This window comes from Dermochelys coriacea, chromosome 2 (genome assembly GCF_009764565.3).
Source record: "Dermochelys coriacea isolate rDerCor1 chromosome 2, rDerCor1.pri.v4, whole genome shotgun sequence".
NCBI classification, from domain to species: domain Eukaryota; kingdom Metazoa; phylum Chordata; order Testudines; family Dermochelyidae; genus Dermochelys; species Dermochelys coriacea.
This window is the reverse complement of record NC_050069.1, coordinates 175,303,034-175,770,432: the sequence shown is the minus strand read 5'-3', so window position 1 is coordinate 175,770,432 and position 467,399 is coordinate 175,303,034. Positions and strand designations below refer to the sequence as shown.

The following is a 467,399-nucleotide window of genomic DNA, read 5'->3' as shown; positions in this document are numbered from 1 at the left end:
GACTGGTGCCCTTTTGTTGATGAAATGTATTACAATATTGGCAACTGTCCATTTTATATATCAGAATGAACAGGCCACAGAGAGTGAAGAACAAGCTATTTTAGACTTCCTGGCTGACTTTGGTAGTTGCAACAAAAAGGGGAAAAAAGTGCAGCTTATGTTTAATTTTAAAAAGTTATTTTAGGCCTTGTACTTGTATCATAGAGCTGGAAGGGTGGCTTTGTAGGAGTGAGATCCACATGCTTTTGATAAAAAGATCAGCTGTACTCATTTCTGGTTTTGACTTTTGGGGTTGAATTCAGTGCACCTAAAAGCATGTCATTACACTGATGTGAACCAGGCTTGGTGCAGGCATATTGCCATGTGTAAGCTCCCCTTTCACGGCTTTGCCAATGCACTTCAGTCTCTTCCTTATCAAATACTTCCCTGTACAGTAAAAAAAAAAAAAGGAGTACTTGTGGCACCTTAGAGACTAACAAATTTATTAGAGCATAAGCTTTCGTGAGCTACAGCTCACTTCATTGGATGCATCACTGTTCCCTGTACAGTGTATTTCATTGATTTCCCGAAGACCCAAGAGGTTTACTTAAATGTGCTTTTTGAACACTTGATCCTTTGGATGCTGTTTGGATGCTGGTAGTTTAAAGCTTTGGAAATGTAGAAATGATGTAGTTCTCTATGCTCAATAGTTTAGAGAAGGAGTATGTTTGTTGCAAAAAGAGAAAACTGATTGGCAAACTACTAGTATCTACCTAATGATGCAGTGTTTCAGGAAATGGATATTTTTAGAATCCGTATTCTTTCTTTCTTAGGTTTATGCCACCCACTTAGATGAACTATTCTTGATTATTGGCCATTATGCCATCCATAATTGTCACACTTAAGGGGAAAAAATGGGAAAGGGGATGGACAAAATCACATTTGGTGTAAGTGGATTTAATTCTATTAAAATTAACTGGGTTGTGCCTTTTTCACCAGCTGTGAATCTGGTTCAGTGTCTTCCATGGTAACTCTTGGACTCTGCAAAAACTCACCATAAAGTACAAGAGGTAAAATGTGAATAAGAGGAAACAGACTTGAAGACGAGCAATAAAATCAACCAGAAAGAGAATTGGTCTTCAGAAAATGTGGGAGGTTTTGCACATGCAAGATCTATTTGATTAGATATCTTTGGTCCATAATACATGTTACGTTGGGAAAGATTTGGTGTGCTTGGAAAAGTAATTTGCATAAATCCTCTTTGGATATACCCCCATGTTGATTTTATTTAAGGTTTTATGTTGGTTTTAATTATTCTTCTTTTAATCTGGTATGTTTGTTTTGGCATCTGGGGGATTTGTTGTTTTGTAAAGCTCAGGATATTTTTATAGCTTAGGTGCTGTATAAATAAAATGTATTGTAAATTATCAGTAATAGCATGTCGGGAAAAATGCTCAAGCTTAAGAACTGTTGAGCATAAACCACTGGATCAAAGAAATGTGACTTTTTTTTTTTTGAGTGAAACTTTTGATATCTATGGTAAGGTGCACTGACTGCTTTATGACTGGTGTATGATTCTTTTACCCAGTTTGCAGCTTCCACATGAACTAATATAATATTTAAAGTAGTGTGAGCTGTGTCATGCTTTTTTTTCATTCAGCATTTTTTGGGATTCCCAGGCCATTACCACAATAGAAATAACTAGTAATAATAATAAATACTTAGAATTGATCACCGTCAAAGCACTTTTACAACCATTAACTTGTAAAGTATTTTTATTTATTTGCTTAAATAGCACAAAATACACCCTATAAAACATTTTATATATTTAAATAATAAAACAATATTTATATTTAGGCAATTCAAAAACACAATGTGATTACAAATGAATATATATTCAGACTCAGATACTAGTCCCATATCTTCTTAAATGTCTCTAGATGTTCTTCAAAGTTAACGTTAGCTAATTCATTAACCTCACAACACTCCAGTGAGACCGATGTTATTTCAATTTTAGAGGGAGAAATTGAGAATGAAAGTTTAAATAACTTGCCCGAGGCTAGTGACAGGGATCAGCATCAGAGCAGAGATTAGAACACTGGAAATTCCTGGCTCTCTGTGCTGTTTGCAGGGCCAAGCTGCTCTGTATAGTAGGGCTTGAAATGTATTTGTCATGGAAATTTATTGCAAACATAAATGTCAGGGATGGACAATTAATTCAGAGGTTTTCCTATTTGACAAAGGGCTCCCACCATAACTAGAGAGACATTTGCAACATCAATCACTGACTCCTTTCTCCTGAAGAAAAAAATAAATAAAACAAGCAAGCCACTCTTCCCCCAAGCAGAGATTTCTAGAACCCCAAATGGGGAAAGAGCCAGAGATTTCAAGAAGTTTTCTAGGCCTGGATCCACAAAGGTATTTAGACTTCTAAATTCCATTGAAATCAGTGAATCTGGGCTCGAATGACTTCATTATTGTCTGTCTATTTAACGGGAAAGGAACGTGAATACTACAGTGGTGGACAGAAGTGCAAAACCTAAGGCAGCTAGCTACACAAGTAATTTAAAGGAGTACTTGTGGCACCTTAGAGACTAACAAATTTATTAGAGCATAAGCTTTCATATGCTCTAATAAATTTGTTAGTCTCTAAGGTGCCACAAGCACTCCTTTTCTTTTTACGGATACAGACTAACATGGCTGCTACTCTGAAACAAGTAATTTAGGATCCCGCAAGAAGTAAATGAACATTGCTAAATGTACATTTATCTTTCTTTTAAAAATGAACCCAGTAAGTCAAAAGTCAGTTTTATGCCACAATAGCAGTGTGTACTATGTGTCTCAAAAATCTTATTTTTCCAAAGAGCCCAGATGCACTCTTGAAATCCATGAGCTGTTGGGGCATTTATATAGCCAATTGTATTATCTGTTGCTACAGTTGTGGCCATTATAACAGTCCTGTGCTTTGTTTTAGTTTTATGTGGATCATCTTTATAGAGGGATGAAAAGTGGGTCTAATGGGAATATTTGTTTGACAGTTCTGGAATGTATCGCGTTACCCTGCCTTTATTTCTTTAGACACTCAGTGGTTTTTGGGCATGGGTGCTCTATATATTTAAAATATTATTTTAATAATGAGTCACTGCCTTTAGGACATTGTTGAAAACCCCCTTGATTAAATTAGGCCTTTTGCCAGCAAGAGCAAAGGTACAACATCATCTACTTGTGGGTTATTTGTCAGGACGGGTGTTCATGTCAACCTCTGTAGCAGGCCCAGGCCATTGTATTTATGAACCTTGAAATCATTGGTGGGGAAGACTGAATTGAACATTTTAGGATCTACTTTTGCTAAAGGATATTATGTTAGTTACAACACTATGTAGAGGAGATGTTCTATATGTGGCTCACAGGATCTAGGTATACTATCGCAATTCTGCTGGTAGTCTGCTGTGTAGTTTACATTTTCAAAAGTGTCCTCTAATTTTAGATGCTTCAGTTGGAAGGTCAACATGAGATCCCCTAGAGCCTTATTTTCAGAGCGGCTGAGCAACAGCAGGTCCCACTGTGGACAGTTGAAAGTGTGAGTGGAAAGCATGCCGTAAATGTCTCGAGTTCACCATCCAAAAATGGAGGCAGTCAGAATGTGTGAGCTTTTCTGAAAATGTAAGCGCTGGCATCCGTGTACATTAGGGTCTCCCTCTGTAAAATATGTATGATGATTGATACATGCTATTTCTACGATAGATGTATGGTGAGGTTAAATTAATCAATCTTTGTGAAATACGTAGAGATCATCATATGAAAGGTAGAATAAAAGAAGAATGAAGTATTATTTTTTTGAGTACAAGGGAACAGTCCATAATTTGTTGATCAAATTGCTTTAACTGTAAATAAAAAAGCACAAATTGAAAGCTTCTTTCCATTTGTGTAATTGCTGTCTCATTTTTTTGCATAGACTTAAATGGGATTCCAGGATGTAAGGTATACTTAATAGTTCAGGCTGTTCATAAAACTTCTTTACCTCCCTTTATGTGAACAAAAATGTTAGCAAAGGCAGACAAACCAGACTAAAAAGCCCTTTGGTCCATTTAGATACAGGCAGAGTTCTTAAGGTTGAGGGTTTTTTAAAACCACAAAGTTCTCGTTGTTTGTACTCATTAAATGGTGTGTGTGTGTGTGATCTCCATGACAAATGATTGTGAATAAAAGACCACTGATATTGACCATGCTCTATTAAAATCACGTGGACAAGAAGCTTTACCTGTGGTTGACAGCGTATGGGGAGGGAGGACGGGGGGAATGCTTCACATGCACAATCCACTAAAAAGGACTGCAAAGAGCATTTTTCTGTCCATTTGTCCTGCATGACTTGATAACACCTGTACCATGTGATGGAGAATGTTACTGCAGATGTGTCCACTGACCCTTTCCCATCTTTTCGTTTCAAGATGCTCAGGGACCCAGCAGCACGAAAATGGTTTTCTATGACTCCTTTCTCTCTTGCTGTTGATTGGAAAGTAGCTGTTGCATCACAGAGTGAGGGAAGAGAGCCGCTTAGTATGAGCTATTGTTTTGTAATACAACCAGTGCAGGAACCAAGTCTCCCCTGTCTCTGGACAGCAGTGAGATCTGCAGTGACTTACAGGCAGGCGGCTTCAGGCTGCACACTGAGCCTCTTTATTATTGTCAGTGAGAACATTTCCATGTTAATTGCAATAGTGGTACCTTAGAAACAGCAAGAGAGAGGTTCTTGAGACCCATTTGCCTGCTATACAGAGAGGTTGGGGAATTAGTCCCAGGGTGGAAATGCCTGCTGTGAGTTTTCTTTACTGTGTGGGTTTTTTTTTTTTTCGTTTTGGTTATACCACTGAGTTGGTTTTTTTTATAGAGAGCTGTCACAAATGCTTAGCACTTGTCATCATGCTTTCTATAAAGGGAAGTCGCACTTTCTCTCTCTGACCCCCCCCCCTTTGTTCTCCTTACTTTCCACTTAGCTGATGGAGATTCCCATAGTTTGCATGCACTCATCAGTTTAATATTGTGTCTTGTGTCTATGGCAATACAGAATGTCCCCTCCATTCTTCCAGCATTCAGTAGCCTTTTTGTGAGGTTGTAGTTTATTATGGTGACTTCAAAGATCTTTAGCAAAGTTTTCAAAACCTCAGAATTTTTTTTTATAATTAACGTACCTCTAAGTTTCAAAATTGTCTTTTTGGGAGACAAATTTTTGATTGTTTTTAAAAAATAGTACTCCAAGGCCAGGGTTTTCCAGGCCTTGAACTTTGAAAAGTGTCCTGCAAAAAAGTGGCAAGGGGAGATAATGAAGGTCTGAATAGTGAGGAGTTTAATATTTTTTTCCTGCCAGTGTTATCTTGGGACTATCAGGAATGTCAAATTTGGGCCGATGAAGTGAGCTGTAGCTCACGAAAGCTTATGCGCAAATAAATTTGTTAATCTCTAAGGTGCCACAAATACTCCTTTTCTTTTTGTGAATACAGACTAACATGGCTGCTACTCTGAAATCTAGTTTTATTGGATCTGTTTTGAATGACTTAATACACACAGATGGCTTTCTCACACCTTAATTGAAGGGGCAGAGATGCTGAATCTTTAACAAAGATGTCCTTACTCCCAATTGTGTATTAAGCATTAACGTTAAATAGCTGTTAACAAAATACAACATTTTAAACAGTCTGATTAATAATATCTTTCTCTTAATGGCCCAGCTTTCACTCTCTTTAGGTTTCATAATTTCCCTACTTCCCAAGACATCTACCTAGTTATAAAACAGACAAGACCTATGATTGTAATGGAAAAAAATTCTACTTTTTTGCGGTAAGTGGGAAGAAGGCAAATGGGAATCCATAAAGCAGTGGAAAACAAGAATTGGATTTGTACCTCTTTTCACTCCAAGTCACCTTTAAATAAGATTAGCTTTTTCAGAATGGTGGTTATTTTTTCCACATCGCTCACCCCATGTGCTTCAGTACTTATAGCAGTGTTCTAGTGACCTCTCTGGCCCTCCCTTCCTGCATAATGAGAGAGGGGTCCCAGCTAGACAGGAAGGGGCACTGATAGTGATTGCAGGATGGAAAGGATTTAGAATCACAATTCTGGACTACAGCTGATTCTGGTCCCAGCATTCCTGTGGCATAGCTCTTCATTAGTCCCATGGGCTTCTTTTTGAGTCTCAGTAAAAACATGAAGTTTGAATGAGGGAAACTTGCATTGATTCTTTTTCTTAAGCAACCCTGTAAGGCTGCATAATAAACCAAATGCCCAGCACTGGTGGTGTAGCATTGTGGAGAGGTCAGGATTATCAGCCTGTGAGGCTTCAGGGCAACATGAGGCATAGGTGCTACCACAATACTGACACACATACTACTTTTACTAATAAAATAACCTTATACCTGTGTTGAAGATGGTCCAGACTCTGTTTGAGATCTGCAAGGTTTCTTTTGATCATTCTTACAATTTTGCTGATCACTTTGGTTAATAATGAGAACACTTTTCCATCTATAGATCTCAAAGGTTGGGTAGGAGTTATTCTGTCCATTTTACAGAAGGGGAAACAGGCACACACTGGCTGAATGTTTTTCCTACCTTCACGCACTAAGTCAGTGACAGAGTCAGGAATAGAACTCGGGTCTCTTGACCCCTAATATAGGGCCCTGTCCACTGAGCCACACTGCTGTTGTACAGCCAAGGAGACTGATTACAGGAAAGAAACAATCAGGCACTCAATTCCAAGGCTTTCAGACAATGAAAGCAGACAGTGCTGAAAAGCAGCAACAAAAACATGCATTTACCAATGCACATTCTGACCATCATCCTCCGCTATACTGTAGCTCTCCCTAAGCATATCTTTTCTTCATTTAGAAAAATAATGGATGTTCTGGATCGCTGTAGAAAATATGCTTGCTTAATTTGACCGCTTAAGTGTTCTCAGGAACAATCCCAGTTTATAACATTTCAATTTTTTAATTATTTCCAGAAAGGAAAAACATCTCTGAATCCATTGATGTGAGTTTTCAAAGTGCTGTGCAATGATTTGCCTGCCCTCCTGCTTCTGGTGTTAATGGACACCTTGCAGCTAAATCATTGCCCACCACTTTGAAAATGGCTCACTCTCCCTCAAGTTTCATGTAGGAAGAAACAAAGGTAGAAGCACTGGCTCTGATCCTACATTTCTTGCCCACCCCAAACTCCCACTGAAACAGAATGATTTTACCTGCCTTAAAGTAATATATTTTGTGCCTATGTGGATATATTCATTCCCAGACTATTAAAATTTTGGGATGACGAGCAGAACGCTCCAGAACAAGGACAGGCCTACTGTCTCAGGGGAGGGTGAAGCTGCAGAACTCAGTATTTAAGTGATTGGGAGACAAAACATGAACAAACAGTGATGGGTGTGGAGATCATAATGAAATGTTTGGCTCTGGAGCCTGAAGACTATCCCATCAAAATTATGGCATGATTATCTGCATCACAAGCTTCTCCATGTTGCCCTGCCAACATGCTTCCATTCTGACCTACAAGAACTGCCTCTAGGAAGGGAGGGTATTTTATTATACATGGCTCTTTTTCTTCTTAGGCTGTCTCTCTGTGGGAATTGCTAATAGGTGTCACCTATGCTGGGGTTTCCCTGAGCTGCACATTGTCTGTTGGTGGTTGGGGTGAAACTGCCAAACTCATTTCAGATACAGAAAGTAATATAATTGAAAGTTTTTTCTTGCAAATGTAGAAAGTCAGTTCAGATTCCTGTTTCTTTGCAGTTTCATTGTGCCTGGTAGCTTTAAGAAAGCATTAGCTGTTGATGCAAGATCAGAGCAGGATGACTCAAGCAAGAGTTTTCTTTCATGCCCCTGGGGAAATCTGACTTTCCACATTACTCAAGATAATCAGCCCCATCCCAGTGAAATGAGATCCAGAAACTTTCTGTTGGCCTTCCCTGAGCTTAAGTTCCCGGCTAGGAGCCGTACCGCACTCAGGACAGCACGGAGCCTGAGGACCAAAACATTGAAGAAGATGGAGTATCAGGTTTCAAATTCTGCCTGCAGATGCAACTGTACCAACACCATTGACTTTGACTGGGTTGCGTGGAAGTTACTGAGAGTAGGTTCTGACCATTAGCTACGCTGATTTTTTTTTTTATTAGTTAATCTGGGGTTTAAAAATCCATTTTTTAAAAGTCTAACACAACCTCTAACTATACTGAGTTCTCAGTTAACTGACAGATGTCCTTTTTGGGATCGATAGAGATCACAAATTGCAACAGGTTGGGTGCTAATGGTGCATAGGGTACCTGTTACTGTCAGTCTCAGGCTTTCAATAGTTGCTTTATGATTCATACACCTAAGCAAGCAGCATGATCCAGTGAATAGGGCACTGGATTCTAGCCTTGGCTCTGCCACTGACCTACTGGATGACTTGGACAAGTCACATCATCATTTGCTTCAGTTTCCCCATCTGTTAACGTGGATGAAGGGATTTTTTTCTTTGTACAGTGCTTTGAGATTTGTACATGAAAAGTGCTAAGCATTATTGCATATCATGATCCCACAGACCTTCAGCAGTCAAAGCTCTTATTGACTACAGTGATTCTGACCCTCTGCAGACAGCATCTTTCATGCCAGGATCTCAGTGTGTTGGACAAATGTTAATTCATTAAGCCTAGCAATATTCAGTGAGTAGGCAGTTATTATTATGCAGATTGTTTACAGATGCGTACACTTTTACCAAAAGACTGTAGAGGAGATTTTAAAATCTCAATAAGGGACATATTATAATGTGTACAATATGAGGCCTATTGTAAAATGCGCTAAACCTTCTGACAGATTAAATGTACTGATCAAATATGATGCATATATTTCTCCCCCCCCATTATGAGCTTTCAACTTTGAACAAAGGCTACAGGAGCCCTCAACCTATATCCTTTACAGTTTCATATGTTGATTCCTAAACATAGACTCCATAAGGGTGCCTACAGTATCAAGGGCATTTGGATTAAGTTTAATTCCACATTAATCTTGACCTCCTGATTTTATTGGTGCCCTAATCCTGGGTCTCATCCAAACTCCAATAAGATCAGTGGAGAGAGTCCCATTGACTCTGCTGACCTTGGAACAAGCCACCTGAGAGGTGCTGAGCACCTGCAAAACCTGTTGACTTTGCTAAGAATTGTGAGTGCTCAGCAAGGCCTCAGAACCTCTCAGGATTTGACCTGTTGCAAAGTGAACTGTGCACCATGTGTATTGTGCAGAGTCATGTCTGTTTTTCAGTGTGCTGGTCAGTGTTTGCCCCAAAATCAAACAAACTACATTAATTTATTTATAGCACCAGGGCTGGAACGCTGATGCATTAGTGAATCAGTTCTTCTTTTCTGCACCTGTTGTCTGCCAAATCTGGAGAGCAGTTAAAACAGTTCACTTGAGTGAGAGAGGGTTATTTTAAACAGTTACGTGCTCCTTGGTTGTGATTAACGTAGCATAATCACTATGACACAATTCTCCCTATGCAAAAAAGATTATGTAACAAAGCTATTCTGTAAGCAAGTCCCTGATAAAGGCTAAGAATAATTTGTGAATGTGCGTTTATTTCTTTTATAGACACAATGCTTAATTTCTGTAAACTTTGGATGGTAGGCAAAAGTACAGGACAAAATTCATAGTGTCAGATTATTGGGGCATATTTACTCCAATGCATTGTAGTGTGGGTAGCATTCTAACAGGACAAGTGTGTTGTTCACTTATTGTATCTTAGTTTGGTAGGGATTTATCTGGCTCAAATCTTATACAATAAAGTTTAAAATCGTATGGCTCATTAGTTTCTGCTGGTTTTCTCAATTAGCCCTTAGACTCTTGTCATTTCCCAGGCTGCCAGCCACATGAAAGTTTAGGAGGATGTGTAGTTTAAATCCCTGGAAGGACAAGAAAACCTGCTTTGACTCAGAGAGTTGGGGAGCTTTCCTCTTTCTTTTGCAAATTTGCCTACATATCCGTTCTGTTTTACATGGTGTGACACAGGGACTCTTTGGCAAAGAGGGCCCCCTGTTCTTGCGAACAACTCTTATCTCATACTTGACCAAGTCACTACACCAAACACATGTCTTGCAGGGTATTTATCCATGAGGGGTAACATGTAAGGTATCTACAGAAAGTTCATAATTTACCAAGGCTCATCATCATTGCAAAATGTATGTATTGGTATTATTTAAGGAATAATGTGACTGTATTGAAAGTATTCTTTAGGAGCTTGATATAAAAGTTAGTCACCAAGGGATAATGTGTCTCATGGTGGCCCACACATGCAAGAGGGAGTTGTCACCCCTTCCCTGGTGAGCTGGTGAGTAATGCAAGGCTTAATTGTCTAGTCTTGCTCCATCCCCAGCTTATCAGTTGGAAACCATCAGAGACAACTGCAAACAAAACCATTTGCAGTAAAAAAGGAATACTACAACAAACTGGTTTGCCCTGTCTGTGAACAGGGACAAAAGACTATATCAGTATAACAGAGGACGGGGAAAGACCTCATGCATCCTTTCACTGAGGAGACCTCTTGGAAAGCAGGGACTTTCTCATGAAAAATTGGATCCTCATTCCTATGAAGCCAGCCATCCCTGCAATAGACTGAACTTTGTGTGTGTGTGTTTGGGGGGGGACGGACCTATTTTATTAGATAGGAATGGTAACTATTGGTAAGTGCAGCCCCAGGTTCATGTTTCATGATTTTGTTTTGTATTGTAACCATTTGTTTCCACCGCTGTCTCGTTTTGAGAAGAATCTCTATTCTCCCTCTGAAATAAACCTGCTTTTGGTTTATTATAAATATTCACAAGTGCTATGCATTATACAGGAGTTGTGATTTAAGGTCAAACTAGCAAACTGGAGTGCACTGTTCCTTTGGGGGCACAGGATCTGGGATTTCTGTGAGCGATCGGGGGGCACTCAAGGATTGGGGTGCACCTATTGTTAACCTGCAAGGCAAAGTCAGGGTTGGCATAGCTTGGAGGGGAGTGCTTGAGTGGCTGACAGGCTGGTGGTGTGAGGGAGCTGGCAAACAGGCATCACAGGAAAGACTCCCTCTTACTGGAAGCAGGGAATAATAAGGTGACTCACAGTCCTGGCTGCCCCGAGCACCATCATAGTTGGCAGGATCTGTTACCTTGTTTGCTAGCTAACCACACACCATGCACTTATAAACCGGTTAGTGAGAGATCAAAGGGAGGGAAAGTTAGAAATGGAAAGAAAGGTTACAATTTGTTTTATTTTGGGAAAGGAAACAGAGCAGCCGAAAAGGTAGGATGAGCAGATAACTATGCACTAAGCCCACCAAGAAGCAGCTAGAACAGTTGTGTGCAGAGCACTGCTTATTTGCCGCAGGAAGATATATGCAAGGGTTGAAAACCCTCCTCATGGAATATGACAAGCATCACAAAGGGCAGCCAAACTCCCTGAGTGTGCTTAAAGACTCGGGGAATCTGCCTAATACCACCCATGGAGCTGGACAAGGCCAGGATAGAGCTTCGCAAGCTGGAACTAGCAGAAACAGAGAGAGTGTGTAAACACCAGTAGAGGATAGCAGAAGTTGAAGCCCAAGAAAAAGCGAGGCATCACACCCTGAGCATACTGGCCTTACTAAAGCTGAGTTCTCAGCCTATGGGTAATACTCCCCAAGGATCAGTCAGCTGGGACAAACTCTGTCCTGCATAGAGAGAAACAGATTGTATTGAGAAGTATTTCATCACTTTTGAAAGAAGATGTGAGCTGCACAAGGTTCCAGAGGAAAAGAGAGTACCCAAGCCAATCTCCACGTTGTCTGGTAAAGCTCTGCAGGAGTTTAATGAGATGGACGTGGGGGAGGCATTGAAATGTGACAAGCTTAAAACAGCTGTGTTGCAAAGATCACCCCCAAAGTGTACATTTTGAAACCTCAAAAAAGCGCATGAGAAGTTGAGTCATTGAGAATTTAATGTGATTTAATGAAAAAGTAGACAAAGGGGAAAGGGGTAGAGGATTCTGACCAGTTGTATGATCTCTTTGCACAGGAATGTTTCCTGAGTATATGTACTGAAGAAATCAGTGGCAGTCAGGGATAAAATCCCTGTCACTGTACAGGAAGCAGCTGATATTGCTGACTCCTATGTCCAGGCCAGACCATTCAGTGAGCACAAACCCCAGAGAGAGAAGCAGAAGCCTGGTGTAAAGAGAGCCCCCCATTTATCCTCGGGAAAAGGGGAAGGCAGTGTGATTCCAAGCATGCCCCACCCCGAACTGATCCCTTTCTGGGAATCATAATTACAGGGCCCTAGCGCAGGCATGTGCCCAATAAGGAAAGCAGTGGTGAGTTCTTTGTGCAGGAGAATGAGACCAGGTTCATTGGAGAGCTCTACAGGCAGCTTGTGGTGCCCAAAGGTGCAGAGCTATTAAGTTTGGCACATGATTGTCCATTCACTGGTCACTGGGGGAAGGAAAGAACTTTTGAGAGACTTAAGAAAAATGTTTGTTGGCCCCATATTCAGGATTTGGTGAAGGACTATGGTAAGGCACGTGGCTTACGTCAGAAGCAGGAGAAACCTACCAGTATTGGCAAGGCTCTGTTGCAGCCTTTATATGTGATTTAAAGAAGCATTCCACAAGGTTGTCATGAATATCATAGGGAAAAGATACATACTAGTGGTGGTTGATTTGCCACTAGATATCCAGAGGTAGTCGTCAAGTCAAAAGTGAAAGCTGGGACAGTTGCAGATGCACAGTTCACTATATTAATCAGTGTATATTTTCCAGAAGAAATCCTGTTGGATAGAGGGTCAGATATCACGTCCCTGATATTGAGAGAATTGTGGAAGAAGTGTAGGGTAAAATAGTTAAAATGTGCCCCTTACTACTCAGAGGCAAATGGTCAAGTTCATGCTAAGAATGTATGTGGAGAGAAAGTGGGAGATAGGAATGTATCATTGCTGTATCTGTATTATTTGCTTGCAAGTGAGTACCCCGAGAGTCCACAAGGTTTGCCTCGTTTGACCTCCTATATGGGAGAAAGATCAGAGGGTCCCCTATATCTTATTAGGGACTCCTGGGAAGTGGGCCCTGAATGAAAGGGGGAGCCCATAACTGAATATGTAACCAGGTTTAGAGAGGATTTAAAATGCAGGATGGATTCAGTGCAACAAAGTCTCTTAAAGTGCCAGGCTATACAAGAAGAGTAGTCCAGCAGGAATAATTTTAAAAACACATTTATTAGGGGAGAACACATTTGTCCAAAGCTCCACCAAAGGGTGGAGTCTGTTGTTGACTGGCCTGTACCTCAAACCAAGGGCTGGGTCCAGGCCTTCATAGGCTTGGCAGGTTGTTGTTGCAGGTTTGTGGAGGGCTTCAGATAATGTTGTACCCAGTCTCACCTCCCATCTGCCTCTCTCCACTGCCAGGTTTATCCATCTCAGTCCTAGGGCTTGTCTACATTTGAAACAGTCCAGCTGCATTGCTTCAATGTAGACCCTACCTATGCCTACAGGAGGGGTTCTTCTGTTGGTGTAGCTAATCCACCTCCCTGAGAGGCAGTAGCTAGTCTTCTGTCAACCTAGCGTTTACACTGGGGGCTAGGTCGGCATAGCTACGTCTCTCAGGGGTGTGGATTTTTCACACCCCCGATAGATGTTTTTATACCGATGTAAGTTCCCAGTGTAGACTAGCCCTGAGAAGTAGCTGTGGGGAGATGTCACATGGGAACAGAAGCTGGGATCATGGGCTGGAGAGAGCTGGCACATTGCTGGTAGAATTTTTGAGCAGAGAAATGGGGGATTGTAGATGGGTGATGGCACTTGAAGTTTTCTTCAGCCCACTAGGCTATGAGAGGGTGCTTGGAAAATTAGGGATGTACAAAGGGCTTCAGGAAAGGGAGAGGAAGGCTCCACTGGGAGAGTAAGCAAGTGAAAGGAGCTGAATTTCCTTAGCTCCTGACTCTCATCTTAGAACCTGAGTTCTAAGTGCTGCAATCCTTGGTACATTTCTTGTCTATAATCCGCTCTTTTCTCACTGTCCCTCTTCTGACCTTCCATCATCCCCCCCCCCTTTTTTTTTTCCTTTTTAAACTATCTTAAACATTGCTGCTAAAGATGTAATTTTCTTCATCACTTCAGCCATGTCCCCCTCGCTGCCTTTAATCCCCTTATTGGCTCCTCATTTTACTGCCTCAAATTCAAGTTGTTTATCTTCACCTTCAAGCTACAACATAATCCTACCTCCGCCTACAGCTCTGATCTCATTTCCTTCTACTCCCCCGCTTGCTCCTGATGCTCCTTCCAGTCATCTTGTCTTACAGCTGCTTTCTTCTCTCTCATTTAACATGTGACGTCACAAATGCAGAGCCTATGGCTTGGAATAATCTCCTATTTCCTGACAGTCAGGCCCCCTCTCTCCTACTTCAAATTTCTCTCATGAAACTTCTTCCAGGGATCTTTTCTTCTGCCTCTCTCCACTGATTCACTTTTGTGTCTTTCTGTGCACCCTTTCCTGCCACCCACCAAGGCACTAGTGATGCAGACCTTGACAGATCCTCTTTTCCCACAGACCCCTCTGTTCTTCTCCCCCGCTTCATAGAATGCCCTCTCTCTGCTGATCCCCAAGACCATACTCTTTTTGCATTCAAATTCCTCCTGAAGGCTCACTTCTACCTGACACCTGTAATAAACTAGATGACTGATACCAGGGAGGTTGATAGGTAAATGGAAATAGTCTGTATATGCAACAGAAAAAATATATGTAATAAAACCTACATCATCCTATCATTGTATGATCTTGTCCCTCTGCATGTGACATCTTTACTTCTGTGTTCTATTTCCCCTGTCCTCTTTCTTTGTTTAGTCTCTTATGTATTAGGGCAGAGACTGTGTCTTCTTGTATGTGTCAAAGTGCTAACTTTTCTCAAACTTTTTCATTATGTGGATTACATGTTACTAGGGAGAGACTGACTTGTAGGTTAACACTGCTTCCTTTTGTGATTACCCTTCCTGTTTGTGATAGCAATTGCTACCATGGGAAAGTAATATTAGAAAAGTATTTTAATGTACATTTAGCTCTTGGTTAATATAGTTTAGTAGCCGGAAATAAGGAGGAGGAGCTGGCCCTATGTGACAAGCTTTCTGTGAACCACTACCAAATGCACCATGAACCTTCAGCCTACTGCATTGTGGCTACTGCTGATAGAAAAAATTGCAATTGTATTATTTGTTATGTACTTATATGGTTTCCATCACCATAATATGTGAGTCTCTCACAAATATTAGTGGATTTATCTTCTTAGTGCCCCTTGTGAGATAGGGAAGTGTTGCTATTCCCTTTTCACATATGGGAAACTGAGACACAGAGAGAAGTGACTTGTCCAAGATCTGTTGCAGAGGAAGGAACTAAACCTAGATCTCTAGAGTCCCAGTTGAGTGTCTTAAGCACAACATCTTCTTACATGACTGTTTTCCAGTATGTCAAATTACACAAATTTTGTAGCTATACATCTAAACAAAGTTCACTCTTCTCAGAAACATTTGCTCGGAAGAGGTTTAAGATGAGCAAGGGGAATGGGGGGGGGCGGCACCTGTGTAAATGTGAGATCCATTCTACTCTTTGTGGACACATGAAATTCTTCTTAACATCAACGGGAATTATGTTTATATATGCAGAAGAGAACAGAGGCAAAGAACCAAATTCATCCATGGTGTAAATCCATTAAAACCAATAGATTTATACCAGGCATGGATTTTGTGTTTGATTCTCATTATTGTTAATATGAGTTATGCCTGAGTATTGAGATGAGAATTGTATCCCTAAATTACTTTTGTCTTCTTGTGGGACTGTCTAACATCAAAGCAAAAGAGAGAGAATTACCTACTCTTTGTATTATCTGTTGTACATAAGGGGCTCAAAGCTATATGAATGCACATATTAGTGCAATGTTAAGACTGAAATTCTTACATCATAAATGTCAGGAAATTCAGGGAAGCCTGTCCTGCTTGCACATTTGTAGTACAATACAGACTTTAACCATATATCACATAATCCTTGGTGATGGGAAATATAATATGTACAATTTATAATAAATTATAATGGAGCTGCACATTTTTCTACAACGTTGGATGTACATGTGTAGCCTTTTATAATGAAAATGCCAAATAATTAGAGCCTTCTATTCAAGCATAAGGCTGATCCTGCTACCACTGTAGTCAGTGGCAGCACTCACATGGACTCAGCAGGAGCATAACTAGATCCATATTCTGAAGTTTAACCCAAGTCCTAATCTGTGATTTACTCTATTTCAAGAAAATGGGGCCCCTTGAAGTATATAAAACTTCTGAAGGGAATATGGTTCAGATGAATAGCTCTCTAAAGGTTAACCACAGAGTAGTGGCGTCTGAGCAAGCCCTACATATGAGGAAAATTACACGCTTTTACAAAAATCCCACCATCTGGAAGTGCCTTTTGGAGACAAATTAATAACTTATAAAAGTTTCCTTTTGAAATTTTCTCACAGTGAGTTTTTAAAATAACATCTTGAAAAGAGTGGGAACAGGGGCCCTTTATAACAGTGCTTTCCTTCAAACTCTAATGTTTACATACAACGAGGTATTGAAGAGGTATTGAAGGTTCAAGGTATTGAAGATTATTCAAATATTGGGTTTCATAATATTGCTTAGGCAGTGCTTGCAAGCCTAGTTCAAAGCAGTAAGAATGGCAGTTATAATTATTTTGTCAGCATTTGCAATTCCTCTAGCAACAGTAATGAAACTGAGACAAAAGAACTTGCACCTCCTGTGTTAGACCGGATGACTGGTGGCCCAGTCCTGCCTTGAGGACTGTGTGGATGTAAGGATATATCAACATAGTCCTTGAGGCAAGAATGGGGCCTAGATGTATAAAGTTCTTCATAAAAATGAATGACTTTTCTAAGTTCTTTGATCTCCCTAGACACATCCCTAGTAACCTGTTCCCGAGTTGTAGACGCAAAAAACAATGTCATATTGATTCCAGAGTTAATTTCCAGATGACTCTTGCAAGGCTCTTATGCTTTTCCTCATGACTGAGTCTTTTTAAATAATTTTTTTTGGCTCGGGTGCATTCCTTATTCATGGCTGCCATTTCTCCTCTGAATCGATTTTTTCTAAAGTATGTGAAACCAGCTTGTACATCTAGCATATTTCTTCATGGTGTATTCAGACCTAGCACTGAAGCAAAGAGCTGATCAGGCCATTATGCTGTAAAGCTCGGTGACAGCTAACAGTTAGATTTTTATGTGACACAGAATTTTTAAATTAATAATTGTACTTCAATAGTATCTTTTTCATACCAGGATCTCTTGGCACTTCTAAAACATTGCATGCCAGCCACATAAGTGAGCAGAATTATTGTTCTCAGTGGGCAGATGGAGACACTGCATCCCAGAGCAGTGAAGTGACTTGCACAGTATATCAGTGGCAGAACTAGGGATAGGACTCTTAGGATTCTTCACTCTAGTCCTTTGCTCTAATGATTAGGAATGATTCTGTCTTCTAAGGCTTAATCCTACAAGGCACATTACTTTACTGGTCAGGGGCCAGTGTGCTCAGCACTTTGCAGGATGGAGCCCGAAGAGAGAGACCTCTCCATGTAATTCTGGAGGTCGATATTAAAAATCCCAAGCCCAAGTTTTCAGAGACAGGGAGCATCCATCCAAATAAGCTTGAGTGTGGTCCCAAGTTTCTCAGCAAGGGGCTCCTTTCTTTGTCTAATTGTCAAAGTGGCACCACCATAGAGTTGCAAAATGTTTATGCAGTGTATTTTGTCAGTGAGGAATTTGATATCGATAGAGAGAGAGTATGATTGTTACACTGTCTACTTACCCAAATCCTTTAGTTTACTAGCCCTTTCAGATAGTTACTTCCCCCCCCACACCCCGAATATCATGAAAGTTCCAAAGTGACGTGTAGGTCTATTATTGTTTTGAGCTAATCTAGTCTCTGATTATTAGGGATGGAAAAATGAGTTCAGATAGAATAAGAACTCACTTAAACCTTGACCTCAAACCTACTTTATTGTAGTTCTGAATAAATGTAGAGAACTTGTTGCCTCAGCATATCTGGCTTGTATCTAGTGCTGGAAGCAGGCGTCCTGAAATACTGTAAGAACAGCTTCTCCTGTGAGATTTCTAGCCCAATTTGTAAGAAACAAGAAGTTCAGATAAGGCTGGGAATGACCTCTTGAACTTTTAGGTGCTTGGCCAAAGTATTACCATTTGGAAATCACCTGTCATTATTAACTATGTTGTCACTCACTGAAATATATATTTAATAATTTATAGCTCACAGAAAACATCGGTTTAAAAAACCCAAACTGACAAGGTAACATAGTATTGAATGCTGCGTGGTGTGGTCCACTCAACCAACCAATGGGGATAGCCTGGAGTAACTTATTTCTGTAATTTTTGCTCCTACTAATTTACCTTTGTCCCTTTTGTGTGTGCGCGTGCACTTATGTGCACAACGAAAACTGCAGAGAGCACTGTGACACTTCTGGGGGTACCCAGGGTTGTGAGGCACTTTGTTATCACCTCCCCTTAGTTTGAGGAATTCTAGTCTGTGCCTGCCGTGGGTCAGCTCCACCAGCTGCGGGCAACACAAGCACTCGTCTCTGGGCCTGCCCCCAGCCCCTGCTGGCACTCTACAGTTTAGTGATTGGAACACTCCAACCCTCGAGCCCTACGTGTGTCTCCCTGGAGTGTCCAGCCCCTGTGCCACTGGACACTCGCAGTATTCATGCGGTCACTGCTTCCAAAGAAACAGTACAGCTTAGTTTACCAATTTCACCTCAGATCCCTGCTCCACTTAACTCATAACACTTGGATTTGTTTCTAGTAAAATCAAGAATGAGTTTATTTATCAAAGCATGGAGATTCAAGAAGTAGCAAGTAGAATTACTGGAAACAAATGGTTACTTATAAAATAAAATCATAACAGGTATTCTGGAGCCTAGACTTAATCAGCAAGATATTCAAAATCCATGAAGCACTTTACAGCTAGGCTGGCTGTGACCCTCCTTTCAGGAGACATGCACGCTGTCAGTTTTCTGCTTAGGTGAAGGACTAGATGTGTCCCCTTGCACTCCAAGATGTACCAGAACAAGCCTTTGTCTTTGTTTATAAACAGAACATCCCCTGCTGCTTGATTCTGCCTATAGATTTTCTCCCTTGTAGATTTCACAATGTCTTAATTTGCACCTGGCTATGTATACACCTAGGCATACAATACATAATGCACAAACAGCCAGACAGGGAAATAGGTGTCTGCCTGAAAGGCACATCTCTGATGTATATTACCTCCTTAATCTGCCTTAACTCCAAGACCTTCTGAACATAATTTTCAGTATAGATACGTAACTTCTTAAATATTATCTGTATATACATTTTGAAATGATCATCACAACAGTGGGCTACTGGCTCTTGGTAGAGACTGCACGTCACCCTTTGGTGAAAGATTATGAAGATATCTCACCCAGGGATCCTTCTACAATATTATGCACCCCCTATGCCCTCTGCCAGTTGGCACCCAGGGGTTCCTGGGTCACAAGGACAATGTCCAGTAGATGTTTCCCTTTCTTAAACAGAACCTAAATCTGTCCTATAGAACAATTTTGTTCACCTTTTTGCTTACAGCCCATTTCTACTAAGTATTCTCCTCTTAGTATGTGCCCCAAGCTGCCATCAGTGAAGGGAGATAGATACACCCATTCATTAAGAAATAAATAGATGGCCTGATACTGAATAGCGACTGTAAAATTACTCATAATCTCTCTAACACATTGAAAAGAATATAGGATGTAATTATCTAGACTTTCTCCCACATATTAAGAGAGTAGTGATCCCATCATGTTTTCAGGTTCTAATAACATGAATTCTTTCCCTGTGAGTCTGATGTTCGCATATGTGTGTGTGTGTGTGTGTGTGTGTGTGTGTGTATATACACACACATCTATATACACACAGATATATATCTCATGTAATCAAAAGTAATATATTTATAACTTTTCCAAATGTCTCCAACTCTGGGGGTTCATATCGAGATTTTTTTTTTTTGGCTTTTTCTGACTTCTTAATTAAAATCTTCAAGAATCGTTCGACTCTCTGGATTGTGACTTGATGTAGTATGCTTGTTGGTAGATCCCTGCTAATCTGTGGATATCCGCATATACGGATGCAGCTGTGGTTGTATTGTTTACCATCTTTGCGGATCGGATGTGGATATAATTATTCAGACTCAACTAATACTGGTGAAAGTTCACTTTGGTTTTGTCTTGCATTGTCAGTTTGTCAGCACGAATTGAAATTGTCACTGCATCACCCCTCTGCGCTTCCTTGCCGATTGACTCCAGAAAAATTTCCAAACTCTGTATTTGAAGAGCCAATGGAGAAAGAAATTCAAAAGAAATTAAGTGCTGGTGCATACAGTCTGCAGGGAAATGAGAGAGGCAAATCACTAATTTTCGAATTTCTTGTTGATGAAAACGGAGATACTTTGGCTAAATGTGTCACATTCAAAAAAGCTTTTACTAGTCATAAAACCGGTATGTCAAACTTACATAAACATAAATGCAGACCGGAATCAAGATCCAGTTTGCTGAAGAAATTCACCAAGAAATGGGTCGCTATCACACAAGACGTGAAGACAACTGTGTCTCGGGAATTATTGAAGTTGTAGCAGCAGACATAAGAACTTTCAAGGCAGTCAGCGGCAAGGGATTCCTAGCATGTTCTCAATGTTTGATTGATTAACATGGGTGCCAAATATAGTCAAATGGATGCTGGTTTGCTAATACCAAATTCCACAACATTAGCCCAGCATGCCACACTGATGGCAGAAGAAAAAAGAAAACAAATCTCCATGGAGCTGAAAAACATTATTGGTACAGTGGGTGGAGGAGTTACCCTCGATCTGTGGATGGATGATTACAGAAAGGTTGCCTATTTGGGAGTAACTGTTAACTATATAGAGCCTCAACAGTTCAGAATGGTGGAGTGCTTTGTGTGACTCAGTTTGACAGCGGGAAACCAAAAACTACAGAGAACATTCATTTGGCTGTTGTTCGGGCACTCAGAAGTTTTGATATACACAGCATTACCAACCAGATGGTTTTCGTTACAGACTGGGGAGCGAACATGGTTGCAGCCCTCAAATCCTATGTGCGAATAAGCTGCTCAGCACACATTATAAATACCGTACTTCAGCATGCTATCAAACTGGGAAACCGGAAAGAGGAAGCAATAGCCGAACTGATCCACGCAAGCCAAAATCTTATTACTTCAGGAGATCTGGATTTCAAAGCAGACTGCCAATGTCTCTGAAAGGAGGTATAGAAACATGATGGAACAGCAAACTACTCACATTTAAGACAATCGAGGAGCAGTGTGGGACAGAACATATGAAATTTTGACACAAAAGGGGGATACTCAACTCATTGCTAGCTTTGTCCTCAACACCCTGAGCATCTTAATAGAGTTCCTGGAGCCCTTTAAGGAATCTTCAGATGCACTAGAGCAGTCATCACAGGCCACTTTCCACTTTGTGCCCATTTAGAAACACTGAAAAAGCATCTCCATCCTTCTACCACTGATGTAAATAGTCTAAGTCAACTCAAATCAAAAGCCTGGCAATGTCTCATCAAAACGTTTGAAATCAAGCCTATGCACAGCGTCACTGTTTTTCTGCACCTACTGAATGAACCTAATGAAGGGATGAATGTTTTTTTCACTGAAGAAGAGAGACAGGCAGTTTATCATGAGACCAAGAAGCTTGTCTCATTGCAGAAGAAAAATATTCCTGCAATGAATCTTATGCTTGTTTTGTCAGCTATACAGACACCATCACCAAAGAAGACAAAAATGGTCACATACAGAGTCTGCGGATTTGCATAGTGAATGGGGAAGTGAAGATGAAGTGTCAAAGTATGTCACCCTGAAGCTGGCAAATAATGAAGATGTGCAATTGCTGGAGTGGTGGAGACAACACAAGCACAACTTTCTCCTTCTCAGTTGAGTTGTGCTTGCTGTTTGTGCATTCCATCCCTGCATCCAGTGCACCCTCTGAGAGAGTCTTTTCAGTCTCTGGTTACACAATTAATGAGAATCGTACTTCACTTAAGCCAGAAACCGTGGATGATTTCATGATTTTGCACAGTAATATTTCAAAGAAAATCAGCTGTCCCGAGGAAGACATCCAAGACAGAGTCCCACAGTTCAGGGCTGGTAGAAGTTACAAGATAAATAGGCAGTTGACTTTTTTTATTTTATAGTTCAGTTTGTGATTTTGAACATTATTGACTTGAGATGTTTGTTGTTACTTTTATGTAAAAGGCTATTTGTAGCCTATTGCATAATAAGATTGATGTTTAAAATAATAACAGTAATAATAGTGTGTGCATGTATTAAGCCATATAGCTTTCTTATACAGTACACATGCACGTGCGCGCATGCGCGCGCACACATATGCTTCTCCTGAGAGGCACAGTGTGATAGGGTGCGGCTGCAGATACATATAAAGGTGAGTGTGGAAGTTAATGATCACGGGTGCAGATCTACATTTTTGTATCTGTACAGGGCTCTACTTGTTGAAATCACAAAGTGTAAAGTTCTGTCCAAGGGAAAAAATGCTGAATTTCTCCTGACTGTTGTGAATAAATGAAAGTGATGAGTATAAGTCTCCCTTGTATGCTGTTACTGTGCCTCAGCAGGTCACGGTTGAGAATGCCAGATATAGGACAAACTGCTGTGAAATAGGGCAGATTCACCCCAAACTGGTGGTTATTCTATCTTTAGCTACACCAAGTCAGTAACAAAAATAAACTTCTGTCTCACCACATTGGCTAACAAGAAGTTAAAAATCCAGTCTACTTCCTGTCCCAAACAAAGCTCATATCCCCGTCTGTGGAAAGATACTGGTACAAAATGGAGTCCAGGGTCACATGAGCAGGTCACATATCCTTACATGACTTGCTGACTCACAGGGGGTAGCTGTTGGTTATATCCCTGCTAAGGCATCCACAGGAAGACTTACTGGGTGGGATGAATTTAACAGGTTACATGGTTTCTGTTTTTACATGTTATTTTACATCCCTAGTCTCCATGCCCATTCGGTGCTTTTCCCCTCTGCTGAGGCTGCCAGCAAGGTTGCTAACTAATCAGCAATGCTGTTAGTTTTTGTGATGTGGATAAGATCCCAGTGTGGGATTATCACAGCCTTTTCTATTTGGATCTCCAATCTATTTGGAGGCAATAATGAGCTGCTTCATAGGGTTTTAAATGTTGATTTTTAGGATATTTTCCACCTGTTCTTCATTTGCTACTTATTGTGTTTGTGAAGCATGTGGCCCAGTGGCTAGGCACTGGACTGGGACTCAGGAGACTTAGGTTCTGTTCTTGGGTCTACCCCTGGCTTGTGGAGTGAAATTGGGCAAATCTTTGTGCCTCTGTTTCCCCATTTGTAAAATTGGAGTGATACTTATCTCCCTTGTAAATTGCTTTGAGGGTCCTGTGTAAGAGCTAGCTAATAGTGTTGTTTATTATTAATAAATTGTTTTAAATGAAATTTTCCCATCGATGGACTATACATCATTTATTACATAGATTTCCGCCATTACCAGAAACCAAACAAAATGATTTTACCCCGTCTTGTAGTTAATACTAATGCCCGATAGGGTAACGGTGATGTCACCCTTGTGCAGTACTGGCGCTGACTAAGCTGTAGTGTTCTAACTTGTTTGGAGGGTACCTTTCTCTCATGTAGTCTGTTTCAGAAATAGTTTTGTTAATGCATGTAAGGAGCTTTTATATTTAATCAGATTTGTCTATTTAAAACTCTGGGTATAAATTAGCATGATTTTTTTTGTCACCATTTGAGGGTTCATTATAATCCCTTTTATATCCCTGAGAATCCTTCAGTTTCCCTCTGCTTTAAGCTTCTTCACCCCACTCTCACGGCCTCAGGTCTCAACATCCATCTTCTCAGCCAGAAATGACCCAGATAGAGATTGGCTTTGATCCTGTCAATGCTGTTCTTTAATGAGTGAGAGGCATTACATTTGAGCAATCTAGAGTAATCTACTCCTGCCCCCCCATCACAGCTGAGTATGCTGCTTCTCTGTCACTCCTGACCCTAGAATTTGGTGCTTCAATTTGCAGAATTTTCATGGACCTTTTTCCTGTCCAGATTCATGTAGTTTTGCTTTAAGGTTTAGATTCAAGTGAATCCAGAAGTTCAAAGCAAAATTCAGCCTAAATTACAACTCAAAATCACATCATCCCAGGTGTGACTTCCACTCACCCAAGTTTGTCAAAACTTGTTTGATTTATGAACCAAAGCACACCTGCCCAAAGGTTCTGATTTGTAATGAGTCCTAAAGTCAAGTGAGTGTCATCTGGCTTTGGGCTTTGTTGTGAAAGTTTCATGAGAAGCATTGTCACTGAGCCACCAAACCGGCCCAAATGTCGGTCATCGGCTCATCATCATTGGGAGTCTTTAAATCCAGATTGAATGTCTTTTTAAAAGTTATACCCTAGTTGATCCACAAGTTATTAGTCTTGATAACATTCATCTTTGAAGTAGGAAAGAACAAGTCCCTCCATTATAGGAATGACTGGGTGACATTTTATGGCCTGTGTTTTGCAGGAGGTCAGACCAACCTTAATCAGTGAAACGATTTTTTTTTAAAAAATACTCTTCTTTCACTAAATCTAGATGGCAAAACCCTGAATATCTAACACTGTAATATACTCTGCATATCTTTCCAATTTAAAGGCTTGACTCGATAAAAAATACATCTCTGCTGGGTCAAAGATCTGACCAGTATGGAATACCTTTTGTAATTGATGAATAAAGCATTATTTAATTAATGCTTCATCCCTGCCACTAAGATGCATGGCAAGAGTAAAATTTAATTTAAGCAATAATTATGCAGTGATTATACTGAATAATGAATATTTCATTTACTCGGTGCAAAATAGGAAATATAGCATTTTACTGTCGAATTGGTTGTTTTCAGTTATTTACTTATGGCAATGTCAGCAGACTGAAAATAAGACCTGTCTTTTTTTATTTTTCTTAAATCTGTTAGAAAATTGCAAATTTTTTAAAAATTGTTTAGAACAATTGTTTCAATGCTCTTTTCCACCTTTAAATCAAGCCAAATTCTCCCTCCCTCATTACAATATTCATGAATGCAACACTTGGTAATCTTACAACAATCCAGCAAGCATGTGTTTGCAAGATTCTATCTGCCAACATTTGAAAGCTATAAATAGGGACCTTTGGGGAGAAAAAATAAGTCTTTTGGGCTAAGAGTGCATTAGGAGGGACAAATAGGTCAGTATTTTGCTGAAAAGTAGAGTTTGTCCCTTCTGTACAGGGAGAGCTGGAACATATTGCAAAATGGAAGTATAAAAATAATCTTTTTAAAAGAAAACTGATTTACTTTCAAACTCCCAAGTAGCTGTAATAAACAATGATAAGAAAGTAATTGCTTTGGGCCAGTTTTTAACAGCCTCACTCATGGCTTGTCTGCTCCGGGAAAAAGTCCAGAATAGCTAGTGTGGAATAGCTATTGCTACTGGAAATGAATTAATCTAACCTTACAAAGGCAGAATGTGCCCATGTGGGGAGTTAGTTTGGGATAACTATTTTGCTTTAAATTCATATCCTAGCTATTTCTCACTCCGTGTGAATTTCCCGTGTAGAACAACCTTTACTCTTAACAGCACCTTACTCTGTGTGATCCCATTGACCTTAGCAGAGATACTCATGGAGTAATGTGTTGTTCAGTGGGAGTAAAGGCTGAAGATTATGAAAGCTATCTTGACAAGTGTGCTTATTTACACCTCAGGTACTTCCACGGATTTCCAGGAGGTTGCACAAAATGTAGATGAATGTAGAATTCTTGTCTTTTTAAACTAGTGGGGACAGTGATGAGAGAGAGAGCCAATACACCTGAAAAGCCGGTTTTCAAGGATTTCCTTGAGTATGCTTTGCGGAGGAGGTAGCTAAATCATTAGACTCAAGGACTCATTCATGTTTAGCTTGCAAATGCTTGGTGCTCTCATGTGGTATGGGTACAGTACTGGTACCATGAAACAGATTGTGATGTTTAGTCATGACAATAATTTGTCACAAAAATCTCATTGCATAATATGAAGGTGTTTTGTTGTGTGACTTTTAGTCATACTGAACTATTGTCTTTGAGCATATTCTGTTCTATATAGCTTCTTATATTGTGCTTATCACTGTAGTATCTGAGCGCCTTGCAATAGTGCATTGAGCAGTGTGCTAATATCCGTCATGCATTGTTTGCTTTCTTATCCTCTCTGCTGGGGAGAGAAGTGTATGCTGTGTTTATGTTAGAGAAGAAAAGGTCAAAGATATGTGCCTTGCACTTGGAGTTGAAGGTAGTGAAGTTTGTAATTGGCGTTACTTCCTAGTGGAGTTCATTCCGTGGTCTTGAACTGCATCCCAGAGAAGGTTCTGTGTCCTTGTTTGTAGAGGTGTGGTCATATGCTGTGAAGAATAGTTAGAGCTGTGGGTCATCTGCATATTGCTGGCACTTAAGGCCTGTTCACCTAGTGGCTGCGTATAGGTGTTGAAAATGACCGGAAAGAGATTTGATCCTTATGAGCATAAGATATGCTTTAGTCAAACACAAGTTATTGGGCTCAATACATAACTGGATGAAATTCTATGGCCTGTGATATACAGAAAGTCAGACTAGATGATCATAATGGTCTGTATTAGCCTTAAAATCAAATATGCCTAGCATTAAATATTATAAATCAGGGTTCTAACTGCTGGGGCCAAAATGTCAACCACAAAATATCCCATAATGATATGTTTGGGGCCAAATGTGATGCAACAGAAATGTGTGTAATAACAATACGTTTGCCATGTCAACCCGCAGCGAGATCTGTCAGAACCATATGTCCAGGTCTTAAAAGCCATGGGGTGAAGACTTGGATCCAGGAGTAACTTGGTCACTGAGATGTCTACTTTTCCTGTTTCCTCAAAAGAAATACAGTACATCCACTCTGGGTCACCTAGCCCTTTTGATTTACGCAGCATTCTGCTGATAAATTCATGACCATGCTCATTGATATGAGAGAAACTGTTTGTTTGAGCATCTCAGTTGCATAAATGACCAAGAAAACCTCTGTTATGTGGTGCATAAATGAAAGCAAGATTGGAGTCTTAGTTTTAGAACTGAGATAACTGAGAGAGGAGATGTGGTCTGGAGGCCTGAGCCCAGGAATATCTGAGTTCTAATCCCAGCGCTAAATTCTTCTGTGGCCTTAGGCCTCAAGCACTTCAACTCTTTGCCTCCATTTCTTCAACAATATAATGGAGATAATAATATTTTATCTGACTCCAAGGAATGGTGTGAGGATTGTTCAATTAATGTTCATGCAGTGCTTTAACTAGTAAAAGTGCTAAATAAGTGCTAGGTATCACTCTACAAGCCTCATATCAGTGGAAGGATAAACAAGAGTTTAACTAGGTTTAAAAAAAATCAGATTAATTGAGAACCAAATGAGAAAATAAGCTCTTGTTTGATTACATGTGGCCCAGAAAATCAAGTAGTGAACTTATCAGAGCAGACAGGATGGAAAACCACCGCTTCTATTACAATGCGACAAGTGGTAATGCACTCGGGTTTAAATCCCAAATGAAAATATTTGTAGACTCTCTGGACTAACGCACTCCCGGATTGCTGTTCAATATTTGTTGGCAGTCCATTTCAGGGGAAGGTTGCAGAAGCATAATGCCATGTCATTCTCGGCTGTGTTAACCTCATTTTGTTGTAGGTCAGACATGGGAGTTAAATATTACGCTCTGCTTGGCAATGGCGAAGCCTCAGCTGGAAAATTGCATCCAATTTTGGGCACCATACTTAAGAAAGATGTGAACAAATTGGAAACAGTCCAGAACAGTCCACAAAAATGAGCAGAGGTTTAGAAAATGTAATCTGTGAGGAAAGGTTGAAAGAATTTGGCATATTTAGTCTAGAGAAGAGAAGGTTGAGGGGAAGCATAACAGTCTTCAAATATGCAAAAGGTTTATATATAAACAGGATGGTGATCAAATGTTCTCCATGTCCACCGAGGGTAGGACAAGAAGTATTGGGCTTAATTTGCAGCCGGGGAAGTTTAGGTTGGATATTAGGAAAGCCTTTCTAACTACAAGGATAGTTAAGCACTGGAACAGTTTACTTAGGGAGTTTGTGGGAACCCCGTCATGGGAGGTTATTGGACAGGTTAGACCAATAGCCATCAGGAATGGCCCAGGTATACTTAACCCTGCCTCAGCACAGAGAGCTGGACTAGATGACCTCTTGAGCCCTTCCAGCCCTACATTTTTATAGTGAAGGTTCATTTAGATACAATGTTAGAAAAGAAACCAGGAAAAGGTCCTTTTGATGTTCATGATTCCATCACTGAATCTCTGCTCCCTCAGTTGGAAAGGTAGACAGGGTAGTAAGGAACTAGGAAGGTTTTGGTTAGACTCTACCCAACTCCATGAGCTCATGTGATCCTAGTTTTTCCCTCCTAAATCCCCTCTGCAGTGTTTGAATAAACCCTGAAAACTCTTCAGTAGTGAGTCCAGTCAGTTGAGGGGAGTAGCAGTGCCTCATCCCTATTTATATTTTCTAACAAACCCTACTTCTAATGAATCCACTTCCATTTTATTTCATTCTGTGTGCGCTATACACCACATAGCTTCTTCCTCCAGCAAAAACTCAAGACAACTGATTTCACAACCTCTGAGCTTCCTGTTGTTCATTTTATTTCACATCAGTTTATGTGAATTTCTTCTTATCAGGGACAGATGCACAGTTTCTGTGTTATATAACACACAATTGCTTGCTTTCCCCTCTCAACACCTAAGGAAATAACCTAGATGATTATAAAAGCTTTTGTACAAGGTTCATTTTATTTTAATTGACAGGTAAAAGCAATTGGTATGTAAGCTGCTTGCTTCAGTATCCCTGCCTAAGCCACTGGCCAAACAAAATTACTGGCTCCAGATGAAGAGAAACAATAGTGACAACAGGAAGAATTGGCTCTGAGAAGAAATCAAATGAGTGCCAGCAAATGCTGTGACCCCCAGTGTCTATTTGCTGGCTGTTCTGAACTCTTTGTTTGACATTTAAAAATGTCAGAATTTTTTTAAAATTTGTTTTACAATATTTTCTGTTATGCTGAAAACATTTTTTGCCACATCTTGGGCAACTCTGGAAACTTGCCAAGAGCATCAAGGGCCACTCTACTTAATTTGCATGCCTATTTATATCAGGGTGTTTGTTTTTCAAATTGATAGTATGTCTATTGTAGCTTCTATGCACATATACAAAAAAAAACCTCTATAAAATCACCTACTTACATTTATCATATATGAACTAATGTCAACAAATGATGTTAAAAATCCTCTTCTGTGTTTATCTGCGTAACAATTTTGCCTTTTTCTGTTTTATGCATTTTTAAATTTCTGCTGGCTATAGAGACAGACGGCCATTATGTGTTCAGTGCAGTCTGCCTAGGAGTCACATAACATGTGCTCTCTCATGTAAGGTGAAATTCACCACTATGCATAAAACAAAGCCTATACAGCACATATGCTCTAATTTGAAGGCATATGTGGTCTTTCTGGGCCCTCTAAGTAGGGGTGATTTTCACTTGCAGACTTTACTGTTGTTCTTCTTTCTTTTGTTGCTCTCTTAATCTAAAATAAAAGTAATTCTGATTGAATGTATTTGTTAGCTCTTTGAGTGTAGAGAAACGGATAACAACAACCACAAAATTAAGATATCACAACCTTCCTTAAATCACTTTAAACTTGAGAACATCTACATGAATTAATAGGTCATACAACGTGTCCCCAAAATCAATTAATTTATCCATTGGCTCAACACAGACCAAAGTGAATTCTAGCCTCTTGGGTCTTCTGTTGAAAGTTGTATACACCCAGCCCCCAGATGTATAATTCTGCCACAGCTAATTTCAGCTGGCAAGTTGGAGTGTGAAGAAATAACCTCTTAAAAACACAAGAACCAAACCATAAAGGGCTTAAATACAGCCAGGGGAGGAGGGGGGGAATACCAGCACATGACTATAAAATTGGCTTATGCTTGTATCTCTCTAGATAGATGAACAGATTTTTTTTTTTACCTATAGTTCACCAGAATGAAAACCCAGCTATTTTTATTCATAGTTACAGGCTGATACACACTGAATTTGGCCTCGGGGCTGTCTTCTTAGTAACCCTGCCTCCTTAATAACACCAGGCTGGAGCCTAATTTATGGTTCTAGAGAGTCCCCTCTCCCTTTCCATTTTGGAAACAGTAAAATGAACCAGCTTTTAAATTTTGCATGTGAAATTAAAAGATATTACGATCACTCTCTTCCAGAAAAAACTTTCAGCCAGTAAAATATTCCTGAAACACTGTCATAGTATGAGCGTTCCGAAAAATGGCTAGCCAAATGTAGTGATGTAAAAATTCAGTAGTATTCAGAGCAAGATGGATAGTAGGGGAAATGACATAAGCGGTCTTTGGGAAAAAAAACCCAGCTCAGAACAGAGCTTACACTCTTTTTTTTTTTTTTAATCGCTCATAAACATGATCCATTTTAGTTTAGTTACTTGTGTACTTTATTTAAAAGACAAATAGCTTTCCTTTCTCTTGTGTCCTGTTAAACCCTTTAATAAATTATTAGGAAATAGGTGAAGGGTTTTCAAAATATGGCCATGGACTATAGATAAGGCTGCGTGTCAGTCACAGAAGTCACGGATTCCATGACTTTCCGTGATCTCTGTGACTTTTGCAGCAGCCAGTGCGGCTGGTTGAGGGACTGCCCAAACACTTGGGCAGCCCCTGGGCCAGCAGCCGTTTGGGTGTGGAAGGGAGCTCAAGGCTGGGGCAGGGGGTTGGGGTGCAGGGTGGTGCTTACCTGGCCGGGGGAGGCTCCATGGAAGTGGCCGGCATGACCTTGCAACTTCTGACCTATGTGGAGGGCCCAGGGCGTTCTGTGTGCTATCCCTGCTTGCAGGCACTGCTCCCACAGCTACCACTGGCTGTGGTTCCTGGCTGTGAAACTGGAGCTCGGCAGGAGCAGCACACGGAGCCACCCGACCTTCCCTCCCTCTAGGAGCTGCAGGGACACGTGGAACCAGGTAGGGAGCCTACCAGCCCTGCCAGCCTCTAACCCTCCCCCCCCCAGCACAAGTGGGGGTCCTGGGCCACTCACACCAGTCACGACGCCCCCAGACTACCCCTCCACAGAGCACCCGGCCCTAATTTTAGTTATGGGTAAATAGTACAAGTCATGGACAATGAATTTTTGTTTACAGCCCGTGATCTGTCCAGGACTTTTACTAAAAATACCCATGACTAAAACATAGCTTTAACTATAGGTGTCCTGTTGAGTATTCAGTGTTACCAACTCTCACAATTTTATTGAGAGTTTGGTGATCTTCTTAAAGACCCAGCTCTTTGAGTCATGTGATTATGGGAGCTTTTCCTTAAAAACAAAGAGGGTGCTAGCCCCGGTGGGTGCAGAGAAAAGTTTAACATTTAAATTATGTTTAGTGGACAGGACTTAAGTCAAAATGAAAATATACTCTCTAAAGACTTCCAATTAAGATACAATCAAGCTGTAAAGTGCTTCTAATTCAGCCACTGTTCCTTTGACGTATGAAATGCTACCTCCTGTGCTGGGTTGCCTTTTTTTAATGAACAATGTGCTGTCCCAAGTGCAGGCTTCTGGGAGTGGCTGTGATGATTAGCCAGCCAGTCACCTGTCCAAAAATATTCTGACTTTGGCTTCTTTTGTGAAGGACCAAATGAAAACTAGTCTTTGAGCACACAGCCCTCCAAGAAATACGTTATTAAAATGAAAATGCAACACACGCCATTTCCCTGAGACAAATCTTGTCCTGGGACACACTCTCAAGGCAGCTCTTACCATTTTTAAGGTTGCTAGAGGGAGGAAATTAGGCCAGGCTTTTCCACAACCACCAACCCCCAACTGTTGCATGATAGTGTCTGGTGGTGGCTCTTACTGCTAGAGGGGGAAAACGGGGTTGGTCCCTGAGTTGCATAGCGTATGTGGAACTGCAGGGCTCTTAACTTTGCAGAGCCTCAAGAAGCTGCTTGCTTTGTTTGTCAGCTTCAAGGCTACCTGAAATCTCATTTATGCATAATCTAAAAGAGGTTTCCCCTGCATTTAGAGCTTCCATTTTTCTTAGTTATGATGGTTTCTCTCATTTTAGTTAGGCCTGCAGTTCAGTTATCATCTGCAGCACTTGCCTTATGACCCATTGACAGGTATTTAAATAATTAATATTTGAAATATTAAAGAAGGAAGGGTTAGAGGTGCACAGTTGGCAAGAGTGATTGTCTGTTGCTGCTTTTAATTTATCATCATGTCACTGTATCTTCCTGGTAGAAAAAGCATTACCAGTTATGCTCTCTCATTGAGAGGAAAGTTTTAGGGCTGAAGCCAAAACCCAGTGAAGTTAGTGGAACGACTCCAGTAGATTTGAGTTGGTTTGGGATCAGCCTGTTTCTATACTGAGGCAGTGTCCACAATGGTAGTTTTGAAAACATTTCTCATCTCTACCCATGTTGCTTTTTCATTTTCTTACACTGCTTTGAAACTTTCCAGTTGCATTAGTAAACATTTGCAGAACCCTGTAAATCTGCAGATCATTTTTGCAGATTGGATGCGGATACAAATTGTGTATCCATGCTGGGCTCTAAAAATGTGTCCTATGTGGGAGTATGAGGAAGATTGTCTCACCTAAAGCTCTGCCCACCGTCTAAGATGAAGTCATGTTTGAAATCATTTTCACATATGGTTGCAGCCTGGGGTGGTCGCACCCTCATCTAGTACAGTCACAAATCATATTACAACCTTGTTCAAAAACCATGCTACAGTCTGCCCCAGGGAGAGTACGGTACCATTTCAGCTAGTTCTGTTTGGGAAAATAAACCAGCACCAAACTGATCCTGTCCATGCTGGACAGGAAAGCTGTGCTAGGAACAATCAGTTTTGTTGAGTCTTTCACAGTTCAAGCTGTAGTTTAAACAGAGCCTACCCTGTATCAACACAAGATGTGGGGCCATCTTTGACAACATGTGTTTTGACAACATATGATTATCCTGCTGAATCCCCATGACCTTCAACTGTAGTTAAATGTAATTTAACTACTGGTATAGGCAGAGCCAAGCCCCATTCAACACTCAACAGAGAATGCGTGATTGCCCCCTCTTGCATTGGGTAATGAATGTGTCTATAAATCAGTGGCCCATTTGCTAGCAGAGACTGGGCCTAGGTCTGAGAGTAATTTAGTGTCTTCTTTGTGCAGCACAACGTACCGTGCTGCAGCACTGTGTTCAAACATGATAGTATCCTGTCTGTGCTCTAATGCTGCTTTTGTCTTGGCAGTGGGGATGGAATCAAATTGTTTGAAACATAGTGTAGATGGGCTCTTAGAAAGAAGAGGATGGATTTTTTTGTACTAAATATTATATACTGTGTAGTTTGGATCCTGCAAACCCATACTCAGGCAAGTAGTCTTTACTCATGTGAATAGTACCATTGAAGTCAATTGAAGTCCTTGCCTTAGTTAGGGTTTGCAGAGTGGGACCTACAGTTCCTTATTAAAGCTATTTATTTCTTGATTCTGTTTCATTTCTCAAAAAGAAAAGGAGTACTTGTGGCACCTTAGAGACTAACAAATTTATTAGAGCATAAGCTTTCGTGAGCTACAGCTCACTTCATCGGATGCATTTCCGATGAAGTGAGCTGTAGCTCACGAAAGCTTATGCTCTAATAAATTTGTTAGTCTCTAAGGTGCCACAAGTACTCCTTTTCTTTTTGCGAATACAGACTAACACGGCTGCTACTCTGAAACCTGTTTCATTTCTGTATCATTTAATTTTCCATGCATAAATGAAACTATAATTTTTCACTTAATTGCTGCCTTTGGATTTTGTGTATGTGTGTGTGTGTGTGTGTGTGTGTGTGTGTGTGTAAAAACATTGTAAAACTGTCCAGTATTAATTCTGCATTGCCTAATCTGTAATCAGTTAAGTATAAAGCAATCCCTGGTGGTTGGTGACGGTGCTGGAAATGTCACAAGTACAGGCCCCCAACTAAAGGCGGGGTGGCGGGGAAATGTGTACACTTTATCAGGGCCCACCTATTGCCCTGGGGCCCAGCCAGAGCGCCACAAGCCCATCACTATGTGAAAAAATATTCAAGCTAAATTGTGGATGTTTGAGTTTGACTAAATGTTATTTGTATAATCTCGGTGAGTATTTTTGTACCTATGCAACTATGCAGTGTCCAGATCTCTCAAGATTTACCTGAGCCAATCAGAAGCGGTTTTAGAACTGAAGCAACATCAAGAATCTCTCTTGATTCAGAGTCTGCTCTCAGTGCTGATACTATTGAAGAATTAAAGCAACTTTGACACCGGTGGCCATAAGAGAGGTAGGACATAAAAAAGATTTAATGGTGAGAAACTCTGAGGATTCATATTCTGTCACCTCTGAAGATGAAAGAGAGTATTCAGAAGGAATATGTTCTATGCAAATTTGGACAATGTTATCTAAGAATTGGAGTGCTGATTCAAAGAACCAATGACATTTGTTTTATGTTCCATTTAGTCCTAAAATATGTCACACTGGAGCCTGAGGAACTGAAGGAACTATTCAAATATCTGATTCTCAAGTATCTTCAGGCTCTTTCGGAAAACTTTTCATGTGAAATGCTGTATCTGAAAAAAATCTTCAAGACTACTTTTGGAAAAGAACTTTGAACTGCCACCACCAGTTAATGAGATTTACAACAAAAAATGCAACTAATTTTCAGTGAAGTGTGTATAATGAATATTTTTCACATTGCCAGTGATTGTGGCAGAAGCCGAAAGAAATTTCAGCAAGCTGGCACTCATCAAAAACTACAGATGATCTTCTATGGCACAGGAATGCTTAAGTCATCTTGCTGTTTTGTCTATTGAGTGTGAACTCACAAGAAATATTGACTTTAGTGAGGTCATGCATGACTTTTCAATGACAAAGGCCAGAAATGTAAAATAAGGCTTATCTGTGCCATTTCAGAAATAAAAATATTTTCTTTAAGTAGGTGGGTGAATTGGGATGGGGGTCCATGTTATGGGTTTATCTTGGGTCCAGTGAAATATTGCTTGGGACCTGCACAGGCAAGTACTTCCAGTGTCACATCCTTCTTAGCTAATCCTAAAGCATTTTGCCTCTTTGGCTAGTATTTACAAAGTTCGACTGGGACACTTTTTGTTCATTAGAAATAACTACTGGAATTTACAGTTACCTTGTTCTGTATTCAGGTAGGAGAACAAAATGCACACCAATGACAAATTTGAAACTGAACTTTATTTAGGGGGAAAAAATTGTGTTACACATTTCAGCACTTAAAATAGAAAGAAAAATCTGTTCTTCAGCTGTAAAAATGTGTTTCCAGTTTGTGAGCTCTCATTAAAAACATTTTTCTGCTTTACTTGCTAAGAAGTCTGCGAGCCTGATATAATCAACTGGTGTTTGACTGTTTAAATGGGAATGAAAAGGCAGGCAGAAAAGTTTAAGTGGGCATTCAGTGGTCTTGATCATGCCAATCTGTCCTCTTCTCCCTCTCCTTTAAACTCAGATTCATTGCTTGCCTTTGGCATTCACTCTGGCTGAAATATCTGCCTCCTGGAAGTATGATATCTTGCCAGGACTGAAATCGAATCATATTGTTTTGTCATTAAATGGCAAGGTTGAGTACTTTGGAAATCAACAACAGCTGTAGGTTCTCTAGCTATTTGTATTTGTACTGTAGCTATAATTTTTCTGCTGTGTGCGCGCCAAGGTTACAGGAGGAAAAGAAAATAGGTCCCATGGGGAGATTTTATTCCTCTGGAAAAAAGAATCTTCCCCCAACAAAAATCCATGAAAGACATAGCAGACGGAGCACTGTAGTAATTTGTTCAGCATTACATGTGCCCCTTGAGTTGGTTGTTAAAGTGACTTTCTAGAATGTTTGCCACATAAGTACCCCATTCAGGCCTGGTACCTCATTACCTTGGTATCTGAACTGTAACATAACTAGCAGAATCCACAGACATTCCTAGTGACACCTGTGTCAGCCTTTTGTAAAGTACCAGATCTAGTGACCTCTAGATTAGTGGCAGCAGAACAGTTTTATTTTCATTTGACTGTTTTATTTAGGTTTAATGTTCCCAGCTATGGGCCTAGGCCAAAATTCATAGAAGCAAATGGAAGATAGTGACTTCAGCAGGCTTTGGATCAAGCCCGAAAATCCAGCAAAGAATGCACAAGAAAATTAGAAATCAGATGCCCTTTGAGAGTCCAACCACAGGGATTTTCTCTTCGGAGCATCTGAAAGCAGGATAGTCATTCACCGAGAATGACAACTCAGAGCCAACATTTTAGTTAAAGGTCAGCCCGAAGTGTATGTATTAAGATATTGCATTAGCTGAAATGATTATTTTTTTCCATATTCAATGATAGGCCTGTGTATTCTGGAGGCAGAGCTTCTTGTCTATAGTTGATGTGAGGTGTTGTTGCTGAGGACTGGAACATGGGAATGGTTAGGATTTCCTGGAGTTCAGTGGAAGCACTTATTGGAGGATCAGGAATTACCACCCATCATGAAGAATGAAGATGTTGTCCTTTGCTATGGGGGATAGCAAAAAGCAGCAGTTGGAAGGTGCAAAGGGAGAAGAAAACTTTTTTCCAAACTGGAGCTTTATCCAAGCATGTCTACGTTACCAAAAAAAAAAAAAAAAGCGCCCCACGGCAGTGAGTCTCAGAGCCTGGGTCAACTGACTCAGGCTTGAGGTTGAAAATAGTAGCATAAATGCTCCTGCTTGGGCTGGAGTCCTGATTCTGAAACCCAGTGAGAGGGGAGGGTCTTGGAGCCTGAGTTCCAGCTTGAATGGAAACATCTTTACACTTCTGTTTTTAGCCAAGTCAGTTGACCCAGATTCTGAGACTCACTGCTGTGTTTTTTTGTTTTTGCAGCATAGATGTTAGTGACTAGGATGTCATTTCCTAATGAAACAACTCAGCAAATGCGGACATGGGTGGCTGGAAGCTGACTTGTTCTGTTACAGAACCGGGAACCCTCGCTGATGAGGTTGCATTGCAGGTATCTCTCCCCAGGCAGCCATGAAAACACCTACTTGAAGTCAGTTGGAATTTTGTCATTGAGTTCAATTGGAACAACTAAGGTCGTACGTGTGTACTGCATGCAGGTGTACTGTGTTTGTTTAATTGGAAGCAATTTATTTGGGGAGAAATATTACTTTCATTTCACTTATTTTAGGTTGGTTGCTTGGGCAGGGTGGGGGAGGGGAGATTAGGTCCAATCCTGCAGCCTTTAGCCAAAACACCCAACATCTTTTTGTAAGGAATTTGTGTGAATTATTACAAATTATTTTACGAATCTTGGAATGCATTGGTATAGATCTGTTTTACTTTTATAAAAGGTGAACCAGAACAGAGCAAGGCATCAGTTGTTCTTACTCAGTAACCTAAAACTTCAAGATTTAAGTGCTGAGTCTGCCAGCATTTATGCACATGCTTAATTTTACTACTTTGCACTTTACATTGAGTTCACTGTAATTTTATTTATATATATATATATATAATTTTTTTTTTTTTTTAAAGAATAGCAAGTTAACTGATTTAGGGAGTCAGTGAACTGAGGGGTGAGTTCTCTGATGCTATAAAATGGCATAGCTCCATTGACTTCAGTGCAGCTGGGCCAACTTACACTACAAGAAAATTTGTCCCTGTGTCTGAAAAGAATGATTTCCTGGGAGTGTGAGCAATTAACTTGAGAACTGAAGAGGAGGAGCCACAACTGAAGCTTGGAATTTGGGAAGTCCACTCCAGAGCCATCCATGGTCAAAGGGGTGGGATTAGCCTCTTCTCTCTTGCTAATGGTTTTAATTCTGTGGGGGAAGAAACCTGACTGGGACCTGGAGGGAACGTTTAAAGACAATTGGTTTGTGTGTTCTACGTTCTTAAATAAATCCCCAAAATTCTGGGGCTGTTGGAGATTTTGGAGCATGATTTTAATCTGATTTACACTAGTTATACAGCTCTGCAGCTCCACTGACTTTAATGGATTTACACCAGGGGTAGTGCAGAATCTGCCCCAAATGTACTGGGTAGTTTTTTTTTCTTGCTGTTTTATATGTTCTTTTTTAAAATAATTTATTATTTATATTACACTCAGGATTGGGGCCCCATTATGTTAGACACAGTACAGTCACACACAAAGACACAATCCCTGTCCCAAAGACTTGGAAACTATTATCTCTAATCTCTTTTCTTCTGCTGTCCCCTACCCATTTATAAATCTTCCCTCCACTTTTCTTATTCCCTTAATAGCCTTTGTCATCTTCCTCTTCTGCCCGCTTACCTGCCATTCTCCCCTTTGCCACTTCATCCTGCTTCATTCTTCTCTCCCATAAGTGTCTTTACCATCCACAAATTCAGCAGTTCCAGTGTGCTATGTTATCTACCTGCAAGATGCTGTCTTTCAGGGATTGAAGCATCGTATTGTTGGTTCAGTGTTGCCATAATATAGTCTTGTAGTCTGAAGCGAACCATGCAGAAGACTAATATTTTGGAGAGCAGTGTACTCTGCGTCAACAGAGCCCTGAAGAGAGAGGCAGCAAGCACAATTCCTGTCTACTGTAAGAACATAAGAATGACCATAGTGGTACAATGACCAGGCCATGCGTGGTCAGGCCTAGTGTTCCAAGCATGAGTCATGCCTTGTGGTTGGAGCCAAAGGTCAAAAACAAAGACAGTGTTGGGTACCAAGCTGAAGGTCAGAACCGGAGGCAGCGTCAGAGGTGAGGCAGAGGAGTAAGGCCCTGGACTAGGGCAGAACAGCAGGATCTGGCATAGGAGGACAGGAACCAGGAGCACGTGGAGGCAGGAACTGGGAGTAGGGAGTAGCAGGAGGGGTCTTTAGTAGCAGCCACCCAGATATTCCTCTAGTTCAGTGATTTTTCGGCCTGTGGTTTGTGGACCCCTGGGGTTCCACAGACTGTCTAAAATTTCCAGAGGGTCTGCACCTCTATTCGAAATGTTTGAGGTCTTGAAATGAAAAAGGTTGAAAACCACTGTTCTAGGTGCTGAGACAACTTCCTGTTGTTCCTGGTTTATATAGCACTCCTCAGCCAATTGGGGAGCAGGATGTTTCCACCAATTGGAAGTTTTGGAGGCAGGGCCCTCTGAGAGCTAACCGTTTGCTGAACCCTTCCTTGGTTATTCAGGGGAATTGTTGGATGGCGGTTGAGGCCTGAGCGCTGCCTAGGGACCAATAGGCCCGGATTCAAGGCCCAGGATCCCTCACAATTGGGTCAGACCAGGTCCATCTAGCCCAGTGGTGGGCAACCTGTGGCTGTCAGGGTAATTCACTGGCAGGCCGCCAGACAGTTTGTTTACATTTGCACGGCTGACTGCAGCTCCTAGTGGCCACAGCTTGCCGTTCCCAGTCAATGGGAGCTGCAGGAAGCGGCAGCCGGCACGTCCCTGCGGATTACCCTGACAGATGTAGCCCTGTCTTTTGACAGTGGCCAGTGCCAGATGCTTCAGAGAGAATGCACAGAACAGGGCAATTTATTGAGTAATAAATCTTGTGTCGTCCCGTCCCAGCTTTTGGCAGTCAGAGGTTTAGTGAGACCCGGAACATCCCTGGCCACCTTGGCTAATAGCCGATGATGGACCTTCCCTCCATGAACTTATCTAATTCTTTTTTTAGAACCTAGTTATATTTTTGGTTTTTACAACATCCCGTGGCAGTGAGTTCAACCAGTTGACTGTGTGTTGTGTGAAGAAGTACTTCTTTTGTGTTTATTTTTAACCTGCTGCCTATTAATTTATTTTAGTGACCACTAATTCTTGTGTTACATGAAGGAGTAAATAACACTTCCTTGTTCACTTTCTCCACACCATTCATGATCTTATAGACCTCTGTTATAACCCCACTTAGTTGTGTCTCTTCTAAGATGAAAAGTCCCAGGCTTTTTAATCTCTCTTCATATGGAAGCTGTTCCATACCTTCAATCATTTTTGTAGCCTTCTCTGTATTTTTTCCAATTCTAATACATCTTTTTTTTTTTTTTAGATGGGGGAACTAGAACTGCGCTCAGTATTCAAGATGTGGGTGTACCATGGATTTATATAGTGACAATATCATATTTTCTGTCTTTTTACCTATCCCTTTCCTAATGGTTCCTAATATTCTGTTACCTTTTTTGACTGCCACTGCACATTGAACAGATGCTTTGAGAGATGATGCCAAGATCTCTTGGAACTAATTGAGACCTCATAATTTTGTGTGTATAGTTGGGATTATGTTATCAAATGTGCATTTCTTTGCACCTATCAACACTGAATTTCATCAGCCGTTTTGTTACCCAGTTTTGTGAAATCTTTTTGTAACTCTTCTCAGTCAGATTTGGACTTAATCATTTTGAGTAATTTTGTATCGTCTGCAAACTCTGCCACCTCACTGTTTACTCCTTTTCCCAGATCATTTATGAATTAGTTGATCAGCACTGGTCCCAGTAAAGATCATTCAGGGACCCTGCATTTACCTCTCTCCACTGTGAAAACTGACCATTTATTCCTACCCTTTGTTTTCTATCTTTTAACCAGTTACTGATCCATGAGAGGACATCTGTCTTATCCCATGACAACTTGCTTTGCTCAAGAGCTTTTGGTGAGGGACCTTGTCAAACGCTTTCTGAAAATCCAAGTACACTATATCACTCTTGTCCACCTGTTTGTTGACCACTCCTCAAAGAATTCTAGTAGATTGGTGAGACATGATTTCCCTTTACAAAAGTCATATTGGACTCTTCCCCAACATATATGTATGTGATAATACTATTCTTTACTACAGTTACAACCAGTTTGCCTGGTACTGAAGTTAGGCTTACGGGCCAGATCACCTCTGGACCCTATTTAAGAAATGGGAGTCACATTAGCTATCTGCCAGTCATCTACAGATGCTGATTTAACTAATAGGTTACCGACCACAGTTAGTAGTTCTGCCATTTCATATTTGAATTCCTTCAGAACTCTTGGGTGAATACCATATGGTCCTGGTGACTTATTACAGTTTAATTGCTCAATTTATTCCAAAACTTTCTCTACTGACATTTCAATTTTGGACAGTTCCTCAGATTTGTCACCTAAAAAGAATGGCACAAGTGTGGGAATCTCCCTCACATCCCCTGCAGTGAAGACTGATGCAAAGAATTCATTTCACTTCTCTGCAACACCTTGTCTTCCTTGAGTGCTCCTTTAGCATCTTGATCCTCCAGTGGCCCCTCTGATTATTTGGCAGACTTCCTGCTTCTGATGTACTTTAAAAAATTGCTGTTATTTTTTGTGTCTTTTTTTCTAGTTGCTCTTCAAATTCTTTTTTGGCCTGCCTGATTATGCTTTTACACTTGACTTGCCAGACTTTATGCTCCTTTATATTTTCTTCAATAGGATTTAACTTCTCATTTTTAAAGGCTGTCTTTTTGTCTCTAACCATGTCTTTTACTCTGTTGTTTAGCCATGATGTCATTTTTTGGGGGGTGTTCATGTAGTTCGAGCCTCTGTTATGATATATTCAAAAAGTTTGCATGCTGCTTGCAGGCATTTCACTCTTGAGACTGTTCCTTTTAATTTCCCTTTAACTAGCCTCTTTTTCTGTAGTTCCCCTTTTTGAAGTTAAATGCTACCGTGGTGGGTTTCTCTGGTATTTTCCCCCCTACAAGGATAAATTTAATTACATTATGGTTGCTATTACCAAGCAGTTCAGCTATATTCACCTCTTAGGCCAGATCTTGTGCACACTTAAGACTAAATCAGGAATTGCCTCTCTCTCCTTGCGGATTTCAGGACTAGCTGCTCCAAGAAGCAGTCATTAATGATGTCTAGAAATTTTATGTCTGTATCACATCCTGAGGTGACAGGTTTCCATTCCATTGTGAACACAATGACCTAAATTATTCCTATGGAGTTGCCCCCTGCTTATTCCAGGGTTGAATTGTATCCAGGGTCCATAAATTCTACCCAGCTGTCATCCTAATTAGAGCCGGGCAACTATGTCAGGTATTTTTTCTGTTGGTTTGTTTCTAAGCTATCACTGCTATTTCCATCAGTTAATGTGGACAATGTACTGATGAAATCCTTGATACTTTCATTCCAAATAAATAATTGTCTAGCAATTATAGGTTTATAAATTAAACATTGCTGGCTTTATTTCTTGCTTTTATCCATCCCTAGCAATACCCCAAGGCAGAACTCTCAATCTTTCTCAAGGGTGGACCACATCTTAATGGAGAGAGTGTCTCATGCGCACTTCCCCTTCCCTTCACAGTTGTCTAACATCGCTCTGGGAACTACAGCAATTGCTTGCCTTGGAAAGATAATCTTACAGTGGAGAGCTCTTAGCTGTGTTCATTGAAAAGTCTTTGTTCTTTCTGAAAAAAGTTAATCACACCATCCCATCCGTTTTTCCTCACTACTTCATCTCCCAATCCCTTGCATTCTGTTTCTCAGAAATGGAAACAAGAAGGAGATCTAACACCATGTGACCAACCATATCTCCACAGACCTCAAACAAGGGCTTTGTAGACAACTTGCGGTTTACAGATCACAGCTTGGAAATCTGTGTCCTAAGCTTCCAGTGGCATTCCTTGGTAAACACGCTTTGTAATTCGTAGCTTGGCTGCGGAGCCCTAACCCTCAACGGGACTGCTTCCAGTATGCCCATAAGATCCATAAATTCATAGATACTAACGTCAGAAGGGACCAGTCTGATCATCTAGTCTGACCTCCTGCAAAGCGCAGGCCACAGAATCTCACCCACCCACTCCTATGAAAAACCTCACCCATGTCTGAGCTATTGAAGTCCTTAAATCATGGTTTAAAGACTTCAAGGAGCAGAGAAGCTTCCCTCAAGTCAACCATGCCCCATGCTACAGAGGAAGGCGAAAAACCTCCAGGGCCTCTCCAATCTGCCCTGGAGAAAAATTCCTTCCCGACCCCAAATATGGCAATCAGCTAAACCCTGAACATATGGGCAAGATTCACCATCCAGATACTACAGAAAATTCTTTCCTGGGTAACTCAGATCCCATCCATCTAATATCCCATCTCAGGGGATTTGGCCTATTTACCATGAATATTTAAAGATCAATTACTTACCAAAATCCCATTATCCCATCATACCGTCTCCTCCATAAACTTATCAAGTAGAATCTTAAAACCAGATAGATCTTTTGGCCCCACTGCTTCCCTTGGAAGGCTATTCCAAAACTTCACTCCTCTGATGGTTAAAAACCTTCGTCTGATTTCAAGTCTAAACTTCCTGGTGGCCAGTTTATACCCATTTGTTCTTGTGTCCACATGGTTGCTGAGCGGAAATAATTCCTCTCCCTCTCCTGTATTTATCCCTCTGACATATTTATAGAGAGCAATCATATCTCCCCTCAACCTTCTTTTAGTTAGGCTAAACAAGCCAAGCTCCTTAAGTCTCCTTTCATAAGACAAGTTTTCCATTCCTCGGATCATCCTAGTAGCCCTTCTCTGTACCTGCTCCAGCTTGAATTCATCCTTTTTAAACATGGGAGACCAGAACTGCACACAGTATTCTAGGTGAGGTCTCACCAGTGCCTTGTATAATGGTACTAAAACCTCCTTATCCCTACTGGAAATGCCTCTCCTGATGCATCCCAAAACCGCATTAGCTTTTTTCACAGCCATATCACATTGGCAGCTCATAGTCATCCTATGATCAACCAATACTCCAAGGTCCTTCTCCTCTTCCGTTACTTCTAATTGATGCGTCCCCAACTTATAACTAAAATTCTTGTTCTTAATCCCTAAATGCATAACCTTACACTTCTCACTATTAAATTTCATCCTATTACTATTACTCCAGTTTACAAGGTCATCCAGATCCTCCTGTATAATATCCCGATCCTTCTCCGAATTGGCAATACCTCCCAGCTTTGTATTGTCTGCAAACTTTATTAGCACACTCCCACTTTTTGTGCCAAGGTCAGTACTAAAAAGATTAAATAAGATTGGTCACAAAACCGATCCCTGAGGAACTCCACTGGTAACCTCCCTCCAACCTGACAGTTCGCCTTTCAGTAGGACCCGTTGCAGTCTCCCCTTTAACCAATTCCTTATCCACCTTTTGATGTTCATATTGATCCCCATCTTTTCCAATTTAACTAATAATTCCCCATGTGGCACGGTATTAAATGCCTTACTGAAATCTAGGTAAATTAGATCCACTGCATTTCCTTTATCTAAAAAATCTGTTACCTTTTCAAAAAAGGAGATTAGGTTGGTTTGGCACGATCTACCTTTTGTGAAACCATGTTGTATTTTGTCCCATTTACCATTGACTTCAATGTCCTTAACTAATTTCTCCTTCAAAATTTTTTCCAGGACCTTGCATACTACAGATGTCAAACTAACTGGCCTGTAGTTACCCGGATCACTTTTTTTTCCTTTCTTAAAAATAGGAACTATATTAGCAATTCTCCAATCATTCGGTACAACTCCTGAGTTTACAGATTCATTAAAAATTCTTGCTAATGGGCTTGCAATTTCAGGTGCCAATTCCTTTAATATTCTTGGATGAAGATTATCTGGGCCCCCCGATTTAGTCCCATTAAGCTGTTTCAGTTTTGCTTCTACCTCAGATATGGTAATATCTACCTCTATATCCTCATTCCCATTTGTCATGCTACCATTATCCCTAAGATCCTCTTTAGCCTTATTAAAGACTGAGGCAAAGTATTTGTTTAGATATTGGGCCATGCCTAGATTATCTTTAACCTCCACTCCATCCTCAGTGTTAAGCGGCCCCACTTCTTCTTTCTTAGTTTTCTTCTTATTTATATGGCTAGAGAACCTTTTACTATTGGTTTTAATTCCCTTTGCAAGGTCCAACTCTACTCGACTTTTAGCCCGTCTCACTTTATCCCTACATGTTCTGACCTCAATTAGGTAGCTTTCCTTGCTGATCCCTCCCATCTTCCACTCCCTGTATGCTTTCTGCTTCTTCTTAATCACCTCTCTAAGATGCTTGCTCATCCAGCTTGGTCTACAACTCCTTCCTATGAATTTTTTCCCTTTTTTGGGATACTGGCTTCAGATAGCTTCTGCAGCTTTGATTTAAAGTAATCCCAGGCCTCCTCTACCTTTAGATCCATAAATTCTTCAGTCCAATCCACTTCCCTAACTAATTTCCTTAATTTTTGAAAGTCAGCCCTATTGAAATCAAAAACCTTAGTTGCAGATTTATTTTTGTTAATCCTTCCATTTAGTTTGAACTGAATTAGCTCATGATCACTTGAGCCAAGATTGTCCCCTACAACCATTTCTTCTATGAGGTCCTCGCTACTCACCAAAATTAAATCTAAAATGGCATCCCCTCTAGTCGGTTCAGCAACTACTTGATGAAGGAATCCATCAGCTATCGCATCTAGGAAAATCTGAGCCTTATTATTATTACTAGCACTGATTGCCCAGTCTATATCTGGGAAGTTAGTCTCCCATGATCTCGCAGTTTCCATTAGTATTTACTTTATTAAAGACATTAAAAAGGGCTCTATCCAAAAGCCCTCCTTATAGCACCACTGCCTAAGCCATCTGTTGACAGTCATAATCTTGTCACACCTTTGTTGCCCTTCTCTAGGAACAGGAAGGATCCCGCTAAAGATCACCTGAGCTTCAATTTCCTTAAGCGTCTTCCCCAGCCTAGCATAGTCTCCCTTAATACTTTCCAGCGAGAATCCATTTATTGTGAGGGTAGGAAGTAGGGAAGGGGCTTAATTTTCTAATGAACTGATTAGTTGGCATTTGGATTTGTGGCATTACATAAACTGAACAACATTGGAGATGTGTAAATGGTTATCTCCATTTAGAATGCCATGTTTCATACCTGCAAGATGAATGGACTGAGTTTACAGGAGCAAAAAGCAGGTTAGGTAAAGGCATGAGTGCCATACTATGACTGGTACTTTAAATCAGATGGATCTGTTCGCAATGGCTATGACTCCAGCATTTCTGCATTGGTTTTTGGAACCTGTGGTAGATGTTTACTCTTCAGATTATGTTATGAGATGATTTCCAAAAGTGTTGAGAACTCATTAAAAGGAATGTTGAGATTCTTATGTAATCATTTGACTCTAGTTGTGAGGGCTTTAAGAAAAACACCAATTTGCTAGACTTGTGAATTATGGCAAGAGTTGGCAACACTGGTTAGGGGTATTTATATCTGTGGATTACATCACAATTGGTGTGTATAACACCAGATATTTGAGACATTGAAGACATTGTATTATTGCATTCAAACTGTTGAAAGAAAGACAGTTAAAGTTGTGATCTTGCATAGGACCCTATTTCCTTGTTGTGAAAAATACCTCACCATTACTAAGCATTGCTACCTGTCAAACTGATTTTTGCTATTGAATTGCCTGTATTCCTTCCATTGGAAATATGCCAAGCATAACCCCCCCCCAACCCCCAAAGAAGGAAATACTCACTCCTAGGCAGGGCCTTTAGGTCGTGCTTCCACTATTTTTGCTATGGTGTTGCTTCTGATTATCCAAATGTGGGTAGGATTAGGTTCTCATTTTGAGCAAATATTTTTGTTCAACCTTATGTTGGCACACCTAGTCCCATGGCAGGTAAATGCCCAAATGCCATAGTCGCTTAACCTGAGAACTTGAACTGACATGTTAACCAAATACAAATCACATCAGATCAAACTATTTGCTTTTTTTTAATTGCTTGATGAATACAGTAGACTGAGCAGGGTGAATTAATTTAAATCAAATCGATTTAAATCACTGATGTTAATGATGAATTAAATCAGCAGGCAGGAAACTTTCATTTAAATTGTTGCTTTTAATAGTGTTTTGCATTTGTACTCCTTAGTTTCCTAAAAAAAAAATTGATTCTGATTGGTTGGCAACCATTAAACATGTTGATTTGCTACTAAATTTAGTCTTTACCCTAAATTTGTTGCTTCTTTTTGCTAACCAGAAACATATGCTATATGTATGCGTATTTATTTAAGCAATTATATAGTTTAACTTACATTTATTCAAAATCTTCATTTTTATATTTTTATTATGTTAAAAATGGTGAATGATGTATTCCTTATTTACTCAATGATTAAATTATTACTGGCAATTTGTATCAAGTTCTGTTTGGATGGACATTCAAATTCAGTTAAAAATGCACAAAAAACAGCATTTTTTATTAAATAAAACTACCTTAAATCAGACTATATGATCCAGCAGTCCTTTCTGGCTTTAAACCCTCTGCATAAATGTGCTGGATAAATAAGAAAAAAAAGTTTATCAAAATATGTTTTGCATTTAAAACTAACTGTTTTTATTAAACAAATGAAGTATTATCTGTAGTTTAGTGAAATGAAGTGATTGTTTCTGGTCCTTGACCTTGATCTTATGCCCTTCAAGATTTTAGAACTAACCAATCTCATCCTCTCACCTCATTTTTATTCATAGACTGGAAGAGGAAGACAAGCTTCCCTGCTTTTTCCATTCCCAGTAGCTTTCTTAACTTTGAATGAATTAGTCATTTAACTGAACTAGTTGAATAAACTGAAATGTAGAAATAGTTGCTCTGCACCAGCTGTCAAAAGGTGGTTTAGCACTTTAGCCAACTCTGGTTCCAGATGCTTAGCCAGTGACTTCCACCCGTTCAGTGGTTTGACTTCCTTTAAAACATGGCAGAAAGCATGTACAGCTTAATATTCTTTTTTTACATTTAATGTAAATGATTTAACTAAGTTATAATAAATTTAGGCCTTACTTAGATTGTCAAATTTAATTTTAAATAGGCACATTGTGGTAACATGGAGGGCACAATACTAATGACAGTTAATGCCATTCTCCCTGCAGGGGACAGATGATGATCAGAATGCAGCTGGGCTTACTATTCAGTGTAAGGTTGGTAAAATCTGACCATTATAAAAGCTTCACCCTTGAATACCTTATATAGGCAGGTAGAATAAATATTAGGCTTATAGTGCTAAAGTATCTAAACTCTCCATGAACTGACTTTCACACATCAAAATGGCTTCCATGCAATCTATTTGACCTCTCTTTAGTGTTAGTGTTCATATGTTCACTTGCTTAACACACATGGGGCTCACGTAATCTGATTTACAGTGAACAGACACTCATAACCATGCATAATGGGATTCAAAAATAAACTCCTTGCAAGTTCAGAAGTGGGCCTGGTACACATACCTCTTAATGAACCATATTAGGTTGTCTGTCTATTTTATCAACATTAATTGACTTAAAATAATTTGCATGCTCTTTTCCTTGTACTGAATGTATATGATTGATGATACAATCTTTATTTTGTACTGTGAGATTTTGAAGCCCATGGAGTTTTCATCCCATAACTGAAATTTTGGAATAAATATTTCAGAAACAATAGGAAAAAAGCTTCACTGGGGTAAAAGAAATATTTTGACTTTTGATGATTATTCATGAAGAAAGACATGGGGAAAGAGTACATCATCAGATGAAGTGTCAGGAATGATAAATAATGTTGGTAGGAAGAGGACAGAGAAGAGCTGTGATTATGTAGCAGTGCACAATCATGTCAGCGTCCTCTCTCCTGAGCAAATGAGAGAGAAAGAACACATAACATGAACAGAACAAAGCCTCTTAGTTCATGGGACATCAAAGAAATTCTCCTTCCTTTAGCCCAGGGATTGGGAACCTTTGGCACGCGGCCTGTCAGGGTAAGCCCTCTGGCAGGCCGGGCTGGTTTGTTTACTTTCTGCGTCCGCAAGTTTGGCTGATCGCGGCTCCCACTGGCCACGGTTCGCTGTTCCAGGCCAATGGGGGAGCGGTGAACTGCGGCCAGTGGGAGCCACGATCAGCTGAACCTGCGGACTTGGCAAGTAAACAAACCGGCCCAGCCCACCAGGGGGCTTACCCTGGCGGGCCATGTGCCAAAGGTTGCCGATCCCTGCTTTAGCCTTTGGTGGGTTGTCATAGTTTAACTAACCGATATCTGGCACACTAGCCATTGTCATTGGCTTGCTCTCTTCCTCTGTGAATGTGTGAGATAGAAAATCAGGCATTGAATCCATCTAGTTGTACTTGATCTTTCCTGAGCTTTGGTTTAATTATTATGGAAGATGGAAAGTAGCTCCTGAAAACTTAAATGCTTAGTGGCAAAAAGGAAAAAAAAGGGGGGGGTCCAAAAAAAAAGGAAAATATAGGTGCAAAATCTGCCTAGGAAACATGTAGCCAAACATTCCAGTTTACACCTTTTTAACAAAGGAACTGAATGTTGGAGTTGTTCAGATAAGAATGGGAAGAACTTGAATTTAAACTCTGATCTGAATGATGCAACCTTCAATATGTGAGTACCTTACACCTCAGGGTCAGTGCAGGAGGTGGAACAAGTCTCGGGCAAATACATTCAGTGCAGTTCCTGGAGGACAGTGAACGAGGTTTGTACTCTCTGTACTTGAAAGAGACACTGGCCACACTGGACCATGGTATTATTTTCCTTTTCATCACAATGGTGATGGCAGTGATGTAGACAATGCTGCCTCACTTCATTACCTGCAGGGAGGTAAAATGAGTTCAGCATCATACAAAGTAAGGAATCTTGTTCCTGAAAGGGATAATATCCATTTTAAAGAGACTGTGGGAGGGATTCATGAATAGCCTAAATTTTGGTATGTTTTTACTTTTTCCCCTTACATTGCTGATGAATGATTCTCCCACCTTTATCCTCCCTTTTTATGGTTTGTTTTATAAGGTGAGCCCTGAATTACTTGAATTACTGAATTACCCTGCCATTATTCTTCCATGCACATATGAAAGGAAGTGGAATAATCATGGAGGTTACGCTCAATATTATTAGGTAAAGCACCTGTTTACACGTCAGCATTCCACTTTTAGGTCTCTGCACCTTTGTTTTCAGTGGAGGCAACTGGAATCTCTGATGCTGTCAGTGTTTAGCATGTTTCTCCAATAAAAGGAAGCCCTGTGCTTCTCTTATAGCTCTGCCATGTTGGGATGATGCAGCAGATGACAGTTAAAAAGAGCACAGAGATGGCTGCTAGGCTGAGTCCAACACTCACCTGAACTCCCAAAGACTCTCTGTGAAAGATGAGTTTCCCCCATACCTTGACCTACTTACTCTGTGTGTGCGTACATGTGTTTTGCTTAACCCCTAACAAGACTGTTAGTAAGCTCTGTCTAATGAATGAACCCAGTATATGGTGAATCTGCAAACCAACTACCTGTTTGCATTGGTCTAGCAGAGAAATTTCTACTTGTTCATCACAGTCTCTCCAGCTTTTCTCATTTTTTTTCTCCCTCAGTACACCCAGTAGTGACACACAATGGTTACCTTCCCTCTGGCAAGGATATTTGGCTGTGACTCTGTTCAGAGACTATCTGTGCTGCTGTGTATTTTAGCCAGAACTAGACTCTGGAGTAACATGATGTGCTCCCTTCTTCTCCAGTTGGGCCCCTTCTAACCAACGAGATTGAGACCTAAATTGGATCCCCCAATGTGCACAGTGTTGTGTTGTCATTAGACCATCTGTGTGGATCTTGTTCACCTTTACTACACAACAAAGTAAAACATCAGGCACGAGGGTGGTGCAATTATTTTGTTGTTGAAACCCATTTTTAATATCTTGTTTAATCTTCCACACTTTGGCCATGGAAGCCTGTGTATAAGTACCATTTATATGATTTGTGCATTGAGAAACCATTGACAGGATTTACATTATAAAATGGATTTTTCAAGTGCCTTTTTCAGTTTGCAAGGTTATAAGGTCTTTGTATGCATGGTCAGTCCTACCAAGAAGGTCAGAAAAAAGAGGTGCACGGATATCCATGCAAAGTGCTGTCAAGTTCAATGGACCATTGCAAATTATATCTGATGAATAAGATGAAAACCAAGGTCCGGACCATTTCTGCTCACTAAGAATCCTGTGGCACTTTCACAACCAGTTGGTTCAATGTCCTCATGTCCTGACTAGATTCTAAGTAGGCTGATTATATTCACATACCTAAACTTTCCCCTATAGCTTCAATGAGATACAGTATAATCATTCTTGTTTCAAACAGATCAAACGTTATTATTCTCTTCCTGTCCTAAAATGGTTTTGTGGTATTGCTATGCCCTGGTAAACCGCTTTCATGTTCTCTCCCAGAGGTGGCTGCCTTTGAGAACAGAATGAAGCAATTACTATAAATATGTGGTTTATAAAATGCTTTGAGACCCTTCAAAAAGTTGTTCGTAAATATAACTTTCCTGCCTGGATGAAACGTGTAATACTAAGCCAGTTTCACCAACATTAGAATGGAGAGAGACCGTTTTCTTTGTCAAATTCTAACACACAAATATTATCCATGTTTTATTTTTCTGCTCTATGTTTTAACCAATGGTTCTGTTGATACTTACAGAATGTTCATACTTTCTGAAGCTTGGCCAAATTCAGATAATACCTGTTTGTTGTCTTTGAGGTGCTGGGTTTCTATAAATATAGAAATTCAGTCACTATCTCTAGGACTATTGATTTAAAATTCAAGAATAGGTAACAAATAAATGGCCTTTCCCATTCACTGTTGAACATACACACTCCTTAATGCACTTCTGTGTCAACCCATTCATAATACCAACCTATTGGCAGAAAAGGCTTTTTGCGTCCTTGTGCCACTGTCCAGGGTCCTGCGAGCGCAATTCACTTCTATCTGGAGGGTCTTTGTTTCAGTTGAATGAAAGGCACTGCATTTAATTAGGTTGAAACTGAAAATTGACTAAGATCTTGATTAAAGAAGGTTGAGGGGAGATATGATTGTTCTCTATAAATATATCAGAGGGATAATACAGGAGAGGGAGAGGAATTATTTCAGCTCAGCACCAATGTGGACACAAGAACAAATGGGTATAAACTGGCCACCAGGAAGTTTAGACTTGAAATCAGACGAAGGTTTTTAACCATCAGAGGAGTGAAGTTTTGGAATAGCCTTCCAAGGGAAGCAGTGGGGGCAAAAGATCTATCTGGTTTTAAGATTCTACTTGATAAGTTTATGGAGGAGATGGTATGATGGGATAATGGGATTTTGGTAAGTAATTGATCTTTAAATATTCAGGGTAAATAGGCCAAATCCCCTGAGATGGGATATTAGATGGATGGGATCTGAGTTACCCAGGAAAGAATTTTCTGTAGTATGTGGCTGGTGAATCTTGCCCATATGCTCAGGGTTTAGCTGATTGCCATATTTGGGGTCGGGAAGGAATTTTCCTCCAGGGCAGATTGGAGAGGCCCTGGAGGTTTTTCGCCTTCCTCTGTAACATGGGGCATGGTTGACTTGAGGGAAGCTTCTCTGCTCCTTGAAGTCTTTAAACCATGATTTAAGGACTTCAATAGCTCAGACATGGGTGAGGTTTTTCAAAGGAGTGGGTGGGTGAGATTCTGTGGCCTGCGCTGTGCAGGAGGTCGGACTAGATGATCAGAATGGTCCTTTCTGACCTTACTATCTATGAATCTATGAATCACATTGTAGCATGTGTCAGGTTCTACTTTTGACAGATATGAAGGCAATAGCCTGGCACAATCCCTCTGAGAAATAGCAGAGGCAGTCACTGATCTCTCTCAAGTCTTCTATCTGCTTGCAGGCTAATGGTGGATAGTCTTCCCTGTGACAGACATGTTTGATGTAAACCAAAGCAGCAGTAAAAAAGCAATCTGAGCCTCTCCAGTACTCCTACTATCAGTGCCTGTTCGTTAAGTTTGGTGATCCCTGTGTGAGACAATTGTGCTCTTGCTTACTCATACATTTTGGAACATGTGGATATCTTTTTCTGAAACAATGAAGAAGAGATTATATTCAATTAAAATTATATTGCCCTAGGATTGAAATGTATTCACAGTTAGTGCATAATGGCAAATAAATCAGTGATGCATCCTCTTTAAATGAAATTGCATTTAAAGACTGTTGTATCCTTTATATAGGAAAAGCTAATAAATTTAAATGTAATGTAATACTTTCTGATGCTATCTAATGCTAATTCACATTAATGTCACTACTGTGAGCATCAAAGGAATTACTAAGTACTAGCTGCTTGTGGTAAAATTGTATTGTTGCCAAACATGGATTAATGAAGTTAAGGTAGGGAATCTGCTTCAGTTGTGAATCTTGTGTGAATAATATCCCCATCTGTCTGAGAGAAGATCCAAAGAGAATGGCAAGAAACAGACAGGTCTGTAATATAAAGTGTAAAAAGACCTGACTCATGCGATTGGCTAATGTTGGAGCTTGGTGGATTCAGCTGTATCTAAGGGATAGTGTCTCTTCATAGAGCTATTATTCCTACTAGAATGAGAGGAAGAGACTAATCAGAAGATCAGCGTGTCTGTGACCTGGGATAGAGCTGGTATTCAAGGATTTTTAGTATCTTCATCCACTTGTTAAAAAGCGAGTATAAAAAAACCCAGAGGTGTTTGTGGTACATGACCAAAACACCTGCTGCAGTCACCAATCACTTGTTTGATGAGCTCAGTAGCTGGGAAGCTTCAAGTTTGGTCACCTTTGCCCTCATTTGTTAGAGCCACTAGGTAGGAAATAAGGATGAATTTCGCCAATTCAAACAAAGCTAAATGAAACCACGCTTCCTAGCAGGTGGTTTCCCCCCATACTGACACTAAACAGAGCAGCCCTGATATTGGGAAATCCATTAATCTGACAGGTGGGATTCAGCTCCTCTCCTGGCCTGTGGAAGAGCAATATTTTCTAGTCTACATACCTGATCCTTCCAGCTGCCTGCATTGCAGAATTCCCACTGATTCCAACAATCCATTTCTAAGGAACAGCTTGTGCTTCGGAATGCTTTCAGCTCTTGTTTAGGGTTCTGAGCGAAGGGGGTTCTGGTCACTGATTTGATTTAAAGCTCAGATTCCGGCAGTACAGTGATTCCCAGTCACTGACATGTCTGTCAGTATTGGTTCTTTAGCCTGTAGCGATTGGCTCTCACCACTTGGGCCACATTCTAGAGTGCAGGTACCAGATGTAGGAAAAAATTTCTGCTGCCCTAACAGACAAAACTGCAGCAAACCCATGAAAGTGACTTCTGTGAACGGTCTCCTTAAGGGATCATGTATAACGGGGGTGGGAGGAGTTGATCCTTGGATCAAGTATGGAACCCCCTGGTGGGTACACAGCATGTGGAAAAGCAGCACGTCTTCTCTGCTGTGCCTTCTGTCCCCACCTCCTCCGCCTCCAGCAGACCCGCACACTCAGCAGTAGTCAGTCATGGCCTGACTGCATGGGTGTCCTTGTCCTGAACATATGTTGGACTGAGGATTCCTTCCCTAAGCCACATTGGGCATTGGAATTATTCAGGCCTTCAATGAGAAGATTCTGTTCTGGGCTTCTGATGTGCTTTTATTGCCCACTTCCCATTCAGCTGTAGAAGCTTTAATCTTCAGCAGAGCCTGAGGCAGCCATGAGAATGGGCTTTGGAACAGCCCAGATTTTATTGCAGTTTAGTGTGTGCCCAGCTGAACAGGAGGTGGTGGGCACTGACCGATGCAGTTGCTACAAAATGCCAGGAACCATTTCTGTAATTGTTAATGTGGCAGGTCACATGGCTAAATTACCACTTGTGCTCAGTATTCACCCTTCTAAGTCCTCATGATTATGTGTGTAGAGAAAAATTATATTGCTGCTGCCTGCACTTTGTCTGGCTAAAAAGAAGGAGCCAGATCCTCTGTTGATGAAAATCAGTGTAGGTCCACTGATTTAGCAATCAGTTGAGGATCTGGATTGGAACAGATTTCACAAACTCAGACTTAATTGTACCTTCAAATAAAAAAACAATCTCTTGCTTCCACCCAGAAAAGATTTTTGTTCACCGTTTCCCTCAAAAAAAAATTGCATCTTTATTTGAAAGTGTTTAATACCCTATGGAGAACTTCTTAGTAGTCCTCTTCTTTTTCCCTCCAGTCCCAGTAAACACACTATGAGTGAACATGTTGCATTATCCTTTGTGCCCAATGGAGCTTTGTTCAGACTGACCTGATATCTTTTGAATTCACTGGTGAATCTGAAGATGATGTATGGTGTGGAGGAAGATCCTGCTGTAGCATTTCTGTAAATCTTGCATGTTGTGCAAGATCTGCACAATGATCTGCAGAATAGCTTCAGACATTTAACAAGCAGACTGCCTGCTCTCTGGTGGCATTAAAAAGAGTTAGTATTTTAGCAACTTCTTTTTTTCCCTACTGTTCTTAGTCGCGGAGTCATATGAAGAAAACTGCTTCGGTCTGTGATAGAAAGCATGTTTCCTTTCTTAGAGGAAACCTAAATGAGTTCAGTGATTTTTAGGAAAGCAGAGCTTGCAGTTCATGTCATTACCCCCCGTTAAAGAAACCAGTCAGTAGCAATGTGTCAGAGAAGCAGATATATGATGTCTCCTCATCTATGATTTTTCATTTTTTCTAAATACCACAGTGTTGAGAAATGGTTCATGCAATCTGGCTAATATACAGGCCATTAATTCTTTGGAATTGACCTATACTCACCAATTAAGCCTGCATCATTCATTAAAAAATGAACACACTTCTATATTTATTTACATTTCATGATCATGTGGCCAAATTGATAAAGGACGTAGAATAAACTATTTTACAGCCAAAATGGAGAGAAATCTTGTATCATAAAAGTTAAAACACCAGCAGGGTCATAAGCAAGATTGGTTTTAAATCACAGGTCTCATTGTCTGTCTTGCCATTGGCGAGTGGGCGAGTAGCTTTTTCAAGATCTAAATGAAATGCAAGTTCTTTGGGACAAGGACTTTGTCAGTGCCTAGCACAATGGAGCACCAGTCTTGTTTTTGGTATCTCTTGGTTCTGTGGTAATATCCATATTTAATAATAATAATACAATTACAATGACTTTTCTTGACTGAATTCATCCTGAGGAGAGGGGTGCTGTTATCTACCAGTTGTTGAGGGCTGTTTTATTACTGGTTTATTTGTTGTTTGTAATACCATAGTGCCTAAGAGCCCTAATCAGGGACATGGATTCCAATGTGCTAGGTGCTGTACAGACCCAGGAAAAAAAAGACAGTTCCTGCCCAAAAGAGCTTGTGTGGGCATTCCATACACCATTGTTCTTTCCCCTTCTCCCCTGTTGCAATGCAGCCGAGCGGTAGTCATGACATGCAGCAGGGAGACATTGAATGTTTAAAAGGGAGTAGTTGTCAAGTTGTTCCCCCCCCCACCTTTAAATTTCAGAGCAGCTTCATGTCCAGCAGGGAATAACCTACTTCTCCAGCTCCCTTGAACCACATGGCTACCTAGCTGGCAAGTTTTGTGACATCCAGCTTGTGACATGATTAGAGTCTGGAGCACATGACTTAAAAGGAGAGGCTGAGGGAACTGGGATTGTTTAGTCTGCAGAAGAGAAGAATGAGGGGGGATTTGATAGCTGCTTTCAACCACCTGAAAGGGGGTTCCAAAGAGGATGCATCTAGACTGTTCTCAGTGGTAGCAGATGACAGAACAAGGAGTAATGGTCTCAAGTTGCAGTGCGGGAGGTTTAGGTTGGATATTAGGAAAAACGTTTTGACTAGGAGGGTGGTGAAGCACTGGAATGGGTTACCTAGGGAGGTGGTGGTGGAATCTCCTTCCTTAGAGGTTTTTAAGGTCAGGCTTGACAAAGCGCTGGCTGGGATGATTTAGTTGGGGATTGGTCCTACTTTGAGCAGAGGGTTGGACTAGATGACCTCCTGAGGTTCCTTCTAATCCTGATATTCTATGATTCTATGACAATTTTATTTGTTTAATGAAATAATTTGCATAGTTGCATATAATCATAAACATAAGCTTATGGTCAACAGGCCCTGTCCTGAGCAATGGTGAGGATCGGGCAGGGCATAGAGCTGAACAGAATTTGACAGCTGTGGCTGGAGTTGGGTAGGTGTGTTCAAGGGTATCGGAGGCCATAATTGTATGGGGTGGAAAGCTGGAGGTAGCTGGGTGGAAGGCTGTTGGGATTTTTAGTGCTGAAGGACAGATGGGTGTTGGGGCTCCTGGAAATGATGATGGTTTCACGGAGTTCCTGGGAGTAAAGGGTGCTGGGTGGCAGGGGCCTTCTAAGTGGCAGGGGCTTGGGGTGCTCCAGGGGGCGAGGGGGCTGATGGGAGCAGGGCATTAGGGATGAGGCTGGGGGTTTGTGCTTGTGAAGTCTGGAGCAGGTGGCTGCAGGGGGAAGAGGCATGGGCATTTGAGGCCAGACTGAGGCCCTCCTCACCTTTTATTGTTGCCCCTGCCAGCTTTCCATCCCTGGCCCTGATCCAGCACTCCCAGCAAGGAGAGGAGGTGTTTGGTGCCACAGCGGCCTCAAGTGGCCAGAAAAGGAGAAACTGAAATTATTCTGCTGTCTTCCTGGTATGTGAGATTCAGGCTGGGCTGCAGGAATGCACGATGGGGCTGCAGTATAGCTAGTGCTCACAAATTGATCACGAGTCGCAGGGTTTTGGAGCCTGCAGGGAGAGCTCTGGCGATGATATAAGAAGCTTCTTTTTGCAATTTTTTTCCAGGCTGGGCATGAGGGCAGAGCTGTGTGAGAGCCTCGGGGCTAAGGGCACCACACCTGCGCGGCCACTGAGCCCTGCCTGCCTCTATGCATTGGCCTTAGCACAGGGAAGGTTGGGGTAGTAGGAGGCGGGGTAGGGGGAATTGGGGGAAAACGTTGCCGCTGGGCCTGTGTTCGGGCCTGCTGCCTCCTGTTGTCCCAGAGCTGCTTCTATGCCTGGTACCAGCAGCAGCACTTCCCCCACGCTGCTGGCAGTGGAGGAAGCCCCTGGGCAACCGGCAGGAAGAAAAATTCAAATACAAACTAATTTATTCTGGCTATTTGATTTGGACAATTAATTATGAGGTTTATTTTATTTAAATAATGTATTGTAATCACTGGATAATTGATATGGTTATGTCATTATTGAAATGATAGGAAGAAAGGAGAATGATTTAAAATTATTTTTGATTTGCTGTGAATGTGAGTGAAGATGATTTTTTAAGTAATAATATTTAAGGGTTATAAATATCATTGCAACACTGAGCTATCGAACGCTCTGCTAGCGCTGGAGAGTTTCCACAATGAGCAAGATGGATGATGCTACTGGGTGGCTGGGATCAGGGAGGAAGGGTGAGGTGGAGAAGATGGGAAACTAGGAAGGGAGAGAGTTAAGATAGTCATAGGAAATGGATGGCCATTCCCCTCTCTCAGGGATGAGAAGTCAGTTGAGTCTGACCTGGGAAGGGTTAGTTAGAGGATTTTTTGAATGCACCCCAAACTTAACTGACTCATTTTACACAAAGTGTATGTGTGTGTGGGCAGGTGGATATTTAGTTCTCCTGCTGCAGGAATGGAGTGCAGCTGCATGTTGTTTTCAATCTTTGCATCAGTCTGAGGAGGAAAATGGGGTCAGTTTCAGAAGGAAAAGAGGCTTAATTTGTTCTTAAGTTGAAAGCTTTGGTCCTTCTTACAGGGCCCAAAGCCTGTCTCTGTTAATAGGATGCTGGCATGAGCCCTACCACCTTATCAGTGATCATGTGAGACAAGGGTCTTTTCTACCAGTCTTAATTGTTTAATCTGTAGTAAATGGTCTTCTTGGGCAATAATTGCTCTCTGTTTGAATCCACGCATGAGGTGTTTAATAAAGGGCTTACAGCCTCTCTCATTCATGAATAGTGAGAGTCAGAAATCTAAAAGCACTTTCTCTCTCTCTCTCTCTCTTGCCCAGATGTATTCTGTGTTCCTGGAATTCAGAGAGGCTGGTAATCTTAGATGAGCTCTTATTTAAAGATGTGCTGCAGCCCTCAAAACTGGGCCATGAGGGGTTTTCCACTGAGAGAGGTTTGAACTAACTTTTTAAAAAACGCAACAAAAAAACCCCAACAAAACATTCCCTAGGTGAAATCCTCTTGGTGTGTGGAAGATATCAAAGAATGTATCATTTGTGTGACATCAGAAACCATAGTTTGCAATGCAACGTCTGGAAATATATCCATAACAATTCATTCCCTGATGTTACGGATGCCAGTGAAGTATATAGAAATATTTTGTGCCTTTTATATGCTACCTTGTACTTGACATCTCTGTTTGTGTTTCCTTTCCAAGCATCATCATCATTATTATTTAGTTGTTTGTATTCTGGTAATATCCACAATGATAGGCATTGCCTCACACACACAAAAATTCCTCTAAGAGGGATATACTAAGTGCACATGAAAGAGAATAATGTTGCTAGATTGCAGAGAGCAGTCTCCTTTCCTAGATACTTTACCATGCACCTTGAAACATTTACAGATTTTATTTTTGTTGTAGAGAAATAAGAAAATGTCCCAACCCTGTTTGTTGACTTTACTCCTTTCCTAGCTCTATTCCATCTGCATAGAGATTACATAAAGATTATCACTTCACTTCTATAAACTAATGACTAATTAAATGTATGTTCATATGAATGAGGTAGTCAATTTCAATTGAGGATGCTTTAGAATTGATTCATAAATGACCTGTGATGCTGACTGGCTCTTAACTTCCTTTTATCTTTGGGGTTTTTGTAAAGCCCTAAAATTCTACACGGAGATAAGATCAGACGACACATCCCCATTTCTGTCTGGAGCTCCGTTGACCTCCATGCGCATCTTCATGCAGAGTCTAGGGCCTAAAGGTGTATATTACAGTTCAAGATGTCTGAGTTCACAATAGTAGTATTTATTAAGATTGTGAAATCTTTGGGATCAGAGACCTTTTTCTTGTCTGACTACATCATATTTATTTGATGCCTGTATTTATAATAAATTATGATTGCCCTACATAAATAATAACACCAAGATGATGATGGTTTTTCTTTCTTTCCAGTGTACAGAGGCCAAAAAGCATTGCTGGTACTTTGAAGGGTTGTATCCTACATATTATATGTAAGTAGTCATCATTTTCTTCTATATGTGTTTAGTTGCTCAGATTTCACTCTCTTGATTCTTGTGATAGCATCGTTTCACTAGCTCTCCAGTAATCCTAGAATCTTCCAGAGCAGAGAATAAGGTTCTCAAGTAAAAAAGAAAGTGGGGGCAGGGGGAAATAATTAAAACAAAACAAATCTAAACTTCCACATCTTTTTTTATACCATACAGAAGCAAAAAAATAAAATAATAAAGCACAAGTACATTTTCCCCACTTTTCAGGCCACCTTTAAGCTGAGAGAAGAATAAAGAAGTTTATAAATAGGTCTGTCATCAGAATGTTACAAGGAAAGGTGGCCAGTGCTTTATGAGGCAATGATCATATCTTTTTGTTTTGAACAAGGAGCAAGTAACTGGGCAGGATACCAAGCAGGCTTTGAAAATAAATTTGTCTCTGTGGTATTACTGTTTGTTTAGTAAAGGGAACTGAGGTTATTTGTTACCCAGAGTGTAGCTGTGTTTTTGGTGGATGGCATCCAAGTTTACATCAAGTTCAGATGTAAACTAGACCTGAGAAGTTCACTGTTTTCTAGATTGGAAAGTGCCTGTGAAGCTGGCCATCTGCATTACCAACCAGTTCGTTTCAGGAGAGATTTGTTTTTAGGATTGAATGTTTCATGTCTTTTGTGACAGGGTTGGGCCAAGATGGCTACAGGAGAGTAATAGAAGGCAGATATATTAGCCCCAGGTTAAGTAGGTCCCTTTTCCCTGGTTAAGGTAACAGGGAAGGTTCCAGAACAATCAGGAACCTTCTGGAAACAATTAAGACAGACAGGCTGATTAGAACACCTGCAGCCAATCAAGAAGCTGCTAGAATCAATTAAGGCAGGCTAATCAGGGCACCTGGATTTAAAAAGGAGCTCACTTCAGTTTGTGGTGCGTGTGTGAGGAGCTGGGAACAAGAGGCACTAGGAGCTGAGAGTGAGAACGTGGACTGTTGGAGGACTGAGGAGTACAAGCATTATCAGACACCAGGATGAAGGTCCTATGGTGAGAATAAAGAAGGTGTTGGGAGGAGGCTATGGGGAAGTAGCCCAGGGAATTAGCTGTCACACAGCTGTTCCAGGAGGCACTCTAGACAGCTCCATTCCACAGGGCCTTGGGCTGGAACCCAGAGTAGAGGGTGGGCCCGGTTTCCCCCCCAAACCTCCCAGACACAGGAGGTCAGACACAGGAGGAGTTGACTTGGACTGTGGGTTCATGAAAACAGCCAAACTGAGGGCTGCCATGAAGCTCTGAGACGAGCAAATCTGCCAATAAGCGCAAGACCCACCAAGGTAGAGGAGGAACTTTATCACGTTTTGTATAGGGTTTTTGCTATTCATGTACCAGGTGAAATTATCAGAGAGATGAATGGGTACTTGCATCCTGGATATGGTGTATATAGTAACATGAGGAGCAAGGATGTAAGTACCCAGATTATTATTATTGTTATTTGTATTACAGTACTGGGTACAGATCCAGCTGAGACCAGGGCCCATTGTACTAGGCACTGCAGAGAAACGTAGTAAGAGATGGTTCCAACCCTGGATGATGATGGTGATGACACCTAGCTCTTAGCTAGCGCTTTTCATCCAGAGATCTTGAAGCATTTTACATATGGGGAAACTGAAGGAAGTGAAGTGACTTGTCCAAAGTCACACAGCAGCTCAGTGGCAGAGCTGGGAACAGAATCTAGGGTCCTACTCATAGAATCACTCTGCATCTTCAGAACCTTCCTTTTCATAAGTCTAAAATTTTGAAGATTAAAGCTTCCACAGCTGAATGGGAAGTGGGCAATAAAAGCACATCAGAAGCCCAGAACAGAATCTTCTCATTGAAGGCCTGAATAATTGAGCAATGCCCAATGTGGCTTAGGGAAGGAATCCTCAGTCCAACATATGTTCAGGACAAGGACACCCATGCAGTCAGGCCATGACTGGCTACTGCTGAGTGCGGGTTTGCTGGAGGCAGAGGAGGTGGGGACAGAAGGCACAGCAGAGAAGACGTGCTGCTTTTCCACATGCTGTGTTCCCACCAGTTCCATACTTGATCCAAGGATCAACTCCTCTCGCCCCCGTTATACATGATCCCAAAAGGAGACCTTTCACAGAAGTCACTTTCATGGGTTTGCTGCAGTTTTGTCTGTTAGGGCAGCAGAAATGCATAATTTCTTCTGCATCGGAGACTGCATTCTAGAGTGTGGCCCAAGTGGTGAGAGCCAGTTGCTTCAGGCTAAAGAATCAATACTGTCAGACATACCAGTGGCTGAGAATCACTGTACTGCAGGAATCAACTTAGTTCCACCTGCTTCCATCCGACGGGTGGTTGGATTGCCTGTTTTGCCCCTGTCGGTCTGTGCCTTTTAAGCAGGTGAACAGAGGCTGCTAGCAGCAGTGGAAAAGAAGATGAGTGCTACAGCAAATTATGGCATCCCTGAACAGAAAGGGAGCTTAAACAAATGATTATCGTTAAGAACCATTGAAGTCAATGGGATGAAGGCACATGCTTAAGCGCTTTCTTGAATTGCAACCTATACTTGCAAAACTCAGTTCTTTGACTTAGCACCAAGTGGGTGGGAAGGATGGGTGGGTACGGGGAACATTCCTAAAGATTTGGGGGAAGGAAGGAGATGATCTGCTGGATTTTATCATTTGGATTTTATAACTTTGTTGGGCAATTGCATACTATCTAATGAATGTGGGATAGATGGATAGGTAGAAGCGATAGGTGAAACATTCCCTAAGCAAACTCGTCCTTACTTATTATGAGGGACTTGGGATAAAAACAGTCATTATGTTGCATAAGAACAAGCCTTCCTTCTATTCTCCACCCCCATTTCATCTGCCCAAAACAGAAGAAAAACACTACAGACAAGAGCAGCCAGGAAGGCAGGCAAGAAGCAAAGCTCTCTGAAGTGACACACAATATTTTACATGCATGTTAATCATCGGTGATCTAAAATACTAACTGGTGTATGATGTTTGTTGGGATCTGACTGTCTTTTTAGGTGACAAAATGTTCAGAATTACTCATAAGCTGTTGGCCGGAATAGATGGGTTAATTTAAATAATTTAATTTTCTTTCCATCCTCATGACAACAGGAGTTTAATTCCACGTACATTTAATTTTTTTGCAGCAATACAGGAAAGAATCTGAGATATAAAAATTCCACTGTACCTTAACATTCAGGAGCACATTATTCACCATCACACCAGGGTTCCACTTATGTTTCTGCTCATGCACAATCATAGCAGACTGCCGTTTTCCTTGTTAACAAGATGTTCTTTCTGCTTTCATGTTTGGTGTTGGTTCAGTCTGTTTATACTCCAGGTAAATTCAATGTGAACTGGTGAAAGCCTCGGTTACATACACAGACCAAACAAGAGACTGACTATTTGCAATAACGAAACTGACAGATTTCCCAAGTACAAGGATGCTTCCTAATGATTTGTCTTGAGGCAACCAGCATACCACCACCTTTGTGTGCTAAAATTGATTATTCTGTGGGGAGACAATGCATTTATTTTCTAATCCATCAGTGACATTAATTGGAGTTGTAGACAACTCACCACCCCCAACACTGAAATGGAGACAGCTCATATATTATGCTGAGAATTGTAAGAGAGACTGTTCCATTTGTAGGTGGTGGTGTTTTTTTTTTTTAATTGTTAACAGAACTACTCAATTGTTGGGATTCTTCATATGTCCCTGTGGTGGGAGACTGGTGGACACCGTGCCATTTAACCAGATGATGATGGAGCATGTTGATCGTGGTAGTGCCCAAGGGCCAGCCAAGAATGGGACCCTCACTGTGCAAAGCACTGTACAAACACAGAGTAGTAGACAGTCCCTGCTGTGAAGAATTTATAATCTGAATAGACAAGATAGAGACAGCGTAAGGCCAAGGGATAAAACACAGCAACAGAACAAACAATATGATGGTGGCAAGCATCATCTTAGTTCAACAGTTTTTTGGGGCGGGAGGGTGGGGGGCATGATTCAGGCAGGAGGTTGTGGGATTACCTAACTAAATGGAGAGAGAAAGGTGAAAGGAGAAGGAGGGTTGAAGGGAAGTGGGTGATGGGGACGGGGCAGGTTGAAAGGAAGTGGGTGATGGGGACAGAGCAGGTATGGAGTGAAACTGAGATGAAGAAACAGAGAGTTGGAGCAAACAGCCAATCAGCACAGGGCAGAGAGCATCTAGTCAAAACTGCAGAAAATTATGTGATAGCATTGGGATCTGAAGGTCACTGCTTTGGCTGCTTCTGTAACTGTTCCTCCTGGCTGGGATCCATGGCTGGCTCCTTGCTGCAGTTTTTCCCCAAGACCACTTGACTAGGGGAGTGGAGGCACCATATAAGTCCTAGTGCCCCCTGAAGGCGGTCTCCTCTATACAGTTTTAGGTCACATGACTGTTGGGGATTGGCCACAGCTGTGCTCCATTTTACTCCCTTGCCCCCAATGCAGCAGTCCTTAAGAAGAGAACTTGATAGGCAAGCTCAGGTACATAATGAATTTAATTGCATTTTATTCCAAATGATCTAACAGGACTGGCTTTTCCTGCCGACATAACTACCACCTCTCACAGAGGCAGGAGTTATTAAGCTGATGGGAAAGTTCTCTCCTGTCAGCATAGAGCATCTCCACCACAAATGCTGTAGTGTAGATGTAGCCTTAGGAGCTGGAAAAGAAGTCGTCATTTTATTTCAGATGAGCCAGCAAACACTTATGAGACAGGAACAACTTTCAGTCCCTAATGAGTGGTGCGGGATTGGAACTGGTGGCCCAAAGGTAAAATGTGCTGCACCCTAAGAGTACTACACATCTGAAGGACATTGCTGTTGGAAAAAATGGCACGGGAAGAGATCTCACACAAGAGTCAGTAGTTGTTTGGCAAGATACATAAAAGACTTGTAGTATATATCCATTGTGTGCAGGAAGGTTTGTAGATTACACTACAGAAAGGAAGATGCTCAGATTGCCCTGTCTGTACAGGTGTCCTTTGCCATTGCCAGCTGGGATCATAAAGAGGTTTCCTTCCTTAGTGAAAAAGGCCTTCATGTTGTTACAGCTTGTAGAAAAGATAATGGTAAACGGTAGCTAACGATAGAGCAAGCTTCAACCGCTGTAGGGGAATCTGGATTATGTTTTGATTATGGCTATTGAAAAGGAAAACAAGGATTTGGCTTGTGGGAAGCTTTCAATAGATTGAGACAGAACAGCTGGTCGTTAAGCAAACATTATTTGCCATAATGGGAGATGCAAAGGAGCAAGTTAACAATGACCTGCAAAAGAAAAGAATTGGGTTTGTTCCCTATTTTGTTGTTTTATGATGTCTAGATATGGCCTCTTTGTTAAAATTGTTGAATTAGCTGCTGGTTTTTTACATTAGAAATTAATCTTTTGTCTATTGTTTGAAGCTATTGGTGGCTGGAGACCTGGCAGAATGATGACATGGAAGGATGAAAACCTGATTAATTGAGAGAGGAAGTGATTTTTATTCAGATTAAATGCTTTTAGTCTATCTCAGATGTCTGAGAAACATTTGTGGGGGTGGGGGGGGGGCGGAGGGAGAAAGTGTTGTTAAAGATTTCAATTCAGAGATGAGAAGAGTCACAGCCAAACATCTCTGAGACCTCCAACAAGTTGTTCAGCCAAATCAGGGAAGAGTAGATACATTTTTATTGTGTAATAAGCAAGAAACAAAAATACTTCTTACCCGCACCCTGAAAAGAAATTCCCAGTTAAGGAAACCCCAAAGCAATAAATCTTTTATTTTAAAAACTCCAATAAAAACTTCAAAAACAAAAAACAATTTTCAGGGCTTCTTTGTGCACCATGAAGAGGATGACTGTCCTACTGCTGACTTAAAAAATAAAAAAGCACTCAGTATTTTAGCCCTCCATTCAAACCATTAGCCTCGCTGCTGCTTATCTTCCTGAGTCATGTGCCAGGAAGGCCAATCTATTATTTTGCTCTCACTTGAGTAAGGTTCTTATGTGGCTCACTGGTAATCAAAAATGCATTGACCTTTGGATTCCAATTCTGCCCCTTTGGAGATATGCATAAGTATCCCTGACTCTGTTTAAGAGCTAGATTGTGACTGTGTCCATAGGAATGCACAGGAAAGTGGGAGTGGTGGGGGGGAGGGGAGACTGTACAAGGAACCTTAGCCCAGCCTTAACCTAGACATACCTACAGCGTAGACAGAGAGATGAGTTATTATGAACATTTCTCTTATCTGAACAGAAAGTGAGATCTGGACACAGAACATTTTTATAATATGCCAGTTAATATTATAGATCACAAAAGACTGATGCACATGTCAAATGTTCTGTGTCAAATGGTGCTTTTATCTGTACTGTTTTTTTTCTCCTGTTGCTGACAAATGAAGTGGGGGTGGAGGGTAGGCAGAAGGGTGTTTGCTTTTTACCTACTTAGAACAGTGTGATGGTGATGATCCCAGGTCTGTCTTTCATTACAAGCAAGAGTATGTTGTAGGCAGGTCAGACGTATCTTATCTTTCCCTCTTACAATCACTGCCATCATATCAGAGCATGATCTAATCCCAGTGACTGAATTCAGCAGATCCTTTCTGAGCATCTCCTGTCTTCTCCAGAGTTGGTAGTATGTTCTGTAGAGCAGCACAACCTCTTTGCGGAGGAGGTGGCATAGGGTGTGATCCTACAGTTGTTGAAGTAAATGAAGGGACTGCCACTGATGTCAGTAGCCATTGTATCAGGCCTATGGTTGGGAAAATGTTTGGATGGGAGGGAGGAAAGAAGCAAAGAGTAGTGGGACATCAAATCTACCCTTCCATCCGGCAGTGGGATCCCGTAGTGCATATTTCTGTGCCTTTGCAGAATCCCAGTGAGGTAAAAATTACTGCTTTCTTTCAATTTTCTTTTTACCAGTGGCTTCCTAAATTTCCATAGAATTACATAGTGTAAAACTGAAAATTATCTAATCCTACACAGGTTATGAAGACTGGCCTTGATTCTACAGTCAGATCTGCCTGTGCTAACCTCTGCTCCCATGTGTAGTCAATGAACTCAGTGGGCCTCTGCCCAGGTGCAGGAGTTGTCTAGCCCATCCAAGTGCAGGATTGGGACCAGGGTTTGCTTGATACAAGCCATTAATTTGCCTCTTATTGTAATCAATAAATTGCTTATGTAAAAAAGGCAAATCAGGAGGCAAAAGTTGCAAAAATCTTCAGTGATTTAAGGTATGTTCAGTTTTCTAGCTTTGGTGATATCCAAATTTGCTTAATCAGACACTGTTTTAGATCAGCCTGTTGGGTTACAGCTTGAACCAATCAGAACTTAATTTCCTGTTTTTTACCTGTTTAGATTCTAAGAATTTGTCTACACTGGCAAGTGAAAGACAAAACTTTTGTTATTCAGAGATGTTAAACACACATACACCCAAAAGAGAGAAATTTTGTTCACAACAAGTGCTGGTATGAACAAAGCTTTGTAGGCAGGAGCGCTCTCCTGCCGACAACACTAATGCTGTTTGTTGGGGGTGGAAGTTTTTGGCGGCAGGAGAGCTCTTTCCTGCTGACAAACAGCAGATACACTACTGCACCTCTTAGCAGCACGGCTGTAGCGGCACAGCCATGTCACTAAAAGCTGCATAATGTAGACATAGTCTAAGCATCAGATTCCTTCCAAAAATAAAAAAGCAGTGTTGTGAACAACATGAAAAAAAAAAAAAAGCAAAACTATGTTCCTGCAATATGTATACAATAATCCTGAAGGTTTTTTTTTGTTTTGAAGTACATTTACTACGGATTGCATTTATTTTTGTGCATATTTAATTGCATAATCAATTTCACATTTTTGCACACATTTTCTCCATTTTTGATTGCAAAAATGTCTAATTACTGATTACATAGAATGTAATTTAGTTCTATTACGTTGTGATTCAGCTGGTTTCCATGTTTGCTTAACTCTGGAATGTAAGCTTGTAATTAGGTATTCTGCAGGTGGAATCAATCAAGAATATTTATTTCGCGCTACCAAGTGCCTGGAAACGAATACCAAAAACAATATTAAAATCAGTTATTTTCTATCTCTAATCTCTTGCTGTTATTACTATAGCGCTTCAGAAAGTAGATACATTCTCAAAGATACATACAATAACACTGTGTCAGACTCGGAGCAAATCACAATCTAAACATCAAGTCTGTTGCATTATGGTTATTACTTAATAGTCTCTGCATAACGTGAATGTTTACTGCTTTTAATTGTTGGGTTCTCTGATTTTACACTTAGCTTTCCAATGACAATTACAGCTGCATGAAATGTCAGCAGGTGTGTGTTTAGCGAAGTGATCTAGCTTCAGATTTCTCCTTCATTTGAATTGAAAAGAGCCTGCGGGGGTAAAGAGACACTGTGCAACAGCTAGCATAATTTCAGATATTTTGAATGGCTGGCGCAGTACACACACATAGACCTGGATTTGGGCCATAGTCACTGATTTAGCCATAAATGATTACATGAAGGTCTCGGATACATTTTCAGTTCAATTCAAGAGCATAAGGAGAGAACTTTCCTCCTTCTAGATAAAGTGAAAGTTATCAGGCAGTTTTTATTTAGAAAACCCCCAACCTCCTACACTCTCTTTCACAGTAATGATCCAAGACACTGTGATGGTTCTATTGTAAGATTTAGTGTTCTGGACCATTAAAGTTGAATATTGTCTCTCTTTTTTTTTTTTTTCATAAGGGACTTGGTGGTTTAGTGCAGAGTGAAGTTCTGTGCATTCATATCTTAAACCAGGGGAGTAGATTGCAATTTGAAATGTGTACACCCATTATTCCCCCATCCCCCACAGCATGTTCATAATCTCTGAAGGCAGACGTACCATTAGACTTAATATTATTGCTAACCCAGTGGGTGCAGTTTAAGACAGAGAGAGCTACTGATGTGACCATGAGAGGGCTGATGATTAATAAAAAGTCCTTATTCTAGTCGTCATTAAAAATTTACATTCCCACCTCTTGGAAATTAAAAACTTGTCATGGTATAGAAAATATATGCCTTCCCAAACCCAAGCCTTAAATTAGCTAGCTTCTCTGCTTTGTTCTACTAAATACAACCTGTGCGAAGAGACGCCTATAAATATGTTTAATGGGCTAAATGCTGCGTCCCCCTCCAAAGATGGTCAAGGTCCAAAACACAACAGAACTTGCTCTGTTCTGTTGCATGGTGGTATTCCACACCTTTTACTGACAAGGAGAAGCACTCTACTGTGGCTGTCTTCACGAGCATGGGAAGAGGTAGTTGGGGCCAGCGTAGACTGTGGTGTAACCATGGATTCATAGACCCACTGGTTTAGAGTAGCAACCACTGAAGAAGATGTGCAAATCTACCCCCCCCATCCCAAAGTTTATTTAAGCCCCCTCTGGAAGGCCAGTTAATTTGGGCTGTTCATGAAAAACGATCAGCTTTTGCCTACCATCATTTTTCATGCTTGCATGAAGGACAAGAGCCAAATCTTTTCTCATTGGAGGGATTTTAGTCATGTCAGAAGCAGGGAGAAGACTGAAATGAACAATACTGTTTGTCTATCGATCTCTGTTTTTAGATTCATAGATACTAAGGTCAGAAGGGACCATTCTGATCATCTAGTCTGACCTCCTGCACAACGCAGGCCACAGAATCTCACCCACCCACTCCTGCGAAAATGTCTGAGCTATTGAAGAAGTCCTCAAATCGCGGTTTAAAGACTTCAAGGAGCAGAGAATTCTCCATCAAGTGACTCGTGCCCCATGCTACAGAGGAAGGCGAAAAAGCCTCTTCCAATCTTCCCTGGAGGAAAATTCCTTCCCGACCCCAAATATGGCGATCAGCTAAACCCTGAGCATAGTTTTTGCCACACCATAGGCTAATTCACTGAAAATTTCCCTCCTTCCTTTTATGTCCTTGTAATTACCTAGTAAAGTACCAGCTGACTTATTAAGTACAGTAGGTGGACAAAATGTATCTCCCTTGCTGTCATGTGTACTGTACCTAGTATTTTACCTTTGAAGTACTGCTTTTCCACAGAAGTTACACATACATTCAGCTGTGAAGCAATTATGGTATATTCATTATGTATATTTCAGCAGCTGAGATCAGGACCCCATTGTGCTAGTGAGTGACAGCCTCTGCCCCAACTAACTTGAAAACAAAATATACAAGACAAACAAGGGGTGAGAGGGGAAAATGAGGCATAGAGAACTGAAATGAGTTGCCTGTGGTTGCACAGAAGACCTGTGGCAGAGGTGGGAATAGAATCCAGGTCTTCTGATGCCCAGCTTACTGACTTATCTAGACAATTCGAAGGTGTCTGATTTGGGGTGTCTCTATTCTTGAGTACCCAACTTGGACACCTAAGGCTTGATTTTTAAAGGGGCTGAGCAACCATTTCTCCGATTGACTCAGTTGGAGTTGTGGATGTTCAGCTCCTCTGAAAACCAGGTCATGTATATGTACTCCACCACTGAAATGCAGCCAACCGTAGGGTTGAGAGCAGCAATCAACTGGTGCCCAGACGCAGCACAACTGTCTAGAGAAGGTATGCTTTGCCTGTGGCACCAGGGTCTTAGGGCTATGAAGTGTGCTATAGGGGCAGACAGGGCCTTGATGTTAAAGACTCATCCCAAAAGATATAAAACAATTTTTGGCCCAGTCTTGAAGTCTGTTCTCAGGCAAAAGTCCCAGTGACATCAAGATTGGGCTCTTTGCTTCTGTTTTGAGAAGCAGCCCCACAATGTACCTTTTCAGCAGAGTGCTCTAGCAGCATGGAGTCCTTGGGATAACCTCTCCTCTGTGTTTGTACAGCTTTCCCTTCCACTTGACTTGGTTCCTTCCCTATGTCTTTGATACACTGGGACTATACATTCTTATCAGTTCAAGCAATGCTTTGTTTCAAAGAACACTTTTTACTGTGAGCCCAAAACACAGAATAATATACAGAGCCACCCGATAGTGGAATAAATTCGGAAAAATACTCACTCTTTTACATATTTCAGCTATTCACCAGTCTGTCTGTGGGAAAAAAAAATTTATTAAACCCTGACCCTTCATATCCTTAGGGTATGATTCTGGTTTGATGACAGTTTTACACAGGACTTGCTCCTAATTTACAGAAGTCAGATCAGAACCAGGCCACTATTCTCTGTCACTGTTGTCTTTGCTTATCAGTCACATTTGTTGTTTTGCAATCTGCAACATTCATTATTTTCTCATTTCATAACTCGCTTGTTTTTTTCCACTCAACATGACTACCCGCTGGCAGGGTGAGTTCTAGACAGACTAGATCCTCTTGGGATTTATTTAAGTAAATGCATTTTCTGACTCCTTTTCATTACACAAACATACATGTTTTTGCTACCCGTCTCAATCTCTCAGCGGCAGACCAGAACCTTCTGTCTGAGCTACAGTAAGTGTGATCATTGAATCACCCAGTGTAAAGATGGAAAAGCCCTTGTAGTTCATCCAGTCCATCTCCCTGCCAATACTAGTGTCTTGTCCAGTCTACTTTTAAATTTCCTCAGTGATGGGACTTTCTCTACTTCCCTTGGGAGATTGTTCCAAGTGTCATCGATGCCACTTTCCAAAAAATCTTTCCCTGAATTCTCCCTTTCTTAATTTCATTCCATTACTCCTAGTTAAATTCCCTTTCCTATCCTAAATAATTTCTCTCATTCCCTTGATGTTTTTCACCTATCTGTAGCCTGTTATCATGATCCCTCGTATTAAAAAGAATCGCAGTGAGCTTTACAGACCTTACCCATGATATGCACAGAAATCATTTACATCTAACATTGGAGTGCAGCCATCTCTGGGGTGAATCTTGGGCCTTGTCTACTTTAGAAAGGGTTTGCCAGTGTCATGGAGACGCAGCTTTTGCTGCCAGTTTCCTGAATGGAATAAGTAAAATAAACAAAAGGACTTTTTTGCCATTATAACTGTCTACACTAGGGTTTTTGCTGGCATAGCTATGTCAGCTAGGGGTGGGATTTTTTTTCACACTCCTAACCAACATTGCTATGCCGGGCAAACTTTTTAAGTGTAGACTCCTATGCGTAAGTGTAGACCAGGCCTCAGAAACTGTTTAGCAACACATTACCCAATAACTTAGAGAGAAGTGAAGGAGAATGCTATCCTCATTTGAAATCAGTGTTGAAAGAGGCTTGCAGTGAGAAATATTGGTGGGGGAGGAGCTCTTTTATAATCTAATATAATTTAATCTAGTGACTAGAGTACTAACCCAGGATGTGAGACCCTTGGATCAAGTCTTCCTTTCCCTTGAAGGGGAGAAGGGATTTAAACGGGGATCAGCCACCTCTCAGATGAGTGCCCTAACTACCAGACTGTGGGATATTCTAATGTGAGTCTCCCTCAGTCTCTCCTATTGAAGTTATTTTCCTTTAATTGAATAATTAAATATTCACGGGGCCAGTGAAAGCATTAGAATGACTCTATAGCTGCGTCCAAACACTAATAGCAAAGGATTAGCTAGACTTCTGCAGGACCTTAAGAGCAAATAAAACATTGATTTTTCAATATTTTGGCACTGTTGTCAAGTGGTGGGAAATGTGAACAATTGTACATACACTATGTTGATTTAAGAACATTCTGTATATATTCTTTTTTTTTAAAATATTAAATATATCCCATTTTTTTCATGAGGAAAAAGTGAATGTTCTTGTGGTGCCAAGTGTTTTAGAGATTCTTTCCTGAATCAATATATTAGTTCATATTCAGAGAACCAAGCAGAAAGTACAATAATTGTCTCAGAGGAGCTGCCTCAGATAGCTTAATGGCTATTTTGAAATGGAGATTGACGTAAAGGGCCTGAGTCACAGAAGGCCCTCAACCTGGCCTCCGTTAGTGCACATGCAACTTTGCGCAATAAGCATATGTGCATTTTTAAAATATTATCACCTACACACATTGTGCATGCAGGGGACAGAATGGATCTGGTCAGACCCATGGAACATTCCATCTAAGGAGCTCAACTGCTTTAAAAACATTCTAAACTAAGCCTCACTTCCTCCCTCTTTTTCTCCCTGTTTTACAGGTAGGGGAACTGAGGCACAGAGAAGTAAAAGAGACACTGCCAACTTGAAACCCTGTCAGTTTAAAAAGAAAAGAATTAAAAGTTGTATTGGGCATTACAGCTAGCCTAGAGACCCCTGTCAATTTTTCTGGTTTTAATAACTATAGTTTCCTGTTTTAAAAAGTGTGTCTGTCCCCATTTGCTGTGTGGAAAAACACATCCAAACAAAAAGGGGAAAATGACTAGCTAATGACTATACCAGGAGAACGATGACACTGACTATACACAAAGGGCTGTCTCGTACTAAAAGTAAGCAAGCTGAAAGAATAAAGAAAAAATATTTTTCTCTATTCTTGATAGGTTCTTTGTTTTAGTGGCAGCACCTAAAGATGCAGATAGGCACCTAGTAGGATTTTCAAAAACAGCTGAGGTGCCAGACTCTCATTGATCTTGGCATCTTGGGATGTTTGAAAATCCCATCTAAGCACCCAGTTCCAATAGGAGTTTGGCACCTAAACTCTTTTAAAAATCCTACTAGGCACTATCAGCTGGTTGATATTTCAGACACTCTGGCTTGCCCGAGAAACTTCTGCAGAGTCATTGGAAGACCATTCTACCACCTTCCCTTGCATAACAGCTGCTCTTTGTGTATTTTAAATTCTCCTATTCTGACATCAAATAGCATCCTCCTCTTCTCCTTAGCCATAGCATGTCATCTGCTCAGAAATAATCCCTAAGGACAAGGGAGCCAATTTTCAAACAGCAGAGCCTGAAGCCTATGTGCATTCACCTGCATTTGTGAATGCAGATTTGTTAATTGAGCATGTAAATGGGTAATTGTGCATGCAGTTAACCAATTGATTTTTTTTACATGCAAACGTGGGTGCACAAGCACAAACCTAGCTTCTACTTTTTGAAAATTTGGCTCAAATTAAATTCATACATTGGGCATATTAAAGCAGTTCAGTGCAGTTGCTGATTACTCTTCTCTTGTCTTATCTGGATATGGCAATCTAAATCATATTCCCATCCAAGGGCAAATTTTGTCAGCTAACCCCTTAGGCTGTCTGTGTATCACAGCTTCCAAGTTAACTCTATCCGTTTTTTTTTTTTTTCATCTTAGCATCTGGCTACTTTTCTTGCTGCTGCTGGAAGTGGCACCCGTGAACACGTGTTGGCTTCAGCATTTGTGACATTTTCCTTACCCTTTCAATGGATAGTGCTAAAATATTTTCAAAACTGTTTTTTCCATATAAAATGCTAGATTGACATGTGTTTATGGGAGAAAGTCTGCTAGTTAAATGCATGGCATGGGACTCTTGGCTTTTTGAAATCCACTATTGAAAAACATTGGCTGGAAGTTCAAGTGTATCACTTTCTTTTTTTCATTTAATAAAACTGTAAAAACTAAATGATTATTTTTCCTGAGTCTTTAATGGGTTTTTCTTCCAAGTTTCATTGGAGAAAAAGCTGCATGGAATGAACTCTGTGGGTTTTGGGATTCCCCCCACCCCATTTTTCTCCTAACAGCTTTGCACTCTAAGAAGCCAAAATAATGTTATGAGGTTTTTTTTAATTTCCAGATATGGTGGTAATACAAGGAGGCTTACTCTGCCAGTTGCAAAGGATCAGTGATCTCACTGCTGTGATCTCATACTTCTGGTCTGTTGGCAGTGAACAAAATCCAAACTGCTTGACATTCAGTGTCTGCATTGTTTACGTGCTGGAATGAAATGCAGCAATGTTGCTTTCTTCTACAACAGTGGTTTTCAACCTTTTTTCATTTGCTGACCCCTAAAAAATTTCAAATGGAGGTGCTGACCCCTTTGGAAATCTTAGACATAGTCTGCAGACCGCAGGTTGAAAACTGCTGTTCTGTGGTAATGACAACCTTTCGCAGACCCCTTAGGCATAGTTTGCAGACCCTCAGGGGTCTAAAGACCACAGGTTGAAAACCACTGCTCTTCAACAAGCTCCACTGTATAAAATTACATGCTCCAACCAGTCATCTTAGGAGGCTTAAAAGAGGGCATAGAAGAAGGCTGTTTGAATAATGTGCAGGAATATTATGAATGGCAAAAAAACCCAAACCCCTATACAACAGGTCTGAACATATGAACCAGTAACTGAATACTGCAATCCTTAGCAAGTACTTACTTAAGTCAGTTGGACTGTTGCCTAGGTCCGACTGTAGGAGTCAGATATGGATTACTATTCACAGAATGAATTCATCCGATGCATCCGATGAAGTGAGCTGTAGCTCACGAAAGCTTATGCTCAAATAAATTTGTTAGTCTCTAAGGTGCCACAAGTACTCTTCTTCTTTTTGCAAATACAGACTAACACGGCTGCTACTCTGAAACCTATTCACAGAATATGTGTGTGTGTGTATGTGTGTGTAAAACTTTGTATTAAAGTGATAGTGATGCCATGGGTCTGATTTTTACACTGGTGTAAGTCAGGAGCAACTCCAGTGACATCCGTGGTGTAAGCCTAGTATCAGTTGAGAGGACAATCAGGCCCTCTGTTACTATCTATGGTGATATTGATGCTGGTTCTTTACAGCCCCAAATTTCCACTCTCTAGAGCAATGGTTCTCAACCTGCGGGCTGCTTGCGGTCCAATCAGCACACAGCTGCAGCCAGTGTGACATCCTCAGGGCCATACAATTAGTATATGTGTTTTGTGGATGCAGCCCACATAACACACAGAGAGCTGCAGATGCAACCCACAATGGTAAATAGGTTGAGAACCACTCGCTGCTTTGAGAGAACCCCAGCTGTGCTTTGTGCCACCGGGGCAACAATGTAACATTTTTTCTTCCAGATTTGTGAGGTCAAAAATGTTGCCACTGGCCGTGAATTAATTACATCTGAGTCATTGACTTCTCTGTCTCTGTGTTTAGATGCTCTACTGTCAGTTTGCAATAACTGGATTTGATAGAGATTTTACTGTTGAGTTTATATTCCCCTCTTGGCGCCAGATTTTGATATGATGCATTTCTACTTTAAGTGACAAAACACTCCCTAAATGTCCTTTTCTCTTCATTGCTATGTAGATGTCGCTCCTATGAAGATTGCTGTGGGTCAAGATGCTGCGTAAGAGCCCTCTCTATCCAGCGACTCTGGTATTTTTGGTAGGTTAGGACTTTTTTTCAGAACATGGATCCCATACTTGCCTTGCTTTAAGCAAGCCCTGTAAACCACCACATTTCCTGCCTGGGTATTTTATATAGTTAACATTTAAAATATATATATAGCCTGAGATTTTCAAAGCTGCATAGAAGATTTAGATGCACTGTTCACATTTAACTGAATGTGATGTCTGCATCTGAATCCCCAAGGCAGCTTTGCAAATCTCAGCCATTATGTACAGGATAAACACTTTCTAAATAACAGAGCCGAAAGGGAATTTATGAATGTTGGTTTGGTGATGTGGGACCAAATTCTACAGGTGATGTGGGACCAAATTCTGCTCTCCTTTACACCAGTTTAGAATTTGGCCCATCACATCCAGTGGTCTATGCTGCCACAACTTTTGTACCTTCACCTTGTACCTCCCTTCTCTCCATCAGCCAGAAGGGAGCTCTGCAGAGCAAAACTACTTAGCATCTGGGTGGAGAGAGCAGCATTTGGGTTGTTCAACAGTGACCCCCTGATCAGTTTAAGGAATGGCATGGCTATGCTCCAAAAAAAAATCCCTTCTGGTACACCTTATTCCAAAGAAGGGGCAAGTGGACCTAAGTCATTTATTTCCACCAATATTATCTGCAATTCTGATCCAAGGAAATCTTACGTGAGGTAAAGAGGTGGCAGAAGGGGACAGATGAGCCCATAACCCCAGAGTTATGGGAAGAAGACAGTAATCTCCCAGCTCTGTTGGCATAATCACTATTGTTCCTGTAAGTAATAAGAGAAAAAATATACTGGAAAACGACTGTATGAATAAAAACACTCCTAAGAACAAAATCTCCTCAATCACTATAGAAATAGCAACTACGTGCTGCCATACAGAAATATCTCAGTGTGTGCAGTCCTGCTTTCAAGGAATAATATTTTCAGAAAATCCTGATAACAGCATATGGTAGCTGATGGTTAGAGGGTAATGATCTTGGTTTCTCTTATCTATGAATCTTTGAATAACCCCAGCTCCCTGGGGCCTTGCACTTTAGATGGATGCCATATCCAAGTTTGACTTTTCCTCCTCCTTTTGCTCAGGTTCCTTCTGATGATGGGCGTTCTGTTCTGCTGCGGAGCTGGTTTCTTCATCCGAAGGCGGATGTATCCTCCACCACTTGTAGAAGAACCTACTTTTAATGTATCCTACACCAGACAACCAGCCAACACTGCAGCAGGTTAGAGACTACTTATATGCTAGCCTAATTTCTTCTATGTGCACAGAAAATGTTTTAAAATGGTGTGATTTTAGCTAGGAGTAGCTGTTGCACTAGTTTAATTCACCACAGGTGATGTGGGTTCAAATTCTGCTTCAAGTATGTTGCACCATTTTTGAATGTACACCAGTACTACTGAGATCCAATAGGAGATAAGAATGGGTCAGACCAATGGTCCATCTAGCCCAGTATCCTGTATTCTGAATGCATCCGATGAAGTGAGCTGTAGCTCATGAAAGCTTATGCTCAAATAAATTTGTTAGTCTCTAAGGTGCCACAAGTACTCCTTTTCTTTTTGCATTCTGACAGTGGCCAGGTGCTTCAGAAGAATGAACAGAAAGGCAATCACAGTGCTCACAATTCTCTTTCAAAAGAATTTTTGCATTTCTTTTACTAATCCCTTCTAGAGAATTCTTCCCCCACTGGTTTTGTAACTGATCTTCGTAAATGCAAACAAGATAGGAAAACAGTTAATCACATTGCAACATACGCAGAGGAATAGTCAGTGCCACATTAGCAATGATGTTCCTCTTTTATATGAATAATAGGGAACGGTTTCCCCTAGTTGGTACAATATACTAGAAAATACCTTTGCCAGAATGAAACAACCAAATATTTTCCTTCTGCAGTATAACCTAACTGTGGTTTTTCCATTTTTGCCGTGCCCTCCGTGTTATGGAATACTGCTGTAGAAGTGGAAAATACTGCTACTTCCTTATCAGTCTCAGCATTTTTCAATTGTCAAACAATGATTTTGAGGAAGTCTGAAGGATCTGTACAGCAATGGATCAACTAGCTCCTCCATTCCCCCCAGCCTACCCCTACTCTGTCCCCTAAACAGTCCCACCCAGAGAGCCCTTCAGAGGGCATGCATGCTCTGTGGGACTTCTTGAACCCGGTCCCCTCCAGTTACGAGACACTGTCTAGCTGCAGATGATGGGTCTGCATCTGTACCTAAATTCACACCCACACATACTTGTCACATGCTGGCAGCCACAACAGAGACACTTTTTTATATACACCCTGCTCACTGCACACACCACTCCATACCCATGAGCATCAACATACCTGGTGAAGAGATTTTGACTCCTCTCCCCATCCCTAAGGGTACATCTACACTGCAACCACAGGTGTGAATGGCTGCTCATGTAGACATACCCATGCTAGCTGGATTCTAGCTAGCTCAAAATAGCAGTGAGGATATGGTTGTGTGGGCTTCACGTCAGCTGCACAAGCGAGTCTGTATCTATGAAGGTCTGACAGACTTGTGCACACGTGCTAAAGCCCACACTGGTACGTCCTCACTGCTATTTTTAGCAAGCTAGCTAGAGTACAGCTAGCACAGGTACGTGAATGCGAGCTGCAAATCACACGCCCAACTGCAGTGTAGACTACCCTAAGGCATCCCTATGCTCCGAACCTGGAGTACATTGCCTCAAAGATAGAGCTGGCTGCAGAATTATTATTCCATTTCTTGACAGCTTTCTAGGTTTCAAAATTTGTCGTCGTTCTGCATTGGAATGAAACCAAAATGTTTCCAACGTTTTCATAAAACAGATATTGTGTCAAAACATCTGTCTTCCGATTGGAAAGGTAAGGGTTTCATTTGGAGTCTCTCTTTCTCTGAAAGTGATTGGAGAGTCCACTCTGAACCTCAGAAACTTTCCTGATGAAAACTTTGTCAAAATCTATACATCTTCGCAAAACATTTCAGCTTCAACAAAGCAGCATATTTCAATGAAAAAAGGTTAGTTGAAAATGTTCCAACCAGTCACATAATCACATACAGTAGGTCACACAGAGAGTTTAAGTTCAGACTTTCCAGCCTCTCCCATATCCTACTGTACACAGATACTGCATAAGTTCTGGAAATATCCCTGCTCAGTGTTATCCACATCCTTATGCATATGCATACATACTCTCTCTCAGTCAGAGAGCTAACTGTGTCATATAAAAGGATTCCCCCTCACTCATACTCCCAGACACTCCCTTTTTCTTTTTCTTTTTAAGGTATTTCTTTCTTTCATTTGTTAAATGTGTTAAATGCATAGGACATTCCATTCAGTGTGAAAAAACACACACTCACATTTTGTTTAGCAGTCACACTTTTTCCTAGTGAGATAGTTTAGGTAGTTCTTTCCTGAGATGATAGGAAAAAATTTAAAAAAATTATTATAAGTCTTAGAAATAACCCAGAGGTTATATATAAATAGGGAGCATCACATGACTGGATTGGCAAATATGTTTAATGATTCTTAATGATCCACACATGGCAGAAGTCTTGTGGAAATAGAAAATAGCTATCTAGTTAAGACTTTTAATGTCCTAGTTATGCCACATGATTTTAATTTTTTTTTTAAAATCTTAAGGTCTGATCCAAAGCCCGTTGAAAATGGAGTCTTTCCCATTGGCTTTGGTGCGCTTTAGGTTAGGCACTTACAAATTAAGTGCTTTCTCAGTCTCTCTCATATGAGTCTCAGTCCCAGCTACTCTGAATTCTTCTGCGTTTCTGACCATGCTTGTCCTTTAAAATAAAGCACAACTAGGGCCTGAGAGGTGCTGAGCACCTACGACTCGCATCAAGTCCAATGGATTTGTGGCTGCCTAGCACTCCATTTTTGAAGGTCTAATGAGCTTGAATAATTCTGATATACTAAACAATAAAAGTAAACACCTGGGATTTGATCCTGCAAGAAGGTCAGGATCCAGCCCTTATTTTGCTATTGTGTTTATTAAAAGTATCACTGATCTGAATACCAGTGTGGAAATAAATTGGTTACTATGATGTAGTTGTGCAAGACATTTTAACAATAATAATTGCAAAATGCAAGGAGTTCTCCCACTCCTCGCCCAAGGTTCCTTTGTGGAAGGAAAAGTGAGCAAAAATGCTGAAATGTGCAAGCACCAGCTTTGTGGCAAAATACTTAAGAAAAATAACAGTGCTGTAATCGTAGACATAGGCCCAAACACCCCTGCACTTTAGGGAAGTTTGGATCCAGTTCCCAATCCAATCTCCAGGGCTCGACTCCATTTCTATAATGGGACCAGTGGTTACATTGGACAGAAATAGGGGCAGGAGCTTTCATTGCCCAGCAAAGGAAGAGAGGAAGCTGTCTGGGAAGTGCTACTTACCCAAGGCAGGATGGAGAAGAAGGTCTCCTATCTGTTTGCAGGGAAGGAGGAGTTGTGCACCCAACTTGCTTCCCCTAACCTTAACCCCTGAATGGGCCAAACGCAAGATCCAGACACCCCAAGCTCCATGGATGTTTGGATCAGCAGCTTATGGCTTAGGCCCATCTCTCTTTGATACTTAGGGAATAAAAACTCACTCTGAACAAGCATTAAGTAGTGTGTAACACTTCAAGGTATCTCTGGGTTCCATCCTGTTGTCATACTGAATCCCCAGGCCTCTGAGGCATGGAAATTGGAGATCAAATGGAAAATCCATGGGGGCTGCTTTCCTTACAGACAAAGTAGGAAGCAAGGCACCGAGGAGAAACTGCTGCTCCTTGACCACTTGGTTCTGTTAACTCAGCTTTGCCATGAAAAAAGAGAGAGAGGAGGAAAGAACTTGATGTATTCCCACAGACAAACCCTGCAAAGTTCCTAGAGGTCATAACTTTCTAATTGCTGAGACTATATTCAGTAGATTTTTAATGATCAGAAATTTTGGAGTCATCATGGATAATTCCCTGAAAAGATCTGCTCAATGTACAGCGTCAGTCAGAAATGATAATGGAATGCTTGGAACCATTAGGAAAGGGGTAGATAATAAAACAGAAAATATCATAACGCCACTGTATAAATCCATGGTAGGCCACACCTTGAATACTGCATGCAGTTCTGGTCGCCCCATCTCAAAACCCAAAAAAAATTTAGAATTGGAAAAGGTGTAAAGAAGGGCAACAAAAATGACTAGGGGGATGGAACAGCTTCCATATGAGGGGAGATTAAAAAGACTGGGACTGTTCAACTTAGAAAAGAGACAGTTAAAGAGATTTATGATGGAGGTCTATAAAATCATGAATGGGATAGAGAAAGTGAATAGGGAAGTGTTGTTTACTCCTTCACATAACACAAGAACCAAGGGCCACCCAATGAAATGAATAGGCAGCTAGTTTAAAACAAACATAAGGAAGTACTTCTTCACACAATGGACAGTCAATCTATGGAACTCATTACAGGGAATTTTGTGAAGGCTAAAAGTATAACTGGATTTAAAAAAGAATTAGATAAGTTTGTGGAGGATAGAACCATCAATGGCTATTAGCCAACATGGTCAGGGACGTAACTGCATGTTCCATGTGTCCCTAAAACTCCAACTGCCAGAAGCTGGGACTGGATGACAGGGGATGGATCACTCGAAATTGCCCTGTTTTGTTCCTTCTCTCTGAAACTTCTGGCATTGGCCACTATCAGAGACAGGAAACCAGTCTGACCCCAAATGGCCATTCTTATCCTATTGTGATCATTATGATGTCTAGAGTTTGAAGCCTATCTCCAATCATTCTTAATGGGAGTATAATGTCTCTGATTCTCTGGGTACCACATAATTTTTCATTTGATCATAAATTTCCATGTTGATCTGGGCCCAGATTTCATTATTGGCATGTGATGAATACAATACCTTGTGAATTGGACGTTTCTTAATCTTACTCTGTGCTAAGAAATCCTGCCCCATAATATTAACTAGACTTGTATTGACTTCAGCTCGAGCTGGATTGGGCTGCACACTTGTCTGTCTTTAAAGGGGGCTTGTGAGCTTGAGATGCAATCCAAGAGGCAACACCATTCAGTACATTGTAAAATACCAGGTGCATTTTTCTGTATCTTGGATGATTTTAGACAAAAATCTTGGTTTAAAAATAAAGTAATAAGAAAAGCAAACCCCCAAAGCTATTTATTTGTAATTGTAGCATATCTGACGGGGGCAAAAAAAAATCAATATTGGCAAATTAGTACCAAAACCTCTCCCAAGAGCAATTTACAAAACACAAAATGGAAGTTGGATCACGCCCTGAGAGGAAAGAGTTAACCAGCAGCAGGTCTGGGCTGTTCAGCTTTTCTGGGTGTACTGACTTAAATCTCTTGGGGCCAGTCTGCCCAAGGAAGAATCACAGATGCACCTGAAACAATGTGTGTATTCTCTCATAGAACCCCACCCTTGCATGCACAAATGCCAACTGCCATGTGCTCATACAACTTTTGGCAGGCTCAGCTGATAGGTAGGTACATCCAGTGGTCCCTTCTTTGAAAATATGGCCCTTGCTGTTTTTGTCATGCTGCATGGGTCCAGACAGAAGGAAGTATGATTATTATAGCTCTAAAATGCCTGTGATCTGTTGCAGTGTGAATTCTTGCACCACTGTAAGGAGGCTCCATCTTAAAGAGGTATTTTTACTCAGATTTGGCTATAATATCACCTTTGGTTAAACTTGCTAATTTTCAGGTAGCTATCACCAGGAATCTAGTTTATTCCCTTAGGAATGAAGGTTTGCTAGTGGGCATTGTGCCAGGGGAGGGGAGGGGAGGAGAGGAAGGGCTTGTGGCAGTGAAGTAAATGGAAAGATGGATTAAGCTTAGAACGTTTGCCTAGAATCAGTACTATCTAATCCCATCTTTCTATTTGCCACCCAGAAAACTCCCGACCCCCAGCTCTCCATCCTGTCTATTGTGGTAGTGGTGGTGTTTGTTACCGTAGTGCCAAGGAGCTTCAGTACCCCATGGTGCTAGGCACTGTACAAACATAACAAAAAGACAGTCCCTGCCTTAACATACTTACAATCTAAGTATGCGACAAGAGACAACAGATGGATATAGACAGATCAGTGGGGGAGTACAAAGAACAAGGAGACAAAGGTACATGCACATGGATACATGTCTGTCTGGCAGACTGCCAGGGAGCCACAGGCCCTGGAAGCCCTGGGATCCCCCAGTTCTGAGGCATGCGGACTGCTGCAGAGCCAGGTGGACCACCGGCAGGTGTCCAAATAGGTTTCCAATAGGACTTGGGTGAAATTGAACCAGCTCTGCAAAGCAATTTGATTTTACTGAATCTTCAAATTTCAATGGAAAAAAATGTGTCATTGGAATTTTTCCTACCAGTTCTAATTACTGCAATTGAGAGGTGTTATGGGTGGTGCACTGGATTGGGACGTGGACGTCCTAGGTTCTGTTCCTGGCTCTGCCACTGGCTTTCTGTGTGAGCTCAGACAGATCACTTCACGTCTCTGTGCCTCTGCCTTCCACCTCCAAGCCATCGTCTGTTTAGATTTAAACACTTTGAGTCACGGACTGTGCAGGGGTGCTGGAACAATCTGTATAGTGAGAGTGCTGAGATCCTTTGAACCAAACTGTAAACCCTGCATATAATGGAAACCACTTCAAGCCAGTGGGTGCTGCAGCACCCGTGCACCCTTAGTTCCAGCACCTATTGGACTGTGTATTACAAAGTCTTTGTATAGCACCTAATACAGTGGGCCCCTGATCTCAGCTGGGGCCTCTAGACATTACTGTAATATAATACTAATCATCATACTTTCCAGGCAGTAGCTTGGTGTTTGACTAATGCTTCTTTTTCATCATATTCAAAATGCTGCTTTTAGTGACTTACTCTCCTTTGTCATTAGGTGTAATGATTTTTAGATTCATAGATACTAAGGTCAGAAGGGACCATTCTGATCATCTAGTCTGACCTCCTGCACAGCGCAGGCCACAGAATCTCACCCACCCACTCCTACGAAAAACCTCACCTATGTCTGAGCTATTGAAGTCTTCAAATCGTGGTTTAAAGACTTCAAGGAGCTGAGAAGCCTCCCTCAAGTGACTCGTGCCCCATGCTACAGAGGAAGGCGAAAAACCTCCAGGGCCTCTCCAATCTGCCCTGGAGGAAAATTCCTTCCCGACCCCAAATATGGCAATCAGCTAAACCCTGAGCATATGGGCAAGATTCACCAGCCAGATACTACAGAAAATTCTTTCCTGGGTAACTCAGATCCCATCCATCTAATATCCCATCTCAGGGGATTAGGCCTATTTACCATGAATATTCAAAGATCAATTACTTACCAAAATCACATTATTCCATCATACCATCTCCTCCATAAATTTATCAAGTAGAATCTTAAAACCAGATAGATCTTTTGCCCCCACTGCTTCCCTTGGAAGGCTATTCCAAAACTTCACTCCTCTGATGGTTAGAAACCTTTGTCTAATTTCAAGTCTAAACTTCCTGGTGGCCAGTTTATACCCATTTGTTCTTGTGTCCACATTGGTGCTGAGCTGAAATAATTCCTCTCCCTCTCCTGTATTTATCCCTCTGATATATTTATAGAGAGCAATCTTATCTCCCCTCAACCTTCTTTTAGTTAGGCTAAACAAGCCAAGCTCCTTAAGTCTCCTTTCATAAGACAAGTTTTCCATTCCTCGGATCATCCTAGTAGCCCTTCTCTGTACCTGCTCCAGTTTGAATTCATCCTTTTTAAACATGGGAGACCAGAACTGCACACAGTATTCTAGGTGAGGTCTCACCAGTGCCTTGTATAATGGTACTAAAATTTATTAATATGTTCTTTGATATTACTTCGGTTCTGTGTTTACATTTTTTCCCTTTGAGCTAGTTGAAGTTTTGTGCCTAAATGAACTGACAGAATGTCAATGGAATCAAAGTTTCCTTGGGCCTAGAGCAAGCATGTTTGTTCTCTGTTCTCTCTGGCCTACTCTAATTGCTAATGTCAAAGATGTTGCCATTAGGTTAGTGAAGAATCACAGAACAGCCTTATTAGCAAGCATGTTTGTATTAACTGGGCCCTTAATGTTTGCTGATCTGAATGTTGTTTCTTGCTGACACAGCCAAGTACATTGATACATGTTCTAGGGGATTTATCCTTGGGGATACGTCCTTACTGTATTCAAACAGTATCGACAGGCAACTGAATATAGACTACATGCATTGAAGGCTCTGAGTGTAGGCTGAGATCCTATGGTGTATTTTCTCTACAAAGTGAATTTAGTGCTCCTAACTGGTGCAGGTTCAACAGCCCTGGAAACTGAACACTTCTATCCACAGAAGAAGCAGTGACTGGGCAAGCATCCCTAGTGCGTGTGATTTGGAGAAAGCACCTTTAGGGGGTGAAAGATAGTTCCGTCTCTGGGTCCATTCAGTCCTTCAGTTGTCTTCTGAGACTCCCAGCCAGGGTGCTAGTAAATGTGATGGTGATTTGTTATAGTGTCAACCGCTGCCCACTGGACTGAGACCACCAACCTCATGTGACTGGGCAGCCGTCAGATGGAAACAACTTTTGTGCATTGTCTTGGCCATGTGTCACATACTCCAATTAAAACTTACTATGTATCATTTGCCTTTGGAGAAGAGCATATTTGTGCTTCCCCCAGCATTGGAGCAGCATGATACTAGCCTGTCTGTTGTAAATTTACCGTTGCCTTGTAAATTAATGTATTTTCGCTCCATTTCTTTTAGGATCACAGCAACCAGGGATGCCATACTACACGGATCCAGGAGGACCTGTGATGAACCCCATGTCTATGGCTTTCCATGTCCAGCCCAACTCCCCACCAGGGAATCCAGTGTACCCACCTCCACCCTCTTACTGCAACGCACCCCCACCCCCATATGAGCAGGTGGTGAAATCCTCCACGTAACAACTCGGCAGCTCTGTTACCTGACTCTGTGAGAAGCAGGTGCCATTGCAAAGTGACTGGGGTAGAGGGCCTCTGCCCTTCTGAACACTTGCTAGTTCTCTAACTCTCCCTACACACACTCCCCATTAACATTACTTGCAAGGGATGATTTTTTTTGTAGTAGGGGGTGAATTTTCATTTTGATGTATTCAAAACTAAAGCAAGGTCTTTTAAATGCTTTTAATGGAAATCTATATTTAAATCCAGTACGTTTTCCCTTTATTTATTGTTTCAAAGGTGTATATTAACGCATTGTGGCAAAATACGGTAGCAGCTTTATGCAACCACAAAGTGATGCACACTCTCCTAAAACCCAGTAGATGAATGTGGTATTCTACTAGAGTAGAAAGGAGAAAAGGAGTGAGTTGGAGGAAAGAGTCAGGGCTAGATATTTATGAGAAGTGTGACCACCAACCTCATGGTCTGTGGTTTTCTAGAAAAGCTCTGTTCTGAGACACGGAAAGGGGACAGGATGTTATGGAAGCCATCGAGTGAGCAAGGAAGTCAAGTCATGGCAGTGGGTTCTGTTTGGAACAAGTCCCACTTGAGAGCTTCACTTCTATAAAAGATGGGGGTCCAAGAAATCATGAATGAGCAGGTCTGCAATGTCTCCACCTGAACCCGGACTCTGAACTTGCCACCTTAAGCCTGGTTCCTCTTCTCCTTTTGACACTTTCTGGAGAGGGTTTTTTGTTGTTGTTGTTGCCAAGGATGAGATTGTAAAATATAGTTGATGATCTAAATGTTAGGCAGACCTGCATGTGGCAGGGAAAATGTTATCAGTTCCCAGCTACACATCTACACTTGTAGAGAAACTACTTAGAAATATTTCAATACACAGAAGAGTTTTCTGCCCTAAAGTTAAAATGGAAAAAATGGGAACTTAGGCCCAGATCCTCAAGGTATTTAGGCGCTGAACTTCCATCTGGGCCTTGGGTCCCAATCTTGCTCCCTTTGAAGTCCCTGGGAGTTTTGTCATTGACTTCACTGGGTGATGACTGGGTCCTTGTTCCATACAGCACGTTAGCTCACTGGTTTTGGTTATTGTCTTATAGCCACAGAGAGAGCATGAAAGGGTGTTGTCTTCTCCAATCAAGAGATTTGAAAATCTTCTCTTAACAATGCTTTAAGCGCAGTAGCTTACTGGGACATATGTTTAAGGGTTGCTTCTGAGCCTAATGCATGGACACTTTGGCCATGCAACTGCCACTTGCAGACAAGACCCTATTCATCATGCTGAAAATGTTCCCATTTGTATTTGTCTCATACTCCTTGGAGGTTCTTTGAGTGGCAGTGGCCACTACCCAATATCTTCAAACAAACAAAACCTTTTCTCCTGAGGTGTTTATGAATGATTGTTTTTGCAGATATTTTACATGGAAAATGGATAAGTACAGAAAATACCGCGCACCGATAAACCCGGGAACCCCCCATCCTCTTTTTAGTCCCTTTTCTGAGTGGAACTACCCTTCGAAGGATCAAATCCAGCAGTCTTAACTCGGGCACAATTTCTGTTGAGAATAAACACTTATGTGACATCTAGAAGAAAATACTTTCTGGGCCCATTCCTGTACAACCCTGACAAATTCTGGGAGGAATTGGCCTGCTATAAATACACTGAAATTGCATCCATTTGGATTGTGTTACATTCACCAAAGCCCATTCTGTGTAATTAACCAGTCTGGGATTTGAGCTAGAATCCTTAGTCACAGAAACACATTTCATAGACTCCAGTGGATGATTTGCAGGCAGTCATAAGGGACCAAATCCCAGTTCCACTGGAGTCAAGGGGAGATTTGTCATTGATTTAAACTGGATCAAGATTTTGCCCAAAGGAAAGGATTAAACTTGTTTATCAAATAAAATATAAGCAGAAGATTCCTGCCAGGTGCAGTGGTAGCATTTCGGTTAGCCTTCACACTGGATTTCATCTCGGCATATAACTATTAGTCTTGATTTCAAGAAGAAATAAATGAAGGGATAAAGATGTCAGGTTAAAAGTGCTAACCTGTCAGGCTGGACTATTTTTGCATTTTCTAAATACAGTCTTTAAAAGGGCTGTGTACACGAACATTTAGTATGTGGAAAGCTGAGGCATGAATCTACCCTGCACTAGCCTGCTGCGTCATAAGTGTCCACATGGACGCTGCTGATGCACGGTAACAGTTCCATAGTACACTTTGATCTACCGGCTTTGAAAGGGGAGTAGGTCAAAGGGCATTAAGGAGTTGTTAGTGTAGATCAGTGTGGGGTAGATTCACACCCCCGGTTTGCTATGAATTAAATGATCAGATAGGCAAACCCAAAGAGCCTGGCTATGTTTCTAAGCCTACTTACACTGGGGTAAACCAAGAGGAACTCCAGAAAAGTCAATTCTGTTCCACTGCTTTGAGATTGGAGTCAGGCCTTGTGTTTGCACTTGCACTTATAGTAAAGTCCATAGGAAGTTAAATCAGATCATATCCGACCATGTTGGCTCACGTTCAACATGCGTTTTAGAAGTGTTGAATGTGACATTCAAATCCCTTTATCTTTTTAGGGCAAAAAGAGATGCTCGTACTTAGTGAGACTGTAAGATTTCATGGTACGTGGCAAAGCTCATTCCTTTCTGTAGTGCTATGTTTAGTGCTATATTCCAACATAAGTTTGGCCTGAAGTTTGACCTGATCTCTTGCTTATCCCTAAAGCCTACTTTGCAGATTAAAAACCAGCTAATCAAATTCTGATATTTTCAGTTGTTCTTTTTAGCAAATTTAAAAGGGAGTTGGCTTTAAATAACAAACCAAACCTTCTGTGTGATATTCTTGATTGTCCTAGTGTGTCATATTGGGGTGATAATATAAACATGAAAGGCAAAATTCCTCTCTGCTCCATCCAACTGATCTTGACTAAGCTAACCTATCTGAATCTAAATTTACTGTAATCTCTTTATCATTGCACATCTCTTGCTAGCAGCGATCACTATGGTATCCAAAGTGCCAGATCCTGCAAATCGTGAAGCAAGGAGGCTTCAGTGTGAGTACTCGGGCTGAAAATTAAGATTGCACATAAATGTTTGCAGGATTGAGACCTAAACACCCACTGTTGAGATCTCCTTGTTGCCCATATGGTTTTTCCACACAGACTTATGTGCCTACACAGAATATTGGAGGGGAAACCTGCAGTGCAGACCTGAGAAGACTCTTGCACTTAGTGAACTCTCCTATTGCAGTCTTACTCATGGGCTTAATAGATCTAAAGCCAGAAGGGCTCATTAGATAAGCTAGTTGAAACTGTATAACACAGGCCAGAGGCTTCCACCCAATTACCCTTGCATTGATACCAACATTGAGAAACACTGAAGAAAAAAATACATTTCAAAAGTATTGCAGCAATAGTATGGTGTTCTGAGGATATTACTGTTAAAATATTCTTCCTGGCTGGGGCCCGTGGTAAGGATACAGCAGCTACTTGTGGGTTTGCGATGCAGGCCCTATGAATATTTCAGATATATGTATTACATGGTCAAAAGGCCCAATTACCTGCAGTGCACAGTTGTATGTATTTTCTAAACTAGTGTGCACACTAACTGTAACGCTGCCGCCAATCACATAATATGGCTCTGTATACACTGTATTTTTTTTTTAACTGAATCAAGGGATTCTTTTTCCTTTAATGGACTAGGCCCTATGATGTGAGCAGATAGATGTTGTTAAACCCTTTTAGATTATTAATTGTGTCTAAGAGAACTGATGTTTTCCTGATAACATTGGGTAGAACCCTTTTCCAGTGGATTCTTATGCTGTGTATTGAAATTCAACTTCTGGTGAAGTTTTTCTGTGATCCAGTTGTTTCCTTTGTTAATGTTAGGGGATTATAACTACCTCTTACAATGAAGTCAAACTCCTGTTCTAGTGAAGTTGTTTGGTACTTAATTGAAAACACAGCAGCACTGTGGGTAAATCTAGAACTTAGTTTCAGATTGCGTGCATGCTTTTCCTCTGATATTCCTCCTCTTTTGGTTTCTAGGTTTTTATTTTGTTTCCCTTTATTTTTGTTTTTTAAAAAAGAAAAAAGGGGAGAAAAAAGAAACCCTATAACTTTTGATAGGGTCATGTTTCATATATATTCCAAATAAAACTGATCTGGGTGTGTCTATTGCTTCTTTTGCCCACTGTGGTTTGGGAATGGTGGCGGGGGGGAAGTTAATCCTTCTACTGCCTGCGGCTAGCTTAGAATGGGTCCAATAGAAAGTTCAATTTAAGTTGCATTTTATTAAAGCAACAGAGCACAGAAAAGGGCAATAAAAGTGATTAGGTAATGAGAGGGAGGGATGCATTTATAGGATTTATTTATTACTAATGGAGAGCTGAACGTGTGCTCGGTTCTGCACAAAACAAGAACATAGAAGCCGAGATATGCCATAGAGGCCCAGAAACTTTGGGAGCTTTGTGATCCTATTTCCAACCTCTCCCCCTCTGCTTAAGACTCTGCATATTGGTTAAATAGAAATAAAGGGGTGTGAGCCTTGTTCTCCTTTGCCTTGAACGTTCTGCAGTTTATCCCACATAAAGGGAGAGAGTGTTTTACTTCCATTTTGCATCAACATAAATGACAGTGAGAAGTAGTGACGAATCAGAGCCTCCAGGGAGTTGCATGATAAAAGCCAAAGGGCCTGAGTGACCTGCTCTGCTACATGAATTCTGTGCTTCAGTAATTCCACTGCAGTGAAAGAAGTCTGGCCCGTCAGGCCCTACAGCTTTGTGAAAGGATGTAAAGAAGTGAGGAAGGTTGCTCCAAGGAGGTATAATAAGGACCGCGGGGATGAAATTAAGGTAAATAATGAGGTAATACTGAATAGGGAATGCTCCCTGAGAGTGAGCAGCTGTAAACTAGTTTCCTAGGTGAAGAGGTAAATACTCCATCTGTGCACAGAACCTTGAAAGCACGGGCCAGTGCTGGCCAAGAAATAATCCTCCATTTGCCTGGAAGACCTTTTCCATGCCTGGCTCCTGTGATTCACTGAAATTACCACAGTTCAATGCAAGTTTGAAATCCAAAGCTTATGGCTGACCAATAACGTGTATGCTCTGGTTTTAGGCCTCTAGCTGGAAAATGAGCAGGAGCGGGGCTGTGCTTTGATGGTGGGAGCTTGGCACGGGGAGTGGGGGTGGAACCATACATGTGCTTATAGTCAAACAGCTGAAGAGTGTAAACAGCAATGACAAAGTGGACTTCATCAGGAAATAACTAGAAATAGCAGGCTGAAAATTAAATTTTGGATTGAAAAGAAGAGGGATCTAGCCTTCCCTAAGGAAAGCAAAAGTGACAGAAATGAGGCAAACCTACGGCACTCCTTCCCAGTCAGCTACCCAGCCTAAACACATTTGTCAAACTTACATTTTTCTACCACACAAGGCCTCTGTCTTCAGCCACCCAATCAATGGTGCAGCTACATCAGAGCTCGGAGATGTGCTACTAAGCTAGGAGTGAAAATTTGGGTGGGCAATGACAGACTGTGCTAGCTCATCACGTGAGTGGGGGCAGATGCTAAGGGCTCGAGTTGGGGGTGGGAGGGGCAGGACTAAGGGAAACACACGACATGGGTGAAGCAACAAAACTGGGGAGCATAGCAGAGCCTGAAGCTGGAGTTCAGGGCAGGACTGGGGCACAGTTGGGGCTGGGATCCTGGGGTTGGGGGGCACCAGCCCTTACCCCTCAGCAGGCACCAGATGACAAGGCTCAATAGGCACACAGGGTGGGGAACCCTGTCTTGGTGTCCATCTGCCCAGCGGGCCATGTCCCGCTGTGTCCATCCTGCCTCATGTGCGGTTGCCCAGGTTGGGGGGGGGGGGGGGAGTCTGGGCGGGGTGAGCCTGGGGCTGGAGTAGGGCCAGGCACCTAGGCATATGACTGGGCAACACTACACCGCCCCCAAGAGTTGGATAGGTCTAGCTGCAAGACGAGTGCTGCCCAACTTGGGTAGACATAGTTGAGGTAGCATGTAAAAATAGCAGTGTGAGCATGACTGCATAGCTAGCAGCCAGGGTGAACCACCCAAGCGAGACGGATGGGCCTGTAGTCCAGCATACAGCCTGTGCTATCACACCACACTGCTATTTTTAGGCAGTAGGTGCGCCGTCAGATCACCTGTAGGTCTACCCAAGCTGAGCGGCCCACCAGCTCTGCAGTGCCCTGCTACCCCACAATCCAGCTCAGCTAATGCACCAATGGTGGCTCAGGTCCCAAGAGCTTATCACATTCTGAGGGCACAAGGTAGATTCCTTCACCACAGCAAGAATGGCAGGGCTGGGGCTGACAAGCCCAAACTGGGTTATGGGAGTGGGTGAGCACACAGCCAGGGTGTGGTACCTGCCTCATGAGAAAGCCTTTGCTCTCTTTCCTCTCCTCTAGTCCTGGATTTGAAGCATTCAGCTGGGGGAGTCAGTGCCAGGAAGGAGAGGGCTTTGGGAAGGCAGCAATGGGAATCTGAAGTTTGGGTGTGAGGCCAACTTAGGGAGGGGCAGAATTTGACAAGAGGTTGTGGGGGAAATTAGAACTTGGGGGGGGCATACAGGGGGGTTATTCGAGGTGGGTAAAATGGGTGTGACAGAGCCTTTTATGACGAGCTAAAGCCTGCAGAGGTGGGGAACTGAGCCACCCCCTTTTTGTTGGTCATGCACAGACCAGCCCCCCCCCCCTTTTTTTTAAATGCTAGAGCCTTATCAGATCTCATAGCTACTGGCTCGTTGGGCACAAAGGCATCTTTAAGAATGGCAGCTCAGCGGTGTTGACTACATTTGGCTCCAGTTCAGGTGATGGAGAGGGGTGTGTGGGTGTGTGTATTTTATATATATAGATATAAAAGCATATGTGTGCAAATGAAAGGGGGGGGGAAGGAAATGATGACAGGAAAAAGGTCCTTGTAGCTCTTCCCTCTCCCTTACTAGCCCCTGGTGGAAGCATAGTCAGGGGTTTTTTTAGCCAAAGGACACCTTGGGCATCTCTGTCCAGCCTCCCTGCCCCATAAACATGCTTATTTAGAAGATTAGAACATCTTCATTGTTGGGCTCAAGGCCGCTGCTCCTCAGAATACAAATCCCCAAGGCCACCCCACTGAGGTGGAAATAGCTCCCTTTGGCTTTAAAGGCTTCAACCAGTCATTTTTTTTTAGATCCGTGACCTTTGACTGAGCCACACTAGGCCTTCATGTCCAGCGAGCACAGACCTGTCCTGCTGCAGCTGCAAACCTGGGAGGCAAATGACATATGTAGGAATTGTCAGAGAACCAGGAGGGAACAGCTTGTCAAAGGCACTGTAAGCTTTGAACTGCATAAAAACCTCTTGCTCCTGTTTTGGACAGAAAATCCATTTCAACCCCTTAGCCCTGCCATCTCCTACTGCCCCACATTCTATGACTGCAAGGAAAGCAGCATTGGGCTCACAGAAGCACAAAAGCAATCACAATAAGGCATGTTCATCGTTAATAGTCCTGACTTCTCATTACAAGCAGGAACATCTGATGCCTTGGCCTCGTTTCTTCTCTTTGGGTCTCAGAGTTTGGTAGTTGAATGGGGGAGCTGGGAGGGCAAGGGGTGACCTAACAGCAGTTCACCAGTATGAATGACCTTGATTGATATGAATGACCAAGGTAATAAACTTGTGTAACCCTAACATGCCCCACAGCGATCAGAGACAGTAGGCAAAGTTCTACGTGTGTGGCTGAGTGTAAAGTGATATGCAAGTGTGCTATTCCACTGTGGCCTACAGGCACTGTTTGCCAAACTGGACTGGTATGTCGTCTGTAAAGCCAGGTCATTCCCCAAACGGGAGAAGAAAAAGTTCTTTAACCATACTATGCATCTGGGACAAACTTTCTTGGGCTGGTATTGGATTCCTACTTCCCCTTTGTCCTCACTCCATCACATCCCCAACTGGACCCTGTGGCTCTCTACCACCCTGTCCCCCCTTCTGTTGCTCTTTGGCCCACACCACTCTTTCATAACCTGGAGCAGGGCCACTAACCATCCTGGTGAAGCACACTCCTTCCCTTAATGTCCTCAAACACTACTGCCAGGCCTTATGCAGCAGAAGAGGTGAGTAGGCTTTGGAGCACATTGTGGGAGCTCATCCCATACGCTGCTTGCAAACTAGGCCCACCATCTTCAGGGCACCATACTGGGAGAAATAGTTTTAGTCCTTGTTGCTTTCTTCCCCTTTCCCTCTCACAGGTAGACTGCAATTTAGGAGGTCAGCAAGAATGTGTGTGTACACACACACATACGAACACCCACCCACCCCCCGCACACACACACAAAGTTGGAAGGAGGGGGAAATGGGTGCAAGAGCCTGGGCCAATTTTTCTATTTAAATGCCTGTTACCTAGAGCTGCCTGGTGCCCAAACGTGAGAGAGTGTGGAGGGGCACTTGTGGAAAGGCCCGCTCTGGTTGGTGGAGTGGAAACTGCATCCTCGCTATTGTTGTGAACTTGCACATCTGCTGTGGAGGTTCCTCCTTAGTGTTGCTCAAAGTTAGGGTAGCCAGGAGGAAATCTTTGGTCCAACAAGCCCGCCCTCCCTCCCCCCTTGCTCACCAGAGCTGTCAGCCAAGGGGACTTTACATTTTACTCCCTAATTCAGTCTTTAATACATGCAGACACAACTAGTGAGACAGTACTAAAAATAAAAGAGGCTTCCTCTTTCAAGATCTGCTGATTGAACTTTCTCACTGTTAATCCTTAAATTTCCCCCCTCCCAGAGCCATTGGGCATTAACACACCATAGAAACAACTGCTATTTGAAATAATTCTGAAGTGTACATAAATTATATTCACTCTTCCAGCTCTAAGCAAAAATAAAAATGGTGCTTCTGTCATACCTTCTATCCGAAGTTCTCAAAGCTCCTTGCATGGTAATTAGGAAAGCTATAGAGAGGGCAGTCAAGTTCATCAGAGTTGGGAGCTTCATAATGTTTTGCTTTGTTTTCTGCTTGTGCTGACCAGCATCTTCGCACTTGAATGCGTAGTTAACATACCTTGGCCAAGGAAGAGAAGAGGAAAGCCTCTTCAAGGCCCTGATTCCAATGGGCACCTCTCTCTCTCATATATCTATCTATCATGCACAGTACACTGAGCCCTTGAAGACATCATCTTCTTACCTGGCAGGATGATACTAATCTTACACACACTTGCCTTTTCACTCTCGCATCCGCTCTACCCCAAAGTCTAGAACAGGCATGGCCAAATTTAACCGTAGTGTAACTCCACTGACTTCAGTCATCTTTTATCAGGGCTCCATTTGTCCTGTTAAGAAGTAGATCTAACATTACTTATTTATTCTTCTAATTAAAATTCCTATTTAAGTCCAGGACAGGGAAAAGACAGTGACAGCCATGCCTGTTCTCTTTGGAATTCCACCAGTAGCAGTCTAACCAACTCTACCATTTCATTATCACTTGAGGAACAAACAGTGCAGTGACAGGTGAATTTTCAAGTTCCACTGCTTGTTATGCTAGTGTGGAAAACCTCTGGAGGTGGAACTATATATTGTTCAGAAAGCAAATAAAAAAATATGAAACAAAAAAACTTTGTGGTGCTGTTTTAACTAGAACCTCCTTTACAGAGCATGGACTGCTGGGGTGAGGGCTGGCAAAAGAGCTTTAAAAATTGTTTGCTAATCTTGTCCTTGCAAACAGTCTATAAACGAAGGGCTAGTCTTCACTGCGAACTTACACTGGCATAGCTACTGCTCTCAAAGATGTGAAAAATCCATACCCCAAAAGACACAGCTATACTGCTCTAACTGCCAGTGTAGACAGTGCTGCCCTACCTCCTGCCTCTCGGAGAGGTTGATTTCTTATACTAACAGGAGAACCCCTCCTGCTGTAGCATTTCAAGCGTAGATGAGCCCAAATGGGTACATTTTCAAAACACTATATATAGATTTAACTTTGTAATTCCAATTATAAACAGCGGAATTTGTGCAGCTGAAACTCCACATAATACACCGAAAAACTATCAGTAGCCCTAGTAGTTGTTTCTCGTCAGGGCTTCAGCTACAATGGAAAAAAGACCATGCATAGTCAACCTGAGGATCTTCACACAGCACACAGTCAACCTGTGGAACTCTTTGCCAGAGGATGTTGTGAAGGCCAAGACTATAACAGGGTTCAAAAAAGAACTAGATAAGTTCATTGAGGATAGCTCCATCACTGGCTATTAGCCAGAATGGGCAGGGATGGTGGCGCTAGCCTCTGTTTGCCAGAGGCTGGGAGTGGGCCACAGGAGATGGATCACTTGATGATTACCTGTTCTGTTCATTCCCTCTGGGGCACCTGGCATTGTCCTCTGTCGGAAGACAGGATACTGGGCGAGATGGACCTTTGGTCTGACTCAGTATGGCCGTTCTTATTTTGGGAGGCTTACATTAGAGTATTTGTATACTGGCAGGGGACATACGCTGCCCTTGATCCAAGCATGCAACTCTTATTGATTCCAACAAGAGTTTTTCACACCTTCTGAAGACAGTATATGGAATACAATAATACCTGGCTCTTATACAGCTAGCGCTTTTCGTCAGTAAGCCTCAAAGCATTTTATAAAGGAACTAAGTATCATCAGGGCCCTTGAGAACAGTTCTTAGGCTATGGCAGTTATTGTTCCACCCACATACGCATGATTTTCAGATCAGGCTAGGGTAAAAGGCATTTTGGATTCGAGAGTTTTGTTAAAAAAACGAAGTGATTTTTACAATTAATCTTTCCCTGAAGAATCTATAGACTTGACATATAGAACAAGGAAAGATGGAAAGTAGGTTAAGGCAAAAGTGCTCTGGGATGATTTATAGTCGATAAAGGTTTATACTGCTTAGGACTCTAAATAGACTCAGCAATGCTGAGACCTCCCACTATGGGGCAGGTTATGAAAGTCAGTCACAGCCTTATCACTCTTGGGGATTTCCTATTCCATTCAATACAATTACAACCCCCTGGAGCAGTTCAGCTGATTAGCTGGTATGGATAGTAAACCATTCCCATAGACTGAACAGCATGTGCGTGCAGGAGAGAGGTTTTTACAAGTTAAACACCAGACAAATGGGCTTTTACTACCACCACCAATGAACAAAACCACCAGCCCTTCCACCCCCCCATCTACACAATGATCTTCTCGGATTTTAACATCACTGCTGTTCCTTTGCAACAAATGGATCATTAAATGTGGACAAAGCAAACTAATGTAAAGACATTTTAAAGTTTTAGCTCCATGTGGTTTCTGGAAACACAAATCTAGAATTTGCTGTTAAAAAAAAAAAAAGCACACCTATGCACCATATGGCCCACTGCATTCGCTGGAGCTCGCATGAATGATGATAAGGGTCCACGATAAAAGACTTGGGGGGCAGAAGAGGCAAGCCCAACATTCAGGAGTGTGTTTCCTATTTTACCAGCATGTTGCCAGTTTAGCTAGCGTGCAAGAAGACGAGACCGCAAAACATGCTGTCGACTTCACTCAGCAGCATCAGGCCAACCAAACCACAGGCTGGCTGCTCTCTTGTTCGTTTTTTGACTAGTGAATTGGAGGTTTGGCAATCAGCTGTTATTAAACAGCTCTAAGGTGTATTTTTTAAACTATCCAGTGACTATTGTGTTATACAGTAACTCCTCTCTTAACGCTGTAGTTATGTTCCTGAAAAATGCAACTTTAAGCTAAACAATGTTCAACGAATCCAATTTTCCCACAAGGAAATTTTTTTGGGGCAGGCAAAAGGCATTATATACTGTACAGTACTGTACTATACTGTGGTTGGGAAGTGCCCCTGACTTACCCCACACAGGCACAGCCTGCTGCAGGCAAGGACGCTAGGAAGCACCTTCGCAGCAGCAATGGCAGCTTACCCAGAGAAGAACAGGTGCTGACTTTGCCAAGGGATGCTCCAGGCCCACATCTTCCCACCTGCACTCCACCTCCTCTCTAGAGCACACTACATCCCTGCTCCTCCCCCAGCACTGCCAAACAGCTGTTTGGCAGTGGGGGAAGAGGTGGAGAAGAGGACCTTGTGCAATGCTCCCTGGTAAAGTCGCTACTCTTCCACAAAATATTACAAGCAGCGGACAGAGCAGGCAGCCAAATGATGTTTTTCAGGAGCATTGCACAACTTTAAATGAGCCTGTTCCCTAATTGAGCAGCGACGCAACTTTGAAACAACGTTAAGTGAGGAGTTACTGTAATGCACATTAGGCTCCATCCAGCCAAAGTTATCTCCCAGGACTGCCAGACCATACGTAGTAGCCAATGAGGCTTACAATCACGGAGTGAAAATCCCTTGTGGAACACCTCATTTTCTGTTCCAGGCCACCCTCACCTGAGGACGACGTTTGCTCCGCCGTCATAATGGGCGTGAGATGAAAGAACTGAGCAGCATGACCCACAAGAGGTGCAGGGCTCATCAGGCAGCTTTGCATCCTGCATCCGCAGATCTGTTTGCTGTGATTATTCTGATGGGCTTCCACTTCCTCACTGGACCTGGCCTCCAAAGGTACACTTTGCAGACACTATCCCTTCCTCTGCTGTCTGATCTCCTCACTGCCCCCTCTTCCCCTTCTCTCCTCTACGCTCACACTCATGCCCTTCTGCCTCTTCCCTGCCATTCTTTACTCACTCTGCAGCCTGCCTGGATCCCTGTTGTGCCCCAAATCCTTCCTCACGTTCTTCCTCTCTACCCATACAGTCAGCCAGCCACATGAGCCTCCTGACACTTACAAAAAAAAATGAATCGGGGGCATAATCCACCCCAATGATTTGGCAACAGATGGCATAATAGGCCATACTGGTCGCTGTTCTGACATTTGCACAGAATGGAAAGCCAGTGTTTTTCAATTGTGAAGATAATCCTAGGATCTTATTGTGGGGTGCACAGATCATTCGTATTTATGTCAACATATGCCCAGAGGCCCGTTGAGTCTTGACAAGATCACAGTCACACCACGCTGATATTAAATGTGAACTAAATTATTGTTAGCAGGAAAAGCGGGTGGGGGAGGGGGGGGAAGGCTGGAGGAGAGAGAGAAAAGATGATGACATATCTGCAGCACCTTCTCTTTTGAAGGATTTCAATGCTCTCTTTAAACTAGGGGCCCCAATTTTGTCCTCAGTGCTGACTTACCCCTGGGCTCACAAGGCCAGAACTGGGCTCCATGTTAGCCCTAGGGAGGGCTGTGCACATTGCATAGCAACACTGCAGGATAGCTTTGGGAAAGAAGTAGAGAATAAACCTTGTATACAAATGAAACTGCGGTAGTGTGGGGAGACACCACCTGTCCCTTAAAGCAGGCAACCTGGGGTTATGCAAGTTGGGATTTGGTTGATATACTTTAACTGCAGAAATCTTAATAAAACATAAAAGAACCTTCACTTCCAATTACCCCCTTTTTGCAGATGAAGGCACTTATGTAATAAACATCGTAAAACACTAGAGTGTAGAACATCCCGTTTAGTTCTATTCCTCGGGAATCCCAATGCAACACCACTTCCCTCTGAATGAAACAGAAAAATAATTATTAGGTAACAGATCCTCAACGGTACATGCAGCTATGCTGATTCATATCTGCTGAAGAGCTGGTCCTATAAGACTGTTTGTCCTTTTATTGAAACTACTGCAGAGGGAGGTTGCTCAACACAAATCTGCATTTTATTTTATTTTATTTTTTGCATAACAAATTTCAACCGCAGGTCACTGTGATAGTTTAACTTTTGTTTATTAATGCTTTTGTATCTCCCCAACTGGCTAACATTTACAGCTCCTATTATATGGGATGGGCTATCAGGCTTGTTGAAATTCAGAAAAATGAGAGGAAATGAGTTGCTCTCCTCTCATTTCAGAAGTGGTGCGCCTTCCTGAATTACCAATAACCGGACGCTTCTATTCTTCCAGCCCTGCTCTCCCCATGTTTACTTGTATGTTGTAAACTGTATGCTCTTCAGATTCCTTCAGAGGATGTGCTTGTTATAACCAAAGAGCACTACCAGGAAAAGTGTAACTGCTGTCACAGTTTCACACTTTGCTATCGCATGAAACATTGAGAAATGCTGGTATCAGTAAACACCATGAGTGTGTTACTCATACGTGTTTAAAGAACTAAGAAATACTTTGCTTTTGTTACTGCTGTAGGAAGGGGACTCCAAGCAGCTCTGTAGGGCAGAAAGACCTATAGTCTCAAAAATTATTAATGATTTTGAATGCCTCAATTTTCAGGGCCCAACTGAAAACATCTTAAAGGGGCTTCTCTTTCTGAAAGTGCTGAGCCCCTGTGTCTGACAAATTGGGTCCCTTCTCAAACTGAAAACTGAGCCACCAGACATCAATTCTGAAAATTTAGGCCAGTTTCTTTAAACAGAAACACTTCTAGAGCAGTGGTGGGCAACCTGCAGCCCATCAGGGTAATCTGACTGGGGGTCGTAACACATTTTGCCAACTTTGACCATCCACAGGCATGGGCCCCCCACAGCTCCCAGTGGCCGTGGTTCACCATTCTCCGTCAATGGGAGCTGCAAGAAGCAGCGGGCTGCAGGGATATGCTGGCTGCTGCTTCCTGCAGCTCCCATTGGCTGGGAACGGCGAAACGCAGGCACTGGGTGCTCCAGGGACCTGTGCCTGCAGACGGTCACCACCAGCAAAATGTTTTGTGGCCTGCAATCAGATTACCCTGATGGGCCGCATGTGGCCCACAGGTTGCCCACCACTGTTCTAGAGGATGGGGAGAAAAATGTTTTTTATGAAGAAACAGAGAAGTACAGCACAGAAAAGCTTTATGTTTTGTTTGAAAATTATCAGCTCATTTAAGATATAACTATGTATTAATCTGGTCACTATACTACACCAGACTCTCTCATTTGTCAGGTCAAGTGGAACCTTATCCATAGTCACACTGCAGAAATAGCGATGCTGTTGCCGTTACTCATGCACAAAAGCTACAAGACTGGGATTCACACAAGAAAACAGCTTTTGGCTTACAACAAAATACTCGCATCTATGGACAACACCAAGAAACATGCAAACACTTGAAAGACCTGAAGAGAACAACTGCAAAAAAGAGTTCAAAACTTAATCTCTCTTTTCCCACCACCGAAGGCATCACTTAAATAAAACCTGGGCATGGCTTCTGATTCATGCTTTAATGACTTGTGGTCCTTTGGAAAAAGAGGTGTGAAGAGGGATTTCCTTGTCCCTTGTTTAGGCTTTAAAGTTGGTTCAGTATCAGAGGCACTAGACAGTCTTGTCACTCTTGACATCGAGTTTCCATTGCAACAGACCTCTTAGCTGTCATGTTCCACTTTGTTTTCTCTCCTTTGAGGTCCAAGTTCAAATGCTGGAAACTGGGAAGTCTCTGGTACCAATATATCCGATAAGAAATGAATAGCTCCCGCCATGCCTGAAACATACGAAGTGATTTCTTATTACAATAGCTTAAGAATTCAAAAAGTCAGTCAGTCAGATTTCAAACCAGATATATCTGAACCCATTTTAAAACCTCCATCCAGCAGTCTGCTCTGAGTGGGGGGAATCCTTATGTCCACATGGAGACCCAAAGCCACTGGGATTTTGCAAGGGTGCAAGTTTTCACCTTTATGGATCCAATTGCAGGACTGAGGCCTTAAATTGTGCACACTATATGGCACTCTGAATCTGCGAAGAGTCTGGCACATTTTGGACACTACCTCAACCTGTATCAATAATCAAAGAGCCTATTATCCTAATTTAGATTGTGTCTGTGACACTGCACCTCATATTCTTCATGGTGCTATTATATGACTATATCATAATGATGTATTTTATGCAAGATGGGACTTGTAAGGTGTCATTGGAAAAGTTATTATTTGCTGAGTATGATTATCCTATGTGTATGTATGTTTTATATCTGAAGTTATAAATATTGACTATGTATCTGTGCTTCAAATGTAGTTACATCTGGGTAATGCCCACTAGACAAGATGCTTCCAGTCTAGATAGCTGGTTGGGAGGCCTATTCAGGGCAATGAGCCATTAGGGAAAACAACAGGCCCTAGGTAAGCCTCATCTGGTAAGCCTTCCTGAGAACACAGCCTGTAAGTAATGGCTGTTATGACTCTGCAAGAACATGTGACCAGGCCACATGATTCTGGACTCTATCTTGGGATGTCAGTATTTCTCCACAAACCGGTCTGGGAATCAAGTTTTAAAACAAAGGGTTCCTGCCATATGCAAAAGCTAAAAAAGGCAGGGCGTGACCTCATCTGTGGTTCTTCCCTCCCACACAAGAAGTTTCTTGGAAACACCCGAAGAAAAAGACTGAACTTGGGGAAGTGCTGGACCCAGGCTAAAGGGATTTCTAGCCTGTGTATGAAGCCCTGAGAATTCCAAGCTGTAAAGCTAATGCAGCTTATGTCTTAAGAATCTACAAGTCTTCCTGTACCATCAGTTAAGGTGAGAATCTGCTATTCATATCCAGTCTGTCTAGTATATTAAGCGTAAGTTGCATTTTTGTTTATATGCTGGGTCATCTGCTTTGATCTATTTGCTATCACTTACAATCACTTAAAATCTATCCTTTTGTAGTTAATACATTTATTTTATGTTTTAATCTAAACAATGAGTTTGGAGTGAAGTGTGTGGATACCTTGCACAGAGGGGTTGTTGCATATTCCTCCCCACATTGTGTGTGTGTAGGGTGGGGGGAACAATATGAGCTTGCGCTGTATAGTTCCATGTGCAGCACAAGTTGGCATAATTTTGGGTTTATGCTCCAGAGGGAGTGTGTGCCTGGGGAGCTGAGGGTTACACTGGCTTTAGCCTTTCTACTGCTGGTACATGCAGTAGCTAGTCAGAGAGCCTGCATGCAATTGTAGCTGGGTGTGTCCCTACCTATGTATATGCTGGTGAAAGTGTAAGACCAGGAGTGTGTGTGCAGCTTGTCACAGCAGCACAGTGTGATAGGCTGGTAGAGGGTTCAGCGGTACCCCAGTTCCAGGTGGCAGCCCTGGGGGAACCTGTCACAGTGTCTCCAAAGGGGAAATTCTTGATTAAAAAAGAAAAAAAAGTCACTCTTTTCTGAACCTTTGTTTATCGTAATAAATGTCACCAATTCCATGCCACTGGATAAGCAAAGTTTTAATATATTTATTATTATCAGGAAGGTAGTATAATCAACCTCAAGTCCCAATTGTGCAAGGTGCCATACAAATACAGGATATTAATATAAGTAAAATTTGAATGATAAAAGAACCTTAGCATTTTAGAGTGACTACTGCTATTCTACAAATATATCTGTAATGTTTTCTAAATGGAGTTCTTCCATTATTGATGTATAGCATGTAATCTTATTAATGTTACAGCTTAACCACTTCTTAAAACAATTTTTAAATGACCACCTTAAAAACAAAACAAAAAAAATTCTGAATTCAAACCTGTTGCATTTCGATATTTTAAAACTTGAAACTATTTCTTTACCTTTTCCAGAAAAGAATGACATGTTAGAGGCTGCTGCAGAGTTCTAACAAGGAAGGAGCTCAAAGAATGTAAGAGGTAAGTCGCTCAAAGTGTGCTACAATGGATCAGAAAGCCTATGGCTGTCAGAGGAGTTTATACATATGGAGTATATGCTTATTTATTATCATAGCATCAGCCTATATAATATTCAGTTACTGTACAGGAGTTCTTTATTGAAGTATCTCCTAATGTGGAACATAGTCTATGATTCAATCTGAATGCCCTACATGAAACATAATGGGCACATAGGTATTAGAAAATTTTTAAAAAACCACCCTGAAAAATTCTATAGCTTTTCGCCCCATCCCCCACAAGAAAGAATCAGTCAGTATCTCCACGCAGGGTTCCAACATCTAACACTAACCACCCAGTTCCAGGCCCCAGTGGAACTTTAGCATATGCTTAAAGACACACTTAAACGTTCCCCTGAATAGGAAAGTTTTCCTGATTCAGAGTCTCGGATGCTCAATACAAAAATAATATATTAAAAACTCTTCTCTTCCTACTAGGCCCAATCACCACCCTACAATGTGCACATGCAACTCCTAGTGACTTCAGCAGAAATTGCTCGTATGAGAGAGAGAGAGAGAGAGAGAGAGAGAGAGAGAGAGAGAGAGAGAGAGCGCGCACGCACATGCGCACAGGAGGGGCAATTTGACTCAGACTTGAAAAAATTGGGTTAGAGAGAAAAAAAAAGAAAAATTGGCAAAATTCCTTCAAATTGTAACAATTTTTTTTGTAGCTGCGGGTCACATTAACCTCTAGACAGCCCTGAGTGGATTTCTTTCTGTATCATGTTCTCAGTGAGTTTCTAAGCTTCTGTTCTACAAATAACTCTAAGGATGACTTTGCTTCCACCACATATAGACTCAGTCACGATTGCTGCAGAAAGCAGCAGTTAATTCAGGGCACCATATCAGAAATACGAACACTATAATCATATTCTTTACCCCAACTGCATTTGGAAGAGGTGCATGCAGCTGCTGTTCACACAAAAGCCCTTAGCGTGCATTACTATTCTAAAATAGACCCCATTAAATCCTCTGTAATTCCCCATATTTGTGATAGGTGGTGCATTAGGTTCACTTTCAAAGGCAAAGATTTTTAAGGCTGAAGATTATTGTTCTGAGTTTACAAAAGATAAGGATTTACAAGAGAGTGTTAGAAAAATATAATCTCTACTTTTTTACTTGTTCATTGTAGATATATTTGACACCAGGATGACCTTTAATCAAAACACAGCATTTCTTTTCTTTAGCCGTGTGGACGAATTTGGTTAATATCGGTGCTCAGAAAGGACTAATAGAACTAAATCTGGCCCTAGGCTGGCCTAACAGACAAGTTTTCTTACACGCCTCTGTCAAAGAAACAAACTACTAATCTGCAACACTGTTACTGTGGTCTGCTGCTCACTCAGTAATTATGATTTATAGGATAGTTCTGTGATGCACAACAACTATCCAATTGCCCAGACTCATACTTGCTTATGACCCAAGAGGGTTCCAAATACAGGAGAGGTTAATGATAAACCAGTGCCCCATCAAATACCCAGTGGCGCCAGTTTTATACTAAAAATGTGTAGAATGCAGCTTTTAAAAGGTTTTTCCCCAATAAAGGAAAACGTCACAGCTTTTCTGACTCCCAGTCACATGCCTTACCACAAGATTGTCCTTCTTCCTAATACAACCCAGCCTGCAGCAACAATACTTTACCTTCAAATAGAGAGTAGGGTCGGTCAGGAATACGACATCCATGTGCACCATACTCTAAACACCACTCTGCAAACTGGGAGAGAGGGAAAAAGAAAAAGGAAAACAGAGTAGCTTAAGTGTGTATGTATACAGATGCAAGCTTGGATAGCAGCACATAATATACAGAAAATGCAATGAGGCTCAAGCAGAGAAACAAACTGGAATCATTATCCAAGATTAAATTGTTCTACCTCAACCAGGATAAGACTTCAGTTAGTTTTCAGGAAACTGAAAATGCAGATTAACTGAAATCCACTACATGGTGATATAGTTTAATTAGTGGGGCAGATTTTACTTACCCTTTTCACTGAACAACTTTGGGGGGGGGGAGGAGAAGAAAGAAAAATGCTGCAAGAATATATTTGTATGTCAATTTCAAGGGCAAGCAGAGGATGCACCATAATGGCACCAATTTCTCCCTCTCCCTGCTAATGTATCCTTGTGGTCATGAGTAATGTCCATTAATCACATTTCTGTGTCCTTACACTGCTCACACTTCAATTTAGAATATTTAATATTCAACTGCCATTATATTACTAACCTTATTTTGTCCACCCTGAGCATTATGGTAAATCGTTATAAATACAGTTGGATCATTAAGGTTGTCAATCTTTTGTTTTCAAGAACTTTCCATTTTCTGCCACAACTGGGCAGAGGGTGCCAATGAAAATTGTATCGTTTTCCAATATGCTAACAGTAGTTGGTATACTTTGTATAGGGAATGCTACAAGTACTGGGCTAACATTAATTACTTGCAAATTCCATTTGGAACGATTTTAACAGCAACGTCAGTTTAAAAGCTTTTATAGGCCTCTCAGAAGCAATATGTAGATCCCAGCTATCCCCCTGATGTCTCCATGCACTTTGCTTTTCTAAAATGTTTCAGCTCCGAGTCCTCTATTACTGGAACAGTCCTGCAAAGCACCTATCTTTTTAAACAAATTTCCCCTGTAATTTGAACAGGCTTGTAGAGAATAGCTTTTCCTTCACAGCAGGGGTCACCATTGCTCCATTTGTACTGTAGAGTCTAGATATAGGATACTTTTTTTGACATTTGGTTCTACTGCACAACGACAACAGTCATGAGACCAGACCAAGAATTAATCAATCAGAAGCAAAAGGAAAGTCTCACCCCTGTTCCTCCCACATATTCCTGAAAAATAACTCCTTAATTTAATGAGAGGTGGGTGATGCTTTTAGAAAAGACAAAGTATTAGTACTCATCTCAAATAATTTTTAGACCCATTTCTGCCCTCAGTTATGCAGGTGCGACTCCCACTGAAATCTACAAATTACTCCCCCTGTAATGGAGAACAGAACTGGACTTTTGTCTGCAAAGTGTTTCTACTCTTAATGACTTCTCATGGCATCCATGAAAGGTAAAATATCATTATTATTCCGGGAATAGAAGTAGAGGATAAGTGACTTTCTGAAAGCCTCGGAGGGGAACTGGTATCAGAGCTGGATTATAATTCAAAAGTTCCTAGCTCCAAGTCGGGGGTGGGGGGGGGGGGGAGAAGGAAGAGGTGGGGAGAAAGAAAGCCAGGCAGGCATGTTAATCAAGACAGCTACTTGGGCTGCCATCTACCTAGATGGACTGTTCTAAAGAAATTCCTTTCTGACTTCAAAAGTCCCGTTTGTGTTAAAAATGCTTTTACCTTCACTGAGATTCTGTTTCATGCTGCTATTTAGGTGACTGAAGGGGTGGAGGATCTACCTCTGATCACTACTTAGTCTTTCCATTTTATATATTGTTACAATGTTATTCAGCAGAAAAAAAATTTCAACAATCCCAGATACACAAGGCCAAGAAGATCAGAGGTACCTACAGCCACTAGCAGACAAGTTTATTCAACTAATGGGACAATCTGTTTCAAGCCCAACAAAAAACACATTAAATAACTAACTGTGTTATTGAAAGATTGAATCATTCAGGCAAGTGATTTCTCTCTGACTCAGTAACCCCCTGCTGTCTTCCAAGTTCCTCTTATCGGTGCACGAAATAGCCAACAAGCAACTGTGCAGTTATCAAAGATTCTTGGGTGGATTCTCTATCTTCAGCCTCATGCTTTCAGTGTGATCAGATACTGTGGTGACAGGAGCCATACAATTATTTAAATAGATAGCTGTAGGTACCCAGTGTGACCGGACATCTTGTTGCATACCGCTGCATACAGGAGAGTTTACAAACTGCCTTAGCACTTTTGAAAGTCTATCCCTTAAATGTTTAAGACTGCTTCAGATCCTTGGAGACTCCAGGACGCAAAGTGGCTGCAATATATTACCAGACATTACAATCCTTCTGTCCTCCCACAAAGGGCATACGACAAAACTTACCCTGATTAGAAGAGGAGGAGGATGGTCCAGGGGTAAGGGCACTAGCCTGGGAGTGGAAGAACTTGGGTTTGATATCTTGGCAAGTCAGTCTCCCTGTGCCTCAGTTCCCCATCTGTAACATGGGATTAATAGCACTTCCCTAACTCACAGGTGTGTTGTGAGGATAAAGATAAATTAGAATTCAAAACCGTACAGAAAAGGGCAACAAAAATGATTAAGGGTATGGAACAATTTGCATATGAGGAGAGATTACAAAGACTGGGACTATTCATCTTAAATCTATAAAATCGTGAATGAGGAAAAGCAGTGGTTCTCAACCAGGAGTACGTGTACCTCTGGGGGCATGCAGTGGTCTTCCTGGGGGTACATCAATTCCTCTAGATATTTGCCTAGCTTTACAACAGGCAACATAAAAAGCACTAAAGAAGTCAGTCACTAACATTTCATACAGACAATGACTTGTTTATACTGCTCTATATACTATACACTGAAATGCAAGAATAATATTTATATTCAATTTTATAATTATTTAGTAAAAATGAGAAAGTAAGCAATTGTTCAGTAATAGTCTGCTGTGATACTTGTGTTTTTATGTCTGATTTTGTAAGCAAGTAGATTTTAAGTGAGGTGAAGCTTGGGGGTACGTAAGACAAATCAGACTCCTGAAAGGGGTACAGTAGTAGTAGTCTGGAAAGGCTGAAGGCCACTGGTATAGAAAAAGTGAATAAGGAAGCGTTATTTACCCCTTTATGTAACACAAGAACCAGAGGTCACCCAATGAAATCAACAGGCAGCAGGTTTAAAACAAACATAAGGAAGTTCTTTACACAAAGATCAACCAACCTGTGGAATTCATTGCCAGGGGATGTTGTGAAGGCCAAAACTATAACTGGGCTCAAAAAAGAATTAGGTAAGTTCATGGAGAATAGGATCCACCAATGGCTATTTGCCTAGATGGTCACGGATGCAACCCCACACTCTTAGTGTCCCTAAACCAGTGACTGCCAGAAATTGGGACTGGATGACAGGGGAATGGATCACTCAATAATTGCCCTGTTCTGTTCACTCCCTTGGAAACATCAGGCTCTGGCCACGGCTGGAATTCAGGATATTGGGCTAGATGGACCATTGATCTGACCCAATATGGTCATTCTTATGTTCTTAAAAACATTGAAGGATTGTGAGGCACTCAGACATTATGGTGATGGAGGCCATATAAAAGTACTTAAAATAGATTGCGTTAGACCTGGTCAAGACAGATTGACCTACAGACATTACATATTCTATGCAACTGCTAGCGATTTATAAAGTAGTTTAGATCTACATCTCTAATGCCACTGACCTTCAAACCATGCTGCCTCCCTGGACGAATCCAGAGCCTGAAGACAGGAAATCCTGAGGTCCGATACTAGCTAGGCCTCTGGCTTGCTGGGCGTTACAGTAAATATCAGAGGATACATGGACTACAAGCCGTCAGGAACAGTATCCCTGATACTGTCACGGCTAACCTGGTGGCTGAACTTTGTGACTTTGTCCTGACCCATAACTATTTCACATTTGGGGACAATGTATACCTTCAAATCAGCGGCACTGCGATGGGTACCCGCACGGCCCCACAGTATGCCAACATTTTTATGGCTGACTTAGAACAACGCTTCCTCAGCTCTCGTCCCCTAATGCCCCTACTCTACTTGCGCTACATTGATGACATCTTCATCATCTGGACCCATGGAAAAGAAGCTCTTGAGGAATTCCACCATGATTTCAACAATTTCCATCCCACCATCAACCTCAGCCTGGACCAGTCCACACAAGAGATCCACTTCCTGGACACTACGGTGCTAATAAGCGATGGTCACATAAACACCACCCTATATCGGAAACCTACTGACCGCTATTCCTACCTACATGCCTCTAGCTTTCATCCAGATCATACCACTCGATCCATTGTCTACAGCCAAGCGCTACGATATAACCGCATTTGCTCAAACCCCTCAGACAGAGACAAACACCTACAAGATCTCTATCATGCATTCCTACAACTACAATACCCACCTGCTGAAGTGAAGAAACAGATTGACAGAGCCAGAAGAGTACCCAGAAGTCACCTACTACAGGACAGGCCCAACAAAGAAAACAACAGAACGCCACTAGCCATCACCTTCAGCCCCCAACTAAAACCTCTCCAACGCATCATCAAGGATCTACAACCTATCCTGAAGGACGACCCATCACTCTCACAGATCTTGGGAGACAGACCTGTCCTTGCTTACAGACAGCCCCCCAATCTGAAGCAAATACTCACCAGCAACCACACACCACACAGCAGAACCACTAACCCAGGAACCTATCCTTGCAACAAAGCCCGTTGCCAACTCTGTCCACATATCTATTCAGGGGATACCATCATAGGGCCTAATCACATCAGTCACACTATCAGAGGCTCGTTCACCTGCGCATCTACCAATGTGATATATGCCATCATGTGCCAGCAATGCCCCTCTGCCATGTACATTGGCCAAACTGGACAGTCTCTACGTAAAAGAATGAATGGACACAAATCAGACGTCAAGAATTATAACATTCAAAAACCAGTTGGAGAACACTTCAATCTCTCTGGTCACTCGATCACAGACCTAACAGTGGCTATACTTCAACAAAAAAGCTTCAAAAACAGACTCCAACGAGAGATTGCTGAATTGGAATTAATTTGCAAACTGGATACAATTAACTTAGGCTTGAATAGAGACTGGGAATGGATGAGTCATTACACAAAGTAAAACTATTTCCCCATGGTATTTCTCCCTCCCACCCCACCCCCCACTGTTCCTCTGATATTCTTGTTAACTGCTGGAAATAGCCTACCTTGCTTGTCACCATGAAAGGTTTTCCTCCTTTCCCCCCCCTGCTGCTGGTGATGGCTTATCTTAAGTGATCACTCTCCTTACAGTGTGTATGATAAACCCATTGTTTCATGTTCTCTGGGTGTGTGTATATAAATCTCTCCTCTGTTTTTTCCACCAAATGCATCCGATGAAGTGAGCTGTAGCTCACGAAAGCTTATGCTCTAATAAATTTGTTAGTCTCTAAGGTGCCACAAGTACTCCTTTTCTTTTTGCGAATACAGACTAACACGGCTGCTACTCTGAAACCTGTAATTAACTTCAGCGAGTTAAGGCTCATAACACCCTTGTGAGATAAGAAAACAGAGGCACAGAGCTCAGATGACTTTCCCAAGATCACAAAGGGAAGCAATATGTCAGAGCAGGGATTAGAACTCAGGAGCTCTCAGAGCAGTATTCACACCATGGGGCTCTCAAGCCCAGCAAAAAATAATCAATTCATTTTTTATACATTAAAATCTAATCCATGCAATTCAGAGTTCTAGAACCCCAAGGTAACAATTAGTGTGAAAGTCAATGAACCAAAGTATAATCATTACAGACCACTGAACAGTCACTAGTAGATCAGATGTATCCTGTAGCAGATATCACAAGGGAATACCTATAGCATATTTTTAATAATCACAACAGAACACTGGTTAGCTATGTTTAGAGCAGGTATCATCTTTTCAGGCCACTCCTATTTCTGATTCAAAACACTCCCTACATTTTGAGAATTAAATAAAAAGTTACAGGTAGCATAGAAATATTATTCCTTTTTATTCTATTAGGGCATGTGACATTTGCAATTAATCACACAGAAATTCATACATGACTGTAGCCAGCAGAGAAGCAGCAATGCAGTAAATCCCACCTTGCAAGCCCGGTAGAGATACTTTTTATCCTCAGTTAGGTGATAGAGAGATAAGAAGGAGTAGCCATTGCCAGCGGTCCCATGGCAGATTCCATACCCTTTCCTCAGCAAACCTCTCTGCCAGATGACGTCACTGCAGTCCACGGCATCCTTCAAATATTTATCCTCTTTAAAGGTCTATGGAATAAGAAAAACACTCAATTTCAACCAACCTACCCACCAACAGAGAAAGGGAGTGGAGAATGAGGCACGTTTAATCCATTCTCTAACTATTTATAATCCACCCATCACGGCAATAATTTTCCCTCTCTTACCAGACTGCTTCCCCTCCTGTGCAGGATAAAAGAAAATGAAGAGGACTTTATGAAACTGAAAGCATGACCAACAGAAAACACAAGATCGGGATCTTCAGTTCTAGATTCTCTCTATACATGATGAATGTGGACTTTCTCAAGAGTTCTCACTCTCCATTTTTTACTACTCCCACCCCTCCAAGTTGTGACTGCGTTTGATTTAAACTTGAATTACAAAAGGGTTATTCTAATTAGACTCGTGTAACAGATGGGGACACAAGGGGTTTCAGTCCCAACTCTTCTGCATGGTGTCATGGGAACTGCTGGCCAAGGACAGGTCCTCCCTGTTTCTACATTAAAACTGGGTCAAAGAAATGCTTTACATTTCATATTACCCAGTATGGCATTTGCCTCTTTACCAGAAGCACAACAAAGAGCGGTATATTGCCTTGACTGTAGATCATTGTTCGTACTGTAGTAGCTCTGCGAGGCACTAGCCCCATTGTGCTACGGAACATACAAGCAGTCCTCCCAGCCTGACCTTCAATTGTGTTTCAAACACAAAGAACCCACCCTTGCAGACTTTACTCACACCCAAAACGCCACCTGAAGTTAGGTAAGGTAGTCCATCAGGAAAGCGGGGTTTGAAACGTATGGTTTTCACTGAGATACCAGAGACCTGTTGTCTTAAGCAGCCAGTTTCTGCTTCTTCTCTATCTGGTCTCACTCAGATCAGCAGCAACACAAAAAAGGGATGGTTGACACACTTAGAGGTTAAAAAGCCTTGATCTGTCAGTGGCTGTCATAAAGCAAGTGCATAGTACCATTAATATGAGGTGTTTGGTTTTTTGTTTTTTTTTAAATAGTTTCATGAGCTTTGTAAAATACGACCAGCACGGCAGAGAAAACATCTCACTATCTGAACAGCTTTTCTATTATCACACAAGGACAGTCCAGTTACATGACTTAACTTGAAGGTTGGGTGATTGATACTAATTTCCAAGGAGCTACTGTCCATTACCTAAATCTCTCTTACTTTACAGTATGGAGTACGATCTGTTGACTCTCTCTTTAATTACTTTTTATATTGCTCTTTAAGAAAGGAGACTGAGAAGTAAAAAGCAGCTGATTATGTGACCTGAACAAAGACAAGGTAGGGCCAAAGAAGTGTCTGCCAACCAAAAACGTTCCTGATCCTCTCAACTCCTCAAGATATACAGCATTTTGGGCTATGAAAGCATCACATCGGGAAAGGAAAAACGGATTTCTGCAGTGTCCAGTCACCGTTCCTCTCACACTCCAGAGCATGTGCTCCTGTGGCTTCTGTTGCATTCAACACTTTAGGAGGTTTATAGTTCAATTTCAGGTAGCAGTGCATGTAATTATACAGATAACCATGAACGCTTTTCATTAGCCCACTCAGAGACCAAGCAGAGAACCTGCCAAGGCGGCTTGTCAAAAACAGGAATCAGTTTGCATAAATTTAATTAAACTGCTCGCTTACTAATGTTCTGTGACTCAGAGCTCCGGAACCTGAAAACAACAGCAGAACCAGTGAGGATACATAGGAACAAAGACTAGGTTAGTGCTAAATTACTGTGATAGGATACACATTATATTTGTCAGGCATCTGGGATCTTTGTAATCTGACATCAGCAGTAAGTGCTACATCTTAATAATACTACAATCCTTAAAGTAAAAAGTGGTTTAGAGATATTGATTTTTAAAATCAAAGGCACCTTTAACATTCTGAAGACAGACTCAAAGATTACAGACCAAGATTTCAAAACTAGGAGCCTAAAGATCAAGAATCACCTCTGTAGACATACGGACGCGTGAGGATGTGTGCACACATGTATAAGAGAAAGACTTACCTTATAAGCTTGCATTAGCATATGGATGACGCCCGGGGCACCATGGCACCAGTGGACTAGTCTATCAGTTTCATTGCTTAACGATGATGGATAGTTCCCAGATCTGAATTTTTTATGACGTACATAGTCAATGCTCGGTTTCACCAGCTCCGTCAGGGTCTCCTGATCCACATTTGAAACTGGCTAAGAACAAAATAATCACACATTAAAATGCAGTTCTTTACTCTGTCCATTCGATTTTTCATACACAAACACTCATACGTAGAAACTTCCATATACAAATCTCAAAGCTTTTTATAAGCATTTCACTAATTTACCCACACAATACCCTTATGACAAGCAGTACTGCCCCCTTTCTACAGATGGACGAATTGAGGCACGTTGGGTGACTTACATCAAGGGGACCCAAAATGACTGAGGCAGAACTGGAATAGAACACAAGTTTCAAGACTCCTAGACAACTACCAATGCCTTAACATCAAAAGAGAGCACTTAAGGAGGAAGGCGGTTTGGTTATTAATAAACACACATATTTTAAGACAAAAGATATAAAGCCCAGTATGATTTTAAAACAATGGCCTAACTACGTGCAATACATGCTTCCCTGAGGTGTGGTGTCCCTCAGAAGGCAGCTATCAGAGTACTGTTGTGGCCAATGACCCATCTTTCTCAATATTTATGAAGGTAAAGTATTTTCATCATAAATAAAGCTTCCTAAACCTATGGACAGCTGAAGAAAGTAAACAAACTGAGTGGCAGGATCTAACACAGTCAGCCCAACCATCAGTTGGGAAGAATCACATCCACAAAACAGACATCAAGGACCAGATTTTCAATATTTATTTAGGTGCCCAGTGTTGCAGATAAGTGCTTTTGAAAATTCTAGTAGGTGCATTTGCGAATCTTTAGGCACCTAAATATCTTTGATAAATCTGGCCTGAAGTATGCTATTCTTCCCCTAGATACGCCCCATGACTTTGCCTTACTGTTAATAGGATTTACATTCTTATCATAGAGGAGAACATACCCACTGAGTTGCATGCCCACTTCTAGGTGAAATGCTGATACCAGTACCTTTATACTTAATTAGTAAGTACAATACATTGTGGGGTTTGCAGGTGTTCCTAATTAACATTCGTCTCCCCTCCCACCTACTTTATGGGATTTTTCACAATAAGGCTCTACTCTTTTCCAAGCCCACATGATCTCTGAAATTCTTGAAAGCCTTGGGAGTAGCAGGGACCCAGTAATTGAGTCAGTGATAGGGACCTCATCATTCTTTTTAAATTATTGCCCACTGTGCTCAATTTTATTAGAGTGCTTCTGCAGACCTGCATTTAATAGGACCCCGCTGCAATTCACACTCCTAGAGCCAAAGGAGAAGACTTTAAACATCTAGAGCTTTCAAATATGTTCTTCTTGAAACTGCAATATCTATTTACTTGTTTTTTTCTTATGTCAGACAAGGAATGTTTACTTTGCTGGCCTAGTTAGTTATAAGTACTAAAGTCAGCTACTATGCTATCAGTGGGGGGCATTATTGTTTCAGCGGTAATCACAGGTACTTACATAAATCCATCAGCTTTCCATACAAGCACAGAAATGTAGGGCTGGAAGGGACCCCGAGAGGCCATCTAGACCAGCCCCCTGCACTGAGGCAGGACTAAATATCTCTAGACCAGTGGATCTCAACTTGTGGCCTAATCAGCACACAGCTGTGGCCCATGCAATATCCTCAGGGCTGTAACTATGGTCAGATGTGAGGGGCACTTGTCCCGGGCACTAAGCCGTCGAGGGGGTGCAAACATGGGCCCCACACTCGGACCACAACAGCAGGTGGGCAGCACAGCTGAGCTTCCTGCAGTGGAGGTAAGGTAGTGGGCATGCAGGAGGGAGGTCAGGGGCTAGAACCACAGGAGGGGGTTGCAGCTGATGCATAGGGGACTGATGGCTGGGGGAAGTCCCTGGATGGGGGGCTAGATAGTAAGGCATAGTCCCTAGGTGGGGAGCTAGGTGCATGGGAGGCAGTCCCTGGGTGCAGGGCTGGCTGCTGGAGAAGACAGTCCCTAGAGGGGCTGTTCTGCCCCAATGGGGCACCCTGTCTCTGCAGAGCAGGCATGTGTGCCAGCACACTGTTGGGGCGTCTAGATACTGGGGAGGCACTCCACACCACGCAAGCATCCCCATCTTTACAGGCAGGTTCCACAGTTGCGCTCTCCGGGTGCTCAGCTCAGCAGTAGAGCAGAAGGGAGTGGAGCAATACACCCAGCCATGCCAACCTTACAGTACATTAATTAATTTTAACAGTTAATGTTTTGACTTCTTTTGCTAATTTAAAATGCTCTTAGTAGACATTTGCGAGTGTTGAAATGAAAGGCACTGTATCAATTTGAATCATAGTGCTGTCAGATAACAAAAATACTAAACCTAATATGTGTGTGTGTGTGTGTGTGTGTGTGTATGCAGCCCACGATGCTAAACCGGTTAAAAACCAATGCTCTAGATCATGCCTGACAGGTGTCTCTCTAACCTGTTCTTTAAACTCTTCAAATGACTGTGATTTCATGATGAATTCCTGGAGAGAAAGGAAACTTTTGAGTGGAGTGGTGATTCACAACTAGATCTAGATGGTGCTGCAGTGTCACAGAAATGACTCTCCAGTCAAGAATCTTAGGGCTAATCAGTGCTTGCCACAGTTTAGAAGGCAGGAGCTCTGGTAGCTAGTGGGCCTTAGGCACAGTCTACACTACACTACAGTTAGATCGATGCAAGGCAGGTTACATCAACCTAGCTGTGCCTGTGTCTACACTTAAATTAGGTTCCCACGAATGTAAGTGCCCTGTCACACCAACTTAAGACCACCACCTCCCTGAGTAGCACAGAGCCACAGTCAATGTACTTAGGTCAATGCAGTCTGAGTGTAGACACCAAGTTACTTAAGGCAACCCTAACTATCCTCCAGTAGCTTTCCCACAATGCCCCACACTGCCCTCTCTGGTCACCATTGTGAACTCTGCTGTTGGGTCACGGAGATCGGAAACGCATTCCTTCCCCTTTAAAGCCCTATGAATTTTTGAAATTCCTTTTTGTGATTGGCAAGTACACCTAGCAGCTCTCCATTGTTATATGCAACTGCCCAGCTGACCATGCTGGCTACACACACCAGACACACACCTGGCTGGAGTAGACAGGAGATGCTGGATCTCTGGGCCTGTGAGGTGAGGAGGCTGTGCAGGCAGTTCCAAACCAGGTGCAGAAATGTCAACATCTACAAGCAGGTTGCATGGGGGAATGCAGGAGAAGGGGTCTAACGGCAGCAGTGCCGCATGAAAGCCAAGGAACTGTGGCAGGCATACCAGAAGGCCAGGGAGACCAACCATCGATCTGAGGCCAAGTTGCAGAACTGCTGCATTTACAAAGAGCTGCATGGTCATACTCAGCAGAGACCCCGCCACAGCACTGTGGATACAGCTAATGAGCCAGAGTCACAAGCCCCTGCTGTGAACAGCGAGGAGCAGGAGATGGCGGCGGATGAAGAAGAGGAGGACAGAGTATGGGGGACAGGCAATCTGTGGGGGGGATCCAGCTGTGCAGCAAGCCAGGACCTGTTTTTGACTCCACCTCAGCCCAGCCAGTCGAGCGTGGGTGAACCCGAAGCAGAGGAAGGAACCTTGGGAAGCATGTAGATATTCAGTTACAGGGAGGGCACCCCCCAAAGTAGCAGGACACATCTTTGGACCTTTCATTAATTTACTCATGCTGGAAGAGATAGTGGTACAACTGAGAGAGGTGGAGTTGCTATCTGCTTTTCATTCCTTCGAGAGTTAGGCAGGGGGCAGGCAGAGCAGTTTGTTTACGTGCACAGGGATGTCCCATGAATCCTCCAGAGAGATCTCAATGAAACTTTCATGGGGGTATTCTGCAATCCTCTGCTAAAAGTTTCTAGGGAAGGCTGCCTTCTTATGCTACTCAGTGAAAACTTTAGCAGGCACCACTGCAGTGCATGTGCTAGCAACATACACAGGGCCCAAGCAGCTTCAGGATGCCAGCCGCAGTTGTGCTCTCTACCTTTGCTACCCTCAGGAGTGAGGCATAGCTAAAATCACCACGACCTGTGCAAAACTGTGCCAGTACCCAATGCCCCTGCCCAAGGCTACTAGAATCATTCAACTGAGCAATTCCCTCATTTCCCCAACTCTCAATGGGCCACACTCACCATGGCCACTGGTGCCACGCTCAAGCAATCCCAAGCAGAACCATAGGTGCTGACTCCGTGGGTGCTCCAGTGTTAGAGCACCCACGGGGAAAAATTAGTGGGTGCTCTGCACCCACCAGCAGCCAAGCTTCCCTCCCCACCCCACCTCACCTCCTCCCGAGCGTGCCGCGTCTCTGCTCCTCCGCCTACCTCCCAGCGCTTGCCGACGCCACACAGCTGTAGCAAGCTCCGGGGAGGGAGGGGGGAGGAGTGGGAACATGGCGCGCCCAGGGGAGGGGACAGGGCCGGGGATTTGGGGAAGGAGTAGGAATGGGGCAGGGAGGGGGCAGAGTTGGGTTGGGGACTTCGGAGAAAGGGGCAGAGCTGGGGCAGCAGGAGGTCGAGCACCCACCAGCGCCAGTAGAAGTCAGTTCCTATGAGCAGAAGAGAAAATCTAGTGCTTCAAACTAAAGGGGAGCGGAAGGAGGGAGGGTGATTTCAGCCTCTTAAGTTTCGCTTTCATAGCAAATACACTGACAATAAATACCTCTGTGTGTTTTATCTGCAGCTGCTGCCATTGCAGCCTTCAGGGTCTCCCCCTCCACAGAATGCCTGGGCCAGATAAGGTGGAGAAAGGAGATGACTAAAGGTGACATGTTCAATGAGATCCCACAGGCCTGTGCTACATCAGACAGCAAGCACAGGGCCTGGAGGATGAACACTGCGAACAACCTCGAGGAGGACAGGGTAGAGAGGAGAAAGGCACAGGAAAAGGAGAGGGAGATGCACCAGGAAATAATGGGATATCTCAAGCAGAAAATATAGATGCTGTAGACCAGTGGTCACCTACCGGTTGATCGCAATCGACTGGTCGATCCTGGAGACTCTCCCAGTTGATCGCGATCTCCGGTGGTGCAGCAGAGCTGCTGCTAAGGCAGACTCTCTGCCTACCCCGGTGCCACACTACTCCCAGAAGTGGCCAGCGCAGCCCCCGGAGGGGGAGGAAAGGGTCTCCGTGCACTGCTGTTGCCTGCAAGCACTGCCCCCACAGCTCCTATTGGGCGGGAATAGGGAACTCTGGCCAATGGGAGCTGTGGGGGCGGTGCCTGCAGAAAGCGGTAGCGTGCAGAGCCACATTGGTCTCTTCCAGGAGTGGCATGGGGCCGGGGCCACCCGAGGTAAGTGCCACCCCTTTCAGTGGGCAGGTTCTGAATGGCTCTGCAACATTAAGACCAGGTATAGCATGAGTACAGCAGGCCCAGCTATGCTGGCCCAACATTTCCTCTTCCACCACCCAACCTGCAGCCTCCTGGAGCCAGCACCCCCATACCCCCTCCTACACCCAAGCTCCGAGTCCCCTCCCAGAGCCAGCACCCTATACCCCCTCCTGCACCCCAACACTCTGCCCCAGCCCGGAGCCCCCTCCTGCACCCAAACTCCCTCCCTGAGCTTGCACCCCCTGCCCCAGGCTCAGCCCAGAGCCCCCTCCCACACAGTGAACCCCTCGGGCCCCAGCCCAGAGCCCACTCCCTGTCCCGAACCCCAACCCCCTGCCCCAGCCTGGTGAAAGTGAGTGAGGGTGAGCAAGCAATGGAGACGGGGGAGATGGAGTGAGGGGGGTGGGGCCTTGGGGAAGGGGCAGGGTAGATCCTGGGTTGCCCTTAAATTCAAAAAGTGATCTTTGGCGTAAAAAGGTTGGAGACCACTACTGTAAACTCTGGTGGATCTGCATGTTCAACAATCCCATGCTCGCCTCGTCTGTAGCCCACTGAGAACTCAGTATCGGGACCTCCCTAAAAAACCCCAACATTCTATGCGGCCTTACACGTCTCGGCACTACCCTTACCACTCCACCCTGGGGAACATTAAAAAAATCACAGCTTCACATATACCAACCCTGGCTTTCACAGGTCAGTGTATGTGTAGCTGGAATGGATGTGAATGTTACTTCCCCTTCATAAGTTCTGTTCTCTAAATGTATTAAGTTTTACTATGTTTTTAATACATTTGTTTTTAAATTGCCTGGGATGTTTTTGCACTGAATTTGTTACAGAATAATTCTGTTATTTAGAACATAATTCATCTTTATTAGTTCACAACATATGCGGATGGTGCTCATCAATTCTGAAAGCAACCAGCTACCTGTTACTGCACAGTGTCACTTAACGCACAAGATCATTCACACAAAAAAATTAATAGGTGCACGGATAATGCTATGTCTCTACATGTACAGCTATCACCACACAATACATACCGCGCCAAAAAAGAGCAGGGCCAGGTAGAGCACACTACCACCACACACACTACTCTGGCTCACTATTAAAATGGTCTTTCAAAGCCTCCCTGAGACATACAAGCTCAACATTGAGCTCTTCTAATAGTCCTTGTATCTGGCTGTTCAAATTCAGCAGAGAGCTGCTCCACCTCTGCCCTCCACCCCTGTGGAAACTTTCCCCCCTTTCCTTCACAGATCTGATGCAGGACACAGCAGGCAGCTGTAACTACTGGGATTTTTTCTCACTGGAGGTTCCATCTTGTGAGTAAACAATGCCAGGGTCCCTTCAAACAACCAAAGGCACATTCAGCTGTCATTCTGCACCTGCTGAGCCAATAGCAGAAGCTTTACTTGGTAGTGTCGAGGTGGCCGATGTACAGCTTGATGAGCCAGGGCAGCAAGGAGTAGGCTGGGTTACCCAGGATCACTATAGGCATTTCAACACTGCCAATGGTAATCCACCAGTCGGGGGGTGGGGGGGGGGGATAGGAAAAAAAGTCCCTTCTTATAGCTTTGTGAACAGTACTGTATTCTTAACAATGCGAGCATTGTGCACCTTCCCTGACCAGCCAGAGTCAGAGAAGCATCCCTGGTGATCCACCAGCACTGGCATAACAGTAGAAAAGTAGCCCTTTCTGTTAATGTACTCTGTGGCAAAGTGGTCTGGTGTCAAAATAGTGATATGTATTCTGTTTATCGCTCTATCGCAGTTCGGGAACCCCACTGCTGCAAATCCATCCACTATGTCCTGCACATTGCCAAGAGTCACAGTCCTGCGTAGCAGCAGACAATTAAGAGCCCTGCACACCTGCAGGACCACGGCCTCCATGATGGATTTCCCAACTCCAAATTGATTCCCAGCTGACAAATAGCAATCTGGCGTTTTAAGTTTCCACTGTGCAATCACCACCTGTTTCTCCACTCTCAGTGCAGCTCTCATTTTGGTGTTGCTGAGCAGGGGGGAGGAGGAAAACTCTGTACACACATCCAGGAATATGGCCTTGCTTATCCGAAAGTTCTGTGCCTCTGCTCATCATCCCAAACCTGTATTATGATGTGATTCCACTAGCCAGTGCTTGTTTCTCAGGCCCAGAAGCGGTGTTCCACCGTGAATCCCACCAACAACCTGGAATTGGTTCTGCCATTTCCCATAGCAATATGTCCTCCAAGGAATCATCATGTTCCCCACGGCTCTGCAAATACTGTGGGATTGTTCGCCCTGTGCTTGCAACACTCATGACAATAGTGCAGAGTTGTGCAGGCTCCATGTTTTTGCCAGAGATGACGGACATCGAGGATAGCCATGCCGATTTGCGGGATTTTGGGGGGGGGGGGGAACAACCCAAAAAAGTGCAAAAATTATGATAATACAGATGACTTTATGGGATGAAGACAGTTGCAAACTGGGAAGTTGACCTCATGCTCCCAGTCACCCTGGCACAACTTGTTTCAGCCCCATCATGCATTACGAAAGCTTCCCAAAAGATAGTGCACTGTATGGTGAAGAGTTACACACTGGAATACTTATGGTGCACTGCACTCTGCATAGATACAAGCTCTCTTGGTGAGTACACAGCACGCTGACACAAGGAGTCAACCATGCACATGCACAAGCGATGTGGCTTACTGCGGTGGCTGTAAGTTGCTAATAGAGACATTGCCTTAGACACACAGCCTCAAGTTGTGCACAGGAGTGTAGCCACTGGACCACCTTCTGACTGTGCCAGCAGTGTGTAGTCCTTGTGCCACCCGAGTGCAATTGTATTCAGTCCTCATGCAGGGATACACCTGCAGAGTGAGACTATTTATACCTTTCTTTCCTGGCTTGTGCTCCCATTTAGGTCTGTGCAAAATCAAGTCCTTTAATTTAAGTTGACCTTTCTTTTAAAGTTAAGAGCCAGTGATAGGGACATGTGTTTCTATTGAATGTTGTTTCACTCAGACCAGAATAATGGCAGCAAGCTAATAACTGGAAAGAATTACTGTCCTTTAGTACAGATACAGCAGGAACTAAAAAATGTATCAGCAGAGCCCTCTATGGTAGACACAACATATGCTGATAGGAGTTTCCCTGTTGGTATAGTAACACCACCTCACCAAACAACATTTGCTATTCCAACTGAAGCACTCTTCTGTTGGCACAGTTGTGTCTGTACTGGGGGCTTCACTGGCTCAGCAATGCTGGCTACAGGGCATTGTCTTTCCAGGCTTCTAAACAACACAGCTATGCCAACAGAACTCTGTAGTATAGACCTTGCCTGAGATCATAAGCTCTTTGGGAGAGGGATTGTATTTTTGTTCTGTATTTGGACAGGACCAAGCAAAATGGGTCAACACAAATAATAAATAGAGTAGTTATTAAATACACAAACTTACTAATTAGCTAAGAACTGTTAGATGGAGGGAAAGAGGTTTATTTAAATTATTAGAGGAGGAGACTTGGCCTTGAGATTCCTGGCTCAGATCTGCCCCAGCTCACTGTTACTTAACACTGCTGTGTCTTGGTTCATCCAGCTATAAGGAGGTATAATACTTACTAACCTCACAGTGGTGTTGCAAGGAACAGTTTGTAAGGGCTAGAGATCCTCAGATCACAGGCAGTATGTACAAAGTAGGATTATAATTAAAGAAATAAACTCCCAAGTTCTTTGCCAAAAAGTTCTCCTAGTATTGGCAAAAGCCCACATATCTTGTTCCCTCTGAAGGAAGTGACTCAACTCTGAGTGAGTCACAACGTTTAATGGACAATGAAAAGGCATAAATCTAATAATGTATAAGTAAGTTTTGTGGTAATTGTCAAAAGCAGCAATCTTACAGAGGAAGAAATTACAATTCTGCCTAGATTTATGATCAGAATGGTTGCCACTTATAACCAGCAGAGACAAAATTATTTCTGTTAATTAACCACCTGAAACAGCAAAGAAAGAGGAAAGGGTTGGAAAGAGGTGGTGATTTTCCTAAGGGAGGGAATGTTATCAGGAAGGTCAATTGGGGACAGGGGAAGAAAAGAGGAGCAAGAAAAGATGAGGATTCTCGAGGAGGAAAAGTGGGAGGTCAAGGAGAGGGTACAGTAAATTATGGCACTCAGACTGAAAGGCAGCAAATTCCTTGCACTTGCCAGGGAAAAGGGTGCTCTTCATGAGCAAATAAGAAACTTGATATTACCCGAGGCAGAACAAAGACTGCCAGCACCTTTGGAAAGTAGAGCGTAGAGGATACATTAGACTTTGCAGCCCAACAGCCACAATGTTGTACAATGACATTTGCTGAAATTATTTCCAGATCTCATCACTAATATGAAGATGAGGCATGTTCTGCTTACCTTCAAATGTCAGCTTCGCCTTTGAGAGTCACTGTGGGACCTGGGAGGGATGGCATTTGAGGTGCAGGAAAGAGGTGAAAGTACAGAGGACTGCACGTTGGTTAAGAACAACAGGCAGGGCAGAGTTGTGGGCAACAACCCAAGGGAGTGGGGAACATCAGAATAAACCGGGCTAGAAATCAACAGGATAAAGGTGCTTGAGACAATGTAAAAAGAAAAGGAGTACTTGTGGCACCTTAGAGACTAACAAATTTATTAGAGCATAAGCTTTCGTGAGCTACAGCTCACTTCGAAAGCTTATGCTCAAATAAATTTGTTAGTCTCTAAGGTGCCACAAGTACTCCTTTTCTTTTTGCGAATACAGACTAACACGGCTGCTACTCTGAAACCTGAGACAATGTAGTTTTCTGGAGTTGGGAGATGGTGGAAAATACATTCAAAGTGGTTGGTGTAGGCGACATCAGGGAAAAGGGAACGGAGCCATTTCTGATGGCAAGATCAATGCTGTGAATAGGAAAACAGGTGAGAGAAATGATAACTGAAGATTAAGAGCCAATAGACAAGTTGGAAGAGTGATGGTCAAGAGGGTCCTTTAACACGCACAATGAAGCCCTCAATAAGGTTCAGACTTTACTAAGTTTTAGGGACCATTATGTTAAGTGAATGAAACTAACTACTTTTTCATACAAAAGAACCTTACCTTGGAACACTAGTTTACCTACCTGCATTAGCATGTAATAGATCCCAGCCACGCCGTGGGCTGCTCCAATGTATTGCTTCCTGTGCCATTGGTACAACAGAGGGCAGCGTTCAGTCTTACGTTCCTCCTTTGAAAAGTTTTTACCCGACTCGATAATGGCATCTACCACCTAATGTTGAAATAGAACACACACTTGCCATTAATATCGCTTTCATTTATTCAGAGAGGACTATTTTACAAAGAATTGTAAGACAACACTAGAGAAATGTATTCAAGAATGAGGCAATATACAGGTCTACCTCTGCACTACAAAATATCCTATTTCCTTATCCCATCAAGACTTGAGTGTCAGAAAAACTGTAATTTTTCTGTACAATAAAAAGCTCTAACCTTAATTTGCGCTCCCTCCCTTGTGCATGTGTATTATAATACAGTCTTTAATTACACAGTCGCATACTATTTTTGCCAAAGGAACCCTGCCTCATTTGGTGTACAGGACAAACCTGCGCTGAGATCAACAGGGTTGTGTAATGAAGGAGGCTGTTGTGTGTAGGTCACCTGCCTCATTGGTTGCAGAAGTGGGAAGGTGTGTAGTGAATGAGGCAGGGGATGCAGAATCAGAAAGGATGGGCACAAGATTAAGTCAGTTGAATGCAGTCCTAAAGAATTGTCTTCTAACCCTTAACTAAGACAGACGACCTTAATTCTGGCATTTCCTAGCTTTGAGTGCCTGAATTTGAAACCGCGATGTTCTTTTAACATAGCTTGTGTGTGTGTGTGTAATTTCCTAGGCTTTTTTTGTTTTTTAAATAAAACTGGGGGTAGGGAGGGGATTCTATCATGTGGCATCATACTGATACCCACGTGGTTCATCACCAGGGTTGGAATCTTTAGAGCCAACACATAGACCTCTGCCCCTTGAGCTAAGGGAATAACTGATAGCAGCAGTAGATGTGAGGGAGAAGACTTTTGCCAGTGGGTTTCAGACACATTTCCTGACAACAAAGGAATGGGGAGACTCAAGAATACTCGGTTCCGTTCCAGACTTTGGAGGGCTATGTTCTGTAGTAGGCACAAACTTTTCTGGTAATTTCCCACCCTGACCCCAGCATGTCCCCTTCTGCTCAGTCCCCTCCAACCAGTCCCACCCTGGCTCCTTATTCAGTCCCAGATTTCTCGCCAGTGAGTCCCAGTTTCCGCCTCCCGTTTCCTTATCTGATCAGTCTCTCCCCCTCAATGTGGCCTCTAGTCCCCCCGCCTGCTCCCACTGGGCTCTTCACCCAATCTCAGTGCCTCAGCATCTGCACTCAGGTCATCGCCAGCTAGTCCTAGTTCTCCTCCCACACTCCAGTTCCTCAGCACGTCTCCCCTCCACCCGCCCCTTCTTTCCCACTGGTTCTCAGTCCCAGCTCCTCCCCCAATCTCAGTCTCTCCCCTACATATACTGGCTCCCAAATTTTCACAGGGATTACAAAAGGCACATCCCTGAAACAAAGGCCACCCCACCTGCCAAATTTCAAGTCCCTGCTCCAAAGCATGGAAGCACTAGAGCTTTTCAAAGAATTAACCTTACAATTAAGATTTTGTTTAAAAGTATAAAATTTTAAAAGTTGAGTTGTATACTTAAGTATTGCTTTTGCTGCAGAAGAATTCACAAATTCTATATCCTCTTTCCTTTCATTGCATCTAGTTTTACTACTGTTTACATGGATTACTAAAGAAACAAGTTAGACTGACAAGTGAAGTCCTTCATGGGTAAGAGCTAAACAGAGAGGATCTGTTTCTGACCTCACGTTGGTACAAGTTAGGAGTAACTATACTGAAGTTATAAGAGGTTAAATAAAAGCAGAATCGGGTCCCAAGTGTTTCTCCTCACTAAACTACCCTGTGAACTCTATTTTGCAGGTTAGATGAAAGTTTACTTCATATTTTTTTTCCCTATATTTGAAGTGAAGAGACAGATATGATTCCACCTCAAAGACACCATAGTACCTGGCAACATGAAGTTTCCTACCTCTTTGATAACAGATTGAGGTACAGTGTCTGGACCAATTTCTGTATTCAAATAGAGCAAAGCATATAGGTAACCTGCTCTGCCATAAAGAAGCTCATCTGGAAGTTCAGAGTCTGTGCTTATGACCGTTCTCTGGAGCTGCAAAAGCCTGGGTCAAAAAACAAAAAGAAAAGAAAAACTGTACCTTCTCCTTCAGACATACTAGAATTCTCCTTCTGTGTACAGTATGCTACCCAATCCAGTCAAGAGGTAATGAGAGCTTGCAAAAAAATGCTTCACGCATTTTGGTTTTGGCTCAGGAAATAAAATCAGGTTTTTTTAACCTTTCTCCTATGGTAGTTTTGATTACTTAATAATGCTTTGTGCAATCATAGCATTTTTCATCTGCAGGTCCCAAACTGAAGGTGGGGGAAGTATTATATCCCCATTTCAGATGGGGAAACTGAGGCTCAGAACCATTAAATGACTTGCCCAAGGTCACAACACAAGACAGTGGCAGGTTCAGAAACAGAACGCAAAATCTCCAGACTTTCAGCTTTGTGCTCAATCCACTAGCCCACAGTGGCCTCTAAAATCATCTGCAGTTTACCGAGCTGCTGCACTTTAAAAAGTTTCATACACTACAAAAACCATTACATTTCGACAACCCTTTCAGCAATGGATCTCTAAACTCTTGACAAAGAATAATTCACCTTACAGCACCCTTGGGAGGTAGTCAAGTACTCGATAGCAAACTGAGGCACTGAGCGCAACTTGCCAGAGGTCACATGGCAAATAAGTGGCAGAGGTCGGAATACAACCCAGGAGATTTTACTGGCTCCGATTTGGGAATAAAATTTGCCGTTACCAGACAACTAGACCATCTTGGGCCTTTGACACTCTAAAATCCCAACTTCAATGTTCCTGATGACTGAAATAATTTACAAAAGGATTGCTTAAAATTTCAAATAGCCACCAACTGAAGGGCCAAACTGTGAAATTCTAATAAAAAAGTCTCTGGGAATTTTGCCTGAATAAGAATCTCAGGATTTGGCTCATCATTTGTAGGTTAAAAAAAATGCAGCATCAAATGCTTGACAAGGACTTGCTATTTAACGGAAGTGCTTTGTTTGACGTTAGGGATTTTTTTTTTTTTTTAAAGGGGGCCAGATTGACAGCCCCGGGGAGCGAAACCCTCAATCCACCCACAAAAACAGGTACAACATGGGGAAACAGCAGCAGCAGCAGCACATGTGTCAATCCTGAAATGGGAGAGGGATGATCAGTTTCCGTGCCAGCTCAATCCGGTCTCCTCCGTAGAATTGCTGAGTTGAAACTGTGCGTGCGGGTGTTTGATTTGAACAGGACCAGCTGTCCCCGGATTTAGACCAAAACCTCAATTCACATAGTTATCAAAGGTGGTTGTGGGCTATTAGCCTGTGCTGGATGTGAACCAGTGATTTGAAAGGCTCTTGCTTTGGTCTCACTACTAACACTACAAACTATCCATTTGCAAAAAAGGGCTTTAATTATTAACACTCTTTGACATATCATTGATATATCAGACTTAAGACTCATATTAAACAGTTTTCTTTTTAAAAATTGCAAATATTAAATTTGAGCATGAAAATGTGTTCATATCACACCACTGCATGACCAGCTGCAAGGAAAAAACTGAAGACGAAAGGCAAAACAAAAATCATAGATCGTTGTACTATTCATACTATACCAGTCACTTGGATATCTGAGTGTATATATATACACACACACTCACCCCCTTAAAAAAAAGGGAACACCTAAAACTAATTACATTTTCATGTTTCCTCCTGAAGATAATTTTGAAGCAAAGGCTAATTAGAAAAGCTACTGCTCTTAATCTTATTTCACAGAGACGTTATTTTCATGCTTTGTGAAAACAGTGTTACTACAATTGCATCCAGAAGGGTATCTGACAATAAGATATACTCTAACATAAGAGCTGTCTGTTTTAAACAAGCAAACGGATATTCATATCAAAGCAGCAGCAGAAATTAATCTCGTTAGGATCCTGGATAAGGAAGAGACCGATTAAACTTCTAAATATAAAACTGTATTGGAAATACCAAAGTGGAGCCAGTCCTCAAGAGTTAATCTGCAAATTCTAGTACAGTAGGGTATACAGGCAGAATGCTAACAGGTGCAGTTGTGGTGCAGAATGAAAATTGCACCGCACACCGGTTTTTATAATCCCCAGTGGGACATCAAGGATTCGAAAGCCTCCAAAAAGGCTCTGAATCAAAATTTCCCAGGACACGGGTATAAAAGTAAGACATCTGTTTGATGAAAAGCAAGAGCAAGTTTCCCAAGCCAGCCTTTAAATTTTAAGGAGCTATTGAAATATGAAACCTCTGGCAGTCACTTATTAAAATACTGGTCTTTGATCATATATAAAGGGATCCTTAGTAAATTTGTAGCCTTTTCCACTATCACCAGACACTTACTTCGTGATGCACTCCTTAGATTCACTGTCAATCTTTAGTTTATGGTACACTACTGCCCCGACTGCCAAGGGTCCAGCATCACCACAGAGAAAAGTAACCCTTCGTCCATTCAGATTACGAAGTATTCTCTTCACATAATCCAGGGATCGCTGCAAGTACTTCTGGTCTTTTGTGACGCGGTATAGTTGTAGGTATAAAAGAGCTATGCCTAGAACAACCATCGACAAACAAAAACAGAACAAGATGATATTTCCTTTTCTTTCCACTTAAATGGCATTTTTTCAATTACCTGTTTCTCCTTCCCTCTGAATCAGTGCATCAAAATGTTAGCAGATACCTGTGCTGTTAACAAGATGTAAAATCAAGGCTCTGCCCACTAGTATCCGTTACAGATCCCAAGGAGAGAGCAAAAGGCATCAACAATGCCCGGTGTCCTGATGTTTCAATTTGGATAACTACAATGGCCTAAAAAATTTATTTATTTATTGTTTAAAAGGCTAGAACTCCACTAGTCACCCAATTTCCAGAGAGTCAATAATCAGCACTTTTGAAGAATTTAGGCTCAATATGCCTGTGTATATACAAATACAGTACACACATTATATGATAAAATGAATCCTTCATTGCATATATAATTTATTTTAAAGAGAGCCCTCTGATGCACTCTTTGGCTGTTATGAAATGTCAAGTGTTCAGCTGTCAACGCTGTATAAGACTTACATATATTCCATCGTCAGACAACTTAAAAGAACTATCATTAAAGTGCTTTAAATGTAACTACAGATTTTTTCATCCTGTTCCGAAGAAGTCTTCTACTGGAATAGCAACATAAAGGCGCTGAGCTGCACTGCTGTTTGAACTTAGAAAAAAAAACATTTATATGAGCAAAAATAGGACCATGGGTGAAATTCAGTGCAAGGCCCACTTAAACCCCATACAGAAGCTGCACTGGGGGGATACCAGTGGAATGGCTGTACGGGGTGCCTGCACATCCCCTATCCACCATGGAAAGGTTCTCCGTAACATCCCTGAATAAGCTGGCATAGAAGACCACAATGAGGGTGGGCTTCAGAACAACATTTACATTGATTCAGTGGCCCCAGTACCTCCAAGCAGTTGGAGCAGAGGGCCTGTGGCTACTATCCCAGCCCATGTGCTAGAATAGTAGCATTGGGAGTGGGGGAGGGGGGGCACTGTACTGCATCCCTGCACTCTGGCCCAGTGTTGTGGGGACTGATTGGGTTTCTACAACCAACCACTCTTCTCTTCATACATAGAGCCCAAATACTTGGGCTTTATGAAGAGGGAGTGGATTTTAAAATCACAGGGCCCAGGTCTGCAAACCCTTACTTGTTTATTAGCCCTTACAATGGATTCACTGAGATTACCTGAATAATTAAGTACAACTCACAGGAACAAGGGTGTGCAGGATCTGGCCCTAATATGTTGCCAACTCTTACATGAGTTTCATGTTACTTGCATCTCTTCATTATTAGGCACCAACATCACACCCTATACATCACAAGATTTTAAACAAGCTTTTTGCAAGGTGCATTTACTGTTAACCATTTATGCTATTTGTTTACTCTTGGCACTTGTCTCAGCTTGCGCAGAGAAACCAGAATGGTCATTTTCAGTGTTGGTGTCACTTTCTTGTTTTCATATGCTGGCACAATGCTGCAGGAAAATGGTTACGTTTGGGGAAAATCCTTTTTTGCTGTAGTATTTAAAAACAAAGTAATGGGAAACCTTCCTTCTCAGATTAGATTTTGTAAAAGCTTAAAATAAATAAATAACTAAATCTACATTTTGGGTTACCGCAGTTGACAGGCCCTTTCAGAATGGCAAAAAAATACCTTTCATTATATCGCAATATCCAACTATCTTGTCGTTCCAGCTCATGAGGGGTTTGTTTCTTTTATTCTAGGACTCATTTTATCACACTTGAGTTGTTTAGTCATAACAGCTCTCTCGTCAATCACTGAATGTCAGAACACTGTTCTACTAGATTTCTTTTAAAACGTTAGTGTGAAAATTGTCTGCTTTCACTCAAGCGACACAAAATTACTCCCATTTTTACACTTTAAAATAAACTCATACAAGCTGTCAGTTGTCTACAACTTCTCCACACATGCACCCACAGCACCATCTGTACAGAACATTCAGCTTCCCTCCTAGGACCATCGGGAAGAAAGAAAAGTAAAGTGCTGCACCTACATGTCCAGAATTAAACCTGAACGTGGGCAAATCCTCTCTCAGATTTACCACTGGAGAGGTTTTCCCAATCCAACCTTTCATGTACCCACATGACATGAAGGTAACAGAATGAATCCTCACCGAAAAAACTGCAAACATGCTGCACTAAAAGCATTACTGTCCGCAGATTGATCTGGGCAGGGCACGAAGAGTGATCCCACTGTAGAAAGAACTTGTTGAACTTATGGTATGTCTACACAGCATTTTGGCTTGAGCCTCCCAACTGGGATCGATGGGAGGGCTAGCAGGGCTTGCACTAGTGCTTTAAAACTAGCTGTGTAGACAGCACTTTGAAGTTGCAGCTCAGGCTGGAGATGGGGCTCTGAAGCCTAGGGTGGGGTGTAAATGCAGAGCCTGAGCTCCAGCTTGAGCCGCGACTTCAAAGCTGTCTACATGGCAATTTTTAGAGCAATAGCGTGAGCCCTGTTCCCACTCACTCCAAAACACCATGCAGACATACCCAAAGAGGCCACGACTGAGAACTCTTCTGGCAACTAGAAGAGCTATATCTGGATTAACTAGAACAATCAACCCTGATGACTGCGTTCTTTGCCACGAGGATCAGGCTGGCTAATTCACATTTGGTCCTTGCACTTGCATAGCACTTTTCATTTTCAAAGCGCTTCAAAACATTCACTTATCAATTCCCATGACACTCATTCAGCCATTTGTCCAGCTCCACACAGAAAAGTGTGGAAGACAGAGCAAGAATTCCAGAGTCCGGGGTGCAAAAACACACCACTCTATCACCCTCTTGGTTTTAGAGTTGTTTTGCCATCAGCCAAATCATGAAACACAATTCAACTTAGTGGACGAAGGTGAAAATATTCTATGTCAGTAAAACATTTTTAAAACAAAAAAAATGTGAACTCATCTTCGAAGATGAAATGCATTTGCAGTCAGACTCTTCAAGTACAGAAATCAATTTTCTCTCTTAGGGCCAGATACAACGTCCATTAAATTCAATGGGCACCCTTCCACTAATATTGACAGACAAGGGACCCAGACCCGCATAGAATATGCCCTGCACAGACCTACCATAAGATTATGATGCAATTGCCATTTCTGTCAGAACACAAAACCCTCACACCGGAATGGAAACCATCAGGGGCCCCAATAAGTCAATTAATTGAAAGTGTTCTATTTAGATCCCAGACTTCTCACCTGTCCAGCCAGTATATGCAGAGCAGTCATGTGGGTCTGCTGTCTTTAGCCCCTCTTCCATTTGCTGCAGCAGGTCTCTGATTTTACTCTGGATCCGTCTTGTGAAATGAGAACGGATCTGAAACCAGGACAGAGAAATTTAAGGAGAGGGAGGAAAAGAATTCAAACTGACTTGGAAAAATCAAGCCTGCTGCTTGCGAAATTTTTCTAATGCTTTAGCCAATTAGACTGTACATAGCACATAAGCAGTGGGAGCTGGTCCTTAGTGTCCTCATGCAGTTTTATAGGCCTTAGCCTAAGAGGAAAAACATTTTTATCTAGTCACGCTTGCATATGAATATTAAAATAAAGTTCTTTCAGCTGCCCTTCATGTAAATGTAAAGAATTATATGGATGCCATAATATTAATAGCATTTGTTTTTAATAATAACCCTATGAACGTATATGCTGCCTTTCATCTGAGGCCAGGTCTACACTATAAACTTACATCAGTATAACTACATCGCTCCAGGTTGTGAAAAAGCCACACCCTTGAGCAACGCAGTTATACCAACCTAGCCCCTGGTGTAGACAACTCTATGTCGACAGGAGGGCTTCTCTCATCAATACAGATTCGGTCTCTTGCAGAGGTGGATTAACTATGCTAATAGGAGAAGTTCTGCTGTTGGCATAGTAGCATCTTCACTGAAAAGGTGCAGCTGTGCCACTACAGTGTTTTAAGTGTAGACCTGCCCTGAGGATCTTAAAGCACTAAACAAACCTAACACTACTCCTGTGAGGTAGGTAAAAAGTATATTCAATTTAAAAGTGGGTAAATAAAATTAAACAGAGAATTTGCCCGTAGCACCCAAGAAGCCAGTACTCTACTCCAAGTCTGTGCCCATCATCAGCTAGTGTGGCAGAGTGAATTCAAATATGAACAGAACCGCTGATTACCAGGTCCCTGCTCTAATCATTAGGTAATACTGCCTTCATGGATTGAACTAGTGTGCCAGAAATGGTTGACTGGGAAAAATAAAGGTGCATAATGGAAGAGATGAGAGTGGAGGCTTTAGTTAAATGATCTATTTTAATGAAATGCTCAAATAGCTCAGAAATTGTCCTCATTCCCATTCCTGTTAATAATAAACACCACACACAACAACAATTAAAAAAACCTCCTCTCCTGGTCTAAAATCCTGATTATTCCATGAAAGATAAATCTGTAGGAAATTCATATTTTTCTTCACTCCCACCCTAACAAAATTTGATTTTATATATATGTCATGTATGGGGGTGTTGTTAAAGGCAACTTTAATAAAATATGAAAAGGTTGAAACAAATTAATAAAAAAAGCAAAGAAGTTGTGTGAAAGCAGCCATTACAACTCAGCTCACACTATCATGGCTAAGTGCAAGATCAATGGATAGGATTTTCAGTTTCTGGAGTTTATTTTTAGGCAGATTGCAAATCATTAAATGTAATACAACTTCTCGGGTGAGTACAGCTGCTCATGCGTTTGCACGATCAAATCTTGTGTGCACAAAACATATAGGGTGGTAGTTTTACTGTAAGGGGTATAGTCTTCTGTACGAATCCCTGTGTAGTATGTTCATTACAATTGCTTTATCATAACTTTCCAGGCACTTAGTGCATGACTGGTTTTATTTTTGATTAGGGAAGCTACATGCAGATATGATGCAGTATAATCTGGGATCCTGCATTATCACCACCATTTACTCTATCACTAATGGTATACAAGAAGATACATTATGGAGTACTGCCACAGTTCACAGGTAATAGAATAACCAATTATTTATAAAGTACTGCCCTATTGACTTCCATGGGGACTACTTCGGTAAGTAAAGTTATTCATAGTTTCCACATTCAAAAGGTGAACACTAAGCTTCCTATAAAAACGTACTTTTATAATACAAATTCTTTTGGCGATTTTTTTCCTCATCGAACATTAACCCCCTCCCACAATTGTTACAAATAGTACATAAATTTGGATCTTCAAATAATATAAAGTACAACTGTCCATTTTCGAGGGGGGAAAAAGAAATTGATAATCCTTCCAATCTTTGATTATGGACAATTTATTTCACTGACAAGTCTTTATTGTGTTCTTACCAGACAATCTGGTAGATCAGTACTTCACTGCAATGGTTCAGACAGTATGCCACTCAAAAAAATTTGAGAAGGGACTTTCATTTTAACTTCCCCAGAAAGAACAAAAGAGCTAGCATAGTATGGTAGATTGGTTTCTTCTCTCCAGACTATCCTAGCAATTTAGGAGAGAGCTCTAAGAACATGAGAGCTAGTATAGCTTTCACAGTTGCTAAAACCAATAAGCACAAGTTAGTAGCCTCCAGTATCTAGAAGAGATACATAACTAATTCAGCTAGTTGTTAGCTCAGCTCATTGTTTGTTAAAATGTTTAACCATTTCAACAATTCTTGGTCTCCCTATTGTTTAGCTTTTTTAATTGGCAACTGAAATAAAACAGATGGTGGAAGGCTGTTAATATTCAAGTGTCCACCTGACACCATTTGCAATTCTCCATTGCAAGAGGAGATTAGTTCATTAAGGTGACAGATTTTTGCTCAACTATAACACATGAAAAATGAGGACTGGGGGAGGACTTCAGTAAAATTAGTGAAAAAAAGAGAGGCCTGCATGCAATCACAAAGTTAAGTACTCCAAATATATGGCCCTTAGTATCGCTGTTCACACAATCGGTACGTTCAGTGGATTTCAAGCATTCATTTTACAGATACAGAACAGATGACCTATGTATGACCATTTATAATTTACATGTTTTTTCTTTTCTGATATCATCTTTGATGATAAATTTGATGACCCAATGATTTCTTATTAGACATTCAGATGTACACTCCCAGGACGAGGGTTCAAATCCACCAGCCCAAGCTGGTAGTCACCCAAAGCTCTTCGCAACTGACAGCTGTTCCGTGACCTAGGTTTGGTGGTCCCAGCCATTTCCCATTAGACAACAGTAGTGTAGCCCCAACACAAAGGGTGGGCAAGGATTAAAACCAACATTTTCACAATGATATAAGGAGACTAAACTGATCTCTCTCCCCTCGAGGTGGTCACTCCAAGGACTAAGGCATACTGGAGGAAGAGAAAGGAAAGGTGGTACTGATGCAATGCTCTATACCTCTTCTGTGGAATAAACAAAGTGAAATGGAGGACTTCAGTCTCAAAGGCTATTAAAATACTGAATGCTAAATGGACAATAAATAAAAATAAGAGAATTTAAATGGTCTTTAAATTACTGAGCACATTCCAAGACAAGGTGGATGAGGTAATATAATTTATTGTTCCAACTTCTGTTGATGAAAGAGACAAGCTTTCAAGCTACACAGAGCTCCTTGTCTCTCTAATACCCTGGAACAAAATGACTTCAACAAAAATGAGAATATTCCAGTCATATATTACTAAATCATGCTGTCTTGCATGGCAGGTCCCTCCAATGGAGGTCAAATTGTTTAGAGGAGGGACTAGGAAGTAATGACACCTGGGTTCTGTTTTGGACCCTCTCACCTGGGTAAATAATTCAACCTCTTTATGCTTAAATTTTCCCTGACTCTAAAATGAGGATAATACCTACCACACAGCTTGATGAAATGATTTGAGAAGCGAAGATGAAAGGTACTATGGGCTTTACTCTGATTTCACTTAAACTGGGTTTACACTAGCGTAACACCATTGACCCCCGTGGAGCTACTCCAGATTTACACCAGCTTAAGTGAGAACAGAATGAGTATCAATTGCTAGTACTATTCAAAGCCCTGCCCAAATACTTACTACATTTTTCTTTTTTTGGTTGCTCTGAAGGTTTAACAACTGAGCAGGTACATTATTTCTTTGATAATATTTTACCACATTTGTTTAAGAACTCCAGTCCTTCAATCCCAATCATTTATTTTGGTGCATGTCACTGAATTTAAAAGTGCGCGGATTTTCTGCAGAAAAATTTAAATTTGTTTAGAAACAATCTGCTTTAAAAAAAAAAAATCTATTCTCAGTTTTACTTGCCTGCCTTTAAAGACCTACCCAATGTGAAGAAACACTCAGAAGCTCCACTCCTGCAAGTTAATCCATGCCGTCCAGCCCTGTGGCCGCATTAAGCCCATTCACTTTTGCACTGATCTGCTTAATGAAAGATACTGGGACGGGCAAGTGTGGGGAAAGACGGATTTTATATACATTTCATTTATAAAATGTGAAAAAACCCCAAAGATTCTCATGGTAGATTTACAGCTGAGAAGAACGTGTACTATTTTGTACATAGCATAAGCAACATATTAATTTTTATGACTATTATTCCAGCTGGTGTTCATCCTTTCATGCTGGCTTCCTACCATGCCTATTTCTGGCAATGGAATGCATAAGTGGGGGGAGGGAAATCTGACTTCTAATAGCAAGGTATTAACTTTATTCCTGGTCTCTCCTGAAGTGTGCTGCACAAGGGGATGACAAATTATCAGAGCAGAAATGGTTCTCTTCAGAAATACAGTTTCTGTATTACACCTTCTCTGCTGCTGGTGAAATAAACCCATGCTATCTTCCCAACTGCTACTCTGTTCTCTATATATAGAAAAAACAATTCAAATCCACCATGACCTGTGATTTTTACTTTCAATTATGTGGGAACTGAAAAAGCTCTTTTCAACCTGAAACAATAGAAGGCCAGGAAACATAAATACGTAATTCTGCAGATTAAATGCTGCATAATGGATTCATAAACCTGATCAATTTTAGATTGCTGGTGGTGACCTGTGTGTGCATGTGTGTATGTATCTATAAATAATGTATAGTGTGCATGCACACAGGACCTAACCCAAACTCTCTGAAGTCAATGTGAGTCTCAGGTCCACAGACAGTAAACATACAATTTAACTGAATTTTGGCATCTATGAGAACCATAGCTTGTATGTCCTTTCATGTCTACATGTTCCACACCTACTTTTGTTAGCTCAAAGACTTCAAAGTCAATCTAAGGTCAAGTTCAACAACAAATCTCATCTAAAAAAGTTAAGGTACAGTCAGTTTAAAAAAAAAAGTGAATGGGAGGTTATCAGTCATACAATTATTTGTTCAGTTTCTTATATTTGTAAAGCTGGAGTCTAAAAATTTCATATGGCTTGGAAGAAAGAGTCTCCCTCTTGCTTAAATAAAAGAAAAAGAAAAAAGAGCTTGATGTTATTTCATGGAATTCAAACTAAACTGCAGGAAACTCTTTGAAGGACAGATAGGACTGGCTCCGTCCTGTACTTTATATACAATATTACTGACAACTCATTAGTTTACTCCTCAGTACAGGACCAAATCCTGCATATTAATTTCAGCTTTTTTTATGTTTTAAAAAAAACCCAAACCATTGCAAATTATCTGGTATAACAATACAAGAGTAAGAGGGCTAATCCATCACTGTGTCACTTCTATGTCCAGCTATGCTGTCTGAGGTTACAGTAACAGATCTACACTTGCTGAATTATCCTCATATTGCAACCGTAGCTGATTTTGCATTTGTGATTTTTATGTCAAGCCAGCCGCCTTACTGGATCACACAATAGTCAACTCCTTCTTTCCTTGAAAGATCTTAGGTCACAAATACAGCCACTGGAAAGTCTGATGGTTTGAAGGAATACTGTCAATTTAAAATCCAATAAATTTAAAGGAGCAAGTAAGTTAGCTTCAGGTGCCACACTGTCTATTTAAAGTGCTCATTTGGCCCCATCACCACAGCATGTGAACACCTCAATCTTTAGTATATTTATCTTGACAATGCCCCTCTGTGGAAGTGAAGTACTATTTATTTATTTTTATATTTTACAGATGGCAAATGGAGGCAGAGAGAAACTAGGGGCAAGGTATTTAGGTGCTTTTGAAAAATCCATTAGGCATCTATCCGCATTTTTAGGTGCCTAAGTCCCACTGAGAAACCAAGTGCCTAGGTGCTTCTGAAAACCCCACTAGGTGTATATCTGCATCTTTAGGCACCTAAATATCTTTGTTAACCTAAAGATATTTGGCCCTAAATGGACTTCCCCAAGGCTACACAGGCAGAGCAGAGAACTCAATCCAGGTCTCCAGATTTACCAGGTAGTTCTCTAACCACTGGACCACCTTTCCTTTGGATCATCAGCCCCTCAAGCTGCCTGCAAACTTTTGTGGTTTTACAATCACATTTCATCTCTTACGTTTTCCTCTCCCCTGATGTGTGACAAAAGTAAAATCTCACAAACGATAGCAGAAACTTACTGACTGTACAGGGGAAAACAATGAAACTGACTATACACAAGGTCCTGTCAAGTGAACAAACAGAAAAATGTATTTCCTTCTCATCTCACTCAGTCATTTTACATAAAAAAATTTCAGCCAGAAGTATGATTTTTAAGTTGATTACTTCTTTTTAAACACACAAACGTTCTATGGCTAGGGCCAGGCTATCCTGCAACAGATCACTTTGGAAAAGTGAACTTCCAATAAGCACCTGATTAGAGACAAAAGGCAAACAAGGGTAGAAAAATAAGAGAGGGGATGGGAGGGGAGCAATGCTAGCAAGGAAGAAGAGAGAACATACACGCTCTGACTGAAATTTTACCCTCACTGATGTCAATGGGAGTTTTGCCACCGACTTCTATTGGGTCAGGATTTCACAATTTATGCTCAGGACCCCATGGTTATTTGAACAAGTGAGATCCCAGGTCCTCTTTCAGCCCCATACAGCCTTCTTGGAGTCTCCTCTTCTCACCCCCTTGGAGCTCCTGCAGAAGCAGAAGTAGGGTCCCAAAGGGTTCTGGAGGACTTAAGGGGGAGCACTGCTCCCTGCAATACCAACACAGCAATCAGCAGAGAAGGCGATATCTTTGCCCCAGTGGGCCCTTGTCTCACCTGGGTGGATTAGTTTCATTTTTAAAATGTCAGCCAAGTTCAGTCTCAATGGACTATGCTGCAACAGTCATGTTATAAGTCACTCATTCACAGAAGTCCCATGCTCATGGCCTCCCCCAGCATCCCTGTTGTATTGTATTCATGCACAGTTAGATAACTGGTACGCTGTCCCTTTAAGACAGGCACCGGAAGTGACCCTGAGACACAGGCTTTGTGTGTGTGTGTTTGTGCGCGCACACGCGCTCACACTAAACTGTGCTGCTGATAGAGTGTGTACTGGAAAAACCTCCTCAATAAAAGGTCTGCTTAGTTTGCCCTGTCTGTGCGGATCTCCATTCCTGTGAGCAGTCTAAATGAAGACAATATACAGGCATGGCTGCATTCAAATTTATTTTATTTTTTAAATATAATTTTGACCAAGAATATTGATGCTGATTTTTAAGTATTTTCTCCAATTTTTAATCACTTTACAAGTTCACAGTTGCAGGAAGTTATCAGCATTTAGGGCAATAATTATTTAATGACAGTAGACACTGAGATTCAAAAAATTAAAGCTTTATTACTGTTAAATTGTCAACTACATATGTTAAAAATACATAAAGTAAATATCCTTAGCAAACTGTAGTTCTCAAACAGCATTTTTCCTACTTTGCCAATCTGTAAATTTTGATTATTAATGGTGCAAATTTTTTTAAATCTGTTTGCATGTCTACAGTGAAATTTATGTTTACCAAAAAAAAATCTAATCTTTCCATGTCTAACACTCCACTTATGGAGCAGAGTGAGCGCTTGTCTACACACAGTTTGAGCACCATGAAATTTTTGTGTTTGGATAAGCCCTTGAACTCTGCTTCTGGACATGGAGAAGAGGTGAGCTGTGAATGAGGCAGTGTCTAGGTTAGGAAAAGGAGATATATTTGCTAATGTGCTAATTAGCGTAATACCACTTAGCAATGTTCATCGCAATCATAGTTGCCAAGAGGTTTTTAACTGGAGGAAAAGCCTCAGAAGCAGACCTACTTTGCCAAGGCAATCATTGTTACCAGTTTTGGGTTAAAATTCTCTTAAACCTTGGATGCAGGCGTAATGAAATGTTATCCTTATTGTATGATTAAAGGGCAGCAGAATTGTAGTTAATATGCCCTAATCCAGGGCATATTATATGTGAATGCAACTCTCATTCACTAAGCATGGGACAGCAAGCAAAATTCAAGTGATGGACAGAGGGTGAGGTGGGAGGATAGGTGTTTCTATCTGGGGATGAGGACCCTGTTTCAAGGTCCTAACTGCCATTTGACCCTCCCTCTCCAGTGTTTACAGACAGAGCTAATTAAAACTCAATTGAGAGTCCTTGTTTCTTTGCAGCAATCACTAAGAGCTGAAAACACTAAATGGAATTGCAGCTAAATGCTGTGCGATAAGAGATGCAACAGCAGCGAAGTCACCCCCTACCTAGCAAATCCTAGAATTGTGATTACTTAGCTAAGCTAAATGGTCATGCTGCTGTAGGATCAGACTAAGGACACAGCAGAGCAGTGGTGGTGGTGGTAGCATCATTTGTCCCTCACACAGCGAGTGCAGGCAAGCCACATGAACGAACCTCTAGACACCCAGGATTGACTGACCTCAGACAAGAAATTGTAAGCAGGGTGTGGTGGAGGGAAAAGGGGAGTTAAATGGACCTTGGATTTTCATACTGCACATTGGGAAACTGCAGCAAAGAAACTGCTCAAGATATTGTGGGGTGTTTTACTTATTGTTACCATACTTCTGAGTCACTGTTCCTGTCCTTTTCCCCAAATCAAGCGGAGTTCCCTCTCCTCTCGAAAGTCTCCTTTTGTTATGCACAAACTCAGTGCTTGCGAATGGGGGCATACAGCCTTATTGGAGGTGCCCCATGCTGTATTCAGTTTTCCCAGGTTTCTGGGTAGGACTGGAGCCGTTTTGTTTTGTAATGCTAAAAGTAACCCCCCCAGACACTGAACCTGGCCTTCGTTGCTGCCAACACCCCCTGAAAGAAGGGTTACACTAGCAAACACATTTAGTAAACACACCTCATTTTTCTCCTCTAGACAGGGCCATACATGCCACATCGCTGCCTTGGAAGGCAGGGAGCGCCTTCCTCAGAGCACAAACAGGCCTCAGCACCTGCAGAATCCAGCTAGGTGATATATCTCTGATGAGTCACAGAGGTACCAGAACTCAGAATTTAGCAAAATACTTTTTTTCTGTTTTTTATTAACTTACTATTCATTTTTGCATCTTTGACTACAGCTGCTTTTCTGAAGAAAAAAAAAAAAAAAAAAGACAGACATTTGGCATTGTCACCATACAGTAAATGAAGTTTAAGAGAGATCTAACAACCCTGTTGCAGTTCACTCCAATCCCTATGAAAACAAACTCCAGTTCTGCAAAAGCAGTCCTTATTGAACATTCTGAAACACTGACTACAGAACACCTTATCCTGTTTTCATTGATCTCACGTTCTAACTATGTGGCTTGCATGAAAATGAATTTATGTAAACATCAAGGGCTATAAGAAAAAACAACTCCACATGCTATTTTTAGAACAAGTTCTTACATTCATAAATCTTATCTTTGGGGAGAAAAAAAGGGCCCCGTCAACACTGGTTCTCCACTTGTGAGGTAACTCCCTTCTCTTCATGTGTCAGTATATTTATATCTGCATCTGTAATTTTCACTCCATGCATCTGAAGAAGGGGGGGTTTTATCCAAGAAAGTTGATGCTCAAATAATCTGTTAGTCTTTAAACTGCCACCTGACTTCTTGTTGGTTTTTTAGTTACTTTGGGTGTCTAACTCAAGATGCCTTAAAAGGACCCGATTTTCAGAGAGTGGGTGCTCAGCAATTTCTGTAAATCAGGCCTCTAAAGTGCCTTAAATTGGGCACCAAGAAGTCACTATTCACTTAAATTCTCAATATTTTCAGAACTGTATAAAACACCAACAACTTCTAAAGGAAGTGCTGGAGTATGAAGAATAAATCTAAGGTACTTGGGTACCCAAAATGGCCACTTGCCTCATAGTATATTTTGGTTGGCATGTATTATTACAATAAAACTGAGATTATCCAAATACATTTACTCAAGCTTACAGATAATGGAGGGAATCATAAATGTAATGACTAGATTATGGGTGACATAACCCCAAGTTTTTAAAAACAGAGGTTAAGATAACTGGAGGTTACACTCTAATTCTCCTCAAACACTGTGAACATAAACATATACACAGTATGCATACAGCCAGAAAGTTCTCTTACAGCCCAAAATATGTTGCATCTTGGAAGTCCATTTATTTTCACCACCAATAATTCACATAACTGAATTTGTTTAACCAACCAGTCAGAACAAGATTCTTCTGTAAATTCAAACTGGGATCTGATGAAGAGCAGATAGAAATCAAGCCATGCTCTGTCTTTAACAATTACTACCAGTAAACATTCTGAAATCAAAACTTAGGGTTTCATCCACGACAGGTACATGGGCCAGTCTTTAAGCACATGTGTAAGTCCCAAAAAGGGGACAAACCATATGCTTAAGTATTTTCCTGAATAAGGATAGACAGAAACACATGCATACATGTTTTCCTGAATTGGAAGCCTTAACTTGTGATGATGGACAAGGAAGAAAAGAGAAAAACAACAGTTGTGTTAAGCCTGAGTGGGCTTTCTAGACACATTTTTTTGTTTTTAGTTAACATTATTTGGAAGAGCCACAAGGAGCAAATACATGTTCTGCATTGCTTGACTATATTAAGCAGCACTGGGCTTGAATGTAGTATCACAGAAATGTTTAACCAGGCCAGCCCAGGAAATGGTCTTTTGTCCTGATTAAGCAATATAATTACAATCCCATCACGCCACTGGACCATCCCATACATTTAGGAAGAGGCACACATGTACACTAGAGACTTGAGCGTGCCTCCAGTGAAGTCAGTGGTAAGATTCCATTTAGCTTCAATGAGAGTAGGATTGAGCCCTAGGAAAAGACAGAGCCTGCTGCCCGAAAAGACAGAGCTGTGAGATGCCCAACATAGCTGACACTGAAGGAGTAAACAGCCAGGCAATGATTGTGATGCACTTCACAGACTTTTTGCATGTCAAGGAAGGATTGAAAAACCATTTAAAGGAACAAATAAAACTAGCATTATGCAGAGACATAGCCAAGGAACGAAACGCCCCTAATAAAATCACATGAAGATGTCCCCATTAAAACTTCGCATCCCCATTAAGCAGCAATCTTTGCAGTTAAGTATCATTAATGTCCTACTTAAAAGTCATCCTAATTAAGTACAGTGTCTAGTATATGGGTTGTGAGGACACATGCAACATTTTATTACGATATTTTTAAATCTAACAACATAGATCAGCTAAACCAACTCTTAGTTATTGAGTGGTTTTTAAAAAGCTGCTACCACATATGCTCACTGGTCATTTGTCATAACTTTTGTTCAGTACTGTCACATTATTATTTAAACTTCATCATGGAATCATGAGGGGACTGAGAAATGGTGATGACCTGAAGTTAAAAACAGGATTTTATTTCAGGATGAAGCAAAGCACAAGAATTGATACCACCGAGCACTGGAACTCTGTCCATAGGGTAGAGCTACACGTCTGGTGGCATGCAGAGTACAGACAGTGCATGCCCAGCTAGCATGGGTATAAACAGCAGTGCAGAGAGAGGCACATCTTAGACAAGTAGAATAGAGAAGAGTGCCCTACACATCTGAATCTCAATGTATGAGCCCTACGTGGCTCCCTGCACACCCAAGCAGTGCCTCCCAAGTCTACGCTGCTATTTTTTGCCGTGTAGTGTCCCACTACCTCCCCAATGCAGCAGCTGTTCCACACTGCAGTGAAAGGCTTTGATAGGGGGAGCTGGCAGAACTTTTCCCTGTCACAGAGAAAGGCTCAGTCAGAAGGGAGATAGCAGGGAAAGGTTCCAGAAGTGGGGGAAAAGACTCAGGCAGTGAGGAGCTGCTGTAGCTTTTCCCCACTGCCTCTCTTTGCCAGAGTCTTTCACTGTGGCATGTAGCTACGTTTACCCTACGCATTGCTGCAAACATAGGCAAGGTCTTAATGTGCTTCTTCTATCACTAACATATAGGCAAAAATGTTAATAGGTGAATCTAAAAATATATATACATTTATAGCTAAAAAAAATGTAGAACCTTCAAGTTTAATGTCTAACGTTTTTGTTGCTAAAGAGACAGTTAAGTGAAATGAATGAAAATTAAATGAATGGAATATTGCATGTTGGTCCCAGGTTATTAGACATTTCCCAGAACTGAAGAAGAGCCCTATGTAAGCCTGAAAGCTTTCCTCTCTCACCAAAAGAAGTTGGTTCAATAAAATGTATTACCCTGCCCATCTTGTCTCTGAAATATTGCAGGCTGATTATTCCTGAGGGAATTCTGCACCAAAAAATTAAGAATTCTGAGCACATTTTAAAATTCTGCAAAATTCTGCATATTTTATTTGTCAGAACACCACAATATAGTCACGCTCCTCTTGACAGCCCTGGTGGCCAGGGCTCCTGCTGACAGTGGGAGGCCCAGGGCTGACAGCAGGCAGGAGTGCTGGGGGAAGTCACAAATTCTGCAAGAAAAAATAAAATTCTGCAGAGGACATTGATTCTGTGCAACTTCTGCATTGCCCAGTGGCACAGAATTACAGCAGGAGTAGCAGATGCATTTTGCTATGAATTAGAGAAGACCCTTTGTTTGGACTCTATAGCCCTTTGATTCACTTCCCCTGTGCCCCTCGTAACTTCCAACAGGTTTCCACTTCCAATATTTTTGGATCCTTTGATAGTTGAAATAATAGCTGTAAATTCCTTTGAATGTTAAGCAAGTCCTATGCAGGGTGGATGGATTTAAGTCAGCAAATAGGAAATCTTGATTTACAATAATCAGTTTTAATCTAGTTTTGCATATGTACCTTTTAGTTAAAGAAAGGTTGATTCTTATTTGTTGGTAGCCATTCAAGCATGTTGGTTTGCAACCAAATATAGCCATTACAGACTAGACAAAATTTGATACTTTTATTTGCTAACCAGGAGGATATACACTATATGTATCTCTATTTGTTCAAGCACTTACATGGCTTAATCTGCCTTAAAATTCTTAGTTTGTACATTTTTATTAGAAAATTGTGAATGATGCATTTCTTATTTACTAGAAGATTAATTTTATTTTTGTTTGGACCAGGCTCTGTTTAGATGGAAATTCAAATTCAATTAAACATGCACAAAACCCAGCGTTTAATTTTTTTTTGTATTAATTAAATAAAACTACTACAAAAATACATGTGCTGGGTACACAAGAAAAACAATTTATCAAAACAAGTTTTGTATTTAAAACTAGCAGGTTTCTAATTAACAATAATTATTTTGTCTCCAATAATTACATGGCAGTGATTTGACGACCTGTTAGTTAAAAACTAACTGGTTTACTAAACAAAGGAAGCATGAGGTTTACTAAACAAAGGAAGCAGCGCTGTGACATGGGCAGTGTAGTCGCGTTTCATCACTGGGGGAGAACTCTCCCAGTGATAAAAAATAACCACCCCGAATGAGGGGTGGTAGCTTTATCGCCGGGAGCCATAAAGCGCTGTCTATACTGGCACTTTTCAGTTTGTTTACATTTATGGGAGATATTGCTGACTGCTTCTTATTTACAACGTCACCTGAAAGTAAGAACAGGCATTCACATGGCACTTTTGTAGCCAGCATTGCAAGGTATTTACATGTCAGATATGCTAAACATTCGTATGCCCCTTCATGCTTCAGCCACATTCCAAAGGACATGCTTCCATGCTGATGATTCTCGTTAAAAATATAATGTGTTAATTAAATTTGTAACTGAACTCCTTGGGGGAGAACTGTATGTCTCCTGTTCTGTTTTACCTGCATTCTGCCATGTATTTCATGTTATGGCAGTCTCGGATGATGACCCAGCACATGTTCATTTTAAGAATACTTTCAAAGCAGATTTGACAAAATGCAAAGTAAGTACCGATGTGAGATTTCCAAGGATAGGTACAGCACTCGATCCAAGGTTTAAGAATCTGAAGTGCTGTCCAAAATCTGAGAGGGACGAGGTGTGGAGAATGCTTTCAGAAGCCTTAAAAGAGCAATATTCCAATGCGGAAACTACAGAACCCGAACCACCAAAAAAGAAAATCCCCCTTCTGCAGGTGGCATTTGACTCAGATGATGAAAATGAACATGTGCTCTGCTTGGGATCGTTATAGAGTAGAACCCATCATCAGCATGGTTGCATGTCTTCTGGAATGGTGGTTAAAGCATGAAGGGACATATGAATCTTTAGCGTATTTGGCATATAAATATCTTGCCATGCTGGCTACAACAGTGCCATGCAAACGCCTGTTCTCACTTTCAGATGACACTGTAAACAAGACGTAGGCAGCATTATCTCCTGCAAATTGTAACCAAACTTGTTTGTCTAAACGATTGGCTGAAGTAGGACTGAGTGGACTTATAGGTTTTAAAGTTTTACATTGTTTTATTTTTGAATACAGTTATTTTTTGTACATAAATCTACATTTGTAAGTTCAACTTGCATTATAAAGAGATTGCACTATAATACTTGTATTGGTGAATTGAAATATACTATTTCTTTTTTTTTATAGTGCAAATATTTGTAATAAAAAATAACTATAAAGTGAGCACTGTACACTTTGTATTCTGTGTTGTAACTCAAAATCAATATATTTGAAAATGTAGACAATATCCAAAAATATTTTAATCAAATGGTATTCTATTCATTTAACAGTGCGAATACTTTTATTAATCGCTTGACAGTCCTAATATATCTATCTATCTATCTCACACACACACCTACCTTAACTCCCCCCCTCACAATCCATACAAGCATAGATTAAGTTTATCATCACTTTTCTAAAACTTTTACATATATTTTAAATCCAAATCACTTCCAATGTAAAAAGAACACTTCAGCTATGTAAATGACTGACCTATAAATCTATAAAAAGAAAAGGAGTACTTGTGGCACCTTAGAGACTAACAAATTTATTTGAGCATAAGCTTTTGTGAGCTAGAGCTCACTTCATCGGATGCATAAATCTATGACATTTGAAAGGGTTAGCTGTTTAAGTGATTAAGTTAACCAGATAATTTGAAATAGCTTTGTTTTCACATCCCAAATTCAGAATTCCAATGTGTAGATTTATAAAACAAAGTTTTTATGCAGCAGTTAGCCCTGTCTCACATTTAACATGACCGTTTGAAGAGCTGGCCATTCTCCAAAGTGGATGAGTTTTATCTGACTAACTTGACAATTTATGAAGTCAAATGGATTGCTTGATAATACAGTGACTTCTATGGCAACTGAAGTACCCATATATTTGCAGCTGTCATTATGTGAGTCACATAGTTCTTACTCACCATTACTCACATAGCCCTACAGTGGTACTGTGGATGCAGTGATATAGGAGCTGTTTGCAGAATCGGGACCTAATTGACTTTGGTGCTAGTGATTGAAAAAAAGATGACAGACTAAAGAATGGAGAATTCTATTTAGTTACGAATTCTGCACGTGCAGCCACAGTGCAAACTTCCTCTCAGTAGGTCTTCATTGTGTCTTAATCCCGACCTGAAGGGACTATTACTAGAGACGAGAGAATACTCCAATCTGTGAGCCCATTCTCATTGCGGACAAGAGGCCCAACACAGATGCCAATTAGCATTTAATTGTTTTGACAGGTGTTCTGATGCCAAAGGTTTCTTTTTTGGTTAAAGAAGGAATCCTAGCCATAGGAGCACTACCACTATCCTATATTTAAAATAAAGCTACATTAAAGTGTCAAAATGATTATTTAATATCACAGAAATTCAGAGTAAGTCACCATGTTATCCTTTACATACCCACGCAGATCTTGCATGGTTCTCAGAACGGCAAGCTGTTACTCTTACATCCTACATGAGCTGTTACCAGTTTTAAAATTCAGTAATTTGCAGTAAGAGCAGAGGTAGAACCATCCAGTGGTATTGAGAAGAAAGTATTCAGTGATTAGAGTGGGAGCCTGGGACTCCCTCAGAAGCACAATTCTTTGCCCACTACAGACTTCCTGTGTGATCCTGAACAGTCACTAAGCTTTTCTGTTTCTTCTGTAAAAATGAGAATAGTATTTCCCTATCTTACTGGGATGCTGGATGGATTTATACATAGTAGACTGTGAGGTGCTCAGATACTAATGTGATGGTGGCCATAACAGTACCTGGAGATCTTCTCCTGATTAAATATTTTGGCAAATGTGCATCATTTGATCTAATCATAAGGCAAGAGACTCATAGAATCAATTTAAAAAATTACAAAAAGAAATTGTCCTTCATGTGTACATGGAAGTAGCCATAGATTAAGAGGGGAAGGAATGGCTCAGCAATATCTAAAGAGTGAGTGTGAACTCCATCAAAGACAGAGACATCCATCTTTTCTAAAAATAGCATAGACTAAAGGCTTGGCTACGCTGTCAATGTGCGGCAAACCAGGGACACTGCCACAGCACAGTGAAAGTCCCACTGCACCATAGCAATGCTCCTAGAGGGCATTACTGCACGGCAAGCTAGCGAGCTGTAGAGTCATACTGTAGCTTGCCGCATAGTAAGTCACTATGAAAACAAGCCCTGAGAATACTGTGGGGAAAACTGGGCATTTGGAAGGGAAGTGACCCAACCGAGGCTCTCTCTTCCATTCTCTGCATAACTTTAGTGAAATTTTGATAATTTCTGAGCTGTAACATATACAGGAAAAGCTGTTTTATCCAGCATGTTGGGGAAATGGGGGGTGCTGGTAAGTGAAAATGCTGGTTAACCAAGAGAAGGCGTTTGGGTGCAGGAAGGGTGCGGGACTTGGGCTCTGGGAGGGGGCTCAAGGCAGTGAATTGGGGCACAGGAGGGGGTGCCGGGTGCCCAATCTGCAGGGTGTTCACCTCGGGCGGCTCCTCACAACCGGCGACCTGTCCTGGCTACTCCTAGGTGGACGCACGGCAGGCAGCTCTGCACACTGCCTCCACCCACATGTGCTGCCCCCACAGCTCCCATTGGCTGCGTTTCCCAGCCAATGGGAGCTGTGGAGCTAGCGCTCGGGGCGGGGACTGCTGTACCTCCACCTAGGAGAAGCCAGGACAGGTCGCCGCTTGCGGGGAGCCGCCGAAGGTGAGCGCCCTCCAGATCTCGCAACCCACACCATCTCCCGCACCCCAACCTCTACCCCAAGCCCCCCTCCCGCACCCAAACTCGCTCCCAAAGCCCACGCTCCACACCCCCTCCTGCGCCCTAACCCCTCACTGGCCCCACACCAACCGGACTATAAACCGGAATTTCAATGAAGATCAGAAATGCCGGTTTATAAAGCTTTCCGGATGGTGAAGTGCCAGATAAAACAGCTTCTACTGTACATACATGGAGGGTTGCAGATAAGGCTAGTGTTTTCAGTCTTACTCTGAGGCCTTGTCTTCACTGCAAATAAAAGTATGTTCCTACCTTGAGTACACCTTTTTTTCTTCAGTGAAGACAAGAACTGAGTATTCTTATTTTTGTGGGTTTAAACTAGAATCCAAGGCCTTGTCCACACTAGTGGTGGGATACAGGGTACATGAAATGCCAGTGAAAAGCAGATTGCATCCACACTGCGGTGTGTAACTACACACGGCAGTGAAAGGCTCCAGCGTGGTGGACGAAATGGGGAAAGGCTCTGGCAGTGCCTTTTCCTGTGGTGGAGAAAAGAACTGGCAGCTCCCTGTGGCAGGGAAAGCATCCAGCAGTGGGGGGAGGCAGCAGGACACTACACTGCTGAAAATAGCAGTCTAGATGGGGCAGATGCTGCTTGGCTGCGTAGAGGGCAGTGTAGGATATACCCTAAGGCTCTGATGTATCTTTACTCTCCTAAGCAGTGCTTCACTGTCTACACTGCTATGTATAACTATGCTAGATGGGGTGCAGTGCATGCACACTACATGCCACTATAAGCATTGACATAGCCTGAACGGGCTGTGAGAGCAGGCTAAGTGCTGTGTAAGGCGTGTGGTCAGAAACAAGCAGGTCATTCATCCAGTTTGAAACCTGAAAGTCTTCCTTTTGAGTGGTTTGTGCGCCGGCCGATACTGAGACAAAAGCAAATGTGGTTTTATCCAGCACTGAATGGGGAGAGGGTACCATTTTGAAAAATGCACCGCCCCGCCACCCCCAGTCTGAGCCGCACACAAGGTCAGTCAGTGGGGATGGGGGCAACGGAGCAACGTTCTCTTAAAAATGGCATCCTCTGTGCGGTGTGATCTCGCATGCACATACGGGCAGGGTCACACCAGCGGGATGGGCTCGCACCATTTCTGGAGGTATTGGAACGTCCGGTATTCTGGGGATGTGTGAATGGCGACCCTAGTAGGAAATGGGGTGTCCCAGGCTAATGCAGGTAAGGTGGGGGTATAAGAGCGAGGGCCTCTGGGGGGGCTGCGGGCACTGCTGTGAAATACTGCTCAAGGCCAGCGTGCAGGGAGCAGATGGGTGCAATGCGCTGTGGGGGCTGAGAGAGGAGTCGGTGCCCTGTGAGTGTGGCAGGGCGGGAGGGAGGCATGCATGATGGGGTAGAGGAGGCAAGCGCAGGGCTGGAGGACGGTGGCAGGTGGCTGTGGGGTTGTGCAGGGTACAGAGGTGCCATGCAATGAAGCCAAAGGGAGGGCAGCACCTAGCGCTGCGGGAGGAGGCCCTGGCAAGGCAGGCGGATGAAAGCCCAGCGCTATGGCTGGTGGGCGTGGGGGGGGGGGGCCCACGCTACGCTACGCTTTTTCAATAACCCCCCCCTCCCTCCCTCCGCCCCACGTGGCCCCCTCCCGCGCTCCCTCAGCCCGGCCACCAGGGGCAACGAGCAGCGCCAGCAGCAGCCCCCTCGCCGGGCCCCAGGCGCGGGCGGCAGCTGAACGTTCCAGAGCCCGGCGGGGTTCTAGAACACTGGAAGGCAGCCGGGGCGCTCTCAGATGCTGGCTGGGAGGGAGGCGGCGCCCCCGCCCCCCGCCCCGGGCCCAGCGCGCGCGCGCGCGCGCTCACTCACCTTCCCGTCCGGGCCGAAGGGGAGGGAGTCGGGCTCTTCCCCGACTGGGGAGGGCGCGGGGTCCCGCTGGGTCTCCGCGGCCTCGCTTGGGCTCGCGGCGGCGGCTCCGTGGAGCGGGTAGTCCGGGTAGGGGTTGCTGAACGCCCGCTCCTCCATCTCCGCCTCGCCCCCCAGCTGCAGCTTGAGTCGCTTGGACATGCTCTCTCCCATGGCAGCCGGCCCCCGGCCCGCCCCCTGCTGCACGGCGCGCCGCCCCGCCCCGCCCCGCCAGCAGCAGCAGCAGCAGCAGCAACGCGCTCCCTGCTGCCGCGCCAAGGGCTGGGGCAAAAGCCGATGCTAGCGCCCTGGGGAAACGCCCCCTGCCGTGATAATAATGCGGGGGTGGGGGCGACTTGCCGAGCACTTAACGCGGCTGCTGGCAGAGCTGGAAGGTATCAGGGTAGCTGTGCCCCCACCTCCGAGAGGCAGAAAATACCCACTTTAAAAATAAGGAAGCAGGCTGCCGCTGCTGCCGCCTGCCACAGAACGGGGCTGGGAGAAGAGGCGCGCCCCGCCCCGCTGAACATTAAGACATGATGGGCACAGTTTCCTCCCCTTTCTGCACGAAACGGCACGATCGAGAGGAAGCAAGGGCAGGCACAGTAAAAAAGCCTCCCGCCCATCAATCGTTGCCAGGAAAGCTCTTCTGAGAGAGAGCCACTTTAAATCCACCGAGCCTTGATCGCACCTCCAAAAACCCCATCGGAGTTCTTCATCTTCTCCCCAACCCTTCCGAACAATAATTCGGGCTGTTGCTGCGATCAACACCCAAGACTGCAAAACTGCGCTCCTTCCTGCTGCCTCTTTCTCTCTGCAATAGGGAGAAATCCTCTCCCAAATGATTTTACATAATAACCAGAACCACCGAAGGGAAAGAAAATCCAAAGTATAGGCAGTAAATGATCAGTTCCTTCATCAGTGTCATCCGAACCCTCCAGCTTGCTGCAACCATCCGGAGAGAATGAGAAAAACCCTATAGAACTAATCCCTGACCCTGATAAACATGCACGTAAATGGTAAAGGCTCTACCCTTCCTTTACTCAATGCATTGATATTCAGCTTTCATTCACAGCCCATCCACCAAACTGATGACAGCAGCAGCCTTTCTCCAATCCATAGTCACAAATCCACCTTATCGAATCAATTTTACAAATACGACAAAGAACTCCTCCTGGACAGAGGGGGATGAGGAAAAGCAGCCTTTAATCTTCTTCCCCGTCAGTTTGTAATTTCCTCCTTGCAGTTTATTCTTCCTGTGAAATGTGTGTCCCCCTTGCCTGGGATGAAGAAGGAATACATTTTGCATGACAAGATCAGGGGGGAGGGCTGCTTGCGCACTCAACTATTTCGAACGGTCAGTTGAGCTGCCAGCTTTCACCAGACTATCACACACCCAAACCAAAAAGGAAAAAAGCATTTACACATATACATGTGTGAAACAGTCACACATGTATGAACAGATCATGGTGCTGGCATTTTCCTAATTCATTGTATGCTTCTTAGTTTAATAGTCTTAGCTGAACATTTTTGCCTACCCCAATCTCCATTTTATGTTCCTCTTGGCTCACTGTTTACTTTCACATATATGTTTCTTTTTTATAGACAAGCAGCAGCAGCCCATAACAGGTTTTCAATAATATATTCTGGTTTGTTTATTTATTATATTCAAACTGTGTTAAAGCTTTGTGTGGAAAAAGAGACTGCCTGCCAAATCCCAGTTGCTTAGTATTGGAAATAGAAAACAGATATCTTGGAGACAGTGTGTCATCTTAACTGTATAAAATAGTGCAGATCAGCAAGATTCTACTTGTGTGTGAATATATTTATGCACATATAAAGATTATTAACCTCAACAATTTTAAGTAATGACAGGGTTACCTATTATGAAAAACTGATTGTATTTTGCAAATGAGCAATTAATGGCTTGACCCAGCAAGGTGAAGAGTGCCCTCAAATCCCACGGAAGTGCATGGAAGATTAGTACACTCTGCACTTCTGAAGAGGCGTTCACCACCTCAGAGGTTTGAGCCTAAAGGCCCTGGTATACCTAAGCATGTGGCTAAATCAGTATCTATTCAGGCAAGCACTTAAGTACATGCTTAAAATTAAGAGGTGTAAATGAATAAACAATGAAAAAAATTGAGTGTATCACAAAATGTACTCTATATTTATTTTGACATTGTTGATGTTATAACACTTCATAATATACAAATATTAATTATTTATGTTGTGATAGTCCCAAAAGATCCCAGTCGTGGATCAGGGGCCCCCTTCTGGTTGGCACTGAACAAACACATTACAGAAAGACAGTCCTTGCCCTACAGAGCTTACGCTCTAAGTAAAGGTACTGTAGAATATCTTGTAAAAATCTGGACATCTATATCTCATTACAGCAGTCTCCTGTTAAATATTTACTAATAAGTGGATAAACCAGCAGTTTTGGTAGTAATTATGAAGTATGCAGTTTATCAAGGTTCTTGTCCATGACCCCAATCCTGCATAGATTTACTGCCTTCAGTGGGAATATTCAGAGCGCATAAAATTAAGAATGAATGTAAGTCTATCCAAGCTAGGGGTGCTAGTTTGTATGTATTTGTACATATGCATGTGTAAAACCAATAGACCCTGTTCATCTGCGGGCAGGACTGAACCTAGACCTCTGAAGCTTAGTGTATGCGTCTCTACTGCATGAGCTAAAAAACTAGCTGGCTCTTAGAGTAAGCATAGATGCTGGAACTATGGGTGATGTCGCATCCCCTGGCTTGAAGTGGTTTTCATCATATATAGGCTCTCAGTGCTCCCGCTATACAAATTGTTCCAGCACCTCTGTAGCTAAGGGTGTAGCAGATTCATCAATCTCTAGCTAAGCTAGGTGCCACTAGAGGGGAACAGAGCACCACACCAAGAAGGCATAGGTTACACATGCACATACCTATGTATATATAGGTATGTTTGTGCACATAGCCATTATCTTGTGGTATAATATAGATTTTAGAAAACATTTTTCCCTTTATTTTTTAAAAGTTGAATTTATGACAAAGTGGAATTCCAAATGTATTGTGTGTGTCATAAGAAAATATCATCTGTTACCGAATATGATCTCTGGAAAAGAAATTAGCCATCAAAATCTGAAAGTTATACAATTGAATATGGTTATCTATATTCAGAGAACAAAATCTGGAGCAAAGAACTAGTCTTGTTACAGAAAAGGCCTGTTTTTTCATTTATTTCACAAGTGTTATATAACAAAGGTCTAAAACTATTTCAAATTTTATCATAATATCTTCAGTAGGTTAAAACATCTTTGCACATGCACAGTGCCCTCGGAAATTTACTCAACACCCGCTAGTGTGGAAAACCATTTCTTAAAATCCAAATCTCCTTTTCATACAAAAAGTGATTTTTCTCACACACCTCTTGCCGTCGCTGTTGTACCTGTGCATTCTGGGACTTCTGAAGCACTTTTCCCATAATCCTCATCACTCTTGTTGGAAATAGGATTGGGGGTAATTTTTAAATCTGAGGCAGTACATTTGTACAGCTTTCATGCTTGTGACTTCCTATCCACACTAAGGAGAAATCATTCTACAGTGCACCAGATCAGCCTCAGCTGAGCTAAAGATTTATTTTCTGCTATCAGCTTATATAACCAATGTTCATAAAACACTTGGGACAACTGTTGAAAAGGTATTATGGACTCAAAAATGTTTCAAGCGGAAGGTTTCTTTGCATTCCAGTGGTTTCTTGCAGCATTTTTCATGTAATGTTGACAGGTTCTGTGAGGAAATAGCAACTCTGTCCTTCCCCCTTTCTTTTGTACCCAGACAGCTGGATATACTTCAAAGGTTTTTAAAACATTCTTCAGTTGACAATTTTTCTTTTTACACTAACAGGAAAAGTGGACATAACACATACTTGAATATTCTCCCTTTGATGCCAGCGCACACAATTTCTGCAGCATTAATGGAAATTACAGATAAAGGGGGAAGGGACAATATGTATCCCATTTTTTCTCTCATTGGACAGGGGAAGGGAGTTGTTCCCAAAACAAGCACCTAACTTAAATCACACTCCTGGGCTTTCCATGCATCTTGTCTCTTCTGTATCTGTCTTTTAGATTGTAAGCTCTTCAGGGCAGGGATTCTTTATGTTTTATATAATTCAGAACAAATAATAAATAGGGATAATGGGTCATTTCATGTTATTTAAAAAAATCAGAACTCCCCACTGTATTTTGCTTAGAAATTAGTTACTAACATAACTCAATGAGTAGTTTGGCTTAAAAAAAGAAAAATCGATGGGATGATATGGGCTAATCATCTTCTGATAATTTTTGCCAAATGATTAATACATAAAGTCTTCACATTTCCTTCCTCTAGCCTTGCACCTACTACTTTTGTTTTTGTCTTCCTTGCTGCATTGTCTGATCTAGCTTTTTAGGGAAAGTGCCATGTCCTTTCAAAATGTATAATAAAGTGTCTCATTTGTTTTGGATAATGTATAAATAAGAATAGTAAATTAATAAATCAGTAATGACATTACAGTTTCCCATATATTTTGCTTGTTGATCCCATCATGTTTAACACATGATCATAACTGACAGGGATGGAAAGGGCCTTTTGCATCATACAGTTCATCCCCACGGGCTAGTACACAATTGTGCTCAGTGCTAAACCCACGAGTGTTTCATCATACTGAAATCCGATGTGGTTTTTGTAATCAATATGAACAACTATCAAGAGCCTCCCAAAGAACTGGCAGCAATGTTTCTGTTTTTAATGATTCCTTCACTAGTAGTTTTCATTCTTGCTGCTCCATATTTTCTCCCAGTCTTTGTGTGGTATCCTCTCACATACACAAGCAACAAACCTCTCTGTGTTTTCTTCAGCAGGGACAGGATGATGAGTATGTGGGCTTCAGCATCTAAAGTAAATTACTTTGCAAATTCTGGGAAACTAAAGATGAGATTAATGTCTGCTCCTGCATAACTCTAAATATAGCTTTGATGAGCTTCATCTGACAGCCGTTGGCAGTGGTCAGTGGGGTGGGGAGGAGTTAGACCCCATCACACACCCTCCCCCTCAGTTTCAGAGTCACAGAGTCAACATTCCCCCCAACTCGTGAAGAGAAGTCTGTATTTTTATGATCTTTACCAGCTCAATGCAATACTTCAAAGCAACGTGGTTGCAGGAACAGATACCACTGCATGATTCAGGGATTATTCCTTCATGGATTGTATTCATTGAAGGACATGTGATTCATCTGTAGCTGGAATGCATGGGCAGCAGGTACAATAGGCCAGGGGAGGCTAAGCCTCCCCTAACCCAGGCCCTGACCCCATCCTCTCCCCCAGGCTGGCAGGAGCTCAGCTGTAGCTGGAGACCAGCAGGCAACCTGGCACTGGCATTGGTACCATTGTGAACCTGATACTGTTGAAAAGTTAGAGTGAAATAATACAGGTTCCTTGACCAGCCATTTTTTTAGTACCTGGAAGGCCTTGCTGCAGGCCTCAGTCTACTGGATCTTCCTTAATGAGGCATTCTTTCCTAGGTCTGTTAACAGTGCAGCTATTTTTCTGGGTAATGGTTGAACACTTTCTTGCAGTTTCTGGCTATACAATGGAACACTAGATGTCACTAGGTATGATGGAACCTGATGGTGCCAAAAACAGGGAGGGAAATGTGCTGATGAGCTTGTGTCTCTAATGTTCCTGTTTGGGTTTTAAGTCTTCCCTAACTGATAGGGTCCCCAACTGGGAAATGTCATGGCATGGGGGCTGAGTTTGGGCTCCAGAGGGAACAGAGTGATGAAGAGTCCTTCTCATTCTTTCCACATCTTCAGTAAGTTGACATGATATATTTGAGTGGCCTTCTTCTTTCTAGGCTGGAAAACTTTGTAATTATAGTCCTGACCCATCTCATTATTTCAAAGGCCCCTTGTCACAAGGCCAACAGCTTGGATTCTGACACAAGTAGCACGTCCCCAGTTGGAATTCTTGGATATTGGTTCCTTTGTTAGAGTTCTTCTGGTCATATTGTGTCTTCAAGTTCTACTTTGCAAACTCATCCAGGGATTTTAGCTTCTTTTTTAATTGTAATACATATTGTACTGAGTTGGTGGACCTTGACTTCTGTCCCTCCCATGCTTCACAAATCAGATATAATAGTCCCCAGAGCAGTCTCCCATACAGTAACTCAAATGCGGAAAATCCTGCAGAATCTTGGGGAATTTCCCATATGGAGAACAGAAGGGAGGGTAGGAGCTGATCCAAGCAATGAAAATTGAAGGCCACAACTTCTTCAGCATCCCTTTCAAGGTTTTATTAAATCACATCACCAGCCCATCAGTTTGTGGCTGATAAATTGAAGTTCTTGGGACTTCCACCTTGCATAGTTCCTTCGTTAGCTGTGACATAAAATTAGTTCTCTGGCCAGTGATTTTCTGTTAAGGAATCCCTACCTGGGCTAATACTTTCATCAGATCAGTGGCAATGACTGCCGCCTTTGTGGAGAGGAGTAATGCCTTAGGAAGGTTAGCCTTCAGTGATCGCTAAAACATATTGCTGCTCTGCCATGCTTTCTTCAGCAGGCCTATTAAATCCATCCCCACTCTTTCAAATAGGGTCCCTACCATGAGCAGGGGTACTAGAATGGCTTTAGGGGCCTTCCTCAGGCTAGTCCGCTGATATTTGGGCATGAAGCACAATAGTCCCACACTTCCTTATGGACATTAGGCCAACAGAATCTCAGGGTCACCCTTTCCAGTGTTTTTTCCCTGCCTGATATGTCCTCCAGAGAGTACTGCATGGGCTAGCTTTAACACTTCCTTTCAAAACTTTTTGAGAACATGGAGTTGCATCGTGACTTCCCCAGTCTGTGGGTCTTTCACTGCCCAGTATATTTTTTCCCTTTGCAATCTGAAGTGTGGCCACTGTTTCAGGAGTCATGGTTCTTGTACTTCATCGTCGACCTGGGTGAGCTCTTCATAGGGCCAGCTCAACGTCAAATCAATCCACTGCTCAGCGATGAAGTCTTCTTGGCTCGAGAGAAGGTCTGCGTCAGGAGATGGAGTATGCTGGTCCTTAGCTCAAGCCCCCGTGGGACCTGGATTGGGCCATTAATTGTGGATGTAGCGGTCCCTTCCTGTGGTCGTTGGGTGGTCCCTTCCTGTGCTGGTCCCTTCCTTTGGGGTTGGGACCATTATCTGAGTATGTTGATGTTCCTCCCCTGGGTCATTGTCTCCACCAAACCTGACCAACTCATGGGTGTCTTTTTTGTTGTGTTTTCCACTTCTCCCTCTTTTCCCTCTAGGGACCCCCCTCATCCTAATCCTATTAGTTTCTGGAAGAACTTCCATCTCACCCAATTTTCATGACGTAGGCTAAATTTGAGACCACCCTTATGTGACTAGTATCTGTGCAGTTCTGGAGTGTTAATCGGACTTGCCTCATGGGACTTGCATCTCTATTGATATGTAAACAGACCTCTCAGATTAGGGTTATTGTGTTATAATTTGAAATGAATCTGAGGGTCACCCCATCCCAAAACCACTGACCAAGATTTAGCAATGTCCAACACAATGGTGGTATAATTTACCTTGCAGGTGAGACCTGGAAGAGTGGGGGTGTTACACCATGATAAAAGATTATCTAATGGTAGCCAAGATAATACAACTGGTTTTAAATATATATAAGATGGGGATTTTATTTAAACTGGAACAAACTGAACTGGATTCCACCTACCTACAATAACAGTGTGTGTATATAAATCTCTCCTCTGTTTTTTCCACCAAATGCATCCGATGAAGTGAGCTGTAGCTCACGAAAGCTTATGCTCTAATAAATTTGTTAGTCTCTAAGGTGCCACAAGTACTCCTTTTCTTTTTGCGAATACAGACTAACACGGCTGCTACTCTGAAACCTATCAAATAGATGAAGGATGTACATAATAAAACAATTTATAACGACTCATATATGTCTATACAGATACATACTATAACTTATTATTTACTTATTACTAAGTGTAATTAACAAAATATAATACTCTAAACAAAGAAATATCTATCTCTGTATGCACAGGCTATTACCTTATAAGTGATTTATTATTATTAAATTATTATTATTATTTATTATTATTACAAAGTTCAAGTTTCCCCATTCCCCAAATATCTCACTGGGTACTATCTAATGCCCAAGTCCATCTTTGAGCCTTAAGCACCTCTTTACCGTCTTTGAGCGATGCTTCAGTATGTAAATACTCATACTGGCCTTTGGCATTGTAAGATTCAGGAGGTTCCTGATCCTGGCATACACTCACTTGCTTAGCCAACTCTCCAGAAGAACACTACACATATACAAATTTAGGACCTACTTCACAGGCTTTTACAACTCCTTCCCATCATTCACAATTTGGATCCCCCAAAGATTTAGTGGGTGCCATATACTACCTTGAATAAAAATTGACCGATTGAGATCATTTTTGACCTCCATCACACTAGTTTGATCTCTAGTTCTGTACAAAAAGCAAACAGACAAAAAAACACTTAGGAACTTTTTGAAAGACAGTTAGTATTTTCAGTTAGTATTTTAACATTCTGCTATTAGACAAATCAGAGCTGCTGCTGCCTAAATAAGGCATGGAAAAACAACACGGACCAGATCTTCAATTGGTGCAAGTCAGCACAGTTCTTTAATAGAGAGTTAGGACAATTTACAGCTGGGAATATGAGCCCATATATTTTTTCATTATGCAGAAAACATGGTCTGCCAGACAGATCTTCTCTCTCTCAAATGCATTCCTGCTTGGCTAGCACTAATTTCATCTCCATCCCTACACACAATCTTGCCATCCTTTGTACAAAAGCCTACTAATCTGGCACTACTTCTAGCTAGATTACCTATCTAATATTTCTCCACCTCAATGACTCTCCACCTGTACTGATACTTTAATTCATGTGAAAACATCTCTCTTTTCTCTTGTCTGTACTTCTACCTCTGATATCATCTATTATTTGAAAGAAATGTAGGGATACAGTTTGTCTGAAAGCCATCATACCAAAAAAGGGCCTGAAAACAATAGGACTACTCATAGTAGTAAGCATCTGTGCTCAATAGTAAATATTTGCAGAATCAGGTCCTACATTTTCATTATATTGTACTTACAGACTTTGGACCAAATCCAGCCCTTTGTAAGTGGATTCAGCTTCAGCTGGTGTTGAGCCCACTTAGCAAGAGTTAATCTGGCCCATATAATATACTGTGTTGTGTTTTCATAAACAGCACATTCTTTGGCTGCTATGAGTAATTGGTTTCTATTATGGTTCGATCTTGCTACTTGAGAGCTTGTATGTCTCATTGTATGGCTTGTAAATCAATCACTGTATAGATGCTTTTAATAACAATTCCATTTAACGTGCTGTTGCTTGGGAACCCAGACATTTTTTTTTTGCTCATCTTTGAACTTCTAAGAGAGAGCAGTGTCATCAAATGCTGGTACTGTATTGCTTTGTTTTGATGAGTGTACACTAATATGAAATGATAAGACTGAGCAGCAGTTGTTGAACTTCAGTCTATTTTTAAAGAATAAATATGTTATAGTCACTCATTTCATCTCCTTGTCATCTCACCCTTAATGTTTCTTGATTTCACATTCAGAGGAATACAATATCTGCAGTCACCTGAAGATACCCTTACATATTCTCCTGGTGTCTTGTTAATTGTAGCTATGTTGAAAATGAAACAATTATTCAATGTTATTAAAAATGACCACTTGAATATCATTAGTTTAGCAATATATTTTTCAGGAGGGTTATTTCCAGCCACATCAAGTTTTGTAAAGTGGTTGAAAGTACAAATCAACTATTAGAAAATAAATATCACACACTCAATGCCATGTAGCTGGTGGAAAGGGCAGTCTTCTATATATTTATGCACATCTACTTACTGCACAATATCTAAAATAGGGGTTCTCAAACTTCATTGCCCCGCAATCCCCTTCTGACAACAAAAATTACTACATGACCCCGGAGGGGGGGAATGAAACTCAAGGCCGCCCGAGCCCCATAGCCCCAGATGGGGTGGCCAAAGCCCGAGTGAGGGGGGGGGCCAAAGCCAAAACCCAAGGCTTCAGCTCCAGGCAGGGGGCCTGTAACCTGAGCCCTCGGGCTTTTGTTTTGTCCCTGGGCAGTGGGGCTCGGGCTTCAGCCCAGACTCCAGTAAATCATCAGCCCCGGTGACCCCATTAAAATGGCCCACTTTGGGGTCCCAACCCACAGTTTGAGAACCACTATCTAAAACAAGCTCAGGATTTCAGAGGCTTTACAGAAGTTTTCTTTGTGTCAAGAATCTACCTGTGAATAGGGCTTTCAAACTTCTGGTATTAGAATCATAGAATCATAGAATCATAGAATATCAGGGTTGGAAGGGACCCCAGAAGGTCATCTAGTCCAACCCCCTGCTCAAAGCAGGACCAAGTCCCAGTTAAATCATCCCAGCCAGGGCTTTGTCAAGCCTGACCTTAAAAACCTCTAAGGAAGGAGATTCTACCACCTCCCTAGGTAACGCATTCCAGTGTTTCACCACCCTCTTAGTGAAAAAGTTTTTCCTAATATCCAATCTAAACCTCCCCCATTGCAACTTGAGACCATTACTCCTCGTTCTGTCATCTGCTACCATTGAGAACAGTCTAGAGCCATCCTCTTTGAAACCCCCTTTCAGGTAGTTGAAAGCAGCTATCAAATCCCCCCTCATTCTTCTCTTCTGCAGACTAAACAATCCCAGCTCCCTCAGCCTCTCCTCATAAGTCATGTGCTCTAGACCCCTAATCATTTTTGTTGCCCTTCGTTGTACTCTTTCCAATTTATCCACATCCTTCCTGTAGTGTGGGGCCCAAAACTGGACACAGTACTCCAGATGAGGCCTCACCAGTGTCGAATAGAGGGGAACGATCACGTCCCTCGATCTGCTCGCTATGCCCCTACTTATACAACCCAAAATGCCATTGGCCTTCTTGGCAACAAGGGCACACTGCTGACTCATATCCAGCTTCTCGTCCACTGTCACCCCTAGGTCCTTTTCCGCAGAACTGCTGCCGAGCCATTCGGTCCCTAGTCTGTAGCGGTGCATTGGATTCTTCCATCCTAAGTGCAGGACCCTGCATTTATCCTTATTGAACCTCATTAGATTTCTTTTGGCCCAATCTTCCAATTTGTCTAGGTCCTTCTGTATCCTATCCCTCCCCTCCAGCGTATCTACCACTCCTCCCAGTTTAGTATCATCCGCAAATTTGCTGAGAGTGCAATCCACACCATCCTCCAGATCATTTATGAAGATATTGAACAAAACGGGCCCCAGGACCGACCCCTGGGGCACTCCACTTGACACCGGCTGCCAACTAGACATGGAGCCATTGATCACTACCCGTTGAGCCCGACAATCTAGCCAGCTTTCTACCCACCTTATAGTGCATTCATCCAGCCCATACTTCCTTAACTTGCTGACAAGAATGCTGTGGGAGACCGTGTCAAAAGCTTTGCTAAAGTCAAGAAACAATACATCCACTGCTTTCCCTTCATCCACAGAACCAGTAATCTCATCATAAAAGGCGATTAGATTAGTCAGGCATGACCTTCCCTTGGTGAATCCATGCTGACTGTTCCTGATCACTTTCCTCTCCTCTAAGTGCTTCAGGATTGATTCTTTGAGGACCTGCTCCATGATTTTTCCAGGGACTGAGGTGAGGCTGACCGGCCTGTAGTTCCCAGGATCCTCCTTCTTCCCTTTTTTAAAGATGGGCACTACATTAGCCTTTTTCCAGTCATCCGGGACTTCCCCCGTTCGCCACGAGTTTTCAAAGATAATGGCCAAGGGCTCTGCAATCACAGCCGCCAATTCCCTCAGCACTCTCGGATGCAATTCGTCCGGCCCCATGGACTTGTGCACGTCCAGCTTTTCTAAATAGTCCCTAACCACCTCTATCTCTACAGAGGGCTGGCCATCTCTTCCCCATTTTGTGTTGCCCAGCACAGCAGTCTGGGAGCTGACCTTGTTAGTGAAAACAGAGGCAAAAAAAGCATTGAGTACATTAGCTTTTTCCACATCCTCTGTCACTAGCTTGCCTCCCTCATTCAGTAAGGGGCCCACATTTTCCTTGGCTTTCTTCTTGTTGCCAACATACCTGAAGAAACCCTTCTTGTTACTCTTGACATCTCTTGCTAGCTGCAGCTCCAGGTGCGATTTGGCCCTCCTGATATCTTTCCTACATGCCCGAGCAATATTTTTATACTCTTCCCTGGTCATATGTCCAACCTTCCACTTCTTGTAAGCTTCTTTTTTATGTTTAAGATCCGCTAGGATTTCACCATTAAGCCAAGCTGGTCGCCTGCCATATTTACTATTCTTTCGACTCATCGAGATGGTTTGTCCCTGTAACCTCAACAGGGATTCCTTGAAATACAGCCAGCTCTCCTGGACTCCCTTCCCTTTCATGTTAGTCCCCCAGGGGATCCTGGCCATCTGTTCCCTGAGGGAGTCAAAGTCTGCTTTCCTGAAGTCCAGGGTCCGTATCCTGCTGCTTACCTTTCTTCCCTGCGTCAGGATCATGAACTCAACCAACTCATGGTCACTGCCTCCCAGATTCCCATCCACTTTTGCTTCCCCCACTAATTCTACCCGGTTTGTGAGCAGCAGGTCAAGAAAAGCGCTCCCCCTAGTTGGCTCCCCTAGCACTTGCACCAGGAAATTGTCCCCTACGCTTTCCAAAAACTTCCTGGATTGTCTATGCACCGCTGTATTGCTCTCCCAGCAGATATCAGGAAAATTAAAGTCACCCATGAGAATCAGGGCATGCGATCTAGTAGCTTCCGTGAGTTGCCGGAAGAAAGCCTCATCCACCTCATCCCCCTGGTCCGGTGGTCTATAGCAGACTCCCACCATGACATCACTCTTGTTGCACACACTTCTAAACTTAATCCAGAGACACTCAGGTTTTTCCACAGTTTCGTACCGGAGCTCTGAGCAGTCATACTGCTCCCTTACATACAGTGCTACTCCCCCACCTTTTCTGCCCTGCCTGTCCTTCCTGAACAGTTTATAACCATCCATGACTGTACTCCAGTCATGTGAGTTATCCCACCAAGTCTCTGTTATTCCAATCACGTCATAATTCCTTGACATCACCAGGACCTCCAGTTCTCCCTGCTTGTTTCCAAGGCTTTGTGCATTTGTATATAAGCACTTGAGATAACCTGTTGATCGCCCCTCATTCCCAGTATGAGGCAGGAGCCCTCCCCTCACAGACATTCCTGCCTGTGCTTCCTCCCGGTATCCCGCTTTCCCACTTACCTCAGGGCTTTGGTCTCCTTCCCCCGGTGAACCTAGTTTAAAGCCCTCCTCACTAGGTTAGCCAGCCTGCTGGCAAAGATGTTCTTCCCTCTCTTCGTAAGATGGAGCCCGTCTCTGCCCAGCACTCCTCCTTCATGGAACACCATCCCATGGTCAAAGAATCCAAAGCCTTCTCTCCGACACCACCTGCGTAGCCATTCGTTGACCTCCACGATTCGACGGTCCCTACCCAGGCCTTTTCCTTCCACGGGGAGGATGGACGAGAACACCACTTGCGCCTCCAACTCCTTTATCCTTCTTCCCAGAGCCACGTAGTCCGCAGTGATCCGCTCAAGGTCATTCTTGGCAGTATCATTGGTGCCCACGTGGAGAAGCAGGAAGGGGTAGCGATCCGAGGGCTTGATGAGTCTCGGCAGTCTCTCCGTCACATCACGAATCTTAGCCCCTGGCAAGCAGCAGACTTCTCGGTTTTCCCGGTCAGGGCGGCAGATAGATGACTCAGTCCCCCGGAGGAGAGAGTCCCCGACCACCACCACCCGCCTTCTCCTCTTGGGAGTGGTGGTCGTGGAACCCCCAACCTCAGGACATCGCATCTCATGCCTCCCAACCAGCGGAGTCTCCTTCCGCTTTCTCCCCCCAGACGTATCATCTGGTCCACTCTCCGCATTGGTACCTGTGGAGAGAACATGAAAGCGGTTAGTTACCTGTGTCTGTGTTACTGGAACCCGGACATTCCGCTTACCTCTTCTGGAGGTCACATGTTGCCAAGCTTCTTCACTGGCCTCTTGGCTCCTCTGTGCAACCTGCTCTACATCTTTAGAGCTTTGTGCCCCTAGAAGGCTATCCTGAGTTTGGTCCAGAAAATCCTCAGTCTCTCGTATACAACGCAGGGTCGTTACCTGTTGCTCCAGACCTTCAATCTTCTCTTCCAATATGGAGACCAGCTTGCACTTTGTACAGACAAAGTCGCTTCTGTCCTGTGGAAGAAAGACAAACATGGCACATCCAGTTACCCATTACCTCATGGGTTTCATTTTTTTGTTTTCTCTTCCATCTCTTGAATCTTCTTAGCATATGCATAATGCTCCTCAGCTGCCACGTGACCAGGATTCATCACCAAATTTGGTCTGCTGGTTGGATCATCAGCTTCTCTGGGCTGGGTACTGATGGGGAATGCGACATGAATGCTGACTCACACCCCTTATCCCTTGAGTGAAATAATATTAATGTGGCTTAAGAACCAGTCTCAACCACTGCCTTGAGTTAGGGATAGAAATAAGACCTGGGCCTGATAGTCAACAGAAATAATGAGCTTGATCCTGGGAGGCACAGAACATTCTTAACTCCCGTATACTCTGATGGGAGTTGAGTGTTCTCTGCATTTTGCAAGAGGTGCTCACCACCTTACAGCATTGTGCCTAATGTTCAGTCACTTTTTCTCACACAGGAACAGAGAGTGGGATGAGACAGAAGAGTTTTTAATATGAAAGACAATCCAAATGTAAGCAGTCTTAAACAAAGAAGTTTAACATGATTTGCAAGTGAAGGGAACAGTAGGGTGAGAGAGAGAGAGAAAGAACACATTGTGAAGGAAAATGGGGAGGATCTGTACTGGGAACAGTTGAGGTAGGATTAAAAGAGTGTGTGTGGGGGGGAACCAGTGGATATCAAAGGGCCATCGTGTTCCTATTCAATATGGTGAGAAAACTCTCACTGATTTCATTGATGCAAGATCAAGAAAGTCTATGAAAGAAATGCTTACCTCTCTTGGTGAAGGTGAAAGTGCATAGCAGAGCCCTGCAGATAACAGGTTTGGCACTGAGGATGAAATAGACTGCTAGGTCACATGTTTAATTAGAAATCTGTATCAGGAAAGGGACACTTTACAGTCTGCAAGTGGCTAAGGTAAACTAAAAGCTAACCCTCCTTGAACATCTGAATTGATTACTGCTAATTGCATTGTGAGCCTTGGGAACTGCATGTATTGTGACTGAAAACAATAAATACATTTTCTGAGTTATGTTATGGACTCGTCTCTGCAACATGCTGAGTGCCTCTTTCAAGGGGAATTGCAGTTTCATGAATCTTGATAAGAAATGAGGTTGCTGCAGACCTTGCTGAGAAACTTGTCAGGATTACACACATAATGTTTACGCTACTTTCCCCATTTTACCTGATATTTGTAAGTCACATAGAACCTCATTCATTCCCATGAATAGAAATGCATTACACAGTAGCTTATTCTGAGAATTAACACAAGCACATTTCATTCCTCACTAGTGGTCTGATGCTGCAGTCTTTATTCACATGAAAAAAGGCTGCATGACTTGGCGTTTAAAGCCAAATCTTCATAGAACCCAGCATGAGAAGCTGATCTGCGCCTGCAGAGAGGCACAGGGGGAAAGTGGAGAGAGGAAAGACATCTTCCCTCCCAATCCTGCCGGGAGCCAGTCTGCAGAATATTCTTCAGCCTTATGGATAAAGTATTCTTGCTTGCCCCTAACACAGCCCTGGTATAGGAGGAGGACCACAGGATCCATAGACAAAACACCAGTCTCCTGACCTAATTATGCAAAGCCCCCACCTGCCCTTGCCCTGTGGGAGCCATGCAGTGGGTGCATACTCTACATCATCACCCCAAATGAGCCCTCTCCCTTCTTCATGGGTTCTGCTGCCTAAGGATGGGAGGATATTTATGACAGCAGAAGTTGGGGCGGGATTTTTCCCTTAATGATTGCAATTTATAGTGACATTCTTAACGGCATGAAGGATTTTTTTGGATTTTCCCAAATCTTGTTTTTTGATTGCTTCTTATAATCCTTCTTGTAATTACAAGTATATGTGCGCATGGACACAACGCCACACATACACACTTTAACTTTTCCAGAGAACAGTCATCCTGAAGTAGAGGAGACAAGTTGGCAACTTGGATGATCTTAGTCTGGACTGACCTCCATGGTGACATCTCCCTATTGCATTTTTTAAAAAAATCTAATCTTCATTAAGGGTTCTGTATGTGTGGTGTTTATTCAGGGATGGAGAACAGACTTTTAAACCCACTTTAAATTTTGGCACTGAACAACAAGCCAAGCTATCGTTGGTGATAGCTAATGCAGTGTGAAGTAGAAAAAAGATGTATATAAAAACCTTTCATTTTATAACTGGGAGGGAGATTTTGGTTTGAAGTGAATTCCCTGTTCAGATAGCTTCCTGACTGTTGTTTTATTCCTCTACCTTTTATCCTGGTATTTGACTTGTACAAATGCTTCAATCATTCTGAATTGAGCTCCAAGGTCTGAACAATGAGGAGAAAACATACAGCAGCATACAAATTTAAAATCAGTGCTCTGCTGGAAGCCATTTAAATTATGTCAGTTTGACATAAAATAAAATATTAATAACAGATTTGAAACAGTTTTCCTAAACCATATATGGTTAGACAATATCATTATGAACAAGGTAGCTATGCATTATACACCTGGTGCTGCTGAAGGGTTAATGCAGGCTCTGAGAACACATAATACAGTTCAAAAGTTTATACACTGGGACACTAACAACAAATATTCCTCATACGTTGAAGAATTTGGGCCAAATCACTGCTGAGGTAACTCCACTGATTTGGATTCCTTTATTTATGAAGTCAAGTCAATAACTCCCACAATAAAAGGTTATTCATATTTGTGTCATAGTTTCCACTACGGGAAACCAGGTTCACCCTCTACCATACATTAAAAACTATAAATATACTAATATAAAACTGCTGTCTTTAGCAAATCAAATCGTGTTTTACTTGTACCTGCAGCGGACAAATAGATCAGAATAACTTCGCTGTGTGAACTGCAATTGAATCTCCTTGTTATATTAGTGGTAGCATCATGTCTGCAAATATCAGAAATAAACCTTTATTAATGATAAAGGCCTACCCAATTTCTATGAAATTCTCCCATTGATTTCAATGGAAGTTGGATCAGGCCCTGAACTTGTGACTGAGCACTTCAGCTGTGTTGAAAAGTAAATAAAACTGTATCCAGTGTGACTCAGGTGTTCAACATTCATTCTTAATTTATTAACCAGGATGCAGATTATAAAGTTTTCCAAAGCTGCAGCATACTTAGGGTTGCCAACTTTCTATTTGCAGAAAACTGAATACCCTTTCCCTGCCCCCTGCCCCGCTCCTTTCCCTAGGCCATGTCCCTGCTCACTGCATCCCTCTCCCTATGTCGCTCACTCTCCCGCACCCTCACTCACTTGCTAATTTTCACCAGGCTGGGGAAGGGGATTGGGGTGTGGGGGGAAGTGGCAGTGAGGGCTCCAGCTGTGCGTACAGGCTCTGGGGTGGGTCCGGAGATGAGGGGCTTTGGGTGCAGGAGAGGACTCCAGGCTGGAGCAGGGGTGCAGGAGGGGTGAGGGACACCTGGCAACCCTATGTGTACTCAATATTCTAGAATCATGGGGCCTAGAGAGACAGTTCCGCCACTGGATCACTAGTACACTGCTCCATTGACAAAAATAAGATCAGAGTATATTGAATGTACCTTCATTCTAAGTCCTTGCACCATTCGTGAATGCTAATATATGAGAATACTCTAGCTCCTCCAGATGAAGGATCATGTAAAGGCAGCTGTTCCAGTGTTTTAGTCTGTATGTATGCAAATTCCAGTAGGGGCTCCAAAAGAGCAGAGACGCATTTCGTTGAATAGTCTGGCATCCACAGCAGAGCACTGAGGGTTGCTCAATGAGCATACATGCAGCTACAGCAAATTTCAGCACCCCTCCTCAAAGCTGCCAAGGATGGAGTCCCGTGCTGCCCTCTGCTGCACTGTGCATGGGGAAACAATAAAGCAGAAATCCTTGCAGAAAGGAAGACTACATCATGGAAGAGGAAAGGAGTTGTATCGTGCACTCTTTTTTCTGGGAGCCCACAGATTCCCTTCTGTGTAAACACTATGCACCCAGGGTTCTGCAGATTTTAAGGGAGAGATGTAGGTGCCCAATAGGTGGATGGAAACTAGTGGTAGCTAATCACATGCACATCTGTGCAATGTTCTTTCCTTAAGAACTAGTGGATTTCCCAGAAGAAAGAAGTAATTCCAGGCAGGATTGATTTGACAGAAGGATGTGCTCCTCCAAAGGCAAGGAAATCTTACCCCACAATTCCTCCCATTTTCACCTTAATATTAACATTTGGGGGTATTCGTGAAAACTTGCAAATCTTTTTGTTAATTATAGTGATAATTTTACATATGACATCACACTTTCTTTCTAGATAAGAACTATAATTGCAATGCAATTTGTATTACGGGAGGTTACTGGGTAGCTCATGCCAAAGAGGGCTAGGTCTTTGAAAAGATTATAGTAATGATATATTCGTATTGAAGGTAGAAGCCATGGAAAAGGGGACTTCCAGAATGGTGTTCCTTTCACAGCAGTGAATGGCTGTATTTGTGCACACGTGAATTTGGAAAGCAGCTATGGAGAATTATTTCACCAGGAAGGAAAAGCTTTTGTAATGCATTTAATGGAAAGTCCTGTTTTGTTACACAAGGAAACACAAGATTTAATGATATAGTTCTTCCTTTACATATATACTATGTCCATATTCATTATTTCAGTGGTTCTCATGCTTATAAATTCTAGTTACTATAAATGTTGATTAATCATTATCATTAGAAGTCCTTGATTATAACTAGTCTTTAAAAAAAGAACACTCCTAGCTACAATTTGGCACATGTAGTCTCACACTACTGGGGAAAGTAGCTAGAATTATCTATTTAAAAATATAAAAATTACAGTCAAGGATATTTTGGGTTTTATTTTGCTCTCGTACCTCTTAAATGATTTGATTAAAAAGAAACGATTTTGGATGAGTGATTACTGTCTAAAATGCTATTAGTATTCTGAAAATAAGAAAAAAACTGGTGCCTCAGCATGTATTATAAAATTTTCATTAGAATTTTGAATACCTTTAGCACATATCATTAATCCTGTACAAAGACATATGACAGGTCAGCACAGCTGCAGGTCAAAGCTGTTCCAAATTCTCACGTAAGTACTTCAGCATGTTTTTAACATATTGCCACTGTTTTCAGTCAGTCATAACATTCTGAAACTTTAGACTTCTAGGCTGAAATTTCCAAGTCTTCATCTTTGACCATTGGCACTTTTTTTTTTTTAAAGGAAAGTATGCACAGAAACAGGTCAGCATTTTCTGAATATGAGAAAGGTGGCAGAAAAAAATGTTTCCTATTTCCTATAAAAATTGTTTTTGCAACCTTTTTTTTCCAACAGCTCCACAGCCAGACTGGCAGTGGAAGCTATTTTAAAATGTTTAGTTGGAAATAGCCCTCAATTGCCTTGTTTACACTAGGATTTCCTAAAGCTTCAGGATCAGTCAGACTCATCGCTGCTAGCAATGGTGGGAGTGCTTGCACAGATTGGCCACAGGCATTTTTATCTTCATGTTCTTCAAAGCTTAACTCTTCCCAAATGCTTGCCCAAAGACATAGGTTTCACAGTGTGCCTGAAAGATCAGCAAATTTGGATTATTTCAGCCTTCCTGTGGAAGTGAATCCTACCATTAACAGGCCCTCATGTAGTTTGTCCTATCAATAATCACCTCTCTTTCAAACTAAAGGACCTCTGCCTCAAGGGTGTCTGCTAACTACAGCTGCATCACATAGGGAGGAAGGCCAGCCATTCAAGTTGTGAGGTCCCAAATCATTTCAGGCTTTATAGGTCAGAATCAACACATTAAACCACATCTTCAAATCAACAGGTGTTGTGTACTCACACTGAGATACATTGCTTAACAAACAGGCTTCTGAATTCTGCACAAACTTCAGTTTGTGAGTTGATTTAAGATGTGCAGCCTTAACAATGTTACAGAGAATTAATTTTAGCAAGAGGAGGAATCAGAAAAGCCTGGAGAAGGGAGAGATTGCTAAGACTGGTGTTAGGGTGCAGAGTGGATCAGAAGCTGAGGTGACCGTGTTTTTTACCGTGGGCATAGGCATATGGAATTCTGAGGGCAGTAGCCAGTCAGAGCAGAAGAACTTATACAAATTGGGCCAGATTCTTGGTCCTTTGTGTCCTATATGTCACGTGTATACCACTCTAACTCCCAGCCCTTAGCACAGTTGGAAGACTTGCGTGGCCTCTACACTGCCACACTCTGGTTATCTCGAACTACTAAACTGTCCCTTGGGCCCATGGGACAATGAGGCTACCCTAAATTGCATCAAGGGTCAAACCATAAAGCCACGTTTGTTCCTATCTCTGGTCCATTGCTGAGAGGGTTGCCAACTTTCTAATCTCACAAAAACAAACACCCTAGCCCTGCCCCTTCCCCGAGGCCCTGACTCCCGCTCACTACATTCCCCCCTCCCTCAGTGGCTCGCTCTCCCCCACCCTCACTCCACTTTCACTAGACTGGGGCAGGGCCACTTCTGGTGCGGGAGGGGGTAAGGGCTCTAACTGAGGGTGCAGGCTCTGGGGTGGAGCCAGGGATGAGGGGTTTGGGGTGAAGAAGGGGGCTCTAGGCTGGCGGGTGGGGCCGAGGGATTCGGAGTACGGGAAGGAGCTGCGGGTTGAGGCAAGGGGTTGGGATGCAGGAGGGTGCTCTGGGTTGGGGTGTGGGTTTACCTCAGGCAGCTCCCGGTCAGTGGTGCAGAGGGGCTAAGGCAGGCTCCCTGCCTGTCCTGACACCGGGCTGCACCCTGGAAGTGGCCAGCAGGTCCGGCTCCAAGATGTGGGGGCCAGGAGGCTCCGCGCACTACTCTTGCTCGCAAGCACTGCCCCCCAGCTCCCATTGGCCATGGTTCCTGGGAGTGCAGAGCCGGTGCTAGAGGCAAGGGCAGCGCACAGAGCCCCGTGGCCCTCCCCCCCCAGAAGCCAGACCCTCTGGCCACTTCCGGGGCACAGTCTGGTGCCAGGACAGGTAGGGACTAGCCTGCCTTAGACCCGCAGCACCGCTGACAGACCAGGCTTTTACGGCCAGGCATTCCAGTCGAAAACCGGATGTCTGGCAACCCTAATTGCTGAGCACAGCTCAACCAGAACCATGAATTGGACCCTCAATTCAGAACTGGATCCTGAGTGAGAGGGCTGAGAAAACAAATTCATCTGAGTATAACAACAGCTGCAACTTGTTTCCTGTTAATTCAGTAGTAGCCATTTCCTGGGCTAATAAACTTCTTAATCTTCAGTCTCAGAGTTTACTTGCTATAAATACCTTGCCCTTTTACTTCAGTGTTTATTCAGAACAGGATATAGTTATAACTTCATTGGATTTGTTGGAGGAATATGACTCAGCATGCTCATTTTTCTGAGGAACACTAAAACTTTCAGCTTCCTGTAGGGACTTGATATTAGTTCCATGCAGAATCTTGATGGTTGATGGCAAAGCCTTATAATGATAAGGTCTCTTGGCTTCAGCAAAATTCTTTCTGTTACTGAATAAAGCTGGGGTTTAACACTTGACAGGGGGAATCTACTCAAACATCTTGAAATTATGTTTTCCATCCAGACACAGTTATTTTAATGACTGTATTTCCTCTTGGATAACTTCAGAAGTAATGAAAATTATCTTTGAATTATTCTGATTTTCTTCCAAGTTAAAAATCTTCTGGCTACATCTGGAGACAATGTCCTGGGGCACCAAAGATTATAAGCATCCTTCTAGCCACAGTGAATGCGCATGTGTACGCATTCACTCTCTCTCTCTCTCTCACACACACACACACCCCTCAATCACAAGATTGCAGGGTTGTTGTGTGGGTTTTTAAGCCTCACCAGATGGAAGCTTTTAATACTAGCTTTGTTCTATAACAAATCCTCTCTATTAATGATATTGATGCAAAAACGTCATGACCTCCTGTACTCTCTTCTAGATCAACACAGCAGAATTCCATCCTCTTTGAACTTGATTTGTAATATCTTCACTGTCTAGTTTACAATCATTCAAGAATCCCAGATGCTATCTGGTCATATATGAAGTAAAGCCAGACCTTCAGTAACAGTTACCTTCAGTAACAGTGACCTTTAAGTCTTAAATGTCTCAACTTACATTATGCAGAGAGACAGACGCAGCATTAGAATCATCATCTTTACCTTCTGATGCCTTGGGCTTGACAGTGTTTTTTAAGACAATGGTTTACCTTTTACATATATTAGTGATTTAATAGCATGTTATATTGCTTAGAAAAAATAACAGCAAAAATTGGCATCTGTAAGGGGAGAGAAAATTGAGCATACAAGATTTTTGTTGTTTTTGTTGTTCAGTTTTGCATTGACTATATCAGATGATCTGATTTACCCTCTACAATAAAAGAGATGGTACACAGAGCTTGCAATACATTGTACCATTCTTCATTGTAAAAATGTGCACTGACTCTGCCTAAAAGTTTGGAGTAGTTTCCTAATGTACGATTAACAAATTCAGAGTTCCTACACAGGCCTTTAACCAACAATAAATATCTAATGAGGACAAGGTTTTATAAGGATCTCCTCTGCTTTACAATCTATAACTTTAAGCATCTCAACAAAGAAAAAAATGAATGACAAAAATGTATTCTGCAACATACAGTACCATGGTTATGTTTCCAATGAATGAAATGTCCTAGGATATTAAAAGCAGGTGCTACAGATTTCAATCCTAGATTTTCTAAGTGATGAGCAGGAATTTAGCCATACAATTTCAAATTATTTTAAAACTTCATCATCTTCATTATGGCCCCAGTTCAGGAAAATATTTAGGCAAATGCTTAAAGCCATCCTTATTCAACAAAGCAGTTAAGCACATACTTAACTTCATGACTAACTTCATATACTTAAGTGCTTTGTTGAATAAGGATGAACAGCTGAATCAGGGCCTGTAGCAATTCTTCATAATGCTCAAACATGCTCACAAATATAGGCCCCAGTCCGACAATCAGATCCAAAGAGGCAGACCCTTCCACCTTTGTGGAATTCTATGTGCATACCCAATTGCAGAACTGGGACCATGGAATATATTTTTAACCATGGAATATACTGGGATCATGGAATATATTTTTAGTTGAGATTCTTTTGGAAATGGATGGGAAAACATTATCTGATGTGCAAGGTGGGTCTCTAATGACCAAACTTGTTTTAAATGATTGTTTCATTGAGGCTGCAGGAATATTTTGACAAATCTAGAGGCACATGACAGTTTGCTAGTTTGGCCAATATACTTAGTAGTGTGTTCTTAAAGTTTCTGTTTGCAAGAGTCATGGGACAAGGACTCAAATGCCCATCAGCAAGATCTGAATGGAGGTATAACAGAAATCAAGCAGCTATTTAGTAAATGCAAAGATGGCCAGCCTATGCCCCAGTCACCTATTTTAGTGGAACTGTTTTAAAACATGGTTCATGCTAATGTCCTTTGCAGTGTTAGAGGGGGGAGGAGAGGGGTGGAAACTGTGTTAGTTAATATTGTATCAATTCAATTATATGCTAGTTTGTGTGATTTTAAGAATTGTGTAAAGGTTTTCCTGTGTAAATTATATGCTATAATATAGTTACTATTCCCCTGCAAGACCAAAGGGTCTGCTTGCATTATGATGGGTCATCCTTGTAGTTTGCATATGGTGTCTCAATGGCACTAGACTAACTCCACACTGTCATGTGACAGCAGTCTCAGCAAAGAGACTGAATGGGCATAGAGGCATGACCGATCTACCTACCCTCTCATCCTAGATCAGAGTTGAGGCACATTGGCTAGGCAAAGTTGTGTCAGCCTGTATAGTATATTGTATGTGATTATATTATATCCTGTAAAGCCAGTGTGGGGAGCAGAAAGTGGATCATACAGATCTATGAAAAAGTCAAGGCAGGGCAACTACCCCCCCTTGCCCTGTAGCAAATGTTACTCTTGGCTTGCATTGCCCCTGCTGAGGTAATCATTTGATCTGCAGATAGAAAACTTCATTTTCAAGTGCTGTGAATTCTATGCCTATCACAAGAACAAAATTAGCTTTGAAATATGAACATTGATATTTGATCTCCTAATGAGCCGTCTTTTTAGTGATATCAGTAAAGTTTTAAATAAATTGTAGGAGTTTCTGATCAAATATATTGCATTAAACTTAGAGGGATTATTATTTCTCAACAGTAGCCAAGAGATACCCATACCAACTAACCAGAGGTGGCTGATTGCTGCAGGTAGTTACAGTAAATGGCACAGTACCTCTCTTTCCTTCAAGCTCAGAGTTCTCTTCATCCTATTTTGATTTGACTAGCAAAAAGGAGCCTGTCAAAGAGGCAACGTTTCTGCATGTGATCTCCTAGTTTGTCAGTGTTGGTTTTTACTCTAGAGAGCATTAAGTTAGCATTGCTAAAATGACTTCGCTTTGTCCTTCGGTCTAGTTGAAAAAGAAACGTTTCTCCCTTTTCTGGCAGATCAGGCCTTGGAAATCCATTGCCTCAGGTATTTTGAATCTTTTTTTAATTTAACCTTGTTTGTCAGGATTTTTGCCAAGAGCCTAAGGGTGCAAAAGGATCTCAAGCACATCAGCTGGGAATAGATTTTAAGTTCAAAACCAGACTGAACTAATTAGGTAGATTTGAGGGAGTTACACAAATTAGTACATTTCACTTCCAGCCAGGAGTTGACATCATTATAGGAGCAACCCTGACTGCTTACACTTAACAGAATTGCTAGATATATGCTGTTGGCCAGTTTTATACATACAGAATTTGTGTGGATTCTGCCTAATGTTTTCTAATGTCAGCAAATGAATGCCAGTATAGGTTACTCAAGCTAATAGCAGGTACCTGATCAGAAAAAAACTGGCTTTTAGCTTAGCAGTGTGTCAGATACACACTGATCATTTCTTCTCAGAGAGATGATCATATTTTAGATCAAGTCCCTATTCATGCAAGGCTCAATTGTGTCATTCGGGCACAGTCCATAGTAAGGAGGGCAAAGAGCCACACTATTCCCAGTGCTCCCTGGGAATATTCTGCCTCAGGGAGGTTAAATGTCTTCTGTAGTTAATGGACATGCAGATGATGCACACCTGCTACCTTGGCCTTTTGTGAGGTGAAGCTGTACAGTTTTCCTTAACTCTCTTCTACACCCATTTTCACATGCTCAAAGCCTGCCTGTCTATCTCAGCTGTCATTGTGGTATCTGAGCTTGCTAGCCAGAGTACCAGAATACCTGATTTTATTATCATAAATACCACTACGTCACCACCCCTTGCACAACTTAAAAAGGTAAACTGTGTGTGTGTGTGGGGGGGGGGCATTGAGAGAAGTGGAGGGTGGGAGAAACCAGGGAATTGGAACCTTGGGACAACTGTTAGGGAGAGCTGGTGCCTGAGGCAACTCAGAGAGCTGAGGACTCAATGGTTTGGGCCAAGGGTGAAACATCCTCTGGGGATGTCAGGACTGAAGTGTTGGGAGAGCAGGGGTTAAGGCGTATGGTAGGAAAGTTCACAGAGTCAGAGCCACAGATGGGTGGTATGGGGAACTGGGGCCTGTCAGAGCATCAGGAAGTAGTTTTTGGGGGACCTGCACAACACATTTGGGATAACCTGATAATGCACTACAGGCCAATATAACCTTTATACTGTGGCAACCCACCATGGCTGCTCCCCATGTACCTGGTCTTTCAAAGGGGGGCACAGGGTCTGGGGAGATGAAATGCTTCTGTCACTCTTCCTCCCCTCCCTGGGGCACTCATGCAAGGGTGGTACAAGCTAGCCTATAGAAATCCACTAAATAAGGACCCTTACATTCTCCCAGAAGACCATCCTGCATCTACCTTAGGAAGCTTTCCCAGTTTAAAATGTTCAATAGCTTCTAATACTACTTTACCAGAAACATGCTGACCCACACTGTCACTTTGTATTTCAGGCAATTCTGAAAGCTGCCATCTGCTCTTGCATCACCTCAGACCTATACAACGTTATGAGTATGTAACTCATTAGGGTACCCATGCTGCAAAGCACTTAAGCATGCAATTAAGTGCTTTACTGAATTGGGGCCTGCTATTCCTATTTCTGCTCTTAGTTACACCAGTGCCACCCCACTCGAAATTTGTTCAATGCCTCTAGACTGCAACAAACAAAGTCATTTGTTCTGAGGGAGAAATTCATCCCTGTGCAGAGAACTCACCTACAGCATCGCTGAAGCCTTATTTTGGACTTTGCATTTGCAATGTACCCTGGGACCTTCCCTAAACCCTTGCACACCTTATGAAACACCAGGAGCCCTTCCTCAAATTTTAAGGCATGGAGTTCTTTCCCCAGCCAGAGTGTCTCTACTGTAAAATATTCAACTAGACTTTGCTACCCAGCTAACTTTTTTGTCTCATACTGGTGCAGTGGATTCTTTCTTAGGTGCACAGTTTATTAGCTCAGTAAAAGTATCTACCATAATTGCTCAGTATACTATTTCCAAAGGCTTAACATTCGACTCAAAACCAATGTCCTTTGGAACAAAGACACTGCTCCTCAGAGAGGCCTATTTCCATGCTGAATTACCAACCTTAGTTTCAGGGCTGTTCTCAAAAAGGGATGAGATTTTTTTATAACCAGAAGAGCGCCATTACAGCCCCATTTCTCACCAGGAAATCTTCGTGCTCCAAACGGACGAACTATTTTGGCTCAGACTTTCCAACATAATGCATTTTTGGCAGAGACCAAGAATGGAAAATTTAATCCAGAAAAAGGACGGTTCAGAAATGTATGAACAACAACTGGATGCAGAAGGTAATTGTCAAGTAACCTTAACTATAAGAGTCACTGCGGCTCTTGCTCTAATTAGTGTTACTCGTCAAGAGATCGATATTTCAGACAAGAGTAACCAGTGCAGAATTAAACTATTCAGGAAGTAGAATAAATCACAATCTTCAGGCTGCAGATTGCCTCATTAAGGAAATAGACTAGCTGATTTCAATAGATAAAGTACAAAACCCTGTGGTGAGAACATAATTGTCAGAGTTACCAACAACTGCAGGAAGCAGGCCCAGGGTTTAGTTACATTACTCTCCCTGTTCACCAAGGCTCACAATCACAGTGACTGCCTCTTTCCTTGTGAGATACTGCCACAATAGAGATCAGTGGAAATGTTTGAGCTAGAGCCCTGCTGGTATAAAAGGGCCTTCTCCATTAAGGCTTTTGCCTTTGAAATTGACTCCCCCTGGGCCCCGACACCATTAGTCTAATATAGACTGTTTGCTGACTTTCAGGGTTCACTGCAAGTCCCATCTTTTCTTCCTGGCCTTTAGGGAGGGGGAGCTTTGTGTGGATCAGGGTTGGGGAAGATTGAATTTGGTGCTCATGAAAGGTGTTGGATTGGCAGCTCTGGAGACTGAAATCCTTCATCTATAGTTACAGCTCATGCAGCAGCAGTAGAAGTTTCCCTGTGGTACACTGCCCTGGAAAATCTCCTCAACCCTGGTGTAAAGGAACCACTTCCAAAGATGAAAGGATAGATCAGTCTCCATACCCATTAAATCCTTGGTCTCTCTGTTGAAACTGCCTGGGTCATTTCTGTCCATTGGGAACTGGAATGAAATGACTAACTAGTTTCAAACAGGTCAAACATCAGTCTTCAGCTGGTAACAACTTTCAGCAACTACTGATTCAAGGCACACTTATACCAGAAATCTTGAGGTGAAATACTAAACTATCTAATACAACATACAATGGAATACACGTAGCCTGTAGTTGCATCTAGAAATACATTTCAAAGGTAGCTTGCTTATGAATCAAAGAATATTAGAAAAAAACAAGTCATGCTAATTCTGAAAAATAAAGATTCACTTGTCGGAGACAAAGGTAGATAAGCCTCTTAAAAGCTTAGTTTTGTAATCCATTAAGGTCAGTTTACCATGGTAACACAGTTACCAACAGCATACAATCACATGGTATTCCTTTTAATTCCCAGCTGTTTACATTCACAAATCAAAATAAGAGAAATCTATCGAGAGAGGGACTTTAAAATGCAACTGAAGGAGTCTGGGTGACTCATAGGACTGGTAGCAGGATATGAAGCCTTCTGAGATCTAAAACTCATTTTCACAAAAATAAAACACTAAAAGAGGAAAAGTTCAAAAATCAAGGAGTGATTTTAAAAAGTGATAAAGCTCAGTCTTGATTGTATTCATGACACAGGCAATGCAGGAAATGTATAATTCTTGTGCCCACATATGGCTGACTTTATAAAATGCTTGTCAATAAAAATCATCTTTTTAGGGAGCTGGACCTGAACTTTGCATTATTGAAATGTGGATCCAAATTTGGCAGTTCGAATCCATCTCTTGGATTTGTAATGGAAATTAGTAGGCCATAACTTTTACTTATGAACAAGGGGAACATACAGGCAAGAGCTTGTCAAAAAATTTCTATTGAAACTGTTTATTGACAGAAAAGTAAGTTTTCAAGATATACCACATGATGCTCCCCAGCGGCTCCATCAGTGGGGCGATAGTGGTGCATTATGGGAGATGTAGTCTACTCAGGAAGCTTAACCAATAGAGGCACCTGAACTGCAACTCCCATAAGGTGTATCACAAGAGAAAATTTTGGGTTTTGGTGAACATTTTCGGGTTTGATTTTTTGCTGAAAAATGGAAATTTTCCATGGAAATTTTTCTCCTGACTTGCTCTAATACAAACCTGTCAACTCAGAAATATCTGTAATAAAAATTGAGGTTCATAGCGTGGAAATGCAGATTAACTTGACAACAATGGGTTGTCTTTCTTTCTTTTATTGTTGTTGCAATCATGCATTCATTATGGCCACTTAATGCAAGTTGGCTATAAACATTCTCCTCATGTTTTAATTTGGCTGGCAAAATGTGAAACCACTAGCAGCATAAAGTTTCAATTCCACCTAATATATCAGAGGCATATTATAGCAAGTGAAGGGAGGGGGAGTAAACAGGGCAAAGAGAAAGATTTTGGAAATATCATAATTCTAGGCAACATTTGTTGCAGATACTTTCTGTTTGAGATGGGACATATGAGATGATATTAGTACCATACTCTGGGAGCTGTGTTAAATTAGAGTCATGTGTGATGCTGGACTTAAAAAAAATGTGTTTTTATACTTCAGCTGAGAATGTTGGATTTTTTTATTGTATATCTTTTGTAGTTTTCTACTCTATTGTATGTAGAAATCTATGTAATCTACTGTACTATATACATCGACTTTCTGTAATAATAGCCCTGCAATTTTGAAAGATCAGTAAAAAAAAAAAATCAGTTGATCTACCAGTATATGGACTCAATCTTTCAAGACTATTGTGTGAAGTACATTTAGTATAGGAGTTAATACTTAGATAGTCCCAGAACCTCATATGTAAACTGGTGATGCGCCATTGAGGCTCTGTCTCACGCTATCTGATTATTAGCTCCTACACTGAACCTTCACATCGTACAAAAGGTTTCCTCATTGTTATGGAAAACCTCTAACACAAGAAGGTTGACACAGAGCATTTTGGATGGTCTAATGGAACTGTGCTGATTTACACCAGCTGAGGGTCTGGCCTGAAATGGCTGGTTCTAGAACGTGGAAGAAACTGCCACAGTAAGAACTTCAGAAGGTGAGTGGGTGTGCTCTTGCTCTGTTTAAATTTTCCCGTGTTAAAAGTTTCCCTTAAAGATGAGGAAACCTTTTGTATGATTCAAAAAAGTGATAGGTTTCACAGTAGCAGCCGTGTTAGTCTGTATTCGCAAAAAGAAAAGAAGTACTTGTGGCACCTTAGAGACTAACAAATTTATTTGAGCATAAGCTTTCGTGAGCTACAGCTCACTTCATCGGATGCATTTGGTGGTTTCCGAAACCACCAAATGCATCCGATGAAGTGAGCTGTAGCTCACGAAAGCTTATGCTCAAATAAATTTGTTAGTCTCTAAGGTGCCACAAGTACTCCTTTTCTTTTTGAAAAAAGTGATAGTTACACTCACAGAGACAAACCATATGAATGCAGCACTGCTTGAATTTGAGATGGAAGGCTCAGGGATTCTGCTTGGAGATCAACGATAATGAGGACTGAGGTCCCTCCACAGGACTTTCTCCTGTGCCAACACTTTCTTTCTTCTTGAAGGAAAGGTGAGAGGTGAAAATTCCATTCATGATAACTGTCATAGCGCTTTATTTTCTTATCTTGTCTTGCAATAGGCCTCATCTCGGTTTCTTTTTTGCAGCAAAATAAGAAAAGAAAGATCATGGTGCATACTGATAACACTGCTTTGGTTCCAGCAACATCAGCAGCCCATTATATTTGAATAGAAGTTGCTACCTATTTAAGGATGTGTCTATATTACAGACCTTACCGCAGCATAGCTGAACCGCTGCAGCTGTGCCGATGTAAGGTCTCCCATATAGCTGCTCTATGCCGATTGGAGAGAACTCTCCGGCAGCATCATTAAACCACCTCCAACAAGTGGCAGGAACTATGTCGGTGGGAGAGCGTCTCCCACACCGGCGCTTCTGTCGGTGTCACTCAGGGGTGTGTTTTTTTCACATTCCTGGCCAACAAAACTTTTACCTACAAAAGTGCTAGTATATATATATAGCCTAAGCCATCAAACAGGAAAGAAGCATTGATATATATAAAAAGCTGGCTTCCTACTGGAGGTGTTCAGTCTGGTCCACGAAGAAGGCCCATTGAAACCAACTGAGCCATTGTGGAACATCAACGAACAAAGGCTTTGTTAATTGCATTCCTCCCCCCTGCAATGGAGAGGAGATATGGGTTCATCCCATTAGCCTGAACTCTGGTGAGAAGGGAATAAAAATCCCTAACAGGAAGAAACTGTATCTCTATGCTGCTTGGACTTTGGGAGAACAAGATTTCTGTGCAGAAGCAAGGGATCGCTAGCTGCTAACCTGGGTTAGCCCTAAAGTACTTGAGAGTTTTTCTTATTGTAGACACTTCTATTACCTTTTGGAACCTAAGACTGTAACTCATTTGTGTGTATATGTTTACCTGCTTTAACCTTGTATATAATTATTTTATTTCCTTATCCTAGTTAATAAATCTTTAGGTAATTTATTATAGAACTGGCCACAAGCCTTGTCTTTGGTGTGAGATCTAAGGTACAATTGACCTGGGGTAAGTGACCAGTCCTTTGAGATTGGGAATAACTTGAATATTGTTGCGATTCTTGGTGTAAGGGATCATCTGTTACAAAAGCAAGCTTGCCTAGGTGACAAGATACAACCGCGTACCCAAGGGGACTGTCTGTGACTCCATGGTTTGGGTGTTATAGTGCTTGAGGAGTTTACACTTGATACTTGGTTGATGAAATCTAAGTATGGAGCTCACAGCCACTTTGGGGTTTGTGCCCTGATCTTAACAGTCTGCCCCAAGGTTGGTACTCATGCTCTTGAGCCACTGCAGGGCAGCATGACACCAGGATTACTGAGAATATCCACGATTACATTAAATGAGATAATATGTTTATTTTAAAAAGTCACAAACCAACCATAACTAACATGGGCTAGGAAGAAACTTTCCCTATGGGCAGATTATTCCATAATCATCCACCATGGGGTTCCTTGCATGTTATTTTTGCCAGAGATAGGAAACTAGACTAAATGACCACTGGTCTGATCCAGTTTGACAGGTCCTATAAGATGATGGGTAGGATTTTCAAAAGTGCCTAAGGGACATATTTTTAAAGGGATTTAGGAACCTAAAGATTCAGCTAGGCGCTTAGTGGGAAAACATTGAGACTAGACTTGGGGTGTGGGGAGAGAACTGGTATTTGGATGGGGAGTCCCAACAGTGAGGCTAGGACTGGCTGGGCAGTGAGATTGGGATGAGGAGCCAGGGGTGGTGAAGAGATGGAACTGGGACCAGGATATGTTGAAGGGGATGGGGCAGAAGGGATCATCCTTGAGGGGAACGGACAGAAAGACCTGTGCCCACTAAAGAACACTCCCCTCAAGAGCTGGAAATAGAACCCAAGGTTCTTCAGTCTCAACATTCCTCTGCTATCAGCAAATATCTGAGAAACCCACTGCCAAAGTGTGTGCCTCATCTCCCTCCAGTACTGGTTGTTGCGATTCCCTCTGAGACCTTTTCCAGTTGGCCTATCCAGAACATCTTGTCCAGTTCTGGGAGAACACTTCATCCAGTTCTCTGGGATCCAAAACACTCTGTTTGACTCCAGATTTCATCACTCAGGTTCCTTTATTTGGCATACTGCAAAGCTATTCTGAGTTGATCAGACACAAGCATAGGGGGTGGGTACAGGGTGTGTGAACTAAAGTTCAGTTAATGGAATTTTACTATAAGTCTGTAATACTAAATTGTTCTTTGAATTTGTTTTGTTAGAATGTTATGGAAACTAGATTAGTAATAGTAGGATTATTTTATTTAGCCTCATTTTGCTATTGTAGAGGCCTGCTTTTAATATTGTTTTACTGTTCTTTGTGTGAATGAGAGATGTGTGGTATGTGAGCAAATAAGAGAAAAGATGCCAGCAACAGATGGGCCTAATTGCAAAAAAGGAAGTAAAGAGATGGAGATGCCAGTTTCACCTTGTCCTGATGGCCGAAGAAGTGTAGATTAACAACCCTAAAGTGCAAAGTCATCCGCCTTAAATCAAGAACAAAGGAGACGGAGAATGAGCTGAAAACAACCAGTTTCGATCATAAATGATTACAGCATGACACTGCAGGATCCATAGGCTAACATGAAAATCAACTCCTATAAAAGAGGGGCAAGAACCAGGAGGCTTTGGGTTTGTTCTGCAAAAACAACGGAGCATTGATACGCGTGTCCGACAAAGGTCCAACTCCCACTCATGTTCAGTCTAGCTGGCCACTAGATTGACTCGAGCAATGATTAGGATTGGTAAGAATAACACCATCTGCAGAACCTTTTGTGTGTGTGTGTGTGTGTGTGTGAATATATGCATATCCTTACTGATTTTAATACTTGTTTAGCATTTTAAATAAAGGCGGTGTATTGTCTTGTCCCCTGAAAAAGATTCCATGAGTTTTCATAAGCATAACCAGGTGTACCACACATTCAAAGCTATACAGAAAACCTCTTCCTTTGTATACATTTACACAATACATTGCATCACGTGTTTTTGGATTGGATTGGCTACTTTGTACTAACCAATTCCTGTGTAGCATGCTCTGTCCATGCTTGACCTACTCTGTACGTCACCTCTACAGTTCTAATTTATATTGTTCATAGTAAATGGTTCCCTGCATGTTCTCCCTCTTATTTCAGTTGTCTCAGACATTCTGTCTGTTTAGCCTACTGACCTATTTACTTATTTAGCACAAACATTCTGTTTTCAGCCTAATGGTCTGTTTACTTCCTTAATTCTATCCTCCAAGAAATGAGGCATCCCTCCATGTGTTAATTATGCCATGTTAGGCCAGGCCTCAGCTACACTTAGCCACATAGTAGATGTCAGTTAGTCTCTTCGCTCAAGCGATAGAGGTCTGGGCACTAGATATGAAGGTTCCAACCCTGCTGATGAATCATGTGGGTGTCAGAATGAGACAATAGCCTTTTTCAACCCTGATTCAACCCCAGAGCAGGTCCATCTTGCACACTGGTGTTCTGTGACCAAAATAAGGTAATCAAGTAATTAAAGACTGTTTCATAAGACATATGCACAAGGGGGCTGAATTAAAGTTGCTCAGGCAGCCTTAATTCTGGCATTTCCTAACATATGAGTGCTTGACTTTGAAGCCTTCATATTCTTTTAACGTAGCTGTTGTGTGAGTAATATCTATAAAGGATAGAAGGAAGCTCTTTGAATGGCAACGCTTGAACTGACCCCCTTGTCCTATCTTATAAATATTGATATATTATTCTGATCAGATTCTTAACTGTAAATCAGAAGTTCAGTATGCCCTTGATCCTGCATCATTGAAGTCAATAGGAGTTTTGCCATTGAATACAATGAGTATAAAATCAAGCCCTTTAACAGTGGGCTAGGGCTTAATGGTATATTGAAACACACTAATAGTTTCTTTGTCAATAGGCCAGATTGTGAGCCAGATTACTCAACTAGTGAGCACTTACTCATATGAGACACCCCCTTTAAATCAAGAGACAATTCATGTAATTGGACTACTTATGTGAGTAACAGCTCACTAATGTGAGTGAGTGGTTCACAATTTTGCCCAGTGTGTTTTTTGGTGGTGAGGTTTGGTTTGGTGGTGCTGTGGACCCAGACTCCTCCTGTACTGCCATGTACGTGTGTCTGTGCAATTCCACTAGAGAGCACTTAGCCTACAAAACCACTTCACTGCACTGCACAGTGCAAAGAAACTGCCAAAAATTCGACCTTCCTACTACTAAAAATAATAATAATGATACGGGATGGAGCTTTCACCCTCAAAATCCTTTACAGACATTAACTAATTAACCTTTCATGTTTGAACATTCCTGCTATAGTTGGAAGAGCCTGGGGGAATTCTGCAGTAAAGATTCTAACTCATCCCATTAAAATGTAGGGCAAACCATAGAATGCAGTCACCTTTACTCACCACTGAGTGTTAAAACATTGCTTTAAATACTTTAGATAGCACTTATTAACAAACAGGAGTGAAATTTACCTCTGTGCAGATGGCCAGCACAAGTCCTTTATATCATTTATGTCCTACTTAAGCCCCCAAACTAGGACTTAAGTGGTACATAGGCCTTTTACATAGGAGAGAATTTCATCATAAGGTCCTGATCCTGCAAAGACTTTTACATATGCTTAACTTTATGCAGTGTGAATCCAACAGGAGCACTCACTGTGTGTAAAGTTAAGCCCCTGCGTAAATCTTTGCAGGATCAGCTTCTAAATAGATACATATTAACAAATGCTCAACTTCTATTCACTTCAATGGGAGCAGTGGGAGACTATTGCTGAGCACTTTTCAAAATCTCATCCCTAATTTTTTTTTTTTTGGAAAATTTCTTCTTTGGTTATATTTTGATTAGATGTGATTTTTATTTGATTGAATATACCAGCTGTAACTAGTACAGCTATTCCTCTGAAGGATGGGTATAGTGAATATGAAACAAACATTTTCGTAGTTGAGTTCTACTGATTAAGTTTATCTTCCTCAATTAGCAAAATTGTAACAAATCTATTTGTTAAAATCACACAATTGCCTGTATAATGGACTTTGAGAGATTGTAAGACACCACAGGAAATAAAGGTAATATGTGATAATTGATTGCAAATCTAAATGAACTGGAAAGGATTTTTGTGCCATTTGAAGGTGAAAGAAACATATCATGAACTGGATAAAAGGACTTGAACGAGGACTGTTCATCAATCAGTCAGAATCACCCTAGTATCACTTCACTTACAGAGTAGGACTAGGGCTTTTCCAAAGCACTCAGTATTTGCCTCTCTCTGCTCCCACTGAATTCATTGAGCATACACACATGCTCAATTGTCTTTAGTGGGAGTAGTGTTAAGACAATGTTGAGTTTCTTTTGAAAATCCCACCAGATGGTACAAATTATGCCAAGGTTTGGACTAAGAGAAGTTGAAAAGGAAGTGGAAAATGCCTGAGTGACAGACTGAAAGTAAAAGAGGAAATGAGGAAACTTTTAAGCATCTGGGAAATAGAACAATTTGGAATGTGTTGTGTCCTGATCTGGCTTCAGGGAATTAAAAGTAAAGCCTTTTTCGAGACTTGGGACTGGGATTGTTAATAGTGTACAAATTGTCCACCAGAGAAGTTTCTGTGAGCTCTGTAAGGGGCTTGAGGGTACTCAGTACTTCACATGGAGAGTTTACCTTTTACAGGTCCAGTGCCTAAAACAGGGGTATTCCCAGGTAGAATATCTTGACCTAAAATCTATGTAACTTTAATCAGTGTAAACTAATTAAAATTAAAAATAAAGTTCAAAATTAAGCCAGAACATTACTTGTAGATATTTACATTTATTAATATAGGTTATTGTATGTGTGCAATACTGGAAAATCCTAAGTCTCATAGAAAAAAGATTATATCAATACAACTACATTTTGTGTGTATGTATATCTGCATGTGTGTGTATATTTGTATATTTTAGGGGAGCTACCTCAAGAAGGAAGACATGTCAATCACTGGTCCTGAGTTCTATTCTCAGTTCTATCACTGACCTGCTGTGCTCCCTGGAGCAAGTCACTTCATTTCTCTGCCTCAGTTTCCCCATCTGTAAAATGTGGATAATGATACTTCCTTATAAAGTACTTTGAGATCTAAGACTGAAAATTGCTATAAGCAGTAGTATTATTAAAACACTTTGTATTGAGATGAGGCAATTCATCCTGTGCCAGAATAGAGTATTAACAAGCAGGCATTTATTTATGTGATTTCTGAAGTATAGTGAAGTAAGCTGATCTTTGCTCCATCTTAGTTATTATTCTATTAATGTGTTCATTGATCTTGATCCATTGCATCTTCATCACATGTGTGTCTTTTCCTGTTTTCCGCCTTGTTAGAAGAGAGAGTATCCATCCCCCATTTTAATATCCACTGTAGTAATTGTCACAAATAATACTTTGGTAACAATCTCTAGCTCCTTAGCGTGTTTTGTTCCTCTGTGAGAAATTGTGGGTTGGAGTTGCATGTTGTTTTCTTATTGATGGATGTACCTTCTAAAGTTCTGGTGTTATAGTTCAGTTCAAGTTCCAGGTTTTGGGTTTTTTTTTAAAACTAATTGGTGCAGGTCAGAGAACTTTCACTTCCTTTCATCAATCACCAGAGGTCAGAAGTTCATTTTTCTGCCTTCAGGAACCAACTGTAATATATTATCCCCCAAATCAAAGACTCTCACACTTCTTTCTTCATACAGTTCCTAAGACCCAAGCTTTTCTTTCTGTCCCTAAAGATCTTTTTCACATGCTATCCTGTTTTGGAAGATGGGAGATATGCTTTAGGGAATTATGATACAAGACGACTGGATGACCTTGTAAACTGGAGTAATAGAAATGGGATGAAATTTAATAGTACAGCGTGCAAGGTCATGCATTTAGGGACTAATAACACATTTTTTTACTATAAGATGGGATGTATCAGCTAGAAGTGACAGAGGAGGAGAAAGACCTGGGTGTATTGTTGATCACAGGATGACTATGAGTCATCAATGTGACGTGGCAGAGAAAAAGGCGAATGCAGTCCTAGGATGCCTTAGGCGTGGTATTTCCAATAGAGATAGAGAAATGTTGGTACCATTATACAAGGCACTGGTGAGACCTCATCTGAAATACTGTGTGCAATTCTGGTCTCCCCTGTTTAAGAAAGATGAATTCAAACTGGAACAGGTGCTGAGAAGGGCTACTGTATGATCCAAGGAATGGAAAACCTACCTTATGAGAGGAGACTCAAAGAGCTTGACTTGTTTAGCCTAATCAAAAGAAGAATGGGACATATAAATACATAAATTTTATAAATACATACATATATAAATACATCAGAGGAATAAATACCCTGATGAGGTGTTATTTAAGTTAAGCACCAATGTGGACACAAGAACAAATGGATATAAACTGTCCATCAACAAGTTTTGGCTTGAAATTAGAGAAAGGTTTCTAAACCTCAGAGGAGAAAAGTTCTGGAACAGCCTTCTAAGCAGAGCAGTGGGGGCAAAAAAACCTAGCTGGCTTCAAGACTGAGCTTGCTAAGTTTATAGAGGGGAAGGTAAACTGAGACAGACTACAAATGCATGTAGCCAATCTGCCACTGCTAGTTGCAAATATCTCCAGAGGCTGGTGATGGGACACTAGATGGAGAGGGCTCTGAGTTATTACAGAAAATTATTTCCCAGGTGTCTGGTTGGTGGTTCTTGCCCACATGCTCAGGGTCTAACTGATTGCTATATTTGGGGTTGGGAAGGAGTTTCGCCCCGGTCAGATTGGCAGAGACCCCGAGGGCTTTTTCACCTTCCTCTGCAGCATGGTGCATAGGTCACTTGCAGCTTTAAACTAGTGTAAATGGTGGGTTCTCTGTAACCTAAAGTCTTTAAATCATGATTTGAGGATTTCAGTAACTCAGCCAGAGGAGTCTATTATAGGAGTGAGTGAGTGAAGTTCTATGGCTGCAATATGCAGGAGGTCATACTATATGATCATGATGGTCCCTTCTGACCTTAAAGACTATGCATCTATATCACATCTTGATAACTGTAATCTCCTCTTCTTTTGCCTCCCTGACACCCATTCACCCTCTCGCACCCTCCAGTCCATACAAAATGTGGTTAATATGCTTGTCTTCCTTGCTTGCCAATGAAGGAAGAATTTTTCAGTGGTTAGAGCACTACTTTCTCTGTGCCTCACTTCTCCAGCTGTAAAATGTGGACAATATTGCTGCACCTCACAGGGCTGTGGTTGGGATAAATCCATTCAAGATTATAGGGTGTTCAGATACATTAGTAATGGGGTCCATAGAAGCACTTAAAATATTGAATGTCTCCCCTCCGCTTTTGAGTACTTCCTCTGGGTCCCTGTTTCCCCCACTGTAACAAATTGAATTGAAATTCAAGGGGAAAGCCTAGGGCTGAGCACAATCAGTTAGCACACTTTAAAGGTCTTAATACCCTCTACACTGAGTGCTACAAGGTGTTTTAAAACACATTCGCTAAAACTTTTAAACTCCTATCACCATCTTTTTCCTAGTAGATAGGAATTAGGGTTATAGGTCTAATCTAGCCTCCACTGAAGTGAATGGGAGTCTTCCCATTGATTCCAGTGGGCATTAGATCAAACCCTAATATATCAGGAAAAGAGGATTCTAATGCAGTTAGCATTCTGACAAAGATGTTATAAAGATGTGATTGGGATAATTGTTGCCTACAATGTCTATTATATATTCAAGTTTTATTCAATTATGTGTGGATCCTGGTTTCTCTGAGCAAACTGGCTGGTTTCTGCTTTCTTCTCCCTTCTCATGCTCCTTTGAATTTAACTGGCAAATAACTGTCAAGATGTAAGTTCTCTTTGCTTACATCTTGAAGAGAATAATGTTCCTTTGCACAATAAAGACCCTCTTCTCCTAGGGGTTTCTCAGCTGTCTTTCCCCTTGCAGTTAGAACAAAAATCTCTCTCCTCTTTTCAGTCAGTCTTAAATAAATGATGACCACATTTTCACCATAATGCCAGTATAGCAATATGTCAGTAAAAACACAATCCCAACTATACATATAAAATGATGGGGGCTAAATTAGCAGTTACCACTCAAGAAAAAGATCCTGGAGTCATTGTGGATACTTCTCTGAAAATATCCACTCAATGTGCAGCAGCAGTCAAAAAAAGCGAACAGGATGTTGGGAATCATTAAGAAAGGGACAGAAAATAAGACAGAAAATGTCATATTGCCTCTATATAAATCCATGGTATGCTCACATCTTCAGTACTGTGTGCCAATGTGGTCGCCCCATCTCAAAAAAGATATATTGGAATTGGAAAAGGTTCAGAAAAGGGCAAGAAAAATTATTAGGGGTATGGAACGGCTTCCATATGAGGGGAGATTAATAAGATTGGGACTTTTCATCTTGGAAAAGAAACGATTAAGGGGGGATACGATAGAGGTCTATAAAATAATGTTGTGTTGAGAAAATAAATAAGGAAGTATCATTTACTCCTTCTCATAAAACAAGAACTAGGGATCACCAAATGAAATTAATAGGCAGCAGGTTTAAAACAAACAAAAGAAAGTATTTTTTCACACAATGCACAGCAGAACTCCTTGCCAGAGGATATTGTGAGGGCCAAGACTTAGCAGGATTCAAAAAAAGAACTAGATAGGTTCATGGAGGATAGGTCCATCGATGGCTATTAGCCAGGATGGGCAGGGATGGTTTCCCTACCCTCTGTTTGCCAGAAACTGGGAATGGGTGACAGGTGATGGGTCACTTGATGATTACCTGTTCTACTCATTCCCTCTGGGGCACCTGGAATTGGCCACTGTCGGAAGACAGGATACTGGGCTAGATGGGCCTTTGGTCTTAGCCAGTATGACCGCTCTTATATTCCTATATATAATTTGATTTCTGGAGCGATGCTATTCCTTTATCACCCCAACAGTTTTCCATTCCAGTGTGTGCACAAATCATGAGTTAGGATTAAATCTATGTTCTAGCTCATACTGCAAAGACCTTGAACCACATTTCAAAAGATATTTCATGCTGTAACTAGGCCTAGTGCGGAGGGCCAGCGCAAGACCTGTGTACTGCTTACATTCTCACCTAATGGAGTGGCAGTCAAGGGGCAACTAATCTGTCATCATTTTTATGCTGCTATCTGATATTGGAGTACTACAACAGTCCTTCCATATATCTGAATAAAAAGATGTGTCTTTCTCAAAGAATCTCTGTACATAAAAAGTTAGATGAATAAAAATTTCCAGGCCACAATTCAACTAAGCAAGTGTCTAATTTTAAGCCTTTAAGACTAATTTTAGAGCTACTGAAGACAATAAGAAAAATGTCCAAAGTGCTTAAGTGACTTTCAGTTGAACTTAGGCTCCTCAATCACTTATTATAGTATTATTATTTATATTATGGTAGTGTCCAGGAACCCCAACCATGGACCGAGACCCTATTGTGCTAGGTACTGTACAAACGCAGAACAAAAAGACAGTGTCTACCCCAAAGAACTTACAATCTAAGTACTTAGACATTTTCCAAAATTTGCCCAATGGAACTACTCACATGTGCTTAAAGTTAGGCATGTGCTTAAGTACCTTGCTGCAAAAATGCACCCACCACGAACACCTGTTGACTTTTTTGTTGGTAACAAAACATGAAACACTCAAAATCTTAGCACATCTGTATCATAATAATTGCCAAACAGTTTTGAGGGGAAAAAATAATGTTTCATAGGCAAACCGTGAGGGAAACAAACTAACACACATTGTTTGCAATAGGAGACAACATGTGTCTTTTATACAAGCTGTCATTAATGAAAAATAACTTCTGTTTTTAGTTGTACCATGATCCTGAGATGGATCTTGCTTCTGTGAAAAAAGAAAAGACAGACCCGGTTATTTGCTAAAAAAAAACAAAAACAAAAAACCTAGAACATCCAGCAGATTATGAATATAAAACAAAATATATGTGTAGGTCAATGCAAACACTTTGAGGCTATTAAATTTCATGACATTTGATTGTGTTTGGGAGACAAAGTGGAAATCTACTGAAATTGTTTGGTTAGCTTTAACATTTTGCAACATAATCAGACATAGTACATATAGTTATATTTTAACATTTTTGCTACAACACTCAACTATATTTTAATATTTAATGAAGACACTAATAAGTTTATCCAAATCCCCAAAAATTAATTATGACATTTTGTGAATATTAATTTGCATTAATGTTGAGGTTTTTCCCCTCGAGTTTTTTTTCTTTGAACAAAAAGCCTTTAAGTATTAAAAGAAAACCCCTTTTTTTGCAAGTGCATTATTTGTTGAGGCAGAAATATATGTTCAAATATTTATAACTGAGTCCTTTTTGAGCTTTGCAACATATTAATTGGTATTATGCAGCTATAACCCAACTACTGTATAATATTAAAATAGTGTGGTAGCCTTTATATCAAAAAAGTATTATATAGTTATGAATATCAAATTGGCTTTTGTGATAACAAAATAAAAAATTAGTCACGTGACACACAACATAGGACAACGTACATAACAAACTTACAAGTAAAGACAAATGGTACCAGAATTGGTACCAATAAGGCATGCATTTTGGAAAATGAAAAAGTAAAGCACAGGGTTAAACATTTAGTTAAGCAAGATATTACTTTTTTGTTTAAAACTTTTAATAAGACTTGATTAAAAATTCCTGTTAGGTTATTTGCCCACTTTGTTGTATTAATTTAGTTAACTTAATACAGTTTCCGTTACTTTATGTTACCTTTACATTTAAGGATATTACTATAAGGGAACAAGGAAAACCCAAGTTTCACATATTAGTGGCTAGGATTAGAAGCAGAGTTAACATTTCCGTTGCTTGGCAACCATATCTTCAAGAAAATTAAAAGTATCATTAGCTGTTGCATTCCTGAAGGTTAAAATAATTAATCAGATTTATTTAAAGTTACCACCTCAAGCATTTTGATGATTTCTATGTTTTTTTTCCTGTTTCTCCATTTCTTCCTGTGACAGGGGTTTCTGTAACATCTAACTTTTAAAACAAAGAGGGCAGAAGTGGGGAGAAAGCAATGTAGGACGGGAGAGAGATATAAGCCAAAAGAGATCAATTAACTCTGTGAGTTAATTTTAAAGTCTGAGCAGCAGCAGCAGCAAGTTTAGCAAACTGACAGAAGACATAAAGGAAAAACTTGACTTGTATGGAAAATATTTGTGAAAGAAGGTTATATTATTAGCTTTGAGAAGGAAGTGGGGTTCTGTGGGTTAGAGCAGGGGGTCTGGAAATGCACACCTCTGGTTTCTATCCTAGATCTGAGAGGAGAGTCAGAGTTACTACCACTCCCGCAAAACCTAAATTTGTTCCCCCAGTATCTGGTGCTTTTGTCTGCATGCCCAGTGGATTACAGGTGTACCCTTCCCTTCTGCAGTTAACTATTTCTGGGCAACTCAACGCATTAATGGGTCAAGTCTAGGTGTCAACCTGCTCACTCTTGGTTTATTATTTCTATACCATCTTTCTTCCAACCCCCGCGAATAAATCATAGCCTCTCTCAAGATGCTCTGTTAACCATATCGTTTCCTCATCCATCTTATCTACCAATCTAGTCAAATCGTTGGATAATTCTTCTCCCTCTGCACTTACTTCTCCCATTCTTACAGGCCTCACTCTAAGTTTCTGCTTACATTTTGCCAGAACCTGGTTCTCATCTCATACGGCGGTGGTTGCCTCGCCCATGGACTGTCTGGTGACTGTTGCTTTGAGTCATTCCATTTTGCCAGGGCCACCTGTTTCCATTTCTGTCCCCATCCTTCAGGCACTATATAAGTGTCAAAAGCCTGTTGTTGCCCACCAAAATTTATAGTAGGGGACAACACTTCTCTTTTTTTTGCAGATTCTCTACAGCTGTTTCCAATTTATATCCTGTTCCTGTGCCTGCTGTCACATATCATGCATCTGGCCTGCTTGCTGCCTTGCTAGCAGGACTTGCATTTTCCAGTGCTCCATTGCTTCTTCTGACTCTTGTTTTGTTTATGTTACTTGCCCCACCAATTTTGTGGTGTGTTGTCTTAGCTATACAACAACCATGGCTGTAGTTTGCAATATTCTACATTTCTGACCCTTATTCTTCTTCAAGACTGCCTCTTCTATACCCTCACAGATTCCAGTCCATGTTTTCCCACTTTCTTTTTTGACCTCATATGGACTGTGCATGCATCTATACCCTATCAAATTCTGCAGGGATTTGTAGGGTGGAAGGATTTCCTAGCTCCAAGTTTTCTGCCATCTAAAGTTGTGACCTAAGAACGGGCAGCTTGCCACTTATCAGATCAGCAGTCAGGGTCACTACTGTTGTTAGTGCTGTCAGTGTCTGTTCTTTGCTCCTCTGCTGTTCGTGGAGCTCTGGTGTTAGCGGCACCGGAACAGCTTGTAGCTTGTTGATTCAGCAGGCCTCGATGTTAATCATGAAGAAAGACCACAGGTTTGGTTGCGAAGACACTTGTCCAGGTTTATTGTTGACAAGGTATAGTATCGGTGCCCCAGTTCAATGGTACAGGCACACTATGTCTGTGAAAAGGTACCAGCTCAGTCAGCATGATGCTGTCCCCTAGGCCAATACAAAGATGCCCCTCTTCCACTCTTCTTTTATACATTGATACAAACAAGTTACGTATTACATTTCAGATGCTTTTCTTTACCACGCTGTACCATGCACCTTCTAGCTTGAACAAAACATCCTCATCCATTATCCTGTCATTCCATCCTTATTTTACAAAGGGTCGGGGTATTGTTGTCCCCCCATCTCGGGAATGTGTTTACGTAGTTTCTTAAGAGAGCTGTGTGGTTTTGTACCATCCTCTCTGGTCAGGAATGTGCTTACTTGGTTAGCCCACTTGGCTCACAGCCTACTTTGGTGCATACTGTTAGCCATGCCTAGGGCTCCAGCAAGGCCTACACTATGTAAAACCAGCTATCTTGACATTGGAAATGATAGTTGCATTTTTTAATGCCTCACCACATTATACATAATTTTTATGCTTTTCTTGAAAGGAATGAATAAAACTAAAAATGTTATTTTATAGTGAAATATTTTAAAGCAATTTACAATATTTCTTACCAATGCAATCTAAATAGTTCTGAGTAGGCTGGAAAGGCCTCTACACACCATCCTTTTCTCCTGTGTACTCTGGGTGAAATCCTGGCCCCATTTAAGTCAATGCAAGTTTTTCCATGGACTTCAATGGGAGCAGGATTTCCTCCTTTGTATCTATATTAACTTAGTCAAAAGTTCTATTTTGAACATACTAATTATATATATATTCCTCCAAGAGAGGGCACTATTAGCCTTTCTATTAACGTTCTCCAAAAACTCTCCTACAAAAAATTATCTAAAATTTTTAAAGCTATGTTATCAATAAGTACTGTAATATATAGAATTCTGTAGGTTGCCCAGCTCTTTGTGATGAATCACTTGGCTGGATCTTACTAATTGCTACTCCTCTTCCATTCAGGTGCTGCCTGCAGGAGATCTGTTTGTCTGAAAGATGTTGTCAATCACACTGGTAAGAACTGTTTCCTGGTTACATCCTCTAGATTCAACTTGCTCCATTCCACTGGGTATTTTTGGTCTCCAAGATCAATGTGGGATGTCACATACCACAGTACTTGCTGTGCTATCATCCACAGGGGCATGAGAGAACTCTGTATGCCACAGCATTTGACAGTTAAATTATTAAGACCCATAGGGCTAGATCTCCACCTGGTTTAAACTGGTGTAGCTCCAAAGTAGTCAATGGGACCAGGCCAGTTTGCAGCTTATTCAGTACTTTAAGTGTAGTTTATGCATTTACATGGTGGTATTTTAGTTCAAGTATCATTATTTTTTAAATGTTAGCTGTGAAACAAGAATGAAAGTCACCCATATAATCATCAGCACCTATCTAAGTGTACCAGAGACAAACAAGTCCATTCCTACTATTGTAGAACTTTAATTCACATATCACTGTCAAAATTACTCCAAAATTACAGTATAAAAATAATGTTATATGGTCTGCTTACTATATTAAGCAAACGTAGGAGGACTGCAACATATGAGACTGATTCATCACTGCATTGATCCAGCTTTACATTGATGTAACTCCATTGAAGTCAATGGCATTACACTTATTATTAGTGTTACTATAGCACCTAGGAGCGCTAGTCATAAACACTTGAATTATATAAGTACACCAGCATTAAACTAGAGTAACACAGTAGAGAATCAGGGCCTAAAGGCTAACAGGAATTACAGGCTACTGTGTATATAGAAACAGTTTTTAAAGCCTTTATTTCACCTTTTATGCAGAACGTGAGCAAAGACCCTGCTCTGCATTATGGGCCATCAGTATGCAACATTTTATATATTTTTTAAAATCATACCATGTTAAGATGTGCTAAAACCCTACAAGTTGCTTTCATTTTTTAAACTAGCTAAACTGCTTTGAGCAATCAATAATACTTTACGCTCCCATTTAAAAATTAGTTTTAAAGCACAGGGCTTTCTGCTTTGAGAGCATGTGTGCTAAGCATCATGTAAGGTGAATCTTTAAAGCTGGAGTCTAGTCTCCTGAAGACTGGTCTAAACCAAAACCCAAGAGCCAATCTTCTCCCCTGCCCCAACATTGGGAAAGTTCAGATCCACAGCTGGGGTGCAGTCGGTGGAAGGTGGGGTACCTTGCTGTCTAGGTCCAGGGAGGGCCAGTCCACCTCATTCAGTCTCTGGACCTCGCTTGCTGTGTGGGGCGGGATGGGAATCAGTGAGGACTGTCAAAGTATGGCTCAAGCCTGCCCTCAGGTGGAGCTGTAAATAGTCATTCAGCCTACGCTCTGGTACAGAGCGGGGCAGTAAACAACATCACTCAGCTCCACCCTGCACTCGGGTGGGGTTGCAGATAGTTAAGGAGCCCAGGCTCTGGTTCAAAGCTGGAAGGGAAACAAAGTCACTCAGCCTGGGCCTGCAACCAAAGTCAGTTACTTCAGGCTTTCCTTCAGCTAGCCTGCGGGAGCGGGAGACTTGGGTGGCAGGGGGAACACAGGCCCTCCCACTCCACTGCATCCAGCCCAGGGCCCTAAGGGTGGCGGAGGGATCTGCCACTGCGTCAGCAGGGATCCAAGCCACAACATGCTGATTCACCCTCTGCCAGCATTGCAGCCAAACAGGGGTCTACCACCCTGGCCCACTTCCACCCACCACCCTTCCTGGTCTGGTGAGGTAAGGTGATTGGCGGGAACCCCAGTTGCCAGCAGAAGCTCTGCCAGGATTGGGCCAGCCAGTGGTCCGGGCCAGCCATCTGTCTCCTGCGGGGTTGGATCATCCCAGAGCCCAGGTAAGTCATCTGCTTCCTGCGGGGCCAGGTCTTCCGAGAGTCCGGGTGGTCCAGGCCAGTTGTCTGCTTTCCCCGGGGTCCAGGCAGTCCAGGGTCCAGGCAGTCCAGGCCAGTTGTCTGCACTCTGCGGGCCTGCTGCCACCTCCCAGTGAGAGAGCTCAGGAGAAGTACCTGTCCTCTCCAGTGGCTGGGCCCCCACTGAGTTGCCGGGTCCTGTCTTTATACTTCTGGCCCTGCCCCTTGGCTTCTGGGGGCAGAGCTAGAGGGTAGGGCTCCGCCCACAAGGGGGTGGAGCCACCCTCCTCCTCTGTGTCGGGGGGGGGACATGCGGGGAAGAGCACCTCACTACATGGGGTCCACAGCATCAGTCCAAAACTGTATGGAGGGCCAGTTAGGGGAGGCAGCGTCTCCCCAAACAGCCAGGTGTGGCCCGCCCCCGCCTCCTATCCAACCCCCACCACCCACTTCTTGCCCCCAACAACTCCCCCGGGACCCCTGCCCCATCCAACCCCCCTGTTCCCTGCCCTCTGATCCCCGTTTGCAGACCTATCCACACTCCTGACCCATTACCACACCCCTGAACTCTCCTGCCCTCTATCCAATCCCCCCTCCCACCCGCTTACCATGCTGCCTGGAGCACCAGATCAGGCCGCGGCTCTGCAACTGCGCTGCCTGGCTGCCCAGAGCATGGCATGGCACACTGAGGCTGCAGGGGAGGGTGAACAGCAGGGGAGAGGCTGAGGGCTAGCCTTCCGGGCCAGGAGCAAAGGGGCCGGGCAGGAGATTCCCATGGGCCGGATGTAGCCTGCGGGCCATAGTTTGCCCACCTCTGCCCTAAATGGTATGTACTTGCATATATTTTGTGGGAAAGATTTAAGTCCTTAGCACAAACATGTACCTAACTGGTCACCATTATGTTAATGCGGTTGCTAACAGGGCTAATATAATTGTACAGTTGGCTAAAAGGAGAAATGGTTCAGACCCAAATGCCTGACATGGATACCCCCAAATTTTGGTACCATCAAGATCAGAAGAGCCAAATTTGATAGTGTAGGTCAGTCAATAACAAAACTATACAAATGTATGATGTTTATATATAATCATACATATGCTATTTATCAACTCATTGCAGGTTCTTGCCCAAAGTGGGCTACACAGAAGTTTCCCTGATGAATACATCTCTTTCATTAGGGGGTTGGTTTGATTCGTGAGTGAGACAGATATATTCAATTATGCCCTTACATTAAAATAACCCCAATATAATGCCACTTCCAATAACAGAGCACCAAGATAAAAATTCAGCGAGAGCTTTAAGCCAATAAGGTCTCATCACACACTTTCAACACTTAGAAGACATAAAGCGAGGAATGCAATGTTAGGGGAGTGCCTCAGAAAGCCACAGACCCAGCTGAGACCTGAGAGCACACAAAAACTAGGAAACAGTGATGAGGATTTTATACCCCACTTTTATGTAACTTTTTGGATACCCAGCCATATTTGACCAGGTTCCATGACCAAAACAAGATTGCTACTTGCCTATCATCCATATGTGGCATTCCAGGTCTCCATAATCACACCTATACTTATTCATATTAATAATCTACATTACTTATGTCTTAATGCCTATATTTTATTGCAGTCTAACTGCCTAGTTACCAGCTTGCTAAAGCCATCCCCAGAGAATCGTTTGTGTCTCAGACTGAAAGTGCAGAATTTATGATCTAGAGTTAGCTTTTGGGGCCTGCAATCCTTTTTGCTAAAACCAGCCTTTAGCATGACTATCTCCTTAAGGCCTTACGCTAATACAATAGGATTTTAATCATAGCAGAGCCTAATAACCCAATCATAGGAATTGCCTACTTGCCCTTTTGTGTTTCAGCTTAAGCGGCACTACACACCTATCAGTATTATATGCCAGTGGTGTCATTCGACTTAAAGCAAGCTTAAAATAATACATAAGGCAAAGTCACAGCTCTACAATAGCTTGGGCCAAAAGTTGGAACAGACTATTGGGATCACGTAGGGTGACCAAGTGCTGGATCGGCCTCTATACTAATCGGCCAGTGTTTTATCAGGTCTGCTTTGAACTCTGTAGTGTGTTCCCTCAGTGGCCTCCCTTGGCAAATTCATATTTTCTAACAGAATAATTAATTTTCAGAAATATTTTCCTAGAAGCTAACTTCAATTTTGCCTTGTTTCATTTCAGTCATTACTCTGGGATGCTGGGCAAATACTCGGGGCAGCTAGCCCTTCCCTCCACTCGCCTTCTCCCCTTCCCCCCCCCCATGGTTATGCTCTATTTTTAGCACGCTAGCTAGATTAGAGCTAGCACAGGCATGACTTCTTGAGCTGGGAATTACACACTGCACTCAAAGTGTAGACATATCCTTCTGTGGCCATAAACAAACCCTCTCCTTTTATATTTTTATTCTCAAGTATTTGTAACTCAGTCACATACCCCTTTGCCACCTTTACATATTAACTTCCTTTGCCCTATCTTCATAAATCAGACCCTCTGATCCCCTTACAATAAAGGGAGTGCTCATATCACTCTTTAGACTGTCATTGATGTTGCTATCACTGAGGTCAGTGGAAAGCTATGGGTGCTCAGAACATCTGAGTATCAGGCCTTTTATTTAGTTGCACTATTACGGATTTAGGAGCCTAACTTTAGGCTTCTGTTTTTGAAGATCTTGGCTGTGGGTTGTATTCCCAGCTTTCCTATAGTCTTTCTGTTGGATTTTGGGCAAATTATGAAACTTCTCTGTGCCTGGATTTTCCCTCTTGGATAATAATGCTATTTTCTGCCTTATAGGGAAGTTGTGAGCCTAAATTAGTGTTTAGAGAGACCAGTGAGGTAATATCTTTTGTTGGACCAACTTCTGTTGGTGAAAGAGAGAAGTTTTTGAGCTTACACAGAACACTCTATTCAAGTGACCTGAAGAAGAGCTCTGTGTCTTTCACTAAGAGAAGTTGGTCCAATAAAAGACATGACCTCACCCACTTTGTCTCTCTGATACCCTAGGAGCAACATGGCTATTACAGTTCTGCAAATTAGTGTTTGTAAATTGTGTGGTGATCCTTTGTGGTGCTCCTTGTATGAAAGGTGCTATAGAAGTGCAAAGCATTATTATAACCTGGGAGGGAAACCTCCCCCAAGCTGGACTTGCTCATCTCTAGAGCCCTGCATGGATACAAAATTTGTATCTACAGCCAATCCACAAACATGGTTTGCAGATATCTGCAGATTTGCAAGGCTCTACTAATCTCTAGAAAGAACAAAATACTACAAAATAGTAAAGTCATATTTCATTACTTTTATTAAAATAAAAAGATCATGCATTAATATACACTAGACATTTCTGAGAACCAGTTATATGAATTTTAAGACTACATAATTTGCTGCATAAAATAAGTCTAGGTGGTTCAGCATACAGCTTATGTAATGGAAGGGGCTGGGCGAAAGGTGCTGGAATGGCTTTTTCTCTGTGTACAAAGTTCATCTCTAAAGAAAAAATTACTAATTTACAAATAAGTATAATGGGGATTTATCCAAGCTGATCTTGTGTTTCATGTATCCAGTTCCAACTCCTCTGACCTTTTACCATCTCAGCTACACAATGTATTTTTCTCCTAGAGGAAGCCTAGGCTAACTTTTCTCTCCCTTCTACATACCTCATGGAAATCTCCATTACATTTAGGACTATGCGCTTCCCTTGACCCTTGTATGCAACTCCAATTTAATTCAATGAGGAGTTCCACCATTTGGGTTAATACCCTTCATTGGTATGACCCTCACTGATATGGTTTCCCCTTCTCTGCAACCCTACTCATTCATGCTCCCATGTTGTTCGTCTGAGAAACTCTTTCCCATAATGTATTAAAATTAGATTTCATCGTTTGCTTTTTTTCATAGGATTATTTAGTCTGTTGCCTTGAGTCGGGGGGTATAAGTTTGATTTATTTATTTTTTCAGGCATTTTTGTGGTGTTATTGCCCCCCCTTACATACTGAAGTGTTTTGTGGGTTTTTAGTTTAGTTTTATGTTATGTTATGTATCTATACCCCCTTACCATGGATTCTTGCTCTATTAATGCTGGTGAAGTGAGAAGCTTAAGAAGGGACTTTTTTTTTTTTTTTAATAGCATACAGTTTATAAATGGGCAATAGCATGGGCCTCTAAAGCAAAATATCCCATGGATTTGAGCTTGAGGGTTTGCTTTGATTTTGCTTTGGTTGCTATATTTGTGGTAAAAATTAAGGAGAGACATTGCTGTGCATTTCCCTAGAACCTTGGTAAACAATAGCTGCAATGGCCAAAACTGTTCGTTGTATCATACCGCACTATGAAACTCAAAGAGTGAACGCTGGGCATGAGGGTATCATAAATGTGCTAGAGAGAGGAAAGGTGCCTCATTATTAAGATCAGTAAGCTCTGGTTAAATCCCCATAGTGACACCTTTTCAAAATCTCTCAATAAAAGACTTTTAACATTAGCTCTTCCATGACTATTAACCCTACAAATCAGCCAACCTGACTTATTCCCCCCCCCAACATGATACAGTATATTACAATAAATGTTCTCCAAAAATTAAAAACAAGAATAATATACACCTTATTTTTATCACTCAATATACAAACGATCTTTGATCAATAGTATAAATCAATAAACTGTATAAAAGACAGCATTTCTTATTTGTACAAATAGTGCTTTCATAGTTGATTAACTTTACAATGCTTAAAGGTACTCTCTATATGGATATATTGCTTGATAGTTTACTATAACCAAGACATTAATCCCAATTGATTGCATCATTACAAAGCAGCCTAAAATGGGCACCAGATCCGTTGGATCCCTATGCATAATGAGAGGAATTTTCAAAAGCACTCAATATTAGCCTCACTCTGCTCCCATTGAAATCAATGATGAAACTCCCAGTGACCGGAATAGGAGCAGAATTTGGCTAACGATGGCTTTTCAAAACCCCCAGACTTCAAATAGATTCTAAGATATTAGAAGGATGTTTTGGAAAAAAGCTCCAGGACCACTGGGAGGGCTAAGAACATGTACCGTATCACCTATGTATGGACAAATCCCTCATAAAGCTATTGGTTAGGTTCAGGGCTGGGGTTTTTGATTTTTCAGCTTGTTCGTAAGGAGGATGAATTACTCTGAGGTAACAATGAGGTTGGGCCATATATATATATATTTGTATATATACAGCAGAACATAAAGGACCAAAATCCTGGCTTCAGGCATTGTGCCACTGACTCTGTTGGGACCAGGGTTTGGCTCAATGCATCATGTGGTTTTTGACAGCCATGTTCCAGATTGTTTCATTCATTCTTAAAGAATCCCTTTCTTTGACTTTGACACTACTGAATGTTTGCTATGTGTTCATTCTTACCTGAATACCCTAAGAATATTACATCCTTCTCTCAAAGTCACCTTAATTCCCATTAACATTAATTGTAAATTATAACCATAATTCCCAGTCCATACGTTTAAGAAAATACCAGTGCCCTGGAAACCTGTGCAAGTGTCCAAAGCAGACAGAATGTATGGCAGGGAGACAAAAGTGTGTCATGAAAATTTCACACTCTCAGTTCGCACCATATTGAAAGAAATAATGTAATCAGGAATGGGCTTGCTACAACCTTCCCCAGATGAAAAGCAGGGATCCAATCACTTCATTATTTGCCACTCAATTTTTTTTTCCTGACACTGATCCAAAACCTGAAGTCCTTTTTTAGTTTTCAGTCAGTCCCTATTTGGCCCAAAGTCCTCTTAATTTAACGAGAGTTTTGACTGAGCAGACCATGAGTCATAATTGAATAAAGACATCAGATTTGGCCCATGTGCTATGCATGGCTCCAGTTGAATCACTGTGGGCAGATGCTTGTTCTCATGAAGAGCCCCATTGACGTCAGTGGGGCTCAGTGCAGATGCTTTTGCAGGATTAGGGGGCGGCGATTCCCCCCACCAATAAAAAGCTGTGGAAGTGATGATCAATTGGCATTTTGATTAATTACTTTAAAGCAAGAAAATAAGACGCATTCTCTTTGGTCCTAATGCAACCCATTTAAAAAGCTACGTAAAGGGGTCTTGTTTTTCTTTTATATAAATCCTTTTTTTCCTTTTTTTTTTTTTAAAAGACTTTTAAAAGGCATATGTTAGAGCAGAGAAGAAACAAAACTCCCTGGGAAAGCAAAGCTAAAAAAGTGGGATTTCAATATAAAAATCCGGGTTAGTGGTGATTTAACAACCACATTACCAAAACACTCTGGTGAAGTGTCCCGCTTGGCAGTATAACTATACAGAGTTTAAAATTTCATTACTATACATTTCCTTCAGGAAGGGGGATACAAACAGATACATTTTCTCACTTTGTCCTGACTAAAGTGTTTTCTCACAGAGAAATGTGTTGTTTAAAAAAAAAAAAAAGGCTAGGACAATTTTACCAGCGGACAGTGAAGAGGTAGCAGCTTGTGTGCTATAGGGGATGTTAAACTTCTAACCTGAAAAATGAATGCTTGTCAGGAAATGCAAAGTGTCTTATTGACATTCAGTTATTCGTCACCAAACAGACGGAGGACACCTCATGCACTTCTCAGTATGAAGTGCTTGAATCATTTGGAGTCCTGTGGTCCTGTTAAATTGGATCCGGAATACACATATTTGATCGTCTGTGCATAGGATAAAATTCACATTTGTAGCACAAAGCCTGAGTAAATGGGTTTTGCACCAAAAAAAAAAAACCAAAAAAACAACCAACCAAACAAAAAAACCCGCGCAACCCCTCCCCCCACCTCCGACTTATGTGGAAGTTGAGGGGATTTTCTCCCAATCAGCAGGTAGGGCATTGGGCACCTTCTTAGTCACTCAATTGCTGCTGTCATCCTGAGCTGGAGTAGTAAGCAATGACTGCTAAGGCTTCCCCTGTAAGAAAATTTTGGGCCAGTGGATCTGTATTGTGTGTAGATTCCCTGGCTATGGTCCCTCTATATAATTCTACCTACAGCCACCCCATCCCATGCAGGCCTGTTTCCTATTCAGAGGAAATGCAATGCTATCTATCACTTCAGGGCCCTAAAGATCAGCTGAATGGAGTAGGAAGGAGCAGCAAATCAACCTTAAAGATTAAAAAAACTTGAGGAGCGCCATGTAGTCCAAAGTACTCGGACCAAAGAAATTCATCAGGTTATTTCGCTTCACTTGGAAGTGAGACAAGGGGGCATGGGACCCTGCAGAAAATTTACTTCTTACGTTGTATTAAAACATTTTCAGACTTTCCCAAGCCAACTCCTTGCCAGTGCAAAACAATTTACAACCAAGTGTGCTATAGTACATTGCACTGTACACAGAACACTGAAAAACAGCAAATGAACTTGAAAATTCTGGCTTAAACCTTGAATTTCCTGGTATTTTGCAGTTTACCTTTATGATGTTGAAATGTAGCGTTTAAAAATAGCATTTTAACATAGTTTCATATTAGTTGCTAAGCGAGTGATTGTGGTATGGTAAGTACACATGATGCTGTTCAGTGTCATTCCTCTTTCTGCGAGAAATTAGAGGAAGTATTTTAAAACTCCTTCCCATGTGAGAATCTATGAGCCTTTAAAAGCTGGTGTGGTCTAGTAGGTCTCTCTCTATTCAGGCATATTTTTTTAGAGACATTTTATGCCCACAACTCCTCATAGAGCACTCTTTAAAATGGTTCTGGTCTATCATGTATTAGTATTTAGGGAAACTCTTTTATAATGGACTTGATGACAGACTCTTAATCATAATGGCATAATTGGTGCTGCCTTCTTATTAATCAGCCTGCAGTTTTAATTTCCTTACAAACTTCTCAAAATTAGAATCTGTGTTTTGCTCAGATATTGCAAGAACATTCTCCTTTAGCTACTCTCCTAGTTTTAAACTGGAGGAGCTCTGATCACTTTATAATGGAGACCACTCTGAATGCCCAGGAAAAAAAAAATATATAGTCTATGTTATAATTAGGTTCTATTCTAATGTTGCAATAATTTATATAGCAATACATCTGGAATCATACTTTCAATATAATTAAAAACCTCTTCTTGCTATACAGACCTTCTCTATAATACAATAATCATGAAATCCCATTCCAACACAGCAACTAATACCCTCATTTGACAAAAACAAGTGAACAACTTGGGTACCAGTGAAAGATTGCTCAATTATACTACAGTCTTTTTCATATCAGTTGGATCCTAGGGCTAGATTCATAAATCTTCTAGCAAACTGGTTATGGACAAATAAAGCTATGTCGGCTTTGTGATACTTCACTGGCCACTTAGGTTTGTTTGATTGTAGATCACTGAGTGGTGACACGCTGCTGTTTGATAATCATGTGAAACTGTACAATTTACTCTGAAATCTAGCATACTAGGGGAGGTGATCTGCAGGAGATCTTGAAGTATAGTTTATCATTGCCTTTATGCCTGTGTACAAGCGCATATGCTCACTGTTGCCCTCTACTGACTTTCCCACAGAAAGGATACGGGACTTTAGACTGCTACCAGCTGAGATGGTTCACCTTCATCTCAGCTATAGAGAGGCCTGACTAAATGGCCTGAAATGCAGAAGAAGGGTTTTAGACCTGGATTCAGTATAACAGCAGTTTATCGGGATTCCACAAGGTGAAAGTGCTGCATAACTCCCATTGATTCGTTTAGATCTCTACAATACAAAGTGGAATCTTTGCTGCTGCACAATTCATGTGCCCCAGAAAAAAAAAATCAGATAATATAAAACCACACATTTACTTATTTTAAAGAGCACTGAAATGGTTTGATACAATGAAGCTGAGCTGATATGCTAATGTGCTCATTGCTCTTTATTTCTGCTGGTGTTTGAATAACTTAGGGCTGCTTATTAGGAAATCATGACTCATTTATCAGATTTAAAAATATTGTTAGTTCATAAACCTAGAGTCTGTACTACATAAATTAGGATAGTTCATAAATTACAGACAATCTTGCAACAGAAGCTGGCTCCTATATTCTCTCTGCTATGTTTTCCATTAAACAATAAATAAAAAAAAAAAGAGAACTCAACCGTAGATTGCTGAAAGACTCTTAAAGGATATAGCTGCATGACTCTCATTGGCTTTCATGGTGATCATGTTACAAAGTCCTCCAGGAACAATTTAAAAATGTAGAGAAGTTAATCTGTATTAAATAGTTTCCATGCTACATAATGCTGGTAACTTATAGTGCTACTTTTTTTTTTTTTTAAATAACCATTTTTAAAGCTAAAAATGTTACAGAATAATTTTGGGAATGGTGTTGGAAAGACTGTAGAAAAAGATGTAGTATTGTACTGTACTGTATTGCTTTGAGTAGTAAACTATCCATGATTTCTGTTAAAAAGTCGTTTGACAAACATACAATCCCCTTGTGAGTTTGTTCATGGGGAAAAAAATTAAAAAAAGATTGTTAAAATGACAGTGTGTGTCGATGTGAGCGTGTGTGTGTCTGGCGCATTTTGAACATGGCATTGGGACAACATTTTGCTCTCAGGTACACCAGTGTAGATCTGGCGTAAACTGTGCTTGAAAGCAGAATTTTTTTCAATGTTTTAACTACAAGGAAATAATACAAGTTGTTACATATTCTCTGTAAGGCTGCAGCTGGGCTCCAATCATTGTGAGTGAGATGTGCCCAAAGAAGATGACAATAAATGTGTTTTGATCAAATTTGCTCTCCGGCTCTAAACTCTGTACTGTTAGAGACACATTATTATACGTGTCCTGGTTTTCAATGGCAGCCTGCATTGCATTGATCTAACATGAGCCAGTCTACACTGCCAGTCTTCATTCCCCCTCCTCAAACAAACTTGCCATGACAACATTTTAAGGGCTTTGGTCCTGATCCTGGACTCAAATGAAATATTTCAACTGGAATTTACATTGAGGTGTTCCAAACATAGCGGAGGAGGAGTGAAATTTGACCATTCCCTGATGCTATAGGTTGCATTGATGTCTCAAGTATAAATGTTACATATTTTCTGTTACAGTTTTTATGTCATCTCAAGTAATTTTCCAATGATTAACTATTAATTATGGATCTTAGCATGCAAATTGCTTGATTCACATCTGGCTTCAGATCCAACTATTTGGCTAAAATATTCTTTCCATCAAGGCAGTGGAGGGATGGCTCCATATTACTGTTATTCTTTGAATCAATGCTTTAACTATTTTTTTCCTACTCCTTTCAAAGAAGACAGCAAAAATGTTATCAAAAAGTATTAAAAGAACTTTAGGAGTTTTAAAAACTACACACAACGTAAAGAGAACCAATCTCTAACTTTTTGTGCTACAGTGGTTTTATATACAATAGATATATCCTATATTTATTATTAAACCAAATATTGATTTGGACTATTCCACTGTGACAATTAGACAACCCAGCTTGGACTTCAAAGAAGCCTGTGGCATTCCCAGCCCCCGATTTCAGAAGAGTAAACTAAGCAATTGCATTCAAACACTTCAGACTATTCTTTTTCCTCTTTGATTCATTATTACTGTATTTTCTTTGTACCTAGCATAAAAGAAGACCACCCTAATACAGCAGCTGTAGTCATGTAAGAGACAATAGATTCCTGCACAGTGATACAGCAATTGGCAATATTCTGCCACAAGCTTAACAGAGTATAGTGGTGTATTCCCCCTCCCTCCCTCCCTCCCTTTTTCTTTGCAATTTTATACAGGGAAAAAAAAAAGTTTTTTTACTGAGCTACTTTAAAAAATCCAAACAATCTCATTTCCTTTGGTTGCATTTTTTGCATTTTTGTCTTAGCCAAGTTTAATTTTGTGCAGTTGCATTCGGATCACCAGCTCTCACAAATAACCCAACTAATACCTTTTGCATTTCCTTGCCCTTTAGGGAAAGTTTGTCCAAATGCGATTGAGACAAAGGGAATTGACACTTCATTTTTCAGTCATAGCAACATCTTTAAAAATTTTGTTAAAAATGTAATTTGACAAATCTAGAGCTAACCAATGGAATGGAAAAAAGAAAGGCTTGCATTCAACATAGAGAAAACAGACTTGTGAGTACTTTATAAACATTTACAAACAACTCTTCTGTATGCTGAGTTCTTCATGCTGGACTCCAAGAGTAGTGGTCAGTAAAGTAATGTGTGCTGCCATCCAGTCCTTGTGCTAACACTGTGGGTTATAAAAATTCACCAAACCTGTTCCATTTTAAAAACCACTTCATCCAGCAGAATCTCCACACTTCTCTCTGACTCATTTTTTTTCTGTTTGTACCAGTACAGTAAATGAAGTCAATATTTAAGATCCAATAATTTGGAACAGCTATCCAACTTTCAAGAGTTTGAAAGGGATTTAATAATGTATTGCTTTTTTCCCCCCTTGTGATCCGAGAGTCACACAACAGTACAACGAGCAAGTGTCTCATCTTGTAAAAGATCCAAAAATTCCATTAGAAATGTTTATAAAAATAGGCATTATAGAAAGGAATTCTTACAGTTAATTCCAAATTGTTTTTTATAATGCTACCATCTGAAAACAAAAGGAATGCATCTGCAATTTCTTATCTGCAGGAAGTTCTTGCTCTAGTCCAACATGCATGCATGTGTATGGTATGTGCCTAAGTTATGTATGTGGATGGGCAAGGAAAAGCCCAAAATATATAGTCAAATCAGCTTGGTGAATTCAGCCCACCAGATTGAATGGAAAAGCGTGTCTGTCAGTGAATTGTAATTGCTCTTCTGTCAGTTCATAGCTTGATCCTGCAGCAGCCAGGTTGTTCATCTGGATTTTAGTTTGTATTACTGCAAGAAGAGAGAATTTTTCTGTGGTCATGCTGAGGCTTCAATGTATTCACTTTTTGGTGCTGCTACCCTTAAGTATTCAGGATTTTCTGCTGCAGGAACTTTAAATATGCCATTAGGCTTAGTTTCCTTAGGAAAGTAGTCCTGCTGGTAGTCAGGATTGTCCAGATTTATTTGGTGATTGGCTGTTTGGTCCCAGTAGGGGGAGCTCTCAAAAACTGTTTTGACAAAAGGAGACTGGTTTGTGTTGAGATACTCTGGGTTGTCCACTGCTGTGCTGTGGGAATTCTGATAGCTTGAGGCTGTAGAGGGCTTTGTGTTTACCGGGAGGGAGACGTTGTTGTAGATTGGATTCTGTACTACAAATGCTGATGGTTTTTTGGGGATTGACTGATTGACATATTCTGAGATTTAAAAAAAAAGAAAGAAAGAAATTAAGATATGTAACTAATGCAGTCCTTTAAATGATCTGATGTGTATTTTTAATCATGTGGAAACAATCTTTTCCCACATCAGCCCACAAGTCATTTGGATCTTTCTCAGGATTCCAAGACTTAGCCAAAGACAGGAAGTTCCATTGAACATAGGTTCCAGGAGTCAGATTTTCAAAGCAGCCAAGGGAATTAAGCCACACATTTTCCATTGCTTTTAGTGAAGTGTGTTTACCTAAATCCCCATGGAGTGTTTTGAAATCTTATCCAGGGAGTTTAGCTGAGGGCAACCATATATCTGGAGAAGTACTTAAAGATAATGGAAATGCCTTAAAAAAAAAAAAGATCAACAGTAACTGAGACCCCATGTCCCACTATTACAATGCTCAATGCTGGCTCTTTCCCTTACTCAGCTGCAGTACTAGTTGAGGACAAGGCATTGCGAGTATATCGTTTTATTAAAACATCCTTGTAACAGTCTTACTGATCTTTAAGTCAACCAGTTCTGGTTCCAGTGAACTACTATACAAATACATGTCAGACTGTGGTTAGCAACACTGCATATTTCATTGTGCCATCCATTCTGCTTGACTATATTTCTGTTTGGAAAGCAGTAAAAGAGCAAAAACAAGAAACAGAGTTTCTACAATCAAAACAATGAAGAGGACTAAAGAGTTCTTAGAAGAGACTTTCTGAAATGTCTGATTAGTAGAAAAAAGAAAAAATCCTTGATAAGGCACCCACAACAAAAAGTAGAAATCGGATTGGTGGTGATAGTGGATGATATGTGGTCAAGAAGATGTCAGAAAAGATCTAGGAAAAAATTAAAAGAAAAATTCTGCACAATTTCTGCACCCCCATTTATTGACCAGTGAAGAAAAATTGTGGGGATCTTTAGGGATGTGAAGGACTCCTCCTTTGCTGAGGGAGGGGAAGGAAAATGATTACCCCGAGATCACCAAGAAACCTCAAAGATCTAAAAGAGAAGCAGATGGCATTCCAAGTTGCCGATCAATGAATGAACTTGAGGATCAGATGATACCTAGCAGATGTACTCACCTGGAGCAGGCAGAAAGCCATCATCTATGCTGTCTTCCAAGAAGATACCAGTTGGATCTGAACTGTAGCGCTGGACAAAGCTGTCGTCCCTCACGGGGTATCCCTGCTAGATTAAAGGTACAGGTTAAGAAATAGAGTATAGAACAGACTATTTCATAGAGGCTGGTGTGTACAGGTAAATGTGTGTGCAGAAAAAAAGGGGTGGGGAGGAAGAGAAAGCCAACATCTGGTGATGAAATTGAGACACCATCTCTGCTAAATCAAGATTTGATTCTTTAATTCAGTTCACAACATTAACACAGTGATGAGATGCATTTAACACTAGCTGATCACACTTACTTACCCCATTTCTATCAATGCAGGTTGTGGTTGAATTGTTGCTAGTAGCACTCTTCAGAAGAGAGAAAGAGAGAGAAAAGATATTTTAAAAGGAGAAAAATATTGTCTGACTTGGGAAATGATTAATTCCAAACTGTTAGGTCTGTGAACATGGATGAAATATCATACCAATGAACTCAAGAGGGGAGTCCGGGATGTGGAAGGGCTGTTGAAAAATCCCTGGTGTGGAATGAGGTACTCGTCTGCATCGACAATGTCCTCCATGTCCTCCTCTTCCATCAAGGTCCGATAAAACTTGGAGTCCGTAGGGCTTGGCAAATGCATTCTTTCATCTCCCTGTCAACCAAACCACAGTAAGAGCAGCTTGCTGGACACCCTCCTGCCTGCACTACAGCAAAGCAGCTTTCTCTCGCTCTTGAGAAAAACAAATGTTCTGGAGATGAGCCTACACTGCAAAATTTAGACCTGGATGTAAATTCAGGGGGGAACTGGACCTGGCGTTTCTGGTTAGGCCTATGTCTAGAGTATCTGTTTTTTAAAGTGTTCAAAATCTAACCTCCTTTCTGGATTGAAACAGGAATGATAATAATCCTGAACCAGGACACATGCGTGGAAAAATTTACTGGTCCTGAAAGCATTTGTATCTGCCCAACTATGTGTTTCTAGCCCTGGCAGGTAGCAGTGTATCAGACTTTAAATGGGAGCATGATCTAAATTAAATTAAATACATTTTTCAATCTTTTTATGATGTTATTGAATGTTACCTTTGTGAAATCTTTCAATAATTCCACAACACACACCAACAGTTTTCCTGTGCTTTCTTTTTCCACCATAAACTGAGAGGCTATTTGAGATTTCTGCTGCTACTTCTGTTGTATTCCTAAGTAGCTCTTCTTTCCACATGAAATGTTAGCAAATGGTCTGAGAGCACAATCCTGCCTTGGCAGAGAAATGGACTCAGTGGTCTAACAGGTCTTTCCCATGAATCTCTTTGCTTCTATGAAAGATGAAGTAACTTGACATTCTTAGTTACATTTCTGTTCCTCATATCCATATTTATTATTTGTTCTATTCTTTATTTTAAAGCAAATGGTAATATGCTAAAGTATTTACTGCAACAACGTGGAAATGGACTAGATCAGTATTACAGTTTTCTTTAACTGAAAGTAGCAGCATGAGACTATATTGTCGATGTTCAAGTGGTCTGGTTTCTTTCGACATTTGTTCATGGAATCATTGAACTCCTTAGCTTGCTCATCTGTGAGCATACCATGTGTATTATTTCATATTTGCTGTTATTTTCCCCTTTCTAAGTGACCATTTGACATCTTGGTTTCCTGGTAAAACAAACTCTGATCAATACCTGTATAACAAGATAGCGCTGAGGGTCTCGAGCCATTTTGGAGAATTCTGATATCAGCTCACGAAACTTGGGGCGACTGTCTGCATCTATCATCCAGCCTGAAGGGACAGTATGGAAAAAAAAGCACAAATCAAATGATCTTAGCTATTAAACCTGAAGAAAATTTTAAAATAAGATGTAAAGGATAGGAACTTGGTACACATGAAGCTGTTACATCAAACCATAACAATGAGAAATCCAGTCACATCAGCTTTTCGTTAGACTTTATTCTTTGTTTCTTTTTGGCATTTAAGAACAACGCCCTCTGCTCTTCTTGTAAGAACAAAAAAAAAAAATAAAAAAGATATGGTAGAAAGATTCCTGCTTAGCATCAACATGCAGGGAGTACCCTCCTTTAACTCCTTCTAGCATAGTCTTCCTAAAAGGTCGGGATCCCTGCTCCACACAAGGTCACTACATAGCAGCCCAGAAGATGGGAAAGGGAGTGCTGGACCAGGAGATAGGCAGGGGATCCAATGCTATGCAAGCACTGACATACCCCCACTCCACCTGGCAGATCTGTGAAGGCTACTTCAGCTTCAGAGCCATTCCACAACGATGTAGGGAGGATTCCTCTCCCCCATTTTCTTAGATATCTGACCAGTACCTGGCCTGGTGATGGTATCTGGATTTGCCTCTAGTGTGCCAATTTTGTTCTCATTTACATGGGTGCAGCTCTCATGGAAATCACCCTGGGTAACTGAGACCAGAACAGGGCCCCATGAGTAACTGTTGATTTTTAATCATCTCCTATGCACAGCACCCTGCAGATAGGCTAACAGAACTGGGCAGACTTTCTGGGACAAAAAGTTGATTTGTTGAAAAATGAAGTTTCGGCTGACCTGATCTGTGAATTTGACATGATTAGTTTTGGCCAGGAACCAGCTTTGGGATGGGGAGGAGAGGGGGAGAGAGTGAGTGAGTGAGAGAGAGAGAGAGAGAGTGAGAAAGAGGGAGGGGGAGAAATATGCAAGTCGCCTTATAACCTTTAGCCTGGTGGGTAGGGCACTTGCGTGGGAGGCGAGACACCCAGGTTTGAATCCCCACTCTGGAGTAGTGACAAACTCAGATCATCTTCTCCCAGTGAGCATCCTAACCACTAGACTATTGACTATTATAGGGTGGGTTGCGCTCAGTCTCTCCTGTTGAAGCTATTCCACTTTGTATAAATCCTTAAATATTCATTGGAGCAGGGAGTTACATGTACATCATCCTGTGATTTATTTAATTCCTGTTGCTGCAATAATGGCTTCCACTTTGCTCAGATACTCCAGCCTATGCAGGAAATTCATCTCACTGTTGGAGCAAATGGGGAATCTGAGATATGGTTGCTGTTGTAAAGTAATGTCAATTCATTTTTAAAACACGTTGGTTAATTGAGCTGCGGGTTGAATATTGTCATGTACCTTTAAAACCAATAAACTTTGCATTATAACAACTTTGAAAGAAAACCCAATTTACAGTTAGCTCCAGTGGTGAGATGCGTTTCCTGTGCCCTAACTTCTGTACAGAGAGGCAGCATTGTTCTTCATTGCCAATTATTCTAAATGAAGTCAGCGGATCTATAGTGATTTACACTAGGGCAGAAACTGGCCCATTAGATTGAAAACATGTTTTAATATTTTAGCTAATTTTATACATATTTTAATATTTTATTGGTTTAGATTTTTATTTATAATTTGATGTAGTGATTATTTTGCAGATTTTATTATGTTTTTCTTTCTAAGTTGACGTGATTTTTTTTATATATATATTTCAGTTAGGGTTCACTTTAAATGTTTCCATAGTCTTCATTTACTAAATACAATATTGGGCCTGATCCCATTAGAGTTGGTAAAACTCCCACTGGCTTCAATGAGAATAGGATTGGGCCCTTTGGTAGAAACTCAGGTTTAGATTTCTTTCCAGATTAGAAGTGTATGGCTTTATTTGTCTGATCTTTTACCAGTAAAATTGTATTTCAGATCTCATAGAATCATAGGACTGGAAGGGACCTCGAGAGGTCATCTAGTCCAGTCCCCTGCACTGATGGCAGGACTAGGTATTATCTGGACCATTCCTGACAGGTGTTTGTCTAACCTGCTCTTTAAAATCTTCAATGATGGAGATTCCACAATCTCCCTAGGCAATTTATTCCAGCGCTTAACCACCCTGACAGTTAGGAAGTTTTTCCTAATGTCCAGCTTAAACCGCCCTTGCTGCAATTTAAGTCCATTGCTTCTTGTCCTATCCTCAGAGGTTAAGAAGAATAATTTTTCTCTGTCCTCCTTGTAACAACCTTTTATGTACTTGAAAACTGTTATGTCGCCTCTCAATCTTCTCTTTTCCAGATTAAACAAACCTAATGTTTTTAATCTTCCCTCACTGGTCATGTTTCTAGACCTTTAATCATTTTTGTTGCTCTTCTCTGGAATTTCTCCAATTTGTCCACACAGAACTGGACACAATACTCCAGTTGAGGCCTAATCACCGTGGAGTAGAGCGAAGAATTACTTCTCGTCTCTTGCTTACAATACTCCCACAAGTACATTCCAGAATGTTGTTCGCTTTTTTTGCAACAGCATTACACTGTTGACTCATATTTAGCTTATGGTCTACTATGTCCCCCAGATCCATTTCCACAGTACTCCTTCTTAGGCTGTTATTTTCCATTTTGTATTGTGCACCTGATTGTTCCTTCCTAAATGGAGTACTTTGCATTTATTCTTATTGAATTTCATCCTAGTTACTTTAGTCCATTTCTCCAGTTTGTCCAGATCATTTTGAACTTTAATCCTATCCTCCACAGCACTTGCAACCCCTTCCACCTTGGTATCATCCACAAACTTTATAAGTGTACTCTCTATGCCATTATCTAAATCACTGATGAACATATCGAATTATCTTCTTACTAATCGTTATTTGCAGTGTTGTTGTAGCCATGCTGGTCCCAGGTTTTGAAAGAGACAAGCAGGGTGAGGTAATATCTTTTATTGAACCACCTTCTGTTGGAAGGGACAAGTTTTCGAGTTTACACAGTGCTCTTCTTTTAAATCATTGATGAAGATATTGAACAGAACCGGACCCAGAACTGATCCCTGAGGGACCCCACTTGTTATACCCTTCCAGCATGACTGTGAACCACTGATAACTACTCTCTGGAAATGGTTTTCTAAGCAGTTTTGCACCCACCTGATGGTAACTCCATCCCTAGTTTGTTTATGAGAAGCTCATGCAAGACAGTATCAAAAGCTTTACTAAAGTCAAGATACACCACGTCTACCGCTTCCCCCCTATCCACAAGACTTGTTATCCTGTCAAAGAAAGATATCAGGTTGGTTTGACATGATTTGTTCTTGACAAATCCATGTTGACTGTTACTTATCATCTTATTATCTTCTAGATGTTTGCAAACTGATTGCTTAATTATTTGCTCCATTATGTTTCTGGGTACAGAAGTTAAGCAGGCTGATCTGTAATTCCCCAGGTTGTCCTTATTTCCCTTTTTATAGATGGGCACTATATTTGCCCTTTTCCAGTGGTCTGGAATCTCTCCTGTCTTCTATGACTTTTCAAAGATAATCGCTAATGGCTCAGATAGCTCCTGAGTATTCTAGGATGCATTTCGTCAGGCCCTGGTGACTTGAAGACACCTACCTTGTCAAAGTAATTTTTAAACTTGTTCTTTTCCTTTTTTAGCCTCTGATCCTTCCTCATTTTCACTTACATTCCCTATATTAGATGTCCAATCACCACTAATCTTCTTGGTGAAAACCAAAACAAAGAAGTCATTACGCATCTCTGCTCTTTCCAAATTTTCTGTTATTATTGCCTTCCTCTCCTTTCCCCCCTCCCCCACATTGAGTAGAATCTCTATCAGTATTCAACCACAGACCTGTCTTAACTTGCTGCTTAATATTTCTAGAACTACACTAAATCAGGAAATATTGTGAATTCCAGTGAAGTATCATGGTCAGTGCTTTGTCTGCATGGCACGTGTATAAATGCTTCATTGCCATACACGAAGGGAGGTCGTGAAATCAGCTAGCTATTTGTGAAATCAGCTTGTTTGTCCATTAGATCTGTCGATATCTCATTTTAGTAGGCTGACCCTTTTTGGATGAGTGATTTATTGTTATTATTAGTAGTAAGAAGTATGTATTCAGAGACTCCTAAAACCATAGCATTAGTAGAAGTAAATTCTTTGAGACAAAGAAAAGTTTAACCTCTTTGAGGACTTAATACATTTTATCTAAGAAAGTGTTTAAATGCCACCTAGTGGGCTGCTTGTGAATGTCCTCTAATGTACTTACAGTAATAAGGACATGGAACCAATGCCACAGAAATTTGCTTTACCAAATCTGCTAGCTCCTGTTCATTTATTGTAATGACTGTGTCTGAGTATAAGCCATAAAAAATTGGGGGTCAGACCACTTATGAAGCTCAGGATTCTGGCTCAAAGTCTTCATGTGCAGCCACTAATACTGTGATTGTCTGCAGTCTCAGACATTTTTTCCTATTGTGTATGTTTGTTATTTAATTAAAATGAAATGAAAACACAAGAAGAGAAGTCAGGACTGATGATTCAGTGTGCAAAATTGGAAACCTGGGGCTATATTCTGACCTCAGCAACACTGGAGTAATTCTGGAGTAACTCCATTGTTAATCTGGATTTACATTGGTGTAATTTAGGTTTTTATACCATACTCACCACCACAATGATGAGAAATGAGAATTTGGACTCTGAACTGCAGTTAAAGAAAAACCTGCTGTCTTGTCTGAAGCATGAGATGTCTGAACATACCATAGTGATGTTACTCTTCTCATATAGCACATAGGCATGTTTTCCTGTGAATCTTAGGAATACAGCAGAGCATATAAATGTTCCATAACTAGAACCATTTTCCTTCTTACTAATATGAACTATATGAACATGTACAAGAACTGAACTCACATTTGACCATGATCATATAGACATCAATAGTACAGATAGGAGGCTGAGGCAAACGCTCGCCCTTCTCCAAGACAGATGAAATCTCACTGGCTGGGATCCCATCATATGGTTTTGATCCAAATGTCATTAATTCCCAAACTGTGACACCTAAAGAGTAGGAAAAAGGGACAATGTTAAAGTCTCATCAGGTCAGCAAGGATTCATGATGTTCCCAAAGCACAGCAAACCTGGTCTGTTTGGCTTAGCAACAGCATGTATAAGAGATATAGAGTGGAGGCATTAACCTTTGTTTTAGAGCTGCTAAGGCTCACTACAGGGGTCATCATTGTTTATTCACTTGCCAACTGTTCATGGAGGAAGAAAACGTTCCATCTTACAGATGCAGCTATTTTAATGAGGTCCAAGTTAACAAAACAAATTGAAATAATAAGGCCTCTTCCTAGGGTTTTACAGAAGGTAAAACTTCAATGTTCAACTCTACTTCATGACTTCACCTCCTCACAACAGAAAGGTATTAGGTTGCTAATTACTGATTCCAACCCACAAAGTGGGTTGTTGTTTTTTTTAATTAAAGTTTTGTTATTGTTTTAAATAATCTCTCTGGAGGTAAAATATTATCTCCTCTCTTTGAAGGCTTTCTAAATTAACTGCAGCAAGATATTTTTTTTCAGCACATCACCTATTCCAGGCTGTAGCTGTTAAATCATGCTGTCCATTTGCATGGGCCCTAAAATAGGATTTTGGATGTGAAGAAAATGTATGTAAGTGGATTAATAGGAACATAGGAATTTCCATACTTGATCAGACCCAAGGTCTTTTTAGTCTATTTCCAGTCACTTCACAGAAAGGTGAAAGAAACAGTGCAAAAGCAACTATGAAATTACCTGCTCCCAAGGAAAATTTCTTCCTAACTCTCCTAAATTAGAGGTTGTCTTACTCTAGGAAGCGCGTATACAATTAATTCTCAGGTATGATCTCAGTAAAAGAACAAATTAGTGTATATTCCTACATAAAGGAGATTGGTGTCCTAACAACTTGACTTTATGGAGTTTTAAATGACCATATTACACAATTTCCTTTTGAATCAAATGTTGATTCAAACACCTATTGGCCAATGTAAAGGGCATTCAAGCTCAAAATTCAGCCTACCTTAAACTTGCTATTTTCCGGGAAATGAATCTTTTACCTATTCAATTGCAATTGTATGTGTTTTAGTTCAAAGGCTATGAGTCTTTCTACCTTTTAAATGTATTCCCTATGGAATACTGTGAACTCTACTTACGGCTTGTCTACACTTACATTTTATAGCACTCTAACTGGCTGGCTCAGGGGGGTGATTTTTCACCCCCCTGAGTGCAGCAAGCCTGAGCACTTTAAAGCACTAGTGTGGACAGGCTCCCAGCGCTCGGAGCTAATCCCCTCGTGGAGGTGGATTACCAGGAGCGCTGGGAGAGCTCTCTCCCAGTGCTTGCACGCTACCACACTCCCATTCACCACTCAAGTCTATGGGAATTTTGCTTCATTAAGAAGCTCAAGATTTGGCCCATCATAAATATTTATTTTCCCCATCATTTTGGTATTAAGACCCTGTTATAAGTATCACAAAAGGATGACTGAATTTCTGGAGAAAAATTGGCTGTGTAGTGTCCCTAACAAATCTTACACTTGTTCTCACCCATCTAAAATGATTACGATAATATTTTTAGACTCACCATAACTCCAGACATCACTTTGATGGGTGTAGATTCGGTGTAAAATGGACTCCAAAGCCATCCATTTGATAGGAACCTAGGAAGATTCAGTTAAGCCATAAGACACCTACCTCAAATCTAGAAGCAATACTGTTAGAACAACAGTGTTGTTTATACAAATACTTTGACAGTAGGCAGAAAATCTGAGATGTACAGCAAGCAACTTGAGATTTGCTGGGATCAATTATCATTGTTTTGATTTGTCAGAGTCTGGGAACTTGGATAATATTTTGTTTTTTAGTACAAATATCTCTGATAATTTGGTTTTACAAAATTCTTAAGAGTTGAACTTATGAGATTTTTTGTTTAAACATCTCATATCAGACTGATCGGAGATCAGATGGTTTCCATTTATGCCCTCTGAATATTCACAAGCAGCTTCTCTTGAATTTCTCATTAGAGCATAGTCCCTCAAACAGGAGGAGTGTTAAATGAGATCTATAAATATATAATATTCCCTTTCTGTTCATAAACTACACATTATTTGGTGTTGTCTACATGACAATTCAGACTTGCCTTTTTTTTTTTTTTTTTAAAGTTCATCTTGGCTTTTCCCAGACATTATGGGTGGAGATTTTCAAAAGGGCTCATCATTGGCCTACCTCTGTTCTCACTGAAGTTACACAGGGCTAACTCTGCTTGCATTAAAGTCAATGGACTCCCAATGGCTACAATGGGAACAGAATTAAGACAATGATGAGCACTTTTGAAAATTCCACCCTATTTGTCTCATTTTTAAAATGAAGATTCATATGCAAGTGCAAATATCTACTTCTAATGAAGCACATAAAGATGGTTCTCTGACACTTCTTACTTTGCCTCCTTCTGCATGGTACTCTTTTTCCTCAGCACCAAGCAGTTTTGCCAGTCCAAAGTCAGTGATCTTCACATGTTGAGGAGTCTTCACAAGGACATTCCGGGCAGCCAGATCACGGTGCACCAAGCGACGTTCTTCTAAGTAGCTCATTCCCTACAATAGATTTATGACATGCAATTGGCATACCTCTCTCTCTATACCACCCACACTCTGTAAAGGAGAGGGGAGGATAAAGGGTCAGATCTGCAGCTTGGGTAAATAGGCACAGCTTGACTGGGATCAAGCCCAAGAAATCTACATACAGGATGTTACTTTCTAACAGTGGGGCAAATGCTGCTCTGTGCAACCTGACTGACTTCAGTGTGACTCGGGGTAGAATTTGGCCACCATGTTAATATACATATGTCGATATACCTACAGGTTAACTTCACATACACTATAAATACATCATTAGACTCTTCTTCCAGTTCAATCAAAACAAGTAATACCACCAAGCAGTTGATTCTCTGCCTCACTGTGGCAGACACTGTTTTGTAACTAGTAATATTCAGGCATACTGTCATAGAGATGATGGAAAACAAACTAAACAAAAAAACCCTATATTTTTTTGGCTGAGTTCAATGACAGTTCTTTTTCAAGTTCCCCTTGAAACAATTTCAGTAACCTCTGTGCTTAGATAACACTTGACATACTATGTATGCTCTTTTTATACAATTTTGGGAAGAATAGGACATCTTTCTCCATATTGATTGTAAAGCTCTTTCAGGCAGATAAAAGGGTTAATTGTGCTGGTTTACTTTTGTTATGCCATGAACCTAACATCTATTTCTGACCATGGAGCTTCTCCCTTTGTGTGTGAACTGCATTAAAAGAGAGAAACATTCAGGTTGTTGGGCTTCTTTCAAGATCCTTTTTAGGAACTACAATCATTCCCTGTTATTGTGGTTTTTGTTTGAACAGTTAATACAGACAGCACTTTCAGACTACACACACAGCACGGAAAGGATCATACTAATCTGATGACAAAGCACCTGGGCAGCCATTCACTCCCCAGCTGCCACTCCCATTCTTGCCCCACCGTTAAGCTGGGCCACCCTCAAATCTTACAGTGAAGTTTCTAAGCAAAACTTCCTCAATGTACTAAGGGTGGTTAATGTTGCCAAAATAAACCACCCCAGCAAACTGGCATAATGCCACTATGTAAGTTAATGTAATTGAATAAATTTCAACTTTAATGAACTGAGCATTTGAAAGAAAAAGTCTTGAGCTATCAATTAAAAAAAAAAGCCTACATTGGAAAAATCATTTGATCTAGTCTGGAAGAAGAGAGTCATCCTGCTAAATCAGTTTTTGGTAAAGAGGTTCAAAACAGCTGAGAGGCAAGATATCAGTCTTAAATTAATTTACTTAAGACCCTGATCCTTCAAATACTTATGCACAGAAGGCAATGGGCTGCTTATACAAACACATTCTTAACTGTGTGCTGGATCAGGATTTACATAGTTTATTATAAACCAGGGGACTATAATACACGCTCAGAGCCACTCAACAACTTTTCTTCATACAGAATCATAAAAATGTGGGGCAGGAAGGGACCTTGGGAGGTCATCTAGTCCAGCTCCCTACACTGAAGCAGGGCCACATAAACCTAGACCATCCTTGAGAAGCTGTTTGTCTAACCTGTTCTTAAAAACATCCAATGATGGGGATTCCACAACCTCTCTTGGAAGCCTATTCCAGTGCAGTGCTTAACTATGCTTATAGTTAGAAGGTTTTTCTTAATATCTAACCTACATCTTCCTTGCTGCAGATTAAGCCCATTACTTCTTGTCCTGCCTTCAGTGCACATGAAGAACAATTGATGATCGAACTCTTTATAACAGTCCTTAATATATCTGAAGACTATCATCAGGTACCCCGCCCATCAGTCTTTCTCCTCAAGACTAAACATGCCCAGATTTTTTTTTTTAACCTTTTCTCAAAGGTCACGTTTTCTAAACCTTTCATCATTTTTGTTGTTCTCCTCTGGACTCTTTCCAATTTGTCCACATCTTTCCTAAAGTGTGGCATCCAGAATTGGACACAGTACTTGAGCTGAGGCCTCACCATGCCGAGTCGAGTCAGACAATTACCTCCCATATGACAGTCCTATTAACACATCCCAGGAATGGTATTCACCTTTTTCACAGCTGCATCACATTGCTAACTAATATTCAATTTGTGAACCACTGTAACCCCTGATCCCTTTTCAGCATACCACCACCAACCAAGTAATTCCCCATTTTGTATTTATTAAGTTTAAAAGGTGTCTTCAAAACCCTTTTATCTGAAAGCTAGTCATTCTGTACACTAATGAAATATATTAGCAGTAACGTATATTAAAAAATGATTTCAAAAGCACAGGAAGAGAAACAAAAATAAACTGTGAAAGGGTCCATAAGGGAGCTTGTTTCCTGCTTGTTAGTTAAGAGAGATGAACAGATTTGCTATGATTTACAGAAAAAACAACAGTGTGGGTTTTTAAAGAAGCAGATCATGTCCAAAAATTGGACAAGATTTGTGGATGTAGTAACAAAGAAAATGTTGATAGGAGAAATTAGCAGCATTATTTATGCGGATTTTAAGAAGAGTATTTAGTAAAGAACCACACAAAAGATTATGGTAGATGGTCAGTTAGTAGCTGTGAAGATGGGAGTTGCTCTGAGTTGGAGGGTGAACTGGCATGAAAATCAAACAGACGCTATCAATTATGAATGGTAAGAGTTCAGATGTGCAGAAGAGAGTGTAACTAATGAGATGTCACAATTTTAGGACCAATTTTGTCCCCTGAGAAATTAATGATGGGGAAGATGGGAAATGTAGTGAGGAGATAAGATCTCCAAAAGTAGCAAAATCAGGAAAGTGCTTTAATCAGTTTAAAATTAGACAGACTAGAAACAGGGGTGGTTTGCATAATACATTGAATAAAGTTTATTTACTGTATTGTGTGCAGTACACTACAAAACTCTTAGAGGGAAAAGGAGCTATGTAGTTTGTGGATTCATCTCTGAAGTCTTCAGTACATTTATCAAAAGCAAACCATAGCAGGCAAACTTGGCATGTGTACAAGGTCTCCAGGGATTAATAATAAGTGTGCCATATGTGTTCTGGTTAATTTAAAAATAGGTATTACAGAAATGAATATAATGCAACCAGAGGGTTACAGGGACCTGAGCATCTTAGAGATTGTTAGTGTCATTAAGAAAGATAACAAAAACTACATCTATTGCTCCCTCCCCTTAGCTCCACCCCACCAACCTCTTCCTAATGACCCATGTGGCAATGATATTTTAAAATGAGAACTGTTTTTCCTCTTTCTGCACCTTAAAATGGCTAAACGGATTTTGCTCCAGCTTTCCAAAAAGTCACCTTGGAACTGGCCCGAACATAAAAATAGTCAACCCACAAGGGGGATGCTTCACACAGTGACTGAAAATGGGATGTTATAATAGGAACTATTCTACCACCTTAATAATGGACATATGTAGTAACTGCTGTAATACAGGGATTTAGAAAAAGAAGATGGAAAGGTTATGTGCTTCCCAAGCTTCCTATCTTTCTGCTCCCCTCTACCCCACTCTAGACATTCAACCACAATTTTCCTCCCAGGACAAATCCTTCTATAAAGAAAGGAAAATGCTAATTTAGATTCCAACAAAATTACTCACAGCTACCTCAAGATAAGACTGTTTTACCCCTCATTTTCTTCTTTTGCGTGAGCTACAGTAGCTTAGTTTTATTTACTTAGTTATTTAATCAGGACTGTAAATCTGCATTACAAGGGACAGAATACTTTATGAAGATAACTATTCAAAGAACATCCCAGGACTGACAGTAAGATCATGACTTAGCATATGCCATCAATAAATGATGACATTGAGCCAATAACTCTTGTTGGCTAATTATTTTCCTTATAAATAACATTACTTTAATTTCTAGTGATCCACTGCGTGCTCTGTGCAGTCCCAATTCATGCTTATACCACCCTGAAATATTGAATTGCTCTACTATGCACCGATTTTATATTAACTATAACTGCGGCTATTTTCTCAACATTCTTTGGAATAATTGGGTTAACAATATACAAATGCATGATAAATGGGTACGTGAATATACAGTCGGTGCTGTAAATGACCCACTATGAAATATTAACACAGCAGATGCAAGCTTCTACTGGTTAGAGAGATATTACTCTTGCTGCTGGTATTCTCCTTTGTAAGCACAGGGAATCTCCAAGTAATTGTTTTTCCTTCTGCTAATTTGGGCAGCCCTTCCTGTTTTTATCCACAGACATCTCTCTTGTCCCTCCGATGCTAATTACGCTTTTCAAGGAGTACACCAAAGCTAGAGAGGCAGCTAGCCTTTGTACAGTTTAAATGAAAATGTCAGAGCACCAGGCTTTCAATCAAATTACAGAAATGTCAATGTAAACAAAGTTGGAACAGGTTGTTCAAATGCAACACCTTGCAAATGGCTATGATCACTGAACATTAAATAATTTTAAGCAACCTCATGCTTGTGAGAGGTGTAGGAAAGACCATGGACTGTGCAGGAAAAAGACCTCTGTTTATACAAAGAAAAGGGAGAGCCTAGGTATGAGCAGTGCAGTATCTCCTACACTGCTCTGCCATGGTGGCACAGCCCTAATATGGAGGATTACTTCTAAGGGCTAGAGAGTATCATTTAGTCTCCAAGCTGCCTTTCCTCCTTTGTCTCTGTGCTGAATCTGACAACGTGTCAATTTGTGCCAAATGTGATAGTGATTTTGTTATATGGATACACATTCACTGGAACTGGGCTAAGTAGACCAACTTATTGCACACAAGCTACAGAAGACCCACCTAGTGGCACCGTCTTTCGGTCATAAACAACCAGTATCAGAATGTGCTGGTGTTTTAGTAGCGAAAGGCTCTGCATTTGATCACTATTCCTCTGCAGTCAGCAAAATCAGGGCATTAATCCCCAACACAGAAGAGATTTTACCATCACATTTGCCCTTGTGACACAGCATGACAGAAATAGTGTTTTGGAATGGACTGTTTATGGATTATTGGCAGAGTAGCAGGGTATCGCACAGGACTGACAGTCAAAAACTGCCACGTTCTAATCCCTCCTGCTGCCACTGATTCACTGCATGCCTTTGGGCAAGTCATTCAATCGCAATCTGTGCAAGTTTCATCACTGGTCCAGTGGTGATAACCCTGCACTGTGCAGGAATGTTCTTAGGATCAGTTAATATTTGCACAGTGGTTTGAAAATCTAAAGCACTACACAAACAAAAAGTGTGGTTACCTTTAATATCAAGAATAACAAGCCTTTCTATCCTCGGGTAAAATACAAAGACCTATCAGACAGCTAGATTATATACTTTCAGATCTCTTGGTTCTGGATATAATCAGAGTTTTGGATGGACTGTGCTGCCATTCATTTACCTTTGCAATCTGCACACACCAGTTGAGAAGGTACTGGGAGCCAATGTTGTCCTTGTGCTCTCGGATGTAGTCAAGGAGGCAGCCAAAGGGCATAAGCTGTGTGATAAGCTGGACAGTAGAAGTAAGGCAGATTCCCAGCAAGCGGCACACATGGGGATTGTCAACGCTAGCCATCACGTAAGCTTCCTGATCAGAAAAGAGAAGACATCCTAAAACAGTCCCTCATGTATGACAGAACTATTAGGATGCAAGAGGCAATAGTAAAAAATAAACAAAAATCTGGCATTTTTCTGATTACTGAACCTTTTTGTAAAACGTTGGGTCTCTAATGCATATTTCCCACTGCACTGAGAGGTCCTGAATCTGAATGTTGAGACATCATTTAAAATGGCACCAGGACAACTCATTTTCCTGGTTCTTGTATAGCAAGCAGTGTGTTCAGTGCAAACTTCCAGAGACAAAAACAGGACTTGATAATTTCAAATTTAATGCGAGCTGCTAGGTACCTGGCATTTTTGAAAATCAGGAAACGTATTTAGCAGCCTAAATGAGGATTTAGGAGCCTAATTTTAAGCAACCATTTTTGAAAGTCTTTCCCTGATTGGTAAAGCTTTTGTGTGTGTTATGGCAATGTGAGCAATATGTGAAGGTGTTTATAATGCATTTTTATACAGTTGGGAACCAGGATGAAATCAGCCTTCCATCAGCACAGCTTTGTAATTAGATTGAACTTTAGGGCCTGATTTTCTAAAATGTGTGAGCGACTGCTCACCTACCATGTGCATTCATTAACACGACCATGACAAAAATAAATATCTATCAAGGTTTTATGCATGCAATGGCCAATAAAAGCATTCAATTATTAACTTCCAGTATAGGTTTTCCCCCCTCTTCACTCCTGACTTTAGAGCATAGATTCATAGATACTAAGGTCAGAAGAAAGAAAAGGAGTACCGGTGGCACCTTAGAGACTAACAAATTTATTAGAGCATAAGCTTTCGTGAGCTACAGCTCACTTCATCGGATGCATTTGGTGGAAAAAACAGAGGAGAGATTTATACACACACACACACACACACAGAGAACATGAAACAATGGGTTTATCATACACACTGTAAGGAGAGTGATCACTTAAGATAAGCCATCACCAGCAGCAGGGGGGGGAAAGGAGGAAAACCTTTCATGGTGACAAGCAAGGTAGGCTAATTCCAGCAGTTAACAAGAATATCAGAGGAACAGTGGGGGGTGGGGTGGGAGGGAGAAATACCATGGGGAAATAGTTTTACTTTGTGTAATGACTCATCCATTCCCAGTCTCTATTCAAGCCTAAGTTAATTGTATCCAGTTTGCAAATTAATTCCAATTCAGCAGTCTCTCGTTGGAGTCTGTTTTTGAAGCTTTTTTGTTGAAGTATAGCCACTCTAAGATCTGTGATCGAGTGACCAGAGAGATTGAAGTGTTCTCCAACTGGTTTTTGAATGTTATAATTCTTGACGTCTGATTTATGTCCATTCATTCTTTTACGTAGAGACTGTCCAGTTTGGCCAATGTACATGGCAGAGGGGCATTGCTGGCACATGATGGCATATATCACATTGGTAGATGCGCAGGTGAACGAGCCTCTGATAGTGTGGCTGATGTGACTAGGCCCTATGATGGTATCCCCTGAATAGATATGTGGACAGAGTTGGCAATGGGCTTTGTTGCAAGGATAGGTTCCTGGGTTAGTGGTTCTGTTGTGTGGTGTGTGGTTGCTGGTAAGTATTTGCTTCAGATTGGGGGGCTGTCTGTAAGCAAGGACTGGTCTGTCTCCCAAGATCTGTGAGAGTGATGGCTCGTCCTTCAGGAGAGGTTGTAGATCCTTGATGATGCGTTGGAGAGGTTTTAGTTGGGGGCTGAAGGTGATGGCTAGTGGCGTTCTGTTGTTTTCTTTGTTGGGCCTGTCCTGTAGTAGGTGACTTCTGGGTACTCTTCTGGCTCTGTCAATCTGTTTCTTCACTTCAGCAGGTGGGTATTGTAGTTGTAGGAATGCATGATAGAGATCTTGTAGGTGTTTGTCTCTGTCTGAGGGGTTGGAGCAAATGCGGTTATATCGTAGCGCTTGGCTGTAGACAATGGATCGAGTGGTATGATCTGGATGAAAGCTAGAGGCATGTAGGTAGGAATAGCGGTCAGTAGGTTTCCGATATAGGGTGGTGGTTATGTGACCATCGCTTATTAGCACCATAGTGTCCAGGAAGTGGATCTCTTGTGTGGACTGGTCCAGGCTGAGGTTGATGGTGGGATGGAAATTGTTGAAATCATGGTGGAATTCCTCAAGAGCTTCTTTTCCATGGGTCCAGATGATGAAGATGTCATCAATGTAGCGCAAGTAGAGTAGGGGCATTAGGGGACGAGAGCTGAGAAAGCGTTGTTCTAAGTCAGCCATAAAAATGCTGGCATACTGTGGGGCCATGCGTGTACCCATCGCAGTGCCACTGATTTGAAGGTATACATTGTCACCAAATGTGAAATAGTTATGGGTCAGGACAAAGTCACAAAGTTCAGCTACCAGGTTAGCCGTGACAGTATCGGGGATACTGTTCCTGACGGCTTGTAGTCCATCTTTGTGTGGAATGTTGGTGTAGAGGGCTTCTACATCCATAGTGGCTAGGATGGTGTTTTTAGGAAGATCACCAATGGACTGTAGTTTCCTCAGGAAATCGGTGGTGTCTCGTAGATAGCTGGGAGTGCTGGTAACGAAGGGCCTGAGGAGGGAGTCTACATAGCCAGACAATCCTGCTGTCAGGGTGCCAATGCCTGAGATGATGGGGCGTCCAGGATTTCCAGGTTTATGGATCTTGGGTAGCAGATAGAATACCCCAGGTCGGGGCTCCAGGGGTGTGTCTGTGCGGATTTGTTCTTGTGCTTTTTCAGGGAGTTTCTTGAGCAAATGCTGTAGTTTCTTTTGGTAACTCTCAGTGGGATCAGAGGGTAATGGCTTGTAGAAAGTGGTGTTGGAGAGCTGCCTAGTAGCCTCTTGTTCATACTCCGACCTATTTGCTCCAACCCCTCAGACAGAGACAAACACCTACAAGATCTCTATCATGCATTCCTACAACTACAATACCCACCTGCTGAAGTGAAGAAACAGATTGACAGAGCCAGAAGAGTACCCAGAAGTCACCTACTACAGGACAGGCCCAACAAAGAAAACAACAGAACGCCACTAGCCATCACCTTCAGCCCCCAACTAAAACCTCTCCAACGCATCATCAAGGATCTACAACCTCTCCTGAAGGACGAGCCATCACTCTCACAGATCTTGGGAGACAGACCAGTCCTTGCTTACAGACAGCCCCCCAATCTGAAGCAAATACTCACCAGCAACCACACACCACACAACAGAACCACTAACCCAGGAACCTATCCTTGCAACAAAGCCCGTTGCCAACTCTGTCCACATATCTATTCAGGGGATACCATCATAGGGCCTAATCACATCAGCCACACTATCAGAGGCTCGTTCACCTGCACATCTACCAATGTGATATATGCCATCATGTGCCAGCAATGCCCCTCTGCCATGTACATTGGCCAAACTGGACAGTCTCTACGTAAAAGAATGAATGGACATAAATCAGACGTCAAGAATTATAACATTCAAAAACCAGTTGGAGAACACTTCAATCTCTCTGGTCACTCGATCACAGATCTTAGAGTGGCTATACTTCAACAAAAAAGCTTCAAAAACAGACTCCAATGAGAGACTGCTGAATTGGAATTAATTTGCAAACTGGATACAATTAACTTAGGCTTGAATAGAGACTGGGAATGGATGAGTCATTACACAAAGTAAAACTATTTCCCCATGGTATTTCTCCCTCCCACCCCACCCCCCACTGTTCCTCTGATATTCTTGTTAACTGCTGGAATTAGCCTACCTTGCTTGTCACCATGAAAGGTTTTCCTCCTTTCCCCCCCCTGCTGCTGGTGATGGCTTATCTTAAGTGATCACTCTCCTTACAGTGTGTATGATAAACCCATTGTTTCATGTTCTCTGTGTGTGTGTATATAAATCTCTCCTCTGTTTTTTCCACCAAATGCATCCGATGAAGTGAGCTGTAGCTCACGAAAGCTTATGCTCTAATAAATTTGTTAGTCTCTAAGGTGCCACCAGTACTCCTTTTCTTTTTGCGAATACAGACTAACACGGCTGCTACTCTGAAACCTAAGGTCAGAAGGGACCATTCTGATCATCTTTGGGTCTGTTTTTTAAACAGTGACTTCCATTTTTTGCAGGCTAGTTTTCACACCCACTATGAACTGCAAGCACAAAATTGTGCCCTCAAAAATGGAGGCCTTATGGAAAAATCAGGTTTAATGGTTAGCAATCATCTTTTTACTTGTTTTTGTTCCTGATCTACAGGATATTGCTTTTGGTTATCTTTTTATGATATAAAGTTAATACAGAACTAAGTGGGAAATTTTCCATGTTAGTGAATTTTTAGGTCAGCATTTAAATCAGCATCTGGAATGACAGACACCAACTAATCATCCCTTGATAGACAGCAGCCCAAAATAAGCAAGCAAGCAAACTAAGTCAAGACACTTCTGTGGTGGAGGTAGAAAAAGTTCTGCTCTTCAGAAAGGTTTAAGAAATGCAGTATGATAGCAGTTTAATCATCACCTACCAGGCTTTTAACAGATGTCACCTAGTTGTGAGGCTGGTAGGGGCTATTGTTAAAAGCACATTTAAGCAAAGATGTTAAAAAAATCTGAAATCCATGAGCAATATTTTCCTCTGCCACTGCACTGTTATTTCACATTGCCAGCCTAAGGATGATAAGTGTTACTGACACATGATATTTATTACATGATACTGAGGTGACAATGTTGAGAGGTCTGCTTTGCGGGATTTTGTTTGACACATAACCAACCCTCATGCTGCCCTTTACAAAGGGTTCCTGGACAGAAGGATCACAGAAGATTACTACAGAACTGGATAAAGAATTATCACCTTACTACAAAATACTGAAACTAACCTATAGACTTCTAGATGGTTGCCAATTAAATTCTCTTAGCAAGCAGCTCTTGCCATTTTTAGCATTGTTTACTTCTTCGATGACTTAGTTGATGGAATTCATTCCACATTTCACAAGAAAAGAAAAGATACAAAGCGATGGAAGCAGAGAGAGAGAGAAATAAACAGAACTAAAAATTCTAGGAAAAGCATGTCATTCTCTACTAAATTATACAGGTTTTCAGATTAATTTATATAATACCTCTTGGTTCAATGCCTCACACATTTTATAAGATGTTTCCACATGAATAGAGGCCCAATTATGTTCATCCCAATGGGCTTAAAAACCATGTAAGCCCAGCAATTAAGTCTGTTTCTTGTACTGTTTCCTGTTTAGTCTCAGATCCATACTGAATTCATTTTAACTGAATGAAAAATCTGCAAACTCAGAGCTGTTCTCACTGCCCATCTGCTTCACAGCCTACAAGGAGCAGACCAAGACTGGGAAATTGGGAATTGAATGTGTGGAGTGGGTGTATAGGCCACATGGAGTATGGAGTTCTTCCAGGATTTGACACTGCCTATTAAATCTGATACTGCAAAGTAAAATAGGCCATAGCCTCTTTGAAGAACCATTGAACTAATAATGGAACCATTGTGCAGTCACAGGTCTCTTTAAATATTTTACTAAATTAAAACAAGTCTTTGTTTCAATTATTTATCTTGGAAATCTCTGAGGTACGCTCTGACCCGCTCCAACTATGCTTGGTATTTCGTAACAAATCTCCTGAACTAGCTCTGCACTAATAAAGCCAATGGGAGTTGTGGCTGGAGAATAAAATGGATTTTATGAACAAATGCTTTTTTACATGCTGAATACCTAGCCATTCTTCTTACGGAAAGTGGCTAATTAATTAGCCACCATCTCCAAGGGATCAGTGACCTTGGAGAGCTGTTCAGTAAAATCTTTTTGAAGTTCTGTTTATTTCTCTCTCTCTCTGCTTCCATCGCTTTGTATCTTTTCTTTTCTTGTGAAATGTGGAATGAATTCCATCAACTAAGTCATCGAAGAAGTAAACAGTGCTAAAAATGGCAAGAGCTGCTAAGAGTCCTACTTCAATGGGAAAAAGAAAAAAAGATCATGTGGAGATATCTGAACTTTGTTTAAAAAACAGTACTTTGATATTTCAGAAGAGCACACATGCCACAATCTGTTACTGTCCTGCCATGGGAATAGATTGATCTGCTGAATGCAGAAACTGTAATTTTGGCTTATTAATTAACCCTTCCTTCACTCTACATGAATTTAGTACAATTAGGTCCAAGTCAGCTTTTTGTGTTAAGTCAAGTTTGTGTTATTTTCTCCATAACAGTTTAAATCAGCTTTTTAATGTCCTTTTTATTTCTGTTATTAAATAAGGCTAAAAATATTCCATGAAGGGGAATATCAATGAGGTTTCCTTTTGCCATAGGTTTTCCTACAGCAGGGGGTTGATAGTATGGTTGCATCCTTTGTTTGTGTCTGCCTGTCAGAGTGCAAATACATGGACGGTATTTGTGAATACACAGACAGCTTTTAGTAAAACAACTTAAATCAGTGAGCATTTTGTTTGACATATTGGTCCTGAAAGTAACCACCTTTTCTTTTGTATTTCAAAAGTATCTGTATAAAATGATGTGCCATATCTATACACTAAAATATATGTGAAATAGAAAGTTTTTCTAGGATGAAATGAGGATTCAAAAGTGCTTTATTGTAGGCCCATAGCTAAGTTTGCCCAATACCTCCCCATTGTGAGACCAGGTTTTCAGCTGCTTATCATTTTGTCAAACTTTAGCCATTTAGCTGAAATTTTCCTGGCCGGGAGTCAGTCTCAGGCTGATTTTTTTTTTGTTACTGTTGTTGAAAGTTTCAGCTAAAATAGTTCAGTCACTTCTGAGACTAAGGGTCGGGAAAAATATAGTGTTTTGCCCATGTTAAAAAAAATTGCAACCATTTCATTGAGAAGCTCTAGCACCTCCTTGCTTTTGGGGCAGGATCTTGAAATTTGGCAGGGGGATTGCCATGGTGCCAGCATGTGGGTGCCATTCCCATGAACATTTTCCCAAATTATCCAAGTTACAAGCTTCTGAGAAATCAGTCTGCACATGCTCAGTAGAGACTTGTTAAGAGTTTGGAAGCTAAAGTCTTTGGAGTGTCCAGTTGTAGCGAGCACGCTCAGCCTCTCACAGCTATTATGTGCTGACTAGACTGTGCACACATCAGCTGCACTGAGCTACTGAGTGTGCTCCAGCCCAGGGCTGCAGGGGCTTATGCAGGAGTCATGCAAATAGCAAGTGATCATGTAATTCAGTGATATTCAGACTGCGGCTCTCAAGCTGCAAGTGGCTGTTTAATGTGTCTCCGGTGGCTATTTCCAGCAAGTGATATTAAAACACTGCACGATTTAATTATTAACCAATTTAAGTTATTAACCAATCAGAAGGCTTTTACTATGTTATTAACCAATTAAGTTATCAACTTGCATTGAACTTATTTGCTGTGAGATATATAAACTAAATATTTCCCCCGTCTTTTGGGTAATGTTGATTGCTAATTTGGCTCCTGAACCACTGAGGTTTGAGTATCACTGACGTAATTAAAGACAGTACCATAAAATGCATAGTACCATAAGATGGTACCATAAACCCAGATCCAGAGATCCTTGAGCTTAGGGAACAATCTGGTATGGACGCAAATCTGAACTTTACTGTTTGAGCCTAACTTGTATTTATATATACACATATAACTTTTCTTGGATGAAATAAAGTCTATGTGTATATATACACATACAAGTTAGGCTCAAACAGCAAAGTTCAGATTTGCCTCCATACCAGATTGTTCCCTAAGCTAGAGGATCCCTGGATCTGGGTTTATGGTTCATCCGTTGTAAATATATGTATATTTTATCACTCATGGATTTTTACAGCATATATATACATATTTTTTTCTAAAATATATATACCATGATCTCCAAGCAAGGGGCAGTACAGTGTTGTGCGGCCCTCAGAGCAGCCCTGGGAGGAAGACTGTGACTCAGCATCACACTCCATCCCCTGCTCAGTGTGGGAGGTACCCTGTACCAGATCTAAACCTTGTACAATGTACCTCCCCTTCCAGGCTGGCACAGATCGCTCCTGGGGCTTCGGAAGGGGTCCAGACATAGACCAGCTCTACCTGTGAGTCACTGAGTGTGTCTGACCTGTCCAAGCACATTAGAAGTAGAATTCATACGAGTTTCCCTCTCCCCCTTTTCTAATTATGGACTAGATCCAAGAAAGAAAATAAAATCCAACTGGCTTCTGTGGTACTTGGATTTGTCAAGAGGCCAGAGGATTTTTTACAGTTTCCATGGCACATGAGCCAGACAGATTTTTTAACATTTCATTTAGTCCCATGTAACTATGCATTTAACCCTATGATACTCTGAAATATCAGGGTCCAAAGAGCATTAGTGATAATTATTATTGTTATAATTTGTATTACCATAGCATGTAGGAGCCCCTGTCACATACCAGGACCCCACTGTGCTAGGCGCTGTACAAATACAGAACAAAGAGATGGTCTCTGCCTTAAGCTCACTGTTTAACATGCCGCTTAGGACCAAATCAAGGTCCCTGTGCACAGTGCTAGTGAATGACCTATGCACAAAGAGGTTCATGGGAGATAAAGGGAATGCAATGGTACCCACAGACCAACCACACAGAGTGGCTGCAGAATAGAGGGTTTGGCTGGCCTGGTTAAGGATGCACCAGTTGTCAACAGATGTTGATCTTTTAATGGTGACTGCAGTATCTCAAAACCACACTTTTCAGGGGATGCACCGCAGGCACAGAGTGGAATTATTAGCCTAAAATATGATCATCTTCATTCCATTTTAAAATAGCATCAGCTATTCTGCGGCTAGTAAAATAGCTTAACATTGCTTAGAGCTAGATCCTGTAATTTCTGTAAAGCCTTGAGGAGCTGGGAGAGCAATGGGAGAGATTGTGTCACACTATTATCTTTATCCAGTCTTACTTGAAACTTCTCAAGTGATTGGGCTTCTATACTTTCCCTTGGCAGATTGTTCCATTGTCTAATAGATATCACTGTTAGAATGTTTTAATGGATAATCACTCAGTCTTAATTTGATATTTTAAAATTTCATGCCATTATTGCTTGTACCATTCCAAGGTAGGATTTTCAAAAAGCGCTCTGCTGTTGGTCTAACTCTGCCCTTATTGAAGTCAACGGTAACCCCCCCACTGACTACAATGAGAGCAGATGGGTCTCCTATTGAGTTCAGTGGGAACAGGGCCAGAGGGCTCTGCAACTTCTCACCTTTTACCTACATGTATACACCCTTCAAGTATTTATATATAATTATCTTGGTCTTTTCTCCACCCCAGCTCACTATATCTGTCAATAGGAAACCCTGAATATGAAAACCAGTCCTTTAAAGGCTAAAGATGCCTTGTGCACTTGATATAAATGCAAAGCAAATGTCATCAATGCTACAGGTATTTAGGGGACACTCTCCCCCTCATTTTTCCTCTCATTAAGACTACCACCAGCAAAGATTTAGTAATACCAGACAAAGATGAAAACTCACATCAAGTATTTCCTTGTTGGCTTTTGGGGAGGTAGCCTCTCTCAATTCCTTAATAGCAACAGGAATTTTAACCTTCTCTCCTTCTGGAATCCAGAGCCCCTATAAAATAAGAAGAAAGGTTACCTAGGTCCTTAGCCCAATGATTCATTATCACTGAAGGTAATTGCAAATGCATGTTTTTACATTTATGTGTATGGTGTTTTCAGACCAGACTGAAACATTCTAAGAAATAATTAGTGGAGGCTAAGCAGGCAGTGAAGGAGGTATATAGCAGTCACTCTCTCTGGATAGTCTCTTGTTAATGGAGTGGCATCCATCTCAATCTCTTGGGCCTGATTTTCAAAAACATGCATGTACAATTACCTTGAGTCACATGTGCAAAGAGCCCAGAAGATGCATAAATGACAATATGTGTGCACCAATATCTAATTAGTGCTAACAATCACGGCAGTTGTACATGCAAGCTGGACACAATGGGACATTACTAGTCTCTGCTGAACTTGTTTTTCACTATGTTGATTATTGTGTCACTTCTAATTTATAAACTGCTGAATGATGGGAATTAGGATTTTTTCATGTGAAACTAAATTTCAGCCAGCCTGTTACAAGGGTTATACAATAATCCAATCCTTAATATATAAGAAGTAAATTCATGTCAGAATGGTTTCTTGTTCACCGCCTATTGCATTAGATAGTCATGTAGGCAGAGGGGTATATGGGGTCAAAAGGGGAAATCTTCAAAAGCACACAAGGGACTTAGGAATACAAGTGCTATTGAAAAACAATGGGACTTGCACTCCTAAATTTTTTAGGCACATTTGAAAATCTGCCCCCAAGTATCTAAACTTAATTTGATAAGTAAATCTATATTTTACATTTCAGTATTAAATGGTATAAAACAACTCTGAACCTTCCTCACTGAGAAATCTTTTAGAGAGAGATACTGTCTAGAGAAGGAAGAATAATGGGTGTGTGGAGGGAAATCATTCTGCACAATGATACAACAGAAAGGGTCTAGTTGCTTTTCTGTAACCCTGTGTGGTTCTTTTGACCCAATGAAAGTGATCCACAAATAAAAAGAGACTATCAAAAAACAAAACAAACAAACAAAAAAAAAATGAACAAAATTCTGCTTAGCACAGTAGACTGAGTTGGCCATACTTTGATTTCTCTTCTTAACATTTTAACATCCTTAAGAAAGTATTTCTGGCAGTGGTACTTTTTTACATAGACACATTGGTTCCATATTCAGTTGCATGGCTCTCATAAGATCTTATGAAAAACTTCGTGTGTGTTCTCTCTCTCTCTCTCTCTCTCTCTCACACACACACACACACACACTTTACCTGGCCCAAGCTAAAGATGATTTGAAAATAACTCAATTAAAAAAAAAAAAAAAGACTGTTTTCAGCTTCCAATGCATACACTGTTTAGATGGCTTTGTGTGCGTGTGTGTGGTGAGAAAAACATGGTGGTCTTACCTTATAAACAGTACCAAAAGCTCCAGAGCCTAGAACTTTGACCTTTTTAAATTCTGTTTCCTTTAGAATCCTCAGAAGAGCTTGGTTTGGCGCCTCGCCACTGGGTGTTAGAGGTTCAACAAGCTATTGTGTGCAAAGGAATTGGACTTTAGACAGATATACTGTAGAGGAGGAAATCAAGCAGCACAAACTATTGAAACTGAGCAAAAACTGTTGGTAATAATGAAAATTTTGTCTCACATGAAGTATACATGGGGCAAATTCTGTTCTGACTTAACAGCTATGAAAACCTAGAGTATCTCCGGAGTTCATGACTTCAGTGGAGTTACTCCAGATTTACACCTGTGTAAATAAGACAAGAATGAACTCCATGGAATTATTACATCAGCTTTATGTAGCATAAGTGAGAACAGAATGTGATCTTGGCATGGCAACTAAAATTTTAAAAGAAAGTGGAGAGATGTTATTGTTCATTTTAGGATGTAAAATGTATACCCTTAAAACATGCACATAATGCTGACCAGTTTAATTAAAGCTTCATTGCTAAAAATAAGTCAGAAGTTAACTATCTACATTTTAAAAGGCTACACTGTGGTCACCCTGAAACTCTGCAGCTTTGCCTTGCTTAACTAGATGCATTTATTTTGGTATTAGAGGTAGCTTCTATTCTTAGTATAGGGAATTACTGCACATGCTAAAGTAAGATTATCTAGTTATCCAAGCAAAAAAGTGGGGTTTATGTTGGCTAATAGATTTTATTTATTTGGTCCAAATTTTGTTGCAGTATTTTTTCTAAGGAAACAAATTAGTTCCTTCAAATGACAGAAACTAGGCATTTTCCTAATATTTAAAGTCCCCTTTTACTACCGTCTTGTGTCCTCCTCCTGAATAGCTTTCCTAACTGGAAGCCCACATTTAGCCTGTTTTCTGCATGCCAGCCATTTCCCTGTTTCATTTAATGATTCTCATATTAAGGAGTACAAAATGTATAATGTGAACCAAACACAATATGTGCTATAACATTACAACTGTCAAATATGGAGGCTCTTAAAAGGTTGCTAGGTAATGTAGCAAAAAGTAGGGCAGCTTCAGGACTTCTATCACTTGACTTTGCAAAGCTAGCAAGGGAAGCAGGGTCCTTCAGCAGAACTGTGAATACAATTTGCTAGTAGCTTATTAAAACTGAATTGGAAGGAGAAAGGGAAGAGTCGGACCTGATTTGTTTTGATCCTGGATGTGCATTTTGGTGTTTCACATGTTCCAGAGCATAATGCTATAACCCTTATGAAGACTATACCATGCAGTGTATAAAGTTTAGTACAAGAAGCATGAAAGCCCAGTTCTCAGCCAGCATGGTGAACACATTGTCTTGCAACAGCTTTAAGGGAGATTTCTATGTTCAGGATGACATTGTTGTCCATGTGGAGTGGTTGGTACGAGTAACCTCTCAGGTTATCACTCCCTGCGCTGAACGTACTGTAGCCAATAGTACAATAAAAGACATCTCTTTTCACTATTGTTAAACTCAAGTTCAGTGAGCAATAGTATTCCAAAAAAAAGGCATGAGTGGAACAGGGACAACTGAAGGCAGTGTTGGCTTTGCAACTGAAACTCAGTCCATAAAGTTCTGTAATGATGTGTGCTCCAGAACAGAATCCAGCTTAGTGTCCCAGAGCTGTGTTGGCTCAGCACCACTAACAGGAGTAACGAGTAGTAAAAACAGCCAAAAAAAAATCCCTTATTTTTGTCATTAGAATAAGCAGATCAGACATAATAGGTGCTTTTGAAAATACTACTGTAAGTGACTCAGCAGCCTAATTCCCAATGACTTTCAGTGGAAATCAGACACCTAACTCACCTATGAGCTATTGCAATTTTTACCCACAGAGATAAGATCTGAGATTAAGTAATATGGTGTCATATTTACATAGTCACTTTTACACATAGAACTGCAGATAACATGCTATCCAAACACCAGATAATATTGTACTTTATGTTTGTACTAGGGTGAAGTCAGGGCCACTGTATTTTGACCTAATAAAACAGCTTTCTCTGAGATACTGTGGCACACCAGTGAAGTTGGTCAATATATTTAGAAATTGTTTACAATACATACCTCCCTTTCCTGAAGCAGCCTGCGCAATGTACGCTTTCTAACAATGTGACGTCTGCGCATGTAAAGCCCTATGATCAAGGCTATCACAACCAAACAAAGGATACTTCCAACAACACCAGCTGCAATGGATGGGATTTTGGAGCTAGAAGACAAAAAGGGGAAAGAGGTCTGTTTTGATATAAGAAATAACAAATGGTGTACTTTTAATACAGCATTCCATGTTAGAAATGTGATCAATTGAAGGCTTCAGATCAGTTTTGATCTACCTACATTCAAGCAAGATGGGTGTCAATATTCTGAAGTTTTTCATTCAATATTTGTGAGGTTTTATACAGAGCTGGTTGGTTGTTTTTTTAAACTTCAAAATGGCTTCAGTTGCAGGTTTGAAATAGAACAGGTTATATTTTCTCCAAATGCTTCCATTAAACCATTATGGAAACCATTTTTGAACATTTTCATTGACTGAAAACAGGGGTTCAAGAACATTTTTAATACAAATTTAGAGTTAATGTGGTGAAAAATGAGAAATTTTGAAAAAAAAAAGCCAAACTGTTTTGCATTAAATTTTTTATTAAAAAGAAAGGCCGTTCTTCAATGAAAAAACTTCATTTGAAATTTTTTGACCTTGTCTACTGGAGGTATATATGTATTTAATCTCTTGATTCCTTTCTTCCAGCCTTTTATTGTTCAGGATTTTATAAGTATTTGAGACCCTAAAGTATGCTTTGATCTTAATCAGCCAAATTCATGTATTTCTCATGTTAATCTCAGATTTGTGAACCATTGTCTCGGTCTCTGTACCTGCTCAAATAAATTTAAAAGCATTTTGAAGAGACACTGTATGTAAGCACCACATTGGATGCTGATTTACTTACTCTATTTGTCTTGATGATTTTAAAACAGTTATTTCAATACAAAATAAGAACAGAATTTTGCTTTCAGATCCTCACAAAGGATCTTACCTCAGAAACTATGCAGTTGAAGTACACAGATCTCTCACTGACAGCAACAAGAGTCCCATACATCTAGGCCCTGAGATAGCGAAGCAGTAAAGCACTCGAGCAGTGTCATTGGCTTCAACAGGACTATTCACTGTTCACTATTAAAGTTAAGGACATGCTTCACTGAATCAGGGCACTACTATGCAGTGTCCAGCACAAAAATGTAAACCTGGTATAGTTCTTCCCAACTATATCATTAATTGTGATGAATGCAATAATTACCCCAATGGACAGCCTTCAAGACCTGGTCCTTTGCACCTGTAAAAAATGATAATTACAAATATATATTAGCACTAGACCTACTCTGGAATAACTGTATTGTCATTCACAATTTACCATTTTTAAAAGCTGTCTGAATATTAACTTTCTGGTTTATAATTATTAAGATTTTTGGAAGTATTATTTTGAAAGCTTTACTGCAGAATCAGGGTCCACAGGCTAAGGTGCGCTCTATATTCACTTGAAAGGACAATTTACGAATGTCTGCTTATGAACATGGAAGAATACAGTCAAGGCATATATGCACATTATTTGAATGCACCATGGATCCCCAGGTTCTTCCCCCCCCCACCTCCCCAATACCTCTGCAGTCTCTACAAATGCTGCCTTATTCAACAACTTCAAAAGAGCTGACTTGTTCATCCCTACCCTGGGGGTGCACAAAACAACTGATCACAAAGAGTTGTTTGGTGGCCTGTGTGAAAGGAGCTAGTGATCTTGCTCTGAGTGGGCAAATGTTCACTGCAACAGGCTGGCCCTTTTGTTAAGGGGGCAGCAAGAACTGAATACGCCTGGAGACAGAACTAACCTCTCACTAGGGGAGGTCCTTCATACAAGGCATGGGGCTATGAGGAAAAGCTTGCATTGCTGCTTACCACACTGTATGGTAGCTGTTTTATGGATCAGTAAAGGATGTCAGTGTCCAGGTCTTCTAGTCTAATGAAAAATATCACTAGCAGACATATACCCTACCATTCACTGATTAGGAGATTTGGTTGCACTATTCTACCACTGCGTGCACTATTCGTATAAGAATCTATGATATTTTTCATTGATGGTCTAACATCTGGCTTTACTGACACCGAGTAGATTTGTGCTAGAATGTATATGCCAAGGTACCATATTATATAGAATCCTCTAAGGAATCAGTTATTTCACCCTCTGTATTAGTTTAAATGCACACCACCTTCCAGATGCCTTAAATTCATTTTGGAAGACAGCATATAATGCACACCCCAGCTACAATTTGAAGATGAAAATACAGTGACTGCATATTCCAACTGCAAGTGCCAGAGTATGAGATAAACAGAACATTCCCACGTACCGCTGAGCGGTAAGATGTGTGCGTCCTGGGAATTGTGGTCTTTGTGGTATCTATCAAGGAGAGGACAGCACTGCTGAAACAATTACATCATTTCTGAAAAATGGAGCCGAGCAAGGAGAAGAGTCCAGTCTGGGGCTTCTGCCTCCTTCTCTTACCGAAAATACATCACCTCAAAGCAGACACAAAGTAGGTCAAGCAGGGGATAAGGAGTAAGCCAGGGCCAGGAATGCAGTTCTGAATTCCATTAGTAGGAAAAAGGAGTCAGTGCTGTTTTAAAATGGCAGGTGGAGATGGAGATTTTATTCCATAAATTATTCTAGGTCCTTGGGGGGCCTACTGCTCATTTTCTTGGGTCTTTTTTGTTATTCTAATCTTTCCTTGTATTTTCAGTGCCAACACAGTGCAACAGGGCCCAGAGTATGAAAAGTTCAGTGAGTACATTGACCTTCCAAAGAAGAATGTGCATCTTGGTGTCTGGAACACACTTCAGGTATTTTGCACATTGATTCCTGAAGCCTGAATGTGCAACTTTGCCAATGTCCTTCATCTGGTTATGGTTTTCTTTGTTTGTTCAGGACATTTGCCTAGGATGCAAGCTCTAGTCCCACCACCCTCTAACACTACTAAATGAAAGTTTAAGGGAAAAGGTGTACAACACCCTCTTCTGGTATAGCTGTGCAAATAAAACATTTCAGGCCACCAGTATAACCTCTTCAAGGGCATTTCTTTTACAAAATTCCAATTTCCATGCTCCCTTCATTCTGAGCAATTCTCCAAATGGTTTCCGTCTCAAACGAAGTTGCATGGTGCAGATATATTATTCTCAACAAAGGAAATGCTCCCTTAATGCCCATAGTCTGAAAGATTAGATTAGAAACTGAAGGCTCAAAGAGGGGCGTAGATTTTCTTCTGTGTCCTTTAGTATGAATCTCCATACAAATCCACCAATGTGAAGGGTTCCAAGATAAAGTTAAGATGTTTGGGGAGAAAAATGATGGATCAGATTGTGCTTTTCAAATCCCATGTGATTTTCTGATTCATTTTACAAGTCAAAGGAGAAGCAAAGTACATAACAAATATCCACCCAAGGCTAAATATAACCCTCTTTCTTAATGTGGAATTTTATGATGACACCTAACATAAGTAAGCTATGTTTTATGGAATCTAAAATATCACTTTTTCATTCTTGAATTATTTTTCCTCTACTTCTTAAACTAACATGAGAAATGTGACCTTGTATTATAAACTGTCTGGGGATCTTAAGTATATATTAGACTGAACCTAATGGTGAGTGTACTCTGAAATCTCTCTCTGCTATCCACTTATTGTAAAATTAGTGCAGCATACAGTCCCTGAAACAATTCTATCCTGGTGCTATCTGGAACTTTTTCATCTGTCTACATAAATATTATCTCGGTGCAGATACAGCTAATTATTTCCCAGTTCCATCAAGATTTTAAACAACTTTCTCCTCAATCCACTGTTTCTAATTTGATGTAATATAGCCAGGTTGTTGTGATTTATGGCCTTTCAGAGGAGACTCAGACTGTAACAACACAGGTTACCTCACAGTCATAAATGAAATAAGAAACCATCGGGCTTTCTTTTAAAGCCTTGAAAGCCCTTTCCTCTGTCCTTTCTTTTTCATTAACCTTCTAAACAACAGGCAAATATGTCCCAGACATCCAATGGCTGCAAAAATTCTTCCTGGGCATTTAACAATATATAAATCAGTGGTAACTAAATTTGTAGGGAGGCTCTATCAGTGATAAGGCCCAACACTATTAATTATATTTCTGCCTCTCTGTAGTTCTTGCTAGACTACCACATCAGTTGGAATGAAATTTACTTGTAGTACCCTGGGAAAATTACGAGGGAAATTCAAATCACTCATGTTTGAGAGATTAATCATGTTAATGAGTTTCATTAGTTGCTGGAAGTATGACCTGGGTAATTCCAGGACTTTGGAGTAGTTACTCTCTCTTTAAATGGAGCATACTTTCTCAGCTGTTCTTGGAGAGAGAGAGAGAGAAAGAGAGAGTTACTGCAGAAAAATTCAAGCTATTAGAGAGGAAGGTGGAAGAGAAAGAGCCATTTGGGCTGAATAAATGATGGATGCATTTTTCTGTTTGCTTTATGAAACTTTGAACAAAGAGGTGAAATCCTCAACAGCAAAGTATAAAGAAAGAGAACCTGTAAATACACAAATCCAGAGCAAAATGGGGAACTTATGCCAAAGCCTGGACGAATGGGCTGCCTCTTGCTACGTATCTGGGCAGCTATTGCATCCTGATCTCAATTGGGACCTCTAGAGGCTACTGTAATACAAAACAAACAACTGAAAATTTACCCCACTACACTCAAAATAGAGATTAATATGAATATTAGTCTTCATTCCCTTAATATGTCATATGGTGGAAAACATTGAATTTTTTTGATATGAGAATAATCTATCTTTCTAGCAGAACCACATAGTTAAAAGCTTTATTTAGACATGGTTAGCCATTGTGCTGTTAAAGCTATCAGCTAAAGTGGGCTGTAATACTTTTGTCCAATTTTGGTTGTTGGGTTTAGTGTGCGGGTCTGGGTGGTGTTGGTGGCCTGTGACATACAGGCGGTCAGCCTAGCTGATAAAATGGCTCTCTGACTCTATGCTTTCACATGGCCAATCATGTAACAATGACATTGGTTTACTATGGCCAAGTTTCTATCAATGGCAACTAATAGAAATGTTTACCTGGAGTGTCATTTTTCAATGAAGATTATTCATTGTATGATTGAAAAGCACTAACAACCTTTGTCTACAATCATGATAAAACCCAGGGAAATCATCAATCCATATTACTGTCATTGACGTAATCTGAAAAACACTGCACTGAATTTCATGAAGACTTGATACACACCAGGTGATTTAAGGCAGTGTTTATCAGTGACCAATCCATGGACTGGCGGCAGTTCCTGAGATTTCCCGGACACAGTTTAAGAAGGCAGTAAGGTGATCCCCGATATCAAAAAGGTTGAGAAACACTGGCTTCAGGCGTGTCTATATGGGGGAAAAGCCCACAGTACCTGGCACACAGTAACTCCCCATGTAGACACTCGTACTGTGCATTAAGAGTGCTTTGTGTGCCTGAACTTATCGCATTTTGAAAGTATATGAATCTACATGGAGAGCTATTATGGAATAGCTAGTGCACTTTACTTGCACACCCTAGCTCACTGCGCACTAACTTCTCCTTGTAGACAAGCCCTTAGCTTCCAGTCATCTACAAAGTGATACTGTAGCCTATTTAACCCCTTCCTTTCTTTCTCTCCATGAATGTATGGGTTCGTGCTTGTCAAAAGCAGGCTCTGTTTTTCAAGGCTTGGCAGGGAGGTAGTTGAATACATGAGGAGGACATGAGACTTGGGCCAAATGGCAATCTGAGCCTGTGAAGTGCAAAGTATAAATCTTTTCTTAGCTAATTAAGATGAGCATTTGAGGTAAGATTTCCACTACTATTGAGGAGAAGCCCCTTGGGGAAAAACCACCAATGAGAGAGCATTCTTTGAAACCAATGCAGGACAAGAGTCAAATTTCAAACCCTGTCCCCTTTCTGTGCCTCTAATGTAGGCACACAAATGCAAATGTATGTGGGGACTCCATTATAGATGAGAACTTAACTGTGTCTCTGAACTATGCTAAAGCCTTGGACAGTCCATGACTGTACCACAAAATGGAACTGTGTTTGCAGCCAGGCCCTGTCACATAGTTGTACTGATGAGGCAAACAGGCCCTAAATTCCAACCCAGGTGAAACTGCCCTGTTCTGTACACTCTCCCTGAAGCTCAGGTATGGGCCACTGATGGAGACAGGATAGTGGGCAAGATGGACCACACTCTGACGCAGTATAGATAGTAGCTCTGATGTTCTTAGCATATGAAAAGAGAGGAAACCTCTGGAAAGCATTACAATGCAGTGTATGCTTGAGTCAATCTGTTGGTGTTTTGCTCCAAAAAAATCGAAGTCACAACGAGATACATGAGCAGCCACTCATACTATTACATTCATCTTAAAGGCATGGGACATACTTAGTACTCTTGTGAGAAACACATGTTTATAAATGATCTCACGGTCCACAAGATGTCAGTATTGCTCCAGACAAATACAGCTGACAAAGCATTCAACTGGTGGGGGAAAAAGTGAATCATAACGTAGGAATCTTGTAAAATTCCAGAAAGTCTGATTTTAAAAATAATCTTGTTTTAAGTCTGCAAAAACCATTTTCTCCACTCTTTTGCCTTTTCTGCCGACTAGAAGCACTACAGAACTTTACCTATTCCAAACTCAGCAGCACTTTGCTTACATTACCTGCAAATCCATAACCTCTTTAGTTTTCTATTTTTCTTTTTCAAATGGACAACTTTACAGTGAGAAAAATCAAGGAAAGAAGGAAGATACACTTTACTCCTTCCACTTCTGTGTAAGCAAGTATTTTACCTACCCACGGGTACAATTCAGATGACAGAGCCGACACACTGAGTTTTCATCTGCGTATTTCCAGACTAAGGTATCATTTTCACCCAGAACTCCAGCAGGGCAGGATTTAACACAGTGAGGGCCATCTATATAGTGGGCACACTTTATGCAGTTGTCCGGACCCTGGATAAAGAGCAAGAAATTGTTGTCTGTAATAGATTTGCCCAAGTCATATGTTGGCATATGCAAGAAGAGACTCTCAGAAGATAAATAAATGCATGTTTGATCATTTGAAATTCTAAACATGATTCAATGTTTTATCCTAGTTTATCTTATTATTGTACTACATAAAATTCTTGCAAAGTTTTAATCCTCTTGTATAATATGCTGTGTGAGATACAGCACCTGATGATCAATTAAATAACTCTCTCTGGGTATCAATGCTGAGGTATGATTCCTATTATTCTGTAATTTTCCTATTTTATGTCCTAATAAAAAACTTACATTTTTGGTTTAATACTGTGAATAAAGATGCTTTGATAGCAAATAAATTTAAAATCAAAGGGCCTGATTCTCATTTAATGTAAACCACCATTGCTCTGTTGAAATCAGTGGAGCTATACCAATTTATACCAGATGAGGATCTGGCTCATAAAGCTTTTTCATTCTTTGTATAATCTAAGGCAGTGGTTCTCAAAGGGTGGCCAGCACATCCCTTGGCCCGCGCCGCTTCCCGCAGCACCCATTGGCTTGGAGCGGCGAATCATGGACAGTGGAAGCTGCGATCGGCCAAACCTGTGGACGCGGCAGGTAAACAAACCAGCCCGGCCCACCAGGGGCTTTCCCTGAACAGGCGGCGGACTGGCTTTGAGAACCACTGATCTAAGGATATGTCTACGCTATGAAATTAGGTCGATTTTATAGAAGTCAATTTTTAGAATTCGATTTTATACAATTGATTGCGTATGTCCACACTAAGCGCATTAAGTCAGCGGAGTGCATCCTCACTACCGTCGCTAGCATTGATTTATGGAGCAGTGCATTGTGGGTAGCTATCCCACAGTTCCTGCAGTCTCTGCCACCCATTGGAATTCTGGGTTAAGCTCCCAGTACCTGATGGGGCAAAAATATTGTTGCGGGTGGTTTTGGGTACATGTCGTCAGTCGCCCCTCCCTCCGTGAAAGCAACAGCAGACAATCATTTTGCGGTTACCCGTGCAGATGCCATGGCTAGCATGGAGCCCACTCAGCTCACCATCACCACTGCTGTTGTGGGCAAGTCTACTGTGGGTGCTGCTGTGATCCAGGTAGCCAATGCAATCATTGACATTCTGTTATCAAGGGTAGTGACTTTGGGAAATGTACAGGCCTTTTTAGATTTTAGGTGCATCATATTCCTGTCCTTTGTCACTGGTGAAGAAGTCTTGCAGCCGTACATTCCAGTCCAGTTGGCACTGTAACACCCCATAGCACTTCTGCGGTTGACACATGTAACAGCTCCAGGGTTCTTGCTCTTTTGCCTTGGCTGAGGTACATTGCCCTACCAGGACCTCCAAGCACTCGACACAGAAGCACCTGCAGCAGCTGGCACTGCTACACAGCAGCAGCTCCTGGGTGCCTTCACAGCAGACGGTGCAGTAGGACTGCTAGCTGTCCTCATACATGGTGTACGGCTCCACCGCTTCCGCTGCAACTCTGCTCTCCTGCAACTCTGCAACAGACAGTGCAGTAGGACTGGTAGCCATCCTCGTCGGACATGTAGCTTGGCCAGGGGTTCTGGGAATGTCTTCCCTGCCCGGCTCCTAGCAACCTCCAGGGCGTGGTATATGGCTCCACTACTTCCGCTGCAACTCTGCTCTCCTGCGAGTTGGAGGTTTCTGCCTCAGGCTGCTCTCTCAGCCAGCAGCACCACACAGTCGCATCTACCCCAGCCTACCCCTTGCTCCCATGGCTCATGAAGCCTGGACAGTAGTAAGGAGCAGTTCAACTATAGGCTGAGCAAGTGCAGAATGGTGGTAGAATGTGCCTTTGCACATTTAAAAACTCACTGGCGCTATTGGTCAGACCTCTGCGCAACCAACATTCCCATTGTTATTGCTGCTTGCTGTGTGCTCCATAATATCTGTGAGAGTAGGGGGGAGATGTTTATGGCGGGGTGGGAGGTTGAGGCAAATCGCCTGGCATCTGATTTTGAGCAGCCAGACACCAGGGCGATTAGAAGAGCACAGCAAGGCATGCTGCACATCAGAGAGGCTTTGAAAACCATTTTCATGACTGGCCAGGCTATGGTGTGAGAGTTGTGTGTGTTTCTCCTTGATGCAAACCCGCCCCCTTTATTGATTTTAGTTCTCTGTAAGCCAACCACCCTCCCCGCTGCGAAATAAAGTAACTATTGTTTTGAAACCATGCATTCTTTCTTTATAAATTTTAAAAAAAATGTGATAACGGACAAGGTAGCCCAGGTGGGGTGGGGGAGGAGGGAAGGACAAGGCCACATTGCTTATTGTAGCCACACTAAAAATCAAACTGTTTGAATGATAGCCTTCTGTTGCTTGGGCCATCTTCTGGAGTGGAATGTCTGGGTGCTTGGAGCCTCCCCTCGCGTTCTTGGGCATCTGGGTGAGGAGGCTATGGAACATGGGGAGGAGGGTAGGCGGTTATACAGTTGATGCAGCGGGGATCTGTGCTCTTGTTGGCTTTCCTGCAGCTCCAACAGACGCTTCATCATATCTTTTTGCTTCCCCATTAGCCTCAGCATCACGTCCTGCCTCCGCTCTTCGCGCTCACTTAATTTTTTTCTGGCCTCTGCCACTGAATGCCTCCATGCATTAAGCTGTGCCCTATCAGTGTGGGAGGACTGCATGAGCTCAGAAAACAGGTCATCATGAGTGTGTTTTTTTTGCCTTCTAATCTGCGATAACCTCGGACAGAGACGATAGGGGGAGCGTAGAAACATTCTACGCTCTATGATTCTGGGGGTCACCTGTGCTGCTGAGTTCACTACGCTGACCAAACAGGAAATGAAATTCAAAAGTTCCTGGGGCTTTTCCTGTTGCACCTGGCTAGTGCATTGGCGTTCAAAGTGCTGTCCAGAGCAGTCACAATGGAGCACTCTGGGATAGCTCCCGGAGGCCAATATCGTCGATTTGCGTCCACACTACCCCAAATTTGACCCAGCAAGATCGATTTTAGCGCTACTCCCCTTGTCAGGAGGAGTACAGAAGTTGATTTTAAGAGCCCTTTAGGTCGATAAAACGGGGTTGGTTGTGTGGACGCAGTCATTTTGAAATTGTCCTAACACGGCTAAATTCGACCTACCCTCGTAGTGTAGACCAGGGCTAAGAAAACCTTTCTTCCACTCTGAAGCAGAAAGGGAAACTGGGTGAAAATAGAAAAGCCCATCAAATTTCTAATCTGAAGAGCTTTTAGCTAAAGTTTACATGAATTTTCTGAAATGTTGTTGTTTTTACTGAGATTGTGGCAGGATCCAAAATGATCTAGGTACTCTCTAAACAGAGTAACAAGTAGTCCCAGGTAAAATTGCCTTTTCAGAAAGAAAAGCTGCAAGTTTTGTGTTCATGACAATCAGAAGGAGGGCTGTTGTATGTCAGCAGAATATAACTTTTTAGTTTTATGATGCCAGTAAGCAATTAATCACAAACACGAAGAGACTATTCTAACTTCAAAAGAGAAACTTCCTTGATGGCCTAGTTCATTGCTACACAGGAGCCCCAGGTATGCTCCAGAAAGTAGTAGGCTAGATCCCTAGCACCGACTGCAGTGGAGCAACATGAATATATTTATGTATTATTTGTAGTGTCTAGCAGCCCTATTCATAGATTCATAGATACTAAGATCACAAGGGACCATTCATGGACCAGGGCTCTACTGTACTACCTGCTGTATGAACAAATAACAAAATGATGCCCCTACTCAGTAGCTGTGCATCTGGACCAAGGTTCTAAGTCAGGGGTTCTCAACCTTTTTCTTTCTGAGGTGCCCCCAACATGCTACAAAAATTCCATGGCCCACTTGTGCCACAACAACTGTTTTTCTGCATAGAAAAGCCAGGGCTGGCATTAGGGGGTAGCCAGCAGGCCAATGGCCCCATACCACAGCTTCGGATTTCTGCCATAGGTTCCAGCAAGCCTAATACCGGCCCTGCTTGACAGACCGCCTGAAACCTGCTCGTGAACCCGGGAGCTGAGGACACCTGGTTGAGAACTACTCTTCTAAGTCAAAACGGAATGAAGCAAGTACCCTGCATTATTGAACAGTGACTTTCTGACTGATGAAGGATGGACAGTCATCCTGTGTCAGGATAGTGGCTACAATGGAGGGTGCAGGGGGTTTCCAAGAGTGGGGCTGTAAGGTGTAGGAAGACAACTGGATCCTTGACACTCTGTCAGGGAATAGAAAATTGCCCCCACCCCTTTACTAAAAAAAGATATTATTGAGCTAATGGTTTCACTGGAATTGAAATATCCTGCCAAGTAAAACTAAGGGACTAAATTGAACCCTGAGTATAAAGAAGTACAACTCTCCATTGACTCTTACCCTCAAGGCTGAATTTGGTACTACTTGTAAAAAGAAATATGGGAGTCTATTTTCCATTCAGGCCAAGCTAGATATTTCATAAAACAACAGAGTATTTTAAAAATCTGAGAAGGATAAAACTGAGGAGGATTTTGCCATTGGATATTGGGAAAGACCAAGGTATTTTAACTTTTATAAAAGGGGCCTTTATATAAACTCAGAAAGTTCCAATAACTTTGGAAAAGTTGACTATCGTTTTTACAAACATCTAGTATTTTGCACTTACATTAAAAGAGATGCATTACTTTTAATTGTGTTGGGCTATAGAGTTTGGTTTTAAATAAAAACTGCTTTCTTGATATTTTCCAACAAACATCTGCTGTTGATTAAAATCTGACCTTTAGTCTTCAGAGGCAAAAAGTTACTGAATTAATTCACTATTAGCTATAGTTATTTATACAGTGCCTCAGATCAGCAAAAATTAGCCTCCATTTTGGGAAGTGTCATAATTTATGATGATTTGGTTGTTCAATATCTAAGTATTTTGATATGTTCACCATGTTACAGGGTTTCTACATGTACAAGTTTGTTAGGTCAAATCTGCTCTTACAGGTCCTGTGCAGGTTGCATTGTATGCAGTTGAATTTTGCACCAGGCATTCTGGGTGACACTGAAGACATTCAGATTCTCTTTCAAATTCTCTTGGCTCCCTGAAAAATAAAAAAAGGAATAGAAGGAATACTTGACAAGATGTCAACTTCAAATTTACATTTCAGAGCTTCCACTACTTTTTCCAGTTTGGCTATATTAGGATGTGTATAATGAGATGGGAGGAAATATAGGAAGAAATTCTTGACTAGTCCTCGCACATCAATATAACTTGCTGAGCATAAAACAGGAAAAAGGTCAGAGTAAGGAAAATTTGGCTGACAGTGCCACACAAGGCAATCCAGATTGTAAACTACAAATTAATCTTTCTATTTTAATGAAGATGAAGAATATTCTCAAAAATCTCCAAAACATTTTTTCTATCACTACTGATCAGCAAAAATATTTCTAGTGATTCTGAGCCACTAAACAACAACTTGGGAAATTAAACAAATTGGCTGATAATTAGATTCTTGCCCTCCCTATAACACACAATGAATCATTAAAATATGAACGCTGAGAACAGATGGTTTTGATAGCAATAAAGCTGTTACACTTCAAGTAATTGTGTTATTAATTAAACCAAATCTACCCATCATTTGACACAAAAAATGCCCTGTAGGTCATAACATCTGCTGGAGGGAATTCTCTTGAAAAGACAACAGCTGCTGAACTGCAAATTGCTAGACAAATATAAACATTATGGACTCCAGCATACTGTAAAATTGGTGTCATAATATTAATATTTTTAAAAGTTAAACAAACTTTAAAGAATTTAAAAAAAGGAAATAGGAAAAATATGTCCACTGGTAGTTCTATGGATGAGTAAACATTTTGTGCTCTGTAAACGCAGTGTATTCAAAATCCTTCAGTTTTGGGATCAGTGTAACTCATGTTAGCTGTTCTATCATATATATTACAGGTTTAAACAACTATGAGAATGTTCCTTTTCAAGACCCAGGGAATCTTATAAATGTTGCTAAACATAAGCCAAACTGATGGGATTATTTTGCCTGAAATTACTGGTCCTGGTGTGCTGGGGCCAGTGTATTTAGGTTCATCATGCCTTCACTGCAGCTCGGCAATAAACGGGAGTAAAAATTGTAAGGACAAACTATTGAATTGGACCAGTAATTTAGATGGGAGCCTGGGAATCTGAGGGCAGATTTTGATCTTAAGATGTTTAGGCCACAATCCAACAAAATCACTGCAGCATGTGCATAAATTTAACCCCACTGAGTTGCCCCATTGAAGTAAATTAAGCTAATCAATGGGTGAAATCCTGGTTCCAGTGAAGTCAGTATCAAAATCCCATTGGTTACAATAGGGTGAAGATTTCACCTAATATAGTTTTAAAGGCTGAGATTTTCAAAAGAGCCTAAGGGAAGTAGGCCACTTGATTTTCAATGGTATTTGGTGCTTAGTTCCCTTAAGCCCCTTTGAAATTTCAGTCTTCTCCCAGTAGGTCTTAGGGGAATTATCCATGTACATCCCCCAATTGATGCTGGAGGAACAGACTGCTAAGTATTCTTAGACAGAGAAGAGTATTTCTTCCCCCTTTTCTGTATTTAGGTACCACACTCAAACCAACATTTTTGCAAAAGTATCAATTTTTGTTACTATTAGAATTCCTGGTTTTTATTTTCCCCTAGTAATGTTAATATTTTTCTTCCTATGCTAATCCTCCCCCAGCTCCAGCCCCCCCACCGTCCCCCAAAAAACCCTTCTTACCCTTGCATAACATTGCATTTTTTCACACATTCTCTTTGGCGACTGAAATGATGACAGGAAAAGCAATGGAATGGCCCTGGACCCCAGCAGCCTACTTCTGAGCACAAGGGGTCACAAACGTGTTGCTCGGCGGCTGAGAGAAACAGAGACAAAGACAAAAAATAGCCGGGAATTTCAGAGAGCGTAATTAGAGCACCACAAATGACTCATTTTTGAGAGCCAATTTTTCCAAATTAATCCAGAGTAGATCTGAAGGATCCTGACAGCATTACAGAGCAGGAGGAGAAACATACATGCTTTTCTCTAGTTTCCAAAGCTTGAAGTTAAATGGGACTTTTAGTTTTGCCATATAAAAACACATGCTGCTCTGTAGCTATTTATTCATCAGATACAGATTATTCTGTTGTAAAGAAATCTACTCCTAAAATGGACATTAACATAAAACAAATAAATATGCTGCAGACAGACACAATAAGGGCCTGATCCAACGTCCACGGAAGTCAATGGGAAGCTCAAATTGGCCCCTGACTGAATGGGTCAAACATGTGAATGAAGTTGGAACTTTCACCGTTGTCCTTCAGCTCCAAAACCAGAAGCCTCTACTAGCTGCGCCATAGCAAAGCAGATCTTGCCTAGCTGTCAATCATTGTTAATCCTTTATCCTCTGTGTAGGCCAGCTGCTAGAGCACAACATCATGCAAACACACACACACACACACCCCTACAGTGCAAGTGAATGTGTTCAGAGAAGAACACCTGACTCCAAAGTTTTATCTTTTTATATTGCTCCCCATTTGGGATGTATAAATCGAGCCTCTGCCAATGTGTGAGTGGGAAGGGAAGTTTGGACCAAAACTAGGTTCTGCCTGGCTAATGCTTCAAAATTTTGGGCTCATGAATCTCAGTGAGGCTTTGAGAGTGCTGAGATGGGGCAGCCTGAGGAAGCAATTTAGTCTATATTCTCAAGGGTAAACCCCCTCCGTCCCCCTAGGTTTACCTTAGTACAGCATCATCCACAGCCTTTGACAGGCAACAAGTTAAATTTTGGGTCTGACCTTCCTTGCCTCTGCCATGAAAGTGGACAGAAATTGCAACTAACACTCCAGGAGGTCGCCATTGAAGCAGACATTCACATCAGCTGCAACACACATGCCTTACTATATTCACAGCATCATACCCATATGCATTCTCAATCACCTCAGGTGAAATCCTGGTCCCATTAGAGTCAGTGGCAAAGCTCTCATTCACTTCAGTGGAGCCAGGATTTCCCCCCTGCCTTCCACAACAAACTCTCTTTCAGTTTCACTATATAACCAAACACAATGAAGACATCCACTTCCTCAGAATCACATTCAAATGCACCACCTCAACTCTTACCTCCCACTTTCTCCTTGAGAAACACCACATTATGAGCTTTGCCACTACACGCAGGTCACTTATCTCAATCTGAGGGTGGAGTTAAGACTGAGTGTTTGAAGAGGATTGTGAGGGACTGGGAGTTGTACTTGGTTATATGTTGGCATTGATGGGAGCTGGCTATGGAGCAGAGGTGTGCTTTGTTATTGTTGTGTTTGGTTGGCAAGACATGTGAGTTGAGGTTGAGGGGGATGTGACTATCAGTTTAACTGGTGCCTGGAATTTTAGTAATTGTGTTGATAGAAAAGGAGGTTGAACATCATCAATTGCAGCTTAATAAACATTTTTGTTTGTGGTAATATACAAGGTGGAAGAAAGGTTTGCTTAAATTACTGGTCACAATCTCTTTTTCTGCACCCCACAATGGCATTCCAAGAGGGACAAACGGACAGTATTAACTTACTGCATTCATCTTTATTTCTGTTGGATACGATTTTTGTTTTCTGAGTTTCTGTCACAAAGAGTTTATTCCAGTTCATTGTCTCAGCATAGCAGAGGTTCTGGTTTTTCATAATGGCGACATCACCATCACTTATTTCCTTGAGGGAGCGCAGTCCCAGAGAGTGTATCTTTAGGTTAACAATGGCAAGAGAATACTGACCACTAAAATGGGTGTGGGGCAAAAAGAACAGATAGAAACGGATTACTGAGTACATTTTCTTTTTGAATTTCAAAGACCCATCTGGCTTACTGTACACTGAATGTTTTACAAGGAAAGATACTGCTTGGTCCACCAAACTTAATTTGTGTAACATTACAGATGTTTTTATGACATATTTATTGTAAAGGTACTATATTCACATCTGATTTTCTATAGGGACTGAAGTTATGCTCTAATAAATTTGTTAGTCTCTAAGGTGCCACAAGTACTCCTTTTCTTTTTGCGAATACAGACTAACACGGCTGCTACTCTGAAACTCGTCTGATACACTGCATCATGTATACACTAATACGATATGGAGGTAAAGCTAAAGTTATTACTTTTCACTTGAGTCTGCCATATTACTCAGCATGTTAGTGTAGCACCAAGTACAATGGGGCTTTGATTCATATTAGGACTTTTGGGCACTGCTGTAATTCATTAGTTATATTACAGTCGTGCCTAAAGGTACCAATTGAGATCAGGGTCCCATTGTGCTAGGCACTGTACATGCACTGAATAAGAGAAAAATCTCTGTACCAAAGAGCTAACAATCTACATAAAAGACGGACAAAGTAGAAGCAATGAAATATTGGGAATGTCTACATGGTGGGGCAATGTGCTCTCTGGGGCTGTGATTTCTAAAGCCCGCTAACGTGTTGAGCATTAATTGGTCCACATAGACCCTGCTGATGCGCACTACTGTTTCAGATAGTACTATGTTAAAGCGTACTAGGAAACCTTTAGTCTGTATCAGCAGGGTCTACCCAGACCAATTAATGTGCAGTTCATTAGTGAGCTTTTGACATCATAGTCCTATAGAGTGTATTGCCCCAGTGTATAGACAAGCCCATATTATCACCATTTTACAGCTATGGAATTGAAGCCCAGAGGCCCAGATTTTTGGAGTATTTAGGCATTGCTCTGCTCAGTGTTACAGGCCTTACTGACTTAGGAGCCTAAATCTAGTTTTCAGAAAGTGACTTAGGCTCCTAAGTCAGGTAGGTGCTGCAATGTTGAACAGAGCAACACCCAGATATCTTTAAAAATCTTAGCCAGAGAGATTTTGTGACTTGAGCAAGATGACAGAGGAAGACTGCCTCAGAACCAATAATTGAAGCCATATCTCCCACGATCCATTCCAGCACTCTAATCCCAAATCCATCCTTCCTTTCAGATATAAATAGGGACAATGTCTTGACAGTCACTTGGACACATAGGACCAAATTGGTATAAAACGGATATAAAATGGTGCAGTTCCATTGACTTCAATAGGACTACACAAATTTATACCATCAGAGAATTTGGACCAAGTTTTTCAAAACCTTTTATTATTTCGACAAACCTGGCTGTAAACACAGTTTATCTCACCCTCATTCTGGCATATGGGTTACTTACTGTTGCTTTGTTCTGCCTCGTATAATCTCCAGATTTTCAAAAGCATAGAGATCTGTGGCATTTTCAGGCCAGGCTTGAATCAACAAAAATCCTGAAACAGGAATAAAAAACAAAACAAAACCCCCAAAACCTCAGCAGCTGGAAAATAGGATTTTTATTGTGAATTCCTGTTGAGCTGGGGAAGGCACTTTTATCTTCTTCACATCTTTATGAGACTTGCAAAATGAAAGAATTACATTTTAGGGAGTCTGCAGATATTTTTAACGTTGCTTTGTAAACAGTTTACTTTTAGGCCACCAAGAGGGCTTAACGTTGTACAAGTCTAGTATGTTATTGAGCTGTACATCCTGAGCACTTAAGAGCAGAAACTCCTGTGGTCTCTCATCAGGAAATGCTGCAGTAAGTGTCCCTGGATTTCACTGAAACATGAAGACATCACTGGAGCTTTCTAGTAGTGGAAGAATTTAGGAAATGGGGGAAAAAATGAGTGGGGGAAAAGCACAGCAGAGTTTAACTGCTAAAGATTTTCCTGCTTGCACCTTCAATGGGGAAAGAATTTGGGGAACAGTATTATATAAAAGTTATCTAAATGTAGTGACAATGACACTTAAAGTAACTGGACATATTTAAAATGAGAGAAAAAAGGGGAGCCCATGGGTCCAATTCAGATTTTACACTGCTTTTACAATGGTGTGAAGTCCTTTGACTTCACCAGAAGTACTCTGTTTTTGTTCAAAATCAAAATCAGGCCCAGGCTACTCAGTGCATGCATGGATCCAAGGAAAAGGCATTCAGATTTGTGACTCCCTTTGGTGTGATGGAAGCAATAGAGTACAATTTCCCAAAGAACCTTTGAAAAGTTTTCCACCAATAGAAATGCAGTCATTATTTCCGGGTGGATTAGCAGTGAGCACCATTTCCTGTACATCTGCTTTATCATACTTCTTGGGTATCTGAGAGTGTTCTGGTTTTGCTGTTTAATATGTCTGACAATTCAGCAGAAGGAATGGGCTGGTAAAACCATACACCTTACACCAGATTCTGATCTGAGTTACATGGGTGTAAATCCAGAGTAACTCCACTGACTGCAGGTGAAAGGTGTTACTCTGGATTTATACTGGCGCTAACTCAGATGATTTAGTTTGTTGTGTCTTTCTTAACAAAAAACTGTTTTTACTCCTTTTTCCCCCTTTATTTGTGTTTTCTGGGACTACAAGATCAGACAAAATGTTAAGCCAAATATATCGCTACCTGATATTTCTTTTACTGTTTTGAAGATATCCAGTTTCTTTGGGTCCAGTGGTTGTGTTTTGGTGAAGGCATCACTAAAAATCAAAACAGATCATGCAATTTGAAAAAGAACACATTAACTTTAACGGCTGCTTCTGGTAAAAGACCAACCGTGAGCCCTCTTCCCCAACCATGTACGAATCAGCTGATGACTTACCCTAGAAATGCTACTGGCAGAATGCTGACATCCCCATTGATCTTGGTACAATTTTTGAAAGAGTCAATATTTGTAGCATTTATAGAGAGAATCCCTTTCAGTTCACCTATTCCAATCCCATTGCAAACTGTTAAAATGAAAGCACAAAAGTGGCAGGTTTCTTAGGGATTTTAGGAATTAATGCATTTAAGAAAATAAATATCAATGTGACATTATTCTGGATAGAGTCTATTGTAGCGGTTTTATCTCTAGATCTGTAGCTATAAAATTAATTACAGAAATACCCAAGGTGAGATAGCTGGTAAGACATGGTAATAATTTGAGAAAACAGGAGTGCACAGGCATTGTGGAACTTACACAACAAGGCCTCTTTACACTGCTCTGGTCTTGTAGGTTTAATAATTTAATAAATAAATAAATCAGTATTAAGGCCAAAACCAGAGGGGAAAGAAATTAACAGTTATAAGAAAAGGTGAAAAGATTGTTTTTAGGTGAGTTTTTTTTAAAACGGGTCAGAGGGCCAGATTCTCATCTCACTTATACTACTTTCCCATCAGGATATTTCCTGTGGTTTTAATGGAGTTTCTCTTCATTTACACTAGTGAGAGAGGAGAATCAGGTCCACAGAGTGAATGAAGGGGAGAGATACATGGCAGTAGCTGCAGATGTAAAAGCCTTTTGCACCAAGTGGCAGGATTAGGGGAAGAGACAGAGAAGATGAGCTGGGAGAGACACATAAGATTACGAGATAGATAGCAGCAAGTGTACTAAGAGGAGCGGGAACTGGATGGGGAACCAATAGGGTTGTGTAAAGATGGGGAGAATATAGATGTGCTGCTTGATAGGAGAGGGCAGGCAGCTACATTCTGTACATGATGGGCCTTGACAACTAGGGTTTGTGGAGGCCATAGAGCTTGGACTCTTAATAGTCAAGGTGAGAAGAGATGCAAGCACACATGCATATCTTCAGCAGACGGAAAGTCAAGGCCGTGATGTGAATGACTAATATTGCCTTATAAGCACATAAAAGATCTGGACATGATCCTAATAAACCCTGTACAAACCACAAAGCAGTCTGAACTAAGGAGTGATGGTGGTGGTGGTGAACAGACATTTATAATGATAAATATGATGTTGCAGTTGCTGGACATGCTCCTTGAAACACTAGGATATGAGTAGGGTTCCAAGTTCTACTCAAGCGCAAGAGGTTTAGGCAATAGACACTGCCATACTGGATCAGACCCACAGTCCATCTAGTCCAGCATCCTCTCTCTGACAGAGGCAAGTGCCAGATGCTTCAGAAGATGGTACAAAAACCTTGCAATAGGCAGATGTGGGATAAGCTGCTCCCAAGATAGGTCTCATCTTTGTTGTTATTTTTTTAAAATATAAGATGGCTGCTGCTCAAGTTTGTTCAGCCCAGGATCTAGTGTAAGCCCATAAAGGTGCACGCACACACGCACGCTTCTCCAAACACACCTGTTTTTGTGTTACTCCCAGGGCCAGATTTTGACATTCTGGAGGCCCTAAGCTATGTCAAGTGTTAAAGGACCCATGCAATAATTTTTTTATTATTTTCTTCACAGAAAGGACATTGTATATATATAAACATGAAAGCTTTATATTTGCATATATACAAAGGCGAAGCTGTAAAAATAGAATAATAATCTAACTGAATCACATCTTGCAATATGCCCGTTTGCATTACAAAATAGTTTCAAATTAATATATTTTTGTCTATGATTTCTTAATTAGTAGATATGAAAACTTTATATCTACAGCAACACAAAAGCAGTTACACTTACACAGACCAGCTTACTTAACCGAAGCAGTATAACCTGCAGTACGTCTGTTTGCACACCACATTAATTTTAACACTGAAATTTAAAACATTTTCTTTTATGATTTTTGGAGAGCAAACTCATTGATGATGTTCTCAAATGATAAGCTACAGAGTTTGTCACTTCCGATGCACAGACTGCTTAGGGCAGAAAGCTTTTTTTGCAGCATTTACTAGGCAGACATCTCTCTTTGTGTTCGCTTCTCTATCCTCTGTCTCTCCCAGGACCATTAATTAATCTTGATTAAACACCTCAGCCACACTGCTATATGTGAGAAAGAGAAAAAGAATTTACCCGAAAAAAGACTGGTAATCTCTAGACAGGCATTGAGAAAGTGAGAAAAGCTAGGCTATATTCAAACAAATATAATGAATATTATAGGCTTTAATAGTCTATAAATCATATGCACATAGTTTGAAATAACTTGCTCACCAAGTACTCAGAATATTTTGATATATATGTATATCTTCCTTCCTTCCTCTCAAAACCCTCTATTTATCCTTTTGTCTGCACTCTGATATTTACTGTGAAGGTTCCTGAAATTGACGGAGGGAAGCCAACACAAATTTATCCTCCTCAAGATCCACTCAACCCAAGTCCACAAGACAATCACCTGCAAACTCAATCATGTGAAGCATGGATAGCGCATGAAGCAGAAAGCAGCGTGCGCACTAAAATACACAATCGTATGTATGTACAGATCAAAAGAAGAACGAATCCACTAACACTTAAGAAAAACAAGAGCGAAGGCACTATACGACTGAGTGTGCTGGACCGTAAACAAAAGGTGGTGGCCTTCCGGCTATTACCAGCCCAAGTGGACACTGTACATGACATCACTCCTAGGATGAGACCCATACAAGTATGAGCTTGGTAGGATTGCTTCGTGACACTGCTGTCTCAGACCTCAAATTTTTCCTGATTTTATCGCAGTGAGATTTATTTAAATGTGAAGGCATGGTCAGAATTTTACCAGTAGCAGCTCGCCAACAAAACGCTGCCTTAGGACAGGGATTCTCAACCTTTTTGTCTCTGAGGCGCCTCTCAACATGCTCTAAAAACTCCAGGGCCCAGCGGGAGTGGGGGGGGGGGCCTCAGAGCAGGGGCCTTGGGCATAGGAATAGTTTGACTTCTATTTCAGGGGAGCAGGGGTCAGCGGGGCTCAAGCCATCTCTGCACGGCAGGGTCTAGGGAGGTATCACAACCTCCACCCCGACTCACCTCAGCTGGCCACCTAGCCTGTCTGGGTTGGGAAGGGGAAATGCAATCAAACTTATAACTCAAAGTTAGGGCTTAGCTCAAAAAGTTTGAAAACAGCTTAGGGTGCAGGGAGGGGGGTAGCTGGGGCTGTGTACACACAGGGGGTGGCAGTGGGTGCAGGGAGGGAGTAGCTAGAGGCTGTGTGCGGGCAGGGGGTAGCTCAGAGTGTACGGAGAGGGGTAGTTGGGACTCTGTGCAGGCAGGAGGGTAGCTTGGGGTGCAGGGAGGGGGTGGCTTATGGCTGTGTGCAGGCAGGGGGGTAGCTCGGGGTGCAGGGAGGGGTAGCTCAGGATATAGGGAGAGGGGTATTAGGGACTGTGTGCTGGGAGGATGATCCTGCAGTCCCTGTTCCTGGAGGGGTCTGCCAGTGACAGAGCTGGGTCTCCCCACCCGGGGGGCTCTTACGGCTGCCTCTGCGAGAGCAATGGGGGCTAGAAGCTGAGGAGCAGCTTCAACCTGGGGCAGCAGCAGGAGATGAGTGAATGCTGCATCTGCCTGCTCCATGGCACCAGCCAGAGCAGCAGCTGCCCTGCACTGCCTAGCTCTGGCTTCCCGCCTCTGCCGTGGCCAGGTGGCAGGTAGAGGAGATTGTGGAGGGGAGGTGTGGAGCTGCCCCTGAGACTGCTGTACTCTCGTGCTGCAGTTTGGGTGTGCGGGGGGGAAATGCCCTCCATGTCCCCAATTCTGCCCATGGGCTCAGGGCTTCTGCCCCTCCAGGGAGCACCTGGGCTCGGGGCTCCGGGATTCAGCCCCATGCCTCCTTGCTTCAGCTCCATGAGGGGGGCTGGGGATTGGGGCTTCAGCCCCATGGGGGGGCACCCAGAATTGGGGCTTCAGCCCCACACCTCCTGGCTTCAGCACCGTGGGGGGCACTGGAGATCGGGGCTTCAGTCGCAGGGCCCTGCAGCCTCCTTGAAAGGGCTCACGGACCCCCAGGGGGCAACGGACCTCCGGTTGCGAACTGCTGCCTTAGGAGACTGATAGACTTACTCATAGAAATACTAATTTTATAAGTGCAATTGTTGTTGTTTTTCCACTCAACCCTGGCCTCCCGCCTGTCAATAATGAATAATTACTAAAGGGTAAGGGTAGGGTGAGGGTATTTGTGTAGCCAGAGGTATATAATTTTTGTCATTTGAATGAAAATGTCTATATTTAAAGAGAATCTCCTTTATTTATCAACCGATTTTGATAAAATTTGAAATGGAGTCAGTTTTCTTCTTTTTTAGAGCCCCTCATATTGCGAGGCCTTAAAATGTAGCTTAGTTAGTTTATGCCTTAATCCGGGCCTGGTACTCCCATGGTTGAAAGGTTGGCGAGAGCAGGGCATGGAGAAGGTGGGAAGACAAGCAAGGCAAAACTATGCAGGAGGCAGCATTTACTTTCTGCACACGCTGTGTGAACCTGTTTAAGTACATGCTCTGGAGCATTAATTTCCCTGCTAAACTACTTGCTTAGGCCTCCATATTATTAGTTATTTATATTGCAGTAGCACCCTGAGTCTCTAATTAGGATCAGGGTCCCATTTGGTTGGATGCTTTGTTGTCAAGTAAATTCTCCTCACGCTAAAAATATGAATATCTTGCCGCACTTTCCGTACCTTTGCTACACAGCCCGTCACATTTTTTACATTTCCGAACACCGTTTTCTTCCACTTCATAGGTATCGACATTACACGAGCGAACACAGGAGCCATGGTCTGTCACCACATAGTTATCTGCAAAGACAGGAAGGCAAATGCAATATGGACAACGAAACAAAAGAGAGATGCTTTGCGATTTGTATTTATGCTGTAAACAGGCATTTAATTGATATAAAATGCTGAAATGCCTTTTAACTTTTGAAAAGAGAAGGGGTGAATTAAAACACACATTAGCGTACTTGGAGGTTGCTACGTTCAAAGCACTAACTAACCAAATTACAGACATTAACAAATTATCCCAGAGGGATGGGGTGGATGACTATTATTATCATCATCATCATCATATTCATTGAGACAGAAAGTTGGCCTTTCTTAAAGTCAACCAGCGAATCAGTAGCATACCCAGGAGTAGAGCTCAACACCTCCTGATTCCCAACCCCATCCTCAGTCTTTATAATATAACCATCTTTATAATAGGCTATGGTGACCTTCAGATACAGGTCCTAATTCTGTGACTTGGGTCCTTTTCTGCCTTCTCTTTAAATAAATGTTTTTAAACAACCATGGACAGGGAATAGAGAGAAAAAACAAAACACAACACACATGGCAATGAATACAGGAGCTAAGAAGAACTCGTATGCTTTGTGATGTGATACCCTAGATGTTAAAAACAGATTTCTGTAAGCCCCACTAAGAACCAGCCCCACTTTATTATGGGCTTGCCCCTGTGCCATTGGAGTCAGTGGGAGTTTTGCCACTGACTTCAATGGGAACACGATCAGGTCTTATGAGAGAGTTTGATGGATTTTATAAAGTGTTTCTTTTTGGCATTCACCAGTAAAGACTAAGCTAAAATCTTCAAAATTAAAACAAAAACAACCCTGAAAAACCAATAAAAATAACTGATAAAATACAAACGGCTTAAAATTTTTGTATCAGCTACATCTCATTTCTGATATTCTGCTACTGGTTTCCATAGCAAAAGCAGCTGAGGAGAGTGAGGAAATTCCTTGGTCTAAAGGGGGCCACTAAGTTGAGGGGGGCCTGAATTGGGTGGGAGAGAACCGATATCAACCTCTGCCCACCGCCTCCTTCACCCTCTATCTTCCCTGGTCTGACCAGATTGCAGGCTTAAGTGAGCTTACGAGGACATTCTTTCACACAAGTGGCTCCAAAGCTGTATTTTCCATCTGGGTTGACATCCATCTGATAGGTGGTCGGGTTGTACAGCACTAACGGTGGACAAGTATCCTTGCACGTTGCTTCATCCCGAAATTTGCGGCATGCCTGCCATTGAACAATGTGACAGTGATGCAAAGTAAACTACAGTCTATTTTTATAGCAAAAGGGAAGATACAATAAATGTATAATTCCTGTTTTATAAGGCTGCTACTGCCAGATCTACCAGGTTCTTAGCATTAATTGAGGCACGGAGCACTTTCCAGGATTGGGCTCTTGTGCTATTGAGGTGAGAGAGTCCAAGGGCGAAGGGCAATTGTGTCTGACAATTTACAAAAATAGAATATGAGGGTTCTTAATCTTAATGGACTCATGCAAATAACTTCTACATTACAAAGTCCTTATGAACCCAGGCTCCAACACTGGACCAGACCCCTGAGAGATAGACCCTTCTACTTGTATAGTGTGCCCATGAGTTCCACCTAGAAACAGGGCTCTGCCTGTATGTATTGGATAGTAAGAACAAAGCTAAGAAATCAGAAACCAGATCAAGATAAATTGCTGTTTTCTTTACTGGTGACTTTTTAATAACATTAATGAAATAAGTCCCTGCAGTCAATTACTGACCTGGACAGTTAAATATTAAAGTAATGCCATTAGGCTTGGCTACAGGCAATGAGCCATTTAATGGGCATTTATGAAGTGCAAGTCATTTCTACAAGGCTAATTCTACATTCAAGTTGACAGTCTTTCTTCCTCCCTTGGTTCTTCCCTAGGATTTCTGAGGAGAGAGAACTAATGTTCCCTTTCATGAATCAATAAGAACATAATTAATGTGATTTGTTTACATCTTTAATGGACACACAAATATATCCAAAGAAACAAAGGTAAACTGGACCGTTTCCATAGAAGTTGCTTGAATTCCACTTAATTTAGTGTTAAGACCAAACTAAATGGAATCACTCGTTTTAAAAGGGGGACAGGTTCACAAAACAGATCAACGGAAACACTGCAACAGTTTAAAAAAAAAACCAAACAACTAATGTAAACAGGTTTTTCTGGATTCCATCCCCTTGAGTGCTGTGAACCCTAGCAGAGTTGTTCTAGTAAATGAAAGTCAGAAAAAGGAAATTGCATAATCTATTCTCATGGTCTAAACTAAATGAAATGCACAAAGGGTATCAATGATGAAAAGTAAGTTTCATTTTAAAATTCTTTGTTTTAAAATTCTAAGCTGTTGCCAAGTATAAGAAATACATGGGCCAGATCATCAGCTGGTATAGACTGGCTATACTGATTTACACTGGTGGAGAATCTGTCCCATACATATTTTAATAAGACTTTCAAGGCTCCTAAGATAAAAAAAAAAATAACAGTGCATTCAGCCCAAAGCTTGGCTGCTGCTGTTGAACTTTAAACATGTTGCTGTAGTATTACCAGGCAGTCACTCTCACGAGGCCCTGTGCACCCAGCAGCACACTGGTTATGACAACAGTCACTGGGCACCCTTCCTCTGCATCGGCCTGAACATTGCTGGGCACAGATGACTTTTGTTACTGAAAGACAGGAAAAAAAAACAATTAAAATGCATATTTGCTAAACCAAGATTGACAAGTAAGAAGAAAACTCCAGATAAAGAACATCTGGGTAGAGCCTCTCATGGGACATGGGTTTCCACTCTCATCAAGTGAAATTTGTGGGATGGAGAGGCCAGAAGGTAGTTTGAGCTTTTCCTCACTAGTGTATTAGAGCCAAATTCAACTCTCAATTACACTGCAGTAAGGCATCAATTCTGCAAGGCACTGAGCATTCTGGCCCTGATCCAGAAAAGCACAATTAAGGATAGGCTTACATGCTTTGTGGGAAAGGGGCCAGTGCTCAGCACCTTGCTAAATAAGGAATAACTTCATTGGCATCAGTGGAGTCACTCCCAATTTACAATGGCATAAGACAGCAGAATTTGACCTTTGTATCTAATAGTTTTACTGAGATAAAAAATATCAGTTGGTGCAACCTTTGAGATATCAGCTTGCTGGGAAGACTAGCTTTATATTAACAGGTTACAGTGCATACTCTTTCGTGAGCTCACTTCATCGGATGTGTGTCATTAAGATTCCTGTTAAGTCAGGGGTGACCAACAATTTTCACAGGGGGGACACCCCATGAATTTTGGCAAGTCGTCACGGGACGCACATTTCTACTATATTAATGGAGGGATGTGGGATCTGGGAGGGAGTTTGGGTGCAGGAGGGAGCTCTTGGCTGGTCCACAGTGTTGGGGTGCAGGAGAGGGTGAGGAGTGTCAGCTCTGGGAGGGAGTTTGGGTGCAGGAGAGGGTTTTGACAAGGGGGAGGCACTTACCACAGGCGGCTCCTGGCCGGTGATGCAGCAGGGCTCAGGCAGGCTGCCTGCATGTTGTGGTCCCACACCGCTCTCGGAAGCAGCTGCGGCTTGCTGCTGCTGGCACATCTCTGTGTGCCCCTTGGGGGGCGGGGGCCAGCAGGTCTCTGTGCACTGCCTGTGCCCACAAGCAGCGCCCCCGCAGCTCCCATTGGTCAGTTTCCGTGAGGATGGTGCTTGGGGTGGGGGCAGCATGCGGAGCACAGAGATTTGCCAGCAGCAGCTAGCCACTTCCAGGAGCAGCGTGGGGCCATGGTAGGCAGGTAGCTTGTCTGAGCCCTGCTGTGCCATGGGACTTTTAGTGGCCTGGACTCGGAGATTGTGAGGGGGTCAGACAGAAATGTTAGACAGGCTGAATCCAGCCTGCGAGCCGTATTTTGCCCACTCCTGTGTTAAGTATACTAAACACATTCCTGATACTGGCAGAGGAACCCTTCTCCTGCAAATTATTTCATATGCCTTCTACGCTATTTTTTTTAAACTTGGACTAAGTTTTCCTCTGTTGTTATGCAACTTTCATAGGCTTGAGCCAATATAACCGAGAGGAAAATTTTGGACAAGAAGCTGTTTCTAATACCAAAGTAAATCACCAGCAACTATTTTTTAGTATCAAAATCATCTTGACTACAATAGTGGGGGGAAAAAAATATATCAGTCATTGACTAATGTGGGTTTGCACCACTGCCCTGGGCAGGACAGAACCAGGAGAGAACTAGAACTGGGCAGGACAGAACCAGAACCACTCAATTATCCTTCATGGCAAATTGATTTTCCTTAGAATTGATTTTCCTTAGATTCAACAGGGAGGTGCTTTTTAAGCAGGACGATTTGATTCCTAACCCGCTGAGTGGTGGTTACAGTGTACAGCAGGGCTTCTCAACTTTTTTCTTTCTGAGGTCCATCCCAACATGCTTTAAAAATGCTACAGCCCACCTGTGTCATAACAACTGGTTTTCTGCATGTAAAAGCCAGGGCTGGAGCTAGGGGATAGCAAGCAGGGTATAGCAAGCAGGGTAATTGCCTGGGGCCTCATGCCGCAAGGGCCTCCGCAGTGGTACATTGCTCAGGCTTCAGCCTTGGGTGGTGGGGCTCAGGGTCCGGCTTCAGCCTCAGGTCTCAGGGCTTTGGCTTTCTGTCATGGGCCCCAGTGAGTCTAATGCTGGCCCTGCTTGGTGGCCCCCCTGAAACCTGCTTGTGCCCCCGAGGAGGCCTTGGACCCCTGGTTGAGAACGACTGATGTACAGCATGGTGTCAGCCATGAAGTTCCCAAATGGGCACAGAGAAGTTAAAATATTTTAAAAATTCTTGTAACTCAGAAATAGTCACACTGCAGTTCAATCACAGTTAACACTTAAATCATCCAAGAATGGTACTCTGCTACAGGGTAATCAACCAGTATAGGCTTGTTTCTTTCCTCTTCTATTTTTTTGTTTTATTATTATTTACTTTTTCTTTCTATTAAACTTTTGCACCTAAGCTTTATTATTTTGTGATCTCATATTTGTAACCAAATACTACATTTTCAAGGAAACATTATCTCCAAAATATACATAATTGGTCTAGCAGCAACTCCTCCACACAACCAGAAACAGTGAGATAAAAGACACACTGTTTTACAACAGAGTTTTCATATCATTTTTGTAAGCATCAGCAGGGGTGTAAAACAGCTCATCATTCTGAGAACAATTGACAAAAGCGTCCCACTGGAAGTATATCATAGCAAATGTTTACATTTTGTGCAGTACATTCCACATATGTTCAAGGATGGAAAGAAATATAACATAACAATGTCCCACATACGGGATGAATTTCTGACAGGCCAGATTAATAAACAGCTTAACAAAATGAGTGTTAATTGCTAAATAAGCCCCATCCTGCAAACACATATGTACATGCTTAACTTTATGCCCATACATAAATGTTTGCAGGATTAGGATCTCAATTTCTTAAGCCTAAAGGTTAGTATTACCTCTGGACACCATGTTAACAGTGGACATGATCCTGCAAGGACTTTGCACTGTAGAACCACTATTTACATCAATGTGTATAGAGTAACTGCAGAATTTGTCTCACAATATCCAGTATAGGGTGTTTTATGAGCAGCTGTGAAGGACTGAGTATGGCTGAAAGGTTTTGAAACTGATGAAAAAATTGGGGGTGGGGGGAAAGAGAGGAATATTAGAGTGATTTTTTTCAACCTGCTCTTGAAGCTATGTAGATCTGGCCTGATACCTGAATTGTGAGCAAGATGCTCAGATTTAAATACATTTGTAGGGCTGGATTCTGCTGTCACTTATGTAGATTTAAATCAGAAGTACTGAACTCAGTGGAATCATGCTAGTGTAAAGCTGATATGAGAGAAGAACAAGAACCCATAGCATTTCTCTGCATGCAGACTACACATATTATAAAGCAGTGAAATAATAAATTATCAAAAGAAACAAAAAGTATTCAAAGTACATTCCCCATCAGTCTTTATATACTGAAAAGTAAAATCCTCACAAGATCTTTAAGTGTCTCTAAACATCTTGTGATTGTTGTTCTCTTGATGCCCAGGGTAAGCATCCAAAATGCAAAATTACAGGGTAAAGCGTGTTCAGCCTATGAGTGGCTGGAGTGCCTAAGAATTCCGAAGTGCTCTATAAATAATTAGGACACCTCTCCAGTGCTGTGAATCCCCTGGGCCATGCACTCTTTAAAGGCCATCACTTCATTTTCTGAGAGTGGTCAGGACTTGCTTTATATGCCTGCAGCGTATATCTGGTATTCAGGTTGGAAGGAATTCTACAAAGGGGATTTAAAAAAAAAACACACCAAAATACAAAACAAAACAAAAAACCACAGTAGTTGTGAGTTATTCCCATTCTCAGCCTAAAAAATTATGTAAGAGTTTGTATGTTAATACACAGTCATTCTACTTGAAACAAAAGATGTGGAGAAAATTCACATTACAGCTTCCAAAACTGAAAGTGTCACACAAAGGCTGAGCATTCATGGAGAAATCCTGGTCCAATCCAAATTATTTTGGGGTTTCTGTGCTGTTCACCAGATCCCCTTTCTCTCCACAAATGTGGCTGCTCAATGAGGAGCTGCAATGGCTTTTGTTTGCCTTTTTTTGTTTGCTATACAAGAAGGGGGGGGGGCGTGCATATGCAAAAACACAGTGCAAGTTACTACCGCAAGGATCATCATTAACTATCACTCAGAGACCTGATGGATTGCTAGGAAGCAAGCACCCAGGTCCAGTGTGCTTATGGGTCCTCAGGGCAGTGGAGGGGAGCACAGTGTTCTCTGTAAAACACTTGTCATCACATCAGGACTTGACAGGGACAGTATTCAGTGAATAATAAACAAACAAATACGTAAGGGCATACAGTCAAAGATATTTTAAATTAATCTGTGGACTTACATGTCTGGCAGTTCTCTATGCCGGCACCCCAACAGTAGTCTTCTGTACAATTTGCATGACACTTGGAACCTAAAATGTAAATGTTAAATTGATAGGAAAACCTTTATGATGTAACAGACAATTGTTAGATAACACACCAAGGCTGTCAGAAACTGAATCTTAGTCTTTCAGTCACAACATATCCCCCACGTGCCTGTTACTAGAGCTATAGGAGAGCTTCTGTGCCACACACTGAATGATGAGGATAAAAATAAACGTGAAATAGATACCCATTCAGTAAGCACTGTCCATCCTGTGTACTTAATGAGACAGGGGTCCTGTGGAAAAAACAGTATATGATCCTGTAATTAATTGCATCTTAATGCATTGCATATATGGGTAGAGGGGCAGCAGGAAGGGTGGAGCACGAGGGAGATGGAGCAATATCTTAAGTCTAGCATCTCCTAATGTTTGATTGCTTGACTTTACCACCGTAACTTTCTTCTAGTGTACTCTTCTTGTATGTGATATCCTACATTTTTAAAGAAGCAAATTGAAAAAAACAGAAATTCTATCATATGGAAGCAGAGTGACCCCAGCATAGGTCATTGGCAGGGCTGAGATATTCAATCCAGAGTACATACCTCTCTCTTGCTTGAGCTAATGGTGTAATGGTACTAGTAGGCAGTTATCCAACTGGATCAGCCACTAGAGCAGGAGGAAACATACTTTGCCAGTGGATTTCATAACTATTTTGCTGACAACAGAGAAATATTGAGACTGGATTCTATTCCAGACTTTGGAGGGGAGTGTAATTTACTGGTTACAAACCCTTCTTTTCCTGTCCCCACCTGCCTGTCTGTCCTTTTCTGCTCCTCTCCATCCCCAGCTCCTAACTTTGTCCCTTTCTGTTCATATCCACTCTCTCCAACTTCTGTCCCTCTCCACCCCACCAGCTCCTGTATCAGTCTCCCTCTATTCTTATTCTCCCTGGGCCTCTGGGCCTGTTCTGCTCGTCACCCCCAGCTCCTGCTCTCCCACCTCTACATTTAAAGGCAGGTTGTTTCCTCTTACTGCTTCACACTGCCTAGGTTCCAGCAGAGAGGGCACTGACGGGACAGGAGAGAGACAGTCTGCCGGCTTTTGGTTCCAGTGCTAGGCACCATAGTGGCTCACAGCATTGGGGAGAAGCACTTGAAAGGAAACTTCTGCTTAGCCCCTGAAGCTCTGGGCTGGAGAATACTCATCTACACTTACAGTGCTGTAGTGCTTAGTGAAGACACTACCTATGCCGACAGGAGAGCTTCTCCCTAGGATACTGACAGACCAGCTCAGGTCAGAGACATAGGCCAATTCACTTCTGTGTGAATATCAAAGGAGTTAAATGTATCAGTATATATTCAGGCCAATTCACTTGTGCTTTAATGGAGATCAAAGGAGATGTTAATTGTATTGCTTTTGCCTATCTATATCCTGTTTACTATTACATTAAGCATGCCCTATAATTAAATAACCCTAGATCAAAGTGTGTGTTAATGTAAGAGTGTAGTCAGGTGTTAGAACTTCATGAAAATTAATGGAATGTTACTTGCACTGTTTTCACTTATCTATTCCTATTATAATGTAATAGCAGGCATTTACATTATGTATATCCCTGTAACTAAATAACTCATCAAATGCAAATGAAGAGGAGTGCTAAATTCAAAGCAACTGACCATTGTGTGGGTTCAGATACTTGTCAGATTGTTGTCTGTGAAAAGACGCTATCAGTACTGATTCAAAGGATCTCTCTAGTCTGTTGGATTCTAACAGGGCAGAAAAACTGAATGAGTAGACGGAGACCTCCAGAATTATTCTGGGTAGCCCTGGCTTTTGGGAAACTGGCAGATTACTACATCTCTGCTATCATTTTGGACTTACAAACTTTGACTCACCTGTTATTATATTTTACTTGCTATAACGTCCCAATATCCCTTTTTTCTTACTAATAAACCTATAGTTAGTTTACTATAGAATTGGCTGCCAGCAATGTCTTTGGTGTAAGATCCAGAGTACCAACTGATCTGGGAGTAAGTGGCCATTTGGGATTGGGAGAAACCTGATGGGGTGTGATTTTTGGTTTATGTGACCATCATCACTAAGTTCAGTTTGTCTGGGTGACAAGATAGGCTGGAGAGCCTAAGAGGACTGCTTGTGACTCCATGGTAAGACTGGTATAGTGATCCAGGAGTTCATACTTGTTATTGGCTTGGTGAAATCTAATAATAGAATATACCACTAGTCTGGGGTGTCTGTCCTTGTTTTCTGACAGTCTGCCCTGAGACAGTCACCCACACTTGTGAACCACTCCAGACAGGATGACACTCCTATCACTGTAGGTACTCCACCTCTCCGAGAGGCGGTAGCTGTGTTGACAGGAGAAGCCCTCCCAGAGCTGTCTACACCAGGAGTTTGGTCGATATAACTGCGTCACTCAAGGGTGTGGATTATCTACACCCTGGAGAAACAGTTTTACTCACATAAGTTTGTACTGTAGACCAGGGCTCAGTTATTTTATGGGGATGGCACATGCACAGCCTTGTTGGCACACAGAAGTTGTAAGGAGATGGAGCATGTCCAATACAGAGAATATGGCTGTCATACTATTCTTCTGAGCATATGTGAACTGTGATTTTTCAGAGGCTTATAAATAACTTGGCTAAGTTTGGATGAAAGTTCAGAGGGATGGCAAAAGGCACATTCCTGACACCAGGGCAATGCCCCACCCCCTGACAAATTTCAAATGCCTGCTCCAAAGCATGGAGTTTCTCAACAAAATGGTTGAAAGAATTATTTTAATACAAGCAAAATTACTTATTTTCTCCTAATCTTATTCTCAGAAGTAGCTCAACCTTTTTATCTGAAATTTTTCAGCCACATGTATATGTTATTGGACTATTACCTCAGTTAAGAATGCTGTATATAATGCTGAATTAACAAAGCTGATTTTCTGAAGGAAAAATCAGAATTCTATAGTTTCAAAGTTTCTTATATAAAATAAATAAAACTAAGAACTTGCCAATTAGTGTTTACCTACAAATCTACAGTATCAATAGCAGTCAGTTAGCAGGTAGAATTAGAGCCCTAACTTGAAGAGCATGTGTATCTGCAATCTGCATCTAGAACTGGGTTGAATGGAATGTGAAACGAGTACATCATCTCTGGGAACTGAAAACTGAAAGACTAACTGGCCTCCTCACCTTGAAACTCTGTATGGTTAGAACTCATGGCCAGATAGTAATTTGTCATGTAAATCAATGTTTTTGAATAACACTGCTGACAACAAAACAAATATGACTGTATTTGCAAACGATTGGCGACGTTTACTCTAATCACAGGGTAATTTGTACCCTGACTTAATTACTTTTGTTTCCACAGCTCTGACAAAAGTAGTTCTCAGCACTGAACTATGCAGCACACACACCATTAATGAAAACAAGTAAGGGTAAACAAAACTAACTAATCTGTAGAGTTAGTACAGGCCTTCCAATCCTTTCCCCTCCCCCCTCATTTTTTTATTGTTGTTTTTGTTGCTTTGTTTTGCTTTTTATTTTTGTTTGTTTTCTAATGACAGGTAAAATCCCAGGGACACAATTATCTTGCATGCTCATTATTTAAAAAGAAAAATGGCTGCCTGCACAGATTATCTGAAACTTACTACTATATTTAAGGAATATTTCTTTCTAGGACAGTTTTGTCCAGCTAATAACACATGGCTCTTTCCAACGCCCTCACTGCCAAAATAGCTGAGTGCCAATATTTGTCTAATAACTGACTGATTTACTGTTGGACCAAAGGGATTCAAGTTTAAAAGTTAAAGGTTAAAATTTCCATAGTACTCGTGGCCAAACTCTGCGCCGATTTACACCTCCTTAATCCCATTGACTGCAGTGGGGTTCCAGGGTGTATGTCAACAGAGTGTGTCTGTTAGTACTTAGTCAATTTCTCAACTGAAGTAGATCAGAAAATACACATTGTGCCAATCTGTAGTGCCAAAAATGCTCAAGAATTTAAACAAACAAACAAACAAACAAAAAAAACACACTTCTTTTCTCCCCTCTTAAAATTTTCTGAGCTGAATTTAGATCTTACAAAGGATTAACAGTACTGGCTTTGGTCAGATATAAGCATGGATACATGTGATATAAACTTTCAAATCTACATGCTACCTATCTTCATGCTGATCTGAAGTATCGCTATTTATCCATTTCTGGTCTTCATTTTTGCAAAGATTTCCTAATACTGTCAAACCATGTGTAGAGTTCATGATATTCACAAATAGGAATTAGGGCCTCAACCCAGCAATGCATTTAAGCACCTTGGGAGTACCCACATGCTTAAAGTTAAGCATACGCTTAAGAGCTTTGCTGAATCAGGGTCTCACGCTGTGAATTTAAAATCATTGGAAAGAAAATCTGTATGCATTATATTGGTATGTCATTTTCACTGAAGAAGCACATATTTAAGACCCAACCCAAAGCCCACTGATATCAATGGGAGCCAATCCATTGACTTCAGTGTGCTTTGTATCAGTCTCTTAGGTCCAAATCTTGGTCCTAGTAAATTCGATAACAAAATATAATTGGTTTCTATGTGAGCAGATTTGAAGTCAATGCATTTACATAAAAGTGTTTGCAGAAATGGAGCTCTATAATGCAATAAGTAGGTTGATGGTACTGCTGTCTTTAATGGAGTGACTACTGTTTTATTAAATGTACACTTACAATAAGTCAGATTATTTTGATAATCCAACAGCACTGCAGGTTTTTTGTTCAAATCAATAATGTCGTCCCACAAAACTGTTCGCATGTTGCACAGTTGTGGATTGTTGCTGATTTTAACTCCTCCATTAAGAATTTCTGCAAAAGAAAAACAGGACAAAATTGAAGCAATTGCTTGATTGCTCTCTTCCTTCCTTCATGAAAAGGAGATAAACACAATCAGATGTCATGTTAATGGAAAAGGACAATCTACAATATATTATTACACTTGAAAGAAAGCATAACTAACTGTCGAATAAGGGTCCAGTGCTGCAGCCTTTGCATATACAACCCTCTGTCCCTTCCCTCCGCAACCCAGTGAAGCCAATAGAAATTATGGTTGTGCACAAAATGCAAAACTGGGTGTCAAAACTGAGTGGCTGAAATTTTCAAGAGTGAGTTGTGATTCTGGGTGTCTCCATTTTTGGATGCTCAGATTGAAGCACTTTGAGGTTCTCAACACTTTCTGAAAATCATGCCCCCTCTAAGGCATCTCAAATTGGCACCAATTTGGCACCATCTCAGTTTTGGGCCAACACTCATTATTCTGCAATTCTATAGCGCCTAAGTTGATTAACCCCCAGATGTCCTGGGCCAATGCATTGTAAAACAAGGAACTTTCCATTACTACCAGTAAACTGGGTAGTTATAGAGTCGGCAGGTATTTGGATAAACTACATTTAACTTCATTCAGAGTATCTCCTTTGGAACAGGACTCTACAGGTCAATGCTTCTTAAATGCAGCTTTTCATAAAGGTCTGGGAGTTTGCTTCAAATAAAGTAACAGTTCACAATCACATTGTCTGCCCCACCACTTCACCTGATAACCGTTTCATTGGCAGCTCCCTGAGTCCACTGGTTTTATTTATATTTGTCTGATAATTGGATAAAATTGCTAGTGCGTAAAAGTTGTCATAAAGCACGTTTCCTCGGATGATCTGGAGATTGTCCAGTGGAATACTATCCACATTGTTGAGTGCTATTAACACGTAGCCTGCAACTTCCTGTATGGTCTGAGGAAAATTAGAAGGAACAAAAATGTTTAGTGTCATTGTGTCAAGCTGTTTGCTGAGAGGAAAACAAGATTCATTTGAAAAAAATCACCACCTCAGAACTCAGATCAGTGACCCACCCATGAATCTCTGGTAACCCACAGCTCTATTTTTTTACACACAGGTGAGCTATATTTGATATAATTACTCCCATAATCTCTCTGTATTCAAACATATTGTAACCTGATAACCAAGACAAAATAAACTGAGTATTGAAAACACCATTTCAAAAGCACAAATCTGAGCAAGCATGATCTATTGCAGGGTTTCTCAAACTTCGTTGCACCACGACCCCCTTCTAACAACAAAAGTTACTACACGACCCCAGGAGAAGGGACTGAAGCCTTAACCCATCTGAGCCCCAATGCTCCAGGCAGAGGGGCCAAAGCCCGAGCCCCATCATCTTCGGCAGGGGGCTCCAAAGCAAAGCCCAAGGGCTTCATCCCCAGGTAGGGGGCCTGTAACCTGAGCCCTGCAGCCTAGGGCTGAAGCTGGAGCCTGAGCCCTGGGTGGTGAGGTTCAGGCTTTGGCCCTGAGCAGTGGGGCTCAGGCTTCGGCCCCAGCCAGTCTAATGCCAGCCCTGGCAACCCCATTAAAATGGGGTCCCAACCCACTTTGGGGTCCCGACCCACAGTTTGAGAACTGCTGATCTAGAGCGAAAGGTATCAAACTGGCAGTCAGGAGAGCTGAGTTCTACTCCCAGCTGTTCTACAACCTTCCTATGCTATCTAGTTGCACCATGCCAGAAAGCACTTTTTTCAATACCAGTAAAATATTTATGTCCTTTTCTTTTCAAATTCCCTCCCAACAATAGTTCATTCACTTGTGCGTGGACATGAGCATGAGACAAATGTAGAAACTGAAAGTAGTTCATGCATTACTGTTTAGGATTATCCTTGAAGTTCACTCAAAATTATTGTCTGGACAGAACACAGCTGGTTTACTTGGTGCAGGAACATATTACACAAGTAATGGTGGATGCTGATGTTACAGGTCTTGATTTCTAGTTATTAGGGAAAAAGAAAAGGAGTACTTGTGGCACCTTAGAGACTAACAAATTTATTTGAGCATAAGCTTTTGTGAGCTACAGCTTACTTCATCGGATGCATTTAGTGGAAAATACAGTGGGGAGATTTATATACACACACAGAGAACATGAAACAATGGGTTTTATCATACACACTGTAAGGAGAGTGATCACTTCAGATGAGCCATCACCAGCAGCGCGGGGGGGGGGGGGGGAGGAAAACCTTTCATGGTGACAAGCAAGGTAGGCTATTTCCAGCAGTTAACAAGAATATCTGAGGAACAGTGGGGGGTGGGGTGGGGGGGAGAAATAACATGGGGAAATAGTTTTACTTTGTGTAATGACTCATCCATTCCCAGTCTCTATTCAAGCCCAAGTTAATGGTATCCAGTTTGCAAATTAATTCCAATTCAGCAGTCTCTCGTTGGAGTCTGTTTTTGAAGTTTTTTTGTTGAAGGATAGCCACCCTCAGGTCTGTAATCGAGTGATCGGAGAGATTCAAGTGTTCTCCAACTGGTTTTTGAATGTTATAATTCTTGACGTCTGATTTGTGTCCATTTATTCTTTTACGTAGAGATTGTCCAGTTTGACCAATGTACATGGCAGAGGGGCATTGCTGGCACATGATGGCATATATCACATTGGTAGATGCGCAGGTGAACGAGCCTCTGATAGTGTGGCTGATGTGATTAGGCCCTATGATGGTGTCCCCTGAATAGATATGTGGACAGAGTTGGCAACGGGCTTTGTTGCAAGGATAGGTTCCTGAGTTAGTGGTTCTGTTGTGTGGTGTGTGGTTGCTGGTGAGTATTTGCTTCAGGTTAATTTAGGCTTGAATAGAGACTGGGAATGTATGAGTCATTACACAAAGTAAAACTATTTCCCCATGTTATTTCTCCCCCCCACCCCACCCCCCACTGTTCCTCAGATGTTCTTGTTAACTGCTGGAAATGGCCTACCTTGCTTGTCACCATGAAAGGTTTTCCTCCTTCCCCCCCCCCCCCCCCCCCCCCCGCTGCTGGTGATGGCTCATCTTAAGTGATCACTCTCCTTACAGTAAAAAGAAAAGGAGTACTTGTGGCACCTTAGAGACTAACAAATTTATTAGAGCATAAGCTTTCTAAAGCTGTAGCTCACGAAAGCTTATGCTCTCATAAATTTGTTAGTCTCTAAGGTGCCACAAGTACTCCTTTTCTTTTTGCGAATACAGACTAACACGGCTGCTACTCTGAAACCTCTCCTTACAGTGTATATGATAAACCCATTGTTTCATGTTCTCTGTGTGTGTATATAAATCTCCCCACTGTATTTTCCACCAAATGCATCCAATGAAGTGAGCTGTAGCTCATGAAAGCTTATGCTCAAATAAATTTGTTAATCTCTAAGGTGCCACAAGTACTCCTTTTCTTTTTGTGAATACAGACTAAAATAGCTGCTACTCTGAAACCAGTTATTAAGGAGATTACATCTTTTGCCAGGTATCATCAAGGCATTAGAATGATCAAGCTAATGATAGGTCATTTTCAGTGAAAAGCCATCAACACTGCAGTTTGCTTCACTGGTCTCACAACTTCTCAAATCTGGTTATCTTTAGGGCACAGTGCAGAGCTTTTCCATTTCCCCTGGGAGCATGGGGGCGGGGGAAGGGGAACAGGAGTGCAATACTTGTGAGCTGTAGCTCACGAAAGCTTATGCTCAAATAAATTTGTTAGTCTCTAAGGTGCCACAAGTACTCCTTTTCTTTTTTCATTTAAAATAATTAGTTTTGAGCAGTGGGTGATGAGCATGAGAAAAACTGCTTGTTAGGTGCTGTGAAATCATTGATACAAGTACAGCGTATACTAGGTAGACAGGTATTTTAGAATTCCATTTTGTGATGTCTCTAACTGACAATCAGCAACTATGTGTTTGAACAGGGTTTACATTTGCCACCACATTTTATATATATTTGACCCTTCACCTTCAAAAACAAACAATTCAATTCCTTAAACAGGTAACTCAGACTAGAAAAATATCTCAATTAGGAGTTAAACTCTCTTCAGGTTGTGTGGATCTCACCAATGTACATTGTGTGCTGGATGAGAGCAATGTGATTAGTTACACTAACCTTCAGGAACGAAAGATCATGATTGCGTGTCACATACGTGATCTCCAGATTGCCAAGCACCACCTCACAATTGTTATACATCCTTTGCAGGCTGGTAAAATGGTCTTCCACGTTCCCCAGTTGGGTCAGCTTGTTACTTGTTCCTTGGCAAACTGGGGGGAGAAAGAAAGCAGCATGAAACAAGGATGAACATGTACAGAATGGGCAGCTACTGTCCAGCCACCTTTACAAGCATTAAATAAATATGAATGAAGTGTAAGCACAGATTGTCATGAAAAGCGATACCACTTTTATATTGTGTTTCCCGCTATCTAATAACTGTAATTAGTTAGGAATGTACAATATTCCTCAGGATTAGAGATAGGTCAGAACGAATATCCCTCCATCATCTACTTTTTGTCATGGGGAGAGCCCAATGGGTGGCTTCTGATTTTGGGACCCAAATCTAAGCAGCCCCAGGAGTTTTGTACGTGAAACAAAATTAAAATCCATGATGAATGGCCATGGATTTAATGTCAAACTCTATTAAAATGGAGCCTTGCTCCGAAGGTGACTAAAAAGGATGGTGTGGATTTTTATGGCATATTTATAGTCTCAAAATGATGACCGTTTTGAAATTTGCTCCAATTGCCATGGGTGGGGGGTGTCTTTTCCTCTAAACCCCAGTGCTACAAACTTATCAGACTGTGTCCTTCTCACGCATCATCTTCAGAAAAAAAATACTGCAGTTCAAATTACGCCCTCTTTATACCTGTGCAACCTCACAAGGCAATCTAATAATGCTTCACAAATGTAATTAGGGGCATAATTTGGCCTAGGCAATGTATTACTGCTGATGAAGAGGCAATATACTGATGATGATGCAAGATAAAGACCCAGCATTACTTTCAGATCCCAGCTTTATGACTGGAAGTTTAAACACTACATTTTTTTTGCTCTTGTGAATTAATCACATTTGTATTAAATTTACTGAGCCACGGAACCTTAAAATGCTATGCCTATGGTCACTCTTCACATTAGAACACATGAAGTCAGGAATTTAGAGCCATCAAGCTCTTCCATTCCACTGAACAGAAGGGAGTGCTGACTATTAGCTGTTTAGGCTTACTACTGCCAGCCTCATATTCTGCTCAGCTGAGGCTGACAGAAACCCCTTAATGCCTAGTGCATTAGATTGGGAGCCCTAGGCATTTCCAAACAACTGTGCCCTGTAAGACCGTTAAAGGAAATATAGGGTTTCCTTCAGTTCCAGCTCAATATGGTGGGCATCTGTAGTAGAAGCTGCAGGCTTAGGACTCCATGCCACACCATGGGGGTCAAAGAAGATCCTGTCCCTGAGAAGAGCCTTTATGGATTGAGGAAAAGGCATATTCTGAATGGCCTGAAGCTCCTTTCTGGGCTGCTTTAGGCAGAGCAAGGACCACCTGACACACGCTCAAAAAGCCAGAGGTGAGAGACGCGAGGGTACACAGTGAGGGCAGTGGAACATACTGAGTTTATTGAACCCAATTCTCCATGCAAGCCGACAGGGGTTGTTTTGCTGCCTGCCCCTGCCAATCAAAGCTGCAGGATTCATCTTGAGAACCCAAACAAACTGAGTCCTGCAGGGTTCACACAGCTCTAACCATATAAATGTTTGGATGCCTGAGTGATGTGAGAGCTGTACTGACATACTTTTGCCTTGGAGCACAAATGTACTTAATGATGCTTAAGTCTGCATTTTCAGTGGGGAGGCAAGTGGCTCCACACAGAGCACTGCTGATGTTATGTAAGTTTAGAATGGGGCGACAAAAAAATTAGTACTTGCTTGGCATTCTATTATCCCCTCATTAGCAAACTAGCTGAACTGTCAAAAATTTGCCCCAGTGCATTTAACCATAACAAAAGAATGGCACTTCAAGTACTTTTGTGTGAAATGCTTTGTTATAACACAGCTCATCTAACTGTTCAATTCAGTATTACATAACAGAAACCTATCTGATCACCCCCTTCCTCCACCCCCCCAATCATCCCATCATTCCCCAGGTTATTTTTCTATAGCTAAAATTAACATATCTCTCTGTGTCACACCAACAAAAGTGAGAGAAGTGGAACGGTGCATGAAACAATACACATTCAAACACTGAACACTTCGGTGGCAGCCACCTTACAAATGCAGATCCAGGGCCAATTCTGAGCTCACCAATATTGGTGCAAAGCAGGAGCAACTTCATGTACTTCAACAGGAGCAGGATGGGCCCTTGTTTTGCAGCCACCATGACTGCAATCAAAAGCTGACACCAAATCTTTCAGTGCTACATTGGAAGGATGAGCTTTTTTGTGCTTAGGGAAGACACAACACAAGCTAAGGAAACAACCAGGATGTTAGAGCCAGGAATGCAGAAATTATGCCTGTACAAGATTCACTACACAATGTATGTTTTTGTAGTAGAAAGAATAGCCTAATAAAGCAGAGCTAACAATGAACATTTTTATTTCTCAGTACAGTGATCACCATTAAGGAGTTATCCTTCACCCACAGTCACCACAAAATGATATCAGATACTACACTACTTTGCCTATACTTAAAATAGATGGTTGGCTCATGTATCACAGTGATAAGTATAAGATAATATGGTGGTATGTGATATTGTTGTGTGGCAACTGTTAGCAAAGGGGATCTTTTTAATATGGTCCACTGTAATTAAATAATGTAAGCCTTGTGTCACTGAACTGCATTATATATTTACTTACTGTCTTTGAGCCACACACACAATTCTCATTGATGTCTACACAGTGTGTGAGTGGATCAAGAGTACTATCCAGCCCTTTCATATTTGCTTCAGAACCAGATTGTTTCATTGATTGAAACATCCCTTAATCAGACAAGATATTTAAACTCGGATTTCAAACTTCAGCATCCCCAACTTTTACATATTTAAGAAGTTGCCTTGAGTCCTATTGACTCAAGCCTGAGAACTGTGAATTATCACAGAAGTCATATTAGAAAGGCAGAAAGATAGAAACACTACGTAGTACTGAAATAAATTGCAGAATGTGTCATTAATACGAATTCTGCACATGTCAGAGAGAAGTACCAGAATTGTGATTTGCTATGGAGATGTACAAGCAGAATTTTGTCCTTTTGTTTTCCTCGGCCAACTGAAATGTTATCTCTTCAAACTTCATTATAAAGACCCTGATTCTCAGCTGGCATAAGTGGGTGTAGGTGGAAGATCTGACCCTAAAATGGTGTGCATTTAAAATGATCTCTTTATACCCAATCCAATACAAATGATCAGTAGCAAAAAAAACTTAAGTTAGTCTTGGAGCCAAAGTAGCCTATCAACCTACTCTGATCTTTAGAACTGGCCACACAATAAGCAGGACTCTCTCCCAGAGGAGCACTCATTCATGGCACCCTGCCTCTGTTCACTGACCAACAAAGTATTAAAGAATTTTAAATCAGCCACTGAAATCACAAGTATTACTGAATTAGTAGATCACCTTTCAGAGATTTACATTAACAATCTGTGAATAAGTAAATGTATGTCTTTTTCTAGCTTAAAGGTAGTTTGGAGCGCTATTAGAACTGAGAAAATTGGCTCCAAATCCCATGTACAATTCTACCAAGATATCTGCTGAGTGTCTGCCAACACATTATTGTCAGGGCTTGACAAATCCTGCCTGTGACAAATAAGGAGACCTAACCCATCAATTTCTGCAGAATCAATTCTTCAATTTAAAAAAGTACATTTCTAGTTCTTATGGTTGTAATGAAAGCCTTCTAAGAGGGAACCAATGAAGTGCGGTTTTCCTGAATCTGCAGCAAAACAACTCTGTGCATCTGCTGCTGCTGAGTGGGGTGCAGAATTTAACAAATACCTGGTTGGTTTCATTGGTGCTGTATAGGCCCCTATGGAGAAGAGTAATGCTGACAAGAATCTTCTGATTTCCCTCTTTTGATGCCTCTTGTGAAAGCTACAGGGAACCTCAGACGCTAGACTGGTCAATGGGAAGACCCAAAACACAGAGGCTGGAGAGTGGCAGATATCCCTCTAATAGTCTCAGGGGACGGAAAAAAGAGGGCGAGAGCGCTCCTTTTTCCCTTCCAGCAGCAGTCCTTGGGCAGTATGGACCTGTATGAGCACAGGTCTGATGCAAACGATGAAGCTTCAAAATAGGGTCCAGAGACAGCATTCTGATAGGCATCCCAGCACCCACTTCCTTTCCAGCATTTTGGAGGTAGGGAGAGGTTTTACAACTTTCAACACAAATGGTCATAAGCCATGGATCAAAACAAGAACACAGTCAGCCTCAGAGGAGCACAGAACGACACAATACTGCAATAAAGATTTTTCCCCAAGCAAGGGTATGTGACTAGTCACCTGCTGTTCGACAGCACATATACTAAAAATTGGAATGATACAGAGAAGATTAGAATGGCCCTGCGCAAGGATGACATGCAAATTTGTAAGGTAGGGAACTGTTTGACACTCTTTGGGAGGCCTCAGCCACCAGTGTTCCTAGTGATAGTAAGAAGTTTAGGACCATCTTATAGCAACTGTTCCTTGACTTCTGCTTGCACAGACAATACAGGGCAAGATCCTCAGTTGATGTAAGTAGATCTAGTTCTACTGAGTCGTTGAACCTCTTTATGCCAATTTACACCAGCTGAGGATCTGGCTCATCATTTTTGTGCTGGATAAATTAGGTAAGAATAATTAAAAACAAAACAACCCTCCCTGCCAAACCCACTAAATTACTAATTTATAAAAAAGCACTTGAAAAATTTCCCTAATACAATGCTTTGAAAGAGAAGGAAATGGCGTGGTAACTTTTTATGAATAGTGCCATTAATCTCCAATACTTTGCTTACAAAAACTATACTCTGAGAGGACAAACCCTATCATTTTCTGAATGTGATGCTGTCATTTTAACTCTGTTCTAAAACATTAGTTTTAGCCAGAGAAGGGGCGGGGGTGGTAGTTTTTATTATAATAAATTTGTGAAGACTAAATACATCTTGATACTCTACATCTGTTGGATTATAATGGAGTATAATTTTGTCTAGTCCACAAAAACCTGGATTGGCGAAGGACATATACACAGACAATGCAGGATTCATGTCTCTAAACAGAGATTTCAGCAGGATGCATGTGTGTGTGCGAGAGAGAAATATACAATGAATTAACCTCTTGAAAGCTGCATGTATTCACTCTCTCTTGCACTCAGAAGAACAAGTTTTGATCCCACATACACCCTTTTAAAGAATTAAGGGAACAACACTGATGCTAACATATTTCAAACATCAGTGACAGTACTGATCTCTCTTGGGATACCTTATGTACTGTGCTAGATACATTTCCATACACAGTCCGCACATGTAAACTTTCACTTATCCTAAATAGTTGTAGCATTCTGCATTTATAAAGGGCTGCAAAAAAAAAAAAAAAAGCCAAAACAACAACAACAACCGATATTTCCACATCAAACCCCTGAGTCAGAGTGTTCCTCCAAACATTAAGAAAGCTGAGATCTGGATCTGAACTTTGAGGCATGGGTTAATCTTTAAAAAAGAAAGAGACTTTGCTTTTTTCTGAATGTGAATACAACACAAATATGGCCAGCCTGAATATTTTAGATACACAAATGTGCAGCTGTGATCTGCTGGATTGAGAACACGGTTGCAAGTCAGGAGGTCTGGGTTCTGTTCCTAACACTGCCACAGACTAGCTGTGCGACTCTGGGCAAGTCATTTAACTTGGCTGAGCCCAGTGATCCCATCTGTAAAACAACGATGAGGCTATCAGTCTTTGTAAGGTGCCTTGAGACCTCCTCAAGGATGAACAATGCCACATAAAATTAAAGTATGATACATTTATGATTTTTTTTCTCAGAACACTCTATACTTTATAAGTGCCAAAATTTTGTGGGTATCTTATTAGGCAATTACAAAATTGCACTCTAAATAAAGTATACAAAAATATGAATTGTCAATAAAATTTAATAAGTGGAGGCCAATGTAAACACTGAACAACCCCAGCTCTCGTACACAGCAGCATAGACATGTACAGATAGGGTTGAAATGATCAGGTAAACAGCTTTTCAAAATGCCAGGTGCAGAATAATGTTTAACCCTTGTGCAGGAGACCCAAGCACAGTGACCCAAATTAGCATTGCATAGGCTGAAATTAACACTGCCCCAAGTAAGCAAAGATGAAACACTCACAAGACACCATACAAAGATGTCTATTTTCTTTAAAATATAAAGCCATTGAATTTTAGTCCTTGTGACAGGTACGGGGCTGACAGTCCTGGAGACTAAATTCCTCTGTTTATCCACAAAAATAAATGTAGGTTTCTCTTCATCTTCCCACCAAGGTGTCGCAACCATGACCTTAAGAAAAGAGCTCAGTCTCCATGGTCCTCTCAATCTTCTGTAAGGCTGTCAGCAAGGGTGCCAATTACTGACAACTACGGTGATGCACAAAGAAGTGGAGTGAGACCAAATAATTTCAAGAATACATTTTCTGACGCCTTCATATACAGAAGGCTTTAGCGATGCAGAATCCAACCACTCAATTAAGAGGTTGTCATCTGTAAATTGCTATTTGACTGAAGAGTAATATCCCCATGTGCATTAAAACTCAGAGTTAAAAACTGGTCCGTAGTCCTAATACAAATGGAAACATTTTTTAAAATTTTTCAGAAAGCCTCCAATTACCGCAGTACAAATCCTGTTGTGCATGCTTTCCTAAGACCTCAAATGACCCTTAGGAATGCTGTGAAACCAAATTACCGTCATTCTCCATCGTCTGTTTCAGTCTATATTTTGCAGCTCATGCTTCCCCTCCCCCCCCAGCTTTGACACATGCCAAAATAAATAATCTAACAAGATGATTTCAGAAACGCTAGGGTCAATTTCCTCACTTCATGTGTTACTTATAATACTACTTTACTAGTCTTTTTAAATTCATTTATTTTCTCTACAGCGTTTTTGGCCTTTATTGAAAGTAACTCAAAACTTGGGAAGACAACAGAAGCACATTTCTGTATTCTGCCATCTATACCTGCCAATCTATTTACACATTTTCCTCTCTCTACCCCACTTTGCAGAATTTTGCTTCTCACAGATTTTAGGATTCTATGGAAGAATAGTATCTTCCAAGGCTTACTGTTCCAGACATAGCTGCCTGTGAAGGACAGTAGAGATAAAAGTACTTTATGTCTTAATATCTGTTATTTGCAACTGATTCTATTTCTTTAAGAGGGGCGTGGGGGAAAAAATTCAATGAAAATAAATAGTTTTTCATTAAATGCTGCTCAATGTGTGTGCACACTCTCAGACATGTATATAATAATACTGTGACTGTATTTATGTGCTTATGTGTCTGTATCTCCATATGATCACACACAAGTACAAAAACACACTTTCTGCTTTCTCAACTCCTCACTTGGGTTGCCAACTTTCTAATCGCACAAACCTGAACACCCTAGCCCCACCCCTTCTCCGAGGCCCTGCCCCTTCCCTGAAGCCCCTCCCCCTGCTCACTATACTCCCTTTCTCTCGGTGGCTCGCTCTCCCCCAACCTCACTCACTTTCACTGAGCTGAGGCAGAGGTGCAGGAAGGGGTGAAGGCTCTAACTGAGGGTGCGATCACTGGGGTGAGCCCAGAAATGAGGGGTTCAGGGTGCATGAGGGGGCTCCGGGCTGGGGCAGGGAGATAGGGTGCAGGAGGGGGTACGGACTCTGGGGTGGGGCTGGGGATGAGGGTTTTGGGATGAAGGATGGGGCTCCAGGCTGGGGGCCAAGGGATTCGGAGTGCAGGAGAGGGCTGCAATTCAGGAGGGGGTAGGGGCTTTGGTCTGGGGGTGTGGGCTCGGGGTGGGGCTGGGGATGAGGGGTTCAGGGTTTGGGAGGGGGCTCTGGGCTGGGGGTTGGGTTGCAGGGGGTAAGGGCTCTGGCTGGAGGTGCAGGCTCTGGGGTGGGGCTGTGGATGAGGGGCTTGGGGTGCAGGAGGCGGCTCAGGTCTGGGGTAGGGGTTGGGGCATGGGTTTACTTTGGGTGGCTCCCAGTCAGTGGCGCAGTGGAGTTAAGGCAGGCTCCCTGCCTGTCCTGGCTCTGTACTGCACCCCGGAAGTGGCCATCAGGTCTGGCTCCTAGGCGGGGGCAGAAGGCTCTGTGCACTGCTCTCTCCTGCAGGCACCCCCCCCCAAGCTCCCATTGGCCGCAGTTCCTAGCCAATGGGAGTGCAGAGCCGGTGCTCCGGGCAGGGGCAGCTGCGGAGCCCTATGGCCTCCCTGCCTAGGAGCCAGATCTGCTGGCTGCTTCCATAGCACAACATGGTGCCAGGACAGGTAGGGACTAGTGTGCCTTAGCTCCGCAGCACTGCTGACTGGACTTTTAACAGCTCGCTAGGCAGTGCTGACCAGAGCTGCCAGCCAGGGTCCCCTTTCCACCAGGCGTTCCAGTCGAAAACTGGATACCTGGTAACCCTACTCCTCAAAAAGGCACAAGAGTAAAGGTGAGTCCAGAAATGGCTAGAAAAACATTTTTTCAAGGATCTGTTAGTATACAACTTGTAAATATTGAATGTAGGGCCCACAACACATGTAGCTAGCCATGCAAATCACAAAATTTGTGGTCACAAATATCTGTGCCTCCAAAACTGTGAGTGTTAAATGGGAAGCCAAACTGAGAGACCCCTTTCAAAATCAGGCCCATAATTAAAAAAATATATATACTGGATGTGTTCTTTTGTTTAAGTCTGTACACATATTGGTCCAAAGCCTGGTTCCTATTGGGAATTAAATATTTTGCATATTTTAAATACCATGTGTGTAAAACTCCAAACTGAATGTAAGAACCTGACCCCATTAAAAACAATAACAAAATTCCCACTGGTTTCCCTGGGACTACAATTTTACCCCAAGGACCTGACCCAAAGCCCACTGGGTCAATGGCATAACTTCAATAAGCTTTTGATCAGGCCCATAAATCAAGTTACAGCAGTATCTTTAAAATTGTATGGAAAGAATAGTCTTTACCCTTGTATAACTCAAACAGCTGAACAGATTAAATTATAACTGCAAAAAATATCTTTAGTCTAAGACCAAACCTGGATAATCTCAATAGCAAAAGAGAATTTCTTAAAGTTATGAGCAACTGAAAACAGGGAGTCAAATGGAAACATACTCTCTTGCTTCATCTGAGCAAGTGGACAAAACAAAAATATTTTTGAAGTTCTGTTTCTGATTAGAGCTATACAAGGCCACACAGATGCTCTCAGCCTGCAACGTGACCTCTGTGCACAGTGCTTTACTTTTATGATGTAGAAGTTCCCGTAACAGAAATGAGTGCTTTCATTGTTTGCTATTGGCTGTAAAGAAGTTATGTGAAAGCAGCCACTTCAGCGGGCATTGTGAGGCCTGAGGAGGTTCCCAAGGAAGTAGCCCAGTTGGAGACAGGTATATGTGACAGCTTTCCATGTTGTTGTTTTTTTTTAAAAGGCGCTGTACTGAAGCTAGGATACAAGCTGTTTATTTTAACAGATCAATGGAGATGTAGTAAAGCAAGATATCCAGGGAGGAGGATACATCCCCAAAAGCAGTAAATGGGTTTAAAAGGAGGGTCCCTAAATTGTTATTTTACCTTCATGGCAAAGGCCCTCAACTGTTGTTTAGGAGTTTGTAAGAGAAGGGTATATATCACATTACCTGGACAAAGAATAGCAAAGGTCAATGAATAGTCATGCTGTTTATCTGGTTAGTAAGCTATAATGTCACAATGTATTTCCATATACTGCATGCTTGTGAAATGCCATTTCAGACAGATGGTCCACAAGACCATCCCTTCACCCTGTTCATCACATGGACAGGACAGAAGCATTGAAATTTGAGACGAAAAAGATCTTAGGTGATTTGATCTATTTACTGTTATTTGATCAAGCCTCAATTTAAAAATGTCCCACATAATGGAGACTTCATCCATTTTCCATTTAACAAAAAATCATAGTCTAAAAGCAACAGCAACAACAAAAACCCTCCTTTAATATCTGTGGGTATGTTTTTTCTTATGTAAAAAAAAGGACTGTTTTCACTGAAACATATGTCATTCATGCAGTCGGATAAAGGGAAGGCACGTGCTTTCTGGAGCCTTTTAAAAAAGCAAAACTTCAGTTTTTGTAAATGTTGGATCCATTGTTTGGGTTACCTAGGGAGGTGGTAGAATCTCCTTCCTTAGGAGTTTTTAAGGTCAGGCTTGACAAAGCCCTGGCTAAGATGATTTAGTTGGGGATGGTCCTGCTTTGACAGACAGATGATCTCCTGAGGTCCCTTCCAACCTTGATATTCTATGATTCTATGTCACAGTGTTTACTTGTGCTGTAGTAACATTTGCATTGCTACACTGCTTGGACAGGCCAGTTCATTGATCAATTCCAAGGTCTGGGCTGGGTTATTTAGGCATGTACTAAGTAGGGCAGGAGTCTGAAACCACACTGCCTCAGGAAGAGTTTGGAGAGGAAATCTGGGATCGCTGGTGTGCACGCATGAAAAGCCAGCTCACATTAGTGTGTACCCTCCTGGACTGCCCTGTGTGCACCAGTGCAGAAGGAAGGAGGGAGTCCAGGCCATGCCTCTGCTCCATACCTTGCAGCCCCACTCACCCCAGCCACCTTGATGACATGTGTGCCCCACACTAGTGCTTGGATGTAGCTATTCCGGAGCTCCTGCAAAAACAAGGACTGCAACTGACTACAGCCCACCTGGCACTCAACGGCTGAGTGAAAATTCCTTGCATCCTCATGTCCCAGCCCTGTGCACTTGCATGTGAGCCATGGACAATAAGGCTCTAATATGGGCTTGTAAAGATTCGGACTCACCCAGCGGCACCTCCTGCTGGTAGTCATCAGGAATTAGCTCATCCAGCCACTGGAGCGCCCGCTGCAGGCCGGTGATCTGCCTTACTGCCAGCCCCCATGTCCCTCCCAGGACCCGGTGCCCCTTTCTCTGGCAATATCCCCACACTCTCAGGTTCTGGGTCTCCCCACCCAGGGGAACCCCCACCCTCTAACCCCACCTTGCCTTAGTCTGGGATACTGCCAGGCCCCACTTAGCTCCTTGTATTGGGGGCAGACTGCAGTGTATACGCCACTCATCACCGGCAAGGGGGTTTTGGACCTGCTGCTTCCACCTACCTTTGGGCTGCCCCTCTGCAACCCTGCACCTATTCGGCCTGCAGCCTGAGGCTTTCAAGGCCGGAGCTCCCAGCTCCTCTGGCCCTTCCTCAGCCCTGCTCCAATCTAGATGTCCTGCTTGGCCCCATTTCAGCCAGGTCCTTCTTCCTCTGTAGGCAGAGAGAGACTGACTAGGCTCCTAGCTCACAGCCTCTTTTAGGGGCCAGCTGGGCCTGACTGAGCTGGCCACAGTTTTGGCTGCTCCCTTAATCCGGCTGGGCTTTTCCCCACAGCCCCAGTCCTCTCCCTGGGCTGGCCATAGCCCTGTGAGGGCCGGAGCGGGTAACCACCCTGCTACAGGGCTATTTTTAAAACATCCTGAAAGCTGGTCTTAGGTAATATGGGACAGATCCATGTAAAATACAATCCCTCCAGGATTGGCAGTACTTTCTTGTGGATACCAGGAAAGCACAATTTCAAGCTCTTTTCAGTACACTGATCAAAGTAATAGTGTTAATGTTACAAAGAAAGACCCACGGCAGATATGTGGTTTGTCAACATGAATAACATTCTGCCTGACCAGAAAAAGAGCAACCCATGATGCTACAAAGAAGATGGGCATAGAATTTTAGAAGCTTGCAGTAAAAGAAAACTGGAAACACTGAAGTTTTGTTATATATAATTAACCATGTAAGTAAACCTTTGTTAAGTATCTCGCTTTATTTGTACACTGGAGGGAAGGGGGGATGTTGTTTCTGTTTTTTCTGACTTAAATTACATACTGTATCTCAGTGTAAGATTTCCAAGGAAAAAATAAATAAAAGGCCACACAACATCAAAAAACAAAAGAAAAAACACACGCAAACACTAAACCAACAAATCTGCTATAATTTGTTCTCGAAAGTTTCAGAAAGGAAAAAAGAAGTAGGAAAAAGCCCCCAAAATACATATAATGATCAGAGAATGGGGGTTGTTCTCCTTTGAAAAAAAGTGGTTGCAGATACAAACTCCACCTAAAAAACAGCAGTTTTCATTTAATAGAACTATAAAGACAATAGCATTTTGGCACTGAAAACACAGCCAGAGCAGCACTTCTAACAATTATCTTTGCATGTATTCAATTCCTATAATTTAGAACATCACTGTAAACACACACACACACACGCAAACAAAAACAAAGCAAAAAAAAATACCACATCAAAGCCAAAAAAACCCCTCTAAACATCCTAATATGATTTTTGTGTCTGTATCCCAGGGGTGTGGTTTGGAACACTAAAACTACACACATTGATTCAGACTCCCAGACACACTAGTAAAAACAATGGGTTTCAGAGTAGCAGCCGTGTTAGTCTGTATTCGCAAAAAGAAAAGGAGTACTTGTGGCACCTTAGAGACTAACAAATTTATTAGAGCATAAGCTTTCATGAGCTACAGCTCCGATGAAGTGAGCTGTAGCTCACGAAAGCTTATGCTCTAATAAATTTGTTAGTCTCTAAGGTGCCACAAGTACTCCTTTTCTTTTTTAGTAAAAACAACGACATAGCTCTTAATATCTATCTAGAATGAATTATGTTGCAAAAGAAACCAGCCCCAAAACCAAATGCACCATGTTGGAGACAAAGAACATGACTTGGGGAAAACCCTCCCAGCTGCTTTTTTATTTATATTTGTTTTGATGGAAGTATTTTTTTCTCCAGATATAGCTAATTTTGTTTCCCTTTGTGGTTTCAAACAAAATCTCTGGGATACAGTTGTGTAGAACCAGGAGGGAGTTAATAGGATTTATTTTATTTAAAAAAATTTCTCTCTCCTAAATTAAGGACTTGCCAAAGCAAGAAAGAACAATTCTTGTAGTAATGAAGTAAGCCTTACTCTTCTTGTAGTACTGAAGTCAGCCTCTGCTTCAGTGATTCCCCATTTCTTTTCAAATACCGTCTAATAAGATTTTTTCTCATGCTTATACCTCATGTTTTATGTAGCGCTGCTATTGCTTAACTCTGTGGACTAACAGCTGGATCTAAAGTTCACTGAAGTCAGTGGCAGCCTGTTCATTGACTTCAGTGCAAATTTGATCAGGGCTTGAATTCTGCTCTTTTACATTTGGGTAAATTTGGAGTAATTTCACTGAAGTCCATAAATTTGGAATTTGGTCATGTAAATGTTGTGGGATATCATTTTATGAACTATACAAATTAGAGTTGTGCTGTTATTTTTAAATACAAGCAGAGTTTCAATAGAATGATAATAATCCACACTCAAGAGTTTTCTGCAGTTAACAGATCCCCATAAGCAATCATATATGGGGAATCCTGATCCTTTGGGTGGGGTTTCTAGTGGGGTCTCACAGGGATCTGCTCTTGACCCAGTGATATTCAATATCTCTATCAGTGATCTGGAAGAAAACAATCACTGGTAAAATATGAAGATGACACAAAAATTGATCGAGTGGTAAGTAATGATGGGGACAGGTCATTATACAGACCAATCACTTGGTGAGGTGCGTTCATTTGTTTAAAAATAGCCAAATGCAAGGTAATACCTCTAGGAACATGGAACAGAAGTCACACTTAGAAGATCCTGGAATGATACAGGGGATACTGTAAAGGACTTAGATAGATCATAGTAGATAACCAACTATTGTGTATATTGAAGAGATAAGTTGACTAAATATGAGCTCCCAGTGAAATCCTATAGCCAAGAGGATGAATAAGATGCTTGGATGTATAAGCAGAGGGCTATCAAGTAGGAGTTAGGGAGGTAGTATTACCTCTGTATACAGCATTAGTGAGATCATTATGGAAGTACTGTATCCAGTTCTTGTGTCCATACTTTTAAAAGGATGTTGAACAATTGGAAAGGCTTCAGAAAAGTTCTAAAAGAATGATTGAAAGTTTTGAAAACATGCCTTATGGTGAGAAAGTAAAGAAACACAGTCTATTTCGTTTATCCAAGAGACGCTTAGGATGTAACTTGATCATTGACAAAAATACCTATATGGGGAATTTCTGATAGTAGACAGCTCTTTAATCTAGCACCAAAAGTTATATTGAAATCCAATGGTTGGAAGCTGAAAATAGACCAATACGGACTAGAAATAAGGTGCATATTTGTAACAATTAAGATAGCGAACCATTGGAACAACTTACCTAGGGATGTGGCAGATTCTTAATCAAAACTGGATGTCTTTCTAAAAGATATACCAAAGTTCAAACAGAAGTTATGGGCTTGATGCAGAAATTACTGGGTGAGTTTATATGGACTATGCTATGCAGAAGCGCAGACCAGATGATTATAATAGTCCATTTTGGCCCTGAAAACCCATGAATTTTTGCAATTTTGAAAATCTGTTGCATTTGAGTTTGTGCTCTTGTAACATAAAGGAGAATTTTCATATTTTTAAAATGAATTTTCCAGGCTATTTATCTGTAATATTAACTAGAATATTGACCTTCTCTGAGTGATTATAATCAACACCATGAATTAGGCTCAAGCCCAATGTCAACAATAAAGGGAGCAGCTTTCAGAACTGCCATATCCCCATGGCTGTGTTTAATCTGTTGCTATAAATTTAATGGCAATGCTATTTGAATAATCCAGGCTGCCCAAAATGCAGTCTGAGAGTCAAATGTAACCAACTGGGCTTACCAACCAACTCTACAGCCCACAATTTCCTTTTCTGTGTAACTGTAGGGAGGAGACAACCCTAATCTACTGCAAATTTTATTGTCAGTGAATTCAAACAAGCCATTTCCATTATGGATTCATAGATTTAGATGGGACCATCATGATCATGTCACCTGACCTCCTGCACATTGCAGGCCACAGTACCTCATCCACCCACTCCTGTAATAAACCCCTTACCTCACATCAGGATTTAGAGACATTACTTATTAGTGAAGATACATATAACCATAATATTTACCTATGCCTCTATTTGTTTTTAATTTGAAGCATTTATATACACACTAAGACCCCTTGCAGGACAGCACTCTACAAATTTAATGTCCACTGAAGTCCATTGAATGAAGTCACATTAGTGTAAATCTGGTGCAACAATGCAGAGTGTGGCTTTATGAGTGTATTGGGACCCTGATGTGCAAATGATGAGTCAGTAAAAAATTTTAGGTCAGGTGTCCAGTATGCACAGAAGAGCAACAACAGGTGCATGCGCTAAGGCTCAGCCAGGGGCAGCTCATCTACCCAGGCAAGTGAGAATTCCCTAAAGCTACCCAAGAAGTCCCAAAAGCTACAAAATACATTATGCAAATTCCTTTTTTACTGAATTGATGAATACATGCGGGTTTATGGACAAATTGTGACTTTATTTAAAATGAAGGATGGCCACTCATGCATTCTCAGAATACTGGACATTCCAGTACTTCCAGGAATGGCGTGGCCCTTCCCCACCTGCATGACTTTGCCACAGTGTTGCATGTAAGTTCATGCTGGCTGGGGTGGAGAAGTACATTCTTTCAAATGGCGTCTCCTGTCCAATACCGGACAAAACAATATCAAGTTTTATCTATGTTAGAAAAGTAGATCCGTCTGGTTTAAAACCAAATGAATGACCTGCCTATTGAAATGTCACAACTCACTCTCCCCAGGAGTGAAACGTAATACCAGGAAGTTCAAAGAACATAGTACTGTGCGAGGCCCAAATTCTGATATAGCTCATAGAGCCTCAAGAAGCTGCCTTGTGATACCGGCAATTTACCATGATACCGGCAATTTACCATGTCCTGGAGAAGCCATGTTGCTGTGGTAACCACAGCTTGATAAGGCCATGGCAGGATTGTATCTGTTAAGCCAGGACTGCTGGGAGCTTGCAGGGGGCGGGACCTGCACCTCCCCAGCCTTCTCCCACATGGGGCAGATCCCATGTGTGTGTGTGCAAGGTGCCACCACTGATCTCCTGGCCCATCTCATGCTCCACGCCCCCACCCAATCGCCTGCACCAGCAGCAGTGGTGGCTCTAGGTCTGCCTGCTGCTGCTTCACTCTGAACAAGGTGAGCTTTTAATAACTATTAAATTATATATATTAATTGTATGCTTTGAATGTTGTTTGATTTTAACCAAACTGTTTTACTTAAATTGTCTCAACTAGTATGATTCACCAACTTTTCTTTTATTTAAATGTGAGAATGGGGAGTTATTTATTTTGCTGTTGTCAGTTTTGTATTTTTCTTGTAATTTTTTTTAATTAAATTATATATTGGGTGGGAATGGATATAACTATTTTGTGATTTGTGCCTCACCTGTCGAAAGAGTCACAAGCTACCACTGCGCTCAGTGCACACTTACTTAAATTAAAAAACTTTGAGGCAGTACTTTATGCACCTATCAGCATGCTGTTCTAATAAATAATAGAGGTGGAAATTATGGTGGAAGGGAGACATAAAAAACCTGCCGTACAGAAAATCAGGTAAGCACTGTAGTGTCAGGGGTACCCGGTACTAATGCACCTAGAGAGACAGCTCCCTCACCCCTCCCTTCTTATTTAACTGGCACCTCAGAGGAAACTGTACAGTTAGTCTCTGCTACGATCCTGGTCCAACCTTGTCTGTCTATGTGCCCCACTCACCCTTGCAACACTTACAGAGATAGAGCTGTTATTGGCAACAAGCATTTTGTGCACTCCTGCAAGGCCTATGTTGTGTAAAATCTTCTCTAATAGACTTTCAAGTGATTGAGAGGTCAAGTACAACTGTCATATGTCAACAAATCTGTAATTATGGGAGAGATGTATGACTGGGGTTTGATGTTTTAAGATCACCACCTTGTTATTTGGGAAAAACACTGGATAGTAACAGATGCAAGCTTATGCCCTGTGAGCTAAGAAAGTTCAACCTTTATACTGTTTGTTCTGGCACCCAGTCAGCATCAGTAAGATATTACAGCTTAATATAGGGGGTGGGCAAACTTTTTTGGCCCGAGGGCCACATTGGGGTTGCAAAATTATATGGAGGACTGGGTAGGGAAAGCTGTGCCTCCCCAAACAGCCTGGTCCCCACCCTCCATCTGCCCTCTCCCACTTCCCACCCCCTGACTGCCCCCCTCCGAATCCCCGACCCATCTAACTCCCTCTGCTCCTTGTCCCCTGACCGGCCCTAACCACCCCCCATCCAACTGCCCCTTCTCCCTGTCCCCTGACTGCCCTGACTCCTATCCACACCCCCGCCCCCTGACAGGCCCCCTGGGAATCCCACACCTATCCAACCCCCCCCCCCAATTCCCTGTCCCCTGACTGTCCCGCCCCCTGTCCACACCCCCACCCCCTAAGAGGCTCCCCAGGACTCCCACACCTATCCAGCCCCCCCATTCCCTGTTCCCTGACCACCACCAGCCCCCCCTAGAACCTCTGCCCCACCCAACTGCCCCCTGACTGCCCCCCCGGGACTCCCACTCCCTGCCCCCTTACCATGCTGCGCTGGCCAGCAGGAGCACCGGGCTAGAGTGCTGGCAGCACAGCACGCTGAGGCTGCGGGGGAGGGGGGACAGCATGGGAGGGGCTGGGGACTAGCCTCCCCAGCCGGGAGCTCAAGGGCCAGGCAAGATGGTCCCATGGGCCGGATGTGGCCCATGGGTCATAGTTTGCCCACCTCTGGCTTAAAAGAAAGAAACTAAAGACATGTACCTAGGAATATATGGGATTATGTTCCAGTAACATCAGCTATGGATTGCTTAGGACAGATTCATAATAGTTTAAAATTTGCTAAATAAAATTTTGAAACATGAGATTGTACCACACATATATTGTAATCTATGGAATTTTATTAATACACTGCAGCTATATATTTCTGTTTGCTCTTTGCAGACTGCATGTTTTTTTCTCCTACACTGATTTCTATTATCCAGCACCTATCACTGAACAAATCATTTACATCTGTGAAATTAAAATTGAAAACAGTGAGCTATTGTGATCTCACATGCTTTTCTAAAAGTTTCGCAAATCCCTGAAAGTGTAAATGCAACTTAAACCCTCACATGCAGACCCAGGAAGGGTGAAAGATAGTCTGTAATTGATTCTGAGTACCAGTCTATATTAGCACACTCTTACAAATACAATACTTTCTCCTTTTTAATTAAAAAAGAGTTAATTTTTCGTGATCAAAGCTACCAGACGGACAACACTGAAGACTGAAATTTGCCATATATTTGGAAAACACTGTAACAGTACAAGCTCTGAAAGTGTCTTGGAATTAGACAGACCACCTCCAGGATTGTTCATCTCTATGCCTAATCTACTGTTCACGGAAGACAATGTAAATACTCCCACTGATTTCACCTGAGTCCTTCACCTCTCTGCAGACACCGCCAGCAATGGCAAGAATACAATTAGCTCATTTCATGAAGATCACCAAACAGCCATTTTATAGTTACTAATGTTATTAATTTAAACAGCATATGGATTCAAACCAGAGATCTGGAGATGAAAGGATCCATTTCACTTTGGAGTCCCTGGAGCCATATTGTCTCTCAGGAATGGATTAGGACTTTCTGAACTAGGCTGGGCTCAAATGAGCCCTGTGAAAAAAATGTGTAAGCTACACAGTGTTTGCTGCTTGACATAATAAAGATCAGGTTAACCCAACAATATTTTTAATAACCAAAGAGAACAAATAAAAGCTATTTCTATTGAAAGATTCTATCTAGCAAATGCACTTTAATGAGAATGAGTGTTGTCATTAACAGTACACAGTTATTAGGGCTACCAGCAGAAATCTGAATTTATATTTAGATAGTTGCAGATTTTGAAAAGAGAACAAGTAAATAAATGCCTGCATGGGTTTGACATGCTCGCAAGAGGTATTTCAAACCTTCAGTAATGTGCAGCTTTAAAAGAAATAGCTGAAAAGTACAGTAAATGTATATGGAAATACTCCCACCTACTTCAATGGGATTTGAATCAAGCACATATTATACTTAAAATAAAAGTGTGAAATTCAATGAATGAGACAAAGTAACCAATTCACCATGTTTCATGATTTGTTTTTGGTAGGACAGCTGAAAAGCCACTCAGTGGTTTCACAGTATCTGGATAGCTTTTGAAAATGACACACCAATTTATCTCCAAAAGTCTGGGGAAAAAATATTAGGTTTGACACTTGGTGCTATCAAGTATGCATGTTAAAACAAGTCTCCTGCTCTTATCAATATTCCTGTTCAGCAATATGGAATCTCAGCTATACTTTGAGTTAGATTTCAGGCCTGTGGAGAAACTTGAACAAGTTTGAACATTTTAAAATTTACTGACGCTTAACATATGGTGAGGTATAAAAAGTTCAAAATTTGGAAAAAATTCTCTTCTCCAGCCCACTATCACTGATTCACACTACCAAACTCTGTTGTGTATTCTGCACTTGAATGGTATTTGACTTCAGTAGGCTCTCTCAATATCGTACAAACCATTTAATTAAAGGTAATGCCTTGTTACTTATGGTAAAGAATACACAGCCTGAACTTCAGAAATAAATTGTTGCATGAAACATGAAAGCTTTATTGTTAAACTGATCTAATGAATTTCTGTTCCCATCTGCTATTTTTTCCCCCCCAACATTTGTTAAAAAATAGACTGTTCTAAAGTATTTGACAGCTATAGTTTTGTGAAATCCATTGGGGTGTTTTTTTTTCCACTGTCTGGTTGTAATAAATAAGGATATACAAAAATAAATCTTGTACTGGAAGCATAGGGAACTAAAAATCATCTTAAATTTAAGGCTATGTCTACACTACCAAAGTAAATCGACCTATGCTACGCAACTCCAGCTACATGAATAATGTAGCTAGAGTCGAAGTACCTTAGGTTGAGTTACCTCAGGGTCTACTGTCGACTTACCTTACTCTTCTTGTCGAGGGTAGAGTAGGGGGTCGACTGGAGAATGATCTGCAGTCAATTTGGCGGGTCTTTACTAGACCCACTAAACCGACCGCCGGTGGATCGATCTTAGACAGCTGCAGCGGCACAGGAGCTAGCAAACAGAGCTTTAAACAGGGGAATTGGGCTTGTGGTGCTTGTTTGGGGGGGGGTGCTTTTGCTGGGGGGTGGTCTTTTTGGTGTGGCTTGTGTTTCCCAGATTAACAGGGTTTAGGTGGGAAGGAGATGACAGATACAGAGGCAGCTGTAGGAGTGACTCCTGTAGTGGAAGACACATTGAGGATGACTGGATGTGGAAGCTGTGGTATGTACATGATCCTGGAGGGGGGAACCGGTAAGAGTTTTTTCTGCATGAAATGCCGTCTGATAGAGCTGATGGAGGAAAAGATCCGAGGTTTGGAGATGCAGGTGGAAAGTTTGGTTGAGTTTAGGAAGGGGTTTGAGCAGATGATGGAGCAAAGACATGAGGTATCTGAAGGGAAAAGCACAGACTCACAGATGGAAGCAGGGCTGGGGAATTTTGAGGAGAGACTGGGTGAGGAAAGTGCTCAGTGGAAACATGTGACTGAAAGAACCAGGCAGAGAAAAAGACGGGCTAGTGAAGGAGAAATAGAGCTTAGGAACAGGTTTTCAGAGTTGGAAAATGAAGAAGGGGCTCAGCAGGTACTTGTTGAAGGTGGAACGGTAAGGAAGAAGAGAAGAGAGGCTAGTCCTATTGGAAAAGGGAAAGAGTCAAGGGAGACTACACCAAATATGAGCCCCAGGAGGATACAGGATGGGTTGAAGAGGATTGTAAGGGAAAATAGGAATGGAAAGAACTTGCAGCCAGAGGGAACAGGGGAGAGACTGGAGAATACCACTGTCACCAGGAAAAGGCAGGTCTATGTGATCGGGGATTTTTATTGAGAAGAATAGACAGGCCTGTAACTAGAGCTGATCCTGAGAATAGAAGGGTGTGCTGTCTTCCGGGTGCTAAGATACGGGATGTAGACCTGAGGTTGAAAAGGATCCTCAAGGGAGTGGGAAAGAATCCCCTAATTATCCTTCATGTGGGAACAAATGATACAGCCAGATTCTCGCTGGAAAGTATCAAGGGAGACTATGCTAGGCTGGGGAAGACGCTTAAGGAAATTGAGGCTCAGGTGATCTTTAGCGGGATCCTTCCTGTTCCTAGAGAAGGGCAACAAAGGTCTGACAAGATTATGACTGTCAACAGATGGCTTAGGCAGTGGTGCTATAAGGAGGGCTTTGGGATGTATGGCCACTGGGAGGCATTCACGGACAGAGGTCAGTTCTCTCGGGATGGACTTCATCTGAGTAGGGAAGGAAATAGACTTCTAGGATCGAGGCTGGCACAACTGATAAAGAGAGCTTTAAACTAGGAATTGAGGGGAGATGGATGGGAGATGTCCAGAAAATCTCCACGCCAGATTTTAGCATTGAGAGGGAAGAAGATGAAGTAAGAAAGGATACAGCCGTGGGTAGGAGAATGTATATAAGGAGCGAGGGCGGTGTGGATACTAGTCTAATAGGTTATACTGGCTGTAGAATGACTGTGCCTAATAGGGTACAAAATGTGAGCGAGGCCAAACAGCAAAAATTAAGATGTTTGTACACCAATGCGAGGAGTCTAGGTAACAAAATGGAGGAACTAGAGCTACTGGTGCAGGAAGTGAAACCAGATATTATAGGGATAACAGAAACATGGTGGAATAGTAGTCATGACTGGACTACAGGTATTGAAGGGTATGTGCTGTTTAGGAAAGACAGAAACAAAGGTAAAGGGGGTGGAGTAGCATTGTATATCAATGATGAGGTAGAATGTAAAGAAATAAGAAGCGATGCAATGGATAAGACAGAGTCCGTCTGGGCAAAAATTACATTGGGGAAGAAAACTAGTAAAGCCTCTCCTACGATAGTGCTTGGGGTGTGCTATAGACCTCCGGGATCTAATTTGGATATGGATAGAGCCCTTTTTAATGTCTTTAATCAAGTAAATACTAATGGAAACTGCGTAATCATGGGAGACTTTAACTTCCCAGATATAAACTGGAGGACCAGTGCTAGTAATAATAATAGGGCTCAGATTTTCCTAGATGCGATAGCTGATAGATTCCTTCATCAAGTAGTTGCTGAACCGACTAGAGGGGATGCCATTTTAGATTTAATTTTGGTGAGTAGCGAGGACCTCATAGAAGAAATGGTTGTAGGGGACAATCTTGGCTCAAGTGATCATGAGCTAATTCAGTTCAAACTAAATGGAAGGATTAACAAAAATAAATCTGCAACTAGGGTTTTTGATTTCAAAAGGGCTGACTTTCAAAAATTAAGGAAATTAGTTAGGGAAGTGGATTGGACTGAAGAACTTATGGATCTAAAGGTAGAGGAGGCCTGGGATTACTTTAAATCAAAACTGCAGAAGCTATCGGAAGCCTGTATCCCAAGAAAGGGGAAAAAATTCATAGGCAGGAGTTGTAGACCAAGCTGGATGAGCAAGCATCTTAGAGAGGTGATTATGAAGAAGCAGAAAGCATACAGGGAGTGGAAGATGGGAGGGATCAGCAAGGAAAGCTACCTAATTGAGGTCAGAACATGTAGGGATAAAGTGAGAGAGGCTAAAAGTCGAGTAGAGTTGGACCTTGCAAAGGGAATTAAAACCAATAGTAAAAGGTTCTATAGCCATATAAATAAGAAGAAAATTAAGAAGGAAGAAGTGGGGCCGCTTATCACTGAGGATGGAGCGGAGGTTAAAGATAATCTAGGCATGGCCCAATATCTAAACAAATACTTTGCCTCAGTCTTTAATAAGGCTAAAGAGGATCTTGGGGATAATGGTAGCATGACAAATGGGAAGGAGGATATAGAGGTAGATATTACCATATCAGAGGTAGAAGCGAAACTGAAACAGCTTAATGGGACTAAATCGGGGGGCCCAGATAATCTTCATCCAAGAATATTAAAGGAATTGGCACCTGAAATTGCAAGCCCATTAGCAAGAATTTTTAATGAATCTGTAAACTCAGGAATAGTACCGAATGATTGGAGAATTGCTAATATAGTTCCTATTTTTAAGAAAGGAAAAAAAAGTGATCCGGGTAACTACAGGCCAGTTAGTTTGACATCTGTAGTATGCAAGGTCCTGGAAAAAATTTTGAAGGAGAAATTAGTTAAGGACATTGAAGTCAATGGTAAATGGGACAAAATACAACATGGTTTTACAAAAGGTAGATCGTGCCAAACCAATCTAATCTCCTTTTTTGAAAAAGTAACAGATTTTTTAGATAAAGGAAATGCAGTGGATCTAATTTACCTAGATTTCAGTAAGGCATTTGATACCGTGCCACATGGAGAATTATTAGTTAAATTGGAGAAGATGAGGATCAATATGAACATCAGAAGGTGGATAAGGAATTGGTTAAAGGGGAGACTGCAACGGGTCCTACTGAAAGGCGAACTGTCAGGTTGGAGGGAGGTTACCAGTGGAGTTCCTCAGGGATCGGTTTTGGGACCAATCTTATTTAATCTTTTTGTTACTGACCTTGGCACAAAAAGTGGGAGTGTGCTAATAAAGTTTGCAGATGATACAAAGCTGGGAGGTATTGCCAATTCGGAGAAGGATCGGGATATTATACAGGAGGATCTGGATGACCTTGTAAACTGGAGTAATAGTAATAGGATGAAATTTAATAGTGAGAAGTGTAAGGTTATGCATTTAGGGATTAATAACAAGAATTTTAGCTATAAGTTGGGGACGCATCAATTAGAAGTAACGGAAGAGGAGAAGGACCTTGGAGTATTGGTTGATCATAGGATGACTATGAGCTGCCAATGTGATATGGCTGTGAAAAAAGCTAATGCGGTTTTGGGATGCATCAGGAGAGGCATTTCCAGTAGGGATAAGGAGGTTTTAGTACCGTTATACAAGGCACTGGTGAGACCTCACCTAGAATACTGTGTGCAGTTCTGGTCTCCCATGTTTAAAAAGGATGAATTCAAACTGGAGCAGGTACAGAGAAGGGCTACTAGGATGATCCGAGGAATGGAAAACTTGTCTTATGAAAGGAGACTTAAGGAGCTGGGCTTGTTTAGCCTAACTAAAAGAAGGTTGAGGGGAGATATGATTGCTCTCTATAAATATATCAGAGGGATAAATATAGGAGAGGGAGAGGAATTATTTAAGCTCAGCACCAATGTGGACACAAGAACAAATGGGTATAAACTGGCCACCAGGAAGTTTAGACTTGAAATCAGACGAAGGTTATTAACCATCAGAGGAGTGAAGTTTTGGAATAACCTTCCAAGGGAAGCAGTGGGGGCAAAAGATCTATCTGGTTTTAAGATTCTACTCGATAAGTTTATGGAGGAGATGGTATGATGGGATAATGGGATTTTGGTAAGTAATTGATCTTTAAATATTCAGGGTAAATAGGCCAAATCCCCTGAGATGGGATATTAGATGGATGGGATCTGATTTACTATAGAAAACTCTTTCCTGCGTATCTGGCTGGTGAATCTTGCCCATGTGCTCAGGGTTTGGCTGATTGCCATGTTTGGGGTCGGGAGGGAGTTTTCCTCCAGGGCAGATTGGAGAGGCCCTGGAGGTTTTTTTGCCTTCCTTTGTAGCATGGGGCATGGTTGACTGGAGGGAGGCTTCTCTGCTCCCTCGAAGTTTTGAACCATGATTTGAGGACTTCAATAGCTCAGACATGGGTAAGGTTTTTCATAGGAGTGGGTGGGTGACATTCTGTGGCCTGCGCTGTGCAGGAGGTCGGACTAGATGATCAGAGTGGTCCCTTCTGACCTTAGTATCTATGAATCTATGAATCTATGATCTCAGAGCGTCGATCCAGGCTGTAGCGTAGACCTGCCCTAAGTCTGGTGATTCTCCAATGCCTATGTAGTCATTTGTATATGTGCAGAATGCATGTAAAGTGGATGTGAAATACTACCATTCTGATCAGGCAAGATTTTATTCTCACTCTGCTCAGGTGTTAATGAGTCTACAGGATGTATGGCAACGGAGAATTAGGCCAATGGGGGTGAAATTCACTCCATCCCTCCATAAAGCCAAAATAAATATGCTTTACACCAGGAGCCAAGCAGTGATTAAGGGGGAGATATTGAATCCAGTGTATAGGCCAACCATGAGGCCATTGTGCAGCACCTCCAAAACCATTATTCCAGCTTCTTGGCTTGAATGCACCTGCTTCCTCTTCCAGACCCCCTGTGGTAGGATTCTCTGCCATTGTGAACACATACGTGCATATTCTATCCTTCCCTTATCTACCTACAGAATTTAACTGAAAGACAGACTTACTTGTGTGAGCTGTAAAACATGAAAGCTTCTGGCATATTTATTAATTATTGTAAGAGCATGTAAATGGAAGCAAAGCAGCTATTAACTCAGTGAAAAACTGCTAGGTATGTAATATTTCAAATATACAGCCAAATCCGTCTTAAGTAACCATCCAATGGTCCAGAGAAAATTGGTCACCTACGTATTCTGTATAGACTTGAACTAAAGATTGAGACAAAACCATACTGGTAATTGCAGAAGGATGATTCTCCAACTGTGGTTTGCAGACCACTGATGATCCAGAGATAACTCCTATCAGTGAAGCTCCTGTCACTCTTAAAATATTGATGCTTCTTGCTAGTCATAGCCCAATCCAGGACTCTTATGTGCCCGATTTTCTTTTGATTTCAATGGAGTTTTACCTGATTTACACTGCTGCAAGATCAGTATCAGACCCTTTGTATTCTGAGAGGCCTTTTTTTAAATCAGCAAAAAATACACACACACACTTTTTATACTATGTGCAGCTGCTTCTTTTTTGGGGTGGAAGGGAGATGCAAGTTCAAACCCTGATCCAAAATGTACATGACACCAAAACGAGTAGAGTAGCAAGCTGCATGGTGACCTAGATTAGAGTACTTAATCTCCTATTTGAACACTCCCTGCAACTTTGACAAATGTCTAATCGTAAAAGGGCTTAACGATTTGTGTCTTCCAATGTCCTTTCAATAACATCAGAAAAGAAAGCATACAATTAAATGTTTACTCACACGAGTGGAGGGTATAATTATGAACTGCAATTTGGAAGTTATATACTTTCCCTCATGGTGTAATATTAGTGTTTGAAATACTTGGCTTTGTCCACTATATTTTCAGGAAATTTCCAAAATTGCAACACAGTCATTCGTTAACTATAAGTGTATAATATACTCTCTGTTCCCTCCCATTCCACTGCAATCAGTTCAGTTCAACAGAGCCATCTTATCTTGCAGAAATGACATCTAGCAAGTTTTTAAAGACACAGGGCATTTTGGCTGTCATTGTTTCATTTGCCACTCTCCCATCAGCATCTCTTCTTGGAAGCACTGTAACTGGTGTTGTAATTGCCAGTAGAGAGTCTTATCACCTGAAATAATGATCTATACAGCCTTGATGAACAAAATAGTTTGTGTTTAAGAGATGGTAACAGGGTTCCCAGTATATTATGTGAGTTGAACAAAGTGTTCTTTCTTAATCAATTAACTGATTTAAAAGTGATTGAGTAAGAGAGGGGTAGCATGTTAAGGCCAGTTTCTCCTCCCTGGATCTCTACGGCATGGCGACCACGCCAATTTCATTTGCAGAATTTCTATTGATGGACCAAATGTAACGGGTAATAATAGATCTGCAATGGGGACTGAATAGGAGAATTTTAACCTCAACACTCTACTCTTCATCTGTGTAACTACTGGCTTCCATGGAGTTATTTTTGATCTAAACCAGTATAAGAAGGAAAGAGGAGAATCAGCCCTTTTTAGTTCTATTAGCCAAAATTATTAGCATCCCATGGGATGGCAGCTGAATTACTGCCCTGTAATATTTGGCTCTCGTTTCTTTCCTCATTGGCTTGTTATAACAGCAAAAGTTAGGGTGAAATCAATGGGAGTTTTGCCACTGACTTAAGTAGGGCCAGGATGTCAACTCTAATCTTTTCAATTTAACTTTCCCTCAATAAATTCATTGTACAGAAAAATAGAGTTTATCTTCCCTTCCTCGCTCCCTCCCTCCCCACACATGCACATTGAAACAAATAAAAACCTTGAACTAGTCGAGCCATTTCTTGTATAGGCTGAGAAAGTAGTAAGAGATACAGTTTGTTATTCTGGAATGTTAGACCATGATGCTACAAACGCTGTTCTGCACAGTACTTCATGCACATTCCTGCAAATAACCACTATGTTGCCCAGTAGTAAGGGTTTGTATGATCAAGCATTAGGGGGAGTTTTTCAAAGGCAAAAATGGGAATTGTGCACCCCAACTTAAACTGAAAGTCAATAGGAGTTGAACATCTTATTGCCCTCTGTGCCTTCAAAATTCTCCCCCTTTTTTTATGATCAGACACTACCATTGCTATTCAAGCAAAGGTGAGGAGGATGGCAACATGAACAAATAAGATTTCATATCTGCTATGCCACCTAGAAAGGAACATTGTGTATTGAAGTAATAAGAGTGTGAAGTCTCCCTACAGCACAAATGACCTTGGGGCTTTGAATTGATTGCTGTATCTAGGCATTACAAGTTTCTGTATCACATGGGGATTTTGAAATGCTCTCAATCCCATTCGCAAGTAAAATGCAATGGAACCTTAACAATTACAACAGTGCAAAAAGGTAAGAAGTCTTGGAGTCAATAGAAAATAATTGCTGGGAGATACTTTATGTTTTTATTCAGCTTACGACCCCAAAGGTTCCAGTACAAGAGTTAAGAATACCCAGGGGAAAGTCTAGCTTGTGTTCTGAATATTTTATATAGTGATGTGATGTTTCTACTGTCACAAGAGCTTGTTTTTATAAGGCTGCCTCCGATAAAAGGATTTTGTACTCTGGCTCCTAACTCTTGTTAAACAGAGTATAGGAAACTTGAGGACTTGAAAGCTTTCCAAATATATTTCCACAGTAAGTCTTAAAATGGTCTTGGGACAGTTTCTGTATAGTCTACATACCGTACTCCACTGAACTCTTCCAATAAATGGCAATACAGTTTATCCTTGGGTAGTGATGGGGGTTGGGGTGGGGTATCTGGCATTTTGAGGATACAGCAGATAATTTGCTACCAATACTACACTAAAAATAAAATGCATCCCCAATATGATATATTCAAGTGTTATTTGAGAGGTCTCCTTTTTTCCAAACTTTGTAAGCTGATAATTACATTTAATAATGGAGCTTTTCAATCCTGTTACATGATTTACATGATGTGATTTGAGCATCACAATTAGGTGTAATGAGACAGAACAACAGACTTCTAAAAGCTAAAGTTTGAGAAACTATGGTTCCATGGGGAAGTGTCTTTACCCAAAACTATGTGGATGACCAGTGGATTTAATTGCTTACAAACAACAAATATAAAATATTCTTTACTCCTGGGGGAATTCTGCACTACTGTGTGCATGCATAATTAATGAGCTGCCCATATTTTTAATTTTTTGCACAGAAAAAAGCTTCTGTCGAAATGTTGCTGCAGTTCCAGAGGGCAGTGTGGCACAAGAGCAGCAGCAGCAGCTCCCAGCAGAAAATAACTTCTGCAGTTCTGCCTTTTGCCCACCAGAGTGCACTATGGCAATAGAACACAGCAGCAGCTCCCGGTCAGCTAGGGAAGAGAAAGAGCTTTCCTTCTTCGCAGTGTCTGTCAAGCCAGGTCAGGAGTCAGAGGCTATTGGGAGATGGACAGCATGGGGTGCTGGAGGGAGGGGGTCACTTCCCGCCCTCCCAAAAAAAACTATTCCATATATTTCCCACCCATATCCAACAACCCTCCAAGTTCACACCCTGGCTCCTTCCCAGCAATTTACTTCCATTTCCCTGAGCTCCTCTGTTACCCCTGACTCTTCCAAGCCTTTGCACTGCTTCTGAGGGGTGTGGGAAATACGGTTCTGTATTGTAGTTTAAATGAATTATTACTCAAGAGTTCTGTATTAATACACCTAGTAAGGAATCTATGTGTCAAAAAACATTTCCTGAATCTTTTCTGTTGTCTGTATTGTTACAGACATATTTTCAGAGAGGTATTTTGAAAGAAATGACCAAAATAATTCAAACTGGTGTGATTATATTGTGTTACTTTGACAAATAAAATATGCAGAATTTTGCAGAATTTTAAAATATTGTGTGCAGAATTTTTTATTTTTGGGTGCAGAATTCCCACAGGAGTCATTCTTGTCCACTATTACTAATATGTACACCTAATTCAAACAGAATTGCTTTCATCTCATTTTCAGTTTATTCACATTTAACTAAGACGTTTTAAATTTCTGGTGGAAATCAAGCATGTTTTATTCTTCTCAAACTCTTAAGATGAGATTTCAAACTAACTGTGCTCCCAGTAAAGTCAGTGGTAAAGATTGTATTGACTTTGTGGGAGCAGTTTGTTCAATGCAGAGTATTTTTAAAAATCCCATCCTAAATATCCCAGGTCCTGCTTTTTGTGAGCTCCTTTTCAGAACAAAACTTAGCCCTGTTCTACACTGGAAAATTAGCAGAAAAATCCACACCCCTGAGCGGCATAGTTAAGTTGATCTAAGTCCCTGTGTAGACAAGGCTAGGTCAACAGAAGAATTCTTCTGTAGACCTAGCTACTACCTCTAGGGGAGGTGGATTATCTATGCCAACAGGAGAATCCCTCCCATTGGCATAGGTAGTGTCTACACTAAAGCACTATAGTAGTGCAGCTGCAACAGTGCCACTGTAATATTTTAAGTGCAGACCAGCCCTAAGACCCCTTCACCACACAGATGGAGGACCAGCAGCTTTAGTGATCATAGTATTTAGCCCTATGCTTCCAGAGGAATTCTAAAGAAGTAAGTCAGTTAAACACACCCCACAGTCTTGCATCTCCTCACATCTTTAATGGAGTTTTGGCACTTTAATTGCTGTTTTTTCTATTTTGCCTGCACTTTAATAATGCAGTGGTTATAACTCCTGTGGTAAATCAAGGGACATGCATTATCCTGTGCACTTGAAAGGCCGTGGGCCATTTAAAGCACTTTTTCCACCACTTATCATATACATAATCACACCCTAAGATGTGAGCTTAATTTAAAAACAGCATAGTGTTAATTTTCATGGCAACACCTTTTCCCCACTTCACTAAGTACTGCATTGGCAGTTAAACACAGGAGGCTCTGTGAAAACAAGTAGGTTTTCTCATTGGCTGCTCTGCATTGATTTTTTTTTTTTTTAAACAGAAATCATTTTGGAGAAAGGTGCCAGACTGACAACCCTAGAGAATGGAATCTATCAAGAAAGCATGGGCTGTGATAGTGCAAGCTCCCTGCCTGTGTAGTTTACCTCTGTCCTAGAGGGACCTCTTCTAGGGAACGGGAGGATAGTTCAGTTCCTAAAAACATTTTGTCCCCTTTGCTTGTATATTGAAACTTGTGCAAGGCTGTCTCTGTGCTATACAATGCAAATGGGTGGTGGTCTTGTACTATGGACATCTGTCCACCAACCCCTGGGCTTACTAATTTCATATCCCAGATATGAAGAAGACCTCTGTGTAGTTCGAAAGCTTCTCTCTTTCACCAACAGAAGTTGGTCCAATAAAAGATATTATCACACCCACCTTGTCTCTCTTATTTCACACAGGCAAACCGAAGCGCTGACAGCTGGTAATCGCTTTCAGTCACTACTGATCTAGGCTAGCTTTCAACTGGTGAAATTCAGGTGTTAGGCTCTGCATTCCATTACCAATGCTCTGAACTATCCAGTCCGTTAGCTGGATATATTTTAAAATACATTTTGGTGAATCCTGACTGGTGCATAATTAATTTGAAAATTACACATACATGTGGCATAGATATATGCTTTTCCTGAACTTGGCAAAAATGTGAATTGCAGAGGTGCTTAAGGCTGGAGCAAAGATCAGTGCTCAGATATACCATAAGCATATGAACATATGGCTAGAGGTTTATATCGTGCCCGGAGAAAAATCATCATCTGTTCACAGCAAAATTCACAGAGGAAGAAATAATTTCTAGATGGAACACTCTTATAGGAATGTCCCAAAGACAGCACTGTCTCACTGCTCTTCTTGCCATCCATGAGCCCTCATCTCCTTCACACTTGGAGCCCAGAATGGCAGGAAACCATCCACACATGGAACTCTCTTTGGAATCAGTGGACGTTTAGTGAATGGAGGGCTTATAGGGATCAGACCCATCATTTGGCAGCCTATCACTTATTTGCCAAACGTGCACTGATTGCAGAAAAGTGTTTAGCAAACTTTTTTTTTTAACATCATTATAAACAGAATGGTAAAAAATCTTTGCTAAAATCTCTCTGTTCTTGAAACAACTAAACATTACACAGAAAACTATACATTCTCTGAACATAAAGGTTCGTATTTCAAAAGGAGCCACACACAAACATATCTGAGACGGTGTAGAGGTTGCTCCAGTATAGTAGATATTTTTTTCTTTCATGGAATAAGCAAATAATTCACCATTTCCAATGGCTTGAACATTATGATTGGAAGTCACTACTCACTGAGTAATTAAAAAAAAAAAACAGGAGAAGGAAAACTCAGAGAGCAGTGCAATTCATGAAGAGTACATCAGAACAGTGATTAAATAAGAGAACAGTCCAGAGGTGAAGATAGACTTAGGAAGAGGGGACAAGAGGAAGAGAGAGAGAAAGACAGATGTCAAACTGACAGGGGAAGGAAGGTGAGGGACAAGGAGGTGATAAATGACAACTATGTGTATTCCCACACTGCCTTATTCTTCATCTGAAAGTACTACCAATAGGAAAGAGAAAGTAATGACGACCTAGTGTACAATTAAAAGTTTTGCTACTGTAGCTATACTGGTAAAACCCTCCCAGGGTAGGTGCACTTATAGTGGCAAAAAAGTGCTTTTGCTGGTACAATGTATTCAGCGAGCGAAATGCACTATACCAGCAAAAGCATTTTTATGCTGGTATAACTGCATCTACATTAGGGCTTTTAATAGAAAAGTTGCAGAAAAATCACATCCCTAACTGACTTATGCTGGCAAAATTCTCTAGTGTAGACCTACACTAATTACCCTGCACATTCAGCTGCTGACACCTATGCTGGGAGTGCCAATAAACATACTATTGGAGGTGTTCTAGTGATGCGGATACTGATTTAATCAGAACTAGAGTGGACACTACCAGCTTATTTTGCAGAATCTACCAAATAGCCAGCAGAGGTTATTGATACTTAGCTCTTTTTAGGAGCTTACTATTGTAGCCTTGCCATTATATTACATACACAGTATGTAATACACACACACACACACACACACGTCTACGTTATACACAAAAAGCCAATGTTGAACAAACATTACTAAGATTGCAAAGTCAAGCACTAGGACATGCCAGAATTAATATTATCCGTGCAAACTTATGATACTGTCTTTAATTCCATATTCTTTTCACGTGTAATTTCCTAGGTTTTTGAAAGAGTAAACAGAAAACACAGAAGATTCCATCATATGGCATCATATTGACACCCACTTGGCTCATCAGCAGGCCTGGAACCTTTAGATCACTTCACAGATCTCTGTCACTTGAGCTAATGGAATTACTAATAGCAGTAGTAGGCTCTCATTCACTGTATGGACTAGAATTATTGGGGAATGAGACACACACACTTTACCAGTGGGTTTTACAGATATTTGCTGACAGCAGAGGAATGGTGAGATTCAGGAATTTTTTGTTCCATTCAAAGCTCTGAAGGGGAGTGTTTAGCAGGCACAGGCACCTCTACCCATGTCCCCATATATTTAACCCCTTCTGTCCTCTCCCCTCTAACCTGAGTTAAAATTAACAGGCGAGTCCCTTTCACCCCCAAGATGGAGTATGCCATGGGGAGATGGATTCTGGGAATTTAACTGCTAAAATCTAACAAGTCTATATTGAGCATATGCACACTATGATTTTTTTTTTTCAAAAGGCTTATAACTTAGCCAAAGTTGAGCAGAGCTTCAGGGAGAGTAAAAAAGCATATCCTTGACACCATGGCCACCAATCTGCTGTGTTTCAATTTCAAATCCCTGCTCCAAAAGCATGGGAATGACAGAGCTTTTCAAAAGGTTGTCAGAATATTTTAATATGGGCAAGACAACATATTTTCCCTCTAGCCTCATTCTCAGAAATGGTTAAATCATTTTGGCCGAAATTTTCCAGGCAGAAATTTTGGCAGAAATTTTGAGGCAGACACCCAGCACGGAAAATGTCAGCCTAAATGGTTACATTTTGACAAAGTTAAAAGCAACTGAAAACAGGCTCTTATAATGGGAAGGGTCAAGCAATCTTAATAATAAGCAGTGATAACAGCCCTGCATGTAATATATGCACGCGAACGCACGCACATGCACACACAAACACACACACGGGTAAATGGTTTAAATACTTACAGGAGCACAAATGTGCTTCTTAGACTGAGAAGAAAATAACTGTAAATTCTCATTTTACAGAAAAAGAGAATGCTTGTTCCCAATTAAAAATGAAAGTGGAATACTGCACTTGAGATTTTCTTAAGCAGTAAGCCGCACAGTTATTAGAAAGTAGATTCTACTCCATTTAACTGTCAAAAACCTCTGGAACCCCTGGTGACTGATCCCATTAATATTTCACTGAATATGTGCACGAGGCTACAGTTGTCAGTGCTGCTGCACTGTGACAGCCCCAATATAACCCTTGCTGAGTGCTTTTGGGCCCAGAAAATTAATGCTTTATTGTCACCAAGACAGAGTGAGGCATTTTCTCTGTGTCAGACTGCTGTGAATGCTCTTTAGAACTTAATACATCACTCATTTGAGCAATACAGATGTGTTGTGGAGACGAGGTGACTCTACAATTTGCTGTGATGAAAATCAGCAATTGGTGAAGAGGCTATTTACATCGTTTTGAGTTAATCTGTCTCAAATACTCTGTGGAAATATGTCTGACAGCTCCCCAATAATGGAGCTTAATTTGTTTTGCAGTGTGTTTCTGAGAATGTGAGAATGCACCACTTTTTTTTCTTGGCTTATTGTTATATATTTTATACGTAAAAGAATGAATGGACACAAATCAGACGTCAAGAATTATAACATTCAAAAACCAGTTGGAGAACACTTCAATCTCTCTGGTCACTCGATCACAGACCTAAGAGTGGCTATACTTCAACAAAAAAGCTTCAAAAACAGACTCCAACGAGAGACTGCTGAATTGGAATTAATTTGCAAACTGGATACAATTAACTTAGGCTTGAATAGAGACTGGGAATGGATGAGTCATTACACAAAGTAAAACTATTTCCCCATGGTATTTCTCCCTCCCACCCCACCCCCCACTGTTCCTCTGATATTCTTGTTAACTGCTGGAATTAGCCTACCTGCTTGTCACCATGAAAGGTTTTCCTCCTTCCCCCCCCTGCTGTTGGTGATGGCTTATCTTAAGTGATCACTCTCCTTACAGTGTGTATGATAAACCCATTGTTTCATGTTCTCTGTGTGTGTGTATATAAATCTCTCCTCTGTTTTTTCCACCAAATGCATCCGATGAAGTGAGCTGTAGCTCACGAAAGCTTATGCTCTAATAAATTTGTTAGTCTCTAAGGTGCCACAAGTACTTCTTTTCTTTTTGCGAATACAGACTAACACGGCTGCTACTCTGAAACATATTTTATGTAGTAGCATATTCCATAGGAATGTAACATAAACAAGCACTTTCATGGAAAAATAATTTTTTACTGCTCATCCAAAGAGTTTGAAACAATTGCCAGTCTGTCATATGTCATACATCTTTGACTTTCACAAAGCAGAAAGTTGCTTTAGAGTTGAGAGATGCTCAAAGCATAAAAAGCATAAAATAATACAGTAGAGATGGGTGTAGATATAAGTCAAAACCCCACTCAGATTATACAGTGGCAAAAAGTATGGCCACAGTTATATCGGGGAAACCTCACTGACTTTGTGGGGTTTTGTTTTCTTTAGATTCACCTTTAGGCCCTTAACCAGAGGAGGCTGGATTCTATGATATTGATTACCATTTTTATTAGGGTCTCAAAAATTTCTTCCTGAAATAAAATGCTCAGAATCAGATTATTATAATGCTCCCTCTTTTATGCTGATTGACTGACTGATGATAAAAAGGGGACTGTGTTTGCACTTTTTGTATTTATGTCTTTTTATTTTCAAGAGCTGGTAGAAAAGCAGGATTTTTATTGGTGAAAAATGTGTTCATTTTCTTCATTGAAAAACGCTGAAATTTGAAAATGTTCTATCTGCTTTAATCTTTTTTTGAAATCTTCTTACTGTATTTTTTAACATTTTGAGTTTCTTTTTTTCTGTGAGGGGGACAAAGCATTCAGAACGTCCCTATAATTCTGCTTCTTAAAGACAAAGACTGCTCTTGATGCTAGCACATTCCAATTTAATTATCCAAGTTTTCTGTCACAGCTTCTCCTAAGGGTGACTGCACTACCCAAAGGGTGGGGGTGTTCAGATCAATAAAATAACCCAGTGCTGCGCATAGCAGGGGCCAGGGCTGGCCCACAACATTTTGGCACCTGAGGCAGGAAGCTCAAATGATGCCCTCATGCCCCCTCGCTTGGGCCAAAACTTTGAAAGGTCTCAATTCTGCCTTCTTCTTGTTCTACTCCTCTCATGGTACTGCTCTGCTACCTACCCCAATAAAGGAGAACTAACAACTTAAAATGCTTTGTTCAAAAATTTTAAAGTAACACTTAATTTTCAAATGCCTGAACAGCAAATGTAACTTTTCTTGTCTGCATAGTAAACACTAGCATTTTTATCTGTTTGAATAATCAAAGCGATGCTTTCCGTACCTTCTTGGTTGCAAAGATTTGAACTACTTCCTGAAGGTCCACAGTCTGGACCAGCTCATGCTCTATTGAGATGGTTGCAAGGCTGACCAGCCTCTTCTGTGGAGCGTAGATGTGTTTTTATTAACTTCAGCTTGGAGAAGCTGCGTTCTCCACTGGCAACTGTTAAAGGAATTGTTAGAAGTATGCGCAGAGGAACAAAAGCATTTGGAAAGAGGGTGGTCATCTTATTTGTGCACATATATTCCAGAACAGCTTTTGGAGTTGATCCTACTGAAATGTATCTTGAAAGGGCTTTCAGTTCATCACCTAAATTACTTGCATCAATATTGCGCATGTCATCATGTGTCAACACTGTCTCTCGTGCCCTGCATTGCTGGTGTAGGTCTTCTTCAGGTATAGTGAGGAGTTTTGAAATATCATACAACATCCCAAATATACTGCTGTGTTCCTTGAGCTGCATGAAACGTTCTTCAGCTGACTGTATTGCACAATCTAGCACCTGGTTAAAGAATTCAATTTTGAATTGTTGTTTGGGGTCTCTCATGGGATTATCCCATGCCTCGTAATCAAAATGTCTTCTTTTTCGGTGACTCTTGTATTCTTGAATGGGTGGGAAATAGCTTCAGTGTGAAGTTCCTCTGCCAACTTCTGTGCACTCTTCTGAACGTTTTGAAATCCCTCATCTGACCGATAAGACTGTAGGTATGACTTTGCTTTGTCCAGTTGTTCCATTGCTCCAGATATATCAAAGTCAACACCTTATTCTCTCTTGCTTACAACATTTATTTCAAACAGTATGTCATGCCACAACACTAAGCCACACACAAATTTGAAGTTATTTAAGTTTCTGGTGATTCCATTTCCTTCTGCTACTGTTCTTCCATGAACGGTTCCTGTCATAGCATTATCCTCCATAATGGCAACTATGGCATCATCTATCTTCCCAATCTGGTGTTTGATAGGCTTTATCGCCTCCACTCGACTTTCCCATTGTGTGGCACTCAGTGGTTTCAGTGTCAGAGAGGATGTTCCAAGATGTTGCTTCAAAATTTGCCATTGATGAGTTGATGCAGAGAAAAATACATGGATGCTTTGAATTACATTAAAAAATTCAACAGCCTCACTAGAAGCTGATGCTGCATCACTGACCATCAAGTTCAATGAATGAGAACTGCATGGGACAAAAAAAGCGCGAGGGTTTAACTCTCGGATCCGCATCTGCACTCTTCAGTTCTTTCTTCTCATGTTGGCACCATTATCGTAGCCCTAACCTCTCATGTCAGCTATTGCTATTCCCGTATCTTCCAGCTTTTTAAGAAACACATTTGTCATATCAGCTCCTGTAGTATCATCAATGTCAATAAATTCTAGAAAATGCTCTCTGACAGTCACCATTGTAGGGACATTTTCACTAGGTTCTGTTATTGTTACAAAATGCAACATTAAAGTCATTTGTTCCATATGGCTGATGTCAGGTGTGCAGTCCAAAATAACAGAGTAATATCTTGCTGACTTCAGATCTGCCACAATCTTCTGTTTGACTTTTGTTGCCCATAACTATATGATCTCATTTTGAATTGTTTTTCCAAGGTAATGGTGAGAGTACATTTCTTGGGTGGTGACTCTTCTTAGATGCTCCTGAAGCACAGCATCAAACTTAGCCATCAGCGCCAAAATTTTAAGGAAGTTTCCATTGTTTGGCACATACAGTTGATCTGAAGTGCCACGGAGTGCTAGGTTTTGGGTAGCAAGCATTTTCACAATGGCAATGAGCCTTTTCAGAACATTTTGCCAGTAAAGAGACTCTGATGCAATCTTCTCTTGATGCTGATCATCTATGGTGGCCTTTAACCAGTGGTGAGCTGGAGCCGGTTCTCACCGGTTCGCGCGAACTGGTTGTTAAATTTTGAACCAGTTGTTAACCCGCTTCCCTGCAGGGGGGTGCTGAGGCTTTGATGGGCTCCGGCCGGGAAGTGATGTAATTCCTCCTCCAGCCGCCGGGGGCGCTGCACTGAGGGAGCCATGTGGGCTGCTGCCTGGCCCTGGGCACGAGCCCTGTTGCTGCTGCTGCTCCCCTGGCCCGATGCTGCGTGGTGGGTCCCCGGCTGCTCTGCTGGGCCTGGGCTGCATCCTGCTGCTCTCCCCGTGAGCACCCACCACACCCGCAGCCAGCCCCCGTCTCCAGCCAACCCCTGCCCTGCCTGTAGCCACCCCCACACCCCCTGCCTGCAGCCAGCCCCTGCTGCCTCCCCTGCCCTGCCTCAGCCACCCCCTTCCCTGCCCGCAGCCAGCCCCGTCTCCAGCCACCTCCGTATCCCCTGCCTGCAGCCAGCCCCTGTCTCCAGCCACCCCCTGCCTTGCCTGCAGCCAGCCCCTGCCGCAGCCCCGGCACCCACTGCTCGTACCAGCCCCTGTCTCCAGCCACCCCCTGCCCCGCCCACATCAACCCCTGCCGCACCCCCTGCCCTGCCCGCAACCAGACGGTCTCCAGCCACCCCTGCACCCCCTGCCTGCAGCCAGCCCCTGCCGCACACACCCCCTGCCCTATCCGCAGCCAGCCCCCTCTCCAGCCACCCCCGCACCCTCTGCCCTGCCCGCAGCCAGCCCCTGCCGCACACACACCCTGCCCTATCCACAGCCAGCCCCCTATCCACAGCCAGCCCCCTCTCCAGCCACCCCCGCACCCCCTGCCCTGCCCGCAGCCAGCCCCTGCCACATGCACCCCCTGCCCTGCCCGCAGCCAGCCCCTGCTGTACGCACCCCCCTGCCCTGCCCGCAGCCAGCCCCTGCTGTACGCACCCCCCTGCCCTGTATCCAGCCACCCCCGCACCCCCTGCCCTGCTCGCAGCCAGCCTCTGCCACATGCACCCCCTGCCCTGCCCGCAGCCAGCCCCTGCCGCATGCACCCCCCTACCCTCTCCAGCCAGCCCTGCACCCCCTGCCTGCAGCAGCCCCTGCCACACCCCCTGCCCTGTATCCAGCCAACCCCTGCCGCATGCACCCCCTGCCCTGCCCGAAGCCAGCCCCTGCTGCATGCACCCTCCTGCCCTGTCTTCAGCCTGCCCTGCACCCCTGCCTGTAGCCAGCCCCGCCGCACCCCCTGCCCTGTATCCAGCCAACCCCTGCAGCATGCACCCCCTCCCCTGCCTAAAGCCTGCCCCTGTCTCCAGCCAGCCCCACACCTCCTTGCCTCCAGCCAACCCCGCACCCTCCTGTCTCCATCCAGCTCTGCACCCCCTGCCCTGCCCACAGCCAGCCCTGCACCCCTGCCTCCAGCTAGCCCTGCCCCACGCTCCTGTTTGCAGCTGGCCCCACGTCCACTGGTGCCCTGCAGTTCCCAGGGCAGTAACCCTGCACACTTGCTTCAATGAGGGGGGCAGGGAGCAGCTGGGACCCACACATGTGCACACCTTAGGGTGACCAGATAGCAAGTGTGAAAAATCAGGACAGGGGTTGGGGGGTAATAGGAGCCTATATAAGAAAAAGACCGCAAAATCGGGACTGTCCCTATAAAATCGGGACATCTGGTCACCCTAGCACACCCCCAGGGAGTGGCGGGGACCCACACATGTGAAACGGAGCTCATCTCTAGTTCAGGTCCATCTTTTTAAAAAAGAACTTTAGGTAGGGTTAACATACATCCGTATTTTCCCGGACAGGTCAGGCTTTTTGGTTCTTAAATCACCGTCCGGGAGAAATTTTTAAATTTTAAATTTGGGAAAATACGGGCATATGGTAACCCTGTTGGTACAAAAAATACATACTGGGGCACATCCCTTAAATCAGATCTTTTTATAGGGAAGTGGTTTTTAAGATTTTGGCAGCTCATCACTGCCTTTAACCTTAGTCTCATCTCAATCTCTTGCCACCTATGGGAATGCTCTCTGGTGATTTGCTGCCGTCTCGTGGCATGCCAGAATTCTAGCCAGATTTTTCCAGTCCTTTGTTCCTGTAGAACCCAGTGTGGCTGGAACATTAGACTGGAAGAGTTTGCAACAAAAACAGAATGCAGCAATCTGGGGTTTTGAGTACATAAGCCATGGCCTCTCCACTTCGTCACCATTGGGGATTTCATGCCAGTAATGTGTTGGACGGAAACTTCTATTTTCATTGTCTTTGGAGAACATGAAGTTTTTCACTTGCTGTGGCCCATGCAGTACAAGGAAGTCCCTCAGGCTACTGCTCAAGTGGGTCCACAGTCCTGGATCATCTAGACCAGTGGTTTTTAACCTGGGGTGCACTTTCTGGGGGTGCGAGACATGTCAGATTTTTTTAGAAGGTAAGTCATCGAAAACACAAATTAAGCACAGGCATGTAAGTACAACTACTTTGTTTAATCAAACCTATGTATTTATTAACATTATACACTTTTTAAAAATTGCTGTAATATACAAACAAAAAATATATCTAGGTTTAAAGAACTAACCTACTTCAATGATTTTTGATAAGGGGTGCGAGAATATATTTTGAGAACCAAAGGGGTGCAGGCTGCAGTAAAGGTTAAGAACCACTGCTCTAGACTTAAGGAACTAAACTCAGCAGCAGCTGTTTCTTGCGCCTCCACCACACTCTTCTCTGATCTACACTTTTCTTCAGGTTGTGCATGGTTACATCCATTTGAGATGGAGATATGGATGCTGCAGTAGCTGCCAGGTCACCTGCACTCTGACTAACTGGAAGATCAGGCATCTCTTCACCACTCACATCCTCACTGGGGCCGGAAGGCTCACCGTGAACATTTGTGTTTATAAAAAAACGAGGAGTACTTGTGGCACCTTAGAGACTAACAAATTTATTTGGGCATAAGCTTGCGTGGGCTAAAACCCCGATGAAGTTGGTTGTAGCCCACGAAAGCTTATGCCCAAATAAATGTATTAGTCTCTAAGGTGCCACAGGTACTCCTCGTTTTTTTGCTGATACAGACTAACACGGCTACCACTCTGAAGTTTGTTTCTATGTATCTCAGGAACTCCTTCCTGCTTAGATAGAAAAGCTTCCTTCGCTTTCTTTCTTTTCCTGAATGCTGCCCCAGAGGGGCGTTTTCTTCTTTCACTCATGACTGCTGTTCTGCGCCAACTATAGTGGCTCTCAACACTCAGTTGAAAGGGACAAATAAGCAGACTAGTAGCAGGCCCTGAGCGAGGGAAGATATCAGAGTCTTAAAGGCCTAACTGGCTCCTGCTACTTCAGTCGACTGCCTGTTCTCCTCAAGTGGGTTCAGAGAAGCAGCAGGAAACAGGAAGCTCCCTGAGAAGCTGGTGTTAATCAGTCCAAGCTCCTGGGGGTGCTAGAGAGGGACATAAGAGGCTCCTCCTCCTCTCTCTCCCTGCAGCTCCTGCTGCTTTCTGTTATTCCCTCTCACCTTTTCTCCTGCCTGCCAGTTATGTCTCTTGTGCCCTCCTTCCTCCAGCACAGCACTCCACCCTCTCTGTGCATCTAGAGCAGAGAGTATACAGATGCACCAGCAGCAGACAATTTTCTACACTCTGGGTCCTAGTGGTACCGCCCCCCGGCCCCCAGTCTGGCACCTGAGGCAGCCGCCTCAGTTAGCCTCATGGTAAGGCCAGCCCTGGCAGAGGCCAAACTAATCCTGATTCTTCATCTCTTGCTGTGAAGACTCATTTTGATACTTCACAAAGCAACGTCACCACAGAACAGGGAGCCCAGTCCAAAACTCACTGAAGTCAGCGGGAGTCTTGCCCTTCAGTACATCCAAGGATCTTTGGATCAGTTCACAGGTTTGCCTGTACATAGGCTGCATGTTCCCTTTGCACTGTTTCTTGGGCTGCAAGTCACCCATACAGGGGTACTGACTACTTGCTTTCATCTGGAGTCCTTAAGTCTTAATACACAAATCCCTATAACAAGTAATACTCCTTACTACACATGGGTTTGCAAGAGTCTCCCATAGAGTCAGTGTCATTTATCCCTCCCTTATTTTCAATTAAAACATTTAATCAACTATAATTTATATAAACAACTTAATTAAAGTTACAGATCAAATGCATGACATTATTCTAATTGCATTAAGAAAATCTTGACTCTGAAAATACAATGTACCAATAATTGGTTTGGAACTATTTCAGAACTAAGAATCCACTAGATATGTCTACAAGCAAACACCAACACTGTATCATCATTCACATCAGTATACTATCCCCTAAATCCAACCATGGTAAATGTTTACTTTGTTTGACAGCAAACACTTCTTTCATTGGGTAAAGATTAAAAAAAACAGTTGTATTTTTATATTCCTCTAGCACAGCTGTCTGAATTAGAATTTGCAATAATTATTTATTAGTATTTAAATATAACAGCATATCATAAATAATTTTCAACAGATGGCCTCGTATTCTAAGTAATTCATAATATGCACTTCATCCATTGCAACACTATAAATCATGATGCTATTTAGATTGTCAATTTTTTCAGAACATGGACTGCATCTTCCCATATGTTTGCATGGAGCTTATCACAATGAATACACCACCCTGACTGGGAGAAATAAAGAGAAATTTTGAGAAAAGCATGAAGTATTTTAAGTCTGGAATTAATGGAGTTATTTACTCTTAAATAGTGCCATATACGTGCACAGCACTTTACAGACTGATAAAAGACAATATCATTGCCCCCAAAGATCTTTCAGTCTCATTTAAGAGATATCTAAAGATTATACAGACTTTAGGTGGGTAGGAAGATAGGGAGACAAGAGTTACAGTAAGAAACTGAAATTGATTGAACTAGTAACATAGGCATCTTAAGGGTTTCAGTATATTTTATTATGAAGAAATATGGCGATTTTTTGTTGTTGCAAACTCTGAACTCTTTTTCTAAATGATTAACTCTCACAGGTTTTTTAAAAATGTGACCATCAAAATTGAAACATCAACCGATCACATCACATCAGCAGAGGGCTCCTTCATGAGTAGCTCCTTAATGGAAAAATATGAAATCTTAAACTTAATTTTTCATTCGGTATCATATTCATTTACATGAACAACTAATAAACAGGACATTCTCTTTTACAAACTATAAATATCAGTATTGGGTGAAGTGTCAAAGACTGAAGAAGAGACAAACTGCTATTATATAGATCTAATGATGTGTTAGGCCAAATTATGTCCTTGTATATATGCATGTGATTCCACCAACTTGATCCATTTTATGCAGTAGGGTCTGAGCCAAAGAATACTGATGTCAATATAAAAACTGGCATTGACTTCAATACACTTTGGATAAATCCTCAGGAGAATAAAACCTAAAGGACAGTCGTTTATCTAGAGTTGTATGAATTATTTGAATATTAATTTGATATGCTCCATGTACCTTATTCTCCAAGCATTCAGGTTAGGAAAATATCTTTCCCATCAGACTATGTTGCTTACATTTTGCACATAGCAAAGCAGTTCAGTATTGGAGACAAAATATCAATAATATTTCATTACAAAAATTGGAGTCACACTTTATCTTAAGGTTCGACTTGTAAATTGTTTAGACAGGGTTAACAAATGAATAATAAGTGTTATAAGCATGATACAGAGGGGTATAATGTGTTATTGATACTTACAAGCTCATCATGATAGAGGTCTATAAAACTATGAATGGCGTGCAGAAAGTAAGTATTATTTACCCCTTCACATAACATAAGAACCAGGGTCACGTAAAGAAATTAATAGGCAGTAACATAAGCAAGTACTTCTTCACACAATGCACAGTCCACTTGTAGAACTCATTGCCAGAGGATGTTGTGAAGGTCACAGATATAACTGGATTAAAAAAAGAATTAGATAAATTAATGGAGGATTAGCCAAGATGGTTAGGGATGCAACCCCATGCTCCAGGTGTTCATAAACCTCTGACTGTCAGAAACTGGAACTGGACAACAGAGGATGGATCCCTCAAAAAACTGTCCAGTTCTGTTCATTCCCTGTGAAGTATCTGGCACCGGCCATTGTCAGAAGACAGAATACTTGGTTAGATGGACCATTGGTCTGACCCGTATGGTCACTGCTCTGTTCTTATCAATAGACAATGTTATAGATGGTTATAAGTCATGGTTATAAGCAACATATTGTACTCTAGCAATTTACAACAATTGATTAACCATTTAATAAAACCTATATTAATAATTTATTAATCTTTTATAAACTATTTATAAATGAAGTCTCAATATAAAAGTGTGATCCAAGACAGTGTAAATCAAAAAATTGTGGTATGTTTTAGTGAGGGATGCCCATCGGAAAACCCAGAAATTGTATATGCAGTGGTAAATTTCCAATATAAGCAATTAAACACATGAAATTCCATTAATAATTAGGAATTGTACGCCTACTACCCTTTAGTTGCTAGCCTGTTGTAATATCAAAATTGCTCTGAAACACAAATAGTTCTGACACAACACAGGAAGTTAAATGCAGGGCCAATACAAGAAGGTACAATTATGTGTTCTTGGGTAAAACAATGATGCATGTCTCCAGTGTCACACATGTTCTACGCGATTAAAAGTGGTGAAATTAAGACTGACAGACTACAGAGTCCATCTGTGATTCATTTCCTACTTGCTCAGAAATAGGGATCCTTAAACAATACAATTTCCTGTTGAACCATCACCTGACCACACCCCTTTAGAGAAGTATGGGAGATTAGTCTCTTAAAACTGAGTTAATTTTCAAGTGCAAACATGATAAAAAGCCTAACAGTTATATCTGTATCCGTGAGACATTGTGAGCAATTACCTGTGCTGTTCTTTATGATAGTATTCAACAGTGCCTTCTGTACACCTTGTTTGTAAAGCTCTGCTTACTTACCTGTCATTATTTGACAGTTAACCACAAATTAACCTGATGGGCTTTTCCGAAACAAACCAAATATTTATCAGAAAAACATAACTAATTCAGTAGGCCAATGCAAATATTGACTCAGGCAAGTAGATCGGGGGAGCTGGGGAAAGGAGCATGCACTACTGTTTCTACATACAATATATAATATACTACATGGAAGAGTTCTTATCTGTTGCCTGCCTTCTCAGAATATCACGATCACTGTAATTTGCCATTCATTCATTATGTACATTCACCTCTGTACAGCACTGAGAAGAGTTTTAAAGGCTCAGACTGTTGACAGAAACATAGTTAAATTCATGGCACTGCTGCCAAGCCACTTCTGTTTTTCGTTGTACTTTCTGCTCCTTTGTCAGAGTCTATGGGAGTTTTCAGCACACAAGGAAAGTAGGATCCTGCTCATAAATTTTAGCCTGTCATTGACATTTGTAGAGGCTTGTTTTCATGCTGAACGTTATGGTTTCAGTCTTGTATTCCTGGGAGGTATTGAGCACCCCAAGCTCTGCGACAGTGGGAGGTTGAGAGCACCTTGCATAACCGAGCTTATGTAAGTCACTGTGTTTCCACACTATATGGTAATAATGTTATTGTGTACAATAAACACCTCCACCCTCCTCTACAAAGTCTGCTTTCCAAAGTGGTTGAAACAATGAGGAAGTAAAACTGTCTTTCATACTCAAAGCTTCAGAGTTGGGTCAGCCTGGACTCAGGATAAAACTTTAAAGAGGGACTTTAAAATAATGTCAGAATTAAATGTAAATCAATTTTACTCTCCTCTTTGCTAGTTTATCAGAGATCCTTGTGCCTGGATTGCAGCTGAGGGCTGAATTTGTAATGAAATCATGATTTTTTTCTTTCCAAGCCCATATTTTTCTACTTAAAGATGTTTGGACAAGTGTGTGACATTACAGGTTTGCAAAGGGGACAAAATAATCCCATTGCTAAATTTAATAATCATGCAGAGAAACATGGAAAAATGCAAGCAAAGTGCATTTGGAGTGATTTCTTCCTGTAGATTTTGCAAGGACTTGTGTATGCTAATAAAGTTAAGCACATGCAGGTTAGGCGAGTTTTTGCAGGACTGAGGCCTGCATTTTGTCCTTTCTGAGAGCGCCTCTAAAATTCAGTGCTTGAAAAAAATTAATCAATTTATGAAAGTCCATTTTTCTCAAACTAATTGAATTAGCCCCACCTTATCACTTGGTCAAATATAATTTTAAGGTCTGCATTACAAAGTGGAATGCCTCTAACAAAAGAACCATTATGATAATATTCTCTGCAATGTAGCTATTGCTGTCAATAGCAGGGCCAGACGCTGCTCTCAATTACATTTATGTCAAATCACGAACAACTCCATTGATTTTTGTGGAATTGCTCCAAATTTACATCTGCAAAAATGAGGTTAGCATATGTCCCTGAGACGATATAACCCATTTAATTAAACCCATCTTGGTTGTATTTTGTCAATTACAACCAAAAAGAGGGGAAAAATTAATCCTTTTCCCACCTAGCAGTATAAAAAAAGCTAGACTCAACATGTGAATATACTTTATACTTGTGAAATTATGATGAAAAGGAGAATAAGCCTCCCTCTTCCAAGTTAAATAATAAAGGTCTGTCTGGAATTTTGACTAAGCTATCCTTCAAGTGAAAAAAAAGTTATTCTGTAAGAGGATACTATTTCTGAATTTTCCGTTCTGCTTCCTTAATGACTTTCACATTAGGTTTGTTCTGCTTTAGTCAAAACAAGTTCTTTGGCAGTTATGTTTCTGTTCTTTCTGTATCTGTCACTGCCATTATCACTACTAGCAGGATTTAGGACCAAATTCTGCCCTGAAATACATGTGCACAACTATCTTTGCTGTCAAAGTGAGCTGCATGTTCTTATCATAGCATGGATTTACAGCATCAACAGCTGTTAAAAGGATAGCACAGTCAGAACTTGCTTTCTAGTCTTTTTATCCCTCACTGGAGAGGGTGAGAGCAGCAAAAAAGAAAAAAGAAAAAAAGACGTATAAATAAAAATAAAAAATATAAAAAAGTGTATAAAATAATTAAATATTATTAGTAAATACTTATATTGTGGTAGTGCCAAAATGCCACAACAGCAACCTGTTGTGCTAGGCTATAGATATATAATAAATGATAGTTCATGTGCCTCAAAGACCTTACAGTCCAAAAGACAATGAAGCCAAATGGTGGGAGAGAAAGAGACTTGCTCCAGATCAGACAGCGAGTCAGTCAGTGGCAGTCTGCGGAATAGAACTAATGTCTCCTCAGCTATGGTTTACGGGGATAGGCTGCTTTGTACTATACTGTATGCTCATTGTCTCTTTACTCCTCAATATCTCCAGATAGATGTATATTTCAAAAGAGAGAGTTTCCTATTCTCTTTTTTAATATATGAGCTATTCAGAGGAGTCAAGGAAAATGAAGATACAATATGCTGCTTGCTGACTACTCATTCCAAATGCAGTCAAAAATAAATAAAATAAATAAATAAATAAATAAATAAAAGATGAACCACAGTCTGATGAACAAATTAAATAAAGACGCTCCTATTGAGAAGAGACAAAGGGAAATTCTTGGAAATGTTGGAATCAGCTAGGAAGAGGTTTACCACTGAGAAATTGACACTTGATGACAATAACAGTGTATTTGTCTATGCAAACTTGCGGCTTTTCATCTAACGTCAGAATATGTCCTAGTTTGAGTTTTTTGCATTTGAAACAACACAAGGAAAAGTAAGATTCACAACCCCCGCTCCTGTGCTGTTTGTTCCTCACATACTTTTGAGATCACAGTTGTTCTTCCTAGGAAGAGTTATTGACTGTAGGTTTAAATGACAACTGATTTAGACCTTGTGCAAATATTCTGTTTCTACGCATTTTCCAATAGAGGATACTTCTGTCCACACCCTCTCATTGAGGTGCAGTTTGTAACTGCAGTATATGTAGCATTGCAACATCATCTAGAAGTCTGAGAAAGGTCATACAAAGACAGCATGCTCTTGCGGCTGGGGACTAAGGAGACCTGGATTCTATTCCCAGGTCTACCACGGACCTGCTATACCACCTTAAAGACTTTGTCTCTCCCTGCCTCTGTTTTCTCTTGCAGCATTTGATATCATCATCTAGAAAACTGAAAAAATAAGGCTCTTTTTTCACTTCTATTGCCCATTGACTATGAGCCATTTGTGATCTAGAAATTCGGTGTTTAGTATACCAAAGATTTATGGTTGCAAATTAGGCCACTAATGGCAGAGAGAACCTTTCAGTGCACTTTATTATTATGTAGTGCCTTGTGTCCCATTGCTTTTTTACTTTTTCTTCAATTAATTTCTCATTGGAGATACCAAACCTCAGACATGAAAGGTGGAGAGGTCACATGGGGTCATGTGCCCCCCCCCAATATTTTGGTTATACCCCCACCCCCAACCCAGACAGGCTGGGTGGCCCGCTAAGGTGAATCAGGGGGTGGAGGTGGCAATTGTCCTGAATGAATAAATTCTGGTCCTGAGTCAGGTGGTGGACGTGGTCCCTCTCCAGCCCTGTTGCACGGGGCCAGCGCAAACTGCCTAGCATCGCCAGCCCAAACCACCTGGCGTTGCCGCTTACCCCCCCCCCCCGAAACATTTATCCATGCCCCCCTAAGGGGTGCATCCCACAGATTGAAAACCTCTCTGGAGTCGTCACTGCTCCCCCAGAACCTTTAAATTATGCCCCCTCTCTCTCTCTCAAGTGTTATGTGTTGCCTCTGCCTAACCTCCTCAGCAACCGCATCAGCTCCACAGCCAACCCATGCCTAGATTCCATGCTACAAAATATAGCCTAGGTGCTAGTGTTGTGCTAAACAAAAAATTAGTGCATGAATACCAAAGAGTTAAATTCAAAATAAACAAAAGTGAAAAGTGTTCTATTTCATTTCCCGAGCTGAGTGACAATCAAAAAGTAAAGCATATGGACCACAAATATAAGAAAAGGTGAACTTCTGTGTTAATATTTGATGGTTTTATTAGGAACAATGATAAGGAAACAATGAGCCAGACTCATTCTTACGGGCAAAGAGGTGAAAATACTGCCTCTCTGCACAGCTCACTGCAGTCCATCAGGAATCCTTTGGGAGAGCAAATAGCAATACTGGTGGAGGAGAGCAGTTTAAGACTCTGACCCTGTAAATGACTCTGTGCAGATGAACCTCTTTGTGCAGACAGAGTCACTTCATTTTCCATGATAGGTTCCATCAGCTAGCAGAGGCCCCTATGCAAAGCAGCACATCTTCCAGACCCCTTAGCAACACCACTATCTCTAAACAAGGCCACGCACTTTTCAGGTTGTGCTGTCTGTCAGTAGGGTACTGGACACTAGCAATTGCCCTGGAATGAGTCAGATTCATTGTTGTAGTGCCAACAGTGTATTTATAGTAAGTTTATTTTTAAAAAATAAAGATTAATTATTGCAGTTATATACCAATAGATAGGGGAAAACCCTAGAGTTTATACAATTACTATCTATAGTTCAGGTTTCAGAGTAGCAGCCGTGTTAGTCTGTATTCGCAAAAAGAAAAGGAGTACTTGTGGCACCTTAGAGACTAACAAATTTATTAGAGCATAAGCTTTCGTGAGCTACAGCTCACTTCATCGGATGCATTTGGTGGAAAAAGCAGAGGAGAGATTTATATACACACACACAGAGAACATGAAACAATGGGTTTATCATACACACTGTAAGGAGAGTGATCACTTAAGATGAGCCATCACCAGCAGCAGGGGGGTGGGAAGGAGGAAAACCTTTCATGGTGACAAGCAGGTAGGCTAATTCCAGCAGTTAACAAGAATATCAGAGGAACAGTGGGGGGTGGGGTGGGAGGGAGAAATACCATGGGGAAATAGTTTTACTTTGTGTAATGACTCATCCATTCCCAGTCTCTATTCAAGCCTAAGTTAATTGTATCCAGTTTGCAAATTAATTCCAATTCAGCAGTCTCTCGTTGGAGTCTGTTTTTGAAGCTTTTTTGTTGAAGTATAGCCACTCTTAGGTCTGTGATCGAGTGACCAGAGAGATTGAAGTGTTCTCCAACTGGTTTTTGAATGTTATAATTCTTTTAGTCTGATTTGTGTCCATTCATTCTTTTACGTAGAGACTGTCCAGTTTGGCCAATGTACATGGCAGAGGGGCATTGCTGGCACATGATGGCATATATCACATTGGTAGATGCACAGGTGAACGAGCCTCTGATGGTGTGGCTGATGTGATTAGGCCCTATGATGGTATCCCCTGAATAGATATGTGGACAGAGTTGGCAACGGGCTTTGTTGCAAGGATAGGTTCCTGGGTTAGTGGTTCTGTTGTGTGGTGTGTGGTTGCTGGTGAGTATTTGCTTCAGATTGGGGGGCTGTCTGTAAGCAAGGACTGGTCTGTCTCCCAAGATCTGAGAGAGCGATGGCTCGTCCTTCAGGATAGGTTGTAGATCCTTGATGATGCGTTGGAGGGGTTTTAGTTGGGGGCTGAAGGTGATGGCTAGTGGCGTTCTGTTGTTTTCTTTGTTGGGCCTGTCCTGTAGTAGGTGACTTCTGGGTACTCTTCTGGCTCTGTCAATCTGTTTCTTCACTTCAGCAGGTGGGTACTGTAGTTGTAGGAATGCATGATAGAGATCTTGTAGGTGTTTGTCTCTGTCTGAGGGGTTGGAGCAAATGCGGTTATATCGTAGCGCTTGGCTGTAGACAATGGATCGAGTGGTATGATCTGGATGAAAGCTAGAGGCATGTATGTAGGAATAGCGGTCAGTAGGTTTCCGATATAGGGTGGTGTTTATGTGACCATCGCTTATTAGCACAGTAGTGTCCAGGAAGTGGATCTCTTGTGTGGACTGGTCCAGGCTGAGGTTGATGGTGGGATGGAAATAGTTGAAATCATGGTGGAAATCCTCAAGAGCTTCTTTTCCATGGGTCCAGATGATGAAGATGTCATCAATGTAGCGCAAGTAGAGTAGGGCCATTAGGGAACGAGAGCTGAGGAAGCGTTGTTCTAAGTCAGCCATAAAAATGTTGGCATACTGTGGGGCCATGCGGGTACCCATCGCAGTGCCGCTGATTTGAAGGTATACATTGTCACCAACATGTGAAATAGTTATGGGTCAGGACAAAGTCACAAAGTTCTGCCACCAGGTTAGCCGTGACAGTATCGGGGATACTGTTCCTGACGGCTTGTAGTCCATCTTTGTGTGGAATGTTGGTGTAGAGGGCTTCTACATCCATAGTGGCTAGGATGGTGTTTTTAGGAAGATCACCAATGGACTGTAGTTTCCTCAGGAAATCGGTGGTGTCTCGAAGATAGCTGGGAGTGCTGGTAACGAAGGGCCTGAGGAGGGAGTCTACATAGCCAGACAATCCTGCTGTCAGGGTGCCAATGCCTGAGATGATGGGGCGTACAGGATTTCCAGGTTTATGGATCTTGGGTAGCAGATAGAATACCCCAGGTCCTGGCTCCAGGGGTGTGTCTGTGCGGATTTGTTCTTGTGCTTTTTCAGGGAGTTTCTTGAGCAAATGCTGTAGTTTCTTTTGGTAACTCTCAGTGGGATCAGAGGGTAATGGCTTGTAGAAAGTGGTGTTGGCGAGCTGCCTAGTAGCCTCTTGTTCATACTCTGACCTATTCATGATGACGACAGCACCTCCTTTGTCAGCCTTTTTGATTATGATGTCAGAGTTGTTTCTGAGGCTGTGGATGGCACTGTGTTCTGCATGGCTGAGGTTATGGGGTAAGCGATGCTGCTTTTCCACAATTTCAGCTCGTGCCAGTCGGCGGAAGCAGTCTATGTAGAAATACAGGCTGCTGTTTCGACCTTCAGGAGGAGTCCACCTAGAATCCTTCTTTTTGTAGTGTTGGCAGGAAGGTCTCTGTGGGTTAATATGTTGGTCGAGGTGTGTTGGAAATATTCCTTGAGTCTGAGACGTCGAAAATAGGATTCTAGGTCACCACAGAACTGTATCATGTTCGTGGGGGTGGAGGGGCAAAAGGAGAGGCCCCGAGATAGGACAGATTCTTCCGCTGGGCTAAGAGTATAGTTGGATAGATTAACAATATTGCTGGGTGGGTTACGGGAACCATTGTTGTGGCCCCTTGTGGCATATAGTAGTTTAGATAGCTTAGTGTCCTTTTTCTTTTGTGAGAATCAAAGTGTGTTTTGTAAATGGCTTGTCTAGTTTTTGTAAAGTCCAGCCACGAGGAAGTTTGTGTGGAAGGTTGGTTCTTTATGAGAGTATCCAGTTTTGAGAGCTCATTCTTAATCTTTCCCTGTTTGCTGTAGAGGATGTTGATCAGGTGGTTCCGCAGTTTCCTTGAGAGTGTGTGGCACAAGCTGTCAGCATATTTCTCCCTCCCACCCCACCCCCCACTGTTCCTCTGATATTCTTGTTAACTGCTGGAATTAGCCTACCTGCTTGTCACCATGAAAGGTTTTCCTCCTTCCCCCCCCTGCTGCTGGTGATGGCTCATCTTAAGTGATCACTCTCCTTACAGTGTGTATGATAAACCCATTGTTTCATGTTCTCTGTGTGTGTGTATATAAATCTCTCCTCTGCTTTTTCCACCAAATGCATCCGATGAAGTGAGCTGTAGCTCACGAAAGCTTATGCTCTAATAAATTTGTTAGTCTCTAAGGTGCCACAAGTACTCCTTTTCTTTTTATCTATAGTTCAGTTTGTCTTTGTCAATACAGTCCTCAGCTTGTTAAATTGCTCTCATTTACTTGCAATTGAATCAAATCAAAATTCATAAATACAGATCAACTCAAGGGACTCTGTTTGAATGAATTTCATTCAGTCTTTACTGAATGAACTACCAGCTTTATGGACATTTTCTCCCAATCACTCCTGTGGTTTTGAGAGACGCATTCCTTTTTGTACATTAGTTTGGCAGTCCCCCAATGCATCACATTAGTTAAATTAGATTGCATGACAACCACATGATAGGATGCCTGAAGCCTTACCCTAACTGAAAAGGTGTGAGGTAAGTCAAGACAAGATGAATCCTGCCTGGGTTTGACAGCTGTCTGAAACCAGAGTTACCATGGATTATAACAAACCATATCCTCCCAGTCTGAGTCCAAAACCACAGAATTATTGAGCAGTGAAGGCAAAATGTTCTGTTCCAATATGAATTGCCCTGAGAAGTTAGAAAATTGAAGTTGATGTACTGAATGATATAAAATGGAGTAGTAAAGGGTGCGGGGGAAGCAGGAGTTGGCATGAGTTTCTGTGTGGAGGCCAGTCAGCTGTCCACTAGTGTTCAATAGCTCAAAATCAAATTCGTATGGCTACTGAATCAATTTCTTGGGTATAAACAGACAAATTAAAATCACCAGCAGCAAAACTATTATACGTTTGGACGACTCCAGCCACCCACTCATGGATGGACTCTTCATTGTGCATTGCATCTCCCCTATAACTCTGATTTTTACATTTTAGTAAATGAAAAAGATACAATCACATAATGGGCTTAAAATTATAGCAAAGCTCATTTTTCCACCTGTATTTACCATTGCTCTCTGGGATCACTGGCCAATGTCCAAGGCAGTGGTGAGGATTTGGTAGCTGAGGTCCAAAAAGGGGCAAAGGAATAAAGGGAAAGAATTGTCCTGAATGAATAAATTATATCTATTCATTAATCAAATGTTAAGAATTAACTGAGCAAGGGACGGGTGATTTACATTCCAGGTATTGCCAAAGATCTCATTGATATTGCTAGAATTAATGTACATACTACAGGAAATCTGTGTAAGGTTGAATTGGCATTAGGTACATTAATCAGATTTTCCTTCACTATCAAGCGGCATGTGTGACTTTTTAGTTTACTTGGAGCCAAATTCAGAGGTGAGTCTAAAGGGAGTACAAGTTGGGTATAATTTATACCTTCTTTTGGCCTCTCCAAAGCATATTGTAATATCAACTTAGATTTCCTCTAGGTTTACATGCATTTCAGTGTGTAACTTATATCTCCATCCTCTTTACATCTCCTTCCACTATACTGTCATCCCTTGATTTACACATCACCTCTGAATCTTAGTGTAAAGGAATCATTCAGTCTAAATGTACAATTGTAGCAACTCACACGCTGAGAGCTCAGAAGAGAGGACTGTATAAAGAAAATCATCTAACAGGAGGGTGTAAGAAATTGAATGTTAAAGTAGTCCCCATCCCGTTTTAACTTACATCTTCATCCTTATCTCTCTGTAAATTATAGCAAACTGGACTGCCTTATGCATCAGTTAATATAAGTATAAGTCAGCTAAGAAAGTCCTCATGTAAGGAAGCATAGCTTACACTATCCCTTATAAAGGAATTGCTTGTGTAGAACAGAATATAATCTGTAGTATATATCAGCAAGAACAATGAAGTCATTTCTCTAAGACCTGAGGCCTCCATTTTAACAGCCTATTGGCATAGTATTTATTCTATGGTTTAATGTAGCATTCTTCTCTGTGGTAAGGTACAAAGACTTAACTGTATGATGTTCCCTCAAAATGTCCTCCTGTACATGGAAAGTTGACCCAACTGGCAGGTATTGTCTTATGACTTCCAACCCTGGCTTGTAAACAATCCAGTTGACCCCGGTGAGTAAAAAAAAACTTGCCCAGGTGTGCATGTTTGGGCCCTAAAAAATATCAATTTCTTCAACATGTTAGCTTTCATTGAAATGAAAAGATGAATCGGATGCCTCGGAATCAAAGGCTGGAATGAAAGAACCCCTAAGCAAGTACAAAGAAAAGGAGTACTTGTGGCACCTTAAAGACTAACAAATTAATTTGAGCATAAGCTTTCGTGAGCTACAGCTCACCACCAAATGCATCCGATGAAGTGAGCTGTAGCTCATGAAAGCTTATGCTCAAATAAATTTGTTAGTCTCTAAGGTGCCACAAGTACTCCTTTTCTTTTTGCGAATACAGACTAACACGGCTGCTTCTCTGAAACCTAAGCAAGTACAGGGTGAACATACCACTCTACAGTCCACAACCCATGCATTTCCCAGCGGGGATGCTGCTGGAGTGCTCACGAGATATTGTCAATGAATCTGGTTAGTGGGCCTGAATCCCTTCCTTGGCTGCTGAGAGGTACATTTAATCCTCCGCCTAGCACATGCCAAACATGTTTTTTTAAGTCCCTGTTCCAGGAAGGCATTTTTTCAACTAATTAATTTAAAAAAAAAAGCTGATTTAGCTTCCACATTGTAAGCAAACCAGTGTCAGGGAAGATAAGAGGCAATATGAAGCAACATTCAAGGTACAGTAGATTAATGTGTAGACCTAACAAATTTGACTGTATCCCTTTAAGTTTTACAGCAGATTTCTGGTCATTTGAATATATGGCAAGAGTATCATTCTAAGACTGAGTCACCTGGGAAAAAGAAACAGTCATAAATTTGTCTTCTATTACCTGTCCTTTCTTGCTTTACAGCTCTTTACTTGCAATGGCGAGAATCATTATTAACCAATAACTAATATGCATGTATTACCCAACCTTCCATTTGAAAGCAATTTGAGATCCCCTGCTTTTTGTTTTCTTTCTTTTTTCCTTCCTGAAAAGGACTACACCCTTCTCTGCACAAAGAGGGGGCCATTATATGTAGTTCTGTGTGAACTAGGGCAAAATTAATCTTCATTTACTGTTAGTATGGGTCTGAACATTGCATACTTTTTGATTTGGTAAAGAATTCTTTAATGTTTCCAGAATGGATGGAAAGTTGATGTAAGCCTAAATTCTGAAATTTGTTCTTTTCATGGGAGAAAAAACAAACAAGTAAGCAAAAACCTAAAAATTCAATTGTTTCAATATGAACTCATCAGGAAAGGACTGCATAAAAATAGTATATACTCTCTTTTCTCTTCTACTTTCCTTTGATTTTTCTACGAGTTGCGGAATTGTACATAAACTAAGCATTACGCAACCACCTGAAATAACAGGATTTTTAGATTGCACAAATCTAGCTTAGATTGATATATTTTCAGATCGATATATTTTCATACTTTAAAAAGTAAAACAGGTTTGAATGAAAGACACTCTTCTAACTTGGCTATCAACACTTGCTGTATATGAAGTATATATATTACTGGTGAATGAAGGTGCCAAATCCCACATGAAGAATTAGTAAATCTTCTTCAGTTTTTTAATTTTAGACGAGGTCCAATTTGGGCACCAGAAACATTAAACATGCTAACAGGACTGAACTGTGCCAAATGGGAAGGCAACATCATTTGAAATATGAAGAGAATGTGGCTCAAAAGACACACATATTAAACCTGATAAAGCTTTCTATTCCTTAGGAATCAAGTTCAAAGTACAACTGTGGACAAAAGATAGCTCTCTTGAGTAAAATGACAATTACTTTTTTTTTCAAAAAAAGAAAAGGAGTACTTGTGGCACCTTAGAGACTAACAAATTTATTAGAGCATAAGCTTTCGTGAGCTACAGCTCACTTCATCGGATGCATTTGGTGGAAAAAACAGAGGGAGATTTATATACACACACAGAGAACATGAAACAATGGGTTTATCATACACACTGTAAGGAGAGTGATCACTTAAGATAAGCCATCACCAGCAGCGGGGGGGGGGGGGGGGGGGGGGGGGGGAGGAGGAAAACCTTTCATGGTGACAAGCAAGGTAGGCTAATTCCAGCAGTTAACAAGAATATCAGAGGAACAGTGGGGGGTGGGGTGGGAGGGAGAAATAACATGGGGAAATAGTTTTACTTTGTGTAATGACTCATCCATTCCCAGGCTCTATTCAAGCCTAAGTTAATTGTATCCAGTTTGCAAATTTTTTTTCAGTGGGCTAACAAGGAGGCAAGCCTCCCTGATGGTGGTTTGAGGAAATATTGATTTTTCCAATAGCAAAATACTGGAGATTTATTTATGGTTTGACTGGCAGCTTCTCTTTATTAAAGGAGAAAGGGAGAAATCTGGCTTCAGTGCGTTATAAGGAGCTTGCACTGGTCAGCCCAAAAGACATATAATTCTGGAAGAAGTAAACATCTAAGCACTATTTTTTTTTTAAGCTCTGTTCTTGCATGAGTCAACCTTTCAGTTTTTCCATTAATTGGCTAATACATTTCAGTTTACAAACTGAGAGTCTCTCCAAATTTTGGTTGATTTTCATCCTCTTGCCTCAACTTTTAGTGAAAGAAAATCTCTAAAATATAACAAACAAAAAGTAACCCCTCTCCCCCCTGCCTTTTTTTTTTTTAAGCAAAAGAGAGTATTTAGTAACCCAAGAACATCTAGGTATGTAAACAGCCAAATTCTTCCTCATTATCATGCTCAGCATATTTTCACCTGATATATGTGAATTCAGAAGTTGGGCTTAAATCCTACAGTCACATATCTGAGTTTACTATTTTTCAGTAAAAATGATACCTTCTTTGTTATTATCCTTCTCTCCTGCATACCCCCTGCCACATGAGAATTAAGACAGTGACCGAATGAATCTCTCATGATCAGATGCAAGAAAAAATGCATGGTGTCATAATACAAACTCATAACCATCTTTGAAGCAATCGGTCCATGCAGTTTTTCTATCCTGTTTCAGTAAGATGGCTTGAGGTTTTCAAGCCATCCAATGCCAGATGTGTTTATGCTTCAAGCCTTTCACATTGGTGCCCTCCGACTAACATAAAAAAAGTCAGAACCCTAAGACCTATCTATAAACAGAAGAGGTACACTCAATGGCATACTGTGTATGATAAAGGGCTAGGCTATAACAGCTTATTTTTCTTTAAAATGAAATTGTGTGATGGCACTGGCAATGCTATTGTGAGCTCAGTCACTCCAACCCCGCTAAAAGGTACAGAATCCTACTGCTCTCTCTGTTTACAATCCGCAACTCATACAGTTACAATTAGCACCACAAGCCCACTTCTAGGGACAAATTCATACAGCAGCTGCACGAAGACATATTTCTGAATTTGGCCTTGAAGGTGAAGTTGTGCATGAGGCTATACTGCCTCACATCAAAGCCTTGGAAGGGGAAGATGTATACTTATATTACATGTCTATCCATTGAAAAATCATGGAAATGTGGCTGTTACATCTATTTTCTCATGTGCATTTTTCTTTATGGTCACCAGTTGGTGAATGTCAGCAGTTATAAAATGAACATTATTAGCTGACACACAGCCAAAAACTCTAAATCTCAATAAGAAAATCAAACTCAGTGTCCCCTCTCAGCATCCCAGCCAGCAAAATCCTTTGTGAATAGACAGATTTTTACCCTGAAGGTCAACAAACTCTGGATCCTGCTAGAACAGACAGAGAAGCAAATTCCAGAGCTGAGGACCCTCCACTGAACATCCTACTTTTGGCCTCCAAGTGTTTGACTCTTGAGATTATCAGTGAGAGTGTCATAGCTTCCAGCAGATCCCTGCTTTTGGAATGAAGCATATCATCAGAATGAGCAGGCTTGCCTAGTGCATGAACCAAGTGGTCATCATTTCAGCTCAAGCTGTAACTAATCAGAATATCTGTTTGAAGTTTCCGTACTTCAGGCAGAGGAGCAACTTTCCAGAAATAGATCCTCTCAGACACAGTACTTCGAACCGGGTCACAGTGGCACCATACTTCCTTGTGAACCAGAGATATAAACTCTTCCTCCACTAGTCATCTTACTATGCACAGACTGTTTTTTAAACACTATTAAAAATATATACTTTGAAAGAAAATTAAATCCCATCATTACAAAGAATTTGGCTATCAAACTGCAGATTCCCAGATGTCAACAAAATTGAAAGCTTCCACATATCCTAGTGGTCCTTTGACTGAGGAGCAGGCAATTATTATTTTTCCAAAGAATTTCAAAGCTGACATGGGGCTAGTTCCTCTGAAAGGAAAAACAGAAGGTTGCCTACACTATTATTTTGCTTTCCAATTGATTCTATGGCACCCAGAGGAAGCTCACAGTATTCTCTTTCTCCTTACATATCAAACATTCAGTTGCAGTCTCTTCCACCTAATCTTAATGAAAAATACAGGAACAGAAGATAAAATCCTCTCTCTCTCTCATAACTTTATGGCACTCACAGGAATCAACAAGGAACAAACCAGGTTTTCCAGGGATATTCAGCTTCTTAAATTTGATGGGGAGGGTTTATGATTACATCCTTTACATTAAATCCTTCTGGATAAAAACTATGGATTAGGGTAGCCAGTCCTTATGCTGATAGTGTGAAGGCTCAGTCCCTGTGCTGGCAAAGTGCAGCCAGAGTCAATGGAACTGGGTAGGAGGCACAAAGTGTGTTAGGGCGGGGGGCACAGAAGGCTCCTATGTCAGCTGCTCTGTAAGCATACTGTGGGATTGGGGCTACAAAAGTTGAGAGGGAACAACTGGACCCTATGTAATTATTACATACAGCAGATATTCAGCTGGGGTAAGTTCAGGTAGTTCCATTTAAGTCAGCTAAGGATTTGTCCCATAGTGACAAATTAAAACTTGTGTAATCCTACTACCAACAGCAGACCTACATGAGGAATGAATTTGGCCTATATAGCCTAACTTTGTCCTCCAAAATTCTGGTACAAACTCCTAGTTGCTTCAGTGGGAGACGTTCCGCTGTGACTGAGAACAGATTTGAGCCTTAAAATGTCATTATAATCAGGAAATGTTACAGCCAACAGACTTGATTAAATTAACAACTATTGCTCTTTCAGGATTGATCCAGAAGTTTGGATTAAATAAAAAACTACGGAGACACAAACTTTTGCCAGGTTCCAGTCAAAAACAGAGTAAGAAGTGCTGCAAGCCTTGCTATTTTACCCAGCTGAGAATTTGGCCTTGCAAGTATTGGGAGTTCCTTCTTCACTCAGCACATCTTGTTTCTTGGTCTTTTCTAATTTGATAGCATTATTGAAAAGCAAATCTAATCCACAGAAAAAAATATAGTTTTCTTACACACACACTAGTCTTTCTATAGTCTTTTTTCCTTTAATCAGAAGTTCCCCTGAAAAAAACAAATTTCACCATTACTAGACCTTTTGAATTTCATGATTGAAATTTTTAAAAGGCACTGTTCATAAATACTGTAATTTCAGCAAGAACTAAAAGGATAAATATTTTAATTTTAAGAAGTTAATACAAAACCCTCCAAATAATTCCTTTTATTATTTTTAATGTTCTTTCCTGACATCTGAGTTACACAAGTGAAAATGAAAAGCTATAAAAGCCATTGTGACAATTTGAGACCTACTATAACGTATATGATAAAGGAAATCAATCTTCTTCTGCCCTGTTAACATTAATTGCAGACCAGATTGATTTGCTATTATATTCTGTATGCTTCTTTGAGTTAATTGCAATCTGGAACCCAGCAAGCAACAGCAAATGGAAGAGTTTCCAAAACACCTCAGGTTTTGTGGACAGCAACATTACTTGGAATTCTGCCTTGTGAAGTGGTCTCATGCAAAAATCACAAATGCTAGAACCAACTTCCAGGACTCCTACCACAGGAATATTTAAACATATGCACTAACAGCAAAATTCTGAACTAGGGCTTGATTCTGTGCCTATTAAAGTTGATGGTAAAGTATCCATTCACTTCAACGGTGCCGGATCAGGCACCTAGTGTAAGCCTGAAGATAAGGGAGTAATGCCAATTTATACTAGCTGAGCATCTAAGGGTATGTCTACACTACGAAATTAGATCAAATTTATAGAAGTCAGTTTTGTAGAAAGTGTTTTTATACAGTCGAGTGTGTGTGTCCCCACACAAATGCTCTAAGTGCATGTAGTCAGCGGACTGTGTCCACAGTACTGAGGCAACCGTCGACTTCCGGAGCTTTGACTGTGGGTAGCTATCCCACAGTTCCCGCAGTCTCCACCGCCCATTTGAATTCTGGATAGAAATCCCAGTGCCTGATGGGGCTAAAACATTGTCGCGGGTGGTTCTGGGTACATATCGTCAGGCCCCCGTTCCCTCCCTCCCTTCGTAAAAGCAAGGGCAGACAATCATTTTGCGCCTTTTTTCTTGAGTTACCTGTGCAGACGCCATACCACGGCAAGCATGGAGCCCGCTCAGCTAACCGTCACCATATGTCTCCTGAGTGCTGGCGGACGTGGTATTGCATTGCTACACAGCAGCAGTTTATTGCCTTTTGGCAGCAGACAGTGCAGTATGACTGGTAACCGTCGTCAACGTAGTCCTGGGTGCTCTTTTAACCGGGCGCCTGGGCAAACATGGGAGTGACTCAGCCAGGTCATTTCCCTTGTTTCGTCTCATGGCGATTGAGTCCTACCGGCAGTGCACTGTCTTTTTATCTGCAGCCAGCAGAAGATGATGGTCAACAGTCATACCGCACCATCTTCTGCCGAGCACCCAGGAGGTGACGATGGCTAGCGGTCGTACTGCACAGTTTGCTGCCAGCAAGGTGTATAAAGATAGATGAAGTGGCTCAAAACAAGAAATAGACCAGATTTGTTTTGTATTCATTTTCTCCTCCCTCGCTCCCTCTGTGAAATCAACGGCCTGCTAAACCCAGTTTTGAGTTCTATCCTTGAGGTTTTGAGTTCTATCCTTGAGGCGGCCATTCAGTTTCTCGCAAAGCCACCCCCTTTATTGATTTTAATTCCCTGTAAGCCATGTCGTCAGTCGCCCCTCCCTCCGTGAGGGCAACAGCAGACAATCGTTCTGCGCCTTTCTTCTGTGCAGATGCCATACCACGGCAAGCATGGAGCCCACTCAGATCACTTTGGCAATTAGGAGCACATTAAACACCACACGCATTATCCAGCAGTATATGCAGCACCAGAACCTGGCAAAGCGAAACCGGGCGAGTAGGCGACGTCAGTGCGGTTAGGAGAGCGATGAGGATATGGACACAGACTTCTCTCAAAGCACGTGCCCTGGCAATGTGGGCATCATGGTGCTAATGGGGCAGGCTCATGCGGTGGAACGCTGATTCTGGGCCCGGGAAACAAGCCCAGACTGGTGGGACCGCATAGTGTTGCAGGTCTGGGACGATTCCCAGTGGCTGCGAAACTTTTGCATGCGTAAGGGCACTTTCATGGAACATTGTGGCTTGCTTTCCCCTGCCCTGAGGTGCAAGAATACCAAGATGAGAGCAGCCCTCACAGTTGAAAAGCGAGTTGATAGCCCTGTGGAAGCTTGCAACGCCAGACAGCTACCCGTCAGTCGGGAATCAATTTGTAGTGGGCAAATCTACTGTGGGGGCTGCTGTGATGCAAGTAGCCAACTCAATCAAAGATCTGCCGATATCAAGGGTAGTGACCCTGGGAAATGTGCAGGTCATAGTGGATGGCTTTGCTGCAATGGGATTCCCTAACTGTGGTGGGGCCATAGATGGAACCCATATCCCTATCTTGGCATTGGAGCACCAAGCCGGTGAGTACATAAACCGCAAGGGTTACTTTTCAATAGTGCTACAAGCACTGGTGGATCATAAGGGTCATTTCACCAACATCAACGTGGGATGGCCGGGAAAGGTACATGACGCTCGCATCTTCAGGAACTCTGGTCTGTTTCAAAAGTTGCAGCAAAGGACTTTCTTCCCAGACCAGAAAATAACCGTTGGGGATGTTGAAATGCCTATAGTTATCCTTGGGGACCCAGCCTGCCCCTTAATGCCATGGCTCATGAAGCCATACATAGACAGCCTGGAGAGTAATCAGGAGCTGGCTTGGGTACTGGTGCAATGAAGCTGTGGCAGACGACAATATGGGCTTCAGTGCAGGCTAGACACCTGAGTAATTCCCCAGGGTTCCAGGCAAGCTTGTACAGACTTCACTGCTCCAGGGCCCAAGCTATTTAGGTTAAAGCTAGCTTGCATATGTCTACCCTTAGAGATTTCATTAAACAACTGAGAACTTAAGATATTTGCAGGCATCTCTGTCTTTTACATACATGCAGAATTACAGATGGTTCTTTGCTGAACCAAAAATAATAGTAATAATAATAATAAACCTAACCAAAAACTACAACTCTGCTTAGAAGATGTGACTGAGACAACGGTTTGCTGAAAACATCTGTACAATCATACACAGTCACTGTGTGCAAGAAACAGCTGTGATTGGATAGTCTCACGATTATGATCTCATGATTTACAAACGGAAGTTGCCATCTATACAAACTTCTTGAAATGATCAAAATTTGATTTATAGCTGAGGAACTTCTGGCTAGATTGGTCTTAGGATTTATTATGCAAGAAAGGCTGCTATACTGTCTGGTGTTTGCTGCTTGGGAAAACTTTTATTTAATTGCCTGCACCAAAGATTCAGCAAGCAGGGAATTTACACAATAACCATTTTTAAACTAGTGAGTTTTCTGGTATAAAATTGCCTTGCAAGGGAATTCATGTCTGAAAGGTGGTGGCAGTGACATCAAAACCAGAAAGTAGTGCCTTATTCAACTCTTCTCTACCATCTAGCAGATAACCCCAATAGGCATCCAAGCAACTGCCCCCTACCCTGCAGGCCTTTTCTGAGTCAAGTGGCCCAACCATAGTTAACTATGTGGTGGTTTGGCATTGGTAGAAATAAGGTAGGCCCACCATGTTCAATCTTTAACAAGTCCCATTTGAAACAGTTAACTAATATTGATGGATAGGATGACGTGTAGTGAGTTAATATAAGGTGCCTATCACCTCGGCACCTGATCTAGAAAAGGGCTTAAGCACATGTATAACTTTAGGCACAAGGCCCAGATCTTTACAGGTATTTAGGCGTTAAATTATTGCACTCGGCATTGCAATGCTTAACTGATTTAGAAGCCTAAAACTAATTTTCAAAAGGGACATAGGGACTTAGGAGTCAAAATTCCATTGAAGTCATCAGGATTTAGGCTTCTTAAATCCATTTTGAAAATGTGATCTGGGCTCCTAAATCACATAGGCATTGCAATGCTGAGCACAGTAATGCCTAAAATGCCTTTAAAAATGTTGGCCAAAACGAATACTATGTGAGATGACTCCTTACCTTCATTGGAAAGACTTACACGCTTAAAGTTACACAAGTGCTTAAGTTCTTTGCTGCACTAGGGTCTGAGCTCCAATGCCAACCCCTTCTTATTCAAACATTACATCAAAGCCTAAAAAATATTTCTACCATATATTGGCTTTTCAAATAAGCCTTACCTTCCAAAAACAAATGGATGGTATTATTTATTAGATCGGCACTAACAATGCACTCAGTGCCATACAAAGCATGAAAGAGAAGGCCTCATAAAGACAATTAAAGGACAACTTCAACATTGATATAGGAAAGCCCTCTCCCTTCTCCTTGGATATCAAAGAATAGCACAAGTACACTAGAGGCGCTCTGAACTCAGAAGAAAAGACCAGGTTTTTTTTTTCTGACAGTTACTACAGGTAACTGTGGAATTTATATTTCAGTTTCTCACGCATTTAACACCTTGACAACGTGCCACAGAACTGTGGAGAAGCCTGGTGAACATAAGTCTTTCTTCAACAGCAGTTTGATGTTGACCGACATTAAGCCATATGACTCAATCACATCAGGATGGTTCTAAACCTTTCAAAGTTTCCAATAAATTCCTTCTTCTCTATTACTGTAGTTAAGGTCTCAGTTTGGTGGATATTTGGCACAGAATTTGACATACATCAGCCAACACAGTGATTTTCTTACAGCTGCTCTTAGGTTCCCCCACAAAAATTCAGAGTAAAATGTTGCAGGCTTTCCCTCTGCTGTGGTGCCCATACTCTGGATAGCTTTGAAATAACTGTCACACAGCTGCTGTACAACCACAACATTAACAGTGTACATACAAACCAAAAGAGGACTGATGAATTCAAGTGGCAGGGGTGAGGTTGTTAAAATTGCTGGGGGGGGGGGAGAGAAACCAAAGGAAAAAGTTACACATACAAAACCTTTTCCTCACCCTCTCAGTCCTCCTCTTCCAAATAATGCTGTAGTAAACCAGCTGTTGGTTACTGTCTCTTCGTGGGGGAAATTGCTATCACATTACAAGATTCCACTTCTCACAAAACAAACCCAGAGGAAGTAGAGATTTCACATAAGCGTTTCTTTCAACAGTGGAAGAAAGAGATGCTTGAAAACATAAAAGCCAGTTTGTGATGGGCACAAAGAATGTGTCCGATGCCTGGAAAAAGTACATGTATATTTCAAGGAAGGTTATCTTAGGACTGCTTTTATTTCACTCTGTCGCCCCCTAATAGCATGCAGATGGGAGGGATTCACTTTCTTGAAATTACTCTACCAAGACAAAAAGAGAACAGACTAATGTATGTTATTAAAATAAAACAACTGAGACAATGTAACTGACCAAATATATTCACAGAAAAGCAGTGGAAACACGGAAGTTGTCTTGCATGATGGAATTGCACAGATAATGGAGAGGCTGCACAGGAGGATCCAGAGTAGCTCTCTCCACAAAATGGAAGCAAGGGAGGAGTTCAAGGGCAGGCCAGGGCCCACCTGTACAAAAAGTAACTGGTTCCACTCACCATAGTCTGCTTGTAGGATAAAATTAATTTAAATGCAGCACAAGGTCTTTGTATCATTTAAGTCCCAATTAAACCCTATTTTGAGGATTTAAGTAGTACTTAAGTGATACATAGACTTTGTTCAGAATCTCTGCACAGCTCTGAATTTTATCCTTAGAGAACTGCAGTAGCAGATTGTGAAGTGGCAGCTCTGTTCCTATTCACTGAGACTTAGAGTTGGGATCCAAATCACCTGGTGATTACCAAGGTTTGTGTATGGCATAAGAACCTGGCTCTTTGCCTGAAATCAGACCGATAGCACTGCTCCAAGACTTGAAAAGGAAAAGAACTTTCCAAAAAAAAAAGTCAGAATCTATTCTAAAACGTGTTCATAATGCTGCTATTGTACCTGATGTGTAATCATCTCAGGAGCTTGGGCAATAACCAGATCTAAAAGTTCATTCAAAAAGTTAATCAATGATCCTGAATTTGCTGGATTGAATAATTGCAGCAGCATGTACCCACACTCACCAATGGTTATACTGCTCTGTAAAGTGTTCTTCCTTCTCATCCTTTCTGTCTTTTTGAAGCCACTGCCAAACAAATCTTTGAGACCTAGGACATCCATTAACCTTTCTGAAAAAAGCTTTTACCAAACGATTAAGTCAGGTGACATTTTACTAGCACTGAGTTTCCAGTAATGTTTCCATACTCATTAGTAACATATTCGGATAAAAGTTCAGTGTTGTTTCTAGGACTTAACACTTGAAGTACTAAAGAACACACTATAGTTATGAGGGCAGGGAAATGAACAAGTCAGTTTATTGCAGTTTATTGCATTTATTGCTCCCTCTAAATTTTGGGCCAAATCCTCCAAATCATGACAACTTTAATCAGTGTTTACTCAGAAATAGTCTACACCGGCAATGCTAAAGCGGTGCTGCAGCAGCACTTTAACGTGCCTTGTATGCTTGTGGCGCAGCACTGGTGCACTGTCTACACTAAAAACCCACTCCACGAGGGGCACAGCTCCCAGCGCTGGGCACTGTCTACACTGGTGCTTACTGAAACTTGCTGCACTCAGGGGGGTGTTTTTTCATGCCCATGAGCCACATAGTTGCAGCGCTGTAAAGTGCCAGTGTAGACAAGCTCTGAGTGTTCAAGCATAAAGAGAGAAAGCGAGCCAAGACAGTGCAATATTCAGGCTTTACTCCTTCTGCCACATATCCTGTCCTCTCACATCAAGCTTTCCCTAAAATCAGAGTTCTCTAAGTTCCTAGACATCAGTATAGTATCATACTACAACACCCCCTCTTGGGAAGCTGTCTACCATACCGCTGAGGCAAAAATCCCACGACACCCTTGTGGGAACACCTCTGTAAGAGTGGGATATCAAACCTATGTCTTCAGTTGGATAAAAAATCTCATAATAGATCTCAGCAGTCTTGTAGAATTTTCATCAACATTTTTCCCACTCGCAAATTTTGAGGTTTGTATTTACCCAGAACATGCAATGATGATACATCGGACAGGGAGAGGAAAAGATGGGTAATCTAAATAATATTTTGGCCCTAGTGAACCATCCATAATTTTTCACACTGCAATTTTCTTCTTTACCAGAGGTAAAGACACAGGGGAAGTTTATATTATGCATGCTTAAATGAAATATTTACAAACACTCTAACGCAGATTGTCCCAATTGTCTGTCATGCTGAACAGAGCAAAACTATATTCCAACTACAAGACCATCCTTCTTCTTCTTCTTCACAAACAAAGATGTATTTAGAAATAGGCTAATAGGGCTAATACACAGAGTGCTTCAGACTAAAGAGTGAGGATCTAGTTTTTCTAAACATGGCCCATAAATATTGTTAGAGAGGAGAAACAACAAATACACATCATCCAGTACACACATTTGGCATATATTTTGTGTATTCTCTCTCTCTCTCTCTCTCTCTCTCTCTCACACACACACACACACACACACACACACACACACACACTGATTTCAAAACACGGCTCCTTGGAAAATTACCCTACTTACATTTTTTACAATGAGGCCATTCCAATTTGTATCATCATATTATCCTCTTAATCCACACAACAGAGGGGCTTTATTATAATTAAGCTTTCTGCCTTTTCAGAGCCCTCTTTGGTTAACTATTCTTTCTTTCTTGTAAACAACAGCTCCTCCACTGGTGTAAATCAATGCAGCGTCATTGAAAGAAAATTTGTAGTGTAGTGGCAGAGTTTTTAGCAAAAATTGTATGACTTGCCAGTTATAAATAGGGGTTGGTAGGAAAAGAAACTGTAAAACTTTACAGAAGGTTTGATTGTGAATCTGTGCCATTTCACACTAGCTGAGGGTCTGGTCAATACCTCCCAAACATTTATGTTCTTCCTTAGCTCCTGCGTGCATTAAATATGAGATACATTACAGCAGGATGCTAGCCTCACTAAGTATCTGTATGACTGCATAAGGAATAAGGCCTAATATTAGGATACAGCCTTAAAGTGGGATTTTCAAAAGTACCTAAGTAATTTTGGAGTACATGTCCCATTGAATAGGTAAGTTTATAAATATATAATTATTTCTGGTGAATTAAAGTACTCTAAGTTAAATTGTAATTCTCAGCCAAACCTGCTGCAACATTTTACTGACTGTTTCCCTCTCTATTTTTGTAATTTAAAAGTCATTCCATAATTACTAACAACTCAGCCACTATGCTTAGAACCCTCAGCGTGTTTGTTTGGGGTTCCTGTGCTGATTCCTGTGAAAGTGTAAGAGACAGTGAACTTGTCTCTGTCTTAGACGTCAGCAATGACCTGACAAGGATGCTCTGACTAAGAATCCCTGAGTCACCCAGTTATTTATCAGTCACACTAGAATAAATATTGACTGTTCTTTGCACTGTCCTCTCCTAATGCAAACATATTAAAGCTAAAAGCTAAAGAAAATCAAAGTTCCTGGATAAATATGAAAAAGAGCTGGCTATTTGCTAATGGTTTTTCTTGCTACATTTCAGATTTCCAGTATATATATCAAACCCATGGTATTTGGAGAATAACCTTAAATAAAGAATACTCTGTATTAGCAACTGGTGTATTTATTAGCAAAAGTTTTATGTTTGTTATTGTTATTTTTTTAAAGTTTCTGAATTAAAGAACAAAACCCAAAGGAGGTTTTTGGGATTTTTTAAGCCATCATGAAGTTTACTTTTAGGGAAGACATTAAATACCCCATATTCTTTCTGATCGTAATTATTCCAGGGCACTTCCCTTAAGATTAGAACACTGCCCTGGAATTCTCGACTAAAACTTTCCCCATCCCTCTCTCCTCCTCTCTGTTGGACAATGTGATATACACCACAGCCCAAATTTTCAAAAGCAAATCATTCTTTAGAATGTCTTAGTATTTGGATGTCCAAGCTGAGGCACCTTGAGCCTGATTTTCCAAGGATCTGAGCACCCACAATAGAAGTAACTAGGTGGATACTGTGCATATCTGAAAACAGGGCCCTCAGTGTGACTGGTTGGATACTCAAGCACTGAGGGCATCCAAAACTAGAGAATACTTGAAAACATGGAGCCACTATCTATCTGGCTACCTTCCTACAAGTGGCTGTATTGCAATGGAGGGTGAAACAATTCCTGTATATATGTAGGCATGCATGCATGTAGGCTCTGATTCTGCAAAGGTAACCACTCACACAGACCTTTATGCTCGTGCAACAGTGACTTGAATGAGATCTTACATAAATATAAGGACCCACTGTAGGTTCAGGGCCATAACCTGAAAACACAATCTTTCAGCATGATGTTGCTACATAAAATAAAGGTAGAGACACTGGGGAAGTTTATATCATGCATGCTTCAATGAGATATTTACAAACTTTCTAATGCAAGTCCTCCCAATTGCCTGTCATGCTGAACAGAGCAGAACTACTATTGAATTTTGGTGTATGTATGGGGGCACAATTCTCCTCTCAGTTACACAAGTTCAACTCCTTGGCCCATGGTATTAAAAAAAATGTATCTGGAAAGTGTAATATGATTCAACTCATTAGAAATGCTCCTGTGCTAGCAAATGTCACCACAATTGCCATATTAAGAAATGTTCTTAATATTCTTTTTATTAAGCAAACATAAAAAAGTCAACTTGGGTTTAAATCTGATAGGTTATTTTTTTACATACCCATTTTTTATTTAAAAAAGTAAATAGATTAAAAAAAACTGAACAGATGGGCAATAAGTGAACATTTGTCAATTCTTTTCCTACTTAATGAGCTATGAAGTAAACCCATATGGCAAATTCTCTGTTAAAGAGCAGGAGCATGCAATTTACACATCTACATTGTAAATGTTATGTCTTTGTCAGCTCACCCTAGTACAGGGAACTAAGCTAGTTATATACCAGGCTTTTTACCACACACAAATGATTATGTGTTGTTTGGCCCTGGCTAAGTTAATAACTTTAGCTGATATATATATATATCATGTTCTTTAACCAGTGAGTTCATAATTAATACTCTGAAGATAGCCCTGTTAGTATCAGTTTAACTGAAGCAAAATATTACATGAATTTTATATTAGTTTATCACTACATCTGTTTCAGTGAAAATAATCAGAACCTGCTCTGAATTCTGAAACCTGTCTTTTACAGAAGGCATCTCAGATACGATACTCTTGTACAGTAGGATGAATGAGTTATGACCTAAGTACGTGTTTACTTCGATATTGTACCAATATGTGTTTTTCACTCAGTCAACAGAAATTGTATTTTGTACAGAAACAAGTTCCAAATAAATAAATATTATCACTAGATGTCATCATGTGGGATATAACTCAGGAGTTATATTTTCCCCTTGTAATGTGGAAAGTTGTTCAAAGCATGGTGGCTCTATAAGTATTGTGGGAAGTATGTTCTTTCTTTTTAATGTGAAAGACAAAAAAATTCAATACATGATAGTATTTAGGTGCTTGACTGATAAAATCTCCCTCTCATATCCTTCTTACACACATACATAGGGGTTTACCATATGCCTGAGTAAGAGATTTGTTTACAAAAACAAAAAGATCCAGTGTAAAGGTCTCATGAAATGCATTTTAAAAAACAGACCAGTTCTAAGAAAAATATGTTGCATTTTTAAAGGTTTTAAATGTATTCATGATTATATGAACTATATTCTAATTGGTTCAAAAGCACTTTCACACTGACAAAGAGTTTCAGAAATATTAGTCAACCCTCATAATAACCCTTTACAGGAGAGAGTGAAGCTGAGAAATTAAGTGGTTTGCCCAAAGCACAGCCAGGATTAGACTCAGGCTTTCAGGCCTTGGGACCATGCTGCCTTTTATAGGTGCATGATTTATAAATTTGGTCTGCTTGATGCAAATTCAGGATCACACCGCTTTTGTCATTGTTGCCATGGAAAGCTATTTTGAAGGCTAGTCCACCCAGAAAGAGTATGGTGAGTTTAACTAAACATCAAACTGCATGAAAAATGTGGACCTTGAGTTGAATGTTCCAAGCAATTACTCATGTTCTCACAGTGAATGAGACTATGTCAATCTAGAAATAAATATTGCTTATACAGAAGGCAATATCAGCAAATATTTACCAAATGAATGGAATGGTGATGCCGATTCCAAACTTTCTTTCCCAAAAAACTGTTAAAAGATGTTATCTTCAACTCCTCTAGGCACAATTACACTCTCTTATTATATGGTAAGCGATGCTTTCCACTAAAGGTGTTAGGACTGGTCTACACCACAGACCCTATATTGGTATAACTACATAACTCAAGACTGTGAAAAATCCGTATCTCTGAGTAATGTAGTTATACAAACCTAACCCCCCATGTAGACAGTGCTATGTCAGCAAGCGAGCTTTTCCCATGAATAGTACTGCCTGTTGGAGAGGTGGATGACTAGCGATGGGAGAGCTGTTCCTGTCGGCTTAGAGCATCTTTTAAAAGTGCTACAGTGGCACAGATGCACCAGTGTAGACTTGCCCTTAATTTCCAGGACCATAAAGTACAAAATAATTGTTGAATAACCGGGTTACTTGCAGCTGGCAAATAGATGAGGGCTGTTCCTCAAACCCCCAATTTCACTTAGACTCATCCAACCTTCTGATCCCACTGAGAGTTACCAAAAGAAACTACAGCATTTGCTCAAGAAACTCCCTGAAAAAGCACAAGAACAAATCCGCACAGACACACCCCTAGAACCCTGACCTGGGGTATTCTATCTGCTACCCAAGATCCATAAACCTGGAAATCCTGGACGCCCCATCATCTCAGGCATTGGCACCCTGACAGCAGGATTGTCTGGCTACGTAGACTCCCTCCTCAGGCCCTACGTTACCAGCACTCCCAGCTATCTTCGAGAGTGGCTATCCTTCAACAAAAAAAACTTCAAAAATAGACTCCAGTGAGAGACTGCTGAATTGGAATTAATTTGCAAACTGGATACAATTAATTTAGGCTTGAATAGAGTCTGGGAATGGATGAGTCATTACACAAAGTAAAACTATTTCCCCATGTTATTTCTCCCCCACCCCACTCCACCCCCCACTGTTCCTCAGATGTTCTTAAAAAGAAAAGGAGTACTGTGGCACCTTAGAGACTAACAAATTTATTAGAGCATAGCTTTCGTGAGCTACAGCTCACTTCATCGGATGCATTTGGTGGAAAAAACAGAGGGGAGATTTATATACACACACAGAGAACATGAAACAATGGGTTTATCATACACACTGTAAGGAGAGTGATCACTTAAGATAAGCCATCACCAGCAGCGGGGGGGGGGGGGGGGGGGGGGGGAAAACCTTTCATGGTGACAAGCAAGGTAGGCTAATTCCAGCAGCTAACAAGAATATCAGAGGAACAGTGGGGGGTGGGGTGGGGGGGAGAAATAACATGGGGAAATAGTTTTACTTTGTGTAATGACTGATCCAGTCCCAGTCTCTATTCAAGCCTAAGTTAATTGTATCCAGTTTGCAAATTAATTCCAATTCAGCAGTCTCTCACTGGAGTCTATTTTTGAAGTTTTTTTGTTGAAGGATAGCCACTCTCGAAGATAGCTGGGAGTGCTGGTAACGTAGGGCCTGAAGAGGGAGTCTACGTAGCCAGACAATCCTGCTGTCAGGGTGCCAATGCCTGAGATGATGGGGCGTCCAGGATTCCAGGTTTATGGATCTTGGGTAGCAGATAGAATACCCCAGGTCGGGGTTCTAGGGGTGTGTCTGTGCGGATTTGTTCTTGTGCTTTTTCAGGGAGTTTCTTGAGCAAATGCTGTAGTTTCTTTTGGTAACTCTCAGTGGGATCAGAGGGTAATGGCTTGTAGAAAGTGGTGTTGGAGAGCTGCCTAGTAGCCGCTTGCTCATACTCCGACCTATTCATGATGACGACAGCACCTCCTTTGTCAGCACCTCCCTCCTCAGGCCCTACGTTACCAGCACTCCCAGCTATCTTCGAGACACCACTGACTTCCTGAGGAAACTACAATCCATTGGTGATCTTCCTAAAAACACCATCCTAGCCACTATGGATGTAGAAGCCCTCTACACCAACATTCCACACAAAGATGGACTACAAGCCGTCAGGAACAGTATCCCCCGATAATGTCACGGCTAACCTGGTGGCTGAACTTTGTGACTTTGTCCTCACCCATAACTATTTCACATTTGGGGACAATGTATACCTTCAAATCAGCGGCACTGCGATGGGTACCCGCATGGCCCCACAGTATGCCAACATTTTTATGGCTGACTTAGAACAACGCTTCCTCAGCTCTCGTCCCCTAATGCCCCTACTCTACTTGTACTACATTGATGACATCTTCATCATCTGGACCCATGGAAAAGAAGCCCTTGTGGAATTCCACCATGATTTCAACAATTTCCATCCCACCATCAACCTCAGCCTGGACCAGTCCACACAAGAGATCCACTTCCTGGACACTACAGTGCTAATAAGCGATGGTCACATAAACACCACCCTATATCGGAAACCTACTGACCGCTAATCCTACCTACATGCCTCTAGCTTTCATCCAGATCATACCACTCGATCCATTGTCTACAGCCAAGCTCTGTGATATAACCGCATTTGCTCCAACCCCTCAGACAGAGACAAACACCTACAAGATCTCTATCATGCATTCCTACAACTACAATACCCACCTGCTGAACTGAAGAAACAGATTGACAGAGCCAGAAGAGTACCCAGAAGTCACCTACTACAGGACAGGCCCAACAAAGAAAACAACAGAATGCCACTAGCCATCACCTTCAGCCCCTAACTAAAACCTCTCCAACGCATCATCAAGGATCTACAACCTATCCTGAAGGACCACCCATCACTCTCACAGATCTTGGGAGACAGGCCAGTCCTTGCTTACAGACAGCCCCCCCAATCTGAAGCAAATACTCACCAGCAACCACACACCACACAACAGAACCACTAACCCAGGAACCTATCCTTGCAACAAAGCCCGTTGCCAACTCTGTCCACATATCTATTCAGGGGATACCATCATAGGGCCTAATCACATCAGCCACACTATCAGAGGCTCGTTCACCTGCGCATCTACCAATGTGATATATGCCATCATGTGCCAGCAATGCCCCTCTGCCAGGTGCATTGGCCAAACTGGACAGTCTCTACGTAAAAGAATGAATGGACACAAATCAGACGTCAAGAATTATAACATTCAAAAACCAGTTGGAGAACATTCAATTTCTCTGGTCACTCGATTACAGACCTAAGAGTGGCTATCCTTCAACAAAAAGCTTCAAAAACAGACTCCAACGAGAGACTGCTGAATTGGAATTAATTTGCAAACTGGATACAATTAACTTAGGCTTGAATAGAGACTGGGACTGGATGAGTCATTACACAAAGTAAAACTATTTCCCCATGTTATTTCTCCCCCCCCCCACCCCCCACTGTTCCTCAGATATTCTTGTTAACTGCTGGAATTAGCCTACCTTGCTTTGTCACCATGAAGGTTTTCCTCCTTTTCCCCCCCTGCTGCTGGTGATGGCTATCTTAAGTGATCACTCTCCTTACAGTTTTCAGAGTAGCAGCCGTGTTAGTCTGTATTCGCAAAAAGAAAAGGAGTACTTGTGGCACCTTAGAGACTAACAAATTTATTAGAGCATAAGCTTTCGTGAGCTACAGCTCACTTCATCGGATGCATTGGTGGAAAAAACAGAGGAGAGATTTATATACACACACACACAGAGAACATGAAACAAGGGTTTATCATACACCTGTAAGGAGAGTGATCACTTAAGATAAGCCATCACCAACAGCAGGGGGGGAAAGGAGGAAAACCTTTCATGGTGACAAGCAGGTAGGCTAATTCCAGCAGTTAACAAGAATATCAGAGGAACAGTGGGGGGTGGGGTGGGAGGGAGAAATACCATGGGGAAATAGTTTTACTTTGTGTAATGACTCATCCATTCCCAGTCTCTATTCAAGCCTAAGTTAATTGTATCCAGTTTGCAAATTAATTCCAATTCAGCAGTCTCTCGTTGGAGTCTGTTTTTGAAGCTTTTTTGTTGAAGTATAGCCACTCTTAGGTCTGTGATCGAGTGACCAGAGAGATTGAAGTGTTCTCCAACTGGTTTTTGAATGTTATAATTCTTGACGTCTGATTTGTGTCCATTCATTCTTTACGTAGAGACTGTCCAGTTTGGCCATTGAATTATAACATTCAAAAACCAGTTGGAGAACACTTCAATCTCTCTGGTCACTCGATCACAGACCTAAGAGTGGCTATACTTCAACAAAAAAGCTTCAAAAACAGACTCCAACGAGAGACTGCTGAATTGGAATTAATTTGCAAACTGGATACAATTAACTTAGGCTTGAATAGAGACTGGGAATGGATGAGTCATTACAGAAAGTAAAACTATTTCCCCATGGTATTTCTCCCTCCCACCCCACCCCCCACTGTTCCTCTGATATTCTTGTTAACTGCTGGAATTAGCCTACCTGCTTGTCACCATGAAAGGTTTTCCTCCTTCCCCCCCCTGCTGTTGGTGATGGCTTATCTTAAGTGATCACTCTCCTTACAGTGTGTATGATAAACCCATTGTTTCATGTTCTCTGTGTGTGTGTGTATATAAATCTCTCCTCTGTTTTTTCCACCAAATGCATCCGATGAAGTGAGCTGTAGCTCACGAAAGCTTATGCTCTAATAAATTTGTTAGTCTCTAAGGTGCCACAAGTACTCCTTTTCTTTCTCCTTACAGTGTGTATGATAAACCCATTGTTTCATGTTCTCTGTGTGCGTATATAAATCTCCCCTCTGTTTTTTCCACCAAATGCATCCGATGAAGTGAGCTGTAGCTCACGAAAGCTTATGCTCAAATAAATTTGTTAGTCTCTAAAATACTCCTTTTCTTTTTGCGAATACAGACTAACACGGCTGCTACCCTAAAACCCAAACAGATTTTCAGCATGAACTGGGCTAATTAACAGCAGGTTTAACAGATTTCTTAATTATGTCTGCAGACCATTTGTCAGAAAAAAGCCCTCATTTGGTAAAATATCTTCAAGAAGGCAGTTTTAACAGTGATCTTCTGTATCAAAGAGCTGGGAACTGAGTAAAGGGGAATTACTCCCAACACCCAGTGATTCACTCTGAATGCATATGGATGAAGCATTCATTATTCTTCATCAAAAAATACCAAACTAAAAAGTGTGTAAAATCATAATTCACTCCTTGATAACTGGTATTATACAACCTTGAGAGCCACATAGCTCTTCTACAATATTGCAAATATTAATATCCATTAGGCATTGGGGCCTTTCAGACATACAAAAGGTGTTAAAAGCCAGGGAAGATGCTCTCTGAATGCTCTTTCCAAATATGAGCTCAGGACACATGAACCAGTCTTATGATTGCTGGAGACCCTAGTCTTCCAACTCACAAAATTCCTCACTTTTACCCACTAGTCTGTTTGGTGTCATAAAATGGACAACTTATTCTCCACCCACCCTCTTTTCTAAAAATGCTGCATAGCTTTGCTAGTAAATAATGGTTGCTGTGATTCACCCCAGATGTAGCTATATTTCAGTATGCTAGTGGTGGGTGAGTAATGCATACTTGAATACAGCCAGAGAATACATGACTGCGTGGTAGAAACATTTTATGGGATGAGTTCCAGATCACATGCATTACCTGAGTGGCAAAGTCACAAATGCAGGTTACCCCAAACAAGTCCTGATAAAATCTTCATACCATACCCCATGTCATGTATTTTCAAGAAATACCATTTTAAATATGTTATGGGTACTAGTTTTCATATCCCTCCACATCTAAAGCCTTAGTACCAAATCCAACTGAATCTTTGAAGGGAGAAAATGATTGTAATTTACAAGTATGAGACATCTCTGAAGCAGTTTTTCAGTGAACAATAATATTGCTATTTTAGGTTCTGCTATTTATGCTTTAACTATTGAAAATGGAGAAGGGAGAGGAAAAAGTCTTCATTTTAAACAACACCTGGATTTGGTCCCCATAGTTCAGAAATTGAACATCAAGCCCCTCCACTCCTCTGTTTGCTGTAGATTGTAAAGTCTTTACGTTTACTGCTGTACAAATATATAGGAAAAGACAATCACTGCCCCAGTGGGAAACAATGGGGTCCTGACTGGGGCCCTGGAGTAATACTACAGTACAAATAATACATCATAATAATTAACAAACAAAAACAGCTGTATGAAAACAGCTCAGAGGTTTGGAATGTTAGACATAGTTCAAGTGAGTGGGATTTGTGGGCAGAGTGCAGGTGTGGCAGTCACATGACAAGTTCAATTTCTCATGGGGCTCTGCAATTTATAAACATAGCTATCTCCACTACATGCACACAGAGTCTATAAAGAGCTTTGAGTTCCATCAGGGGTTGCCAGTATATAAATGTACATTATTATGCCACTGTATACATTATTGAAACCTTCATTTTAAACCTTGCTGCTTATTTAAGAAACAAATCCACATACTTTGCTACACATTGGCAATGACTTTGTATTAAAACATATGTAACAGAGGTAGATTTTCCCCCCTAAAGGCACAAAAACTTCCTTCGTAATCTCCACACATACATAGGTAGAAATCTGGGGAGGCTGAAAATGAAGTCTGGAAAGGTGAGGCATCTCCCACTGGAGGTGGCAATAAAGAATCTAAACTGTCTGCACACTTAGATATTGTGCTTTCCAACTCTGTCCCCACCAAATATGCATGCTTGACACCCAGGGCCAGATTCTCAGTTGGTGTAAACTATCAGTCAAGTTATAACAATTTACATCATCTGAGGATCTGGCTCCCTATCGTCCTCAGTGGGAATTACATAGGTATATTTGAAGACATACTTGCATTTTTTATACACTTACCACTCTATAACTTGATCAGTACCACAGATTGGATATTGCCTTTCAGGCAACTATAAAAAAAATATAATCCCATGCATTTTTTTTAAAATAGCCTTAGAGGCAGAGTTTCAAATCCAAAATAACTCACCACCTTCCAGAGAGAAAAAGGAAGTTAAAACTTGATAATGTTTGAACTGTCAAGGAGTCCTTTTATGTGACAAAACCAGAAAGAACAACATGCCAGCATTTAAGAAGATGAGCTGAAATTTAGCATCACAAAGACCTGCATTTAGAATAAAGGAGTAGACTATCTTTCACATGTGTCAGATGTTGTGGAAGATTTATTTTAAGTGCCAGTTCATTTGATAATCACAGGGATAGCCTTGAGCATAATGTACTCGCTTGTTATTACTGTAGATGTCACATGCCCATAGGTGTTCCACTATACTGTAATTTGTACTGAAATGTGCCATTACCATAACAAAATAATACACATAGTTTTTCATTTCAATGTGCAAATGCTTGGCAATTGACTTTGAAATGACATGGAAATTATCTGCATGTAATGTGAGTGTCCACAAGTTAGTCTGTTCCAGGAATTGTCCGAATGTTGGGCGGGCTATAATTTATTTATTTATTTGTTCATACTTAGCACAGCAAACTGAGAATTAGGCACACAAATCCTGTTACTGGAAATAAGAGATGCACAGTTACTTTCTTGGGCATTATCCTGGAAATGTAATAGCCCAGTAAGGGAAGCTACAACAATCTGTGTATCATATCCTGGCAAAGACCCTTCTCTATGTTGGTTGAAGATACACTAGTAGTAACGGTTGAAATTTTCAAAGGCACCAAAGTGACTTAGGATCATAAGTCTCATTGACTTTTAATGAGACTTGAGCTCCAAAGTGCATAAGTCCCTCTTACAAATGGGACTTAGGTGCTTTTGAAAATTCAACCTGATATATCTTCAAGTTGTGGGGCCTGAGCCGACTACTCTGTGGTCTGTGGTTACAGTAGAGGTGGGAGTCAGGACCCCTGGGTTCCATTCTAATAACTACTACTGACTTCCCCTGTGATAAGCTATTTAAATGCACAGTGCTTCAGTTTATCCATCTATTAAATGGGCTTAACCCATACCCAGTGGGGGAACTGTGAACCCTATTTAAATGTCTATAAAGATGCTTTAAATTTTCAGATGAGAGAAGCTATGTCAATTCAAAGTGTCAGTGTAGGGGCATGCATCATTGTGCAGCATGTTCAAAATTCACTATTGTGTGTAAGTGTGTAACGCCAACAGACCCTGGTTAGTGGCGGGCAGGATCGAACCTGGGACCTCTGAAGCTTAGACTCATTAATCTCTAAGTGGTCTTAGTGCCACTAGATGGAACAGAACACCACACCCAGGAGGTGTGTGGCTTACAAATGCAGTGGCAGATTTTTTTCCAATACACTATTAATTATATAACACCATAAATACTTGCATGATACTTTATAAATATAGACATAAAGTCCACGGTATTAGCATCTTAGACTCTTCAGTGTTATTTCAATATATCATGCTGTATGCCAATGATATGCCAATATCAAAGCATAAGGAAGAGAAAGAGATGAGACTTTCCCCAAAGATTAATGAAGTGCTCTTTTCTAGCTTTCTTCTTTGTAAAACTTTATCCTAATAAAATATTAATTTAATATTAGCTGCTTTAAAATAACCCTTCTGACTAGCTCTGTCTGAATCCGCGTCATAGAGAATCACCACCATATTCAAACATCTGAACTAACCCATCAGCAAATCTGAATGAATGAGCCCTGGTGGCACACTTGCGTTTGTAAGGAGGCAAGCAGAAAGGGTTATTATGGTGTCTGTGCTTCACTTCCAGATGGGAAAAAATGTGCTCCTGCAGTGGAAATCACTTTCAGGGGACACAACCTTCTTTTTTCATTTGACTGTCAACTCTGAATTGGACGACAGCAGCAACACAGAGAACTATTCTTTCTTTCTTTTTCTTCCTGGGTGTTTCAAGTGGGCAGCAGAAACAGTGAAAGCCTAAGTAAACTCTGTCCATTAGATAACAGGGTCATTACTACACTGTAGGACTTCCTGAATGGCCTAGAAAAACAGACACAGCTCTTGTTCCCATCTGAAGGAAAGGAAACACAGAATGAGTGCTAACTAGTATGTAGGCAGCTAACTCTTTGGCTGTGTGGTGGGTGAGGGTTTGTTGGCTTGTTTGTGGGCGGGCGTAGGAACTCTCTATGCAGCCGAAAGCCAGGAAAATAAAAAGTAAGTTTCTATTGTGGGGCATGAAACCCACACATTTCACACATCATTCCTACTCAGCACACCAGCTGCTTCAACATTCCCCAGCTGCACTGGAATGCATTCCAGCCAGAGTGTTGCCAGCAGAGTACTCGTAGTGCTGTGAAAGCAAAGAAAGGAAACCAACCACAACTGAGAGGCAACTTTCATGCATTTGTGTGGAGGGAAGAACATAGTAATAACAACAACAGTAAGAGCAGACAACATTAGCACAGAAACATCTCTGGTTATAAAATTAACTGGGACAGAGGAACAGAGCAGGAAAGAAAGAAAAGGAGTACTTGTGGCACCTTAGAGACTAACAAATTTATTTGAGCATAAGCTTTCGTGAGCTTTCAGCGGGGAAGGAAAATGGCTCTTGCTCAAGTGAACCTAAGATATTTCACATCAGGTATTTAAACAACAAAACAAACAACAACAAAAAACACTTTGATGCAATTTATTTTGTCCCAAAAGTTTTACAAGGAAACAACTAACTGATCAATACAAATGCTCTTTACATATTTCTGTCTTCCAATTTTCAGTGGCAAATAGGCTGTACGCACAATGACATCACATTCATCTGGAACTTATAAAATGAGCCATCCCAGTGAAGTATATACTGTGTTAACATTTGTGGGCACTTTTGATTGTATATACAAGTTTCTTTACTAAATCTGTTAGGCTCATTAGGGGAAAGCCTTGAGCAGTGGTGCACAATTACAATTGTCAGGGCTTCAGTAGTAGGATTCCTGTCATGCTCTCTGAAGGGCTCTCATGAAAACACCAACTATTCTTTTTTTAAAAGAAAAAGCATTCCCTTCCTCTCAGGGTTAACTCAACTTCACATAAGTGAGTGTGTGTATTTTAGGGTCTGAACCTATCCATTTTTCTCTCCCAAACCTTTAAAACCTGTCCTTTCCTCTCAATTTCCTTCTGCTCCATTTCTCACCCTGTCTGCTGTAATCTCCACCTTTTTGGTCTCTCAGCATCTCATCTAAAGTCCCTCAAGTCGACACAAAAAGCTACTGATGCTGCTAAAATATCTTATTCTTTGCTTTTACATCTTACTCAGACTAAATTATTTGCCTTTCCAAATACATCCAATGGCTTCCTTGTCAAATTTGAACTTTACTCCCCTCCCCCGCACCACGTCAGATATCTCTCTTATTTTCTTCTACTCACTGTCTTCTTTTCTAAGCCACTCACCTAAGAAACTTTTGATATCCTTCTCCCACTCTTGTATCCTCTGAGCCCTCTTCCTTGATACCTCTTGCATTTGAGCTCCCTCTTCTCTTGCCTACTATGCCAAACAACAACCCCTTCATCACGCATATCCTCTCTTAAACACACCCTTCTCTCCATGGGAGTGTCGTCAATAATCCACCAGTGCAAGAAACATCTTCTCCTCTGTGACATTAGTTCGTTTGTGAGGGGTAATCTGGTGAACTATGCACATGAACTGTATTATTGGTCTAATCATGACTCCTTGAGGCAGGGACCTTGCCCCTTCCTCTTTAGTTGTGTCCAGTGCTGAGAGTGACCATCACCATTTTGGCTGTCACCAATAATTGAACCATGAACCCCCAGAGCTGAAGAGGCTGGCTGTCTAGAGAGAGGCTGTAACAAACTCACATGCTCTGTGGATGATGCTCGAGGGACGTACCGGCCGCTGCTTCCCGCAGCCCCCATTGTCCTGGAGCGGCGAACCGTGGCCAGTGGGAGCCGCGACTGGCCAAACCTGCAGACGCGGCAGGTAAACAAACCGGCCCAGCCCTCCAGGGGCTTTCCCTGAACAAGTGGCATCCCAAGTTTGGGAAACACTGCCCTAGAAGATTCAAAGGAAGTGAATACAAAAGGATATCAAATACAAGTGAAAGCAAATTCAGTGCTTTTATTTCAGGAAACATTCAACATTCACTTAGTTCTAATTCATCAATAAACTTATATTTCAATGGCAAAACAATCACTGCTAAATAAAACAAAACATTTCTAAGCTTGAAAATGTACACTACAGGGTCAGCTGTATATATGGGCTATGTATATATGTACCCTGTACGTATTCAGTGCTCTCTACCTCTTCCTTTGAAAAGAATTCTGCAACATTTATCACCATCTTAAAATCTACTTAAAGTAAATTAGCATAATTTCTTCCAGAGTCTAAGCTGTTTCCCCAAATTCCAGAATTCCCCCAAGGATTAAAAAGAAGTAAATTCAGGAGCCCTTGTGACCACAGAATTAGTCCCCTTAGTGACTGTTTAATCTTTTAGAAAGACTATCAATAAATAAACACGAAAAGTTCATGTATAAAAAGTCAGACACAGTTCATGCTTAAATAAAGGAAAAACAATTCTGAAAGCCTCTATAATGACAGACTGTAAGAAACATCAGGATGGCATTGGAAGTGACTTAAGGCCTGCCGCAATCCTTCCGGGTTTTATTAGACAATTAAATAAATCATTCCTGCTAGTCAAAACATTGGGGGCTAGGGACGAATAGAACCTTATCAATGGGAAGCCCTAAGGGAATCCATAACTGTTTCAATCTCAGTAAATTTTGGATCAGGCCCTTGATATGGATGGAATAAGAATCTGCAGTTTAAGGCTTTGTACAATATCTTCAATGAAACAGATGATGGGGCATGGAATTGGGGAAACAACAACCCTAGGGTATCGGTGAAAATGCAATCTGAAGAATGCAACACCCCACTGTGCTAAATTACAGAGGGACATTCTTCCCCCAGGCAGTTTAGTACTTGTACCCTGGTCACATGTACCATTTGTTAAACTGCTTCTTTAAAGATACTGCTGTCACAGAGGCAAATCCAAGGCCTATGCAGCACTTCAATCCCTACTTTGAGTGCACTGTGCTGGCCCGATGGACAGGCATGAATTTTCACCCTAGGAGCTTATTTATCAAGTAAACTTTTTCAAAAAGATAATTTTAATTAGCTGGTTGTCCTCATTGAACTTATTGTTCTCCTAACTCCAGTGCACGCCTAATGTCCACTGAGCCTAAAGCAATGGTTCTCGCAGGATATTATAAAGGAACATAAGAACGGCCATACTGAGTCAGACCAATGGTCCATCTAGCCCAGTTTCCTGTCTCCATAAGTACTAGAGATTCAGGAGGAATATACAGAACAGAGGAATATACAGAATCTCTGGAGAGATCCACTCTTCCCCTCTTGGCTTTTGGCATTCAGAGAGTTATGTCCCAGACCATTTAGGCCAATAGCCAGAGATGAACCTATCCTCCATGAATGTATCTAGCTCTTTTTTGAACCTAGTTATACTTTTGGCCATCACAACATCCTATGGCAATGAGTTCCATCGGTTAACTGTGTGTGTGTGTGTGTGTGTGTGTGTGTGTGTGTGTGTGTGTGTGTGTGTGTGTGTGTGAGAGAAAAGTAATTCTTCCTGTTTGTAGCAAACAAGCCACCTATTAATTTCATTGTGTGACTCCTGGTATTTGTATTGTGGAAAATGGCAAATAACACCTCTATATTCACTTTTTCCACACCATTTATTATTTTATAGACTTCTATAATATGCCCCCTTAATTGTCCCTTTTCTAAGTTTAACAGCTCTTATCTTTTTAGGTTATGTCTGCATTACCACTTAATGCTGGCAAAACTTACGTTGTTCACGGATGTGACTATTCCACCGTCCAAGTGACATAAGTTACACCGGGATAAGCGCTAGTGGGTGTGCACAGCACTATGTTGATGGGAGAGCTTCTCCCACCGACATAGCTACTGTCACTCGTTGGGGGTGGATTATGTCAATGAGAGAGCTCTCTCTTGTTCGCACAGAGTGGCTACATGAGAGATCATACAGCGGTGCAGCTGCATTGGTACACCTGTGCTGCCATATGCTCTCTAGTGTAGACATAGCCCTCGTCTCTCTTCATATGAAAGTTGTTCCATTATACCTTTGATCATCTTTGTTGCCCTTCTCTGAATCTTTTCTGGTTTAGGGGCAACCAGAAATGAATACAGTATTCAAGGTGAAATTATGTCTTATTTTTTATCTTTTTTCTAATAGTTCCTAACATTCTGTTAGCCTTTTAGACGACTGCTGTATGTTGAGTGGATATTTTCAGAGAACTATCCATGATAACTTTCTTGAATGGTAATAGCTGATGTATAAGCCATAACTATATGCACTTGGGATTATGTTTTCCAATGTGCATTACTTTGCATGGACTGACTAAAGCCTTAGGTGTTCTGAATTAATATATGGTATTATCACGGAAAGGAGGCATAACCAAGTACAGAGTAACTTCAGAAAAAGGCCTTGGATCTGATGGATAACGTTTAGGACGGTGAGAGGATGAGAGAGAGGATGTCAGCAAGTTGGGTGAGACTCTGATTATACCAACCCAATTCAGGTATGTTACCCCCTGATTTCGAAAAACGACTCATAGTCAATGTGGGAGTCTCTTCGATACGATTTTTTTTTAAATTAGCTGCTAGTAGGAGTGCAGATAACACTAAACCATCGGGGTGAAGTAACTTTAGGAAGGAAGCTGTTAAAAGGGAAGCAGATGGGAATTTGCCAGTAATACAGTTTTCCTATCAAATGAATCTATCTGTACACTTATTTAAATGAAAACATGGTGACCCATGGTGACCTGTAATCTGTCTAACTCACTCCAGAGTTTGGAGAAAAAAAACAACATATCCACAACCATACATTCCTGATGTCTTACTGCATCTTCTATTTATTTTCAAGCTCAATTTCTGTTAGACACCCTGCCCTCTCCAATGCTCCCTCCTCCCTGTAAGACATCAGCCAGATGTTCTATTTCACAAGATAAACAACACTCCACCTGGAGAATTCTAGAATATGAAGTTGGAACCTTTTTCCCCCCAGCAAGTGGTATTACTTCTCCACTGTGGTTTAGTAACAATATGTATGAAACATGAGTGGTAGTTATGTAAAACCTGGGGTCCATCCATATACGTCTTGTTGCCAAATCTTAAATTACAATTGGAAGGGCTGTGGCTGGTTGCGATGGTTCTTGTCTGATAACCTACACTGGGTTTCCCATCATCATACACTATGAATAGAGGAAAATGCTGATGAACTAATAAAAGTATGGATTGTAATGTAGCAACAAAGTGATTCACTCTGTTGTATTCAACTTAAAAGGCAATTATTAATTATCTCTATTAGTGCAGGTGGGAACTAAAAAGGAGCTTGAAAGCCTGCCTTGTTCATTTATTTAATCAAAATTGCAATACCCATTCTAAAGATGAATAAAGGCATTTACGGTAAGGGATTATTTATTAAATAATACAGAGCCAAATCCTGAGAAGTACTGAGCACCTGCATACCCTACTGATTTCACTTAGAGCTGTAAGTGCTCAGCATCCCTTACGATTTGGCTCATACCTTGTAAAGCTGGGTAAAATACACACGTATTTGTCTTGAATTACAAAGAGTAACTAATAAAATCTGTCTGCGCCAGCCCAAGGCTCTTGTTTAACTTTGCAAGAAAATGAGGAATGAGTGCTATGGGGTCTGGTTATTTCTTTCTGAATGACAATTCATATTGCAAAAATTGCTGCACATTTAATCATATTAGAAATCTCTGATCATAAGCCTCTCAGAAACATAGAAGATGCAATACTTTCTTCAACCCAACTTCACCGCTCTTGCAGGTGAGTGAAGAAGATGCTGTAATTTAGCATCATAGTAAGACCTCTAGCCATCCATGTAGAAGTGCAGCAGGTCCAGTATACCATAAAGGCAGCCTGCTGGGATTTATGTGAATAAGATGAAGCCTAATTCCCTTTTTGGGGGGATAGGGGAGGTAGGGAGAGAAAAATCACCCTTCACACTAACTTCAATGATACGAAATTGTTCACCTTTAATTTGCAAAGGGAGAGTTCTGTTTTACAAGTCCCATAAAAGAGTATCTCAAATGATGTAACACTACCCAGAATATAATGGCTTGTTGACAATGGACTTTTGTGAAAAGATTGTTTTTATGACTGCTAGTATGCTAGTTTGACGGTATGATATGTTATATACTTGTCCTCGCTATGATTGTTTTGAATCAAGAGACCAAATTTGGGCTGGCTTCCCCACTTTTCCCCCAAGAGAATCAGAACTCAGGAGATGAGATTTGGTTGTTTCGAACAGGTAAATTGGTCTCAGGGACTCAACTCTCAGTCTAACTACAGCCTGTCAGCTTCTCTATCTCTCTTACTTACAAACGCAAGTGAGGACATGGACGTTAAGGGTCAAGACTATATATTATTTATTTTTGAGAGCACATCACAGAGGAGCTGAGATAAGATTCATTAATACTTGTAAAGCACTTCTAGATCTGGTGGGAAGCATTACTAGTATTGGCCTCCAGTACAGCTGCACAAAAACTTTACCGTTCCTCCACAGTTACAAAAATCATCTCAGGCCAAGTCTATAGAACACAGTTAGGTCAGCTTATGTTGACCCAACTCTGAAAGTGTTTTCACGACAGGGTTGCTCCCCTCCAATGTAAGCCCCCCACTATTCTGACCTAATAACTCCACCTCCACAAGAGGCATAGTGCTTAGTTCAATGTAGTTAAAGTGATGCAGCATCTGAGTAGACACTTCCTTACTTACATTGCCTATGAGCTCCGCTGCTGTGTGCTCACAGCCTGGACTCTTGGCTCTATGAGGAGCCGACAGCCAGAGCTGTGGGCACCAGGGAGCGGGGCTCCAGCTGTGAGCCCTTTGCAGTGCTGACAGCTCGGGCTGTCAACGCCCCTTCCATCACCACTGCCCCACTTAAGTCAGTGCAAGCACTCCTGGTGAGGATGTGCAACGCCGGCAGAAGGAGAGTAGTGTGGACATGAAAAACCACAGTAATTACTGCGGTGGGTCTACGTTGACCTAACATAGGTTGACTTAATTGTGTAGTGTAGAGAAGGCCTCAGAGATGTGCCCAAGTTACTGGCCTGGAAGCCAACAACCTGCTGCTGGTGCTTTGACAAAATGGAACTACGACAAAAGCCTAATTCCATCTTGTTTTTAAGCACTCAGCCAAAAAAGTTATACGTTGAAGGTGCACCACACAAAAAGTGTAAGCATAGTTTACCAATGAATTACAGCAATAGAAAAATGTAAACTGCAAACAAACTAAAAGACCTGAAAGGTATGGGAACAAATCAAACCATGTATCCTACTTAACAAAGCAGAACTTGTGTGGGTGAGTTTGCATCATTACCCCAGCTTCTCGTAGTTTAAAAAGAAAAAGAAAGAATGCTGCGATAAGGCAGCTTGATCAAATCAAACACATTTGAATTATGTGTTCCAGTTATCACCTGTATTGTGACAAAAGCATTATTTGTTTAAAAAATGGTTGTATTTAACTACAGCTCTGCAGGGTTTGAAGTATTAATAGCTGTCTGGGTTGCTTGTTCCTACATGCTTACATGCTTTCCAAAATGCATTTGGTAAAGCCATGTTCCATCTGTTTTCCCACACTCCATCAACACATGCAACAAAATTAGCAGGCACTACCTACCATATGGCTGTATTTTGTTCAGAACTTTCTGTTTGCATACCAGGAATTCAATGCTAATTCAACATGGTTGATGGGCATTAAAGCTACACTGGACAGAGCACAGAAGGAAGAAAGGGCATCTACACCAACCGTTACCATACAGCAGTGGAGAAACAAGTGTACACACACACACACACACACACAAAAGTATTTCTTTGAAGCTTTTCTGACAGAAAACAATTTTAAAAACACATTAGGGGCAAAATACATAGTTATCTCACAACTCTGTTTGCTAATGTATTTAACCTAAAATATTTATTACCTTTGCTACATATTAATGTAGATGAGCTTCTGAACATGTAACTTTAGAGATAAGCACGTATATTCAAAAGATACTTCAAAATACACCCACATACATAGATATGTTTCTGTCGATCCAACTCGGGCTGATATATACATTCATTATTAAACACATATTCAGTAGGCCCCTGTATGATAAGTTCTGTCCCCCATCAAATTATCACCAGCAAACTCTTTAAACTTCTTTGAGGGCAACCAATTCCTCCATTCAATACACAAGAGGAGTTCAAAACTTTAATTCATGAGTAGAAGCTAGATCTAAATAAAACATTTTCCAATATAAATTTGTACCACAATTAGGGGGACCATCTTTTCAAAATGCAAAAATGGAACACATGCAGGAGCCCGGCCCCCCTTCCGTGGCCCCGCCCCCTGGCCAAGCCAGAAGCAGAAGCCAGGCAGTGGTAAGAGCAGCCCAATGAGCCTGAGCCGCTGTGGGGAACCCCAGTCCCTCCACCTGCTCTCAGCAGGGGTGCCCAAGAGCACCCCCAGGCCCATGTTCCCACCACCTGGGGTGTGCCACCCAGGGCAGATCGAGGGTTTGGGACTCCCCACAGTGGCCTGGGCTCCGTGGGCAGTTCTTAATACTGCCCAGCTCTTGCTTCTGGATTGGCCAGGTGCAGGGCCTCAGTGGCAAGAAGAGGAGCAGAGGGCAGGGCCTCGTGGTGAGGGAGAGCTAAGGCCCACCTGAGCCCCTCTCACCGGGAAGAGTCTGGCGCCACCTCTCAGCCTTGAGCAGCTCCGCAGGGAATCCGGGACAAATGCTGTCCTGGAGTCATTCAGGACCAGAACTTGAAATGCACATTTCAGGACAGTTCTGCCCAATTAGGGACAGGTGGTCACCATAACCACAATATCAGGAAGCTTCTGGGCCATAACATACTAAATTCTAACTTGTACAACTTTTTGTACTTAAGGAGTGGAGGTCATTTTTTAAAAACATTGGTCCCAATTCTCTATTATTCTAGTTTTATGCCCATGTTACTACATTGACTTCAAGGGAGCTACACTGATGCAATATTGGAACAACAGCACCAATCTTGAGATCCTTACTCAGTTTTTATTTGCGCCTTACTAAGGGAAATTTCCATTGACTATTAAAACAGAAAATATGTGCTAAGATCTCAATATCTGGCTCCAAGGGGGAAACTCTGGCCCCACTGAAGTCCATGACAAGTCCCATGGACTTCAGTATTTCACCCAAAGACTTTATGAAGATTAACAACAAATAGAGCTAGCTAGCCATTACCCAACCAAATGCATCAAACTAAATATGGTGTTCATTCAATATTTTTATGTATAAATGGCATCTACTCAAGGGGTTTTGTAAGTTATTATCTGGTAAGTGCAACATTTCCTTAAAACTATTTTTAGAAAAAAGCAATACTGCATGCAGTTGAAGGTTCAATGTTATGGGGATTTTTGGTTGATTTTGTTCTGGGTTTTGTTTTTTTTATTTTGCTTTGTTTTTTAGGAGAGCTCTTCCTTATGTGACAACGTTTATGGAGCTCTTAATAGCTTCAAATACCACAGGAAGAGCTCTAGAGAGGGAAATCTGCATGAAAATAAAACTCAGAATTCAAGTAAACATGGACTACTGCAAAAAGTGAAAGCAATCACCAGACCCACTGTAGTGTATGTGCTTAGCAGCACAGAAGTGCCTACTCAACCATCAGCGTTTATATGGTGTCACTATTTTTTTATTAATTTTTATGCATTCTAAGTCATTACCATAAAAAAGCTCTCTGTGTACACTCATAAAAAGTGAGAATGTGGGAAAGCTACATAAACATGGAAGACTGTTAGAGCTCTTTGTGCAGCTAGTCTACTGCTCCCCATCAGCTCATGGGCTGGAGTGAAGCAAGTACCTTTCAGTACTGTGGTTCACGTTCACAAAGGAAGTTTTAACCATCTCTAAATTTCTGGAATAGAGTAACTTACTGACTAAAATCTGGTCTGTCACCCATCTATGACCACCTTGACAAATAACATTGAACACTAGCCTGGTGTAGCTTGCTTCTTGCTTGCACAGTGTTGCAGTTTCATTTTGCTTTTCAAATTAGAAGTGATGGGGAGGTTAGTTCTCATTTAGAAAAAGCCATGACTTATCCGCAATGTGAAATAGATCAGTGCTCAAGCCCTTTCTCCTTTCCATATATTTTCAATTGTGAATTAATTTTATTTCAAACACCTCAGCAGAGTGAAATAGATCCTGAAGAAATAGCTTTCTGGACTAGATTCTCAGCTGGGGTAAATTAACAAATCTCCACTGAACTCAATAGAACTATGCTGATTTACCACAGCTAAGGATCTAGCCACCAATCCTTTAAAGGATTTGGAAGGTGACCCTATACAATTGTATGTTCAAAGATTTTAATCTGAGTTTTAGGGAAAGGTTTTGCTGTCTGACATTTGCCTCTTTAAGAAAAAAAAGAAAGAAAAAGGCCCAGTAATACTGAAAGGACACTGCACATAAGCAGGTATCAGTAACATACACAATATGGTAAAAGTGCAAGGAAATTGGAAAGAATAAAACTATTGCTCGGCCTAAACAACATTCCTTCATACCAGAGGCATGAATAATGTCAAATAATACAAGCAAGGAAAATATGCACATCATCCTCGTCATTTGTTCATTTTCCTCCTCTAGCCTCTAGCCTCTTTCGAGCCACCATGGAAGTCAAACATGAAGCTATTTTGGTGTTTTAAGAAAGAATTTTGGGTCTAAAATGAGGAGCTTTTTCCCCATGCCAGCCATTTAACATTGAAAACTGCTGCAATGCATGTTTTTTAAAATGTTTTTAATTTGCACAGATGTAGGTATATCTATTATTCAGTTTACACTCCCTGATTAAGCTTTTAAAGGGCATCCACAGTCTAATTCCTAGGACATATCTTATGTTTATGCAGGACCATCATGGTGCAGATGCATTTGACGTACTGTAGATGTAAGCAACTGCTAGTATGCAATTACATTGTAGTGGTCATAATTTCTTATAGAATGCTCTTCTGGGTATAAAAAAAATCTCTTTATAATTAATTGGAACTTTAAGCTACTCTTTTTCTGTAAGTAGGTCATAGAATACCAGGAAACTCAAATCCCTCCATCCAGCAATAGTGTAAATGTTGCAGTTCTGCCAAAGACAGCACTGAAAAAAATGTAATTTCTTACATCCTGCTCTGCTTGTTTTGTTGGTTTGCTCCACTTTGTAATCTGATGCTCTATGCATGTACAGAGAGAGAAGGAAAGAAAGAGAAAGAGAGAGACAAAGAGAAAAAGAAAAAATGTGTGCATGCCTACACACGCATGCATGGGGAGAAAGGCAGTGTTTGCAAATTGAATCAACAAGTCCAGCTACTTCTAGCAATCCTTTACTGCATACTAGTTTTGCACCCTATCATTAATGGCCTGATCCTGAAAGGTGCCAAATGCTATCAACTCCTGCTGATTTCAGGTGGAATTGACTGTTTTTAACTCCCCCCACAGAAGTCACTCAGCACACAGAAGGACTGGGCACTCACTCTTTAAAACAGTTATTTTTCTAAATAATGGTTTACAATAAAATATATAGGCTTCTTATTTACTGTTTCTATTTCCTCTTCTATTCACTCTCAGTGTGTCATACACTGTACTCTGTAAATATTTCAAATAAAGGGGAAGGTACTTCAACTCACTTAACCACCATCCCCTGTCATAGATACTATAAGAAATATTCTCCTCTGAATGAGCATACAAAGCTCCCACTAAAGCTCAATGGAGTTATACATGTCTCAGAGGACAGCAGACTCCCTGAATATGCTTTTATAAATTTTTCACTCTGGATATATACGTCCGTCTCCCTGTTTAGGATAGGGAAACTCACTGGCTTAAAGGAGGAAAAACCCTAATACTTAAATTTTGCAATTCATCAGATCTCTGTAATTAAACCAAATGGGAAATCTTCCAACTCTCTAGCAGCTTTTTGTTAGTCCATGAGAGAACAGTTTTCTTGAATGTGCCTTTTAGCTTTTCCTAAGAAGATCCCAGTTTTTTAGTATGAACAGCTGCTGCAAGGTTACCTCAGGTCAGCTTGGGTAGGAAGCAAATATTTCCCCCATCATTTAATTAGAAACAGCATAACCACACTCAGCAAAATGTGAAAGAGAAAAAAGCTGCTAAACTAATATGTTTTCACTTATAAAAGTTACAATTCTACGTCTCAGGTATGTCTTCTCCTTGTGAATGACATGGCAAAGAACATTGAAGAGAGGAGAAAAATCTCCCTGAGAACAGTGCACAAAACTCTTGGTTGCATAGCTTTTAAAATATTAGGCAACATCAAGATGATCAAATACATTGCTTTTATGATCCTTATTTACAGAGTCTGTAAGCAGTTAGCACTGGCACATCCAAAATATTATCTAGTTTAAGAACACTGCATTTCTTTTTAAATCATCCCCTTGATCATAAAAACCTGCCTTTCCCCACATCTGCCCAACCCATACAGCCCCCTCAATCCAAAATGAAGTATGAATTACAGACACAGACTATTCTACTGAGTCATTGACAATTCAAAGCACTGGGTTGCTTTGAGATCCTAGGTACATGTTTACACATGATAATATACAGCACCCATGCCCTATATTTCCCTTTTATTCTCCTCCTTGTAAGGAGGCAGTGAAAAAAAATATATAGTGAAACCTGTCCTAAGTGACTCTTCAAGGGAATACCAAACACTAGTCACTTAATACAGGTGCTCTTTAGAGATTAAAGTAAATAGTATTATAGCACTGGAAAGTGGTTGATTTAGAAAGGAGTGTCTTTATTAAGTTTCACTCTGTGCAAGAATCCAGCTCTCCAATGTTTAAAAAAACAATAACACAAGATTGTTAATGTTTCAACTTCCTTCCTGCTTACAAGAACAAAACAGACAGAGTGGAGGTACTGTGTGAAGTGCACACACACGCCCACAAATGAAAGTAAGGCTAGTAGGTTTAATTTTAGAGCTGCTGATCTGGACAGCATCCATTTCTGTGCCTCAAAACCTTGACTCTAACTGCATAAGAGCTTATTTTCTTGTTTAAAGTTTGCAACATCAATTAATATCACTGGGATAGCTGTACATAGTATGAAGGTGGGAACAGACTCTGCAAGCAAACAACTTAAAACAATATTTATTCTGAATATTCACCATATTCAACATGCCAATTGTGGTGGTGGCAAAGTCCACTAGAAGTTAGACTGAAGCCACCAAGCAGCCACCAAATGGTAATAATTTTTGATCACTGTTGAACTGGGCCTGGTTTGAATCAATGGCTAAGAAGTGAAAGGCTTTGGTCTAAATTCTGTCTCAACTCAATATGAACAGACAAATTCTATTGAAGTCAATAGGATTTGGGCTTGGTATTTGGGAGCAGAATCTGATCCTTTATATCCTATGAGTTCCCATCATTTCTTTTCTCCAAAGCACCAGTCTACTGCATACATACAAGCAAATCACACACACCGAAGTAAATATTGTTTTTGCAGACTATTTGAACAAGCTGTAGTGTTTCACATCAATTCTTTAAGCACAGCATGTAGTGTTCTCCTTAATACAGTTTTAATTTGGATGGCAGGCACGTTACTTTGTATATAAGGGAAAACTAGCCTTTGAGAGGACCACAAAAAGAAAACAAAGTTGAATTATGTATCCTAGGTAACATGCTGTATGTAACTGATAAATTAAGATGAAAGGCATCTGTCAGAATGCTAACAGGATAGGAGGTGTAATCTAATCAAATACAATGCAAGTTTGGATCAGTGTTACAGTATTTTAAAAGGAGAGCTCAATTAACATTTTCATTTGCAGAACCAAATGTAAATGTTAATTGATCACTCCTTTAATGCTTATTTAATACTGTGACAACAGCTTTGCAATATAAAATCTCTGACACAGTGTTTACATTACTAAATAGATTTTGTGAAGCAGAAATTCATTACACAATGTTTGCCAAGGGACCCAATAAAAGATAAAAGAAATCATGCAAAATTACCATTGCTAGTGCAGGGGGCACAAATGCTGAAAAGGCTGTTAACTAATGGGGACGGAGACTGAAAGCTGTAGGACCAAAGATTAAATTATTTACATTTAATATGACTACAGCTACCTGCGGTGGTATCTTAAACAGCTAGGTCAGAGGTGAGCAAACTATGGCCCACAGGCCACATCCGGGCCGTGGGACTGTCCTGCCCTGCCCCTGAGCTCCTGGCTGGGGAGGTTAGTCCCTGGCCCCTCCCCCGCAGCCACACCGCCGCACAGGCAGCGGGGCTGCAAGCTCCTGCCACTCTAAGCAGCATGGGAAGGGGGCGGCGTGCACGGGGTGGTGGGGCGGTTGGGTAGCAGGTTCCAGGGGGCAGTCAGGGGACAGAGGGTGGTTAGGTGTGGGAGCTCCCAGGGGGCAGACAGGGGACAGGGAGCGGTTGGAAGGGGCGGAGGTTCTGGGATGGTCAGGGGTCGGGAAACGGGGGGGGTTGGATAGGGTGTGGGAGTCCCAGGGGGCCTGTCAACGGGCGGGGGTGTGGATAGGTCGGGGCAGTCAGGGTACAGGGAATGGGGGGGTTGGATAGGGGGTGGAATTCTGGGGGGGCGCAGATTGGGGTGGGAGGTCCCAGGAGAGGGCAGCTAGGGGACGGGAAGTGGGAGGGGGCGAATAGGGGGCGGGGGCCAGGCTTTGGGGGGGCATCACTTTCCCTACCTGGCCCTCCATACAGTTTCGCACCCCAATGTGGCCCTCAGGCCAAAAAGTTTGCCCACCCCTGAGCTAGGTGCAAATTTTCAAACTAAGCTGATTGACATTTGATACCAAAACCCCCATATTTAGGCCTATCTGGCTGAGTTGGAAGTGTTTTTCCCTGTACTCCTGCTATAACTTGCCATATTACCTAGTTCACTGTGAATTCAATCATAGATCTTAGTAAAAAGGCTGACACAGATGAGTAAGAGCATGGCTAATATATTTTAGAGGTCCTTTGTTCTACTCCATTACATGATGAGTGAGCGGTGCAAAGAACCAGGAATTATGACACAAAGGACTCTAATCCTTTTAGAAGAGGTCTGGGGGGAAAGAACCAAAGCAACATACTTTCCTGATTACTCCCAAGCCATCGGAATCCTTCTGTGACTATTTCAGGTTTTGAGGGCTGCATGGGTTTTCAAGAGGTGCCAGCAGGAATAAGGTTTGAAGCTGGGCAGGCCTCTTGCCCAGGGCAGCCCATTGCATGCTCACCTCAGAACCCCACAGAATTTCAGGAGGGAGTTAATGCTAACAGCCATGGCTTTTCCTGCAGTCTCTCTCAGGAGGAGGGCATCCAGTTACAGCATGCCTTCCTGAGATAGCTGTGCACCATGGGGGAGTGGGAGACTTCTATGCAGAAAAAAAGAGTTCTTTTGTGGGGCTAGCCCGGGGTTTGGTTCCCAACCCCCCAGGATTGCCCTGGAGTCTCCAGGAATTAAAGATTAACCTTTAATTAAAGGATTATGTCATGTGATGAAATCTCCAGGAATTCATCCAACTAAACTTGGCAACCATAGCCCAGAGTCCACTCTCCACCATTAATGTTACACAGGATCATTTCAGAGGACAAGACAAGATGTTGCATTTATTATAATAACACAATTTGATTTAAGACCAATAACTAATATCTAATACCTATGTATACACACACACACACACACACAAATGTTCTGTAGCTACTAGATAGTTACCAGTCCTGAATGTAGCTTGAGTTCATGGCTTGGTTTCGCAGCTTGGGATCGTAGCTCGTGGTGGCTAACTGGCCAGGAAAGCCAGGCACGAGGAAGGGCTGGGTCTCTGTCGGGCGCGCACCGATGCTCCTTGATGCTGGAAGCAGAATGTTACCCAAAGTCTTCACTCTCACCCATCCTTTAGTTTGAATCCAAAGTCTATAGGTTTTGCTGTGTCACACTGCCTCTGGGTTTGGTGTGATTGATTACCCGTCAATTTCAGGCATGACTTTCAGCCTGGAACCTGACTTTGATCTTCCTTCCATTGTACTTTTGTTGTTCTTTTCTTTTTAGGGTGGACCCTTCTTACTTGGTTAAGGCTGTTGTCTGCATCTTCAGCCGTTGGTGTTTTGAACTTTATTTCCTCAGGACAGGCTGGGGCTGGAGGTTGATTCCATCATCCATACATATCTCATTCACATGGTTAAACTAAACTAATAAGATTACAGCAGAGTTTTGCAAAAATGAAGGTTGCAGGAAGCTTTTACAAAATGGAGTGAGCATTTCAAAATGGAGTTTAGGACAAGTTAAAATGGAGTTTGGGTTACAATATGGACAAGTGTAAGGAATGGCAAACAGAGAACAGAAGTTACAATGTTGAAATAGTGCAAGTTTTAGCGATTTAAGCAGCAATTGTATTGAAAGTGAAACTCAATTAGTCGATTATTGCGGTACCTGGTTTTATGAATGAATGTAGTTTCATTCATTTTACTTATGAAGTTATATTAATAAAGTGAACAATTAAAAACATTTTCATTGACCAGTTCTACATACAACAGCGTTCTCTGAGCTCCAAGATGTTCAAGATTCATCAAGTTCAACAGCTCCTTGTCCTTTTCCCACACTGCTAAGGGGAGGAGCAGAGGTGAACTTAGTGAATTTCAAAGGAGAGTTTCCTGAGCAAGTTCCCCTATTGGGTCAGTTAATCTATAGGAGGGTAACATATAACCCTAAACACACACAGGGTAGGTAAAGGAAGGAGGGTTGGTTGGCTTGTTTTACTGCTTTTTTTTTTTTGTTTTTCAATCACTTATATTTGAATAGTTTATAAGAAGCCTAACACTTTGGCATCTAATTTGAATCCAACTTCAAAGAGGAATATGTGATTGTTTTCAGTACTCTTAGTTACTCTTCTTCCTTTGTACTTTTTGTTTCCATTGTGCCCCTGATCACTTAGCAGTGATAGTGGGAATAGGTTGTATGTGTTAATTCTTCAAGTGCAGAGCGTTGTTTGTATGGGGTGGGCATGGAGGGGTATGCTGCTTTATTACAAATCCACTTTATTTTAAAGATAGCCGCTACTTGTATTTGTGTGAAGAAAGACTGATGAGGTCATCCTTTTAAGTACTAGCATCTGATTTTATTACACCTCTACCCCGATATAACTCTGTCCTCGGGAGCCAAAAAATCTTAACACGTTATAGGTGAAACCACATTATATTGAACTTGCTTTGATCCACCGGAGCACGCAGCCCCACCCCCCCGGAGCACTGCTTTACCACGTTATATCCGAATTCGTGTTTGTATCAGGTCGTGTTATAGCGGGGTAGAGGTGTATTTGTATTTCAGTAGATCTGAGAAACCCCACTTAGGAACCCATTGTGCTAGGTGCCATACAGTCATGTAATAAAGACAGTCCCTGCTCCAAAGACTTACAATAATTCTCCTTCTGCCAACTAGCTCGCTAAATAGATACCCATGAGCCACATTATGTGCTGACTGACAGCTGGTTCAACCTCGCTGATATCAAAGGGATTACAGTAGATGTAAATCAGGAGAGAACATGATCCCTTACCTTTATTTGGAGAGGGTTACAGAAAAGGCTGACAACAGAGTCTGTACAGCAAAAGATAACCAAGATAAAGACAACTTCAAGAGAAGAAGCTTCTGCTTAGATTGAGCACCAGAGGGATTCAGGATGAAACCCCAGAAACCAGACAGTACTTTGCTAACCTGGAAAGTGTTTAGTGGATTTCCATGCTGAATGGAATCACATGATGTCTTACCGATTACTGTCACATAAAGGAATTCAGCTGTAAAACAGTGTCATTCACCAATGTTACTGCAGTGGTAAATACAGAGTGGAAAGCAAGAAAAACAACATCAAAGGGGTTTTAGGCTTACTATGTAATTGGAAACACAGTCAGGACCAAAATGTGGCTCACTGGCTAAACACAGCCTTCCAGCACTCCTGAGGTGGTCTGGACACAGCATTCAACACTGCAGCATAATTCTGCATGTGTCCTACATTCCTACAGAATCCAGGAGTGTTAGCATGCTCTAAGATTCTTCTACCTGTTATTACAGGATTAACAGCGACAGAAAGAGCAAATAAGCCTAGCACAAAGAGACATAACTGAGAGTTTTTGTTTACACCAAAATGGAATATAAGATAAGAATAACCATGGGCAAGAGAAATTCTCATTCTGCAGCCCTTACACTAGATAGCTCTTACTTCACTCCCAAGATGCTCTAAGTAGTGTTTCTCAACCTTTTTAATACCAGGGATTGGCTTGCTGCCTTCCTAAACTGTGTCAGGGAGATCTCCGGGACCGGCGCCGGTCCATGGATCCATCATTGAGAAACACTTGCTCTAAACCATGCCATGGTTAGAACTGGCAAAAAAAAAACACCAAAATAAATAAAAAATCATACTAATCATGCTAATGCTCCCCTTCCTCTCGTATGTTCAGTTTCTTTTGGGAGTAAAAGAGAACCTGGGCCTATATCTTACATTAATACATTATGCTTTAGTTTTAGAAGGAACAGTCAAAAGGACTCCAGGAGACATCAAGAGAATCTGAATACAGGCGATATTTAAATGAATTATTAGCAATACCACTAATTATTAGTTACACTGAGGCTATCTTTCAGGATCTCCAGTGAGACAATAGAGGAATGCACTAAGCCTATAACAATTCAGCGAACAGATTTAGAGCCTGAATTTGGGGTTCGCCACTTGTCTGCTTGGTACTACCAGCAGGAATGACAAAAATTTTGCCTGCAATGGTGCTCCACAGCACACCCTTCTATCCTAATCCAGCTATAATTAAATATATTTAACATGGGAAAATTTCAACTCAAGCTATCTTATTAAAAGAAACTTTCACCTACTGTATGAATTAGAGAAATGTTCTGAAAGCATACATAGATATTATTAACACAGAGCTGGGTGAAAGCTATAGAAAAGTATTACATTTTTGTTTAAATAAAAACTGCAGGACTGCCAACCCCATGTGTTTAAAAAACAGAGGGGGAGCACCTAGAAATGATGACATGTACGTATACCAAATATCATGAGCTATCAACACTGAAATTGGCAATGAACTTGAACAGTATTCACAGCCTCTTTTATTCAGCTTTTACAAATATTTGTATGAGAAAATTTTAGTTCACAGGAAAGACGCTGAGGAAAAAATTGTCATGAATACTTGTGCAAATATATATATTTACATGAGTACTTATGCTGAAAGTGTTTGTGCTACCATCTTGAAAATTCTTGTGGACTGGGAGCCATCCAATCAGGGAACAGAGACATAGCATGTGATTAGCATGTAACTAATTACATTGCATGAAGATAATATACTCCGTGAGAAAAGCATGGAGAATAGCTCTTAATCAATCCATATTACTTTCAATTGCGAAACAACTTGTGAAATTCACTCCAAAAGCACAACCAAAAGAAAAAAATGAGAATAGTGAAAAATCAATCACATTGTTTCTTAAATGTGCTCTAATGATTCCCCCTTTCATGTCACTCATATAGTGAGGTAACACTCACAGACCTGAATAATACACCAGCCCTGGCACAAATTCACCTGCAGTTATCTGGCATGGATATGCTCTCTATGATGCTACTAATTGGAAGAACTACTGACAGGACTGGGTTGATAGCATTCTCTGTCCACTGCACTAATGTTAACAATAATCCTTCGTTGCCGATTCAGTGGCTAAGTCAGCACCACCGCTCTTATTTTCTTCCTTAATGCTGAGTCACTGTTGAATTCTTGCCTCTCTCCTTTTGATTCCTGTGGGTGAAAGATTGGCTAGAATTTGATGTGCACAGATGGAACCAGCAGCTGTAAGTGACAGCTTTCTTTTCATGAAGACTAGCTCATGTCTTTTTTTTTTTAATTCATTGTTAAGACTAAGAGAAAGAAGAAGTAACCATTCCATTTTCTCATGGTAAATAGTATTGCTAATTTTCTCAGTTTGAAATTCAGCCCTGATACCTGCCTGTTTCTCAGGAGATGCTGGACAGCTCCCCAGTCACACAGAACATTTCAGAACAACAGTAGCAGAGACGGTAACACACCTTTCAGGTTTGCTGGATATTACAAAAACCTGTGAAATATTAAATGTAGTGGTTGAGGTCAATACTATCTTTTGAGATTATTCCAATTATCTATAATGGAAGTCGGCAGAATGTCCAGAGTAACTGGCCTGAACTCAAAAGGATATAGAGACAAAGGTGTTGCTCTAGATTTGCACATATATAATCAAGAGCAGAACATGGTTATTGGCATAGGTCTTCCAAAACGGTGCACAACATTTTACATTGGCTACATAGTAATCCTACAAATCTGCATTACAGTGGGATGACTGTCTCCCAACAACTCTTGTTCCAACTGTAAACTTATCTTACTCTCTCCCAGTTGGAAATTAGTCTGATGACAAAATAAAACGCATCTTTAAAAAGAGGATGCACCTCAATCATGAAGAATGAGCCCTCACAGGAAAATAGCAGAAAGGGCCTTGCTGAGCCTGAGTTGCCCACCGAAGCTGACCCCAAAATATACAAACAGAACATGAAACTTGTGTTAACAAGACAGCCCTTTCACTGACCTTACAAAAACATTACATTTGACGAGCAAGGTTAACATGGTTTCATTAAGGAGATGAGCAACTGGCCTGTCACAAGAGTAAAGAGATAACACCAAAAGTCCAAGTATACTTGACCAAATACCGATTAGACACTCACTCACTTCTGGAACCTTGGGAGGGTGTCCTGACCTAGTCCATTCCCCCTCTAACCACAGTCTCCATTGCTCTGTTTACTTACATGTGTAAAACATTCCTTAATAGCTAACCACTGCCTTGATCTTTCTGTTGTCACTGACACTAAATGTTATAAGAATCACATCTCTCATAGACTGACCATCTTCAGTACATTTCTGTGACTGAAGAGCCATATCCTGATCTGTTTAAATTGTATTGTACTGAAATAAAAAACAAAGGAACTTGGAAAAATAAAACTACTTTCCATTTTGATTCTGTCAGTTTGCTCTGCAAAATTTATATTCCTCAATTAATTTGCACCATCCAGAAGAAGGGATGGGGCAGGATCGGAAAGCAGAAGTAATTCACAGTGCCAGAATAGCTCCTGTGTTTTCTGTTGGGGCAAACAATTCATTAATTTACTGAGGTTTGTCAAGCTCTTATACTAATTTTAATATTATTTCTGTGGGGACTTCGTTAAAGACAGTTATGCTGGTGACCTGATGAAAGACTTCTGAGTGCAGCTCATGACCATCTGTCTTTCCATTTTCAGGTCTGTCATGGTAAATGATAGACCTACAAATAGAAGGGCAACAAGGGCAGAAAGTGGAAAAATACCAGGCAGCCCAAAAATACTGTTTTTTCCTGAGAAGAGTAAACAGAGGTTAAAGTAGGGGAACACAGTTCGCTTCCTATTTTAATAAGAGACCTTACTTTCCTCGCCTCCCAGTTTGGGTAAGCAGTGCTTCCCTGCCCCCCCCCCCCATCTGGGCCCACTCTCTGCTTCTTGGCTAGTGTGGGGAGAGCTCCCTCTCCTGGTTTCTAATCTACCATCATCACTGAGCACAAGTACTTTGACGCAGATCCAAGGGGTCATCTTCCTGTTCAAAAACTAAATCCCCACATAGATCATACAGAAGGGCTCCAACTGGTACTTCAGCCATTTAAAACCAAGCTATTGGAATCGTGGGTTTATTTATTTTCCCAAAAACTTTTTAAAGATGCTGAGCAGTGAGTCTGACACAGCATCTGGCCATAAAAGAGGAGCATGCTTCCCTCACCCATCCCAACTGCATGTTAAATCTGAAACATAATGTTGACTATCTGAATGTCCACATTGCTAACATACACTCATTTTTTGTGTCTTGTCTTTGCGGTAGAATGTATGTTTGCCTATCTACTTGTAAAGCATCCTTGTATAATGAGTCCCCAATCCTGACTGAGATTTAGGACACTACTGTAATCCAACCAATAAATAAACAAACACTAGATAGCCACAGTTTCAAATGGCAGATGCCCTCACTTTATTTAAACTGAATATCACAGGCCAAGTTCTCCTCTCAGTTTTACTAATCTAATATTGACTTCATGGAAAGGAGAATTTTCCCACTTTTGAGTTCATATGCATTCTTTAGCACCAGGGAGCACAACTGATGTTTTATATTAAGACTGAAGGAAACTATTTTGAGAAGAGATGTCAGTTCATTTTTTGATTCCCACACTCAACTACAAAACTGAACAAAAAGACTATTTGTCATTAATCTGCCAAGTCAGACAGACCCACTGGGCTAAGATAATAGAACTTACTGAGTAGTATATGCTGGAGAATTACGCTGAGATGAGAATGAACTGAACTGCCATGAGAAAGTAGTGGTCTCTCAGCATGATCTTGTGCTGTAAGTTATATTCAGGGGATGGCCTATCAATCACAAAGCATTAAGTTATTCAAAGACTTCTGGTGCTGCTTGAAATGTCTCTAAGGCTCCGGATCTATGGGAATTCTTCAGTTTGATTACTGGCACAATGGGCATCACCAGTTACTGACTGCAGTTCTAAGCACTATCATAATATAAACAAACAACTTGCAATAACCGACCACATGTAGGTCAAGTCCAGCAACAAAAGCCCAAATTGCATGAGAAATCTGCTGCATATCTCCTGAAGAGCTAGCCAACATACAGTCAACATCTAATAACACACCCATTGAGTACATATGGCAGGTCAAGGGACGCAACTGAAGCACAGGTGCAATTTCTAATGTCGAGAAATATAAGTCTCCATTTTCAAGAAGCATTATATCTTTAATACATTGTTATAAAGCCTTTTAAAGTAAGTGCCAATGGCTGTGCAAATAGCTACATATTAGAGCTCAATATTGCTTTAAAAAAATTAAATGGATTTTCCAACCATGATTAACGGAAACCTGTGACCCAGGCCAAAACCCGTTTGTTCCATAGTTACACCTGCTGCTAACATTCAGCAAACAGAGTCACACATATCCGCCGGTTTCATCAAGCTTCCCCATCTCTCTCTCTCTCTCTCTCTCTCTCTCTCTCTCATTTTTGGCACGGCGATTACCTGCCCCATGTTATTCAAATGGCATGTTTAATCTGTGTACCCAGGTTGCCATGGAATAGAGCAAAACTTTGTAAATCTCCACATTAAAACACATTCTCTCAAGATGTGTCATTTCGGTGCATTTTCTCATTCTCTCTTTATATTCCTCCCCCCTTCTCCTTTCTTCAAGAGCAGTGCAAGGAGCGTGAAGTGGAAATGCAGCAGCTGCTCACTTGTTAAAATATTTACATTTGTCATTTATGCATTACAGATTGAGCTAATTATGCACTCTGACTCAATGTGAAAAAGTAGCTATATGTTTTATTTAATCTTAATAAACCTTGCACACAGTGACTGGCATTTGAAAGACAAAAACAGGAGAGGCTGGAAAGAAATGAGTGTGCTTTTTTTTAAAAAAAAAAAAAAAAAATATAATCATGCCTTCCTCTCCCTTCTTGGAAATGTTTATTTTTACATTAGCAACTAAACTTATTTCCATCAAATTGTCAATATTGTTATGGTTGTAATTTCCCAGCTTAGTTTAAATTTCAGTATTCTAAATATGGAAAAAAAAAATTTTAATCATCACTGAGGTACAAATAATTTTGCTGGGAAGCTGAAATGCTCATAGTTGGCTCTAACCCCTACTTCACTTAGAATTTCAATAGCTCTCAGCTGCAGTTACAGTAATCCCTTTCAAAATAGCACACAGACATACTGCACTAACATGTAATTAATGTGTATACATATGGAGGTGCATTTTCTATAGTGGACAGAAAGGGAATTTATGTCTGATTAGGTTTCAGTCAATTTAATGTTATGTGAGCAAAAAAATTCAATCCAGAAGGAAAATATTAGGTAACACAGGGCCTACTTCTGCAATCTCTGAGGAGGCAAAACTCTCACTAACGACAATGAGAGCTTTGCTTTCATTAAGACTGCGGAATCAGGCCTAAAGTTTGCAATACTGTACTGTCATATAAAGATATAGGAGTCCTGATAAATAGCTATTGTGTGTATGCTGTTTGGAGAAAGCTATAAACTAGAGACAATGGCCAAGTCCTGCTCATCTTTACTTATGAAAATAGACTCTTTGGCTATACAAAGACTCCTTATGTGAGTAAAAGCAAGCAGGACTGGGCCCAGTGAATGTAACTGCTAAAGCCAAAAGCAGTTTTATCGCATTCAAAACACATGCTATATGCTTCAAAACACATCTCCTTCACAAAAGCCTGAAAGGAAAATTTAGCTTTGCAGCATGCCTGAAATAGTAACAAATCCAGGCTGGGGGAAGCAGGAAAGTTCAAAGCTGAAGACCCATTATAGAAGATTCCCTGGTCAGCAGCCCCTATCCTTTTAGTGGAAGGGCCTGCTAACTCAATGGTTCTCAAACTAGGGCCGCTGCTTGTTCAGGGAAAGCCCCTGGTGGGCGGGCTGGTTTGTTTACCTACTGCATCTGCAGGTTCGGCCAATTGTGGCTCCCACTGGCTGCGGTTCGCCACTCCACGCCAATGGGGGCTGCAGGAAGGGTAGCCAGCACGTCCCTCGGCCCGCGCCACTTCCCGCAACCCCCATTTGCCTGGAGGGGTGAATCGCGGCCAGTGGGAGCCGTGATCAGCCGAACCTGCAGACTTGGCAGGTAAACAAACCGGCCCGGCCTGCCAGGGACTTTCCCTGAACAAGCAGCAGCCCTAGTTTGAGAGCCACTGTGCTAACTCAAGCACTTAGTCCAGTGATTGCACCCATGCTAGTACCACACAAGAAGAAAGGCATTCTCTCAGGTGGTATGCACTTCCAGCATTAGAGTTGTATCATAACAGAGCATGTTTCTGCTTTGAACAAACAGGGCTGTGCAGAACCACCATTGCTCCACCAAAATTTTCCATGCTGCTCCTGCATTTACATATTTAGAAGCTTGGTTCAATAGTCCATTACAATTTTCAAGGTATTCAGGAAAATAAACCAATATGCCAAAACATCTTGCTAAAAAAGTGTAACTGTCTTGACCACCTGGCCCAAAAGCTCTTGAGAACTTTCTAAACTAGGTGGTATGATAAAAGCATTCACATTTCCTAAAGCTGTTAAAAGAGTAATCTTCAATTAATATACCAGTCCCCAGTAAATTCTGATACTGATATGCCACAAACCCAAGGAACAATATAATATTTAAATAGATCACTTTCATTCTTCCTTTCCACAGTCACCATGACTTTGTCTGGGCTACCTAAAATAAAGGCATCTAGCCTTAAGAAAAAATGGAGGTGGACATTTTATATGGGTAGGTGTTTGGAGTTTACTGGGGGGGGGGGGGAAGGCTCTTAAATTGAAAGTGTGTCTTCACTGTACAATAATGCCTGAAGCTGCAAGAGGACAGATTACAGCCAAAGATTTCAACTCATAGGAACATTTGTTTGTATTAGTGACGGACATGAGCTGTAAAGTTTGTATCCTGATCTAGGATTTTGGTCCCAGTCAACCTTTATATTACAAATTGAAATACACAAACAAATATACACCACATTTATAAGCCAATAATATCTGCAAAATACCTTGTCTTCTATGAAAGCATCTTCTGTCTTTACAACAAATGTCCTCCAACTAAGTTATGTAACCTATAAATAAAACATCAGCTGGGACTTGATTCCCCCTTTTCCCTTCTTGAAATTCTGATTCAGATTGTAAAGAGATCTAATGTTTTACCTTCAAGAACTAAACTTTGGGCTAAATTGTACAGACTGTTTAAGAAATCTGGCTGTTCCTCTCATCTGTAAAGTAGTGTTGAAAAAATTATTTTTAAAAAGTATCACTAAAATGATTTTTGGGTTAAAATTCATCCCAGTGCAGATGGCCTGCACAGAAGATCCTGTGCAACGCTAAAAGCCCACTTAAATCCTGCAGTAAGTGCTTAAATGGTTAATTGGGTTTTGTGCAGATCATCTACAATGGGATGAGTTGCTCCAGTGCTTCTGGATACTCAGCATTCCTCAACCCCAATCAAAGAATATGTAGGCTGCAGGAGCTCAGCACCTTCAGAAGAAAAAATTAATCAGATCTTTGCGGAGTAAGTGCTCTGGGAGGGAATAAGGTTAAAATAAGGTTAAAAGAGAGCAAGTAGTAGTACAGATAACCCAAAGCTGGACTCTCTGGAATAGGTGTATGGTTAGTAGTATGTTGGCAGATGTTAACAGGAAGATAATGCTAGAATAGAGCTTAAAACCATTTCAAGATGTGAACTCTACATGTAGAAAATCAGGATTTACGAATAAAGAACTTTTTTGAACTTGTTATTTCTTTCCCACTGTTTAAATGGGATATGCTATTTTTTGCTTCCTTTCCAACAATGTGTTATGCAGTGTTGCTGGCTACCATATCCTGCTCCCCAGAGGTGGCAGCATTTCAGTGCTGGATGAATGATCCACAAATGAACTGACCAGAAAGTCCTTTGGGAGAAGTAAATTTCAAGGGCTATTTTTAAAATAATCTTCTTTCCCTCCCTGCTCCCATCATATTTCCCTCCCTCTTCTTGTATAGCTTGGCTATAACACCATGCCTACCATTTTGCTAAGGAAGTTAGCTCTGTTTACACATGGTTCTGTCTAAAGCTACTCATATAAAGTTAATGACTTCAACAGAATGAAGACTTTAAAGACAGATCCAGGACTATGGGGGAGGGGAGTAAAGGCAAGGGAAAACGGAAATGAGAATAGCAAGAGCCACTATGAGTTCAGTGGTTATTTCCTGTTGATTTTTTGTTAATTTTTTATTCATGTGTAAATTGACCCATCTGTTTTTTTCATTCAGTCCCTAGATGAAGTATATGTAGCACAGTTTAGCAGCTAAATTCCCATAAGATTTGAGTACTGAAAGAAGTTATAATACTTTGTGCAATGTTAGAGGCAGAAGGCACAGCAAGAAATTAAAGTACCATTACAACAGTATCACAAGACAAGCTACAGCTGTTTCTGAAGGAACATGGAAGAAAGTTAATTGATGGCAAAAGTGAAGACAGACCAAAAGAGATAAAAACAAACACTAAAGTAAAAACTTAGTCTGAAGGCTAGTTCTGGCAAACTTTGGAGCAGAAAGGTGGCTTTTTCCGTAACTATTGTTATCATAAGTTTGATATACATGACAAGGTATAATAGGACAAGCATGGATCATTTAAAACTTTATTAGCCATGCATTAAAAATTATATACTTTCTTATATAAAGTTTCTTATATAAATCGGGGGGGGGGGAGACCAAGAAGAAATCCAAGCTAAAAGGTTGTAAAAGATAATCAAAACATGTTCATTTTATTAATATGTTAAGCAAGGATGTTACACTTCAGTTGCCAATGAGCAAAAATAACAAAATCTCCCAGAACTTGAGCTTAGAGATACTCTAATAGACTTTGGGGTGGTTGTATTCGTTATTTGACTGCCAAAGAACTAATGCGTATTCAGTTATTCACAGCCAATCGAGGGAATCCACTTGAAAGTCTCTTTTCACACTGATAAACTTCAGGCACAAACTATTATGATTACAAGTATCAGGAGGTAGCCGTGTTCGTCTATACCCACAAAAACAACAAGGCGCAAGGCACAATAAGGAGGCCAGTGTCACCTTAAAGACTAACAGATTTATTTGAGCATAAGGTTTTGTGGGTAAAAACCCCACTTCAAAAGCTTATGCTCAAATAAATCTGTTAGTCTTTAAGGTGACACCGGACTCCTTATTGTTCTTATGATTACAGACAGTCTATGGGTCAGAGCTAACAAAGGTTATATATATAGAGAGAGACCAAGACCTTCCATATTGTGTATAACCACTTAGCTCCACTGACTCCTTTGAAATGTGATTTTCAAATATGGACTTGAAAAATTTCGACTCATTTTGACCATGAGAGGGAACCAATGCTAGTTACTGTGCAGAAGGTGGACTTTTCACTACTTTCAGCCATAAAATAGCATCTACCAATAACAGCTAATGCACAGAAACTTCCTCACTAGTCTACCTATGTTCAGTCCAAAAGTTGACATTTCTCATGTCTAGAACTGGATCATTTCTCTTTTTCCTGTATACTCTTTGGAGTTGAGAAAATAAGCTCTGCAAGTTGCTCCCATACCATATTCTGGAACTAGACCCCTAAGATGATGAAGCAATCTATTGACCTGGGATACAGTCAGAAGTGTATAGAGAACTGAAAACACGACTGGCAAGTGAGGGTTTCCTCACCTTGTCCACAATAAAAATGTTTGAGGAGTTGGTCAAGAGCGCTAAGTGAAAGTAAGATCCTAGTAAACACTAAAGAAGTCACTGTGACTTAGATGACATGCAGCATTAGTGCTACTTATAGAAGTGAAAGCTTGCTGTTGGCTCTTCTAACTTAGACAGACACATACACACACACACACACACACACACACATTATTTCCCCAAGCTCCCTAAAAGTTTGAGAAGAGACTATATCCTGCTTGCTACTTAAAGACCTGATTCTGACTGCGACGGAAATAAGGGTTCAATACCTCACAGCACCAGGCTTTTAGGAAAGCTGATCCAATATTTTACTTTATCCACCTCCTTGTGAGATATGCCCACCTCTCCTGCCTCCTTCTCGATACATGCAGACACAAATATTATTTACTCCTGACAAGTTTTACAAGAAGAAGTCTAAGCTAATATTTAGGAAGGAAAATACTGAATTTGTAACAAACAAGTCAGACTGTTAGATATAATTTTATTAAATTATAATCCCAAAATTCTAGTGTCAGCAAACTGAAAGCAAGTCAATCAGTATCTACTATGCAGACAAGTATCTTCAGAGGACTCTTTTCAATCCTGAGGTTAATGGCAGTGATTCATGAACCTCTTCCCAATATTACCAGCCATGGCTTCCCTGACCATCTTCACTACACAATTTTTAAGCAAAAATCCCCATTGATTTCAATGTGGAGTTGAAGGTCATGGGAAGTTCTCCTTAAAAACCTAGAGCAGAATATAGCCCTTTTGTTTTTCAAAAAAGAAAAAAAAAATCCTCAAAAATCACAATTGCAGAAAATGAAAAAATATGAAACACCAGTATTTTCTTCGTCTCTGATAGGAATAATCGTGGCATGTATTGGAGACACTAAGAAAACACCAAACGCAATGGAAGTTTGAAAGAAATTTCTTGATGCATTGGATTTGTATTGGAAACACATAGAATAGAATGGCTTATCAAAGTGGGGGAGAGGGGGCAATTAGACAATCAAGGAGATAAAAAAATACACAACTATAAGGAAAGATATGAAGGTATCCAAATGAGTCACCTAAATTCCTTCCATTCAAAAAAAACTTACTATGGATCAAATCCTGCTTTGCCTACTCCCATGAACCATTCCCATTAATGTCTATCAGAACAGTCAAATACAGGAAACAAGAAAGAAGAACATTTTGTCATTCTATTCACTGAAACAGCTAACATTTAAAAATATGTGAAAGTAAATATATTACTTAAATTAAAAAAAAACACTTTCCCAATGCCTGTGTTTTCTCATCATAAATTTATTATTCCAGTAATTAACAAGTTATTTTTAACCTATAAAACCTGTTACAGTTACAGAGGGGGCACATACACATTTTCTGTAGCATATGACAGCTAAAAAGATACAAAGTGTCTGTAAGCTTCATTTCAAATTCTACAGTAACTGAACTTTGGAACAAAATCACCTTGTATACGTTGGTAACTTGTTTTCCACTTGCAAGTGTTTAAAAAACAAAACAGAACAGAGTAAGAAGATCATTATCTTAAAAGTGCACAAAATGCTACATTACACAACTCAGCTGAAACAAAAGAGAGGTTGTTTTATATAAAAGGAGGTTTATATGAGGATTAATTTCAAGCCACTGTGACAATAATTTCTTTTGTCACAGTTGCTTGTCATTTTCTTTGCATCCTCACCAGGGTCTCACTGTGGCCCTGAATTGTAACATCTGTTACAAGCAATATATTGCTGAGTGACATGCACAATAATCATCCATGCCAAACTTTATATATAGATTTAAGGAAACTGTCAGTGAATGGACTATTAAAAGCGGATATACCTAAACGATTCTCCCTTGAGCAATTTAGGCAGCATTGTTTGTTCAATATTTTTAAAACAAAAATTGCTGTTATTTATCCTCTTGGCAAGGACAAAACACATCGGTGCATTAGGGCTGGGATTTTTGCTTAGTTTAAATAGCACTAACAGCTTCTCCATTGTATATATAACTGAACTTGTTCACGTACTGGTATACTGATACTTTAAAAGACTCAGATATGGAAATGAAGACAAACACTTAAAAGGAAAACTGAATACAAAATACTGGAGATTTCTAAAGGGAACAATACACAACATAAGTGCATTTCCATAACCTGCTGTTCTTCAGTATTTTGTATAATTATCCCATATGAATCCCTCCCTCACAATGATAGATCTTTCCTAATAAGCCTCAGTAGCTCACTTCCACAGAAATAGAAAGACAATTAATGGTAAACAATGCGTTAATTGTATATGCAAAAGCTCTAATGTATTTACTCCTAGAGGTTTAATAGATTTCATCAAGATAAATCTCTTCATCTAAGGACTTTATTTCTTGTTTCCTCATATTATTAATTCATTGTATATTATATTAATCACAAATTAGTTACTGAATTTGTAGCAAAGAGAATGACACACAGGCTGGAAGGAAACACGGTCACAGCCAGTGAGTATGGGAAGCATCCTATCAATATGGTCTTGACCCTGGCTTGACTGACTAAAGGTTCGGCTTTTCAGGGGTGTTATGCAATTCCTAGAACCCATTAGAGCTCCCCCTGCTCAGGTGTAGCCTCCCACATGGACTGCCTTAGTCCCCTTAGACAAGGCCTATCTTTCCCCAGGCCAGGCACATCCTGGCTGCAGCCTTGAAGGGACAAGTTTAGTATGATGCAAGAAATACAGAATACCCAGAAAGAAGCAGAGGGTCCACTGAGAATTTCCAAAACTGGCACCAAGAGTTTAAGTCACTAGCTGAAGGGTGCAGATAGTGTATTTGTAGTTATTATATAATAAAAATTAAGGTTGACCATAGCATACCACTGGGTCTTCCGTACACACTTTGGACCAAAACCTTTTGTGATTTCAGTACAGTTCCACATACACAGAATATTGGGCCTTTTGATTTCCTAATGCCATTTTGTAATAATCTAAAAGTCACCTTCTGCCTACATAATCAGATACAGATACAAATATCAGCTACTTTCAGTCATACAATAAGATACAAGACACTATAAATTATTTATATTATTTTTGTGTAATGATAGCACTGAATAGAGCATGCTGATCACTGTATCAGCATTCCCAGATCACTGCTAATACAGGTCAGTCCAACTATAGGTTTGGCCATCATGACATTGTGTCACCATGTAATGACATTGTGCCACAGCATCACATCCTGATCCTGACCTGCCTTACCCCTGCTGATCCAGTTCTAAGCCTAAATCTTTCACTCTCTCAGATATTTCTGTAGCACTCATCACCATAATTATCTAAGCCTCCATGGAATTTAGGCAGCCAATTGTGTTGCACTATCATAAATTATAAGGTGGCTTTATGAGATGGATACCCTGTCAGTGACTAGGCTGGGAAAATTTTTGAACTTGGGGAACCAAATGCAAAAATATCCTCTATTAACTCATTGGACTGCCTAGCCATCAATTACTTTGTTCTCATTGTGAAGAACAAATAGCAGCTAGAATGGTCAAATGTCATTAGTAAGTTAAAACTGTTGTCTGTGGAGTTCTCTGGTCAGATATAATATGATTTAACAGCATCTCCACAACCTGAAACTATTGTACTTCCTTTGATAGTTTATGGGAAGATATTTCTGAAAAGCATACAGCTATGGATGACCATATGAGACTAGGAAAAAATGATGACAAGTATTACAGAAACCATGAATTCCAATAATATAATAGCAAACTTCTCTTTCAATATTATTTAGCTGACACTTGCCAGTCTGAGTGAAAGGGCCATGTCGTGGGCAATCTGTGGGCATGGAGTGAGCTGTTCAGTATCTGGGGCAAAGATAGGTCCAGGACTAGGCCAGGTCATAACCACAGAGTCCATTACTAAATTGAGAGCATGAGACAAGAATCAGGTTCAGGCTAGACTGGGTCTTTCACCAGGGTCAGCAATGGTCCTAAGCCAAAAACAGTAAACCAAGATCAGGTCAAGAGCCAGGAATCCAGGCAAGTCACAGCAAAGAGTGGCATGCAGGGTCTGGGGCAGAAGCATACCGGAGATCTGCATTGCTCAGACAACTCCCAGAAATGGCTGGTTTATATGGAGACTGCCAGCTGATCAGGGAATCACAGAGGGCTGTTGTTCATACCCCTTCGGGTATTCTGCAGAGCTTAGATTCTCAGCACTTCTCAATGAAAACCCTATCTAGGCTCTTGGTGCAGATGAGGAAGTGGCATCTGTCTTAGACCCTGTAGTTGCTGGTTCTAGTCCTGCGGGGGAAGGGGAGGTTCCTACATTAAGGCTCAATGAGACCTGCATAATTGTCTTCTGCCCATGTACTGGAAAAAGCGAGTTGATCTTTTTGAGGCATTTTTGTCACACTGAAAGATCACATATATCATCCCATATCGTTCGAGGAATGCCGACAAAGTTTAATTGGCATGTACTTGAGTTTGGAATCTGGACATAGTTTAGAACAAGGAAATTCCCGCAGCTGTCTTTATGCAATAAGTTCACTGCTAATTGCTTGAGCAATACCTGTCAACAACGAAACTTTTCCACTGCAATAATAAAACAGCTATTTTCATTACCAGTCACATGCATATATGACTGTACCAATCTCTTGAAGACAGGGACTATAGCTACATGTTTGTACAGCACTTAGCACTCGAAAGACTCCTGACTGTGGCCTCTAGATACTACTGTAATATTAATTAAATAATAATACATCAGGTAATGCACCCAGGAAAGTAAAAGAAAAATGGGACTATCTGCCACTTATATGCTATATTAGGCAAGTCACATTTTTCAGTTACATCCATTAAGCATGTCTGCAGAAACATACTTTCTTGCTATTACTGTCATCTATTAGTCATGCATATTGCCAAGCCCTGATCCTGCAAACCTCATGCATATGCATAATCTTCGCAAAAAGAAAAGGAGTACTTGTGGCACCTTAGAGACTAAAATTTATTTGAGCATAAGCTTTCATGAGCTACTTGAAGTGAGCTGTAGCTCACGAAAGCTTATGCTCAAATAAATCTGTTAGTCTCTAAGGTGCCACAAGTACTCCTTTTCTTTTTGTGAATACAGACTAACATGGCTGGTACTCTGAAACCATGCATAGTCTTGTTGTCTTCAAGGATAAGCCCTATGCAGCAGATGTATTGTCTAATCTTCAATAGGCTTTAAGTACACACAGGATAGGCAAAAGCTGGTCCAGGATTATATAATTTGTAAATAAACAGATAATACTTCCATGATGCATTCTAATTTCTACACTGTCTATACAATTCAATTTTCCCATTACAGTTTTGTTTAAATGAATCCATCTCTTACATGATTGCTTAGTTCCCAATGAAGTCAATAGAAATTGCAACACCAGGTGCACGCAAGGACATAATTTGGCCCTTATTACTAGTATAGTAGAATTTTAACTAATCTTTGCTTCACTATCCCATATATCTTATAATTCCCAAAACACTGATATCTCCCCATTTCTCAGGTGTGGTCTCTGATTTAAAGCCCAGAGAAGACTCCGATTGACCTCAGCGGGTTTGGGCTCAGAACCTAAGAGAAGAGTCACCATAATGAACTTTCATATTAGATTAAGATTCATTATTTTTATAAAATATTCTACACTACATACATCCGATGAAGTGGGTATTCACCCACGAAAGCTTATGCTCCAATATGTCTGTTAGTCTATAAGGTGCCACAGAACTCTTTGCCGCTCTTGCACTACATTTGTGCGTTATAAAGTATTATCATAAAAACCCTACAACTGTCATAAGTGAACAGGGTACATTTTTGATGCAGTAATGTTGGTTCTCTGTTGAGTTTACTGAATTTTTCAAATTAGAAAGAGGGCAATTTGCCACGCTTCTTCCACTGATTGCACAAAGAGATACAAAGTCAATGGTAAGCAATGTGATAGATATTGTAACTGCATGCAGTATCTTTGGGGGAACTTATTGCATAAGCTTAGGTATCACTGTTGGCCAGGGATTGTGTTCTACTCCACAGCTCTTTCAGGTTCTAAAACAGTGGGGTGTAAGAAAGGTGATGGTGAATCACTCACATTGTAAATACTTCTAGAGAGGTACCACGCCCTGAGGAGTTTAACATATACTGGTTCAAAATTGGTTTTCCAGAGACTAGGAAAATAAAGAAAGGGCATGTGGCTTAAAAAGGCTGCATTTAAACCAGATCAGGGCCTTTGTTCTGATCCAGCAAATGGACAGGATCTATATTGTACCCTTGCAGATGGGTTGGAAGGACTTTGGCCTACTAGGACCCATAAGACCGATGGGTGACCTCTGGTAAGCTTTAATATGCGTATAGGAACTTACATTGTTTTGTATGTGTTTTCTCTGTAATGCTTTTATCATTTTATGCATTTAATGAATAAATGTAGACTGCTGTACAAAGGTGGCTGTTAACTCATGTACATTCTTGTAGCCCCTGGAGAGAGGTTAACCACAGATAACGGACCCTGGGCAGACTTGCTGGGGAAACTTCAGTGAGGTGAAGAGGGACTGCAAGTCTAAAGCCCCAGTCTGGAAGGAGAGAGTGATAGAGGTTTCTGCCTAAGAGAGGTGACAGCTGGGACTCAGAAACTTTAAGAGGGTGCCCTCGAGGAAGATGAAGAGGGGAGAATCAAAGGTGCAATTAACCCTGAATGTGACAAGCAAATGAACTCTTAAAGGGCAGAGGATCGATATTTTCTTTGAGGAAGAGAAGCTACACTGGCTGAACGTACAGAATGATTACCTTACGGGGGATCAGTTTGGTCATCCCAAGTGAAGGATAAATACAATATGTCCTCCTTTTAGATACTCAAGATTACTGAAACAGAAGAACTCAAGACAGAAGGGAAAAAGCACAAACAATGACAAGAACAAGTTGTTCTTCTGTCTTTCTGAATATGCCTGTCAAGATGAGACAACAACTAGTATAGGAATATTTTCCCCTAAGGAATAATGGTAACTTAAGTCGAATTGCTCTACAAATCTATTTATGGCAGCTATGAGAACTATCTAAGGGCTAGAACATTGCATTAGGCCATTCCATCAGATCAACATGAATCACATCAATCTAATTGAATGACTGCCACTTAATAGCCTGTAGCCCAATTCAGCTATGCCCTTGTTAACTATAAAACATCTAAAAACCTGCTAATTGTTTGAAAGGTTTCACCAAGTGGGGGTAAGGTGGGGTGGAAGACAGGACAGGACAATATTGTGTGTTGATATTTACCAGTCCAGTAAGAGGAAACAGACAGAGATTGAGGTTCTTTTTAAATAAGAAAACATCCTTGGAATTAAAGAAGTAAGAGTACTACACAGGGCTTTACAGTAGGGGAAAAAAAAGACCAGTTTTTGTCAGGATTGGCTGAATGACCAAACAATAATATCTGCAATTTCTCCAGGACCTATTACATTTTGATGTTACATCACCCTCCTTTTGTCAGTCCCCAAAGTTAATGTTCTGATCACCAACTTCCTGCTCTGAGATTTCCCTGTTATACACTGACCCCATGTCAGTAACATCACTTATCAGTGCAACACATAGGGCCTGTCTATGTTTGTACCGCACAAAGCACAAAGCGGTATCATTATTGGTTGACCCCCTAGACACAACTGTAATAAAAATGTATAATAAATGTGGTGGGAAATGCAAGCCTGATTTTATTCAATGCTAAGCTCACCTGGCAGGGTACTTCTATTATTCTTTATTGCCAGTGAAACATAAAATATTGAAGTTGCACAGCATTGAAGAGAATCAAAATTTAGCAGTTTTCCCCTCCACAAGCAGAAATTATGCCCCAGCTCTGATCCGTAACAAAAGTTGTCACCAGCCCAGTATATGCAGCAATGGACTGATGGGGAAGTTGGTGATTATGAAACTACAAATTTGGGACTTTGAAAGGAAGAAACTAAACATACCTTGTAAAATAGATGAAGTAGATGTTGTTATCAAACCCCTCAGACCTCAGGGAATTGTCTGGAGACTGGGACCATGCCTAAAGAGGTGATTAAAGCCCAAGTCCTACAAACATTTACACAGGTGCTTAACTTCAATGGGATTCCTCAAATGCTTAAAGCAAAGTATGTGTGTAAATGTTTGCAGGACTGGGGCCTAAGTGTTTATCTTTATACTACTCAGAAAATGTAAAATGCCACATGAGTACAAAGTATTATTATTGCTTTGGCATGACTTTGACAGCTCTGTTAAATTCTCCTTTACTGTGAGACACATTTTAGTGTCATCTGGATCGCATAGCAAAGTAAATGGCATCAAAGAAAAGGTCAAAAAGAACAACTCTGTGAATGAAATGCTCCTTGAAGACTAGAATTCAAATCATTTACTGCCCTGGCTCAGGGCATTGTCACCTGAGCCTAACTGCCTTTTCATAGGACAATAGCTTCCTTTGATAGGCTTGTATTTTTTGGAGGTACAACTCAGCACATTGAGTAACCACTAGGATTTCTGAGGGGTTTTTTAAGCCTTCTAAAATATGTTGCTTCCAGAACCCTGTATCTGTAACAATTAAAAATAATGTGACTTTAACCGCTCTGAGATCAAAGTATTTCAAAAATCCTTTAAAGACTTGAAAGCAGAAACCTACATCTTCTCAGCTTCATTTACATATCTGTATTTTAGTCCCAGGGTTACATATTCAGTGCACCTCACCGGGATATTTGTGAAGACAGCAGTTAGCAACATTGGTAGTTGTGTATATGTGGGAACTGTTTAGCTACCTGAAGCACAGTTCGGGGGGGGGGGGAGGGGGTTGGAAACAGTCTCCCAAGTTTCAGAGTAGCAGCCAGGTTAGTCTGTATCTACAAAAAGAAAAGGAGTACTTGTGGTACCTTAGAGACTAACAAATTTATTTGAGCATAAGCTTTCATGAGCTACAGCTCACTCACTTTATCAGACGCATGCAGTGGAAAATACAGTAGGAAGATTTTATATACACAGAGAACATGAAACAATGGGTGTTACCATACACACTGTAACGAGAGTGATCAGATAAGGTGAGCTATTACCAGCAGGAGAGAGAGAGAGAAAAATCCACACCTTTTGTAGTGATAATCAAGGTGGGCCATTTCCAGCAGCTGACAAGAACGTCTGAGGAACAGTAGGGGGGAAAAATAAACATGGGCAAATAATTTTACTTTGTGTAATGACACATCCACTCCCAGTCTTTATTCAAACCTAATTTAATGGTGTCCAGTTTACAAATTAATTCCAATTCAGCAGTCTCTCGTTAGCGTCTGTTTTTGAAGATTTTGTTGTAATATTGCAACTTTTAGGTCTGTAATCGAGTGACCAGAGAGATTGAAATGTCCTCCAACTGGTTTTTGAATGTTATAAGTCTTGACATCTGATTTGTGTCCATTTATTCTTTTACATAGAGACTGTCTGGTTTGGCCAATGTACATGGCAGAGGAGCATTGCTGGCACATGATGGCATATATCACATTGGTAGATGTGCAGATGAATGAGCCTCTGATAGTATGGTTGATGTGATTAGGCTCTATGATGGTGTCCCCTGAATAGATATGTGGACACAGTTGGCAACGGGCTTTGTTGCAAGGATAGGCTCCTGGGTTAGTGTTCATGCTGAACAGTACTACAGACACAAATGCATAAATTACTCTTAGAAGGCTCCTAGAGATATGAGTGCTGTGGAACAAGTCAAATGAATTATGCAACATGAAAAACAATCTCAATATAAGAGTGTTATTGAGAGAAGAATATGGTGTCTAATTTCACTCCATTGCAACTGAGCATGCCGTTGCTTGACATAGTATAGATAAAATCTTCCCTGTCCACAGATTTTTGGAATATTAAGACTTAGGTCTTGTCTTCACAGCAAAATTAACTCAAGTTATAACTCAAATGTTGTCCCTAACTGGCTAACTCAAGTCTCACCCACACATACATCCCTTAACTCAAATGTGGTGGTGCTTTTAACTTGATATGACTGGCACATTGGGGGGACAGGCTGAAGCTTGAATTTGTATAACTTGTCAGCAGCTAAAAAGACCACTCTGCAGTGTGGACACAGGCTAACCCACTCAAATGCCACTCTGATAGCATCACAAACACTCTTGTGTGCCCAGAAAGGACAGACAAGTTCTTCCACAATTCACTGAGAAAGAATTCATAGAACTGCTCAGCTTACTGTAGTGCTAAGGACCCTGGTACGTGTCCCTAGAAGTCTCAGCACCACTTGATGAGTGTAACACCAGTATGGATAACAGCAGCTGCAGTGTTACTTCACGGCGTGGCTTGAGATAGGCTAACTGGAGAGGAGTAACTAGAGTGTAGATAACTTGTGTTAACTCTACAGTGAAGACAACCCATAGTGTGCCAGGTAGAGGGTGGAACATTGCCTTAGCTATGAAGTACTTTATTTTGAGTGACAATTTTAATTTTTAGTAAAACCTACAGCAGTTTTTCATGAGCGTTTATGGGGAGTATGTGTGTCCTGTTTCTTTAAATCTGTAACACAAAGCCAGACAGGAGGTGAGCTGAAGAATGTTCTAAGCAGTTGTTCTTTGGTGAAACAGAAAGAGAAGCAAGCTTTAGGATGATACTGTTTCCCTTAGCTTAATAAGTTTCCTTATGTGGCGTTAGAAGATAATGACTCTTTATTATTGTTACATGACAATTGTTAAGAACAATTTTTATTTATATAGCACTTCTTACCCTGAGAAATCCAAAAGGGCTTTACAAAGTATGGGCCAGATTTTCAAATTTAGGGATATGCATGTACAAATCTGACATTTGCAAGTGCACATAATCACTTAGGTGTCCAAAAAAATAATATGCTTTGGTGCTTACATTGTGCAATGTTTAGAAAAATCTTAGGGCTTGATAAGAAAGATATACTACAAAGGCTTGGCCTAGGCTTGAAAGTTATATCAATTGGGTGACTGAAAAATCCACCCCTGAATGACATAGCTAAGCTGACATAACCCCCAGTGTAGACACAGCAATGTCACTGGAAGAGTCAATGTAACTAATGTCATTTGGGAGGTGCTGTTACTACACCTCTTCTGTTGGCTTAGGCTGCATCTAAAGTACAGGGTGATGCCGTCATAGCTATGCTGGTATAGTCTTCATAGTGTAGACAAACCCTAAAATTGAAGATTCCAAGTTTTGTTCTATAGCAGATTCCATATGTTGTTTTGTGTCAGAGAGCCTAACACAATGTGGTCCTGGTCCACAACTAGGAGTCCTACAAATTGGCAATACAAATAATAATAATAATAAATTAATTACACACATTCATATGTATACACTTCACTTAATTGGGGCATGCTTAATTATCACTTTTACAAGGACATCTCTCCAGGAACTCACTTCATCCAGTGAGTGGGAATGACTACTGATTCATCAGGACATTAATTAGCTTAAATTTTACTTAAGGTCAAAGTGCTTCACCCAGTGGCAAGGAGTAAAGCAGGGTTTCACCAGATAGTAAACAGGTGTGAAATTCCAAATCCTGGTCTTTTAATATTTATTTGGTGAATTATTCCAAATTTAAAGGAAGAAATAAATATCAGATAAAGATAAAATGTAGTGTGGCTCATTCCTAAAATGCTTTCTAAATGAAAATGGTCCTCTTGGCCAATACAGTTCCCCAGTGCCAGCCCAAGGAGTGAACATTCATAGGGGTGGTTGGAAGAGGCAATAGGAAGGAATCCTCCACTCAGACCGCTGAGAAGCTATAGAACTCCTTTTAGTGTAATGGCTGAAGCAGCCTTCTTTGGCCTTAAAGCACCCGATATACAGGAGACTTGGGGAAACTTGTTGCCTCTCACATACTCTCTGTCACATCGTCGTAAATAAACTGGAAGAAAACCCATCTTCCAGCAAATCTGACTGACAGCTAGTACAAAGAGACAAGGTGGGTGAGATAATATCTTTTATTGCAGTGGTTCTCAACCAGGGGTATGCATCAAGTCATCTAGACCAGTGCTACTCAAAGTGGTGGTCCGCGGAGCCATCGGCTCCCGGTCTGCATGCACATTGGGAAAAAAAATTGCCGGTCCCCCACATCCAATAGCTTGAGAAGCACTGCTCTAGATATTTGCCTATTTTTACAACAGCCACATAAAATGCAGTAGCAAAGTCATTACAAACTAAAATTTCATACAATGACTTGTTTATACTGCTCTATATACTATGCATTGAAATGTAAGTACAATATTTATATTCCAATTAATTTATTTCATTATTATATGGTAAACATGTAAAAGTAAACAATTGTTCAGTACCTGTGTTCTGTATTTTGTACTTTTGTATTTTTATGAAGAATTTTATAAGCAAGTAGTCTTTAAGTGAGGTGTAATTTGGGGGTACACAAGACAAATCAGACTCCTGAAAGGGGTACAGTAGTCTGGAAAGGTTGAGAGCCACTGTTTTATTAGAACAGCTTTTGCTGGTGAGAAAGACAAACTTTCGAGCCACAAATTCACAGCATACAGCTAGTACAAACACATACAAAATCCTGCAATCTCTACTCAGCTGAAATTCCCCGTGAAGTCAATAGGAGTAGGTAAGAATGGCAGGATCTGGCTCTATTAAATCAGGTTTTGGACCGACCTAGGCTACTCTCTCTTGCAGTCTGTGAATAATAGAAAATTTAGAGTGCAATAATTAATAATAAGAGTGCAAGGCCACTATTACTTCATTTATACTACTCTAACCAGTGGTGCTGGAACAATTTTTAGAGGGGGGGTGCTGAAGGTGGAAACCATATAGTTGGGTTGTTATTACTATTTAAAGCCAGCGGTGCAGCAGCAACCCAGAAACCCTAGTTCCAGTACCAGTAACTAACAGGCATATAAACTCAGATACCATACTTGGTAAAATAAAGCCTGAAGGTGTATGCAGAGCTATTTCACATTCTGTATGACACCCTGTTTTTAGTTTAAAAATGAGATCTTTGGATGGATCTTCAATAATTAAGGAAAACCAAAATCAGAACATTTGAACTTGACCAGAATCCAAACAACCCTGCCTCATTCTTCGTGAGCTCTTTTGATCAGTTCCAAATGACATCTTAGAACTAGCAAGGCAATCAAACTATTGTTTTCAGTGTAGGTTATACTGCTATTATAAAAGACATGAAAAATAATCAGATAAAGGTGGTAATTTCATTCTGACAAATCTAAACCTCCCAGAGTTCACAGTCATGATTTATTATTGGAACAGAAACCTTAAGTGAATTGCTCCTATATGTTCTGTTCGACTTGCATTTATCTGATATGCTAAGTATGAGTTATCATAACAAAGAAGTGGTAAACCTCTGCAAGTGCAGAAGTGTTCAGAAGCCAGGCACAGAAGAATGCAATCTTTTCTCACCTAAAATAAATTAGCTAATTTCTACAACTAACTTACATTTTCAAAGTCTCAATATCAGACTTATTTTCTTCCAGTATCATTCTAGAATTTATTGAGGACATATTGAATCACTGCAACAAAACGATTAACTTTGCCATTTTCTGTTAATAATTTTAAATATATGGATTTCTTAAGCCCTCCAGGAAAATGAGAAGTTGGGGTCATACAATCACACTGAAATTTATTTTTTACCTACTGACTTTCAAAACCACAAGTTTCTAGCAGACCTGCCACCACATATCACATTTACAAGTCATACAGGACACATGTGTGTATACATTGCTGGTGTATTAGTAATGAGTCTGTGGAATGGTTTCCATTTTGTGTTCCAGAAAAACATTTTGAGGGACAGGTGTGTTCCTAAAGGAGAACAAAACAATTATATGTATTAATTTCTGGATATCACTTGCATCTAAATGCCTTGCCGACAGTGAAGACAGAACTAAAAAAAAAAGGCATTCTTATGCCAGAATAAGTGACCACGTGGGGTTAGGTTAAATTCAGTTTTTTTGGGTTGGGTTAAATTCAGTATATTTAGTTTATACCAGTAGAACTTTCCTGTGTAGACAAGTGCTTAATAACAAGATTCAGCTGTAATTACTGAAGCTCTGTGGGTAGGTAGGTATACAGAGACTGCATGAACTTGAAGCTCATGACATAGAGCAGTGAGTAGTTTCACTAACAAATTCACAATAAAGCACAAATAAGCAAAAAATGTGTTTGTTTTTAGATCAGGGGTTCCCAAACTTGGTTCGCAGCTTGTTCAGGCTAATCTGCTGGCGGGCTGCGAGACACTTTGTTTACCTGAACATCAGCAGGTACAGCCCCTTGCAGCTCCCAGTAGCCACAGTTCGTCATTCCTGACCAATGGGAGCTGTGGGAAGTGGTGGCCCGCCCCACGCCACTTTCCGCAGCTCCCATTGGCAGGGAACGATGAACTGCGGCCACTGGGAGCTGTGAGCGGCTATACCTGCAGATGCTCAGGTAAACAAAGCGTCTTGCTGTCCGCCAGGGGCTTACCCTGAACTAGCTGTGAACCAAGTTTGGGAACCCCTGTTATAGATTTTCATATAAGCATTAGTGGTTCTATTTAGTTTTCCTGCATTTATTGTTTCCTTTGTAAACCTTACAGAGGTGTTCCACATGGTGGAACAGAACAACACTGTTTGAGGCAAACAACAAATATTTATTAACCAAAAGAAAACAATTCTTGCTCAGATATGGTCTCGCTTGCACAAATATGATGAAAGTCACCACTCTAAACTTCTATATTAATCAGATTGAATTCTTCATTAGAAAGAAAGAGAGGAGTCTGGTCTACCCTCTCTCACCAACTCCACCACAGCTTTTTCTTTAATCAATCTGTCATTTATACCTTTAGCCATTTACTAGTTACGCCACAGCCTTCATGAAAAAGGGCCTGTTTTCATTATTAAACATATGGCTTCCTAATCACATTGTGCACTCAATTTGCATTCCTTCTTCTAGCTGTTTAAACACCTGAAAATACAATATCCTCCTATCTTAAGGGTATCATTAAAAGGTGAATTTAAAATGTTTTTCAAAAAACAAATATATTAAACAAAACTGAGAACTATTTAAGATACCAAAGCTTTAACAAAGCACAGGTGTAAAATTAGCATGTGATCTGGATTTACTCCACATGTGAAACCAGCCTAAATTTCAGGATACAGCACAGCTACAGAAACAAGTCTTTGAAACTGCAAATAGTATCATTTTTAAAATGAGCTGAAAGACTGTCTGCCAAAGCCCAAGTTTCAGGTTCTAAGTTACTACTCTCCCTGTTTAATAAATTGTAATATAACAAGAAGTCTTTTCTCTGGGACAAGCAGTTACACATTCCAGAGGGAGATAAATATCTAGGGCCCCAGTTCAGCAAGGTACATGAGAACGAACATAATATATTGAACACACACATAATGTACTAAGTTTGAGAAGTCCTACTGACAAGTCAATGAGACTATGTATGTACTTTAGTACTTGCTGAACTAGGCCCTAAATGCATTACCATACATCACACTCTCAGATGCAAACGGGTGTTTCTATGAAACTCTCTCTCTGCCCTGTGTGCAAAATAAAAGGGATCTATAATTAGAGAAAAGTAGAGGGAGAAGGCAGTGTCAACTTCTGTATTTTGGTTTAAAATGATTAAGACTTCTCCAAAATACACCTGCTGCCATAGATCTACCACAGCTCTGGATGCTTTAACCATTGGCTAAAGCAGGGGCTATTGCATCATCATCATCCATTAATTGGAAACAAAACAGTCTCTAAAGCAGGGGTTCTCAACCTTTTTCTTTCTGAGCCCCCGCTGCCCCATGCTATAAAAACTCCACGGCCCAGCTGTGCCACAATGACTGTTTTTCTGCATATAAAAGCCAGGGCTACCATTGGGGGTAGCAAGGAGGGCAATTGCCTAGAGACCCAAGCCATAGGGTGCACCACAAAGCTAAGTTGTTCAGGCCTCAGCTTCAGCCTCAGGTGGTGGGACCTGAGTCCCTGGGCTGCAGTCCCACATGGTGGGCCTTTGGCTTTCTGCCCTGGACCCTAGCGAGTCTAATGCCAGCCACACTTGGCAGACCCCCTGAAACCTGCTCGCAGCCCCCCCAAGGATCCACATCTCCATCCGACAAAACCACTGCTTAAGAGGCTCTAAAAGTCAGTTTCCCTCCTACTGTGGATCATGCAGGAGCTCCTTGGGGGTTGCTGTGCTGCTGATCTCAGCTATTGCTGCACTACATCTGTACTCTCCATGGACAGTTACCTCTTCCCCCAACCATAACAAACCCCCTTCATTTCCAATATATGGTTTTACTAGTATCTCTTTCTGTTGGCTTTAAACTTTTTTTAACAAAACAAGTTTGGGAAAATTATTGTTCCAGTGTGGGCACAGAGCCAAGCTTATTTAAGTGTTCAGATCAGTCCCATACACTCTGGGGAGGATAAAAAAATAATTAAGTCCTTTTTTGCAGCAGTATCTCTAATTCATATTTTCTCTTGTCCACTCCACCCCACTTTTCTGGCAGAGAAGCAGCAGCCTCAGTTTTAAATGTTGCAAGTACAGATGTGCAATGTCTCTCATAATAAAGCACAACCAGCGCATTAGGGTGGAGCACAAGTGCTGCCTGCATCCAGATGTTCACCCTGAGACCTACTACCTGCAGAAACAGCTTAAGCTGCTTCTGGCCCTGACCATAAGCCTGACACAGTTGGACTAGAAGGCCATGAAGACAAAGCCTTGAGTAAGCCAACACGTGTGTCTGTGAATTTTCCATAACCAGAGTCTATGCCTGTTTGGTAGTACTGACACGGAGCTCTGTCAGAGCTTAAATGGATGGGGGGAGCAGAAGGATAGGCAGGTCACTTAATAAAAGATTCAGTGCAGGTATAAAGCATTTCACAATTAAACAGAACAAAATTATGGAGAACCCACATCCTCACCAGTTATGCTGACAATCTTTATTACAGGATATTTGTTTACCTATCAGAAGTGCAATCCTTGGCACAAAAAGCCAGATCACTCTTTTAATTAACTATATTTTTCCAGGGACAAGAGAGAAAAGCCAGTAACTCTCCCAGAGAACTGGGATTCCTCCTGACTTCCCCCTCTCCCCTGTTAACTAAGAAAATGATTACACTATTTCCTTGCACAGTGGACTTTAGAAAGAGTCCATTACTCCATGGCAGGTATTTTGAAAAACCTAAAGATGATGCTTTCTGCTGATAGAGTAGCTGTGTTATGGTGAGGGATGTTTGGCAGATTCACACATTACAGCAGCAGTCCATAAAGGAACATAAAGAATACTTTTTGGTTTTTACAGATGCTGCTGGCAAGACTGGCAGAACACATGGTTTGGCTCTCACATCCACCATCTTCCAAAAATAGGATTTTTTACCAGTCCATAATGCTGATTATTGGCTGCCAGTCCTACATAGGCAAGTACCAATCTGCAGTGTGGAAGAAGGCCCATAAATCTGTCAATTCTCTGTCCAAAGATATATGGATATAAATCAAACATGTCCTCTACAAAAGCTCAGAGACATACCAACAACACGTTAGGACAGCCTTTGATGTATCTGATGTTTGAGCAAGAGCAGCTGTCTCTGGGAAAGATGCACGCTAACTTGCACAGCTGCAAGCATCCAGACTTCATTATGGAAGTGCAGCAGAAGCTCGAGGACTTGCCAAGACAGTGAGAAACCATTATGGGAAAGGTTAATTTCACCAAAGCCAAGATAATGGAAGACACCTTTCATTTCCCAAGGTCGGTCCAGCAGCCCTGTCATAAATATAAAGGGAAGGGTAAACACCTTTAAAATCCCTCCTGGCCAGAGGAAAAACCCTTTCACCTGTAAAGGGTTAAGAAGCTAGGATAACCTCGCTGGCACCTGACCAAAATGACCAATGAGGAGACAAGATATTTTCAAAAGCTGGGAGGAGGGAGAAACAAAGCCTCTCTCTGTGTCTGAGTGATACTTTTGCCGGGAACAGAACAGAAATGGAGTCTTTGAACTTAGTAAGTAATCTAGCTAGATACGCGTTAGATTCTGATTACTTTAAATGGCTTAGAGAATAAAATGTGCCGGAGGGAACGAATATTCCTGTTTTTGTGTCTTTTTGTAACTTAAAGTTTTGCCTAGAGGGATTCTCTATGTTTTGAATCTAATTACCCTGTAAGCTATTTACCATCCTGATTTTACAGAGGTGATTCTTTTTACTTTTTCTTCTATTAAAATTCTTCTTTTAAGAAACTGAATGCTTTTTCATTGTTCTTAAGATCCAAAGGTTTGGGTCTGTGGTCACCTATGCAAATTGGTGAGGATTTTTATCAAACCTTCCCAAGAAAGGGGGAGGTAACGTTTGGAAGGATTCTGGGGGGAGGGGGAAAGACATTTCCAAACGGACTCTTTCCTAATAATAATAATACCGGTTAGACGTTTGGTGGTGGCAGCAAAAGTCCAAGGGCAAAAGGTAAAATAGTTTGTACCTTGGGGAAGTTTTAACCTAAGCGGTAAAAGTAAGTTTAGGAGGTTTTCATGCAGGTCCCCCTCGTCTGTACCCTAGAGTTCAGAGTGGGGAAGGAACCTTGACAAGCCCTCTCTCTTATCCAACAGTGGGAGAAGGGAAAAGCACTAGTCAAGACAACTGTATATGTTTTTGGGTCAGACTACGAGGTTGCTCAGTATCGCTAGAGTCAGGGTGCTCAACTTCCCTTCTAAAAGAACTGAAGAGAACTACTTCCTTCCAAGCCCCTTCATGTTTTTAAAAGGTTCTGACAGAAACTGCTACTTGGACAGCAATTGCTTTTAAGATGACTTTTCTGTGAAAGGGAGACTAGAGACCCTTTACTGGCAGAGACTTGGCCATCTTGGACATATGAGTCCTCAGCATTGTCAAGTGAAGCTACAGGATTTTACAAATTTTTCCAAAGTGCTCACCATGGAGGTTCACATGAGACAACTTCAGTAGACCCTCTGTAATGTCAATGGTCACATGCATAACCACCTCTCACAGATGACAAATGATGTCTGACACTGCAGTGGTGGCTGTTCAGGAGCAATCTGAACTTCAGAAGGGACACCCAAATTCCTCCTATCCAAATACAGGAATCGCAAATATATTCTGCCTGAAAAAATGAGCCCACATTAAAGGGACCACACCCAAGATACTGATTTGCTCTGTTTAGGAACAGCACACGTGCATGTACGTTTTCTGGAGATGAGAGAGGGTCCTGGATGCACTAAGAAGAGTCAGATGTGGCATTACAAACTGTGGCCCTGATTCAAATGACAGACAATTATGTTTTACATCAGCAAGCAGGAAGGTAACAAGATCATTCATCCTGTGTGGGAAAGCCTGCAGGTATGGAACTGGGCAGTGCCCCACCAGATGACATCTTTGTTGCCACATAGCTGTCTGGAAAGGATAACACTCTCACAGACAGGCCAAGCCAATTAATAGCATTCCTTGAATCAAGTTATGGTGGCCCTGATCTCTCCAAAGAATTCCCTCTTTCTGGAGGCAAACATAATTCTCCTGCTGTCCCAGTACAATCCCATCAGATGAAGCACTTGACTCATAATCCTTGCCAACATGGCTTCTCTCTAGAATAGAAGAATAGCCATTCTGGGTCAAACCAACAATCCCTCTACCCCAGTGTCCTGTTTAGGACAGTGTCCAGTGTCACTTCATGGGAAGTGTACAGAACAGGGCAGCTGGAGTGAGCCACCTCTGTCTTCCACACCTGGCTTCTGGCAGTCAGAGGTTTAGAGCTGCCTAAGCATGGGGCTGCATCCCTGAACATTTGGCTAATAGCCAGTGATTAACCTATCCTCCATGAACTCATCTAGTTCTTTTTGAACCCAGTTATACTTTTGACCATCATAACATCCCCTAGCAATGAGTTCCACAGGTTAATTATGCATTGCATTAAATCATACTATTTCTTGTTTGTATTAAAGCTACTGCCTATTAATTTCATCGGGTGACCCCTAGTTTTTGTATTGTGGAAAAAGGAAATAACACTCCTCTATTCATTTTTCCCCACACCATTCATGATTTTATGTACCTCTATCACATCTCCCCTTTGTTGTTTCTTGTCTAAGATGAACAGCCCTAATCTTTTAAATCTCTCCTCGAAGGAAGCCATTCCATACCCTGGATCATCTTCTTGCCCTTCTCTGAACCTTTTCCAGTTCTATTATATCCTTTTTTGAGATGAGGAGACCACACCTTGAATACTGTGTCCAGTTTTGAGCACACCAGGGATTTATATAGAGGCATTATATTTTCTCTTATTTTCTACCCTTTTCCCAATAGTTCCTAACATTCTGCTAGCCTTTTTCAGCAGTGCTCTATATGTTTTCAGAGAGCTATCCACGATGGCTCCAAGATCTCTTTCTTGAGTGGTAAGAGCTGTAGTATTGTGCAGGAGGTCAGACTAGATGATCATAATGGTCCCTTCTAAGCTTAATATCTATGAGTCGGGATTATGTTTTCCAATATGCATTACTTTACACATATGAATGTTGAATTTCATCCACCATTTTGTTGACCAGTCACCTAGTTTTGTGAGATCCCTCTCTAACTCCTCGCAGTAGGATTTGGATGCAACTATCTTGAGTAATTTTATATTGCCTGCAAACTTTGCCACTTCACTGCTCACTGCTGTTTCCAGATCATCTGTGAATATATTGAACAGCACTGTTACCAGTATTGATCCTTGGGGGACTCCGCTGTTTACCTCTCTCCATTGTGAAAACTGACCATTGTTTTCATATTCCATAGGCCATATTCCCAGCCGTTGTTTCCTGTCTTTTAACCAGTTTCTGATCCATGAGAGGACCTTCCCAGTTATTCCATGACAGCTTACTTTCCTTAAGAAACTTTGGTGAGGAAACTTGTCAAAGGCCTTCTGAAAATCCAAATACACTATATTCACTTGATCACCCTTATTCACATGCTAGTTGACACACTCAGAATTCTAATAGATTGAGGCATGACTTACCTTTACAAAAGCCTTCTTGACTCTTCCCCAACACATGGGGGTTATCTATGCATTTGATAATTCTGTTCTTTACTATAATTTTTACAAATTTGCCTGATGCTGAAGTGAGGCTTACTGGCCTGTAATTGCCAGGATTGCCTCTGGAACTCTTTTTTAAAAATCAGCATTACATTAGCTACCTTCAAGTCATCTGGCATAGAGGCTTGTTTCAGCAATAGGTACATATCACAGTTAATAGTTCTGCAATTTCATATAGGAGCTCCTTCAGAACTCTTGCGTGAATACCATGTGGTCCTGGTGTCTTATTGATGTTTAATCCATCAATTTGTTCTAAAACCTCTTCTCTTCTCCTGATGCCTCAGAAGACTGAGGTTGAAAGATTTGATGTCTTCAGGCAGCTACCTGAGGTCCTCACAAATGCTAGGAAGGAGTATACCGGACAGGCACACCAAAAGAAAAAACTTGGATGCCTGGTGTGAAAAGTCCATCATTGATGGTTTCAAATGTGCCCAACAAAAATCACTTCATGACCTGCTTCAGTCAGAGTTTTGCTTACACGTGGCAGATATTTTTCATGAGTTTATCTGCAGCTCCTAGTCATATGGTACAGGAGGTACTTATTGTATTATAATATCTATTTAAGAAACCCCCTTTGTCAAGGTTTGGCATTGCCTGCAAGTTGAAGTTCTCCCATGGAAGGTAATTTACTAGTAGCAGTGACTTCATCCCAGAGAGTGAGAAAGCTTCAGACCTTAGCAACTGATCCATCTTACTCTAAATAAAGTTGTACAATAGATACATCTGCAATTCCTCTGAAAGGTGGTGTCAGAATTCCATTTTAATTCATCAATCATCCTTCCAATATTTTCCTGATACTCGTATGTCTACTCTAGTCAGGCTCCTCTTCACTAACCAGTGTGAAAAAGTCCCTAGAATTTTATCCAAGACAGACTAAAACTTTGTTTCTTTTCACACCTGTACAATAAAAGAGAACTATGTCTAAATGACAGCTTATCACATTTGTTACATTTTGGCAGCTTTGTAACTTCAAGGTCATGTCAAGGCATAATTGGTCTGAGTGACGTTTCTGTAGCAAACCTCTGTACAATTTCTATCCAGAATATTTTTAGGGAAGTCACATGGTCTTTTCTGCACAACTTTCAAGAGCATTACCACATGGTCTCGGTCTCACAAGAAGAAATAGGTTTTGGCTCTCTGGTGTTACAGAATCCATTTTTAGGCTTACAAGGGCCATCTCTTCCAATACTAGAACTCTGGGGACATCTCTAGATTTGTACCATTTATATACTTGTGTGAGAGAAGGTCTCTCAAGAAAAACACATTATTTCTGCCTATCCCACAAAAACATACTGAAAGCTCATAAGAAAGTTGCATTAAACTCACAAATTCTTCCTGTCTGACCAAATTTTTCCTACTTGGATGCCAAAAGTTAGGCTTCTAAGGCCATATCTAGGATTTTCAGCAGTGCAGAACACCCACAACTCCCAACGATTTCTATGAAAATCAGGACATATACTCCAGGGCCTAACTTTAAAATCTAAGTTCAGAGAGAAACAGACAAACGTACTATTTCTTTCAGGCCAATCCAAAATGACACCCACTCATGGAACTCCCACTGATTTCAAATAATCTTCCTTGTGTGTAGAGGCTAACAGGGCTGGATCCTTTCCAGTGTATACTTCTTTGTTCTCTTCATTATACTATCAGTCTATGCAGTAACTATCAACACAGTTAAGTCAGCTCGCCCAACAATACCAACTGCTTCAAATTCACTTGGCATACTTACAGTAATTTTAAAGAGTTGTATTCAATATAAATATTAAAATAGCTTTTTAGAATAAAAATGTTTTCCTAGACTTGCTGGGCTTTCTTATTTGATCTCAATTATTCTTGATTTGGAGTCACTTCTAATGCTTGTTTCTTTGTTACATTATTTGGTTTATGAAGCTTAAAAAAAAATTCAGGTTAAAAAAAAAAGTGAATGGGAAACACAAAATCTCTAGAACTTTCCCAAAACTCTTCCTCCTTTTCAGTCTATGACTGTGCACATGCAGGTAAATCTCTGCACCCCATAAATTCAAAGGGTCTCTACACAGAGGCAGGTTAGCTTGTGTGGAGACAATTGCAGGATCAGGGCCTAAAGCAGCTATTCTCTAGCACCTGAAAAGTTCAGGTTCCATAAAGCACTTCCACAGGCAAAGAAAAATACATGGATTCATCACCAGAAAAAAGGAGAGCATTTTTATGAGCAAGTTGTTACTTTTTCCTTAGAACCTTTTAAACATTATTCAGAAGACTTGATGGGTCTTCTCACTGGTATCACCACTATCTCTGGGAGCTGCTTAATTAACCTCCTTACAAGAGCTTAAAGTGGCTGGAAGAAATGTTTGCTCTGTCATTGCCTAGATTTTCATTAGTTCACAGGATATGTTCAGGAGTCAGATTGTTTAAAAAACTGGAAGGGAGCAGAGAGTGAGGACAATTGTTGCTACTTTCCTGGTATTCCAGCTGAGAAATGTCTCTCCGTCCTGAACAGTGATCGTCCTACCTCAGACCCACCTCAGTTTCTGATCATCTTTATTTGCACCCTGGGTAACCAGCCCACTGTAAGCGTATGAGACATCCTAAATTATGTAGCTCTAGCTACTAGTTTTCTCTTCATCTTGAGTTCCTCTGTCCTTTGGGAGGTATGGGCAAGTGTAACTGACATCAGCATACAAGTCATATGCAACACTGGGGTGATGCTCAGGTCACTTAATTTTCTCTCCTTAGAAGTAGTGAGATGTGCTCCCTCCAACGCAAGTGTATGTAGTTCAAGGTGTGTTTTACCCAGATATGGTCATATGGAAAATACCACTTTTTCCCCACAACGAACAGGTAATCCAACTGGTCACATGACCGTTCCAAAAGAAGTTTTTAAAACAATGAAAGCTCCAGATTTAATGATCATTCAGTTTTTTAAATCTGTGGTCTTGTTCTTTGCTTACGTATAAAGTCCTTGGATTTATTCATTGGACACTTTCTGTTCTTGTTTCTAAGGACACATCTACCCTGCCCCTCAGTTTGGTTACAGGGATGTGTGAACAGCAGTGCACAACAGAGTACTTCACTGTAACTCTCCGGAATGGATACTGAGAGCAAAAACCATAAGATTTCTAGTTCAGGACTATATTAATGTGAAGTAGCAACTTTTTAGTTCTCACCCACAGCATCCATACAGGGGAGTTACAGCACAGCAATTCGGTGTGCACTGCTATTCAGACCCCCTGAATCCAAACTGTGGGGCATGTAGACATAGCCTAAGACAGTGGTTCTCAACCTGTGGGTCGGGACCCCAAAGTGGGTCGCAACCCCGTTTTAATGGGGTCACCAGGGCTGGTGTTAGGCTTCCTGGGGTCTAGGGCCAAAGCCCAAGCCCTACCTAGGGTGACCAGATGTCCTGATTTTATAGGGACAGTCCCGATTTTGGGGTTTTTTTCTTATATAGGCTCCTATTACCCTGCCCGATTTTTCACACTTGTTGTCTGGTCACCCTAGCCCCACCACCTGGGGCCAAAGCCAAAGCCTGAGGGCTTTAGCCCTGGCTGATTGGGCTCAAGTTACAGGCTCCCTGCTTGGGGCTGAAGCCCCGGGACTTTGGCTTTGTACCTCCCCCTCCCTCCCAGGCCTGGGGCACGAGGCTCGGGCTTTGGCTTTGTTCCTCCTGCCTGGGGCAGCAGGGCTTGGGCAGGCTAAGGCACCAGCTCCCCTTCTGGGGTTGTGTAATAATTTTTGTTGTCAGGAGCGGGTCACGGTGCAGTGAAGTTTGAGAATCCCAGGCCTAAGATATTGCTGAGGATTACATTTCAACTATTACACTTCTGAAAAGATGTTTACTTTTTATTCCTCATTATACAATGAATATAAAATGAAAATCAGTTCTAGAAGTCCACCTATAAGGCCATCAGAAATTAGTCTCTTAATAGATGCTGTTATTTATAACATATTTGGAATGGAAACCCTAAACACCACAAATTTTTTTAATGTTTAAAAAAACCACCTTCCTTATTCAGCTAGATCTTTTCCTTCTACCAGAGAAACCACAGAACAATAATGAAAATAATATTACTTTCTAGTGACACCCAAAGATCGATAAATACAATTCTCTAAACTCCCTCCCCCACCTCATGCTCACCCTCACACACGCATGGATTTAAATTAATCGGATGAGGTACCTGTGCTCCTTTTAAACACACACAGCATAAGAGATCCCCATGAACATACACACAAATGTTTTGCATTTATTCAAAATTATCTATCTTGTGGTGGTTGGCTCTTAATCTTCTGCGCTGAAGAGAAGAAGCAAGGCAGATCCAATTAGCCTCTTTTATTCTCTCATGTAAGCCCTTGGGGAAAATGAAGTCTCATCCCTATTCTTCAGATATGCACACATGAGAAATCGCTAACACACTTCATTAGAATGGATGAAGCTTCTTATGCTGCTGGTGGCATTGAAGAGGATTTTAATTGACAATATGACGAAGTAAGAACTGGTGGGTGTAGACAAATAAAGCAAGCAATTAATAAAAACTGAATGCAATTAGTACGTTCATTGTAATTCATAAGTAATTAATTAATATATAACACACCAACTTCCCCACCACCCTTGCCCAGTGGAAATCCAATTTTTTTAAGCCCGGGAGCTTTTCTAGTCCCCTGGAAATTTAGCAACTCATATGAGAAAGAAGCCTACAATGTAAGCCTCTAGAACTTTATTTTCATTTCTCAGTGCAAACTGTTATGCAAGCAACAGGGAGTAACTCCCTGCAAGTCTTTACTTATTGTTAACGTTTGATAAATTGCTAACATTTGATAAAGAAAGCTGTATGAAAAAAATGTTGCTTCCCCCTTACTAGCCATGGCATAATATGCTATTCTTTTCACAAAGATTCAGGGAGCAGTGTATTTAAAGCTTTCCAAGATTACTGGAACTGTTGCAGTACCATGAAATTAAAAAACAAACAAACAAAAAAACATCCTAATGTTTGACATATGCTAAATTTATGATGTTTCTACCGTGCAAAGGAGCCAGCTTTCTTAGTTAGTTAGACCCCTGAAATTCCTTTATAAACAAAGGTTTGCTGGGAAGGTATAATTAAGAATTCATAAAATTTCCCTTGCTTTCACTTGGAAAGCTTTCAGGTTGAATGATCTACTGTAGGTGTGGCCCAAAATCCTGGCAGGTGAAAGACAGCAAGAGAGAAGCAATCACCTATAGCATTTTTCTACAGAGAAATGTACTTTGCCATATAATACAACTATAAAAAGTTAAAATATGGTCCCAGAAATGACATGCATTATGCAATTATACAGTTGTGATTGACTCAATAGGCATAATATAACGCACACACGTTGGCAAAACTTACCAAAACCAAAGTGAACTGCTAAGTATAATAGAAAAATCACGAGATTCTTTCTTTAGGCACACACAAAATAATTCTGTTTCTCACCCTGACACAAAGGGAACTCTTCATGCAGTCATGGCTCCATACTGTACTTTAGATTAAGGCCTGGTATAAATGAGAAATGCTGATTTGTGGATTATTCAGTTTGTTATAATTTTCCAAGAGTAATAACTAGCAGGGAACAGCCAAGTTAATACAACATTTCATCTTAGAAATTGGCCTGAATGCAGCTGATGGGATGTATTTAATGAGAGTCTGCCTGCTGATAAAATGGTTATTGCAGGACATAGAGGCTAAGGAGCCCCTCTTATTTTCCATCCTAAAATGTAACTTTAGACTAATGAAATTTGGGCTAATAGTTCTCTGGAATTGTAATACACTGTATGTTTTACTCTATTTTAAAAAATGTGCTCTATTTTAAAAAAGCTGTCATTCAGCCCTTAGGCAACCATATAGATAGCATTTTGTCTAGTTTATTCTCAAAGGTAAAGGCCTGTGATCTGCCAGAAGATGCAAGTCCCTCCAGTTAAGCTTAAAATCACTGTGCAATAAAACCGTATACTGTTCATCTGCTCAGTTTATGCAGAATGGAAGCATAATTTATGTCAGCTAATGATTTCAGACAAATGTATTTGTCTATCTTCTTTGCATACTCACAGACTATTCAATGTAACTACACTTTTCTCTAAAATTCCCTACTTCAGACCGGGCAAACAAACTATATTGAAATGTGAAAACAATGATAACGAATAAGACAAATATTGGTATTGAGCAACTGAACTGAAAAATCTAAAGTGTTAAAGAAACTGCTGCTCTGTTCCAAGAACTACATGAGAACAGCAGATGTGTGCTCCTGAAGCGATCCTCCCACCCTCCCTTTCCCAAACCGTTCAGCAAACACCATTAACACTCAGCAGTCTCATCACTTCTATCAGCTCACATGTTTATAGAAACTAAGGTGAAGTCTGAGACAAACAGGAATCCACTGTGAAAAATAATGGTCGAAGTCTTGATATCTTTATTCAGACAAAACTCCATCTGAAGTCAATGGCAGTTGTGGCCCACTGGGTTTTATGCTAAATTTCAAATATCCCAATCAAGCAAATACAGTGCCAGTAATTTATTATTGCATGGAACTGGTGTTACTTGTGTGGCAACCACCATCTTGGTTGACATTGGAGATTAAACTGGGGACATCAAGAGATCGAAGTATGAGTATCTGCATCTTGAGTTTAAGAACCAGGTTCTTAAACTGAGAGCTGTAAAAGACACACATACTCTGTGGACTGGGAACAGAGGAGGGCATAATACACACTAATAAGAAGAAAGAAAAGCAGTACTTGTGGCACCTTAGAGACTAACAAATTTATTGGAGCATAAGCTTTCGTGAGCTACAGCTCACTTCATCGGATGCATTTGGTGGAAAAAACAGAGGAGAGATTTATATACACACACAGAGAACATGAAACAATGGGTTTATCATACACACTGTAAGGAGAGTGATCACTTAAGATAAGCCATCACCAGCAGCAGGGAGGGGAAAGGAGGAAAACCTTTCATGGTGACAAGCAAGGTAGGCTAATTCCAGCAGTTAACAAGAATATCAGCGGAACAGTGGGGGGGTGGGGTGGGAGGGAGAAATACCATGGGGAAATAGTTTTACTTTGTGTAATGACTCATCCATTCCCAGTCTCTATTCAAGCCTAAGTTAATTGTATCCAGTTTGCAAATTAATTCCAATTCAACAGTCTCTCGTTGGACTCTGTTTTTGAAGCTTTTTTGTTGAAGGATAGCCACTCTTAGGTCTGTAATCGAGTGACCAGAGAGATTGAAGTATTCTCCAACTGGTTTTTGAATGGTTTCAGAGTAGCAGCCGTGTTAGTCTGTATTCGCAAAAAGAAAAGCAGTACTTGCGGCACCTTAGAGACTAACAAATTTATTAGAGCATAAGCTTTCGTGAGCTACAGCTCACTTCATCGGATGCATTCAAAATGCATAAATGCAGTCTCTAAGGTGCCACAAGTACTGCTTTTCTTTTTGGTTTTTGAATGTTATAATTCTTGACGTCTGATTTGTGTCCTTTCATTCTTTTACGTAGAGACTGTCCAGTTTGGCCAATGTACATGGCAGAGGGGCATTGCTGGCACATGATGGCATATATCACATTGGTAGATGTGCAGGTGAACGAGCCTCTGATAGTGTGGCTGATGTGATTAGGCCCTATGATGGTATCCCCTGAATAGATATGTGGACAGAGTTGGCAACGGGCTTTGTTGCAAGGATAGGTTCCTGGGTTAGTGGTTCTGTTGTGTGGTGTGTGGTTGCTGGTGAGTATTTGCTTCAGATTGGGGGGCTGTCTGTAAGCAAGGACTGGCCTGTCTCCCAAGATCTGTGAGAATGATGGGTCGTCCTTCAGGATAGGTTGTAGATCCTTGATGATGCGTTGGAGAGGTTTTAGTTGGGGGCTGAAGGTGATGGCTAGTGGCGTTCTGTTGTTTTCTTTGTTGGGCCTGTCCTGTAGTAGGTGATTTCTGGGTACTCTTCTGGCTCTGTCAATCTGTTTCTTCACTTCAGCAGGTGGGTATTGTAGTTGTAGGAATGCATGATAGAGATCTTGTAGGTGTTTGTCTCTGTCTGAGGGATTGGAGCAAATGCGGTTATATCGTAGAGCTTGGCTGTAGACAATGGATCGAGTGGTATGATCTGGATGAAAGCTAGAGGCATGTAGGTAGGAATAGCGGTCAGTAGGTTTCCGATATAGGGTGGTGTTTATGTGACCATCACTTATTAGCACCGTAGTGTCCAGGAAGTGGATCTCTTGTGTGGACTGGTCCAGGCTGAGGTTGATGGTGGGATGGAAATTGTTGAAATCATGGTGGAATTCCTCAAGGGCTTCTTTTCCATGGGTCCAGATGATGAAGATGTCATCAATGTAGCGCAAGTAGAGTAGGGGCATTAGGGGACGAGAGCTGAGGAAGCGTTGTTCTAAGTCAGCCATAAAAATGTTGGCATACTGTGGGGCCATGCGGGTACCCATCGCAGTGCCACTGATTTGAAGGTATACATTGTCCCCAAATGTGAAATAGTTATGGGTGAGGACAAAGTCACAAAGTTCAGCCACCAGGTTAGCCGTGACAGTATCGGGGATACTGTTCCTGACGGCTTATAGTCCATCCTTGTGTGGAATGTTGGTGTAGAGGGCTTCTACATCCATAGTGGCTAGGATGGTGTTTTTAGGAAGATCACCAATGGACTGTAGTTTCCTCAGGAAGTCGGTGGTGTCTCGAAGATAGCTGGGAGTGCTGGTAACGAAGGGCCTGAGGAGGGAGTCTACATAACCAGACAATCCTGCTGTCAGGGTGCCAATGCCTGAGATGATGGGGCGACCACACACTCTCACTCTCAAAGAAACTGCGGAACCACCTGATCAACATCCTCTACAGCAAACAGGGAAAGATTAAGAATGAGCTCTCAAAACTGGATACTCTCATAAAGAACCAACCTTCCACACAAACTTCCTCATGGCTGGACTTTACAAAAACTAGACAAGCCATTTACAAAACACACTTTGCTTCTCTACAAAAGAAAAAGGACACTAAGCTATCTAAACTACTATATGCCACAAGGGGCCACAACAATGGTTCCCGTAACCCACCCAGCAATATTGTTAATCTATCCAACTATACTCTTAGCCCAGCAGAAGAATCTGTCCTATCTCGGGGCCTCTCCTTTTGCCCCTCCACCCCCACGAACATGATACAGTTCTGTGGTGACCTAGAATCCTATTTTCGACGTCTCAGACTCAAGGAATATTTCCAACACACCTCTGACCAACATATTAACCCACAGAGACCTTCCTGCCAACACTACAAAAAGAAGGATTCTGGGTGGACTCCTCCTGAAGGTCGAAACAGCAGCCTGGATTTCTACATAGAGTGCTTCCGCCGACGTGCACGAGCTGAAATTGTGGAAAAGCAGCATCTCTTACCCCATAACCTCAGCCATGCAGAACACAGTGCCATCCACAGCCTCAGAAACAACTCTGACATCATAATCAAAAAGGCTGACAAAGGAGGTGCTGTCGTCATCATGAATAGGTCAGAGTATGAACAAGAGGCTACTAGGCAGCTCTCCAACACCACTTTCTACAAGCCATTACCCTCTGATCCCACTGAGAGTTACCAAAAGAAACTACAGCATTTGCTCAAGAAACTCCCTGAAAAAGCACAAGAACAAATCCGCACAGACACACCCCTAGAACCCTGACCTGGGGTATTCTATCTGCTACCCAAGATCCATAAACCTGGAAATCCTGGATGCCCCATCATCTCAGGCATTGGCACCCTGACAGCAGGATTGTCTGGCTATGTAGACTCCCTCCTCAGGCCCTACGTTACCAGCACTCCCAGCTATCTTCGAGACATCACTGACTTCCTGACGAAACTACAGTCCATTGGTGATCTTCCTAAAAACACCATCCTAGCCACTATGGATGTAGAAGCCCTCTACACCAACATTCCACACAAAGATGGACTACAAGCCGTCAGGAACAGTATCCCCGATACTGTCACGGCTAACCTGGTGGCTGAACTTTGTGACTTTGTCCTCACCCATAACTATTTCACATTTGGTGACAATGTATACCTTCAAATCAGTGGCACTGCGATGGGTACCCGCATGGCCCCACAGTATGCCAACATTTTTATGGCTGACTTAGAACAACGCTTCCTCAGCTCTCGTCCCCTAATGCCCCTACTCTACTTGCGCTACATTGATGACATCTTCATCATCTGGACCCATGGAAAAGAAGCTCATGAGGAATTCCACCATGATTTCAACAATTTCCATCCCACCATCAACCTCAGCCTGGACCAGTCCACACAAGAGATCCACTTCCTGGACACTACGGTGCTAATAAGCGATGGTCACATAAACACCACCCTATATCGGAAACCTACTGACCGCTATTCCTACCTACATGCCTCTAGCTTTCATCCAGATCATACCACTCGATCCATTGTCTACAGCCAAGCGCTACGATATAATCGCATTTGCTCAAACCCCTCAGACAGAGACAAACACCTACAAGATCTCTATCATGCATTCCTACAACTACAATACCCACCTGCTGAAGTGAAGAAACAGATTGACAGAGCCAGAAGAGTACCCAGAAGTCACCTACTACAGGACAGGCCCAACAAAGAAAACAACAGAACGCCACTAGCCATCACCTTCAGCCCCCAACTAAAACCTCTCCAACGCATCATCAAGGATCTACAACCTATCCTGAAGGATGACCCATCACTCTCACTGATCTTGGGAGACAGGCCAGTCCTTGCTTACAGACAGCCCCCCAATCTGAAGCAAATACTCACCAGCAACCACACACCACACAACAGAACCACTAACCCAGGAACCTATCCTTGCAACAAAGCCCGTTGCCAACTCTGTCCACATATCTATTCAGGGGATACCATCATAGGGCCTAATCACATCAGCCACACTATCAGAGGCTCGTTCACCTGCGCATCTACCAATGTGATATATGCCATCATGTGCCAGCAATGCCCCTCTGCCATGTACATTGGCCAAACTGGACAGTCTCTACGTAAAAGAATGAATGGACACAAATCAGACATCAAGAATTATAACATTCAAAAACCAGTTGGAGAACACTTCAATCTCTCTGGTCACTCGATCACAGACCTAAGAGTGGCTATCCTTCAACAAAAAAGCTTCAAAAACAGACTCCAACGAGAGACTGCTGAATTGGAATTAATTTCCAAACTGGATACAATTAAGTTAAGCTTGAATAGAGACTGGGAATGGATGAGTCATTACACAAAGTAAAACTATTTCCCCATGGTATTTCTCCCCCCCACCCCACCCCCCACTGTTCCTCTGATATTCTTGTTAACTGCTGGAATTAGCCTACCTTGCTTGTCACCATGAAAGGTTTTCCTCCTTCCCCCTCCCCCCCCCCCCCCGCTGCTGGTGATGGTTTATCTTAAGTGATCACTCTCCTTACAGTGTGTATGATAAACCCATTGTTTCATGTTCTCTGTGTGTGTGTGTGTGTGTGTATATAAATCTCTCCTCTGTTTTTTCCACCAAATGCATCCGATGAAGTGAGCTGTAGCTCACGAAAGCTTATGCTCTAATAAATTTGTTAGTCTCTAAGGTGCCACAAGTACTGCTTTTCTTTTTGCGAATACCGACTAACACGGCTGCTACTCTGAAACTAATAAGTAGATTATACTTGCACCTGTAGGACCTCCGGAATTTACCAATATGCAGATACATGTTACAACAGTTGTACCTTTACCTGGATACATAAATATGATACTGCATTCACAACAGAACTATCTGACATCCAATATAACACAGCAGGTTTCAAAACTTATTCACAGTGGTAAATCAACATGGACTTTGATTCTGGGATAGTTTTCTGGCCATTATTACTAACCTGTGCATTGGAAGACACTTAAAAAAATTACACACATGCATACACACAGTACAGGCAATCCACTAATGCATATTTTGCTGTCTCTTCATAATTTCGCTCTATAAACAATCATTAAACAGTACTTTAAAAAAAAAACCTAGAAGTTGCTCTCTAATTTAGGATTTTTAACCAAACAGTCTAAGCAACCTATTATACAGAAATAGGATTGAGCATTTGATCACAAAGGCACACTGTATATTTTCAAAGAGGACATTTAACAAGGTGAGTGATTTCTTAACAAAAGTTCCACACAAATTGAAAATTAGAGGCTTTAGAAAAATGAGAATATGATTTCAGAGGCCAAGGTGACAATAATCACAAATATGACTATCCTGTTATCCCCCCATCCTCTTTTTTCTGTAAATACTTGACAAAAAAAACTTTCCATTCCTGCTCCCTCAAATGAATAGATATGAAACTGGTAACTGGATATTAGCTAGGGCAATTAAAAGAAAGATCTCTCAGGTCCATGTATTGCACTGCTCTTGATCCAAACACACAGCTTCCATCGACATCAATAGAAATGAACAAACAAGAAAAAGAGGGAGATTATGCAGGAGAGGTCCACTGTTTACAAAGGAGCCTGTTTGCCTCTTGATATGCATATGTAACTCCAATTGGTGCATACCAGTTGCTGAAGGAATATAACCACAAATCCGTGGAAAGTAAACTGACTTCTGTTTAAATAATGTCCCTTCAGTTTACTGTGCATATACTCATTTTTAAGAGCCTTTTCTAAAATCCTGAATTGATCCCATGAATAAAATTTGGACTCGCTTCCCCCATTAGGCAATTCGCTTTTGTTTGGGGGGTGTTTGGTTGGAGGACAGCTATCAAGGCCCTTTCTTTTCTTCCCTTTACTTGTCCCCCCCCAACCAAAAAAGATTCTATGTCGCAACAATCTCGCCTCTGGCAGAGGAGGTTTATTGTGGTTCCTGCTGCTGTTTTGAGCATTGGCCAGAGGAACTTGCTCAAGACCAACAGGAGGTGCTTCTTCCCATGTTCAAGTCTCGCTTGCATGGATCTTAAACTTCGAAGAGAAGACTAGTACCAAATCTAGTACATTGTGTCTTTACCAGCTGTTCCATTTTATCATTATTAACTTTTCTGCTAGTGAAGTTAGTGCTGGGGAAAGTTGCTGGGTTGGGAGCACAAGTAGCAATAGTGAAATCTTCCCCCCATCTACCTTGTTGAAATGTCTCAAACATAAACTCAAGGGCTCCACCCAAAGACCAGAACTGCTAACAAGGTCACCAATTAGTGTTAGTTTGTGATGTGGACACTCCTTTACCAGGAGCAGGACTAATAGCACAACCACCCATCATAAGGAAATGACTTTTGGTAACAACTGACCTGGACCGGATTCGCCTGCACTAGATTCAGACTGGTGACCTAGAAGTGAAAGGTTCCATTCCACTGCCAATCCCACAAAAAATTCCACTAACAGTCTGTTCCATTACCAAACCTCAAGTCATTTACTATTGTTAGTTCTGTTTTATAACTGTTATGTTGATTTCTGATTTTTATTTTTGCCATAGCTATAAAAACCTTGTAAGCTATGGAAACAGATTTCCCCTGGTTTCTGCCCTCTGTCCCCCCCCCATCCCCCCTTCCCAGAAAAAAAAAACCCACTCAAATAAAATTTTAACCAGTGAATTCAACACACAGTCCATATTACCAATAATAATTATTATTATGCATTGAATTCCCTACACAGTGTACTAAAAGTGGACCTATTTATGACTTATCTTACCAAAGAAATATTCAAAACTATGTTGAGAGATTTTCCTTTGCATCATATAAATTTCCGATTTAAATGGCAGGTTTTCTTCTTGCCATAATGATTAGGGAAGCAATTAATGAGCTACCCAGCACAAGTCACGTTTCACTAAAATTGTAGTAAGACTGTATAAAGTTGCTACATTCTGAATGGAACATGACCATGTTTGTAGTCCATCCAAATATATCTAGCGACAATTTGGAAACTGGAGCAGTCTAACAATTACAACAATTTGAGGCATTGGATTGTAGATCTGTATGGATGAGAATAAGTTGCACTCCCAACACAATTTTGTCAATAAATAAAATAAAGCACTTAAATTTCAAAGGGGCCATTAAGCTATTAACTGTCCACTTAACACTAAAGCAACTAGCAATGCTGGTCAAATAAATGTTTGTACATGACTACACTTCAAATTTGGATGAGAAGCTATTGTCTGTTACATAATCTGTGCAGATGTGTTTTTTAATGGATTTAAATCTCTGATAAGAGAAAGGGTCACTCTCCAAGATTAGGAAGGCAACAAAACAAAGGATAAAGCACAAATAAGTTTCTTCCATCTACTTTCCAGCTGCCATGAACATTAAGCTCTTTTTATGTTTATTTGTGCACCAGAAAAATACAGTTAGAATAACAGAATGTCAATAAAAATTGAAATACTGTTCTTTTCAGGTTCTTAAACCACATTTATCACCCTGGGTCCGAGCACCTTCCAGAGTTAAAAATAAACAAACAGTGACTAGTATTTGTCAAGGTATGTTCCTCTTCATTCCTCACCCCAAAGGGAAAGATTGCATATGTGTAACGTATACCTGTGTGTGAGGGGGAGTTAATCTAATATGTTACGTGCAAGGAAGCAAGTTTGAAAAATAATGTGCTTTGCACTGGGACTGGAAAATGCTAAGATTTGTGGTTGTTCTTTGATTCTATGGATGATAAGGCTGGTCTACAAACTTATCTTAGCACAGGTATGTCTCTAATGGATGTGAAAAATCTACATCCCTGCAAAAGGTAACTAGGCAGACCTAACTCCCTGTGTAGACAATGCTAGGCTGACAGAAGTCTTCTTTCATCAGCCTTGCTACTGACCCTGGGGCAGTGAATTAAATACAGTGATGGGAGAACCTCTCCCTTCGCTGTAGTGAGAGTCTACACTGAAGTGAAGCAGCAGAGTAGCTGTTCACCATCACTTCACAATGAAAATTCCTTGCAAAGACAAATCTGTGAGCAAGTGCAAAGGTGCAGCAATGTGAAGGGTTAAATATAGCTGAAAAAAGAGAATATAATAATACAACCCAGGACTGGCTAATTTTTTCTTTGTTACTGAATAGTTTCCATCTCCCTTAGGGTTCAATCTTGCAAATTGCTAAGTGCCCTCATAACCCATTGATTTCAATAGGAGTTTGCTCGGTCCCTTTTAGCTCTCAAAACCTTTCAGGTCAGGTTCCCAGTAAACAAAACTTCAGGTTTTTGCATCAGATCATCATTTTCTAAACGTTTACAAGAACCTTAAATAAAACATTACACTGTGATCTTTATATTTTTCAGCTAAAAAGGGGCCAGATCTTCTGCTGGCATAAATAAACTTAGCTCCATTGCTCATATACAGATCAACCACTTTTTTTTAAAAGACATGAAATAAATTTTAATACCTATCAGTTATCCTGGTAGAGTGACAACTGCATTCAAAAATAACAATAAAATTAATTGCAGGTGCATCAGGAATATCACATTTACATCTTTATCCACAGTTGATTTTGGCCTACAGCAAAAAATCTAGTTTGTATACAGCAGCAAGGTCAATGTTATGATGCAATGTTATGGTGGATGTTCATTTTCAATATTAATTGGGACAGAAAAAATCCTGATGTGAACTATTAAAATACATTTTTGTTATTGGATTGGAGAGGGGGAGGGGCAGATTTGTAGTTAATCCGTGTGTTGTTGAACAGTTTATTTTTGTACCTTTAATTACTCTATTACATACACAGGTTGCCAGACTTTATTAGGCTATGGTGTAGGGAGATAAATTAGAATGAACTTAATAAACTACAGATTACATAATCACATACCCATATTTTTAACACAGTGAACCATGTCTAATCCAAACAGAACCTTCAAGTTTATCAACAGAGGATTAACTTGACCATACACAGAACAACTAAGCTTCAACTAGTAAGATTTCTGGGGCTATTAAAATGGAGGATAATTGTGACTCTATGAGATTTCTTATGTAGTGTTAGGGCCTGATTCTGAGAAGTGCTGTGCATCCTTAACTTCAGAGGGAGTGGAGGTTTCTCACAGCCTGGTCTCTTCGAATTAGGCCTTTAAATAAAAAGGTATTAGCATGAAAAAAAAAATCCACATTTTCTGTGAAACAGACAAACGAGGTCTAGATCATGGAGTTAAGTGGATTTAAGCCAGATGAGGATCTGGCCCTGAAAAAAAAATTATAGACACTAGAATGTAAATATTGGTTTAAAAAGTTAACCAAACAATTAAAATTATATTGTTTAACCAGTTAACGGTTAACTGAGGTTGCTCCAGCTGGCCCAGTGTGGCCGGGGTCCCTCCAGCCTGCACGGGGTCACCGAGGTTAACGGTTAAGGTCGGTTAACAGTAGGCCTAATGCTTACCGGTTAACCAGTTAACCTTTTACATCCCTAATTGACACTGGACAGATAAGGCTAGATGGTGGTATAAGAAGTGGCACTGCCCTCAAAAACAGACATGGGAATGAGTTGCAACTTCAAGCGCCACAATTTGCGTTGTTCTTTCCCCCATTATGCCAGAATGGAAGTCATCTGGTACTGGTCTATACCAGCAGCACCACCAGAAATAAAATAATGGTCTAGACCAGCAACACGTGACTTCATTTCTGGAACAAGAAACAGAGAATAAATTACTTCCCCCTCCAGGATGGCTCAGCTCTATGGAACAGTGCATTAGAGGGCAAAGCCAGGCTTGGCTCATTTCTCACCTCTGTCTACCCACACCCTGCCCATCTGAAAGGGAAATGGAGGAGTGGCCTCATGGAAGTTGCTGTCCTTCCTACACTGGGATCTGCAACATAGGTAGCCCACACTATGCTGTAAGGTCACACCTTATGCCCTCTTGCCCTTATGAGCCGACTTAGAAGAGTGAGAGACAATATTAGCTTTATTATTGTAAAACTGAAGTTCCCAGAAAAGAGGAATATTACAATAATATTTTCTTTTTAAACCACTTAATTAAACCACTTAATTATGTGTCTACGCACACACGCACACACACAGACACACACCCTTTTTCAAGTTATACGCAAAAAAATAATAAAAACCAAATGTGTTTTCCTTAGTCTTTTATCATACTTACATTTTACCATGAATTTTTTCCTCCTTCTTTCATATAGAAAAGTTAAAAAGAGATTAATCTTTTTAGTACATGCATTTTGTACTCAGGAATATGATTTCTATTTTATTTACAATTTCTAATGTTTCTTTTAAGGCTTACCAAAAATATGTAATTGTGAAGGTAGTCATAGGAAATACACAGATACTGCCTTTATAATCCTCTTTTGGTAATCTCATGGGAAATCCATTATTCTGATCCCTATATGGTCAAAAATCAGAGCATATAGTGGATTTCATGCTTGAATTCAGGCCGTCTTTCACAATAGACTCTTCTCAAACCAACTTTTCTTGCTGTATTTCTTCCATATGCCCAAAGGTAACTGGAATATTATTTGACACACTAAACCAAAATTCCCTGCAGTTAAAGTAAACAAAACAAAAAACCCAAACAATACATTTCTGATAAAACTAAAATTATTAAAAGTAGCACTTCATATAGTGCAGAAACATTTTCTTCTAATGTTATCCTGAGCTCAATTGATATGTAACTACGCAGGCTTTACACAGAGTTAAAGGTTATGCTAAAATACTTCACAGACAATCCTAAAGGCTTCACAGCACACCGGCATGATAATTTGAGTCAGAACACGTGTTTCGTTACTCCACTGTCACACTAGATCTTTACAAAAGGGCAAGGAAACAAGGAAGCTGTTAAGCTAACTGCTTTGAGATGAAAGGTGCTACAGAAATAAATTTATGTTACTCTTCACTTTACCAATGAGAATCCAGTTTTTCTTCAATGAGCAAAAATGATTGCTGTCTATATAAATGTACTGTTTGAGACCAATGCATATTAATCTGTAAGCATCTCACATAACCAATTTAGGGCAGGTCTGAAGAAAAGCAGAGCAATACAATTTCTGCTCACTTCAGTGCACAATGGGTATGTAGCATATATTGTTAGGAAACTACAACTGAAGTCTTCTATTTCATAGCAAAGAATATTATCATGTAGGTGAAAGTGCAGTCCTGCTAGCTCAAGTGAACTGATTCACCCTATTAGAAAGCCCGAAAGCTTGTTAAATGCTTCTTCCCTGTTTTATTCCTTTCATTCATCCTCTCATCAACTCTATGCCAAAAACAGAAAAGGGACAGGTACTTCCTGGCTTTGAATGTTTCCTTATGGAAAAATCTTTTAGAATGTAATAGGATTAAGCCAATAGGGTTCTACAGAAATTATTCAATATAATCTACAGAATTTAAAAAAGATCAAATAGCCTCTCGATAATTTTTGTGAATCATCATACAGAATTTTATAGCAGAAACATAATTCTCTATTCAATTCTACAGTACTCCAAAAACAAAAACAGAAGTTATTCTCTATTAAATTCTACAGGATTAATCCATAAGAGCTGGTAGGGTTGAATACAGTTCATAAAGGTGAAAACTGGGGCTTTGCCACAAATTCTATGTATAGAACAGCACAGTGTACAGGAAAGAAGGTAGATTTTTGCCTTTGTTTTTTCTGGATATTTTGGCCAAAATTCTATCTTTAATTACACTTATGTAACCTCATTATTTCATTGGGGCTATATCGGTTTAACTGAGGGCAGTACTTGGCCCTTCGTTTACATAACGTAATGCTACTAATTACGTAAAATCTTTGAGTTCCATACCTGTACACGCTGTGCTACTGTTATCTAAAGCTAACAGCTGCCCATACATCTGGTTGCTGCACAAGTAAATGTTTGCTATTCCTCCCTATAAAAGAAACCTCCCTCTATCAAACCAAAAAAATCTTTCATTTTTATTTGTCTTGCAGCATGTTCATGTACATAACTAAGGGTGCATCTACACTGCAAAACAAAACAAAACACTAGGCAGGAAATTTCAGAGCCCAGGTCAACTGACTCAGGCTCAAGGGGCTCGGGCTATATTTAGCAATGTAGACATTCCCAGTTGGGTTAGAGCCTGGGCTCTGTGACCCATTCCCCTTGCCAGGCTCCACAGCTGAGGCTCTAGCCCAAATGGAAACATTTACACTGTTATTTTTAGCCATATAGCGTGAACCAGTTGATCTGTACCCTGAGACTCATTACCACAGGACTCTGGAGGGGTTATTTTGCAGTGTAGACATAGCCCTTAGTTATGGACATGAGCTAAAGGCTAAGAGGCTAACCCCTAAACCAACAAGCTTAATCTGTTTTTGAATGCACCACATGGTAAATAATCAGGAAATGCAGCTACAACATACATATGTTTTAACAGGGTAGGCCAGACACTATTGCTGAATTTGGAACAACAAAACACAAAGCCTATCAAATAATCATCTAATCCCTGAGAAATCTCTCTTTAATTCTAACTTCTAACACACACTTTTAACTGCTACTTTTACAGCAAGTTCAAAAAACAACAAAAAACTTTCCCTCATTTTAAAGCCTTGCTATTTATGCCCCGACTCAGCATGGCAATTAAGCACATGCCTAACTTTAAGTATGACAATAGTCCCATTGTCTTCAATGGGACTACTCATAAATTTAAAGTTAAGCATGTTGCTTAGGTACCTTGCCAAAATGGGGTCCAAGATCATACGGCACGATAGTGCAAATCTTTACTACTAAGAATAGCTTACTATCCTTGGTAACTGCTTGGAGGATCAGACCAATAGTTAGTACTGCAATGGACCTAGTAGATCACGGGATTTAACCCTAGCAAATGCAGGACAGAATCCCTCAGATAGAAGATTTCATAACCTGGATGGTGTCCATTCCTCTCTTTTCCAGGAAAACATATTCAAGTTTGATGGATTCAAGTTTCATTACACAACATTTGTGTTATTAGCAACTTAAAGAAATCTAAATGCAGACGACTAAACAGAAATGGATGTCACCTCATCCCTCAACCTGTTTATACAAAGAATACCAAATAAATCCTCTCACTGTTTAAACCATGTGGGCCACTAGGAACATCTTTCAGACAAATTAGCATCAAACTTCTGAGCTTTTCTATTTTTGGTATTTCAAACTCCAAAAGTATTTTTTTAAATTTATATATAAAACAGCTTTTAGAGGAAAGTATACCTCATACAATGCCAGTTTCATCACCATGAGTTCAGTAACTTAATTAGAAAGGCAGGGAATTTGTGCTTTTAAAAGTATGCGCATTTTCTCAAAATAAATTACAACTGTCAATGGGCTGTAATTTATTCAAATCATTATGTGCAAACACAGAAACATGACTTCTCATTTTCAAATAATGATGCTTGACTATCTCTTCACTTACTATCAAAAATTGCTAGGTTGTGGGAAAGAAACAAACAATTCAGACTTCTGGGAGGGTCTTTTGTTTGTTTGTTTTTATAATTGTGTCTTAAGTATATGAACCGGATTTTTTTCAAGTTCAAGGCAAATTACCACACATATTTAAATGCCTTTAGTTAGATATATGCAACATTCACTGACTTTTTTACAATTTTTTTTGCATAAACTATTGGGCTTTTTAGGCCCAGACCCTGATAAATTATTTAAATAGACTTTCTTAGTGAACTTCGCCCCACCCTACTGCTAGGTACTCTCTTGTCTTTTTAGTAGGTCCTAATAAATTCTGCCACCAACTGTACTGCCAGCTGCCCAAGATTCAACCACTGGTACTGTCCTCAATCTCAGTGAACTTTGTTAAAGTGCTTTAATATTTGTTCAAACAAACTTTATTGAGGTTTCAGGCAGGTTACCTATGCAAATATGCCACAGCACACCTAACTAACTAGTGATAGTTAAGTGTTGCGGCCCTGTCAGTCCTGGGGTATGAAAGAGACAAGGTAGGTGAGGTAATATCTTTTATTGGACTAACTTCTGTTGATGAGAGAGACATGCTTTTGAACTTACCTGAAGGTGACCTGAAGAAGAGTTCTCTGTCAGCTCGAAAGCTTGTGTTTCTTACCAACAGAAGTTGGTCCAATAGAAGATATTACCTCAACCACCTTCTCTCTCTAGTGACAATGAAGGCACATATCTGGAGGGCAACTATTGAAGAGGTAAAATGAAGGACTTAACAGTTTGGGTGGTGTGGAAGAACATCAGCAGGTGCATTACAAGCTGTCAGCTCCAGAGAAAAAAGTTTGAAAGGCAGAAAATTGGCTAGAAGTTACCCTGCAGAGCTGTTTGTCTCAGCTCAGCAGGGGAAGAGTAGAAAATGGAGGCTGCCTTTCAACATTGCACAATATCTATATAAAAATGACAGTTTTCACTTTTTGTGAATCTGAAAAAATGTTTTTTTACAGGCTTCCCTATGACGTGTAATGTGCCCACAAAAAGGAACAAAGACCTGATCCAAAAATCTAATGAAGTCAATACTTGTATTGACTTTATTGGGCTTTGGATAAAGCCCTAAGGGCCTTATGGTAATCTCCCACTGAAAAAAATTGCAGCAGGACAACAGAGGGCACAGGACATTCTAACATTCACTTATCATTTCCAGCTAATGCTCTTTTCAGAGAAGGAGGGATTTGAGCTCTGATTCTGCAAACACTGAAGCACGTGCTTAACTTTACTGCCAGGAGTAGTGCCTGGCTGCACCATGGAGAAATCACCAACTGCAGGAAGAGGAGCACCCAAACTACTAGATATACTGTTCCTGCAAGGTGCTGCCCTCCAGTCCCTCACATCACATTTCCTTTAAGGTTTGCCGATTAATTAGCAGAGGTGGACTGTAAGTTACTGCTGCAAAGAACAGCATTAACATCTGCCACATATGCATAAGCGTTTGCATAGAGCTTTTTTATCTGCTCATTTCAAAGTGTTTCAAAATGGAAGGTAAACATTAGCTCTTTTACAGATTACTATGGATGAAGATAGGGATGCCAAATGAAAATTGTTCCAAAGTCTAGCTTTTTTCCTCCTTTTATTGCAGGTGTCAAAGAAATGCATTTATGTTTTTATGTTATATAGCCTGATAAAAACTAGTAGCTGGAAAAAAACAACAGCTCTCTGCGCAACAGTAATAGCAGTGAACGTTTGTCTTCTTTTTGCATGAGTACTATTAACAGTGACAAATGATTCCTACTAATCCCGACATGGTTTGTCTGGACATATGTATTCTATTAATGCAGATACCCTTGGCTTCAGTTCTTTCCTAATAGTCACTGACAATTAAACTAAACATTAAGGATATGAAGAAACCTCATAAATTAAACAATGCAGGAGTCTTTGAGCTTTACCCAACTTCCTCTCCTTCTCCAGGGGTTTCACATAAACTTCAAGACAGCATATTTATCTTATAGCTGGGTTATAAGTGATAAGGTACTTTTCTAATTGAGTCTGTATTGGTTCTAAATCTTTACTACCTTATCTATGTTCTCCCTCCCCATCTCTCACCTCCCTCCACTGATAAGATTTTACTGTATTGGAAACCTTTATTGTATTAACTACAACTTTATGTTACTATAATGATGCTTTTCTGCATATACAGACATAGATATCCCTTTTGCTGTGTCAAATAAGAGAGATACAGAAACTTAAAATCTAGGTAAGGTTTTACGTGACTTTTGGTGCCTCAATTTGTTTTGGGTGCTCAGTTTAAAATGCCTTAAAGGAGTCTGATTTTCAGAAAGTGCTAAGCACTCACCCTTTAAGTCGTCTTGAGTTGGACACCCAAAAACTGAGGCAGTCCAAGGTCACTAGCCACTTCTGAAAATGTAGGCCTTTAAACCCCAGTGCAGCAAGATTCTTAAGGCTGTGTTGTAACTTTAAGCATGTGTGTAATCCCATTGAAAACAATGGGGCTACTTACATGCTTAAAGTTCAAATACACCTTGCTGAATCGGGGCCATAGTGTGTTATTTCCACTAAGAACACTTTTTTACTTTAAATCAATTAACACATGCTACCCTTAAACAGCAGGATTTCCCCTTTGCTCCCATTGCACAAACTCAGTATGTATATTATTAAAGTTGTTGCTCTTACTTTAATTAGATATATTTTTAAAATCCGATTTTTTTAGATGCTCTGAAAATGAGCAACAGATTGTAATTGGTGGAACCATCTGGCCTTAAACTTGACTGTGGCAGTTTAAGTACCATGTAGAGTGTTTGTTGTGTTAACACCATTTTCTTCTTAAGTGTTAAGCAGGCATGCTAAAGGCCTGTATAAATTGACCAGCAAGTAGTTTGTAGGGGCTACACTAAATTACTCATTTCTATAAAGGAAGTTCCCCTTTTTCATATGAACATATAAATTCCCAATTACAGGCATTGCATCAAATTCAAACCAGTGATACGCAAGTGCAACACCACTGAATTCAGTGGAGTCACTCCCGCCATGTCTGAATTTCACCAGAATTTCTTTTTCACTGACATATAGAGTCAGATCTTCAGTTGGTGTAAATTGGCAATGGAGCTATGCAATGTACACAAACTGAAGGTCTTACCCATATAAGGCAAAATATGAAGGATCAGTTTCTCAGGGGGAAAAAATCGAATAATGAGCACATCCAGTTATTAGACTGAAATTTTCTACCATATATCGAATCAAAAACATCGTATCGGATATAAATTAGTTTCAATGTTGTAATATAGTGTAGTAGCAACATGATTGTAATCTAAGCCAGTGCAGGCATAAGGAGACTCAGGGCTCCGATAGCACAAGGGGGCCCCCATTTGCTTTTTATTAGAAGAACTTGCCTGCTGCAGTATGGGGGAAATCCTGCTTAGAGCCCCTAATGGGCTAGGACCAGCTCTGATTATACTTCATGTTTTTACCTTTTGTTTCAGGAGAATTATATTATATTGTAGGCATCATAAAATATAACATATGTTACATCAGTTCAGTGACTAGGGCTTTGCCTTTAAACCCAGTGAGAAGAACTTGCCTGGACAAATAAACTAGAACAAGCCTGATCCTGCAAGTTCATGCATGCAAAAACAAAAACAAAACAAAAAAAACAAAAACAACCAAAAAAGACACCCTCCACAGGCATCAAGGGGAGATTCATGCCAAAGGACAGCAAGATCAAACAACAATTACAGAATCATGTCCTCACTGCACAGTGTCACTGTAACTAAGAAATCAGAGTTCCAAGGTAATCTCCTTTTTTCCTCTAACTCTACACAATTTTCTTTCCCATGAACTTCCATGGGTGTAGATGCATCACTGCAGGTTTTTCAGCAGAAGAAATGCATTGCAAAATTACAGGGCCAGATTATCCTCACCTGGAAAGATACCAGGGAGCATCAAAGAGATCCTTGAGTTCTCCATGATGACCCCAACTTCACTCCCTCACTACCAGATATACCAGGGAGCTGGAGGCAGAGCACAAAGTTGTATTGTGACTAGTGCCTGTAATTTCATCTCTCTGTTAGTAGCACACTGGGGTTGGGGGCAAAGCATTCAGTGGGCTGGGCAGGTGGACAGGCTGTTCCCATCTCACTAATACTATTGAATTGGAAAGTTCTGGAGTGCATTTTCAGCTCTCTGCTTTGCTTCTCATTATCAATGTTGTCCCTTTGTAGGTGTTAGTATCAACTAATCACCAATGCTATCTGACTTGGGCTATTTCACTGCTTGTGTGAACTAATTTATACATATTGCCCTCATCACCATAGTATGCAAGTACCTTCCAGTAGTGCCTTAAGCAACCTGACAAACATCTGTCATGTGTGGTTTGTTCTCTCTCATTCTCTCTCCAGAGGGAAAATTTCCGATTACCTATGAACAGATGTCACATGATTGTTACTTAACCAGTCATGAGGAGGGAGTAGGGGCAACCGGGAATAGTAACCATGAGAAAAAATTTAAAAGGACATGATCAACTTATGATTGACACAAAATATAAAGTTTTATATAGATATATATATAGACATATATACATAGATATATATACACACTGTATACACAAGCTAAAATGTTTCTGTAAAATTTTAGAATGCCAATTAAAGCACATTTTAAACACACATTCCTCTGCAGGGTCAGTTTCCAATATTGCATCATTAAAAGCCTGAAAATGAAACTGACAATAAAACCAAAGTAAAACTGACAATTGATTTTTTTGTCCAAAGAGAAAAATACAAACAAAGAACATAACTAATGACATAGCACATTTTAAAATTCTTTCCTTCCTAATAACCTAAGGTGTTATTGGCAACACAGATAATTAATAGTGTTGATGTAAACTAGTCAATGGAGCTTTGCCGATTTACACTAGTTGAGGATCTGGCCCATAAAATTTAAGCTGACAGTGAAAAGAAGAAACAGTCTCAGGGTCTCTCTTGTAAATGCCAAAGACTGTCTTATGTACTCTTTTCACGTAATTTAAAAATACAAAATATAGACAGTACATGAGCAGACAAGTATGGTATTTATGATCTAGAAATGCAGTTGGGGGAGGGAAGGAACAATTTATATCAGAGGGCAACGAATTTTCTCCGAGAAGTTTGATAAATTTTTTATACCAGGAGCTTCTTGGATTCCCTGTGCTATCCTTAATTCATTATGTTCATAATTAGTACTGGCCAGACACAAAAGAAACAGACGCTTTGTTAATGAATAGTTAATTTTTACTCTTTTAATCCAGTTGGTAGCTTGCATTAATTGAAGCACAACAGACTGCTGTTCAAGACTTAAAATACATTCACGTGAAGTACTAACCAACCCTTTCTCTGGTGAGGGTCTATTCCCCCTTACTTGTTCCCAAACAATACTCCTGGTAGTGTCGAGGGGAATCATGCATGTGTATTGATAGAAGCAGCATATATATTGAGGGAAAAAGAGACTCCAGAGAAGGTGTTGCCGGATTACTTATTCTGGTATAGATATCTGTGACCAAATGATGCTGCCTAGGAGACAGTCTCATTAAAAAGTAAAAAAGAAAGAGAAAGAGAAAGAACAAGTTTTGAAATAATAAAATCATTAAACAAGAACAGCTTGCAGAGCTTATTAAGAAGGCAAATAAAACTTGTTTGAAAATAAACTTGTTCAAAAATAATTGAATCCCTTCTTGAAAATGGAAATGAGCATGTGGTAATCCTTTCAAAATCTGAGAAAGTGCTCAAATTGATCCAGTAATAAGATGCATATCTAAAACCTGCATATTAAAGTAACATTTAGGACTTATCAACTAGCTAAAGCAAAGAAACAAAGAGCTAAGAAGCTTTTTTCCAGCCTTAACTCTGCCCATTAGAACTAATCAGGTTATTTGCAGCAAACAATGGGCTCTCAATTTTTAACTCAATTGATCGCACTGATTTACTCCTGATTTACACTGGTGCAGTTTTGTTTTGTATTTGCTCCCACTGACATCAACTTTTTGCCCCTGGCTTCACAGAAGCAATATTGTGAATGGTGTTAGTTATTGCATTTACCTCAGTAAAGTGCATGATGTGATCTTTCATGTTATATATGCACTTCACTCATTCTGTTGGACAAAGTTACCGCCTAAATCTAATCTAACTTCCTCCAGTCAGATCATTACATGAAATTTTAAATAAAGGTTATGTTCCTCTTTGGATTTACCCATTGCATAATGAAATTTAAAATATGTAAAGTAAACAGAGAAAAGAAAAAAAAATTGGAAGTCACAACAAAACCTGACCAGTCTGAATAGCCATGAAACAAAATGAACCCTTTTTTAAAAAGCAGGAGGATAAAGTTTCAGCCTTATGGGAAGTTGAGTTATAACACCAAACGAAGTTTAAAAATGGAAATAGCAACTGACTCGTGGCTAAAAGCACCAAATTCTTGTTCAGTCATTCCATGATAGTGCACTTTGCCAAAGAAACAGTCACGACTGCAACTTCATTTCATACACATTTGGGGGAGTTTTCTGTTTGTTTGTTTGTTTGTTTAAAGTTCTGTGTTCACTTGTCATAACAGACAATGTTAATCCAGGTGCCTCCAAAATGAAAAATGTATACTTAACTTTGCCAAGTTATAGTTGTATCTACTTTTTTTTTTTAAACCATGGCCTCATTTTCCATATTACTGCATATGAAAATAATAAGGAGTTTAGCAGATTTATGCTTCAGGCATTCATGTATGAGAAAGGAATCAAACCTGAACTTCTATTTGTGAAAGAAATATTAGCCACATATAGAAATAATATATTTTCATATGCCACTGAAAGCTTGTTTTCCTTATTTTCTTACAAGTCTACAATGTTAAATCCTCCATGTCCTAACTGTAGATTATCTGATATCATTTAAGTTATATTAAGGGGAAAGAAGCAGGAAGGGAGAATGAGGAAATAGAAGACATAAATCTCCAGGGATTAGGTATGCAGACATTGCTGACCCCCCACTCCCACCCCAGAGGATCCCAAGTCCAAGCTGTTACACCACAGCAAAACCACAGTATTTCTAGATGTACCCCTTAATCAACAGAACATACAATAGCCTAGTCAGCCATATATAGCATTGGATAACTAGTTAAAACACTGTAGCTAGGTGACCCTATTCTGTACTTGTGTAGAACTTATTTCACAATACACACCCTCTCAGTGCCTAGGAACTTTTACAGCACAATCCATTTACTATAAAAGACAATATTAACAATAACAAAATTAGGAAACAAAAAGCAAGCTCAACCTTTATCTCAGAACATCTTGGGAAACTGTTGCTGTCATCAGAAGTCCAATCAGGACAATAGAAGCTGGAGATGAAAGAGACTTGATTGATCATGGAGCACATCCTGTTGGAAGCACTAGAGATAATACATACCTCACATACACACATTAGAGAAAGGATGAATCTGATACTGGATTGATATTGCACTGCTTCACTTACAGCATCATAAACAACCAAGGCAACAGTGTAAGCAGGCCACCTAATGGTACAGCAATTGCAGGAAAAAAGGAGAAACTTGCCTGAGAATTCTCAAAAATTATAAAAATGTAGGTAAGAGCAGGAAAGCATTTTCACAATCAACATTTCGTTTACTGAAAAGTAAAAATACAGCCATAGACTGAGGATATAATACAGCACCCTCTGTACAAAAAAGTGTACATGTTTATTTTAACGTAAGTGGCTTTGCTAAGTGGCTTTGATTCAAAACGTGACACAGCATTCCAGCAGCAAACCACCTAACCACATCTATTCTAAAGGACAGTAAGTAATGTGAGAAGTGTGATGTGCCATGTTATTTGTGGAGGTTGTCTCCTTTACTAGCAGCCATTTACTCATCCAAATGCGTTGAAATATGTATTCCAATCTGAATCATGGAAAGTAGCCACTGATTTGTGTAAGTAACTTCTTACTTCTTTGCTGAAGGCATTGTTGAAATAACCGACCCAACTGCTAAAACAAGCTTCTTCCCCCAGCCTTGCCTCATTCCCTTTCAGTTTTACATACCTCCACATAGTGGATCAGTCTCAGGAAACCCAAATGAATTTGCTAAACAAATTCATTTCAAAGATACACTTCTACTCTCAAACATGCAGTTTAAAAAACAGAGACTTACAACTTGTTAAAACTATGTGTGCAATCAAAAAAATGTAGCATATTCAAGAGCAAAGGATCATTTAGACTGGATTTAAACATAGAACCATCAGCAGCAATAAATAGAAATAAGTGCATAGAACCTGGAAAGAAGTATTAACTATTCTGCATTCAGGGCAAATTCTACTCTCAGATGTGCACACAGTTGAATCTAATCAGCAGTGTACATGCATATCGAAACTCAGAAATTGACATATCTAGTTTCTATGGTAATACAAATACTAGAGTAATATTTTGTTTAAAGCACCAAATCACAGAAGTCAGAACTACCATTAAAACTATATTGCATTTACAGTGGAAGAGTGATTTAGGAATAAATTCAAACCTGATGTGAGTAGGCAGCTGCTTACACCAGCCCAGAATTTGGCTCTACAATTACAATTTTCTATTATTTAAGTATCTACAGGGGACTCTCTTATTGGCTATTAAAGTGTTTTATCATAATCCCCTATCAGCAGTTGTAATGGGGATATGGAGACAGAATTTTTGCATATAATAGGATTTAATGTATTTTGGTTGTGAAGTATCAAACTTGGCATATTCCATGAGAGCTCTCCTTATGAGGTTGATTATTAGTTATACCGCAGTAGTGCTCAAAGGATCCAGTCAGGCAATTGTGATAGAAGCTGTACAAACACATAGAAGCACACAGTCCTTGCAAGCCCAGCAAATGCTAAAACCGCCTTTACATATGTACACCAGTGAAAGTAGAGTGCTGAACGAAATGTATATTATTTCAAAGCTTGACAATAAGCATAACTGGAGAAGTGGGAGGTGGGTTACATTAAAATGACAGGCAGTGTTGATTAGTAGTTAGAGCATGGTTCTGGAGGCAAAAATCCTAAATCTCAGCTCTCCCTCTATGTCGCGTCAGGTAACTCCTTAACCTTTCTCTGCCTCAGATTCCAAATCTGCTAGTAGGTAAAGTAATACTTAGCTACCTAAGAGAGGAATTGTGAAGGTTATATTGCCCCTTTGCCAAGCAGTAGTAGATTGCCAGGGCCTTACAGGTCAGTTACCGATTTGGAGGATAAACTGATGTGGAATCAAGTATTATCTTCCCGTAATATGTTTACTTGAATGGACTTTGTAATTAGTGTTTCACTGAACATAACACCAGTAATTCTCTTCTTGCAGTAACCTCAAGTAAATCACCATTGCCCTCTCCACTGAGCAGCTGATTTGTGTCCTTCTCTTCCCCACACCAAGGCCTCATAGTTTCATAGTCTCTTGTTCCTTCCCCAGTGCCCAACATTTACACCCAAAATGTCTCTAGGGGCATGTCTATACTACAAAATTAAGTCAACCTAAGGTATGTTGATGTACAGCCACTGCGGTAATTAAATCGCTTTTGCATGTCCACACTATGCTCCTTGTGTTGGCGTTGTGCATCCTCACCAGGAATATTTGCATCGATTTAACTATAAGTGTGGGGCATTGTGGGATGGCTTCTGAAAGGCAGCAACAGTTGACGTAAACAACGCAGTGTCTACAGTGTTGACTAATCACACCAACCTAAGCTCTGGTGGAGGTAGAGTTAAGTCAGTGTAGACAGCGAAATATATCGGTGGGAGCTACATTTTAGCGTTAACCAGTGGTTCTCAACCTACTTACCATTGTGAGCTGCATATGCAGCTCTCTATGCATTATGTGGGCCAAATCCACACAATATATATACTACCTGTATGGCCTTGAGGATTTCATATGGGATGCAGCTGTGTGCTGATTGGGCCGCAAGTGGGTCACGGGTTGAGAACCACAGGTGTAGACGCTTACAGAGTTAGGTTGACATAAGCTGCCTTATGTTGACCTAACGCTGTAGTGTAGACCAATCTAGGCAAAGCTATGTTGGTCAGGGGTGTGATTTGTGACTGATATAACTGTGCTGGCCAAAGCTTCCAGTGTAGAGATAGCTGTACTGGCAAAACTGTGTTTTGTCCAGTACAGCTTGTTTTGCTTAGAGGTGAGGGGCGGGAACGGGAATACACCATATCGGCAAAAGTGCAGTTTTGCCAATATAAACTGTGTCCACATTAGGAGCACTTTGCCAATATAGTAGACCAGTATAGCTATAGCTGCTGAGTGCTCCTAGGGTAGACCTGGCCTAAAGCTGCTCAAGAGGCCACATGGCCTGAAAGGAATCTGGTGTCTACTCTCCTTGTGTAGCTGCTCTGCAACACAAAGGAACTACAAAGCCTAAACTATCAGACAAAGGTAAGCGCTTTAACCCACCTTTCTATACCCTTAGAGAGCTTTAACATACCCTTATTGACTCTTGCGATGCAGTTAACGGGTGCTTATACATCAGTGATCACTAATGTGCAAGCCATTAGCACTTTCCACAGCAATTAATTACTTAAATGTTTGCATTATACTGAGAAGATGTCACTTAAATATAAAAGGTTTCAGAGTAGCAGCCGTGTTAGTCTGTATTCGCAAAAAGAAAAGGAGTACTTGTGGCACCTTAGAGACTAACAAATTTATTAGAGCATAAGCTTTCGTGAGCTACAGCTCACTTCATCGGATGCATTTGGTCCTCTGTTTTTTCCACCAAATGCATCCGATGAAGTGAGCTGTAGCTCACGAAAGCTTATGCTCTAATAAATTTGTTAGTCTCTAAGGTGCCACAAGTACTCCTTTTAAATATAAAAGACCATCTAAATACCAAAAAGAAAAGGAGTACTTGTGGCACCTTAGAGACTAACAAATTTATTAGAGCATAAGCTTTCGTGAGCTACAGCTCACTTCAGCTTATGCGCTAATAAATTTGTTAGTCTCTAAGGTGCCACAAGTACTCCTTTTCTTTTTGCGAATACAGACTAACACGGCTGCTACTCTGAAATCTAAATAACAAGTATTCTATTTTTTTGGTAATTAAAATGCAGAAACAAGCACTTCAGATTTTGTATGCATTTGCACTTATCTTATATATTGGTATATACATATGAACACACAGATACTCACTTTCATATGCATAGACATACATAGTAACACTCTAGAGGAGTTCAGAATAGCAGCCATGTTAGTCTGTATCCACAAAAAGAAAAGGAGTTCTTGTGGCTCCTTAGCGACTAACAAATTTATTTAAGCATAAGCTTTCGTGAGCTACAGCTCACTAGAGGAGGCTAGTTAAAATACCAGCTTAATAGGTGGAGGAGCCCTGCATCTGTCAGATATGGAGCTATCCACAGGCAAAACACATGTAGTACTAAACCCCTGCTTTAAACACACACACACACACACACACACACACACACACACACAAGTTCAATTTACACAAGTTGAGCATTGTACTGTACTATCAATATTTTGTTCCTCAAGTGCACTTAGGCTGTAGTGTAGACATAACCTATGTCAGCAAAATATAGTCACTCAGGGTGTAAATATTCCATACATACCCCAAGCAACATAAATTACACCGACGAAAGTGTTTGTGTGCACAGCTTCTCCCACTGACATAGCTTATTCTGCTTATGACGGTGGTTTTTTTTGTCCACCTAAAGTGTCTTCACCAGACATACTGCAGCGGCACAGCTGTACTGATACTTGCGGAATGAGATTAGGCCCTAAATAAAGAAGTATTATAGTCTATTTTGACAAAGTTGAAAGCCAAGAATTGCTATAACAGTTCTCTGATACTGTAAACCATTTAATATAGGCAGAAACAATATCGGACTTCATACTGCACACAATAGCCAAATAGCACTATTATCCTTCCTTGCAGTGAGGTGCATGTGAAAAACAAACAAAATAAAAATTATGAGTTAAAGAGTGAGATCATGTGTTCTAATAAGTCTAACAAAGATTGTCAACTCAACAAGTCAGAGTCCAAATGAGGTATCAAATAACAGACTCCCACAACATATACCATGACCTCATGGCCATAAAGTGCAAAGTGAAACTCAACTGAATGTTGTGTGTCTGGACCAACATAAACCTGATAAAACTCTATCACCAGTCCTTAACGTCTTTATGCATTTCATTGAATAATTAAAAGGTGATAAGGATGAATGACAGCATTGCTTAAGAGACGATGACTTTCAATGATTTGTATCTATCAAGGCTTTTATACCACCCTCATCATCAAGATGTCTAGACTGTGTTTAATCATTCTTATATGACAAGTGAGTTCTGGAGTTAAGGGCCCCTCGCATAATATCACATCACTGACCACAGATTATGCTAATTGCAACTATGGCACAACAGCCTGGGAAGAGAAGCAGACTTTCTGGCTAACAGCTATAGCAGCTCACGCATCACCAGTACAACCGCTATGTGTGAAGCACTGCTTAGGAGGTAGACACACTGGATTCCATGCTACCTTTAGTTTCCAAATGGTCTTTAGAAGTAACCTGAAATAGAAAACATTACTGTGGTCTAATTTTGAGGTGAGAAGGGCAGGAATAATTGTAGCAAAATCCTATTCATGACAATAGCTACTATGTAAGTATCAAGAGGCAACTACAGATCTAACATGACTACCATATTGCAAATCTGCATAACAAAAAGCTGGCACACTCTTTCCAGCACGGGGGCAAATAAGATCTTTGCCATCTTTTTTAATAGCTTTCACAGTATGCCAACATTCCCAGAGTCTTGGCAGGCTGAAACTCAAAGAAGCTGAGACTAAATTTTGATTGTTCTGGCGAGGAGGCCATTTCTACGGGGTAGAAACTCACCTTCTAAAATGCAATTTGAGGCAAATTCCTGTAATTGTAAAACAGGATTATTCATTATGTGTATGATATAAAGGCAAACAAGATGACATACTGATTATTAATTTTGCATATTTGTGAACTTAGTACATTTCTTAAATACAATATTCATAAATACAAGGTGATTGTACCTCTGATGCACACATGAATCACCAAGACTTGGAATAACCCAAGCACCACTGGGAATATCAGCAACTTCTATCCCAAACCATTTCATCAAGATACAAGCAATCTGATGAAAATGAGTTAAGGCAGGCATGTACGTTCACTATGCTTGTTCTTGAAGAGTTACAAAACAAAGTAACAGGTTTCAGAGTAGCAGCCGTGTTAGTCTGTATTCGCGAAAAGAAAAGGAGTACTTGTGGCACCTTAGAGACTAACAAATTTATTAGAGCATAAGCTTTCATGAGCTACAGCTCACTTCATCGGATGCATCCGATGAAGTGAGCTGTAGCTCATGAAAGCTTATGCTCTAATAAATTTGTTAGTCTCTAAGGTGCCACAAGTACTCCTTTTCTTAAAACAAAGTAAGGTTTGATGTAAAAGGGAACATGGAAGAACTGTAGCATTATGAACAAACTGGTTGGACCAGTCACTTATACTGCTGCCTAAAACTGGTTTATCACAAAGATTACAGCAAATGCAGATACCCAAATGCAAGAGCCAGCCCTCAGAAACATCATGAGATTGTCTGACATTGCATGAAGGAGTTTGTCTCCATAAATTAATAAATGGATTACAAACAATTTAGTCTCCAGGGCAGGTACCTTTTTTCTTATTTGTATGTAAAGCACTTAATATACTGTTGTTGCAATAAATAATATATTAGCATTTTTACTCTCAGGTATGCATATACTTTATTCATATCTATATATTTTGTACAGATATTCTTAACTTAAGGCCCAATCTTGTTTGAGAGTAATTTTGCTCACGTAAAGATTTTAATCTGACCATTTTTGCCAGAAGCATAGATTGAGGATGAAAACCAAGGTCCATATATGATATACATTTGGCTGCACTTTTACTGCTATATGTTTCCCTCCTTACATATGAGAAATTCCCTTGAAGGTAATGAAATTTTTGCACTAAGTCTGGGGCTAAAATATGGTCCTTAGTGGATGGATATACATTTTAGTTGTGTGTTTATTTTTAAACAACAGGTAGGATTAAGTCTTTCATACATAAGGCATCAGAATAAGGTCTGATCAACACGCAGTTTTTGAACAATTTATATTGTTTTATCAAAATAAGCTATATTAATATACACACTTGTATGCTGGTATAACCACATCTACAGCAGAGGTTGCACCAATTTAACAATATCAGTTTCTAAACCAATACAGTTAATTTGTTACAAAAAGTATGTTTGTATAGACAAACCCATAGATGTTAAAAGTGCATATTCCACCTTCTTTTCTTATGCAAAACTCCCATTGTAAGTCAATGGGAATTCTGTGCTAAAATGTAGTGTAATATATGGCTCTGATACAAATCTGGGACCATGTAATGTCCTTGACCCATGCATGCAATTCCCATTGGTATTTGGAAGACAGATGACAATATATGACCCAAAAAGTTGTAAAAGAAACTTTTGCCATTGGTTTAGCAGTATAAAGCAGTATTTGAACATGAGTAAAACATTTTGTTCTGTCCAGTCTACAGAATAATCTAAAAGACACCATAAACATTCATACTAATATACATTTATTGATGTACAAATATTGCAGTGAATTGGACCTGTGTTTTTTATTTCATATGAAAATGAATACATGAAAAACCCTGAAGAAAATTAGAGATCCAAAACACCAGACACTATGGGAAACTGAAGAGAACCTCTGTAGTTAATGAGTTGCCCAATATTTTGCCTCGCACATTCCCAGTATATAACACTGTGCTCGCATGAATTGTTGACCCCTGAAAATCAAAACTAAACCGATACAGAGTACAGTGGAAAGCAGGTTATCTGAATTGTAGTGCTGCCACTGATTTGCCAGGTTTCAGAGTAGTAGCTGTGTTAGTCTGTATTCACAAAAAAGAAAAGGAGTACTTGTGGCACCTTAGAGACGAACAAATTTATTTGTGCATATGCATCCGATGAAATGAGCTATAGCTCATGAAAGCTTATGCTCAAATAAATTTGTTCGTCTCTAAGGTGCCACAAGTACTCCTTTTCTTTTTTACTGATTTGCCAGTTACACTTCAGTCAGCTATTGATGAAGTGCACTAGTCAAAAACTTCCAGTAATAATAGTGCCAATTACTACTATTAAAACTATTACTGTGACTGGATTGATGAAAATGCATGTTACTTTAACTGTTGTGTTAATCTGGGTTTACACCAATTTGTGTGAGTCAGATTCTGATCTCAGTCAGTGTGTTTACATTTTCAATAATTCTGTTTTGTTTGGTTTTGGAATGTTCATGATTCCTTATTTTATTATTAAAACGTCAACAACATTAACAATAAATTCAGTTGTCTCAAAGCTGTATTGAAATTTGTTTTTAATTCTCAAAGTTTGGAGAAAGAAAATAATTTTATAAAATATTGACATTAAAGTCATCTCCTTAACCAAAACCAAAACTTAAAAGTTGTACATTTTTGGCACTCTAACAAGCACTGTAGGAGCATCTGATTTTTTTAAAAAACAATAAAAGAAGAATCAGCTTTCTGTATGGTAAAGAAGTGGCATTCAGTTGAAATTTTTAAAAAGTGAATGCTCAAAAGTACATACAATTTAAAATGTCTTAGATGCATCATTTTAGTTTACTATAGCACTTCATTGGTTTGTATTGCTGCACAGCTTCATTACAATATGTTTGGATTTACAGTCAGGGGAGGGGTGCTGTATCAATTTTTATAGTGGGAAATCTGAAAGCAGAAACTGTGTATTTGGTTGTTATTACTACTTCAAGCCAGGGGGTGCTACTGCACTCCCAGCATCCCTAGTTCCAGCACCCCTGAATCAGGGCCCAGGATATGTGGTATCAAAGGGATGATCCCATGTACTTGAACCAGAGGCAGGTTCTGGACTCATGAAGATGGTCTGATCTATCATCCACCTAGTACTTTGAAAGAAATGTTAAAATTTGGAACTGCTATTTTATGATTCTCAAATGAGGATTCATCCTGTATCATTCACTTCAATGGTAATTTTACCAGTTAATTCAATGGAAGCAGTAACACGCCACCAAAAAGCACTCTTCTGCTGCTCACCTACAGTGATCATACATTACAGTGAACAATCATGAAACTGGTATTTTGAAGATGGCATACTGCATTCTATCTTTGTCAACAGGTCTAACTCTCCTGGTGTGAAAAGCTACTGCCAAACAATTCTCCTGTGGAAAAAAACATATTGGTTATCACTTCTTTACTGCTGACTATATAATAGATTGGGGTCCAGGTCCATACCTAGGGCTCCTAGACACCACAGTAATACCAGTAAAACAATAATAATTGCTAAATCTTAATACTATAACCTTTAGTATTACCCTTGCACCTAAACATTCTGCAGAAACTTTAAAACTCAGTCTGTTTCAAAACAATTTTATCTGAGCTACACAATCACAGCAAACCCAGTCAATTCCCCCCCAAACCCTGCCCTCCTTACAGCAACAACAGGTATGAACTTGCTCCTTGGAACCAGAGTGTCTCTTGATTTCAAGATTGTGCAATTAGCTTTTCTAAAAGGCGTGTTTCTCCTATTCAAAGATGGTTTTATTGTCCAGAGTCACGAAATGCAAACTCACTTATGCTCAGCTCTTCTAACAGACTTTCTAAAACTATCAGGTCTTTTCTCAAGCGATTTTTTTAACAAAAAATCTGCATTGTGTTGTTGTTGGAGGATTTCCAAGATAAAGACGATTTTGCCTGGAACTGATGTTGGCTGCCTGCTCTTGAAACTTACAAAAGAAAAGAAAAGAAAAGAAAAAAAAGAGTTTGACCAGCCAGAAGCCGTTTTTCTCCCAACGCTGAAACGGTTCCTTAACGTATTAAAAACCTTGCAACAAACTAGTCTACACAATTCTCAATATGCCCAGGTCAGTGCAGAGGATAGGAAGAGAAACAGCAAGCGCAGCTGACAGTAAGAGACATGCAGTTCATTCATAAAGCTTTGCCAATTTGTTTAGACTGGGCACCACACGTACAAGTGCCCCCCGTTTTAAAGAAGAGTGGGGGGAATGGACACATAATGAGCTTTTTCCTTGGTGTATTTCTGCCGGACAGATAAACAATGCTCAGGAAAAGATCAGGCGCAGGTGAGAATGCCAAGCGAGGAGACCAACACCACGGCAGTTGTTGCAAAACTTCGGCTTGCGCGGAGCACGAGTTATTTGGGCTCAGGCATGCACGGGAATCATTCGTTGCTCTCCCCCCACCTCCACCCCAATGTTGTACGAGTTACAGGAAGACGAGAATAAGCCCTGGATAGTAACCCCTGCGTAGGGCGACCTAAAACCTTGTGAAACCGACACAGCAGCCTGTCACGGCCTCTCCCCTCGTGGGTGCTTCCGAGAGGCACTAAAACGCTTCCAAGCACACGGACAAGGCGGGCACGCCGGGAGCGATTGGGATTGCTCGCCCCGGCTGCCTAGCAAACTCATCGGGGGCATGGGGCTGGGGGAGGGGGGCAGCTGGGTCACACCCCGGCAGCCCCACGGGCGGAGCCAAGCCAGGGCAGAACGTGCCCCCCCCCGCCCCCCAGTTAGTGAAGGGGAGAGGGGGGGAGCTAACCGAGGGGCCGATCAAATCCGGGACGTTCCGTCTCCAGCCAGCCTAGGAGATCGCGGCGGGGTGTGATTACTGGGTGCTGGGGGAAAGGACGAGCCGGGGCGTTGCTTTCCTTCCCCCTAGGGAGAGCAGAGCCCCAGACTCGGGCCCTGGCACGCCGCGAAGCTGTCACTGGCGCGGCCAAGGAGTTGGGACATGCCCCCCCCCCCCCGGCCCCGGCCCTGACACCGCAGCGCCGGAACTCCAGCTAGGGAGCGGGGGGGGGGGGGGGGTTAAAGCTTCCCCGCCCCAGTCCCGGGGGGCAGCGGGGCTCCTTCCCCCTCCCCGCCACGGGGCGCGATCGGTACCTTTCTTCTCCTCCACCGCGGCGCTGAGGCAGAAGCGGGCCACGAGCAGCACCAGGACAGCGGCTCTCCCGGCTCGCAGACGCCCGCTGGCTGCTGCCCGGGGCCGGCGGCTCCAGTCCCCCATCCCGGGCTGGGAAATAAGCCCCGGGGCTCGGCGCGGCTCTTTCCTCGTCCCTCCGGCGGCGCTCAGCTCCTCTCCCCGGGGCCGCGCCCCGCGGCTCTGCCGACCATGCCGAGCTGCTGCCCGGGCGCCGGGCGGAGGCGGCGCCGCCGGGGCTAAGGGGCTGCGGGCTGCCCGGCGGCTCCCACCCCACCTGCGCGGCGGAGGAAGAGCCCGGGGTCTGCTCCTCCGGCGGTGGCTGCGCGCCCGGGGCTGAGGGAGCTGGCGGCTCAGGCAGGAGGCAGCTCCGCTCTCTCCCCCTCCTCCCAACTCCTCGGCTCGCCGCGAAACTTTCCCCGCACGCAGCGAGCGAGCCGCGCTCAGGGGCTCCCTCTGGGGAATCCGCCCGCCCAGGAGAGGGCGGGGATGGGGGCGGGGATGAGCAGGGGGCGGAGGCGGCCTTGGGGGCGCCTCGCCCTGCTGGGCTCCAGGTGAGGGGGGCTGGCCGGGGCGCTCACCTGCCCCCGCCGGGGGGGCGGGGGGAGCGAGCGAGGGACATTCCCTGCCCCCGCCTCTAGGCCCTGGCTCCGGCAGTCCCACCCCTGCCCAGCCAGGGCGTCCCTCCCCTCAGCGGGAGCCTGCCGCCTGCAGTAGCGTTTGCTGAAGGGAGAAGATCGCACCTTAGCTCTGGCTGCAGCTTTGCAGCCCTGCCCGCCAGCGGCCCCCCTACCTGGGAAGGGCAGGAATAAACCTCCGCCTCAAGCCTCCCGGGTTCATCAATAGGAGGCAGCGTAAGCTCGGCCCCAACTGGGAAAGGCGTAGAAAAGAAGCCGGGAGAGGGCTGTAGCCCTGCTCGCCTGCACATTCACTCGCTCTCTTTTCCCAGCGGTCACACGAAATGTGGCCTAACTCCAACCCCGTTGGCTTTGTTGGCCTCTCCTGCTTTCCACCCCTGTAAGTAAACTCAGGATGAGCCCTCCTCTCCGGGTGAGAGAGAGGAGGGTGGCTGGCAAATCTAGTCTCCTGTGGTCCCGGGGAGGCGAGAATGGAAATCAGTAACTGAGCAACTCTATCAGAAAACAAAAGGCTGATAAGGAGCAATTGTGGGTGATTGAGGGGGAGGCTAAAACCAGTCGGCCGCTCCTTTGCTGTCAAAGGAGAGATTTGCAGATGAATTTAAAAAATGCCAACGGAGCTTTATAGAAGACCTCATGGGGGAAAAGAAAAGGAGGACTTGTGGCACCTTAGAGACTAACATCGGATGAAGTGAGCTGTAGCTCACGAAAGCTGATGCTCTAATAAATTTGTTAGTCTCTAAGGTGCCACAAGTCCTCCTTTTCTTTTTGCGAATACAGACGAACACGGCTGCTACTCTGAAACCTCTCATAGGGAAAAGTCAGTTAATCAATAATTACCTTGCAAAGTTAATGATTAAAAAGGTTATGACATAGCACTAGATCTTGGAGTTTTGCTACTGGCTTCTGTGGGACTGAAACCTGTTCCCATTGTGTGCATTTTACCCCCAAACACTTTAAGGAGTTTGTGTGAGAGAGAAAACAACGAAGACAAACTACATTATTTCTATGCATCCTTTCTTCCCCCAGTAACTCGGTCAGGATTGGCACTAATCCTCTGTGGGACTAATGTTTTTTTGCTATACTGCATTCTTCTATTCCTGTTTTGGCCTGGATCTTCCAAGCTTTATACAACCCAAAAATCCACAGAAATCATTAGAACTGTTGCTTGACTAAGGAATACTGAATTAAGCAAAAAAACAAAAACAAAAACAAAAAAAACCAATCTTTGTTTTGTATTACTGTATTTTTCCTTGTACAAACCATTACACACCCCCTACCCCCCCATACACACACACACAGAGTAAATGATGTTTTTATATGGCTAGCATTATATACTGAATTTATGCATCTGGAAATCTTGTTACACTATCAGATGCATTCTGGGTGGATCTGCTAGCTTTCATTAGCTGAGACAAATAGGCTTTTTTAATCACACAAGGCCAATATAAATAACCTTTGCAGCACTGTGGGATAACCTCAGCACATATTAAAGGTTGCAAACTGCACTGTAGGGATGGGTGCTGGATTAAAGCCACTGGGAGAGAAGCTTCTCACAGGAGGCATAAGAAAAAATATAATTTAAAATCTAAATTATAAATCTAAAGGCTTCAGAAGTTCATCATTGCCAGAGCCTTTCCCCATCACAGCTGCCTCCCCTCTGCTGCAGTCTTTCATTGATATGTATAGCTACACACCACGGAGTGTATGTATGCAGCTTGCTTTTCATTGTAGCATGTAGATACATATACCCAAAGTGCCACCTGCAGTGGTGTGCAGTGTAGATGTAGCCTCAGAAAATTCTCCCTTAAGTTATCCTTTCTCCTACTGCAAATGTTCAATGCCTTTTCCATGTGGGAAAGGTTCCTTCAGCACTAATGCTATGCGAGTTGTGTAGCAAAGCTGCTATCACTTTTTTTCTGCCATCTCACTGAGTTTAAATGTATTATGTTCATGACACCTGAGCTCTACGAGTCAGGGAAGTAAGATACATAAAGACATGGCAAGACCTGAAGAACCTATGCTGCAGCACAACTGGGACACTACCAAACCTGGCAGGTCTGCAGAGATCTCCTGTTTACATGACCAAACAATTGCTGAAATTGTTACAGTTTACATAATATATCTACTTCAAACACAGGGGCCCACATCCTGCGCTGGTGTAAGTTGGTGTAGCTCTACTGAGGCCAATGTACTTACGTCAATTTTCACCAGCTGATGATCTGGTCCAGGGAATGTAATATTGCAAAGCCTTTATTGTATCTGCTGCATCTCATTGCGCGATCAAAGGTCATGGAACAAAGATCAATTCTTTGACCAACATCTTTTAAATTAACATTTCTTAGTGAGATCATACTGAATGTATCAGTTTTCATCTGTATTATTCATTTATTCCCATTAAAGCATGTACCCATAATTCTAGGTGTGAGCCATACACATATGGCCAAATCTGTTACATGGAACAAGCCCATTTAAACTGGTTTTGCTCTATGTAAGGACACTACAGGACTGAGGAACAGAATTCCAACTTCCCATTGCTCATGTTGCCTCAGCAGTTCTCCCCTACTACAGGGCATGGGGAGAAATCATAGAATATCAGGGTTGGAAGGGACCTCAGGAGGTCATCGAGTCCAATCCCCTGCTCAAACAGGACCAGTCCCCAATTTCTGCCCCAGATCCCTAAATGGCCCCCTCAAGGATTGAACTCACAATCTTGGATTTAGCAGGCCAATGCTGAAACCACTGAGCTATCTTTGCTGTCCCACTGAGCTCCCCTGCACTAAATAACTGATATGGCCACATTCCCATCATTTCCTCAATCTCCATCAGCAGCAGAGGTGGAGTTAACCTCACTCCCCCATGCAGACTATGTTGCAGAACAAAATGCAACTTCAGAACTCCATTCTCTGGTGGGCAGGGGGGTTGTGGAATCTTGTTGCATGGAGTCCCTGCGGCTTGGTCCTCCACTCCAACAAAGCGTAGGTGTGCCTTGCCTGCCATTGCCTTCTTGCAAGGATGGTGACAGGATTTACCCCACAGCGAGAACTTGCAAGTAACAACTCATTTATCTTAGTGTGGCTCTTTTCTGAGAGTTGGACAAGAAAGTTATCATGAGAGAGAAAAGAATGAAAAAGTGTTGATTAGAAAATTTAATCTTTGATTTTTCAGATTTCATCTGCATTGTGCTGGAATTTGTAGTGATTGTAATTTGTATGATGTATTCTGCACCTCCCTATTGAAGTTTTAATGCAAGAATTGAGGAAATGATTTGTAACACTTCTATGGCACTTGACATGTTCAAAACAATGCACACACATTAACTAGTTAATCTTCACAACTCCCCTGTGAAGCAGGTTAGTAAATATAATCTCCACTTGTTAGAGAAGTAATTTGGCAGGGCAGAGTGTCAATGACAGAACTGGGGTTAGAACTCAGGAGGTCCTAATCTTAAATTCTATATACAAACCCTCTGATCATGCTGCCTCCAGAGCAGATACTCACTAATTATATATAGATCACATATATTATATATATCTACATAGACACAAATATTAGTTTAGGTTTAGAGTAGCAGCCGTGTTAGTCTGTATCCGCAAAAAGAACAGGAGTACTTGTGGCACCTTAGAGACTAACAAATTTATTAGAGCATATAACAGAATGTAGGAAGAGTTGGGCAGGTACACAGATGGGCACTGGAGTTAAGCCTTAGTTACCATAAATCCCTTAGTCAATATTTCTTTACAGAACATGTGACTGTGTCCAAATCAAGAGGTTTTTAATTTCCAAGTTTGTACTGTCACTATCTATGCTGTCCTGTTCTGTGGATAAACAGAGGGCTTCAGTCAGCAGTGTGTCAATAAAGCACCTTCCATGAGTATTCAGTCAATTTTTTTTTTAATTCTGGTATTTGCAGCAGTGGATTATTCCCAGACTTCAAATGGGTACCCATTTAAAGTCTAATGCATGGTGTGGCATTGAGATTTGGTTTGCCCCAAAATCCTACACCACAAGTGACGCAGCTAGAGCTGGTGTGAGTTTCTTTTCCAAAATGGTTTGATAAAAAATGATGCTTCTGTTGAAATCAAAATATTGTCTTAAAAAATGCTTATTTAAAAAAAATATTGTTTAGAATAAAACTCAGTGACACGGAATAGTTTAATTTTTCATTTCACAGTGACTTTTCAAAACAAAATTCATTGTTTTTTATATTAAAATACTTTTTTAAAGTTAAAAAAAAATCAGAACAAAATGTTTTGATTTTATTAAAACAAAACATTCATCCAAAGTGAAGTTTTTTCAGAATTTTCATTTTGGAGGAAAATTCTATTTTTTGTTTGTTTTCATTCTGTTTCAAAATGGAAATTTTTTTGATATCATAGATTCTCCTAGTTCTAACTGTCAGCTATCTATTTATTCTCTGCCAGCATAGTTCCTCCTTTGGGTGTGATGAAAACAAACCCCACTTTTGTCCAATATGTAGCAATAATCCGGGTGTATTTTGGATATCACTTAAGGTGAATACATGAAATGCCAAATGTGAGGATTAAAACTTGGTCAATGTCCAATTTAAAGATTGCTAATTATTAGACAGTAACACATGAACAGAATCACTATCAAAGACAATACAGGATTGTAGCTTCCATATGCTTACTACTTACCCTTCTTCTGAAATCTCTTTAAAGCTGCCAGAGGACTTGGCATTGACACTGCTATCCACTAAAGAGATTCAGAAGAAAAGAGTGAGTAAAAAGAAGGGTTATTCATATGCTTGTGCTACTCCACATCCTTTAACGTTGGGACAAATCCTGAAGTCTTTCGCCAGTCCTTACCTGAGCAAAACTTTCAATGAAGTCATTGGGAGTTTGACTGAGAGGACCTCAGGACTCTCTGTTGGAATGATGACAAACACCCTTTATAAAATCTTTGCTACTAAGTAGTCCAGTAGCTTCCTATATAGAGCATAAGCAGTTTGCTTTACTTCAATATTTTGTTATTGTTTGGTACCTATATTAGTATGCTACGTAACTTCTTTCCTTGGACAAATGTCATGTATATTTATCCTATAGCAATGAGATTGTAATGTGTTGTCAAAGCACCTAACTTCAATATAAATTTTGCTTATGCTAACATTATAGACTGCAAAAAGAAAAGGAGTACTTGTGGCACCTTAGAGACTAACAAATTTATTAGAGCATAAGCTTTCGTGAGCTACAGCTCACTTCATCCGATGAAGTGAGCTGTAGCTCACGAAAGCTTATGCTCTAATAAATTTGTTAGTCTCTAAGGTGCCACAAGTACTCCTTTTCTTTTTGCGAATACAGACTAACACGGCTGCTACTCTGAAACCTGTCATTATAGACTGCATAATTATACAAGTCAGCTATTATTAAAATGTCCATATTAATAAATTACTTATTATATTAATGTCATAATGCAGACTTCTTTGATAAAGGAAGAAGCTTTGTTCAGTCCCTTATTTTGCCCTCTCTTTACAACTCCTGTTTACTGAGTATGCTGCCGTTTTGAATGATTTCTTAGCAAAGCAGAAAGTGACAGGGCCTTGATCTTACTCTCATTGCAGTTAATAGAAGTTTTGCCTTGCATAATACCCCAGATCAGGGATTGAGCACGTGAATCAGTGGGAGCTGGATTGGGATCACATATTGTATCTAGTCCTTTCCATCTGATGTCAGCTTCTTCCTCTCTGCCACCTCTCCCAACATCCACCCTCAGTTAAATAGCAAACTGTTGCTCCAAGCAGTGTTCCCAGCAAATGAGGAGTATGGCTAGGACAGACATAGGTAAGTTGATGTAAAATATGCCATGTCTATGGTCCTGAAGGGCAAGCAAGTGAATTATGACCTGTTTGAAGGACGCGTGTCTTGATGAGTTTATAACACTGAATCAGTGGTCAAAAGAAGGAACAGAATAACTAATGGAATTTTTCTTATTCATCTATCTAAGTCTGATATAAGAAAGACATAGGCAGATACATCAAGGGTTTGTGGCATTGTAACACTCCAAAATATCTGCAACCTCCAGTCCTTATCTGCTGCTAATTAGTAATTGAAAAATTCAGATTTCCATGCATCTGAACAACATCTCATTACTTTGGATGATGGAGACCAACATGTTTGTGGGTTTGAATTGCTCACATTTTAATCTTCTTTTTCGATTTTTCACTCAAAATATATTTCCCAATGTTTTGAGGCAAACAGTTCTATCCTCTCCTTCATTCCAAGACCCAGTGATGCAATAACCAGCAGTAGATGAAAGGATGATACACACAACTTGGAGATGAATATCTCTTTGAAAGCTAACATGGGACTGACAGTCCTATAAACGTAAAGCATGTGCTAATGATCATAGACACATCATTGCCTTTTGCAGCATTCTCATCCTCATTGATTATATCCACGAATAACTTCTCTTTGGCTATGCTTCTACAGAAAAACATTCAGTGCTCATAAACCATCTTTTTGTTTAAGATTAATATTTATGGCAAAATCCTCTAATGTGAATGCAGTTTTATCTCTATAAATATTCTGATATCTTAAGCTCAGTCCCCTGACTGGCACAAGCTATTCTAGTATAAGTACAGTTATACTGGTATAACTGCATAGCTATGTTGGGGGAAGAAAAAACCCATGCACCCCCTACTCTCGAAGCTATGTTGGGCAACCTTTTAAAGAGTAGACCAGGCCTCAGTTGCCAGGCAGAGAGGCAGAAGATAGAGACAAGTTTAGGAACATTAATCAATACAGTTCACTACTAGAAGAATTGTGGTTGTCTTTAAATACTTCTCATCTTTACATATTCTCCTTGTTTTCTCCCCCTTTCCATGTTATTCTTTTCCCCCATCTCAATTTATTTCTCACTGAAGTATTCTCTCTTCTCTCTCTTTCTTGTACAAAATAACCTTTTTCCTCTTGGGCAATTTCTCCTTGATTCCTGTGCTTTCATCTCTTCCACCTTTCCACTTGAATTCTCTTTTATCTCCCCCTGCTCCTCCTTTTCAGATCTCTCATCTCCTCACTGTTTTCCTTCTAGAATAAACCAAAATCAAAAATTTTAGGATATTTGAAATTCTGGTCCTGAATCTTAATTTAACAAGTTTTTGCTGTCTTTATAATGGGTTGAACCAAAACTCAAAATCCAAACAACCTCAATCCTTTACTTCTACCTGGACAACCACCAGATATGGGAACTAGCAGAACATAAGAATGGCCATACTGGCTCAGACCAAAAGTCCATCCAGCCCAGAATCCTGTCTTCCAACAGTGGCCAATGCCAGATGCTTCAGAGGGAATGAACAGAACAGGTAATCACCAAACAATCCATACCCTGTTGCCCATTACAGCTTCAGCAGGATGACTGTAGTGATGTTTTGGGGGTCCATCCACATAAGAGGTGTATGAAAGGTGCAATCTGAATGCCATGCTCATTGCCCCTCCCTACTGATGAATCCCAATCTCAGAATATCCATCCTTTCTATCCCTTTCCTTCATACCAGCTCTCTCTCTCATGTCCTTCCTGAGCTGCTAGCTCTTCAGCCTTGCCAACAAGGCTCTCCTGTTCAAAGAGGTGGACAATCTGCTTTCTCCTGGTGACCACTAAGGTTTGACCATCTATAGCTCTCTCTCACTCAAACCGAAGTTCAACAAATCAGAAGACAATCCAAAATAAACGTTACTTATTGCCAACCTGAAATTAACATAATACCAACTCAAATTTTATGTATGCTCGTCCCTGCTGGCAGGCCTCCCAAGCAGGGAACATGCATTTTTCTGTATCATTGCTAATAACCTGGTATCCTGAAATGAGCAGAAAATACACAACAAAATAGCTTGGGGCTGGTCAACATTGTCCTCCCCTTTTATCAGGTTCAGTGGGCTATTTCAGAGCCTGTTGTTTCACTATCCCTTCATCATCAACAGACAAATTGCAAAATACTCTTTATTTAATTGTATACATTAATTTTTTTTCCTGAAAAACCAGGGTCCCAGGTAACTTTAACCATTGAACGCATCACCAGAGCTCTGAACCCATCCAGTCTTTCTGCAGGCCCCTCCTTTTACTACCCTCCTCCATCCACACACACTCAATTTATTTGGTTAGAATTAAAAGAACTAATCCTGGTATTTTCAAAGGGGCTATTGGCATTAGGATCCCAACTTCCACTGAAATTCAGTGGGGATGACAACTAACTCCTTTAGTCACCTTTAAAAATCCAAGTTAAGATTTTACAGGAAAGTATTTCCTTTTTCCATGATGTTGATTCTATGAAGGCAAAAAAAAAAAAAAAGACTCAAGCTGCCTTGAAATTGAAGTAATCTCATTTCTCCATTAGTCTGAGCCAGACTGTGCAGCCCTTACTCACCCTACTCATGCAAGTAGATCCGCTGACTTTAATGGTCTTGTTTGTATGAGCAAATTTCCCATTCACACAAGAGTTGCCCAATCTAGCCCTTTGGCAGTGAGGGTCTTGCAGGAATTGCAAATAATCCCACAGATGGATTTAGTTGAATAAGATTTTTCCTCTTTTCTGTATGGCCACAATTGAAAATTGTAACAACCAGGATACTAGCATCAGACTTAGTGGTCAGAACAGGAGCTAGGAGTCAGGCCAAGCAAGTACTGGGAGGTCAAAGTGCAGGATAGACCAGAGAGCAAACCAAGAGTCAGGCATCATGCAGGGTCGGTAGCCAGAGTCTAGAGTCCCCTACAAGCAGGGCCTGGAGCAGAGACAAGCACTCTATACAGCTGCTCAGACAACTCCCCTTCATGACTTCCTGGTTTATATACTGGTATCAGCCAATCAGGGAGCTGTCTGAGGCTGCCTCTTTGGTCCTATTGAGTGGTACTTCTTGCTGAGCCCAGTCTCAAAGGGTCCTCCTGTGGGAGCCCAGCCTAAGCCTGATGTGCGGGTGTTAGAGAACCCAAAGCCTGATAGTCTCAAGTTCTAACCCTGCAGGTTCTAACAAAAAGAAGAGCAAGTAGGAAAGATGTTACAGTTGCCTGCTTTAAAACACCTTAGGGTCATGGGGCAGCAGGTCAGGCATAATGGCCTAAATTCAGACCTGGTATAAGAAAGTACAACTCTATTGACTTCATTTGAATTGGAGTTGCTTGCACTACGTCTGAATTTTTCCTTTTTCCCCCCACCTTTTTTTTAAAGTTTAGTTTAAAGAGAATATTTTCTCCCATCAGTGCACTATAAGATTAGCAAGAAGGTTAAGGTTAATGGGAACAGCATGGATGCATCATGCATAGCATGATACTGATGTTTGTCATTCACAGATCCCTTACTGACCTCAATTTGTTATCTCTGAAATCTCACCATAAAATCTCACCACCTGACTGAGCCCACACAGAGGATGAGAAGCTTTTTTTGAGTTGAACAACCCATGCAAACTTGTCTTGAAAGACAGTAAAATAAAATTTGGAAACCCTGGTTAACTTTTCCAAGATACAGAATATATTACAAATGTTTTATGCCAAATGTGTTTTAATCTTGATACAGAGATAATGGAAACTAAAGGGATTAAAACAAGAGATTTTCAAAAAGCATCTAAAGGAGTTACGAGCACAGGTCATATTGGCTTTCAATGGGCCTTCTGTTTCTTATTCCCTAAGTGCTTTTGAAAAATCTACCTCGAAATAAATAAATTCTCCTAAAAGAAACAAGCACTTACTTAAGAGTCAGGTCACCCTGAACCCTGATACTGGCTCAGTCCTGACTCAGTGTGTTGCTTTAGGCAAGTGTTTGCCTTTTCTTCTTTCAGTTTCCCCATCTGTTAACTGGGAATAACACTTTCTTACCTATCACAGTAGGGTGTTCTGAGGAATAACTAGTTAGTTTCTATACACTATTTTGGACCTATAAAATACTATAAAATGCTATTATTAAAATTCTGTTATTTTATCTGCGTTTTGGTTTGAGGTACCTGAGATGGTGAAAGATACATGTTTGATGTTTTAAGAATGAGTCTCACTGTCTTTTATTAACAATTTCAGAAGTGAAGGATCTTCACCTTCAGGAGATTCTCCCTGAAGTTGAAAGTTGGTAAAGCCAACCTCATGTACTGACACTACTGCTCTGTACTCCTAATTACACATAGAGTGATGAGCACTGTATAAATAAAGCTTGCCTGGTAAACAGTAATTGCCATGTTGTGGTTAACCACGACGTTAATATTAACATCTGACACTTCAGTCTCTATGAGGGATTTTTTTTTAATTTATTAAAGGCTTAGGGGGGAAAAACATAGGGCTGGATTCTCAGCTGGTGTAACTGGATGAAACTCCACAGAAGTCCACGGAGTTGTAATCATTTACATGTGAAGAAGATCTAGACAGGAACACTGCAAATGATTTTGAGGAGTTTTGGTGAAAAATTGTCACACATAGATACAAACTATATTCAGGTTGAAAAAACGGATTAGGTACTTCATTACCATTGAATATCATATTGGTTGAAATGTTTGGTTTTAAAAATGCAGGATGAGTATTTTTAATAGCAGCATCTCTCTAGGGATGGTATTTATTTACTTTAGTGCATGTAAAATATGCCAGAATGACAGCCTGGGAAAATGAAAGCCTGTGTTCATTCACAGAACAAGTACAGGAGGAGTGTAAGCTTCCTCTCAGTGCTCCACACATACGCCTCAATTCACAGTGGGAGAGGACCATTTCTAGAGAATAAGAGGGCTGATCAGTCTTCATGCTCATTTGGCCTTTGTCCTGTTCCCCTCCACTCATCAAAAGTGCCAACAGCATTGCTAACAAATGCAAGTTTTGATGTGGGGTTTTTGTATTGTGGACACATGTCCACCTGGAAGTCAACTGGGATCACCAAATTCATTTCACACATCTAAATAGCCAACAGGATGGTAACAACATTCTTTCACTGCCATTATATACTGAATTAGAACTGGAAAGCTAGAGGTGAATGTTTTTAGATCCTGGAGTCAATTTCTTGAGTCATTCATTGATCTCATGTGTATCTTCTCTTTCATTTGTCAGAGAGAATGTGCCCCATCCTCCACAATGAGCATCATTTCTGTATAGGGAACAGTGAACACATCAAGTGTCAACTCAGAGTTTACCTGGCATTCTTCCATGTATGGGAGGGGAGTGGACTCATACATTTTCCCACTTACAGAAAAGTTTTGATCCACAGACTTCCATGGTATTATCATGGAAGAAGGCAATATTGAACAGGAGTGAAGGTATCACAATTTGACATTTAATATGTGATATGAAACATATATTAGTAATATTGAATATTTAAATCCAAATTTAATATACAATATGCATATTAGTAATCAAAATACTGCATCACAATAAGTGAAATGTGGAAAGATGCCTGTGTATCCTGTTGTATATTTTACTATAAAAACAATTATAATCATGAATTTATGTGTTTATTTTCATGAGCAGCATGAAAATAGAGATATGTAAGATTATACAGTTGTGTTTAAAATTCAAAAGGTTTTATTTATCATGAAGCCAAAAATTAATACAAATGAAAGTTTGCATGCTAAAACAGAACTCTTAACTGTGAAACACCTTGCGCTGTTTATATACATTTGTAAATTGTATGCATATATATGAATAAACTAATATTATTAATGTATACTGCACTAGTGTCCCTGGGTCAAATCCTCAGCTGGTCCAAGTCAATGGAGCTATGTTGATTTACCCTAGTTGAGGATTTAGCCCTACATTTTTATTTCACAATAAATTACAGGAACATGATGTTGATGATAACTAAAAATCTGCTCCCTTTTTTCCAGTAGCTAACTTATCAAATCTGTCCATGGACTAACTGATATGCCCCATACACATGTGTGTGGCATGAAAATGAATATGAAAAGAGATGAACCTGCATCTACTTCTCTACAGAGAGAGGTTCCACATGTAACAGAAATTTTCACAAGACAGTGTCACTCAAAACCATAATGTTTGCTATCTAGGACATTCACTCCTAGATGTATGGTTTCAGAGTAGCAGCTGTGTTAGTCTGTATTCGCAAAAAGAAAAGGAGTACTTGTGGCACCTTAGAACTAACAAATTTATGAGAGCATAAGCTTTCATGAGCTACAGCTCACTTCATCGGATGAAATGCATCCGATGAAGTGAGCTGTAGCTCACGAAAGCTTATGCTCTAATAAATTTGTTAGTCTCTAAGGTGCCACAAGTACGCCTTTTCTTTTTACTCCTAGATGTAGAATCCCTGAATTGTTTTGCACTGAAGGAGAAGAAGAAAAAAAGACATAGAACAGTATTTTATCCTTTAGAGACTTTTTTTTTTTTTACAAATACCACTGTGCTACAGAGCTACAAAAAATATAAGGGGGCAGAAACATGATCTCTGCATTGGCTCACACTGGTGTTCAATACATGGGGAAGTCAATCTAGATTGTACTGTTAATGAAGGGGAAAAAACCTCATCAAAATTGAAGCATGGCATAGGGACATTTTTAATTGAATAATTTTTGGATTTTTTAAATTGTTTCAGGGCTTGTTTTTCCTCTTTCTTCATAGAAATCAGTTTTTTTTAAAAAAGTTGTATTCGTTTTTCTGTAGAGCAAAATTGCATTTAGCAGCTATTTATCCAAAATAAATCAGAACTGGACATAGTATTCCAGTCGTAGTAGCACCAGTGCCAAATACAGAGGTAAAATAACCTCCACACTTCTACTCAAGATTTCCCTTTTTATGCATCTAAGTATCCCATTAACCTTTCGGCCGCAATGTTGCACTGACTAGAAACTCATATTCAGCTGATGATTCATGACCCCCAACTCTTTTTCAGAATCACTGTTTCCTTGAGTAGAATCCCTCCTCCTGTCCTAGATGTATACATTTAACCATATTACAATGCATATTGTTCCCTTGATAAACTGGGCACAAACAATCCAGATTGCTCTGTATCAGTAACCTGTCCTCTTCATTACTTACTACTCCCCCAATTCTTATGTTATCTGCAAACATTTTCAGTGATGATTTTATGTTTTCTTTGATAAAAGTAGTAAATAGCATAGGGTCAAGAACCGATCTTTGTGAAACCCCACTAGAAACACAACTGCTCAATGATGGTTACCCTTTACAATTACATTTTAAGACTTATCACTTAGCCATCTTTTAACTCATTTCATGTGTGCCACGTTAGTTTTATATTGTTTTAGATTTTTAGTCACTATGTCGTGTCGTACCAAGTCAAAGTCTTACAGAAGTCTAAGTGTATTACATCAATGCTATTTATCAACCAAACTTGTAATCTCATCCAAATCAGTTGGAATAGCTGGCAACGCAGTTGTTGCTTGACAGATTCCACAGATACTTTCACGTGTGCAGCACAGTTAGTTGTTCTAATAAATTCAAATGGGAAGTTCTGCACCCAGAGGGAAGACAAAAAAAGAATGTAAAATGATTCAGGAGTTATAAAGAACCTGTTTTTTTGTTTGATTTTTTAATGCAACCTTCACATTCTACTATGCCACTGTGAAATTAACAATACTGAGCAAATATCAGGGCTCTTGATTGGTTTAAATTTAGTCTAAAATAAGATTATTTTCTAGAGGTGAATCTAGTTCAAAATTTTCTTCAAAGCATGCAGCCTCATTTACATGCACATTTTTAGAGAAATAGTACTTACAAGTCTTGTGGCATGGAGAAAAAAGAATGTTTTTTAATAAGGGGAAGAGTAATTCAGATGAGCTTAAGTGGAATTTTACAAGGAAGCTGGAGAAAACTAACACCAGATGGTTCCACACAATGTAATCCTCCTACTTTCGGAGCCCTCCTACAGGAGATCATATTAGTTATTAGAACAAGCTCTCACTCACTGGTCATACCCAGGGAGCAAAACTAGAGCTGGATGGGAAATGTTTTTTCCATCCTGCAAAAAATTGAATTCAAACATTTTCCTATTCTGGGGTGAAAGAGGCAGCAAGAGAACCACTCAATAAGATCTCAGAGTGGGCACTAATTGGGGATATGACAGACCCAGGTTCAAGTCTCTGTTTTGTCCAATTCAGAGCAAACATCTCTCGATATTCACTGGTCCAGAGAAAGAAACATACTCCATACCCCAGTGATTAGGGCACTCACCCAGGATGTGGGAGATGCAGGGACTTGAATCCACAACTATGCCCTAATCTCTGGGCTACAGAGTCAGTTTCTCTCTGTCTGGCCCAGGGAATATTTAATTATTTCTTCAAAGTAGAACAACTCTAACAAGACAGCTTGAGAGAGAGGCTGACTATAACCTGGTGGTTATTATACCTGATCTGTGGGAAACCCAGGTTCAAATCCCTGATCTGTCTGTATAGAGTACTTGGATACAGAGGGCTTGAACCTGGGTTTTGTATATCCCAGGTGAGCAGCCTAACCCCTGGAATACTGTATTTCTTTTTCTCTCTCTCAACATAACTTTTGTTGGGAAAGGTTCTGAGACTTTGTGCAAAAAGTTTGCTTCAACAAATTGGTATTTTTGAATGAAAAACTGTTTTGTTGAAAAAATTCCAACCAGCTGTGGGAATAACACAGTTGCTAGCCCTTTGTGGAATCAGAAGCTTTATACAAAAGTTAATTCTTTTATGGTTCACTTACACCACCCAGACACAATCCCCAACACGGCTTGTGTGTGCACTCCACAATCTAATCTAACCAACTTTTTCATGCAAATGACTACACAGTTTATATATTAAATAAACAACATTGGTAAGATTTGTTACTTTGGTCTGTTCTGCAACTCTTTTGTTTATAGTAATGTATCCAACAATAGAAGAGTAGAACAGCACTTAGATTCATCTGGTCCAAAATCAAGAGATTTAAGAATCCCTATTCCTGATAACTCTCCCTAAATTGCAGCTTCTTCAAATCTTCTTTTTCTTCTCGGTTATTCATTCCTTCAATCAATCAGGGAACAGAAACTCCACCAGGTGATTTCTAACCAGTCACAGGGAATAAATACTGTACAATTTTCATATGTCAAGTATACAGCTATTTGTGATCAGTTCAGAGTTTTAAAAAATTCCCCAAATAGAGAGATGATTACATACAATAATTAGTAAAATTGAGAAACACAACAAGCTTGCAGACACTCCAGGAACAGAAAGAGGCCGAATCAATCACCCTAACTTTTAGTTGTTACCATGTACTTAACAAGGTTACTAAGAGGTCACTTTGTATGTCACCGGGTTGGTGACATAGAATGAACTTGTATAAAACCACTTCTTGGATCAGGTTATCCAATCATGAGCAAGCTCACCCACCGGAAAGAAACTTTATTCCTCCAGCTTGCTCCAGCTGACTATATTGCTTGGCTGATAGTACAGACATCTCCTTTTTGTACTGTAGTTCCCTTCTCAGCCACTCACTTCCACTTACATCTTCTAGTTCTTTAAGCAACCACAGTGCCAAAAATGTGACTGATCTGGCCCTTCTTTCCTATTGACTTGCCCACAAGTCAATCATGATTTTTACAGATTTGTTTTTCAGAATTGCTCACCAAACATACTTCCATTTTTACAAACAGTGTGAGGCAAACACTCCTCTATGCCTTTGGTCTCTGGAATTCTGTGTGACTGGCTACTGGTTACACATCCTATGGTTTCTATTCCCTGAATTGATGACTTACCTTCTAAATAAATAGGAGCGGTGCCCAAAGAAATCACTAAGACATGTAATTTCCCATGTAAAAAGGTAAGGAAAAATAGGTAAGCAGTAAACAGGCCTAGAAAATGTTACTGTCCTCTGTAGCAGTAGAACATATATTATATATATATGTTTATGTACGTGGATCCCTGATTTTAAAATAGCTGGATTCTCAGACAACTTAAGAAAAATACACCAGATTTATTGACTATCTTATCTAATACACTGTACTTTTTCTTGTCACATTCCTACCATGTAACTGCATGTATTGACCAGGTGAGCACTTTGGGCATGAAAACACTCATTTGTGCATGGATATCTGGAGTTGGATGAATAAAAGATTTTCCCTCCAACATTCATGTGAACAAATGTAATGGATACTAGTCAAGGTGCTTAGGGAGCCTCTGGAAGGTGCTCAGCTACCATGGTGATGGGCATGGTATAAGGCACCTGAAAATAAAACCCATTCATACTAATGTTTGCTAAATCCAGCTCATTAGATTTTCTGAACACATTTACAATTTCCTCCCCCTGCATCCCTGCACTGTTCACCCAGCCAGCTCTCCTGAAACGCCCATGCTCCAAGAGAGACCACTAGAGTCTGTACCCTTCTCTTCTTTGTATAGAAACTTCCCTTCACAGGAGGATCTCAGAGGAGAAATCGGCCGAGTTAGCTACACATAGCTCAATCTTAGAGGGCATGCATCCAAGTACCTAAGGATTATTGCATTTCATGAGCACTAAAATGACACCTTAGGCCTTGTCTACACTGGCAAGTTTCTGCGCAGTAAAGCAGCTTTCTGCGATGTAATTCCCAAGGTGTACATACTGCCAAGCCACTTAGTGCGCAGAAACTGTGCAGTTGTAGCACTGTAAACAAACCCACCCCAACAAGAGGCGTAGAAATTTCTGTGCTGGGGTACAGCACTGCAGTGCCGGTGTAGATACCCTAGTCAATTACAGCACTGAGGGTAGCCTCTGGGAGGTGTCCCACAATGCCTGTTCTAGCTCTCTGGTCATTGGTTTGAACTCTACTGTCCTGCCTTCAGATGACCAACCATGAGCCCCACCCTTTAAATTCCTTGGGAATTTTAAAAGTTCCCTTCCTGTTTTCTCAGTGGTCTCAGCACATCTTTCCAGGTGGCCATGCCTGCTCCATGCACCAGGCGATCCCTACTTGGAGCAATGCCGAGCTGCTGGACCTCATCAGCATTTGGGGAGAGGAGGCTGTCCAATCCCAGCTGTGCTCCAGCCATAGGAATTATGATACCTATGGACAGATTTCATGATGCATGACAGAAAGGGGCCATGACTGGGACACACTACCATGCAGGGTCAAAATGAAGGAGCTGCATACAAAGCATGGGAGGCAAACGGCCGCTCTTGTGCTGCGCCCATGAGCTGCCAATTCTACGAAGAGCTGGACACGATAGTCAGTGGTGATCTCACCTCCACTGCGAAGGCCACTGTGGATACTTTGGTGGTTTGCATGCCAGTTGAGAGTGGACTGAGCCAGGAGGAGGAAATCTTGGACAAGGATGTGGAGGGAGAGGGGGACCCAGAGGCAGAGGATGACTCCGAGATCAGAGATGCATGCAGCCAGGAGCTCTTCTCTACCCTGAAGGAGGTTAGCCAATCACAGCTGTCGGATCTTGGCAAAGTGCAAACAGGAGAGGTGGCCCCTGGTATGTGGCTTTGATTTTGGGAATCACTGAAGCGAGTTGTTAGGGGCAGGAGGGTTGCAGAAAGCAGGCTTGTGTCTGTATGATGCACATACCACCACATGCCTAGTCTGAGCGGGGAACAGGGTGTTGATTGACTCTCTCACTTCATGGGAATCTGCTTCAGAGATCTCCACAAAACTCTCATAGAAATACGGTGCAGTCCACTGCCCCAGGTTCTTTGGCAGAGCTGCTTTGTTTCTTGCCCCAGTAAGGGTAACTTTCCTGCACCACTCTGCAGTCACTGGGCGGACAGAGGGCCCATTACTGCAGACAGGCGAACTGTATAACTGTAGCCAGGGCAGAAGCTACAGTATTGAAGAAGACCTTCCCTTGCTTCCCTGCTCACCCTCAGCAGCGAGATATCTTCCAAAATGAGCACAGCCTATGGAAAATGTGGGGACAGTAATGATTATAAGGCCCCTCCCCCCCCAGTACTGGCTCTCTCTAAGAGCCACGTACCCAGTGTACAATATGGTCCTGGAACACTGATTTCCCCTGCCCCTGAAGTTACTCATCATTTTGGGGGGCTTGTGGCTCATGTGTGCTTGCCTGGGATCAGCCAGTTAGTGACAGGTATGTGAATAGTGGCTGTGTTTTAAATCACTGAATCAGTAGTCTGTGTGTTGCAAACAATATTGCTTCTGTAAAATATTGCATTTTGGCTTCACAGAGATGACCTTGGGAGCCCAACCTCCCTCTTTGTTCTTGGTGGCAGAACGGCTGCATAGAATTAGAAAGCAACCAAGAAGAACTAAGGAGGACTTTCTGCATGAGGTCATGATGCACTCCACAGCCGAAAAACAAGAATTGAAGGAGTGGTGGGACAGTGAGAAGAGGGACCGAAAGGACAATACAGCGCTCCATAATGAAGCCATGGAGCGGCTCTTAGATGATATGAAGCACCAAGCGAATATGCTCCAGGAGATACTAGCACTGAAAACTGAGCAGCTCTGCACCCACCCTCCCCAGCAGCCACTGTTGCAAAACTCTTTCCCATGCGCCCCCCAGACACCGCCAACATACTCTTACCAACCTCCTGGCTCCAGTCTTTACCCACAGCATTACACTCCTCCCCTGTCACAGTCCAGCATGGCGGACTCCCAGTACCCACTGCACTCAACACCCGTCCCTCTGCAGTTTAGCCCTGCTGAAGTGCAATACCCACTGCACTGTACTCCAAAGGACAAGGCTGTATATGATACCTGGACATACACAAATCTTTAGCTGTCCCGGGACCCCACCTCCTCCTGGGACCCTCCCTTCCCACATCCCCCTCAGTGCTGATATGTTTTTTTGTTTGTCTCTCTCCTCCTGTTATTGTTTTTTAATAAAAGAATTGTGTTGGTTTGAAAGCAATCTTTATTCCATTAATTGAAAGCAAACAGATCCCTGCAAAGCAACAGTCAATTTTCTTAAACCTCCACGGTGCATCATCTGCACCAATCACAATCACCTCCTAGCATTACAAGCACAGCACTCCCGAGAACAGCAACAAATATTAGTGGCTTTCAGCTTCAAGTTGCTGCCTGAAGGCAACCCTGATCCTTAGCTGCATCCCTCTAATAGCCCTGGTCTCTGGCTGTTCAAATTCAGCCTCCAGGCACTGAGCTGCGGTCCAGCCCTGAGTGAAGCTTTCATCCTTCTCTTCACAAATATTATGGAGCGTACAGCATGTGGCTATAAGCACAGGAATATTGTCATCGGCTAGGTCCAACCTCCCATATAGGCAGTGCCAGTAGGCCTTTAAATGGCCAAAAACATGCTCAACAGTCATTCTGCACTTGGTCAGCCTGTTGTTGAACCGCTTCTTGGTGCTGTCAAGGTTCCCAGTGTATGGCTTCATAAGCCACGGCATTAAGGTAGGCAGGGTCTCCCAGAATCACAATGGGCATTTCGACTTCCCCTACGGTGATCTTCTGGTCCGGGAAGAAAGTCCCTGCTTGTAGCTTCTTGAACAGGACAGTGTTGTGAAAGATGCGTGCGTCAAGCACCTTTCTGGACCAGCCAGTGTTAACGTCTGTGAAATGCCCATGGTGATCCACAAGCACCTGGAGAACCATAGAGAAATACCCCTTGCGATTAATGTACTTGGTGGCTAGGTGGGCTGGTGCCAGAATTGGAATATGCGTCCCATCTATCGCCCCTCCGCAGTTAGGGAAGCCCATTTGTGCCAAGCCATGCACAACATCACGCATGTTGCCCAGAGTCACAGTCTTTCAGAGCAGGATGTGATTAATGGCCCTGCAGACTTCCATCAGCATGAGTCCAGCAGTCAACTTTCCCACTCCGAACTGGTTAGTGACCAACTGGTAGCAGTCTGGAGAAGCCAGCTTGCACAGTGCAATCACCACGTGCTTCTCCAACAACAGGGCAGCTCTCATTCTTGTGTCCTTGTGCTGCGGGGCTGGGACGAGCTCATCACACAGTCCCATGAATGTGACTTTCCTCATGCAAAAGTTCTGAAGCCACTGCTCGTCATCCCAGACGTGCATGATGATGTGATCCCGCCACTCAGTGCTTGTTTCCCAAGATCAAATGCGGCGTTCCACTGTGGTCAGCACCTCCATGAATGCCACAAGCAATCTCATGTCGTAGCTACTACGCGTGACAAGATCAATGTTGAACTCCTCTTGCATTTGTAGTTTAAGGAATAACTCCACTGCCACTCATGATATGTTAGAGCGAGCGAGAAGCACACTGGTCAACAGTGCGGGATCCATTCCTGCAGACCAAAGAGGCAGCGCACACAGACACAAACCACTGAAAGATGGTGCCAAATGCAGATGGAAGCAGAGGGATTGCTGGGAAGAAGCAATGCATCATGGGGCATTGGAATAAGACCCATGATGCCCCATGACTCCCTCTGCCTTCCTACAACTCTTAGCAGCAGAAGAGGAAGAAATGCTCTGTGGGATAGCTGCCCTGAGTGCACCGCTCCGAATACTGCTGCAAGTGACGCAAGTGTGAACATGCTATTTCGCAGGCAGCTGACAGTGTGAACGCATATCAGCCATTTCCCTTCAGCGCTCTCTGAGCAGCGCTGTAATTGCCAGTGATGTAACTTTGCCAGTGTAGACATACCCTCAGAAAACTTTCCAGCAGCTGACTCCAGAGGAGGAGATGATTACAAAAGTGTTGCTTTGAGACTGTAGAAAAGTATCTGACCAACATCCCGCCTTACTTTATACTTCAGCAGTAGGGTTTGTAGAAGTTAGAAAATGCAGTGACCATAAAACGACTTAGGCCAATATTTTCAGTACAATGCGGTTACGTTAGAAGTTGTGTGCTTAATTCTCATGCACTGCCCTGAAAATTATTCCCTTAATATTAGCCTGGGATTTAGGTAAAAAAGACAA

General features: G+C 41.2%; 3 protein-coding genes and 1 non-coding gene across 5 annotated transcripts; 2 read left to right on the top strand and 2 right to left on the bottom strand.

Annotated features, from left to right (window-relative positions):
• Positions 1–40,755: 40,755 nt before the first annotated feature.
• On the top strand, positions 40,756–90,440 carry VOPP1 (VOPP1 WW domain binding protein). The gene is made up of 5 exons (XM_038393401.2): positions 40,756–40,920; positions 60,077–60,135; positions 76,271–76,348; positions 77,430–77,566; positions 86,085–90,440. Exons 1-5 carry the CDS (start codon positions 40,768–40,770, stop codon positions 86,264–86,266), a joined length of 609 nt encoding a protein of 202 aa, XP_038249329.2. The 5' UTR covers positions 40,756–40,767; the 3' UTR covers positions 86,267–90,440.
• A 9,507-nt stretch (positions 90,441–99,947) lies between these two features.
• LANCL2 (LanC like 2) lies at positions 99,948–152,469 on the bottom strand. The gene is made up of 9 exons (XM_038392789.2): positions 151,213–152,469; positions 132,200–132,317; positions 128,780–128,987; positions 126,321–126,468; positions 124,329–124,475; positions 113,815–113,997; positions 111,648–111,824; positions 105,516–105,588; positions 99,948–101,710 (listed from the first exon to the last, which is right to left on the bottom strand). Exons 1-9 carry the CDS (start codon positions 151,420–151,422, stop codon positions 101,595–101,597), a joined length of 1,380 nt encoding a protein of 459 aa, XP_038248717.1. The 5' UTR covers positions 151,423–152,469; the 3' UTR covers positions 99,948–101,594.
• A 48,881-nt stretch (positions 152,470–201,350) lies between these two features.
• On the bottom strand, positions 201,351–446,459 carry EGFR (epidermal growth factor receptor). 2 transcript variants are annotated; one of them, XM_043508686.1, is made up of 28 exons: positions 445,979–446,459; positions 278,605–278,756; positions 275,239–275,431; positions 274,383–274,517; positions 269,641–269,709; positions 265,270–265,388; positions 263,799–263,940; positions 262,612–262,728; positions 257,911–258,037; positions 257,715–257,788; positions 256,464–256,554; positions 254,829–255,028; positions 253,010–253,142; positions 251,241–251,340; positions 246,121–246,278; positions 240,535–240,570; positions 239,312–239,453; positions 237,196–237,318; positions 235,715–235,813; positions 226,079–226,264; positions 220,605–220,760; positions 219,752–219,827; positions 218,040–218,186; positions 213,068–213,165; positions 211,873–212,040; positions 211,709–211,756; positions 211,366–211,471; positions 201,351–210,279 (listed from the first exon to the last, which is right to left on the bottom strand). In XM_043508686.1, exons 1-28 carry the CDS (start codon positions 446,100–446,102, stop codon positions 209,903–209,905), a joined length of 3,696 nt encoding a protein of 1,231 aa, XP_043364621.1. In that variant the 5' UTR covers positions 446,103–446,459; the 3' UTR covers positions 201,351–209,902. The 2 variants fall into 2 exon arrangements, with proteins under 2 accessions (XP_043364621.1, XP_038247861.1); XM_038391933.2 differs by having other exon boundaries at positions 211,366–211,468; positions 445,979–446,220.
• On the top strand, positions 282,973–283,076 carry LOC119852333. The gene has a single exon (XR_005291603.1). It is a non-coding gene; the product is annotated as a U6 spliceosomal RNA (small nuclear RNA).
• Positions 446,460–467,399: the final 20,940 nt, after the last annotated feature.

Bases quoted from the DNA above. Each gene is read 5' to 3' on its own strand.
- VOPP1 (XM_038393401.2), top strand. From the start codon at position 40,768: ATGAGAGGACATCTGTCTTATCCCATGACAACTTGCTTTGCTCAAGAG. The intron at 60,136-76,270 runs GTAAGTAGTCAT...ATTGCTATGTAG, and splicing joins TTGTATCCTACATATTATAT to ATGTCGCTCCTATGAAGATT. The intron at 77,567-86,084 runs GTTAGAGACTAC...CATTTCTTTTAG, and splicing joins ACCAGCCAACACTGCAGCAG to GATCACAGCAACCAGGGATG.
- EGFR (XM_043508686.1), bottom strand. From the start codon at position 446,102: ATGGGGGACTGGAGCCGCCGGCCCCGGGCAGCAGCCAGCGGGCGTCTG. The intron at 237,319-239,311 runs GTATGTATTGTA...TGCACACAATAG, and splicing joins GGCTGCTTCAGGAAAGGGAG to CTTGTTGAACCTCTAACACC. The intron at 219,828-220,604 runs GTAAGAAGTGTC...GAATCTTCCTAG, and splicing joins ACCATGCAGAAGGAGGCAAA to GTTCCTATCAAATGGATGGC.
- LANCL2 (XM_038392789.2), bottom strand. From the start codon at position 151,422: ATGGGAGAGAGCATGTCCAAGCGACTCAAGCTGCAGCTGGGGGGCGAG. The intron at 128,988-132,199 runs GTGAGAAGTCTG...TGGTTGTTCTAG, and splicing joins TGCATATACTGGCTGGACAG to GCATAGCTCTTTTATACCTA. The intron at 124,476-126,320 runs GTAGGAAACTTC...TTTCAACATTAG, and splicing joins CTCAATCTGTTATCAAAGAG to GTGGTAGATGCCATTATCGA.